This window comes from Macaca nemestrina, chromosome 8 (assembly GCF_043159975.1).
Source record: "Macaca nemestrina isolate mMacNem1 chromosome 8, mMacNem.hap1, whole genome shotgun sequence".
In the NCBI taxonomy this organism is placed as follows: domain Eukaryota; kingdom Metazoa; phylum Chordata; class Mammalia; order Primates; family Cercopithecidae; genus Macaca; species Macaca nemestrina.
Window position 1 is genome coordinate 133,321,353 of NC_092132.1, and position 576,716 is coordinate 133,898,068.

General features: G+C 43.2%; 7 long non-coding RNA genes and 1 pseudogene across 13 annotated transcripts; 3 read left to right on the plus strand and 5 right to left on the minus strand.

Moving 5' to 3' along the window:
• The first annotated feature begins 121,626 nt into the window (after nt 1–121,626).
• Nucleotides 121,627–302,508, plus strand: LOC105482106 (uncharacterized). Of its 2 annotated transcripts, none has more exons than XR_011607169.1 (4): nt 121,627–121,739; nt 173,732–173,936; nt 190,237–190,302; nt 302,450–302,508. It is a non-coding gene; the product is annotated as an uncharacterized lncRNA (long non-coding RNA). The 2 variants fall into 2 exon arrangements; XR_987389.2 differs by lacking the exon at nt 121,627–121,739 and adding an exon at nt 121,762–121,834.
• LOC105482110 (uncharacterized) lies at nt 270,647–312,286 on the minus strand. Of its 2 annotated transcripts, XR_987391.3 has the most exons (10): nt 311,983–312,286; nt 309,113–309,282; nt 305,057–305,222; nt 302,432–302,588; nt 301,246–301,484; nt 299,623–299,766; nt 283,410–283,504; nt 271,918–272,751; nt 271,063–271,635; nt 270,647–270,823 (listed from the first exon to the last, which is right to left on the minus strand). It is a non-coding gene; the product is annotated as an uncharacterized lncRNA (long non-coding RNA). The 2 variants fall into 2 exon arrangements; XR_011607168.1 differs by lacking the exons at nt 270,647–270,823; nt 271,063–271,635; nt 271,918–272,751 and adding an exon at nt 280,021–280,362.
• A 4,194-nt stretch (nt 312,287–316,480) lies between these two features.
• Nucleotides 316,481–372,786, minus strand: LOC139355901 (uncharacterized). The gene is made up of 3 exons (XR_011607170.1): nt 371,801–372,786; nt 356,766–356,826; nt 316,481–316,697 (listed from the first exon to the last, which is right to left on the minus strand). It is a non-coding gene; the product is annotated as an uncharacterized lncRNA (long non-coding RNA).
• LOC105482107 (sigma intracellular receptor 2 pseudogene) lies at nt 320,296–320,814 on the plus strand (annotated as a pseudogene).
• Nucleotides 372,787–465,807: 93,021 nt separating the features above from the next.
• On the minus strand, nt 465,808–468,537 carry LOC139355698 (uncharacterized). Its single transcript, XR_011606561.1, has 3 exons — nt 468,184–468,537; nt 466,793–466,875; nt 465,808–465,915 (listed from the first exon to the last, which is right to left on the minus strand). It is a non-coding gene; the product is annotated as an uncharacterized lncRNA (long non-coding RNA).
• Nucleotides 468,538–483,896: 15,359 nt separating this feature from the next.
• LOC139355699 (uncharacterized) lies at nt 483,897–500,797 on the minus strand. The gene is made up of 4 exons (XR_011606563.1): nt 500,687–500,797; nt 494,209–494,274; nt 484,373–484,801; nt 483,897–484,009 (listed from the first exon to the last, which is right to left on the minus strand). It is a non-coding gene; the product is annotated as an uncharacterized lncRNA (long non-coding RNA).
• An 8,227-nt stretch (nt 500,798–509,024) lies between these two features.
• Nucleotides 509,025–515,014, minus strand: LOC105482114 (uncharacterized). Of its 2 annotated transcripts, none has more exons than XR_987399.2 (4): nt 514,897–515,014; nt 513,900–514,010; nt 511,221–511,491; nt 509,025–509,311 (listed from the first exon to the last, which is right to left on the minus strand). It is a non-coding gene; the product is annotated as an uncharacterized lncRNA (long non-coding RNA). The 2 variants fall into 2 exon arrangements; XR_011606562.1 differs by having other exon boundaries at nt 513,900–514,190; nt 514,897–514,999.
• A 491-nt stretch (nt 515,015–515,505) lies between these two features.
• Nucleotides 515,506–531,653, plus strand: LOC105482113 (uncharacterized). Of its 4 annotated transcripts, XR_011607173.1 has the most exons (7): nt 515,506–515,618; nt 517,090–517,338; nt 519,341–519,458; nt 522,658–522,733; nt 523,162–523,272; nt 523,496–523,646; nt 531,478–531,653. It is a non-coding gene; the product is annotated as an uncharacterized lncRNA (long non-coding RNA). The 4 variants fall into 4 exon arrangements; XR_011607174.1 differs by lacking the exon at nt 519,341–519,458; XR_011607175.1 differs by lacking the exons at nt 515,506–515,618; nt 517,090–517,338; nt 519,341–519,458 and having other exon boundaries at nt 521,972–522,733; nt 531,267–531,653.
• The last annotated feature ends 45,063 nt before the right edge of the window (nt 531,654–576,716 follow it).

Here is a 576,716-nt window from a genome sequence, read left to right on the forward strand (position 1 = left end):
TGGGATACATCAGGGTCTTCCTGGGCTCTGCAGTAGTTTCTGACACTGATCAAGTCTCATTCACTAAGACTGGTTTCTGGCTTGCAAATTAAAGAAGTGTTAGACCAGCACATTATAGAGAAAGAAGAAAAGCCATGTCCATGTGGAAGACATGCCAACTATATGGGGATGAAGTACCTAAACAGAATAGTGGTAGAAAGCCTTAGACCGAGGAGTGGTGAGGCACCTCACTAGTACCAAAACGTGAGCAGTCTGAAGATGGAGAACAGGTCTTTCTCTTTTTAATTGCGGTAGCATTCACATGACACAATTACCATCTTTACCATTTTAAAGTATACACTTCAGTAGAGTTAAGTATATTCACATAACAATGTGAATATAAATATACTTAATGTGAATATAAACAATGTTATATATACTTACAATGTGAATATACTTAATCTACAGGACTCTTGTCACCATCTTGAATTGTAACACTGTACTTACTAAACACAAGTTTCCCATTCTCCTCTCCACCCAGCCACTGGCAGCAATCGTTTTACTTTCTGTCTGGATGAATTTGACTCCTCTAGGTACCTCATGTAAGTAGAATCATATAGCATTTGTCTTTTTATTTAACTTAGCATAATGTCCCCAGTGTCCATCTATGCTGTAGTATGTATCATAATTCCTTTTCTTTTTAAGGCTGAATAATCCATCGTATGTATACACCACACTTTATTCACTTGTCAATGGACATTTGGGTTGCTTCCGCCTTTGGCTTTTGTGAATAATGCTACTACGAACATAGGTGTGTAAATATCTTGTCAAGATCTGCTTTCAATTCTTTTGGGTGTATATCCATCCAGAAATGGAATTGCTGAATCATATAATTCTACTTTTAATTTTTTGAGGAATTACCACACTTTTCTCTAAAGGCTGCATCATTTTACACTCCCACCAACAGTGCATGAGGGTTCCAATTTCTCCACATCCTTGTCTACACTTATTTTCTGGTTCATTTTTTGAAGGTAGCCATCCTAATGGGTTTGAGATGGTATCTCATTGTGGTTTTGATTTGTATTTGCCTATTAGTGATGGTGAACATCTTTTCATGTGCTTGTTGGCCATTTATATATCTTCTTCGAGGAAATGTCTATTTCAAGTCCTTTGCCAATTTTTAAAATTGGGTTGTTTTTTGTTGTTGAGTTGTAGGAAGAAAACAGGTCTTTTCATGTTTATATCTTCAGAACATAGAATAACTGCCATGAAACAAATATGTGTTGAATAAATGTATCCTGGGTTGCTTTCATCCAATGATTTTATTCTAAGATTTGATATAAGTATTGACCAATAGCTAGAGTTGGAAATTCTTACTGATGGGTAAAATGTAATACTATATTTAAACCGAGATTGCTTAAAAGACAGGTGAATTTTGGATTCTACCACTTAGTTGGATGAATGTGCCATGGACCAATTCAGTCTACTTGGCTTCTCCTAGTACTTAAGTTAGGCCTTGTGTTCATCAATAATGGGGTCGGGAAAGGGAAAAAGGGAGACAGCCATTTAGTTACACATTAGTGCTTCTTAGAAAAATACATATGCAATAAAGACAGTATCTCTTCTTAGGATGTTAAACAAAGCTGCTGCCCATTTCTCATGGCCACCATCTTTGATTTATTGTGTGATGTTTCCTTTCCCCCACATCCCTCAAATCTTCTCAGTAGTGGCTTAGAAGAAGGATATGAAAAACAATTAGTCTGCGCCTTCTGTGTTGCCACTGGATGGCAGTACACCTACACCCCTGCATGCCCTTAAGGCTAAATCTTTCTGTGAGCACAATCTTGACTTGTTCAATTGGGGAAGACTGGAGATTTTAGCAGAAATGCTTGTTTTTATATATTTCTCCAAGTTTCTGTTGTAGAATGTTAACATCCTACTTCTTCATGTTTATCCCATAACTCAAAAGAATCTCAGCTTCAGTGTCATCTCTTCTGATACTTCTTCCCTTCCCTCAAGTCTAACTTAGTCATCACTCTTTTGTCTTCTTGTAGTGCCTGTGCTATAAATAACTCCTTAATAACACTGCCATGTAACCAGTAATTTGTTGGTTTGTAGATCATCTTTGGAGAAATATATATTTCAAGTCCTTTGCCCATTTTTATTTATTTTTAATTTGCATATTTAGGGTGTAGGTACAAGTACAGATTTATTACATACAATATTGTGTCATAAACTCCAAGCTTTTAGTGCGCTCATCACCTGAATAGTGAGAGTACCCAACGGGTTATTTTTAAACCCTCACTCCCCTTCCACCCTCCTTGAATAACAGTTGTAGTCTTCAATGTCTATTATCCTACTCTGCGTGTCCATATATAATTGGGTTGTTTGTTGTTGCATTGTAGGAAAAGAATAGACTTTTTATGCTCATATCTTCAGAACTTAGAGTAACAACTACCATGAAAAATGTACATGTGTCTGTATTTTACTGAGGGAAAGAAGAAGGACTCATTTGACTTGCATTTCTGGCCCTTGCCATGGTGCCTGTACATAGTGAGTGGTCAGTGAAGACTTGTTAGTTGAGAGAGATTCTGGAGGAGTGGCATCAGAAAGATGGCAGAATAGAAGATCCCTTGGTATCACTCCCTTCACAAAAATACAAATAGAAAATATTCAAAGACAAGAATATCATAAGTTTACTAGAACTTGGGAGGAAAAGTGGAGAAACCCACTGGGACCACAGAATAAAGAGAAGTTACAACTGCTAAGAGAAATAGTCATTTCAGACGGTTGCACATACTCTCCCCAAAGCCAGCATAATGCCACTAATAGAGAATTCCCTAAACCAACAGTTTCTGAGGTGAGAGGAGGGACTTGCTGGTGGACATTTAATTTCCCTAAAAATCTGGGAATCTTTGCAGGAAGCTCACTCCAGTCCCATCCTGTAATAACCATTGATAGTGCCAGAAGGGCTGACCCATATGGAGTGAAGTGGGGACAAAGAGCAGAGCACTAATTACAGAAACTGGTGTGCAGATCTTGGTGGCTATTCTGCATTCCAGGCAGTGGGGCCACCATGTGGAAGAGACTGTCCAGCATCAAATTGCTACAGGGGACATAGTCCATGGGAAAACTCAAATCCCTGGCTTGGTTTTTAACAAAGCTCAAGTACTTAGGTGGAGCCTTTCCTTGGCCCAGAAACAACTAAAAGGTCAGGATTAGGTTCTGATGCCTGATCAAGTCTTCTCCAAATGAAAAACAATGGCAGAGGAGCAATATAGTTCAGGGCAACATTTAACTTCCAGTGCTCACTATAAGTTTTACCCAGACCAGGAAACAATAGCAGGGCAATGAATTAGTTCCAGTGCAATGTTTTAGTTATGGTGCTGACTGTAGTCCTTCCTAGAATAGGCAGAAACTACAGGCCAATGTTTAAGTTATAATGCAAAATAGTATTGGTAAAACACCATCAAAAACACCTGCAAAAACTGGAAGAAGTGGCTCTCTTCTTAAATGCACAGGCATCAATGTAAAGACAAAAGGAAAATACAACACTACCAAAGGAAACAAAGCTTTAACAATACACCCAGAAGAACTGACGATCTATGAAATGTCAGAGAACTTAGAATAATTCTCTTAAAGAAGTTCAGGAAATCACAAGAAAATATGGATAGAAACTAAATAAAATTTACAGAACAATCCAGTAACAATGAGAAATTTGTCTAAGAAATAGAAAGTTGAAAAATACAAATAGAAATCCTAGAAATTAAAATAACTGAACTACAAAATTTATTAAGAAGTTTTAACAACAGCCTTGATCAAATACAGGGAAGAATTACCAAGCTTGAAGACAGAACTTATAATGATATTACTCAAGTAGAAGAGCAAAAAGAAAAATGAGTGAAAAAGAGTAAAGAAAGACCTATGAGAATTATGGGACATGATCAAGCAAGCTAACCTTCACATAACAGAAATTCCTGAAGGAGACGAGAGAAAAGGGCCTACAAAGCATATTTAAGAAAAACGATAGCTGGAAATCTTCCAATCTGGAGAAAAATGACACTAACCAGGTACAGGAAGCTGAGAAGTCACCAATCAAATTCCACCCAAAAAGGAAATCTCTAAGGTACATTATAATCAAATTAGCAAAAATCAAAGACAAAGAATATTCAAAGTAGCAAGAGAAAAGAGACGTATCACATTTAATGGTGCACCAATACGCCAATATGGCTTTTAGTGGATTTCTCAGCAGAAATCCTGCAAGCCAGGAGAAAGCAAAGTGCTTACAGGGGGATGGGGGTTAGGGGAGTGGAATTTGTCAACCCAGAATATTATATTCAGCAAAGCTATCCTTCAAGAGTATGTTTTCCCAGAACCGCACCCCCTGCCACCAACACTGCCCCTCCCCCCACCAAAAAATGCTAAGGGAATTAACTCCAGACCTACCTTAAAAGAAATGCTAAAAGGAGTTCTTAAATCTGAAAGAAATTAGTGTAATAAAAATAACATGTAAAAAGAAAACATTAGAAGGTATGAAACTCATGGGTAAAAGAAAATAGACAAATTTGGAATATTCTAATTCTGTAATTGGAGTAAGTAACCCAGTTTTTTTTTTTGTCTTTTTTTCTTTTTCCTTTTTTTTTTAAGGCAGAGTCTCACTGTGTTGCCCAGGCTGGAGTGCAGTGGCACAGTCTTGGCTCACTGCAACCCCTGCCTCCCAGGTTCAAGTGATTCTCATGCCTCAGCCTCCTGAATAGCTGGGATTATAGGTGTACACCACCATGCCCGGCTAATTTTTGTATATTTAGTAAAGATGGGGTTTCTCCATGTTGGCTAGGCTGGTCTCGAACTCCTGACCTCAGGTGATCTGCCTGCCTTGGCCTCCCAAAGTGCTGGGATTACAGACATGAGCCACTGCACCGGCCATAGGTAAACCACTTATATCTTAAGTAGGAAGACTAAAAGACAAAACTGTTGAAATCAATAATAACTACAATTGGTTAAGAGGCAAGCAACAAAAAAGGTGTTAATTGAAACATTAGGAAGTCAAAATGCTGGAAGGGGGTTGTTAAAGTGCAGAGTTTGTTTTTGTTACTTATTTTTCTTTGAGATGAAAGTTAAGTCATTGTCAATTTAAAATAAACTGTTATAATGATAGGATGTTTTATGTAAACCTGATAACCACAAAGCAAAAACCTAAAGTAGGTATACCAAAAGTAAGTAGCAAAGAATCAAAAAGGTATTACTAAAGAATATCAGTTAACTACAAAGGAAGGCAGTAAGGAGGGAAACAGGAAGAAAATATCTATAAAACAGCTACGAAACAAGAAAATGACAATAGTAAACCCTTACCTATCAATAATACTCCTGAATATAAATGGATTAAAGTCTCCAATTAAAATATTGAATGGCTGAATCAATTTAAAAAGGACCCAACTGTATGCTGTCTACAAGAAACTCACTTCATTTATAAGGACACACATAGACTGAAAGCAAAGGGATAATAAAAGGTGTTTCATGCAATTTGAAACCTAAAAAGAGCAGACAAATCCTGTAGGATACAGCAAATGCAATTCTATGAGGGAAGTTTATAGCAATAAATGCCTATTTCAAAAAAGCAAACTTTAAATAACCTGACAATGCCCCTCAATCTAAAAAAGCAAGAACAGACCAAACGCAAAATTAGAAGAAAATAATAAAGATCAGGGCAGAAATGAATAAAATTGAGACTTAAAAAATACAAAAAACGTCAATGAAACGAAAAGTTGTTTATATGAAAACTTAAACGTTCTGCTAGACTAAGAAAAAAAAAGCCAGAAGACTCAAAGAAGTAAAATTAGAGACAAAAAGGAGACATTACAACTGATACCACAGAAATACAAAGGATTGTTAGAGACTATTAAGAGCAACTATATGCCAACAAATGGGAAACCTAGAGGAAATGGAGGAATTTCCAGATGCATACAACCTACCAAAAAACTTGAAGAGATCAATGAAGCAGTTATAAAAAGTCTCCTATTTAAAAACTCAGGACCTGGTGGCTTCACTGCTAAATTCTACAAAACATTTAAAAAAGATTTAATGCCATTTTGACAGAAACTATTTTTAAAAAATTGAAGTGGACGAAATACTTCCAAACAGATTCTATGGGGCCAGGATTACCTTGATACCAAATGCAGACAAGAATACAACGAAAGAAGAAAACTATAAACCAGTATCCTTGATGATCATAGGTGCAAAAATCCTCAACAAAATTCTAGCAAACAAAGCTCAATAACACATTAAAAAGATCATTTATTATGATCAAGTGGGATTTATACCAGGGCAAAGATGATTCAACATACTCAAGTCAATAAACATGACACATCACATTAATAGAAGCAAGAACAAGAACTGTATGATCATTTCAATAGATACTGAGAAAGCATTCGATAAATTTAATATTCTTCACAATAAAAACTCTCAAAAATGGGTATAGAAGAAATACACCTCAAAACAATAAAGACCACATATGCTAAGACCATAGTTAACATTATATTGAGAGTGAAAAAATTAAAAGCCCTTCCTCTAAGATCCGAAACTAGAAAAGAATACCCACTTGCACCAGTTTTATTCAACATAGTATTGGAATTTTAGCCAGAGCAATTCAGCAAGAAAAATAAAAGGCATTCAAAATGAAATGCAAGAATCCAAACTATCCTTGTTCACAGATGACATAATTCTACATTTAGAAAAAGCTAAAGATGTTACAAAAAACTGTTAGAGCTGATAAATAAATTTATTAGTAAAGCTGCGGGATACAAAATCACCATATAAAAACGAGTAGCATTTATAAATGACAAAAGTGAACAATCTAAAAAGGAAATCAAGACAGCAACCCTATTTTACAATAGCTAAAAAACCCCTAGAAATTCACCAAAGAAGTGAAAAATACCTACAATAAAAATTATAAAACACCGATGAGAGAAATTGAGGAGGTTAAAAAAATTGAGAGTCCATGCTTATGGATTGGGAGAATTAATATTGTTAAAATTTCCATGCTACCTGAAATAATCTACAGATTCAATCAAAACCTTATGACAATATCAGAGACATTCTTCACAGAAATAGAAAAAAATCCTAAAATTTATATGGAAGCACAAAAGACCTCAAATAGCCAAAGCAATCCTGAGCAAAAAGAACAAATCTAGAAGTATCATACTACCAGACTACAAAACTCTAGTGAACAAAACATCATGACACTGGCATATAAATGGAGATATAGATCAATGGAACAGAATAGATAACCTAGAAATGAGTCTACACATGTACAGACAACTCATTTTCAACAAAGGTGCCAAAAATATACACTGGGGAAAGGACAGTCCTTTCTATAAATGGTGCTGGGAAAACTGGATATCCATATGCAGAAGAATGAAACTAGGCCCCTGTTTTTCAACATTTACAAAAGTCAAATTGAAATGCATTAAAGACTTAAATGTAGGACCTGAAACTCTAAAACTACTATAAGAAAACATTGGAGAAATGTTTTAGGACAGTGACCTGGGCAAAGATATTTTGGGTGAGACCTCAAAAGCCCAAGCAACAAGAATAAAAATAAATAAATAGAATTACAGTAAACTAAGCTTCTGCACAGCAAAGGAAACAATCAACAGAGTGAAAAGACAGCCTACAAAATGGGAGAAAATATTTGCCAACTATTCATCTGCAAAGGGACCGGAATGGATAAGGAACTAAAAAATAGCAAAACAACAAATAAACAAATAACACCCAAATAATCCAATTGAAAACGATCTAAATAGAAATTTCTCAAAAAAAAAAGGCATACATATGGCTAACAGGTATATAAAAAAATGTTCAACATCACTCGTATGAAGGGCAAATTAAAACCACATTGTGCAAATTAAAACCACATTGAGATATCATCTTACCCCAGTTAAAGTTGCTATTATCAAGAATACAAAACATAACAAATGCTAATGGAGAAAGAAGAACACTAATACACTATAGTTGAGAACGTAAATTAGTACAACCACTATAAAAAACAGTATGGAGTATTCTCAAAAACCTAAACATAGATGTATCATATAATCTAGCAATCCCACCGTGGGGCATGTATCCAAAAGAAAGGAAATTAGTAGACTAAAGAGTTATCTGCACTTCCATGTTTATTGCAGCACTATTCACATTACATGAGGTAAGGAAGCAAACTTAGTGTTCATCAACAAATAAATAAAATATGGTATATATACATAATGGAATATTATTCAGCTATATAAACAAAGAAACTTGTGTCATTTGCAGCAATTTGGGTAGACATTATGCTAAATGCAATAAGCCAGGCATAGAAAGGCAAATACTGCATGTTTTCACTCATGCGTAGAAGCTTAAAAAGTTGATCTCATGAAGGCAAAAAGTAGAATGATGGCTATCAGAGGCTGGGAAGGGTAGTGGGGAGGAGGGAATGAAGAGGGGCTGGCTAATGGGTACAAAAATAGAAGGAATACATTGTAGTGTTTGATAGCACAGTGGGGTGATAGTTAACAATAACTTACTGTATACTTCAAAATAGCTAGAAGAGAAGATTTGGAATATTACCAGCACAAAGAAATGATAAGCATTTCAGGTGATGGATATCCTAATTACTCTTATTTGATTATTATATGTTGTATGCATGTATGAAAATATTACCTTATAAATATGTACAATTATTAATGTATCAGTTAAAAAAACGAAAAGGAAACAAAAGACTTATTGGTTAAACTCATCCAGTAGAATAAACATAAACTGATAACCACTCATTGACCAGTATGTCCAGATAGCATAAAACTGAGCCTAAAAGTAATTTACATATTTCTGAATATACATTTAATACATACAATTTGATTGATGATAAATTATATTCCTTAAAAATTTACGTATCTTTAATTAAAGCTGATATCAAATATTTCTCAAATGTCTATGTTGACTCTGCTATTTGTGTTTTTTTTTTGAACTATGTCTTTCTGACCTTTGCCATTTTTGTTTGTCATTACACTCGTGTTCTGAAAGCTTTGGGATTTCTGAGTGTCAACCTTAACTAATCCCTGCCGCTTAGTTCCAGCATTCAATCAGTCACCATGTCTGTTCATTTTGTCTCCTAAATATCCCTCAAATCTGTCTACCTTGCTTCATCCTCCTGGTCCCTGACCTGGCTCGGCCACCATCATCCTTTCTAGGCATCAACTCCTCAGAGGTCTCTCTGCCTCTGATCTTGCCTCTTTCTAATTCATTCTCCACATTACAACTAGAGTGTTCGTTTCAGAGTACAGGTCACATCCCTACTTAAAAACCTGTTTTAAAACCCTTAAAACATACCCAGTTAAGACCCTTAAAAAGGGCTTCCTGTCACCCTCAAAGTAAGTCCAACCTTCCTAACCCAGCTCCTGGAGATGCTGGTAACTCCTCTAGCTTCCTCTTTCTCAACTCTCCACCTTAAGCTTTCTCTACGGCAACGATGAGCACTTGTGTGATATAAGAATCTCCTCTGTGCTGTTTCATCTACCAATTTCACATAGACTGTCTTCTTTACCTCAATTACTCTTCTGTCCCCTTGCCTAGCTGACATTTCATCCTTTAGAATTCACTTAAAACCACCACCTCTAGAAGACTCTTGCACCCTGGAGATGAGAATGAGTGGATTTTCCAGCTATGACCCACTGTAGCCACTCTGTTGTAGTTTATCCCTGGTGCCTAGCACAGTCCCCGTCTCATAGTGGATACTAGATTGACATTTATCAAATGCATAGAAGTGCTTTTAGTTAACATGTATTGAGTACTCACTAAATGTCGGATATGTGCCTAAAACAGCTTACAGATTTTATCTCATGTAATTCTCACAACTCTCTTGGGTGGTTATGCCCATTTTGACAGGTGAGGAAACTGAGGCTTGGGGAGATTGCACACAGGAAGGCAGTAGAGTTGCTGACATCTGCTCCCATGGAGAGCTGGCTAGATATTGTACAGAATATCCCATGTCTGAGGGATCTGTGAGAGTCCTTCATATGTAAAATCATTGACTCTTTATAAGTTCTATTTGTTGCAAATATTTCCCCCAAGCTGTGATGCCTCCTAATAATTTTGTATTTGATTTGATTATGTTGAAGATTAGAACCTTTTAGTTATTAAATAGTAAAACCATGGCCCCTGCCACTCTTTTCCAGATGGTTTTTCTATGGATTATGCTTTAAAAAGTTCTATCTTTTCTAAGTTCAAGTGGTCATGTACATTGTTACCTAATTTTTTATAGTCTCATTGCTTTCAATTTAACTCTTTAAATCCTTTAAAATTTGTCTGTGTAAAATATGTGATGAGGAACTATTTTCCCCCTAAATGCTAAATTTTTCTTTTATTTATTTTTTATTATTATTATACTTTAAGTTCTAGGGTACATGTGCATAATGTGCAGGTTTGTTACATATGTATACTTGTGCCATGTTGGTGTGCTGCACCCATTAACTCGTCAGCACCCATCAACTCGTCATTTACATCAGGTATAACTCCCAATGCAATCGCTCCCCCCTCCCCCCTCCCCATGATAGGCCCCAGTGTGTGATGTCCCCCTTCCCGAGTCCAAGTGATCTCATTGTTCAGTTCCCACCTATGAGTGAGAACATGCAGCGTTTGGTTTTCTGTTCTTGTGATAGTTTGCTAAGAATGATGGTTTCCAGCTGCATCCATGTCCCTACAAAGGACACAAACTCATCCTTTTTTATGGCTGCATAGTATTCCATGGTGTATATGTGCCACATTTTCTTAATCCAGTCTGTCACTGATGGACATTTGGGTTGATTCCAAGTCTTTGCTATTGTGAATAGTGCCACAATAAACATACGTGTGCATGTGTCTTTATAGCAGCATGATTTATAATCCTTTGGGTATATACCCAGTAAGGGGATGGCTGGGTCATATGGTACATCTAGTTCTAGATCCTTGAGGAATCGCCACACTGCTTTCCACAATGGTTGAACTAGTTTACAATCCCACCAACAGTGTAAAAGTGTTCCTGTTTCTCCACATCCTCTCCAGCACCTGTTGTTTCCTGACTTTTTAATGATCGCCATTCTAACTGGTGTGAGATGGTATCTTACTGTGGTTTTGATTTGCATTTCTCTGATGGCCAGTGATGATGAGCATTTTTTCATGTGTCTGTTGGCTGTATGAATGTCTTCTTTTGAGAAATGTCTGTTCATATCCTTTGCCCACTTTTTGATGGGGTTGTTTGTTTTTTTCTTGTAAATTTGTTTGAGTTCTTTGTAGGTTCTGGATATTAGCCCTTTGTCAGATGAGTAGATTGCAAACATTTTCTCCCATTCTGTAGGTTGCCTGTTCACTCTGATGGTAGTTTCTTTTGCTGTGCAGAAGCTCTTTAGTTTAATCAGATCCCATTTGTCAATTTTGGCTTTTGCTGCTGTTGCTTTTGGTGTTTTAGACATGAAGTCTTTGCCCATGCCTATGTCCTGAATGGTACTACCTAGGTTTTCCTCTAGGGTTTTTATGGTATTAGGTCTAACATTTTAGTCTCTAATCCATTTTGAATTAATTTTCGTATAAGGAGTAAGGAAAGGATCCAGTTTCAGCTTTCTACTTATGGCTAGCCAATTTTCCCAGCACCATTTATTAAATAGGGAATCCTTTCCCCATTTCTTGTTTCTCTCAGGTTTGTCAAAGATCAGATGGCTGCAGATGTGTGGTATTATTTCTGAGGACTCTGTTCTGTTCCATTGGTCTATATCTCTGTTTTGGTACCAGTACCATGCTGTTTTGGTTACTGTAGCCTTGCAGTATAGTTTGAAGTCAGGTAGCATGATGCCTCCCGCTTTGTTCTTTTGACTTAGGATTGTCTTGGAGATGCGAGCTCTTTTTTGATTCCATAAGAACTTTAAGGCAGTTTTTTCCAATTCTGTGAAGAAACTCATTGGTAGCTTGATGGGGATGGCATTAAATCTATAAATAACCTTGGGCAGTATGGCCATTTTCATGATATTGATTCTTCCTATCCATGAGCATGGTATGTTCTTCCATTTGTTTGTGTCCTCTTTTATTTCACTGAGCAGTGGTTTGTAGTTCTCCTTGAAGAGGTCCTTTCCATCCCTTGTAAGTTGGATTCCTAGGTATTTGATTCTCTTTGAAGCAATTGTGAATGGAAGTTCATTCCTGATTTGGCTCTGTTTGTCTGTTACTGGTGTATAAGAATGCTTGTGATTTTTGCACATTAATTTTGTATCCTGAGACTTTGCTGAAGTTGCTTATCAGCTTAAGGAGATTTTGGGCTGAGACAATGGGGTTTTCTAAATATACAATCATGTCATCTGCAAAGAGGGACAATTTGACTTCTTCTTTTCCTAACTGAATACCCTTGATTTCTTTCTCTTGCCTGATTGCCCTAGCCAGGACTTCCAACACTATGTTGAATAGGAGTGGTGAGAGAGGGCATCCCTGTCCTGTGCCAGTTTTCAAAGGGAATTTTTCCAGTTTTTGCCCATTCAGTATGATATTGGCTGTGGGTTTGTCATAAATAGCTCTTATTATTTTGAGGTATGTTCCATCAATACTGAATTTATTGAGCGTTTTTAGCATGAAAGGCTGTTGAATTTTGTCAAAAGCCTTTTCTGCATCTATTGAGATAATCATGTGGTTCTTGTCTTTGGTTCTGTTTATATGCTGGATTATGTTTATTGATTTGTGAATGTTGAACCAACCTTGCATCCCAGGGATGAAGCCCACTTGATCATGGTGGATTAACTTTTGGATGTGTTGCTGAATCCGGTTTGCCAGTATTTTATTGAGGATTTTTGCATCGATGTTCATCAGGGATATTGGTCTAAAATTCTCTTTTTTTTGTTGTGTCTCTGCCAGGCTTTGGTATCAGGATGATGTTGGCCTCATAAAATGAGTTAGGGAGGGTTCCCTCTTTTTCTATTGATTGGAATAGTTTCAGAAGGAATGGTACCAGCTCCTCCTTGTACCTCTGGTAGAATTCAGCTGTAAATCCATCTGGTCCTGGACTTTTTTTGGTTGGTAGGCTATTAATTATTGCCTCAATTTCAGAGCCTGCTGTTGGTCTATTCAGGGATTCAACTTCTTCCTGGTTTAGTCTTGGAAGAGTGTAAGTGTCCAGGAAATTATCCATTTCTTCTAGATTTTCTAGTTTATTTGCGTAGAGGTGTTTATAGTATTCTCTGATGGTAGTTTGTATTTCTGTGGGGTCGGTGGTGATATCCCCTTTATCATTTTTTATTGCGTCGATTTGATTCTTCTCTCTTTTCTTCTTTATTAGTCTTGCTAGTGGTCTGTCAATTTTGTTGATCTTTTAAAAAAACCAACTCCTGGATTCATTGATTTTTTTGGAGGGTTTTTTGTGTTTCTGTCTCCTTCAGTTCTGCTCTGATCTTAGTTATTTCTTGCCTTCTGCTAGCTTTCGAATGTGTTTGCTCTTGCTTCTCTAGTTCTTTTAATTGTGATGTTAGAGTGTCAATTTTAGATCTTTCCTGCTGTCTCTTGTGGGCATTGAGTGCTATAAATTTCCCTCTACACACTTCTTTAAATGTGTCCCAGAGATTCTGGTATGTTGTATCTTTGTTCTCATTGGTTTCAAAGAACATCTTTATTTCTGCCTTCATTTCGTTATGTACCCAGTAGTCATTCAGGAGCAGGTTGTTCAGTTTCCATGTAGTTGAGCAGTTTTGATTGAGTTTCTTAGTCCTGAATTCTAGTTTGATTGCACTGTGGTCTGAGAGACAGTTTGTTATAATTTCTGTTCTTGTACATTTGCTGAGGAGTGCTTTGCTTCCAATTACGTGGTCAATTTTGGAATAAGTGCGATGTGGTGCTGAGAAGAATGTATATTTTGTTGATTTGGGGTGGAGAGTTCTATACATGTCTATTAGGTCTGCTTGCTGCAGAGATGAGTTCAATTCCTGGATGTCCTTGTTAACTTTCTGTCTCGTTGATCTGTCTAATGTTGACAGTGGAGTGTTGAAGTCTCCCATTATTATTGTATGGGAGTCTAAGTCTCTTTGTAAGTCTCTAAGGACTTGCTTGATGAATCTGGGTGCTCCTGTATTGGATGCATATATATTTAGGATAGTTAGCTCATCCTGTTGAATTGATCCCTTTACCATTATGTAATGGCCTTCTTTGTCTCTTTTGATCTTTGATGGTTTAAAGTCTATTTTATCAGAGACTAGTATTGCAACCCCTGCTTTTTTTTTCGTTCTCCATTTGCTTGGTAAATCTTCCTCTATCCCTTTATTTTGAGCGTATGTATGTCTCTGCATGTGAGATGGGTCTCCTGAATACAGCAGACTGATGGGTCTTGACTCTTTATCCAGTTTGCCAGTCTGTGTCTATTAATTGGAGCATTTAGTCCATTTACATTTAAGGTTAATATTGTTATGTGTGAACTTGATCCTGCCATTATGATATTAACTGGTATTTTGCTCATTAGTTGATGCAGTTTCTTCCTAGCCTCAATAGTCTTTACATTTTGGCATGTTTTTGCAATGGCTGGTACTGGTTGTTCCTTTCCATGTTTAGTGCTTCCTTCAGGGTCTCTTGTAAGGCAGGCCTAGTGGTGACAAAATCTCTAAGCATTTGCTTATCTTTAAAGGATTTTATTTCTCCTTCACTTATGAAACTTAGTTTGGCTGGATATGAAATTCTGGGTTTAAAATTCTTTTCTTTAAGAATGTTGAATATTGGCCCCCGCTCTCTTCTGGCTTGTAGAGTTTCTGCCAAGAGATCTGCTGTTAGTCTGATGGGCTTCCCTTTGTGGGTAACCCGACCTTTCTCTCTGGCTGCCCTTAAGATTTTTTCCTTCATTTCAACTTTGGTGAATCTGGCAATGATGTGTCTTGGAGTTGCTCTTCTCGAGGAGTATCTTTGTGGCGTTCTCTGTATTTCCTGGATTTGAATGTTGGCCTGCCCTACTAGGTTGGGGAAGTTCTCCTGGATGATATCCTGAAGAGTGTTTTCCAACTTGGTTCCATTTTCCCCCTCACTTTCAGGCACCCCAATCAGATGTAGATTTGGTCTTTTTACATAATCCCATACTTCTTGCAGGCTTTGTTCGTTTCTTTTTCTTCTTTTTTCTTTTGGTTTCTCTTCTCGCTTCATTTCATTCATTTGATCCTCAATCGCTGATACTCTTTCTTCCAGTTGATCGAGTCGGTTACTGAAGCTTGTGCATTTGTCACGTATTTCTCGTGTCATGGTTTTCATCTCTTTCATTTCGTTTATGACTGTCTCTGCATTAATTACTCTAGCTATCAATTCTTCCACTTTTTTTTTTTTCAAGATTTTTAGTTTCTTTGCACTGGGTATGTAATTCTTCCTTTAGCTCTGAGAAGTTTGATGGACTGAAGCCTTCTTCTCTCATCTCGTCAAAGTCATTCTCCGTCCAGCTTTGATCCGTTGCTGGCGATGAGCTGCGCTCCTTTGCCGGGGGAGATGCACTCTTATTTTTTGAATTTCCAGCTTTTCTGCCCTGCTTTTTCCCCATCTTTGTGGTTTTATCTGCCTCTGGTCTTTGATGATGGTGATGTACTGATGGGGTTTTGGTGTAGGTGTCCTTCCTGTTTGATAGTTTTCCTTCTAACAGTCAGGGCCCTCAGCTGTTGGTCTGTTGGAGATTGCTTGAGGTCCACTCCAGACCCTGTTTGCCTGGGTATCAGCAGCAGAGGCTGCAGAAGATAGAATATTTCTGAACAGCGAGTGTACCTGTCTGATTCTTGCTTTGGAAGCTTCCTCTCAGGGGTGTACTCCACCCTGTGAGGTGTGGGGTGTCAGACTGCCCCTAGTGGGGGATGTCTCCCAGTTAGGCTACTCAGGGGTCAGGGACCCACTTGAGTAGGCGGTCTGTCCCTTCTCAGATCTCAACCTCCGTGTTGGGAGATCCACTGCTCTCTTCAAAGCTGTCAGACAGAGTCATTTGCGTCTGCAGAGGTTTCTGCTGCTTTTGTTGTTGTTTAGCTGTGCCCTGTCCCCAGAGGTGGAGTCTACAGAGACAGGCAGGTTTCCTTGAGCTGCTGTGAGCTCCACCCAGTTTGAGCTTCCCAGCAGCTTTGTTTACCTACTTAAGCCTCAGCAATGGCGAGTGCCTCTCCCCCAGCCTCGCTGCTGCCTTGCGGTTAGATCGCAGACTGCTGTGCTAGCAATGAGGGAGGCTCTGTGGGTGTGGGACCCTCCCGGCCAGGTGTGGGATATAATCTCCTGGTGTGCCCGTTTGCTTACAGTGCAGTATTGGGGTGGGAGTTACCTGATTTTCCTGGTGTTGTGTGTCTCAGTTCCCCTGGCTAGGAAAAGGGATTCCCTTCCCCCTTGCACTTCCCAGGTGAGGCGATGCCTTGCCCTGCTTCAGCTCTCACTGGTTGGGCTGCAGCAGCTGACCAGCACCAATTGTCCGGCACTCCCTAGTGAGATGAACCCAGTACCTCAGTTGAAAATGCAGAAATCACCGGTCTTCTGCATCGCTCGCCCTGGGAGTTGGAGACTGGAGCTGTTCCTATTTGGCCATCTTGCTCCGCCCCCCTGGTAAATTTTTCTAAAACCATTTATTGGAAAATTCAATGCTTCCTGTAGGTTATGATACTTTTATTATTTTTAATATTTTATACTTACAGCCTTTTGGGGGGCTTTTGCTAGTTGATATATCAATTCTTGAGTTACTACCATAATGTTTTTATACCTTTTTTTATTTGGTAGGATAAATTCTGCCCCTGGTGTAACCCTTTCCCCCCAACAGTTTTCCTTTCTGACATTATATTAGTTGATCCCACTTACTGGTTTTTTTTTTTAGATGATTTAATTTTTTTCACCTTAAAACATTTACTGGGATAATTCTTTAAAAATAAATATAACACATGTTTATTATATAAATCAGGGAGTATAAAAAATTAAATGGAATCCAGAAATATTAATAGTAACATTTTGTTTTATTTCCTCATGGTTTTATTCCAGGGGCCTATGGGTAACAGGGTTGGGCTCATATTGAATAAAACTTATATCTTGCTTCTGCCTCCCTCCACAAGTTACCTTGTAAGCATTTTCATATCTGATTAAATTTTGGAATGATGAGTTTTAATATTGCATGATATTCACTTAAATAAAACCCTGAAAATCCATTTAGTGATGCTGCTATTGGTGGATATTTAGGTTATTACCAATTTTTTCTCCTTTAAACAGTGTTGTAATGAAAATCTGTGTAAATAGATTTTTGTTCACATTTGATCATTTCCTTAGGGTATATTTCTAAATCTGGGGCAACAGGTATGCGCAATTTTAAGGCTCCAAATTGCTTTTTTAAAAGATTACACCAATTTAAACTCTAACCAGCAGTATATGAAGATGTCTGTTTTTGCTGCCAAAACTTGGGTATTATTATTTCATTGAGATTTTCATTGGGGTTATGTTAAATCTATAAATCAATTTAGAAAGAATTGCTTTCTTTACAATATTGATTCTTTCAGGAAGATAATGGGTGTCTATTTAATTAAATTTTTGTTTTATACCTCCAGCAAAGTTTTGTTGTTTTCCTTATATAAATCCTGCTTATTTATTATCAAGATTAATTCTGAGTATATAAAGGCATTTTTCTCCTTTCCTTTTCAGCTATTGTGAATGCCATTCAAAAAAATTTATATCTTTTGCTTTTCCCAAAGTGTGTCCTATAAGCATTCAGCCTTCCAGATTTCTGTAAAAAACAAAGGGGTTCTGTGTTCAAACTGGTTTCGGAAAGACTATAATCTTCACATGGAAACCATTATGACACACAAAAACTTGAGAAGTCCTGTTGAAAACAAACCTGTTTTAATATTATTTATTATTACACCTAGCACGTACCAAACTTATTTGATCATAGACTATTACGTAAAAAATAAAATTTTAGTGTAAAATCTATTATTGGGCACTAGAGCTGATACAGTTGCCCGAGTCTAATGTCATGGACTGACAAATGGCATCAGTCTCTATCCTTCCCTGGAACTACACCCTTTGCTGTGTAACCGTGGAATGCTCTTCTGCTCTGACTCTGAGCTTGGCCATGTGATTTGGCCAATGGGATAGTAGCAAACATAAAGCACACAGTGGCTTTAAAAGTGGTCTTGTCGGCCCGTGCATGCTACTATGTCCATGAGAAAGACATGCCTGTGGCACCCTGTTGGAAGATGAGATACTTGGAGCAGAGTTGAGTTATGCCAGCCCACCCAGTTGAAACCCAATGATATCATCCCCAAACCGGTCAACCTTCTTCACCAACATGAGTTCAGTCAAGACCAGAAGAGTCATTCAAGTGGCCTTGAGGCTCATAAGCTAAACCAATTATGGTTGATTTAAGCCACTGAGCTTCGGAGTGACTTGTTACACAGCATTATTGAGGCAGTAGATAATTGTTAGGCTCACAGCGAGCAGGTATATTATAGGTAGTTAGTTTAAACTTGATCCTCTTTATTAGGAAATTCTCTTTCATTGTTATTTTTCCAAATGGTTTTTACCGAAAAATGTTACTGAATAACTTTGGCCACATTGAGGTTATTTTAAGTTTTTCTAATTTATGTGGTATTTTGTATTAATAGACTTCCTAATAATAACATGTCCTGTTCTTCCTAGGATGAGTCATTCTTGGTAACAGTTGATCATTCTTTTAATGTACTGTTGAATTCCATATGCTATTATTTTCCTTAGTGACTTAGCATCTCTATTCATAAGTGAAATTAGTTTATAGTTTACTATTTTTGTTCATCGTTTTCATTTTCGGTACAAGACTTAGGCCAACTTTATAATATGACTCAGTTAGCTTTTCATCTTTACTGATGCTGTGGATCAAAGTTGATAATATGGAAATTATCTAATCTTTAAAGGACTAATAGAATTTACTGCTAAAGCCATCTGGTCATGGAAACTTTTGATAGCTTGTTACTTACTTAATGGTTTTATTTTATTTTAATTTTTACCTCTGATGATTGGTCTTAAGGTCTTCTACTTATTTTTAATTAAATTTTTAGAAACTCAAATTACTTTTGTGATGGCCAATTATATACATCCTGTACTTTCTATATTTTTGGAAGCTCTCTTGCAATCATTTTGGAATCATGTCTGATACAATAAATACCAGGCTATTTATTTCAGTAACTGCAATTTAATATTAGACCTAACATAAATTTGTGTCTTAATATGACCTGATATTTCTATGTATAACAGTATGGCTACCTGTGTGGTCATCATGTTTTTAACTTTTTGGTAGTTGGGTAGTGGGAGTCTTGTCTCAAAGCAGTTTGATATGCTTCTTATGATTGGGGAAGACAGGCTGAAAGAAGTATTATGGATTCATAAATGCTGGAATTTTGAATACTTTTACATGATTTCTGACCATAATGTAAAAGAATACTTGAAAGTGAAACTCTTCTAAAAATCCTAGAACCAGATTGTCATATTTATTGGCCTTGTGTTACGGTTAACATGGAATTTGAGGTTGAATACAGTGTTTGGGAGCATCTTTTGCTGACCTGGGCTATTTCCCCAATGGCTTCAAGATAACAAAGGAAGGGAAGGCATTTACCAGCCACAAAGCAGGATGGAGCTCTGTGCTCTGTTGTCTCTGCTGAGCTCTGCTAATTGTTCAGTTCTCAGATTTCAGGCACTTTGTTATGCTAGCAGCCATGGTAAATATTTATACAGTGCTTACCATGTCCCAGGCACTACTCTAAGCACTATTATCATATCATATCATTTTACTAATTAGAAAAGGAAGGCACCAAAAGGTTACATAATTTGTCTGGGCTCACTAGTTTGTGAGTGCAGATGTTAAGATTCAAATCCAGGCAGTTGGGCTTCATGCTCTGTGCTGTTAGCTACTCTGCAATGCTGCCTCTCAGTCTTTCATTTTGCATTTTTTTTTTAATCAGTTCACCACAGTACCTGGTTCTGTGTTGGGCTTTTAGTAGATGTTGGATACTGTAGACTTTTTTTATAGATGAGGATAGAAGAAGTGAAGAAAGAGAAAACAAGTTGAAGAGGAAAGAGTAACGTGGTATCATGGGGAGAACTTGTGGATTCTGAGTTGAGACTTTGATTTCAGCTATTAAAAAAATAGAAACAATAAAATATCTTTCTTGTAGGGTTACTGTGATGGTTTCTTAAGCAAAGGGCCTGATATGTGATTCATACTTCGTGATACTAGTACTAGTGGATCACAATAAATGATGATGATGATAATGATGAATGATGACCATAAAACCAAGCTCTGTCAGCAATTGGCTGTGTAATCTTGTTCAGGTCACTTGGCTTCCTGGCCCTCAGTTTCCTCATTTATTAGCCAGAGGACAACCTCTTGACTGTATGACTGTATTAGTCCATTCTTGCATTGCTGTGAAGAAATATTTGACACTGGATAGTTTATAAAGAAAATAAATTTAATTGGCTCATGGTTCTGCAGGCTGTACAGGAAGCATAGATGCTTCTGCTTGTCTTCTGGGGAGACCTCAGGAAACTTACAATCACGGCAGAAGGCGAAGGGAAGCAAGCATATCTTCCATGGCTGGTGTAGGAAGAAGAGTTGGGAGAGGTGCTACACACTTTTAAACAACCAGATTTCAAGAGACCAGCACCAAGGTGATGGTGCTAAGCCATTCATGAAGGATCCATCCCCATGACCCAATCACCTCCCACTAAGCCTGCCTCTGACATTGAGGATTATAATTGAACATGAGATTTGGGTGGGAACACAGATACAAACCATATCAGTGACCACGTGATCTGTGACCCACAGAGGAGATTGAGCAGGAGAGAGAGAGAACACACAGTAATGGTTGCTGCTGAGTGGGGTATCCGTTTAGAGGATCTGGGGGACTCCCCCTGCATCTGGGCACAAAAGTTGGTGTCTGTCCAGCTCATTTCACTCACTTCAAGGCATCTCGTAGATGGAGAACTGAGCTTGGGGTGAGGGTGGTGTTTATACACCACCCTTCTACATATCACTCAATACCTTCATGGCCCGTCAAAAATAGGGTTGATAGACTGAGCAAACAAAAAACTAGGATGCTCAGTAAAATTTGAGTTTCAGATAGGTCATAATTAACTGTTTTAAGTAAGTCCCAAACATTGTATGGGGCATACTTACACTGAAAAATTTTTATTTAGACTCAGTTACCTGGGCTTCTCTGCCTGGTCCAACGTCCAGATCTCCCAGATGAGGAGGCTGCAGTAAATCTGCACTGGACCAACTTGTCCCCTTAAATCAGAGACCTGAGTTCTAGAATCTCTGTCTTCCCTGCTCCTTCTTCTCTGGGGGAAAAGAACAGAAAAACTAAATGAGGAGGTTTTTTTTTTTTTTTTTTTTTTTTTTTGCTGTAAATTGCCAAGAGAAGAGCCTCTCCAGATTCAATAAGGCAATTGTTATATCCTGAGTAAAGAACAATTGATTATTCCAAACAAATGTACCAGACTGTGCTTTAAGAGAAATCTGTATCTATAACCTGTTGTAGTTAAGTCAGAAGTAAATACGTTCTTAATAACCAACTGGTATTTATTTACTGTACAATAACTTGCCTGCTAAGCTTAAATGAAATGCACAGTTAATTAAAACTATTTCTGTACTAAGTCCTCTAGGGAAAATATTTTACACACACCCTGACTTGGGATTTTTTTTTTTCACCTTCACTTCTCAACCCAGCCCCTGTTGGTAGCTTTTAATTTGATCTCTTTAGAGGTCTGCAGATTTTTTTTTTTTTTTTTTTTTGGCTGGGCAATTCTCATCCTGCTCAGGGATATAGAAACTCCACTTATTTATCCAGAGTTCAGGAATCTTCAGGGAGATCTCAAGGTGAGACTGCATGGGTTGGTGCCCCACACCTTGCTTCCACTTGGAGACGGCGGTTGCATCTGAATATACCTACTCACTCGAGGTTAAACTGGGCCTTTCACTTTGCCTCTCTGAACCTGAGTTTTCCAATCTGTGAAACAAATATAACCTCTCAGGTATTTGACAGGTCAGAAAATAATCAGAGCAGGATTTTACTTTTTTTTTTTTTTTTTGAGATGGAGTTTTGTTCCTTTTACCCAGGCTGGAGTTCAATGGCGTGTTCTTAGCTCACTGCAACATCAGCCTCCCAGGTTCAAGTGATTCTCCTGCCTTAGCCTCCCAAGTAGCTGGGATTACAGAGGTACCCACCACCACACCTGGCTAATTTTTGTATTTTTAGGAGAGACAGGGTTTCACTGTGTTGGCCAGGCTGGTAACCTTGACTTCTTAAAATGCTCTTGACTTGTGCCTGTCTCTCCTGCTGTGTGAATCCAGATTTGGGGCTGTTTACAGATGGCTTTGAGATGTTTGCTTATTTATCCACTTATTCATCTTCTCATTATTCAAGTATTAATGCCCAAGTGTTTACTGGACCCGAGGCCTCGTGAGCACTGTGATTCCAGAGAGAATGTCCCACCCTTACCTGTGTCTCTTATAGGTGTGTAAATTTGAATTTATGCAATTCCAGGAGTCATTTCACTCCCCTGAGTTTGTTTCCTTTTCTGCAAAGTGAGGAGAATGCCTTCCCTACAAATCACTGAATGGCTGTGAAGTTCAAATGAGACAATGTATGCACAAACGCTTTCAAAAATCTAAAGAATTAACATATAAATATGTATTTCCCCCAATAGCAGTAGTCCTCGAGAGTCCCATGTGGGATCTGCTGATCTGCAAAGTGCTGAGGACCAAAGCATGACAACCTGTGAATGCCAGGCAAGCTTGATGTGCCAGGGGATGGGCAGCTCAGCCTCCCAAAAAGACCCCTGGGGGTGAGAGCCAGCCAAATAATTAATAAAGCCTGCTGCATGTGGGATGTTGAGAATAGAAAGTACTTTCAAAGCCATGACCTCATCTGATTTTTATAGCATCCCTACAAGGATGGCAGAACAGACATCCTCCTTGTCAGGACAGGAGTAACTGAGCCTCAAAGATGGGAAATGACTGGTCCAAGGTCACTCTATGCATAGTTGTCAAAACAGGACTAGCACACAAGTCATGCCTTTACATCACAGTTGCTCTCAAGAGAACATGTCTCTTCTCCAGCGGGCTGAGGATCTGAGGGTCCGGCTAGACCCAGACCTTGAGTGTGTGCAGTGGAGATGGGGGACAAGAGAAAGACTTGTTCCATGGTGCAGAGTTTAGCAAGTGCGTTTGGACTGGATTTCAGGACCCCTCACTCCTTACAGAGGATACAGCCATAACAGGAGTATCTTGTGGTCCTAGGTAGGTGGGGCATTGACTGGGCTGGGTTGCCCCTGAAGGAGGTCAGTGGGGCTGCTGACCTTCTAGGGACTACCCCAGGCTTCCTTGATGCTGTGATTATCTCCAACCTGCTCTCAGAGGGCATAATAAAAAGTTAATATCTGATTTCAGCAGGAAGCTATTAGCTGACTATAATTACTAGGGTGTGTAATATGAAAGACTGATGTAATTATGATTCTGAGGTAATGGGGGGAGCACACTCAGCAAGGTTTTGTGCTAAGGTTGTCATTTATTCCTTCGTCTCTCAAATTCTCTGCATTAATCAGATAGACTTATCTCTTCTGGTCTCTGGGATGAGTCTACTTTCATATCCTTTCAGACAACAGTGGGTGTTTGGAGGTGGGGTTGAGATCCCAGAGGGGACTTCTAGGACTGCCCAGCCTGTGCTGGGAACCACGAGTTTTGCTTTTCTCATCCTAAGCCAGAAAAGAACAGGGGTGTGGGAGTGAGTAGCCTACTCTTCAGTACTAGCTCTGTCCCTGAAATGATCCTGGGGCCTCTGGCTCCTTGGTTCTCTGATTCCCCATCTTGGAGGTGAGGAGGTGGGAAGGGTGATTTCCAAGGACACTACAACTGCATCTTGTGTTTCTTGGGACCCTTTCCCCATATATGGGATGCCAGGCTCGGGCTTCAGGGCAACCAAAGGGACAGGACCAGTGGGTTGGGGAAGCTTGACTCCCTGGTCAGGGAGGAGCTGTTATCTGTGCTTTCCATTACGGGAGCCACAAGCTACATGTGGCTTTTAAAGTTTTTCATTATTTAAAATGAAATGAAATGAAAATTAAATGCAGACTTCCATTACTCCATCTCCCTAGACAAACACACTTCCAGTGCCCAGTAGCTGCATGAGTTTGAGGTTCCCATATTGGAGAGTGCAGATTCAAAGCAGTTCTATTCTTGCAGAATGTTCCCCCGGCTGATGCTGAGGATGGTTTGGGGTGGTGCAGGGAAGGCAGGTTTGGGGTCTGGTCAGGCTTACAATCCTTTGGGCAAACCACTTAACTCTTCTGAACCTTTGCATGATGGAAATCATAATATCATCTCGTAGCGTATTCTGAGTGTTAAATGATTTGAGTGTCATTATGTTGCATATTAAAGCAAATATGCAAAGGAGTGTTTTGTGGGACCACTGCGCTATCACCCCTTAGCAGTTCCTGATTTTAAAAAAATAGATTTTAAAAATATCTATTTTTTTTAAAGGATAAGTATATCCCATGCATTATTTGGGACATACTTAGACTAAAACATAACTTGTGGCTTATCTATATTACTCTAATTTGACTGGGTGTCTTGTGTCTTATCTGGCAACCCTACCCTCCTTACTTGCCGTTGTTAGGCTTGAAGATCAGGTGCCAGGCCGAGGGTATGTGCTTGAGGTTTAGGGGATAGGTGTTGGGGATCTTCTCATATTTCTGCATGTCTGCTCATGCGAGAAGGTGCGGGTGAGTAGACGGGATGCAGAGGTCTGTGTAGATGTGGATAAATCTAAGTCTGGATTAGTAGTGTGGACAGGGGCCACAATGCCATCCTTGTGGGTTCCTTTCTGGGATCCTGCCAGTGAACCTGTGTCTCTGTGTCCCAGGTCCCATCACTTTGAAGTCCCAAAAAGGAACAGAGGAAATGTCTTGCTTGCTTTTGTTGGTTGATTGATGGTTTGACTGCATTGCTTTTTTCCCTAGGAGTGGACATGACTGGCAAGGCTTCAGCCTCAGCAGGGTGTAGTCAGGGTGTGGGGAGGGGCTGTGGCTCAGGAACATTGTGGGACCCTGCTTCCCTCTCCCACTCCACCCAGCTCTCCTACAGTCACTCCATGCAAGTCAAAGCCCTGCCTCCCACCATGATGCACTCTGGCCTCTGATTCTATCTCACTTCCATCTCCTGTCTTGGTGTGGGGTCCAGCCTTGGACTATGTGCCCTGTATGGGATGGGGCTGGAGCAGGGAAAGGCAAGGACATCAGTGAGCCTCTTCATGCAGATCTCACACTTGGCCCTCTTTACTTTTCTCTCCCTTTCCCAGTTCCCTTCTCTTGTTTCCATCCCAAGTGGAAGTGGGTGAGGAACTTGAACAATACAATTCAACCTCTAATACACAGATAGGTCACATATATCCTGCTTTTGGGTTCTTTTGACCATTTGTATCTTTGAATAGACTGAGAATTATTCTTTGCTTTTCCTCCCACCATCCCTGTTACTCCCTTACAGGAATCCTCTGCTTTTAGGTCATCTACTCATTGCCTCCAGATCCCTGCTGTCCATCTGAGCCTGCATTCCTCTGTAGACGCCATCCCTTCCTGCCTCTTCTCTATTTCTGCTTCCTTCATGACTTCCTGTCTCACAGGCACTGCTCTGGCCTCACTACCCCTAGGAAGCCTGTGCTGGCTACCCTGGCTCTGGCGCACACAGACCTGGCCCATTTCCTGGGTGTGTCTTCCGATGAAGACTATGTCTCCTCCTCAGCATCCTTGTAAACTTATTAAGGGAAGGAACTGGATGTAAAACCTTTAGCATTTCTGGTACCTGTCCAGAGTGTTTGGTGCACAAATATTTGGTGGTGAAATAATAAAAAGACCAGGGGGTCCCATGGAGGGCATCCTAGTAGTATTAGGGAGGTGACCTGCTCCTTCTAGCTGGGCCATCTTGCTCAGAACACAGTGACTCACAATATTATTTTTTTATGTCTGTGCTTCTAGCTGAAGAAACTCATTTTCAAATAAAAGTACCTTAATGTACTGAGCAGGTTACCAGCTCAACTGCTAGCGAGACACGTGAGGAGGGGTCACATCCTGTTCACCCTGACCCCTGTCCCCAAGAAGGCCCTACAGAAGAGGGTTAACGCTCCCTCATGAGATACCACCTGCCTCCCACCTCATCATGTTTGGGGACCCACTTCTCGGCATCCCTGGAATGCTCTCTCTCTCTCTGTGTTTGCTTGACAGTTTGGTTGAAATGTGATGTTGCCAAATTGTGTTTGATTTTCCTTTCAGCATCTCTTCCTAAAAAAATAATGTGGTGAGGACTTAGGACAAACCACGGAGGGTCCAGCCTGTGCTACCCTCCCCTCTGTCACCCTCTCGGAGCCCTGAATCGTGTGTCAGCAGGGTTCAGGCAACCTTGTGGCTTCCTTTTTTCACATCACCCCTCTTCCTCACCCTGGAATGTAAACATCAAACTGATCCTTGACAGGTTGTGACACACTCCGGTACAGGAAGAATTTTTCAGCTCTCAGGGAGGAGTGGCAGATGGGCCTGCCTCTCAGAACCTTTGCTGGATTTTGGCACATCTGCTGGGGGCTGCGGAGACACCTCACCCCTCCAGGCAGGTGTTACCTGTGAGCTTCTGCTCCTCTCTGCTTTTCTGATGCTGGGCTGGTCCTGGTGGGAGCTGGAAGGAACAAAGGATTTGGGGTAAAGCATCGATAACAGCTCCCTTTCTGATATTTCTCAATATCTGCTTGTCCTCTTTGAAGGTCTAAGAGTGGAACCTAGCCAGGTTGGTGATATCAGATCCATCCCTATTAGAAGGACATTGAAGTCTATAAGGTGTTGCAGCTTGCAAGGCGTTTTCTGATGCATTATCCTCTGTATCTGTTAGGAGGTCTATTAGGTAGATAGGGATGAGCGCTCATTTTGTATGTGAGGAAACTGAGGTAGAGTTTAAGTGAATTTCTAGTTAGTGGTAATTCTGGGTCTAAAGCTCAGGATACAACTATAAAGTAGGACCAATAATATTGAAGAAAAATATTTTTTCCAGTTTTAAAAAAATCTACCAGGCATTATTGTAACTGTTTTACACATATCAACTCATTTATTTTTCCTCCCAAAACACTACGATGCAGATACTATGATTATGCCCATTTTATGAAGAAGGAGGTAGAGGTACTGAGAGGTTAGTCATTTGCCCAAGATCATCAGCTGGGAAGAGGCTGGGCTAGGGTTTGAACTCAGTCTGGCTCCAGCATTCCCTAAGGTTGTTCCACCAATTCTTTCCCTGCCTACTTTGCAGAGTTACCATGAAGTTCAAATGAGCCAATGGATGATAAAACACTTAGAAAAGCATAAAATTATTATGCAAACTCAAGGTGATTTATGGACAGCTTGCTTCTTCACCAGATACTGGGATGACAGTCAAATTTGACTTTTTAATTAATTTGAAGACAAGCCTGTCAGGCGGAGGCAGGGAACACCAGCCCAATCAGACTCTAAGAACATCTCTGTCTTTTTTGATGCCTTCAGATGGCTTTGGTGTTCTCCTCATTAAATCCTTGATTCCTGGTCTATTGAGAATTTCAATCAGGTATATATTTGTTAAATAGTGAGATAGCCTCATAGAATCAGACGGGAGCAGGTTTTGAGACAACTGATCCACTCAGCTTGTTGAATATTTAACCTGGATTTTTAAAAAATAACTATCGTGGGCCTGTCATTTATGGCTTTTTCTAGGCCCTTGCAAAATTGATTTCATGTGTATTATTTTTATATCATATATCATCCCCTTCTAATAAAGGCTGTTCACCCACAGACTGTCATGGAGAACCAACATGGAACTCCAGAATCAATGCAGGTGGGCAGGAGGGGAGTCTGGGTGAGAAACGGAGAGAAGGATCTGAGAGGTCACTCCATGCAAGTCTTCCAGTCCTCTCTCCCAGCACTGCCATTGAAATGCATATCTGAAAGACTAGAGCAATGAGAACCACCTGCCATTTGTGCCACCACCCCATTGGGTCCCTATCTTTGACTCAAGTAGAGTCAGAATACATCCATAGTTGGTGTTCTACCTTTTTCAACAGTCCCATAGTTTTCCTGAGTGTACTCGGGTTTCTGCTTCTAGTTAGAAAGGTGAAAAGTCCAATAGTACACACAATCCTTACATAGGGCCACATCTTCTGGGTGGAGATCTGGTTGGCAGAATCGGAGCTTGACTTTTCTTGACCTTCTCACTCCCATTCTCACTAAGTTTAGGGCTTCCACACCATTGTGTGCTTTGCTTTCCCGGGCCATCCATGTTTTACCCCAAGCTTATTGCTGTGGGATCCTGCCCCCACCTGCGTCTTGGGATTCATCACACATGCTTGTCCAGTCTTTCCTTGCTGTCCACACATCGGGATCACTACGGTTTGCAAGAGATAGCAACAACACCAATAAACCAGAATGACCTTGAAAGCAATAAACTTGGCTCCATCGGTGATCAGAGAATCTACTCTCATCACTCTTGAAGTCTAAAATCCAAATACTTAGAAGAAAATCTGTGAGGTCATAGCCATGTTTCATCTATTTTTGAAAACGTTCTTTTTTTTGTGTGTTCTTTTCCTTTTCACCAATGGGAACCTAAGCTAAGGACCTCAAGGAAATACAAATCTTACAATACAATGAATAAAGTCTTTTAATTCTTATGATTAAAAGATCTTAAATTTGCAATCACAAATGGAGCATCTTCCACGTGTCAGAAACCATGTTGGGCGTGCTACAGGTTTCATCTAGTTTAATAATGTAAAATTGATCATGTGAGGATTACACAAATGGGAAACGGTCAGAGTCAGTATTCTGTACTCTGGATAAAATGACTATTTTGAGCTTAATGTAAGGTCATTGACTCCTTCTGATCACTCAATGGGGAACACAAAGACTCCACATCCCCCGATGTGGTAATGGAGTTTAGTAGGGTGATAGCATTCCTCATACAGTGGCATAAGTGAACAATAGAGCAAGTGGCAAGAGAGGACCCAGGCCTCAGAGACTCATGGGTGCAACTCACATCCACAGTCAGTCCTTAACATCAAGTGGTCAGCAAGCGTGAATGACCAGCCCATGATTTGCTCATTCTTGATTCAGGTACTAGAGAGATAGAAGGATCCAGAGGAAAACATAAGTCCTGGCTGTCTTTCTTAAGGACTTCAGAGACATAGCCAACACAGTGGAAATATGCAAAAAGTATTAAAAGTGGACAGAGGATAAAGACCCAGGTAAGTGGGACAGACAAAATGGAACATTTAGGATTCTAAATAAAACCCAATGGATCAAAGTGGCCACATTTCAACAAAACATTTGTCAGTGTTTCAAGCACTATGCTGAGTGCTTTTGGAATCACCAAAGCTGTAACAGGGGGCCCTTCTCCTGGAAGAATCTGCACTGCCATTGGAATCTGCATCTCATGAGAGAGCCAGAATTCACCTCGACCCACCAACGGAAGTGCTGGACTGGGAGACACAGCCTAGAAGGCCAACGGGTCTTTATTCTGGGGGATGATGTCCCTTTAAATTCCTCCTCCATTCTGTTTCTGTTCACAGATCCTTGGCTGGCACTGATGTGCCCTTCTTGAGCACAACTGGGAAGTCATAGTAGGAGGGGCTCTGGATGCCACCTGCCACATTTAACAGGGACGTAGGGTGGCTGATGAGTTCCACAGCTCATCCTTAATTAGGAAAGCCGCTAAAAACGCCACCGGAGAGCCCTGCCCAGAGCTGCGAAGCCGCCTGTTTGCTAATGCCGAGTTGCTTGGATTGATTGATACTTGTTTTGCGATTCCTTCCGTCAGCTTTCTCGGGTCCAGCCATCTGTTTTCTACCCAACAAGAGGCACGTTGGCTCCGGTCCTTGCCTGATTTGCAGCAGAGATGACATAATGGTGGGTTGGGGGCTTAAACTGGGGGCTTGGCAGTGATTTGTTTTTGGCACAGAATCTTCGCTGAGAGAATGTGGCCATCTTGGGCTGTAACGACTCCTAGGGTTTTGGGTTTTGTTGTCTGAGACTCAGGAAAAGTTAGCAGAGGTAATTTGGAGCACCTGATGATACTCCTTGACCTGCTGTCAGGAAGTTTACTGCCTCTTCATTAAGTCCACTGACCAGCTCTTTCCCCTCCATTCCTCATCTTCCAGGTGATTGTGAAGTCTGCCCACTGGAACAAAGTCACACCTAACTTACACCTATATATTTTTTTTTGTCTTTTTTTTTTTTCTTTTTTGAGACAGTGTCTCACTCTGTTGCCCAGGATAGAGTGTAGTGGCACAATTTCACCTCACTGTACCCTCCATCTCCCAAGGTCAAGCAATTCTCCTGCCTCAGCCTCCCCAGTAGCTGGGACTACAGGCTCCTGCCACCACGCCCTGCAAACCTTTGTATTTTTAGTAGAGACTGGGTTTTGCCATGTTGGCCAGGCTGGTCTCAAACTCCTAACCTCGGGATATCCACCCACCTCAGCCTCCCAAAGTGCTAGGATTACAGGAGAGAGCCACTGCACCTGGCCACACCTATTTCTTTCTTTATTTTTTTAATACATGTTGTTTTACTCTTTCACCCAGGCTGGAGTGTAGCCTCCAACTGCTGGGCTCAGGAGATCCTCTCATCTGAACCTCCCAAGTAGCTGAGACTATAGGTGTGAGCCACCACACCTGGCTAATTTTTTGTAGAGATGCAGTCTCGCTGTGTTGCCTAGGCTAGTCTTGAACTCCTGGCATTCAGTGATCCTCCTGCCTTGGCTTCCCGAAGTGCTGGGATTACAGGTGTGAGCCACTGCACCTGGACTCATCACTGCTGCTTTTGAGGCACAGGGCTTCCTTTTCTGGCAATAAGCTTATTAAAACTTATATTGTGAGAGAAAACAAGAAAGTAAGGCATAACCTCTGCATTCTGAGAGCTTATAGTCTCTATATATGGTTGGAAGCACACACAAGCATACACACACACACTTAAAGATCCAAGGAAAAGGAAGCAGGACTTACAGCAAAATCAAGATTTAAATTATGTTACGAGTAGTAGTCCTAAGAAATGAAGAGATCAGTGGAGTTTAAAATGGAGAAAAAGTCTTTAAAAGGGAGGCAACTCATGATTAGAGCCTTAAAGCCTGGATAATATTTGGATAAGTGAAGCAACAAGGAATGGGTGGAGAAGAAATCTATTTAACACATAAATACAGTGCATGTATGCTATGCATATGCGCTAAACTTTGCTTTTGAATAACAGCCTGGTTGTAAAAAGAAAGGACAGAAAAACGCTAAATTGCTAAACTGTCTGCTAAATTACTTCCCCAGCGTCAGTCTGAGGTTGTTGATGGAATCAGCAGAGGAGGAAGACTGTGAGTCCCAGAGGGAAAGTTCAGGAAGAGCTCATCCATGCTGGGCAGGGCTGGCTGGGTGAGGTGGAGTAGGAGCAGGTGGCCTGCAGCCACAGAGTGTGGCTGTACTGGGGTTCTCTAGAGGGACAGAACTAATAGCATATATATATATGTATATATATGTACACACACACATATATACACACATATATACACACACATACATGTGTATATATGTGTTTAATGAGTTTATCAAGGAGTATTAAGTCACATAATCACAAGTTTCCACAACAGGCTGTCTGTCTGCAAGCTGAGGTGCAAGTAAGGCAATCTGAGTCCCAAAGCTGAAGAACTTTGGAGTCAGATGTTCGAGGGCAGGAAGCATCCAGCATGGGAGAAAGATGTAGGCTGGGAGGCTAAGCCAGACTAGCCTTTTCACATCCTTCTGCCTACTTTTTATTCTGGTCAAGCTGGTAGAATTGTCTCCACCCAGATTAAAGGTGGGTCTGCCTTTCCCAGTCCACTGATTCAAATGTTAATCTCCTTTGGCAACATCCTCACAGACACACCCAGGAACAATACTTTGCATCCTTTGATCCAATCAAGTTGACACTCAGTATTAACCATCACAGTGACTGGGCAGGGGAGGCTCAGTGCTGTTCTCACCAGCCTGCCAAGTTCTGGCTCAACTTAGTGGGCTCTGTGTACTGAGCAGGCAGAGAGGAGAGTTCAGCTCATCAAATACCTGGGATGTTTGGCAATAGCATAATTCCAGTCATTGTTGTGGTATGCAGGAACCAACACACAACTGCAAAGGCTCACGAGAATTGAGGGCACCGGGGGGAAGCAAGCAAGTTGAGGATCTGGGTACATAACTGGTTGTGGTGGGAATTAAATTCCTGACTAGGGTAAGAGAGGCAGAAGTAAGCCACATGCAATGGAAGAGTAGAGAATCATGTGCATTGAGGATTCTGTGGATTTGAGAAGCCAAGGTTCTCCCCTGGCACTTGGCATATAGGTTCATAGGCGGTAAGACAGATTCCAGAGCACTGGGATAAGGGCTGAGGCCTCAGGGATGCATTCTCAGTTCAGTAAGGGACTGTTGATTTGAATTACAAGGGCTTCCTATCCTTGGCAGGGCTGAGCAGAAAAAGAGCTGCAGGCAGAGGGCATCAGCGGTCCTACTGGACTGTGGGGAACTGGGACACATAAAGGTAAGGAGAAAGAGTGGTGTCTGAACAACATTTCTTGAAGGTTTTCCAGGAAAACAAAACAAAACAAAAAGTCCAAGGCCAAGGAAAACACCCAGTAAGGGGAGGTGAGAGCTTGTGACTCTTTGCTGGAGTAAAGTTCAGGCAGTACTGGCAGGAATGATCACTCAGAATTTAACTGCTTAAAAAAGCTGACAGCAGTAAGAAAAAAAATTGCTAAGTAAGGCACCAAGTTCAGGGTTTACAAGTCAAGAAAAAAACAGGGCATTTGTGTTTTAATTATCTTTACTGAAGATTTAGCATTTCACTTATGGTTGCAAATTGTATAAACTACACTTTCTTTTAACATAGTAGTAGTTAATTAGCAGTTAAGAAATTAACTACAATTTTTTTTAAAATTTAAAAGATATCTATATGTACATACACACATATGTACCTATATGCATAAATACATACATAGATTGATTGAGAGATATAGTATAAACATATTGCTTGTATATTTAAATCTTCAACAGAAGTATTTCCAAGTCCTCCAGTCTTGGGTCATCCCTCCCTTTTTTATGTAAATAAACTGATATTAGGCTCTTGTCTTTTGTACTATTGAAGTTTGTGTGTCAAACCCATTGTTTCAGGCTGGAGTGAGTATATGTATGAGGGAAATGGAGATACGTTTCTCTGGTTCACTTTCTGCTGCAGTCTCAGTGCCTACTTGGCCTGCCTCATGTGGTTGTGAAGCGGCATCATTGTCTGGGGTAAACACCCAAGGTTCATCATCTCACACCAAGGAAATCAAGTAGGCAGACACGCAAGAGGTGGGTTTAGGAGTGGAGGTTTAATAGTAGAAGGAGAAAGGAGAATAGCTCTCTCCTGTAAGAGAGAGGGGCTCCCGAATGGGAATTCTGGCCCAGAATGAGAGTATACCGGATTTTATAGCCAGGCTTGAGGCTGTGTCCATTTGACACACAACCTGTGATTTACACACATACAGCCTGTGACCACCGAAGTAGCCCTGGAGGTCTTTCACTGTCTTTATGTATAGCATGTAGCTTCTCTCCACCCATATTAATCACCTTATCAGACATTCACTTGAATACACCCTTATTGTTCTCTCCTGAACATTTTTCCCTTTTTTTTTTTTTTTTTTTTTTTTTTGCGGGCTGAAAGGTTTCCAAATCTTTAAGTTCTGCCTCCATTTGGATGATAAATTCTGTCTTTAATTCATTTTTCCTGACTTGCACTATACTATAGGCAGTCAAGAGAAGCCATGCCGCACCCTCAATGCTTTGCTTAGATAATTCTTCCAGCAAATATCCTATTTCATTGCTTGTAAGTCCCTCCTGCCACAAAACACTAGGACATGAACAGAATTCCGTGAAATTCTTTGCCACCTTATAATAAGGGTTAGCTTTCATTTGGTTTCTAGGAACATGTTTCTCATTCCCATCTAAACCTCTTTATGGATGATAAAGAACGGCCTTTATCATTCGTATTTGTGCCTTCTGCTCATGACCTTTTAGGTAATCTCTAAGAAGACTGAAACTTTATCTACAGTGATCCTCTTCTGAGTCTTCACCAGAACCATCCTTAACCCATTTATGCCTGAGGTTGCAATTTTTTGAATTTTCGCAGTCAGACTTTGGTGATGGCCTTGAGCAATAGGACATAAATAATTCCCACATGCTTAGCGTTCCAATAATGGAACACTAGGCATGTTTAATTCACAGTAATGCAGGCTTTTTCTAGTATGCACCTCCAAATTCTTCCAGCCTCGCCCTATTACCCAGCTCTGAAACTGCTTACACATTTTTAGGTATTTGTTACAGTAGGACCCCACTCTTGGTACCAATTTGTCTTGATCTGTTTGGGGTGCTATAACAAAATACCTTAAGTTGGGTAATTTATAAACAATAGAAATGTCCTTCTCACAGTCTGGGAGGCTGGGAGGCTCAGGATCAAAGTGTCAGCAGATTAGGCATCTGGTGAAGGGTTGTTTCTTATACAAAACATCTTCCGTGCGTCCTCATATGGCGGAAAGGCAAGCATCCTTCCTAAGGCCTCTTCTATAAGGGCACTAATTTCACTCGTGAGGTTGGAGCTTTCATAACTTATGTTGGATACGTTTTATAACCCCGAAGGTCAGTTTTTAATCACCTCTCAAAGGTCCCACCTTTAATATTATGGCATTGGCGGTTAGATTTCAACAAAGAATTTTTTGGGGTGAAGGGAGTAGACACAAAATTTCAGACTATAGCATACTCCAGATTGAATATTAGACATCCCTTCCAAAAGTCCTTTGGCCTTTCCTGCCACTTTTTTTGTAACCTACCTCTACTTCTTAAGGGCCTACCTACCTCTTTCTCAGGGCATGTCAGCCCAAAACACAAACCTCTTTTTTAAGCTGAGCAAGTTAATTATCTTTGTTTCTACCTCTTTCTGCTTCGTTTGGTCTGGGCCTTGCCATTTATTAACAAAGCCATGAAAATTTTTATATATATATATATGTATATATACACATATATGCATATATATACATATATATGTGTGTATATATATATATTTTAACAGTAGAGTCATCCTATTTCCAATTTTAATATCACAAAGGATTAGTTTTGAAATAAACTTTGAAATAACACATATGTGTAACTTGTCCTGTATGAAAGTCTTAGGTCAGGTTCCCTTTCCAGTCAATAATCTCTTTTCTGGGACAGTGAATGATGTAGTTCTCCTTTACCTGGACATTCCCCCAGGAGACATACTTTGTTCTGGTTGTTTTGTCTCTTCATGTTAAATATTTTTCTGTGCTTGGCAAATGTGAAATTCTAAATTTCAGTTTAATCGTATCTTTTTGAGGACACACTGTGTTCCTGATACTATGCTAGGTTCTAGATAGACAGAAAAGAATAAATAGCAGTTCCTGCCCTATCTGAGGAGTTTGGAGTCTAGTGGGGGAGATGGACTTAAGCAGAAATATTTAATAGGATGTGGTAAATGCAAAGATCTAGAGATGCACGTGACTCTCTGGGAGGCCAGAGGATGAGATATAGAACATCCTGGCGGTTCAAGTAAGTCTTCTAGGAGAAAACAAAGCCTGAGCTGAATCTTGGAGAGTCATTAGGATTAGCCAGGTGCAGAAGGAAGAAACAACAGTCTTGGCACACAAGGGTGTATGGGAAAAAGCAGAAAGGCAGGGGAGCAAAGGCCCTGCAAGGTCCATTTTGGCAAGATTAGAATACAAAGGAGAAGACGTAGTCTTGTGGAAGACGAGACATGAAATGAGACCTGAACCAGTCATGACAATCCTCTTTATCATGCAAAGAATCTTGAAATTTATCCTGTATACAATGGCACCTATTCCACAGGAGATGGACCATGGTGAGATGTGGACTGTCATGGTGTGATATTGTAAAATATATGTTTGTAAAATATATGATATAAAGATAAATATCTTTATCCCCATTTCCTGAACATGTTTCCTAAAATCCTGGCAAATGGGGGTACTAGGAGACTCTTTTGTTCTAATATTTGATCTTTGATCCCCAATTCCTGACACAGAGCTCCCAAGACCTTTGTAATTTCTTAGGGGATAGGAGACTTGTTTGTTTCAATGAGGCAACTTTCGGTGGGCTCCTGGATAGCCTCAGGGTGGGCCTGGTTGCCAGGAGAGCCAACCATATGTTGAGGCTTTCAGCCCCATCCCCTAACCTCCTGGAGAGGGGAGGAGGCTGAAGGTTGAGTTGATCACTAATAACCCATGATGTAACTGACCATGCCTATGTAATGAAGCTAGTTTCCATTAAAACCCAAAAGACTGGGTTTGGAGAGCTTCGAACAGGTGAACACGTGGAGGTTCCTGGAGTGGGGCATGCCCAGTAACCACTTGAAAGCTCCATGCATCCTGCCTTATACCTTGCCCTGTGCACCACTTCCATCTGGCTGTTCATCTGTATCCTTTTCATTTCCTTTATATTAAGCTAGTAAATGTAAGTAAAGTGTTTCCCAGAGTTCTGTGAGCCACTCTAGCAAATTAATCAAACCTGAGGAGGGGGTTGTGGGAACCTCCAATTTATAGCAGTTTGATCAGAAGTATGGGCCACAACTTGTGACTTGCAATTGCATTTCAAGTGGGAGGCAGTTTTGTAGGACTGAGTCCTCCAACTGTAGGATCTGACATTTCCTTCAGGTAGATTGTGTCTGAATTGAATTGGATTGTAGGACACCCAGCTGGTGTCTGCTGTGCAATTGATTGGTTGCTGGTGGGGAGAAATCCCCACAGATTTTGGGGACCAGAGGTGACTGAGTGGAGAGTAGAACATTATGGATTTTTCCTATCTCACAATACATAGCCATGAAAATAATGAAGGTGAGTTGGGACAAGATTGGTAGGAGGAGAATTATTTAGAAATGTAGTTGTAATTATTTGAGTAAGAAATGAGTCAGCTTGAAAGGAAGAGATTTGAAACATTTTGAGAGACTTAATTGGCTTTGGCAATCTGTGGGATGTTGTTGAGATGTGGACCTCAATGGCATCCCCTCCTCAGCAGCACCAGCACATCTTATGCAGCCTGTAGACGTGGGACCAGCAAGCTCCACCCTCAGAATGATGAGACCACAACCAAGCACCAATGAAACCCACTGGGAAAAATGGGAGTTGGTAGATCTGTTGAGTGCTTTAGGGTGCAAGTAAGAAGATCTTCCAACTCAAATGGACTCAAACAATAATAGAAGTATCCCGTGTGACATGTAATCCAGAGGTAGGGTGACCCACAGGCTGGCTAATCAGCAGCTCAGTAATGTCAAGGGCTCAGAGTTACTTTCCCATTCTGTGGTGCTGTCTTCAGCCTGAGCATTTGTTCTTGTCTAGCTGTCCTTCTCATTAGGTGTTATAGTCATACCTGAAGATGCCCAAAGGCAAACAATGCCTTCTCTCCTGATCTCTTTTCCAAAAGGAGGAGAATTTTGGAAAAGAATGCCCTCTGTCCTGCAGTCTCTTTTCCAAAAGGAGGGTTCCAGAACCCTCGCAAACATTCCCTCATCTCTTACTAGCCAGAACTTAATATGTCCATTGTTCAACCACTGGCTAGGGGGATAGGACTTCCATGATTGGGTTAGACTAATCAAGACAAACTCCCTGTACTGGAAAGGTTGCAGGATTCTTCTTCCTTGAAGTGCATGGCTGAATAAAGAATAGCAAACCTAATCATAATCTGATCTCTGTTAGGAAGGAGAGGGGAAGATATATGATATGACTGGGAAGGTAAGTAGGAATTTAGTACACAAGGAAGCAGATTCCTTCATTCCAGAGGGTGGACTCTACAAGCTTCCTAACCTCTGAGGTTTGGAGGTAGAGATCCAGAGGTAGGAGATAGGAGATGGTGACACATATAGTTCTAGGGACTCATAATGCTTCCTTCTAAGATCTATGGGTCCTGAGGAGCAAGCAGCTGGTGAGTGGTGCTTGGGAGGAAAACTCAGGGAGAGTAAAAGGAAACAATATGCTTTTGGGAGTTTGAATTGCAGTGACAGCAAAAAGGAAAATGCATTTCCCTGCCATGTAGAAACAGAATCCCAACAGGAGAGATGTCATTTGTACCATCACCTCCACGGCTTAGCAATGCTCTCTTCCTGGCTTAAAGTAGTTCTAGTAAATGTGAAATGTGGAAGAATTTATTCTGCTGTATGGCACTCCTTTGTGCGTCATGTGATTTACTCCCGAAGTCCCACTTGGGCTTCTTGACAAATAAACTTCTTTCCCCTCTTACCCTATTTTACAGGTAAGGAAATTGAGTCTTGGGAAGAAGCAAGTGACATAGCTGAGGTCACACACCTAGTAAATGGAGGACTGGTGCACTTCTGTATGCCTCTGTTCATAACATGACCATTGTCCAGTAGCTCAGAAAAATGCCAGAAATAGTTTTATTTGCAAAGGAGAAAAAGACCACATAAGAACAAAGCCCAGAGGTGGGCAATGAAAGTGTAGATGATCAGTCTCTGCATCGCCTACCTACCTCCACACCACCTGGCCTTGATGTTGGAGTTGTGAGTCTTGAGCCCATAGCCAACAGAGAAGAAAGAAACTGCAATGCATGCGAGGGGTAGGGGGTGAATACCGTACTGTTCCTATTTTTCTGTCCCTTCCTAAAAAAACTTTAAAATTTCATTTTTTTCTCCCTTTTCTCCTAAGAAGAAGAACACAAACACACAGCTTTTGCATGTGTCTCCCTCCAGCAGCCCCGCCCTTGTCCTCCCCCCTCCCCATAGCCTCTCTCTTTATCCCTTCACACCAAACACTTTCAAAGTTAATTTCAAAAAGCTGGGAACACTTGATAGTTTTAATTAATCCTATGCCTGGGGAAATATGATTTTGTGCATCCGAGGCCTCTCAGCTTCTCTCGATAGATAGCTTGTTCTGGATAATGCTAGCGTTTCCAATTTAGCTGTGATTATGCCACCAACTCGTTTGTTTGTTTGTTTATTACCTAAAAGTGAAGCTAATGCTGATGTGTGTGTCCTCAGGAAGGGATCTGTAGTTTTCCTAATAATGCGTCCCAGTTAAGCAGCACTGTAGGCCTTTCATGGTGTTCTCACAGTAGCATCTTGGCAGGGACCCCGTGAGACAGGGAGGGAAAGCACCATCCCCCACGTAGAGAGGAGGAAACTGAGATTCAGAGCGGTTTGGTGATTTGTGCACAGTCATTCATTTAGGGCAGGCGAGGTGTGCACCAAAACTGACGAGTCTGTAAATCAGGATTCATTGCACAACTGATTTTTCTTCCTGTGAGAATTCCAGTGAGATACTGTGCAAACCACTGCCAGGAGGGCCAGTTAGAAAGCTGGCTTTTGGTCACCTTCAAGTGGAGGGGTATTTTGCTATTTGGGAAATATTCACTGCTGCCACACTGATTGAAGTTCAGGGTGCTAAGGCATGAGACCTGTGTCACAATTCTTCATGATATCACCTGGTCCTCTCCAGTCCATCCAGCTCCACTGCACAGTAAGAGGGCACACATCATTTGACTAAAATGCAAGAGACCCTTAGAGTGCAAGAAACACCAGTAAGTAAGTCATAGTTAAATAATTCCACATTCTTGGCTGGATGCAGTGGCTCACCCCTGTAATCCTAGCACTTCGGGAGGCTGAGGCGGGAGGATTACTTGAGCCCAGTAATTTGAGACCAGCCTGGGCAACAAAGCGAGACCCTGCAAAAATTTTAAAAAAATAGCTGGGTATGGTGGTGGGTTCCTGTGGTCCTGGCTACTTGGGAGGGTGAGGCAGGAGGATTCCTAGAGCCCAGAGTTTGAGGTTGCAGTGGAGCTATGATCACATCACTGCACTCCAACCTGGGTGACAGTGTGAGATCCTGTCTTGGAAAAAAAAAAAAAAAAAAAAAGGAATAGCTCCATATCTTGGCAAGAGTCCCAGCTTAAGGTACCTTTTACAATAGTCCTATATGAGCTAACTCTCTTTTGGCTTAAAGTAATGGAAAATCCAACCCAATTGGCTACAAAAAGTCCAGTTCTAAGTCTGGTATCAGATGTGGTTTGAGGCGGGAGCTCAAGCAATGTCTCTGTGATTCAAATTTTCATCTCTTGGCTCTGCTTCCTACTGTGTCCATTCTCGGGCAAGCAAGCTCTCTTCTTGTGGTTGAAAGATGACCACAGTGATTCCAGGTCTTGTCTTCTTTCAACTTCAAATTTTTGAAAAGGAAGAAAAGCTTCTCCTGGTAGTCCCACAGAAACCCTTAGGATCACTCTGATTGGTTTGGTGAAGTTATGTGTTCACTGAGGATCACTCTGATTGGCTCAATCTACAATGAGCTGATTGGTTGGGCCAAGGCCATGTACTTCACACCTGATGCTGGGGACAGAGTCAATCCCACCCAACAGCTGGTGGAGTAAGAATGGGAAGAGGGTTCCCCAGGAAAAATCACAATAAAATTATCAGCAGAGGAGGGACAGATGCTGGGTAGACAGCCCCCTGCAACCCCACAAAGTAGAGTATGTTCTGCTTCCTTTTCTCATTTTCACTTTGAAGTGAAAGTGACTGGAATAATTACATCCATCTCCCTTAATAACCAAGGAAGCAAAATCTTTTCTGAGTCCTTAGCCCACAGCTGGGTTTTAGATACCTCATGTGAATGTCCTTCTTGGATTCCTCCCTCAGAATCTTTCTGAACTTCCACTTTTCACACCTCTTGGATCAGGGCTTCTAAATTCTTCAGGTAAGATAACACTCCTCTCGCTTCATTTGAACCCAAGTTTCTGTAAGAACCTTGTTTATTTACAATTTGAACTCTCCCCTCCCACTGTTTACTTAACTTAGCATCACTAGCTGAAACTTAGTTTCTTCCAGCCTGTCCTAACTGACTCCTACTTTCTTGGGAAGACTCCTTTATCAGGTGGACATCTTTTGGTCTTATTTTTTTCCCCAGAGTCCATTTTTCCTTTTTCTCCCCGTGGCTCCATCCATGTATGCACTCTTGGAAATACACATCCTGGGGAAATTAGAATAGAACTTTTTCAGCTTCTCTACATGTCCCTCTCTAAGGAAATGGAAAGTAAACACAGCATGTCACCCACCGAACCAATATGAATACATGCAATCATTATTATTGGGGCTTTGCCAAATACTTCCAATAAAATAAGCATGAGCCTCAATCTTCTCATCATATTTCAGGAAATCAGAAAATCATAAGCATGCTTAAGACTTCCTGAGAGATGATGCTACTTTCCTTGTCTATCCATTTTGTTTGCTTGCTTGCTTGTTTGTTCATTTGTTTGTTTTTTGCCAGTGGCTGGATTATAGGGATACTGGAATCCTAATAGACCTACTCTAATGAGGACAGACTTCTAAACACTCATCCCTGTAGGCTTTTAATAAGCAAGGAGATAAGAGTTCTCTCAACTGTTTACTCAAGTACTCCATTCAAACCTCTAAGATTTATTCTCCCAAATTTTTTGTTTTTTCGTCATGATTTTGATGAATTTGTCCCCAATTCAAGAGATCCTCCAGTAGTAAGGGAGGATGTCAGTGTGCAGTGTGCATGGGCTTGGAGAACGTTGGGGTTTTTTTTGTTTTTTTTTTGTTTTTTTTTTTTACAAAGCATCTTGATATTTTTGAAAGAAAAGTGAAAGTGAGGCGGCAAAGGCCAAGAGTGAAGACAAGACAGTGGTGGGTCCTCAGATGTGATCAAGAGAGGTCTTTGGCAAAGCCCAGGAGCCTCTGGGGCCAGCAGCTTCCTCAATGCAGGTTGACTGGACAGGAATTGCATGCACAGCTCTTCATATTGTCTTGGTGGATGACATTCTGTGTTGACTTTCTTGGACTTACAGTCTAGAATGGCACATTTCTAGATGGTGGGGAACACATCTTCATCTTATCGTCCCAAAGGGCTTTACATAGCTGTTAGCTCAGTGGGTACTGATTAATGAAAGAGTGACTTACTATCAGGTTGGTGCAAAAGTGATTGTGGTTTTGCCATTGTTTTCAGTGGCAAAAATCGCCGTTACTTTTGCACCAACCTAATAAATGCATGCAAGAACAAATGAATGAATGAATCAGTATGAAAAGAGCCACTTGTAAAAGTCTGCTTAGTTTGATATGTCACTGAGTCCAATTCAACACCTGTTTTATTGATAAATTAGGGATATTAGGGACCTAATGATACCATAAACATAGCTTCATACCTAAAAGCAGTCAGATGTGACAACTATTACTGAGGTAAGATAAGCTTGAAATAATTAACTTATTTGTTTTTCCTTATGAAATCATTTCTTTCTCTTAGGGGTCTTTGTATGTGACTCTTCCAGCTTCCCAAGAAGGCAGGAAAGTGAAACCAGGTGCTGGGACTCTTTTGTATATGATGACACTGTCCTGATTCAGTGGCAAAGACGTCATCAGCCTAGCGCTGCTTCTGCTTGTGCTGTTCAGGAGTTCTCCCAAGCCTATTGACAGAGATGCCTGGTGGAGGTGGAAGATATCCACCATTATAACACACTTATGAGCCAGTGTGTTCCTCAATGAATTCATAAGAAACCTAGGAAAGGACATTGATTTGTTTTCAGCCGGGGAAACACTGGAATCAGGCCCAGGGATCCTACTTCTCGGGCCCAGAGGTATCCCCCAGCCCCTCAGTGTTTTTCCCTTTCCGACTCTTGCAGAGCCTTTTTTAAGGCCCTGTGTTGGGTCTTGGGCCTCCACTGTCTAAGAGCAAGGGACAAATGCAACATCCTCCACAGCCTTTGGTTATCCCAGCTTGGTAATGGGATTTCCCATGAGAGGAGGTCTCACTCTTACTCTTCCCTCTGCCTCTTCCTGCAGGCAGTTTGTTCTGACAAACACATAGAAGCTGGGTAATGGGGAATGAAGCCTTCAGGCAGCAGAACAGGAGGATGTGAATTAATAAATAATTTTTGAATTAAACCAGAGATTCAGAAGCATCAGGAGACACGGGGTAAAGGAAAGCTTCAGACCTATCCCTTATGATGAGGAAGGAAAGGAGCAAAGTATGGGGCACAGAATGGATCCCTGGAAACTGTTCTAAGGTCTTGTGACCCCAGATTTGAATCCTGGCTTCACTTTTTATTGGCTGTGGCCTTTAGACAACTTAGTCAGCTTCAATGGGTATGTGTTTCATTATCTTTATTATAGGAATGGTGCCTGCCCTACAGGGCTGTTGGGGGAATTACCCAAGACAACCCAACATTCATTCATTCATTTATTCAATAAAAATCTAATCTCTATAGAGATTAGATATAGATAGATCTATATAGATCTATATGTAGATATCTATATCTAATCTCTATAGAGAGAGATAGAGATAGATCGATTGATACATCAGTCGGATCAATCAATCAATCAATGGGGGCTAGGGAAGTAAGTGCTTATCAGAGTTTCAGAGTTGCTGGCAGATATTAGGTTCTGAGAATGATATATTTGCCTTTTTGCTTGGGACCTTGGTTTTCTCCCAGGACCCATGCAGTGATGGTCTCAAGGGACTCATCCACTCTAACATTTAATAATACAGACAATCACCCTCCCAGCTCAGCAAGAGTCTGGCTGTGGAAGCTGGGTTTTTGCTTAAGGCATAGACCTGTCCTAGAAGCCAGCCTCCCACTCTGGTGCCTGAGCTCTGCCATCCGGCTGGCTTTCGGGAGCACCGCGCCTGTGCAGCGGTTTCGAGCCAGTTAGCATCAGCTGGCATTTGCAAGTGACATTTAAAGGTCACCTCTGATCCTCCTGCCGGGGAAACAGGGAGGGAAGGTGCAGCAGAGAATGTGGACTTGGGTTGAATCTAATGAGCTTGGGCAAGAAGCTAGGAGGTTGCAACAGAGAAGAGTGCACTGGGAAGGGCTTTCCCTAGCATGACTTGTGGGAGAAACTCAGGAGGGGAGCCATGCCCAGGAAGAGTGGGAGGATCCACTCAGGTCTGGGAACAATGGGGGCTTTGAGCTAGTGTGCGTAATCTACCCTGGTGTGGGCATATGCAGGTCCTGGAGTTTGTGTCCTCTAAGAAGTATAGCTGGGAGGAAAAGGTTGATGGAAAATGCATGAAGAAATGACCTCTGGGTCCTTCCTTAGAAATCCTTTATCCTGCCTGAGGGACAAGTTCACCATATGGCTAGAGAGGTTCACTGAGCATTTTTTTTCTGAACCAACAATTAGGACATGTGTCATAAAATCTGACTAGCCAACACTCTATCATGTAGGGGAGAGTTCATGGACATCCTATTTGAAATCAAGACTGCCTTAGAAAATAGGAGACACTTGGAACCCGTGTAAACAGGTGATTGGGACTAGAGCACCACTGTCGGTTGGCGGGGGGGAGGGGAGAATCAAAAGGGTGATGCATTGATCCTGTGTTCAGAGAGCTCTTTGATAATGAGGACAGTGGGGAACACGTGCCCTCCTGCCAGCCCTGCCAGCTCTAATCTGCTCATTAGCCTCTCCTTTCCTCCTGGATTCTGGGCTTTCTATGCCTTTGCCATTCCCTTTCCCTCTACACCCCAACAATGACCCCAAGAGTTGCATCTTCCCCACCATGCTGAAGCAACATCGTTGTCTAGGGTAATACCCGAGGTTTGTTGCCTCATGCCAAGAAAATTAAGGGCACACACAGATACAGAATGAGTTGAGGAGTGGAGGTTTAATGGACAAAGGAGGACAGCTTTCTCTATTGTGAGAGAGAGGGGTACCCAAACGGGACTTCTGGGCCTCAGTGGAGTATGCCGGATTTTATAGACCGGTTTGAGGAGGTGGTATCTGATTCACATAGGGTCCAAAGATTATTTGGACCAGGTGTGATGTTTACATAGTACATGAAGAAACTGACCGCCACATCCTGATCTTATTATGCAAATGGAGTCTCTGCTTGGCCGACCCCATGTTGCCTGCTCCTTACTGTGCATGTGGTTGACAAGGAAAGGGGAAGATGGAGCTGCCATGTTGGACATGCCTAGCCCCAGGTAGACTTTTCCTACTGGCACACTTGCCAGCATTAACCTGTGCAAGTTTCTAGCTTGCTTATTTATGTCTGCAGCTTGATTTTGTAGACTGCTCTTCATTAGAAAAGAAAATGATTTGGGGGCTGCTTTTTCATTAAAAGGAAAACCTTCCTGAGGACTTCTTACCCTCACTACTTGCCTAAATACTTTGTTCTTGACTTCTATGTCAATGCCACATGCACTTGTGCCTGTCTGGTCCTGTGCACCCTCCATCTAGGGAAGGGTTGCCTGCCTGGCATTGGTGCTGATGGCAGTTAGGCTTGGGTGTGGGACACAGTAGTGATGGAAATGATTGCTCACCTCTCTTTTAAAGGAGGTATTTATCACATGGTTCTGTTCTGGAGGGTGTGTGTGTCTTGCAATCACTTCAGAGAGGGTCATGGAAATTGACTTGCTTTCCATCTTTTGTGTGAAGCCTATTGTCAACCCCCGGTATGCCATATAAACCTAAACCAATGTTGAATATTAAATAAAACACTACCAAGGCTTTATAGCTTCCCCTCTCATCTCAGTTTCCCTGTCCTTCTCTCCATATTTGAGGCATGCCTGGAATGCTGAGAAGTGGGTCTCTGGCCAGGTGGGATGATTCCTGAAGCTCTCCATTCCCCCAAGCCCTTTCTCCTGCCCTAACTTGCGCCCACGAGGCTGCGCCGTTTCCATCCTTGAGGACGTTTCCACTATGTCTTCAGGAATCCCCTGCTAAAATGCAAGCACCCTGGGGAGGGTCTAAACTGCATTAAGCTAAAAGCACATTAAACTGCTGTCAGTTTAGCCAGGACGTTTTGGCGGGGATTAATTTATCAGGCCTCTTTCAGATGTGACACCTAGTTGAGAGGGATTTGGATTTAGGAGTGAAGGAGTATGGTGGCAGGGAAAAGAGGGACAGACAGACAAGAGGAGCCCTCAGAGGGGAAGCTGGCTGTGGGGGTGGGGGTAGAGGGTGGGTGGTGGTGGTAGTGCTGGGAGGGAAGGTAAGTGAAGTGCACAGCTGGTGAGGACAGAGGATGGAGAAAGCTGGCAAGGGCTTCAGGGGCTGGCCTGGCCCACAGCTGTGCGAGGGCAGCCCTCATGCTCCGGCAGCACAGATCCTCCTTCCTGGTGTCTTGGGGCCCAGAAGCCAGGACAGCCTCAGGAGTACGAAAGTTGACTGCTGGCAGCGACTCCCTAGAGGCAGCAAGCAGCCGTTCTGTTCCTGCCCCCATTTGTTCAGGGTTTTCTCTCTGATCTGTGAAATGCTTTGTGCACCCTCATTTTTACAGGCTGATCTCCATGGGGACTTTAGCATAGCTTTTCTCTCACCTTCCTAAGCGTTGCCCAATCCCCAGCTGTTCCCACAGGGTGAGAGATTTTTCAAAAACAGAAACAAAGAGGTTGGAGTCTGAGCTGTCTTTAGCCTTGGCCCTTCCTTGGGGGCATTAGCGACACAAATCTGAGGCAGCCGCCTTTGTGGAATTACACAGAGATCATCCAAGGGACTGGAGAGAGCCAGGTCTCTTGTTTAAAGAATAGTCCTTTTTTTTTCTTTTTCTTTTTCTTTTTTTTTTTTTTTTTTTTAAGTAGGAAGAGAAGGCTGAGAACGAGGTTGAGGAAGAGGAGGAAGGAGGAGAATGGTATTTCAGGACTTTCTGTTATGTCCCCAGACTGTGGTAGGCATTTCACACACACCTAGTTCTCTCCTGCCCCAGGCATGAGATGTCACAGGCACAATCACTCCAGTCCTGCATATGACTCAGATTCAGTGACTGGCCCCAGCTGGTAAATGGGGTCTCTGGTTCCCAAGCCAGGGCGGTCTGACTCCAGAGGGGAGGAAATCAATGCAAGAAGAGCAAAGTGGAAGGAGAAAGAAAAGGAAAGGCTGCTTCTGGCTGAATTCAATCTCTGCCACACTCTGACCCATGTTTACAGGACACTGGCGTCAGGATGAGGTGGAGATCCTGGGATATCTTCCACTTTACTGTATGGATTTGCCCCGAATTCTTTCTTGTGTGAATTCCAAGAACCCTCTCTTGGGGTCTGGATTGGGACACTTTGCTGGTAACAGTTCTATGACCCTTCTCATCTTGAGACCTGTAGCATTTAAAGCACCTAACTCTTGCCAGGGTGAGCTCAGGTCCTAGGACACTTTCATGTTAAAAACATTTTCCTGTGGGCTGATACCCCAATAGAGAAGGGGGTGAGGAGATAAAACCAGGCAAGAAAAACATGTCAACTGAGTCATAAGAGGCTGGATCACCTTCCCGCCACAGGGCTGGTTATTAATACTCAGAATTCTTATCCATTCATTAGTGTGGCAAGCACTGTCTAGTGACAGGTTAATTACACAGTTCTGGGTAATGAGAAAGTAAATACATGTTAAGAGGACACCACTGTCAAGATAAAAACTGTCTATTAGAAAGCCCTCTTGCATCGCAAATTCCACCTTCATCTTTTCAACCTGAAATAATTTTTTTTTCATTGTTGCCTTGAGATAAATCTCCTCTGCTGCTCCCTCTAGCTAAAATGTATTTAGTTCTGCTTCTTCCTTACCTCCTCTGCCTCCCACCTTGGTCATGCACCTTGCTGGTCCAATTTGGAGCTCTGCCTCTTTTCTGGGGTAAACGTCCCTAGCGTCAAACTCCTTGCAGGTGAGACTTAAAGCTCTAGTATGGTCTGGAGAGGTTTGGGAGAAAATTCTGATTTCTCTGGGGCTGGGTGAAGTGAAGGGCAGGGGGAGTAGGAAAGAAGATGGCCCAGTTGAGCAAAAATTCAACTTCTGTTGCTGCATGACTTGGTGAAATGCAGGAGCCTCTCAGACCGTTCCAATGAAAAGTGTGGGTGCTATTGAAGCAGCGACACCCTAGCAGACAGAGATCCATTTAGTCATTAATCCTACCCCCAAAGACAGTGCTGAACTGGTCTCTGCAGGCTTTTCTCATGCTTGCTTTCTGAGGGTGAGCTCCCTTCCATCCACTAGGACCTGGAACACTGAAATCATAGAAAGGCCCATGGATAAGACTCCACAGGTATGACTTTGTCCACCTACAATGGCCAGAGACTCCACCAACCCTGACTGAGAATTTGAACAACAATCACAACCATGTAAATTAGGCTTATTTTCGGTGAGGTGTAATGAATGACCATCTCCACCGATAGGAAGCTGTAGGCTACTATTTTCACAGCCATCTCTTAGCAGGAAAGTGCTCCATGGTGTAAACATTTCTGTGTAGTTTTAAGTGATTTGGTTCAAGTTGCTTTAGAATCAGGGTCTATAGTTGGTCTAAAATACCATTCGTTCCTGGTTTGCTCTAGTACAGGGGATTAGTTAGTATGGCTAAGCTCTCACATCTCCTCCATGAGCCACGCACTGGAAACTTGAGCACTAAGTTCAAAACCCAATTGGGGTGATTTCTGCATCTTTACCTCCTCCCCACTCTAGCAGGCCTAGGGAATTTATTTTTAAAAGCCAGTGAAAAGCCAGATGAGTGTCTGCCTCTATCTCCTTTCTTCCTTGAATTCATCCATGTATTTAACCAATGCTTACTGAGTTTCAACTGTAGCCAAGTGCTGAGCTGTGTGTTGGATACACAACTCTAAATTGACCAATCACTGCTCTCACGGAGCTCATAAACATGATGGAGAGATGAATAAAGAGGCAGTTACTAGACAGAGTGGTAGGAGGCCCTGCTTATGTATGGAAGTCATGAGTGTTGACAGAGCAGGGACGAAAGAACGCCTAATATCACATTGTCTATGAGAACACCTAATATTGCCTTGTCTATGAGAACATCTAATATTGCATTGTCTGGAAATGCTTAAAGGATGAGATGAAATTTGCCCCAAGCCAATAACTGACCTGCTTAAGAAAAATCTCCTCTGCTGCTCCCTTTAGCTAAGATATATTTAGTTCTGCTTGTTCCTCACCTCAGTAGCCACAGAACCAGGCCTTGGCACCAAGGTCTTCTGATTCTTTAATTAAAGCATGGGGTACCAGGCACATTGTTGGATATCAGAAGCTGGTGGAGAGCTGTTGGTTAAATCTGAGTCTCAGTTATGTGTCATGGCCACTCTGTGGCTAGCAAGAGGCCACAACTCCACTGGGGGACCAGAAGCCAGTTAGCAGTGAGAGGATAAGGGTCTTGGGGTAAGGGGAAGAAAAGCTCAGAGCACAAACACTGGGAGATTGGGGGGTCCATGGCAGAGCTCAGGACCCCCACTGTTCTCCTCAGCACCTCCTTCTCTTTGGGACTGTCCTCTGACTTCACCTGCCTCTCTGCTGTCAGGAACCTTTCCAAATGTGAACCGATGCTCTCCTAAGCAGCCTGGCTTCCTGGTGACATTCCTGACATGACATTAACAGAGAAAATGGCAAAATGCATCTCTTGGGCCAAGGAACATTGATTTTTTGTTTAGACCCCTTCACTAAGCATCAACAACAGATGTGGCAGGTTTGATTAGGTTTTTCCACAAGGGCTTCAGGCTAGGCAGGAGGGAGTGATCAGGCTCAAAAGAATTGGGGAATCAGGATAGAGTGGTCTTAGTTCCTTAAACCATGGCGTTGAAATGGAAGTGGGTGGTGAGTATAAAGGGGGCAGAGCTGCGAGGACTGGGTGAGGAGGCACTTCTTTATGTCTTTTTCCCATTGAGAAAGAACAATGCATTATGGCCTCCTTCCAAAGTCAAATATCTGTCAAAGCTCAGGATGCTGGGATCTAGAGTGCTTGTTCCCAAAAGAAGGATTATAACTGTTTTTGAGTGAAACCTTTATTTATTTGTTAACTAGTTTAGAAAATTATACAGAGCAGGGTCTCAGTATGTTACCCAGGCTGGTGTCAAACTCCTGGGCTCAAATGATCTCCCTGCCTCAACCTCCTGAGTTGCTGGGACTGCAGGTGCCTGCCACTAGGCCTGGCTAATTTCTTTAAGTTTTTGTAGAGACAGGATCTTGCTATGTTGCCCAGGCTGGCCCTGAACTCCTGGCCTCAAGTGATATTCTCTCCTTGGCCTCCTGACGTGCTGGGGTTACAGGTGGGAGCCACTGCACCCGGCCAAGAAAAAAACCATTAAAATACTTCCCTCTGGAATTGCTCCCCAGACTCTGTTGGTCTCATGCTTTGGCACAGGCATCGGGATAGAACTGGTTCCTTATAACCAGGGAGCACTGATCTTTTTCTTTGGTAACTAAAACTTTAAGAAAATAAAATATGATGGCTAGGAAATACCCACCAGAGACTTCCACCCAATTAAAACTTTTCCTGTAGTTGGGTAGAGCTCAACTTGTTCTCCGTCAAAAAAACCCTCAATTATCATGAAATGCATTCCTTGCTCTGGCACTGTAAATAAAGCATTTCCACAAAAGAATAATATTTATATTATCACCAGGAATAGAAAAAGAAACACACCAAATGAAAGATGCTGGGAATAATGAGCAATGCCATTTCTACTGTAGTTCTTGAACCTCTTAATGCAGCAACACGCCAGCCCCAACCCCCTGGCTCGGCTCTATTTAAATATACATATCTCTCTGTGTGTATATATCTCACTCCCTGAATATATAGAGATAGATAGATATATATTATCTCTTTAAAATATTAAAATAAATTACATCTTTGCACAGAATACAGACATTAATTCTGTTTCCAGGAGATTTGTCAAATCAGTGGCCTGTGTTTGCATAACAAGCTCTTTGGTTACAGTGTGCAGAATATAAATTACCATGTTGTCAGCTCCAGATAAAAATCACCAGATTTTCAGCAGTGTTGCCTCCATTGATTAAGAAGAGCTTTATGGTATGTGTCCAGGTAATGTCTGTCAGTACCTGGTTCTTCTTGGAAGTAGTCAGTTCAGAAAAACTGAAAATTCCAAAAGATATGGAATGAGGGGTCATACTGTGATTGGAAAGCTGCCCTCTCCACACCCCACCCCCTTTCATAGAGAACAGAATTGCTTTCCTTTACCTCATTCATTGAATTTCATACATGCACACGTGCATGCACACACACAGAGACAAACACAGCTTCTGTTCCGGGTTTTGAATTATTTGGTGGAACAGTGGACAACTTCCATATTTAGGACAAAACCTTTGCATGCATTTGGATCATTCTGAGGTTTAAGGCATAGGAGGCTCAAAACAGGCTCACAAACTCCAAAATCCCAGGAAACAGAATTTGTTCTGTCTCTGAGTGTTGTAAATAAGGCTTATAATAATAGTTAATAGTTCTTGAATGCCTAGTATGTATAAGACACTCTGCTAAGCCCTTTATGTGTACTATGTCTATGTGTAGTTCTATGATAGGAACTGTTACTATTTACTTGTTAAAAATTAGGAAACTAAGAGAGAGAGAGCTCAGGAAACTTGCCCAGGGACCACACACAGGAAGCTGTTGATCTAGAAATTGAACTCAGGTCTGTCTGAGTCAAGAGTCCAGGTTTCTGAAGCTTTTGACAGGCTCATGGCACTATGCTGCATTTTGATACCTTCTGCATCTCTGAGGACAGCATAAGGCTTCTTGTCCAGGGCTCCAGGGTGGTCAGTTCAAATGACAGTTGATTTCTGGCCGCTCTTGTGGGCTTGAATGGAAGATTAGACAAATTTGTTTGAGAATTTTCCTGTACTTAGTGTGGGAATTTGAAGAACTAGAATGGTTTAGTTACTTCCTGCTTCTCCCACTCCACTGCCTCTATTCACCCAAATATACATTGTCATCTCTTGAATGTTCATGAAATTTGAAACTGAAAGGATCTCTGATTAACTGGTCTGCCTGCTCATTTTATACATGAGTATACGGAGGCTAGGCAAGTGACATGCACAGGGCGACTCAGTTTGGGGCAGACCTAGGGTTGGAATCTTCCCCAGTTTTCTGGGTCCCTATGTATAGTCTAGAAAGAATTCATCTAGGCTGGCTTCGAATAGTGCAGAATCAGGCCAGGATGAGCTTCCGGAGCCATGCTGAGGGATGCTGTGGGCTCTGGGCTGGAGGAAAACACAGCCAGCCCAGACCTGACCCAATACTACAGCTTTGTGTTCAGGGAGTGAACACAATGGGCATTTGGTTTACTCCCCCTAGATTCCAGAATGCTAGGTCTATAGGTGATTGTATGTTGCCTTTTTACAATTGTGGTATTTCCTCATGATCATTTACAGTCGTAGAATACATCTAGAGCTGTTTTCACAAGCTGTAAAATTTGTCTCTGCTCTGTTTCCTTTTAGAAATTTTCAGTTCAGCAAGATCAAAGGCCAATGAAGAGAACAAAATTTAACTCTGATTTCTGCCATTCTTTTCCCAGTCTTGAAATTTCTCCTTCCAAATTACATTTACATCAAAAACATTTCTGTCTGTAATTTTCATGACAATACATAAAAGTCATCTCTTGGTTGAGCAGACACAGGAAAACTTCCTGGGCTTCTCTTCAATGTTCATGGCAACCTTTGTTCCATCGAGCCCAATTGATCCCTGAATAATAGCAGTAGGAACAGTGATTAAAATACGTTGTTTTTATTTTCCCATTTAGCAGCAGGACTAGATTGAGCTGACACCACATGTGTCCAAATAGGTCTGAGGAATCCTCGAACAGATGATTTTTTTAGGGATTTTCTGCTACTGAAAAAGAACATAGACTTAGGAATTCGTAAACTGGTGTGGCAGAGACTCCTGGTTACTTCTGAAATTCACACTTCCTTTTGTATAGTAACAGAGTGCAATTTTTAATTGAATACTTTGTTCTCCAGATAAAAGGGATTTCTAGCAATCTTTTGTGACTAAGGCCATATGGTTAAGTTTTAGCCAATGATGTGTAAGGGAAAGTGTCAAATGAGGATTCCAAGAAGTCTTGTAAAAAGGAAGTTTTGACAAAAGTCTCTTTTTTTGCCATTTGGATGCTTGGATCGTAAAGGTGATTACTGGAGCTCTATCAGCTTTCCAGAACCATAACGATGAGGAGCACATCTTAGAGATAGTTTGAGAAAGCTAGAAAGAGCTTCATCTCTGATGACTGGAGATGTGCCATGATACCCACTGACTGCTACCTCTGAATTTCTTTTATTTAAGAGAGAAATGAAACTGTATCATGCGATGCCACTATTTTTCAAGTGTTTGTTAATCTCAGCTGAGTCTGATCTTGGGTTCACATTTGTCTTTTTTTTCCAATAGTTTTTGGGGGAACAGGTGGTGTTTTGTTGCATGGAAAAGTTCTCTAGTGGTGATTTCTGAGATTTTGGTGTACCTGTCACCCAAGCAATGTACACTGTGCCCAGTGTGTAGTCTTTTATCCCTCACTCCTCTTCCACCTTCTACCCATCCCCCAAGTCCCCAAAGTCCATTTATCATTCTTAAGCCTTTGCATTCTCATAGCTCAGCTTCCACTTGTAAGTAGTAACATACGATGTTTTGTTTTCCATTCCTGAGTTACTTCACTTAGAATAATGGTCTCTAACTCCATGAAGGTTGCTGCAAATGCCATTATTTCATTCCCTTTTACAGCCGAATAGTATTCCATAGTATATATATATATGTGTGTGTGTGGAAAAGAAAATGTGATACACATATATCTATATAAAGAAAATGTGATATACATAGATCATTATAGATGTCATATATATAGATATATATATGATAAACATATGTATATCACATTTTCTTTATCCACTCATTGGTTGCTGGGCATTTAGGCTGGTTCTATATTTTTGCAGTTGTGAATTGTGCTCCTATAAACATGCAAACTTGTCTTTCATCATGCTGAGCTTCAATTTCCTTGCTTACTAGACTTACAGGTTTCTACTTTTAGCATTTTCTGAGTTGTTCAGAGAGTCAAACATTTAATAAATGCCGAGTAGATGCAATGCATGGCTCTGTTCCTGCTACTTTCTCTCCCTTAATATTTTCAGGGTGCTCTAAGTTTCAATAGCTGGCTATAAAATCTGTGTAACAAGAATGTTTAGCACCATCAAGAGGTGAACCATATAGATAGGTGGCCAAATCAGAAATACAGAGTGTCATTGCTCAATTCTGTTTGATGTAGGTGAAAGAACTGACCAATCTTTGAGTTTCTGTCTCTCTCCAAGGTTTTTAGCTTCTATTCACAGTGTAAGCCGTAGCTCTTTTTCACAGTTGCCCTGTTTACTAAGGAAATATGGGCCATACTGCATGTTTTTGTCAGGTATTACACCTGTAAAAAAGCTTAGCTTTGCTCCACTCAACTTCGTGATAATGGAATTCTTCAAGTCACACAATCTTTACTTGGAGACATTTCTCGGAATTTTTATTTTCTCTCTTGGTTGGTCTCCTTCGGCTTAGCCACGTAATTCCCTACTTTCAAGCCCTTTCTGACACTCTCTGACTGACTTTCTAGTCAGAACATCTTTTAGGCTAAACTTGCAGCTGCTGCAGCTGGAATCCTTTTTACTTTCCATTTCTCTCTGGCATCTCTGTCCTGTCTCACTCAGTTTATTTAATATATATATTTTTTAAATTCAGGCATATGATCTGTTTGCATAGTGTTCTGCTTTGTGTTTACATATAATTTCATTTGATCTTTGCAATCACCTTGCTTGGGAAAAGGAGGTGGGCACTATTGTCCTCACCTTTGGCATGAGGAGAGACAGCCTGGGAGGAGGAGTTAGAGCCTCACACAAGAGCACACAGGTTGTTCCTCATGGGGCTGGGTCCAGAAGCTCATCCTCAGATTTCCAGTTTTATGTTCCTTTCATTATGCACCAAAATTTCCTCCCCAAATTTGAAAACCACTCATGCACGCTGCCTATCAATCAGGTCTCACGTTTCTATCATGATTGCTGCTGCCTTCTCCAGACAGAGATTCATTCTGATCCACATTTATTTTTTGAGGATGAAGGATTTGTCACATTTTATATTTCAATAACATTTTTATACCTTTGCAAGTGCTTTCTTGTACATTATCTTATTTGATATTCACTGTATGTCTATGAAATAGGTAAGGCAGGCACTTATTTTTCTCCCATTCTGCATATGAGGAAATGAGTGTCTGAGTAATCTAAATGATGGGCTCAAGATCACAGGGAAAATTAGTGACAGAATTGGGACTGTGTCTTCTGATTGGAGAATTACTATTTCAAAGGATTGATATGGAAAGTAGTCCGCTTTGATTACCTAGACCTGATTCTATAGTGAATACCAGGTCAGAACACATGTAAGTGAATCAGGGATGCACATTCTCTCTTTGAGGTTCTGTAGGAGAAGACAGCTCCTCCTCCCTCTTCCTTACCATTCTCAGGTCAATCATACCTTCAACCTATTGAAACACCTGTTTCGGCCGGGCGCGGTGGCTCAAGCCTGTAATCCCAGCACTTTGGGAGGCTGAGACGGGCGGATCATGAGGTCAGGAGATTGAAACCATCCTGGCTAACACGGTGAAACCCAGTTTCTACTAAAAAATTCAAAAAACTAGCCGGGTGAGGTGGCGGGCGCCTGTAGTCCCAGCTACTCTGGAGGCTGAGGCAGGAGAATGGCGTTAACCCGGGAGCTGGAGCTTGCAGTGAGCTGAGATCTGGCCACTGCACTCCAGCCTGGACGATAGAGCGAGACTCCGTCTCAAAAAAAAAAAAGAAAAAAGAAAAAAGAAACACCTGTTTCTCTCATACCTTGTGTCCAGCATTCTTTCGAGTACTACAGGGGCATGGTTCAGTAGGGAAGGCTAGATGATGACCAATACAAAGATGTCCGTGTCCAGTGCAGAAGTGAGGCTTTAGTACTATGAAAGCTCAAAGGGACGAAGTAACAGTGCGATACCACGAGTCCTCAGGGAAGGCTTTGTGGAGGCTCGGGGATGGTCTGGCTCTTGGGTCCCCAGAGTCAGTATAGGATCATGGAATGTGCTCTGAACTGTATGCCCGTACACATAGTTTGAGCCTCAGCCTTCCCACTAACCCTCTCAGTGGCCTTAAGTAAATCACTTGACCTCCTTAGACCTTAGTTTCTGCATCTTTACCATGAGCAGGTTGGACTAGCTTTGGAGGGCCTGTATTAGTTCATTTGGGCTGCCAAAATAAATATCACATATCTGGTGGCTTAAACACTGGAGATCAATTTCTTTTTCTCACAGCTCTGGAGGCTAGAAGTCTAAATTCAAAGTGTTAGCAAGGTCAGTTTCTCCTGAGGCCTCTCTCCTTGGCTTGTCGATGACCCTCTTCTCTTTGTTTTTGTATAGTCTTTCCTATGTATCCATCTGTGCCCAAATTCTCTCTTCCTAAAAGGACACCAGTCATATAAAATCAAGGCCCATCAGAATAACCTCATTTTAACTTAATTGCCTCTTTGGGGGCCCTGTTTTCAAATATAGTTGTATTTTGAGGTACTGAGGGTTAGAACCTCAATATATGAATTTGGGGTAAACAGAATTCAGGCCACAACAGTGCCTACATTGGATTGATCATCAGAATTACTCAGGAGGCTTTAACAATAACATTTTTCCGAATTTAGAATCTAGTGCCTTAGAGAGAGAAATGGAACCCTGGGATATGCCTATTTCAAGAGGTCCCCAGGTGATGGCATGCCTGGTCATGTGTGGGGCCTTCTGCACTAGAGGGTCTCCAGAATCCCATCATCTTTAATGACCTTTGTGCTTAAGAATCCAGAAGCAGGAGGAGAGGGGACACCCTTGTAGGGGAGCCGTCCTGGAGGAATGGGAGCGGGGGAGGGAGGGATGAGAGATGTTTAAGGGGTGCCCCAAAGGGCTTCCCCTGCTCTTTGGTTTATAGAAACACTGAGACAGATGTGGGAGAGAGAGCCACCCCTCTCTGCCATTCACCCCCGGATCCTCCTATTAAGTTAATAAAAGAGGCTGAGCTTGGGACTTTTGATGGTTAATTTTATCTATTTACTTGACGGGGCTAAAGGATTCCCAGATGGCTGGTAGCACATTATTCTGGGTGCGTCAGTGACGGCGTTTCTGGAGGTGATTGGCACGTGATTTGGTGGACTGAGTAAAGAAGATCCCCTCTTACCAATGTGGGTGAGCATCATTCAATCCACTGAGGTCCTGAATAGAATACAAAGGCAGAGGAAGAGCAAATTCATTCTGTTTGACCTGGGACATTTGTCTTCTCCTGCCCTTGGACATGGACATTGACACTCTTGGTTCTCAGACCTTTGGAATTGGACCGAATTATACCACTGACTCTCCCATTTATCTAGCCTACAGAGAGCAGAATGAGAGACTTTTTGGTCTCCATAATCACATGACCCAACTCCCATAATAAACTTCTCTCTCTCTTGCTCTTTCTCATTCTCAGAGCCAATTAGATGTATACACACACACACACACACACACACACACACACACATATATATCAGGGCCAATCAGAATATATATGTATATCATATATATGATATGATATATATGATATATATTAGGATGTGTGTATATATACATACATGTATATGTAATATATATTATATATTATATGTGCATATGTACATCTATGTATATACCCTATTGGTTCTGTTTCTCTGGAGAACCCTGAGAACTGATGAATACAGAACTAAAACAAGGGATTCCAGAAAGAATGAGAGAAGAGATGCTAGAGTGGAATAGTCACAGAGTCTTACCCAGAGAGTTGTGACCTGTGAAGCAAAGCAAGAACTTGGAGGGTAGTTTGTGTTGAAGACAGGATGAACTTTGAAGGCAAACAGATTTGGTGCAGATCTCATTTCTGCCATTCACTTGTTGTGTGATGCAGGGTGGGTCATCTGAAGTTTCAGAGGCTTGGTTTCTTCAATACATGAGGGGAAATAATGTCAGATGAGCAGAGTGATTATGAGAACTCAATTAGATGATGCTTGTAAAATGCTTCAGTTCCTGGCAATTAATGGTACCTGAGTAAGCAATCTCTATTTGCTCTTCTAAAACCAAGTTGATCACACATGCAGTCACACATAGACACACATACACACACACTTGGGAGGGGGGAGGTGCAAGGAAAGAATGAGGAGGAGGAGTAGCAAAGGTAAAGCAGGCATTCCAACATTCTGTTGCAGACCTGCAGGATCCATTGCGGTTTAAGATGGAAGTGGTTTCCCTTGTTGGGGGTTCATGCTCATTATCTAGTTGTTAAGTCAAAGGTTTCACCCTCAAAGAGTATACCTCACTTAGTGTTCAGCATATATTCCAGGAATGGCCATATAGTCTAATTTGTGCTCCACTCGTGTCATCACCTTTGACCTGTCAATGATAACAGGTACTATTTACATTTAATCCATCACTTTTTAAAACAAATGATTTACTTACACAGTTAATTTGCAACGTTAAGAGCTAAAGGTTTAACTTTCATCTTTTTTTTTTTTTTACATCAATTCTATCTTCCAGATGGGAAAACCAATGTCAGAGGTTAATGTAACACCTTGAAAATATGGAGCTCCTGATGAAAATCAAGGAAATTGGGGGAAAAAAGAGGAAGGGGATGGTGCAGGTGGTAGAGGTCTGTGGAAAGAGCACAGAATTCATCTTAACATTGTTCTCTGGTTGTTCCTCATGTTGGCCTTTTCTCTGCAACTGGGTCATAGATTCCTTGAGGGGGAGATACCATGCCTGGGACATCTGCATGCCCAGTGGCATTTTTGTGCCACTGACACAGAGCAAATGGGCAATGTGCATGCTTGATGGGCTGAGTGGAAGGGACGTGGACACAGAAGGAAGTGAGAGCTGCCCTAGTCTTGGAGGCTTTGCCTGGGGTCAAGGTGGGTGGTCCTGAGGAAATGGGCACCCCTTTGGGAGACATTGCTATTCTTGCTGATCATCTAGCTTTGGCATCACAAGATAGATGTGGAAGTAAAGCAATATGACGGAAGGATCCTGATGTGCTTCCCTCCTCACAGCCCCCTCCATGCCGCGTGAGCGCTTCCAAGGAGCCCAAGGGAGCTGGTTACAGTTTAATTTTATTTCTTTTAATTTTATGAGCAAGAACCCCTGGGTTGATCAACATGAAAGAAAATGGTAATTTGCAAAGTTTCTCTTCTTCCCTGCGCACTCTTCCTGGTTGTTTACCCGAGGATACAGTGTCTTCCTTGCAAGGTGCATTTTCCACTCAGCACATATTCTTCTGTGATTAATTTTGCTTTATTTATTTATTAACTTCTCTTCTTTAGTGTTTTGTGCTTTGTTTTGAGATCATTCTCTTCCCTCTTTATGAATTTAATCTCATTGTGGATCATGCATTTGAGATACAGCTTCTTAAGGGTAAGGATTGTATCTATTTTGTTAATAGTGCTGCTAGGGCTAAATGTTTCTGTCCTTCCCAAATTCACATGTTGCAATCTTAACACCCCAAGGTGATGATACTAAGAAGTGGGGTCTTTGGGAGGTGACTAGGTCATGGGTGCAGAAGTGTTATCAATGGGATTAGTGCCTTTATAAAAGCGGCCCCAGGGGGAGCTTGTTTGCCCTTTCTACCATGTGAGAATGCAGCAAGAAGGTGTCATCTGTGAACCAGAAGAGCAAGCTTTCATCAGACAGCAACTCTAGCGATGCCTTGATATTGGACTTCCCAGCCACCATAACTGTCAGAAAGAAGTTTCTGTTGTTTATAAGATACCTAGTTCAGTCTATTATGTTAGGGAAGCCTGAATGGACGATGATAAGAACCTTGCATTTGCACTGACTTTCCCTGGAGTTGTGAGTGAACCCTGACTTTCAACACCTTATATGTTTCAGATGGTTGTCTGCACATTTTTCTTCCCCACTCCAAGGGTGCAACCTCCTCAACCCTTTACTCCAGTTGACAACCAAATGTCCTGGGGGTGTGGTACCCCCTGTCACCTTGAAGGAAGCTTCAGATGGCCTCCTCACCATCTCCACAGAAGGAGTGCTTCCTTTTCCTCTGTCCTCCTCCTCCACAGCCAAGTAGAGAGCAGAGAAAATGGACTTCAGAGTTAAGCAGCCCTAAGACTGACCTCTTGCCTGTTCACTAAACCTGTTGACAAAGTCACTTTCCTGTCCATTCCCAGTCTATTATTTATTTACAAAATGGGGAAATGCCTTTTTGCAGGTTAAGATTAGGAGAAGACATGAGAGAACATAGAAAAATCATCCAGTGTGATGCACAGTAAGCGTGGAAAATGTTGCTTGGCTGCTCCCAGGCTTAGTCATCTCTTCCTTTCACCTTCCTCCTTCTCTGGATCTTCTCTCCCTTTTCTCGTTCCACGTGTGACTCAAAATATGGACAGAATCACAGCAAAAGGAACATACCTAGGATGCAGCACTAAGAATAGGACAACCTGTGATTTTGGGGGAAACAGTGCCCACATTTGGGCACCTGAAGCTGTGGCCAAAAGTTGTCTTTAAATCTTCATAAAAGCTTTTTACTGCTTCCTCCTTTTCCAGTTAAATCCACTTTTCTTCAAACACTGGCACTTGTGATGAATCAGAAACACAGTTCCTTATTCCATGGTATTTCTTTTTTCTTTTTCTTTTTTTTTTTTTTACTTATTTATTTATTTATTTTTGAGACAGAGTCTCGCTCTGTTGCCCAGGCTGGAGTGCAGCGGTGTGATCTCGGCTCACTGCAAGCTCCGCCTCCCAGGGTCACGCCATTCTCCTGCCTCAGCCTCCTGAGTAGCTGGGACTACAGGCGCCCACTAAAATGCCCAGCTAATTTTTTTGGATTTTTAGTAGAGACAGGGTTTCACCATGTTAGCCAGGATTGTCTCAATCTCCTAACCTCGTGATCAGCCCACCTTAGCCTCCCAAAGTGCTGGGGTTACAGACGTGAGCCACCGCGCCCGACCCTTTTTTTTGGTTTAATGACTAGTGCTGCAACAGTATTTTTCCTGCCATTTTTCTTCACAAATATAAGTTATTTCAGTTTAAAAAGGCTTTTGAGTCAGAGCCAGAGAACCTAACCATCATTTTCAATATGGTTTTTTATGGGAAAATATACTACCCACTTTAAAACAACCTTCTGAAACATGACTATGTAGAATACAGAACACTTATAAGTTGAAGGTGGTCTCTTATCTTTTATTTCCTGAAAGCAATTTTACAGGATTTACTTTGTTTCTTTGAGCCTGGTGTATTAGGCTGGGATGGCAGGACCCTGTGACTTGGAGAAGTTAGGTCAGTGGAAATGAGTCACACAGCAGAGCTGAGCCTTCCAGTCTCTGGTCTCTCAGGCCACTGCCCTTTCCTCAACCAGAAGACTTTCTAAATGAGTGCCCACTGGAGAGGACTGTGCATTGTGTATGAAACTACCTGTCTAGGTTCAGCAGAAGGCGACCTGCTGTGCCTGACCTCTAAGGTCCCTCAGGCCACTACTCCTGCTGCTCGGCTCTGTGAGCCACATTGTCCCTTTTGGGGAAGCATGCTCATTGGTCATGCCATCAGGAGGGCACAGGGCTGTGAGGCTCTGTGTGCTGGAAAGAGATGACTAACACCCCCTCCCACCAGGCCACATCATTGGCTGCTGCAAATGCCAAGCTGTGTTGGTTCATTGATTCAGGTATTTGCCAAAGCCCTGTCACATTGCTGTGATAGGTGCTGAATGATACAGCCATGAGCAAACACTAAGGAGGTCCCCACTTTCACGGAGTTTACAGTCTGTTTACATTTAAACAAAACAGCCTCACGAATGTCATCTCTGGGACAGATGTGGCTGACGGAAGTAGGTTGAGTGATGTGACACAAGGGAGGGTACAAGCAGAACCTTTCCTTCTGAGATCAGGGTTTCCATTTTAAAAGTATTCTTCAGACAGTCACTGTGCCTAGCACTGTGCTAGACTCTGACAGTGAATAAAACGTGGTCTTGACTTCAAGGTGCTGACAATTGAGTAAGAGGGGCAGGTGGTGGTCTGTCAGTCAACTTTTGCTATGTCACATATCATTCCGAAACTTTGTAGCTTAATACAAACATTTCTTAAATATCTCATAATTCTTTGGGTCAGAACCAGGTGGTTCTTCTGGTCTGGGTTGGGTTGGCTGATGTCTGTGGTCAGCTGGTAGCTTGGCTGGGACTGGATGGTCTAGCATGACCTCACTTTCAAGGCAGGCAGGCAGTGACAGACTGGCTGGTGCACGGCCTCAGCCAGGTGGCTTGTCTCTGTGCCACCTGGTCTTCTCAACTTCCAGTAGGTGGGCTCTTCTTGTGGTCATGTCAGGGTTCTAAAGAAAAAAAGACACTGGGCTGCAAGCGGTAGGTCACGCCTGTAATCCCAGCACTTTGGGAAGCCGAGGTGGGTGGATCATGAGGTCAGGTGATTGAGACCATCCTGGCTAACATGGTGAAACCCTGTCTCTACTAAAAATACAACAACTTAGCCAGGCATGGTGGCAGGCACCTGTAGTCCCAGCTACTTGGGAGGCTGAGGCAGGAGAATGGCGTGAACCCACGTGATTTTTCCCGTGAGGCGGAGCTTGCAATGAGCCGAGATTGGCGCCACTGCACTCTAGCTTGGGCAACAGAGGGAGACTCCATCTCAAGAAAAAAAGAAAAAAAGACGCTGTAAGCCCCAATACATGCGCACACTTTTTGTCTCTGCTTGCATAGCATTTGTATTCTACACACTTGGCAAAGCAAGTCTGATGGCCAAGCCCGGAGTCGGGAGAAGGGGGGAATATCCCAGAACGTGGATACAGAGAAGCGTGAACATATTGTGCACCATAATGCTGTGATCTACCACTGCCACCTGAATTAAAGCATGTGATGAAGGTAGAGAGATGTAAGCATGGGGAGACCACAGGGGACCAAAGAGGCAAGAGGGGCTAACACAGGGGAAATTAGGACAAGATTCTCAGCAGAGGCAACTTCCTGTCTGGTGGATGACAAAGAGTTTGCCAAATGTAGAGTAGAAGATGGGGCATGGAGCACGTGGATGACGTGTCTCCTAGAGGAAGGTAGGTACAGACAGTCTGGGGGCTCCATTCTCATTCCGCCTTTTCTAGCCCTTTCCCATCAAATGACTGCATGTTCTCCTTGTTTTCATAGAAACTATGTCTTTTGAAACGACCATTTAGCCACTCCGGAATCCAGATTTGTTCAGTGTTTCTAATGGAATGCCATGAAAAAAATCTGTGTAGTCTGTTTATTGAATTATCTGACTTTATTAAGGCACACGATTTTTCTTTTTCACTCATTGTCTTTAAGAATGTTTGGTGAAATTCCCTTTCTGATCCCTTTATCACATTTTGGAAAGATCCAAAAACTTTCTGGTCATTTTATGTTATAAAAACCTAGTCCATCCAGGAATGTAATGTTAAATGGTCTGTTACTATAATTGCACTGACATAATACTTCACATTATATAATACAACTCTTTGAACATTAAAAGTCTCCCTGGGTAAAAAGTAAGTTTTGTGAGGGCACAGACCAATTTTTAAGTATTTACTCTTAAATTCCAAGCATTTAGAAGAGTACCTAGCATATAATAGACACTCAAAACCTAGTTGTAATATGGAATAATGAATATAATTCACAACATTTAATGATAGAAATAGAAAAAAAGTACCATGAAAAACATTTAGGATAGAATTCAAACTTCATGGCCAGGCATGGTGGCTCATGCCTATAATCCCAGCACTTTGGAAGGCCAAGGTGGGCAGATCACCTGAGGTCAGGAGTTTGAGACCATCCTGGCCAGCATGGTGAAACCCTGTCTCTACTAAAAATACAAAAATTAGGCAGGTGTGTTGGCATGTGCATGTAATCTCAGTTACTAGAGAGGCTGAGGCAGGAGAATTGCTTGAACCCAGAAGGCGGAGGTTGCAGTGAGAAGAGATTGTGCCACTGTACTCCAGCATGGGTGACGTAGCCAGACTCTTAAAAAACAAAACAAAACAAAAACAAAAACAACAAAAAAAACCCCAAACCCCCCAAAACAGAAAAAGCAAATTTCATGATAAAAGTGTTAATCTAGTAGAATAGACAGATACTTACTTAATTTGATAGACTATATCTGTACACTCAAACCACGATTATGCCTAATGGTGTAACACTTAAAACCTTCATGTTGAAGTCAGGAATAAGATAAAAATGTTAATTGCTTGAGGTCCTTGACAATGTAATTAAATAGGAGAAAGAACTAGGTGGCGTAAGTATTGGAAAGAAGGAGGTGAAGTTATTAGTAATCACTGGTTGCATGTACTTATATCTGGAAAGGCTTAAAACAGTTTTAAACTCTGAGTTTCATAAGAAAGCTGGTAGAAAGTAATATTCAGATGTCAGAAGCCTTCATGTCAGAAAACTGAGGGACTGGAATAGGAGAGACACTCACTTTCATATTTTGTACCATTGGAATCTATAAAGCTGATATAAAATGGCACTTATTTCTATATATAAATGCTTGGCAATGACCATGCTATGAGTCCTCATGAAGTAGTCAGATGCTTACTTCTACTGAGAATGAATAAGTTTGGATTTAAGAACTGATCAGAGGGAATTATGTACAGAAACGAAAAGAAAATGAAAGATCACAGATATGGGTAAATGCTAAAATGAAAACCACCATTTGGATAAGAATGAACAGACCTTTGTACAGGATAAGAAATAGCAAAAACATGACCTTGGGTAAAATAGAGATTGTAGTCTAAGACAAAGTTTAGGTTATCCCAGTGGAAAAAAGAGAAAGTGTTTATTTTTATAGATGAGCAGTGGGTCCTACATAAATGTCTGCATGGCATTAGAAGATCATACAAGGTATGGGGTAATGCTTTGTGTTGTGTAGGACTGTCCCCTCACTGCAGAGTGTCTGTCATGCCTTGCCCTGCCCTCCAAATGCCAGTAGCCCAGTGGCAATTCTCAATTGTGGCAGCTGAAGACACCCCATCAATTTCCAAAAGCACCCTAGTAAGAACCAGCTGCTTGCTCTATGTCTGAGATGCTCAAATCGGCTTCCATGTTTCTCCCGTCCTTCCTTAGAGGCTCCTTCTGTAGACCAGGAGGTGTGCTTGTCAGGACTGGCCTTGGAGGATGTCTGTGTATTCTGCTTTTCCACACCCACCTCTGCCTTATAAAGGCCCAAGGGTTGGGACAAAAAGAAGAGGACCATGGAGGGAGGGAAACAGAGGCACGGAGGATGGGTTTGTTCTTGCTGGAGTGTGAGTGCATTTGAAATGGGAGGATGTAAGCAGAGGGAGATGAGGGAGCTGGGTTACCCCAACCCACAGGGCACATCCAGCCTCCACCTGAACCCTGGGCTGGGGTCTCTGAGCAGCAGACACTGGGTCCAGGGGGCACACCTGGAGGAGGGGCCTCCTGAATAGGCCCTGTTTGAGAAAGGGGGTGCCTAGTTTGAAAGGCTGTGACAGAAAGTCAATCCGAGAAGGGATGTGTTTCCCCTGCCAAAAGAGGGACACCGTCTCATTGTCTGAAGGACTCCTGCTTCCTCTCTTGGATGATTTTCCTTTCCTTGTCTGCTGATAAAGAAGGCTTGCAGACCCCACTTTTAGCAGCTAGCTCCTGCCTGAATGGGCCCAATCTCAGGGATCTTAGTCTGAAAGGATGTGGTCATGCAGTCAGTCCAATAATGGGAAAGCCCGCACCTGGAAACACAGCCTCTGTTTCCTGTGCTTAGGGATCCTGTGACACACCAAGGCCCTTCCTGTCCCAGCAGCAGGCTGGAGTTGATCATATCCAAATAGGGTCCTCTGTGTTCATCTGGCTACCACATGGTCTGTACCTCTTATACCAGGTACCTCTTATACTAGGTGTACCTCTTATACCAGGTACCTCTTATACCAGGTGACTGTATTGCCAATTAAAATGAAGTCACAAAAATGAAGTCAAAACTAAACTCTAGTGGTTGTAGTGAAATTCTAGTTTCATATCCAAGTTCAACCTCATTTCTTTTGCTTACCCTTAAGTAGGCTTTTCCTGTGGATTGAGGAAGCTGGGTATGTTTGGGTGGGAGATGAATGCCCAGCCTGATATTTCGCTTCCTCGTCTTTTAGCTCCTCCAGGGTTGAAATGTAAGGACATGGAAGCACAGGGAAAGAGGCAAGCATTTTCTTCATTAATTGAGCCTGTTGTTGGCTGTGACTGCCTGGCCATCGTGCCCTCCTCTGCAGGAGTCCAGATACTGTTCCCTGTGGGCCACAGGTGTGCATCTTGGGAATTCTGAGGGGCTTCTCTTGCTCCCTGAATTGGTGTCCAGCCCATGGCTTCCTGTTGTTGGGTCCTCTCACCTGGTGGCCCTTTGCTATATTGGACAATGGCAAGGCAGTGTCTCTCAGGGCCCACCTGGGTCCGTAGTAGCTTCTGCCTACTTGACATGCTGTGTGTTGGGGTGCCAGCTACCCTACTACCACTCTTCTCTGGCTCTCCTCTCTTCCATGGAAATATTGTGTCTTCTGCTCAGGAGCAGATGCAGTAGTTTAACAAAGTTCTTTGCAGAAATAAACATCCATCCTGGAATTGAGCACTAATAGATCAAAGCAAACATTTACAGTGCCCTTACTATGTGCCAGGCTGTGCTCAAAATTACCATCCATGTGTGTTACACTGCTCGGGCTGCCATAATAGAATACCATGGGCTGAGTAGCTTAAAAGCAGAAATAGACCTCACCTAACCCTAATTACCCTCCAAAGGCCTTTCTCTAATTACCATTACATTGGGTGTTAGGGCTTCAACATACGAATTTGGGGAGATAACAAATATTCAGTCCATAGCAACATGTAGTCCTCACAACAACCACACAAAGTATCTACTATTAGCTCAGTTTTACAGGTGGGAAAATGAAATATGGGAATGTTAAGTAACTTGGTCAAGGTTACACAGCTGGGGCAGCAGAACTGGGATTTGGACATGGACAGGCTAGCATCCCTCGGTTTTGCTGGAAACATCTGTGCTATGCTGTCTCAGCAGCAGGTGCTGTGTCTTTAATCATAGTCAGTCTCAGCCAGTGCTCCCCTTGGATCCTAACCCCTTACTGCAGGGGATAAAAAGGCTACTGTATAACTGTGCACCTCGGTAACTCAGAGCTCCAGATACTCTCCCTCCAGCCATGGTTATCGTATAGAGACTGGGGGAAGGGAAGGGACGCGGGGAGTTGGGAGGGCCTAGTGGCAATAGAGCCTGCTCTGCCACCTTGCACTAGATCTGGTTAGAAGTGGGGTCCAGTCTAACTTTGAAAGCTTTCTTTATGTATTTATTTGTATCATTTTATAGGGGTACACATGTAACTTTGTGGCAGGCATAGATTGTATAGTTGTCAAGCCACTGCTGTTAGGGTATCCATCATCTGAATAATATACACTGTACCTATGAAGTAATTTCTCATAACCCATTCCTTCACCTCCTCACCCTTCTGAGTGAGTCTCCGTTGTCCATCATCCCACTCTCTATATCCATGTGTTCACGTTATTTAGCTCCCACTTATGAATCAGGATATGCGGCATTTGTCTTTCTGTGGAAGCTCTCTTTAGAACATGGCATTCTCAATGCCTTTTTGTTGCCAGATAGGGGTTCTGGTTGTTAATTCTGGGGTACCAGGAAAAGTCTCTTCCAGTATCCTGTTATATCTGCGTGGGAGAGAGACAGATGGATGTTAAACCCCAAGAACTGGCTCTGTTTACTTGAGGGAATGGAGACAGAAGAACAAGTCAACTTGACAAAATTCAGCAAATTCAGTGACCTGTCACTGCTCTGCTCCAGTCTCCTACGTATGCCATTACCAGCACTGTGGAGTCTAAACTCTAGGCTGGCTTCACCCTATTGTTCCCAAGTACTTCCTGCTTCAGCCCAGGGTGAAGCTTTCACTCCAATCCAGCAGCTCCACACAACTCCTTCAAAACCACCATTTTCTGCCCCACCTTTAGGGATATAAACTTGGAAGGATATAATGGATTTGAACTGCTTCCTAAGCCACAGGTTGGTACACTAACAATAACCATGAACCCAGGTAGAGCAGGGTCAGTTTACAAAGTCTTTTAAATCAGTCCTTAAAGCAACCCTCTGAGTTAGGAATGACTGTTCGCATTTTGCAATTGAGGGCATTGAGGCTCAGAAGGGCTGAGGTGGTTTCTCCAGCTCCCCTGGCCAAGAGTTTGCTGAGCTGTTGTCAGACAAGGGCCTCTGACTCCAGACCTTGTGCTTTTCCTCTTAATCTCTGGAGAAAGAAGAGAAGGAGTAGGAGGAGGAAGTCCAGAAAGGGCCCGGTGGAATCTCTCGGGTTCACAGTGCAGGGAAGATAAAAGCTTGCCAGACACCTAATCACCATGTCAGAATGGCTGCCCCACACCTATACCATTAGATTAGATTTCCTCAGGCCCAAGGAGAAGAGCAACAGCAAACATTCATCGGGTTAATCACTTTACATGGATTATCTCAATTAATCCTCACAACAACCCTACAAGGTAGGTGTTCCTATCAGTCATACTGTACCAGAGGAGAAAAGCTCCATTCATTCGTCCTTGTCATCCAGTCTGTAATCACTCGGGGTCTACCCAGAAACAATGAAGCTGGTTGTGCAGCTCTGCTCACAGTCAACTCCTGTTTTATGCGGAGAGAAGGGAACAGTGGATCAAGTATTGATGAAAAATGCAAACAGCACTTCAATTTAGCAATGGGACATATGCCTCACCCTGGCATTTGAAAATAGCTGTGTATGACGTTTGGAGAATTCCTAGTGCAGTAAGCAGAAGCCAAACGAGGAAGCTATCTGGTGACGCTCTGACCGGAAAAGGATGAGGTCACTGGGTTTCCTCAGCCAGGCTTCCCTCTGTGCTGACAGTGTTCTAAATCACCTTCCAGTACCCACTTCCCCTCTTTCTCCCTTCCCCTTCTCCCCACTATTTGTGTGTGTGTGTGTGTGTGTGTGATGGAGTTTCACTCTTGTTGCCCAAGTTGGAGTGCAATGGCGTGATCTCAACTCACTGCAACTTCCACCTCCCAGGTTCAAGCAGTTCTCCTGCCTTAGCCTCCCAGGTAGCTGAGATTACAGGCATGTGCCACCACGCCCCACTAATTTTGTATTTTTAGTAGAGATAGGGTTTCTCCATGTTGGTCAGACTGGTCTTGAACTCCCAACCTCAGGTGATTAACCTGCTTCGTCCTCCCAAAGTGCTGGGATTACAAGCGTGAGCCACCATGCCCGGCCTTCTCCCCACTCTTGTTCTCATTGTTAAGGTTGACAATATCATTATTAAGGCTGACAAAATTATTCTCATTGTCACTAAGGTTGCCAGGCCTTAGTGCATACATGTAAGCCCTCAGTGACTGGTCCGTCACAGCCACACTCTGTGGGATGCAGACCTGTGCTGGGGCCAGCTCGGGAGAGCTGACTGTTAAATGTCAGAAATGCTGTGAGTCACTTGTTAAACAAACCTGTTGCTAAAAATAAAAATTATATAAACTTACAATGAAATAGATTACAGTAAAAACAAAGGTAATAAACACAATAGGGGCATTAAATATTTACCAGCACACCACTGGAAGTACTATTATCCTTGTTGTGAATAAAGGAACTGAGGTTTTGGATAACGCCCATGTCACACAGCTGGGAAGTAGCAAAGGCAGACCTGGGTCAAGCTGTCTCTTAGACTCTGGCTTGAGTTGGCTGCTCTTCCCCCTGACTGTGCTGTCTGCCACATTTTGGTCCCATCCAGTTCTCAGGGATGGGGCTGGTGACTGAGAGACTTAGTTTACAGGAACTACTGCTAGGTCTTGATTTGTCTGGTGGGAGAAACCACCACCACCCATAAAAAAAAAAAAAAAAAAGACTGTGGCAATAGCATTCTTGCCTTCTCTACCTATGATATAAAAATGTGTCTAGAGCCAGAGGTCCCCAACTGCTGTACCAGGAGAGAGGGTAAGGGTCAACTCTCCTACTTATAAGCATCCATTCATTTTCCCTGGTGCCTGTGCCTCTCAGTGGGCACTAAGATCCCAGAAACATTTGGGGCCACAAAGCTTCATTCCAAGAGATAAAACTTACCCATGGGGACAACGAGGTCACACTCCAGGTCTTTTACATGGAACAAGAACAAGAGAGGACTGTCTCCAAAAGCCGTGGAAATGTTAAGAGGTGGGAATGAGGAGGTGCATGGTGCCTCTTCATGGCAAAGCTTCAGATCCATAAATATATCCACTGGAATGCAGGACAAAACATAATGTATAAAAGATTGAATAGAAGATATATTATGCTATTGCATAGCAATACTGTCTGCAGGAATTTATAGCTTCGATATATTCCCCATTAAAAGTGGTTCAGCTAGCTGGTAGAGAAGCTCAATTCATCTTCCATCTGTTGCAAACCATCAATATTATGGTTTACCCATTTAAACTGGAAATGGGACCAAATATTTGGGCTATTTATAATGAAAATATTAAAATCTTTGTATTGGTGTTCATCGCCTAACTTCTCCAGTTTAATCAGAAGTCTGCTTATAGAGAGCTAAGAGAAGATTTCTCACCTTTGAAATCTCGAGGATCGAAGAGGCAGGACGAACCATTGGATCTCAGGTTTCTTTCTCAAAGAGTGAGGCAGGTGCCCCTAGCATGGTGAGCAGCAGTGGCAGTGAAAACCTTTAGTTCACAGGAAAGTCGGGAGGACATTTCCACCTGCGAAAGTTTATGTGTCCAAGATCAGGAAGGATGGGGAAGCTAGAAGGTATGAGTATGGAGAGCCAGTTAGCATCAAAGTACAGTTAGGTTGGGCCTGGTGGTGTGTGCCTGTAGTCTCATCTTGTTGGGAGGTTGAGGCAGAACAATCTCTTGAGGCCAGGAGTTCAAGACTGCAGAGAGTTATGATCACAACACTGTACACAGCAAGATCCCCTCTGTACAATTGAAGTTAATAAAAAACCAAAGCCTAATTAGCTGAGCCTAGCACATTCCCCATATATTAGGCTGTGTTCATAGGGAAAATGCCAGCTCCAGGGCACTGTCTTTGACAGTGGTGTTGCACCCATCGTGGTGAAGTTTGGTAATTGTGTTATCAGAATTCCCTTGGATCAGACTATTGATCCTCAGGGGAGGCAATACTGGTAAATTTGTGAGAGGACTTTGGTTCTCTCAACATGGGGCCCAGACTGCAACGCCTAGGACTATTCTATGCAACAAAAAAATTGTATGCCTTACTTAGCTTTTTTCCTAGAGCAGCTCTTCCCATTCCTCTCTCTTGGGCTCTTCCACTCCTCAGTTTTGCTCTGGTTTCCAATATCTGCCTTAAACCTGACCCTTGGTTTCTGATTCCCTTAGGTCTATCTCACTTGGGCTGTTCTCCGCTCTGGAGTCTTGACTCTGTATCTGCGCTCCAGGGTACCCACAGCTCTGAAGGAGACCCCACTGTCAGCTGGGGTTGTCTGAGCTGTACAAAGGCCCTATGAGCCCCCGCTCAGTAAGGGAATTGAAATGAAGGGTCACCTCTTTAGTCATTCCTGCCTTGGCTTCGTTCCCCTGGTTGCCTGCTCTCCCTCTGTCCTCCCTTGCTTTCACCATCACATAGCTGTCCAATCTCACACCAACAGGATTTCCTTCATGAGCTCAGAGATGAGCAGGGTCAGTCCCTTCATTGTATTTGAATCCAGGAAGACCCCTATCTGGGCAACACCTTCCTGCCAAAGGCTGCTTGTTACACACACACACACACACACACACACACACACACACACACACACACACATGTAGTCAGAGGGCTCGTCTGTGGCCTTGCACTCCACACGGCCTCAGCAGCTCCTGCAAGCCTTGTGGTGTGGGAAAGGGTCACTCTGGCTCAGCACTGGCATTCCTTTTGTGTTCCTCTTTGAAGTACTCAAAGTGTCATTCTCCCCTTTTGGTGTGTGCCCAGGGATTTCTGGGCTATTTTTGAACGCTTATAGCACTTACTCTCTGTACCACTTGTTAGGATGGTTAGTCATCACTGTCTATGAGTGTCGCCTCCTGACAGTGTGAAGTGCAGACAAGCCAAGCAGCAACCATTTGGCCTGGGAGGAAGGGACTCAGGCTATTCTGACAAGTAGCTTGGGACCGCTGGAAAGAGCCCGGATTAGCATGCAGACCCAGCATGATCCAGGATATGCAGTGGGGTAAGGAGAAGAGCAGGGCACTCATGTTTGGGTTTCAACATTAGCTCTGCTAGTTTAATGTCCTAGACAAGTCCTTTGACCTCTCTGAATATCACTCTCCACATCCTTGACAGAGAATATCCACATTTTTAGGGCAGACGTTGACTGTCCTCTTGCATAGTTTCTCAGAAGGATACAGGATTGGAAATACAGTGTTGATTTTTCTATCTACACTTACTGTTCCCCTGGATAGAGAGATTAGGAGAAAGATTCATGCTCAATGTATGACCAACCTCCCCCTTTTGAGTTCAGCCTTCTCAATAAAGAAACCCATTCTCTTTTTTGACCCCTGTTCCCATGCAATGGGCCACCTGGTCCCCTGCCCAGCGTCTCCCTGCTTGTACAGGTCTGGGGACCCTTTTCCTGCTGCTGTGGTGACCTAAGAGACTGGCCAACAGTCTTCAGGGAAGACGTAGTTTTGTTGGATAGGAAGAACTAACAGGAGACTCCATTGTGGTCCCAGGTCCAAGTCCAACACAGCCTGACCATTAATAAGGCTGATATTGTGATCCTCTGTGGCTCTATTTCTTAAGTGGCCAGTGTCTAGAAGGCAGGAGTCAGTATCTCTCAAAGCTCAATGCATACTACCCTGGCAGGATGGTGGTGTGAATTAAAGTGTCTAGAACATTTCTTTTACCAAGTTGTGTCCATTATTTAAACACATGGACAAACTGACTTCATGAGGTCACCCAGGCCAACCATTTTATTGTTGACCCTCCTCTCCTAAAGAAAGGTGATCCTTGGAGTACCCATATTCTGAGAGTAAATAGTTTTTAACAGTTTTTTTCTTAAAGATTTTTTATTGCAGAGTATACGTTTAATTATTTTATAGAAAATAAACAGTTAACATGTATTGAGTAATTATATACGAGACCTTTTCCAGATGACAAAAATGAAGAAAGGGTGTGCAACTTTCTCCAGACAACCAATTGAGAAAGAGGCAGAGCTTGTAATCAAACCCAGGCAGGTAACTCCAGCATTGATGCTCTTAACCATTCTTCTGTACCGCCTACCATACATTAAAGACTCCCAGGCTGAGAGAGATCATTTCACATGCCCAAGCTCAACAAGGAAATGGTGAAAGAGCTAGGGTTTTAATTCAGCCCTCTGTGTGATTCCAAAGCTTGGCTGTGCCTGGCCTCAGCAAGTCCCTTCCATCATGTGCTGTACCCATCCTAGCGCACAGTGGGGAGCCTTCAGTCCTGACCTCTTGCTTTTCCCTGCCCTGCCATGTGGCCAAGGGCCACTCACACCCCCTCCTTGGAGACTGCAAGGCTCTGCCTTGCTGGACCACAGGACAAAGGAAAAAGAAATGGATTTTCATTTTTTAAACCAACATCTCCCACCCTCCAGTAGTCCCCGCGTTCCCCTCCCACGCAGATGGAAATGAACTAGAAACTCAGTTCCCAGAGACTACAAGCAGCACATTTTCTCCCCATAAACTGGTTATCAGCACTTTGAGCCGGTCAGAGATTATTTACTGGCATTCTCTTCTGCAACTTCCCTCAAAAAAGCTTGCACTGTAGTCCAATCCCCACGTTTGGCCCATCCAGGGTAGCGAAGCAGCTGATGGAGGTGAAGATGTAGGAAACTAAGATGATTAAGCTTGCCTGCTCCAGCAGTGAGGGCCTGGCTGGCAAGGAAGGGTGGGTGCCAAGGTCCCTCACAGCAGCTTTTGAGGGTCTTCAGCTTGTGTAGAAGCTTTAGCTTTAGCTTGTGTAGCTTGTGCAGCACAACTTTAGCTTGTGTAGCTTGTGCAGCACACATGTATATGTCTATGGCATATGTTCATGGGCATCTGTGTACTGACAATGGAGATCAGCTTGCACCCACGTGTGAACATGTCTGTAAACCCATGGGGAATACTGGGTTACATGTCTGTAAACCCATGGGGAATACTGGGTGAGGGCACAGACCTCTGTAACTGCAAACATGTACATGCATAGGAGGAGGCAGGTGGCTGAGTGTGCAAGGACTTGACCTCTTCATCTTTCTTTGCTGCTACAAGATCTTGGCACAAGGAACCTCCTGTGGCTTTGGGTAGGGCTGAGATCTAGGTAGAGGGACTGGGCTAGAATCTCTTAGGGAGGTGGTCAGAGGGGCTGAGTCCTGCAGCTCCCTTTGTTCTCCTGCTTATTGAACCCATTTTTAACTCTGCGCTCTTGCGGAATGAATAGGCTCAAACAGTATTTAAGAGCAGGGGTCCCCAACCCTAGGGCCACAGAGTGGTGCCGGTCTGTGGTCTGCTAGGAACTGGACCGCACAGCAGAAGGTGGGTGCAGGTCTGTGGCCTGTTAGGAACTGGGTCACACAGCAGGAGGTGAGCCATGGGCATGTGAGTGAAGCTTCATCTGTATTTACAGTTGCTTCCCATTGCTGGCATCACCGCCTGAACTGTGCCTCCTGTCAGGTCAGCAGCAGCATTAGATTCTCATAAGAGCACAAACCCTATTGTGAGCTGTGCGTACGAGGGATGTAGGCTGCACGTTCCTTATGAGAATTGAATGCCTGATGATCTGTCGCTGCCTCCCATCACCCGCAGATGGGACTGTCTAGTTGCAGGAAAACAAGTGCAGGGCTCCCACTGATTTTACATTATGGCCAGTTGTGTAATTATTTCATTATATATTACAATGTAATAATAGAAATAAAATGCACAATAAATGTAATATGCTAGAATCATCCTGAAACCATCCCCCTCTATTCCCACCCTGTCTGTGGAAAAATCGCCTTTCACAAAATGGGTCCCTGGTGCCAAAAAGGCTGGAGACCACTGCTTACGAGGATGTATCTTCATTTTTCTGAATCACGCAGTGCCTCCACCCAGCCTTGACTATTCCCAGATCACTTTCTCCAGCCACAGTGAGGTGGCGCCGCCACCGACTGGCCGAAGATGCGCATACTCGTTCATGCTCCTGCCTTCGCACCTGCCATTCCCCTCACCTAGGGTGCTTTCCCCATTCCCCACCTCCGGTCCAAATACTACTGGCCTCGCCATGACCACCCCCGTTTAAGGCTTTCTCCTCCAGTGGGGCTTTGTCTGAGCCCACTAACTCTGTCCATCTTTTCCTCCTTGAATTTAGTGGCTCCCTATTGCTTGCTTCAGACTTCCAAATGTATTATTGTATAGTATTGGCTGTTGGTTTCATCTGGGTAAGCCCTGTCTTTGGCAAATGGGGTTGTGCAGCTAATAACAAAGGAGGAAAAAGAGTAGCTTGACAGTGGAGAAACCTGGACCACACTCCCTCAGCCTTGTGTCCAGGTCAACATTGACAGGGATAAGCTACACATGTCAATTGTGTGTACCCTTGATATGACGTGCCGAGAATGGCTCTTCACCTGTGATCTACCACCCCTAAACTCAAACCCTCAGTCTGATCATGAAGAAAACATTAGACAAATTTCAGTTGTGGAACATTCTGTAAAATACCTGACTAGTATTTCTCAAAACTGTCCAGGTCATCAAAAATGAAGAAAGTCTGAGAAATTGTCACAGTCAAGAAAGGCCTAAGAAGATACGATGATTAACTGTAATGTAGTGTCCTGGATGGGGTAATACCAGAAAAACTAGGACATTAGGTAAAAACTAATGAAATCTGAATAAATGGTAGACTTTGGTTAGTAATAATGTATCAGTATTGGTTCACTAGTTATGATTAATGGGCTATAAGATTTTAATAATAGGGGAAACTGGGTGTGGAGTAAATGGGAGTTCTGTATTGTTTTTCCAATATTTTTGTAAATCTAAAACTGTTGTAAAATAAAATGTTTATTTTAAAAGCATACAGCACACCTGTGATCCCAGAGCTTTGGGAGTCTGAGGTGGGAGAATCGCTTGAGTCCAGGAGTTCAAGACCAGCCTGAGCAAAAGAGTGAGACCATGTCTCTAGAGAAAACATGGCTGGGCGCAGTGGCTCAAGCCTGTGATCCCAGCACTTTGGAAGGCCGAGGCGGATGGATCACAAGGTCAGGAGATTGAGACCATTCTGGCTAGCACTGTGAAACCCTGTCTCTACGAAAAATACAAAAAATTAGCTGGGCGTGCTGGCAGGCGCCTGTAGTCCCAGCTACTCGGGAGGCTGAGGCAGAAGAATGGTATGAACCCGGGAGGCGGAGCTTGCAGTGAGCTGAGTTTGCGCCACTGCACTCCAGCCTGGGAGACAGAGCGAGACTCCGTCTCAAAAAAAAAAAAAAAAAAAAAACCAGACATGGTCACATGCACCTCTTGTCCTAGCTCCTTGGGAGGCTGAGGTGGGAGGATTGCTTGAGCCCAGGAGGTCAAGGCTGCAGTGAGCCGTGATCATGCCACTGCACTCCAGCTTGGGGAATAGAGCAAGACCCTGTCTCTAAAATTAATTAAATTAAAAGATACGGTAAAAGGTTATTTACAAATATTTGTCACCATAGATGGGATAAAAGTCCCATCAAATGAAATAAATGCCTATAGGAAGAAAAGAAAACTGCAACCCAGCTAACGATGATGACACATCTGCTGTGTCAGATGCTGTGCTGGGTACTTTAACGCATCTTAATTTACTCAACCCTCAACCACCCTCCAAGATAGATCTCAGGGTCTGTTTTTTTTTTTAATTTTGTTTTTTAATAGATAGGGTAGCTGAGACTCAAAGAAGTTGTGACTTGTCTGAGCTCAGGTGGTGAGTGGCAAGGCTGAGATGTGAGCTCAGGTCTGTATGATTGTAAAACTAAGCCTTTTCCCACGTCTGCAAGGCACATCTAGTTTTGAATCGTTACAGCTGGGTGTTCCTTGACAGCAAAATCCCCGCCCTGGACTTTTCCCAGTTCTCCGATTCTCCTACATTATTGGACACTTAATCCATGCTGAGTTAATACTGATGATTACATTAGATGAAATGTATTAAAAATACCTAGTACATTGCAAGCCCTCAGGGGGAAAAAGGCTTGTTGGTTTTTATTTATTCTAAAGAAATGGAAATGAGCTTGGAGGCATCATCTCATATTGAGGCGCTTGGTCTCAGATCAGCTTCCTATTGCTACACCCTCAATGTTTGTGTCTTTCCAACATTCTTAAAATGAAACCTAATTTTTAGTGGTATGGCATTAATAGGTGGAGACTTTAGGAGGTAATTAAGTAATGAAGGTGGAACTCTCAGGAATGGGATTAGAGCCCTTCTAAAAGAGAACCCAGGGATCCTGTTGACCCCTTCTGTCCTGTGTGGAAGCCGTCAGAAGGTGCTGTCTATGAGAAATGAGCCCTCTGCAGCCCCAGGATAAGCTGGTGCTTTAATCTTGGACTCCCCAGCCTTCAAATCAGGGCTTAGTACAGTTCTATGTGTGTATCAGGGCTCATTTTATGCATTAACCTGCTGGTGAGACCTTGGCACAGATGATAGGGCCAGGGATTATGTTGACAGTATTTAACAATTGGCTCAGCATGGATATCCACCCATCAGAATAAACACTAGTCTTTAAAAAGAAAAGATGGAGAAGTTCTGGCGGCTGCTGGCTAAATGCCAGGCCTAGGTCATCTGAGGCTGTCCGTTCAGGAGCTGTTGAGTCTTTCTGTGCTGCTGTAACACATGCCATAGACTGGATGGCTTACAAACAATAAGAATATATTTCTCACAATTCCAAAGGTTGGGAAGTCCAAGGTCAAGGCACCAGCAGATTCCATGTCTTGTGAGGATCCACTTTCTGCTTCATAGTCAATGCTTTCTTGGTGAGTTCTCATGTGGCCAAAAGGGCAAGGGAGCTCTCTGGGATCTTTTTAATAAGGGCACTAATATCATTTATGAGGGCTCCACCCTCATGGCCTAATGACCTTCCACAGGCCCTCTCTCCTAATACCACCTCCGTGGGGGCTGGGATTTCAACATATGAATTTTGTAGGGACAGACATTCAGTTCACAGGAGGAGCCCTGAGCTGAGGGGGCTCACCCACCTTCACCTTTACTCTGTGCTGATGGAGGGAATGGCAATACCACATAGTGATATCGAAATAGTACAGTCTTTGAAGGCATGCAGATAGTGTGGAGCTTCACTGTAACATAGATCATTGATTAAAGCATGCCTGGTTTCTTCCCTAAAGGATGGAGTAGGAGGAAAAAATGTTACAAAAGGTGAAAAAGTGTGCCTTGGAACCAAAATGATATGCACTTTGAGGTAAACACATACCAGTTTCTTTGCTGTAGAAATGGATAATAGCACATCAAATGGCAATGGTGAGGATTAACCAGGAGTTTGCAAATGATTTTCCTACTTCATAGAATGTAAGTGAAAAGTCTACCACACGGTAGGTGCTCAGTTCTGCTGGTGGGGTAAAGTCTGCTGTCCCCTCTTAGGGCACTTTGGTCTCTGCCTCCCCCTCCTAGGGGCTCAGCCCTCTGCTCTCTCTCCTTTGAGTCCACTCCTCTCTGTTTCTATTTCCTGGGTGCACAAAAGTTAGAAGGGTGATGTGTGGAGAGGGTCATGATGGTCTCTTCTCGGGGAAGGATGGTTACTGGAAGTGAGGATATGACTTTTGACTCTTTAATTTCCATGTTCTGACTGAGAAGGGTCCCCTTGGCCTTCTCTTCCTGCCCCACTCCTGCAATTACAGTAACAGGACATGTGCTGGAAGAGAAAACCCAGGCCAGTCCTTCATCTAACAGAAGGTAACACTGAGGGCTGAAAGGGAGAGCATCCTGCTCCTGGTCAAACAGCTGATGAGCACCAGAGCCCTGGCCCTCCAACCCCCTGCCCTGCAACTTCTCCTCTGAGCCACACCTCTTTCCTCTTCCTGGCTTTAGACAGGAATGACATTGATGGCAACAAGATGTCAAGTGGGATTCTCCTTTTGTCTGGGAATGGGGACTAAGGCCCAAATCTCAGCACAAAGGACACTAAGTTCCCCACCTGACAAGTGCAAGGAGTCCCTGCAGCTGGGCCAGTAGAATCCCGCAGGGCTTACTGAGGAGCTGGATCTGATGCCTCCACCATACTGACCTCTGCCTCCCTAGTGCATGCAAGAGGAAGACGGTGAGAGGGGAAGTTGACTCCGGGGAAGAGGAAAATGATTTTTTTCCTCCGTGATGAGAGACGGAAGCTGTGAGAGAATTACTCATATAGACCACAGTTCCTACGAAGAGGCAAGACAGGCATCGTGTGCTCAGCTGGCATCTGCCTATCCTGCAGGCTGGCTGATCGGTCCCTTTGTGACACAAATAGGCAGAAACAGAATGAGGGAGAGATGGCCTGTGGTTTCCCCATCTGATAAGGATGACAGGGTCTCTGGAGTTCCCCATCCTAGACAGGTGGGGTCAGCAGCAGAGATCTGGCGGCAGGAGGTGAGAGGGGATGGCAGAGCTTGAGCAGAACTGGAGACTCCCCTGGAGGAAATGGGGCAGTGGAACCGGACCCACGGCACCACAGTGTATACCCCTGGGAGCTGACATGGCGATGCCCATTGCACAGGGGGCAGTGGGTGATAGCCGGAGACTCAAGGGCAGCCCCTGAAGGAGGCCTGCCAGCTGGGTGTGTCTCTGTTGAGGCTGTCCTTCTCCCTGGGGCTGAGAAGAGGCAGGGATGCCCAGGAGTCAAAAAAGCACTACCTCATCCCAGGGTCCCCAGGTAAAATACAGGATGCCCAGTTCAAGTTGAATTTCAGAAAACAGTATTATTTAGCATAAATATGTCCTAAATATTGCCTGGGAAAGGCATTTGGATATTTTCATTCAATATTCAATATTCATCGGAAATTCAAATTTCACAGGGCACCCTATATTTTTATTTGCAAAATCTAGCAACACAATCCTCTCCATCCCTATCTCTCTCTCTCTCTCTCTCTCTCTCTCTCCCTCTCTCTCTCTCTCTCTCTCACACACACACACACACACACACACACCAGGCTGCTATAGCCACAGGAGGGGAGCTTTGATCTGAGTTTGAGATTGAAGTTTTAAAATGAACAAGACCGAGTCTTAAGGACCACTGTGATACTGTTCTAATAAATGAAAGTGGCTGGTAGGTGATGGAATTGGGCCAAGATGCCATTCAGGAAGCTGCTGCCCAGTGAGAGAGTCAGGGCTCTGAGAGAGAAGTGTGGAGGAACATTTGTTAGAAAAACAAAACTGTTTCCTAGTCATGGCCCCCAGGGCTGGCTGGCTGGCTACCCTCTCCTGCAACAGGACGCTGCTTTTGTAGCCCTTGTGACCTCCCTGGAAGATGCCATTTTCTCTTAAGTCCCTGTTCCTGCAGTGGATGGCATGTAGCTCTTTTGTCTTGCAGGACTGGGGGCCCTTTAAGGCTCCCTGTATTTCCCTTTCCCAGGTGAGAGGACCCACACTTCCCTCAGGGCAAGGCTGAAGCTGCAGAAGATGGACAAGAGGTTGTTAAGGGCACACATGGCTGACTTGACCATTTTGCCCTGAATTTAACTTATTCAAGGCTTAAGTGCTAAAAATATGAAGCTCACAGATGCTTCCTCCCAATCCTGGACTGGAGAATGTGGCCATGCCTCCTCTGCCTGTTGGTGCCACCCTCAATCAAACACTTGGGCCATTTATCTCCCCTTGGCCTGTGCTCTCCCTACCTTCTCACTGCCACCACCACTGCTGTCGGGCCAGAACCAGCACTGCTCATAGCGTCTTCACCTGCCAGGCTGGCTCCGTGTTCTGTGTGCTTGTACTTGTGAGCAGGTTGCTCTGAAGCACCTGAGGAGCTGCTGTCTGCTCTGGGGCTCCTGTGTGGTCTTATGGGTGCCCCCTCCCCATTTTTTCCCAGCCTCCTTGCTGCCGTGCCTATGCGAATGTCCGTGCCTATGCGAATGTCCGTGCCTCTGCTCTCTGCCTGGCCCCGTGGACATCCTGCAGGGGGGAGGGGTCCTCTGGGCTCCGAGCTGAGCCTTGTTGCCCTCGCCTCCCTATGAAGCACCTCTTATCAATCACTCCTTTCACTGAGTGTTTGGTGACAGTCAATGGGCTATGGGATGCTGGTGGACTTGATTTCTAGAAGGCAACCTCCTGGGTGGGAAGTTGAAGAGGGCAGTGGGGGCTGGGTCCAGTGGGCCTTAACTAGACTGGGCTGGGCTGGAGTGAACCCAGATAGCAGGGCTGGCAGGAACTTCAGTAAGGAGAAGAGGCCCCATGGAGAGAAAGAAGAGGTGTCTGGGAGAGAAAATGTGGGTGGGAGCGCCCAGAGGGAGGGAAATCTAGACACGGAAGGAAAAGGGAAGGAGGCAGCTGGGGAGGATGGATGTGTGTGGAAACAGAGGGAAGAGTACAGAGAACACAGGGTAGCGGGGTGTGCAGAGAGGGAGGGACAGAGGGAAAGCCCAGCTGGAGTACTGCATTTTCAGAAAGCAGAGGTAATTTAGCTGAGCAGGGTGTTTTTAAGGGAGAATGTGTTGGCCGTGGCCCCAGACTGTGTGTTGAACACACGTGGTGCCATCCTATCAAACCTGCACACATCACTGACTTCCTCCTTCTGAGCCATTGCAGGGGGCATTGCACTGTCCTCCTGGCTCTCCCGCCCCTAAACCCAGCCAGACGGCAGCACCATATGGGCTTCCTGATGTTCCCGTGTGAGGAAGTACAAAGAATCAGCTCTCCCCCACTCTCACCCCCTCGCTTGTCTTTCCAGGGCCGTTCCTAGAGCTGGAGGCAAATGGTCTAGAGGTACCTCCCTGTGGTTGCTTCCAGCACAGCTGCAGGCAGTCAGCCTCGGGGGAGGGCAGAGCAATGGAAGGGTGCAAAGGGCAGATGGGAGGGTGGTGAGGAGTGACTGTACGCATGTTAGGTGTGGGGAGGGAGGTAGGGCTATGGGTGGGGCAACATGATTAACGTCATGAGCCCACGAGATGCAAGGCTCTGAGGAGTCACCCAGTTTATCAGCTCCAGGGGTGTTCCTGCTCCCACCATTGGAGCTTCTGGGGTGAGGAGGGTCAGAGCCTGAGTCCATCCCCTCCATCCCCAGGAGGTCAGCAGTGTCTGAGGCCTCAGTGATGAAACCTACTGGGAGTCTGCCATTCTAGACTCTTCACTTAAAGGCCGCCTGCTTTGGCATTGTGAGACTGTGATGCGTGTCTTCTATATAACTGATGATGATGACAAGGGTGATGATGGTGACAAACTCTCATTTCTTGAGAACTTACCCTGTGCTGACAGTTTTACATGAAGGAACCCAGATAATTCTTACATGCTCCTATGAGGTTGCTACTGTTGTATACATAGTTATATAAATTATGATCACATACACACACACACACATATATGTATATATACACATTGTATTTATAAGGAAATTGAGGCAGTGGAGATATTGAATTACTTGCCCAAAATCACACAGCTAGAACGGGGGAATGCATGATACTATATGCATGGTATCCACAAGTGGAAAGCTCCATTGACCAAAAAGGTCATCTTCACCATTGTGTGCACCCCTCCAGCCTGGCAGCCTTGGGCACCTGGGCAACGAGATACATTGTCATGGGGACACCAGGATGCACGAACCCTGGTGCCTTCCTGTGGGCCCTGCACCGCAGCACATCCTCTGTGGCTGGAGCCCAGGTTCACAATCTCCCTACCTGGGAGAAAAAGGACTTCGACCAACATTTGGATTTTGTCCCAAAGCTGGCTGGATGAAAGAGAAAAAAGGCAATTGGCTGGTGGAGAGCCCAGCAGATGAGCACCAGTTAGTCAGAGAGCCAGGTGAGAAGCCAAGTCTGCCACCCTAGGAAAGCTAGGCCCTCTTTAGTGCATGCCGCCGATTGTCTATGCAATTCCCACCCTGCCTTCCCCTTTCCTAACAGAGCCTGGACTGAGTTTAGGGATCCACTATTCTCCACTCAGTTATCTAATTCAGGTCTGCACAGCCATACCCTGTCTTGATTGCAGACGATGGGTTTTGGCAAGGCACAACTTGTGTGTGTCAAGCATCCCAGGCTGATGAGAGCTGCAGGGATTGGAGAGCTCCTAGGGAAGGTCTGTTTTTTAAAAAGTTGGCAAGAATGGACGATTCCATGTCTGTCTCAATGAATGGCAGCTGTCTTGTGACCCTGACGGGAGAGACCTGGAGAAGATACCCTCATCTTTAACATCCTGAAGGTGGCAGAGCATCAGAAACAAAGAACCTGGTCCTGTGAGGACGTGAAGCCAACGGAGCCACCTGTCTTTGGATTTTCCATGCTGTGGGATTGTAAAATTTCTGGTTTGAGCGAGTTGAGGTGTACGGCCCATGATTGTGTTTTGTTTTGTGGTTGGTTTTGTTGTTTGCAATGGATGCCCCACCCTGGGAAGAAGCGCATGTGAACTGAGAGAAGGCGAATCTCTGCTGGACCCTTCTCTAAAGGGCTGGCGAGCACTTCCACTTCCACATACCAGAGTTCAAAAGGTCCCGCTGCTCAAACTAGAACTTGCGAATCATCACAGGGGATCGCCTGGATTCCACTGGGGAGCAAAAAGACAAAATCTGTGGCTTTCTAAAGGTGGGTGTCTGCTTTCTTGAAAAGGGGATAGCAAGTATGTTTTCTCTTGGGAAGACTCTAGAACTGCCTGTACTCCCAGACCACAGAGAACATTCCCAGAAGAAATCCTGTAGAATTGTCTCTGTGGTTTGGCTCCTCCTTCCAAACCTGCCCTTGGTTTCACCTTCTCCCCCGTCCTAGCCCCAAGCCTGGAGCATGCAGCCCAGGCAAATCTAGGATGCGTGCAGCCTGAATCTCTCATCCAGTGCTTAATAATGTTGCAAGTCCCACAGGACGCTGTCTTAAAATCTCGGTGCTTTCATATTGTGGGTGAGACTGGGCCGCTATGGGAAAGTGAAGCCCTGGTTGCTTCCCCAGAGAGATCCATCACGGTTGGTCATGGAACCCTGGGGTAGCAATGAGCCAGCAGTAGCTCTGCTAAGAGGAGGATGATAGCTGCAGAGGCCCCAAAAGAATGCATATGATGAACATTTCCCCCCAAGAGCTTCCTCTTGTCGTCCAAGAGGAATGTTTTGGATATCCTTCTCCAGTGGATGGGGCTTTCCTAGGGACCATGCATTATTCTGAGAGTGAAAAAGAACTGGAATAGAATTCAGAGGTTGTTAAGTCCAACTCTGTCATACTCAGATGAGAAAGTCAAGGACGAAAGAGGGAGGCATGTTCCCAATATCCAGGGATACCCCCACCAACACCATTGCCAGACTGAGCTGTTTCTATTCCCCCTGTCCCTACCCCCGTTTCCTGTGTCTTCGTCTCTTCTCTTGCTCTTTCCTCACCTGTGAAATGGGTGTTTGGACTTTGATGAAGGTTAACTGAGAGCCACTCCTAGTTCAAACTCCTGTGCAGGGCCTGGTGCTCACAATAAATGCTCGATGAATGACTGTTCGCTTTCCTTCCCTTGAGAGCTCCCTTCCCTTCAGAGAGGGAGCCAAACACACATGGCTTAGAAATAGGCATTGGCTCTTCTGCCAGCTGCTTGGTTGACCTGGGAACCCTTCTCCCAACTGGACCACAACTTTCCCAAGAGTAAGCACTGAGTTGGGGATCCCCACTTAAATAGCCATGTTCCTGGATTAGAGAGCGCTTGAGTCACAGCTTAACAATACAGGGTCTCAGAACACATTAGTAGAGAAAAAGAGAAGAGAGACCACGGTTTTTGCTGTTTTAAGAGGATTGGCAGAAGGCAGGAATCAAGGAAGAAAGAAAGTGGGGCAGGAAAGCCCAGTTTCACAGTCCTGCCGTCAACTGAGCCAGTCCCTCAGCAAGGTCACTGGCCCCCCACCATGGTATCCTTCATTGCCACCAAGCAGTCATTATTAAATAACTGCTGTGTATCAAGAAAGTGCAGTGGGAACTGGTCAGCTCTGGATGAACAGAAGCAAAAGTATGTAGGTATGAGAGACAGATGGATATCTAATATCATAGCCAAGTATTGGAGCCAGGGCAGAGGTGGGACAGATCAATTACAATTGGGGTAGACAGAAAAAAGCCTGGCCATTGGCCCCTGGATTCTCTTGGTGGGAACAGGGTTTCAACCTCACTGGCAAGCCCAGTGTGCAGACTGCATCAAAGCATTCTCACAAAAGGATGAAGCTTAGGAACACACTTCCAGGAGGGATGAAACCCAGATAACCTTGTGGGTGGCCCACAAGGATTTATGCAGGAAATGTCCATAATTAATAAGAAAGGAGGCCCCTATTCTCTCTTCTCTTTTTCTGTATTAAATGTGTTCTTAGACCCTGTGTTGTCATCAGGCTGTGACTCTAGCACTCTCTGATCCAGGAACATGGCTATTTAAATGAGGGTCCCTGGCTCAGTCCTTGCTCTTAAGAAAGTTATGGTCCAGTTGTGGACCTTTCTAATATCTTTCTAATTCATTATGGATATTTCCTGCTTGAATCCTTGCCTGCTTCTCTTTCTACTCTACAGAAGTTCTAAGGGAGATTGCATCTACTCCTAGGGCTTTGGATGGCCCCTGCCAACCACATGCCAGGCCTCACTCCGGTGCCGTTGAGCCACCTCCTGGAGCTGCTTTCTCAGCTTCCCCTCTTTTGCAGCTCCCAAGCACTGGAGACTCAACCACTCTGAAAGTGAGCCTGTCATTTCCCCCTTGCAAATCTGCTTCTCACACTGAATATTTTTATTCAGCAAATGTCATTGTCATCCACCCAGTCACCAAAATGAGTAATTCAGGATTACCCCCCTCCTTTTCTTTCATCTTCCATTCCTCTTTCCTCCTCCTTACCTCTATCATGGAATCATTTCCAAGACCTGCAAATTCCATGTTCTAAACATGCTCTACTCCCAGACCTCCCCGCTACCCTGGATCATTACTGTAACAACCTTCTGCAAGGATTCTTCTCTCATCGTCAGTCTCGGATGACTTCCCAACCACAATTCTGTCTCTCCTCCTTGCAATGGGAGTCCTCTTTCTAAAGCACTAAACCTGATCATGTCAAACCCTTGCATCACATCCTTCAGTGGCATCCCAGGCTCTCTGGGAGAAAATCCAGACTCCTGAGCGTGATGCACAAGGTCCCATTCCTCTTTTTAATCATCTCTCACTTCTTCCCCATAGAAACAGTTCTTTTTAGCCATATGGAAGTACATGTGATTGGAGAAATGTACTTTGTCGTTTAAGTGGACTAACGTGTGTATATTTTATTCCCTCTACTTAACCTTCAAAAGTCCACCCAGGCATTGCTTCTATTGATCAGCATTCCTTGGCTCTGAGCAGGGTGCGGTACCATCGCCACCAGCCTTCTCCCCCAAGGCTGGGAGAAACCGGCCCTGCCTGCTCCACTCCCCAAGCAGAGCTTGGTGTCCTCTGTGCTTTCCACTGTCAGAGCATTAAATGCACTAATTTCACTGCTTGTTGTCCAGTTGTATGCTACCAGGCTGTGCCGTTTATCTCTGCACCCTGGAACCTAGCACAGTGCCTGGCACTTGGGAGGCATTAAATCAAAAGCAGATGAATGAATAAATGAGTTCATCAGGCCCAATTTTATTTTGATTTCTGTGTTTGTCCTTGGGAAACAGATCAGGGAAAGGAGATTTCCAGGTGTCTTCCCCTCGGAGGCTCCTACATGCCAGACACATACACCTTCCCCTCCTCTCCTTGGGAAGAAGGCCTGGGGCCTCATACAGCTGTGTCCTTAGCTAGTTAACTCAGAGGACACTCCTTCTGCCAGATGCTGCTTGGGTGAGAGGAATGGCTTCTAGCCTCCTCCATTGCAGCGGAGAAGGTTATAAAACTCCACAAAGAGAAAAGGTTGGCTGGTTGCTTCCAGACAAGAATTAATAGGTGCAACCCATAATCCTGTCTTGAGGGAGATGAAGGGAAAAAGGAGAGAGAGAACATAATGGCCAAATCCACCCGTCTTGCTGCCTGAGTGCCTCTCTGGTGTTTGAAGTTCAATGCATAGAAAATGAGCAGAGAGGCTCAGGAGTCAGCACTTTGGGGGAGTCCAGCACGTGGCAGCCTCCAGGGAAGCTCCAGCTTACCCCTGCCAGCCAGCGGAGGCACAGAGGAGATCAAGGGAGCAGTGCTCAGCCTCGCTCTCATCCTACCCACTGGGATAGCAGCCGCTAGGGATATTTAGCCTGTTCTGATACCTCTGACCAGAGGAGTCAGGCAGCCACTCCATGCTGAAGGAGATGGCTGGGATGCTGCAGTACAGTCCCCTTCACATTTTCACGTGAGGAACCAGAGGCCAGGCCAGGAGAAGGGACTCTTCCTTGGGAGTCACATGAGGAGGGGAGGCTGACGGGGTGAGGGTAGTGGAAGGGCCGGCTAGCACACACAAGTGAACGTGATCCTCCCTATCTCGGCAGCTTAAGTGGCCTGCTTCCCCTAGGCCCGTGCTGGTGGGTTTGCCCATCCCAATGGGGACTTAGCCTGAATGCTTGCCCATCTGGGCACAGAGCAACTGTCTTAAACACCTGCAGTGGTATGGGGCTGTGCTCCTCCCTGAGTTAGAGGCCCTCACCTGAGCTGACCTGGGGGCCTTCTTCAGGCAGGCCTTGCTTCTCCAACCAGCCCCAGCATCGACTCCTCATGCCCAGAACAGGGATGGCCATGAGGGAAGGGCTCAGTATAGGGGTGTGAATGACTTGGATGATGTTGATCATAGTAGCAATTGTCAGCATTTATTGAAAGTTTACTATGAACCTTGCACTTTGGATACATGACCTCATTTGTTCTTCCCAGCAAGTCATGACAGGCTCCTGCTCTTCTGTCATGGGGATCACAAAAACACCTGCCTCTCAGTCAGGATGAAGACAGAAGGGGTTAATACCTGGAACGTACTTTCACAATGCCTGATACCCAGGGAGTATGTAATCAGTATCACTCACTTATTCACCCACCCACACATTCATGCATTCATTCAATAATTCATTCAACAAAGGCTCACTGTGTGCTCTGTGTTGGGCACTGTCCTCGTCTCTGGGGATCTGTCTGAAACTAAACACTGTGCCCTCATAAGGATCAGTGCAAGCAAAAGGAGACAGACAATAAATAAGCAAAAGGAAGATAATATGCTAGATGGCAATAAGGACCATGGAGAAAGATGAAATAGGGAGGTCAGAGAGGAAGTGCCAGGGCTGGGGTTAGAGAAAGTCTGACTGAGAAGGTAACATTTGAGCAAAGTCGTGGAGCAGGTGAGGGATGTGTCCTCATGTGTATATCTGGGGTAAAGGCTTTCCAGGTAGAAGGCACTACGAGGGCAAAGGGCTTCAATCTAGAGGGTGCGTGGTCAGTTCAAAGAATAGGGTTAGGCTGGTGTGGTCTGGGCAGAGAGGACCAGTGAGATGAGGCTTGAATGGGGGCCAAACTGTGAGCACAGAGCCTGTGAGGCCTTGTAGGCTCTGGGGAAGGTTTTGGCTTTTACTCTGAGTGAGATGGAGACTCTTTACAGGATTTGAGGGGTACACATGACTTACATTATGGTAGGATCACCCCACAACCTTCCTGCAGCTATATACTGGGAGCTAGGGAAGCTTAGAGATAAGCCAGGAGCTGAGGCAGGAGAGGGGTTGGTAGCTTGGAGCAAGGTGGGGGAGATTTGGGTAGGAAGTAGTGGTTTCCTTCATATATTTTGAAGATAATCCTGGGAGACTGGATTATTGTCAGGAAGGACAAATCTGGCTTGAGCAAGCAGGAGGATGGAGCTGATGTTTACTCAGATGGGGAGACCGGGAGAGGTCTGGTTTGGAGTGGGAAATCAGAAGCTGAGCTTCAACCTGCTAAGTTTGAGACTCCTATTTGATATTCAAGGGGAGAGGTCAAGTAGCACTGGATATAGCTTTCTGCCATCCAAGAGGAAGGTATATGCTGGAGTTGTAAATTTGAAAGTTACACACTCGCTTCACAATAAACAAAATTGAGCATGACAGCAGGTAAATAACTTGCCAAGGGCTAGTAAGTGTGGTGGGGAGTGAAACTGGAGTCCATATCCACTCAGGTTTATTTTCTACTCTGAGGCATCCGGAGGACAAGGGCTGTGAGTCTTCTTAAGGGTGGGGAGGAAAGAATAAATGTGACTCAGAGGCTGTGCATGTAGGATGAGAGCAGGTGAGAGAGGCTCACCTAGAACTTGGCAGGCTAAAAACAAGGCACTGTCCTAACAGCACTCCAGTAGTGCTAACTGGATGGGGGCACAGAGCCCCATTGGTCTAAGTTTGGTCTGTGTGAGAAGGTTACAGCAAAAGGATGGGAGAGTATTATTTTTTTGGTCTTGCACGCCCCATGTGCTGAGGATATGTACTACCTATCCAGCATAGTTTTAGGTCCAACAGGAGAATGCAAAGTGACCTATATGCCTGGCTCTGCCCTAGTACATGCACCATCTTAGGAAACACTTATTTCCTGAAGGGGCAGGGGATCAGGGGAATGCCTTTCTGTTGTGTGGAGTCTCTGGAGCTAGGAGACCTTCTGGGCACATCCTGAAACCTCTTCTGCTTGAGCGAACATGGATGAGATCCCTCCTAGGTCTGGTGGTTGGGATCTTTCTTTCAGAAGTCTGAAAATTCCCAAGGGGGCATCCAGTGGGGTCACCCCTCCATGGCCAAGGTCATGATTGATGGAATGCTTGACCTGATTTGAAAGGCAGAAACTCACCCACAATCCTCTTCCTGCAGCCATCTCTGCATCACTTTGCTCCTGAGGCCTGGTGCTCCACCATTGTGGCTGCAATGCCAGGCACTAAGGCCTGTCTCACTTTGAGTTAAGATCTTACCGAGATCTGCTGCTTGCGAAGCTGTTATTGTCTAGGCTTAAGGGATTATTGTAGCCAGCTGTGGGCAAGCATGTGAGGGGAGGTGGGGAGAAATTCCAGAGCAGGGGCAGTGAGGAAACTTGACCTGAATTGAGGCTTTGGGCCTGCAGGACATGGGCAGGCTGAGCAGAGATGCTGTGGGGCAGGGTCCTGGGAGTTGGAAGGAGGAACATGTCAGAGAACCTAGTGAAGGAGTCATATGGATCGTGTTGCACAGACAACCTTGTCAGAGCTGATCCCCTGTGCGTGTGTTAGTGTGTGAATGTGGGTAGTGTGTGTGCAAACATATGTCAGATTGTGTGGGTGTGAATATGTGAGTATGGATGTGAGATTGACTCTGTGTGTGTGTGTGAGAGAGTGTGGAAGAGTGGGGGGGGTCTGTAAACATGTTTGTGTAGGACTGTGTGATAGTGTGAGTGTGTGCGAGATAGTGGGGATGAGTGTGGGCATGTGAACTTATTAGTGTGTGAATAACTGAGATAATGCGAGTGTGTATGAATGTGTGAGTGGGTACATGGGTGGGTATGACAGTGTGAGATAATAGCGTGCAAGGGATGTGAACATGTATGTGTTTCACTGATATAATGTGTATGAATGTGAATTCTGAGTGAGTGTGGGTATGACTATCAAGATAGTGTGTGTGAATGGTGTGTGTATATGACTGTGAATGTGAATGGTGGGTGTGTGTATGCCTGTGTGTGAGACTGAGTGTGAATGATGAGTGTGTATGACTGAGTGTGAATTTGGAGTCTGAATTCAGTGTGAGATTGTAAATGTTGAGTGTGTTAGTGTGTATGACTGAGATAATGTGTAAGTATGAATTCTGAGTGTGTGTTTGACAGTGATTGTGAATGTCGAATATGTGTACAACTGTGAGATACAGTGGTGTGTGAAATGAGTGTGTATGAGTGTGAGATAGTATGTGTATGTTAATGGTGAGTGTGTGTGTATGTGTGAGACTACGAATTCTGAGTGTGTACGACTGAATGTGAGCAAGTGTGTGTGAATTCTGAGTGTGTGGCTGCCTGTGTGTTAGTGTGTGTGAGTCTGAATTCTGAATGTATGTACGACTGTGAGATTGCATGTGAATGGTGTGTGTGAGCTAGTGTGTGGCTGAATTCTGAGGGTACATGATAACTGCATGTGATAGCATGTAAGTGAATTCTGTGTGTGTGTGTGTGAGAATGATGACTGTGTGTATGACTGTGTGTGAGATAGTGTGAGTGAATGTGGTAGGGATGTGAAAGCATGGATGTTTGAGGAAGGAGGGGTGGACATGGGAAGAGGTTCCTCCCAGGACAGCCCTTTACTAACCTGCTCCAGGTGATGCCCCATGGGAACAGGTAGGAGGCGTCCCTGGCATCTGTGTCTGCATCTATAATTTTGAGGGCTTCCACCCTGCCTCCCTTCCTTAAGCACTTACTTCAAACCCTTGCAGAAAGCTCTCCTCATCCCAACAACGAAATAAAACACAAAAGGCACAGGCCTGTGTGGGGAGATCAAAGCCTGCCCTCCTAGCCTGGGCTTCCCACTCACCTCCCACCCCCTCCCCGCCAGCTCCCTCACTTTATTCTGATCACTCGCCTTTTCTTCAAAGGCCTCCTTTCTGGAGGAGGAATTGTGCACACTTTGTTTCAAACATGCTGTATTTTTTGTTAACAGCGGCACTGCACCAAAAGAGATCAAACGAGGGGCGGGGAAAAAAGAAAAAAGAATCCACCCCCCAAATGAATTATTTCACCCTCTCCAACCTGGGAAAGGGGGCTTCAGGAGAGGAAAGGGTACAGAGACTTCAGCCCCCCTTGGTTCTCCCCGTGCGGTGGTCTGGAGGAGCCAGTGAGGATCTCTCGGCATCCCAACACCATCTACTGCTATTTTACTGACACTTTCTAATTCTGCCTCTCCTCTTACTCTTGCCTGTAATTTTTGGCTGCCCTGTTTGTGGGTGAGGGAGTGGTGATTAGGGAAGGAAAAGGCATCCCGCCTAACTGGTCTTTGCCAGGCTTGAGCCCCCAGCCTCTAGACCCTGCTGTATTCACACACTCTGATCCAGACAGAATTGCATTTTGTTTTTTAAACTAACCTGTCAGGTCTGGTTATATTGCTGGCATGTATTCTTTTCTCTTGCATTCTCCCTGAATTCCCTTGTGTCCTTCAGGCTCCAAGTGTGGTGTGTCTAGGTTGCAGAGTAAATTCAGCAGAAAGAGTAATTTCCAACTCTTGTAGGATGTAGAGTCTGGGATTCTAGGACCCATGGGATTCCTGGCAAGTGAGCACAGATGAGATGGGCCTGGGTAGTGAGAGTCAGATTACCAGGCAGGCTCAAAGGCACCTGGCCCTGCCCAGCCAGGCCTCTGCTCAGCACAGCAGGAGCGGCTCTGTAGTTCCCTGTGGGGTCCAAATTTACACCAGATCCCAAAGATTATCAGATGAGTGAGCCGACCAATGAAGGCAGAAGTAAATCATCAATATTCTTTCTTTTACTGAGCACTTGATACTTTTAAGTCACCATAGAGGCTGGGCACGGTGGTTCATGCCTGTAATCCCAGCACTTTGGGAGGCTGAAGCTAGTGGATCACCTGAGGTCAGGAATTCGAGACCAGCCTGGCCAACATGGTGAAACCCTATCTCTACTAAAAATAAAAAAATTAGGCTGAGCATGGTGACTCATGCCTGTAATCCTAGCACTTTGGGAGACCAAGGTGGGCGGATCACCTGAGGTCAGGAGTTCGAGACCAACCTGACCAACATGGAGAAACCCCATCTCTACAAAAAATACAGAATTAGCCAGGTGTGGTGGTGCGTGCCTGTAATCCCAGCTACTTGGGAGGCTGAAGCAGGAGAATCCCTTGCACCCAGTAGGCAGAGGTTGCGGTGAGCTGAGATTGTGTCATCGGGCTCCAGACTGGGCAACAAGAGTGAAACTTGGTCTCAAAAAAAAAAAAAAATTAGCTGTGTGTGGTGATATGAGCCTGTAATCCCAACTACTTGGGAGGCTAAGGCAGGAGAATTCCTTGCGCCCAGGAGGTGGAGGTTGCAGTGAACTGAGATAGCACCGCTGCGCTCTAGCCTGGGTGACAGAGTGAGACTCTGTCTCCAAAAAAATAAATAAATAAAATAAAAAAGTCACCATAGAATTACAGAAATGTGTATGACCAGTGTCTTAGTCCTTTCGAGCTGCCATAACAAAATACTTTAGACCAGGTAATTTATAAACCACAGAAATTTATTGCTCACAGCTCTGGAGGCTTGGAAGTCCAAAATTAAGGCACCAGCAGATTCAGTGTCTGGTGACGGCCTGAACTTCATAGATGGCTCCTTCTATGTGTCCCACATGGCAGCAGGGTAAGGGAGACAAGCCTCTTTTATAAGGGAACTAATCCCATTCATAAACCGTCATGATCTCATCACCTCCCAATGATCCTTTCTCTTGATATTATCACAGTCATGATAAAGTGTCAACACATCATACAGCAACATTAAGACCACAGCAATTGGTCTATGCCATTTGGGCATGTGTGTTTTAGCTGAAAACTTGAGATTGGCAGGAGGAAACAAGCCAGGAAGGGACTGTGGATCCAGAAGCAGTGGGATCTTGGAGGTAATGGACAGGGAAAGCCCCAGGGAGGTTGTGTCTGCACCTGGTGTTGAAGACCTGGCAGGATGTGAAGGTGCATGGGTAGGCAGAGAGTTGGCAGGAAGCTGGCGGGTGCCTGTAGTCCCAGCTACTTGGGAGGCTGAGGCAGGAGAATGGCATAAACCCGGGAGGCGGAGCTTGCAGTGAGCTGAGATCCGGCCACTGCACTCCAGCCTGGGCGACAGAGGGAGACTCTGTCTCAAAAAAAAAAAAAAGGCCTGAGTTGAGAAGAAAACAAGGTATAGTAAAAGACTCCACTGGAGTGGATTCCTTGCAGAGGAGTTAGGAACCAAATGGCTGATTCTGGCACAGGCAACTGAGCATCCCACAAATAAATATCACTCTGGGTATTGGAAATCAATGGACTTTTGAATAAAGATCATTTCCAAGATCATATAGGTTTTGTCCTGTTTCCTTCCAGGAGTTTTATAGTTTTTCATTCTACATTTAGTCTTTTGGTCTATTTTGAGTTAATTTTTGTGGAGGATATAAGATCTGTGCCTAGATTCAATTTGCATGTGGATGTTCAGTTGTTCCAGCACCATTTGTTGAAAATACATTTTTCTCCATTGTATTGCCTTTGCCGCTTTGTCAAAGATCAATGGGCATTTAGTGTTTTGTACATGGTATGACACTCAAATAGTAGAAAATGGTATGTGGAAGTTGGTGAGTCTCATGTGTACCCTGTCTCTCAGCTGCTCAGTTCTCTCTAATGGTAAACTGCTTTATGCTTCTTGCATGTCTCAGAGCAATTCGTTGTATGTCCAATAACTTATGAACACTATGGATTAATTTATTTGTGGATATAAATGGGTATTAAACACACTGCTTTGCATCATTCTTTTTTTAATATTAAGACTCTTTTTATTTTTTATTTCCATAGGTTTTTGGGGAACAGGTGGTATTTGGGTACATAAATAAGTTTTTTTTTTTTTTTTTTGAGTTGGAGTCTCACTCTGTCACCTAGGCTGGAGTGCAGTGGCATGATCTTGGCTCACTGCAACCTCTGCCTCTTAGGTTTAAGTGATACTCCTGCCTCAACCTCCCGAGTAGCTGGGATTACAGGCATGTGCCATCACACCCAGGAATTTTTGTCTTTTTAGTAGAGATAGGGTTTCATCATGTTGGCCAGGCTGGTCTCGAACTCCTGACCTCAAGTGATCTGCCCACCTCAGCCTCCATGAATAAGTTCTTTAATGATGATTTCTGAGATTTTGGTGCACCCATCACCTGAGCAGTATACACTGTACCCAATTGGTAGTCTTTATTCCTCACCCTCCCTTTCCCTGAAAGTCCCCAAAGTCCATTGTGTCATTCTTAGGTCTTTCCATCTTCAAAGCTGAGCTCCCACTTATGAGTGAGAACGTAAGATGTTTGGTTTTCCATTCCTGAGTTACTTCACTTAGAATAATGGTCTACAATTCCATTCAGGTTGCCGCAAATGCCATTATTTCATTCCTTTGTATGGCCAGTAGTATTCCATGGTTGTGTGTGTGTGTGTGTATGTGTGTGTGCACATATATATATGTGTGTGTATACATATGCGCACACACACATATTGTATTGAGAAATTTTCATTATATATACTCCAAAATTTCTTTATCCATTCATTGATTAAGGGGTATTAGGGCTGGTTCTATATTTTTGCAATTGCAAATTGTGCTGCTATAAACATGTGTGTGCAAGTATCTTTTTCTTTTAATGACTTTAAAGACTCTATTTTTAAAGAGAAAATTCAAGTTCACTGCAAGATTGAGAGGAAGGTACAGAGAGTTCCCATATAATCCCTGCCCCCACACATACACAGCCTTCCCCACTATCAGCATCCCCCAGTAGAATAGCACATTTGTTATAATCAATGAATCTCCGTTGACACACCATTATCACCCACAGTCCATAGATTACATTACATTAGGGTTCATTCTCGGTATTGTTTGCTTTATGGGTTTAGACAAATGTATAATGACATATATCTGCCATTTTATCATATGGAACATTATGATACATCATCACACAGAGCATTTTCAGTTCTGTAAAAATTCTCCATGCTCCTTCTATTCATTCCTTCCCCACCCCTAACCCTTGGCGACCATTGATCTTTTCACTGTCTTCGTAAGTTTTGCCTTATCCAGGATATCATATAGTTGGAACCATACAGTATGTAGTTTTTTCAGATTGACTTCTTTCACTTCATAATATGCATTTAAGTTTTCTCAATATCTTTTCATGACTTGATAGCCATTTCTTTTTAGCACTGAATTCTATTGTGTGAATGTATCACAGCTTATCCATTCACCTACTGAAAGAACTCTTGCTTGCTTCCAAGTTTGGCAATTATGAAAAAAAGCTGCTATTAACATCTGTGTGCAGGTTTTTGTGTGGATGTAAGACTTCACCTCCTTTGGGTGTATACCAAGGAGTGCGATTGCTGATCATATGGTAAAAGTATGTTTAGCTTTATGAGAAACTGCCAACCTGTCTTCCAAATGGCTGTCCCGTTTTGCATTCTCACCAGCAAGGAATGAAAGTTACTTTTGTTCCAAATTCTCATCATCATTTGGTGTTGTCAGTGTTCTGGATTTTGGCCACTCTGATAGGTGTGAAGTGGTATCTCATTGTTGTTTTAATTTGCATTTCCCCAATGACATATGATGTGCAACATCTTTTGCTATGCTTATTTACCACCTGTATATCTTCTTTGGTGAGGTGAAGTATTTGTTAAGGCCCTGGCTCTTTTTAAAAAGTGTTTATTATCTTATTGTTGAGTTTTGAGAGCTATTTGTATATTTTGACAATAATCCATTATCATATGTATCTTTTGCAAATATTTTCTCCCAGTCTGTAGCTTGTCTTCTCATTCTCCTGACATTGTCTTTTGAAGAGCAGAAGTTTATAATTTTAATAAAGTCCAGCTTATCAATATTTCTTTCATGGATCATGCCTTTGGCATTGTATCCAAAAAATTATGACCATATCCAAGGTCGCATATGTTTTGTCCTGTTACCTTGTAGGAGTTTTAAAGTTTTTAAATCTACATTTAAGCTTATGATCCATTTTGAGTTAATTTTTGTGAAGGATATAAGATCCGTGCCTAGATTCAATTATTTGCATGTGGATGTTCAGTTGTTCCAGCACCATTTGTTGAAAAGACATTTTTCTTCATTGTATTGCCTTTGCTGCTTTGTCAAAAATCACTTGACTGTATTTATGTGTGTCTGTTTCTGGATTCTCTATTCTGTTCCATTAATCAGTTTCTCTGTTCTTTTACCAATACTATGCTGCCTTCATTCCTGTAGTTTTATAGTAAGTCTCAAAGTCTGGTAGTGTCAATCCTTCAACTTTGTTCTCCTTCAATATTTTTTTTTCTTTTTAAATTTTTATAGGTTTAGGAGGGTAAAAGTGTAGCTTTGTTAAATGGATATATCGCATAGTTGTAAAATTTGGGCTTTTAGTGTAGCCTTCACCCCAATGGTGTGCATTGTACCCATTAAGTAATTTCTTACCCTTCATCCGCCTCCCACACTTCCGAGTGTCCAATGTTTATTATTCCACTTTGTGTGTCCATGTGTACACATTATTTAGCTCCTACTTATACGTGAGAACATGCAGTATTTGACTCTCTGTTTCTGAGCCATTTCACTTATGATAATGGCTTTCAGTTTCATCTATGTTGTTGCACAAGGCATGATTTTACTTTTTATGTCTGAATTTTCCATCATATATACATACCTACATACATACACACACATACACATATGCATATATACACACATACCATATTTTAGAAAATCTAATTGTTCATCAATGGGCATTCATATTGATTCCATATCTTTGCTGTTGCAAATAGTACTATAATAAACATAGGAGTGCAGGTGCTATTCTGGGTCTTTTGCCTCTCTCTCTCTCTCAAATTTTAAATCAACTTTTTAATATCTATAAAACAACTTGCCATATTTTGATTAGGATTGCAATGAATCTATATGTAAAGTTGGAAAGAACTGACATCTTGACTGTATTGAGTATTCCTATCAATGGAATTTACTTAGTTCTTTTATTTACTTAGTTCTTTTATTTCTTTCATTAGAGTTTTGTAGTTTTTAAAAATATAGATCTAGTACATATTTTGTCAGATTTATACCTAAGTATTTAATTTTTTGGAGTGCCAAATGGCATTGTGTTTTTAATTTAAAATTCTGCTTAGTCATTGCTGATACATAGGGAAGCGATTGATTTTGTAAATTAACCTTGCATCTTGTAATGTTGCCATAGTCACTTATTAGTTTCAAATACTTTTGTTGTTGATTCTTTCTGATTTTCTACATAGGAACCCTGTCATCTGAGATCAGAAAGTTTTATTTCTTTCTACCAATCTGTATATCTTTATTTTTGTTTCTTTAATTTATACATAATATGTTTACATGCTTACGGGATACATGTGATATTTTGTTACATGCCTGGAACATACAGTGTTCAAGTTGGTGTGTTTAGGGTATTCATCTCCTCACGTACTTACCATTTCTATGTGTTGGGGCCATTTCAAGACCTCTCTTCTGACTTTTTGGAAATATACAAGGCGTTGTTAACTGTAGTCACTTGACTCTGCTACCAAACATTACAGTGTGTCCCTTCTATTTAGCTGTATATTTGTACCCATTAACCAATCTGTTTTCATCCCTTTCTGTCCCCACCTACACGCACTTCCCATGCTCTGGTATCTATCATTCTACTCTCTACTTCAATGAGATTCACTTTACTAGCACCCACATATAAGTGAGACTATGTGACATTTGTCTTTCTGTGCCTGGTTTATTTCACTTATGATGGCCTCCAGTTCCCGTCATTTTTCTGCAAATGACATGGTTTTATTCTTTTTTATGGCTGAATAGTATTCCATTAGTGTATTATCATATTTATTTGTTGATGAACACTTAGTCTGGGTTCATATCTTTGGTATTATGAATTGTCCTGCAATAAATATGAGGGTGTAGTTATCTTTCTGAACAGGCTGATTTCTTTTTCTTTGGATAAATAACCACTATTGAGATTACTGGATTATATGGTAGTTTTACTTTTGGTTTTTGGAGAAATTGCCATACTGTTTTCCATAGTTGCTATACTAATTTACATTTCCACCAGGGGTATGTAAGAGTTCCTTTTTCTCCATATTCTTGCCAGTATCTGTTAATTTTTGTCTTTTTAGTAATAGCCATTTAACTGGGGTAAGATGATATCTCACTGTTGTTCTCACTTGCATTCTCTGATGAATAGTGATAGTGAACATTTTTTCATATATCTGTTGACCATTTGTGTGTCTTCTTTTGAGAAATGTCTATTTATGTCCTTTGCTTTATTTTTAATGGGATTATTTGTTTTTTTGACTGTTGAGATATTGGAATTCCTTGTATATTCTGGGTGTTATAATGTCCCTTCTCAGATAAACAGTTCTCTTATTCAACAAATTGTCTCTTCACTCTGTTGATTGTTTCCTTTACCATGGAGAAGCTTTTTAGTTTAATATACTTTTGTCTATTTTTGTTTTGTTGCCTGTGCCTTTGAGGTCTTAGCTATAACATCTTTACCTAGATCAATGTCCTGAGTGTTTCTTCTGTGTTTTCTTCTAGTAGTTTGTAGTTTGGGGGCTTATGTTTAGTTCTTTAATCCATCTTGACTTTACTTTTGCATATGGTGGGAGATAAGGGTCCAGGTTCACTCCCTGCATATGGATATCCAGTTTTCCTAGCACTGATTATTGAAGAGACTATTCTTTTCTGAATATATATTCTTGGCACCTTTGTTGAAAATTAGTTGGTTGTAAGTATGTGGATTTATTTTCCAGTCTCTATTCTGTTCCATTGGGCTGTGTGTCTGTTTTTATGCCAAATACCCTGCTGCTTTGGTTACTATAGCTTTGCAATATATTTTGAAGTTAGACAGTGCTATGCCTCCAGCTTTATCTTGTTTCTTTGTTTGTTTAGGGTTGCCTTGGCTACTCAGGCTCTTTTTTGGTTCCTTGTAACTTTTATATATTCTTTCTATTCCTGTGAAAAATGACATTGGTATTTTGATAGGGATTGCATAGAATCTGTAGATTACTTTGGATAGTATGGTCATTTTAATGACATTAATTCTTCTAATTTATGGGCATGAGATGTTCTTCAATTTGTGACATCTAAAATTTCATTTATCAGAGTGTTGTAGCTTTTCTTTCACCTTCTTGGTTAAATTTATTCCTAGGCATTTTTTTGTAGCAATTGTAAATGGAATTCCTTCTTGATTTCTTTCTTAGATAGTTCATTTTTAGTGTACAGCCATGCTACTAATTTTTGTATGTTGTTTTGGTATCCTGCAAGTTTACTGGATTTATTTATCAGATGTAAGAGGGTTTTTTTGGTGGAGTCTTTAGGTTTTTCTAGATAAAAGATCATGTCATCTGCAAAGAGGGACACATTGACATCCTCTTCTCCAATTTGGATGCCACTTATTTCTTTCTCTTATTTGATTGCTCTGGCTAGGACTTCCAGTATTATGTTGAATAGAAGTGGTAAAAGTGGGCATTCTTATCTTGTTCCAGTTTTCAGAAGCAAGACTTTTGGCTTTTGTCCCTTTAGTATGATGTTAGAGGTGGGCTTATTATATATGGCCCTTATTATGTTAAGGTATGTTCATTCTATGCCATTTGTTGAGAGTTTTTATCATGAAGGGATGTTGAATTTTATCAAATGCTTTTTTTCTGCATCTATTGAGATGATCCTATGGTCTTTGTCTTTCATTCTGTTGATGCGATGTATTGTGTTTATGGATTTGCATATGTTGAACCATCTTTGCATCCGTGGGATAAATCCCACTTTTTCGTGGTGTATTATCTTTCTGATAAACTGATTTTGTGTCCGTGTTCATCAGGGACATTGGTCCGTAGGTATCTTTTGTTGTTGTTGTATGGTTTTGGCATTTGGGTAATGCTCACCTCATGGAATGAATTAGGGAGAATTTCTTCATTTTCAATTTTTGGAAATAGTTTGAGGAGACTCAGTGTTAATTCTTCTTTGTAACTTTGGTATAATTTGGCAATGAAGCCATCAATTTCTGGACTTTTCTTTGTTGGGAGGTTTTTAAATTACTGATTAAATCTCATTAGTTGTCATTGTTCTGTTCAGGTTCTCTATTTCTTCCTGATTCAATCTTCATAGGAGGTATGTGTCCAAGAATGTATTCATTTCCTCTGTCCCTAGGTCCCCCAGTGGTATGTGTGGACACTGGCTGTGCTGTGGTAGGCAGGAGCAGGGTGATCCCCAAGCCCCTGAGAGAATGCCTGGGTGGGAGCAGCAGCGGCTATACAAAGGCCCGTTGCTGGGAGGGCAGGGTTGCTTTCTTTGCCAACAACCATAAATAGGCTTGGGAGTGCACACTTCAGCCTCCAGTGGTGTCTACAAGCTGGTTAATATTTCCTCAGAATACTTTTAAATGCATAGTAGTCCTGCTACTGTGAGTGGTGGGGTTGCTACCAATGACTCACTCTTCAGCCCTGGTAGCAGCAACCAGCAGTGGTGCCCAGCTGGGGACAGGGGATGTCAATGAGTCTCCAGGGATTTGAAGATGCAGACTATTGGGCCCTAGGGCAGATGCAGTTTGGGGAGTGCTAAGCTCTCAAAATGGTGCTGTGCTGTAGCTGCTTTGGACGTGGGGGAATGTAGGACCCAGTTTAAGCTCCCTTAAATGCTGTTGTGTTGTCTCCAGGCAGCTGCCTATGTTAGTCTTAGAGCCACATGTATTGAGCCTCCCCTGTGGCTAGGACTGCAGGAATCCATGGTGGAAATGTAGAGTACTGGAGGTCATTCATTTCTTCTTTGTCTGCACTGGGGAGCCTCTGTAGGCTCCCAGCAGATCCTGGCAGAGTGGCCATCTCACTTTCCTCTCCTTTCTCACCTAAGGTGTTTTCTGTTACTTCTCTGGGAGTTATCTGTTGAATAGACCATGCTTTATATGATCTAGTTGAAGTCTGAGTATCTACTTGCTATTTTAGTTCTTTATGGAGGAGGTGAGTACCAGATGTCTAGTCAGGCATCTTGAAGCCTCTCCTCCCAATCTGTATCTCTTTTATTCCTTTTCTTGTGTTATGGCGTTAGCTAGGATTTATAGGACAATAATGAAAAAGTTGCACCTTGTTTTTTAAAGCTAAAAATGTACCTTAAGTTTTTATCATATAGTTAATTATAAAACCATCTTGTTATTTTAATGACTACATTGTAATACTGTACTATTTATTTAACCAGCGCCCTTCTGGTGGGTGTTTAGATTTTTTTTCAATCTTTGCCTGTTGCAAAAGATGCTATAATTAATCATCCTACATATTCATTAATTTTGCATGAACATGTTACTTTTCAGAGCAGGCTTAGTAATGAATCACTGGCTCAAAAGATAAATACATTTTAACATTTATAAAAATCATAAAATTGCCCTTCAAAATGTTATATTAAGTTGCACAATGACTTACAATCCATGAAAACAGCTGGTTTGTCCTAATCTTGCCAAATAGTGTTATTATATGTTTTATTTGTGGCCAATATGATATATGTAAACATGGTATATTATTAAGATTCCATTGTACTAACCTTATTAGGAGTGGGGCTAAATACTTTTTATATATTTAGGAGCTATTTGTAATTTTTTCTATACATCGATCTTTGCATATTTTCATATTGAGTTTTTGGTGTTTTCCTGATTTATGGGAATTCATTATATATTTGTTTGGATAAACATTTCCAACATTTTCATGTCATTTTTCTTTCGACTTTTTATGGTACTTTTGTCACTGAGAAAAAGTTGAAATTAATGTAGCAAAATTTATCTTGATATATTATAATTGTACTAGAGTCTTTTTTTAATGGCTTTGACAAGTTGAGATTATTTTTTAAAAACTCATGTTTTCTTCTGGTACATTTGTGATTCCATATTTTGCATTTAATGTGCTGATCAATCTATAGGATATAGGGTAGGGATTCTAACTTTAATTTTTTATTGGATAGCTGTTCTGTGAATACAATTTGTTGAATAATCCATCTTTTCTCTACTAATATGTGAAACTACATTTATTACATATTACATTTTTAAGTGTATTTGGATATATTTCTGGATTCTATACTCTGTTTTATTGATATGCTTATTCTTTTTTGTTTGTTTGAGACAGAGTCTCACTCTTGCCCAGGCTGGAGTGCCATGACACAAGCTCGGCTCACTGCAACCTCCACCTCCTGGGCTCAAGCAATTCTTCTGCCTCAGCCTCCCAAATACTTGGGATTATAGGGCATGTGCCACCACCCCCAGCTAATTTTTGTATTTTTGGTGCAGACTGGGTTTCATCATGTTGGCCAGGCTGGACTGGAACTCCTGACCTCAGTTGATCTGCCCACCTTGGCCTCCCAAATTGATGAGATTACAGGCATGAGCCACTGTGTCCAGACTGATATGCTTGTTTTTGATTCAGTACCTTACTATATTAATTGCCATAGCTTTGTAATATGTTTTAACATCTGATAGAGGTAGTCCGTCACATTTTTTGTGGGTATTTTTTATGGCAGAGTTTTCTTACTTTTTCTTGTGAATGTATTGAATTTATCTTGTCTGTAAACTTAAGCCTGTCTAAAATTTGGTGTACTTGGTGGGGTAACCTTAAAGTTATAGAATAATTTAGAGAGAATTGATTGTGTCATCACACTGAGCCTTCCTAACAGAGAATAGGTATGTCTTTTCATTGTTCTTGTCTGCTTTTGGTTCAGATGTAATGTTTAAAGATTTTTTTTTCTTCATATAGATGCTATACATTTGTTAAATCTATTACTACAAATTATCTTTTGGAGAGCTATTGTAAGATCTGTCTGACCACTATAGCTTCCAATTGAATGAGAGGACTACAAACCTATTATGTTATTTTCTTCCCCTCAGACAGCAAATTGAATTCTTTTATGTTTTCATAATAAATTTTTGATTTTTAGAACTTTCCTGTTGTTCAATCATATATTCTACAAATGTAAAGTTTACCTCTTCCTTTTCTATTTATAGTCTTATTTTTATGTTGCATTTGAATAGTACCTCAAACAATATTAAGTGAACATCATTATTTAGTTCCCAGCATTAATAGTAATGCTTATATTTTTCCATTAATTGTGAAGCTTGACTTAAGATACATGAAGTTTTATCATAATGAGGAGCTATGTATTTATAAAACTACTTTTTTCATTAAGAAAGGATGCTGAATTCTGCAGCGTTTATGGAGGTTCTTCTTTGATCTAATATGGCCAATTATATTAACAGAGTCAAACTATCTTTGCATTTTTGGAATATACATCATTTATTCATGGATAATTATTCTTTTGGTCTTTTGCCTGATTCTCTACCTTACTTTTTCATGTAGAACGTACACATTGATGTTTATCAAATGTAAGTAGTTTGCAGGTTTATTTTGTATTTGATTTGTCAGGTTTTACTATCAATGCTATTCTAACTTTATAAAAGTAATTTGGAAGTGATCTTTTGTTCTTAGGATATTGAGCAATTTAAAATATTACTGGAGATAGGTGTTAGTTACATGTTAGACAGTGATTTTGTGAAACCCTTTGGCATTATTTTTTTTCTTGCAAAAGCTTCTTGACATTAAAAAAAAAAGCCAATTTCTGCCAGGCCTGCCCTCCTAGCTACTCAGGATCACTTGAGACCAGGAGTTCAAGGCTGCAGTGCATTATGATCAGACCCATGAATAGCCACCTCGCTCAAGCCTGGGAAACATAGTAAAACCCCTATCTCTCTCTGTCTTATTTTTTTTGAGACAGAGTCTCACTCTGTCACCCAGGTTGTAGTGCAGTGGCGTAATCTTGGCTCATTGCATCCTCTCCCTCCAGGTTCAAGCCATTCTCCTGCCTTAGTCTCCTGAGTAGCTGGGACTACAAGTGTGTGCCACCACACCTGGCTGATTTTTGTATTTGTAGTAGAGATGGGGTTCTACCATATTGGTCAGGCTGTTCTCAAACTCCTTACCTCAGGTAATCTGCCTGTCTCGATCTCCCAAACTGTTGGGATTACAGGTGTGAGCCACTGCATCCAGCAAGACCCCTATCTCTTAAAAAAAAAAAAAAATCAAATTTCTTCTTTGGTAAATTATGTATTTAAGTTGTGTGTCTCCTCTGTGATCTACTTTGGTAGTTTGTTTTTTCTAGAAAATGAGCCATTTTTTTCAGGTTTTCAAATCTATACACATATAATTGGATAAGATTATATGATTCTTTAATTTCCTCTATATCAGTCTGGTAGGCTTTTCTTAAAAGTAACCTCATGAAATATTTTAATATGATTAATTAGATGTTTTATGCAAAAGACAACCAAGTTAAAATGTGAGATATTTGCAAATGGCAGACTTCATGATTATAAAATGAAGGATACAGAGGTGGTTCAATACTACTACCTTGACAGGTTTTTGAGATCTCATCATTTAAGTATTAAAGATCAGGGATAGATAGTGGTCTGTTTTGCTGTTTTAGAAGAATCCTCACCTCATTTGCAGATTTCCTCATTCCCATCTTGATGATGGTCAGTGAACAGGCTAACAGAGTCTCACCTAATTTCTCCCACTGAGATGATCTCTTTCCAGAAAGCCACTTACTCCCATGCCCAGTCTAGAGTCTCACTTGGTCCTCTACAGTCTCAGGCTGGTCTTTTTTTGATCCTTCAAACCAACCTAGGTACAAGTATGAAGGTCCCCCTCATCTGCTTCTTTTTCTCTCCCCATAACTTCCCTGTGATCTGAGATAGCTAAACAGATATGTATCCAAGAACTTCCATTCAGCCTTCTCCCAGGGAAGAGAAATGTGAAATGTTAAAAAAATTCTCTTGTTCTTAGAATTTGCTGGGACCTTCTGGAAAACACAGATGGTTCTTGCTCTTGATTTGCTGAGTGGGGAGGTGTTTCCTTCCCCAGCAGATTCATCTTCTCACTCTATCAGGGAGAATGCACAGAATGCTATCTTGAATTCAAGTAGAATTTTGTCTTTAAGCTCTCAGAGAGAGACGGGACCAGGATTTTTATCTGTGTGGCTTAGTGCGTTGAAATTAACTGTATTTATTCTAATATCTGAACAGTCCTATATGTAAATAGAATTTGTATGTGTAAGGGTACGTGTGTGTGTGTGACAAAAGCTGATGGTTTCCAGAGAAAGGTACCCCTCTCTTACCTATAAATATAAGCCAATGACTATAATCAACAATTTTAAGTAAAATTCAACTAAAACTTCATTATTTAAATAAGTTTAACTAAAACATGGAGCCCCTAATACACGCTAGACATTGTGCTGGGTGCTTTGCTACTTATTGCTAGGTGTCTCTGACCTAAAAAGGTGCAAAGCGTATTAAGAGACCCTTCTTTTAGAGAGAAATAGAAATGAGATGTCAGAAGGTTTTCAGGAAGCTGGAGGTGGGCCCCAGACTGAGGCACACCGGCAAAGGGTATGAGATGTTGACAAGGCGTCACCCCCACGGCTGCACTCTGCATCCTTTTGGTTGGCCCATCTTCACTGACTAGAGCAAAGCAGTGTTTCTAAAACCCTTGAGGAGCCAGGGACAGAGTGTGAGTAGCTGGTAAATGGTATTGAGAGAAAGGGGGCAAGAGTGCTCTGCTGCCATGAGGCACCACCACCCCCAGCGTATCACTATGTATTGCTAGTGTGTAGGGGAAGGCATGATGCTTTCATTTATTGCAAGCCAGTGTTTCCACTCAGGTTTCATAATGGCTCCCCAGATTCTATCCTTCAAGACTGCTTTCTTATGGCTCTTTCTTTGACTCCTCATCTTTTCCTTCTTTCTTAGATAGTGATGGTCCTGACCTCTGTATATTCCTATAGAAATTGGCAAATAACCTCTACAATAGCACCCACCACAATGTGTGGCAATGACCTCTTTCTATGACTTTCTCTTCCCCCACATCCTCAGTGCCTAACCCAGTGCTTGGCACAGTGTAGACATTCAGCAAATGTTTACTTAATGAATTAATAAAATAACTTCGTAATGAATTCTACACCTGACCCTAACTGTGTCCTCAACACTGTCTGCATGGTTGAGGCCAAGCCTTAAACACTGAGTCCATTCACAGAAATATGATGGGTATATTTGGGACCAGTGTTGCCTCTGCCTCTCCTATTGTCCCGGGATTTGCTGGAGATGCATGACAACACAGATGTGCCCGGGCAGCTTTGCCTCATGCCTTATTAGGGAATCTGTTATGTGAATCGCCTTGCAGATGAGGGAGTTTACTTTTGCTTGTTTGGGAGCACCAGTCAGTTGCCTGGAAACCTTAATCAGGCTGTAGCAGGGAGGGATGGAGTCAGCCAGGCACACCCTGAGCAGGTGATTCCAATTTGTAATTTGGAAGAGCAGCATTGTATTTAATTGTTCCAACCTTCTTGGTCAGACTTTGTCTTTTTCTCCAAGCTCTGGGCACACCTCCTTGGCTTTTGTTTTGCAGCTGGTTAAAGGTGTTCTTTTAAATGAGAAGTCATGCCTGAAAGACACAGTTGAGGCTAGAGCCACAGGCATTATAATCTATGGCTACTCCCTTACCAGACACTAGACTCATAAAGATCATCCCGTAGATTTTTAAAATTTGTACTGGATTATTCTGAAGAGGCTGCGTGTGTAGATGAGGTAGGGTTAGGTGGGTGGGTGTTATCTTGAGGTCTCAGCTTCCTGAGGCTCCTCACATGGCTCACAGAGAGCTCTGTCCTTCTGTGTTCAATGACCTGGCTCTTCCCTCAGTGAAGGAGAGAAGGAAAGCATCTCGATCATGACTTTCCCCAGCACACCACCGACCAGTGACAAAAGACCATTGGGAAGATGGATGGAGCTGGAGTAACTGGGTTCTGGCATACATTAATTAGGAGAGTTGTTCAGACAGAGGATTCACAGGGTGGGGTGCCTGTCAAAGTCAGCGCATAGAGTTGGAGTGATGGGGACATTTAAGAGCAGCGGGTGTACCAGGGCGCTCATGAGAACAGCATGCTGAGCAGCAGGACACGTGCATGTGTTTTGGGTTATAAATAATGTCTACTTAGTAACTAAGCTTCGGAAGAAAGCTTTCAAGTTGGGACTGCAAGCATGGGCATTACTTTCTGTGGCTTTGAAGATAGGACTGCAAGCATGGGCATTACTTTCTGTGGCTTTGAAGATAGGACTGCAAGCATGGGCATTACTTTCTGTGGATAGAGGCTAGGAGAGGCAGGAGGTTTAAAAAAAAAACCACTCGTCTCTGCCTAAATGAACAGGAGATCCCTAGAAAAGGATCCCCTGAATCTTAAAAATCTGAAAAGGAGTGTTAACCAGTCTCTGGGTCCAGTCTTCTGTCTCCAAGCCGTTGACTGTCAAGGGGCTGAAGCCTAGCAGAAATCAATAAGGAAAAGCTTCCAAAGCGGGCACTAATGACTCAACCGCCAAGACCATTACTCATCCCAGTAAAGGGGTGAGCAACTCATTCCTGGAAATGCTGCCCACTTGGTAGCGAGTTATTTCCCTTGGTTTTACTTTTTCCTCTATATTTATTCATCTCCCAAGATGGGAATGACTTCATGAAGCCACCTAGTTAGATCCTCAGTCACCAAACCAAAGATCTAGGTGTGAAAAGCACAGACATGAGGTCCCTGCTCAACCTATAAACTCCCACAGTAAAAATTCCATCACCCATTACTAGGTAAATTACTTCTTGTTCTCTGGGAATATCTCCCTGATTCTTTTGAGATAAACATATCCAGTAGGTTCGTCTCTTTATCTAAACATTAATTCTTACTTTCATTTATGCATATGAATATATAAGCGTGTCTCTGTGTACATATGTATATGTACATGCTTACATGTATATATATATTTAGTAGAATATATATAAATTTAGTGGACTATATATATAATTCAGTATTATATGTCTATATTTTACATACACCCACATATATCCTATTACAGAAATGTAGCCATAAAACTGCCCTGCCCTCCTAGTAGAAAGGTTAAAAGGTACACTCAAGGATGAATTATTAGATAACTGGATAAGGTAAATGACAAGGGAAACCATAAAATCCCACGGTCTAAAAAGTGAGAACCACTAGGATCTGAGGAGGAGGTTCCCTGGTGCCTGGGTGATTTTGGAGGCATCACAGAGGAGGAGCATAAGCTAGGTTTTGAAGGATGGGCAAAATCTGTCTATTTGGAGAGCAGGTGGGAGGCATTCATTTGAGTGTTTTGTATTTTGGAGGTTCTCATGCTTTTCAGAAGTATCGTTCTTCCCCCTCTACCCACTAGCACCATCTCTGAAACAGATTCTTTGATTCTTTCCTTCCCAAGAGGACATGTAGCCCATGAGAATGTTTCTCCTGCTGTCTGCTTCTCATCTGGAATCGGCTCCTCTGTGATTGCATCTGAGCACAAAGACAGCTTCCCCCACCAAGATAGGGGTCTCCACTTAAGGGTTGGTAGAATTGGGATTGACGATGAGGGCCCCTTGCCTGGATGGTCCAGGCGTCACCTCCTTTCTCTCTTAAAAGTATTCTTATTTAGAAGATTAGTTAAATGTGCCCCCCACCTACAACAGAGTGGAGGAGGAAATGGAGGGTAAGTCGTATTAGTCTTTGACAGAAATTCTCCTGGAAAAGTATTCAGCCTTGGACTGCAGCAGTGACCGTCAGTACCCCGTTGAGCTAAAGATGTAGCAACAACTCCTTCAAAATTTCAAGGATGATTCCATCAGAACCCAAGTGACTGCCAGAGGTTCTCAAACCTATCTTTCTGTCTCTGGGCCAAAGGCATCTGCCCCAGAGATGGTTATGCTCTGACTTGGTGACATCTGGGCATGGGATATGCCAACTGTGCTCACCTGCAGGCTCTGCCCAGTCAAGGGCCAAGGCAGGCCCCTGAGAGAGCCTCACTGAGCCACAAACAGAAGCATTGGCAAATGCTTCCCATTCCCCCATATACCCCTCCATCTCCTGCTGGGATCTACACTTACACTTCAGAAACCAGATGGAAGTCTAAGGGAAACTATAGCAACAGTTAGAAGCCTGGCGTTCTGTCCCTCATTGACCTTGCGTTGTTAGGAAAGGTCACTTACTTCCTATGTTCCTCAGTTTTGTCACTGTAAATAACAGGAGATAATGCTGCTGGACAGGCAAGTTTTTTTTTTTTCTTTTTTTTTTTTTTTTTTGAGACTGAGTTACACTCTTGTCACCCAGCCTGGAGGGCAGTGGTGTGATCCTGGCTCACTGCAACCTCCACCTCCTGGGTTCAAGAGATTCTCTTGCCTCAGCCTCCTAAGTAGCTTGTATTACAGAAATGTGCTATCATGTCCAGCTAATTTTGTATTTTGAATAGAGATGGGGTTTCACCTTGTTGGCCAGGCTGGTCTCAAACTCCTGACCTCAGGTGATCCGCCTCTTTTGGCCTCCCAGAGTGCTGGAATTACAGATGTGGGCCACCATGCCTGGCCAACCAGGCAACTTGTGGCAGTTGTTTGTAGTGTCTGAAATTTTTTTGGTAGTCAATTGCTATTTGGGGTAAGGGCTTAATATTGCTGGGTTTTTACGAGGATGCTTGGCAAAGCAACGGTCTCCTTTCTAAATCCTGCTCTGGCCTCTGGCAGGTTCTGGAGTTATCTCCCTTCCCGATTCAGACCTCATTAGGGGAAAGTCTCTTCCACCAGCAGCCACTACTGAGCAAGAAGGAAAACTTCCCAAGGGACAAGGTCATCCTCTTTTTAGAAGTCAGTAAAATCCTGAAGTTCTAGATTCTTGTGCTTATCTCAAAGGAGACCTGAGAATCATTTTAGGTAAGTGAATTCGCTTGTAATTTTTTTGTTTTGTATTTTAGGCTAATATTTATTCAGCATCTTTCTGTGCCAGGCACTGTGCTAAGATCTTAGCATTTATTATTTTATTTCTTCCTCCTGGTATCCTGTGAGGTGAGGTTTTGTTATTATCCCGATTTTACAGATAAAGAAACTGAAGCCACACCCATAATAACTGGAGAAGTTAAGGTTCTAACCCACGTTCATCTGCCCCACAACCTTTCTGTTTTTCACATTTGGTACGGCATTCATAAATTACATGAACTACTGAATACTTTATTATAAAATAGGCTTTGCGTTAGCTGATTTTGCCTAACTGTTGGTGAATGTCAGTGTTACAAGCACGTTTAAGATGGGCTAGGCTAAGTTACGATGCTCAGTTTGTTAGGCATATTAAATGCCTTTTTGATGTAAATATGTTCAGCTTACAATGGACTAATCCAGATGCAATCCCACTGTAAGTCAAGGAGCATCTGTATATGTTTATGCTCCCTCAGACTCAACTACTGATACACTAATCGTGATTCCAGGCAAGAGAGTGAGGACCCATGACCATTACCACTCACTCCAGCATCTTCCTTACCACAGGCTTCCCAAACTATCTAGTGTGGTGAGTCACCAGCCCTTTCTGGGTGGATTGCCCAGAAGTGATCTCATTGATTATCCCCAAAAGACACTCTCGAAAGAGAAAGACGCTCTGGAAAGGCTCTGATCACTGAGGTGGCTGGCTCAAAGCTAACAGGCAGTAGTTGTTTTGAGATTTTAATGAATCCCAGGGAAGAAGGAACTTGGAATCTAACTGGGCCGGGAAAAGCCTTTCCATTCCACCTGAACATTCAGTCGTCGAGTCAGGTGGGGCCAGCTCTGTCTCAACCCTTCCCACCTCAATTCTTGCTGCTTCTCCAAAATGCCAAATTCTATTCCAGCCATTCAGAACTGCTGGTCTGTCTTCAAACAGGTCACTGTTTCTTGGCCTCTGTACATTTGCAGATACTTTTTCTCTTCCTTTCTTCCCTTCGCTAAATCTTGTCATTCTTTCAAGACTGCTCAGAGGCCCTTTTGCCCTCAGAAATGGGCCCTGCTCTGTTCCTCCCTCCTGCCCTTCACCTTGAGCACTCCCCACTGACATACACACATACTCAGTGCTAGGTGTGTGGGGTTGTCACCCTCTTCCACACTAGATCAGGAGGCAGCATGCCACCATCCCTGCATTGCGCTCACCCCTTGCTCAGTGTCTGGTCCTTGCAATGTAGATAAACATCCATGCCAGAGGATGCATGTTTACCTCCAGGATGTCTACCCCTCTTCTCCCACATGCTAGTGCTACCAAGGTATGAAGAATTACTTCTCTAGGGAATATTTGCTCTCTAAAGGAGGAAACAGAGGGAGAGAACCCAGTGTGCCCTAAAAGTTGCAGTGGAAAAGCTAACGTAATAGCAGCATTTTGGAAAATGACAAGCAGGCGGGAAATTGTGTCTGGATGTGAAGAGACTTAGGGTGACTCCCAGCTCCTTCATGGCTAACACCCATCCTGTTGCTCTGGGCCTATCTCCTTTCCTGCAAAGGAGGGCAAAGGGCAAGCTCTGACCCTCCAGGGCTGAGCTGTGCCGCTAGCCAAGGTCTATCCAGTGACAAACTCAGGTGTCAGAGCAGCTGGTCTCTGTCTGCAGAGCAGAGCTTCACTCCTGCCCATCCTCTGTGTTCGTCTCTGCAGCTCTCTCGTCCTGCTTGCCCTTTTTTTATTTATGCCTCCCCTCTCTTGCTCCCTCTCTGTCCTCAAAGCTTTAATTTCCATTTTTCTTGGGGCAGGGAAGAGGCTGAAGACTGAGGGGGCCTGAATCAGGGAGTGCCTCCTCACTCATGAACCCCGCTCCTCCCCACCACACCTCCAGATTGGCACGCCTTCTCACCCCTCCACTGCTGTCTGCTCACTTGGAAGCTGGCATGTTTCCTGCTGCAGCCTGATGAGATGATGCCACACAGCTCTGTACCGCTGAGCCATTTCTTAAATCAGATGCTCACTTAGCACAATCACCGTATTATGGAAAGCTTAGCACTATTGTAATTTTACATGCACTTTGACAATTGATTTTGGGTAGAGAAGAATTCAATTGTTGTGAGGTTTCACATGTTGAGCTGGCATGCATATTACATTTTTAGAAAAACAATTTCTGTCCATGGAGGTATTTATGAGGTTGGAGCTCTAACAAGAAACACGCAGCTGGTGCGACAGGGCGGGAGGCTTGCTAAGAGAAAACAAATGAGAGAGCAGGTTGGAAAAAAGTGCTAGAAGAAAATTTCAGCTCAGTTTCCGTTCTTGGGACCACACGCAGGGTCTCTAAGTTTGGGAGAGGACTTTTGAGGTTTTCTCATGTCCTTGTTTTACAGATGAGGCCGTGGAGGCTCAAGCTAGTGGTATAGGCCCAGAACCATACAGCCCCTAGCTAATGCTATTTCCTCTGATCTGTGTGAAAGGTGACTCTTCCTGGATGGGTCTCTTGGTCGCTATTACTAGAATTTCCCTGGTAACTATCTGCCTGGCTACAGGGCCATTTTGATGTTCCACAGTCTTCCACATTTTTAGAACCGAGCACTTAGCTGCTCTTACCATGGTGTTTCCATTCAGAGACCATGGAGCAAAGTTGTTTCCCAGCTGGTGAGGCTCATGGTGCAGAAGCTGGTGGATTTTATCCCCCGCTTCTTCATGGGTATCCCCCAATGTAGATGGTTGTCATTGACTCTCCTTCATCCTTGTTCTCTCAAAATCAGCCTCTTAAGAGGTTATCCCACTGATTTTTCCTAGGGGGATTATTTGTTTCTTTGACAAGGTCAACCTTCCTCACTGCCCCAGCATACCTTCTGGGACCTCCTTCAATTCCTTCCCCTCCTCCCTTTATCCCATCATTTACACATTGTCTACTTCAGGGCAGTTAGAAGTTTGGCATAATATACTAACTCTAACTTGCACGGTAAAACTAGGGTCCCTTTCTCATTTAAGTGAGTCTGAGGGTCCTAGAAGGCCAAAAAAAAAAAAAAAAAATCTGACACATTGTCCTGCTGGAACAAGGGTTGCATTTTCTTGTAGGTTTTTATCATCAAACCAAACAAAACTCCTTCATAGTGTCAGATGGAGCCTAGCTCACTGGCTCTCATTCTACAGATGGAAGCCATGGGTGGTTCCAGGGGATCTGGGGAGGAGAGGATGGATAGAGCCGTGAAAAGCACTGCACCTGCTGCAGAAAAACAACTCCAGTGCATATGGTGGGGCAGAAGTACTATCCCATGGGTACAAATTGATGGAAGGCATGGTGGAACATACAGGGTTCTTGGGTTACAGAGGGGTGATCTCTGTTGGCTCCATTCCTTCTGGGATTAGCAGGGAGTGGTATTCCTGAAGAGGACAGGTTTGGGAGAAGATCATCCAGAAGATCCATGAGATCTCACAGAGAGGTTATTGTTGTGAGTTGAATTGTATCTCACAAAAAGATATGATGAAGCCTTCACACTCAATACCTCAGAAAGAGACCTTAGTTGGAAATAGGGTCATTGCAGATGGAATTAGTCAAGATGGGGTTATAATGGAAGAGGGTGAGCCTTTAATCCAATATGACCATTGTCCTTTTAAGAAGAGGAGAAGAGACCCAAGGAGAACGCCATGTGACAGCAAAGGCAGGGATTGGGGTCATGCAGCTGCAAGTCAACACCTGCAGAGGATTGCCAGCAACCAACAGAGGGGAGGAGGGTGGTGTGGCTCTTCCATCAGGTTCTCCTTCAGAGCCCTTGGAGAGAACCAACCCTGCTGGTGCCTCTGTTTTGGGTTTCTGGCCTCCAGAACCAAGAGAGAATATGTTTGTTGTTTTAAGCCACCCAGTTGTTGTAAGCCACCCACTTCACTATGGCAGCCCTGGGAAACTAATACAGTCAGCCCTGCACATCTGTGGCTTCATAAACCGTATCTGACTAGCCACAAATCAAAGATATTTGGAAAAAAATGAATAAAAATAACACAGCAATAAATATAATAGGAAAAAAAGCACAAAATAATAACTACTCATATTATTTACCTTTTATGAGATATTATAAATAATCTAGAGATGATTTAAAGTATATGGGTAGAATGTACTCATGTAACACCACCTGCTCCCCAATAACCTATGGAAATAAAAATTTCTTTAAAAAATAAAGCACATGGGGAATGTGCATAGGGTATATGCAAATAATACTAAATGGAAGTAAAACACTCCTCAAAAAATGCAAAAGAACTGAAATCATAACAAATAGTCTCTCAGACCACAGTGCAATCAAATTAGAACTCAGGATTAAGAAACACATTGTTTCTTGCTCCTGAATGACTCATGGGTAAATATTGAAATTAAGGCAGAAATCAAGAAGTTCTTTGAAACCAATGAGAACAGAGACAATGGACCAGAATCTCTGGGACAAAGCTAAAGCAGTGTTAAGAGGGAAATTTATAGCACTAAATGCCCACACCAGAAAGCTAGAAAGATCTCAAATCAGTACCCTAACATCACAATTAAAAGAGCTAGAGAGGCAAGAACAAACTAACCCAAAAGCTAGCAGAAAACAAGAAATAACTAAGATCAGAGAAGAATTGAAGGAGATAGAGACAAAAAACACCCTCCAAAAAAAAAAAATCAATGAATCCGGGAACTGGTTTTTTGAAAAAATTACCAAAATAGATAGACTGCTAGCTAGACTAATGAAGAAAATAAGGAAGGAATCAAATAGGCACAATAAAATATTACAAAGGGGATATTACCACTGACCTCACAGAAATACAAACTAGCATCAGAGAATACAATAAATATCTCTATCCAAATAAACTAGAACATCTAGAAAAAAATGGATGAATTCCTGGACACATACACCCTACCAAGACTAAACCAGGAAGAAGTCAAATCCCTGAATAGATCAAAACAAATTCTGAAATTGAGGCAGTAATTAATAGCCTACCAACCAAAAAAAAAACAAAAAAAAAAAGCCCAGGACCAGACAGATTCACAGCTGAATTCTAGCAGAAATACAAAGAGGAGCTTGTACCTTTCCTTCTGAAACTATTCCAAACAATTGAAAAGGAGAGACTACTCCCTAACTCATTTTTACAAAGCCAGCATCATTCTGATACCAAAACTGGGAGGAGGCACAACAGAAAAAGAAAATCTCAGGCCAATATCCCTCATGAACATCAATGCGAAAATCCTCAAGAAGATAGTGGCAAACCAAATCCAGCAGCACATCGAAAAACTTACCCACCACGCTCAAGTTGGCTTTATCCCTGGGATGCAAGGCTGGTTCAACATATGGAAATCAATAAATATAATCCATCACATAAACGGAACCGAAGACTAAAACCACATGATAATGTCAATAGATGCAGAAAAGACCTTTGATAAAATTCAACATCCCTTCATGTTAAAAACTCTCAATAAAGTAGGTATTGATGGAACTTATCTCAAAATAATAAAAACTATTTATGACAAACCCACAGCCAATATCATATTGAATGGGCAAAAGCTGGAAGCATTCCCTTTGAAAACCAGTGCAAGGCAAGGATGCTCACTCTCACCACTCCTATTCAACATCATATTGGAAGTTCTGGCCAGAGCAATCAGGCAAGAGAAAGAAAGAAAGGGCATTCAGTTAGGAAGACAGCAAGCCATATTGTCTCTGTTTGCAGATGACATGATTTTATATTTAGAAAACCCATCATCTCATCCCCAAAACTCCTTGAACTGATAAACAACTTCAGCAAAGTCTCAGGACACAAAATCAATTTGAAAAAAATCACAAGCATTCCTTTACACCAACAATAGGCAAGCAAAGAGCCAAATCATGAATGAACTCCCATTCACAATTGCTACAAAGAGAACAAAATACCACATAATACAGCTAACAAAGGATGTGAAGGACCTCTTCAAAGAGAACTACAAACCACTGCTCAAGGAAATAAGAGAGGACACAAGAAAATGGAAAAACATTCCATCCTCATGGATAGGAAGAATCAATATCATGAAAATGGCCATACTGCACAAAGTAATTTATAGATTCAATGCTATTCCCATCAAACTACCATTGACATTCTTCACAGAATTAGAGAAAAGTATTTTAAACTTCATATGGAATCAAAGAAGACCCCATATAGCTAAGACAATCCTAAACTAAAAGAACAAAGCTGGAGGCATCATACTACCTGACTTAAAACTATACTACAAGGCTACAGTAACTAAAACAGCATGATACTGGTACTAAACAGACATATAGACCAACGGAGCAGAACAGAGACCTGAGAAATAACACATCTACCCACATCTACAACCATATGATCTTCCACCAACCTGACAAAAACAAGTAATGGGGAAATAATCTCCTATTCAATTAATGGTGCTGGGAAAACAGGCTAACCATATGCAGAAAACTGAAACTGGACCCCTTCCTTATACCTTATGCAAAAATTAACTCAAGATGGATTAAAGACTTAAATGTAAAAACCAAAACCATAAAAACCCTAGAAGAAAACCTAGGCAATACCATTCAGGACATAACCATGGGCAAATACTTCATGACAAAAACGCCAAAAGCAATTGCCACAAAAAACAAAATTGACAAATTAGATCTAATTAAAGAATTTCTGTACAGCAAAAGAACCTACTATCAGCATGAATAGGCAACCTACAGAATGGGAGAAAATTTTTGCAATCTACCAATCTAACGAAGGTCTGATATCCAGAATTTAGAAGGAACTTAACCATATTTACAAGAAAAATAACTCCATCAAAAACTGGGCAAAGGATATGAACAGCCACTTCGCAAAAGAAGACATTTATGTGGCCAAAAAAAAAACACATGAAAAAAAGCTCAATGTTGTTGATCATCAGATAAATGCAAATCGAAACCACAATGAGATACCATCTCTTGCCAATCAGCATGGCGATTATTAAAAAGTCAGGAAACAATAGATGCTGGTGAGGCTGTGGATATATAGGAATGCCTTTACACTGTTGGTAGGAATGTAAATTAGTTAAACCATTGTGGAAGATAGTATGGCGATTCTTCAAAGATCTAGAACCAGAAATACCATTTGACCCAGGAATCCCATTCCTGGGTATTTATCCAAATGATTATAAATAATTCTACTATAAGGACACATGCACACATATGCTTATTGCAGCACCATTTACAATAGCAAAGACATGGAAGCAACCCAAATGCCCATCAATGATAGACTGGAAAAAGAAAATATTGTACAAATATACCATAGAATACTATGCAGTCATAAAAAAGAATGAGATCATGTCCTTTGCAAGGATATAGATGAAGCTGAAAGCCATCATCGTCAACAAACTAACACAGGAACAGAAAACCAAACACCACATGTTCCCACTAATAAGTGGGAGTTGAACATTGAGACCATATGGACACAGAGAGGGGAGCAGCACACACCAGGGCCTGTTGTGAGGTGAGGGTTGAAGGGGAGGGAACTACTTAGAGGACTGGTCAACAGGTGCGGCAAACGACTATGGCACATGTATACCTAGGTAATAAACCTACGTGTTCTGCACATGTATCCCGTTGTTTTTTTTTTTTTTTCCCCCGGAAATAAAATGTTCTCCCTTAATTTATTTTTAAGATTTTTAAATGGTTCTTGAAGTTTAAGGCTGGAAACTGCTATGTCAGCTCTTACCAGGACCTCTCAAAGCCTGCCTTCTGCTTGAAGTCTTCCTTGATACTTCCAGAACATTGGGTCTCAGGAAACATTTGACAATGTCTGGAGACGGCTTTTGGTGGTCACCACTTGCAGGGGAGGTGCTACTGGCATCTAGTGGGCGAGAGGCCTGGGATGCTGCTAAACGTCTTAGAGTGCACAGGCTGGTCCTTGTATGACAAAGAATTATCCAGTCCAGAATGTCAGGAGTGTCAAGTTGGCAAAACTCTGCTCCATATCAGTATAGGTTTACTGTTTTATGGTATTTTCAGCATTTACTGTGTGTCCAAAATCGGAATATGCACTTATCCTGCATCTTGTTTTGTATTGTTTAATTATTTCCAGGGTTAAACAGATGTGAGTTTCCATTCTAGCTCTTCCACGTATCTGGCTGTGTAATTTTGGCCACTTCACTTAAGTAGTCTGTGCTTCAGTATTCCATCTGTAAAATTAGATAATGATATTTAACTTAAGCGTTGTTTTAATGATTAAAATTAATGCATGTAAATAATGCAAAAAAATGACATTTATTTAGTGCCTGTCATGGGCCAAAGATTGTGGGCCAAAGATTAAGTGGGATAATAAACTTAAATCTTTAAAAAAGAAATAAACTTTATTATCTCACTTAATCTTCAAAACAACTCTACAAGATGAATATAATCATTACCCATTTGTTTAGCGTAAATTCAGTAAATCATAGCCATTTATGTTTCTTATTTATTGTTTCTTCTACATGGGTGCTCTGTGTTGGAGATGCTAGAGTGAGAGGAAGTACGTGATCCAGGCTCTGGACCATGGGCATCTAATCTGCCTGTTTGGATCCTGTGTCCATGTCTAGAGGGCATGGAGATGGCTCAGCCCTATGTGTGTCCTCCTCTTTCTGGGACCAGCAAGCTTATCCGGGGACATCCTTCTCATGGAGCAAGAAAACATGCTTCATTGAGCAAGTTCATTTAAAGCCTGTATTCGTCAGCGTTCTCCAGAGAAACAAAACCAGTAAGATACACATAGATAAATAGAAAGAGACTTCTTATTAGGGATTGGTTCACATGGTTATAGAGGCTGAGAAGTTCCGTGATCTGCCATCTGCAAGCTGCAGACCCAGGAAAACTGGTGGTGTAGTTCCAGGCCAAACCCAAAGGCCTGAGAACTAGGGGGAATCAATAGTGCAAGTTCCAGTCCAAGTCCAAAGGCCCGAAACCCAGAGAACTCAAGCCTTGAGAGCAGGAGGAGACGGATGTCCCAGCTCAAGCAGAGAGCAGAATGCCCTCCTCCCATCTTTTTTTTTATGTGGGCCCTCAGTGGATTGGTTGATGCCCACCTATATGGGGAGGGCCACCTGCTTTACTCCCCCACCAATTCAGATGTTAATGTCTTCCAGAAACACCCTCGCAGCCACACTCACATATAAGGTATTGCAGCTATCAGGGTATCCTTTAGCCCAGTCAAATGGACACATGAAATTAACCATCACAAATTCTTGCCTGCTTTATGTATGTTAATATCCCATTGGCCAAAGCAAGTCACATGGCCAAGTTCAGCGTCAAGGTGCACTGAAAAGTGATATGGCAAAGGGTATGGATCAGGAAAAGGTAAAACATAGTGCAGTCTGCTGCAGGGCTTGCAACTTGAACCCATTCCATCCCCCCGACTCTGGCAGCTCAGAAGGAAGCTCTCAGCAGAAAGAAGAGAACCACTTGCCCTGCCAGAGAAGTCAAGGGCAGCTTTGCAAGAGGCTCTCCCTCCTTTTTTCTCTCCATGAATTATGCTGCACTCCAGGAATACAATGTTGAATGAAGATTCTTGGCCAGGGCCCAGTGCCGTCTTGCTAATGCGTTCCTAGCCGGGGCAGGCCCGCCTGGTATTTTCTAGGGAACCAGAGAAAGAGTCAGGGAAGGTTCTCTCTCACCCCCAGCTAATAAAGTATTTGTAGACAGAGAGAGATATTAAGCCAGGAGGGGGTGGAAAAAAAAGGCCACTTTGAAGAGCCTTTAGAAAGCCTTCTCTCCCATCTGTTCAGCTTGTGGGAAGGCTCTGTTTTCCATACTTAAAGGATTTGTAAATTCATTACCAACAAGTAAAATGTGTAAAGCGCACACAGAGACATCGAGGTCTGATTCACCATCTGCTGGGGGAGTTGCATCCATGCAAACAGAGCCATGGTATTCCCCATCAGTGAGTGGCATGGACCGAGGCCCACCCAGGACCCAGAGGTGCCAACAGGAAGGGATCTTTCGTCAAGTTTCACTCCATGGGGGAAAGGGGCTGCATTCACAGGTGCAGGGACCTTTCCTCTGTTCCTCCTTCCCCATGTTTAACCCTCCAGAGATGGAAGGTGTCTATGGTTTTCCCTTAAAGAATATCATCTTAGCTTCTGCAGACTCTGGGAGCGGAGATGGAACAGAATGCATTTTAAGCTGCTGTGGTTCCTGAGCTCTGTGTTTCAGTGCAGCCAACCTGGCTGGATGTTGGTGGGAGGGGCTGCTGGCACCATTCTCTCTCCTGCTAAAGAGATCTGCTCCCAAAGACCTATTCCAGCCTCTTTTCTTGCTGGTTCCAGAGAAGCCCATTCAGGTCTGGTCCATAGGAAAAGTGTGAATGAGGCAAGTTCATGCTTGGCTCTGTGGTTTAATGGCCTCCTGGCTCCCTGTTCCTGCTACTCTACCTTCTAACAGCTACAGCTGTGGCCACTTGACAGCAGCTGCCAACTCCTGCTGCCTGGGCCTCTGACATCAACCACAAACTTCCTGCTGGATGAAAGAAGCGGCTCTCTATCAAGTCCATCCGTGCTCCTCACACCCCAGCTCAGGCACCCCATCTTTGATCATGTCCAGAATTCCACCAAATGCACCCCATGCAGATGGGGAGGTTCTGAACTGCCACTCTGGTAGGTGCCCCCGTTCTTCCAGGGTTAGGCCAGCCTTACTCTTGCCAGTTCTCCCAAGGGAGAGAGTTGTGACCTTAAAGCCCAGGTTAGCAACTAGTACCTGGCTACCACACCTGACATTGTCTGCCTGCCTCTGTTTCCTTCATTGCTTTGCTTTTCTGCTGTCAATCAGAACATACTGTGTGTCTGGATAATGTTTCTGCACTCACTTGGAATTCATGTACCACCTCTCTCTTTCCTCTTAAGGCTGCTGGCTCAGCTTGCCCCCTGCACTGCCTGTAGATAGACTGGCCACAGTCCCCTCTTCTGCCCCAGCAAGCATGCTGGTGGGTCTCCTCAGGGTTCACTGTCCTTCTGTCCACTGGCTGCCCAGGTCTCCTCGCTATGTCATGTCCCCCACATATTTCTTCTTCATCTCCCTGCTGGAGGGATTTGAATGCTCTCTGTCCCAAGACAGGCAGAAGAGAAGGTCTGGGGTTTTCTGTTAATGCCCCAGTCCAACCACCTACTAGCCAAGAAACATTTCATTCATTTGATCATATGCTTGTTGAACAAGATGCCAGGCAAGCTAGGTAAGACCTCTGGCATCAGGAAATTTACTTCACCATTGATTGGAGACAGACAATAAAATTCAAATAGGGAGAAAAATCCAGATGGGGATAAATAGTTACATAAAGAAAATAACAGTGAGTCATAGAGGAGGGTGGGGGGATGAAGGGAGAGCTTGAGATACAGAAGCTGAGAGAGTTCTTTCTGTGGAGCTGCTTCTCAGCAGAGATCTGCAGCATCAGAAGGAGCCAGTGAGCTGGTGACCTGGGAAAAGAAAGTTCCAGGCAAAGGGAATGGCCAGTGCAGAGGCCCTGGGGTAAGAATGAGCTTGGTGTGTTCCAGGGACAGAAAGAAGACCAGGGCACCTAGCCCACTGAGTGAAAGGAAGAGAGATATGCCAAGGATGGAAAGGTAGGCAGGGGACAGATGACTGGGGCATTGGGCATTGGTAAGCAGTGTGGACTTTTTAGCAGATGCAATGGTCAGTATTTGTAAGGCTTTACAGGACAGAGATATTACCTGGTTTAATTTACTCTTGCTGCTGCTTAGGAGGGAGATGCTGGTCTCTAGGGCTCCCAGGATAGCAGTGAAGATGGTGAGAGGAGTCTAATAGGGGATAGGTTTGGAGGTACAGATAGCAGGACTTGCCAACACGTTAGATGTGAGTTAGAGAATCAAAGATAACCACGGGAATGAGAACATCTCTTAACATTTATGAACTCTGGTGTCTCTGCTATAAAATAGAGTAAGCCCTCACTTAACATCATCCAAAGGTCCTTGGAAGCTGCAACTTTAGGTGAAGCAAGAGACAACAAAACCAATTTTCCCATAGGCTCATTGGTATAAATGAGTGTTAAGGTCCTACGGCGTATTTCTTGTTGTGAAAACATCACTAAACTTCTAAATGAAGACCCGAACACCTCTAATATTAAACACTGAAATAAATGTGAGCCAAACATACACTTAAGAAAGAGTCATAAAAGGAGTATTACTCATCCAGTTTTTGGTGAATTGGTGAATGACAGCAGTCATAGTGGTGGTGGGTTACATCAAGGAATAAATGTTTGCAAAGTGAGAATTTTTAGGAGCACCTCCTCCCACCACACAGTTTGAAACCATCACAAATCTGGTGGGCTCACTGAGCATTTTCATGCTGCATTGTTTATTGTAATACATTTATAGCATTATCATATAGTTTACAAACTTTTATTTTCCAATAATTCATTCACTTTCCAAACTGCTTATTCCAGTTCAGGATCATGAGCAATCAGAGCCTATCCCAGCAGCTCAGGGTGCCAGGTGAGAGCCTGCCCTGGACAGGATGTCATCCCCCTACAAGGCACACTCACATGTACACCCACACTAGCCCAGTCTCAGAGAATCGAATAGGTCAGTTTGTCTAACATGCTCAGCTTTTGGATGTGGGATGAAAACAAGAGTACCAGGAGAAAACTCATGCAGACATGGGGAGAACATGCCAACTCTACACAGACAGTAGCCCCTGGCTGCAAATGGATTCTTTTTCATCAACACTGTAACAAAATGAGATTGAATGAAACAATGTTATTCAAGGACCTGCTGTAGTTGCATATTTGATGGATATTCAACAACACAAGCAGCTACATAATTGAATGTGAACCTGCACTGCTGATCTGAATCTCATTTAGGAGCAAAACAGAACAAACATGCAAAAGACACACACATACTGCCCTAGCCTGCCCAGCAGCAATCATTTGGTATAGATGGTTGGACTCACCATGTTCTCTCTCTCGGCCTCTGCATGTGCAGTCTTAGAGAACTATTCTCCCTCTTTTCCATCTTCACCCAGCAAATCCTCATATCTCAGGTCTCAGCACAATTTCAATGTTCCAGAGCTTCCTGAGATGTGGCTGGATTCTTCTTCTTTGACCCTACTACTGAAATTGTTGAGATATTTGTCTATTTCCCTTCTTGGTTTCTAATTCTTTAAGAACTGGATCTAAGTTCTCACTGCCTAGCAGAGTTTCCAACTTACAGCAAATATCGCATTTATGTTTGATGAATAGGTGGAGAATCCTGTTCTCCTTCTTTGTCCCTCCTTGCTACCCTGCTTTAGCTAAGCTTCTGTCTTTCTCTCCACTTCTAGCCCCCTGTGCCTTCTCAAATGCCAGTCATCCTTCAAGACTCCGTTCAAAAGCCCTCTTCCCAGCTCAGGCTCATATTTCTCTTTCTAGAACTGCTCGCCTCTCCTTGTGGCTCTGTGCAGAGAAGAGTTAATGGAACAAGCCTGACAACACTCTCTTTATAAAGGCCTGATGGCAAGGTTGCCCTTTGTTGGCATCTGGGAATGTAACCAGTTTCCTATGCTCATATAATACATTTCCTAATTGATAAGCGTGGTTCACAGTGCCTAGGTGGTGTTTATGCTGAACACCTGCTTCCATTCTGGGAAGTTGGAGTGTTGGTACGTGCTACGCAGACTGTGCCTATGCAATCACCCCCAACAAAATCCTCGGCACTGAGTCCTTACTGGGCTACCGTGGGCAGAAATATCACGTACATGTTGCTGCATTTTTGTTTCTGAAGGTTGAAGAGAGTGTGAGGAATCTTGCATGTGGATTCCACCACATTATGCCTGTCCCTTTTCCCCTTATGATTTAACTAAGCATCCTTACCACATCATTGTAATGAATATTAGGTGTGAGGACAATTATATCCTGAGTCTCAGGAGTGCCTCCAGTGAATATCCAGACATAGTCTCAGGGACCCCAATGCATGCTCATTTGAGCACTTAGCATTATTGTACCATTATGTAACTGTCTTTTACTATTATATAACTGATTTGTGTATGAAGGCCTTATATTCCCACAAGATCCTGAAAGACAGATAAGTCTGAAATGCATTTGTATCCTATTCAACTCGTTGCACAGGTCTAGAAATACGTGTGTTCCACAGGAATTCAAGAAATACCTATTGACAGAATGAATGAATGACTGAATGAAACATTAAGGCCACTAGTAGGTGGGACAGTGGCCATGTGGCAGACTGTGGGCAGGTAGTTGAGATGCTTTAATGCTATTAGTGGTGTCCCAGCTCCTAGGGCAAAGGGAAGCTGAATTGATCAGGATTTAGAAGGGTTTTCAAGTAATACCTGGCATTATAAGGTAGCCAAGGAAGGCTCTGCTAAGACACCCAGGAGATAGAGACTGCTGTGCACACAAGCAGGAAGAAGCAGTCATAAGACACCTGGACCTTCTTGCAGACTCTATATCTGGAACCCAGAGGCTCACATCCTGAACATTGTACACTGTACCAGAGGGCTACAGAGTAGCTGTTTGTTTGCATATTTTAACCACCAAAATTGTAGGGATTTGGTTACTTGTGTATATGTACATACACATGTCTTCATATTATTTGCAACATTATGAAAATGGGTGTATATGTTTACATGTGCATGAAGAGATATGTCCTGCACATGACTGTGCATGTGCAGGCTCATATGATTTGCTTAGGCTTATAAGCATTATTACATGAGTTCATGCATTGGAGTGTGCAGGCATGTGTGTTTGCATGCACCCATGCATGCCAGAGCAAACCTGTGTATATATGTGCATGTGCATACCAATCTCTGCTTATCTCTTCTGTGCTGAGAACAGACAGCTGCTTTAATAACATCTGCAACTGAGTGAATGCATTAACTGCTGTGGCCCCATCGTGCTGTCAGAATTGCTTCAGCCCTTTCAGGATTGCCAGTGCTCAATGCAGTTTAAATATATCTCCAGTCCTAATCCCTAAACAAAGACGCAATGATTTCTGCTAAATATGATGGGTTACTTATTAAGATAAAGTCAAGGATACGGGAAGCCACGTCTGGTGAAACACTGATTACCATTCAAGATGGGAGATCATGAAAACAGATGTACCCACTAGCCCCTGGGGAGAAAGGAAGGAAGTTAAAGGAAAGAGAAGCCAGCGAATGATAAAATCAATCAGTGTCCTAGAGGCAGAAAGACCAGAAGTGAAGTGACAGCCCCTCATGCAGACACGTGGAGGTAGGAAAGAGAACGACCAGATTTCTCACTAGCTAGGATACAGCTTGGGGTATTCAATAAGGATCAGGGACCATGAGCCAGGCCTGAGGGAGAATCTCCTGTGAGAGTACCCCAAAGAGTACAGTACCTCTTGCTTTAAAAATATTCCCAGTCAAGGAACAGACCAGGGGAACAGGAAAAGCCATTGCTAGCCCATAAGACATTTGGGGGTAAATAAAGAGGGTGCCGTCTGTTCTCCAAGTGCACCCAGTCCTGGACCAGGAAGCATAGCTTGGTAAGTAGGTCTGGGAGGATGTCAGCTCACCCAGGAATCTTTGTGGGCATGCATGAGCAGATGTGGTACCCTCAGTGCAGAAAAGAAAGGGCAGAGGGGTGAAGACGAGCAAAGCATTGCTCACCCCAGGGAGCAAAGAGGCAATATGAAGGAAGCTGAAGGCATTGCTTTTGATCTTGGGCCCTCCAGCTCTGGAGACATGGTACTTTTTCCTCCTCTACCTCAATCTCTCCAGATCGCCTGGAGCTCTCAATAAGATTTTGGTACACAGAAAAAGCTCAGACTTGAAATATTGAGAGGGAGTTATAGTAAAAAAGCCACAGCTTTCTGTATTAGCTTGGGTCAGTAACTTAACCTTGTTACACTTCAGCCACTTACGTAGCATAGGAATTAGAACATTTTGTTGTAAAGTCCAAATGAGATAACGTAGTCACACATTATTCAGCCTTGTCAACAAATAGTGCTAGAACGTTTGGATATCTATGTGTGAGAAAATAAACACTGGAGCTGGGCACAGTGACTCACACCTGTAATCCCAGCACTTTGGGAGGCCGAGGTGGGCGGATCACAAGGTCAGGAGTTTGAGACCAGCCTGACTAGCATGGTAAAACCCCATCTCTACTAAAAAAAAAAAAAAAAATTGGGATGGTGGTGCACACCTGTAATCCCAGCTACTAGGGAGGCTGAGGCAGGAAAATCGCTTGAAGCTGGAAGGCAGAGGTTGCAGTGAGCCAAGATCGCATCACTGCACTCCAACCTGGGCGACAGAGCAAGACTCTGTCTCAAAAAAAAAAAAAGAAAAAAAGAAAAAAAAGAAAACATTGACCCATACCTCTCACTGTATTAAAAAGTTAAATAAAAATGGATCATAAACCTAAATGTAAGCCCTAAAACTGTTCTACAGAAGGCCTAAGGAAAGTCTTTGTGACTTAGGGTTAATCAATAATTTCTTAGGTGTGACATCAAAAGCCTGATCCAAAAATGAATGATTCTGAGAATAATTATGCTGTGTGAAAAAAAAATCAGAACCAAAAAACTACATAATGTGTGCTGTCATCTATGTACAATTATAGAATATGCAATGTAATCTATAGCAATAGAAAGCATGTATTCCTTGGGGTTAGTGGGATGAAGGTAGTGAGGAGGAGCAAGAAGGAAGAAAAGTGTTGTGAGAAAAATCTGGAGTGGGCAATACTTATGTTCATTATCTTGACTGTGGTCTCAGTTTCATGGATGTACTGCATATAAATCTTACGTCAGTTATACTTCAATAAAGCTATTGAAGAAATTAAAAATAAAATGATAGGTTTTAAAAATATATAAATTTGTATTATTATTATTTTTTGAGACAGACTCTTGCTCTGTTGCCCAGGATGGAGTCCAGTGGTGCAATCTCAGTTCACTTCACCCTCCACCTCCTGGGTTCAAGTGATTCTCATGCCTCAGCCTCCTAAGTAGCTGGGATTACAGGTGCCTGCCACTAAGCCTGGCTAATTTTTGTGTTTTTAGTAGAGACGGAATTTCTCCACTTTGGCCAGGCTGGTCTTGAACTCCTGACCTGAAGTGATCTGCCTGCCTTGGCCTCCCACAGTACTGAGATTACAAGTGTGAGCCACTGCATGTGGCCGATTGATAGGTTCTGATTAATTGATAGCGAAGACAGGAGGCTTATTATAATAAGCATCTAGAGAGATACTCTATTCAGCAAAATCATTGCTTGATTCACTCCACCTGATATTTAAATAATAAACTGATGCTTTAAAACATTCATTTATCTATACTCTTAGACTGGATGCGTTTATTGCACATAAATTAAACCTCTTGTGGGAGAAAAAGCCCAACCAGATGTGAGATTCCAGGATAACAGAAGCCACAGATGATCATTATCAAGACTGAGGTAGATTCCAGCAAATTGAGAAATCTTGAAAAGGTCACTGATTATTCAGCCTTGAAAAGACGTTAAATACTTGTTACAAATAATCCTCTGTATTGAGTGTGGGCTAAATGTTGCCCTGCCCTCTCTGGCTAGCCTTTTATCCATAGGACAGATGCAGAAAGCCATATATAATAAAAGGGCTATGCAGCTGTACTAGAAGAACATCATCCTACTTAGGCTCTTTCCTGCTCTATGTGGAAACTGCGTATATCCTAGAAAAACATGACTGAGGGTTGAGGCTCTACCATGGGAGAGCAGATCCCTAAAATGGCATGAGAATGGTAGATGCTGCTGGAGACCACTTTATAGTGTGAACATACAAGGACAGTTCCCAGCCCTTGGATACTGTTTCCTTCTCTGCAAACCTGAAAGTGGAAGACCTGGGCTACCTAGTAAAGAAGAATATGTTTTCCAGTGTTTTGGATTTAGATGGGTTTTCAAACCAAACTAAGGAGATTCAAAACATGGGAGTTGTCTAGATCTCCCCGCTGTGCATTTTTATCACATTGTTTTCCTGACCCTTTCCTGGTCCTTCCTGGCATCTGTAGGGCTTGGCTCTGGTCACCGTCATGGTTCACTTCTCAGTCCCTGCCTGGGCATATGCAAGTTCTCCTTATTTTGGTTCATCTTACAAGAGTTTGGGGTTTTTGAGAAAGAATTTTATTAGAGAACCCAGAGAAAAAACAAGTCAAAAGCAGAAAGTAAAAATACAAGCACGAAAAAATGATGTAATAACAGAGCAGGGAGCTTTACCTTTTTATAGTCAGGCCATGTTGGCTACCACCTTTTTTTTTTTTTTTCTTTTCTTTTCTTTTTTTGAGACTGACTTTCACTCTTGTCACCCAGGCTGGAGTGTAGTGACACTGATCTTGGCTCACTGCAACCTCTGCCTCCTGGGTTCAAGCAATTCTCCTGCCTCAGCCTCCTAAGTTGCTGGAATTACAGGCACCTTCCACCATGCCCGGCTAATTTTTTGTATTTTTAGTAAAGACAGGGTTTCACGTGTTGGGCAGCCTGGTCTTGAGCTCCTGACCTCAGGTGATCCACCCACCTCGGCCTCCCAAAGTGCTGGGATTACAGATGTGAGCCACCGCCCCTGTCATGAGCCGTTTAATGAGCACCCAAGGCCAATCTGAGTTGGGGCTGATTCTGCATCTTGAATCACCTCTTGGTGAGCCCAGACATATCCCTGCACGTCCCAGGGGTGCACACACATCACCTCTGCAGCTGCTTCCCTCTCTAAAGAAGCTCTTGACTCCTAGACACTTCCCAGTTTGCCCCAGCTTTACGAGGCAGGGGTCATGTCTGTTCACAGTTCTATCCCCAGTGTGCAACACAGCATACAGTATGCAGTAGGTGCTCAGTAAGTGCTTGTTAGAGTAAGAAGTGTCCCTGAGCTTCCGCTGCTGTACTCCTCAGTCCATCTGCCCATTCACCTTTCCTGGAGTCATTAAGGGCTATGACTACAACAGTGTCTCCCCTGACCTGTTGGGTGTATTTTTTTAAACCTGATTTCAAACACTTGCTGGAAATCTGGTTTGATTTCCAGCTCTGCCATGGGCTGACTGGGGAGTGGGGGTCCTCATTTTTCTTATCAATAGAGTGAGCATGAAAATCATAATTTGAGTCACTTAGAGGGTCACTTCAAAGACTCCTTTTGCGAATGCACGACAGTGTTTTGTAATCTGTAAAGGACCACACAGACGTCAGGTGTAGGGGCACAGGACACTTATTCTCCATTTGTCCTCTTCCAGGTGGGGAAACGTCCACAAAGGGAGCTCTTGGGCTTTCATGACTTCTCCGATGGGCACGTTTGAGAGGAGGAGTAGAGCTTGTGTGGATCTGCTCCCTCCTCTCACCTTTCTCGAGCCAGCCTACCTGCAGCTACTTCAGCTCCTTTCTCTCCTTCTCTTAGTGTGTTTCCTGGAGGCAGGCTTGATTTCCAGAGGGGTCTGAGGATGGGTGGACAACCAACAACAAGGGTAGAGTGAAATTAAGCCACCTGGACAAACCTGTTTATGATACAGTCTCTAGCTCTGCCTTTACTGGTAATAACAACATTGTTTTCACACGTCTTCATCTGTCCAATTCCTGAGCCTCTCGCTCAGTTCTGAACTCAGGTAGAAGAAAGAGGTATCATTAGTTGATTCTATTCAATCCCAACTTTTTTTTTTTTTTTTTTTTTTTTTGAGATGGAGTCTCACTCTGTCACCCAGGCTGGAGTACAGTACCACAATTTCAGCTCACTGCAACTTCTGCCTCCCAGGTTCCAGCAATTCTTATTCTCCTGCCTCAGCCTTCCAAGTAGCTGGGATTACAGGCACCCACCATGTCTGGCTAATTTTTCTATTTTTAGTAGAGATGGGGTTTCACTATGTTGACCAGGCTGGTCTTGAACTCCTGACCTCAGGTGATCCACCCTCCTCAGCCTCTGGCTGGGATTACAGGCATGAGCCACCATGACTGGCCTGTCATTTTTTAATTGTAATTATTAAGAATCTTCCCAGAATTCCTTGTATTCAGAATTCCTAGGAGTGGTATTAATTACTTCCCACTCCTGGGCAACAGAACTTGAATTAAAGTCTCTAGAAACTCAGTATCAAGGGCAAACAGCTGCTTGGTGCAGTGGGGAGGGGCTGGAATAGTTCAGTTCTCTGATCTCTCTTCCCCAGGCCCAACTTCATCCTCCTTCCCCATCCCGTGGCCTCCCGGGTCTCATCTCAGGGTCCAGTCAGGGTCTTCTCTTGCACCAGGGCTGTCCCTCTTTTCTTCTACTCTCGCCCCCCTCACCTTGAGTCTAAGCCTCCCTTTAAATCTCCCTGAAGGAACCTTCCCTTTCTCTTGGCACCTGGTGATTGACTCTCAGGGTAAAGTAAGCAGTGCTGATGTGTATGAAGGGCGCACTGCAGAAATAAATTGTGCAGAAGATGAGTGAGAGCTTGGAGAAGAAATGCTGGCCCTGGCAAAAGACATAAGAACCCTGGAGGCTGTGCCCACCGCTCTGTGAGGGATGGACCCATCCAGTCTGAGTTATTACCACATGCCAGATTATCATTTCGAATAGTTCCATATGGCTGCAGGAGGCGCAGGCAGGAGCTCACCACAGCCACTTTCATAATCACCCAGGGCTGATTTTGGCCTGGGGTGCTTGCTGGCATATAGACACCAGAGGACAATTATTGTTGTTATTTTTTACCTGGATGCCAGAAGTCCACAAGGATTAGTGAAATTAATCATACCTTGAGCATGTTTGAGATCTTAGCAATTGAGAGGCCAGAGAGTGAACCATAAAGTAGGCCCCCGGGTCCTCAGGCCTCTGAAGGGGGGGCTCCCTTACATCCCCATACTTTGTACCCATTGTGAAAAGCCAGTTGTATGCTAGGTTTATAGGATATTTGCTAGATTTACAGAGAGGCTTGCTTCTGAAAAGCCACCTTCAGAGACATGATGTTGTGGTACTAAGATCGCCCAACTGGAGGTCAGAAGACAGGTTTGAAATCCAGGATTAGCCTCTGACTAGCTCTTTGACTCTAAGGGAGTCAGACCTCCCCAGCCTCAGTTTCCCCACCTATGAAATGAAAAAAAAAAAAAATATATATATATATATATATGCCTGCTTGCTCTAACCCACAGTGGTGGTATTGGGATCAAAAGACATAATACATTTGAAATTTGTTTCCAAGCTGTGAAACCTTTTTATAAACATGAGACACTGTCGGTGTCTGTGTCAGTCTCCTTCCCTTCTCTTCTGTTTTCCTCTCTCCTCTCTCCCTTCCTCAGGCCTGCTTTACATCAACCTATGTGGCTCATGGGTGTCTGTAGAGGAGTCCTCTGTATTCTGCTTCTATTTTCCATGCCTCACCTCAAACATGTTTATCCTAGTCCTTTTTCTAGAGGTGGTGGGTTCTCCCCCAACCAGGGTGAAGAGCTCCTTCAGAATCAGGCAGTCATGACATAATCTTCGCTTCAGGGTACATGCTACTTCATAGCGTGTGTTCCTATGAAGAAATGGAGCTGTCAGTGTGGGAATTTGGGGCAGGAGGACGAAGGTCAGAGCCCCTGAAGTCCTCCGTGCCTGCAGGTTGGGTTAGGTGGGGTGAACATAAAGCCCTGGAATCACAGAGCTTAGTTTTTTCTAGAGCCTGTCTCCCAGCACCTACCCACTCTGGAGAGCCAAGGACGCTGACGTGTGCATTAAGCATTTTGGTCCAGGAGTATAGTCTCGGAGCAGCCTTCTAAATATTACATTCAGGTTTGGTCTGCCTTTGAACTTGCTAGTGTTTCCCCATCCCTAGAATTTCAAACTAAGGGCTCAGAGCACCATGCTGTACCCCAAGCTGTAGTTGATCTTACATGCCCTGAGCCAAAGTGCCTGCAACAAAAACTAGTCAAATCCTATATTTAACTCGGTGCATCATTCATACTTTAGAAGATGTTGCAGATCGATCAGAACAGGTAGGCTCTGGGGAAGCTCAGCCGAGGCAAGAAGAAATGGCTTGGAATGTAAGTGAATACCCCAAAGACCAGGCAAGAAATCCATCTTTTATTAATCGCTTTATTCATTGATTGGTTGAATCATTCATCTCTTCACCGAAATGCATTGTGGTTTACTGTGTTCTAGGCACACTCCAGCAGGGTTTCGAGGAGAAGGATGAAATGTTTGAACTGAGCCTGGAAGGAAAAATAAATATCTTAGGAAGAGATACAGGAGAATAATAGAATGTGCATGCTGGCTAAAGGAACACCATCAGTAAAGGCTAAGGAAGTAGATGAAGTGGTGTGTTAGTTATTAAACAGGGAAAATGAGGAGAAGGAGTGAGAGGTGGGGCGAAACATATGGATAGAGTGGGAATTCAGAGGGCTTGATGGAGCAGACTAAGGGGTCTAAACACTTTGCTATAGGCAGTGGGGATCTATCTGTATTTTTTTTTTTTTGGTTTGTTTTTTTGAGATGGAGTGTCATTCTGTCACCCAGCTTGGAGTTGAGTGTCACAATCTTGGCTCACTGCAATCTCCAACTCCTATGTTCAAGTGATTCTCCTTCCTCAGCCTCCTGAGTAGCTGCATTACAGGCATGCACCACCACACCTGGCTAATTTCTGTATTTTTAGTAGAGATGGAGCATCACCATGTTGGCCAGGCTGGTCTTGAACTCCTGACCTCAAGTGATCTGCCCACCTCGGCCTCCCAGAATGCTGGGATTATAGACGTGAGCCACCACGCCTGGCCCTTCCATCTGTATTTTGAACGCTGAGACAGGATATCATCAGGCCTGTGGCATTAGAAAGGCAACCTCAGCCCCATCATCAAGGGAGTGGTGCAGGAGGCAGGGAAGAGGATCAAGGCAGGGAGAACAGTTAGAAGACGGCTGCCAGGGAGGCCACAAGGGGCAGGCATGGACAGTGACAGTGGAATTAAAAAGCGGGAATAGCGTGAAGAGATGCTCCGGAGGAGGCTCTGCCATAACAAGGCAGCTGCCTGGATGTGGGATGTGAGGGGGAAGGAGGGGACCAGCTGGAAAGACCAGAGGAGGATGATAAGAAAACATACCCAAGAGCAGAAGCAGGTGGTGAGTGGGAAGATGGACTCTGTTTTGGCCACGCTGAGCTTGACGCAAAATCCTATGAGACGTTCAAGGGAAGCTACAAAGCAGGCATTTGGAGAGGCAAGCCTGGAGCCCCGGAGAGCCAGCGGCTTCAGGATAGGTGGCTGTGTCTGTACGCGGCACTGTTTGGTGACGCTGGAGCCTTCTGTCGACCATTAGAAGCTCCAAGCTGCAGGGAAAAGGTTGGGGAAAAAAGGAGAGCTGATTTCTTCCCTCTCCTCTCTTCTCCTTTTCCTACATGGCTTTTCCTTTCTGCTCCACAGTGTTTCATTACGTGGACAGACAAGCTTATGTTGCCCTCTCCACTCCAGCATCTGTCTGTCTGTCTATCCTTTCTGTCTTTGTCGCTCTCTTTCTCTCTTCCTCTCTCTCTTGTTCTCTCTTTCTCTTTCTTTCTCTTTGTCTCTTTGTCTCTCTCTCTTTCTTTCTCTGTCTGTCTCCCTTCCCTTCCTTTTCTTCCCTTCCCTTCCCGTTCTTTTATTTATTTTCTTCTTCCTTTTTTTTTTTTTTTTTTTTGGACAGAGTCTCACTCTTTCACCCAGGCTGGAGTGGAGTGGCTCTATCTTGGCTCACTGCAACTTCTGCCTCCCAGGTTCAAGCAATTCTCCTGCCTCAGCCCCCCTGAGTAGCTGGGACTACAGGCATCTGCCACCGTACCCAGCTAATTTTTGTATTTTTAGTAGAGACGGGGTTATACCATGTTGACCAGGCTGGTCTTGAACTCCTGACCTCAGGTGATCTGTCCCCCTTGGCCTCCACTCTAGCATCTTTGTATCCTCATGGGGTAAATGACAGGATGCCACGGACTGATGCAGCGGTCACAAGATGGGTAGAGCCCTAAGGCTGGAGTTGACAAGGAAAGGATGGTCCCCCACTGCCACATGGAGGGGGGACCCTATCATTAGTACATGTTTCTGCATATTTACTGAGATCATGCTACCACCTAAGACCATGTATACTAATCGATGAGCTTCTCTTGATTTACCCAATTCAGCACACCTTTTCTGATCTCCCCGGCAGGGATGTGGTTTCTGTCCCTGGATCTAGAGTGTGGCAAGCCATGTCCACCTCTGCAGTTCGCTAATGGTATTTCTGTCACAAGGAAGGCTCTTCCTCCTTTCTCTCCTCATTAAGAGTAAATCTTACCTTCTTTTGGATTCAGCATAAGCCCCAGCTTCTCCAGGCCACCTTCCCCAATTAATCCAGCCCACTAGGGAAATTCACCTCCTGCGCTAAACAAAGAGCGTGCCCATTTTATCACTGAATTCTGTATCTCCTGTTTCTTAACGATTTTAATCAGTTGCCCTCTCCTTCATGGGAGAGCACAGCCATCACAAAACTGTCAAGCTGGAAGAACACTTGGAGCCCCCGCCCCCCGGCCCTTATTTTCTCCTTTTTCCTCTGTTGTGGGGATCTAGGTAATTGGCAGAATGCAGAATGACAAGTTCTAGAAAGTTCATGACCTGTTCTTTAGAAAAGGCAAAGTGCTGCTCAGGAAAGAGTGAGAAGAAGTAATAGCTCGAGAAGAACTGGAGAATGGGGTGGGAGAAACCAGGACTGGCAGAGAGCTACAGTGGATCAGAGGTTTTGAGAATCCGGGGCACAAGTTTTAGAATAGCCGCTCTCCTTCAACGAGGAGAACAGAGGTGACAAATGGGTGGTGATGACTTGGTTTTTGCAGTTTGTCATGACAGGCAAAGCTTTGGGGCATTTTAGAACTATTTAAACTGTTTTTTTTTCTTTTATTGCTATTAATATTACAAAGATGTTCAATTGTATTTCTGCTGTAATTAATAAAGTATAAAATAAATTACAAGTAACTTTGTGTCAAGAATATTTTAAACTCTTATCATCATTGAGAATAGTGAACAATCCCTGGGACATTTTAGAAAAAAAGAAATCAATAAAATTTTAATGAACATGGATTATGTGCCTTGCTTATGCTAGATACTGTGGGCAATTTCAAAAAACAAATCAATAAATATATTATTCAAAGTATTGTTTAGGAGACATTTAAAATATACAGAGGAAAATGGTAGCCACTGTCCATATGGCACCATTCAAAAAATAATATCTGAGTCTTCGTTTTTAAGAAAAATTATCTTCTTTAAAAAAAAAAAAGTAAATGATTTATGTTTTAAACAATATGGGAAAACACAGAGATGACTAAAAATCACCCTCAAATCACACCACCCAATAGTGATCATGATTTTAACTAGGTAAACATCTTTTTGAATGTCTTTCTGTACAAATATAAAGATAAAAGGGGTAGATGAAGCTGCACTTTTAGGGAAACAGTTACATAATAGGTCCCTATTTTAAATTTAACATAATTTTATTATAATTTAACAGAAGGGAGAAAACTCATATTAAACTTTAAGAATCTCTGAACTTCAAATAATTGTATTGTCACCACAGGGGAGAGCTTTTCTTAAAAGATCACTTTCCATTTAAAAAGAGAGATTAAAACACATTAAGAGGTGAGAGTTGTTTTTCTTAAGTGGTGTTTGCCCTTTTAATCTCTCCGTCTCTCTTTTTAAAATTTAATTTAATTTAATTTTTTGGTCCTCTCCATTGACAGTGATTATCTAGGCTACTTTTCTATGGCAGTAATTTGGTTTCCAGAGATGTCTGTTGTGTTCCTTGCTTTTCAACTTTATTTATTGGTGACAAATGATGTTTTGGTTCCCGGTTTGTTTTTTTTTTCCCTTTTAGAATTTCAATCTCACGTTTTATGTCATTTTTCTGTTTTATCATCTTTTCCTTGAATTCTCATTTTACTGACAATTTCTTAGGTTATTTTATATCAAGGGTTGATAAATGATTTATGTAGATGGCTAGATAGTCAAATATTTTAGGGCTTGTGTGCCATAGCTGTAACTATTCAATTCTGCCATTATAGCCTTAAAGCAGTGGCAGAGAATACATCAACCAATGAGTGTGGCTGTGTTCCAATAAAGCTTTATTTACAAAAATGGATGGTGAACCATTTATGTATGTTTCCCTTGTTTACCATCTGCTAATGATTTTGTGTATGTGGGAAGGGGATTGCTATAGTTTGGATCTTTGTTTCCCTAAAACCTCATTTTGAAATTTGATACCCCATTTTGGCATTGGGTTTAATAGGAGGTGTTTGGGTCATGGGGGAATATCCCTCATGAATGGTGTGGTGTCGTTTCCACAGTAATGAGTGAATTCTTGCTCTATTGGTTCCCATGAAATCTGGTTGTCAAAAAGAGCCTGACACCTGTGCTATCACTCCCTCTTCTTGCTTCCTGTCTCACCATGTGTTCTCTGCACTGCACACACCAAGTCCCCTTCCCCTTCCTCTGTGAGTGGAAACAACCAGAGGCCCTCACCAGAAGCAGATGCTGGTGCATTCCTTTTGTACAGCCTGCAGAACTATAAGCCAAATAAACCTCTATTCTTTACACATTACTCAGCCTCAGGTATTCTTTTATAGCAACACAAATGGACTAAGACAAGAATATTTCTCTTTAAAAATGTTTGTTGTAGGACAGGAGATAGAAAATGTTAGATGTAGTTTCAAGTGATTGCTTTAACCCAAAAATACTGAAGTTTTTTTTTTGTTTTGTTTTTGTTTTTTTTCTAATTGTTTTTTGGAACATGAGTCTTGTGGTCATGGCTGAGACGGTGCTGAGATTGGCCACTGGTAGAGCAGTGCTACTTGGGTTCCATTTAGATGGAAAAAGTGAGGCCCAGAGAAGTACAGGAACTTGCTCAAAACACATGTGAGATCAGTCTTAAAGGTGAGACTTGAACATAGATTTTTTTTTTTTTTTTTTTGAGATGGAGTTTCACTCTTGTTGCCCAGACTGGAGTGCCGTGGCGTGATCTCGGTTCACTGCAAACTCCGCCTCCCAGGTTCAAATGATTCTCCTGCCTTGGCCTCCCAAGTAGCTGGGATTACAGGCATGTGCCACCACACCTGGCTAATTTTGTATTTTTAGTAGAGACGGGGTTTCACCATGTTGGTCAGGCTGGTGTCAAACACCTGACCTCAGGTGTTTCACCAGCCTCGGCCTCTGAAAGTGCTGGGATTACAAATGTGAGCCACTGCACCCCGCTGAACATAGATAATTAAAAAAAATTTAACTGAGGCGAAGTTCACAAAACATAACATCAAGTATTTTAAAAAGAACAATTAAGTGGTGGTTTGTACATCTACAGTGTCTGACCATCACATCTATTTAGCTCAAAAACATTTTTATTGCCTCCAAAAGAAGCTATGCCCCATAAAGCAATCACTCTTTATTTTCCCCTCACCCCAGCCCCTGGCAATCACCAGTCTGCTTTCTGATTCTATGGATGTGACAATTCTAGATATTTTATACAAATGGAATTATTTCAATACATACTGTTTTATGTCTGGCTTCATTCACTTAGCATAATACTTTTGAAGTCCATCCACATTGTTGCATGTATTAGTACTTCATTCTCTTTATGGCTGAAAATATTTCATGCTATGTATATACCACAGTTTATTTATTCGTCTGTTGACGGACATTTGGGCTGTTTCCACCTTTTTGCTTTTTCAAATGGTGCTGCTATGAAGGTATATGTAGATGTATTTGTTTAGTCCCTGTTTTCAATTCTTTGGGGTATATTCGAGGTGTGGAATTGTTGAACCATATGGTAATTATATGTTTAGCTTCTTGAGGAACTGCCAAACTTTTCCACAGAGGCTGAACCATTTTATATTCATGTGCAAGTTTTCCAATTTTGCCACATCCTTGCTAACACTTCTTATTTTCTGGAGTTTTGTTTTGTTTTGTTTTATGAACACAGATTTTGACTTTCAGTGTTCTTATCTTAGGAGGTTATAGGATTTGTCTTACATTTTCCACTTGTAATTTTTTTTTGTAATTATAATACCTGGCATATTTCAGGGCACATAACTCATAACATTAAATGCTTTATTGATACATTTTCTCCAGAAAGTATAAATTCTCATGAAGTGCTCACAGATCTTAATAACAATAAAATTTCAAAATATTGTTTAAACAAAGTTAGTTGTAATTCATTTTCGAGTTTAAGAATCGCAGTTGAAATAACAGCTGAATCTCTTTATAATTCTCAATCTAGGAGAAATAGGAAGGCTGGAGTGCCCATCTGCGAGGGTTGATGTGGAGGTGTTTACTTCCTTGGGTAGGATGTTGGGCAAGATGGTTGCTAACGTCCTTTCCAACTATGTTTTTAAAATTAGAATTTGAATATTTATGGAGGCCTTTCTGAGAAAGTACAAAGCCCTGAGAATATTGTAATGCATATAGATTCTGCTATCTTGTTACATAGAGAAGAATGGGAACTGATGTCCCCAAATCCAACCAAGATTGGGTATTACAAGTCAGAAGGTTGAGGGTCACTGCTCTGTGTGTTACCAGTGGAGGCCGTCCAGGTTCTTGGCATCTTGAACAAAGAACTGGACAAAACGCACAAACAAAACAAAGAATGAAGCAACAAAAGCAGAGATTTATTGAAATGAAAGTACACTCCACAGGGTGGGAGCAGGCCTGAGCATAGGGGGTCAAGAGCCTAGTTACAGAATTTTCTGGTTTGAATACTCTCTAAAGGTTTCCCAGTGGCCACTTGGTGTAGGCTTCCTGCAAAAGAAGTAGTAGACTGCAGTTAGTTTGATTGGTTGCCAGAGCAACCAGTCAGAGTCTAAAGTGAAGTTACAAAGTTACGCTTCCATGCAAACAAAGACTTGGCCCCAGTCTGGTAGGTTGCAGAAGGCAACCAATCAGAGGTACTTTCAATTTTCCATCTGCCATGTAGAAAAAGTGGGGGCGGTTTGCAAAGGGAATAGCCTCTGGTCCTGTTTTTACTTAGTTGTGGAAAGTTGGGGTTTTCCTTATGATTTAGTTCTAAGAAGTCAGTGTGAATCAGCCACAGGTTTTCTGTCTCCAGAACCTATTCTCCTGCCTCATGTGGAGAGCCCGAGGGTGGAACAGGTAAGCGGCTCGCCTAGTTTGACTCCCCAGATTGGCAGCAGCACTCCAGTGCAGCCCTGGGCTCTGGCTGTGCTTAGCTGGCCCATTTCCTCAGAATCTGCAATTTCATAAATCTGCAAAATTGGCCAGATGCATGGAACCCAGGCCCAACATTCCCCCAGCAAGGAGAGGCGTAAACCTCTTGTATCTGAGCCTCCAGCTTGGCTGCACTTGGACCCATCATGAAAGTCACTCCTGGGTCTTGGAAAGGAAATGCCCCTTTTCCATCTCTCTATCTCATCTTCTCTACCTTTGACAGACAGATTTATCCTATGTCCCCATTGAGGACGTTTGTATCATATCGTATCGTATCGTATCGTATCGTATTTTTGAGACAGAGTCTTGCTCTGTTGCCTGGGCTGGAGTGCAGTGGTGAGATCTCAGCTGATTGCAACCTCCGCCTCTTGGGTTCCAGCAATTCTCCCTGCCTTAGCCTCCCAAGTAGCTGGGATTACAGACACGTGCCACCACGCCTGGCTAATTTTTGTATTTTTTAGTAGAGACAGGGTTTCACCATGTTGGCCAGACTGGTCTTGAACTCCTGACCTCAGGCGACCCACCCACCCACCTTGGCTTCCCATTAATGCTGGGATCACAGGCATAAGCCACTACGCCCGGCAGAGGACATTTTAAAAAGAAACCTTCTTCTTTGAAGTTCACATTGCCCCAGGGAAGGGAAGGCGCTCTCTGAAAGAGATGACCACAGAAAAGCCCCTTTGTAATATGGGGCTGGCACATACCTGTCCTGATGCACAGAGCTGCAAATCAACTAGGCCTTTTGCAACATATACATATGGAATGAGGTTTATTTATGAGAGGGAAGAAACCTATAAAGAAGAGTTATTAAGTCCAGGAGGGACTGATTTATTTCATAGTAAAATTCAGACTATAGTTCAGCTAGAGGAATGACAGTCCCTGACAGGTGTCCATGAATAAATCCCCATTATTCTAAAGCATTCTCTTCTCTTCGCTAGCCACTGGCCAAATTTTTCAGCTGGCTTGTAAATTTGCTCGGCCTCCTTTTCTCCTCCTTTCCTTCCCTGTAATGATCTTCACAGGAGATGAGAGGGAGGGAGCCATACACCCAGCCAGCTTTGAGAAATCCTTGAGTTTTCATCACCTCATGCAGGTTTGCAGAGCCTAGAAACGGAGCTGTTTCCCCACGGGCTGGTGGACACTGGCTAAGAGATCTGAGAAAGCCAGAGTAGGTGTCAGCAGAGATACCTGGCTTCTGTCAATAAACACAGAGAATCACAGCATCCCCACGGGCGGGAGTCCACAGAGTCCTTCCTTTTAAGACTGTTGGTAGGAACTGTTAATAAGATCCTGGCCTCCAGCAGCCATGGCTTCTAAGAAGCTCAGCATACTCAGATCTTGGGCCAAGAGTTCTGCACCCAAGGACACAACAGTGACTGTCCTCTGTGGACACAGACAACTGGGGCTTCCTTGGACTACAGACCTTATCTGCATTCAGGTGGGATGCAACATCTTTTCGGCATCTACTGCAGTGGTTTGTGTTGGCATGTATAATTGTTCAGAAAGCACAAGCTGGCTCTATTAACAGAGTTGGGATGCTGACGGCATAAGCATGGCTAGAAGTTATCTATCTGAATACCAATAGCTATTGTCTAACTTTGTATTTGTCTATTAACGTACAAAGTAATACAGGGTCCATGACCAAAATCTTATTAGGAAACCTGATCCAATGGACACTTTATGATTAACTACATTCTTTTCTTTCTTAAAATAACCTGATGTAGCAGTCTTCACTGCAGGAATGAATGTGATACATATGGAAACTATTTGAGACACCTCTTTTAGCTCACTGTGATACTGGCCTACTAAAGCCTTCCATCGGCATTCCCAAAGTAAAGGATTGAAAACATTTCCCTCCATTTTCCACTTGTGGCCCCAAGGCTTTTTTTTTGCGGGGGGTGGTGGTGCTGGGAGGTGGGGGAATGGAGTTTCGCTCCGTCGCCCAGGCTGGCGTGCAGTGGTGCAGTTTGGGCTCACTGCAACCTCTGCTTCCCGGGTTCAAGTGATTCTCTTGCTCAGCTTCCTGAGTAGCTGGGACTACAGGCTCACGCTGCCACACCCGGCTAATTTTTTTTTAGTAGAGATGGGGTTTCATCGTGTTGCCCATGCTGGTCTCAAACTCAGGCAGTCGGCCTGCCTCAGCCTCCCAAAGTGCTAGGGTTACAGGCGTGAGCTACCAAGGCTTTTGAGTGCAAGAATGAGAGGTGGTTTGAATGACACTGAGTGCCTGATCTCAGTGCTCTCAATCATCAGTCAGGCAATCATGACCCATCTGGAAAGGAGGGCAGATCTTGTTTTCTGATGTATGAGTGGAGAAGAGCTGATTCTAAGACCTTGTCCTGGCCCGAGGGTCAGCCATTCTATTGCCTCTTCTTCTCAATCCCAGAAAGCTGGCAAATCACTGCTAATTCTGTTACTGGTATTACCCAGAGCTGGGGAAGGAGGAAGCTTATCCTGTTCTCAGCTTTGAGATTAGCCCTGGAGCAGAAAATGTGTGTGGCTTCAGTGTGAGAGGTTCTTGCCCAGGGAGGAAGTGAAAGAGGACCTGATCCGCTGCTTAAAACAAGATGGACAAATCCTCAGAATTTTAGGTCAGAACACAGTGTCAGGTCTGCCTGGCTACTTGATATCCTCTTTCCCATCTGGGAAATGGGGAAAAATCAAGCAACATATACCTGATTTTTTTTTTTTCTTTTTTGAGACGGAGTCTCACTCTGTCACTGAGGCTGGTGTGCAGTTTCACAATCTCGGCTCACTGTAATCTCTGCCTCCCAGGTTCAAGCGATTCTCTTACCTCAGCCTTCTGAGTAGCTGGGACCACATGCACATGCCACCTGCCTAATTTTTGTATTTTTTGTAGAGACAGATGGGGTTTCACTATGTTGGCCAGGCTGATCTTGAACTCCTGACCTTAGGTGTTCCACCCACCTCAGCCTCCCAAAGTGCTGGGATTACAGGCGGAAGCCACCACACCCAACCATACTTGATCTTATAATAACATTGTAAATATCCCTTTACCTAAATCCTACCCATATTTAATGGGTCATTTTCACTTATTTATCTCTCCCTGATCTGTCAGGGAAAACAAAACTCAAGAAGAGTGCCTAGATCTCTCATGATCTGTTCTAGAACACATCATATCTATATCTATAGATATATATTTCTCTTAAAATTTCACATGTTTAAGTCTCAATATTCCAGAAAAGTTTTGAGCAGACCCTTTGTCACATATACATATCTTGGGGTCTTCTGGGGATCCTAAATTAGAGGTGGCAGTGGAATAAATGAGGGCTATAGAAACATATGTTGATGAGCACTGATCCTGAAAACTCTTTCCAGACTGTTAGATAACTAACTTTTGTCAACCAGGCCCCATTGTTCTCATGACAGCCCTGGAACTTCCTGATGTGCCCAGAAGTCATCATGGAAGATGGCATTAAAAATAGATGTGTTTGTCCTAAGACAGATTCATGTCTTTACTACAGTCCCTGAGATAGGCTCTTGCTGGGAGGCTTAGAGTCATATCAGAAAGGCCAGGAAGGCTGGAGTGCAGTCAACTGGGGGAAGGATAGTGGAAGATGAGGTCAGACAGTTACCAGGAACCAAGCCACCACGGGCTTGGGATCAGATTCTAAGTGGTTGAAAGCCATTGGAAGACTAAGCAGAGGAGTGATATGATCAAACTTAGATTTTGGAAATCTCAGGTTCTGTTTCCCCTGCTCCTTCTCAGCCCTCTCTGACTCTGGCTGCCCATGGTGGGTAGCAGCCACTTCACCCCATATCCCCAACCTTTGCATTCTTCTCCCCATGCTGCAGGGGTCTGTCAGGTACAAAAGCGACTCTCAGTGGGTACAATCAGTCCCTGTAAAACTGTGATGTTAACCCAGTGTGTTTTCTATCTCATGTGTGGTTTGTCTGTGGATTGTTGTTGTTGTTGTTGTTGTTGTTAGCATTCACTGATCCCCTTCAAATATATGGGGTCCTCGAACAGTTGTAGATGATGTCCTTTAGAAAGGGAAGCTCTCGATAAAGTCATGTACGCTACGTTATTGGCGACAACATGGATAGCCAACTGCGTAGATAGAGGAAAGAATGCGGTGTTCGGGTTTTAACAGAGGATGGCTGAAAAGGTCAGAGAGGAGTACAAAGAAATGTATCTTATAAGAACAAATTCCAAGCAGCAGTGGGATGAGGAGACGCAGGTCTACCTCTGCTGTGGTGGAAAGGTGAGGGTGGCCATGGACTCTGCACGTGAGCCTGCCGTGTACCAGGAAGGTGGACGATGGCCAGACCTCCCCACCAGGACCTACAGAGGCTTCTGCATCTCCACTCTCCGCACTCAATAACCCAGTGGCCTGGCAGTCTCTCACCTTCAGCACACTGGCAGGGACAACATTCTTCAGAGGTGAAAGTACAGTTTAATTTCTGGGCTCACCCAGGCGTGGACTGGGCTGCATAGGACCCGATAATGAAATATTGGTGGTGTATATTTGATAATGTGCCAAGCATGTCTGCCATGCAGCTTGGACGGGGTGAATGCATTCCTATGGGGGTCTGCACCCCTGTCTGCCTGGAGGTGGGGAGAGTTCAGAAAAGCCAGGACTTGGTTGCTTGCATTCTTCATGTCTGCTTAGCAGTGAGAGACCTTCACCCCTCTCCACCCCTCCTCCCTGAACAAATGCGAAGGGAGCACGAGGAGAGAACACAAGAGCCAAAAAGAACCGCTTCTTCCCGCATTTTCCCTGCTCTAAACTGAGATCCTACAGAGAATGGTATTTCTCTCACTGCAGTTTCCCGGTGACAATGGGGTCAAAGAAAGCATTTTTCAAAAAGAGCTTCTTTTCTCAATTTATGGCAGAGCATCCAGTAGCAAGCAGGAAAATGAAATAGGTCTCTGTTATCTCTCCCCCAAAAAGAGACAGCCCGTACAAGGGAAGGAGATAATTCCCATCTGGCTTTTATATGTCTCATAAAATGCACTGTGCAGGCATGTAAAATATACGGGACTGGGCAGACATACGAGGCAGAGAAAGGTACAACCCTGGCTACTTGTGCTTGTTGGGCTGGCAGACAGCAAAGTGGAGGGATTTTTTAAAATTGTCCTTTTTGTGAGAACAAGGATGATGGCAACAGAGAAGCCTGCACGTGTAGCACTTGCTTGGACATTTCATGGTAGTTGAGCACATGGGTGTGAAGAGTAGTAGTAATAATAATATGGAGAAATACGCTGGGCACGGTGGCTCACGTCTGTAATCCAGTACTTTGGGAAGCTGAGGTGGGTGGATCACCTGAGGTCAGGAGTTCGAGACCAGACTGGCCAACATGGTGAAATCCTGTTTCTACTAAAAATACAAGAAAAAAAAATCAGCCAGGCATGGGAGCGGGTGCCTGTAATTCCAGCTACTAGGTTGAGGCAGAAGAGTCACTTGAACCTGGGAGGCAGAGGCTGTAGTAAGCCGAGATCACACCACTGCACTCCAGCCTGGGCAACGAGAGGGAAACTCCATCTCTAAATAAATAAATAATAAATAAATAAATAGGAGAAAGAGTCATATTAAAAATGCTGCTTTTTTCACTTTGTGGATCCATGACTGGGCTTTCGGCTTGCTGGGATCCAGCTTCCAATGTGGGTGAGGGTACGGGAGATGGGGTCACGTCTCCCTTAGAGTCTTGTAGTGTTTGGTCTGTCTGGCTGCGTATCTCCTCACAATATTTAGCCCAAGTCACGTATGCTAATTTGCATATGCACACACACATGTATAGTGTCATCCCAGCCCCAGCCCTCCAAAACTTGCTGTGAGTGCTGTTGCTGGAGGTGGCCTCATGAAAATGTATTCCAAGTTCACAGCCTTCTTCCAGGAGGGAGGACTGGGGCATACTGCAGGCACCTGGTCCCTATGTGAGGTACATCGTCCTTAGAAAATCTCCCAACATGTCCTCTACTCTTTGGTCAAAGGGAATTCAGGAAGCTTAAATGGCAACGCGTATCAAACTGTTCCTAAGAACTAGCTGTGAAGCAGGTCATGGAATGAGGGTTGGAGGACAGACAGCATCTGTTCTCTGAAGAGAAGACCATTTAGATTTGGGCCTTGAATGTAATCTGTTCTTAGTTCTAAAGTTCAGGAATGCTGGGCACAGTGGCTCAGTTCTATAATCCTAGAACTTTGGGAAGCCAAGCCAGGAGGATTGCTTGAGTCTAGGAGCCTGAGACTAGCGTGAGCAATATAGTGAGGCTCTGTTTCTATAAAAAGTTAACAAACTAATAGGCATGGTGGCACATACCTGTGGTCCCAGCTACTTGGTTGGGGGGTAGGGGCGGAGGCGGAGCTGGGATTGGAGGCTGGCTTGAGCCCTGAGGTCAAGGCTACAGTGAGCTGTGATCATGCTACTGTACTCTATCCTGGGCAACAGAGGGAGACTGTGTCTCAAAAATAAAATAGCCTAGGGATGAGGACATCTGGGTTCTTGAGTCAAAACAGAATAGTGTGTTGAAGGTGGATGAGATTATTTATGCTTCTTCCTCCCTCTCCTCTTCCTTTCTGTTTCTAGCCCTTTCACAAGTAATTCTGAGAATTTCATATGCGTGGGGTACCATGCTAAGGTTTAAAGGCAGCAGAGTTAGAGTCTCCCAAGAATCACTGTTCATTGATTCTCCAGTTCTCTAAACCAAAGTGGAGATTTTTAGCAATCCAAGTTTACAGTGCCTGCCCCGTGCCCAGGTCCACAGCATCAGAACATCAAAGGATGGGGTCGAGGACTCTATATTTTTAAAAGTCGCACAGGGATCCTCACAGTAAGCCATGGTAGGAACCACTGCCCTTCTCCACTTCTATTTTCCCAGAAAGCAGTCAGCTGCCCCAACCCTGACAATGAAAGGGCACAGGATTTGAGAGCAGGCAGAGCTTGGTTTCACGAGAGTGCTATGATTTTCTGGTGTGAACCTTCAAAAAATTCGAGTTCGTTACCTCTGAAGTGGAGATGATGATAGCACCCAACTTCTAAAATTTGGGTGGGACCAAATATGATTGTGTATGCCAACATGCTTTCTAAACTACACGGGGCTGTGCCTGTGCCTTCCCTCCTCTCCAGCTCAAAATCTTTCTTCAGGGCTACCAACTGCTTCTCTTTCCCTCAAGCTCTGAGGAGGATCTGTCCTTCCGTCTGTTATGCTCTTACCACTGGGCAGAAGTTCCCATCCCCTTTATACTCAGGGACTCCACCAGCTCCTTTTCCTGTCTCCACACATGTGTAGATCATGTCATCCTTAAGATCTCTTTCCTCAGAACCACTATTCTCTTAAGCTATCATTTTACTTCTCTCCTTTCCTTCTTCAACAGACTTTTGAAAATATAGGATTTGTTTCCTACGCCATTTTATCTCTATCCCTTCATCCCAACTCCTTAATGATTGCAACATGCTGTCTGTACCTTGCACTAAAGCTACTCCCCAAAAGGTAACCAATGGCCACCTACCATTGGCTAACTGACAGGCCTCCTGCAGACTCCCTGCAGTGTTAAGCACCATTGCTCCATCTTCCTAGAGGTGTTCATCCAGTACGACGTGTGGTCTGCGTCACCTTTTCACCACCTGTGGTTTCAGATGACACCTCTATACAGATGCTCTCAGGTCTATGTATGTGGAGTTCCAGTTCTGTATGAATCACTGCTCACTCTGTGTGTCTACCCATTTATTTACCATGAGGCAACTTCCCACTCAACATGCTTGGCTGGAGCTATTCACCCTCTTCTCCTCCTTTTGTGTATTGGTTGGGATGCTTCCGACTGCAGGTAATGGAAGGCCGAACTAAACATAGCTTTAATGATAATAAAATTGCATGCTCTCACATCCCAATAAGTGTGGGAACATACTAGTTTGGGGTCCGGTTGATTCAGTGGCATCAAAGGACCGGGTTGTTTCCATCTGCTTACTTTTCCATCCTGAGGGTATTAAGTTCATTTTTTGGACTGGTTCTCCTTTGGATCCCAAGACCACTGTAACATTTCCAGATGATATGTGAAGGTGCAGCATCAAAAGGCAGGAAAAGGGACTGTTTTTCAAACAGTTCTTTTCAAGAGCTGGGAAAATCCATTCCAGTTGACTTCCAGGATAACTCATGTGTCATTGGATAGAATCTCATCTTATGCCCTGTCTAAACTGCTCATTGGGAAGGAGACTGGAAAGACTTTGATTGCCTGGGCCTCAAATCAAGCACTTGGCAGCTCTAGAATGTTCATAAAAAAGAAATGGAGGAGTGAGATGACGCTGAATAGTCAACCAAGTCAACTGCCCATCCTCACCACCCCCTTAAACAACAAGCCCTCCCAGTTTCCCCATCCCTAGTATTGGGGTTCCATAAACCCCATCCCAACCCACACCTACCACCTTTCTCTCTCTTTATTCTAATCGTGCAATGATACTTCCATTTTCTGATCTCAACACAAAGTACTGTGCCTCTATTCTCATACTGTCCTTTAAACCTGGAATCTGGTACTTTATTTTGCTATGTGCCAACATTTTATCAGAGACTTAAGCTGGCAGGGGAGGGAGTGGGAGGCAGGCATCACAGCTGGGGCAACCTCTTTTGTATCTCCACTGTACACTGGACATCTTTCAAGCCTCACTCCATTGCACTCTGTGCGATTGTTACTGTTGGACTGTGTTTCCTTTGAGGGCAGAAAACCTGCTGATTAACTTCTATATGCCCGGTGCTTCGCATAGTGGCAGCGTGTAATAGGTTTCAATGAGTGTAGGTCAGATCAAAGAATGAGTAAACTGTTTAATAGAGATAGTTATACCTGATGAAATTATGCCTCTGTGATTGTAGTCAGCCCACTCCCCATCCCCAATACAGATACAGAGTTCTTCCCTGATGCTTCAAAGGCCATTGAAATCACTGGGCCCAGGGAAGATGCCTGGGTTTTCCAAAGTCCATCTTAGGAACAGAATAGTATTTGGACCAGATATATTTGGAAAGAAGCTTATAAGTGAAATACAGACCAGAAGGTACCCTGGTAAGGTTATATTTATCCTCCACAAAGTTCACACTCATCATATTCTCTGAGGTCAGAATCCTTAAGAAAACTCTACCAACTGCTACAGTCCATGACATAAGCCACAGAGTATCTTAAGCATAAAGGGAACCTATAAGAATGAGTGGATTTTTTCCCAAGCAGCATTAACATTAATGATACAATTTTGGGTGCTTCAGAAGAGCAGTGCCTTGATGTAGGGCTGGACTCCGTCCAAGTGTCTGGGAAAGGTGCCTGCAGAATGCACGTGTCTCTGTGGCTCATTACTGCCTAAGGCTGAACCCCTAAGTGGAACGCGGGCTCTTGGGCTCCTGGCAGGGATAGGTTGGAATGTGAAGCAGGGTAGAAGTCCCTCGGTAGCCCAGCAGGTACCTTGGGGAGCAGTCTGCCTTTATTTATTCAGTGAGATTGATCAGAGCTCTTTCAGGCCAGGCTGGAAGCACCTGGGAGGCCCCCCTGCCCTGGTGTGGCTACCTTCGGTTTGCACACTGTCCCCAGTCCAGCCAGCCATGGCTGCTGTGACAGGGCTGTTAGTACTAATAAAGCAATTGCAGCAGCTTATATAAGAAAAAACTGCTGGGACCACTTTGTCTTTAAAGTCGGCTGCCCCCTTGGTGGGTACTTGAAGGTTTACACCATACTGCCTCCCCCAGCTTTCCAGCACACTGTTTGGCTAATATGGGTCAGAAAATCTGAGAACCAGTCAGGCGGCAACCAAACAAGTCTATAGGCAGGGAATTTTGTCTTCAGACAGCCTTCCCACACCTGCCATTTCTGTACTCTTTATCTCTCCTGAAACGCCGTCTCTCCTCCCCACCGAGACAGATACTCTCCTGTCTCACCCAGCCAGCACATTGCCGTCAGTGCAGGACCTGATCTTTGTCATCACGCCTGAATGTGAATTGAAGCCCCCCATTACATCTCCCAGGAATAAATACTTGCCAATTAAACCTGCTACTACTAGTGGTATGAAAGACCTTGTTCCCTGTTCGGGTTTCAAGCCTCAGTGCGTAGACATACTCTATACGCACATGCGCATACATGCGCGCACACGTACACACCTGCAACATTTAAACTTGGGAGTTGTACAGTATTTGATCCTCACAACACTGCCCTAAGACAGAAGCAATATTCTTGGCATCCTCATTTTACAAGAAAAGAAACCGGGGTTCAGAAAGGCCAAGTAATCTGTATGAGTGACAGAGGGAATCCAGCCAAGATTTCTACAATTCCAGACTTGGCATTTCATAATTTTGCAACTTTGAGTGGGGATGACCCTACTGGGAAGACAGTCCTATAGCCAGGGGATGGTAGATGTCTCCACCTCTTCAACCTGAAGCCAGGATCCTCCAAGTGACAAATCTGCATATGACCTTATCCTCCTCTGTGCCAGGTCTGGTATCTCACAAAGATACTACTAATTGCGGTGGCCAGACAGTTCTAAATGATTTTTTTCTCACTAAACCAGCCAATCTCTTAACCTTTTAGGGTAAAGGAGTTTCTCTTGCCCCTTTATATCCTTTGGCTTTTCAACATCAGAATTCGATATTCTCACTTGCCTCCAGTTTAAAAGACCCTCTTACTGCCTTTGCCCTCTTTGTGCAGCCTCCCCAGAGACCAGGTGAGGCAGGGGTGTGGATAGGAGCATCTGCCATCATCACTGGGCATGAGTAATTTGTGCTTGCAAATTGCTGGAGACAACTGGGAAAGGCAAAGAAAAAGTCCTTTTGGAAGCAGAAACAACTGGAGAAATATTGTGCTCTGTGAAACAGATAAGCAGAAGGGCTCTTTATTCCCTCGGTGGCGTGAGGCTCGGCTTTGAGGCAGATAAATCTTTACTGGTAATACAGTACTTAAACCAGAACTGACACCTTTTTATATCAACTGCAGAGAATTGCTTTTGTGAGGCTCTGATACAAAGGCTGCCGCGGCTGTCTCTTGCATATCAATTGCTTGGTAGCCTGTTGCTTTTCTCAGTCCCGCCCTTTAAGCAGTCACCCCTGGTCTCAATGTGGCATCAATGTCTGAAAACTACAGGGAAGGAGGGATACCAAAAGGTAAGGGACCACTAACGGGAGCAGGCAGGCATTGGATGGAGTTAAGGTGTAAGTCTGTCGCAGGGATCCTCCTCTGGGCGCCCCTCCGAGCAGGAGTGTGTTGGAGTCAGCCGGCATAGCTGAGCAGATGGGACTCAGTACAGCCACTGTACACACAGCCTTTGCCAGGCACCAGGGCCCGAGGCAAATGGGCTGATTTTCAAGTTTGTTCTTTAATCGACCATTAAAATATACTCACTGCAGGTGAGTTAGATAACACCGATAAGCAAAGAGGACATAAGAACTGCTTGTAGCTTTGTCTATCCTTCCCAGGGCAAATAGATATAATATATAGAGACATACACATTTTTTGAGACAGATCACCCAGGCTGGAGTGCAGTGGTACAAATACGGCTCACGGCCACCTCCACTTCCTAGGATCAAGCAATCCTCCTGCCTCAGTTTCCCATGTAACCATGACTACAGGTGTGTGCCACCATGCCTGGCTAATTTTTAAAAATTTTTTGTAGAGATGAGATCTCACTTTGTTGCCCAGGCTGGTCTTGAACACCTGGGCTCAAGCAATCCTCCTGCCTTAGCCTCCCAAAATGCTGGGATTACAGGCATGAGACACTGTGCCTGGCATCATATACATTTTCAATGAAAATAAAATTGTACTGTTATGGACTGAACGTTTGCGTCCCTCCAAATTCCTAAGTTGAATTCTGCAACCCCCAGTGTGACTGAGTTTGGAGACAGGGCCTTTATGAGTGTAATCAAGGTTATATGAGGTCACAAGGATGGAGCTCTGATATGATAGGATTGGTGTCCTGTTAGGAGGAGACACCAGATCTCTCTCTCTCTCTCTCTCTCTCTCTCTCTCTCTCTCTCTCTCTCTCTCTCTCTTTTTGATACAGAGTCTCACTTTGTTGACCAGGTTAAAATGCAGTGGCACAATCTCGGCTCACTACAGCCTCTGCCTACTGGGTTCAAGCAATTCTCTTTTCTCTTGCCTCAGCCTCCTGATTAGCTAGGATTGCCTGCGTGCGCCACCACACCCAGCTAATTTTTTATTTTTAGTAGAAATGGGGTTTCAACATGTTGGCCAGCTGGTCCCAAACTCCTGACTTCAGGTGATTTACCCACCTCTGCCTCCCAAGGTGCTGGGATTATAGGTGTGAGCCACTGCACCTGGCCCTCTCTCTCTCTTTCTCACTTTCTGTCTCCACCATGTGGAGAAACCAATGAGAAGGGGACCATCTATAAGCTAGGAAGAAAGCCCTTACCAGCAACTGAATAGCTGGCCCCTTGATCTGGGACCTCTATGCCTTCTAAATGGTGAGAAATGAACATCTATAGTTTAAGCCCCCCAGGCTATGGTGTCTGTTGAAGGCAGCCCAAGCTGACTAATACACATTCTACATAGAATTCTACTTTTGCTACCATTTCTACTTTCATGTATCATACATGTCTCTCTAGCATGCATACTTCATCATGCTGTTTCTGTACTCACAAATCTCTGACTCTGAGCTTTCTGCTTCTCTGCTTAGCTAGAGGCCTTACTTCATCTTTCCCTCTCCACCTAACTCAGCTCTCCACTGGAGGTGACGTGGAATCTGCAGACACGATATTGGCCTGGCCAGTTATTAGTTCTGTGACTTTGCCAAGTTAATCTTACTGAGACTCAGTCTCCTCACTTTTGAAACAGGCTAATAATTTTGACATTATATGAATAAGGTGCAGATTAAATAGGACAAGACTTACCAGCACAGTGGCTAGGAAATAGAAGTTCAGTTTTTTTAAAATGGTGACTTTCTGGCCTCCAGAATGTCCTCTCTGCACTGGTGTCTTTAGCATCCTGTGACCCACCATGCTGGGCCTCATCTGGGGTCCCTGGCTGGCTAAGACCTGGTCTGGCCCATTCCTCCTTCCCCAATATGTTTGCAGTGCACCTTCCTTTGTCCCCTGGGCTTGTTTTTCCCCGGCCACTGCTGTCCTTGCTGCCCTCCAGAGCTCTTCAGCCTCCAAGGCTATTGAACAGACAGAGACCCTGTTTTTACATATTTCTTACAGTTCCTTAAACAAATTCACAGGACCTTTGGATCTTGACAGTTCACTGCCAATTGTTGTAGGGTAGCTGGAAGTAGGTGACAGTAGTGTCCCACACGAAGGGGGACATTTTGCTTTTAAAGACATGGGTCTGGGCTTGACTAGATCGAGATCCTTACCTGACCCTTTTTTTTTTTTTTTCTGTGACCTTTAGGAAAGATCTCTGTGGCCATTGTCCTGGGAATCGATGTTAGTCTTTCCCAGCCCAGATTATGGCACCTATCCCATTCCTAACCTCTATGCCTTCTTCTGAAGCACTAGCTTATTCCTAGGATAATGTACCACTTGTAGCACAGAACCTGTAGCTGTGGGTTCTTGGCTAAGCTGGAAACCCACATCCCTGCCAATCCATAGCTTCCTTCCCAAGCAGCTGCCACCACACAATGGAATTAACATAAAACACAACTCGGCAGAGGCACATTTAATTTACAGTGATTATACTATCTATTATACAACACAATTTTAAGTACTGCAAGTTCCCCGGAGAACAGGAGGAGAAAACACACACACACACACACACACACATGTGAAAAGAACCCAACCCTCTCCAAAATCACATAATGACAGAAGAATCTCAGCAACAAAATACAATTCATGGCATAATAAATAGTGTATTTTAAAGTACTTAACATTTCTCAATTCTCTATTTCATGCCCATCAGGAACTCAGTTTATTTCTAGTGGAGGGAAAAAAAACATATATATATGTATCAACAATTTTAAATTCTGAGAGACAATTAGAGCCAAATGGGGGCTTTTAGAGGAGAATATTCCAGGATGAGTATTGGGCAGTTTTCAACCAGATGGAATAACTCACCAGTGCTCAGTCAGCAGAGACCTGGGCACCATGTCCTTGCCCTGAGAGAGCTCTGACCCTCAGAAAGACAGAGCCACACACTTCCTGGGTCCTGACCTCCAACTTCCAGGTCACGAAGCAGGAGCTCATGCTGTCAGTCCCCCCACACTCTCAGGCCTCCTCTGTGTGAGGGAGTCAATAGGGATGACACAAACAACAGGAGCTCTGGTGCTGGTCCAGTCCTGATTCTACTTCTCACTAACCCTGGGACCACAGTGGCCCTCTGTTATCTCATCTGTAGAATGAGCATAACACTAGCCACCTCAGAGTTGCTATGAGAATTTGAAGAGATTTCATAAAATAGCTAGTCAAGTGCATAGCGTATAACAGGTGCTTAGTCACTTTTTAATGCCTTCCTGTTTTCCACTCTCTTCCCTTCTAAAGTAAATGGAGAGGCAACGCCTTTCCCAGAGGAATGGGCCATGAAAAGGGGCTGCCAGGTACCTCTGGGAGGACCTTAGGGACAAGAGGATCTCTTAGGCAACTTTCAACAGCCCCTGTACCTTGAAGGCACTCTTCAGCCTGGAGGTATATGGACACCTGACCCCACCTGGAAGCAGGAGATTAGATTGAGTGGCCTCTGGAATGGAAAAGTTGCACCCCCCAACCTATGGGGCTACAACCAGTAGGAGTGTTAGGTGTATAAGCAGTATGGTGGGTCAGCCTTAACTGAGAGGGCAGAACAGACTGCAGTGAGGGCACCAAGGAAGGAGTCACCGGCCCCCTGGCTCCCAAAGGTGGCAATGTGTGGTCTGTGTGTGTAAGTTACAGACAGTCACATCTGAACTCCACTCCTCCCAGCACACGTCACAAGGACAACGTGTCATTCCAGGCCTCAAGGAAGGGAGGAGTTTCACCCCTCTTCATAGCTTGTTTAGCGCACTTCATTGCCAAGATAACCTTTATTTCTCTCAATGCCACACTTACGGACCAGGGCCCTGTGCTGCCGTAGCACACCTCAGGCCAGACACAAAGTCAATGCAAAGAAGAACAGGACTCTACCTTTCCTTTGTGGAGTGCACATACCAGAAAATGTGCAGGAGTTTCAAACACTGCAGAGGAAGGCGTGTGCCCTCAGAGAGCTGGAGGTAAACTGAGACATGGGGCAAAAGCAGGAGCTCCTGTGCCTCTGATTCCAAGCTTTCTGTTTTTCTGCTTAGCTAGAGACCTTTCTTCATCTTTCCCTCTCCACCGAACTCAGCTTTCCGGTGGAGGTAACATGGCATCTGGAGACACGATGTTGGCCTGGCCAGTTATTAGTTCTGTGACTTTGCCAAGTTAATCTTACTGAGACTCAGTCTCCTCACTTTTAAAACAGGCTAATAACTTTGACATTATATGAATAAGGTGCAGATTAAATAGGACAAGACTTGATGTGGAGTGGGGACATTTCAGCTGAATGAGTTAGGTCAGTGTGGGGTTGCTGCAGGCAGAGGTGTGCCTAGCCCTAATTATCATGCTGTACTTTACACTGATTTTCTCAGGGCCACACTTTAGGGGGGATCCAGACCTTTTCATCATTCTCTATGGGATGTAAGCTTAATGAGAGTAGAAAGTTGCTTGATCCATAATGACTCTTTTCTGTATTATGTGAGAGAAGCAGGTATCAATCAGTGCACACTTATTCACTATGCACTTTATATGTGCCCAGTGCCTGGAGGGCTGAGCTCTGTAGGGGATCCAACATGATTACTGACAGGTCCAGTAATTAACAGTTTTCGGAACATTTTAGTTCATAGTTTATTATGCAATCCTCATAACCCATAAGGTCAGGCAAAATCTAGATATTAATATGAATATAATCTTACATATTATTTTAATCTTCCTTACTATAACCTTCATTTTACAGAATAATCCATGAGCCACATTAACTGGTAATGTCCTGAAGCCAGGTCTTTGGATTCTAATTCCTGTGCTTTTTGCACAATTCTATTCTGCCTCTTACAAATACATGCGAGCAGAGGTGTGCTGTTTGAAGATTATTGCTGAAATATCTAAAACGGTATGTAATGTGAATTCAAAAAGTCTTGCTGACCCCTGGGTTGCATGTATAAATGAAAGAGGAAATAAATCATCCTTTCTGCTATGAAAGCACCAAACTCCAAATATTTACTCATCTTAATGAAGTGCCAGCACAGTCTTGTAGGTTAACCTTCTTATTGGCCAAACTTTACCCCTCTTTTTCTCTGTTCCTTCTTTTCCTCCATTGTTTGTTACAGAGTTACGTAAGAGTTAAACTTGGCCCCTTATCTTTGATTCTTTCCTTCCTTCCTTCCCTCCCTCCCTCTCTCCCTCCCTCCCTCCCTCTCTGCCTCCCTCTCTCTCTGATTCTTTCCCTCCCTCCCTCCCTCCCTCCCTTCCTTCCTTCCTTCCTTTCTTCCTTCCTTCCTTCCTTCCTTCCTTTTCTTTTTTCTTTCCTTTTCTTTTTCTTTTCTTTTCTCTCTCTTTCTCCTTTCTTTCTTTTTCTTTCTTCTTGATTTCTTCCTTTCTCTGTCCTTCTTTCCTTCCTTCCTTCCTTCCCTCCCTCCCTCCTTCCTTCCCTCCCTCCCTCCTTTCCTCCCTCCTTCCTTCCCTCCCTCCTTCCTTCGCTCCCTCCTTCCTTCCCTTTCTCTCTTCTTGATTTCTTTCTTCCCTCCCCTCTCCTCTCCTTTCGCCTCCCTCCCTCCCTCCCTCCCTCCCTCCCTCCCTCCCTCCCTCCCTTCCTTCCTCCCTTCCTTCCTTCCTTCCTTCCTTCCTTCCTTCCTTCCTTTTCTTTTTTCTTTCCTTTTCTTTTTCTTTTCTTTTCTCTCTCTTTCTCTTCTTTTTCTTTCTTCTTGATTTCTTCCTTTCTCTGTCCCTCTTTCCTTCCTTCCTTCCCTCCTTCCCTCCCTCCTTCCTTCCTTCCCTCCCTCCTTCCTTCCTTCCCTTTCTCTCTCTCTCTTTCTCTCTTCTTGATTTCTTTCTCCCCTCCCCTCTTCTCTCCTTTCACCTTCCTTCCCTCCTTCCTTCCTTCCCTCCTTCCTTCCTTCCTTCCTTCCTTCCTTCCTTCCTTCCTTCCTTCCTTTTTGAAACAGAGTCTGTGTCACCCTGGCTGGTTTTTTTCTTTGTTTCTTTTGATTGGATTCCTTTCTGTCCCACCAATTGCTACCCTTACACACCTAATAGAATTATTCTCAGGGCATGTCTGGGTATGAGTCTGGAGATGGGGCCAGATTACGAAGATTATAATCCATGTCACTGTTGTGGGGGCAAACTGGAATAGACTGCATTTAAAAGTATGCCATTTGGCTTTGTATAATAACAATGACACTTTTCTGGAATTTTCTTCAGAGTGAGCAGAAAAAAAACCCAACAACTATCAATCATCTCACCTGCATTGAGCACAAAGTCCCACCCTATGGATTTCTCAGAACTTGGCTGGCCACTCTGGCTGTGGGGTCAATGCTGGGATTTGGGTCCCTAGTCTCCAGGAACCTGTTGGTAGAATACAGGTCTGGAGTGGATGAGACAGGATTGGTTAGTGGACATGAGGCTGGAGAGAATGGGAATATTAGAAAGATTTCAAATGAAAAATGAAGTATTGTAGTCTAACTTGTTGACAATTTCTACCTAGGAAATGAGAAGACTTCAATGTGTAAAGCCCATTGGGGTATCTGAACCACTTATCTTAATCATCTGGCAGGACCTGATTTAGCTTCATGGTCTTCCATTTTCATATTTACATGTGCCTGGTATACCTTAGGGATTCAGTAAATGTTGAAAGTTAAAACAGGAAGAAAGAAAAGAAGGAAGGGAGGGAAGGTAGAAGGGACAGAGGGAGGGAGGAAGGGAGGAAAGGAAGGGAGGGAGGAAGGGAGGAAAGGAAGGAAGGGAAGGTCATTTCATGAAGACTTAGAGATGTCATGTTAGAGTAAGAACATTAGGAGATCTGCTAAAGTAGTGCCCAAAGAAAAGAAAGCCTTACAGAGGAGGACGGCATATCACTTTTTTTTTTTTTTTAAAGCACAAATGCTAAAAGGGGACCAGGGACAAGAAAAGCCCTTTGGAGAGGAGATTGGTGCAGAAGATTGGTGCAGATATCTGCCTGGTCTTTACATAAGAAATGCAAAGGTTGAAAAGGAAAATGAAGAGAAAGGAGAGAGAAACTAAAAGAAATAGAGAATGAGGAGATGAAAAGAAAAGGAAGATGAAGAAAGGGATGTTGAAGAAGAGATAGGTGGTAAGAGAAAAGACATATGGGGAAATCAAGGACAAAAAGAAAAGTAGGGGGAGAGAAAACATGGTTCCATTCTAACAATATTGTCACTGCAGGCGTGAGGGTGTTGTCAGAGAAGAGGAGGGGGTCCAGGCCATTGTGCAACTATTATTATATAATTAAGTCTAATAACAGTAATTCTCTGGGAGAGGTCATTGCCTGCCTTATGGATGGAATCTGATTTGATGAGACTGTCTCTTCTTGTATTCATGCTGTCTGTCGGGGGCCAGGGTGGTGGGGAGCCCGTTAGGAAAAATGAAAGGAATAGAGGGTGAGTCGACTTGTTCCCCCTCCAGCTTTCCTGAATAGAGGCTGCTCCAGATTCAACTGCATTCGATTATTCCCATTTATAATTTTTCCAGTCACAGCCTTGTCTCTCCATTAATTATGGCGATTAGCTTGAACTATTGTTGATGCTAATTAGACTTTGAGAAACGTGTTTGGGCTGCTCATTGGTCGGCATTCAGAAGGGGAGAAGTGAGTGGGGGGAAAGTGGGGGAAGTGCCAGGCTTCATCTGTCCAGACTAGGCAGACACAGTGGTGAGAGCTGCACTAGCTCAGCCACAGAAGGAAGGAAGATTCCTGGCAATGACCGTCTTTCCCTGGGCTGCCAATCTGCATCCGTCCTAACTTTGCTTACAGTTTACTCCTCTCCCCTCATTTTCCCCTACACCCTGTACACAGTTGTGATGGGACAAGAAAGGCTTACTCAAGGTTGGCCTCTTGCCAGCTCTAAGCTGTTGGATTCTTGCCATTTCTTTGGACTCTGAGTTCATAATTGGAAAGACAGAAAGGGACAGTAAGAGGAATAGAAACTTATAGATTATGGTGGAAGAGGGAGATAATCACTGAAAGGATGATTTAGGAAATGTAATTTATTGAACATCTATATGACTAGCCCCATGATAGATTTTCTGGAGGAGGCAAGAGAAGAAGTCTGTGCATTTGTTCACGGGATATCCTCCCTTTGAAATGCCCTCCTCCTGCCTTTCTATCAAGCCCAAACCCAAGGATCTCCAGAGTCCAGCTCATGACCCCACTTCCTCCAGGAAGCCTTTCTTAACTACCGTAATTTCAACTAGTCTTTCTACTGGGATTCTATTGTTACTACAGTGGAGTAGCTTCATTAAGAACACAGACAGGATTTAAGTTAGTAAAACCTGCATTCAAGTTCCTATTCTGCTCCTGCTAGCTGTTTGACCTTGGACCAGTTACTGAATTTTAAAAGCCTGTTTTCTTGTCTTTATAATCATGAAATAGTAATATTCTCTGCAAGTGAAGTTGTGAGCAGGACTCACGTCTGAAGTTTCTTCTATCCAACTTTTCTCAATGCTAAGAACATAGATTATGTTTAATAAGTCCTTGGAGATTGATCAAACAACAGAGATTTCGGTACCTAACTGTAAGGAACTTTTGGAAAAAATAAGGTTAGATATGAGAAGAGTTGAGATAGAAAAAAAATACATAGGCAATGCAAGATGGGAATTGCTATTATCTTTGCTATTAGGATATTCTGGAGTTGTGTTTTCTCTATGATTTTTATTGTCAATATCCACACAGGAGAAAAGAGTGGTCCAGAAGTTAGGATCATTTATGCTGGGACAAGAAGGTCTTACTCAAGGTTGGCCTCTCGTAACCACTAAGCTGCTGGATTCTTGCTGTTTCTTTGGACTCTGAGTTCATAATTAGAGAGAAAGGGATAGTAAAGGAATAGAAACTTAATTATAGATTATGGTGGAAGAGGGGGATAATCACTAAAAGGATGATGTTTAGGAATTATAATTTATTGAACATCTATATGACTAGCCTTGTGACAGGTTTTGTGAAGGAAGCAAGAGAAGAACAGGGTGGCTGGACTCTGTCTTGGATTTTTTTTTGTGGCTTTCTTTTGATTCATTTGATAAACATTTAATGGGTACCTACCATGTGTTGTCTGCCAGGCTTGAAAGTTCAAAGTCTCATAGGAAATCGTCTTACCCTCATGGGCTCACAGTCTGGAGAGAACTTGAGCTTACATAATAGGGTGTGCACAGGTAGGGGGCAGTCTCTTCTGTGGCTTGCTACCCTGCTTAGGCATGTGGTCAGGTGGCTTTGCCCCTGAGGCTGTCAGAGGCAGGTCCCAGATCTCCAAAGGAGCCTCTGTCCTGGTGGCTCGGGACCCCATGAGGTCATGTGGTCTGTTGCGGCCTTGCTCCAGGACCCCCACACTTTTCTGGCAATCACTTCTTGGGTCTTAGAATATGCCCACAGTGGTTGGGTACAGTAGCTCATGTCTCTAATCCCAGCATGTTGGGAGGCCGAGGCGGGTGGACAACCTGAGGTCAGGAGTTCGAGACCAGCCTGTCCAACATGCTGGCGAAACCCTGTCTGTACTAAAAATACAAAAAGTAGCTGGGTGTGGTGAACGGTGCCTGTAGTCCCAGCCACTCGGGGAGCTGGGGTAGGAGAATCACTTGAACTCAGGAAGCGGAGGTTGCAGTGAGCCGAGATGGTGCCATTGCATTCCAGCCTGGGTGACAGAGTAAGACTCCATCTTAAAAAAAAAAAAAAAAAAAAAATGTACCCACAGACTTTGATTCTTGCAATTGCCCAGCCTAGGTTGATCGTCCTGATGGATTATTTGACCCTGCTCAGCCCATAGATTTGCTTCCCCTTTACGGGGTTTTACATCTAGCTCTCCCTTTCCCAAGCATCTATTCCCATTAATTCATCCAGTAAGCACTCACTAAGTGCCTACTATAGACTTGGCACTGGTAGTAAAATATAGTGGTTTAAATCACAGGCTTTGGAGTCAGGGCAAATGGGTCCGAAGCCTGTCTCTTCCATTTACTGATTGTGTGACCTTGAGTGATATAACATATCACCAAGTGATACAAACACTTTGTGCCTCAGTTTCCTCAACTTTAAAATCAGGCTACCTCATAGGGTTGCTGTGAGGATTGAGTTAATACCTGTAAAATGGTTTAAACAGCTCCTGGGACATACTATTTGATAAATGTTTACGATTATTACCATCGTTATTTCTAAGGATGCAAAGAAAATTAAGATGTGATTCTATAAACAAAAGTGTGTAATAAAATGTGCTACGGCAGAGGCCTACATAGGATATGCTGGGCTTACAAAGGAGAAATATATTATTGCACCTGGAGGGAGTGAGGTAATGAGGAAAAGATTCAAGAGGGAGGCACAGGAAGGGAGTGATGGCCAGTTGGAGGATGGGGTCAGCCAAGGAAGCAGGAAAAGTAAAAATAAAGGCTTAAAGGCACAAAACATCAAGGAGGCTTGGATATTGCAAGCTGGTTGGTGTGACAGGAGCTTAAAATATGATGCTGATGGGGTGGGGGTGGGGAGATCTGCAGAAATTGGGGAGAGCCCTGAAACTGAAATGGGGGATTTGAGTTTTGCTTCACAGTATCAGGAAGCCACTAAAGGGTTCCAGCTGTGGGCAATACCAGGATCCTGTTTGTGTTCTGGTGCAATCACTCTGGGAAGGTCAGTTGGAAAGTAGGGAGACAAATAAGGTATGAGGCTCTTAAAGCAGGGCAGACAAGACAAAGCTGGGGGTTAACCTGGAAAAGAGCAGTGCAAGTATGACAGAAGGAAAGTGTATTAGTCTGTTTTCATGTTGCTGATAAAGACATATCCGAGCATGGGTAATTTATAAAGGAAAAGAAGTTTAATGGACTCACAGTTTCATGTGGCTGGGGAGGCCTCACAATCATGGCAGAAGGTAAAAGGCACATCTTACATGAAGGCAGACAAGAGAGAATGAGAACCAAGCGAAAGGGGTTCCCCCTTATAAAACCATCAGATTTCATGAGACTTATTCACTATCACAAGAACAGCACAGGAAAGACCCACTTCCATGATTAAATTACCTCCCACTGCGTCCCTCCCATGACACGTGAGAATTGTGGGAGCTATAATTCAAGATGAGATTTGGGAGGGGACACGGCCAAACCGTATCAGAGGGTAAAGACTAAAAGTGGGGATTGTGGAAGAGAGTGTGTCTGGGTGCTGCCAATCATTTAGAAACGGGGAAGAGTAGAGGTTTTAGGGAGAAATCTGAGTTGTTCTGGACATAATAGGTTTGAAATGACTATGAGATCTCAGTGACAATGTCAAGTAGAGTGACATATTCCATCTGGAGCTCCAGACTGGTCTGAGTTATTTAAAGTAATGCTTTGGGAGTCAATGCCCTATAGGAGTAGTGGAAACTGAAGAAAGAATGAAATTGCATAGGAAGAGCATGTTGGATTGATTTTTATAAAAGGCCAAGAATAGAAAATTGGAGAGGCCAACTGTTAAGCAGTGGAGAAGATGTGTGAAAACAAGACCAAGAAAGAAGAGTGGGTTAGAGAAGTGAAAGAAGATCCAACAGAGAATGGATTTCAGAAGCTAGAAGTTGGTGTCAAGAAGGATGTGGTCATTGGTGTCAAATGCCACATAAATAATGTAACAGGAGGACTGAGAAAGTTGTCCATTGTCCTGGTCTAGGTCCCAGGCCAGTGAGAGAATTGTAAACGACTCTGAAAAATTTACCTCAACTGTACAGTCAGGTCATTACGGCTCAATAACGGAGTCAGTCCTGCTGCTTGACAGCAAATTTGGGAACACAGAAGTCACATGGTCCCTGACCCTTACCCTTCTTACCCATGAAGCACAGACTGCTCTCAGCTTCTGAGGTTTCCATTTCCTTCCTCTGGCAAGTGCTGGAGGAAGAGGGATAATAAACTTTTGCTTTGATTGGACAGAACACTGGAGTGCTTCATGTATTAATATAACTCAGGGTATGAGAGAAGCATGGCTATCAAGCTATAGCTGTTGGTGCTAGACAACAACTGAAGTTTGGAAAAGGAAATCCTGACCTTGAATATATATGAAAAAGAACTTCGTCCATGGAAAAGCGCTCAACTAGTGTTGTTACTCCTGTTAATGTTGTTTCTGACTGAGCCAAGACAGCCTGTACCACAACAGGAATCCAAGGCACCAGAAAAAGTACAGACTTCTTGTTTCTCAGGACTTCTTCTGATAATTAGACTTCTTCCCCTCTTTGAGTCTGGCTGTACCAAACCAAGGTGTTAAAAGGTGTGCCAGTCCCAGAGACCACAGTCCCAGAAGGGGTGAAGATAGCACATGGCCTGAAGGAGAGAACAGAGTGAAATGCAGCAGTGTGTCTGGCCTGTCTGAAATGATCCCAGCTGCTGAGCAAATCCAAGACACCAGTCTGTCTTCATACAACGTCTTTCTTATTAATAATGTAAGCATGATGGAGGCTACTATTGATCTTCGATACCTAAATCTTACTTCTCTATGAATAAAAAATGTAATAAGATCTCAGAAATAAGCTAAAGACCACTGCCTGAGTCGAAATGACAGGGATAAATTACAGTACAGTGCAAAAGACTGAAAAATGTTAATGGATGGCAGTCCCAGTTTGCTTACTAGCTGGCTTAGAGCTGCTCAAAGCTGGAGCGATTGGAAAGTCAGCAGAGAAGATCACCGACCCCAGGCCCTCTGTGGCCTGCAGGATAGCACCAGATCCATCACTGTCAAGGGCCCTGCAATGGAAATAGTCAAGCTCCCTTGCGACATACTTTCTAACTTCTGCTTTTACAGGTGTGGGTGTGTTGGGGTGGGGATGGGGAAGAGATTAAAGCTTTACTACTTTCCATGAGACTTAAAGTGTCATATAAAATTAAGTATGATGTAAAATGAGAAAATTAAATAGTAAAATATCAAAAAGAATGTTGAAATAGACATTGCCAAGCACTTAAGTTAAGTTACCTACTCTAGCTGGAAGTGAGTTTAGCTCTGTGTTCCATTACATCTAGTGTGTGTGTGTGTGTGTGTGTGTGTATGTGTATAATATATTGTTCACTGAAAGTTGCTTCTCTGTGTTCTGACCCTACTTTCACTCTGAGTCTTCAGTAGCACTCCTTTTTCTTCATATGTCCCACTGTGGTCCAATCCACAGTTTAGGTGCACTGCTTGGTTTGGATGGCAGGAGAGGACTTTTCAGAATGTGTGTCTTATCCAGTGGAGGATGCAGTGCGTAGATCAGAAACAGTCAGCTCAGTACTGGCTGAAACTTTTCAGTGTTACCAATGCTTCCACAGGTAAGGGCACATATTTAAAGTATAAAGTAGCCTTTTCCAGGTACAGCCTGTTTTCATGTTCCTTTTCTGCTTTCCAGGAAAGCAATTGATAGACTCCATTTGACCCTGGCAGAGTGAGGCCATGTCCATTTTGGTAGACTCTTTTCAGACTCGTGTGTGTGTACCTCTGAGCTAACGTCTGCAAGACATGCTTACCTTTCCAGATTTTTCCCTTTCTTTCTCTTTCCTCTCTCTCTTCCCTCACCCCCATCTCTCTCATTTTTGCCCACCCATTTCCTTCAAAGATCCACATCTACTGTACTTACCCCTTTCAGCTACTCTTCATCACAACTTCCTTCCCTCGACAAGATCATTTTGCCTCTATTCTCCATTTCTGGTATTGTCACAGATAAAAAGAGCACTGATCCAGGAGAGTCTATTACTCTGTATTCTTGGTGTCTATTACTGGTGTCGTTAACTAACTTTATGACCTTGGACATGTCAATTCTGTTATGTTCTGGACAGGAAGTTGAAGACTTTAGATTTCATATTCTCTAAGGCCCTTCCCAGCTCGGAGAAACAGGCTCTTACCTTCACTGTCTTCCTGAAATTGCTCTTTCAAAGGTTACAATTATTTTCTAATTGCAAATCCAATAACTTTTCTCAATGATCAACCTACTTGACCTTTGGGGCAACATTTAATTATTGATTTAATTTTTCTTCTTGAAACTCTTTGCTTCCTTTCATTTCTTGGCACTTGGTTCTCTCACTTACTTAAGAATTCTCATCTGACACTCTTTCCATATCCTCAGTTTTCTCTTCCACATCACCAAATATCAGAATATCATAGAGTGCCTGCAGAATATTAAAACCAAGAGCAAACCAAGAGAGAAAACAGAGACCTAAGAATCCCATATGTTGAAGGGTTAGCATTCATATGTGAGAGTCACAAAAAGTTATTTTTAGATGTGGTTCAGAAATGTTACCAACAATTTATCTCTTATGAATTAAAATTATTCAATGAATTGAGGAAATAATGAATAATAAATGAAATGATTAAAAATGATAGTTTTACAATAGAATTACCAATGAGCAACAAAACCAAGTAAATATAGAATTATATAATTGTTATCATTATAGCTGTGAAATATATGAATGTCAAAAAGTCTATTCTTATAAAATAAGATGCAAAATATGAATAATAATTTAGTGGGGAGAGAAAAAATCAGAGCAGGTTAAGTTTTATACAGAACAAAGTCAGTAGTTTTAGTTTCATTATTAATCTTGATAATTAAGAAAATTCATTGAATTATTTTAAACATTACAACTATATAGCCCAAATGTAAAGTGTATATAAGCCAAATCATAGGAGGGAGAAAAGAGGAGAAAAAAGTAAAAGGAACTTAAAGGAAGTAAATACAATGAAGTATAAAGCAAGATAACAGAAGAAAGATAAAATATATTAGTCTTCATAATAATTGTTAGCAATAGTGGATTTACATGTAAAGCATACAATCATAATTCTTGGATACAAAGAGTTCTTAGATAAAATGCCAAAAGAATGATGCATAAAAAATTGATAAATTGGACTTCTTCACATTAGAAACTTTCGCTCTGTGAAATGTCCTATGAAGGGGATGAAAAGAAAAGCTACAGATGTGGGGGGCGGATATTACTAAACCACTCATCTTACAGTGGACTAGAATATACTAAGGAGACTCACAACTCAACCATAAAAACCACAAATACTAAAGAAGAGATACAGATGGCACATGAAAAGCTGTTCAACATCATCAATCTCTAGGGAAATACAAATTAAAGCCACAAAATATCACTACATACCTATTAGAATGGCTAGAGTTAAAAAAAGTAAAAAAGATATGATGAAATACTGTAAAGGATGCAGAAAAGGAGGAACTAGTGGGGATGTAAAATGCTACAGCCACTCTGCAGTATAGTGTAGGAGTCGCTTATAAAACTAAACATGCGCTTACAATACAACCCAGCAATTGCACTCCTGGACGTTTATCCCAGAGAAGTGAAGACTTATGCTCGCACAAAAGTGGCACATGAATGTGCATAGCAGCTTTATTGGCAATACCCAAAAAGCTGGAAATGATATAAACGTCCTTCAATGAGTAAGTGGGTGAACAAAGTTTGGTACATCCATACTGTGGAATACTACTCAGCAATAAAAAGGAACAAACTATTGATATTTGCAATCACTTGAATGAATCTTAAAGGTATTCCTAGCAAAAAAAAAAAAAAGAAAGAAAGAAAAAGGCAATCTGTAAAGGTTACAGAATATGTGATTCCTTCCATATGACATCCTCAAATTGACAAAACTCTAGAGATGAAGAACCAGTTAGTGGTTGCCAGGGATAAGGATGGAGTTGGGAGGTATGAATGTGATTATCAAGGGTGGTACAAAGGAGTTCCTTTGTGGTGATGGGACAGTTCTGCTTCCTGATTGTGGTGGTGGTTTCACAAATCTATACTTGAGGTCAGTTTGCATAGATGTCTCTCTCTCTCCCCGTGTCTCTTTCTCACACACACATGCACAGGTGAATGCATGCAAAAATGGGTAACATTTAAATAAGGTTTGTGGTCTAGTTAGTAGTAGTGTGCCAATACAAATTTCCTGGGTTTTGTTGTCATACTGTTGTAGAAGTTGTCACCATTGGAGCAAGCCAGATAAACATTGAAAAGATTTCCTGTGATTCTATAATTATTTCAGAATTATTGAAAAAATTAAAAATAAATAAATGACATGTATTTCCTTGCTCCTTCAGCTAAGAGGTTCAAGAAGCAATGACACCCCACTAGCAACAATTGTGCAGATGTTCTGTTCTAACGCCATTCTTCAGTTAAAAGAACTAAAGCTCCTTGGAGAAATGGTTGGCTTTAGGACTGAGATAGGAAATATACAAAATGAGTCTGTAGCATCTTATGCCAGAAAGTAAGGAAGTACTAAACTAACACACAAAACAGTGGAAAGATGATGTCGGGGGACACGGGGCCAACTGAAAGAGCTCTAAATGGGCAAAACTGCAAAAACCAGAGCAAAAACATAAGTAAAATGGTATTGTATTTAGCCCAAAGTATAAAATAAATAACCATGAGTTTATCCTGGTAGAAAGAAATAACTGAATAAATAAGTGGAGAAGAATAGACAAATCACTGGCATAGAATTCCAAATAATCTGAGTAGATGCTCCACCCTCAAGGAGGTAAAGCATATCTACCCAATCTTTAAGTGGAGGCTGCCCATAGAGACTTATTTCCAAAGCGAGCAGTATGGAAAGAGGAGCAAAAGAGTAACTTCACAGTGGAGAAACTTGGGAAACACTACCTCAGCCGGGTGATCCAGGTCAGTATCAACAGTGACGAGTCATGGTGGTAGTTCCCACCCTTGACGTGATGTGATGAGAATGGCATTTTCCTTCTGTGGTCTTCCTCCCTCAAACCCATAATCTAAGTTTAAGAAAAAACATCAAACAAATTCCTCTTGAGGCACACTGTACAAAAAACCTGACTAGTACTCCTCAGAATCATCAAGGTCACTGTCACAGCCAAGATGAGCCTAAGAAGATGGAACAGTTGAACGTGATGTGGTTCCTGAATGGGGACTGGAATAGAAAATGGATATTAGGTAAAAACTAAATAAATCTGAAAAAAAAATGTTTAACTTTAGCTGCTAATAATATATCAATATCGGCTCAGTTGTGACAAATACACAACTGATACAGAATAATGTTAGATGTTGTTAATGGAAAATGAGGGTGAGGGGAAAGGAAATCAGTATTTTGCAAATTTTCTGTAAATCTAAAACTTTTAAAATAAAAAGTTTTTATAAAAAAGTGATGAGGAAATACATCAAAATATAAGGATTCTTAGATACATTGAAAAATCAAACCCATGAAATTGTAGAGTCCACCTATATCTTATATATATATAAAAAATATACAGATATATCTTATTTATATCTTTTATATATGTTTATATGTGTATATCTTATATCTCATGTATATATGTTATATACAGATATATATCTTATTTATATCTTTATATTTGTATATGTATATCTTATATCTCATGTATATGTTTTATATACAGATACATATCTTATGTATGACAAAATTACATATAAAATTTAAAAACAAAAGTATGTAAAATGATACATCAAGTAAATACAGATGAGAAAAAGTCATTATTAATAACAGGCAGAGGAGAATTCAAGACGAAAGCAGTTAGGTTAATGAGATCGTTCATCATGATAAAGATATAATAGTCATTAATGTTTCTGTTGTAAATATCATAGTATTGAAAATTTTAAAATGACTTTGGAACACATGAATAATGCCATCACAGAGAAAGGGAAGCTTTAACATAGCACTCTCAGTCTTTTAATAGATCAAAATGACTCAAATAAATGGGGATAGTAATGATTGAAAAATACAACAAGCAAGATTAATTTTACATATTGTGTATCAAAATGTGTCACCTGAGGAAATACACTTATTTCAAATAGTCATGACATGTTTACAAAAAATAATTCATAGTCAAGGTCACAAAATCTATAATAAATTCTTAAAAGTAGATTTCTATCATTGTATCCTTGAATTGCCAAGTAGTAAAGTAAACTCGAATCTCAATTGCTTTTATAAAATAAGAAAGAGTAAAAATAAAAAATTAAGAATCCAAGAATTAAGAGAATAGAAAAAAAAATAAAAAAATCAGTAGAAAAACAAGAAGTTATACATCATAGTGGTAGCATGGGAATTAATGAGTTAGAAAAATGAAGAAGTATTGGAAATTGGAAATAAAAATCCAAGAGCCATTTTAAAAATGTCTGAAAAATATCTGGCAATTATAATAAAGAACAAGAAAAAATGAGATTAAACATAAACACACTCAAGATGTATCATGAAATTCTTTTTTTTTTTTTTTTTTTTTTTTTTTTTTTTTTTTTTGAGACGGAGTCTTGCTCTGTTGCCCAGGCTGGGGTGCAGTGGCCGGATCTCAGCTCACTGCAAGCTCCACCTCCCGGGTTTACGCCATTCTCCTGCCTCAGCCTCCTGAGTAGCTGGGACTACAGGCGCCCGCCACCTCGCCCGGCTAGTTTTTTGTATTTTTTTAGTAGAGATGGGGTTTCGCCGTGTTAGCCAGGATGGTCTCGATCTCCTGACCTCGTGATCCACCCGTCTCGGCCTCCCAAAGTGCTGGGATTACAGGCTTGAGCCACCGCACCCAGCCTGTATCATGAAATTCTAAGAGTAATTCTTGAAACTCAAAAAGATACAATTTTCAACCTACTTTATTTCATTAGAAAATTTCAATGAACTGAATGACTTTCAAGTAAGAAACACTGATCAAAATGAACTCGAAAAGACAACCTTCATAGTCTGATTCAAAGGAATGGAGAAAATTTAAGTTACTTTCTGAAATTATCTTATCATCTCATACATGAACCAAATCTTCTCATTGCTTTTGTTTCTTTTTATGTGTCTCCATCTCGGCTGCCCTGGTTGAGCCTATTCTCCAGCAGCTGAAGCCAGGTCAATCTTGTGCTGGAACTATCATAGCTCTTTCAGCATTTCCAAAGCTAGATTATTCGAAAACAAAGTCTTGAATGTGCTCCGTCTGTCCGAGTTTTAGAGTCATTGCGACATAAAACTCCCGAGTATTTAAAAGATACAGCTGCAGAAGGGTCAGGGACTTTACCAGAAACCAAAATCATGGTGTTTTTTTGTTTGTTTGGTGTTTTTTTTTTTTTTCTTTTTTTGACAGAGTCTCACTCCATCACCCAGGCTGGGGTGCAGTGGAGATCTCTGCTCACTGCAACTTCCACCTCCCAGGTTCAAGCGAATCTCCTGGCTCAGCCTCCCAAGTGGCTGGGACCACAGGCACGTGCCACCAAGCCTGGCTAAATTTTGTACTTTTAGTAGAGATGGGGTCTCTCCATGTTGGTCAGGGTGGTCTCAAACTTCTGACCTCAGATGATTTACCCACTTCACCCTTCCACAGTGCTGGGATTACAGGCATGAGCCACCATGCCTTGTCCAAAATCATGCTTTTATTCAGAAGGCAAGTCTGATTCCCAGTCTAGACTTCTTTCTATTCAAGTTTATAAGGCTCTTTCTATCCCTGATGTATAGGGTTAAAACCATTATTCATGATTAGGAACCAGAAGAAACAGAGGATGCACAAATATGGAAAGGTAGAAAAACATATGAGCAGGATGTAAAGTCACCATTGGTTAATACGCAAAACAAATGAAACAGGTGGAAAGCATCTTTGTAGAACTATTCCAAATACATAATTTTACTTGATTTTTTTTCCCCCTTGAAGTGGGGTCTCACCCTGTTGCCAAGGCTGGAGTGCAGTAACATGATCTCAGCTCACAGCAGCCTCTGCCTCCTGGGTTCAAGCGATTCTTCCACACCAGTCTCCTGAGTAGGTGTGATTGCAGATGTCCACTACTATGCCTGGCTAATTTTTGCATTCTTAGTAGAGACGGGGTTTCACCATGTTGGCCAGGCTGTTCTCGAACTCCTGATCTCAGGTGATCCAGCCTCCTTGGTCTCCCAAACTGCTGGGATTAAAGGCATGAGCCATCGCGCCTGGCCTGATTTTTTAATATCCAAACATTGAGCAATTAAGAACAGAGGCTGAGAAATATCTGAAATTAGCAAAAAGGGATCTGAAAAAAATGAAATATAGAGGCTCAGACCAATGTAAGACAACAACAGACAGGTCACAGAAACATTAGAAGAATAAGAAGGAGAAAAAGTTTTACACGTTAGAGATTTTTCATTCCAGTGTATATTGATAAAAATTTTATTTTTTCTTTTTTTGTAGAAATGGGGTCTCACTATATTGTCCAGGCTGGTCTTGAACTCCTGGGCTCAAACAATCCTCCTGCCTCAGCTTCCCAAAGTGCTGGGATTACAGGCGTGAGCCACTGCACCTGGATGCTAAAAAAAATTTTGTGACTCCTTAGATATAAACAATTTAAAATCTATTTCAGAACATTTGCAACTTCAGAACATAGAGATATCTTCTGTGGGAGATATGTACTTTGTTTTATCTAATTTTATTAGATAAATAGTGGGGTAGGGTAATGTATGCCTCTATCTTATTGGAAAATATGGGTTAAATCATTCTCTAATCATTTTATTAACATTTTAAGATCTAAAGAATAAAACAAAGCCCTCCAGATATTATTGATTATAATCTTGACAGGGTTTACCCACCGCCTGAGAATTTCAATCATAATATAGACTTATTTCAGAATGGGACCTAAATCAGTGTTCACCTGTCTGGCAGTTCCACAAACTCAAATGTAGTCTGACTTACCCTCTTCCTAAGTTTCATTCCTTTTCCTGAGTACATAGAAATACTGCATTTCTCAGCATCTCTTGCAGCTAGATTGAGACATGTGACTAGTTCTGGCCAATGAACTTTAGTATAAGTGACATGAGTCACTTTGGGCCAAAGGATAAAGGAACAGTGTTAAGTTTTCTACGTATTCTCTCTTCTGATGTTCTGCTTTATTATGGAAGCACCTATATCAAGATCAGAGAGCCACAGATGGAAAGAGCCTGGGTCCCTGAGCCAGTATTTAAAGGGAGCTGTCCTGGAGAGATGGAAGCATCTGCTTTGCATGAAGAAGAAATATTTCTCTTCACACGAAGCTACTGAGATTTCTGGATTTGTTTATTACTGCAGCCTCGCCTAGCCTATTCTGACTAAGAGCTTTTCCTTCCAAGCTGGGCATCACAGTCAATATTATTCTTCATTGAAAATATACAGCTCCACATTTTGAACAACTCATTGTTTTACTAAGAATGTAGAAATGTTTATTATTCCACATTTTTTAGTCCTTGTACTTCTTTCTATACTGTCATCTCTAACACTAGTCCCAATAAATCACAATTATTTGGGGGCTAGGGAATGTTCAATGAATGTATATATATCTTGTCTTGAAGCCTGAGTTATTTCCTCTGCCTAAAATATTCTTTCCCTAGATATCTGCTTGGTTAACTCCCTTACCATCTTTAACTCTTTGTTTACATCTCAACTTCTCAATGAAATCTATACTGACTATCATGGTTAATACTACCACCTGCACTACACACACAGACACACCCACACACCCACACACACCCATCCCCCCCACACACACACATTTCACATCCCTCTTACACTGTATTTCATTTTTTCCACAGTAAGTTTTACCTTCTTATGTGTTACATAATTTACTTGTTTATTCCAGACATTGTCTGTCTCATATCCATCTCTGTCCTGATTGTAAATTCCATTAAGGGTAAAAATTCAAATGTTTTGTTGATTGCCGTAAGAGTGTCTAGCAGCTAGTAGGCATTCAATAAATATTTATAGAGTGAAAAAACATTTAGAGCAAGATCCGGTGTTGGGCACTATGAGAGCTACAAAGATCCACAAAATGCCATTTTGTACTTGGTATGGATGAACTTAAAATCTAGCAAGAGAAATAATGAAATACAGACATCGCTATAATGTTACATATGAAATGTGGCATGTTCAGGGGATGGTAAGATTATTTATATGGGAAATGTGGTATGTGCAGGAGACAGTAAGATTATTTACATATGAAATATGGCATGTTCAGGGGATGGTAAGATTATTTACATATGAAATGTGGCATGTTCAGAAGATGGTAAGATTATTTATGTGGGAAACATGTTCGCGATATGTTAAGATTATTTACATGGGAAACATGTTCAGGATATGTTAAGATTATTTACATATGAAATGTGGCATGTTCAGGAGATGGTAAGATTATTTACATGGGAAACGTATGTTCAGGATATGTTAACATTGTTTACATATGAAATGTGGCATGCTCAGGAGATGGTAAGGTTTACATGGGAAATGTGTTCAGGATATGTTAAGATTATTTACATATGAAATGTGGCATGTTCAGGAGATAAGATTATTTACCTGAGAAATGTGGCATATGCAGTAGATGGCAAGATTCTTTCTAGCTTCATCTCTCTGTGTGTGTGTGTGTGTGTGTGTGTGTGTGTGTGTGTGTGCATGCCGAGTATTTGTTTATATCCTATAATGTTTTAGGAGCAGTTTCCCTCCTAAATTTGTCCTGCTCTCTCATACCTTGTAAATTTATAGATTCACGCTGCAGTTAAATGGTGCGGTTGTCCCATAACCCCCAAGATTAACAAAATAGGAGTAGTCCCAGACGGTGGAGAGTGTGTGTGGAACTAACAGACCCATGAAACTCAGGGCTGAGTCTGCTCTCCAAGTCTCCTCCCGGGTGTTTCTCATTACATCCCAACGTGTCTGCCTTATGGGGACCCTGGGGAGAAGTTCATGGAAGGCATAAGTGTCTGGAATAGTTTTGTATCTGCCAAACGATTGGTCTGTTTTTGTCATACAGAGAGTACGAATTGCATAATTAATCAGGTTTTTCTTTTCAAATAGTCCATTCAAAAGCTTAGAGCCAAATGTGTGGTTCATCACTTGTGAAGGCATGGTCTTTTCTGGCTTGTATTTTATACTGTTTTCCTCATTCCTAGCTCCATTTTCTGTCTCTACCCTTGTTTTGCTTTTTTCCTTGCCACCTTTGTTTAAAGTGTGTTCATTTATTTATTTTATATCCCTTTAAGCTACTTCAAATCCTTTATGAAAGAAGTTAGGGAAAAATGTAAAGAGAGCAGTTCTTAAATATCTCTTTTGGGTGCATTACTCTACTGGATCTATGGAAAGGAAGAAGAAGAAGAGAGGCAAGGAAAAAAGAAAAATAAATGAAAAGAAAAAGATGGCACAGTCCCTGCCCTCAAGAAACTTGGGGAGTGATGGCCCAGAGCTCTCCACGGCTACATTACTCATTGATTTCTCCCCTCTCTGAACTCTAACAGCACTTAGAGTCAATAACACCCAATTTAGCACTTGATGATATACTGCCTGGTACTGTCTGCTTATTGTTTTATGTGGCTAAGTGTTGCCTTTTGGGCAGGGACCTTGTGTTAACTTCTCCTGTCTTCCCATAGTGAATAGTGCAGTTGCTCAGTGGATTGATTGATCAAGAAGCCATCCTTACCAGGAGGAGGATCTATGCCCCTTGGAAGACAGAGACTGCTGCGGAGACATTCTTAGACCCACTAGTCAGACAATGACGTTGACTGCCTAATCCGTCCTTGCTGGGTTGCTGGGGTCTCTGAAGAAATGGATGCTATGTATAGCTCTGTATGTCAGGTTTGTGTCTAAATGTGTTACTGTAAGGGGAACTGAAATGGTTTAATAATTATTATTGCATTCAGCGGAGATTTGCTGTTTGCTTGCTTACCCTGTGCCGGACACTGTGTTATGCTTTTGTAATAGGTCAGTACACAAAACAAAGACCCCTGCACTGATGGTGTTTACGTGCAGGCAGCATGGGAATGCAGGAGTCAGATGTTAAGCATGAGATATAAAATAGGTAAATTATATAGCATGTTAGAAAGAGGTAAGAGTTATAGAAAAATTTAAAAAGGTAGACATGAGAATCGGAGATTGAAAGTGCTACATGTAGACAGGGCATTGCAATTGCAAATACAGAACAGCTGTAGGTGCTATGACCTGTAGCCAGATTCTGGAAATACTTTTTGAAGCTGGAAGATACAGTATTTCCCGGGTTTGGATGGAAGATGTGAGAGAATGGAGTCCAGGATGACTCCAAGGTCTTTGGCCTGAATAAATGAAAGGACAGAATTGATGTTTCCAGAGCTGAAGAAGACTCTGGGAGGTACAGATGTGGAAGCGAAAATAAGGGGTTAATTTCGGACATGCTAATTTTTACACATCTGTAGACATCCACGTGAAGACTGGATATACTAGTGTGCTAGTGGAATACTAGTTGGAAAGAAGTCCGGAATGGGAATGTAAACTTGGAATCTATTGGAATATAGATGTTATTTAAAGCCCTAAGACTGTAGATCACACATGATGAGAGCTGGTAGAGAGGTGAAGAGGACCAAGGATGGAACTCTGACCTTCTGTCAGGAACAGGTATAGGTAAAGGGAAAGGATCGGCAAGGGAGCCTGAGAAGGGTGGCCAGTGGAGCAGAAAGAAATTCAGGAGAGGGTGATATCCTGAAAACCAAGTAAAGAAAATGTATGAATGAGAAGGGTGTTATCAACCGGGTCGGAGTTCACTGTAGGGTCAATTTAGAGGACAGAGAATTGATTTAATAATGCTGAAGTTGTTGGTGACTTTGATATGAACAGTTTCAGTGGATTGGTGTGGCCAAAGGATTTACTGGAGTGAGTTTAGGAGAGAATGCTAAAAGGGGAATTGAAAACAGTGAATGAGGGTAACTCTTGCAAGGATTTTGCTGCAAAGAGGAGCAAAGAAATAGATTAGTCACTGGGAGGGAAGTGAGAATCATAAGAAGCTGTTTTTGTTTTTTTTTAAGATGAGAGAAATAGCAATATAGGGGTATTTTGTATGCTGATGAAACTGTTCTAGTAGAAAATGAAAAAAAAATTGATGATGCAAGGGAGGATAAAGAAGGGCCATATTGCTAAAGTAATGTCCTTGGATATGCAAGAGGGAAATGGGAAGGAGTGCAGAGAGGCTGGCTTGAGGTGGGGCAGAGATCTTGGTAGGAGGCAGGAAGACAGTATGTGGAGACAGATGCATGCTGCTGGTGAGTAGAATGTTGTGGTATGAGAACCACCATTTTTTATTACATAAATAGAATGTGCTAAGCACTTAATATCAAAAATCCCAATGAGGTGGTAATAATCCTCCGTATTTTACCTATAAGGAAACTGAGGCTAAGAGAATGAAAATAACTTGCCCCAGGTCACACCATGGCTGGCAACTGGTAAATGCTAGAATCCAAGCCCACATTTTTCCTACTCCAGAACCCATAATAGTGACCATTGCTCTCTGTGGCTTCTGTGGGGGATGAGCCTGTGGTCCCTTAGGCTGGGGTCTCTGGGAGAATAACTGGGTATGTCATCAAAGATCCTGCAGATTCCTGCAAGGGTCACAAGTGAAACGGGACTTAGAAGGGCTAGAGTCAGGACAATTTGTCACCTTTTCCCTCTTTCTGTCTAAATGCCGGATTCCAAGTAGCTCCAAAAGAGAAGTCCAAAGGAAAAGCCTCCCTCAAGGATGTCATTAGCATTTAATGTTACCCTCCGATAGTCGAAGAGATAGGGACATGGTCTAGAACCAACTAAGAAGATCTGAGAAGGAGATAGGAGATGAGGAGGGAGGTCTGACACAGATCCTCCAAGACTAAGCTCTGTGCCATCTGCACGTAGACCTAAGTTTAGTACAGGAACTGAGTCCAGTCTGTTCTATCCTCTATATCTCCTCCTGTAGAAGATAAGAGTCAGAAGATGCATGAAATAGAGACCACTTAGTCCGATTTCCCACCCAGGGGAGAGTGCTCTCAGGAATGACTCTGCCAGACTCCTGTTAAACACCTCCATTGATGGGGATCTCACTGCCTTATTGGACAATTGGCTCTATTATTAGGCAGCTACAATCGTTAGGGTTTTTCCTAAAACATTGCTGAAACCTGCTTTTTTTTTTTTACCCCCCACCCCCACCCCACTAACTGGCTGTAGTGATGTGGTCACACCTGCTGTGAAAGTCAGGCTTTTGAACTTTCTGAGTGATTCATCCTAAGTAGCTTCTGTGGAGGCGAGCAGAATACTTTCTACTAGCTTATAAGCTCATGTGGTAGTAAGAAAGAACAGACAACGGCCGAGGGGGTCTCTGCTTTACAGAACTCTTGGCTGTAATGCTTTTGACCTTCTGAGTAGGCAGAGGAAGACTAGATTTGGTGTAAGCTCTGTTTCTACCCCAGTGTCCTATAACTTGGACACCTCGGTTTCCTTCATCCGCATGGGCCTGCTCTGCCTTGATTCTCCTAGCAATGCTTGTCGGGAAGATGGTGGGTCAAGAGGCTCCCTTACTGCCCCCTCTCTTCCCACCAGACTTCTCTGATTTACCTTGAGTACTCCTTGCTTGTAATGCCCCGTCCTTGGGGGAACCCTGATTTTCTCACTTATCAAAGTGACACATAGCTTGAAAGAGAAGTTGTCAACACTGAAATGCCATCTTTCTTGCAGAAAGAAGATCTGTGAGGTGCCAGGGGCAATGGTGGTGAATGGTCTGGACCTGGCATGTGTTATTCCTGCCTTGTCACAGAGTAGACAAGAAAAAGCCATTGTATAGATAGAGCTCCCCAAAAGTGCACTACCACTCTGGGCCCCAGGTATCCCCAGAAAGACCCATTGCTGCACTGAGGTAAAAAAAAAAAAATTGGAGCATATATTCTCCCCCCTTTTCTTCCTGGAATCTCTAAATTGTTTCTACCCATTATAATTTTTTTCTCCCTTGGAACAGCTCAATGAATAAGCCATGAATTAACACAACATAATGTTCAAGCCATGTCCATTTTGGGCAGGAAGTTCTGCCTTCGAAGGGGACACCAGGCCAGGGGAGAAATTCAAATGCTCTGCCCGGCTGGTTGCTCCCTTGCCTCTCCCACAGCCATGCAGCGGACGTTACAGCCCAGAAGCCAACACTGACAGGGAGAGCTATAGGTAGCTGGGCTGCCGGAGGCGAAAGGATGTTCCACCTGAGTTTGCAAAGTAGAGGACAGGGTAACATGCACGGTCATGAAAATGTGGAAGGAACATTTCCATTTAAGCCTATTCTGTGCTACCTTAGTGAAGACATTTCTAGGCTGACAAACCCTTCTGTGCCTCTGAAAAGACCTTGGTATTTAGTATTCACTCTTGACCCCACCACACAATATGGAGCGGCCACTGATGGTGCCTGGCGCCATGCTTTTGGTGCTTCTTACTGGGTGATGAATCACAGGGAAGAAACTAAAACATGTCCTGAACAAGTGCTGTAGCCCAGGTACCGTGCTAAATACTTTCACATATGCTAGTACGTTTAATCCTCCTCCTTGTGAAAAGCAAGATATTACTAAATCTCCAAGATAAGGCAATCAAAGTTTAGAAATGTTGTATAACGTACTTAGTAAAGGGCTGAGCTTTGGTTGATTTAAGGTTTATGATTTAAGGTTGTTGAGTCCTAGATTAAAATATAAAGTGTTTCCCCTACATATGTCAAATTTTGTGATAAATTCTAGAGAAGTATCTTGATTCTTCTCCGGATTTTGATTGTATGTTGCACTGTTTGCAATAAGTGGGTTAATGGGGATTTGGTACCTATAATTTGTTTTAGGAGTTATAGGATGTTTTCTGTGGAGTCAGTACTATCTTTTGGAGGGTGTGTCATGGAGAAGGTGTCAATAAATCCTAGCCTGGAGGCAAAGTGGACTTAAACTTTGCTTTCAACTCAGTTGAATGGGAATGTATTAGGCAGACATTGTGGTCTAGTCATCTATGATGGGAGACCAAAGTACAGACATAATCTCTTTCATTAAGCAATTTACAAATTGCTTGAAAGGACATAGGATTCAGCTCTATGGATACACAGAGCAATGCAGGTAAGTTATAACAAAGGCTCAAGTGAGTCCTGGAGACAAAGCTATAGGATGTCAGAGGAGTGAGTGATGAATCAGCTGTGGTATTCAGGAAACATTTGATGCAAGAGGGAAGCTTGAGGTGAGATTGAAAATGCATAGAATTGCTCTTGGGAAGAAAGAAGTAGAGATTTTCTAAATGAGAGGAGGCGGAACTACTTAAACGTGGAGGTAAGAATGCTACTAGTGTGTTGAGGGGATGAGGAGAAGCCCATTTTTGCTGGAACCACGCAGGAAACAGTTGAAGATATGATAGAAAAGGCAATGAGACCTTGAATGCTAACTAGAGTGTAAACCTTAGTCCAATAGCTATGCAAAGCCACAGCAGGTTCTTGAGCAAAGAAAGCCTGTAAGAAAAGGAGTTTTCAGAAACTGAATCTACAAATGGCAAGCAGAGGAAGCAGTGGAGCAACACTAAGACAAAGGAGATCATTTAGGAAGGCATTGGTACGATTTAGGAGTGAAGTCATGAGCACTTAACCAAGGTGAAGGTGGGGGAAAAAAAAAGGGATGGGCAAGGCCCAACTCAGGAAATATTAACAGCAGGCCCAGGGACTTTCTATGGAGGGAAGGGAGAGGGAAGTATCAAGGGAGATATCATGGATTAAGCTTGGATAGAGTCAAAGTTATTCTCACTTGGGACCAGGCTCCATGTGAAGGGATGTCTTGTTTGGGAGGTCCAGAAGCCTTGGGCTGAAGCCTTACCTCTGTTTTAGTTTTAGCCAAGTCACCTTCCCACCTACAGGCTTCATGTTCTTTCTATGTAAGGCAAAGACAGTTGGCAAAATGCACTTCGGAAAAGTCTCTTCCGGCATCTTCATATAGAATTTTGTGTGACAAAGGCCTGAGAAATACGCATCTCTCTGATCCCTTCTTATCCCCATGCCTAGCATGGGTTAATCTCCAAAAGGACAGATGCTCCAGCGACCTGACTTCCATGTGCAAGAGGCACTGTGCTCCATTCTGCACCACCATGGACTGACTGAGCATTTATGTTGCAGATGTTGAAGTTAACTAATATTCAGAGGGCAAGACTGAGCTGGGGTGTGCCAAGCCTCATTAGCTTTGTGGTTGGGTCACGGTGCCCGCCCATGAGGATGTTAAATGGCAGCATTGTCAGGATGAGACAATGTAACTGCCTCACTGCATTAACAACCCATCAATCCCTACAGCCACACTGCACAGCCCCTTTCCCCCAGCTGCAGCCTCCTTGGTGAGACGGTGGATGAAGGCTGCAGCTGGCTGTGCACGAGGGATGCTCATCTGTCCTGCTCATCACAGATATGGTACAGAATGAGGGATGCTGAGACCCTGGGCCTCACCCCATGATAGGATATGGCAGTGGCCATGTCATAAACATAAATAAGCATACAATGAAAGTGACCCCAGGTGGAACCTAACTTCTGCAGCCCTAAGAAGCTTCTTTTGTCATCTCAAGGGATACAGTGACTGTAGGGAAGCAAAGAGCAGAGCGGGTCTCAAATGCAGATGGACTTGCGAAGATTTCAAGGCAACAATAAATGTCTGACCTGCCCAAACGTAAATCCTCTCTGTTCTTAAGTGGACCTAAAATTCCCACTAGCACACGTCCATTGCTCTGAGAAATTGCATTTTTGGTCACTAGGTGACAAGTGGCGTCTTTTCAAGTTCCTCCAGGTGGGATAACACATTAAGTCTTTTAAATTATCCTATATACATATTTTTTTCTGGTCTGCTATTAGTTAATAATGTCATTTAACATCCACATTACCCTTTGCATATACATAAGTTTTAATATTAAAACAGTCCTAAGAAATATTAACATGAGTCTCAAATTTTAAAAAAGAACAGATCAAATTTACTAAATGCCTTATTTCCTCCAACAAAGTACTCTTTGCACATGTTAAAGAGTCATAAATTAGATGTCTTACAATTGTTATATATATATTACATATATAATATAGGTTCTCTCCCATTTAAAAAACAAGTGGCTATTAAATAGATAGCCACATCAAATTGAGGAAATCCAGTGTTAGCTGGCTAGTCCACTGGCAATACCCCAAGATATGGACTTTGGCTAGTTCAGTGTTGATGGGATGGATCAAAAGACAGACTCAAACTGTGGAGTGCTATGAAGAGGAGGTATCATTGTACTGGGGACCAGAGTGGGTGACCCTGGGCAAACAGTCTGAAGGCTCTTGGCTGCCTGAGAGTGGGGATTGAGAATGGAAAAGGAGGTCTGAGGTTGCTGACAGTGTTGCATGTTTTTGAGGTTGAGGCCTTGAACTGTATACTTACTTTGTACAGTATTTGATCTGTCCTCTCTATGATGCCAAGCCCCTATCATCTATGCAGTAGTGTCTTTTTCTGAATCCATGGCACAACAGCTTGTATCAACATGTCTCAAACATGTTTGACCATCATGCACTTAGAAAAATGGACTTAACTGATGAGCATCAACAAGAGCTGAATATAATGTGTATATTTTGTTGATATTTCGCTTCTGTGACACAGCTATTGTGAGGTACTCTAGCATGGAGGTTTAGAGTATGAGCTCTGGAGGCAGATGGATGCTCTGGGATTGAATCCTGATTCTATCACAGTCTGTATGATTCCGCACAAGTCATTTAACCTTTATGTTTCAGTTCTTCCTGTCCCTGCTCTAGCCAAAATTTAGCTGACTTTTATCAAACGTAGATCTTTATCCTTATTACCCTTGTATCTCAGAGTTGGGAGGTACGAAGAGTATTCTCTTGGCCACCCATTGCCCCTTCTCCCTTCCTTTTGTAAAAGCCTATAGCTTTTAAGGCTCAGACCAGATCAGCCTACCTGTTTCTCCCCCTTCTCCTAATAATCATTTGAGGAGCCTCTTGCCATGTGTCCCTATGCATTACGACTCGGTGCTGATTCGCTGTCTTCTTCTTTTCAACTCCAGTTCTCATCCTAGGCAAAGTCAACATCCTTATGGACCCCACATTAAAGTCCTGGCTTCCTGGTTCCTTGAATTTCTCATATTCAGTGACCTTCTTTACTTCAGCTGAGCCATTCACTCCATGATGAGATGCTAAACCACATCATCCACAGAAACAACTCCACCTCCAAAATAATGAACTTCTGTGGTTGTACTAAAAGCTTCTATCCTTCTACCTCTGTTGTCCAAATACTTCCACTGCATGAATATGCTGACCTCAAAACTTTCAACTCATTGAATCCCATTTCCATCCATCAGTCACCCCCATCTTCTCTTCCCACTTTATCCATCTTTGCTTGCTTATTACATAACTTTAGTCAATCTATTTTAAAATAACTTCAAATCAGTTTTTGCTTACTTTTTTTCCATTTCACTTTACCTTGAAAAATCTTAATTCTGACAGAAACAACCCACTTTCTCTTCTCCACACCTGAGCAGCTGTGCATAGGAGAAAAACATCATAGAAGTAGGAAGATAGATAGATATGGCTATAAAATAATGAACACTGTCTTAGGTCAAGTTTCCTGGAAACTAATTCTGAGCTGGAGATTTGTGTGTAGGAGGATTATTGGAGAATGGTCTCCGGAATATCTCAAAGAGAGGGAGAAAGGCAGGAGTGAGCAGAGGGAGAATTTGACCTATGACACATTTGCAACAAAGGCTTTGGCCAACCTCATAAGAAGCTCTGGAACCAACATGGCTCTTCAGAGTTGTCCCTGATTAAGGATATGGGCCTCTGGGAAGGGGAGTAGTTACCTTGAACCCTTGGCTAAAAGTAATTCCTGGGAAGTGACTCATCTTGAAGCCACCAGCAGCCAACATTCACATGGCTGGGAGGTCCTGAGGCAGGGTCTTGGTGAAGCAGCATAGAACCCACTGCATTATAAACATTATAGTGCCTGGCTCTGTGTTCTTCCTGCAGTACCCCTATATGTGAACAGCTTCTCCAAGATTCTGGCTGTTCTCATTTTCTGAAAAACCTTATGCCCTCCTGACTTCCTACTTTATATCTATTTTTGATTTCCCTTTCCCTGAGCTAGCACCTCTGCTAGCCTGTGTGACTTACCTCGTGATGTGACTCATATGCTTATCCTTGAGGGGTCTGAGCTCCGGTCACCAAACTCCTCTTGGGCTATAGCTGCTACACATATACCAAGCTACTGTCAAAACTGGGTAGAACAGTGCCAATAAAAACTCCAGTGGATCACTGGAGAAACAAGTGTATTTCTCTCTGCCTGCGTTGTATAAAGAATAGCCCAAACTCCATCTGATTGTTAAGGGAAATTAACCTGCCAGGAGGGTGAGTGCTTTCTGTGCCTGCTGCTTTCTCTCTTTTTTTTTTTTTTTTTTTTTTTTGAGACGGAGTCCTGGTCTGTCACCCAGGCTGGAGTGCAGTGGCACAGTCTTGTCTCACTGCAACCTCTGCCTCCTGGGTTCAAGTGATTCTCCTACCTCAGCCTCCCAAGTAGCTGGAACTGCAGATGTGTGCCACCATGCCCAGCTATTTTTTTTTTTTAGTAGAGACAGAATTTCGCCTTGTTGGCCAGGGTGGTCTCAAACTCCTGACCTCAGACGATCTGCCTGCCTCAGCCTCCCAAAGTGCTGGGATTACAGGCATGAGCCAATGGGTCCAGCCAACAATAGCATAAGTTTTAATGACATTCTTGGTCTGTTCCCAGTGGAAAATTTACATTGGGAAATATAAGAGGTCACTAAGAATGATGTTAAAGAGGAGTGCCCCAACTGCGTTTCTTCAGTATCTGAATTTATTTCTATATAAATACATGTAGTATATGTATAATGGTCTTGAATTTAGGAAGTGTGGCAGTGTTTTGCATCCTAGAAGAGAAGCTCTGCATTCTTTCAGAGAATCATATCGAAACTGGCACCTCACCTGTACCCTCAAAAGACCATCCCATTGCTCCATCAGGCTGTTCTTTTCTTAGGCGTCATTGCATGTAATAAGATGAGTGAACTCATGGTCATGTGCTCCATCTCCCCTCCCTTGCCGTAAAGTCGGTTTCCTGGTCTAATGTGATGTTGTGCAGGATCCCATGTGGCTGGATTAAACACTGATGAAGCCTTTAGATAGTGTGCTGGCTGAGGCCTGTGGGTAGGGAAGGTAAGCCCATACCTGGAATATGTGTTTCTTTATCAAAATGAACCTCTGCTGCTTCTGGGGTGGAAGAAGTTCCATGTAACCCATTTGCCATCAAACGTCAGATTGGTCTCCTCTAGGGATGTTGCTGTATGGGAGACATAGCGTTTGTCTCTGCTGGTAGGTTGGACATTTGACAGCGTTAAGAGCTAGAGCAGCCGTGATAAGCAGGAGCTCATGCCCCTGAGTCCGTGCATCATATCCATTGCTGCCACTGTGGCCACTCCGTTTCATAAACCCACTGTGCAAGTCAAGATTCAGTTATTGGAGCCTGGCTGGTGTCAGCTGGCTGAGTTGCTCTCTTTTAAATGCTTATTTAGTCCTCTTCTGGGGTGGATGCTCTCTGGAGGATATTAACATATGAAGTAAGGATCTTCACACTTTGGGCCAGTCCCATAGGTCAATCCATTTGCCTCTTCTCCGTTCTTTCTTGTCCCAATCTTCTAATCTGTTTTCTTACAGGCCCCGATGAACTGGCGAAGACACTTATCACTTCCAAGGAGACCATATAGAACCTTACTTCAGGCCACTTCTACTTCCACTCAATGTGGACAACCAGATGTCTCACCTTCTGGTAGGGCTTCTCTTCATTGCTCTTTGAGGATCACCCCTGAGCGGGGCTATAGTGCAGCGAAAGTTCACTTTCAGTTTCTGCTCACACATCAAATGAACCCATCCATGCCCATGTTGAATCTCTTTCTCCTGTATCGGGTAGTTATTGTCCAGAGGTGAGTTGAAAGAGAGATGCCAGTGTAACTGTGGTACAAACAGAACGGTCTGGGCCACCTGCTGATGTGGCTTATTTAAACCCTTGGGGTCTACTTGTGCCTGGCCCTGGGGTTACTTTCTCTGAACACTGGGTCATTGCTGAGCCTGCCTGGATATATTAGTTGGTGGATCTGGTAGAACTCAGTTTATGAAGGGCTATTCTGGCTGCATAGCCACTTGATGTCTTCTGGTCAGATGTTCAGTTTCTATTGTGCCGTTTAGCTGCTAGTAGTCATTTTTTGAATGGTATATTAGTCTCTCCTGTACACGGCATGGCCCTGCTACAGAATCCTAGTGGTCTACATTTTGATTCTCCTATTAGGATTTGCTGTAACCTCCACATGGTATATTTTCCCTTCACAGATATCCCTAATACCATAGAGTCTGCCAGGTCTATGGCACAAGCATTAAGGCTCCTTGCATACCTGACCGACCTGTTGAAGTACCCTTTCCTGCTCTGGGCCCCATTCAAACCTGGTGCCTTCCGTTTTAGCCGTGCAGTGGATTGGCACAGTATTCTCAAGTGTGACATATGCTTCCTTTAGCATCAGAAGAAATGTATTAAGCACTGTGCTTCCTTTTTATTGCTGGGATATGGGAGAAGCCATAATTTGCACTTTATCTTGGAGGAAATGTCCTAGCATGCCCCAGGCACTTGGACCCCTAACATTTTCACTAATGTTACAAGTCCCTTAATCTTCCTAACTCTCTGCAGGTCAGGCTGCTTCTACCTGGCTGCCACATTGACTTTGTCAATCATTATGACATTGCATACACCTTGCTTTGGATGGTTAAATGCCACCACCTGGCTTCTGTTATTTCATGACTCTGTCATCTCTGTTATTACTAGGGAATTTAGTACTAGAACAGCCTCTCCTCTTATAAACTCTAGCCTACAGAGGACAGCCACCACTGAATTTTTCAAGAATTTTGGTAATACTATTAGTCAGTTCCAGACTGCCATAACAAAATACCACAGACTGGGTGGCTTAAACAACAGACATTTATTTTCTCATAGTTTTGGAGGTTGAAAGTCCAAGGTCAAGACTCTTGCCAGTTTAGTTTCTGGTGAGGGCTGTCTTCCTGGCTTGTGGATACCTGCCTTCTCACTGTGTGTTTACATGGCAGGAAGGGACAGAGAGGGACAGACAGAGATAATGGGCTGTCTTGCATTTTTTTCTCCTATAAAGACAATAATCCTATGGGATTAAGGCCCCCTTCTTATGACCTCATTTAACCTCAATTATGTACTAAAGACCCTGGCTCCAAATACAGTCACACTGGGGGTTATGGCTTCAACATGTGAATTTTGGAGGGATACAGTTTAGTCCATAGTATCGCCTCACCCATGCATTCCTCATCGCTTTGATGAATGAAGTGTCGTTCAGGTTGTCCCATAGAACATGGTCAACTGATCAGGTTTTCTGGCTCTGTGCAGTATGTGCATTCCAGCATGGCAACTTACCTGAGCTTTAATACCTGTTCTTCCATCATCTGCTACTACAATTTTGGCATTTCTACTTCATTTGGCAGAGCCATCCCTTTTTCCCAGCTTCCAAGAGATACCCTTTTAGCATATTAGCACCCTTTCTCACAGTACTTGCCAGAGTATTTATTCTGTGTCCTGGAACGGTGTTCCCATACCAGTAAACTCTCACTTATCCAGCCTTGTGCCCTGCCACCCTTGACCCAACACCCTCAGGAGTCGGTCTAGTGCTTGCTCTCTCATCTCTTGCTGCTGCACAGGAGCTACAGCCCATAGTCCCTGGCATATGTCCCTCTCCCTTGGTAGACCCAGCACTTCTCCAGTTGATGTTACACTAACTATGGATCTTGTATCAAACAGAATACAAGTTAGGGTAGCATTTCATACAGAGGGTAGTATGCATGTTTTTCAAATAAGATGCCTTTGCAACACTTTTAAGCAATAGGAGAGGGAGCATCAGCTTCTAAGAAGGAGGATGGGGCACCTCCATAGAGAGTTTGTGGACATCTGGGCTTTCAAGGTCCTTGAATTTATCAACATAGATGTCCCCATCTCGATAGTCCTGTTCCCTCCTTCTCAGTCACAGCCCTCACCTTGGTGGAGCAGACTTGCTCAAGTTGAGAATTCAAATTCCTCTAAGGCTTTGCTCCCCTTGTAACTCAGCTTTTGGCCTGACCCTCAGTTTTTCTTGCCTCCTGCTGCAAGAGAGGGGGTTCTTGTTCTGTGCTGCTAAGGAGACCCTCTGACTTTCACGCTTAGCTTTAACTTCATGAATAATCCCCCTCAGCCTTTATTGTCTTTCTCTAATGCATCAGTAGCACTCAGCAATGGCATTCAATTCCATAAATTTGAAACTTACTATTTACCGATACTTCTCAAATATTTGAAATATCTCACCTGCCCATACTTGCCCTTCCACTGGTATTTCATAAACATTCTAACAACCGTGCCAATACAGCATGCCAGGGACTAACAGGACTCCAGTGATAAAGCACTCACTTACAGCTTACTCTACAGTGGGAGTGATACTGCTCCAAAATCCCATATAAAAATCTGCTTCTTGATACCAACTGTCTTAGGTCAGGTTCTCTGAAAACAGACTTTGGAGATTTGTGTGGAGGAGGTTTATTAGGTACACCATCAGGAGCCACACCTGTAAGGAACTGAGGGGTGCCTGATTGGGCTGAAAGAAGGGGTTGGACTGCAGTGCATCTGCAGCAAAACCTCAGCCAACCCCACAGGGAGTGTGGAGATGAGATGCCCCTGTGGAGTTGTCCCAAATTAATTTTAATGTAGTAATTATCCATCAGCCTCTCGATTTCTGCTTTTTGCGCCTTTAGAATGATAGTGAAGAAATTATTCCAAACCCAAGGAAACAGATTTATTTTCTAATATTGTCTTTTATTTGTTTATATATTTACTTCTTTCAGATCCTGACGGGCAAAATCACCTTACACTTCACGATTATTCTTCTTTCATTCCGCAGGTTGCTGTTGTGATCTTTGGGGAATCCTGGATTGTCGATAATTGTCAGGAGACCAGAAGGCCAGTGTCAGGTCCATTTTTAGCAAGGGAGTAAGAAATAAAATGAAATTCCAAAATGAATTACAAGAAGAGATAGTTTGAGAATATCCAGAAAAAGAAGCAGAGAATCCTAAGACCTAGAATTCTCTAAGAGCATGCCATATCAGACTTGTCTGTTTTGTTTCTTAGGTATTAGATTAGTAGATTAGGAAAGTGTGTTTCTGATTTTCATCCTGAAAAAAAATCATACCATATTACACCATATCTTAAGATGTATTCAGAAAGGATCAAAGGACTCTTAGGCAGATAACTTTGTGAAGGATCTAAAAATCTGAACTGATGATGAACTGGAGAGAAGTTTCTAGTGAACTTCTCCAGGGTTTGACTTCAGCTGGATGCTAGTTAAAGTTTTAATGAATGACTTTTATAAAGACAGAAGTCAGAGTCATCAAATTTGTGGATGACAAGAATTTGGGACTGTTAGCAAATACTCTAGATGACAGAATCAGGTGCCCCCAAGTTCTTCACAAGCTGAAAGAATGAAATGAATCCAAAACGATGAAATTTAACCAAGGAGAATACAACATTCTGTATTGGGTTTTAAGAAAAACTCACAATTACAGAATAAGATCATTATAAAGTAGAAGCAGTACTTGTGAAGGAATATATACCTTTCTTCCTGGGATTTAGTTGGGAGTAAATTGGTGGTGGCCACCCAGAGCAAATAGACTCTTGGCAACATGAATAAAACTGCAATGTCTAAAGTGGAAGAGATGGTCATTTTGCTATATCCTGAGTAAGTGAAATCACATAAGAAGAAATGTATTCTAGACCCCACACTTGACCAGACCAAATTTAGAGGAGAGGAACTAGAACAATGAAGGGCCATAAAACTTTGCATATTGGTAATTGTTTTGGAAGTTGATGGTATCTAGCTTGGAGAAGACAAAGCTGAGAGGAATACATGGTCCCTGGCTGCAAATATTTGAAAGAATGCCATCAGAGGAAAGGTCTTGCTTGTTCTTTCTTTGCAAGCATTAGAAATGGGACCATAAGTAGAGACCTACAGAGAGATAGATTTAGGTTCAACATAAGGAAGAATCTCTATTCGGATTTAACTTTTTGAGTGCCCTCCATGGCGTGAGCTGTCCGAGGAGGTATGAGTTCCTGGTAACTTGAGACAGCAGAGCATAGACCAGTTGATGACATCATGTGTGTGTTTAGGGAGAGATTCAAAATCTATCATTTGGACATTGAACTGGATGAGGATTGAGGTTACTTTCAGCCCTCAGATTCTGTTTTACTGAACTGAAAGCTAGTATTTCTGTTGATTTTAGGCAGGTCATTATTAAAATATGGTCTTGTGCTCAGGGCACAGCAAAGCTAGAATGAAGGATGCCCTTTTAAAGAAGAGCCCTTTTGAAAGATTGTGACCTGTTCATATGTCATGCCCATGTCTATAAATATTTCTGAGATGCAAGCAACAGAACAGAATACTCCACCTCAACTCCTCCCCTCCTCACCTCCTCCCCTCTTTATCTTCTCTGAGATGCTGAAATCTGTTCTTATGTCTTTAATTAAAAGCCAAGTACACAAGACTAAAAATACAAGATTCAAACTTATTTCCTCCAAGAAATAAGGTTGTCCATGGTTAATAACAACTCCTATTTGTTAAATACTATATGCCAAGCACTATGCTAAGCACTTGATTATTTTTAGTCATTTAGTCTTCAAAACAATCCTATTACTGGATATTGCCATTATTGTTGTCCATTTCCAGATGGGGAAACCAAGGCTTGGAGAGTTAGTAGTCATAGCAAGTGGCAGAGATGAAACTCAAACCCAAGTTGTCAGTCTAGTAATAAAATAATGCACACTCTTAAACACTGTACGTCGCTGCCTCTCCGTGGCAAAGAGACGATTCTAGTTGCATGTGAGAACTCAGATGGCAGTGGCGTCCATCGTGCTTTCTGGAACAGCTGAGCTGACCTAAGTTTGGAGCAGGGCACAACTGGAGAATATGGTGCATTTCAGACAAGTAAAGGAGCAATTGCTTAGTGCTGACAACATTTTTGGACTACCAACAGCCACAGTCTGCTTGCATAAATGGAGTCTTATTTCAATTGGCTCATTTGCTCAGAATAACAAGTACATATGCCAATGTGGATAAAAACAGAAAGGCCAGAGAGAGAGAGGATGGAAAGGGCATTTTACTGGTGTCTCAAGGAAACACACACACACACACACACACACACACACACACACACACACAGTCTTACTCTCTTACTATGTTTTTTTCTCATCTCAAAGGTAATATTTCCTCATTGTAAAACAAATTAGAAAATATAAAAAGCACAAGGAAGAAGATATCATTTGCAATCATCATACTGCCCAGATGCCTGGTTGACCACTGAGAACATTTAGGCTCATATACTCTTAGTCACGTAGGAATAAATCCACACATGTGTTTTAATAAAAATGCAAGCATTCCCCGCACACTGTTTTGTAGCCTCTTTTCCTCTCTGAGTACATTGTTGTGAACATTTTTCCACCTCATTAAATTTTCTTCTACCCTATCATTTTAAATGGCTACAAAGCATTCCACTATATGGATATGCCATAATTGGAACCTTATTTTTCACAAATAAATAAATAAATCATGGGGAAGTTCTCCTGCAGGTCAAGCATAAATGCTGCAAGAGGTTGTGGAGCCATGCTGAGGCCAGGATGGGAGGAAAGGAGGAGCACAGGGAGTGGAAACGTTGGTTGGACTTTTGATTTGAGGATCTACCAGGGGCTTTAAGAAATGGGAGCTGGTGAGAGACATTTAAAAGAGAAAAACTGCCCAAGAGAGAAGGAGGGAGGGGAGGTGATAGACTGGATAAGGTTGCTGAGATGAGTTACATGGTTTAGCTCTGACCCCATCCAAATCTCTTCTTGAATTGTAGCTCCCATAATTCCCACATGTTGTGGGAGGGACCCAGCAGGGGATAATTGAATCATGAGGGTGGTTTCCTCCGTACTCTTCTCCTGGTATTGAATAAGTCTCACAAGATTTGATGATTTTATAAGGGGAAGCCTCTTTCACTTAGTTCTCATCTCTCTTGCAGCTGCCATGTAAGAGGTACCTTTCGCCTTCCACCATGATTGTGAGGCCTCCCCAGCCACGTGGAACTGTGAGTCCATTAAACCTCTTTTTCTTTATAAATTATGTGATCTTTCATATGTCTTGATCAGCAGTGTGAAAACGGACTAATGCAGTGAGAGAAGATACAGGTTTCAGAGACTCTTCTGGGGAGAGAAAGGCTGTTTAGGGAGGGGAACGAGAATCTTGGTCTGAATAAAGAACAGAATAGGGTCTAGAGAGGACCGTGACCAAGAGAGAGAAGTTGGAAGGCACAACTCTGTGTCTATTCTACTGTGTAAAATCCTATGCCCACATTGGCCCCACAGACACTGTGATGGGGTCCCCTGGCCCTTGGAAGGCCTGGACTGTGGCTACAATCCCTATGGGCTAATTATGCAAGAGAAGAGCTACAGGGAATAGGGAAGGATGTGACTCTGTGGTTGTATCTCCCTGGGAGATTCCCCAGCGGTGCCCCTCAGCCAGCGGCAAGGAGGAGGAGAAGGGCGAGTTTGCTTCTTAGACCACAGAGTGCCTGGGAGCCACTGGATGGCCTTCCTTCTCCCTGCCTATACTTCACTACAGCATAGGCACCACACCATTGTATTGTTCTCTACACACAGGGCTCGGGGCTCGGGGTCTGTAGGTGAAAATGCATGTTTATGGGAGTCCCACCAGGTGGAGCAGACTCATTTCTCTTATGGCCACGCCTCTTAGGCCTCAGCAAGAGGAACCCAATGCCGAGGGTCCTATGAGTGACCCAGAAAGGAAGCCGGAGGCTATGGCAGCCAGCAAATGGAATAGGGAGGTGCAGCGGGATGGGATCAAAAGTACCTCCTTTTGATCTCTGTCTTTCCAAAGACAATCTGACCCCATGCCAGCCAGCCCTTTTACATAGGATTGAGGGGAGCACATGCCTAGCCTTTTCAGATTGGATGAGGGGAGGATCTTTGGAAATCTTCTGTGATTCTTTTTATGTTGCTGAGGAAGCCTCAGGATTGTGTGAAGTCAAAACACCACATGCTCTGTGACCTTGAGCCGTTGGATCTTAACTTCCTTATTGACAAATAGAAGGGTAATAAAAAAATCTATGTCATACATGTGGGGATTAAATGCCTGAATGCCACCTTTCTGAAGAAGAGGTCAATTCAATACCTACTTTTCCCTGGGAGGGTGGTCTGTGAAGGAAGGGTCTCAAGCATCTGACTGGTAGTTTTCTAGACAAATTCCCCCTTTTCTGGGTCCTGGACCTCAGCGCTGGGTCCTGGACCTCAGAACCGTGCTGTCAATTGAACTCAGATCCACTCGTTTACATTAACAAAAGCCTCAAGAGGCATATGTTGGAATGGTATTATGAGATGGACTGTATGTAAGTTGCTATGGGCTGTCCAGTCTATTCTTTCTCTGCAAGCAAGCCATATGGGTCCAAAGCTTATCAGAGCAATGTTTGAGGATCATAGAATTAGAACCGGAGAAAAGAATTCTGTGACTCCAATGGCAACTGGCTTTGTCAGACTGAAGCATGAATCTTTATGGCAGGTGCCTGCCTGTCAGATGAACACACTCACAGCAGCCTGGAGGGGAAGGCTTGGAAGAGGACTTTCTCCTAGGAAGGCACAATACGATTGATTAGGGTTCTGCTTGCCAAATTACAATTTCACTCCAATATTCTCTCTCTGAGTTTGCTCCCAAATCACCTTGACTGGAGTTCTGGGTATTTATAAATCCTCAAGTCACCCAATTACAGATAATCTCTGCATTGACTTTTTCAGTTGCCAAATCACTTTCATTGTGTGTAGGTTTTGCTAGGTTTAGCTAGCAGGGGAAGATGGCATTCGCCATCACTGAATTCTTGGGGTTCTCCCTATCTCATGATTACCTTCCTGTAGACTACAAATGTAGAAGTAGAGCCGAACAACCAAGGGTTATTGTTACTGAAACATTGGGGTGTGTCATCATTTTGTGTTGTTAATAACAAGTCAGACCTCAGATTTCAGCTTCCAGACTGGGGACTCTCTCTCCTGGGTATAAGGACAGTAAACTAATTAGAGAAGTGCAGGGAACACTTGCCTGACTATCAGTGTCCAATATTCTCTGTCTCGATTTTGTTTGGTCTCACATAGGCCTCTTATGAAGCTGATATCTTGATATCTGTTAACTGCCCATTGCTTTTAGCATTAATGTGGTCGGTTTATTCCAACTGAGGAACTGTCTTCTCAGTTGGTACAGAACATCAGTCAGTGAATTGTATAAATATTTATTTGATGCCTACTCATTAACCAGATAAACACAGAAGGCCATAGACCAGAAGTCATGATTTTTGAAGAGAAAATCCCTGAGTGTTTGGTTAGCAGACATTGCAAGTGACAGTAGGCCACAGAGTCTTTTTAGGGAGCTGTGGGGCAAGCTCCTAGGTTGCCAGGGGGCCTCCTCTTTTCCTCTCTACTGAGTAGTCTTCTTGCCTCTGATAACAGATTATCACCAGCAAAATCTCAAAGGCAAACTCTCTTTGAGTCAGTTCTCATGGTTTGGAGGCAGCTTAGGTTGGGCATTGACGACAAGGCCCGGTAGCAGGTCTTGCCATTGCTCCTGGCCCCATTTATTGTCCTCTGTGCCTGCCCTGGCCCAGTGGCAGCTGTCTGAAGACTTCCAGGAGGTGATGTGTTGGCTCCTCCCTCTCCAGTCCTGGCAAGGAACTGTGATCCTCTTCTCTAGTCCTTCCCATGGGGGGAAGGACCCCTTGGGGGGTCCATGTTTCATGACTCAGTGTTTTCTCTGAACTGGGAGGCTCTTGGGGCCCAGTCTGTTTGGAAGAATCTCCCTGCATCCAGTCCTGAACTTTCCATTGCCACTTCCTTCCTAGTGCTTCTGCCTGGACACTTAACAAAACCAGGGCATCTATTTTCACTGAATAGTGTCCAGCGGAGGGTGTGGAGTGGGAGAGCTCGGTGCTGTTTGTTTCTATCACACACATTAAAATCGATGGTGTTTGCTCATCTGGCGGAATGACAACTCATTCCTCTGGACAGGTTGGCTTCACAATTGCTCATTCAAGGGGAAATCTGATAAGAAACGATAGTCTGGTCTTTGGGAGCATTAAACCGTTGTATTCTAATTTAAACTTCAGGCGCACTGACTGTCTGCTTGTCTTCTCCTTTATTTTTTTGTTTCATTTTTTTTTCATTATTGATTTTTCAATTCTTGCTTTTTTAAAAAAGAAAAAAAAATCCTCAAAACCAAATGGCCAGATGAAAAAATTCAGTAAGGTCATCACAGACTGTCTGCAAAAACAAGGTCCCATCCACTCAGCCCAGGCAATATTCAGATGGCAGGAAAGAAAGGATCCTCACACATTTCCCAAGGCTCTTGTGAAGAAAGAGAAAAGGAGGGTCAGACCCATCCATACCCCCGTGGCAATACTGCTGTTGACCTATGGGGCGGTCTTGGGCAAGGCCAGTCTTTTGGCTGCGGGAGAAAGGCTGCATCTATTCTGAAGCATGAGTTGCCAGGATGCACAGATCAGGAAAACCATGTGGAATAATAATAGTAACGTTAAACACAATCCTTATGTTGGATAAAGTGCTACAGTTTTCCATGTTCTTTCAATGCATTACCTTATTTAGAATCACAGAATTACAGATTATTGTGCAGGAAAGAATGATAGAAAACAGCTAGTTCAAACCATGCTTTTTAAAGAGGAGGAAATTGAAGCCAGGAGACATGAAGTGGCTTGCTAAAAGACACACTCCCATAGTAGTTCCATGAAGCAGCAGGACAGACAGGCTTATTCTGTGCTTTTTCATACCTACTGTGTGCCAGCCACTCTGTTAGGCTCTGGATATAGTGATGAACAAGGAGGGTGAGATACTGTCACAGAGCTTAGAGGTTGGTGGATGAGACTGACAGAGAAACAATTACACCACATGGTGATGGTTATGATGGGATGTGATGAGACCCCCTAAGAAGGGCACCTAACCAAGACTGGGTGCGACCAGGGAAGTTTCCTAGAGAAAGTGACTTCTGCAGAGGACCAGGATACGAAGAGCTAGAGTTAGCCAAGTGAAGGATGGGGCTGGAGGCTGGTATGTGTAACTAGCCATGGAAAATTAGAGTGATCAAATGAGTTCCTCCCCAGGGTTATCTTTTGAGGGATAAAGAAGAGTCTAATCCCAAGTGCCTCTCTCAGCACAGTGACCAAAAGGGACAAGGATGGTGTGGTCACTGTGGGGCATCTTCAACATTGTCACAGCAGCTGTGGGAAGGACATAGAGCAGTGATCATGAAGAGGAAACTGAGTCACAGAGGAGGCTCAGTTATGTACTCAAAGTCAGGCAGTTGAATGGCAATAGAATTAAAGAGAGGTTGCTCTATTTTAGGGACTCATGGGCAAATAGAGGTACAAATGAGCTCTGTGGAATCTGGGTCGGAAGAAAAATGTTGGGCAAGAAAAATGTCAAGTTCTGGGTTTTGTCCTGAGCATTAAGCAATTGAGACCTCGGTACCATTTACAAAGTGCAGAAGAGGAGAACTAGGACTTCACAGAATGTGGAATTCTAGAGTTGAAAAGAGCAGCCTTTGTGACCTGGAAGGAGCTGTATGTGAGTTCAATATAGGCTCCAAAGTCTGTTTTTGAACACACAGAAAGGCTGAAGTTATCCTGGGAGGCATTGTGAAACCTTTAAAATAAAAGAAAATTTAAATAGAATCAATTTAAATCAATTTTACTTTTAAAAATTTAAAAATTCATGTGCAGTACTTTTAAGAAATGGGAAGAATGCAAAAATGAGCCATCTGCAGCTTCCCAGAGAGACGACGAAACCCTGTTGTTCCTTGAACAGGGTAGGGATGAGGTGGAGTCTAGACTGGCAGGTAAGAGAGAACTTTTGTTGGTCTGCAGGAGGTGTGGGGTGCCCACCCTTCCCTCACCCTCATCTGCAGAAGCTTGGGAACATGGGCTGTCCAGGATCCATGCTTCCAGAGTGTAGTCTTTGCCCTGGGAAGTCAGAAAAGGAGAACCAAGGAGAATGGCATGTATCACTGGGCCTGTCTCCTAATGATGGGTTCTTTCCTCTTTGTTTTCATGTCATTTGATATTTTTAAAAAGGAATGTTTAGAGCATGTTAGGATGTATTCTCTTACTTGTCATCACAGCAAAGTGGAAAAAGCTGAAGTTTGCATCCTAGTTCTACCCTTGATTTACTGCCTGGTGAGCATCCTACTTAACTATTCTAAGTTTTGGTTTAGTTGTTACTTAAGTAGGGAAAATGCCTACTTCATAGCATTGCTGTGAAACTTCAATGAGTTAAGAGCTGCAAAGTGCCTAATTTGGCATGTGGCACATCCTAGGTGTTTGGTACATGATGAGTATGATGTTTATTCACCTTGTCCCTGATCTCATGATTTTAATACAGAAAGTAGGATGACTGTGTTTCTACAGACAAAAACACTGTACTCCAAAGAGGTTCAGTGCCTCATACTGCTACTGTGATGAGAGCTGGGATTCGAAAAAAAAAAAAAAAAAAAAAAAAACGTCTTCTGACACTCAGTCCAGGAGCTTTTCAGCTCCACAGGCTTACAATAATAAATGGTTTTAGTGGCTCTAGAAATCCTTTCTGATTTCCCTTGGAAGCGGTCATGTAGGCATTTACTGGCACTTAGCTTTATTCTAAATTTTGGTCCCAAAATTGTTTTTTTAAGATAACATCAAGAGCTATTTCTGGATGCTAGGGAAAGAGGTTATTTTTCAGACAATCTCTCCAAGCAAACACCACCATGGCTCTCGCAGGAAGTCTGCAGTGTGTGCGTGCAGCTAACAGGGGTGAGTGGCATTAGCTTGTGGTAATCAGGAGATAGAACACCAAACCAAGGCACAGACTACACCCAGACTCTGTGTCATCATAGTCCAGGGTGGCCGAGGGCGACTGAGCTTCCAGCCTTGGAAAGAGAGAAGGGTAGCCAGGTAGGAAATTCTTGTAAGTGTGAATGATTGTCTGCATTATCTTGAAATAGGAAGCTCAGCTCCTTCAGAAGCCCCCAATGATGGGTCTTTAGACAGAAGCAGCTGAAGCATCTATAATATCCAGCTTACCTATCCAAGAAAGGGTGGTATAAGGGACACTGAACTGAGCTCCTAGGAAAACTGGGAAAGTCTAGGAAAATTGGAACTGTTTGACAAACTGGGACAAGAAGCTTAACCTGTTTTATGTAAAATATGCTTAATTGTACCTGCTCTGCCAACCTCAGAAGGTCATTGTAAGAATGAACAGGCAGGTAAAAAGTCGTTTGCAAACTGCAAATATTATGTAGAGCCCTGTAGAGTATGGAGGTGGGGGTATGGCACAGATTGATGCCTAAAGGAAGCCAAAGTAAAGAATCAAGTAGTTGAACAAGGAGAAACATAAACCAGATCTTTAGGGCTTTAAAAAATTAATTACTAATTAATAAGTTAGACAAGGATTTATTTATAGCCTGCTTTTTTTTGCATCATGCAATTTGCTCGACACTAGATTTGGAGGAGAAAGACATATGCCCATGTTTTCAAAGATGCTGACAGATTGTACAGAGAAGCCTGTAAAAAGATACATTTTAGTGCAATAGGGTAAAAGCTGTTGTTCATGTTATCTAATGCCGTGTAACAAAGTGCCCCACCACCTAATGGCTTGAAACACCAATGAGCATTTATTATCTCTCACAGTTTCTATGGATCCAAAATAGGAGCCACTTAGCTTGGTGGCTCTGGCTCAGGGTCTCTCGTGGGTTGCAGTCAAGACGTTGACTGGGAATACAGTCATCTGAAGTTTTGACTGTGGCTGAAGGATTCACTTGAGACAATGGCTCACTTGCATGCCGGCAAGTTGATGTGGTTAATATGGTTTGGATCTGTGTCCTCACCAACTCTCATGTTGAATTGTAGTCCCTATTTTTGGAGGTGGTGCCCAGTGGTAGCTGCTTGGATCATGGGGGTGGATTTTTCATGAATGATTTAGCCTCATCCTCTCGGTGCTGTTCTTGTGATAGTGAATGAGTTCTCATGAGATCTGGCTGTTTAAAAGTATACAGCACCTCCCTGCTCACTCTCTCTTGCTCCTGCTTCTGCTCCCTGCAGGTGAGATGCCTTGCTCCTCCTTTGCCTTCCATCATTATTGCTAACTTCCTGAGGTCTCCCCGGAAGCAGAAGTCACTATGCATCATGTACAGCCTGCAGAACCGCAAGCCAATTAAACCTCTTTACACACACACACACACACACACACACACACACACACACAAATTACCCAGTCTCAGGTGTTCTTTTATAATGGTGCAAAAACAGACTAATACATGAGTGTTGGCAGGAGGCTTCAGCTTTGTCCCCTTGGTCTTGGTCTTCCCCTTAGGCTATTTGCAGGTCCCGTGGCTGCTGGATTCCCCAGAAGTTGCAATGCATTTTATAACCTAGTCCTGGAAGTCACACATTGTCACAGCTCTATCCTACTGGCTGCATAGGTTATCTTTATTCAGTGTAGACAGGACCAGACAAGAGCAGAAATTCCAGGACATGAGTAGGACTGAGGACAGACTTATAGGATTGCGTTATGAAAGCATGAACAGTGTGCTTCATGGGGACAGAGGAAGAATAGATTTATTACCCCTAGGCTGTGAACCAGGCTTTGAGTATAGATAGGAGTTTGCTGATTGATAAAGACAGGGAGCAGATTTTCAAGTTGATGGGGAGGCCTATCCAGGGGTACAGAGTTGAAATGAACTCTCATGTCTGGGAACTGTGAGACAGGCATTACAGCAGGAGCAGTTCCATGGTGGCAGAGGGCAGGAAGAAGAAGGTATGTTGGGGCCAGTTATAAAATATCTTGAATGCATCTGAAGCCAAGATATGTGGATTTCTCCTGCAGGCAGCAAGGAATCAGGATAACATGACGAGCAGGATTTTAAGGAAGCCAGCTAGCAGAGTGAGCAGGTGGGCTTAATGGAGAAGACGCCAGAGGCTGTGGAGAAGACAGGGAAGGTGACCCGTGGCATCTTTTTAGAAGGTGCAGTGAGGATGTGGGGAGAGGCCTCCCTGAGAGCCAATCTGCTGTAGAACCAACAAGATTGAGGGGGTTCTAGAAATCACTGAGCTTTATCCTTTTCTTTCTACAGCTGGAGAAACATTGAGGCAGAGGGACATGGTTCATTCAAGGATAATGCAGCTTTTTACTAAAAAAAAAAATTTAGATTGCTGATTGCAGGCAACAGGGACATATTCACAGAAAGAAGTATGTGTGTCAAGAACTCAGAAAGGGAAAGGATGACGCTTTGGGAGGTAGTGAGTTCCCCTAAATGTGGAATAATCAATCATGAAAGGATTGCGGGAAGCCTTTGCTGATACCTTTGGCTGAGTTAGGGTCCTCTTCCGGTAACCCCTTTCCACCTCTCTCTTAAATTTGTCACACGGTGTTATAGTTGGGTCTCCACCTCCCACACTAAATGTGAGGTCCTTCCAGCTTCTTCCTATTTATCCCTGTCATGTCTGAATCTCTGGTGCCTAGCCCAGTGCCAGGTGCATGAAAGGAATGCGGGGTGGATAACCGAAGGACCGTTTAAGCCATAGCTCCATGGTTGGGCTAGATGATCACTAGGATTCATCAAGAAGCTTATCATGAAGGCAGGTTGGCCAATGTGGAGTGAGGAAGATAAAATAAGTTTAGCGGGAGATGATGGCCGTGGGAAGGGACAATATGAAGAAAGCTTCAGAGTCCGTTTTAAGAACTTTTAATTGTATTCTTACCTTGACTTCTCATTAAGGAAGAAATTATAGTTCTAGAATATCAATCAATATTACATTGCCAGAAGGAAGAAAGGGTGACTTGGGATGGGGCGAGCAAAGGGGAGAGGGAGCTCTGAGGTCCTGCTGTCCAGACTTGGGTCCCCTGAGTGGGTAGGGGAATAGGGAGGGTGGCACCAGTGCTTAGGCGACAGCAACTCAGCACCGTCCTGCTGGGATAACAGGTGCTCAGTGGCCCTGGGACTCAGACTGAGGCCGGAAAAACCAGTGACAACTATGGGATGAGGCAGGAGGTAGCTAATATGTATGTTAAACATATGGAAATGAGAGCAAATAGCGAAGCTGGGGAAACAAATATTGAACAGGGTCTGGGCCTGAGACTAAACCAACACAGGGAAATGAGAGGCTGCTCCAAGCAAACGAGCTGCCCAGGGGAAGAGGGAGACGGGCAGAGGGAAAGAGACTGACATGGAACCTCAGGGAGCATCCTTCCAGCTTGGGCTGCAGGCTGACCAGCCCTGCTGGGTGGCCCCCCAAGGACACTGTGCACGCCAAGACAGGTCCAGGCAAGCTGTGAGGGACTGAGTTTGTTGCCTTTGTTGAAGTTTCCCTTTCTTTGCACATTTCATCCCTCCTTGGCACCTTGTCCCCAATTTCAGGCAACCCTCTTATATGCCCCCACCAAGTCTGTCTCAGGTTGGAAATATACACCCTACTCACTTGCCTGATGTTGCCATTTGGTTGCAATGATCTGAGGGCCAGCTACAGAATGTCCCTATAACAGAAGTTTAGGGACAGACGTCTGCATGGAAGTATGGGAAAGACTGTGGCTAAGGGACTTTTCTTGAGACTTGGTTTGTAAAGCAGATATGCTTTTTACCTAGGGGGTAATGTTTAGGCTGTCATTGTCTGAAGACAGGTTGATGTGGTTTATAACCAACTTTCTTCTCTTCTATAAAACAGTCATGGCAGCGGACATGGTAGTTCCACCCAATCCATGGGAGAGGGCCAGTGCACCAGCTGAGAGAGGAAGGAGTAAGCCACAGGCTGAGTGCCTGTGTGTCTGAGAGCACAGGACTGTGCCCCAGCTGCTTTCTGGGACACTGGGGGACAGAACAGTCTGTGTCACAGTTTGCAGGACAAAGCCCTGTCCTCAACATGTAGGGAGGCTCTGCCATCCAAATACAGGGACTGTCCCCTCTTGTTCTTCCAATGTGGAAGTTGCTGTGACCCGTTGAGGAGAGCTTAGAGATGAGGGGACACCATGAGAGGGAGCCCAGGTCCCTCCAAGGTGTTTCTTGCAGGAGTGTTACATGTCTAGAGTGCTCCATCTAGACAGTAGATGCCACCTGGCTGGCCTCATTTATCAGATCCAGTTCTGTATGAAATAATGCCTCAGGGCACACAACTCAGAACAGACCAGTTTTCAGTAAACTGTGCAGTGGGAGACCTTGTGGGAAGAGGTGTTTTAGAATCAGGTGGTGGCAGGGGCCCTGGAGTCAGAAACATGGACCTAGAAAGGAGGGTGGAGCCTCCCAGTGATGAGTCCACTCCATTGATTGCCCAAAGCCAACCTGGGAGAGAGTATCTTTGGCCTTTACCTCCCAGAAGAAGCAGTGGACCTGCGAAGGCTCCCAGGTCCCTGCCCCTCCAGTCCTGGGGCCTTACAAAGTATTTCCTTCCTCCATCTCTAGCCTCTATGACCTGTCAGGAGATGTGCAGACTGATCTCACCTAACTGCACAAAATGTGTTGTATCCTCTGATAGGTTCCTTTAATAGGGAAGAGGGTAAGATAAAAGGATAAATAAGGCATTACTTTTTCTGTCCATGAGATGAAGGTTATAAGAGGCAGATTCATCCACAAATGGCTGAGATCAAATTGGATAAGGACTAAAGCACATAAGGAACAGGCCCCATGAAAACACATGAATTAAGGAAGACCTTAACATTGGGAAAGACTTCCAGATAGGGAAGAGGAAGGGTCTTCAGGCTTAGTAAACAATATGGATGGAGTGACAAATGGGACAAGGCAGTGATGACTCATTTCTGCAGAGTGGTGGAAGCTAGGAATGAAAAGACAATCCGAACAAGCTCATAGTGGTCTTGGCGTGACTGGATGAGGGATTAGAGTCCATGTTTAAGGCACAGTGCAGTTCTTGAAGATTTCTGAAACTCAGAAAAATAATTTTCCCCTGCTTGACATCATATCTGGGTTTCTTGAAGAGAACCAGATTTGCCAGACCAGCCCATTTAGGGACTGTTCATTTCTTCAAGGAAACAATACCTGCAATTGTGTAGCTATGAACTGGTGAGCCCAGGTGCCAATTTATGGCCCTACAGGCAAAGGAAACTAAGAAACTGAAATGAAGCCTAAGCTCCATTTAGATAATTTATGTAAGTCACTTGCACAGTGCATGGAATACAGTAAGTGCTAAATAAACATTGTCATTATTATTGAATCTTTATTAAAACTCAATGAAATAGGTTTTATTATCCCCATTATATGATATACTGAAGCTCAGACAGGTTATATTATTATTCCAAGAGTTTACAACTAGTCGGTGGAGAGCTAGCATTTGGACCTGGGTCTGAATCTAAAGCCCATGTTTTGCCCACCATGCCTGTTGCCAGAGCGATAAGCTGCCAGGCGAGGACAAACGTTATTGGATCATAGCCAAGAAACATCAGAAAGTTTGAGGTGCCAGGACTAGAGAGCATGGGGAGGAGTTGCTCATGCACTCCTTACTCCTGCTATCAGAACCTAATTGTAAGCACCTTGGGGTGGTTAACATTGAGTGTCGACTTGATTGGATTGAAGGATGCAAAGTGGACTTCCACTGACCAAGGCTGATCTGGCTACAGCCACTGCTGAGTGCCTGATTTGCCAGCAGCAGAGACCAACACTGAGTTCTTGATATGGCACCATTCCTCTGGGTGATCAGCCAGCTACTTGGTGGCAGGTTGATTATATTGAACCTCTTCCATCATAGAAAGGGCAGCGGTTTGTCCTCACCAGAATAGACACTCCAGATATGGGTTTGCCTATCCTGCACACAATGCTTCTGCCAAGACTACCATCTGTGGATTCACAGAATGCCTTATCCACCATCGTGGTATTCCACACAGCAGTGCCTCTGACCAAGGCACTCACTTTATGGCTAAAGGAGTGTGGCAGTGGGATCACGCTCATGGAATTCACTGGTCTTACTTGTTTCCCACCATCCTGAAGCAGCTGGACTAATAGAATGGTGGAATGGCCTTTTGAAGTCACAATTACAATACCAACTAGGTGACAATACTTTGCAGGACTGGGGTAAAGTTCTACAGAAGGCTGTGTATGCTCTGAATCAGTATCCAATATATGGTACTGTTTATCTTATAGCCAGGATTCACAGGTTCTGGAATCAAGGGGTGGAAGTGGAAGTGGTACTACTCACCATCACCCCTAGTGACCCACTAGCAGAAATCTTACTTTCTGTTCCAGCAACATTACGTTCTGGTGGCCTAGATGTCCTAGTTCCAGAGGGAGGAATGCTGCCACCAGGAGACACAAAAATGATTCAATTAAACTGGAAGTTAAGATTGTCATCTGGCCATTTTGGGCTCCTCCTACCTCTAAGTGTACAGGCTAAGAAGGGAGTTACAGTGTTGGCTGGGGTGATTGACTTGGACTATCAAGATGAAATCAGTCTACTGCTCCACAATGGAGGTAAGGAAGAGTATGCATGGAATACAGGAGATCCCTTAGGGCATCAATCCCATGCCCTGTGATTAAAGTCAACATGAAACTACAACAACTCAATCCAGGCAGGACTGCAAATGGCCCAGATCCTTCAGGAATGAAGGTTTGGGTCCCTCCACCAGGTAAAAAACCACAACCTGCTAAGGTGCTTGCTGAAGGCAAAGGAAATACAGAATGGGTAATCAAAGAAGGTAGTCATCAAAACCAGCTATGACCATGTGACCAGTTGCAGAAATGAGGACTGTAATTGTCATGAGTATTTCCTCCGCATGTTGTTAAGAACGTGTTTGTGCATTATACACTTGCACTAAGAAAATATCTTCATTTTATTTCCTTTATTTTTCCTTTATCATGTGACATAAGATTTCTTGACTTCATATCAGAATTTAAGTGCTGTTAACTTCTATAACAGCATTTGGATTAAGAATTGGTGCACTTCTGGTTGTATGAAAGATAGCTGTATTATGTTAGGCATAATTATGACATTATTGTCTATTTGAAGATTATGTATGGTTTCAGGTGATGTGTGTGGGTTCAAGTTGACAAGGGGTGGATTTGTGATAGTTAATATTGAGTGTCAACTTGATCAGATTGAAGGATGCAAAGTATTGTTCCTGATATGTCTGTGAGGGTGTTGCTAAAAGAGATTAACATTTGAGTCAGTGGACTGGGAGAGGCAGATCCACCCTCAATCTTGGTGGGCACCATCTAATCAGCTGCCAGTGTAGCTATAATAAAGCAGGCAGGAGAAGAGGGAAAAGCAGATTTGCTGAGTCTTCCAGCCTCCGTCTTTCTCCTGTGCTAGATGCTTCCTGCCCTTGAATATCAGATTCCAAGTTCTTCAGCTTTTGGACCCTTGCACTTACACGAGTGATTAAACAGGGGCTCTCAGTCCTTCGGCCACAGACTGAAAGCTGTACTGTCGGCTTCCCTACTTTTGAGGTTTTGGAACTCAGACTGATCCACCACTGTCTTTCTTGTTCCACAGCATGCAGATGGCCTATCGTGGTACTTTACCTTATGATCGTGTGAGTCAATTCTCCTTAATAAACTCCCTTTCATGTATACATATATCCTGTTAGTTCTGTCCCTCTAGAGAACTCTGACTCATACACACCTTCATTAGGAAGTCATCACCATATTGGCTGAGAAGTCCACCATGGATTGGGGAGCTGTTTAAGAAGACAGCACATTCAACCAGATACAGCCAGGCCCCTCTACCCCTGTGCAGCAGGTACCTCTTGGGTCAGCCTGGACCTGGCTGACATCAGAAGGGACCAAATGAGAGCTCCCCTTTCTTACCTGTGGAATCAGTATCTGCAGCATCCCTGGGGTTTGACATTTGTAGTGTCTCTCTTTGGGGAGAGAAAGTCTGTGTCTTCCAGTAACCCTTCACACAGCAGGGCATCATGGAGGGCATCTTTGTCAGGTGTTCTTGATAATCTGGCTCTAGCCATGTGGGAGTCAGAATGGCCCACAAAAGGACTGCACTGGATTCCACCTCCATGTTTAGCAAGCAGTTGTTCACTTTGTTCTCTTTTTCTTTGCACAATGCTCTTACCTCTACTTCCCTCCTCATCCTCAATCTGAGGCTATAGGACCATTCTCAGGAGCCATGTGAGCCCTACCTATAGTTTAACACCCAACTTACACTCAGGACTGTCCTGCCCTTGGAGTCAACTAAGAGAATTCAGCTTCAAGGTAGACTTGCTGCCAGCATTGCTCAGACCTTCTACCTTGGTTCAGGACTGCTTTTCATTCTGATTTGTAAGGCCAAGCCTCCGCTGGTATACATGAGCTCCAGCGCCTGGACTGGAGCTTTATCTGGATTATTTGTCCAGTCAGTACTCCACTGCCTCTGGGCTGAGTTTCCACCTTGCTTTCTTTACCAATCTTTGGAGTTGATGGTTGACATAGTTTGGATGTTTGTCCCCTCCAAATCTCATGTTGAAATGTGATTTCCAGTGTTGGAGGTGAGGCCTGGTGGGAGGAGTTTGAGTTACGGGGGTGGATCTCGTGGATGGCTTGGTGCCATCCTCACAGTAATGAGTACATTCTCAGTCTATTAGTTACCACAAGATCTGAATATTAAAAAGAGCCTGGCAGCTCCTCTTCTCTCACTTCTCTCTGTCTTGCCATATGACAAGCCTACTCCCCCTTCACTTTCCACGATGAGTAAACGTTTCCTGAGACCCTCACCAGAAGTAGATGCTGGTGCCATGCTTCTTGGACAGCCTGCAGAACTGCGAACAAAATAAACCAAACAAAGAAAAGATCTTTGTAAATTACCCAGTCTCAGGTATCCCTTTATGGCAATGCAAAAATGGACTGACACAGCGATGGTCACCTACTTGTCTTCTCACCTTTCCATATCACAGTCTCTGAATCCCCTCACCTACCTTTTTTGTGGGTCACTGCTTATTGACCCTGGCAGTGCCTGTTACCATATACTGTCTGTTTCCTTTCATCATACCCTTTAGGATCAAGCCCTCTCTCCTTGCCTGCTTAATCCTGGGTGGACCCTGAAGCTTCAGAGCATGGCTACAGATCTCTAAATCTCCTGTTCTCAACATCAGCCAACAGCATAAGCCAGCCAGACTGGGTTCCCTGGACTGCTGGGCATTGGCTGACCTGGAGACCTATTAAGAATTTCAATTTCAAATCCTAGGTGATCTAGACACACATTTTAGGAAAACTTGGGCAAATTTCATATTCTGCTAGTATTTGCAAAGTAAGAAAGTCAAGTCATTATGAAATGATATCCTATTAACCTACATTAATGAAAGTGACACAGCATAAAGTCATTCCTCTTGGTCCAGACATTGCCCCAGCCTGCCTGGTGGCGCTACCTGGTACCCAAATACATCTCCAGCTCCCACTCTGTGCTTGGAGGGGTGCAGAGGAGACCTGGCACAGGTTCCAGGCACCATCAGCTGAAGAGTCCAACCAGGCGGGAGGCAAGAGGAGGTGGGATGGTGGAAGGTAGCTTTGGTGGATGGTGGGGAGGAGGTGGGGTGGTGGACAGTGGGGAGGAGGTTGGGGGATGGACGGTGTGGGGGAGGCAGGGTGGTAGACGGTATTGGGGAGGCGGGGTGGTGGACGGTGGGGGGTAGGCAAGGTGGTGGACAGTGGCGGGGAGGTGGGGTGGTGTATGGTGTGGGGGAGGCGGGGTGGTGGACGGTGTAGGGGGAGGCAGGGTGGTGGACAGTGTGTGGGGGAGGCGGGGTGGTGGACGGTGTGGGGGGAGGCGGGGTGGTGGACGGTGTAGGGGTAGGCGGGGTGGTGGACGGTGTGGAGGGAGGCGGGGTGGTGGACGGTGTGGGGGAGGCGGGGTGGTGGACGGTGTGTGGGGGAGGCGGGGTGGTGGACGGTGTGGGGGAGGCGGGGTGGTGGACGGTGTGTGGAGGAGGCGGGGTGGTGGACGGTGTGGGGGAGGCGGGGTGGTGGAAGGAGGAGAGGAGGTGGGGTGGTGGAAGGTGGGCTATCTTCCTGGGGCTTTGAATCACCAGATTTCTGACAATGACTAGGGATGCAGTCTGGGGTGAAGAGTGTAGTCTTGCCAGCCAATCCAAATACATCTGAGACTCTTAGACTTGGAACCAACCCCGAGCATCTTTGTTGTCACAGTGCAAGGCAGACAGATGTCCTTTCCTTCCATGACCACTTCTTACCCTCTTACAGCTTGTATTGTTAATTTATGACAACTCCCTCTTCTTTCTCATCACGGATAAAGATGATGGCTATTTTAACCTGATCTGACCTTAAAACAGACGTGTGGGCAATAAGAACCAAATGGGATAAAGAAGAGTAAGATTTTCCTCCCTCTTACCCAGCACAGTAGGGTGTTCGGGTTCTCCAGGAAGACCTGGGCCAATTTTCCAGCACTGTCTAGAACCTCTACAGAGGACCCTGTCACTATCCTTAGAGACCTACCTAGAGGAAGCCCTGGCTTGGTTCATGGGAGATTGACAAACAGTTAAAGTGACACCTGGTGACATGATCAGTGAGGTACTGCCCCAGGGGCTGAGTCTGGGGGGGCCTCCAGGGCCTCCTTTCACCAGAGTCACCTACAGGCTGTCCTTTCTCCTGGTATTTTAAACATACAAACCTGCATAAAACACCTGTCATCAGGTGAGAAGCAGGGGGACTCAGACATAGGAGTGACCCCCTGAGACCATGGCTCTCTCCACAGCTGGTCCCACAGATCACTTGCATAAACTTCATGGTTTCAGACCTGAAATTTTTTCATTAGAGGGTCAGTCATCTGTCTGAGAATATCAGAGCTGGAAGTGACTTACAGGTCATCGGATATGGCCATTCTCAGACCTTCTGTGCTCACAGACCCCATTGAGAAGCTGATGAAAATTGCAACTCTTTTCCCCGATAAATGCCCATGTAACTAATACCCATACACAGGAGTTCTCACATATAATTTTTAGGGAATTTGTGGGCCCTCCAAGCCCATTCATGGGCCCTGGATAAGATTCTTGGATCTGTCTCTAGCTCTACATTTCTTAGACAAGGCACAAAGATGACAAGCAGCTTGCTCAGTGTGACACGGTCTAGTAATGGCCGAGCGAGAGTTAGGACAAGACAGTTTCCTTCTGGCCATTCCAGTGTTTCTCCAAGGCCTCCTTAAATGCTTAGGTCTTGAACCCTTTACAGGCCTCCTGTTTCCTCTGAAAATGAGAATACCTGAAGGGGTCACCCCTTTGACTGTGCTGCAAACTAGCAGGGTGCTAGGGGGCTGGCTGAGGGCCATTGGCCAGGAAGATGTCTCAGGTCATCACAGCGAAGGCAGCATAGCTGTGGCAAGCAGGCAGTCTGCGGCCAGTTCTAGATCAGATCATTCCTCTGCCACGTGACTCTCCGCAGGTTAATTAACCTCTCTGCATCTTCATTTTCTCATCTCCAAAATAGTAATGATAGCAATGCCAATGACATTTGTGGTGGGAGGTCAAGCACGTGGGGGTATTGGACTGAATGGCAGCACCGTCCTTTTCACTTTGCTGTTTTTCTGGGGTGGCCTCAGCAGCCCGGGTCACACTGTAGCCTGCCACTGCACCCAGAGCCAGGTTGTGCGAATTTTGTGCTTCCCATTTAATTGTTCTCCCCCAGCTCAGCCTTCTTCCTGGCTGGCCCTGAGTCTTAGGGCTCCTGCTCAGGAAATACGATGCCAGCAGCAGAGAAGTTTGGGCCTTAAATAACTGCTTCCCCTGCAAGGTTAGCCGCTGCCACTCCCCTGCCCCTCCCCTCCCTGCTGCCTGTCACTGGCTGGGCTGCCAGCTGCGAGGACAGCGTGCCCCCTGCTGGCCAGCTGGTCCTGGAAAGCTGCGGGCCTTGGCTGGGCGGTCTCCAGGCTGAAGGGCTGGAGTTGGAGGTCCGCCTCCTGCCGGGGCCGAAGTGGGGGCAGATCTAGGACGAGGCGAGGCGGGTGGGTAGAGCTGCGGTCACATTCCTAGGTAATGCTAGTGCTTGGGGGGAAGCAGAGCTCCTGGTGGCCGGCCTGCAGATCCCCTGCCCCCCACATATTATCCAGCTGAAAAGAACCCCAAGGGCAGTGTGGTGCCCTGGGAGAGGGGAGAGGGCGGGGCCGTGGAGGCCAAGGTGAAGGGCGGAGGCAGGAGAGGCCAAGGTTACATCAGGGCCTCAGGCTCACAGGCTTGTGGGTGTGTGTGCGCGTGAGAGAGGGGGAGAGGCAGAGACAGAGATGAGAGACAGACAAAAAGACAGAGATAAAGAGACAGAGGCAGAGACAGAGACAAAAAGAGGCAGAGATAGAGACAAAAAGAGGCAGAGGCAGACAGAGACAGAGATAGAGACAAAAAGATACAGAGAGACAGAGACAGAGGTGAGAGAGGGAGAGACAGACAGAGGTAGAGACAGGGACAAAGACAGAAATAGAGACAGAGGCAGAGACAGAGATAGAGACAGAGACAAAAAGAGACAAATGTAGACAGAGGAAGAAGCAGAGACAGAGAGAGGCAGAGTTAGAAACAGAGGGCGAGACAGGCAGAGAAACAGAGACAGAGAGGCAGAGAATGAGAGGGAGATAGAGATGGAAAAACTGGAATAGAGAGAGATGGAAACAGAGAGGGAGGGAGTGAGAGAGAGAGAATATCTGTAGTTGTTTGGCACACGCCAGCCACTCCCCTTTGGGCGCGGGCTTCCACGGTCTGAGAGGCAGCCTGTGGCTTTGGGGATCCTGCCTAGTTCCCACCACAGGACACAAAAGCCAGACCATCTGAAGCAGGAGGCTGAGCAGGTGAACGGCAGAGACGGCCCAGGGTGGCAGCGCCCCCTCCAAGTCGGAGCTCCCTGATGAAGGGACTGAAGCAAGCGCATCTCTTATCTTTCGTGAACAGTTAAATTCCCCCACATCAAGCACAAATGGAATCCATCCCTGCAAGGCTGGGCTGGCCCATTCCCATTTAGAGCTGCTGCTTGCCTTTCAATTTGGTCTTAAGATGCGATGGATACAAATTGCAAAGGTTTGGTCAGCTTTTGAGCGGAAAGCAAATTTTACAGCAAGGAAGGGGGAGGTGGGAGGTGGCAGGAGGCAGAGGGGAAAAAAGCTGAAATAGAAAAATTGCTGAAAAGCCTCCTGCAGCCTGTCAGGAGTATTAACTTAGGATGATGTAGGAGAAACGTATAAGTGGTTTTTGTGTCAGCTACACTGAATCAAACTTGTTCAAATATATGCGTGTGAGTGTGCGTGGCAGCCAGCGGAACCCACCTCAGAAATGGAAAACAGTCTTCTAGTTTTAAGGGTTTCTTATGGTTTGCAAATATGAGAAAAACTATGCATAAATTAGATTCGAAAGGGAAAGATGGATGGGGATGGCAGCTGTCTTGGGTTTCTGCTGGAGAGATGGCAAGGGCTGAGACTCCAGGTCCTGGCTCCCCAGAACACCCCATCTTCCTCCGGAAGTCAAGAGAGCCAGGGAGCAGGAGGTGGGCGTGGGGGCTGCTGCTGCAGACGCCTCCGCCCAGAGCATTAACTGCCATCTCTCTGCTCCCCAAGGGAAATACAGCACAGAGAGAAAGAGTACCCTCAGGTCCAGGCTGGGCACAGTGGCTCACATCTGTAATCCCAGTACTTTGGGAGGTCAAGGCTGGAGGATCACTTGAGGTCAGAAGTTTGAGACCAGCCTGGCCAACGTGGTCAAACCCCGTCTCTACTAAAAATGCAAAAATTAGCCTGGCGTAGTGGCGCGCGCCTGTAATCTCAGCTACTCGGGAGGCTGAAACAGGAGAATTGCTTGAACCTGGGAGGTGGAGGTTGCAGTGAGCTGAGATTGTGCACTGCACTCCAGCCTGGGTGACAGAGCGAGACTCCATCTTAAACAACAACAACAACAACAACAACAAACCCAGCACCTTCAGGTCCAGGGTGGCAGTTCCTGGGCCTGCCTTTAGCACTAGCCAGCCAACTCCAGACATTTGCTCCTTTATTCAGTGCTTGCTGCATGACAGATTTTTTTTTTTCCAAATTCATTCATTTAAAACACATGTCATAAGCACATATGATGTGTACTATGGACCAGACATTATTCTAAGTGCCTTACAGTTATTAATTGATTAATTTAACCATCATAACTGCTGTCATGGAGGAAGCATTGTTGCGAATAATCATTTTACACAAACGGAAAGTGAAGACCAAGGAGACCCATTTGCCCAGGGACATACCCTAGGGTGACAGTGAAGGAGTCAAGCCCTTGTATAGTCCTCTCTCCTTGAGGGCAGGGGAACCTCTGACTTGCTTCTAAGCAATGATATATCCAGCAAAGGTGAGGAGATGTCCCTCCGTGGTCATGTTACATTATATTAGACTGTGTCTGAGCAAACTGGAGAGAGACATGCTGTCCTGTGTGGTCCTGGCATATATGGGAAGGGCCACATGGCAGGGAGCTGTGGGCGGCCAGAGCTGAGGGCCTCAGACCTGCAACCACTGGGTTCTAAATTCTGCCAACACCTGGAGAGCTTGGAAGAGCACCCCTAGCTTCAGATGAGATCATTGCCCTGGCTGACACGTGATTGTGGCCCAGTGAGACTGTAAGCAGGTGACTGAGCGAAGGGCCTGGAATTTGGACCCACAGGAACTGTGACATAAGGAATAGGGGTTACTTTAATCCTCTACGTGTGCATTGATTTGTTAGGTGGCACCTATTGGAAGCCTAATACAATGGCTGGGCCGAGTTTGAGCCCCTGCCTTTGTGTTGCCCTGTGCTACTGCTTGCATAGCCATTGTTTCTCATATTCCTTACGGCAACTCTGAAAACCAGGTTCTTTGATTTCCATCTTACGGTTAAGGAAACTGAGGCTTGGAGGGTTAGTGGGCCATAGTCCACAGCTGTGAAGGCTCCATTTGGAATTCAAACATCTGTCCTTCCTCTACTACCTGACCTTCTCTCTTCATCTGTTGACAGTGTTAGGCCGGAGTACCCTTTTCTGTAAGGTTAAAGGCAAGACTTGCTCTGCGGGTCTGCTGTCTGCTCACCTGTTGGGTGATTGCATTAGCCTGTTCTTGCACTGTTATAAGGAAATACTTCAGACTGGGTAATTTATAAAGAAAAGAGGTGTAATTGGCTCGCATTTCTGCAGGTGGTACAGGAAGCATGGTGGCTTCTGGGGAGGCCACAGGAAACTTTCAATCATGGCGGAAGGGGAAGGGGAAACAGGCATGCCTTACATGGCCAGAGCAGGAGGGAGAGGGGACACGCCACACCCTTTCAAACAACCAGATCTCGTGAGAACTCTATCATGAGAACAGCACTAGGGGGCACACTAGGGGGCTGGTGCTAAACCATTAAGAACTGTACTCAAGATCTTATCAACTCTCACTAGTCCCCACCTTCAGCATTGAAGATTACATTTCAACAGGAGATTTGGGCAGGGAAGCAGATCCCAACCATATCGGGGATGTTCTTACTCCCCTTTCTCCACTCCTTCCTTGCTTTTCCTTCAACCTTTTCAACATGTTCCTTCTTCTCTCCTTTCCCTGCCTTTCTTCCTTTGTATCCTGCATCCTCCTTCCTGTAGTTTCCCTGATATCCAATTCACTGCCTTTTATTCCTACCTTCACTAAGTGCCTCACAAATGCTGGAAGATAAGATGGGGCTGGAAAGTACAAGACAGTCATTCAGTCCCATGTTTTTCCTTGTCTCTCCACTTCCTTCCTTTTCCTGTCACTCAAATCATCTCTTGTGTTTTGTATCCCCACAGCTGGTCCTGAAGGTCAGCAGTCTGGCACTAGAAGGTTCTGACCCATCCTGGGAATGCTGTGGGAGAAGATACCTGATTCCAGGGCATTTCAGGAGCAGGTATCATCCTCACTGCTGGCCTGCCGCTCCGGGACACCCCTCCCTGTCCTTGGACCCATCTTCACATGGTGACCAGCACCCCTGTCAAAGCAGGACGCAAACCCACCCACCACTACTCCCCATCTAGTTCCTCTCCATGGTCACCATTCTATTCCTGCACATGACATCACCTTCGCTAAACTGCTATCTATGTGCTGATCATTCCGGGCTGACAGCCTGGAGGAGAGCCCAGGGAATGGCTGCTCCTCCACTGACCTCTTCCATCTGGCCTGTCCCTTGGACAGAAACTGGAAAGATGGTCAGTGAAGAAACAGTTCCTGGCACCTTCACCAGAAGGTGGGTAAACCATGCCAAGATTGCTTGTCCCTGGACCAGAGGATGGGTGGCACAGCGCCCAGGAGCTTCCGACGGCCCTTGTTATGATACGAGACAATGAAACCACTCTCAGCCCTGGATTCTTGGCAGTTTGCCTTCTCCATTCCCAGCCTGGACCTCCAAGAGAGCATTGCAGTCAGTTCTCAATGCCTGTGATTGTGTGCACACACATGTACACCCACCACACACAGGCACACAGGCACACACATGCATGTACACCCACACACATATACACAAACACACAGACACACACACGCATACATAAACACATACTGGCACACACACATGGGCACACACACAAGCATATGAACACACACGTGCATGCACACACATTCACATGCAGGTGCATATTTGTCAGGCCTAGGAGCCAAATGCTTTGTTTCCTTGCTGATATTTCTGCCTAAGCATTAGACTTTTCCAGCTTCCCCTCTAAGATGTTTCCTCTGTCCTTGAGGTTCCTTAGTTTGAAACTTTTTCCTATGCTTTGAGAAACATACATAGGATAAAAACTCTGAGCTCAACATGCAGTTTTCATCAGGATCAACTGAGATAGTATTTGAGAGTGTGTTTTCTGGTGTGTAAAGGGCTAGATAAATTTTTGCAGCCAAGTGTCCTAGCTGAGCCCCAGTTCATTTGATCTCTATGTAAATCTTGAGATGAGGATCCAAGGGAGCCTGCCATTTGCACACCTGTTCTGTATTAAGCCTTTTTATAAAATATACATTTTACCCTCTCTTTTAGATCCCAGGAGGTTTGTTTGTTTGGGTCTCTTATTGCTATTGTGGCTGAACTGGGGACTGATCAGAAGTGATGAGAAGAGCAGTCAGCAGTTTCCTCCTGCCCTCGCAGAGTGACTGATTTCTAGCAAGTGAGGAAGGAGTAGGCAGATTCAGAAGTGGAAGAGCTAGACTTGGTCGATCTGTGTCCACATGGTTCTGCTTAGGGGCCAAAGGTTCTGGTGTGAGGCATCCCTCCCTGGTCCTCTCAAATCAAAAGTGGCTTTGGCACCCTGAGGGTTCAGTGTGGATGCTGTGGATGGAGAGACCCTCTGAGGCACCAGGCCAGAGCTGCACGGGCCTCTCGAGCAGCTCTCTCAGGAACCCAGGCTCTCGAGCAGTGCCTTTTCCAGGAGGCCTGAAACTGGCTTCTTGTAGCATGGGCAGTGTGCCTAGAAATTCTCAGATGTGACCGGGAAGACTTTCAGGGGGCATTTAGCAGGGCTGATGCTGCCCTGCACTCAGGATCCAACCACCATGGCCATTCGGGGATTGTTACTGACAGGACCCAGTCGCTTATACCCATAAGTGGTGATACCAGTTATCTCAGGCACTCAGTTATGGATTGTTATTGTTCATAGACATCATGCCTAAGGAAGGATATGCTGAGCCTGCATCCTCACTGTCAGTTCACGAGCTTCTTGGTTTCTCCTAAGGGACGCCAAACTCAGACTCAGAAATGATAGAATCCATCTTCAGATATTTATTAAGCACCACCAGGGTTCCCAACATCCTCTACCCTGGGGGGTGTACAGGAGGTCGTCTTGGCTGCCATGGATAGGTGCACATTAGAACAAGGTACCCCCTTGGGCCAGAAAAAATGGCAAAATGATGCCTTCAATTACAAACGCGACTCCTTATTTGGACGGACCAATTAGAAACAGACCTCATGGTTTGCATACCACGGGTGAAAATTCTGTCCCTTTCACAGGGAACTCACAATCTAGTTGAAGAAACAAGATGGACACAAAGGAAAGCACACTTGATTGTACACTGCTTACAAAGATTCTGTGTGTGATGAGGGATGAGGCTGTGCTGTCGGCCTTATTGAAGGAGGATGGATGCTTTGAGACGGAAAGATATCAGACTAGGAATATGGCTTGCTGGACATTCCTTCTTTGAGTCACAGTGAAAAACAACAGCCTTCCTAACGATTTCAGAAATACCAAACTGATTCAAATATATGACTCAAAGAGCCCAGGATTCTGTCTTCTGTAGATACCTGTTTAGAAAATGGGTGTGTTGGCTGGGTGTAATAGCTCACGTCTGTAATGCCAGCACTTTGGGAGGCCGAGGAGAGTGGATCACCTGAGGTCATGAGTTTGAGACCGGCCTGACCAATATGGTGAAACCCCATCTCTACTAAGATTACCCAAATTAGCCGAGCATAGTGGTGTGTACCTGTAGTCCCAGCTACTAGGGAGGCTGAGGCAGGAGAACCGTTTGAATCCAGGAGGTGAAGGTTGCTGTGAGCTGAGATTGCACCACTGTACTCCAACCTGGGTGACAGACCAAGACTTCATCTCAAAAAAAAAAAAAAAAAAAAAAGAAACAGAGAAAAGAAAGAAAGAAAATGGGTGTGTGTGTTATGGCTCAGTAAACAACACCCCACAATGGAAGCCTCAGAAGCAGCCCCTGAAGCAGAAGTTTTTCTCTGTCCTCCTCCTTCCCTACTGTCTCCCAGTCCCACTCTCCCCTGAGGGTACCCACAGAAACTAGAATCCCTTTCCCCAGTGGTGGCTCCTAGAAACCAGAGCCTCTTTTTTTTTCACAGCCAGCCAGAAAACCTAAAAATATGACTCTAACTTTCCCTGGGCCTTTCTGTTTAAAAACTGGCCACAAATAAATTATCTGGCCAGGCGCAGTGGTTCACACCTGTAATCCCAACACTTTGGGAGGCCAAGGAGGGTGGATCACCTGAGGTCAAGAGTTTGAGACAAGTCTGGCCAACATGGCAAAACCCCATCTCTACTAAAAATGCAAAAATTAGCTGGGTGTGGTGGTGGGCACCTGTAATCCCGGCTACTGGGGAGGTTGAGACAGGAGAATCGCTTGAATTCAGGAGGCGGAGGTTGCAGTAAGCTGAGATCACACCACTGCACTCCAGCCTGGGCAAAAGAAAAAAACTATGTCTCAAAAAAAAAAAAAAAAAAAAAAAAAAGAAAGAAAAGAAAAAGAAATAATCTGACCTGCCTGTTTGACCGTAGGTCATGAAACCCTCTCCATTCCAGAGAGGGCCTGCCCCACACTCAGAAAGAAGGGACGCTGCTCAGAGAAGCGAAGAAGAATCTAGACAAACAGGCCTCTCTGGGTTTCCACACTTGGTCTATTAATATTAGATCACACCTTTTTTGTTCAATCATATCTCTACACACCTGTCCATGTTTTGTTTGAACCTAAGCATAGAAATGAACAATTTCTCATGTATCTTTGGGTCTTCCTTCTGAAGGCTCCCATATACACCCATTAAATAAATATGTATGCCTTTGCTCCAATTAACCTGCCTTTTGCAAGTTGATTTTTCAGCAAAATTTCAGAGGGCCCTTGGCCTCCATAGGTAAAATATACAGGAAGTTGAAATGCATGAAACTGGCATCAACAGATTAAGGTCATAACTTGAGCTTCTCCTGGGAATGGTGTCATGATGCCATAGCCACAATGCTGATATAATAACTACCAGTATATGTAGTATTTGTGGAGTACTTACTACCTGCCAGGCACTGTGTTGTATACGTAACATTTCATGTAATGCCCATGACACCCTTACAAGGTATGTATTAGTATATATAGTATATGCGATTATATAGATAAAATTTTACAATTTTATATTTAATTAAACAGGTTCAGAGTACATAATGATCAGATAAAAAACCCTTGTAGAGTTCTTACCGTGTGCCTGGCACAACTATAAATGCTTTATGTTTATTACTTGTTTGATCTTCATAGTAACTTTATAAAATAGGTGTGCTATTTTTTTTCCTAATTTATAGATAAGAAAAAATGAGGACCAGAAATGTTAAATCACTTGCCTGAGGAAAAAGAAAAAGCTGAAATTCCCATGGCTGGCAAGTGAGAACCAGAATTCAGACCTAGGCTGGTAGGTCTCCAAAGCCCGAGATCTCATGCCCGAATATAAGACAGCACAGCTGAGCTTTCCTTGGACAGAGTCCCAACAGCAGAGGCAGGAACACCTACCCCAAGGCTCTGGGAGTGTTGCCTAAGGCAGCTAGCTGTCAGTGTGAACTTTCTTTGAAGCCGTGTGCTTTATCTTAGAAAATTGTTGTGAACTGGCCGGGCGCGGTGGCTCAAGCCTGTAATCCCAGCACTCTGGGAGGCCGAGGCGGGCGGATCACGAGGTCAGGAGATCGAGACCATCCTGGCTAACACGGTGAAACCCCGTCTCTACTAAAAAAATACAAAAAACTAGCCGGGCGAGGTGGCGGGCGCCTGTAGTCCCAGCTATTCGGGAGGCTGAGGCAGGAGAATGGCGTAAACCCGGGAGGCGGAGCTTGCAGTGAGCTGAGATCCGGCCACTGCACTCCAGCCCAGGCAACAGAGCGAGACTCCGTCTCAAAAAAAAAAAAAAAATTTTTGTGAACTTTGCATTCTACTCCACAATGTATATTTTTAACATAAAAGTAATGTTTTGATTTTGGCCATTTTTCTCAACATTTTGCGGAAAAAAAGATGCTCCTAGAAGTCATGCTATGCTCACCCTTTGGCTTGGCCTACCTCCCGGCCCACAGCTTGGTGCTCCTGGGTTTCTACGTAGGTATCCCACAGTGAGAATGGTCGAAGTTGAAATAATGTGGGTTAGAACCAGCCGGATTAGAGCTCAGATCCTGACTCCATTTGCCAGAAAGTTCTGTGACTTTGTCTCAGAGCTGCAGTTTCTCAATATCTGTAAATCAGAGATAATCATGCTTGTCAGAGTCGGGTGAGGTGCCTGTCCCTTAACAGGACTTGGGTAACTGGCACTCTTCCGGTTGTCTCCTTATGGCTTGTCATGCCCTCGTCATCCAGCAGCTACTATGGGTCCACTGTTGTGCTGAGCAGATCATGTCCATGGCCCTCTAGTTTTTGGGTCTTGGTGGTTTGGAGCTGCTGTTCATTCTCCTTGGGGAGGAGCTCTGTGTATATTTGATGTTCCTGATAAGCCTATGGCATCCGTGGTGCTTAGGTGAGAGGTGTGGGCTTTCTTTCTCTCCTTTACTCACATTTAGGTCTCCCCTTGGCTTGGAAAAGGTCATGTTTCCTGTTGACTGGTAGCATTGCTCAGAAGAAGGATCAGCTTGAGGTGTATTAATAATATATATGTTATCTTTATATTATATTCACAGCATATGCATATCGTATTGAAACGTCTGCTTCAAACACTTTCCAAGACCCTCTAAACTTTCAACTAAGGCTTATGGAGAGAGGAGAATCAACCAGTCAGGTGGGATCTGGGAGGGGGCACAAGGAGTTCTTGTCATTTAGGCAACTTTACATTTGCAGGAAAGCCAGTTAACCTTGCTGAGCCTCACTTTTCTGATTTGTAAGATGATGTTAACATGGGAAAATATGACCATTAGGAACACTTTATCACACTGCTTACAATGGCTGTAAGAAAAAAAATAATAACAAGTGTTGGTGAGGATGCAGAAAAATTGGAACCCTTCTGCATTGCTGGTGAGAATGTAAAATGGTGCAACCACTGTGGAAAACAGTATGATGATGTCTCTAGATTACCATACAACCTAGAAATTCTACTTTTAAAATTAAAAAAGAAATTTTTATTTTATTGAGACACTTTCACTCTTGTTGCCCAGGCTAGAGTGCAATGGTGAGATCTCAGCTCACTGCAGCCTCCGTCTCCCGGGTTCAAGTGATTCTCCTGCCTCAGCCTCGTGAGTAGCTGGGATTACAGGCACCTGCCACCATGACCAGCTAATTTTTTGTATTTTTAGTAGAGACAAGGTTTCACCATGTTGGCCAGGCTGGTCTTGAACTCCCAACCTCAAGTGATCTGCCCGCCTTGGGCCCCCAAAGTGCTAGGATTACAGGCATGAGCCACTGCCCTCGCCCCACAGTTCTACTTCTAAGTGTGTACCAAAAATAATTTAAAGCATAGACTGAAACAGATAACTTGCACACCAATTCGTAGCAGCATTATTCACAATAGCTAACAGGTGGAAGCAACTCAGATGCCCATGGACAGATGAATGGATAAACAAAATGTAGTATATGCATGCAATGAAATATTGTTTGGCTTCAAAAACAAATTCTGACACATGCTGCAACATGGGTGAACCTTGAAAGCATTATGCTAAGTGAAATAAGCTAAACACAAAAAGATGAGTATTACATAATTCCACTTACATGAGGTGCCCAGAATGTTCAAATTCATAGAGACAGAAAGAGAATAGTCATTACCAGGGTCTGGGGGAGGGTCTATGAGGAGTTCCAGTTTAATGGGTATAGAATTTCAGTTTGGGGGCCAGGCACGGTGGCTCACACCTGTAATCCCAGCACTTTGGGAGGCCGAGGTGGGCAGATCAGGAGGTCGGGAGATTGAGACCATCCTGGCTAACACGGCAAAATCCCATCTCTATTAAAAATACAAAAAATTAGCCAGGCATGGTGGCAGGCAGCTGTAATCCCAGCTACTTGGGAGGCTGAGGCAGGAGAATGGCATGAACCTGGGAGACGGAGGTTGCAGTGAGCTGAGATTGCCCCACTGCACTCCAACCGGGCAACAGAGTGAGACTCTGTCTCAAAAAAAAAAAAAAAAAAAAAAAAAAGGTATTTCAGTTTGGGATGATCAAAAAGTTCTGGAAATGGATGGTAGTGATGGCTGAATGTCATTGAACTGTTTACATTGAAAATTAGTTAAAATGCTAAATTGCGTTTTATGTATATTTTGCCAGAACAAAGAAAAATGTAAAGAATGCTTTAAAAATAAATTTAAAAAAAAACAACATGATTGGGCTTTTTTCTCCCCTTTCTGTTCTTCACTAGAAGATTTGGAAGTTAAATCCTTCCTTGTTTTTGAAGAAAAGGGAAAAGTAGCTTTAGGCTTAGTAGAGCCCTGGGCTTCACATCAGAAAGCTGGAGCTGAGGTCTGCGGGGTAGGGAAGGCAGCCTGGAAATTGAGCTTGGAAAACTGACCTGTGACCTGCCCATTCTCTTGGTTAGGGCTCTCGTTGCTTGTCCCTGGTGAGCGGTGAGGCAGACAGCCAGAGTCTGCAGAAGCCATGGCAAGGCCAATGGGATAAAAGCTCTGAAAAAAGGGTAGAGGAAGCTTCTTCCCTGTGCTACTGGCACACGGTTTCCACAGCAGCAGCATGGCTTTGTGGAAATCTGAAGGCTGGGGATGTGTACCCTCTGCTAGCAGGTATCATGACCAAATATTCTCCATGAGAAACCTTCTGTGATGTGTAATATGTAGACTTAGACTCTGGAGTATTCTTGCCTTCATCTTCTCATGCCTTTGCTGAGTCACCATTGCCAGTGAAACAATTCACCAAAGGTCAACTGAGAGCATATGAGAAGGGAGAAGGAGGGTTTTGCCAAGGAGACAACAGAGATGGGATTGGTGGGTACAAACCAGTGTCCTGGAGAAGTGCCAGGGAGAGTAGAGCTAGCATTGTTTTTACAGCTTCCCAGGCTGCAGGAGGGATGGGAGAGGGAATAAATGTATGTGGTGTAAGACCCTCGGGTCTACAGGCTATGAGGTCATCAATAGAAATAGAGACAGCCAGGCCAGGCACAGTGGCTTGTGCCTGTAATCCCAGCACTTTGGGAAGCTGAGGTGGGCAGATCACTTGAGATTGGGAGTTCAAGACCAGCCTGGCCAGTGTGTTGAAAACCCATCTGTACTAAAATACAAAAAAATTAGCCAGGTGTGGTGGCACACATGCCTGTAATCTCAGCTACTTAGGAGCCTGAGGCAGGAGAATCGCTTGAACCAGAAAGAAGGTGGAGGTTGCAGTGTGCCAAGATGGCACCTGGGGGCCAGAGTGAGACTGGGAGCCAGAGCGAGACAGAGAGAGAGAAAAGAGAAAGAAAAAAGAGAAAGAGAGAGACAGCCCCTGGCCTGCTGCAAGTGCCCAGCAAGACCTAAAGGTCACAGGGACCACCATAAGGTTCCCACAAGCCATTGGAAAGCCTGTTATCTGCCCCGGAGCTTGGCTGTCCTTTCCCTTGGGATCCTGTGTGGCCAGCCGGTCATTTCTTGGCCTCCAGAACCTCCTTTGATGACTGCTTAAGGGAGTGACTCATCTGAGATCAGCACGAGATTTTGTTCAGTCCTTGAATGAATTACCCATGTGGACATCTTCTCCCAGCCTCATGACGCTGCAGGACACACACTCAGCCCATGGCAAAGGTCAGTGGGACGATGGACTTCACGTTGGGTGAGGTAGTGCCTGAATTAAACCTGCTGGAGACCTTCTGCAGGAAGGAGTAGTTAAGAATGCCCCTAGGATGATAATAATAATGACAATAATAACAAAAATGACTTCAGAGATATTGAGAGAATTAAGCAAAATGAGAAAAGGGGTCTTGGCACATAATAGTTACCCAACAGATGTTAATTCACTCTTTCTTTCCCTCTGGGAGGGCACACACTTCATCAAAACACTCCCCTTCTTTCTTGTCGTTCATAATGCTCCTTCTTTCCTTTGAAAAAGGGTCAGCCTCTTTTTCCCTTCTCCTTCTTCCCTTTCCTCCCGCTAACCCCTCAAGGTTACATCCCACTCACTGTGGGCACAGCTGCCCCCTCCTGCCAGGACATTCACATTCGAGCAGCTCCACTCCCCTGCATAGAACAGAACAAGTGGAGTTCATTACCCCTATTCATCTTCACGAGTTTTCTCTTTGTTATTAGAAAGATTTTTCTGTGTGGCACAAAGAAATTCCTAAGAAAAATACTCCCCCCTCTTCAGAAACACGTTCTCCTTGCTCTGCTGGCCCTTACACGTTTCCATTTGGATTGATTACCTACTACAGCCTGTGAGCTTTTGAACATCAAATTTCAAAACAGAAACATAAAAGGGCGAACATGAAATGAGCAGCTCGATCCTGCCCTCCATGCTGGGGGACACATGTTCTTGAAGTGAAGGAGAGAGGGACGTCTTGTCTCTCCCGCCTATATCATCTCCTAGGCTTCTGATGCTGGCTCTTCCTACGGCCCTGACAACAGGGTGGGGATAGCATTTTCTCTGATCTGAGCACAGTGCTGGACACCAGAGGGTACCCAAAAGTAGAGGGCTTGGGGCATAAATGGATATTGAACTCTCCAATAAGATTCAAAATGCACAGGCCGGGCGCGGTGGCTCATGCCTATAATCCCAGTACTGTGGGAGGCTAAGGGGGGTGGTTCACCTGAGGTCAGGAGTTCAAGACCAGGCTGTCCACTATGGAGAAACCCCATCTGTACTAAAAATACTAAAATTAGCTGGGTGTACTGGTGGGTGCCTGTAATCCCAGCTACTCAGGAGGCTGAGGCAGGAGGATTACTTGAATCTGGGAAGTGGAGGTTGCAGTGAGCTGAGATTACACCACTGTACTCCAGCCTGGGTGGCAGAATAAGACTCCATCTCACACAAAAAAAAGATTGAAGATGCATATACATAGGGGATCAAAACCACGGGAAATACTGAAAAAAAAAATCACATTGAAATGCTAAAGGAATAGATATAAGGATATTTACCACAGTGTTTCCATAAAGTGACAGTCAGAGACTATGAAATAACAGATAGGAAAGCTTACAGGCAGAGAAATGTACCTGAAATGTAACATGGTTGAGTCTGACCTCAACCCTTTCCACTCAAATTTACAGACATTATTCTATAACAATCCATGTCTCTGTTAAAGGCGGTTACCATTTATTTAGTCACTCCAGCCAGAAACCTAATTTCTCCTTCTACCTCACCCGAAGTCAAGTGGTCACCATGTCCTATCGATTCTCTCTAAAATATCACTAGAAGTGGATCTTTCTGTCTGATTCCCTGGCCTCTGTCTCTGCCCAGACTTTGATCACGGTGACTTGGATAACTGCAAACATCTTCTAACTGCTCTTTGATGCTTGCCTCACACACCTCCGATTCCTTCTCACTGCTATTGAAGCCGTCTTTCTGGAAAGTAAATGTGTTTTTGTTAGTCTCTTATTTTAAATCCCTTAAACATTCCCATTCTCTGTAAGTCGATAAGCAAACTCTTAAAAGTGACATTCAAGGGTCTTCATGGTCTAACTCCTCCCTATCTCCTGAACTTCACTATTTGCTATGCACCTACACCCACCTCGTGCCTCAGCCTTTCTGTTCTACTGGAGGTTCTTAAAATATTTTGTGTTCTCTTGTGCCTGTCCTGTACCACTGTTTTTTCTGCTTGGAACAACTTCTCCACATGCCTTAGTTAGTTGTCTTTGACATAGTCTTCAAGGTGCAGCTTGTGTGTCTCTGGACAAGGCCACCCAGACACCTTCTGCTCCATCCTTTTCCTAACAGGTGTTCCCACCCTTGTCAGAGCCCTCATTGCACTGCATGGCACTGGTGGCTGATTGGATTGGTGAGTTCCCTCAGAGCAAGAACTATGTCCTTTGCATCTTTCTCTATCCAGGACGTGACACAGCACTTGGTTCAGGGCAGAGACCTCATAAAAATGGACTGAGCAATGAACATCAGAAAGTAGCATGAGTAGGGCCATGAAGGTGGGAATGAGACATAAGATCTCAGAATGCCAGGAACAGGAGAGACCTTGTACATTTTCAAGTCCAACGTTCTCATCCGAGATGATGGAGAATGTGAGGTACAGAAAGAGGAAGTGGCTTCCCAAGTGTACATAGGCAGAATTAACAGGTGGTTTATGATAGGACAGCCTTGAAAGCAAGAGGAATCAAAGTGGGTCATGAAAGTGAAAATAAAGATCAAAGTGTAGAATTGGTTGAACAATTTAGGATTAGTACGGGATGGGGGAGAAATGATTACATCCTAGAGATGGGGAGAAAATGGGGAACTAGTTCAATCCCAGCTGAGGAGCCAAGAGCACTGAAGCTGGGTGACTCCGTAGACCAGGTAAATCCTAGTGGAGGCCAGGGAGTGAGAGGCAGCTGGGCATATAGGGAATGGGGTCGGGGCATAGACAGACTCACTGAGAGAGGAACTGGATCTCATGTTAATTTTTGAGACAGATTCCTCCTATGGCATTGTTTCTTGATGACCCAATCTCTGTCCCTTATATCGGAGCCCAACTCTATGTTAACTAATGCTTCATGACAGGCATTGGGTTGGACCTGATAGCCACCTGGAGATGGAATGAGCTTAGCACAGGGAATATTAGTGAGCCTGGTCTAGTTACGTCAGAGGAGCTGTGCTAGGGAGATAGGATAGCGAGGCTGATTATTTTGGGAAAACGTGGAATGTTGGGTTGAATAATTTAGATTTGTTGCCAAAGAGCATAGGGACTCATTACAGACTTTTCACCTGAAAAAGGGCTTGTTCCAACCCAGATCCTTTTCACAGAAGATCATTCCTTGGGTACTTCATTTACACTTGCTATTCTTGCTGTAGAATACTCTTTTCCCTAGATGTTCTGTGACTTGCTGTCTTACCTCTGCAGGTCCCTGTTCAGAAGTCATGCCATTAGTACATCCTGCCCTCACCACTCTGTTTTAATTTGCACACTTTCTGTTCCCAGTCTACATGATCCATGAGCTATTTTCCTATTGCACCCATCACCCTGTCACCTATTATAAGTATTTCCCTTGTTTATTTGTTCATTGTCTGTCACCTCTTGCTAGAATGTAAGCTCCATGAAGGCAGGCATTTTTGTCTGTTCGTTCCTGTGTTTCCAGCTTCTAGAATATTACTATACATGGCACATCACAGGTGTTCATGAAACATATGCTGAGTAAACATAAGACTATACACAGGAATTGTTGGAATAAAGAGACAGTTTGCAGCATTTTCCTTCCCTGCTCTGTGATGGGATCACAGCAGGAAGACCCAGAGTACCATGTGAGATTGCCCTTTTGTACCTGTGAGTAAACAACACTCGCTTCATCTTGATTTCACGGTCTCCCATCCTGGGTCTACCCTAACATCTAGGGCCTTCCCTTCCCATTCTAACGTCTGTTATTAATTCTTACCAAACAGGAATTGTCATTAGCGGGTTCTTTCTCACAAATTATACCTACTCAGACCCAGCCTCTGTTTAACTAATGGAGAAAATATCAGTGAGAGGAGAGAGCAGACTCCGTTTCTTCTTGTTCCTCTGTAAGTGACATTGTGATAGCAAGGTGCCCTATTTTGTTTGACATAGATGGATTATGGCTAAGTAAGGGGTTTGTAAGCAATTTAAAGCAAGGACCATCCTCTTTCTCTTTGTCCCTATGATGCCTCATAATGCTAGGTACCCACAGAGTCATTTAATATATATTGGATATGGTTTGGCTGTGTCCCCACCCAAATCTCATTTTGAACCTGCAGTTCTCATAATCCCACATGCCATGGGAGGTAATTGAATCATGAGGGCAGTTCTTGTGATATTGAGTGAGTTCTCACAAGATCTGATGATTTTTTAAGGGTATTTTTCCACCCCCCTTTGCTCTGCATTTCTCCTAGCTGTGGCCATGTGAAGAAAGACATGCTTGCCTCCCTTTCCACCATGATTATAAGTTTCATGAGGCCTCCCCAGCCCTGCAGAACGGTGAGCCAGTTAAACCTCTTTTCTTTATAAATTACACAGTCTCAGGTGTGTCTTTATTAGCAGCATGAGAATGGACCAATATAATATGCATGCTTTGACATAAAGAAGAGAGCAGTGACCATGTTCCGGGAGAAAGGGATGCTTGAGACAGGTATTTTCTCTCAGATGATACTGTTTGGGTGGCAGCTGCTACCTCACCTGAGCCATGGAAAAAAATGGATCAACGCTTCCCTTCTAGCACATCTTTGCCAGACTTTGAGTGATGTTCCTGCTGCCTGCCAACCTTCAAGGCAGAAGTTTGGTCAGAGATTCTCTGACTTTGGTCTTTCCTCTTTTTTTAGATTCCCTCTTTTTTTCCTTTTAGTTATTGTTACCTTCCTTGAAAGCCATGATCTCATGGTCTAGATAATTCCCAGGAATGCCCAGTGTGAAATACTGCCTGCCCCATTTTCCCTCACCGAAAACCTTTCCCCAAACACACCCATCAACCCCTGAGCTGCCTTTCCTCTCCCAGCCTTGCCTGTTTGGGAGACCGCAAACTCTTTTCTTGGCTCTCTTAGCCTTGGCTATTCGAGGAGGTCACTCCCGAAATTTCTCTCAGCAATTTAAAAGGCATGCATTGAACAGCTCCAATGTGCCACGTACTGTGAGTATGAAGACAGATTAGCCCTGGCCTCTGCTCTGGAGACTCTTCCGTGTCTCCAGACCTTCTGGTAGAGGAGTAGACCTGGGGTCAGGCGTTCATCACTAGTGTGCTGGGTACTGTGGTCCAGGCAGGAAGAGGCACTTTGAGAGCCTGTGGGCACTGAGGCAGCAGCAACTCACTCTTCCTGGGGCCTGAAAACTGTCACAAAGGAGTTCATCTTTGAAATCATCTAAGTTTCTTTCCTGTATTTGACTTCTGAGCACATTTTTGGCCCTGAGAATCTCTAAACATATTTCTCAACTCCTGGATCTTCAACAGGTTCCCCGACAAGACTGTTCTGTCTCTTTCTGTCAATTTCAGAGACTTAACATATCTCAGTTCCTCTTTTACTTCATTTCTCTCTGTGATACTTCACTTGTCCTTTGATACATTCAGCCTGGCACTTGAGAGCCTGTTTATTTTCTCCCGGGTACTCCACTCGCTAGCAGGATATGCGTCCGTCTCCTTCACATTTCATTTTCTTTGATTACCCTCTCTCTGAGGAGAGGAGCTACAAAGTAGACGTGGAGTGCATTTTGCCAATTACAGATGGACAAAATAAAGTCCCAAGGTGTTCAATGACTTTCCCGGTCTTCTAATCATTAAGGAGTTCAGGACTGTAGCGCTTGTTTCTCTATGAACTCCTGGTTGGACATCTGCTCCCTGTGGAATTGAGGAGTAGAGATGATTCCTTCCTGTTACGAGATCCCTAGAAAGCAGTCCTGTAGTTAGGGAGGAATGGAGTAAGGTCTTCAGTCTAGTCCTGAATGGTAATTTTTAATGGTAGAAAAGGTAACAGCTGGTATAAGAGATGAGGCTTCTGTTTGCAGGTGGTTTCTGTGAGAGGCATTCTTGGAAGAAGGACAGAAGTCAGCATGACACCATCTCTGCCCTAGTCCACGAGGGAGCAGTAGTCCTAGAAAGAGAACCGATACATCAAGTCTTGGTAGCATAAAACCAAGGTTGCTTTGGGAACTAAGATAGGACTCATCACAATGGAGACCAATTAAAATTTAAATCCTTGAATGTATGCGGTTGTGGCTTGTGAGAAGCTCCTGGAGCTTGTGGAGAAGTTTGTTAAGCTCCCACCACGCCTTGCCATGGTTAGGTGGAGGGCATCATCTGTGTTCTTTTCAGAGCATCCAGATTCCCTGGAGCCAGGCAAAGGTTTAGGTCAAAGGATGCTGGCTCCTTGCCCCTTTGTCAGAATGTCCGCTCAGCCATGGCAGGCTGGTGGCCTGTGCACCACACAGGCCCACACATCAGAATCTCAGTGTATGCATGAGATTCTGGCACACACATCAGAATCTCAGTGTATGCATGAAGGTGGCCTGCTTTATCCCTCTACTCCATGCTAAGTAAGGAAGCTTGGGAGGAAGGTGTGGATATGTTGGTAGAAGGAGAGAGAAAGAGCTATAATTCTGGACAGATGCACTAAACCTGAGGCATGAGATTAGGCTTCTCTGGAGTCCCAGGGCAATGGGGACATTTGATCCTTGCTGGGAACAGCTTAGAGCTATGTCCTGCTGTGGAATCACTGTAGAGAGGAAGTTAAGATCAGAGTTTCTAACAGAAAGGAAATCCTATGGGGAAAAGAACACAGGTTTGGAAGTCAGAAAATGTGTGCCCCAGTGCAGGTCTGACTCTCAGGGACTCTGTGGTCTTGAGCAAGCCTCTCAGTCCCTCTGGGCCTCAGTCTCCTCTTTTTAAAATATTTTATTTCGTTTTTTTGGAGACAGGATCTCCCTTTGTTGCTCAGGCTGGAGTTCAGTGGCAGCCTCTTACCACTCATTGCAGCTTCTTACTCCTGGACTCACACAATCCTCCCACCTCAGCCTCCAGAGTAGCTAGAACTACAGGTGCACCCTGCCGTGACTGGTTGAGTTTTTAAAACTTTTTATAGAAATGGGGGTCTCACTGTGTTTTCCAGACTGGTCTGAACTCCTGGCATCAAGCAGTCCTCCCATCTCAGTCCCCAGTTTCCTTTTTTAATGGGATATAGGGGATTATTCCATGCAGAACACAAGGTTGTCACATAGATTAAAAATGGACTTCTCAGACATGCCCACTCCGTTCTGGGGAGGTCTCACAACTGTTTTCTTAGCGACTGGGTAGAAGTATCTGAAAACAGTACCATCCAGTAGAAATATGCCAGCTGTAGAGGCAAGCTACACATGTGCATTTGAATTTATTTTTTAAATATTTATCTTTTAATTGACCAAAAATATATACATTCATGGTGTACAGCATGGTATTTTGAAACATGTATATATTGTGAGGCGGCTAAATCAAGCTAGCTAACATATGCGTTACATCACTGGCTATGTTTATTTGGGTGTGGGGTGAGAACACTTAAAATCTACTCTTTTTAAATTTTCGAAATGCCACATTTTAAAATGTAAAAAGGGACAGGTGAAGTTAATTTTATTAATAGTATTACATTCTATTTAACTTGATATATTCAGAATATCATTTCAAGATGTAATCAGTATAAAAAAATATCAATTTTACATCGTTTTTCTTTTCACACAAGCTCTTTGGAGTCTGGTGTGTCTTGCACAGTTACAGCACATCTCATTTCAAATTTGCCTCATTTCATTTGCTTTAGAGCTACCTGTGGCTACTGGCCTCTGTGGTGGATGGCACAAGCTCAGAGGATTGAGTTGCAGCTGTTCAGGCAGCTACACAGTTGGCCAATGCTCCCCACTTCTTTTGAAGAGGGCTTCCTGGAAGCTGTGAAGCTTGGATTGAGTTTTGAAGTCCAATAAGCAAGGAGAGCAGGGAGAGCACGGTGGCTCACACCTGTAATCCCAGAAATTTGGGAGGCCAAGGTGGGTGGATCTCTTGAGGTCAGGAGTTTGAGATCAGCCTGGCCAACATGGCAAAACCCCATCTCTACTAAATGCAAAATTAGCCGGGTATGGTGGCACGCACCTGTAATTCCAGCTATTCGGGAGGCTGAGGCATGAGAATCGCTTCAACCCAGGAGGCAGAGTTTGCATTGAGCCAAGATTGTGCCACTGTACTCAAGCCTGGGTGACAGAGCAAAACCATGTCTCAAAAATAAAATAAGCAAAGAGAGGACCTGGGAGGCCAACCGTACGAGGAAAAATGGCTAAAACAAGGGCGGTGAGGCAGCAGTGAGCAGGCCTGCCTCCTTGGGACATTTCCTACTCATGGAGGAAGGAAGCCCTCATTCATCGCTTTTAGAGGCCAGGGTCCAACTCCACTCCTCACTTCGGGTTCACAACCAATTTGCCCGTGTTTGCATTGTGTATTTACATTTTTTTCCCTCTCCCTAGCCAAATGCATTCAGACCTGAAAAGGATCCGTCCATTTGACCCTGCTTTCTGGTTAGCTCCCTGTTGGTTCCCTGTGGGCCCTCTGCTATCCCACTTTGTGCCTCAGTCTCTCCTATAAAATGGAGTTAATAATATCTATTCTTGTCTCACCTCCACTCCAAGGAAAAGTGCAGACTCAAGGGAGCATTAACACGTATGAAAAGTGTTTGAAGCGATGCGGAACAGGGAGCTTCAATACAAAGCGTTTAACTATTCATTTGATTTTTCAAATCTACACATTACCTTCAAAAGGTCTGTGGGATGAAGAATTCTGAGGGCCTCATGTAACTGACCTTACACATAATTTGGGATGCCCTCATTCCACATGTGTCTGCTCCATGGAGGTCGATGTCTGAGGTGTAAATTGGGCAGGGCTATGTCTGATTGAGGAGAGGTGCTGATTCCACCCCCACCATCTCAGGGCCCTATTGGCCATGCATTTTCCTGTAGCGTCCAAGCATCTACCTACCTTCCCTGTAACAGAAACAACCTGTGACCTTTACATTATCAGCCTCCTGGAAGAATAGTGCCTGTTACCCTTCAAAGCTGTGGTGTGCCAAGCCTCTGCATGGAAACCTATAGCAATGGCCTTTTTAAAATACAGCATTTCATACACTAGACATGCTTCGTTCTTAGCAATTGCATTTCTCACCTAGCAGCTTAACTGGATTTTTGTTTAGTTACCTGTACATGTCTTTTCACTGGAGAGCACTACCAGATTCTGAGAGGGAGCCAACAAGATCTGAGATGATGAAAACAGAGATATACAAGGGGTAGGACTCCCATTTAAAAAGTGGGGTGGAAATAGTTTGGGTCCTCAGATTGGGGAATGGGAACCCATATTTTTAATTTCCATAAAAACTGATGGAACCTTTTGCGTGCCTCCCCTTAACTTGCACAGATATCTGATGCTTCCCATTCACTAGTTTCTTTGCTTGTTTCTCCCTTTAGAAGAGAGATCCCTCTGAGTATAACTGAGGAGGGGGATCTTCTTGATGCAGTTTTAGAAAGCAGGATCCCTGTTCCCTAATGGGAAGTCACTGGCTTTAGGAGATGCCAACTCTCTGATCTAGAAGGCTCATAGAGACGAAGCTACCTAAGGATTGGTAATCGCTCCTGAGTTCCTGATGCTACAATTTTAAGTTGCAAGAAATTCTTGAGACCTAATTGTGCCTCATGGAAGAGCTGTGTGGGTACATGTGCAGAGTTCAGGCTGCCCTTTCTCTCATGATTCACCATGAACAGAGCACATTTGTGTCTACTTTATTCATCACCACAGTCCTACAAGGTAGAGTCTCAGCCCCATTTTACAGGTATGTTCACGGAAGTTAAAGAAGAATAAGGAAGTGGCCCCAGTTCCATGATTATGTCGTGGTTCTACTGGAATTATCTCCCAGAAACTTACATGAGGCATTTTACAGTATTAATAAAAGGAGAGTTAACTTCACAAGGTGGAAAATAGGCATAAGGAATCATTTCTTGATGATAAACAACACACAGAACTGGAATCTGCATCTTTCCATTCAGAACCCAGTGTTTTTTGTTTGTTTGTTTGTTTTTGTTTTTTACTGTCACACACACGTGTGTGTTCTCATACACACGCACATGTACATACACAAGTACACACACAGTTTACCCATGAATACAGATACATTTGTGATGTCTCGGTGCTGTTGTTATTCACATTATCTGTACACAAAGCTGAGAACAGGAGGCCCTGAGTCCATGAAACACGTCAAGGTGGTTTGTACCCATCTTAGATTGTATTCTGGGTATCTTCCCTCAGGTATCCAGGAACTGTCCTGAGATCTCTGGGTGGGCCTTGGTGAAGCCCCTTTTAGTCTTAAAGATTTCAGCTGCAGGTGGAGATGATCTGAGCTTCTCAAACATAAGAGCATGGTCTCTGCCAGGGTTACAGAGCAAAGGAGGCTCCCTGTCTGATGTGCTAGAAGCCAGTACTATGACACCAGCTTTTTAAGAAAAGAAGCTTTCTGTTTAATGTCAATTTCCAAGGAGATAGGAGTCAGGCTCAACTCTGTCTCCCCACACTGGCTTCAAGGCAATATTTATATCAGAAAAGATTCAAGGGGTAGATTTTGAGATGAGTAGGTAATTTGCAGAGGGAAGGAGGAGGTCTGGAAAGTCCTTGGGCATGCACAGTTATTTCTTCATCCTAACCCATGGGTGGCTTCTGCATATTCGGAGAGTTAGCATGAAACATGCAGTGGAAATTCAGGCTGTGACACCAGCAAGCTCGCTCTGTGCAAACTCCAGTCAGCCATCTTGGTTCTGACTCATTTTAGGCAAATCCTTTTTCTTTTTCTTTTCTTTTTTTTTTTTTTTTTGAGACGGAGTCTTGCTCTGTCACCCAGGCTGAAGTGCAGTGGCCGGATCTCAGCTCACTGCAAGCTCCGCCTCCTGGGTTTACTCCATTCTCCTGCCTCAGCCTCCCGAGTAGCTGGGACTACAGACGCCCGCCACCTCGCCTGGCTAGTTTTTGTACTTTTTAGTAGAGACGGGGTTTCACCATGTTAGCCAGGATGGTCTCGATCTCCTGACCTCATGATCCGCCCGTCTCGGCCTCCCAAAGTGCTGGGATTACAGGCTTGAGCCACCGCGCCCGGCCAAATCCTTTTTCTTATAAGCAAGGGAGTGTACATGTTTCAGAAAGTTCCTTCTTTTCTTATCTGCCATCCTGCAAACTCAATTTCTGTTAGTCATTGCTTTCTTTAACTTTTTGGGACACAGTTTCACCAGGGACAGAATGAAGGACATCTCTCGGGTAACTGAAAGAGGCAACTTTGGAAGTAATGAAAGAAGAGTTGAATCTACAAGTTAAGAAATGGTGAAAGGAGATAATTACCCTAAGGGAGACCATATGCAGAGGTGTCTGAAAGGTTTAAGTGGAGATAAGATGAATGAAAAGAAAGAAGATCCTAGGAGGGGCCTGAGGTTGCACCCAGCCCTCTGACTGTGATCCTAGGGCTAGCACCATGCCAATTCCTGGGTTTCAGAGGCAGACAGTGGGGAGGGCTGTGGACTTTGGGAGTTTTAAACCCTTATGCTTTGCTTTTCGATTGTGGTGTTAAAAATTGCATCCAGTTTTTCTTCTGCTTATCCGTCATGCCTGAAAGAGAGTTTGGGGATCCCCGGGAGCCCGTTTGCTGGACATCAGGAAAGGTCTGAAAAATGGCCTCAGTGCTTTCATTCATGAGGAGCTCCGTGACTGGTAGAATGGGAGTCATGGGCAGACACTGGCCCTTGACAACCAGTTGCTTCATTCATTTTCGCAAGATCCTGGAAGGCATCCCCAAAGCAGAGAGCTTGCATCATTATTTTTTGACACTGCTGGAAATGAAAGCTTCAGAGACCAAAAGATTTTCTCTAGACACATAATTCAGTAAGAGGGATGAGTGTACAGGTAGCTGCATCTCAGGCCTATCCACGCACCAGCAAAGGAAGGAGGAGAAACTGTGATTGTCACTGGGCAAGGGTCCCCACTGTTTGCATTGCCAGCTCACTGGAAATCTAATGTCACTAAAGAGCTGTGACCTGGAACCCTCATGCCCTGCAGCAGCTGAGTTTAGGACCTCAAAGGAAAGCTGGGGCTGGTGAGATTCTTCTGAGAGATCCAGGAGACGAGGACTTTGTGCCATACACGCCCCTGTCAACCCTCTCCTGACACCTCATTACCTGGCACTAAATTCACTGTCTTCAGAACAAAAGTGTCTCGTGTTTTCAATACATTTTCAACCAAGGCAGAAGTGGCAGCAAAATCTAAACTCCGGTGCCTAACCCGTTTTTCCCACAGGTGGTCTCAGGGAGGAGAGCTGCATATAAGAACTTGTTTGACGGAGATAACCATTACATGGCACTGTGAAAATATAGACAGTTGAAGGAACCGCTGACGGATCCCAGATGAGTTTGAGAAACATGCTAGTTAGACACAGTTATTTGCCAATTTGTCATATATTTCCTCTACTTCTCCCCCTCCTTATTCCTATTTCTAGCAAGGGGAAGATAAGGAGAGGGGAGACGCACACAAAGAAAGAGATAGAAGGAGGGAGTGAGGAGGTGGGGGAGAGAGAGAGAGGGAAAGAGGGAGGAAGGCAGAGAGAGAGGGGCAGAGGTGAAGAGAATGAAGGAGAGACAGTGAGAAAGGGTAAGAAAAAAATGACAAAGGAGGGGTGGAGAGGAAGGGAGGGAGAGAGACAGGGAAAGGGAAAAAGGGAGAGACAGAGGGGAAGACAGAGATACGTACGGAGGGGGAAGGACAGACAGAGAAAGGCAGAGACTTGGGAGCAGAAAGAAAGAGAAAGGGAGAGAGAGGGAGAAGGAGGCAAAAAGACAGAATGAGGAAGAGAGAGAGAGAGAAATCAGGAGAGGGAGGCTTTGTTACTTCTCCCTGCCCCAGTGCTGACCCCCAGCCTGTGTTTGCAGACTGCTGTCAGCAGGAGGGACCATGTTTTCAATCTCCCTGTTTCCCCTTTAGAACCTCCCAAAGGGTCCTTTCTGGACTTTGATCTCCAGGCTCTGGAGCCAGATGCCTTGGTTTGGCTCCCAGGCAGCATCACCACCTCCTTCTATGACCTTGGGCAAATTGCATGACCTCTCTATGCTCAGATTCCTCACCTGTGCAGTGGAGATGGAAACACCCGGTGGGGCCATCGTGCTGACAGAGCTGATGTTCATAGGGTCCTCGGCGCAGTGCCTGGTGTGTAGTACAGGCCAGGAAAAGGACTGGTAAATGCATCACCCTCTGTGTCCAGGTGCCTTGCCCTACAGGACTTGCATCCCACACTTGGCCTGGGCTTCCTTTCCTGGGCACTGGCTGTCACTTCCCAGGTATACAGTCCGTTTGGTCAGAGGAAACCAAAGTGTGCCTTCCTATTTCAGGTCTTTGAAAAGCTAAGGACTGAATCCTTTGGGGGCTCTGGGAGGGAATGCACAAAAAACTCCTCAGCCAGCACAATGTTTGTCCTACATTCCATCCCCTTGGTCACCTGTGTGGTCTTGGCCCACCTGCCCTTTCCTGCTGGTCAGACCTCATCTCCTTTCCTTCCTCTGATCTGTATACTCTCAGGGTCTCTTTTCTGCAAAGAAATTTCTGCCTGTGTGATTCTTGACAAATTGCTTATCTGGACTCATCTGTCCTCGTGTACAACAATCTTTTTACATTTCTCTGGATTCTGATCTATTTGTCCTAACCCGAACGTGTTTCCTCCCTTGCAGTGAGGGTCCCTGGCATCTGGAGACCCACCAGCTTGCATGTTCAACATCTTCCTGGCCACAGAGTCTTAGCCTTTGTTGTGCCAGTGTGACCCCGTCCCTGCCCCATCACAAACACAGTCATCAAAGCTGCACACAGACAAGATATTATGAAAGACTCTTAGTAGATTCTGATGCAGGATTTATTCAGGAGCCATTATTATCCCTTTGAGGATCCTCTGAGAAGGCTTGGTGTCAGAGGTTGGTCTGTTTTTCTGCCTGCTCTTAATAAAAGTTTCCATTAATTAAGCAGGGCAGTATGGGCTTGCAGCTCTGGCCACATTATTTGTCTTTTAATTTGGTAGTTACATGGCAGTATCTTCAGTGCAGGAGCCCTGGAATTATACACTGGGCCCTAATATTTCAAGACTCAACAGGAACAAATATGCAATTATATAGTTCAGTGGTGCAGCGCCACAGCAGCGTAGGGAGGGATGAGAGGTGCCACTCCAGCTCTGGAAAAGTTCTTTCGAAAGGAAACTTGAGCCCTTGGACTTGAATCTTCCAAGGCGAGGACCCTGCTCCCGAAGCCAGCAGGAAACTCCACCTGCCTCAGGCCTGAGTGCAGGGCATCCATCCAGATCCTTCAGGGCAAAGGAGGTGTGGATGGGGAGACTCACCTTCTCTGATGCCATGCACATCTCCTGTCATCTTCATAGCAATTCCCTGGTAAGGAGGGGAGAGTGCAGAGAAGTGGTCTGTGGTGGGAAACCACCTGGGTTCATTTATGTACCTTTGGGGAAGTTTGTCATTCTTTTTGAACCAGGGGTTTCTCATCATCTAGCATATGAGGATAGAAATGACCCCTGTTTCAAGGGTGGCCCAGAGGATCAAATAAGATCATCCAAATAAAAGGTGTTTCTGCTGTTATGATCCCTGTTTGACAGATGAGGAAATTATGGCTCAGAGAGGCGAAAGAACTTGTCCAAGATCACACAGACAGCAAGTGATGTCAGTCATGATTCTAGTCCCTTGTGTGTCTGGCCTGCTGTTTCCCCTAAGCCTGGTGGTGGACTCTGAGCAAAGTCAGTTAGTGGCCCCACCTGTTCACAATGGCGCCAGCTTGACTGTAATTTAGAAAGGGAGACACGCTGTGCCTGGCCCCGTGTGCAGAGGGCGGCAGCCTGCTTGGAGTCAAAGGAGCTGGAAGGGATAACCCAGGACATCTTGCACAAGTCCTGGGGCAGTCTCTGAGTACCCCATGGATAGTGAGAGCAGGAAAACATCAGGGCTCCAACAGAGTCCTGTGTGTGTGAGAGTGAGTGTGAATGTGTTCGTGTGAGTGTATATACATGTGTGTTTGCATTTGTGTGAATGTGAATGCATGCGAGTGTGTGAATGTGACCATTTGAGTATGTGTGAGTGTGAAAATGTATACAAGCATGTGAATGTGTACAAATGTGAGTGTGCGTGTGTGTGGCCATTTATGTGTTTAAGCGAATGTCTCTGTGACTGTATGTGTGCAAATGCATGTGTGCGAATGTGTGTGTGTGTGTGACCATATGTGTATGAGTGTGCCTAGGTGAGTGTAGGTGTGTCAGTGTGCATGAGAGTGTGTGTTTGCGTGTGTGAATGTGTGCGATGTCTGAGGGTTCCAGGAAGGAATCGCATAACCAGAGGTTTCCATGGCAGCTGAGATACCCGCTGGTCCTTAAATAATTAACCAGCCAGAGCTTTTAAATACATTTCAAAACAAATACTCATTTCCCTTTAATGCAGTGCTGATTCCCCTTTTACGCACTGCCTGAGGCTAATGCGAGCCTGACTGCAATTCTCCCTTGGATGCAGCAGCAGCATCTTAGGTTGTCGTGGAAAGCAGTTCCTGTTGTCAGGGGACCAGCCCAGGACCTCACCTTATCCAGAGGAAGGAGAGGGTGCAGGGAGGGAGGTGCTTTTCCACACCCCTTCCGAAGGTGGCGTTCGGGATGTCTAAGGGGTCAGCTGTGTCTCTGTTCCCACACTCCTGTTCACTTGCTAAGGGTCTAGCAGGCAGACTCCTCTGACGAATTTCCTCCTGCATACGCCTCCTAAAAGAGAAGTCTCCCCTGGTGCACAGCCTTTCCAATCATTTTGTTCTCTGGTGACAGTTCACCCTGACCAGGGCGAGTGAACCCAGCTTCTCTCTCCTCTGCATACCACATGTATGCACCATCTTGGCATATGTAGCCTCTACCTAAAATCCATCTGCCGATTTGCCTCCTTAAGAGGGAATCAGCCATCTGACATGGCCATTGCATTATTTTCTGTTCTTATATATCTGATCTTCTCATATCCACATCCCAGAGGCCTTGAGCTCCATAGAATTGGGTGTCTGTGTGTGTTTGTGGGTGGGGTGGGGAAAGGGTGTGCTAAATATTTTGAATTATGCCTTGTCTGGGTCTGATGTCTGAGTTTTTCAACCTCAGTGTCATTTGGGTCAGCAAGCGACATTTGGGGAATCTGGAAACCACAGCATCAGTGGAGAGGCCCATGAGCCAGAGTTCGCATCGCTGGGGAGGTTGTCCCGGCATGATTCATTCCTCCTAGGTGACAGCAGGGTCATCAGCTCTGCCATGTTTAATCACCATCCCAACAGGATTCCGGTCAAGGCAGGCGGTGGTGATGGCTCTGCACTATATGCCAATTAACAATAACAATGAAAATAATGCAGCCAGTATTTGTAGAATACTTACTAGCTCAAATGTTCCAGATTAGGTATTTTACCTGCATGACCTCATGGCCTCCTGACCTTATTACATATGACAAGGTATTATGGTTAACCTCACGTCACAGAGGAGGGAAGGAGGCCCACAGAGTTTACTTAATTTGCCTGAGGTCCCAAGATGGCCAGTGCTGTGGCCAGGATTTGAACCTCGAACTGTATGGTCAATGCCTTTAGCCACTATGTTCACTCATGTGAACAGACCCATAGCTTGGGGAAGAGCAACCTAACCCAGTCCCTAAAAAAGAATCTGAGTGGACATGGATAAGGTCTGAACATCCCCAGTGGAAGTTCTGTGTCCTGATTGAACTGGGGTCCACTTGTCCACACAGTAAGACCAAACACCCACACTGATGTTTGCAGTGGGAATAATGAGGGCATTCCTTTGCAGGGCACCAAGCAAGGAGAACTGAGCAGCTGACACTTAAGACTCGACCTCACTGATGGCATACAAGCAAGAGTTCTTAAAGACAGGGAAAATTTCAGGAAAGCAGAAATTACAGGCAAAATCATAAATCAGTACATGGAGATTTTACACTGGTTTGGCCTCAACAAGTGGGATATCTTGAAGTAAGACCTTACAGGTTATAGGTAGATTAAAAGATTTTCTGATTTGCAATTCATTAAGGAAGAGAAGTTTTGCTTCAAAATTGGGATCAGCAGAAAAGAAGGTTAGCTCTGGGTTGTGGATGTGACTTCCCCCAGGCCCTTTTGGAAGAAATTTAGAACAAAGAATGATGACCAGAGTTCAGGGCTCAGCTCCTCTACCTGAGGTCTGTGTGCCAGCAGATCCACTGGGTGGGGTTTAGGGTTTCTGAAAAACAACTCAGGAACATACCTTAAGATGTTACCTTTAGTTTCTGTCAGGAACCAAACATCCTGTGACTCTAACTTCCTTGGCTATTGTTTTAAGCTGCTGTTGCCTTCTTGCTTATTATGTTGCCTATTTACTTCCCAGGGCTAGCTAGGTGTCTGGAATTTCCCTTGAATGAACTAAGATTTTACTTCACTTCCATGCTTGCAAAGCAGTGTATGGGGTGGGGAGAGTTAGCAGAGGGCCCTTAACAGGAATTCCCACTCTGTTTCAGGACCAGGAGCCTCATGCATGAAGAGAACATAGAGTGGCAGTTACAAGGTGCAAAGGGAGGAGACTTGAGGTGCCAGGCTGGAGGGTGACCCCACAGCAGGACAGGCAGGGAGGACACAGCACCTTGAAGAAAGAGCACAGCAAACAGCAGGTGGGGTGGAAGCAAGTGGACACTCAGGGTTTGTGAGTGGCTGTTTTTCAAACCTCAGGTGTGAGAAATGAGCAGTTGCAGCTGTTAATGATGGTCTCAGTCTGTGCAGTAGGATGGTTGTCCAATCAATCCCACAGTTCTGTGCCTGCAGGTGAGGGACACCATTACCTGCCTGTGGGGAGCTGAAGAGGAAGCAACAGCTGAGATGTGCAGAAGCTGCCAGAACCCAGCTGCACTGCCCTCTATGGCCTGTCCACCCTCCACAGCCCTGCCCTGCAACTCTCCGCACTCTTCTTTGCTGCCTTTGTTTCTCTGTTCTCTGCTGCCCTTTTCTTCACTTTGTCATCCATACCCTCATTCAACAGACATTTATGGGGCACCTATTATGTTCCAGGTAAGGGATAGGCAGCCTTGAAAGCTAGAGCGTCTGTCCTCAAGGCACTTATAAAGTAAAGCACGTAAAATATTATTTCTGTGCGTGTCAGTGAGGGCGTGTCTGGAAGAGATTGGCATTTGAATCAGCAGACTGAGTAAAGAAGGTGGCCCTCCTCAATGCCGGTGGGCACCATCCAATCTAATGAGGGCCTGATTAGAACAAAAAGGCCAGGGAAGGGAAAATTCACTGTCTCTGCTTGACCTGGGGAACCCCTTTTCTCTTGCCCTTGGGCGTAGGTGTTCCTCACTCTCTGGCCTTCAGACTCAGACTTGGACTTAAACCATCGGTGCCCTGGTTCTCAGCCCACTAGGCTTGGGTGAGAACTATACCACTGTTTTCCTGGACCTCCAGCTTGCAGATGGCAGACTTGGGACTTCTCAGCCTGCACAAGCATATGAGTCAATCCCTCATAATAAATCTCTTTTTATGTATCTGTACATATTCTGATGCTTCTGTGACTCTGCAGAACCCTGATGAGTACAGTGGATGAGGCATCTGAGAAAACGTCTCCTGAGTCTTTCTCACTCCTACTGCCTAAGCCCAGGGGCACAAACAGGACTTCCACTAAGAATTAACTCTCTAAGTATCACTCCAAACTCATAGGTTCTCTCCTGAGAGCATCTTCTTCTTCCTAGCTTTGCTCACTGCCTGAGCACCTCATCCTGGACTTTCTTTGTTCACTTGCATAAGTCCTGAGGTCCCTGGAAGGTCAGCACTCACTTCTTCCAGGTTGGCGTGGTCTGAAATCCTTCTTTTAACTTCTAAGCATGGCTTACAGGAGGATGTGCTTTGCCAAAGTTGAATCAAGCATGCAACATCCACCAAATGACCCAAAGTTAAATAAATACTGTGCAAGCAATCTATGTGTCCTAAGAGAATTAGTGCTAAAGAGCTTTTGTGAAGAGTCAGGAGAAGGAACTAATGGCAATCACAGTTTGCATTTGCATGACACAATGTGGTTAATAAATTCCTTAACATGCCCTCTCATTAGTTTCTCATTGCAGTCATCTGTGGTTGTTGTACAGTAACCCTCATTTGATGGGTGAGGGAACGAGGGCCCTGTAAGGGCCAGTGACTTGCCCAAATCTGGACTCAGCTGTGAGGCTTGGTGCAGAGTCCACACCTTTGGACTCCAAGTGCTGAGGCCCTTTCCCCCTTACTCAGATAAATCAGTGAGAAGAGAAGGACAGCAAATCCAAGAAAGAATACAAGCATAAGAACAGCACCAAATGGTAGTGATCATAGCCATGTGAGGCCCCCAAGCAAGTTCCCTTCCAACCTCAGCTTACTTAGGCAGTGGGCCTCCTGCCCAGGCTGAGAAAGCCTTGAGATTTAATATGTGATCAAGTCAGATTTTAGACTGAAACATCAAAATGTCAGTGATATCAAGGGGTAAACATACAAAGTCCCAGACTGACTGTCTTCATGCAGTGTCTGTAACACCAAGCAAATGGGGAAAAGACAATCAGGAATGTATAAAGGAGCAGAATTTATGCTAATTTCTCATACATTGTTCCAAATGTTTTACTATGGAAAATTTCAAAAATATATAAAAGTAAGAATGCTCTTAATTGTTTTAATTTTTATTTTGATATAAATGTAGACTCATGAAGCTGTAAGAAGTAAAACAGGGAGGTGCTGTATAGTCTTCATCCAGCTTCTCCGAAGAGTAACATCTTGCAAAGCTATAGAATAAAATCAAAATCAGGAAATTAGAATTGATATCTAACCACCCAGCAGGTTCACCTTGGCTGCTGCCTAGATAGAGCTGTTTTATCAAGACAGGGGAAGTGCAGTAGAGGAAGAGTAATTCACACAGAGCTGTCTGTATGGGAGACTGGAGTTTTATTATTACTCAGATCAGTCTCCCTGAAAACTCGGGGATTGGGGTTTTTTAAGGACAATTTGGTGGGTAGGGGCCAGTGAGTTTGGAGTACTGATTAGTTGAGTCAGATGAAATAGTAAGCAGTCAAAGCTGTCTTTTTGCACTGAGTCATACCTGGGCGAGGGCCACAAGACCAGATGAGGCAGTTTATGGATCTGGGTGGTGCCAGCTGATCCAGCAGGGCCTGCAAAATATCTCAAGCACTGATCTTAGGTTTTTACAATAGAAATTATAACCCCAGAAGCAATTTGGGAAGGGTCAGGATCTTGTAGCCTCCAGCTGCATGACTTCTAAATCATAATTAGTCCTGCAAAGGCAGTCTAGTCTCCAGGCAGGAAGGTTTGTTTTGGGGAAGACTGTTTTCCTGTTTCCAAGTTAAACTGTAATCTAAGTTCCTCTCAAAGTTAGTTCAGCCGACACCCAGGAATGAACAAGAACAGCTTAGAGTTTAGAAGGAGGATGAAGTTGGTTATGTCAGATCTTTTTCACTATAACAATTGTCTCAGCTATAATTTTGCAATGGCAGTTTCAGATATAACCCACCACACTTACTCAGAGGTCACTAGTTTTTTTGTATGATCATTTGTGTGTGTACATATTAGTTCTATGCAATTTATAATGCATATAAATTATACATACATAGATTTATGTGACTACCACCAGAACCAAAATACAGAACAGTTCTATCCCAAGGATCCCGTATACCATCATTTTATATCCACATCAACCTCCTTTATCCTCCCTAATCCCTGGAAACCACTGATCTATGATCCATCTCTATAATTACAATATTTTAAGAATGTTATATAAATTTACATGTTAATATGTAAATATATGCATTATGTAAATGTATTGGTATGTTATATAAAATATTAAAAAGTAAAGTAAACTTCAAATACAATTACTAGAGACAAAGAGGGACATTATATATTAATAAAAGAATCAATCCTTATTTATAAGGAATTCTTTGAAATCAAATCCTTTGAAAGCAAATTCCTGGGACTTCTAGGTTTTTATAGTTAACATATTAATTTATTTCTGACTTCAATAAATTGTTAACTTCAAAGTTTTAATTTATATCTTTAAAATAAATAAAAGGATCAATTCACCAGGAAGACATAAAAATCCTAAATGTGTATGCACCAGACAACAGAACCTCATGATACATGAAGCAGAAACTTGTTAGAGAAGACAGGAGAAATACAAAAATCTGCAATTATAGTTGAGAACTTCTGTGCCTCATTCTCAGCAATTGATAGAGTACTAGAGAGAATATTAGCAAGGATATAGAAGAAATTAACAACACCTTTTGTAATGCAAACAACCTTTTGTAATGCAGAAAGTTTGTAGGACAAGTCTCAATCAATTTAGATGTTTATTTTGCCAAGGTTAAGGACATGCCTGTGACATAGCCTCAGGAGGTCCTGATGACAGGTGCCAAAATGGCTTGGTTTTATGCATTTCAGGGAGACCTAAGACATCAACCAATACATATAAGATACACATTGATTGGGTCCAGAAAGGTGGGACAACTTGAAGTGGAGGGTTGAGAGGGATTGGGCTTCCAGATCATGGGTGCATATGTGGATTCAAATATTTTACAATTGGCAATTGGTTGAAAGAGTTCATCTAAAGACCTGGAATCCATTAAAGGGATTGTCTGGGTTAAAATAAGGGATTGTGGAGACAAAGTTCTTATTATGTAGATGAAGCCTCCAGGTGGCAGGCTTCAGAGAGAATAGATTATAAATGTTTCTTATCAGACTTAAAAAGGTGCCAGACTCTTAGTTAGTTCTCTTCTAGATGACGGACAAGACCTGGGCAGGGAAAGGGATTCTCAATGGAATGTAGATTTTTCCCACAAGAGACAGCTTTGCAGGGCCATTTCAAAATATGTCAAAGAAATATATTTTAGGGTAAAATACTTTGATTTCTTTCAGGGTCGGCTATTTCTCATATGATGCTGTACTCATGTCACACCAGAATTTGGTGTCTTGTTGCTACAAAACGTCTTAAGAGCTCTGTTTTAATGTTAATGCTGGTTCATTGTGCCCGACTTTCAAAGGAAGGAGGGTATAATGAGGCATGTCAAACCCCAACTTCCCACCATGGCCTGAACTAGTTTTTCAGGTTAATTTTGGAATGCCCTTGGCCAAGAGCAGGGGTCCATTTAGATGGTTGTGGGACTTAGAATTTTATTTTCAGTTTATACAACCAATCAACATGATCTAATTGGCGTATGTAGAACTCTGTCTAACAACAGCAGAATACAGTTGACTCAAACAACGTGGTGAACAATTGCACAAGTCAACTTGTACAAGGATTGCTTTTTCTAAAATACAGTATTCGTGGGATATGAAAGCTGTGTATATGCAGGGCTGACTTTTCTTATATGTGGGTTCCACAGACCTGACTGCAGGACTTCGGTATGAGTGGATTTTGTTAGTAGAAGTCAGGGACTGGGGAGTAGGTCCTGGAACCAATCCCCTGTGTGTATCGAGGGATGACTGTATAATTTTTTTTCAAGCAACCATGGAAAATTCATCATGATAAATTATATCCTGGGCCAAAAAAAAAGTTGACAACACTAAAATAATTGAAATCATCAAAGATATTTAACATCATTAAACATGAGGAAAATGCAAATTAAAATCACAATGAGATATCACCACATACCTATCAGAGTGACTAACACCAAATACTGGTGATGATGCGGAGAAAGTGGATTACTCACACACTTCTGGCAGGAATTTAAAATGGCACAGCCACTCTGGAAAATGGTTTTGGCAGTTTCTTACAAAGTTGAACATGTACTTATCTATATGACCTATAAATTGCACTCCTGGGCATTTATCCCACAAAATGCAAAACTTATTTTCATGCAAACACCCGTATAAAAATGTGTATAACGTCTTTCTTTATAATAGTCAAAAACTGGAACTACAGTTTTTTTCAATGGGCAAGTTTAATTAAATTGTGTACATGCCTATCATGGACTACTACTCAGCAATCAAAAGGAACAGACTTTTGATGTGTGCATCACTAGGATGGATTTCAAAAAACATTACACTCAGTGAGTAAAACTAACCTCAAAAGGTTACATAGAGTGTGATTTCATTTATAAAAAATCTCAACCACTTTCAGGAGGAAATACTAAAAAATGTTGCTCTAAGCATGCCAACCATCGTGTCCAGCTTTTCATAGGAACCATGGCTCTGAAACAGATGGAATCCACTGCTTCAGTACCTGGCTTGCCTTTCTGTGCCACCCTGTCATTGTTATTTGGGGGATGTCTCCCCTTAAGGTAGAAATGGCTCTGGATCAAAGCTAATATGTCTCATGCAATTATAAAACAAATTATAGAGAGTCACAGAATGTTATAGAGAAAGAACCCTTAGCGATCATCTCGTTCAGCAGTTCACAACTCGGGCTGAACAACGGCATCACCTGAGGAGCTTTAAAATAGACTGATGTCTGGGGCCTAACCCCAGAGGTTCTAGTGTAATTAATTTGAGGAAGTTTCCAGGCATCACTATTTTTTTTAAAAACTCCCCAAGTGATTCTGAAGTTCAGCCAGGTTTGAGAACCACTGACGCATCCAAGCTCCTCATTTTATAGATGAGGAAACTTTAGGCCTCCAGAGGTGAAACAGTAGTCCATGGTAGGCCACACGGCCAGACTGTGTTAGAGCTGTCTCTTGAATCCCTCCCCACTGTGTGTGTGGTGTGTGGCACTTTCACATTCATTGTCACATCCATCCCCTTTACAAGACTTTGAGGCAAGACGCACAATTATAATTACTCCCATTGTAGAGATAACACAAGTGAGGCACACAGAGAGAAAATGGTGTGCTTAAGATACTGCACACTGCAACAGAGAAAAACCACAAGTTTGGCCTCAGCTTCTAGCCCAGTAAGAGGACCTAAAAGGAGAGCTGAGCATTCATTTATCAAGATGACGTGACTGAGAGACAAACTACAAACCCAAGCATATGGAGGACTACAGAGCTTTCCAAGGGCACCCTCCTGGACCAATTTCTCTTGCATCTGTTCAACATAACTCATTAAAGTATCCCCAATTTTCATAGATCTTCATCTGTCACTGTCAGCACCTATTGGATCTCCATTTGCACCCAATTTATCTCTGCCTCTTACTAGGAATGAGAACGAACAGCCCCTGCCCTTCTCACTTCTGAGGTTGCTTATTTACAATTGCGTTTCAGTGCGAATTGGCCCATTTATTCATTAGTTTTAATGGGTCCCTTTCAATGTCTAGTTACCATCAGAGATGTTATAATCATTCACTGTAGCATCCTGGGTGTCTACATTTTATTAAATATGGTTTATGACAGTGGGAGTGGGGTTGTGGATGTGGAGAGAAGGGCACGAAGAAGGCAAAATGAAGAAGCTAAGCCTGCAATAGACACCTTGGTCCCTTGGGGATCTTGGTGTTTCAGGAGGTCCCTGGCAGTGACTGGTGGAGGGCAAGCAAGTCCAAGGGCTGTCTCTCAGGGATTCTCTGAGAGCATGGAGAAGATGCCCCAAACATCCAAAGAGGAACAAAAACCAACTCTTGTCTTCATGCCAAACACACTTTCTGACAGTTGTCTTGGTGCCATCACTGCTTGGAAACTAAATGCCTTCATTGTTGTTTCTCAGCTAAATCATTTTACAAGAAGCATCTGTGAAATTTAAGATATGTATCAGAAAATGTCAGTGGTGTTTTTGGTTTATGTGTTATAGCTTTTCTTTTATTCTTTTTATTTTTTATTTTTTTTAAGTTGAAACTGGTTCTTATCTTTAAGCCAAGTGAAATAGTGTGTAGTATTAAAGAAATAAAACTTTAGCAGGCAATATCTCCCAAAAGGCAGCCCATGGTTCTGGAAAAACATGGGACTTGAGCCACAGCCCTGGGTTTGGATATGGCACTTACTAGCTTTAGGGCCAGTCCTTTGCATTTGAGTTAGTTATATACAAAACCCGGTTAAATCACTCAATGGGAGTTGTATGTGTGCTTTAAATACCAACTTTACAGTAAGATTTTTAAAGTCTGGTTAAAAAGGATAAAGACTCATGGGGTCCTTTTTAGCTGGGTCTAGGCAGAACACAAGGTCAGTTCTCCCTCTGAATTTGCAGGTCACTAAGTCTCCTCCTTCTGGTGCTGATAGCTTACTCATCTTTGTACCTTCGTAATTATCTGTTCTTTCATCCATCTGCCTGTCCGTCCATCCATCATCCATCCATGCATCCATCCATCCAGTCATTCTGTAGCCTCCATGTCCCTTTCATTTGCAGGAAGCCTCGCATTAGAAGTTTTAGGGAATCGTTCCTATAGCTGGCCACTCTCCTAACCACAATATAGTTGAAAGCTCCAGCTCTGAAAGATACTGGCTTAGGGCTGTATTGACATTCATGGGCCATAGGCATTTATGTTCATAGACCCTTTTAATCCATTACAAACTGTGTGTGTGTGTGTGTGTGTGTGTGTGTATGTGTGTGTGTGTGTGTGTGTGTAAAATATTTTATAACTGTGATGGTATAAATATAAACCAGGATGGAGTATATTTATTTTTTTCTGATTAAAAATAATTAACACATTTTGGGGGGGCCCCAAAAGTATTGTGGGCCTTTGCCTTCATGCTTATAGTAGAAGTACAGTCCTAAAGCTGATCTCTGCTCCCAGATCCAAACAGTACTCCCACTCACCTTTCTAGAAGGGTTGTCTGTCTAGCTAGGAGAAACCTCTGAACCTAAAGGTGATTTCAGCTTGAAAACTAAAATGTATTCTGGGTGAGTAGAGGAATGTCTAGCCTAGGAAAATCCAGTTGGGAGCCAGAAGCCCAATAAAATATTCATAGAGTTAATGAATGAATGAGTGGATGGTTTAAATAAGATTGTACATTTCACCTTTGCTTCAAGAGAAGAAAATCCAAAAATTATAATCAAAGTCTGTGTTTACTTAAAAAATGCCGACTGATGCCAGCTAATCAATCAAGTTCAGAAAATATAGGACATTCACATCCAAAGAAAGGATGGGTGAGCACCTAAGGCCACATGCCAGATTTCTTTTTTATAGAAACACATGAAAGGAGCTGGGCACATTCCTCAGCCCCCGGGCTCGAAACTCCCTGAGCCCAGTACAAACACCACCTGGAAAGTCTCCGATAAGGAGACAGCCGTTCAAGGTTACTGAAAGTGCGGGAACCAAAAGAATTTCTTTGTTCCCCTGCAACTTTCGGGCTATAAAAAGCAAACGCACGCATTGATCGGGGCCCTCTTGTATACTGTGTAAAGGAGGGACCAAGTTCAAACTTGTAGTAAAGATCCTTGCCGCTTGGCTTTGACTCTGGACTCTGGTGGTCTTCTTTGGGGAACAAACAGTCTGGGCATAACATCTGGGGGCTCGTCCGGGATTCCCCAAGCCCACCAGACCCCTGGTCAATGGATCTGCTAAGATCAATCTACTGATAGGTGAGCTGGCTCGTCTCCGTTTGTCTGTCTGTGTCTGAGTGTCTGTTCTGAATCTGAATCTGTGACTCGCGAGGTCTGAAACTGAAGCTGGCACAGTCCTGGCGGACACGCTATAGGACAGCCAGTGGAGACCGGTGGGAGACGTCCCCTGGCTCTCTTCTGATTTAAATTGTGATCTGAGTTGCCGGAGCGCGTTCGCGATCCGGGCAACAGCTGACTCTGAGCCCGGTCCCCGGGTGCGCGCTCGTGGTCTGAATTGCCCCGGTCCCCGGGTGCGCGCGTGCGGTCTGAATTGCCCCGGTCCCCGGGTGCGCGCGTGCGGTCTGAATTGCCCCGGTCCCCGGGTGCGCGCTCGCGGTCTGAATTGCCCCGGTCCCTGGGTGCGCGCGTGCGGTCTGAATTGCCCCGGTCCCTGGGTGCGCGCTCGTGGTCTGAATTGCCCCGGTCCCCGGGCTCCCGGCTTCCGGCGCCACGCTCCCGGCCCCGGTCCCCGGGCTCCCGGCTTCCGGCGCCGCGGCCCCGGTCCCCGGGCTCCCGGCTTCCGGTGCGGATTTCCTTTACAGGGATTCTAACCCACATTCCTTTACAAGAAGTGACCCTGTAAGTATGTCAATCAAAGATTTAGACAGAAAGGGAAAGATTAGAGAGAGAGATAGAGGGAGGGAGCAGGCGGAGGGGAGGCGGGCTCGCTGAAATGGAAAGTAACTTTAAAAGGCCGGCGGGGCGGACGCGAGGGCGCACTTCGCGGACTAGCCCCCCTCCCCCCAGCCGCCTGACTCCACGGTGGCTTTACCCCTTCGGGAAATAAGACCCCCAGATGACACAGGAATCCCCAAGCTCCAGTACTGGCCATTCTCCACCAGTGATCTGTATAACTAGAAGACTCAGAGTGCTCGGTTTTCAGACAACCCCAAAGATTTACTGGCTTTACTGGATAGTGTCATGTTCACCCACCAGCCCATTTGAGATGATTGTCAGCAGCTCCTCTGAATCTTGTTTACCACGGAGGAGCGAGAGAGAATACAGGTAAAAGCTAGAAAGCTGGTCCCGGGGGACGACGGTCAACCGACTGCTAACCCTGACCTCATAAACGCAACCTTTCCTCTGACCAGGCCGGCGTAGGACTACAACACGGCAGAAGGTAGGGGACGGCTACACCTTTATCGCCAGACTCTAATGGCAGGTCTCCGGGCAGCTGCTCGCAAGCCCACTAATTTGGCTAAAATATATTCTATTCGGCAAGAAAAGACAGAGAGCCCAGCCACCTACTTAGAAAGATTAATGGAAGCTTTTAGACAGTACACCCCCATAGATCCAGAGGCTCCAGAAAGTCAGACAGCTGTTGTAATGTCTTTCATAAATCAGGCAGCCCCAGATATTAAAAAAACTCCAAAAACTAAAAGACTTGGAAGAAAAGCGGATTCAAGACCTCCTTCAGATAGCCCAGCAGGTTTATAATAACAGAGATACTCCAGAAAAAAGGCAATTTAAGGCCACTAAAAAAAAATGACCAAGGTCCTGGCAGCAGTAGTACAGAAAGAACATCTACAGCCAGAGTACACCCAACCTAGGCGGCCCCCCCAGGCATGATAATCTGAAAAAAGACGTGCCTACTGCAAGGAGGCTGGCCACTAGGTAAGAGACTGCCTCGCTGCTGCCCAACCCGGACCTGGACGCCCCACTCCACGACTGCACCGAGGTACTAGCTCAGGTGCACGGAGTTCGAGAAGACCTGCAGGATCGCCCACTTCCTGACGCCGACCTCGTCTGGTTCACTAATAAGAGCAGCTTCATGCATCAGGGCCAGAGATACGCTGGAGCGGCAGTGACTTCAGAGACTGAGGTAATCTGGGCGGAACCCCTGCCCCCGGGGACATCGGCCCAGAAGGCCGAACTAATAGTGCTCACCCAAGCTCTTACCTTAGGGGCGGAGAAAAAGCTGACGGTATATACAGACAGCCGATATGCTTTTGCAACGGCGCATATACATGGGGCCATTTACAGGGAGCGGGGGTTACTGACGGCTAAAAAAAAAAGAGAGAGATAAAAAAACAAGCAAGAAATCCTAGCCCTGCTAACAGCCCTATAGAGGCCAGAAAAGTTAGCCATTGTGCATTGCCCGGGGCATCAGAAACTAACTACTCCAACTGCTCAAGGCAACTTTCTGGCAGACCAAACTGCAAGAAAGGTGGCAAAGGCTCCCAGCCAACTCCTTGCACTCCAGCTCCCTGACCCGGGCCCCCGGGACTTGCCATATTTCCCTGATTATTCAGAACAAGATCTCCAGTGGATTGACAAGCTTCCCCTGAAACAGATCCAGAATAGGTGGTGGACTGATACTAATGACCAAACCATCCTACCAGAAAAATTAGGACAACAAGTGTTAGAACACATCCACCGAACCACCCACCTGGGTGCTCGGCGGATGATAGACCTGATCAGACGCTCTAAGCTCAAATTCAGACATACAGCCGAGACGGCCAGCAACATCGTGACAAGTTGCAAAGTCTGCCAGCTTAACAACGCCTACCCCAAATCCCAGGCTGCAACGGGAACAAGGCTTAGAGGAACCAGGCCCGGTATCTACTGGGAAGTAGATTTTACTGAGCTAAAGCCAGGAAAATACGGGTATCGGTACTTACTTGTCTTTGTAGATACTTTTTCAGGGTGGACTGAAGCATTCCCCACCAAGAAGAAAACTACTCAGGTTGTAGCAAAGAAAATCCTGGAAGATATCCTCCCCAGGTATGGCTTCCCCGTCCAGATAGGGTCAGATAATGGGCCGGCCTTCGTCGCTGAGGTAAGTCAGGATTTGGCTTCCATCCTTGGGGCAAATTGGAAACTACATTGCGCTTACAAGCCCCAGAGTTCAGGACAGGTAGAGAGAATGAATCGGACCTTAAAGGAGACCTTTACTAAATTAACTATGGAGACTGGCACTAATTGGGTGGTCCTTCTCCCCTACGCTCTGTTCCGGGCCCGTAATACCCCTTACAGACTAGGCCTTACTCCTTATAAAATTATGTATGGCAGACCCCCACCCTTAGTTCCTGGCCTAAAAGATGATCTGCTCAAGTCTAAAACAGAAAATGTCTCTGAACTCTTATTTTCCCTACAAGCCTTGCAGAAAATTCATTAAGAAATCTAGCCCAAGCTGAAAGAACTATATGAGACCAGTCCCCCGCCGACACCCCATCCGTACCAGCCGGGAGACTAGGTCCTAGTCAAGCGACACCGACAAGAGACCCTAGAACCCAGGTGGAAAGGACCACTCCAGGTACTCCTAACCACACCCACCGCCCTGAAGGTAGAAGGCATCGCATCGTAGATCCACTACACCCACGTCAAGCCAGTGGACCCAACCTCCGATCTTCTGGGACCAATCACGGCGGCGGCTGAAGCACCGGATGTGTGGACTGCGGACAGAGCTAGAAACAACCCCTTAAAACTCACCCTGCGCCGGCAGCATAGCTCACTGCAAACATGCAGTTAGGTAGTCTAACCCTAACGTTAGTCGCCCTAGTGGCCGCTAGAGAAATCACAAAACCAGCTCATAATCCCTTTGTCTGGAGATTCTGGCTTTATGAAAACCGAACCCACCCTGGGCAACCTCATAAGCCCGGAAAATTATTGGCCAGTGCTGATTGCCCTTCCTCAGGGTGCAACAGCCCAATTCTACTAAATTTTACTGGTTTTCAAATAGCCAAACCTATAACACCAATAATACGCTTTGAGTTTGATCAGACTAAATACAATTGTAAACACTATTGGTGGCACCAAAATGCCGGCTGTCCTTATAACTATTGTAACATCCATAGACCCCGTTATTGGGGAGAGAGAAAACAGTTAGACCCTAAGTGGCCCTTCCATCGTAGACGGGATAAAGACTTTTCATATACATAGATAGTTAGAGACCCCTGGAACTCCCGCTAGACCTCACCTCAACATGGGGCTGTATACTACTCCCCCTCCTCCACATGGCCTAGCAGTCATCTCTATCTGTGGCGAGGCCTAGTACAAGTACTGCCCCTGGTCCACAGGAATATCCAATGACAGGAAAACAGACTAACACAAGACTTATGTCCTTTCTCCTGGTTAAAGTTATTACAAGAAGGACTAAAACTTGCTAACCTTACAGGACTTCATAGCCTGTCTGGCTGCTTTCTGTGCACCACTCTAGGGCGTCCACCGCTAACCGCTGTCCCTCCGCCATGGGGATCCTCTACCTTTGCCCAAGCTAACAACCTCCGAAACCTCTCGTATGCTCCTATCCTGAACGTGCCCCTATACCTAAACCCCAGTCAGGAGAAGTTTCCCTACTGTTTCTCAGGAACCAATTCCAGCCTCTGCAGTATCACTGCAACGCCCCCTAATATCACCTTAAGGGCTCCATCAGGCATATTCTTCTGGTGTAACGGAACCTTATCTAAGAACCTACCTAGTCCCTCTGTTAATAACCTACTGTGTCTCCCTGTCACATTAGTTCCCCCGTTGACTCTACTAACTGCTGGCGAGTTCCTAGGGTATACCGGTAACTGGACTAGTGCTGTTATTCACCCAGACCCTAGACCAAGACCTGCACGAGCCATATTTCTCCCCCTCATTGCAGGAATCTCCCTCACCGCATCCTTCATTGCGGCCGGACTGGCGGGGGGAGCCCTAGGTCACACCCTCATAGAAAGTAACAAGTTGTACCAACAATTTGCTGTTGCTCTGGAGGAGTCGGCTGAGTCCCTTGCCTCCCTTCAGTGACAGCTCACGTCCCTAGCTCAGGTAACCTTGCAGAACCGGAGAGACCTAGACCTACTCACTGCAGAAAAAGGTGGTACATGTATATTTCTAAAAGAAGACTGTTGTTTCTACATAAATGAATCAGGACTTGTAGAGGACCGGGTCCAACAGTTACGCAAGTTAAGCACTGAAGTAAAAACACGGCAGTTTGCTTCAGCTGCAGACCAATGGTGGAATTCCTCTATGTTTTCTCTGTTAGCCCCCTTCCTTGGACCCCTGCTAAGTCTACTATTTCTGCTTACCGTAGGACCTTGTGTTGTTAACAGAATTTTACAATTTATTAAGGAGAAATTTGACACCGTACAACTCATGGTCCTCAGAGCCCAATACCAACCTGTAAACGCTGAAACAGAATCAGACTTATAAGACCCAAGATTGGCTCTAAAGATACCTGAAAAGAAGGGGGGAATGAAAGGAGCTGGGCACATTCCTCAGCCCCCAGGCTTGAAACTCCCTGAGCCCAGTACAAACACCACCTGGAAAGTCTCCGATAAGGAGACAGCAGTTCAAGGTTACTGAAAGCGCGGGAGCCAAAAGAATTTCTTTGTTCCCCTGCAACTTTCGGGCTATAAAAAGCAAACGCACGCATTGATCGGGGCCCTCTTGTATACTGTGTAAAGGAGGGACCAAGTTCGAACTTGTAGTAAAGATCCTTGCCACTTGGCTTTGACTCTGGACTCTGGTGGTCTTCTTTGGGGAACAAACACAGTCTGGGCATAACACACACAGCAATTTTGTTAGGTTTAAAACAACAATGAGCTAGTGCCACCATTTAATGGATCACCTACAAAATTTAGGCACTTTAAATGCTTTATCTTTCACTCTCACCAAGCTAAATATTTTAACTCCATTTTATAGTTGAGAAAAGGGAGGAAGAGTGATTAAGTGACCTGCTCAAGACCAGGGACCCCTATGATGTTGTTGCTACATGGCCTTGGATAACTTCCTTACCTTGCAGAGGTTGTCTATGTATTAAGTGCAGCTCGTATGCTATACAGTACTAGGCAAATGCTAATAATCTTTATGTTATTTTCAATCATAGTTTAAGAATAAATTAATGGTGATACTTATATTTTTGAAACTTGACTCCCCAAGGTTTTGTGAAATTTCTAAGCAAGTCATGAGCAAAAGAATAAAACTGGGAACTGGGATTCTACCTCACCTGTGGAGCGCCTACCTTGCCTTACCTGCTTTATCTGTGAAGTACCTACCTTGCCTTACCTATCCACCTGTGGAGTGCCACTAAAGAGACCTTGGAGAGAAGACATATTTAGGGTGACCAGCTCCTTCCTGTTTGCCCAGGACTTTCCAAGTTTTAGCTTTGAAAGTCTTGAAAGTCTTGACACCCCTCGGTGATCCTAGATTTATCTTCCTAACCTGCTCCTGGTTCCTACCAAAAGCAAATGGGGGCTTATTAGGAGGCAGATGCATTGTCCTCATAGCACCATGCATGCTGTATGCAATTGCCCTCTTATTATGGGTGAGGAAAGTGAGGCTCAAACAGATGCCCAAGGTGACCGGCTATGGAACAGGGATGATCTGAATCAGTGTGTCTCGTTCTCAGAGTCATGGTCTTCCCTTTACATTGGGCTCCGGGAAAGACCTCCTGGCCTGAGTGGCCTCTGTGCTCAAGTAGCATCTGTCACAGAAGACCCTAGATCTGTTTCCTCTGAAGGGATTCCCAGCAGCAACTATGGTACGATCAGGAGGTGGTTAATTTGGTGCAGACAGGACATGGTTAATGTGGCAAAGGGTTTCTAACTGCAGGATGAAGGCATCATGGTCTGTTATTTTGGGGGGAGGAGGGTGGGAAGCTTGCCTGGAAGTGGGTGGGAGGGGAAGATGCTTCGGAGCCTGCCTGCCCCGCTTTATTATTAGGTTAATTGAAACCATAAAAGCAAACTCCGATTTGCATTAAAGCCCTGCATAGCAGATGGCGACAAGTTCCGAGGATCATAAAAAGAGAATTGAAAGTTATAAAGCATCTTGGGCTCATCAGTGCCAGAGTGCTAGAGGAAAGGCATTGTGGGAGATGGGCTGCACCCGTCTCCAACCCACGAGTCAATGCCTGGGACTACATGACCCCAGTCCTGCACCCCATACCCCCTCCTCGTGTAGCACACAACTTACCCACCTGGGATAGGTTGTTTTCCCCAGGGCTTATAAGTTCCAGAAATGTCAAATATTTTTCCTTTTGCTCACTCTTAAAGCATGTTTTCACATCAACTTTCTTTGGGGAAAACAAAGTTTGCCTTTAGTGCCTCTTTATCTCTACTCACAGGCATGAGTCAGTTGGCGCTGCTATGAAAAATACCAGGGACTGGGTGTCTTCAACAATGTGAATGCATTTCCCACAGTTCTAGAAGCTGGAAAGTCTAAGATCAAAGTGTCAGCTGATTCTGGTTGAGGGTTCTCTTCCTTGTTTGCACATAGCCACCTTCTTGCTGTGTCCTTACATGGCAGAAGGGGTGAAGGATCTCTCTAGAATCCTTTTTTAGAAGGCACTAATCCTATTTATTAGGGCACCACCCTCATGGCCTAATGATGTCCCAGAGGCCCCACCTCCACATACCCTCACACGGGAGATTAGGGCTTCAACATATAAATATGAATATTCAACGTATAAACATAGATACGAAAATTCAACATATGAATTTTGGAATGAGAAACAAACACTCAGCCATAGCACCATCTTTCTCCTTTCAACCTAGTACTATTCTTGCTACCCATCCCCAACAATGTCCAATTTGTCACTCTCCCCTAAATACCTTTCCTTGGGAGTTCTCAGGCTCCTAACATACCTTTTCTGTCCTAGTTTGTGCTGCTGTAACAAAGTACCATAGACTGGGTGGCTTATAAGCAACAGAAACTTATGTCTTATAGTTCTGGAGGCTGAAAAGTCCAAGATCAAGGATCCAGCATGATAGAACTTTGGTGGGTCCTCTTTCAGGTTGCAGACTGCTCACTTTTCATAGTACGCTCACATGACAGAGAATAGAGAGGAGAAGTAGGTTCTCCTGTGCCTCTTATAAGGACACTAATCTCAATCAGGAGGGCTCTATCCTCGCGACCTCATCTAAGCCTTCTTACCTCCCAAAGCCCCACCTGCACATACCGTCACACTGGGGTAATCCCCGGTTTTGACATATGAATTTTGAGAGGGCACACACATTCAGTGCATAACGTGTTTCTTTTTCCTTGTCCACTGAATCTGCCACGTCTCTCTGCCACTTCTCTTTGCCCATTCTCTTCCAGAAGAATGGAAGCTAATGAAGTGATTCACATTCTCTGTCTATGGTGAATACTTCTCTGTGATATCCCCACCCTTGCCCAACCGCTTCCTCACTTTCAGTAATCGAGAAACAGAATTCTTTAAACAAGAAGCTCTAAAGATCTCAGTGCTGCCAATGGTCCTCCCACCCATCTCAGAGAAGAGGACCCCTGCTCTGCCACACCTCACACCTCATCCTAATTTGTCACATCCCCTCGGGACTTGGCTCTGTCAGTTATCTTCTTTCTCCTGCATCTTTGAATTTTTCTCTCTCCTCTGGTCTTTCTCTGTCTACACACCCGTCCTAGAAATAAATCCCCACCCCATCCTGGCTCCCTCTTATTTGATCTTCAGCACAGCCTCCAGCCTCTGCTGGAATGGTTTTTGCCTACTGCCTCTGCTTTCCTGTTTCCATCCCTGCCATGTCACTAAAATGCCATCCACTTTGCCCCCTCTCAACCTCCATGGGGCTGTTTGGCCAGCCCGTATCTGCTTGTTGACCTACAGACACTATTTGTAGAAGGTCAAATATTCCATATGCCTTCAAAGTGTATCAGTAAAGACTATTTCTCCCCCCACCACCCATACATGAGATTGGAGATCTTATAGGACTTTGTATGCACCTCTATACTTCAACAACAACAAAAAAAGTGCTATCATGGTTACTCAAGTGTGGTTCTACTCTCTAGAATGTTGTGTTCTTTGAAGGCAAGGGACCCTACCCTGGTCACCCTTGTATTTAGTTCTGGTAAGACAGGCATTCAGAAAATGTGTTGTTACTTAATGAAGGGAAGATCAGAAGAATGGCATTTCCATGGTAATTTCCTGCTGATGCCTACATAAGGAGTCTGAACAAAATCTTCATGCCAAGCCCTTGCCATCGTGTCATTGTAAGGTTGTCTTCACCAACCTGTAATTTAATGGGTCACATCTTTAAACTGCAGTACAAATTGGGTTTTCTAAGATGTGAAAGGAAGGAAAGGCAAGAGTAGACATTCATCAATCTTGTACTGTGTAGGAGCCACCATACTAGTCACTCTGTATGCATTCACTCAGGCGATCACTGATAGGCAAATGTTTTAAACCATATTATTTTAGAGAAGAGGAAAGAGAGGCCAAGGAAGGTTAAGCAATTTGGACATTGGGGATAGAGATAAAACAAGATTGGCTATGTGTGCATAATTGTTGAAACTAGGTGATGGGCACATGGGGGTTTGTATTAATCAGGGTTCTCTAGAGGTACAGAACTAATAAGATAGATGTATATACGAAATGGAGTTTATTAAGGAGTATTGACCCACACGATGACAAGGTGAAGTCCCACAATAGATCATCTGCAAGCTGAGGAGCAAGGAAGCCAGGCTGAGTTTCAAAACCTCCAAAGTGGAGAAGCCGACTGTGTAGCCTTCAGTCTGTGGCCAAAGGCCTGAGAGTCCCCAGCGAAACACTGGTGTAGGCTCAAGAGTCCAAAAGCTGAAGAGCTTGGAGTCTGATGTTCGAGGGCAGGAAGCATCCAGCATGGCAAAAAGATAAAGGCCAGAAGACTTAGCCAGTCTCATCTTTCCACCTTCTGTCTGCTTTTATTCTGGCCTTGCTGGCAGCTGATTAGATGGTGCCCACCCAGATTGAGGGTGGGTCTACCTCTCCCAGTCCACTAACTGAAAGGTTAATCTCCTTTGGCAGCACCCTCTCAGACACACCCAGGAACAATCCTTTGCATCCTTCAACCGATCAAGTTGACACTTAATATTAACCATCACAGGATTTATTATACTATTTTTAAATATGTTTCAGTTTGTTCTATATTAAAGTGAGGAAAAAAGCTGCTCACTATCACTCAGCTAGTGTATTAGTTACCTATTGCAGCATGATAAATGACCCCAAAACTTAGCCGCTTAAAACACTGCACTTTGATTATCTCCCTGTTTCTGTGGATCAGAAATCTGGGCTCAGCTTAGCTGGATGTTGTGGGTTCAGGGTCTCTCATGGGCTGCAGTCATCTCCAGGTTCAGGTGGGGTTGTGAGGATCAGCTTGTAAACTCATGCATGTCAGAGCCTCCCTGGCTGTTGTCCAGAGATATCAGTTCTTTGCCACATGATCACTGCCATAATGTTACAGCATGGCAGCTAACTTCCTGTAACGTGGGGGCTTTTAGAGACAAGGAAACGGAATGCCTGAGATAAAAGCCACAGCTTTTTTATAACCTAATATTGGAAGTAACACCCCATTACTCTACTGCCTTCCACCCATTAAAGCAAGTTAAGGGAAAGCCTACACTCCAGGGGAAGGGGCTACAGATGGGTGTGAATACCAGTGGGGGCCCTCTTAGAGGCTGCCTGTCAGAGCTCCAGAGCTAGGAAGTGCCTTCACTAGGCTTTAAACTTTTTTCCATTTAACACCAAATTATGTGTTTTTCTACTGCTCTCAGCACCCTCATGGATTCACCATTGACAGGTAACACTTCAGTTCCATTTAACTTATCAAATTGATCCAGCAGAGCGCAGGTCTGTTTGCTGAGTGTGACTTGGAATTTGGTTCTGGTTGGAAACAGGGCTTCAGCATCACATGACTCTAGAGCATCATTGCCACTTGAGAAATGGAAAGTACCAGATGAGAAGCATGAAAGCCTCCTCTGAGAAGTGGTCCAGTGGGAGCTCTGGGCAGCAGAGTGTAGGAAGAGGAGCTTTTGACAGGGGTATCCACTGAGGGCAGAAAACTACATTATCTTTTTACCATCAGCCCCCAAGCAGACTGTCTAGTAGATGGTCCTTCCATGTTTGTGGAGCAAACACAAATGCATAAAATGAGAAGGGGCTGTAGGTATGTTAGAAAAGGAGGTGGAGCCCATTGGGAGCAGATCAAAGTCTGACCCACACTGAAGGTGTGGCCCTAGTGGGCCAGATCCATGGGAGGGGGCAGGAATCCTTCCCCAAGGGCAGGCCTCTGCAGGTACTAGTGCAGGCTGAGTAGCTTACCAGGGTCCCTGGCCACTCATTCATGGTCTTCTGTGTCTCCAGAGATGTCAGTCATTGACCCTGGGACCCAGCTCTGGGCCCTGCCAACATGACTAGCAGAGGGCTTTCTACCAGAGTTTTCAGTGTGTGTGCCTCATAGCCCCAGGGTTTGTAGAGGTGACTCAGGTGCTGTTGGAGTCACCCCTACAAAGGGAAGTTGAAAGACAGGTCTCTGGACTCCCAACTTCTGCTTCCACAGTAGTATGGTTTTGTGAGTTGGTTGAGAGCATGGGTATACCTGGGCTTACAGGCTTTCTTTGAGCTGCATGGTTTTCAAATTTCAGCTCCATTACTAACAAGCTGTGTGACTGGGGCCTAGTGATATAGCCTCTTTGTTCCTCCCTTACTGGTCTATAGAAGAGGAATGGTAATGGTATATATTACTTAGGCTTTGTACATATGAAATATTTTAATTCATGTAAAACACTTAGAAATCAAACGTTAGCATAAAAATTATAACATTATTATTATTATCATATAGGTGATCTGCTTTTATGGGTTGTGTTTTGCCTGTGGGCTGGAATGACAGGCATCTTGTCCCTTCTCAGCAAAGCTTCAAGAAGCCCTCCCAACCCAGAGGGGCCCCAGGGAAGTGACACTTTTTGCTTTCATCTCAGAGAGGTGAGAGGCAGGCACAATTCCAATTCCAGGAGGCGCTGGGGCTGGAGAGGGGGGATGGATTTCTTGTACTTTTTGTTGTTGTTTTAATTTCTGAACGCATTTCTCCAAGGGTTGGGGGAGGCTGCAGAGTGCGGGGAAGTCTGAGCACCCAGGAGCCTGTGAGGCTCTGATTAGATGGCTTAGGCCCAGCAGCAGCAGCTGTTAATCCTGACTATTAATTAGAAGATATGGGGAGAGAATACCAGTCTGCGAGCTCAGTTAAGCCTGAGCAGCACTCTGCCTTCTTCTGCAGTGTAATCCCCTTTGAGACTTGGGAAAGCGTGGGGCCCAGGAGAAGCACCAGGAGGGCTGGCACGGGCAGATACCTGCCGTCAAAGGCCCAGATGTCTCTGCTCCCAGAAGTTGCCAGCTCTTCCGTGGGGACGGCACTTTACAGTTTCCTAAGTCCATTCAAATGTGCTGCAAAGGCACAGGTCTTTATTCCTATTTGGAAGGCCAGTAGGGGAGCCTTGGAGAGCCTGTGGGAAATACAACAATGAGTATAGGGGTCAGGGCTCCCCACAGGCCTTCACCTCCATGTCTTGCTCTCCATGAGGACCTGGCAGGAGAACTGCTGGTGCTTCGCTTGCTTGGAAATCAAAGCCTCTAGGACCCACTGATGACTTTGCAGGTCGTTGTATTTGATGTCCCTGTTCTTGCTGGTAGGAATGGAGCTGGCCATGCCTACAGGGAGCAGTTTCCTCTCCCAGCTCTAGAGGTTGCTGTCCAAACTCCACAGCCTGATCCTCAGGATTCTCTAAACTCACCTCCTGAGGTTCCCCACTGCCACCAGCGACCCTGTACCTGGACCTATCTCCTTACAGTTTATAGAGAACCCTAGTCCTGATCTCATTCTGTCTTCAGCACCACCATGAGAGAAGTCACGCTAGGAATTCAAGTCTCTCATTCTAAAGATGGGAAAGCTCAAGGGGTGAGACTGCTCAGGTCAGGTCATCAGAATAAGAGCAGGGAGCAGGCTTGAGATGCATATCTGCTGATTCTTTTGTCTGATCCTTAGCATAGGCATCTCCACTTCCATACTTTCCCTCCAGTCACTCTTTGGTCTGAATGGCTTTCCCCACTCCCCTCCCCTTACAGACATCCTCTGTTCATTCAGGGCCTAACTCAAGTCTTTGTTTCCAAAAGGCCTTCCTCAACTACATGGTGTCCATTTATCTTCCTTTCTCTTGAACTCTCCTGAACATCATTGATACCACGGGGACATTCTGCACCAGGAAAAGATGTGTCGTCTGGGCACCAGTTCCTGGTTGAGGGAGGGAACATGGAAATGAAATGGAAGGCTGGGGCTCTAGTCCTGGGCATCATTTCTGACCAGCTGTGTAAACTGGATCAAGCTCTCCACTCCACCAGTCCTGTTTTCCCATCTAGGAAATAAGCAGCTTTGTCTGTGGTGGGGGATGACTGAGAGTCAGGGATGTAGGTGAAGGAGGTATGGGAGAAGCTATGCAAAACTGCTGATTTCTAGGATTGCATCATCTCTGAGGTAAGTTAAAACAACTGCTGAGAACTGACATAGCTAGAGCTGGGCTTTCTTTTCTACCTTCTCCTTTCTCATCAGAAAGCACTTCACGGAGTTGCCCAGGGAGAACGCAGCAGCTGCCAGGACTGAAGGTCCAGAATGTGAACTTTGAAAACAGAACATCCAGGCTGAAACTCTGGTGGTGGTGGTGGTGATGATGATGATGATGATGATGATGATAATCTCAAAAAATTTTGAATACTCATCATATAGTAAATTTAATGTTAAAGCTTTACATGCATAATACCAACTACTCTTCGCAGAAAAACAGGAACTGTTTTATTTGTTTTACAAGTAAGGAAACATAGGCTTACAGAGGTTAAATAATTTACCATTCTGCTAGCAGGCAGCATTTTGGGTTTTTAATTCACACTTTGTAATTACCAGTGCTTGCATTCACTGCAAAGTTACACAATCTCTTCAAGACTCAGTTTCTTCCCTGAAAAAAATGGAAATAAAAATATGTACATGTTTATTATTGGTGCTTTGTCTAAGTAGTATCACATGTGTGGCCTGCTTACTGTTGTACCTGGTTCATTTCAGGGTCTCAGTCACAGGTAGCTTGCTTCCTTACTCAGTGAGATGTGTATGACTTCATAGGGAAGTGGTGCACTGCCATAAAGCACCTTGCACTCTGGTCACTTTGAGATCAATCTCTATCAGTTATTCTCTGTCCCATCTACACAGTTCTACTTTAAATAGAAAAGCATTTACAGATGATCTAGCTCAAATATGTCACTTAACAGATGAGAAAACTGAGACCCAGAAAAGCCAGGGGTCTGCTTAAGATAGCATGGCCTGTTGTAGACACAGAAGGAATTTATACCCATGCCTTGTCCCCTGCAGGCAAGATTCTTTTTGTAATCATCACATTAGATGCATTACACATCAAATTGGCCGTATCTTTTTGCTGTTTTAAACTTTTTATTTTGGGATTCTTATAGAGTGACATGCAGTTGCAAGAACTAATACAGAGATTCCCTTTACTCAGTTTCCTCAAATGATAACACTGCATGTAACTACAGTACATAGTAAAACCAGGGTATTGACATTGGTAAAGGCAGAGTACAGAGTCTTTGCATCACCCCAAGGATCCATCATGCCTTTGTACAGAAACACTAACTTCCTCCTAATGACCTTCTCTTAACTCCTGGCAACCACTAATCTGTTCTCCATTTTCATAATGTTTTTCAAGAATGTTCCATAATGAGGTTGCCTTTTTTCACTCAACAGAATTCTTTGGAAATTCATTCAGATTTTTGCATATATTAATAGTTTGTTCCTTTCTACTGCTGAGGAGTATTTCATGATATGGACGTATCAGTTTGTTTAAGCAATCATTTGCAGATGTCTTTCACATCTGTGTTGTTTCCAGTTATTGACTATTACGGCTATGGCTGCTATGAACATTCATGTACAAGTTTTTGTGTCAACAGAAGTCTTCATTTCTTTGGGATAAATGTCCAGGAGTATGGTAGTTGCATGTTTTATTTTAAGAAACTACCTAAATATTTCCCAGAGTAGTTGTATGTTGCTTTTTATATTCTCATTACCAACGTGTGCATAATCCAGTTTCTCTGTGTCATGGTCAACACTTGGTGTTGTCTCTATTTTTCTCTTTAGCCATTCTGTTAGGTATCTAGTGATGTCTCATTGTGGTTTTAATTTGTATTCCCCATTGCCTAATGATGTTGAACATGTCATGTGCTTGTCTGCAACCTGTATACTCTCTTTGGTGAAATGTTTCTTCATGACTTTTTTTTTTTTTTTTTTTTTTTTTGAGATTGCGTCTTACTCTGTCACCCAGGCTGGAGTGCAGTGGCGCAATCTCAGCTTACTGCAACATCCATTTCCAGGGTTCAAGTGATTCTCCTGCCTCAGCCTCCTGAGTAGCTAGGATTACACTTGCGTGCTACCACGTTCAGCTAATTTTTGTATTTTTGGTAGAGACAGGGTTTCACCATGCTGGCCAGGCTGGTCTTGGACTCCTGACCTCAGGTGATCCACCTGCCTTGGCCTCCCAAAGTGCTGGGATTACAGGTGTGAGTCAAGGTGCCTGGCCCATGACTTTTGCCCATTTTGTAATTGGATTTTTTTTTTTTTAACCGTGGGGTTTTGAGATGTTTTCATATACTGTAGATAACCATTGTTGGATGTGTGGTTTGCAAATACTCTTGTCCAGTCACTAGCCCATATTTTTATTGTATTAACATGGCATATTGCAGAGCAAAAGCAACTTTAATAATGTTCAATTTATTATTATTACTTTTTGCCTGTGGAAGTCCAATTGCTCTAGCACCATTTGTTGAAAAGGCTATAATTCCTCCATTGAATTGCTCTTGTACTTTTGTCAAAAATCAATTGGCTTTATCTGGGTAGGTCTATTTCTGCATTCTGTATTCTGTTTCATTTATTTATACATCTATTCTGCCACAAGTCTTAGTTATTACAGCCATATAACAAGTCTTGAAATTGAGTAGACTAATTTCTTCCCATGCTCAAAATTGTTTTAGCTATTCTAGCTCTTCTGCCTTTCCTTATAAATCTTAGAATAATCTCATCTACAACTACAAAAATCTTGCTAGGATTTTGATAGGAATTGAATTAAACCTGCATATCATTTTGCAGAGGATTAATATCCTTACATTGTGAAGTCTTCTGACCCATGAACATTGTATGTCCTTATTATTTATTTAGATCTTCTTTGATTTCTTTCATCAGCATTTTGTTGTTTTCAGCATACAGGTCTTCAACATGATTGGCTAGATTTACACTTAAGGGTTTCATGTTTTCTGAGAGATTGTAAATGGTATTGCATTTTTAATTTTGTTGTTCATGTGTTTATTGCTAGTATATTAAATATAATTGATGTTGTGTGTTTATCTTATATTCTGGGACCTTCTGTAAGTTTTTCTGTCATTATTGTTTTGAAGGGGGAGTTGGGAATTCTGTGTAGATAGTTGTGTCATCTGCAAATAGGGTCAGTCTTTTACCCCAAGATTGGGAACAAGATAAAAATGTATTCTCTCACCATTCTTGTTTGACATAATGCTAGATGTTCTAGCCAGTACAGTAAGGTAAGAAAAGACAAGACATACAGATTAGAAAGGAAGAAATAAAACTGACCTTATTTGCAGATGTCAGTCTTTCACCACTAATATAATGTTACCTGTGGATTTTTGTAGATACTCATTATGAAGCTGAGAAAGTCTCCTTCTATTTTATCAGATTGTTTTATTAAAATATTCTATCAAATTCTTTTTCTGCATTGAGTTATGTGATAATATGATTTTTCTTCTTTATCTGGCTAATAATGTAGTTCCTTTTTAGCTGGCTTAGAAGGCTGGTTCAAAGTATTGAACCAATCTTGTATCCTTGAAATAAACCCCACTTGGCCATGGTGTAGCATTAATTTTCATATATTGCTGAACTCTATATGCTAATATTTTGCTAGGAATTTTTTGTCTACATTTCTAGAAGATATTATTATACAGTTCTCTCTCTCCCTTTCTTTCTTATACTGTCTTTGCATGGTTTTACTATCAGGGTAAAACTATCCTTATAAAATTAATTGGGATGACTCCCCCTCACTGTTTCACTCCTGTTTTCTGGAAAATATTTTGTAGAATTGATGTTAACTCTTTCTTAAATATTTGGTAGAACATTTTAATAAAACCACCTAGGCCTAGAGATTTTATTTTTACGAGTTTTTCAATTATGAATTTGATTTATTTACTAGTTACAGGATATTTAAATTTCCTGTTTCCTATTAGATGAGTAGTGGTAATTTGTGGTTTTTTTTACCGGAGTCAGTCAGTTTCATCTAAATTATCAAATTAATGTGTGTAGAGTTGGCCACAGTATTTCTGTATTATTTTCTGAGGTCTGCAGAGTCTATAGTGATAGCCCATGTTTCACTCCTGACATTGACACTTTGAGTCTTCACTCTATTTTCTTTGTCAGTCTAGCTAGAGGTTTGTCAATATTACTCATTTTGTCAAAGAATCACTTCTTTGTTTTATTGATTTTTCTTATTTTTGTTTTTATTGATTTCTACTCTTTGTTATTTCATTTTCTTCTGCTTGCTTTGGATTTCTTTTGCTTTTCCTTTTCTAAGTTCTTATGGTGGGAGCTTAAATGATAGATTTGAGAGCTTTCCTCTTTCCCAATATATATATTTAGTACTATAAATTTCCTTCTCAGAACTGCTTTAGTTATGTACCAAAAGTTTTGGTATGTTGTATTTTGGTTTTCATTTAGCTCAATATATGTTTTCAATTTCATGTGACAGTTCCTCTTTGACTCATGGGTTACTTAAAAGTGCATTGTTTAGAAAACTGAAGAAATCACATTACCTGACTTTAAATTGTACTACAGAGCTGTAGTAACCCAAACAGCATGGTACTGGACCAATGGAACAGAATAGAAAATCCAGAAACAAATCCGCACACCTAGGTGCCAAGAACATACTCTGGGGAAAAGATAGCCTCTTAATAAACAGTGCTGGAAAAATCGGATATCTACATGCAGAAGAATGAAACTAGACGCCTATCTCTTGCCGTATATAAATATTAAATCAAAATGGATTAAATAATTAAATCTAAGACCCCAAACAATGAAACTACCACAAGAAAACACTGGGGACACTCTCTAGGACATCAGTGTGGGCAACAAATTTCTTGAGTAATACCCCATAAGCACAGGCAACCAAAGCAAAACTGGACAAATGGGATCACATCAAATCAAAAAGCTTCTGCACAGGGCCGGGCGCGGTGGCTCAAGCCTGTAATCCCAGCACTTTGGGAGGCTCAGGCGGGTGGATCACAAGGTCAGCAGATCGAGACCACTTGGCCAACATGGTGAGACCCTGTCTCTACTAAAATACAAAAAAAAAAAAAAAAAGAGTTGGGTGTGGTGGTGTGTGCCTGTTGTCCCAGCTACTTGGGAGGCTGAGGCAGGGGAATCGCTTGAACCCAAAAGGCAGAGGTTGCAGTGAGCCAAGATCGTGCCACTGTACTCCAGCCTGGCGACACAGACTCTGTCTCAAGAAAAAGCGTCTGTACAGCAAAGGAAACAGTCAACAAAGTGAAGAGACAACCTACAGAATGAGGGAAAATATTTGCAACCTACCCATCTGATGAGGGATTCATAGCCAGAATATATAAGGAGCTCAAACAATTCTGTAGGAAAAAATCAAATGATTTGATCAAAAACATTGGCAAAAGATTTGAATGGACATTTCTCAAAAAAAGACATACAGATGGCAAACAGGCATATGAAAAGGTGCTCAACATCACTGATCATCAGAGAAATGCAAATCAAAATTATAATATAAGAGATCATCTCACCCTAGTTAAAATGGCTTATATCCAAAAGACAAGCAATAACAAATGCTGGAGAGGATGTGGAGAGAAAAGACCCCTTGTACACTGTTGGTGGGAATGTAAATTAGTATAACCACTATGGAGAACAGTTTGGAGGTCCCTTAAAAAGCTAGAAATAGAGCTACCATGCAATCCAGCAATCCCAGTGCTGGGTTTGTACTCAAAAGGAAGAAACTACGCATATTGAAGAGATACCTGCACTTCCATGTTTGTTGCATCACTGTTCACAATAGCTAAGATTTGGAACTGGCTTAAGTGTCCATCAGCAGATAAACAGATAAAGAAAATCTGGTACATATACACAGTAGAGTACTATTCAGCCATAATAAAGAATAAGATTCAATCATTTGCAACAACATGGATGGAACTGGAGGTCATCATGTTAAGTAAAATAAGCGAGGCACAGAAAGGCAAACATTGCATGTTCTCACTTATTTGTGGAATCAAAATCAAAACAGTTGAACTTACAGAGATAGAGAGCAGAATGATAGTTAACAGAGGCTGGGAAGGGGAGTTTGGGGTGGTGGGGAGGTAGGAATGGTTAGTGGGCACACACAAAAAAATATAGAACGAATGAATAGGCCCGGTATTTGATAGCTCAGCAGGGTGACTACAGTCAATAATTTAATTGTACATTTTAAAATAACTAAAAGTATAATTGGATTGTTTGTAACAGAAAGGATAAATGCTTGAAAGGATGGATACCCCATTTTCCATGATGTGATTATTATGCATCACATCCTTGTATCAAAATATCTCATGTACCCTTCAAATATATACATTTACTAGGTACCCACAAAAATGAAAAATAAAAAATTACAAAAAACACAATAAAATAAAAATTGTTAAGTGCATTGTTTAGTTTCCAAGTGTTTGGAAATTTTCTGGTTATAATTTTACTATGGATTTCTAGTTTGATTCCATTGTAGCAGAAGGTACTCTTTACAATCTCAATACTTAAAGTTTGTTGAAGTTTGTCTTACAGCCCAGGATATGATTTACATTTGGTGTGTATTCCATTAGAACTTTAAAAGAATGCATATTCTACTGTTGTTGGGTGGAATGTTATAAATGTTGATTACATTCTGTTGGTTGATGATATCGCTGACTTCTTTTATATCCTTGCTGATTTTCTGTCTAGTTTTTAAATCATTTGTTAAAAGAGGAGCATTGAAGTCTCAAACTATAATTGTGGGTTTACTAGTTCAACTTTTAATTGTATAAGTTGTTGCTTCACATATTTTACAGCTCTGTTGGCATATACACATGTAGGATTGATATGTCTTCTTGCAGGATTGACCCTTTTATTATTATATATATTAGACTCTAGTAATTTTCTTTGCTCTGAATCCTATTTCATTGGATATTAATATAGTCATCCTTTGTTTCTGTTGGTTAATGCTTTCACGATATGTCTTTTTCCATCCTTTTACATTCTACTTATTTATGTAGTTATTTTTGAAGTAAATTTTATAGGTAGTCTATAGTTGGGTCATGTTTTAATATATTGTACCAATCTCTCTTTTAACTGGTATATTTAGATCACTTACATGTAATGTAATTATTTATATGCTAGGGCTCAAGCCTGCATTTTTGCTTGTATTCTATGTTTTCTTCTTGTGTTCCTTGTTTATATTTCCCTGTTTTGTTTTTCTTGTCATCTTGTGTGTTAATTGAACATTTTATGGAATTCATTTTTCATTTATCTGTGGTGCTTTTAAATGTATGGGCTCTTTGGAGGTTGTCTGAGGTAATAAGTTAAATAGACTTTTCTCAGTCTACTTGAATCACTTTATCAGTCCAAATGAAAAAGCTTTATCTCTCTTTATATCCTTGTACCCTCCCTTGTTTGAAATATAATTTAAATATTTTCTCTACATTTAGAACGACTTCAGATGGTAATTTTTCATTCAACAATCAAATATAGTTTAGAAAACTCAAGAAGAAAATGAAACTGTATTGTATTTGCCCATATATAAATATATATATATATATATATGTAGTTTACCATGTTCTTTCTTCCTCCCTACATAAATGTAGATTTTTGCTATAGTCCCACAAGTTCCTGAGTATCTGTAGGTTTTTTGTTTGCTTGTTAGATTTTTTCTTCCAGTATACTTTTTTTCTTTGTTGTTAAGATTGGGTGATTTCTTTTTTTTTTTTTTTTTTTTTTTTTTGAGACAGAGTCTTGCTCTGTCACCTAGGCTGGAGTGCAGTGGTGCAATCTCGGCTCACTGCAACCTCCACCTCCTGGGTTCAAACAATTCTGCCTCAGCCTCCCACGTAGCTGGGATTACAGGTGCACACCACCATGCCTGGCTAATTTTTAGTTTTGTATTTTTAGTAGAGACAGGGTTTCACCATGTTGGCCAGTCTGGTTTTGAACTCCTGACCTCAAGTGATCTGCCCATGTTGGCCTCCCAAAGTGCTGTAATTACAGGCATGAGCCACTGTGCCCAGTCAAGATTGGATGATTTCTATTGTTTTATCTTTCATTTCATGAATTCCTTCCTTGGACTCTTTCATTCTTCTGAGCCCATTTATTAAGCTTATTTTAATTATTGTATTTTGCATTTCTGAAATTTCAATTTGGTTCTCTTTGATAGCTCCTATTTCTTTACTGAGACATTCTATGTAAATTTCATTTCCAGTGGGCTCATGATTGCTTATTTGAGTATTTTTATGATGGCTGCTTTAACATCATTGTCAGATCATTCTAACATCTCTCCCACATTTGCTGTTGGCATCCATTGGTTGCCTTTTTTCATTTAGTTTGAGGTTTTCCTGATTATTGGTAAGACAAGTAATTTTCTATTGAACCCTGGATATTTTGGGTTATGAGACTATGAATTTTGTTTAAACATCCTATTTTTGCCAGCTTTCTTTAATACCATCCAGGTAGAGAAGGGGTTGTGCCATCTTGCTGCTGCTGACTACAAATAAAAGTCCAGGTTTCCAACTTGGGTTCTTTTGCTACACCCAAGGAGTGTGGTTCTTGTCGCAGAGATGGGAGTTCTGCTCCCTGCTAGGCCTCCACTGATAAGTCTCTGGTTGGGAGGGGTTGGAGCAACTCATTACTATTCCTTCTATATTCTATACTGACACTAAGTGGGCAGAAGAGTGTGGCTTACTATCCCCTGGTAGGTAATGCTGAGTTGATGTTCAGGCCCCCTACTTGCTCTTCTCTGCTATTACCCCAGCAGAAAAGCTGGGGTTCCTCACTCTAACAAGACTGTAAGTCTAGGCTCCCTACTCTACTGTTGCTGGCATGGGTGGAGGTGGGATTACAGTCTTTTCTGTAGTGTTTGACTGAAGTAGAGCAGTTATTGTCTGAAAGTTTTATGTCTTTCTAGGTTGTTCTTTTCCTACTTGTTTGGCTAGAAAAAGAAGACTTTTGTTTAATCCTCGCCTACCTATTGGTATTTCTGGGTTGCTGGTTTTTCAGTTCCAAATAGGAGTGTACAAAGCAAAAAGGAAATTCACGAAACTTACCCCCATGTTCTTCCTTAGGTTCTGAAGTCCCTAGCCAGTTTCCCTTCTTTTCTTCATTTTTCAGAGTTTTCTTATATCTGTTTTATATATAACATGCAGGATTTTTAGTTACTTTGTGGGAGGAATAAGGAAAAGTATGGCTAGTCCATGGAAATCCCAGATATATATTTTATCACTGCTGTTGTATCAGAGGGAAATTCCATTTAGGTAAGTGAATTTTCAAAGGAAAACTTCGTTAGGAATGCATAAAATAGTGTCAGGAAATATAGGATCAAATCTATCAATCCAGCAACATTTTCAATTGTCTTCCTGGCATCATCTTTTTAGGCAGTCCTCGTTTTTCAGTGCCTCTTAACTCATGCACCATAAATGCTCTTCTTCTGGAGTGTGAGTTGTCTGTAACCTCCCTCTGAAATTATATATAAAGTTTTGTAGTTCGTGCATATACGTGTTTATCTGTACAGGTTATAAACTTTTTACAAGAGTCTCCAAGGGCATATAGCTTCTCAAAGTTAAGACTCTCAGCTCTAGGAACTGTAAATGTTACCCTTTTTCAAAACACCATCACCATGCTTCCCATGCAGGCCGCTTTGCCTCTCCTGTACTATGCTTTGGCATTATGCCATTGAGAGGTTCAGATGAATAGTCTAACAAATGTCATTGTGGGGATTTTGCTAAGAATGTTTTCCTCTAGAGCATGGGGTCCTCTTCATGAGGACTCATGGGAGAAATTCCTCTTGGGCCTCATCATCAGGAAGAGCTGAGTTCTGCTTTTCTGCTTACAACTGGCATTCTTTAATAAAATTTCCTCCTATTATAGGCAGTTTGCTTCTTGTAACCATGTGTTTTATCCTGTCTTTGTTTTGGCTCTTGGAAAACCCAGTCACATTTTGAAGCACTCAATTGCCACAGTACCATATCTAATGGTCTGCATTCAATGGTGTGTATGTTAGTTTTTCCTTTATTTTTATTGCCATATTTTCCTCTCATAGTCTCCTTAACTAATAACTCCCTTGAGTATTTATTTCATTCTTTTATATTGTGGGCATTTATACACAACATCAAATACTTATAGTAAGGATCAAGAATGGATATATAGATGGACAAACAGAAAGACAAGTGGACTTATCCCTTGAGCAGTGTTGGGGTCTATTCTGTCCAAATGCCATGGCCTCAGCACAGTGACAAGGATGCCTCGTGCTCAATCATCATTCCCCAGTTGCCTTTTTACTGTTGTACATACCTGGAAGGGAAGAATGCTTGTCTCTAAGGTGAAGTCCTGCCTTACCCCCAAATTCCCAAGTGGGCTTGTTTGAAGGTGGTAAGAAAAGAGGGTACCTCCTTAATGGGGTAGAATGAGTGATAAGTCCCATCTCTTTTCATCAGCACCACCTGCTTGATGGGCTCTCTTCACTATAGACCCTTTAAAAGTAGGTCCAAAATACACAAGTGCAAGAGAGGAAGCTACCCTCTTCCTTTGTTTCCTATCTTCTCTCTAGCCAATCACTCTCTCAAGAGATCATTTTATAGGATTATTTTATTCTGTTCCCTACTCCATTGTCAAGGCAGGCAGAGCTGCAGTGCTTTAGGGGATCATGGCTTCTGGCCACTTGCAGCATGAAGTGGAGTCGTGCTCACATCAGGGCTTCCTGGTTGTCCCCCAAAAACCATGGAGACCTTGACAACTAGCATATACTGTTTCTAGTATGTAGACTTGGTGTCTCCCCCTGCAGAATGGAGATAATAAAATATTAACTTCCTCACTGGGTTGAGGTGACATGCAACTTCACTGGTAATCTCCACCTGTAATCCTTACCTATAAATCTCACCTTACAGTTGAAGATTTAAATTAGATAATATAATTAAAATTGCTTTGTAAGTTATAAGACATCATGAAGATGCTAGTTGAGATTACTATCATTATTACTATTATCATTGCCACCAAACACACCTATGTCTTTCCCACCTTGGAGTCTTAGCTCATACTGTTCCTCTGAAGTGTCTCTCTCTCTCCTGGTCTCAGGTCAGTCTTTGTCTGTCCCTCAAATACTTCTTATTCCCCAGCCTGTCACTGGCCTGTCAACTTCTCCTCTATCTCATTTGTGTTCTGTAAGACCTTAAAGAACTGAACTAGTGATTCTCAAACTATAGAGCACTTAAGAATCACCAGAGAAACTGGTTAAAATAAAGATTCCTGAACTCTACCCTATTTTTTAACAGGAATCTCACGCATTTTTAATACAGGTGGTCCAACTGCTAAGCCCCTTCCTGACCATGGAGGATCCCATGGTCAGGAAATATAGGTCTTTATGTTAGTTTGTCAGGGCTGCCATTAAAATAAGCTACAATGGAGGGTGTGGCTTAAACAACAGAAATTTACCTTCCTTGTGATTCTGGAGGCTGGAAGTCAGAGATAAAGGTGTTGGCAGGGTTGGTTTCTTCTCAGGGACTATCTTCTCCCTATGTCTCTTTATATCATTTTCCCTTTCTGGATGTGTCTGTGCTCCAGTTTCCTCATTTCATAAGGACACCAATCACACTGGAATAGGAACCACCCTCATGAGTTCATTTCAATGTAATTTCCTTTTTAAAGACCCTATCTCCAAACATAGTCACATTCCCTTATCAGAGGTTAGGACTTCAACATATGAATTCTAGAGGGGCACAATTCAGTTAGTAATAGTTAGATACCCAAGGCAGTATTTCTGAAGACCCTCTGGAAAAATGAAAAGGATTTATGTATCTGTTAGGACTGAGTTTAGCTGCAAATAGCAGAAAGCCAACAGCAGTAGCTTAACAACATAGAGGCTATTTTTTTCACCTTACAGTAAATCTCAGGTGAAAAGTCCAGAACTGGTTGAATCGTCCATAATGCCCTGTAGGGGCCTGGCTCCTTTTATTATTCTGCCCTGGCATCCTTTTCGTGTGACTCTCTTTGGAGGCCAGAATATGAATGCTGCATCCTTGGGAATCTCTTGTCCATTCTGGTCAGGAGGAAGGGGTAAGAATAAAGCAAAAGCTATGTGTCAGCTGAGTCAGCTGTTGTATACCTATTTGTATATACAAATATATTGATAGGTACATATATAATACAACAGACTTACAGGAAGTACAGCCCAGAGCTACTCACTTCTGCCTCATTGGCCAGCACTAGTTCACATGTCCATGACAGATAGGAGGGAGGAAATATGCCAGGGGACTCAGTAAGACAAAGAGAGATGCAGAAAGTAGCACAGACAAGGTCAGATGTTAGAAATCAGGAAAAGCAAACAAAACAAAACTAGGAGAATGGGGAGAAAGAGAACTGCATCCCAGACAAGAGATGTAGGCAGTCAGTGTTCTTTGCGAAAGACCTTGCAGCAAGAACCATGTGTGGCATTGTGGAGCAGCCGTTCCTGTAGCTCTAACCCTGGAGCAGCGATGACCTTCACCTTCCTTTGGGGCTGGATCTGCTTTCCCAGGTGGAAGCAATTAGTCACTCTCAGCCAGAATGTAATTGCTAATACCACTCCCACTTACTGGTAAATTGTCCTGTAGTTAACCTTCATCTGGGCTCCAGCTGGAAGCCCACTCCTGCTGTTCAGAAGGCACACCCGGTGGTGCTGAAATCTCCCCAGGTTTTGTCTCTGGAATTGCTGCTCCTGAAAAGATGGTGCTAGACAGGAAGAAAAAGAGACTCCCAATTCTGGCACGTGGTCTTTTCCACGATGCATGGGGCTAAGATGAGTGAGCAATTATGCCTTGACAGGTTTATTTCTCAGAATAGCCTATGATGACTCTGTTGCACACAGCCTCCTCGTCGGGAATTATGGGAAGTACTGCTGATGTCTGCCATGTTGTTTGGGTGGAGACAGAATGAGAGTGCACAGCAAAGAGGTTAAGTCAGCCCAGAGGCTCCTCTCTGAGTCAGCACCAGGAGCTGAGACAACCTATCCTTTTAGTGGATCACTTCTTTTCAGGTCTCAGACCCATAATCTCCACCACATAGAGGAAACTCTGATACTATAACTGCAGGTCTGTAAACATACACCTTTTAGATTACTCATCAATTTCTTGAAAGATGCAAAGAAAGATGAGATGGGTCAGTCCTGCAAGTCCCTCTCAATGGCTCCAAGTATGGTAAAACATAGAATTGTCCTGGACACCATCATTGCTAGCTAAAGAGCCTTTTCTACAACATGGGCCCTGTGATGTGAGTTTCAAGGGCAGCAGATGGTCTCATTAAAAATGCTTATGCACAAATATTGTCCACATGAGCACAGATGGATGCCAGATAATGGAGAGAGCACCATAAAGAGAGGGAGGAAGTCTGAGCTCTGCAGGTTACCTGTGAGAGTCTCCATACCAGTAACTTTGCCTCTCTGGTTTGACCTTGATGCTTCCTTCTGTCTCCAGGACATTGCCCTTCTTTCCCTCACTGAATTTCTGCCTTACATAATTTTTTGGCAATGCCCAACAGGTAGAGGAATGGAGGCACAGTAAACTAGGACAGGCTAAGAGGTTAGATGTGCAATATTAGCTCCGTAATGACCCAGGAGACAAGAATGCAGGGTTTTGAATCCAAGAGGAAGTGGTGAGTGCCAATCTAAGGGTGTCGCCAAATGAAAGAGATAGGAATAACTAAACTATTTTTCCTACTCTTGCACTCAACACTGGAAACAATACTTCAAGTCTGATACCAGATGTGTCAGGGTTTACTAAGCAATTCTCCAATGGACCTCAACTGGGTGTCCTAAAAGTTAGCCCAATTCTAACACTATCTACCAGGAGTCAGCATCCGTTCCCACAAGTTAAGGGCTCAATTCCACAAGACTGTCTCCACTTCACATGCCTGTCATGAGTCCCCGGTTGACCAGCTATAAATCAGAGTTCTCCTCTTTAGGTTCAATTAATTTGCTAGGATGGCTCACAGACGTAAAGAAACACCTTACTTCTGTGTACTCATTTATTATAAAGGATATCACAAAGGATACAGATGGACTGTCAGGTGGAAGAGATGCGCTGGGCGAGGTAGGGGAGAAGGGGCATGGAGCTTCCATGGATACATGAATAGTTCCTTGCACACCTTGGAGCTATCCAAAGGGTGCCACCCTCTAGGAACTTCCATGCATTCAGCAATCCAGAAGCTATCTGAACTTCGTTCTTTTAGTTTTTGATGGAGGCTTTATTATGTGAGCATGATTGCGTAAATCATTGGCCATTGGTGAGCAATTCAACATTCAGCCCTTCTTCCCTCCCCAGAGGTTGGAGGTGTGGGACCGAAAGTTCCAACCCTCTAATCACATGGCTGGTTCCCAAAGCTATCCAGGAACCCACCGGAAGTTACCTCATTAAAACAAGAGATGTTCCTATCACCCAGGAAATTCCGAGGGATGCAGGGGCTCTGTGTTAGACGCTCCTGTCTCTCGGGAAATTACAAACGTCTTAGGAGCTCTGTGTCAGGATGTGGGGCCAAAGGCCAAATATGAGAATAAAAGATCTTCCAATTTCCCTACCCATAAGAGTTTTAGGAGCTCTATGTCAAGAACTGGACAGGGACCAATATATACATATATTTATTATTTCACACCAAGGGACTCAGGGGTGAGGCAGACAAGTCGTTACAGACAGCGGAGGCCCAGATATCAGCTTGACGTCAAGCACTGGTGCGCCTGGACTTCGGGAAGTGGAAGTGCCAAAGCAGCCTGAGAGCATCAAAGGACTAGGGCAGAGGCTCCCGGGTCTGGAAGGGTGGCTGACACTGAGACCCCTAGATGGGGAGCCATGTCAGCTTGAAAGGGTCTGCCTGATATAGAGTTTCCCTAAAAACCACCAAGGTCAAGGGGTCTAAAATTCAAATGTCTCCAGGGGCAAGGCAAGTAATAAAACAATGGCTAGGATGTCCTTACATAAAGTAAGCTAGGTTCAGGAAAAATTCCTGAGTGCTCTGTTTGGAAATTAAGCAGCAACATTGTTTCACTTCCTTCAAAAAAATATATTCTTGCCCCTGGATTGAGATCTTTGCTTTCTAGGTCTATTTTTGTTTTCCCACTTTTAATAGAGATTGTGGAGACAAAAGCATACACGTTCTCTGAAAAAACGGCAAATCCTATTGGGCCGCTATCCACAAGTGGTGAGGATCAAATTATAGTCTGTCTCCTGACATACACTGTTTAAAGGAAGCTGACTGCTGTTACTCCACACCTCTAGACTGCCATCACGTTGAACGTCGGCTCAATGCTCTCAGACCTTCAGATGTTTTTAAGAAGGTCAAAATTTGGATTTTTAGGTGAAATCTCCAAATATTTAAATGTTGGCTTTTAAGAAAAAAAAAGTAATAAAATACATACAAAATATGTCAGTCGGCTACAAGTGTGTGACTTCCATCATGGACAGAGGCAGTGGCTGTGGCTTTTAGGAACTGGGGAGTGGCCAAGGTAGGGGTTGAGGCTGATTACTGATTTTCCTAAAATAACAGATGGCATAAAAACATCTAGATTCTATAGCATCCATTGCTTGCTATATTCAGAAGGCATAGCTTTTTGCAGGCACCCCTCAGTACAGCAGGCAGTATTGACAGGTGCCTGCAGACATAAGCTGCCTGGCGTCCACAAGAATTTCCCAAGTGTATGTAAGGCTTGGGTGGGAGAAAGTAAAACATTTTGACATTAGGCTGAGCTTCTCTATTTTCCAATATACTATGCATACTATTCCCCCTAGGAATCAATGCTTATGAATTCATTAAGTCCTGGAGACTGTGATATTTGCCGGAATACAAAAAACAATTGGCTCCAACCAGAACATAAATTGCAACCCAGAAAAACTTTTATAATTTAATTTTCAAGTGAATATAAAGAGGTTGTACGTGACTATAGCTTCAATGCAGTAATAATAGGATGCAAATGAGACAGGAACATATTCATTCTCAGGAGGGGGGCAGGAGGGGTGGTGAGGGAGAAACAGCTTGCTGGTTGGAAGGAAGGACACCTCTGTCCATTCTGTATCTACGTAAAGCCAATCAAAGGAAAGTGAACTAAGTGTCTAGGCTATTAATTACTGATTCGGTATTAAAATGCAGATTTCCCAGTGCTGAGATCCAACTTGGCTAATTTAATAGTAAGAAACTGTGCCTGTGTGTGTGTACGTGCACAGGTACACTGTGATTTGTGGAGACATCCAGCCACCTTCGCAGGCAGCTGAGCAAACTGTTGGCTGCTGGCTCAGCCTGTGTCTACATGGGCAACCCTGCTCGCTCATTTATGTTGAAGACTCATTAGAGCAGTCAAACAACTCTGGATTTGCTTTTCCTGAGCCATTGAACTGAGCAGATAAATTAAATCTGTATCTTGGCTCAATGTAGGAGTAGCCATCCCTTCCCTTCTTTTAAGGACTGTCTAAGAAAAGACAGTCCTTAAAGAAATAAGAACACAGCACTCTGAGGTCCTTGGAGAATCTGCTGGGTATCCCACTGTGCGAGGCAAGTCATGCTGAGGGCCCGATGGTGAGGACACTACCTTCCTACTCTGCTCTCTCTCAGACGTCTCTGCACCCTCAGACATCTCTGCACCCTCTCAGACATCTCTGCACCCTGGCTCCTGAGGGTCCAGGCTTCTGGGGGATATGGTCATGCTTTGTCCTTTTAAGAAAAACTCAATGTCACAGGAACACAGGCTTGGTAGAAGCCTTCAGAGCCATACTCTTACTTTATGATGCAAAAACTGAGGGGAGAGAGAGCAAGCAAGCTTGTCCAACATCAATACCTCAATCTAAGGCTTCTGATTTCAAGCTAGCTCTGTTTCCCAAGCTGCTGTCCCTTAAGAAATCTGTTCCTGGCATGCCCCACCTTGGCTCTCTAGGGTCAAGTCCACTCTAGGTTGAAAGGTTTGGAATTTTGGGGGACTTTTCAGTCTCCTCTAGTCTTTGGAGAACATATGCTTCCAACCTTTCTAAGAATCATCCAGGAGGCTGGGTCTTCTGAGCCACTTCAGGGGCTCAGTGGGGTGACATGTGAGCCCCTCCCCTCCAGAGTCGTTTAGAGGAGATGAGACTGTTGCTGGGGAAAATGTTTCTTTCACCTCTGTCCAGTAACTCCTTCCTTACCCACCCACAACTTCACCACTTTTCGCTCCCCTTTTTTCTGGAAGAGCAAGGTGCTTTCTTCTTTGTGGATAAATCCAGTGTCACTTGATTAATACATCAGGAATCTACCAGGATGACAGATGTAACAAAGTGGTTAAAGATGCAGCTGCTGGTGTCAGACCCAGTTTGAGTTCTAGCCCCAACACTTACTGGCCGTGTGACCCCAGTTAAGTTACTTAGTATCTTTGAATCTATTTTTCTATACATAACATTGGAAGTAATAATATTCTTGGTTGCTATGAGGATTAAATGCAATAATGCATGTAAAGTACTTAGAACAGGGCGTGGCACATAGTAAGCATCCTGTAAACATTCCTTACAAATAATACTAGTACATTGTATTAGTATACTGTCCTCTGCAGAAGCACCTGCCTTTTCAGAGACATCTGGCTGTGAGAAGGTGATACTTAACCCAACAGGATGCCACACCTGATCATGAGCACTTGGGTATCGGGCACCATCAAGAGGTCTTTATTTCAGAGGAGAGACTTATTGGAGCACCTCAACATTCTCCCGCACTGGATCCCTGGCATTACTCTGTGCATAAGGTCAGGCAAGCCAAGGTGGCGGATGCCTAGCGAATGGGCCAGAGTTGGCCGTCTTTGTGAACCACAAACAAAGTAGCCCAAGAGGGAGAAGTCACAGCAACAGAGAGCTGGGCTGGGAGTTTCTCGGGAAGCTGGAGGCAGCCCAGGGCCTCATGTTCCTAGAGCTTTCCGCCTCTCCTCCCTGGACGTTTTCCAGCCCTAAATAGTTCTGTTTTTCAGCTTTGGCTCTTGCCTGACATTTGAAGGATGAGCTATTAACGATACTAAATTAATAACGGTTATAGAGTATATTTGAGAAGATCATAAAAAAATCAGTAATGTCATCATGTCAAGCAAAGTTTCTGATGGTTTTTTTTAAATTATGCATGTCTTTTATTTTTTTCCCTTCCAACATTGATCCAGAGCTTTCAGAGGGACATTAATCTACCTGACCACATCAGAATCCTTAATTATTCACGTCCAGCAATATATCTAATTCTACAGAAATTCCTCATGGACTTGCCATTGTTGACATGGAACCCGGCAGCTCAGCTCTGTCCATCTGCTTACCCAGGCCAGCCCCTCACACCCCTCCAAGACACAAGCTACCTCCTTGACTTCCTCTCTGCTTTGACACACAGATGCCCAGGTTACAATTCAGGGAGGTATAATTTCTCCTACTGTGATAACTGTAGAGGAGATTTCCCCCTTGGGGAAGGACAAGATGGGGTTGAGGAAAGGATAGTAAACTTAGGGAGTGTGAGCCCTCATCTGCAGGACTCTGGAGCTGGAGACCCTGAGCAAGTTGTTCAGACTTCGTCTCTGCTTGTGCCTTAGTCAAATGAACTCTGTGACTGCCTCACTGAGCTCAAGGCTGATGATAGCCAATTAAAGTCACGGAAAGCCCATTTTAGACCAGCAGAGCCAGGGAAATGCGAAAGAACAAAGAAAATACTAATGCTGGTAAAGACAGTCGTGACAGTATGAGATACAGTCACTCGGTGGCTGGCGAGTGGTTTGCTGGAGAGAGTGGAAGACTCTCCCAGTTGCGGAGAGGGAAGACAAGAATGCAGAGCTTCACTGCATAGGCATCTTTTAGTGGAGAAAACAGTTACTATGGTGTTGCTTTGTATAAAGCCTTCATGGGGCAGCTTCCCAATGCTCTCAGGTGGGTAGGGAGGGAGGCTAGGGCAGAACAGTTCAAATTGGCAGTGTGAGTGAGCTCAGATGCCCCATTCCTCTGTCCTCCACAAGGCCATGGGCAGGACAGATCGGTTCCATTCTGTGTCTCTTTGTCTCTCTCATCTCTGGCTTACTGCCTGTCTCCTCCCTTTTCCTCTCCCTCCTGTTCTCTTCTCCTTTCTTCCTCCCTCCCTTTCTCCAATCATCACATGATCTGTTAAATTTCACTCAACAAGCATCTAGTGAGAGTTTTGACTGTGTCATTTGAGGACATCACTGCTGCTGTTACGGAGGCTTGGAGTCAAGTTCAGAAGACAGGACTCATTCAGGGCTACTAGGGCTGAAGGATTCACCCCCTCAATTTCAGGAACCCAGACTTATCAGGGCATGTTTCTAAAATTATTTTTTACTACGACCTCAAAAAAATATCTCTGTGAAACAAACAGTCAAGAGGTTTTGGGAATTGGTAGTTAACTCTAGAAGAGTTGCATTTGGACCCTCTGATACGGTTTGGCTGTGCCCCACCCAAATCTCATCTTGAATTGTAGCTCTCATAATTCCCATATGCTGTGGGAGGGACCTGGTGGAGATAATTGAATCATGGGGGCAATTTCCCCCATACTGCTCTCATGGTAGTGAGTAAGTCTGATGAGGTCTGATGGTTTTATAAGGGATTTCCCCTTTCACTTGGCTGTCTTTCTCTCTTGCTTGCCACCATATAAGACATGACTTTGCTCCTCCTCACCTTCCAGCATGATTGTGAGGCCTCCCCAGCCATGTGGAACTGTGAGTCCATTAAACCTCTTTTTCTTTATAAATTACCCACTCTGGGATATGTCTTCATTGGCAGGGTGAAAACAGACTACTATACCCTCCAACAGGAGGGGAAGGCAGGCATTGGTAGGCGGGACACTGACTACAAGCAAGGAAACGGTTGGCACTGCCTGGGCCCATGCATCAATGGACTGGAAGGAAGGAAGGAGAGAGGCTTTTATGGGGGCAGGGGAGGGGGTCACCATGAAGAACCATTCAAATGTTCTCACCCTAGCCCAAGGTCAACAATTCATTCCTAGTTCCTAGAATCCATATTCAGTATATTCTTGTAAGTGAATGAAAGAATAAATGCATGTATGAAAGGCTGCCTTGAATAAAAGAGGTAGAACAGTGGAAGGATAAGAATTCGAAAAGCACAGCTATCCGAGGGCCTAAAAGTATTGTAGCTCTAGTAGGAGAAGTTTTATAGGGAGGGAGAGATGGCCACACCAGCCCCACAATCACGCCCATATCAACCTGTGTGCGTAGGAGAAACTGACCAGCGGTTGAAATTCCAATTCTGACTGGGAAGCTTAAAAACATATTGATCTTAGCCTCAGTGATTGATTTAACTGGTCTGGGGTGTGGCCTGGACGTTGGACATTTTCATAGGTCTTCAGGTGATCCTAATGAACAGATAGATAGATTTGGGGATCATCAGTTCAGGAAACAAGAAAATAAGACTTAATTGAAACTAGGGTTTGTACTGGGAAGCCATGGTAGGGTGTTTTATCGAGTGACTTATAATAAACCCATTTTCTCAAGAAAAGTATAGGCCTAGGAATGTAGGTTTGTTCTGAAAGGAAATGAGAAGTGTCAGCAAATAAATGGGTTCCAGATGCACAGCTACAGTTCCCGTGGACTCCTCTGAGGTCAGCCACATCCTTACATAACCCTAGGCTGGAGTCACAGGGTCAAGTCTCAGTCCTATAAGGAGCCATAAGACTCCAAGCTAGCAAGCCTTAACTTTTACTGCACACCTACTCTCTCAGGCTCAGAGAGGGCCAAATCCACTCACACTAGATATTTTGATGTTCCCAGAAACCCTTAAATGTAGGAACTGCAGGGTAGACATACAAGAGGCAGTGGAGTTCCAGTTTAGACGCCACTTCCTTAGAGGGACTTCCCTGAAGTCCAGAGAAGGCTTGGTTCAGAATTCTCACTGCTTTCCACTTGCTGGGAGCAAACTGCTAATGACTTCTAATTACCGTGTCATTGGAGTCCATGAGAGGAGAAACACGTGTGTTTTCTTCAACCTCACCTCAGTATCTCTGCTGCCTGACATAAGGCTTGACTTCGAGTTGTGGCTCTCTAAGGCTATATAAAGAGGAAGGCTACAAATAAATGAATGAATTAATGAATGAATGATTGTATAGTTCCAGGCACAGGCACGAATGGGAAGAGAAGCTATTCAGTGTGTATGGAACACATTCCTGGTGTCACAAATGACACTACAGAGGCAGCCACAGGGTAAAACTAAGCTGAATGAGTTTGTAGCAAATGTGCTATTCTTCCCCATGAGTCCCTGACAGCCCCATCTCCCAGTCAGCACTCCAGGGCCCTGTGGGTAAAGAAAACCGCTTTGCCGCCCCAGGGGAGTAAGTCTGAGGCTCTTCAGGCAGCAGCTGGCTTTGAAGGTTTTCTGTTCTGCTCTGGGATTAGGGGACTAAAGGACCCTGGACTGCAGACTTTAAGGAGGCCCTCACTCTCAGGTGCTCACCCTGCCCTCGCATGCCCCTGAGGGCCAGCGCCTCCTTAAGTCCCGCCTCTTAGACACCTGTCCTTTCTCACCCTAGTCCAGGCCTTGCTATGACTTCATAAAGTGCACACAGGACTTGGAGCCAAATGAACCTGGTTGCAATGAGAGGGTTCAGCCCCCAGCAGCCAAATACCCTTGAGCAGGCTTCCCTTAGCTCATCTGGAAAATAATGACTGTGTCTCAAAGGCTGATGAAGGGGAATAAATGAGCAATGTGTTTCAATGAGACAGTATCGGTGAGTGAGTCTATTGCTATTTGAATCGGTTTATCAGTCCCATCGCATGCAGTATCCCTCTCGCCCCGGCCATTCAAGAGGAGCAGCCACTGGGATGAGTTGCAGGTGAAGGAGGGTCTGGGAGAGTTGCTGCTCAGAGTGGTGGCAGCGCCGGTCACTGTAGCAGTGCTCCACGTCCAGCCGGCACTTCTGACCGAAAGACCAGCCACCTTCCTTTCTCTCGTGGCATTCTGTAGTTCTGTCTGTCTGCTTGCCAGGAACCTCCTGTCCCGCCCACTTTGTCAGGTCTCTGGTTTCTAATGTAGGCTCCGTCCTTTCTCCATTTAGCAGCAGAAGTGGGGCATGGCTTGGCGGCAGGGGTGGGTGCTGTGGCACTTCCAGTTCCACAGTGAGCTGTGGGCTTGAGCTTTGCAAACTGCCAGGGGAGAGCTCATTCACCAGCATTGAGTGGAACCATGCCTGGTCACTCATCCGGTCACCACTGTCCAACTGCAGGCCCCAGCCAGTGCTGCAAGAAGCTCATCACCCCAGAACAAGAGGCATTTCCCTCTATAACACCTCCCACCATCAGTGGTGCCCAGCAGCTCCACACTGCTGCCCACTTTACCCTCTTAGAGTTTCCTTGCTGCCCCTCATATATTTGGTGATTTCTGTGGATAGTCCCAATTTCAAATACTCTCTCCCTCTGGAGCCAAGCGTGGCGAGCTCCTCACTGAACCCATCTTCTTCCTTTTGTTCATGCTGTCCCTTAGCATGGAGTGGCCCTAGCTCCCATCTGCCAAAGCTAGCAGATGCTACCGGTGCCCCATTCGTATCCCCTCGGCCTACCAGCCCGCAGTCCTCAGCTCTCTGTGTCTCTTGGCCTGAGGACATTCTCTGGCCAAGGGAATGTCAGAAAGCTCCTGGCAGGAAGCACTGTCAATTCTTTGCGGCACTGGAATGGGCAGATATACACCGCAGCTTCCTGGCCCCTCGGCAGGGTTGAGCCCAGTTGCAAACAGGGGTGGCTTGCACAACAATGGACGCTTTCTGGGCCTTGCTGCCTGTCCTGACTCACATTCTTACTCTCCCTTGGGCTTGATAAGAACATCTGCACATCTCTCATGCGAACTCCTTTTGCCCAGCCTTTGTCTGCCTCTGGAGGTATTCAGGCTGGGACACCCAGGATGCTCATCCTCCTGGACCCGTCGCAGCCTCAGATCCTCCATGGCCTCATCTACAGGCCTTTCTGACATCCTGTGCCTCCTCCTTACCCCAGCATGTCACTGAGACAGTGCAGTCTAAACCGTCCTCACTTCCTGCTTAGGGTTACCTTGATGTTATTCTCCAGCCAGGAGGGGCCCACAACTTCTGCTCCTTTGTAATACCCCAGCACTGGCACTGGCAGTGCATACATGGGGCCTGGGAAAACTTTGATTGTAGGTATTCACGGAGGAACAATGCCCTGCTTAGGAGAAAGGTGTTGGTGTATCTTTTCATCTGAATAGGACTTGACAGTTTAACAGCATTATTACATTTACTTGTTATCGCCTTTGATTCCAACAAAGCATAAGTTTGTTACTTTTCTCATGTGAAAAGTGAGGTGGATGAGGCTGGAGGTGTGGTGAGTTTCTGATGGTCACATAGCTCAGTGTGTAGAGGCATGTCCTGAGCAGGGGCTCTTTCCCTCCAAACCTTACCTTGTTCCATGGTGCTGGCTGCTCCTGTCTCATGTGCAGATGGTTACACTGGGTCCTCATGATGACTCTGCAAGGCTGCTATTATTACACTCATTCTGCAGATGAGAAAATTGTGACTCAGAGGATAAATTGCTAAAAGACACTCAATCAGAAAGTGGCAGCAGTAAGACTTAAAACTTGGGGACCATGCTTCTATGTGGGAGACAGAGTATGAGAGAAGCCTTCCCCCGATTCCTTCACCAGCCCTGCTTGTTGCTTTTCTAATGGGTTTGCACATGCACAGAGGGGGTTAGAAAACGAAAAAGCGAATGTGACAGTGTAGTCACTCTTTTTTTGGAGACAAAGTCTCGCTCTGTCGCCCAGGATGGAGTGCAGTGGCGTGATCTCAGCTCACTGCAGCCTCTGCCTCCCGGGCTCAAGCAATTCTCTTGCCTCAGTCTCTTGAGTAGCTGGGACTACAGGCATGTGCCACCACGGTCGGCTAATTTTTGTATTTTTAGGAGAGACGGGGTTTCACCATGTTGGTCAGGCTGGTCTTGAACTCCTGACCTCGTGGTCCACCCACCTCAGCCTCCCAAAGTGCTGGGATTACAAGCATGAGCCACCGTGTCTGGCCAACAATTTAGTCACTCTTAATCCCCAAAATCAGTTCTTCTGGCTGGTTTTATGACACCACAGTGTTTCAAACTTTTTACTTTCTCTCTCTTCCAACACAACATGGCTTGTGGGTTCTGCATTTCTCCCTCCCCCACAAATTTCTACCATGCCTAAGACTGAACAGGTGCTTTCCATTATTGCTGAGTTTGCAAAAGCAGACCTCCACTGTGGGAATGGCAGCAAGTGTTCTAGCCTCACCCTTGCAGGACATAATACTCACAATTCTCATCCACGATGGGGTAGCATTTCAAGCTTTTTCTTTTTTTGAGATGGAGCCTCACTCTCTCGCCCAGGCTGGAATGCAGTGGTGTGATCTCGGCTCACTGCACCTCTGCCTTTCAGGTTCAAGCGATTCTCCTGCCTCAGCCTCCTGAGTAGCTGGGATTATAGGCACCTGTCACCACACCCAGCTGATTTTTGTATTTTTAGTAAAGATGGAGTTTCACCATGTTGGCCAGGCTGGTCTTGATCAAGGTATTTTTGTTGCTTATACCTCTGTGTAAGTATCAGAGCCTTTCTTGGAAAGAGTGATGGGAGTAGGCATTGAAGAAAGACAAAGGACTTGACTTCACGTTTTTGTTTTGTTTGGTTCCCAATAGGGTAGATAGGTAATGAATGTAATTTGCCAATGAACTCTTTGATGAAAGCACTTAGCCATTGTTTGCTTGGCATGCCCAGAATTTATTTTTTTTTCCATAAAACTCCATATGGAATAATCCAAAGACCAATTAATTAGAAAAGTGTTTTCCACTATAGCGGAAAAAGTATTTGAAGTTAGCTCAGCTGACTTGATCTCTATAATCTGTTCATTGACTTTATTATTTACTCAGTGTGTGACCCAAGGTAGGTCACTTAACCTTTCAGAGGCTGCATACCCTCATTCATAAGATGACAAGAGCATAATAAAGCTTACACCTGGTATAGAGTTGGTCCTTGATACATATTTGTTATAGGAATGAATGAATGAATTTCAAGGTCGTTAAGAGTATTAAATGAGATAAATGCGGGTGAAATGCTGTAGACTGGTAACTCATCACTGTTTTTCTTTCTGGTTTAGAAGGCTAAAAGTCAGTAGGTACCACTGAAGGAGATGTTTATGTGACAAGAGGATGTATGTGGGTTGGGGGTGGGGTAGAAGAGACTGCTGCAAGTGGTAAGCTCTGGAGGAAGAAGGCAGGTGGGAAATCACCTCTCATGGCCTTTCGTGGCCTCTCCAGCCAGTGTCCCAGATCTGGTTGTCACTTCTTGACAGCCCCCAAAAATCCTAGGGTGAAAAGTTGTTTCCATGACAACACTCCATCCCAAGTAAGAGATCCAGGCAGTCACCTTCTCTTCTTCCCTCCTCCCGTTTCAAGCATCAGGTGGGGAGAAATCAGCTTTCTGTATTCTCTCTCCCAGGAGGTGGCTGAGTGGCCCAGGAAGGAGAGAGAGGGGATGCAGAGATCCTGAGTGGAGGCATTTCTTTGAGCTGCTGACCTCCTGATTCCATTGCACAGGAGGCACAGCCAGAACATCCATGACTGTAGCTTAGTCCCCGGGCTGGGTCTAATACAGCCATGGACACACTGTCTTCTCCATCTTACACCCCTACGGCAGCTGCTGTGGGGGGTCCCACATCACTCCCATCTCTTCTATTTGGTCTCATCCCAAGTGTCACTTCCTCTAGGAAGTCTTTCCTGAAAGCCTCTCCTCCAACAGACTGAGTAACGGGCTCTGGTCATGAGCATCCATAGCTCCTGATGGCCCCTTTCCATGGTTTGTAAGGACTTTGACTGTACTTTTACAGCTGAAATCCTGGTGTCCAGCACAGTGCCTGGTACCTAGTAAGTTCTTAGGGCATGCGTGTGGAACAATGAGATGTGTAAATGCATCTACCACTCCTTCCCTGACCCTTCCTATCACAGTCAGGATCACAGAAGGGACCATGTATCAGGAGTCAACGACAGTCTCCAAATGACCCTACGACCCACTCACTTGTACAGACTACTTACACTCTTGGTGACCTCACAAGAATATTAGGGGAGTAAAGTGGTACAATGCTTCTAAAACATGAAGCTGTTGGGTACTATGGCCACAGAAAGAAATTTTTCTCATGGTGTTTCTTTCAATCCAGTTCTTAAGATCAATGAGTAGCTAATATCAATTAATATTTTTAAGCATTTATAATGGACTAGGCAATGTGATAAATGCCTTCTGTGCATCATCCTCATTGCAGTGTCACAGTGACAATGAGAGGGAAGCACTACAATATTTTCCCATTTCACAGATGAAGCTCCTGGGGCTTAGAGAGGTTAAATAACTTGCCTTCTCCCACCAGACCTTATATTCACGGAGCTTTCCCCTATCCGGAGGCACAGTGACCCAGATTGCCTTTTGAGTATCTTCAATGGCTGTACCTCTGTTCAAAGCAAGATTTATTGACGGAGCTAATCAATTAAGCAATCGTTATTTATTGAGTCCCTCGTGAATTATTCAATATTTATTGAGCAGTCTCCATGTAGCTAGCACTTGTTCAATGAACCATGGAGGATACAAGTGAGGTGTAGGATTCGGCCTTCATCTTCAGGGAGCTTGAAATCTAGCAGGGATTGGAGTGGGGAGGTTGACAATATTAAATTACATGAAGAAATAAGTACTCACATTTTACATCGATCAGCACAAATGGCAATATTATATTCAAAGAAAGAGAAGAGACAGAGCCTCTCTAATATTCAAGATCGAGTAAGATTCATGAAAACGGTGGGGCTTAGTATCCTTCAAAAGCAGGTAGCAGTAGGCTAGGAAAAGGGTGGAGAAGAAGGTATTTCAGGTGTGAAAAAGCAGCATAGGCAAAAACACAGAATGCGCATGGGATGTTTCAGCACTTAGCATAAAGAGATCCCAGTAAATGGAGGGTGCTGGCTAGAGAGTTGTTCTTACAGAAAACATTAAATACAAGAACCCCAAACTTGCTTCCTCAGCACCCAGCATGGTGCCTAACACAGAGTAAGCATTCCTTATGTGTTTGTTGAACTGAGCTCATAAAATAATAATAATAATAAAGGAGACAGTCAGTCCCTGACCTGCACCAGGAACTTAGCATCTGGTAGAATGGAAAACATATGTATGTATCTACTTACGGCACAAATCAAAAGTGCTAAGTGCTGTTGGTACTATGATTAAAAAAAAAATCTCCCAGAGTAGGTAATATAATTCCTCCTCTTTGTAAGCATCTAGAAGTGCTGATAAAATTGAGAAAAGTAACCATATTTTTTAATACATGTGCTAAATTGACAAGAGAAAAAGAGAAATCCCTAGAAGTAAAAAATGAAGTAAAAACACAAATCTGAGAATTGGAAGGAGGACCCTTTGGTCAATATGGATGAATGTAAATACAATGATGCTCCCTCCCTAAAAAATTCCACTTGCCAGCAGAGGCAGCCCATTCTCCTCTATCCCAAACACCAACTTATCCTTGCTTAAAGACCAGCTAAAGACCCCACCTACAACAGTTGTGAAGCTATGCTCAAGTCTTGGGCTTCTGCCAATCCCCAGTGATTGGAACCTCTATTTCCATAGTTGTACAGAGGTAAGAGACAAAATCTGGATCCATGCAAGGGGCTGGGGGAATTGAGTTAGAGACCTTCTCACAGAGCCAAGACATTGAGTGATCTCTCCCTCAATGTAAGATGGGCCACACCCATGCTGTGTGGGGTGGCCTCTGATCTCCATCAGGCCTTGCTCTAATCGGTAGACCATAGTAATGTCTGTGATCTTCGGGGATTAGGGATTAGTGTCAGGTCTCAGCGAATATTTAGTAATCTACCTCACCAAAGACTGGTTAATTCCCTTTCTTCCAGGCATACGAATCATGATAAATGGCTATAGGTCTCTGTGGGTGAAGTTTAGGAAAACAAATATGCAGCATAAACTCGCATTGGGGATGTAGAGTCCTTCTTTAGAGTCACCTAGTCTCTCCTTTAATCAAGAGCCTCTGGGTTGGTGAACTGCCTCAGTTCTTAGAATTAGGCGAAGGGCCACAACTTTTGGTGCCAAGATTTGGGTCATCAGTCTTGGAACTTTTTCAATTATTTATATCAAGTAAAACATCACTTTCAGCCCTAGAGACTGAGTTAGTAACAAACTAATTTCATTACTAAGCATTCCACAAATGAATTAGGTTCTACCAAAGACTCCTTTGAAGTCTACCCATTGTGATTACCATAAGTCAACCTTAGAGATGTTAAATATCCTCTCCCACCTTCTTTGGTGAGAGAGGGCAAGTTATTTAACGTCTCTGAGCCCCAAGAGCTTCATCTGTAAAATGGGAAAATACTGTAGCGCTTCCCTCTCATTGTCACTGTGACAATGCAATGAGGATGCACAGAAAGCATATTTTACAATGCCTAGTGTATTATAAATGCTTAATAAATATTCATTGATATTAGCTGCTCATTAGGCCCTATTGCATTTTTTTTTTTTTTTCTGGCAAAAGTGCCCATTGTGGTTTTGTTGGTTAAGGGCTGCCCCTTGGCTTCTACCACTGCTGGGTACCATCATCTCCACCAAAATTACAGAACCATCTACCATGACCCATCCTTCCTACAGAGAACAAGCCCTATAGAGCTTTTCAAGGAGGCTGGCTTCCCCTTCACCAATCTATTTCCCAGTGTGTTTGTTTTGTTTTGTTTTATTGTTGGTATTTGGTTTTTATTTATTTGTTTGCTTTTTGGTGAAGAAAGTGTCCTCTGAGCCCTCCAGGAAGATATTAGAGTGAGGATGAGTGGGTCTCACATACAACACATCCACTCCAGTTTGCCCACGTCTTTGCAGAGGTTGGATTTCTTCCTCTGCATTATACCAAAGAAATGTGGCTTCATCATTCACTGTAGTTCACTGATTTCAAGCTGCAATCAACCTTCCAAGCACACTGTAAGGGCACTTCTTAGCTGTTCTAACTAACACACCAAATCTATAATCTTCATTAAGTGCACTCATATCAATACATTTGACCCGATTCTACACAGTGTTTCTTTTTCTCTGATCTGGCACTCCTGAAATCTATTGCCACACATACTCCTCTTTTATTTTATTTTTTTTTATCGTTTGAATTAGCTAGACCTTGCAATTCTTTCACTATGTAAAATACCCATTTCCCTGAGCCCTGTAGGCAATTGGGAGTGGTGAAGGTGGGTGTTAAAAGACATCAGTCCACCTATGCAAGGTTACTGCTTCAGTCGGGGTTTTTAGCTGACCTTTAAGCAAGGATAGGCTGATGTTTTGGGTAGAGGAAGATGGGCTGCTTCTGCTGGTAAGTGGAAATTTTTAAGGAGTGAGCATCTTGGCTTAAGTTCATCCAAATTTACCAAAATATCCACCCGCCAATGCTCACATCCCATTCTTCCTTAATCAGTGCCCTCACTTTTACTTAAGAAATTTAGGACAGTCATAAATTCAATTTGTGTAGCAATTCTCAAGCTACAAGATCAAATTTTGCAATGAGTTTTTAGGTACCTTGGTTATATAGCTATGGTCGATGAGATAATATTTTAGTGCAATTACAGAAACATCTGGTTTCTTGACGTTACCTTGAATGAGAATTTAAAGGACTGAGCTTGTCATTTTCTTTCTCTAAGTCATATGTATTCAGCCCACCCTACCATCCTTGATGTTCTCATTTATTATCAAAGTCTATTAAGTAACCAACAAGTTGGGTCTTCATAGCCTTGCCTTAAATAGTAATTCATTTCAAGAATTACAGGTGTTCATCAAGAGACCATAAAGAAATTCAAACAACAAGCCAAAACTGTGAGAAGATGTTTGCTACACAAACAGAAAGGGTTAATATTCAGAATATATAAAGGACTTTTATGAGTCAATAAGAAATCAGGACAAAGATATCATGAGGCATTTAACATAACAACACTGGTACAGCCAAGACAATTATAATAAAGATACTTATTCACAATAGTTATTAGAGGAATGGAAATGAAAACCATCTACTATTTAGTGCCATCAAAATCAGATGCAGAATTTCGTGAGTCTGACAATATCAAATATCAGAAAGGCAATGGAATTTTCATACACCAGAGATGACAGTGTAAATTAGTACAAGTACTTGGAAAATAATGTGGTTTTCTGACAAAGCATAAAATGCAAATACTCTACCAGCCAGCAAATCCACTTCAGGAGAAACTCTTGCACATCTGCAAGTATGATTATAACAGAAATATTTATAATAGTAAATATTTTGGGGGAAAATCTACCAACATAAGGTATAAATACAGTGTTGCAATGTATAGTAAGTGCAAAAGAATTAACCAGAACTTCCTCTATTAACATAGGTGACCATTACAATATACTTGGGATGGAAAAAGATTGCAAAATGTGATTCAATGTATAAGACATTCATAGATAGGAAAATCCAACAATATATACTTTTAAAATAAATACCTGTGGTGCTCATGATGAGCTTGGAGCATCGTGGACTATTTGCCTGACCTAGGCACTTGCACCCATGTGACATTTGCACCCACGTGAACTTAAATAAACCTCCATTGTGTTCGTAACAACACCTACAGCATGAATGCTCTGATCCCTATTTTTGCAAATGAGAGACATTAATCCTTCACCCAACAGTGCAGCAGGTGGTAGTGAGAACTAAAACCCAGATGGTCTGGGTCCAAGGTCACAATTTTCTCCCACCTGACCACAGCCAACACGTGTGGCCATCTGGTAACCCACCTCTCACTCATCTCTCCTCTTCTGACTGGTAATGTCTCTATGTCTGACTTTTATGCTGTCTTTTAGTCAGCTCCTCATGCTGTCTCTTGTCTCCAAGCCCAGATCTTAAGGGGAATCTTGGGAGTGGGACTGTGCCTTAAGTAATTGCTATATTTATTGTGGTGTCTAGTCCTGGTTTAGACACCAAAGAAGTTCTTATCAATCAATTAATCAATTCATTGAAGGTGAGTTAGAAGAGTGGCTCATAGAAACGATTGGGCAGGACATTAAATTTCAGAACAAAGTTGTTCAGGGGCTGGCGGCAAGCATATGTGGTGAAGGCAGCTGAGTTGCTTATGTGGGAGAGCACAAAGATCCCATTGACTATATAATAAAAGCTATGAACCATCTTCCCAAGGGCACACACATCTGCAAACACACAGACACAAAATTCTGTACACACATGAACCTCAGGATAAGGATCTTGGGATATAGCACTGGCCTGGAATTAGAGTCAAAGTGTCCAGTGATGTCAATCTGCTTTAGGGACCAAACCCATCCTAATGAGAGTGTCTTACCAGTGGCATTCGGGGAGAAGTCTGCCTGAAACTCGTCTCTGAAAGTCCTGGGTCTCCTCAGTCTCTGGTTATCTCACTTTCTCTTTGCCTTAGCTTTTCAAATTCAGCTTTATCTCTAATCAGGCCTTCATGTATTCTCCCCACCTCACCAATTTTGGCCAGCTCTTCTCACTCTGGTTTCCTGCTCACAGCTTTTTGGACTTAGTGCCCTAACCTCTGGAACTCCCTGTAGGTGGACACTTGGCCAGGCTCAGCCTGGGATTCCAGGTTCTCAGCTTCCTTCCCTGATTCGAGCCTAGCCCTGCTCCAATAAGACCTCCCTGGGTGTCCCAACATGAGCACTTTCTCAGTCTCTGATCATCTAAGTAATCTCTTTCATCACCCCGAGGCTCAGGTGCCTTGCCTGAGAATGAGGAAAATGACAACTATCTTACAGCATTATTGAGAACACTAAATGTGAGCTCTATATGTGTATTGTATATATGCAAGTGTGGGGCTCTGACAGAAAAAAAGTGTGACACATTTCCTGATCGAAGGCACTATTTTCTGTTTGTAGCTTATGTTGTATAAAAGTACCATAAAATTATTATTATTACCATCATCATCAATAAGAAAAGTGGCTGTGGGGTGCCAGAATTCTTTTCACCATATGACAGTGGATGCAGCTTTATTAGAGGAAATGCCAGCTCTGAGCATGCCTTACCTGGGAACAATGGAGATGTCAAAGAGAAAGACTAAGGCCCATGATGCATGGCTAGTTCACCTATACGTGGCCCTTAAGCTGCTCCACACTGCATTTGGCAGGTGTGAGGATTCCAAAGCTTAGAAGGACCCAGTAGCTGGCAGTGCCCAGGGAGGCCTGCCTTTGAGCTCTTTCTATCAGATCTTAACAAAGGCAGGGGCTGTGCACTGGTCCTGGGTGGCCTATTTTTGGGATAATTGCCATGCTGCTTTTTTTGGGTGTCTTGCATCAAAGATACGGGGATGAAGGTCAAAAATGGGGAGCCGTGGGCTGGGTGTGGCAGCTAATGCCTGTAATTCCAGCATTTTGGGAAGCTGAAGGAGGAGAATTGCTTGAGGCCATGAGTTTAAGACTAGCTGGGGCAACATAGTGAGACCTTGTCTTTACAAAAGAAAAAAAAATTAGCTGGGCATCATGACTCATTCTTGTAATTCCAGCTACTCAGGAGGTTGAGGTGGGAAGACATCTGAGTCTAGGAGTTCATGCCACTGCACTCCAGTCTGGGTGCCCGAGTGAGATCCTGTCACTAAAAAACATTTTTTAAAATTGGGAGTCTTACCTCACCTCTATATCCCAGGCTTTCCCACAGATACTCTAGCAGCTTCTAGAGTGCCTTAGCCATCAGCTCTGGGCCTGGCCTCACTCCACTCTGCCATTGCTGGCCTAATCACAGTCCCTCCTCCTGTTTCTCCAAAGGTCTTCCTGCCTCCTGATCACTTGCTCCATAGTCAACCCCTTCCTTGCTGGCTAACTCTTTCTTTTTCCTCATCCCTTGCCCGATTACTCTATACATTACTTTCTAGGCAATAATCCTTTAGGTTATTGTTAGTAACAGTTTAATTGTAGCTATCACTGATGAGTTAATATTAACCATCATTTATAGAGCAAATGCTAGATGCCACGTCATCCACTGAGCATCTTAGATGCATTATCTAAACTTTACAACATTCCTAAGAGTTGGATTTTTAAATTATACTTTAAGTTCTGGGGTACATGTGCAGAATGTGCAGGTTTGTTACATAGGTATACATGTGTCATGGTGGTTTGCTGCACCCATCAACCTGTCCCCCACATTAAGTATTTCTTCTAATGCTATCCCTCCCCTAGCCATCCCCCACCAGGCCCCAGTGTGTGATGTTCCCTTCCCTGTATCCATGTCTTCTCATTGTTCAACTCCCACTTATGAGTGAGAACATGTCATGTTTGGTTTTCTGTTCTTGTGTTAGTTTGCTGAGAATGATGGTTTCTAGAGTCATCCATGTCCCTGCGAAGGACATGAACTCATTCTTTTTTATGACTGCATAGTTTTCCATGGTGTATATGTGCCACATTTTCTTTATCCAGTCTATCATTGATGGACATTTGGGTTGGTTCCAAGTTTTTGCTATTGTGAATAGCGCCACAATAAACATACACGTGCATGTGTCTTTATAGTAGAATAATTTACAATCCTTTGACCCAGTAATGGGATTGCAGGGTCAAATGGTATTTTGAGGAAGTGCCACACTGTCTTCCACAATGATTGGACTACTTTACACTCCCACCAACAGTGTAAAAGCATTCCTATTTCTCCACATCCTTTCCAGCATCTGTTCTTTCCTGACTTAATATTGCCATTCTAACTGGCAAGAGATGGTATCTCATTGTGGTTTTGATTTGCATTTCTCTAATGACTAGTGATAATGAGCATTTTTTCATATGTTTCTGGGCTGCATAAATGTCTTCTTTTGAAAAGTGTCTGTCCATATCCTTTGCCCACTTTTTGATGGGGTTGTTTTGTTCTTCTAAATTTGTTTAAGTTCTTTGTAGATTTTAGATATTAGCCCTTTGTCAGATGGATAGATTGCAAAACTTTTCTCCCGTTCTGTAGGTTGCCTGTTCACTCTGATAGTTTCTTTTGCTGTGCAGAAGTTCTTTAGTTTGATTAGATCCCATTTGTCAATTTTGGCTTTTGTTGCCATTGCTTTTGGTGTTTTAGACCTGAAGTCTTTGCCCATGCCTATGTCCTGAAGGGTGTTGCCTAGGTTTTTTCCTAGGATTTTTATTATTTTAGGTCTTACGTTTAAGTCTGTAATCCATCTTGAGTAGATTTTTGTATAAGGTGTAAGGAATGGGTCCAGTTTCAGTCTTCTTCATATGGCTAGCCAGTTTTGCTACACCATTTATTAAATAGGGAATCTTTTCCCCATAGCTTGTTTTTCTCAGGTTTGTCAAAGATCAGATGGTTGTAGATGTGTGGTGTTATTTCTGAGGCATCTGTCCTGTTGCATTGGTCTATATATCTGTTTTGATACCAGTACCATGCTGTTTTGGTTACTGTAACCTTGTAGTATAGTTTGAAGTCAGGTAGCATGATGGGTCCAGCTTTGTTCTTTTTGCTTAGGATTGTGTTGGCTATGCAGGCTCTTTTTTGGTTACATACGAACTTTAAAGTACTTTTTTCCAATTCTGTGAATAAAGTCAATGGTAGTGTAATGAGGATAGCATTGAATCTATAAATTACCTTGGGCAGTATGGCCATTTTCACGATATTGATTCTTCCTATCCATGAGCATGGAATGTTCTTCCATTTGTTTGTGTCCTCTTTTATTTCGTTGAGCAGTGGTTTGTAGTTCTCCTTGAAGAGGTCCTTCACATCCCCTGTAAGTTAGAGTCCTAGGTATTTTATTATCTTTGTACCAAATTTTTCCGTTTGTTTGTGTCTGCTCTTATTTCCTTAAGCAGTAGTTTGTAGTTCTCCTTGAAGAAGTCCTTCACATCCCTTGTAAGTTTGATTCCTAGGTATTTTATTCTCTTTGTAGCAATTGTGAATGGGAGTTCACTCATGGTTTGGCTGTTTGTCTGTTACTCGTGTATGGGAATTCTTGTGATTTCTGCACATTGATTTTGTATCCTGAGACTTTGCTGAAGTTGCTTATCAGCCTAAGGAGATTTTGACCTGAGACAATGGGGTTTTCTAAATATATAATCATGTCATCTGCAAACAGATACAATTTGACTTCCTCTCTTCCTATTTGAATACCCTTTATTTCTTTCTCTTGCCTGATTGCCCTGGCCAGAACTTCCAATACTATGTTGAACAGGAGTGGTAAGAGAGGGTATCCTTGTCTTGTGCTGGTTTTCAAAGGGAATGCTTCCAGTTTTTGCCCATTCAGTATGATACTGGCTGTGGATTTGTCATAAATAGCTCTTATTATTTTGAGATATGTTCCATTGATACCTAGTTTATTGAGAGTTTTTAGCATGAAGGGGTGTTGAATTTTGTTGAAGGCCTTTCTGCATCTATTGAGATAATCATGTGGTTTTTGTCATTGGTTCTGTTTATGTGATGGATTACATTTATTGATTTGTGTATGTTGAACCAGCCTTGCATCACAGGTATGAAGCCAACTTGATCATCGTGGATAAGCTTTTGGATGTGCGGCTGGATTCCGTTTGCCTGTATTTTATTAAGGATTTTGGCATTGATGTTCATCAGGGATATTGGCCTGAAATTTTCTTTTTGTTGCTTCTCTGCCAGGTTTTGGTATCCGGATGACTCTGGCCTCATTTTTCTATTGATTGGAATGTTTCAGAAGGAATGGTACCAGCTTCTCCTTGTACCTCTGGTAGAATTCAGCTGTGAATCCATCTGGTCCTGGACTTTTTTTGGTTGGTAGGCTATTAAATTACTGCCTCAATTTCAGAACTTGTTTTTGGTCTATTCAGGGATTTGACTTCTTCCTGGTTTAGTCTTGGGAGGGTATATGTGTCCAGGAATTTATCCATTTCTTCTAGATTTTCTAATTTATTTGTGTAGAGGTGTTTATAGTATTTTCTGATGGTAGTATGTATTTCTGGGGGATCAGTCAGCAGTGATATCCCCTATATCATTTTTTATTGCATCTATTTGATTCTTCTCTCGTCTTCTTTTTCAGTCTGTCTAGTGGTCTATCAGTTTTGTTGGTCTTTTCCAAAAACCAGCTCCTGGATTCATTGATTTTTTGAAGGGTTTTTCATGTCTCTATGTCCTTCAGTTCTGCTCTGATCTTAGTTTATTTCTTGCCTTCTGCTAGCTTTTGAATGTTTGCTCTTGCTTCTCTAGTTCTTTTAATTGTGATGTTCGGGTGTCAATTTTAGATCTTTCCTACTTTCTCTAGTGGGTTTAGTGCTATAAATTTCCCTCTACATACTGCTTTAAATGTGTCCCAGAGATTCTGGTACATTGTGTCTTTGTTCTCATTGGTTTCAAAGAACATCTTTATTTCTGCCTTCATTCTGTTATATACCCAGTAGTCATTCAGGAGCAGGTTGTTCAGTTTCCATGTAGTTGTGTGGTTTTGAGTTTCTTAATCCTAGTTCTAATTTGATTGCACTCTGGTCTGAGAGACTGTTTGTTGTGATTTCCATTCATTCACATTTGCCCAGGAGTGTTTTACTTCCAATTAAGTGACCAATTTTAGAATAAGTGTGATGTGGTGCTGAGAAGAATGTATATTCTGTTGATTTGGGGTGGAGAGTTCTGTAGATGTCTATTAGGTCTGCTTGGTCCAGAGCTAAGTTCAAGTCCTGAATATCCCTGTTAATTTTCTGTCTCATTGATCTGTCTAATGTTGACAGTGGGGTGTTAGAGTCTAAGTCTCTTTGTAGGTCTCTAAGGACTTGCTTTGTGAATCTGGGTGCTCCTATATTGGGTACATATATATTTAGGATAGTTTAGTTTGCTCTTCTTGGTGCATGGATCCCTTTACCATTATGTAATGGCCTTCTTTGTCTCTTTTGATCTTTGTTGGTTTAAAGTCTGTTTTATCAGAGATTAGGATTGCAACTCCTGCTTTTTTTTTGCTTTCCATTTGCTTGGTAAATGAGCCTATATGTGTGTCTTTGCATGTAAGATGGGTCTCCTGAATACAGCATACCAATGGGTCATGACTCTTTATCCAGTTTGCCAGTCTGTGTCTTTTCACTGGGGCATTTAGCCCATTTACATTTAAGGTTAATATTTTTATGTGTGAATTTGATCCTGTCATTATGATACTAGCTGCTTATTTTGCCTGTTAGTTGATGCAGTTTCTTCATAGTGTCAATGGTTTCTGCAATTTGGTATGTTTTTGCAGTAGCTGTTACCAGTTGTTCCTTTCCATGTTTAGTGCTTCCTTCAGGAGCTCTTGTAAGGTAGGCCTGGTGGTGACAAAAATCTCTCAGCATTTGCTTGTCTATAAAGGATTTTATTTCTCCTTCACTTCTGAAGCTTAGTTTGGCTGGATATGAAATTCTGGATTGAAAATTCTTTTCTTTAAGAATGTTGAATATTGGCCCCCACTGTCTTCTTGTTGGTAGGGTTTCAGAGAGATCCACTGTTAGCCTGACAGGCTTCCTTTTGTGGGTAACTTGACGTTTCTTTCTGGCTGCCCTTAACATTTTTTCATTTCAACCTTGGTGAATTTGGTGATTATGTGTTCTGGGGTTGCTTTCCTTGAGAAATATGTTTGTAGTGTTCTGCGTATTTCCTGAATTTGAATGTTGGCCTGCCTTGCTAGGTTGGGGACATTCTCCTCAGTGTTTTCCAACTTGGTTCCATTCTCCCTGTCACATTCAGCTACACCAATAAAATGTAGATTTGGTCTTTTCACATAGTCCCATATTTCTTGGAGGTTTTGTTAGTTCCTTTTTATTCTTTTTTTCTCTAATCTTGTCTTCTTGCTTTATTTCATTAACTTGATCTTCAATCTCTGATATCCTTTCTTCTACTTCTGATATCCAATCTTCTACTTCTTCAAGTAGAAGATTGGCAAGTATCAATTTGGCTATTGATACTTGTGTATGCTTCATGAAGTCCACATGTTGTGTTTTTCAGCTCCATCAGGTCATTTATGTTCTTCTCTAAACTGGTTATTTTAGTTAGCAATTTGTCTAACCTTTTTTCAAGGTTCTTAGCTTCCTTGCACTGAGTTAGAACATGCTCCTTTAGCTCAGAGGAGTTTGTTATTACCCACCTTCTGAAGCCTACTTCTGTCAGTTTGTCAAACTCATTCTCCATCCAGTTTTGTTCTCTTGCTGGCAAGGAGTTGTGATCCTTTGGCAGAGAAGAGGTATTCTGGTTTCTCCCCTCCTTTGTGGATTTATCTACCTTTGGTCTTTGATGTTGGTGACCTTCAGATGGGGTCTTTGAGTGGATGTGCTATTCCTTTCTGTTTGTTAGTTTTCCTTCTAACAATCAGGCCACTCTGCTGCAGGTCTGCTGGAGTTTCCTGGAGGTCCACTCCAGATTCGGTTTGCCTGGGTATCACCAGCAGAGGCTGCAGAACAGCAAAGATTGCTGCCTTTTCTTTCCTCTGGAAGCTTCATCCCAGGGGGGCACCTGCCAGATGCCAGCCACAGCTTTCCTGTATGAGGTGTCTGTCAGCCCCTAATGGGAGGTGGCTCCCAGTCAGGTACCCAACTTGAGGAGGCATTCTGACCCTTAGCACAGCTCGAATGCTGTGCCGGGAGGTCCACTGCTCTCTTCAGAGCCATCAGACAGGGAGGTTTAAGTTTGCTGAAGCTGTGCTCACAGCTGTCCCTTCCTGCAGGTGTTCTGTCCCAGGGAAATGGGGGTTTTATCTATAAGTTGCCTGGGGCTGCTGCCTTTTTTTTTTTTCAAAGATGCCCTACCCAGAGAGGAGAAATCTGGCAGTCTGGCCACAGCAGCCTTGCTGAGCTGCAGTGGGCTCCACCCAGTTTGAACTTCCCGGTGGCTTTGTTTACACTGTTGAGGTAAAACCACCTACTCAGGCCTTAGCAATGGCAGATACCCCTCCCTCCACCAAGCTGGAGTGTCCCAGGTTGATCTCAGGCTGCTGCTGTGCTGGCAGTGAGAATTTCAAGCCAGTGGATCTTAGTTTGCTGGCTCCACGGGGGTAGGACCTGCCTAGCCAGATCACTTGGCTCCCTGGCTTCAGCACCCCTTTCCAGGGGAGTGAACAGTTCTGCCATGCTGGTGTTCCAGACGCCACTGGGGTATGAACAAAAAAATAGCTCCTGCAACTAGTTCATTTTCTGCCCAGATGGCCTCCCAGTTTTGTGCTTGAAACCCAGGGCCCTGGTAGGGTAGGCACTGGAGGGGGTCTCCTGGTCTGTCGGTTGCAAACACCATGGGAAAAGTACAGTATCTGGGCTGGAGTGCATGGTTCCTGATGCTTCCCACCCTGCTTTGGCTCGCCCTCTGTGGGCTGCACCCAGTGTCTAACCAGTCCCAGTGAGATGAACTGAGGTACCTCAGTTGGAAATGCAGAAATCACCTGCCTTCTACAGCGATCTCACTGGGAGCTGTTCCTATTTGGTCATCGCCTGCTGAGCTCTTATCTTCCTTTTATAGATGCATTGTCTGAAGTAAATTGCAGCACCCGCACACCACAACAAGTTGGCTGACTTCAAAGTCTTTACCTCTTACCAGTGTTTCTCCATGTGAGAGAAATGTGCCCTCTTTTAAGGGAACAACATTTTGCATGGATCCCCTTAAATAGTTTTAAGACATCTGAAAACATAAAACTAGTTATTAATTTATTATACTTACCCCCTTAAATAGTCATAGCCTGAATCTGTCAGGATAGGCAGTAATAACAAAAGTCCCTCTTAGTGGTTGCAAACATTGATTGTTTCTCTGAGTAGCAGGGAGCTCATCTGACCCAGCAGCCACCAATACTGCACCAGTCAAGTCCTGGCGAGAGACAAAAAGGACACCTAAACTGAAGTCTTTGAGGAGCAGTTTATCTGTTATTTATTTGCACTATTTACAAGGCAAAGGAGGCATTAGGGAAAGCAGTTAAGTTACAGTTTACTACCAGAAGGCTAGAAATGCTTAGCCAGCCTTTCCATGAAGACACAAGGTGGGGAAGCAGTTACCAGCACCTGGAGAGTGACTGGCAGAGGGATGCAGCCAACCCAGACTGACCTGGCACACGGAGCCAAGGGACTTATTCCTACTCTTTGGACCCCATTCACCTCCTGCCCTGCAGTCTCCTGCCAGAACACTCCATGGGGCAAATCCAACTGGAAGTTAGAATGGAAGGGAGACCATGGACCCAGTTTCTACAGACCCGCTTCCAGAGGAGGCACAGAGGAGTTGGGACGCACCTGGAGCAGCACACAGGAAGGTACTGCGAGAGGCAAAGGCAGTGCTGGAGAGACTCACACTGCAGCTAAATACTGTGGAGCGTCACTTCGCACTCATAACTCACCGGCCAGAACTAATCATGTGTCCTGCTCACCGTGCCATTTTACCACATGTCCAGAAAGAGAAGAACAGGCTGTCTGTGGCAGCCACAAACCCCAAACAAATTTACAGATTAAATACAAAGAAGATGACAGAATCCAAACTATTACAGTCAGTATTGCTTTGCTAAAACTCAGTCAACCACCCAGGACATGAGCACATCCAACAGGTCCTCTGAGTTTGGCTTGCCTCTGCTTCCACGTGCCTTGTGACAACTCAGTTCTCCCACGAACACATCAGCATCCATGAAGTCATTTGGTTTTCACTTGGCAGGAGTGTGCCATTTACATTGCAATTTCCCCTCTGTTCTTTTCTATCTAGACTGCGTCAATTATTGTAGTGCTAATTGTTACAGACAGGACCACAATGCCAAGGCAAATGGGGACAATGAAATCAGTGGCTGGTTTTAAGGTGGTTATCTATATGGTCCGGAAAAATGCTTATATTAATTTTTTTGGATTGCCATTGAATCGGAAACAAAGTTCAGCAATTCTCATGGAGAAGCCAGAGATCTCTTAGAAACAGCTTCTACTAGTCCTTTCTTTTTCCTCCTCCTCACCCCAGCACAGGGAAAGCGGAGGTGGTAATACCCTAGTGCACCTGGAAGGTGCAGTTCTTGCTCCTTCCACCCTCATTCCTCTGCTTTCTCACCTTCTCCTCCTTGCAGTGTGTCAGTGCCTTCCTTAACTCACATCCTTACCCATCAGCCCTGACGCCTGGGATACTGTCTTCATTGTCTTCAGCCCCAACTATTTTAAGTGATCCCTGAGTCACACATCTGAACATGTTTCTGCCATATAACGACAAGCTGAGGTTTCCTGAGAACATTTTCTTACTCACTACAACTCTCCGCTGATATCACCCTCTCACATCTACGTGACCAGAGCAGTCCAGGTCTCCAAGCCCTGTGTAGTACGTACCTACCTTAGAGCCCTCTGGATAGGCCTCAAGTGATCTCTTCACATTCTAAAATTGAATGCAACATTTTATGTGTAGGTATTCAAGTACATCTTGCTTGTGGGAGGAGAGGTTGTCCAGAATTTCATCAGATTCTCAAAGAGGTCTGGGACCTAATGAATGCTGATGTTTTTTTTCTGTTTCACACTGTTCATTGAAAACTTCATGATACTCATTTCCATTTTACAGAAAACTTCTCTGTACTTCTGTTAAAACAAAATAATGTATATAAGATCCTCCATTTATATATGTAAAAAAATATATATATATAAAATATATATATATAAAAAATATATATATAATATATATTATATATATATTATATATATTATAAAAAATATATATATATTAAAAATATATATATATATATATTTGAATGCAGACACTATGCCAAACACTGTCTGTGGTCTACCTATAGCCAAGTGTCCCTTGTCTTTTCTGGAAGAGCCTGATTTTGAATGGATGTTCATTCTCCAGTGCATCAGATATGTTGGCTTCCTTCTTCTTCCAGTGGTTAATCATGATTTAACTAAGCTATTATTGCACAACGAATTATCACAAACTTAGTAGCTTAAAATAACACATGTAATGTCACAGTTTCTATCAGTCAGGAGCCTGGCCATGGCTTACCTGGGCCATCACAAGGCTGGACTCAAGAGTCAGCCTGGCTGTGTTCTCTTCTGGGAGCTTGACTGGAGAAGCAGCTGCTTCCAAGCTTACTTATTTTCTCGGGGTTGTGGAATACAGGGTGATTGTGGAATATAGAGTTTTTGTTCCTTGCTGGCTGTTGGCTTGAGGCTGCCCACTTAAAACCTTTCCACCTGGCTTAATTCATCAAGCCAGCAAGCAGAAATCTCAGGGAGACAGAGCCTTATATAAAGTGACATAATGTAATCACAAACGTGACATTCTAACAAAACATACTCAAGGATGTTTTCACTCACACACCTTTGCCATCTTCCATTGGTTGGAAAAAGTCTCGTATCTCACTCACATTCAAGGCAGAAGGGATTATACAAGGGCACGGATACCAGAAGGCAGGGAATATTGGGGGCCACCTTAGGGTTTGTGCACAACATAAACCAGTCTGATGATTTTCATTTTCTTGACAGTAACTCATACATCACCAATGAGAACTAAGAGGATGTCTTACATTTCCTTCCATCCACAGGGCAGGTGCAGAGGATCCAGCATGTTATTCTGAAATCCCAGAAGATGCTGAAGCTGCTAAATAGAAGGAGGCTGGATCCCTGAATGTCTTCATGGAGCAGAACGTTCTCCTCACTCTGGTCTGCTTGAACCAGAATGACCTGAGCAAGAAATAAGGCTTAATTGTATTTGACCATTAGAATTTTGGTGATATTTGTTATGGCTGTAAGTCCATGTTGATTAATACAAAGGGATTCTGTAAAGGCTCTTCTCTCTATTGAAAAAGGCTCTTCTCTCTATTGAAAAAAAGTTGCCCAAGGAGTGAAGGGAGAGATATTTTCTATAATTAAGATTGTCATATTCACATAGTACATAGAACAACTACAGCACCTTTCAGTCATATGGGGTTCAACAGAAAGAGGAAACATTTCCTGCTGTTGAATTAACCAAACTGGAGTTGTTATATAATATAGTAAAATTTCCTCAATCTTTCAGCCACATTTAGTTCAGTAATCTATTATTTCTGGTTAAAAGCATACCATTTGATACACAATCCAAACCCAATTCTTAATAACCTGTATCCACCGTATCTTACCACATCCCGAATCATCTAATACTCAACCACCTAGTTTCTATGATCCACTTACATCAAACATATTCATGTTTGGAAAATTGAGCCAGCGTCTACTGCCTTATCAGCTAATGCATAACAATTTACTTTTTCTGTGCTCTATAATAATGCAAGTCTGCTTGGAAAGATAACACATTAAGGGGTTATCAGACCCTAACACCTTGATATAGATGAGTTTATCAGATCCTCTGTTTAACCACTTTCGAATCCTTGGCCAGTTCTCTACATTTCATGAAGAGTTAGCATAACCAGACCAGGAGATATTATCTTCAGGATGTGGTCAGTTGTAGAAAAGATAGCTCTGAGGATCTCTTTCCAGGGAAAAGACATGTGGATTGCTCCAAAGATCCTCTTTCTCAGGAAAATGCACATGCTACAGAAAGGCTACAGAAAATAAAAGCACTCCCTCATTAACATATTCAGTCTATTTTGTTCGAATTACAGGCCAATCCTTTTCAGATAGTTGAGTCCAGAGAGGACTGGGAGACTGCCTGACCCCACGGGGTACTTGACGAGGTCAGATACCAGGGCCTATTGGAAGTGACAAACTAAGGCAGAGATGGCTGGTGGGCTGTTAAAACCAAAGGGGGCGAATGCTCATGGATGAGTTAAGAGGCTCCTAACACTGGGGAGCACATACAGAGGGAGGGGTGTCCTTCTGTTACACAACCTGAATTACTGGAGAAGGGCCTACTGGTGTTCCCCTCAATACAATGCACCTCCACTTCTGAGAGAGGGGAAGGGGGAAAAACAGAGACGGAGGGAGGGAGAGAGAGAAAGAGAGCACTATCTCCCTCCCTTCTCTCTTTCCCTTCCTCTTATCTCTCTGTGGATCTCTTTCAAGTACTCCTAGAAGAATCTGGAGCTAAAATGAGCCTGCATCTGAATTTTACTCCTGGCTCTGCAACCGATAAGCTATGTAATCAAGTCCCTTCCTTGCTTCTTTCTTTCTCACACACACACACTCTCTCGTCAAATGCTTGTGGGTTCTTACTCTGACAAGTCAGGCATTGTGCTAGTTACAGGAGATAATCTGAAAAGAAAATAGCTCCTTCTTATCAAATGATGACAGACCAGGTGATCTCACAGGTATATATTGATGACTGGGTTCTTCTTGCTAGCTCTGCTTATGCACCTCCCTCCTTCAAATCAGTATCCTCATCTGCTTTCCCAAAGCCCTTTTGCTATTCCTTCTCCCTCTGAAGCACCCTTTTTGACCTAATATCGAAAGGCATCACAGTCCTTTCCCTCCCCCACGCCACCCATCCTCTTCCCCAGCATCAACACCAGGCTGCCCTGAATGCTGTGCTTTCACTTCTCCATCAGCACGCAGTTACTAATCCCTTAATGTGACCGGAGCAGAAGCCTAAATAACTGCTCCATAATCCCCTAGTATTTGAGCATCCAAAATAACACTTGCATTTTCATTAGGGTCTTAAATGCTCTGGTGGCTTTCTTTCTAAAAATTAGTAATTTAAGTATTTATTTTTTAAAAATTCAAACATAGATATAGATATGTTTATGTAGGACTGCATAAAGATTTATACTTTTACAGAATTACATAAATGTGATTACATTGTACATAGCTTTTTGCTTTCTTTCTTTTCTTTGTGTCTTCTTCCTCTCTCCAACCTCCTCCATACTAATAATTCTCAGCCACAAATCCTCCACAAAACCATGGAACCTATGTCAGCCTTTTATGTATCCTTCCATATTTTTCTCTATTTGTCTAGACTCACACCAGCGTCTAACGATATATGTGAAAGGATGTTCTTGGAGTACTGTTGTTAGTGGCAAAGAATGATTGAATGAATTCTGGTACAACAATATATTTCAGTTAGGCTAGGCTGCGTGTTGATATGGAGTAACTCCAAAAGCTCAATAACTTAAAACAATAACAATGGATTGATTGCTCATACTATATGTCCAAGTCAAGCCAGTAAAGGACTCTGTTCCCTGGGGTCATTCAGGGACCCAGGCTGATGGAACGAACATTACCTTAAATATTTCCAGTTGCTGTGCCACAGGGAAATGAGTTCTGGAGGGCCTTGAACCAGATGATTAAATGCTTCAATGCAGAAGTCATAATTCCTTGGCTATGACTAGTCACATGGCCCTATTCAGCCAAAGATGAGCCAGGAAGTACAATTCTATGTACATGTGTCTGGAAAAGAAGACAATATTGGTGAATAGCACTAACAACCACCACATACCCTGCACTGTATCTTTATCTATTAATAAAGAGGAAAGAATAATAACATGTCAAGCAACTTAGAGGGATTCTACCAGGAATTGTTGAATGAGAAAATACAGATACAGCTAAATGAGTAAGGAATTGCATTTTTTGAAACAATGGCTCAAAAATCTCTACATATGGATTTGCAAGTGTTTATAGGAATATATGTGTATATATATGCTATAGATATATATGCTTACCTAGTTATTATCATACATTCTTACATCATAATTACCCTGGGACCCTTGTTAAATGTTAGAATTCCTGGGCCCCAACCCTGACCTAGTGAATCCAGTCTGGTCTGTGCATTAGTGAGAGAGCCAGGGCCTCACACCCAAGGCTGAGTCCTTTATTCCACCACATGTAGCCCTCACCATGGTGATCCACTGATTCCTAACAACTTCCTAAAGAAAAATATTGATTCGTTGATTTATCAATTTGCCCATCCTTTTATCTACCAAATATTTATGGAGACTCGACTATCTGCAGGGACATTGCTAGATGCTAGGGATGCAGTAGGGGACAAAGCAAACTTGATCCTGTTTTGATCTTACAGTCTAGGGTAGGAAAAACGTTTAAAAAGAGGACACCTCATTAATTCACATGTACGTATAAATTGTGATAAGGCCTAGGTAGGAAGAGAGTGTCATAGACAAATATAGTCGAGGGACAACATTTAAATTGGGGAGCTAATGATGATGACTCGCAGTAAAGGCTAAGTAGAGAACTATTGGGGTGGAGACCCTATAGGCACGGGACACAGAGCTGAGCGTAGAGCAGTGGGGCTACCTGTGCGGAGGGCCACAGAAGGGAATAATAGTAGGCCAGTGTGCCTAGAAGACAATGACCTTGGAAACAGTGGTGAGAGATGGCACCAGAGCATGCAGGGCCCTGTAGAATGCGGTGAGGAGTCAGGGCTTTAAGTGCAGTGGGAACTGTAATGGTTAGAAGTAAGCAGGTCAGAAAGACCTGATATATGTTGTCTTTTTACAGCAACTTTAGTGAGTTATAGCTTACATACAATAAAATGCCCTCACTTTAAATGTTCATTTTGATGAGTACATAATACAAATATATATTCAGATATATGTATACATGGATACACTCACACAAATGTATATGTCTTTATAGCCACCACTACAATCAAGATACATAAAATATCAGGGCTGGGTACAGTGGCTCATGTCTGTAATCCTAACACTTTGGGAGGTTGAGGTGGGAGGATTGCCTGATCCTAGGAGTTTGAGGCCAGCCTGAGCAATACAGTGAGACTCTGTCTCTATGAAAAATAAAAATACATTTTAAAAAAGTGTAGGATATTTTTATCATATCAAAATGTTTTCTTGTGCCTTTACACAATCAGTTTCCACTCCTGGCTCTAGACAACCCTGATCTATTTGCTGTGACTTTATTTTTAAGTTCCAGGGTATATGTGCAGGTTTGTTACACAGGTAAACATGTGCCACAGTGGTTTGCTGCACTTATCAACACATCACCTAGGTAGCAAGCCCAGCATACGTTAGCTGTTTTTTTCTAATGCTCTCCCTTCCCTCACCCTGCCCCCCAACAGACCTCAGTGTATGTTGTTCCCCTCCCTGTGTCCATGTGTTCTCATTGTTCAGCTCCCACTTATAAGTGAGAACATGTGGTGTTTGGTTTTCTGTTCCTGTGTTTAGTTTGCTGAGGATAATGGCATCCAGCTCCATCCACATCCCTGCAAAGAGTATGATCTCATTCCTTTTCATGGCTGCATAGTATTCCATGTGTATGTATGCCACAGAGTGGGAGAAAATTTTTGCAATCTATCTATCAGACAAAGGTCTAATATCCAGAGTCTACAAGGAAGTTAAACAAATTTACAAGAAAAAAAACAAACAGTCCCATCAAAAAGCGGGCAAAAGACATGAACAGACATTTCTCAAAAGAAGACATTCATGCAGCCAACAAACATGAAAAAAAGCTCAACATCACTGATCATTAGAGAAATGCAAATCAAAACCACAATGAGATACCATCTCACACCAGACACAATGGCCATTACTAAAAAGTCAAGAAACAACAGATGCTGGTGAGGCTGCAGAGAAATAAGAACACTTTTACACTATTGGTGGGAATGTAAATTAGTTCAGCCATTGTGGAAGACAGTATGGCGATTCCTCAAACATCTAAACCAGTAATAACATTTGATCCAGGAATCCCATTCCTGGGTATATACCCAAAGAAATAGAAATCATTCTATTACAAAGATACATGCACATGTATGTTCATTGCAGCATTATTTATAATTGCTGTAACAGTTGATCAGTCTTTTCTAGAGACTGATATGAACAGAATCTTATGATGTGTACGGTTTTATGCCTGGCTTATTTCACACAGCAGAATGTGGTGTGAGTAATCCATATTGCTGAATGCATCATGAGCTCATCTTTTTAAACTGCTAGGATGACATTACAAACCTATGTTTGTAATTTAAAAAGATGATTCGTGACATGGCTGTATTTAAGTCAAGCTGTGAAGCTTACAGGTTTTTTATTCATTCACCTGTTGATTGACATGTGTTTGAAGCTATTACGACACAGCAGTTTGGAGCTACTGTGTGTTTTGTACTCCCTGTGTAAGTCTTTGTGGGGACATTTGTTTTCCTTTTACTTTGCTAAATACTTCAGTGTCCAGTTGGCATCTCATATGGTAAATTTATGTTTAACCTTGTTAGAAACTACCAAACTGTTTTCAAAAGTAGTTGTACCATTTTACATCCATAGCAGCATCATTTGTGTGCTTATTGCTCCAGATACTAAGTAATACTAAGGATTATTAGTCTTTATAACTATTCCAGGGAGTGTGTAATAATATCCACAGTTTTAATTGACACTTCTTCTGATGAACTAATGATGCTGAGCATTTTTTCATGGGCTTATTTTGCATTTCTATATTCTCTTTTGGAAGGTGTCTGTGAACTCTTAAGTTGTAAGAGTTCTGTACATATTTCAGATGTAAGTTCTTTGTCAGATATACTTATTATAAATATTTTCTTCTGATCTGCGGCTTGTCTTTTCCTAATGGTAGTTTTCAAAGAGCAGAAGTTCTAAATTTTGATAAAGTTCAATTTATCACTGTTTTTTGTTAATGGTTTATGCTTTTTGTGTCCTAAGAAATATCTGCCTAACTCAAGATTGTGAAGGTTTTCTCTTACAGCTTTTTCTAAAAGTCTACAGTTGGCTTTCATATTTAGGTTAAAATCCACTTCAAGTCACGTTTTCGGTATGGTGAGAATAAAGTAAGGATAAAGGTTCATGTTTTTTTTTTTCTTTTCCTTTCTGTATGGACTTTTAGTTGTTCCAGAACAGTTTGTTGAAAAGATTTTCCTTTCATTCAACAAACTGTCTTGCCTCCCCTTCTGAGAATAAATTAGACATACATGTATGGGTCTATTTCTTGACTCTCTATTCTGCCTCATTGATATATAAGTCCACCCTATGCCAGCGCTATGCAGTCGTGAGTAAAATAGCTCTTCAGTAGGTCTTAAAATCAGCGAGGGTGGGTTCTCCAACCCAGTTCTTTTTCAAAATCATTTGGGCTATTTTAGATGTTTTGCATTGCTATACACATTTTAGTACCAGCTTGTCAAATTCTATTTTTAAAAAAATTCTGCTTGAATTTTGATTGTGATTGTGATTGTGATTGTGTGGAATCCACAGATGAATTTGAGAGGGTTTACATCCTAGGCATACTGCTCTTTCAGTCTTGGAATGATACGTAGTTGCTCTTAATGGTTTTAAAGAGGTTGCCCTTCTGCCCATCCTTATGGCCCATGGTACCTCAAACAACAGGAATGGCTTATGTCTTGGAGGTCTGGAGGAGTCCATGGTTATTGATTCTGCAGTACTCCTGGGCACATCACACACAAAAGGGTCCTCCTCTCCCAGATAGGGTAGTGGAACTTGCCCATCCGGACCACTTTGCTTCTTACTCTAAATGCCAGCCTTACCTTTAAGGGAAAGTGAAATTATGAGTCTGAGACCTGGGCAGCAGTGGTGGAAGGACAAATTTAGATGAGGCGCAATGGCAGGATCTTCCAGAGTGTACCAACAAGTGCAGTGTGCGTAACAGCAGAACAACGGGGGCTGCCCTGTCAGGAAACTGCGTGCACATCCAGGCTCTGCACTTCCCAGGCAGAGTGGTCTTCCACAACCCCGCGCCTGTTTCCTTATCTTTCCAAAGGAAATGAACATCTTAGCCAAGGGTGGTGGTGCGTGCCTGTAATCCCAGCTACTGGGGAGGCTGAGGCGGGAGGGACAGCTTGAACCCGGGAGGCAGAGGCTACAGTGAGCTACATCACGCCGCTGCACTCTAGCCTGGGTGACAGAGCGAGATCCTTCTCAAAAAAATAAAAAGGAAATAAACATCTGTAGCTTTCAGTCACTACCTGGAATAAATAAGCTGGCAGAGGTAAGGAGGAAGCTGAGGCTGGGGGAAAGTTAGGTGCAGAAAGCAAAGGCGGGAACAGGAGACAGACCCCCTCCTCTCAGCCAGAAACACAAAGGACAGCATCAACAGCCTGGACTAGAACCACATAGAAAGGAATGGGTGAGGCAGTGATAGGCGCCCTCCCTCCTGAGTCCCCTGGCTCTGTGTGCTTCCTCCGCACTTTTCTTCTGCCCATCTGCTATGGGGGAACTCCATCCTGGGCCTCACTGGGGACGACGCTGCACAGAGTGTGGAAAGACGGGGACAATGCCCGTCGCCAACTCAGATTTCACCCAGGTCTTCCCAGCTACCAGAGTCCTCTCCCACCGACCACCCTCCTCAGTGCCCAGGGACTCAGCATGACACAGCTGTACAGGGCCAAGCCCATCTTGGAACGTCCATGAGCTTTTCCTTATCATGTCCTCAGCTAGACTTGTGTGTGCATGTGTCTTCCACATGAAGAAAGGAGAGTTCCTTCTCTTTGTCTTCAAACTGGGCTGGCTTTGTGCAGAACTGTGGGATGTGGTGCTGGGTGTGAGGCCTCTTTCTCAGGCTGCGATAGAGAGGCTAGGTTTCCACCTGGTTGTCATGGGGAATTTCCCACAAGCCTGGAGTCAGGGTAACTCATGATTCTTGCATGGGGATGAGACTCAGCCTACTGTCTGGGAAGGGCTGGCTGAATTAGACCTGGGAGATTTGGGGTAGCAGCCAAGCTGGACACATTCACTTTACTTTAAGGATTTTTCTCTCCCATACAAGGGACCCGCCTAGGATTCCTTCCCCCTCCAGGACTCCTCCAGATGAAGATTCCATGGACCAGACATTTATTTTTCATAGGCCCTTTGTAGGAATGACACCAAGTGGATGAGGTCACACAGGAAAACCACCTGACGAAGACGGGAGGGGTGTTGGAGGAGAATGAGCGTCTCATTTAGGTCTACTCCCTAGAACCAGGACAGTGACCCAGATTAGACTTGCCTGAAGACCCCTTGGGGAGAAAAAAGCAAACAAGTTCTTGGTATCAGCTCTCAGGAGTTCTATTCTCTGTCCCCAGCTCCTTATCCTCTTTCCTCTCTTCCTTGGGCCTCTTCTGGAGCAAGCTTCAGGCCCCTGAGCAGGCTAAGGAGTTCTGGGGTGAGGTTTGGTGTCTGCTTCCCTCAGGCTGGGTGGAGGAGCAGCCTCCAGCTCCCTCCCCTCCTCTTTCTCTTAGTGCTGCCTTCTCTTTCTCCTCTTTGGCCCCCTTTTTCCAATCAAGGAACTCTCAGATCTGAACAACCTCCCTTAAAGAAGACACAGCGATTCCATGCATTACTTTTCCCAGGAGCATGTGCACATCAGAAGGGGAGCCCAGGGTCTCCTGGGCTTGAACCAGATTCATGATGCACTGCTGCAGAGATGCTGGGATCCACAGGCAGACATTCCTCCCGGAGTCCCCTTGGGTGAGGCCGGGTGGCTTTTCTCCTGGACATGTCAGGTGTTGCTAGCTCTGCATGACACACAGCTCACGGGGTCAAGAAGGACAGCACAACACATGTGCCACCATGCCACTCAGGCCCTGCCCTGTCCTCTCTACATGGGGTTCCACCATGCACCAGCTCTCCCTCCTGTAGTGAAGCAGCTCCATCCCTTACACGGAGGCTGGGAGACACCTCTGGCCACTGAGACACATGCCCTCTCTCCTGAGGCCAGGAGACTCAGAAGTCGGATTCTACAGTTGTCTGCCCCTCCTCCCAAAGCCTGTTCAAAGTGCTTAATTAACAAATCTTGGGTATCAGGAAGTTATTTACTTGGCTTCCTCAGGAACTGTTCTCTAAGGAGCTCAAAGCACTGCTAATAGATTTTTTTGTTCTTTCCATCCATCAAACAGCCTCCCCTCCTTCCAAACTACGCTTCATCCTGAACCCTTAGGGATCTGATTTTCATTTGAAGAACTCAGGAGAGACCTTCTAGCTTCGCTATAAGCATCTCTACCCAACAGCTACTATGCCCCACCCCCTCAAAGTTCCTGGCTCCACTTTAATGAAAGAATGATGGGGAAAGAGCAGCATCTGCAGACCCAGGTTTAGCAGGAGAATCAGGTCCTCTCTGCTCTGGAAAATGCTACTCAGCTGCCCACACCATGTGCATTGCTTTTACTTTGGCCACCCCTCCCACCGCCCTGCTGAGAAGTAATCACAGCATCTGCGAACCCGAACTCGCAGCAATCAAGAATAGAACTCACCTGCTGGTCTCTGGCTCCTCTGGGGCCACAATCAGCACTTGGGGACCATCGGGTGCTATAAATAGACAGCCTCCCTTGTACCACTGTCTCAGCTACTGCTGGACTCTGCTGCCTGCCTGCCCTTTGTTCCTCTAAACCACATGTCTGCTGTCCTTGCAAGATCCTCTGGGCCTCCAGTGGCTTGACTGGACTCCTAGTTTGTCTCCTCTTGGGTCTATCTGCTCCCACTGAGGCCTCCAAATTCAGGAATCCTCCCTCCACACTGCACTTTGGGTGAACTCGAGGGTGTGCTCATAATCAGAGGCACCACCTGGCGGAGGCAGAGGTGAACATTAGCACAGGACACTGATCTGCATGGCACAGAGATAAACGTTGTGATAATCATTATTATTGGTAACATTTATTGGCACATGCATTGTGCCAGGGAATTTATATTCATCATTGCATAGAATCCTCTAAACCACCCTCTGATGTAGATGCTACTAGGAAGTGGCCATGCAACCTTAACACACAGTATTATTTTATCACGGACTGTAATGTACTATCTATAAATGGCTCATTATGTATTCACCTGTGTTTTCAGACATAGACTCACCCTGCATTATGATGCCAATTTCACAGATGAAGAGACTAAGACTTACAGGCATCACTGTAATCAGAGAGCTCAGATTCCAAATAAGGTCCAACTCCAAAAGCTGTGCCCTCACCCTTGTGATATGTGAATACACCACATGGGTGCCAGCCCCAGTGATCTCTCCATTCCTGAAGGCTGCCCCACTGTGCATCCAGAGAGACTCGGACAACCCCGTCCATAACGTAACTCAGGGAGAGAGTTCCATGGGGTGTGGGAGTTTTAGAATTAGAGGATCTCAGAATTTGAAGGAACCTTACGGCTGCATGCAGTGATTCTGAACTGTTTCTGAGCTACTTAAGAATAATGAATGCTATACGCACACATACACTGTGGCCTACAATTTGGGGGTTCTTGGACCCCAAGAAGCCTAGCCTTGGACCAAAGTGCCTTGGCTGGCACCCCCTCCCCCTTTCTGCTTTTCTCCATGCATGTACACATCCTGGGTCTGGCTTCTTCAAGCCGTTCAGGTTAGATTAGGGCAAGCTAATGATGCCTTTCTGGCCCAAATCCCTTCTTGTGCAAAAATGGAATCAGGCCAGGGAAGGAAAGTTCTTTGCCCAACGTCACACAGTTAGTGGGACTGGCAGAGCAGGCCTAGAGCCAGGGTGGATCATTTAGGCCAGGAAGTGTCCTGGGTGCCAAGGATCAGTGCCTGGCCCACCCAGGGAGAGCAGCTGGCCCTGGGGGCCCTAAGTCAACCACTTCAAGGGAGGACCAAAGCCTCAGTGTGCAGCCACTAAGCTCACTCAGGGTCTTCTCACTGTCTCCCTTGCTGCCTCCTCTCCTGCCAGCCCACTCTCACCAGCTTTGAGGGCTTCAAATTGGAGCTCCTGCTCCAGGAGAGAGCTGGAGAAGAGCTCAGGGAGGCCTTTAGGGAAGAATGAGACAGTCTTGCAGGAGAGACACTGAGCCCCCCGGTCCTGGGAGCCCACTTTCTCTATGTAAAGATCACCCTAGCTTCCCAGAGCTGAGGCTGTTCATCTGGGAAGCCATATCCTTCTACTCTGGGAAGCCTTGCCTAACCCAGGGACAAGGGGCCAACTGCAGCTTGAATGTCAAACCTCTGGTAGCACTCATTCCTCTGGTTACTCAGTGGTTTCCTAGAATCCCTTACATCTTCAGCACTGGCTCAATGATCTGTGCACAGTGGGTACTCAGCAGACACTTCTACATCTTGCATGGACTCTAAGATGCAGATTAGGAAGGCCTTTGGTACTGCTGGGCACCCATCACCCATCCGACCACCCCACCCCTCCCCTCCTCCTCTCTGCGTCTGCTGGAAGGTGGTGGCGACGCCAGCTCAGGGGGTAATGGGCTCATTATTGTGTCGCTAGGAGCCACTGATGTCGGTCATAAATATTAACAGTCCTTATGATGAAGCCCCCTCACTGCGGCTGCTTCAGTCCAAGTTTACACAGTAAACAGTGCAGTTCATTTATTTGATCGAGGGAGCATTCTTCAGACGAGCTAATAGCTCTGCTTCCCCATCCCCTGCTTCTCTGTTAGCTCAGCAGGCATAGCTCTGCAGGCAAGGGAGTCCACTGCTGTGCGAGGCCAGCATCGGCTCTGTGTCAACCAGAGGCCAGGCCCTTAGGGACAGCAGGCCAGGAGGCACAGGGCTAGGGCCAGGGCCTCCTGCCCTGAGAGTTATGGGGCAGCTCTCCTGGGAAGCAGCAGCCTCCACAGCTCCTCCGGGGCAGCCAATTATCAGCACTTATCCACTCTCGGTGGCTGAATCGTTTCTAAAGTATGAGCCGACATGGACACTGGGTCCTCTCGCTGGTTTAACGGCTAGTAGTGGAGAGAGAGGAGTTAAACACTAATGATATTTCAGTTTCTTGATTTTTTTCCAAAGCTGACCTCAGAGACTCTTCCATTCCACAACACCCCAGGATATCAAGAGAGCACTCCTCACTGTGAAGAGTGCACCTGCACAGGGGCAGTCTCGGGCCAGCGAGGGCTTGGCCAAAAAGCATCAGGGGCTCGGTTTCCAGATTTCCCCAGACTGATACTTGGGCAAAGCTGGCTGTGGACAGGAGGGAATTCAGATGCGCAGCTGCAAGGCAACCGCAGTGTCTGACTTTGGAAAATTAAAAGTTGAGATGTGCAATGTCAGCCATGAGGTAGGCAACAGGAAAAAGGTGGGATGGGGTGGGGCAGTTCCACAGAGGCCTGGCTGGGGGAAGAAAGAGACACAGAAGCAGCCAAAACTACCCCACTACCCAGAAGGGTGGGTTTTGCCTGCCTTTTTTTTTTTTTTTTTTTTTTTTTTAAGACAGCGTCTTACTCTGTCATTTAGGCTGGAGTGCAGTGGCGCGATCTCAGCTCACTGCAACTTCCAACTCCCTGGTTTAAGCAATTCTTCTGCCTCAGTCTCCCAAGTAGCTGAGATTACAGGTACACACCACCATGCCTGGCTAATTTTTGTATTTTTAGTAGAGACAGAGTTTCATCATGTTGACCAGGTTGGTCTAGAACTCCTGACCTCAAATGATCTGCCCACCTTGGCCTTCCAAAGTGCTGAGATTACAGGCAGGAACCACTACGCCCAGCCTGCCTGCTTCCTTTGACTCCAAGGTAATTTTTTTTCTTGTTGCTTTCTTCTGTCAGTCCCTTTTTTCCCCAGCTTTTCCAACAGGAGCTGCGGTGTGTGTGTGTGTGTGTGTAGTTGGGGGAAGAGTCTGGAATGAGTCTGGTTGTTACTTTCCTAATAGTATATCGGGGTGCACTCTGGGCACCCACTGACAGACAATCCATGGCTTTGTCCTACCATGCTGCCTCTGCCTCAGCAGTCTTGCCCGGCACCTCAGCGTCTCACTGACTTTGGCCAGTCCTACTTGGACCCCGGCTGACTTGCTTGGGGCCTGGTCACCATGCCTGGGTCCTATTCATGTGGCTAAAATCCTGCCCTCAGATAACTCCTATGCTCCAAACACACCTCCATCAACCTGCCATCTAGTGTCACCAGCTGACCCATCCTCCTCCCTGTGTCACTTGGATCCTGACAGCTACCTGGACTACTTCTGAATCCAACAGCAGCCCCAGATGCCATGCCCTGGCCTGCCTGGCACCTGCTCAGGAGACCAGGCAGGTTTCCCTAGGGTTGGTTCTAATTTTTTTCCCCATCCTCCATCTCCTGCCCGGCCTGCCTCCTATCTGAGCTGGTCTCGTCTGCCACACTTTTCTCCCTTGCCTTGTCAGAGACAAGGAAGGGCTCTACTGGACAGGCCCACATGTGAAGCCTGTATCTGGCTGCAAAATGCAAACCTGTGCTGGTCAGAGAGCTCATGGCACTGCGCAGCAGGGGGCGGTTCCATGGGGTACAAGGAGGGAGAAGCAGGCCAGACAGCCCTGAGGTCAAATCCTCTCCTTCTGCCCGTTCTTTCACCCCGCCAAGCCTCATAAAATGGGCTTCATAATAGCAGGAAGCTCACTTTCACTCAGCACATATATGAGGATCTGCTATGAGCCAGGTGCTATTCCAGCTACCATGGATACGATGTGAAACACACCCAGAGCCCTGCCTCACCGAGCTTATTAAATGGTAGTCTTGGCCTGAGGATTACATGAAATGATGCATTCCAGCACTTCAGTGTTCACTTTACGTTTGTGGGGCTCATGTTCCGTTGCTTTACGTTTGTGGGGCTCATGTTCCGATTTTCTGAGTGTTATTATGTCCAATTCCTCTTGTGCGTAAATCCACCTCCACACTCATTATTATTGCTTGCAAAGTTGCCCACCCAACACCTATCTATCACCTATCACCTATCTATCTGACACCTGTCTGTCTGTCTGTCTGTCTATCTATCTATCTATCCATCCATCCATCCATCCATCCATCCATCCATCCATCCATCCATCCCTTGGTTGCAGACCTGGGCAGGGACTCACATACTTGACTCATCCTGGTCTTTGGCTGTGATGCTGGTCCAGGATAAAGTACATGGTCCATGTCCATCCTCTTGGAGTCCTTCCCCCAAGATCTTCATTCTGAAGCTGGGCTGACAACCTGTCCCCTTTTCTCTTTGTTCACCACTCCTAAAACCAGGGCCTCCAGAACTGTTGGTGGCTTCAGCTCTCCCTGCAAAGGAACCCAAAAGAATGAGCCCCAACCTGGACTCAGGTGTGAGGACAGATGCAGAGCCAGGAGGCTGCAATCCCTCCTGCCTTTTCAAGCTTTAGCTGAAGGATCAACGTTTATCTTTTTTGTTTCTGAGCTATTTTGAGTTAGTATTTCATTTGTAACAAGAAGGTGTTTGATGAATACAAGTGGTTTCACATAGTAAGCATTCAAAAGGTTCCTCTCCCTTAGGAAGGGTGAATGTGCCAAGGACAAAGTGGGATGGAAAAATATGAAAGATTTGGAAAGGGGGAGCTCTTTGAAGTTTCTAAGTAGCTGGGCTTGCGTAGCCTGCATTCTCTACTGTGGCTGTCTTTAGTTAAATTTGACTGAAGCACCAGGACCTCATCAACTTGCTCATTTTTATGTATCTGTAGACATTGATGCTTTTATCTGTCTGTCTATCTATCTACCTACCTACCTACCTACCTATCTAAACTGTCTCTCTGTCTGTCTATCTATCTACCTAATCTAATGTTCTTTTGAGAGTTTCACCAATTCCAGCTGAGCTGAGAGGGAAGGGGTTTTGTAATTCTTCAAGATTGCTCAAGAGAGTGAGAGCTGGGCACTAGTGTGCCTCTGTGAATTTGGTAGTAGTTACAGCCATGGGCTATCTGTAGGAGAGGAAAGGGAAGTTTCTGGGGCATAGAAAGAACTCAAAGGGAATGGAAACTGGACAGATGAAAAAAAAATTGTATGTTCCTTCCTACAAGCCCTACAAGGCTCTCGTTCCTTTTTTTTTTTTTTTTTTCCTTTGTTCTTACTTTGTTTTTCTCTAACCTCACTTGAGTCCTTTTCTTCTCTGCCCACCACCTCCCAGGAGGATGTACCGGGGAACACATCAGGCTCCAGTAACCACCATTCTGAACAAACACCTGTTCTTATGAGTTAATGTTTCTCCACTTTTGCCTGCAGAAACCATTTCCATTGCAGGGAATTCTAACACTGGCTTTCAGCCTTGGGGTAGCCAGTAAATCAGTCACAGTGGCTCAGCATGTCGTCAAAAAACAAGAAAAAGAGCAGAAAATCACGGATGCTCACTCAGAAGCCTCCAGCTCTCATGTCTCTGGATCTGCAGCCAAATCCGTGGAAGGAAAAGCCAAGGCCCTCACTCAGGGCAGAACTGTAGCCTTCCTCCCATTCCCATTCTTGAGCAATGAGTGAACATCATACTATTTCAATGGCCTGGGTCCTGTTGGTCAGGACTAGACTTGATGGTAATAAGAAAAGAATCAGGCGACAGCTCACAGGGACATGCTGATAAAACATCCATCCAGGAGGAAGCAGTGTGACCCGTAATCCCAGGGACTCTATGGTGGGGGAAGGGAAAGGAAGGTATGTCACCATCAAATGTCGAGTCACAGCCTCTCTGAGTTTCAACTCTTTGTCTGAAAAAAATGAAGACAATAGTATTCACTTCGAGGGATTCGAATTCAATAAAAGCAACCCATGTGAAAACACTCAACACAGTGCAGGTACTGAGTGTGAATTGAAACTGGATATGTCCTATTGACTGTGTACGTATATACACACATGAGCTCACGAACACATACACCTTCTAGGTGTGACCTGGATTCAGTTCAGATATTCTCCAATCTCATTTTAGTTGCTGGAGAAACAGACAGCATGAGTTGCTCCTCAGATGATGGTGTGATTCACCCCTGCCCAAACACCAGTGGTCAGAGACAAGCTCAGGCTTGTTCACAGTAGCCCCAGAGCTCAGGGGAGTGGACCCCACCCAGTCTGAAGCTTTCAGCATAGGAGCTGGAACAACATGAAGTCTTCTTTCCACTCTGAGTTGATTGGAAAGTCCAAACATGGCATCTTGTCTTGTTCTTGAGGATTTTTTTTTTTTTTTTTGAGACGGAGTCTCGCTCTGTCTCCCAGGCTAGAGTGAAGTGGCGTGATCTCGGCTCACTGCAAGCTCCACCTCCCGGGTTCACACCATTCTCCTGCCTCAGCCTCCTGAGTAGCTGGGACTACAGGTGCCCACCACCATGCCTGGCAAACTTTTTTGTATTTTTAGTAGAGACGGGGTTTCTCTGTGTTAGCCAGGATGGTCTCAATCTCCTGACCTCGTGATCTGCCCACCTCGGCCTCCCAAAGTGCTGGGATTACAGTCGTGAGCCACCGCGCCCAGCCAGTCTTGAGCATTTTGTTTCAGGTAAAGTGTTCCTGATACAGGTAAACAGAAAGGACTACAAACAATAGCTTAATTCAAAATGCAATTGTGCTACACACAAAGCAGCAAGGGAGGTGAGGCTAGAAAGCAAGGTGATATAATAGTTTGCAACACATGGGATTTGAAGCAAAATCTGAGCTCAAACCCTACAATGCCACCAGAACCCAAGTGACCATACATATGCTTCAGTTTACTCATCTGCAAAATGAGAATGTCCATAACCCCTTGTGTATTTTATCAGGTTGAGGTGAGGATCAAGTGAGATAGCATCACTGAAATCGCTTTGCAAAATATTATATAGCTAGTAGTTATGACAGTTGTTATAAATGTGGAATGTGCACAAGAGAGTTGGAAATCTCAAAAAGCTGACCTATTACCATAGTCAAACCATTTTCTCTTGAAAATCTCAGATATAAAAGGTTAGGTGCATAATGGCAGATATCTTGCCCACAGGAACCCATTTTCATGAAAGGATGAAACTTTGAAGGATTCCTTCTTTTCCACTGGTATTCTACAAATAAAGATAGGAAGGAAGGCAACGCTGTCTTGCTGGCTTCTGGGGTGGAGGACGCTGGGCTGGAGTGGTGCCTACAACTTTGATCCTGGTGGGAGTCAGGAGCCTCTGGTGAGGTTTGTATATGTCACCAAAAGTGACAGGGACCTTGTTAGACATTCTTGCATTGAGGAGCTTGATGGATTGAACTCCTGGGGAGAATGTGGCGGCCGTGATCTGACATAAAGATGATAAATAACATTTTTTTTCTTAAATGATTACTGAAAACTTTACGGCTAGCCAAAGCTGGCTTTCTCAAAGCCCCTGGAGGAGAGATTTTATAAAGTGTCATTTAATTAATAAGGAGGTTATTGATTGCTGTCATGCATGGAGTACTGCACAAGCGCCAGGTGAGAAAAAGGGGTGGAGGACCACAGGCACAGAGAGGAAGGCAGGGGTGGGCCTGGGCTTGGACTGCAGCCTGGATAAAAACCAGGTCGCTGAAAACACTCTAGAATGCCAGGTAGGGCCAAAGCAGTCACTGTTTACCAGAGGTGGTTAGAAGTGAAAGAGATGTTCTTATTTATAGACTGATTTAGAAAATTCACTGTCATTTTGAGATAAAAAGAGAGGCAGTGTGCTGTGATGGGAGGTTTTCCTGGCTAAAAATTAAAAGACAAGAACCCTCTAGTAACCTACGGTGCAGGCTAAAGAGACGCTTAACTTCTTGGGTTTTAGCATCTTCATCTCTAAAACGATAGAACTGGACTAAATGATCTCCAGGATTCCAACTCAAATATGAGGGGTTCTCAAAAACTTCATGAAAAATGTGTATTAAGAAAACACTGACTCTTCTCACATTGGCAGGTCCAGGCCCGACCGACAGACTATGCCACGGCATGGAGTCACTGCTGGGCCTCTTCTTCCTCACCCGCGTCCCCATCACCCTGTTCATGGCCCTGCAGGTGGTGCTGCTGCAAGAGCTCTACCCAGTAGAGTTTAGAAACGTCCTGAAGTGGTATGCTAAGGAGTTCAAAGACACGCTGCTGTGGGAGCCATCAGCCTGGTTTAAGTCCTTTCTATTTTACAAGCTTGTGTTTCAGCTACCTTTCTTTCCCATTGCAACCTATGCCTTCCTCAAAGGAAGCTGCAAGTGGATTTGAACCCCTGCAAATCATCTACTCAGTTCCCACCATGACGACTTTAATTCCAATACTCTCCACATTTCTGTTTGAGGATTTTCCAAAGCCAGTGGTTTCAAAGGACAAAGACCTGAGACTCTGCATGAACGGTTAAGCCCTGTATCTGTCTATGCCCTCTACTTACTCATACCATTCGTCCTTTTAATGTTCATGTTGCAGAACCCCTACAAGTATGAGGAGAAAATTAAAAAAAAAAAATGAGAGAAACAACCACTGGCCCCAGGTTAAGAGATGCCTGCAGGGAGGTTGTTTGTTGGATACAATACAAAGAACACTGCTCAGAACCCACATCCTCAGCAGCATTTGAAACAATGGCAGTAATGAGTAAGCGCAAGATGGTGTCAGAAACCACATCAAACCCTCACCTTCTTCTTCTTCTTCTTTTTTTTTTTTTAAGACTGTCTCACTCTGTTGCCAAGGCTGGAGTGAAGGGCAGTGGCATGATCTTGGCTCAGTGCAACCTCTGCCTTCTGGGCTCAAACGATCTTCCCTAGCCTCCCAAGAAGCTGGGACTACAGGCGTGCACCACCATGTATGGCTAATTTTTTTCAGTTTTTGTTTTTGTTTTGTGGAGACGGGATTTCACCATGTTGCCCAGGTTGGTCTCAAACACCTAGGCTCAAGTGACCCACCCACCTCAGTCTTCCTAAGTGCTGGGATTACAGACGCGAATCCCTGGGCCCAGCCCAAACCTTCACCTTCTAAGGGCACTGGGAAGAACGGACTGACCGACTTCAGAATGGGCAAAGAGGTGTGGGTTAGGTTATAGGGAAGAGGTACCAAATACCTATGTGCCGAAGTTCCACTGCAACATTACTAAAAGCAGGACAAAACCAGAAACTGCTAAAGAACTTGGCCTGCTTGACAAGTTCATGAGTCACCTGACCCATAGCACATAGGCTTATTATGACTAAACCCTCCACTCCCGGTTCTCTAGAGTATATCACCTATCAGCAAAATGAACACTGGGATGTCTTGGGCCATTTTAAAATGTCAAATTTTGCCTCTTTCATATTAATTCAAAACTGTATCATGTTTTCTTGTCTGCACCTCTAACCCAAGGAGAAAAGACAAAATACTATGCAAAGGAAGTTTAAACTTAGTTTTCCTTAAGGTTCAGCCCTACAATGACTTTTAGTCAGAAATGGGTTAAACTGGAAAATGTTTTTGTGTCTGTTGCAAACAGATCATCCTAGCAGAATACTTTTTTTTTTTTTTTTTTTTAATTAAAGTTACTTTGCTGGCCAGGCACAGTGGCTCACACCTGTAATCCCAGCACTTTGGGAGGCTAAGGTGGGTGGATCACCTGATGTCAGGAGTTCAAGACCAGCCTGACCAACATGGTGAAACCCTGTCCCTACTAAAAAATATAAAAATTAGCCGGGCATGATGGCAGGTGCCTGTAATCCCAGCTACTTGGGAAGCTGAGGTAGGAGAATCACTTGAACCCAGGAGGCAGAGGTTGCAGTGAAGTGAGATCATGCCATTGCACTCCAGCCTGGGTGACAGAGCAAGACTCCATCTCAAAAAAAAAAAAAAAAAAAAAAAAAAAAAAAAAAAAAAAAAAAAAAAAATTACTTTGTCTATTCTATTTCTAAATCTTAGTCTTCCTCATTTGCAGAGGCTACCTGACATAAGTCCCTTTATCTGAAGTCTAGCATCTCAAGCCTCATCTGGAAGTGTGCTCCCTAGTGACTAACTTCATTCTTCTAATACAGTTCAATCATTCCCGTTTTGTTCTAAGAAGGGAAGGTGGCAGCTGCCAGGCATAACATAGCCACTGTGTACATATAGGGTGTCTTCACGCTGGTGCTTGGCATTCCATCAGCTTTCTCTAAGTTTGTACTCAAGTCTGACCTTAAAATGATGTTAGACGATAGTTTAACATTTAAACAGTTTAACATTTAAATAGTTTAACATTTAAACATCCCGGTCAGTTTCCTCTATTTTCACCCATTTTGCTCACAAGCCATATTGGTCTGACTCACATGTCTAATCCAAATAAAGGTAGCTGCTGACCACTTAAAAAAAAAATTCACATACACACCGTGCATGGATTTAAAAAAAATTTTTTTGCACCCAAACTCATACTAATTTGTTATAATGTGTCTGAACAGGATCTAGTTTGAGGTACCAAGGAGGAGAAAATATCAGTTTGTAAAGAATCTCTATCAGAGCAACATGAATTTTGCTAAAATTGAAGCAAGAATGAACCTCAAATTTATGGTGAAGCTTGAGTAAAAGAATAGTGAAATCACTGATGCTTTATGAAAAGTTTCTGGGGGCAAATCTCAAAAGAAATCAGCAGTTTACAAATGGGTAACTCATTTTAAGAAGAGATGATGTTGAAGATGAAGCCCACAGCAGCAGACCATCCTCATCAATTTGCGAGGAAAATATTCATCTTATTCATGCCCTAATTAAAGAAGACTAATGATTAACAGCACAAACAATAGCCAACACCATAGACACCTCCGTTGGTTCAGCTTACACAATTCTGACTGGAAAATTAAGGTTGAGCAAGCTTTTCACTTGATGAGTGCCCAGTCAGTTGCCAACAAGAGCAGAGCTTTCAATGGAAATTTTAAACAAGTGGGATCAAGACTGTGAAGCATTTCTTCAAAGAATTGTGACAGGGGATAAAACATGGCTGTACCAGTACCATCCTGAAAAGAAAGCACAATCAAAGCAATGGCTACCAAGAGGTGGAATGGTCCAGTCAAAGCAAAAGTGGACCCGTTTCTTGGGATACTCAGGCACTTTGCTCATTGACTTTCTGGAGGGACAAAGAATAATAACATCTGCTTAGAAAGAGAGTGCTTTGAAAAAGTTAGCCAAAGCTTTCACAGAAAACCCCCTGGGAAGCTCCACCAGAGAGTCCTTCTCCACTGTAACAATGCTTCCACTGATTCCTTTCATCAAATAAAGGCAATTTTGTGAGAGCTTTGATGGGAAATCATTAGTCATCTTCCTTATAGTCCTGATTTGGCTCTTTATGACTTCATTTTGTTTCCTAAAATTAGAAGATGTAAAGCATACTAGGTTTTCTTAATAATATAAAATAATTATATTATTATAGTTACATTATTAATAATTAATAATGTAAAAAAGACTGCACTGACATGATTAAATTCCCAGGAGCCTCAATTCTCTAGGAATGGGCTAAATAACTGATCTCATCACTTACAAAAAAAAGTGTCTTGAACTTGATAGGGATTGTGTTGAAAAATAGTTTATATTTTCAGTTTTGTCTTTTAATTCCACTTTTCTACAAACTTTTTAAAGTTCCCTCATATTCTATTTTGTTCTGAATTGCTCACAAGGGAATGGGATAAGGCAAAAAAAAAAAAAAAAATCCCATTTTGTCTACGGCTTTCTCTGGCTGAGTTCCTCAAAGAGAGAACACAGATAAATGCTAGTGTGAGTTCAACCATAACAATTATAGAGAAAAGAATAGAGCTGAACTCAAAATAGGCATCGGGGGATATACTGACATTGGCAAATCTTAAGTTCTGTGTTCTAAAGTTTGGGGGCCCATCTTTTCATTGAGCTGGTGAGCATCTCCTGTTATGGAAATCCAATTTGTGGCTTCCTGATCCTAGTGACATTAAACATTCTCTGACCAAGAACACTAGGTTATGCCAGATATCTCTCATCCTGGTTGGTGAAGCATTGTACAGAATGACTTCAGGAGCTTCAAGTTGAAAGATGAAACAACTTGGTATTTAAGATAAATGGGATTGGGTTTGAATCTTGGCTTGATTCAAACCAAGTGTTGAAAAATCGTTATGGGATCCAAAAATATTGAGATTGGAGTACCATAATAGCCATGCCCTTTGCTAGTTCATATATAGCCTTTGTGTAAAAAGAGAAAAGCTGCTGTCCACAAGTAGGGGAAGCCTCACATCAGGTTTTCCACTCACACTACTCTGCACGGCCATATTCCCTTGTTCAGTGCACAACTTACACAATTGTATGTGGCAACCCTGAATATAGCAAGACTTGAATTCTTGATGAGCTGCCTTGTGGAAGATGGTGTAGAATTTTTCTGTGTATCCATGCAGAGCAGAACCTGGGCGACTGGTGGGAAGGAGTAATAGAGAGACAGTGTTAGGCTTAAGAGCATTCCCTAATGATGATAGGCTAATGACTGTTGTAACTCCAGTGGAGGCCTGAACAAATCAAAAGAAAGAGTATGTCGATCTGAAGAAAATTAGTCACAGAGAAACCAGATCCCTTAAATCTAGCAGTGGCACTGCCAGTTCCGTGAATGGGACAGAGGATTCTAGGCCAATAGAGTATCCCCTCCCAATGGCAAGGCCATCCTAACGTGGAAATGGGTGCCAGGAGCTGAGTTCAATGGAGTCTCTGTATTCCCCAGAGCATTGGCCTGATTAAGCTTAACAGGTGACAGTGATCAGATTGCAGTCGCCTGAGCCACTGAATGGACCATCCTGTTAATGAACTTCTCTCCTCTGGTTCTAAGCTCTCAAGACATTTTTATTTTGATTTGACTTCACATGCAGGTTTACTAACAGGTGCAGTTTCTGGAACAACTATATTTCTGGCCGTAAATGAATACAATTACAGTCACATTGTAATTTGCTGTCCCCTGAAACGTGACTTCGTACTACTGTAAGTCAATCATTTGGGATTTTTGTTACAGATATCAGCTTATTGGATGCAACTGCTTTTCAAATGAGGGTGATGTGAAGCCTATGGCATATTAGAAAGAATCCTCCTTCCATGGGTCACGCCTGACTCGCTCACTCTGTGATGGGAAATGAGCCACACATGCTGGTTCAGGAGGACAGGGATGAGGACAACACTGTGCACGCTGGGCAAAGGGACTGCATCTGAAAGGCCTTGTCTTCCGAAGCTGGCTGCTGTTTTTCCTCTTTGCAATCTTCTGTTGTTACCCCGAGAACCCCTAACAAATCAGTAATGGGATCCTGCACTGACTACAGTTAAGGCCTCTGTTAAGGCATCCTCTCTTGACTTAAAAATTCATTCGATTTCTCCTTTTTCTTCACAATGAATTTCAGTTCTACTCTCAGACACACGGCCAGGCACTTTATCCTTCAGTCAGTGCTTATTAGGTCACATTGGAGAAAAAGTGTCCAGCCCTGTGGGCCTCCTGACTTCCAGGTAGAAGGTGGCTGTTCCCCCCTATTCTCCAAAACACAACTGAGTCTACATAGCAGCCCCAAGAAGATTCCACTTCAACCCCTCGGGGAAACGCTGCAAAGACTCAGCCAATATGAGAATCCCAGTGGTAAATGCTAGGGGCTTATGGATTTCCTGGATAAACCTGCTTCCAGTTTCATCACTGTGTTTACTTCCTGGCAGCTTAAGAGCAGCAGGGGTAGGCAAAGAGTGTGGTTGCAAATAAGAGTTGGAAAGAGCAGGATGCAGCCCTGAACTGGAAAGGAGGGCTTATCACCTCCTGTTGCTTCAGGATTGAACAGAAGAACCCAGCCAGTGGTACTTACAACGGATTTATTCATGATAAAACATCAGTGCCTATATTGTGAAGATGCTAAACCTTTACAAGGAAGAAAAATATTTGCCGTGTGAGCTGAAATAGAAAAATATCCTCTCTGAGTTGGTGGCAGGGAATGATCATGGTTCTGGACTTCACTGATAAGAATTGAGGCAGTTTCAGTGATATGAGCGTCCTTGACTCTGGAAAAATCACAAGTGCCCCTTGGGCCATGGAACGCTGACCCTGGGCTCCAGAACAGTTTGTGGCTATGGAACCGGTGAAAGAGGTGCCAAGAGGAGAACTTTCATGTGTGTGCACCAAAGCAGGTAAGATTCTGGTGCATGTCACTCGGGGTCATTGCAGATACTCTTGCAGTAAGATCCCAAAGAGTGTTCTGGCCACAGAACAATGCCTGTCTAGGTGAGGACCCATGGCCCATCCTCAGGAGTCAGTAGAAAAAGACACTTGGAGCAAGGCACTTTTCAGAGTCTCTACTATTTGGATGACCACAGCTTGATGAACAGGTATAATAAGATAACTAGCTAGGAAAGAGAGTTCTGGGGGCTCAGTAGCCTCTTCACACCAGTGCATTTCTGTGTATTCCAGATTTAAAATACTTCTTAAATAGTTGATTGTCAGGAAAGGAAGGGAATTCCTTGGAGGCCAGAAGTTGAAAAGAAAGAGTGAAGGTATGTGTGCCCTGGCATTGGCCTTTCCTCCGGCAGATCCCTGCTGTCCCAGAGTGTCTATTTCACTTTTTTATTTTTATTTATTTATTTATTTTGAGACAAGAGTCCCACTCTGTTGCCCAGACTGGAATGCAGTAGTATGGTCTCCACTCATTGCAACCTCTGCCTCCCAGGTTCAAGCAATTCTCCTACCTCAGCCTCCAAGTAGCTGGGATTACTGGCATGTGCCACAACACCCGACTAATTTTTGTATTTTTAGTAGAGCCAGGGGTTTCACCATGTTGGCCAGGCTGGTCTTGAACTCCCAACCTCTGGTGATCTGCCCACCTCGGCCTCCCAATGTGCCAGGATTACAGGTGTGAGCCACCGTGCCCAGCCTCAGAGTATCCATTTTAATAGGCACTGGAGCACCAGGGCACAGGAGACAAAGACTAGGGCCTGAGCATGGTGGGAGGTTCAATAGGCAACCCCTCATAAAGCCAGGACCCTCAAAAGGACACTCAATCAGCAGGGGTGTCAGGTATCTATGGCCACAGCACTACTGTGTGGGAAACAACCACAGCTCCTCAGTGACATGCAAGACTAACTGCTCCTTACTCACACATCTAGCCAAGCAGCCAGGCAGTTCAGCTGATCATGGCTGGGCTCACCTGCACCTGTGCCCGTCATCTGGCCATCCACATGAACACTGATGGCTGATGGATGAAATGATGGGATGACTCTGCTCAGCTCCATGTTTCTTTCAGCCTCTGCCTGAAACTGGGGGCAGGTCCCTCTCAGGACAGTGGCAGAGGTCAAGAACAGTGAGTGGAGATGCCCTTGCTCTTCTTCAAGTCTCTATTTGTACCATAGCAAGAGACATTCTATTGTTTAAAGAAAGTCACACAGCTGGAATGAACACCAGAGGTGGAGGTCACTACAAAGTTCCAGGGCATAGGATATGTATATGGAAAGGTGTGAGGGGTTGATGAGCACCCCTCAAAATTCATGTTCACTTGCAACCTCAGAACAGAACCTTATGTGGACACAGGATCTTTGCAGATATAATTAGTGAGGGGTTGCAAGGTGACATTATCCCAGATTTGGGGAAAGGAGAGGCTAACGCCGATGACTGGTGTCCCTATAATAAGAGAAGAGGATTCAGACAGACACATAGGGAAAAACATGAGGCAGAGGTAAGAGTGATGAAGTCACAAGCCTAAGGATGCCGAGAGCCACCAGAAGAGGCATCCACTAGAAAAGGCAAGGAAGGGTTCTCCCCTGAGCCTTTGGAGGGACCACAGCTCTCCCAATGCCTCGATTCAGACTCCCAGCCTCCAGAACTATAAGAAAATACATTTCTGTTGTTTTCACCCACCAGCTATGTGATAATTTGTTGTCATAGTTCCGGGAAAACTAATTCAGTAAAGATGAAGAACTGGGGCCCTGAATACAATCAATTGGCCACAGAGGGTAAACTTCAAAAATACAAACTTGCTAAGCAGAAACAATGGTGAGGATCAGGGGCTTTCCTGACCTTGTATTTGGCTAGAACAAAAAACAAAATTTCTTCAGAGAATTTTTAACTACCAACTTGCCTTCCTACGAGTTAAGGGCTGAAATTCATGCAAACTCTGTGCACTATAACCCCCTCCACCCCCACCAAAGAAACCCCACAAAATCCAAACTCAACGTTTAATTAAGTGGCCACAAATTAGAAACACCCCAGATGTCTCCCAGAAGCAAAGGAAAATTCTCTCTAGAGGGATGTATGGCCACGAAGAATCCCTACATGTACGTTCTAAAGAACATACTTTCCCAACAGAAAAACACTCATTTTGCAAGACAACAAGAATCAGCAGAAAAATTCAAACTGCAGTGTCAGACAAGTGAAGAATATAGTTATAACAAACAGAAATATACAATTTGAATTTTGTTATGAACTGAATGTGTCCCCCAAAATTCATATCTTGAAGGCACACCTACTAGTCCTTCAGAATATGACTGCATTTGGAGTCATATTAAAATATGACTGTACTTGTTTTTTGTTGTTGCTTTTTGAGACAGAGTTTTGCTCTTGTCACCCAGGCTTGAATGCAATGGCATGATCTCGGCTCACTGCAACCTCCACCTCCCAGGTTCAAGTGATTCTCCTGCCTCAGCCTCCCAAATAGCTGGGATTACAGATACCCGCCACCATGCCCAGCTAATTTTTGTATTTTTAGTAGAGATGGAGTTTCACCATGTTGGCCAGACTGTTCTCAAACTCTTGACCTGAGGTGAGCCGCCCACCTCGGCTTCCCAAAGTGCTGGGATTACAGGCATGAGCTACCACACCTGGCCAAAATATGACTGTATTTGGAGTCATCATTAAAGAGATGATCAATGTAAAATGAGGCTGTCACGGTGGACTTTAATCCAATCTGACTGGTGTCTCTATAAGAAGAGGAAATGTAGAGTCACACAGACCCAAGGGATGCATTTGCACCAAGAAAAGACTGTATGAGGACACAGAGAGCCTATGACCATCTGCAAGCTGAGGAGAGAGAATTCAAGAGAAACCAACCCTGCCTCCGCCTTGATCTTGAACTTCCAGCCTCCAGAACTCTGAGAAAATAAATGTCTAATATTTAAGTCCACAGTCTGTTGTATTTTGTTATGGCAGCCCTGGGAAACCAGTAACAACATGTTTAAATAAATAAAAGTGGGTTTTGCATGTGTGACTTATTAAGCAAGATATTATTAAAATAAAATCAACCCCTCATTTTTACTAGAACCAAAAAATTCTGAAAATTAAAACCATCCTAATTAGAAACAAAATAAATAGCATATTTCACTTAATCATAAACTTGGAGCTAGATCTAAAGAATACCAGAATATAGCACAGAGAGACAGAGAGATAAAAAATAGAAAAACTTCGTGATATGAAGGTAGAATGAGGAAGTCTAACATGCATATGGTGAGAGTCATAGGGGAAGAGATGAGAAAGGATGAGGGATCTATAATTAATCATCCCTGGTTGAGAGGGTGGCCCATCTCTCCTGGAGGTTGCTAGAGCAGGCACGACACAGGTGGCGATGTTTGATATAGACCTGCTTCGTGACAAAGAAAGGACAGTAATGGAAGCAGAGGAAAAATATACCTAAAGACACAGAGACTTGAGAAAGCAGGGTATCTCCCAGGTGCGAGGAATCGTGACAGTACTGTAGGGTGTGTGGGCATGTGGCACCTCTGTGGCCATCTGGGGACCAGGGATTTGGAGGCAGGCAGTGGCAAGTGGTCAGATGGAAGGACGTTTTCTACCACCGATGAGACTCAGGCTGTGTCCTGTAGGTGATGGGAAGTCAATGGACATCTCTAAGCAAGGAAGTGACATGATCAGCTTTGCATTTAGGAAGATATAGCACCTAGAAGAAACCCAATAAGTGCTTGTGGTGTGATCACTGTAGGTTGCCGATACTGATCCCTTTGTTCTTGGAAGGCTGTGGCTAAGATAAGCAAAAGGCCTTCTTGATCCATCTTCTTCTGCAGAGAGAGGATTCCTGAGGGAATCTCTGCCTTTGAGCACACTGGGTTCAGGCTGGCAAATTAAAAGCGATGACCTCAGGTGCTCTGGGGCTGCAAGGCACCTTTGTAAGACATTGCTCAATTCTTCTCAAGCTTTCCTTCCAAGAGAGGAGCTTGGACTAGAGAAACTCTATTTCCCCCACCTAATGCCAGGCTCTGCCTGACTTGACTTTAGGATCACACTATCCAATTCCAGGCCAGGTGTGAAATGGCTCTCAGAAACCCTTGCTTATTCTCATTCTTCCAGGCAATTCTGGGCTCTTCTGGTTTGGTAATTTCCTCTCCTATTACTTGGCCTTTTGTTGGTGAAGTGGAGTTGATAGGTGGACAGAACTCATATTTACTGAGTATGTGCAACTTGCCAGAGCTGTCAGAAGTCTCCAATGTGCATCACCCCAACCGCTCACCTGGCAGCCTCAGAGTGTTCACATTATTATTCTCATTTTATGAAAAAGGTTGAGCCATTTGCTTATATTCCCGGCAGTAGGAAAGAGGAAGTCTGGGATTCCAACCCAAGTGAGCCAGTCTCAATTGCTCCCCACTGCTCCAGCCACCTTTCTGGGCTCAGCTCTTCAGTAGCACCTAAAAAACCAGTTACCACAGCAAAATTTCACATTGAGGGCAAGCTTCATTCCCCACAAGCTGCCTTCTTCCATCTTTCTGTCTGGTTAAAAGTGTGTCCATGTCACCATCTCTCCCACACGCAGACCCATTTGTGATGGATGCATCTTATCTTTTACTTTTTAATCACTAGAATTTATAATTTACCTCTATAACTGATCTTTATTGCTTATTCAATGCCATATCACTATTGTGGGGGACCTGGTAGCTGACACAAGCAAACAGCCTTGTGCGTCAGATCAGAACACTGTTGTGCCCTGCCTGGTTAAGCGCACGTGTGGCCTCGACTGATTGCAAATCCAGCCCCAGATGTTCATTCCCTGGAGAGCAGTTTTCTGTAACTGCTCTTGCACCAAGGCTGCATTATTTGACTCTGATATTTTTACAAGTGAATAATTTGAACATCTTCTAGGTGCAATGTCTGGCTGAAATTATCTCCAGATATAGACTCCAAAACAGAGAGTCCTCCTCTAAAAATGAGCTGACAACAGGTGCCCACTTCTGTTGTGTCGTGTCTGAAAACAGCATTTGTGTGAATACCACAGACCTTCCGAATCTGAGCCTCTGGGAGCAGTAGTCACCAATCTAAATGTGAACCCGACCCCTGGTCCTTCTTATTTAACCAGCCTAATGTTTAGGAAACACTTGGCAGCAGAAACAAAAGACAAAAGAAGAACAAGGATGGAGGAAGGGAGGGTACAAACATATAGTTAATAGAAGAAACAAGTTCTAGTGTTCGACAGCACAGTAGGGTGACGACAGTTAATAATAATTTATTGTATATTTCAAGATACACAAGAAGAGAGGATTTGACATGTTCTAACACAAAGAAATAACAAATGTTTGAGGTGATGAGCATCCTATTTACCCTGATGTGATCCTTACACATTGCATGCATATATCGAAATATCATATGTACCTCATAACAACATACAATTATTATGCATTAGTAAAAATAATGCATTTTTTAATCAAATTTTTTTAAAAACTGAAAAGAAGGAAGAATGGAAGGAAGGAAAGAAGGAGGGGAGGTAGGGGAGAAAGAGGAACTCGGTTCAAGCCATCAGATCATCCCAAGCCTTGCTTGAGAATATACATAATTCACCTCGTCTCTAGCCTCAGCACAGCACAGAGCAAGGAATGGGGGCGCCATAAATATTGTTTTGACTGACAGGATAGGTCTTGACAAAAGAAGATGAGTTGATGGGGGTTCAGCCTAGGGCTAGAAGGGGCCCTAGAGGAATGTGTCTCTCAAGGGGTTGATGCCTTCCTCAGGGGTAAGTTTGGGAATCTGAGGAGACATTATCATTTATCACAGTTATGGGGAGGGGGGTGATTATTGGCATTCAAGGTAAGATGGAAGGCTAGAAACCCTGCAACATGTGGGGAAGTCTTCCCAAGGTGGAACTGTTCTGCACCCCACATGATATCTGAATGTTCTATAGGTGAAAAACCTGCTTACAATTACCCAGGCCCAGAACTTAACTTCATTGCATGACATAAAACCATAGTATGTTTTAAAATATGGTTTTAATATAGATTGTATCTTCCAGAAATGACTTCCTTGAAAATCAAGGAAAGAATGTGTTGTTTAGAAGTTTACCAATTGTTTACCATTTGGGAAAAGCATGTCATTGATGGCACTGTGGTCTGTGCTGTTTGAATCAATACAACCCACCTAGTACCGTCCACATTTTTTTCTCTTTCACTGTGACCTGAGATATAGTGACAGCCTTTAAGTTCTACCTTATGGTACTTTCTAGTATAAATATGCAGATCACGTATATATTGAAAAACTTACATTATTATAAATCACTTTTTTCCTTATTCTTCCTTTATATCACTCATAGTACATTATACTTACTTTGCAAATTGTAAGTATAGACAGGTTGTTTTGTTTTTGAATTTCAGTTTGGAATAATTATGGGGCATTGCAAAATATTTGCTACAATATGGTAAAAAGCCACTGATCAATACTCTCATATTCATCGTACATAATCTGAAGTCCAAAAAGGTAGAGACTTATTCAAGGTCAAACAGTGAGAGGGCTAGAACAGAGAGGGTTAGAAACCAAGCCTCCTCACTGCTGATTGAGTGGACTTGTCACAATGTCTCACCTCTCAAAGTGACCGAGAACACCTTTCCGATAACTATAACCCTCCTTGTGCCATACTTCTGAGCAATGTCTGCCAAGGCAGGCACAGGACTTGGTGAGACCTCTTCACCTTCTTCTAACTCATATCGTCTATGATGTGATTTGGCTATGTCCCCACCCAAATCTCATCTTGAATTGTAGTTCCCATAATCCCCACGTGTCATGGTGGGGGACAAGGTAGAGATCATTGAATCATGGGAGCAGTTTTCCACATCCTGTTCTCATGACAGTTCTCATAAGATCTGATGGTTTTATAAGGGGCTTTCCCCTTCACTAGGCACTCATACTCTCCTGCCATCCTGTGAAGAGGTGCTTTCTGCCATGATTGTAAGTTTCCTGAGGCCTCCTCAGCCACATGAAATTGTGGGTCAATTAAACCTCTTTCCTTTAAAATTACTCAGTCTTGGGAATTTCTTCACAGCAACATGAGAACAGACTAATACAGTAAATTGGTATCACAGAGAGCGGTGTGTTTCTATAAAATACCTGAAAATGTGGAAGTGACTTTGGAACTTGGTAACAGGCAGAGGTTGGAATAGTTTGGAGGGCTCAGAAAAAGACAGAAAGATGTGAGAAACTTTGGAACTTCTAGAGACTTGTTGAATGGCTTCAATCAAAATGCTGACAGTGATATGAACAGTGAAGTCCAGGCTGTGGTATTCTCAGATGGAGATGGGAAACTTGTTGGGAACTGGAGTAAGTGTGACTCTTGGTATGCAAAGAGTCTGGCAGCATTTTGCATCTGCTCCAGAGATCTGTGGAACTTTGAACTTGAGAGAGATGATTTAGAGTATCTGACAGAAGAAATTTCTAAGTGGCAAGGCATTCAAGAGGAAGCAGAGCATAAAAGTCTAGGAAATTTGCAGCCTGACGATGTCATAGAAAAGAAAACTCCATTTTCTGGGGAGAAACTCAAGTTGATTGCAGAAATTTGTATAAGTAATGAAGAACCAAATGTCAATCACTAAGACAATGGGGAAAATGTCTCCAGGGCATGTCAGAGACTTTCACGGCAGCCCCTACCATCACAGGCCTAGGAGGAATAAATTGTTTCTTGGGGTGTGTCCAGAGACCCCATGCCATGTGCAGACTTGGCACTTGGTGCCTTGTGTCCAGCCACTCCAGCTATAGCTAAAAGGGGCCAAGGTACAGCTCAGGCTGTTGCTTCAGAGGGTGCAAGCCCCAAGCCTTGCTGGCTTACACATGGTGTTGGGTCTGCAGGTACACAGAAGTCAAGAATTGAGGTTTGGGAACCTCTGCCTAGATTTTAGAGGATGTGTGGAAATGCCTGGATGTTCAGGCAGAAGTTTGCTGCAGGGATGGAGCACTCATGGAGAACCTCTGTTAGGGCAGTGCAGAAGGGATATGTGGGGTTAGAGACTGTACACAGAGTCCCTACTGGGGCACTGCCTAGTGGAACTGTGAGAAGAGGGCCACCGTCCTCCAGACCCCGGAAAGGTAGATTCACTAAGAGTTTGCACTGTGCACCTGGAAAACCTGCAGACACTCAACATCAGCATGTGGAAGCAGCCAGGAGGGAGGCTGTTCCCTGAAAAGCCACAGGTGCAGAGCTGTCCAAGGCCCTTGAGCCCACCTCTTGCATCAGCATGACCTGGATGTGAGACATGGAGTCAAAGGAGATCATTTTGGAACTTTAAGGTTTAATATCTGCTCTTTTGGATTTTGGGCTTGTATGGGGCCTGTAATCCCTTTGTTTTGGCCAATTTCTCTAATTTGAAATGGAAACATTTACCTAACGTCTGTACCTCCATTGTATCTTGGAATTAACTGACTTGCTTTTAATTTTATAGCCTCATAGACAGAAGGAACTTTCCTTGTCTGAGACGAAACTTTGGACTTGGACTTTAAAGTCAATGATGAAATGAGTTAAGACTTTGGGGTACTGTTGGAAGGGCATGACTATATTTTGAATTGTGAGGACATGAGATTTGGAAGGGGCAAGGGGTGGAACGATACCGTTTAGCTGTGTCCCCACCCAAATCTCATCCTGAATTGTAGTTCCTGTAATCTCCAAGTGTTGTGAGAGGGACCAGGTGGAGATGATTGGATCATGGGGGCATTTTTGCCCTGTTCTCATGAGAGTGAGTTAGTTCTCATAAGATCTAAAGGTTTTATAAGGAGCTTTCCCCTTCACTGGCCACTCATTCTCTCCCCTGCCACCCTGTGAAGAGGTGCCTTCCACATTAATTATAAGTTTCCTGAGACCTCCCCAGCCACGTGGAACTGTAAGTCAATTAAACCTCTTTCCTTTATATAAATTATCCAGTCTTTCGTATTTCTTCACAGCACTGTGAAAACAGACTAATACATTCTCCTTTTTTGCTTTCCCCATCAGACCCACTGAGACAGGTTATCATCTTCTGATATCTAAGAGACGGGTGGAAACCCAACAGAGAGGATGGGTCCTCATTCTAGGCTTATTGATGGTGTATTAGCTTGCTAGGGCTGATGTAACCAATTACTACAAACTGGGTGGCTTAAAACTGCAGAAATGTATTCTTTGTGAGTTCTGGAAGCCAGAAATTGAAATCTAAGTGTTACCAGGATCATATGCCCTCCCTCTGCCCTAGGAAGAGCTCCAGGGCAGAGCCCTTCCTTGCCTTTTCCTGGTTCTGGTGACTCTGGGGATTCCTTGGCTTGTGGCTGAATCACTCCCATTTCAGCCTCTGTCTTCACATGGCCTCTGCCCTGTGTGTCTGTGTCTGCTTCTTCTTCACTGCTTCTACAAAGGCTTGTCATTGCAGTTAGGGGCCACCCTAATCCAGGATAATCTCACCTTGAGATCTTTAACTTAATGACCCTTTTAACAAGACAATCACAGGAGGTTCTCAAAGGACACATCTTTGGGGACCTCGATAAAGGTATCACTAGTCAACCTACTACAAATGGTATTATCAAATAACAATTGCCTGACCAGGTAAAGATTCAGACTCAGAATTTAGATTCCACATTTCCTAGCTCCCGAGTTGTGGATTCCAAAGTCTACTCAGTCATAGAAATGTTGGGTAGAAGTCACATAGAGGTGGGAAATCCATGAGTTTACCCAGTTCCACTCCCCATGTTAGAAATGAGTATGCAGAACTCCAGAGAAGAGAAGTGACTGACCCAAAGTCACTCACATACTGGGGTCAGAGCCAGAACCCAGATTCAGCTTTCTGGGTTTACAAACTGTGCTTTGCATAAATCTTGTCCACGAGACAAAGCAAATCCTGTTTCCCGAGCCCTCCCCATGAATAACCCTTACCATATCACAAAAGAGAAGTTCCTATCACCCTGAGATTTGGGCACTAGCCATAGGCCCTTCCCTGGGAAGTCACAGACCCACTGAAGGGCACAGAAAGGAAGCTTCTGCAGGTTCCTGGGGATTTACGAGATGAAGAAAACCAAGGCAAGCTCTTTCTTTTTTGGTGGGAGTGAGGAAGACAGGATCTCACTCTGTCACCCACGCTGAAGTATAGTGGTGCAATCACAGCTCACCATAGCCTCGACCCCCCTGGCTCTAAGCTATCCTCTTGCCTCAGCCTCTCACATCCCTGAGACCACAGGCAAGTGCCACCACACCCAGTTAATTAATCTTTTGCTGTTTTTTTGTAGAGACATGGGTCTCACTATGTTGCCCAAGCTGGTCTCACATTCTTGGGCTCAACCTATCCTCCCAGCTTGGCCTCCCAAAGCTCTGGCATTACTGGCGTGAGCCACCACACCCAGCCCTAAGCTCTTTCTTGCCCTAGGCTGCTTTTCCCTTCACAGACACTTGTTCCATATTTACACTGCAGTTATGTTGCCTCTTATTTATCTTGTTACCTAAGTACTTGGCACAAAAGTAATTATTTTGTTGCAAAAGCCACCACAGCAACCAGCAAAGTTAAAGAAAAAAAAAAAAAAAGACTTTGACTTCAGTGCAGAATTGTATAAATAACTACCCCAACAGAGACATGGGAAATTATGCTCACTCTCAGCCACCACCACCACTGTCAGAAGATTCCGAGGGTGACATCTTGCCATTGTGCAGAGGAAAAAGATCATTTCTTAGCAAAGTGATTTTTGCAGATGCTCTCAATGCTGAATGCTTTCTCCCCACACACTCCCCTCCCTTCCTCCAAATGATCAGTACAGTATCAATTCACATTGCACAGCATGCAAAGCAGATAGAAGGCAACTCCCTGCCGAGTCTCCATCCAGATAATTCTCTCTCTTTCATGCCAAAGCAAACAGTGGGGAAAAAAAAAAGGACATTTTTCCTTGGGGAAACAAAAACGACCTTCCTACCCAAATGAGGCATGGTGGGTTTGGAGGCTGTACCCAGGCCCACAAGGGCAAGCGCATACTTTCCCCCCTTGACACTTACTTACAAAGCTATTTTTAATTAGACAGATTTCGTTTGACTAAAAGCAAAATAGCAATTGCAGTGTTTTTGGAGAGGAGAGGAAATGGAATGCGATCTGCTGGGAATTGAGGGGGGATAAGGGTATTTCTCTTCCTCCCTTGAGAGTAAGATTTAAAGGAGACTGGCCCTCAAATCCTTTTGATGAGTGAGCTGCAATGTCAGCTTCCCCGCTCCTCCCATTGCACCCAACGTGCGCAGAAATTCTCACACTGCTCTTTCCTCTCCTCTGTCTTTGTCTTCTCTCCTGTTTCTGCCTCTCTTCATATTCATCCCCCCGTGTGTCTCTTCCCACGTGTTCTCTTTTTTGGGTCCTCTCGTTTCCTTACTCCTTCCTTATCTCTGAGGCCCACTCCTCTGAGCCACCTGGTTTCCCCCCATGCCCACTGCCCTGGTCACAGATGATTTCAAACCTCCTTTTCCCCTAGGAATAAACAGGGTGGGCTGTCTGGGGTCTTCAGAAGGAATGGAGCTGGCAGAGGTTGGGGTGGCAGGCGAGAAAGGCTTGGTGGATCTGGACTGCAGGACACCCCTTCGCAACTCCAGGCCCAGACCACTCTGCCATCCCTTTTCTCATTAGGAGCAGAAACTCTTGAGCAGGGGCTCCCAAAAGTGTCATTTGTCACTGTGATTGGGCACCAGGATGGGGGCAGAGAGGGTGCCTGCTTGACAAGAGAACTGTTCTGTCTTTATAAGAGAGTTGAAAGAGAGAAAGGAGAAAAAGAAAGAAAAATCCCACATCGCATGAAATACGAGTAAGAGAATTCGCCCTTCTCAGCCCAGTTTCTTTCTGGTTGGTAGACCGGAGGGGCATGGGGGAGGAGGCAGGGAGCGAATGGTAATTACCAGAGTTTCTCCACTTCCCCATTCCCTTGATGCCCTCAGAGGTTCTTCCTGGAGGAGTGGGCTGCTTGCTGCAGACATCTCAGTCCTGGAAATTTCTTTACCAGCAAGCCTTCATATCTGGACTCACCCTCAATCTGTGAAAGGGTTGTGCTCAGGTGTGGGGATGGGAGGCATATTTCATCGTGCTGGTACTGTGAGAAAATATTTTAAATGGTCCATTTTCACGGCATGATAAATCTAAATACCAGCAGCCAGCCTGCGGATGTGACAAGCCACATGGCTCATGCAGCTAGAAAGTCACGCTAAGTAAACAGAATGTAGAGGAGTGGTCAGCCCATGGAAGGGGAGAAAGTTTCATTATTGGGAAATCAAAACTTAAGTGGGGAAGAGGACCAGGGTATAACCTCATAAGGGGGATAATGAAACTTAGGCGATGTCTGGGAAGATTGTTACCCCATAGTACTTGACCAGTGAAGAAGTGGGGGAGGGACTTGCATCCTAGGAAATAAATTACCTGCTGTAACTACCCCGGGTGTGCCTGCCTTCCAGACACCCGATCTTGCAAGACCGCCATCAAAAGTCTCACTTTGGCTGTTCTTCATGTCTCCAAGTCCATTCTTTGGGTTTGGACAGGTGAATATATTTCTCACAGTACCTAGAGTGGGCTTCAGGCCTCTAGGAAAACACGAGGTCCCAGTTACCTAAATGTAGACATCTACCTGGACTATCTCAGAAATCCTGTCTACCCTGTCCCTGTCCCATCACTGCTCACTCCTCCTCTCATCAACCTCAGACCGTTCTTATTCCTGTAAAGTCCCTGAGGGCTCCACCTGGAGACGCTGGCATCCACCTAACCATGCTGGTGACTGGGCCAGAGCCTGGAGCGAGGAAGTCTCTAGGCTTTGACTGGTGGCCTGCCTTACCATGTGTCACCTTGAACAAGTCCCAGCCTTGCTCAGATATTATGTCCTCTTGTTTAGGATGAGACAGGGAGTGAACTTTCCTCCCACAGAGTGTTGGCCTAATCAAGCATCCCCATCCCCACCAAGTGTCATGGACACCGAAGAACACAACCCCTTCAGGATAAATGATTTCATTACTGAAAAAACCGGCACAGATGGATACAAAAGGCTGCTTTGGAGCAGTTGAGTGCGTGTGTTTGTGTGTGGAGGGAGGAGGGATGCAATGTCTTATGAAAAGAACCAATGAAAAAGAAAAAAAAGAATAGAAGAAACACAGTGAAACCAAGACATAACAACTTGAAAGTGGGAAATCTAAAAGCATCCAAAGAATGTGGTTTGATGTATAACTTATGGAGAATCCATGAAAAGAAAATGAACAGGGTCCCAGGGGATACGTGGAGATAATGATGCTCTCAAGCTAGCCCGTGTGCCATTCTGCTGTCTGTTGCTGTGGCAAACGATTAAAGGTATTGAGAGATTTAAAAAACCTACAAAATCTTATTGCTCTGCCCTTCCACCAAACAAGAAAATTCACGACCAAGAACTTCACCACCAAGAGCAGTACCTTTCCACTAATGAGGCAATATTGAGTAAAGCCGTTTTCAACATTTATGGGAGCTTCATTGAAAATGTGTAAACAGTGTGTTTATTTGGATAAATGAAAATAGTTAAAAATGTTAGGGTGCTGTAGTTTTGATCTGGGGCAGAGGAAGGTAATGACTACTTCCGACAATTCTTTTTTATGGAAAATTCAAAAATAGGGAAGATGCCTGATCCTTTCCCCCCTGCCCAGTTCTAGCTCCCAGCCCCCTTGGCTCCACAGAAGCCCATGGTGAGCTGCGATCAGCGTGGATGTCATCCAAGACAGAAGAATAGACCTGTCTGAAAAGGAACAGCAAGAACAATGACGACAAAACCCACTGTCGAAATTAATGTCTAGTGAGGATGGACGAGGAGAGAAAGACTCTAGCTTCACACGCCGAAATGTGTTTTTCAGATCGGCTAAATGAAGCTTGTGGTATTAAAGGCGTAAATCAACCTCACAGCTGTCTAGGCTTTACGTGGGCAGGTCTGCTTATGAAGCAGATGCCATCCCAGAGCCAGATTTCCAAAGGAGGGTCATAAATATCCCATCCCGAGGCTGGTTCCCTGGAGACCACCTGATTTGTGTCCCGGCTGGTGGAGTTAAAGAGGTCGAGATGGCATGATTTTTGCCAGACACATTCCATTATGTCACTGCCCCTCTTTGGAAGGTGAGACATCCCTTAGGGAAGATAAAAAGCTAGACTCAGTCTGGATTCTGGTTGGGCCCAGGGTGGTCTTCAGGTTGTCCTCCCTCTACTTTCAGGAAGTGTCACCCACCGCCAGCCTCTGGCCCTAGGTCTCCAGTGGACTAGCCCATCTCAGACGTTCTGGGCACCACCTGTCTGGATTCAGAGAATTCCACAACCCATGCATTGGTCAAGAGCACAGTTCCTGGCTTAAAAATGGTCCAAAGGGAAAGGCTGGAGACTTATCTCCCTTTGCTGTGCTAAGACCACAAAAAAAGCAGCCTTAGGTGGTCAACACACAATCTAGAAAACTGAAGCCTGGGGTCCCAGGCACTGTTCTAGTTATTATTTGCGAGAATCTGTATGCAACCATTTTCCTCTTGGGCCTCAGTTTCCCCAGCTATCTAATGGGTGGCTTGGACAATACATGATCATTCAGGAGGCCCTGTTCTGTTTCAAGATTCTTGGGAGTCATATCTTTGTCATTTCAGCCAGACTGTTATCTCCAAAGGAATTGAATGTCAAAAATTGTCACACCGTAAGTCACACTCAAAACAGACATCAAAATAAATGCCCTCAATAGTCTTTCCCATTCCTCAGGATGCCTCTTGCCATCATGACTCCGTTAAAGAGACTGGCCTATGGCATCAGAAGTGATCCAGACTTGAAGCTATGCTTCTTACCAGCTGTGTGACCTTGGGCACAATATCTGATTGGCCTCACTTACCAGATTTTAAAAATATGGTTGACATTTTGACCTCTGAAGAACACGGTGAAGAGTCAGTGAGATAAGGTGCATGGAAACACCTAGCTCCGAGGTATGCTGGCTTCTACCCTTCTGCTTAGCGTTCTTTTCCGCAAACAAGCTGTTCATATAAGTCAGCCAGGAGAATCCTGAGCACTGGGGTGAGGGCGGGTCCAATCACCTGTCCCCCAGCTGCATCACCTGGTGTGAGGAGGGTCCAGGGTCAGCCCCTGCAGGCTGAGCAATGAGAACCGGTGCCGTCACAGAGCAGGCTGAAGAATCGGAACCTAGTGGGCTGGGGGCCAGGGTTGCCTGGACCAATCGGTAGAAAGCAAAGGGAGAATTGTTAGATACTCCCCATACACAATAAATAAGAGCTGACCAGGCACGGTGGCTCACACCTGTAATCCCAGCACTTTGGGAAGTCAAGGTGAGGAGGCAGATTACATAAAGCCAGGAGTTCGAGACCAGCATGGCCAACAGGGTGAAACCCTGTCTCTACTAAAAATACAAAAATTAGCCAGGTGTGGTGGTGCATGCCTGTAATCCCAGCTACTCAGGGGGCTGAGGCATGAGAATTGCTTGAACCCGGGAGGCAGAGGTTGCAGTAACCCTGGGTGACAGAGGGATACTCTGTCTCAAAAATAAGAGCAGTTTGGCTGCATGGAGATGGGGCTACAGGTCTAACCCAGAAGGAACTAATGACCTTCCAATCTGAGAACCACCTGCATCTACTCACTCTTTCAGCATCCCTGACTAGGCCCCTCCCATATCCCAGTGTAAGGCAGTAAACAATAGGCCAGAATTATCTGCCTTCAAGGAGCTAACCTTTTAGCAAGAGGATAATGATAAAATAAATACGTAAGCTGCATAGCATCTCATGGTAGTGACAAGCACTGCAAAGAAAAGCAGGGCAGAGTAGCATGACAGGGGCCAGGGGGTGCAGGGAGAACGTCCTTTGGCCCAGAGAGCTGTTTGAGGATTATTATCCCTGACAGGAAGTGGTCATCCTGGCATCCTGACCTCCTCCAAAAGCTGATGTAAAGAAGAAGAAAGGGATAAAGGAGACTTGGCTTTTGTCCTGATGGAACCAAGGCAGAGGGTGGAGGTGAGCAGTGAATATTGGATGGGGATAGCTGGGGCTGTCCTGAGCCACACTGGCTGGAACCACCTCTCTTTCCTGCCCATAGTGATGGGGACACTGCAGAGGGGCCATGTGACCCAGAAGGCAGGTGAAGCTCTCGATTTTCCTGGGCTCCCGACATTGCTCTCTTCTTTCAGTCACTTAGCGATCACTTTCCGTATTCTAGGCATTGTGGGAGCCACCAGATACAAGGCTGCTGAGAGGAACTACACTGCCCAGTGCTGAAGCACCTCCCAGTTTAGAGGGGAAGATACTCCTCTGCTTCCCATGCCAGGTGATAAGACTGAGGGGAGGGATTGGGATCAGCCAAGGGGAGACTGGATCTATCAGGTGGAGGACTGAGCAAATCGGCCCAGATGAGTGGACATCTGGGCAAAGGGGACGTTCCAGGAGAAGATGCATTGGCAAAGACACAGGTGGTGTCCAGGAAGCTGTGAGAGGTCAGCAGAGGATGAGTGGATTTTACCTTGAAACAGGACTAAGGCTGGTCTAAGAGTACGCTTGTGCACCAAGCATGTGAATTTTATTCAGAGGACAGAGGAGAAGAAGGGTTGAAACAGGAGGGTTCACTTCCATTCCAAATCCCATTCTCTAGAAACATGAGCATCACCCTCTGTCTGTCCCAGTTTTCCAGGCAGCCCAGCACTAAGGCATGCCCATGAAGTTAGGGAGTGAATGAACACAGAACCTCGTCGCAGGCCGAAAGTGGGGAGTAGGTCCCCCAGCCCCGGCCCTGGGCTATTGACTGAATCTTTCTGCTCTTAACCTGGTGGTTGGTGGACTTCATGGCGAAGTCCCTGGAATTTACGCATACCCCCACAATTTAATCACCACCAGCACAAATGAGGAATGACTCTATAAACACTGCAATTTATAGACCTTCTGTGCCTATAGGTCACCTGTGATGCAATAACTGGTACCGTTCCTGGAGGAGAGTGGCCTCATTTTATTGGTCCTGCATGAAATTTACACTCCTCTCTACCTGCAGCAAGACAGGTTTACTTCTAAGCATCTCTTGCTATTGTAACTTATTTGTTCCATTTCTAAGGGATGTGAGTTGTGTGCGTAAGTTGTATGTGTGAGTGTATGTGTGTGTCTGAGGGACTAGACTGAACCTGGAAAGCGGTTCTCAGATCCATTCACTGAAAGTTTGTTGTATTTCTCATCCAGTGACTTAAGGCTGCCCTGTCTTCTAGACTGTCCCTGCTGCCTGCTGTCATTGTGGTTGACCCAGGCGGACTTGCAATTGCGAATTAAATGAGATAGGCCAAAATTTATTTTCAATTTTTATCTATTCTTAGTTGTTTTCCTCCCTCACTTCCCAGGTAAGGGGCATCTGAGCTGGCTATTTTATTTTCAGCCACTTGGCTTAACTCCCAGTGGATGCTCTTGAGACAAGCCCCTTTCCTCTTCTCACTCGCTGTCTCCGTTTTCTTGTTTCAGGCTCTTTGCTGCAAATGCTGCCTCAATCCATTCATCAGCCCAGCCATGTGTCTCCATATATCTATAGCAACAAAACCCATTTCACCAGTTTCCTCCTTTTGTTCCCTTTGTTTTACGGTTGCTACTTGTCGTAGAGTTCCCTTTCCCCTTCATTTAACAGAAAGGCTTTCACATTAAAGGAATGTTTTAACAGTACAAACAAGAAATAGAAATCCAGTTTACTTCTCTCCAAGCTTCTCTCAAATCTCCGAGCTGTTTCGGTTCAGCCTCTGCACTACCTACCTGACTTTGTTCCACACCCAGCCCTCTCCCTCCACTAAGCATTGGGGACCAGAAAGCTGGGATAGCAGAGGAGGCATAGAGAGGGAAGGAAGGAAGGGCTGGGGACACAGAACCTACTCCCCAACACGTCCCCTGTCAGCAACCTCCACGTTGTTGCCCAGTACAAACACCCTGTTCCCCAGATTTTACCCTCCTGCTCCTATAATCCACAATCTCATTGGAAGACATTGCCCACTGGCCATTTATTGTTTCTGCAAACGTGCTACGAGATACATTCCAATCAGTCATTGGCTCTGTCATGGGAGATAAGTGACTTGCCTCTCCAGAAAAATGCTATTTTTTTCCTCCTATCAAATAAAAGTTATCCAAACCCATCATCTTCCCCTTTTTGCTTTGCCTTAAAGGAAGCTTCTAGACATATAATTCCTTTATCTATGTTAGTCAATGGGCATAGCTTATTTGCCGCCTCCCTTTCCTTTAACAGCTTTGCTTTTTCTATGTCTAGTCTAAAAATGGCATATAGACAATGAAAGACATACACATTGCCAATACCACTGGCATACAGCCAAAGAGAATTTTCAAGGTGCTGCCTGCAATCAAGCTATGCTTCTCCATTCAGTGTCTTGTTCCTGTTCATTTGGCACCTGCTGGGTAACAGAAAGAGATGTTTTTCCTCTTCCTTCCATGAGTAGAGAACAACAATCTCCTGACCAGACCCTTGTTCCATCCTTATCCTAGCTCCTAGCTAACATGAAGCAAAATGAGCTGACGAGCACGGCTGGTGTTCTCTGTCAAGGCCATAAGGTACCATGCCTTGGCTGTGTTCTTCCAGAACAATTCTAACAAGCAGTACCGACCGACAGAGGCCCACCCAGCCTGCTGGAAGAAAACAGTAGAATGACCCCATAACTCAAAAGTGAAGATAGCATAGGGCATGGTGGCTCAGACCTGCAATCCCAGCACTTTGTGACTCTGAGGGGGGCAGATCACCTGAGGCCAGGAGTTCGAGACCAGTTTAGCCAACACGGTGAAACTCCGTATCTACTAAAATTACAAAAAAAAAATTAGCCAGACATGGAGGTGGGTGCCTATAATCCCAGCTACTGGAGAGGCTGAGGCAAGAGAATCGCTTGAGCCTGGGAAGCAAACGTCGCAGTGAGCTGAGACCACACCACTGCACTCCAGCCTGGGTGATGGAGTGAGACCCTATCTCAAAAAAAAAAAAAAAAAGAAAAAGAAAAAGAAAAGAAAAAAAAAGGGAAGACAGCTGTCTGCCATGCTGAAAGTAATAGTTCCACAAGCGAATTGGCTCCAGGGCCTGCAGTGTCCTCCCAAGAAAACCCATCATCCTGTCATGGAGTAAGAGGAAGGACACTTTATTTCCTGGAAAACCCTCCCTAGCAAAAGCCCTCTTAAGAAAGGATTTTGAGCTTCCAGGATCATCGGCACTTGGTTCACATGCTTTTCAGTTCCCATTCTGGAAGTTTAAAGAAAGAAAATGTGAAATCATCAAGTCATGAGCTCTCAGAGCAAAAGGTCCTTCTGAGAAACTCTAGTTCATGTTCTTTATTTTACAGGTAGAGATGGGAGGAACAGAGAGGGAAATGATGAGTGTATGACCAGGTGTTATAAAGAGATGGGTGTGTTCGAAGATGTCTGAGAAAGGAGCTAGCAAGAGATTGAAGTGAGAGGAGAGAGAGAATACAGGAAGGTCGGCACTGACATGCAGCATTTTGTACCACACCTGTTGCTGTCCTGGGGAGACAATGCCTTAACCACCAAACACTTGTGCTCCCACACTGCACTGCTGCCTGGGTGTGGTATTCCCTGAGCCTACATTCTGGGGTCAGAGACCCATACCAACGCTCCCCACTGCTCCAAAGCTCCCCACAGCTCCACCCTGCATCAACTTTCTGACCAGAAGCTTGGCAATGTCTGAAAGAATAAAGGAGGAGAAAAAGTTCTGCACAGCAAGCCCTAGGGGGCTGGATCTGATGGCTCAGGAGAGCAGTGGCAACCCTTGTCGAGAGCCAGAGCAATGGCCTCTCAGCAGCTGCAGAATCACCCCAGGGATGGAGGAAGACCTTGAGCCACACGTGACCCTAAGGAAGGGAAAACAGCAACATTCTACCCTCTTAATACCTGGTCAGGATAAGAACTACAGCCTCTTATTGGCTACTCAGCTCTTGAACGTCCTCCAAGGTAGCTGGACTGTGGTTCCAGTTTTACAAGTGTGGGGCACTTGGAGAGAGATGGAGAGAGACAGCTCATCAGCTTGCTGTGTGCTCCTGCCCTCTAACTACAGGAATAATTAGGAAATCATTTTTCTTAATGGCTTCAAATGTTCTCAGTTTATCGAGAGACATCCATGAACACCGTGTCGGAAATGAACCCTCTCAGATGGAGAATAATTTGGTTGCTTGACACTGACAAGCAAAGTCAACTTAGCAGATATTAATGGCCCCTATTCCTCTGCCCAGAACCCACCAAAATGCCTGACACTGAATAGACTGTTATGGGGCACTTGTTCAGTAGACTGCAGGGTGCACCACATAGGTTGTGGTTCAGGGCACTGGCTATGACTGTCTGACTCCTGAAACCTCCCAGAGCAACTGGGTATGCTTCTGCATGTAGCCTGATTTGCATCTCAGGATCATTTGTGCTTTTGAATAATTTGGGCAGAGGACATGAAACTGGGAGAGCAAAGGTACTCCTGTTTTCTCGCAAAGCCCTCATCCCTAGGGAAGCAGCCAGCCTGTGCACAAGAACAGATGGGATGCCACCTTTGAGATGATCTGAGATCCCACTGGTGTCGGTGGGGAGGGAGGAAAAGGAAACAATGGGATCTTCAGGGAGAGCTTTGCCTTTTCCTCCCTGGCTTCCTGACCTGCACTGCCAAATGCAGTTTCCTCCCACTGGGCAGCACAGGAGAGGAACCATGTGCCCAGCTGTAGGATGCTCTGAGGACTGTGCTGAGATGCCCTGGGGATGAATGGCACTGCCTGTGCAGCCTTCTATCCAGGAGTTTTACCCCCAGGTGTCTCAGGGAACGAGGATACCCAGGTCCTTTCCAACAACTGCCAAGCACAGGATACTCTAACAATATTTAGAATCAGTGCCAATATCAAAGTAGTTGCACCAGAGCAGCCTAGCCAAACCCTTAAATATGGACATGGTCTCAGTAGTGATGAGATCTGACATTTGCATGGTGCTTTAGCCCTAACTGAGGACTTTCAGGTCCATTTAAAAAGTGTTGACATGCACAATGCATTGGAGATAAGCAGAGCGATAGGCTCCCATTTTAGTATTATGGACAGTGAGATTCTGAAAAGGATTACATAACTCGTTCAAAGTCGTGCAGTTAGGAGGTAATGAAACTGACTCTCCACAGCTCCCTCTCCAATTGCAGGGCAAGGCTCTTTTTTCTATCACGCTGCATCTCAGAGGTGGATCAAATTAATCCCTTGACTCAGGAACCCATTGGTGCAGGTGGGCAGGCCACAAAATTTCCTACAACTGTCATGGAAGGTGGAACTCTGCAGCTCAGCAATGCATTAAACAGGCACCCCTTCTACTTTGGAGACCTCACAGTCTGGCTTCCCCGTGGAGGGCCTGTGCTTTCGACTGGTTCTTCCTGAGCATGGTGAGTGAGCAGTGAGCTGGGGCCAGAGAGGGAGAGGGGAGGTTGCCTTTGCAAGCGAGAGCTGTGTCAGCCTTTTCTGGCTTCCCTCCAATGCCTGCGTCTAATAACTGAGTTATAGTTTTTCATTTTGATGAATTTATCTGTTCCTGGGGTTTTATTTTGTTTTGCTTAGCCTTTAAGAAGTCATAGAGTTTTAAAGCCAGAGGGGCCCTTAGACGTCATCTCATCAACCCTAGTTTGACAGTGGAGAAACAGACTCAGGAAAGGGAAGGGGATCTTTTGGGACAGGGCTGCTGGGTGCCATAGCTGGTGCTGAGCCCCAGTTACCTGAGGCCAGGCTTTCCTTGATGCCTGTGACTCATGATATGGAGAGGAGGAGACAATGCTCTTTTAAGAGATGCTCCCTCCTGGAAACCAGGCACACGTTAATCATAACAGACTGGAAAGAGAGCTCAGGGATAAAGCCTGGGAGTTCTTTTCTTTGTAGAGAAAAGAACCTGCCCATGATGGGTGTGCCTAGAGGAAGATGGGAATTCCCAGACAGCAGAGCTAGGCAGCCAGGAAGCAAGGCATTGGCACCTCCAAAGCAGGAATCACGAATCGCATTCCCTTTCTCCTCCTTCCGTTCCCTCCATGCGCAAGGCAGTGGGTGGTCTGCACACTGAAGCATATGCAAAGAAGTTTTTATATCTTTCCCCATTTAATTTGCTACAAGAGCTGGGCATGGTGGCTCATGCTTGTAATCCCAGCACTTCGGGAGGCCGAGCAGGTGGATCACCTGAGGTCAGGAGTTCGAGACCAGTCTAGACCACATGGTGAAACCCTGTCTCTACGACAAATACAAAAGTTAGCTGGGCATAGTGGTAGGCACCTGTAATCCCAGCTACTCGGAAGGCTGAGGCAGGAGAATCGCTTAAACCCGGGTAGCAGAGGTTGCAGTGAGCCGAGATCATGCCACTGCACTCCAGCTTGGGCGACACAGTAAGACTCCATCTCCCAAAAAAAAAAAAATTTCCTACAAGAGCCCTGATGGGGTGGTGTTGTTAACCCCATTTTACAGATGGGACAAAGTAAGCTTAAATATGTGATATAATTTGCCCAGAGTGACACAGGCGTGCACTGTATGAGCAACAGAGCTAGGATATGGTCTCTCTGAGGTGTGCTTTGCCTCAGGGTCCTTCAGTCAAGCAGCTGGCTTGAACAGAGCCCTTCAGCTTCCAGCCCCGCTCTATATAATTACGGGACACCTATACTCTCTTTTCCCTCTCATCACAACTGATCCAGAAGAAGGGCTGTGGTAATGCTTTAGATTTCACTTCCTGTGCTTCCCATAAAGGTACTAAGTCTGAACAATCCAAGGATTGAAGTTCTTAGTGGAATGTCCGTTTCTACCATGATTCCATGTCTTTTCCCATTCATAAAGGCAGAAACTGACATTCCACTGAATTAAAAAAAAAAAAAAGAGAGAGAGAGAATTGTCACCATGCACTGCTTTCTCAAGAAGAGGCTGCCCTATAGCCAGCTCATTATCTTAAATTTGTCAGTGGCACTAGGTGCCCCTGGCTGGCTGCAGATGATGAGTCAGCTCCGTAGGACCATCTTTGCAAATGTCATCTTGTGCAAGAACAATAATTATCCTGTCTGTTTTAGTACCTACAAAGTGCCTCAAAACACCGAGACTTAGAAATGATTTTCTGTGTGATAATGGGTGGGGAAATGGTGACTTTGTGAAGCCAAATAACTTGCTGAAAGACACACAATATGATAAGGCTGGATGGAAACCTTCTTCTGCTGGGCTTTTCAAGGCCATGCAGTCTTCACTGCACTGTGGCAACCTCACAAGTAACCACTGGTCTACCATAACTTGGTACCAGTGAATAGACTGGATTGGCCCAACAGATTCAAGGCTCCCAGAGAAAAGGAGATAGAGATGTTAGTGTTGAGGAATGCACAGTAGGGAATCCTGAGCAACTTGAGGGGCAGAGGATTAACAGGATATTGGACTCAGGCATCTGCAATGAAGAGCTCTCCTCCAAGGCAAAAGTGATGCTTGGCCTGTCTCTGGACTTCCCTAGTGACCAACACAAAATAGGTGCTGTTTCTCCTTCAGTTTCATTACTCCAATCCCTTCAGAAAATGAACAAATCCTATTTTTTATAATAGGAAAGAGAATCTCAGAGAGTCAAGTGGTGGACAGGGTTCATCCAAAATAGAGCTGACTTAACTATTTCCTCTCTACACTCAGGAATGCTTTCTATGTTTTTGTGTAAATTTTGGGGGTACAAGTGCAGTTTTGATACATGGATATATTGCTGTCCTTTAGTCTGAGTGTGCATAAGAAATACCCACAGACCTAACCCTACTCTACTCCCATATACACAGCTGGATTACAAGTATGAAAAGTATACACACTAAAAAAAATGGATTAAAGATATCAAAATAATGATAATAATACACAATATCAGGACGGTGGGCTGCATGAAAGTTAGGGGCCTAGGTTTAGCTCAAGCCTTGCTATAAACTTGTTCTTATACACCCTTAAGCTTTTAAGCTTTTTGAGCCTCAGTTTCCCTTTTCATTCTGGAAATGACACATTCTATTCCTGAGAATACCTATTTCTTAAGCCAACAGAGTATTAAGTGAAATGAACCATGGAAAAAAAACAAGAACTTACTAATATTTAAGCATGGGCTTGTCTGCTTCCAAATTCTATGCCATTTATAAAAGAAAACCATTGCCTCCATTTCATTATCTGTTATACAAAAACATTATTATTTTTTCTGCCTAAGTCACAGGGTATTTGTGGAATGAAATGAGGAAAGCTTGTGAATGTGTTTTGTTAACTACAAAGTATCTAGAATTCTGCTTATAACAAAATTTGCTTCACAAGCAGCACCTGTTATTATGATCATTAATAAAAATAAAGTAGTATAAAAATATCCATTTTATTGCTTGTTCTTCAGGAGTATTTGCTCTTCTTGCAAACCTGCTAGCAGTGCTGGAAATATTTATTGAGTGCTGACCTGCAGCATTGGTGCCCCTTGATAATGACCTGTCTCAGTACATCCACCTCTCCTCCAAGTTCCAGGATGGGGTCTCCTAGACTAACAGCCCTTGGGAATAGAGTTGAAGCCAAATGAACTTTCTTTATCCAGCCTCTTTTCTCAGCAAACACAATCCATCTATCAATGGACATGTTTATCAAGCACTTGCTCCTGTTAAATTGCCTGCAAACCCACTTCCAGGGCAGGTCTTCAAGAACTTGGCTGATCAGCAGGTGAATACATATTTTGACCTCTGAAAAGAAGTAGTATGTTTGGCTCTGAAGATCATTGATGGGCCGAGACTCTGATGCTCAAACCTGCCATGGCCTTCCCCAAGACTATCAAAGCTGGTCACTGTCAGAGCTCTCTGAACTGAGTCCAACTCTCTGTGTTGACACTTGAAATAAAGCCCCTTTCATTGTTCTTATATCATTCTGGGGAAGGATGTTACCTCCTCATTCAACTGGAATTTTCTTGAAGATTGCATATGACATTTCTCTGATAATTGTCACAAATTATCCATCAAGATGCTAAGCACTTGTGGTATTTTCCAATCTTTCAGACACAAAGTAGATTACATCAGTCTTTAGAATACAAACCTGATGTTGTGACATTGGGCACGTTGCTCTGGATTTTCAATTTGTCATCTGCAAAATGTGGGGGATGGGAATAGACAATTCCCAGCTTTTGGGGGGTTCTGAAATTCTAAGTTCTTTACTAGTTTGTCAAATGACACACACTTCACCACTACAAAGTCAATGACAGATTTTACTAATCAATTTCAAGACTAATTCCTATTAAACCCAAATTCAACTTTAATCTTCAGAGCATAGGCAACCACAGATGGCTGCATGTGAGTTGGAGTATTTTGCCATGGCGACACCCAAAGCCTTTCCTCTGCGGTGTCATGTTTGCTCTTTTATCTCTATGGCTCAGGTAAGATCTGCTCCTCCTCCTCCTCCTTTCTTCATTGCTCAGTAAATCCTACAATTCCTCCACTAAGAACAGAATGAATTTTAAACATTAACTTAGGTGGCCGTGACTCAGCAGGGTCTCTATTTCCATGGGATTTGCCTTTTAAAAGATGTTTGATAGAAAATATTTGTAATGTACAGCCAACAAAGGGCAAGTATCCAAGATGTGTAAGTAATTCCTAAAATTCAATAGGTGAAAAGACAGACAACCCAAAATTCAAAAATGGGAAAAGGCACAACAGGCACGTTACCAAACAAGATATCCAAATGGACAACAAGCAGACTAAAAAGACACTCAAATGAATAGGTCATCAGGAAAATACAAAGTAAACCCCCAAGGCGATAACCCTCCACAGTGACCTAAATGCTTAAAATTACAATATAAAAGGTGGGTGAGGAGCAACCGGGATTCTCATACATTGGTGGTAAAATGCCGAATGGCAGAAGCACTTTGAAAAACAATTTTCAGTGTTTTGTAAAGTTAAACATTCGCCTCACCTAAAACTCAGCAATCCCACTCTCAGATATTTATCCAGGAGAAATGAAAACATAAGCTCACAAAAAACGACTTCAACAAAAATATTTATAGCAGCTTTATGCATAATAGCCCCAAATAAGAAACAACCCAAACGTCTGTCAGTGGATGAATAGATAAACAAATTGTGATATATGAACAAGGGAATATTCTTCCAAAGTAGAAAGGAGCAAACTACTGATACACATAACAATGATAAGGATGAATCTCAAAAGTAATAGCTGAGTTGAATAATCCACACCTGATATGGTTTGACTGTGTCACCACCCAGATCTCATCTTGAATTGTAGCTTCCACAATTCCCACGTATTGTGGGAGGAACCTGGTGGGAGGTGATTCAATCATGGGGGTGGGTCTTTCCTGTGCTGTTCTTGTGATAGTGAATAAATCTCACAAGATGTGATGTTTTTATAAAGGGGAGTGTCCCTGCACAAGGTCTCTCTTGCCTGCCACCATGTAAGATGTCCCGTCCCTTGCACTTCTGCCATGATTGTGAGGCTTCCCCAGCTACGTGGAACTGTGACTCCATTGAACCTCTTTCCTTTATAAATTACCCAGTCTTGGGTATGTCTTTATTGGCAGCGTAAGAACAGATTAATACAACACCCAACAGTGTACAGACTGTCACGGTTTCATCTTTATGAAATTCTGAAACAGCAAAACTAGCATGTGGTCATAGAAATCAGACCTGTGGTTGTCTTGGGAAGGGTATCTGGATGTCAAGGGGTAAAGATTGGCTGCAAGGGGAAACAACTTTCTGAGATAATAAAATGTTTTCTATCTTGATTGGGGTGATGGCTACCAAGAAGTATATACTATATTTGTCAATAATTTATCAAATTGCATATTTAAAATAATATAAAATTTATGTAAATTATTTCTCAGAAAGTTGATTTATAAAAAATAATACTGGGAGATATTAATACCAATACACATCCACCATAATTGATAAAATGTAAAAGACTGACAATATCAAAGGTCAACAAAGATATGAAGCCAACAATGCTCATTCAGAATTGTGGGGAAAAAAAGGCAGGACGATCCACTTGGGACAGCATGCCGTCTGTCTGGCAGTATGTAATGAAGCTGATCATATGCACACCTAATGGTTCAGCAACTTCATTTCTACATGTATACCTGTCAGAAATGCATCTAGACCAGAAGATATATACAAAAATGCTTATAGCAGCATTGTTCATCATAACTACAGATCAAGAATCATTCTACAGACCATCAACAGTAGAATGGATAAAGATTGTGGTATATCAGACTCTATAGTCATTTTATACACAATTTTTAGCATTGTGGAGGCTAAAGCAACTCCACCTTGGATGTTAATCTGCCCTGTTGGCTTCTGATTAACCGATGTTCCAGGAAGGCCTCCAAGATTTCTTGTTTATCTGCTGTGCCTTGTATAAGAGCAGGTACTTACCATAAATCTCACCCTTAGGTTAAACAACCTAGATGTTATTATGCTTCCATTGTCTTACACATCCCTTCTGAATGACCCCTCCCCTGTGGTATACAAGCCCCAAGTCCTGGGGGGTAGTGGCATAGGGATTCACCATCTTGTCTCACTGCCACCTGAGACACAGAGATAGCTTCTGTTCATAAGTCCCTGTTAAATGTTTCTTTCTAAGAAACTGGATTTGTCAACCATTTTTTTTTTCAGCCTTGAAACTTTGGGGCAGGTTTGCATAGCCCTGCCCATGACAAAACAAGCAAAGAAAAAGATTATGAGACAAATGAAGACACAGGAAAATGAACATGACCTATAATGAAAAGGAAAACAGTCAGTAGAAGTAGACCGTCTAGTGGTCCAGATAGTGAATGTACTAATACATGATGCAGCATGGTTGTACCTCAAAAACATTATGCTAAGTGAAAGAAGCCAGGCACAAAATGTCATTTATTTTTTATTTTGCTTATATGAAATACCCAGAATAGACAAATCTATACAGACAGAAGGCAGACTGGTGGTTGTCAGGGTAACTCTAGGGATAGAAGGAAATAGGGAATGAATAGTTAATGGATTAGGGTTTACTTTTGCAGTGATGAAAATGTAGAACTAGAGGTGGTGGTTGGACAACACTGTGATGGGACTAAATGCCACTGAATTGTACACTTTAAAATTATTTTTATGTTTGTGTATTTCACTTTGACTTAAAATAATTCCTTGAATTGGTTTGATAGTGGGATGAACACAGTAGAAGAGAAGAATAGGAAACTCAAAGACAGTGCAGTAGAAACTATCCAATTGAATAAAGTACATAAAGAAAAAAATAATGGAAAAAAGAGAAAAAAGCACGAGAATTATGTAGGAGACTGTCAGCCAATATGAAATTTGTGTAATTAAAAATCTCAGAAGAAAAAGAGCAAGAAAATAAGGCAGGAAAAAAAACCTGTTCAAAGGGATAATGGCTGATAATTTCCCAAAAGCAGCGACAAACAGCAACCCATAGATCCAACAATCTCAGAAAATCCCAAGCAGGATAAAAATAAGAAAGCCATCCCTAGGCGCATCCTGGTCAAAGGACAATAAAAGGAAAAACGTAAAAGTAGTCAGAGCCAGGTGAGGTGGTTCATGCTCTTTTTTGTCATGAATATGGGTGAGGAGTAATCACTTCAAACCAACTAGACATTGAGCTAAGTTGGCACTGGGCTGTGGGTTTAGTTTCATTCAGTTCTAACTGTAAGTCTTTAGCACAAAATTGGAAAAACAGATTCTTCCCTCTTGGTAGAGAACCTTGTCTCTACCCAGACTGTGTCTCTGATAAATCAAAAGACTGCAGGAGATTTATCTCCGACTTTCCAGCCCAGCCTGTTAGGCTCCAATGCCACTCCAGTGCTCAAGAAAAGCCAATGGGGAGAAACCCAGGTGAGACCTGACTGCAAGTTTGAGGCTCCTCCAAATTCTGATCCTTCATATCAGCCCACAAGGCTGTTAAAAGTTCTACTACTTTTTTGTCTCCTTAGCAGAATCCCTCTGCCTATGGCAAAAAACAGTTCTCAGCCCCTACACAGACTTGGCAGATGGCCTATGGAATGAGAATGGTTGCTGATCTCCACTCACATAGAAAGGACTCCTTCCCTCTCCCTCCCTCTCTCTCTCTCTCTCTCTCTCTCTCTGTGTGTGTGTGTGTATAGCTATACGTGTATATATTTGTGTGTATATGTTTGTGTATGTGTATGTATGTGTGTGTATATATATATGTGTGGGTATTGATATGTGTATGTATATATATATACATACACACACACACATACATATATAATGTATTAGCTGTTAGAGTAGGAGGAAGGTTTGTTCCTACCTTCTATATCCTGCAAGGTTGCATTCCATCACATCAGGTAGAAACTGGTTTATGAGATTAATTTTATTAATTCATTCAACTAACATTTATTGTTAACCATCTATTGCCAAGTATTGTTCTAAGTGCTGCAGCTATTTTAACATTCTTAGTCTTAGTTCTGCCATTTAGGGAGATGTAACATTGGGACTGGAACCAGTTTCTGCATGGGAGGTGTATCAAGAGTTCTGTTTTGAACAAGCTCAGTTTGACATGCCTATTAGGCATCCAAGTGGAAGTAAAATGCAGGCAGCTAGATACACAAGTCTGTAATTTGGGGGAGTCCCCACCAGAATAAATTTTGGGGTCATGAATATATGGATACAATTCAAAGCCCTGGGTCTGAATGAGATCATCTGGGAAATGAGGACCGTAGGAGAAATTTTCCATGGTACTAAGCCCAGGGAAAACCCAACATTTAAAGATGCAAGAAGACAAACCAGCCAGCAAAGGAAACAATGAGAAGGCAGCCAGTGAAGGAAGAAGTACACCAAGGCTAAAGTTTAACAGAAACCAAATGAAGAAAGCATTTCAAGAAAGGGAATGATCAACTGTGCTGAGTGCTGCTGAAAGAATAAGTGGAGACAAAAATGTGGCCATTGGTTTGGCAACTGGTGGCCTTAAAAAGAGCTGTTTCATAACGTGGTAGGGCCCAAAGCCTGACTCAACTGAGTTAAGGAGGAAAAATGGAGGTAAAGAGGTTTTAGGAGGAAAGGTCCCCTTGGCCTTTCCATCCCAAGGATGACCTTGGCCAACCCAGTTCTTCCCACTCTTCCTTGAAAAATGCACTAAGAATTTAACACCCTGAGATAAGGAGGAAGTGTCTGAAACAATCTAAGCTATCTCCTTATTCTGAAACATTTGTGCTCATCGAGACAAGTGGTGCCCAGGCTATATAAAACCCAGGGCAAAGTACTTTTAGGGTCACTCAGCTGTGGTCCACTGTGAAGTACATGCAGACAAGATTCCAACCACCTTGGGCACTTTCCTAGGCCTTGAGGGAGTAGCTTACCATGGATCTTAAGCTTCTGTTCATCCTTGATGCCAATCTTTGAGTAATAAATCAGCTTTTCCTGAGGGGGAAAAAAAAAGATTGTGATACGATCTTACAATGAAATACTATACAGCAATGAAAATGAGTAAACTACTATTACTAGCAACCACAATTTTTAAACATAATGTTGAATCAGTGAAACCAAACAAAAAGGTATGTCCTCTACTGTAATTATTGTGATAGTAATGATCTGTGGAAAGGAAGTGGGGTTATGACTGGAAGGGAGCATGAGGGGTCTGAAGGAGGGCTAGAAATGTTCTATTTATTTTTATGTGAGTGGTACTTAAATGGGCGTGTTAACTTTGTGGTAATTCAATCTATTTTCATGTATGTTCCTTTTTAGACATATACTTTAATAAATAATCTTTTATTTATTTAAATATGCTTAAATATTTTATTAAAATAATTTTAAAAAATTTATTAGTGTAGTTTTTATGTTTAAAACAAACAAACACCAAAAGGCCCTACAGGGAGGAGCTAAAATTGACTTCATGGAATGCAGATAAGGGAGGATTTGGGGGAATTATAGCACAAGACAAACGGGGAAGATTTAGGGGCAGAGGAGCTGCCTTCCTCATCATTCACCAAATGATGTTTAGTAGAAAGTCTAAGTCGCCTGCATATACGGCCAAGCCTCCATGTCTGCTTCCTACCCTCCTGTTTGAGAAACAGGGAAAATCTCCATGTTTCTACCACCTCCATAGTTCCAGTAAAGGGTTTACAACTGAGGGATGATCCCTAGGGCCCACGTGCCCTGGTTCACTTGGAGGAGACTAACCTGAAATTCATTAGTCTCTTGTGGCTAGTTCAGGTTGATAAATGCCCACAAAGCAGTTTTACTTTCGGGAAAGAATTGCAAGACTACTCCCAACAACAACTCTTCCCATAGCTGAAGCAAAGTAAGGCGGCAGCTGTCTAAGGAGTGTTCTCTCCTCACCAACCCCAGTCTCCAGCAACAAATCAGAAAGCAAGCCACACTGCCATGTTCTAGAAGCAGCACTCTTTCCATATTCCCAGAACACAGGCATCATCTCTTTGGGTATTCAATAAGCTAACTCCCTCTGCACTCAGACTAGAATCTGTAGGATTATCAGATTTACAGTGAACATATCTCCATAGTTCTTAATATTGAGGCTCCAGATTTTCAATTCCATGAAGGATCCTACTGTCTTGCTCACCACTGTGTTTCCAAAACCTGACCCATAGTAGGTATTCAACCTTTCTTGAATCAATGAATAAAAGGAGAGATGAGAAAAAAGTCATTTTATTAGGACATAGCCTTGAGAAGGACTAAAGGCCTTTCCCCTGGTTGGAGAGGCTCCTGCATTTCCCTGGAGTGACCACCGGCCAGACTTGAATCACTCACTGACCTGATGTCCTCAAGTTACTTAATTGGCTTTCTGGAAGTAGAAACTAGACTCAGGCTCATTGCTCCCTAATTCTCTCTCTGCTACCAGCAATATGATGCCTGTCATCTGGATTCAGGATGTCAGGATTTAGCAGAAGGAGCAGAAGGTCACGGCCAGCTTGATGCCAACAGTGCTTGACTTCACCTTTGTATCCCTTTGCTCCAAAATAATCCATCTAAGTTTATAAGCACTGGATTGGGGAGCCATGTTCTCTCAACTTCAACCCCTCCCTCAAAGCAATTAAATTAATACTTGCCAGTTGCTCTTTAGTTTATAAATCTGCAAGATGAATTTAACAGACTGGCTGATGGGGTACAGGCTATATTTTTAGAGTTTTTTTTTCCTTTTCCTTTTTCCAAGAGCAATGCTAGCACTCCAGTAATGCACCATTTGATATTTTAGCATTTCAGATATTTTACAGTAAATTACTTCAGTTTATGGCACTTTGCTTCCTTATATAATTGTTATAAATAACCTTCAAATGACATGAAAGCCATAAACATTGCAAAACTGAAAAGTAAATTATAGATATTTCAGTGCATACAAGTAGGAACTCAAACACGTTAAGGCAAGCGAGGAAGGTAAGTTTGTTTGTTCTCTCCTTTCCTAACCATCCATCTCATATTTCCACAATAAATAATCCACAGTAAATAAATGCCGAGGAACAGAAGGGATCCTTAGCATACTTTCTTAAAGACTCAAGTGGCCCTGCAGGTGGAGGCTGGCTCCAGAGCCAAAGAGCCAGAGATCTGTGCTCAAAGAGGCTGTGTTTAAGGATGCTTTATGGCTGCCAGGAGGATTAAAAGGAGAGCAGGATGGAGACTCAAGAAGGGGGTTGTACCAGGCAAATACTCAGTCTACACCACACTCCCCAGGGTGACTTAGAGGTGCTTGCAAGGGCTTGCTGAACTTCAGGTTTGCCCATACATCATCATCAGTGTAATAGCTACTATTTATTGAGTGCCTGCTCGCCGTGTCATGCCAAGCAGTTTACAAACATTTTCTCATTGAATCCTTTATCACACAGAAGATGTGCGGCAGAGGAGAACACAGGTAGGTAGGAGTTTAAAGGAGAAAAGAGCCATTCTATCTGACCATCACTTTCATAACAGACCTCAGTGTTGCTAAATGATATTCTACCTGTGTGTTACGTAATTGAAATATTAGTCGGGTGGATCACGAGGTCAGGAGATCGAGACTATCCTGGCTAACACGGTGAAACCCCGTCTCTACTAAAAAATACAAAAAAAAAAACTAGCCAGGCGAGGTGGCGGGTGCCTGTAGTCCCAGCTACTCGGGAGGCTGAGGCAGGAGAATGGCGTGAACCCGGGAGGCGGAGCTTGCAGTGAGCTGAGATCCGGCCACTGCACTCCAGCCTGGGCGACAGAGCGAGACTCCGTCTCAAAAAAAAAAAAAAGAAATATTAGTTTATTCAATGTAGATATATAAAATATGGTCTGATTTTTGTTAAACTTGTTCAACGTTTTTTCATTTGCTTAATTAACAAAGAGAGTCAGAACATGGATGTGGTTTGTGTTGTTCTCAAACGCTAAGAGACTTTGGTTATATCCCGATTTGACACATGAGAACCCTAATGGATCACAGAGGTTGAATTACTTGTCCGAGATACAAAAAGGTGAGGAGGGAAGGACATCCACAGCCACTTCTGTCTACTTCTAAAGCCTGCGATCTTTTCTCTGACGTATGTGCTTCAGGAGAAACTGTCTGAGGCACCTGCAGTGTGAGTCCCCTTTGCACGGTAGGGCTGAACTGTCCAGATCACTGGAATGAGGGGCACCCTCTAATGGGTGACAATCTGTGCCCAGAGTCAACCAAAATTTGTAGTCAGGGTCCGGTCTTCTGTAGAAAGGCAGGCACCCTTCCCTTCACCTCTGTAGCATCATAGAAACAGACTTAGGAAAGATAATATCTTAGACTCGTAGAATGTCAGAGTTGGAAATGACTTGCGATTTGTAATGGGTATAATGTGCTTGTTTTACCGATGAAGAAACTGAAACCAATAAGACTGATTTGCCCAAGGTTACACGGCATGTTAGTAGCCAAATTAAAATTCAACCCCAGAGCTTCCAACTCTTTTTGGCCAGTATGTTTTATAGTATACCTTCTAAAATTCTTCTTCTCTAGAACATCTAATACACACTCTAGAATTCTTTCTCTAGAATATCTTCTTTAAAGTGGATTTCTTATCTGTGACACATTTTTTTCAGTGGATGATGTGCTTCTTTGGCCCAAAGATGTAAATAATTTTATATTGATTGATGAAGCATTTCAAACTTTTTTTACTTCAAAATTGTACAGAAAATAAGTCTTATAGCATAAGTGATATTTAACTGGGATTATTTCTTGATTGGCTCATAAACAGCCTACCCTCAAAGCCACCAGGTTGACTGGCTCCAAAGAAAACCAGAACCATAAATCTCCAGCATACATGTGCCATCTGTATATACTCAACCTTGAACCATTTACTTCAACTTACTCCTGGCAGCCAGCCCACCCCACCCTCAATATTCCTGACTAGGACTTATTGCTGATCTCATCACACTCATCAGTTTCATTGCTGGATTTTTTGTTTGTTTTTGTTTTTTTTGTTTTGAGACCGAGTCTTGCTCTGTCACCCAGGCTGTATTGCAGTGGCATGATCTCAGCTCACTGCAACTTCTGCCTCCCAGGTTCAAGTGATTCTCTTGCTTCGGCCTCTCAAGCAGCTAGGATTACAGGTGTGTTCCACCACATCCAGCTAATTTTTGTATTTTTAGTAGAGACGATGTTTCACCACGTTGGCCAGGCTGATCTCGAACTCCTGATCTCAGGTGATCTGCTCACAGTGGCCTCCCAAAGTGCTGGGATTACAGGTGTGAGCCATCACACCTGGCCTACTGCTGATTTATATTTGTCTTCTGATTTGACTCACACTGTTGTTTCCCCGACTACGGTCTTGTCTATCATGAACACGTATGTCCACCTCTGATAACCCTCATAACACAGCCAGAGGATACTTGGGTAAAATCCCTTTCTGCAACAACCTGGCCTCAAAACCTCTCACATCTGTGCTTCAGTTACAGTCTGACCTCTAGTTAGCATTAGCTCAACTGACCAAATTCCACAGAACCAGAAAATCTTTCTGCTCTATCCATCCCACTTCTAGTATTTTATAGCAAAGTATGTTATGGTATGTATACTATAGACATGTATCCTCTGATTTCTAGCATTTGTGTAAACTGCAATCTAGACATAAACACTGTAATTTATGTGAAATAATGTATTAGTAAAGGGGAGGCTAACTGCTATAACAATTTCAAAGGTCACTGACTTAACACTGTACAATTTTAGTTCCGTTTGATGAAATACTCCATTGTACATGTTTCTGGTCAGGCAGTTCTCCTGGGTGGCTCTCCTCCATGCAGTGATTCAGGGATCCAGAATCCTTGCAATCTGTGACCTTTCCATCTCTTGCAGTCCTGTGCTGTTTGCTCATATCCAGCCAGCAGATGGGGGTGAAGAAAAAGTGTGATGAGATGTGCAGAGTGTTTCATAGCCAGGCCTGGAGGTTACATCCATTTGATCTGCCCACGTTCTATAGGCCAGACTCAGTCACAGCAGAGACTGGGAAATGAGGTCTAGCTATGTGCCCAGTAGGAAAAGAAATAGAACTTGAGGAACACAGAGAACTCTCAATTTAGCAGAAACTGCAGGGGAAAGATGGTTACTTGAACACATAGTATGGTAGGTAATGGAAAGTTATGTTTAATAAAACACAAGTAACTTAAGGGATATAGATACTCTTCAAAATAGCTCTCCAGGTTACGAATGTAGATTCATCTCAGGGGTTGATGAATTATGTTGAAGAAACACTTGTGCATTTCAGATTTCTAACTACACTGTGTAGGAGACAGAAGTAGACTCCACCTCTTTGCTAAACGTAGAGAACATTACAATGGCTTTAAACTTCTACTAGGGATTATGTTACATGGTGAAAGAGTCTTGTACTCTATTCAAGTAGTTTAGTTACCTACAGTTTCAGGGAAGCCTCATTGTCTTTGCCCAAAACCAACTGGAAGAATGGTCTTCTAATGAAGTCTCCAGCAATGATCCAATACGCCAGTTAACATATGAGATTAGAGCCCAAACCCATAAAAATGGTGATTACATTCTCTGATTATTGGTTGATTTTTAAGGGAATATCATGAGTGATCATGTACTGAGTGAAATTCAAGATTACTGGTCATTCTCTTCTGCTCAAATATATTCACTCCTTTATGGCCACTTTCGGTGGCTTTATGGTTTTCCAGGGACCCCATTTCTTAAACGGAGAATAGAGAAATTCTTAGCTTACCAGCTAACAATTTTTGGGAAGTCATAAGAGCTGGCTTGTCAGTGGACACAGATCATGTATGCTTTGCATTGCATGATCTCTGAGATTCCCCATAAGGGCAAATATTCTATAAGGCAAAATAACCCCTGATAGGGTGATACTCAGTCTAAAAGCTAAGAAGAGAAAACCCTAATATAGAAGAGGGAGGGAACTGTAAACCAACATTAATAAGACAACATAACATAATGAACACAAAGTGATGTTGGATGGCTGCTGTTTCTGGGTAAACAGATTAGAACTGTCTATTAATGTCTCATGCCTGTGATAATCTGGGAGACTTTTCAGGAGAAACAATTACTGGTTCAGGGCTCTTATGCTGGTTATGACACTGCTTCTTTGATATCTCCCAGCCCCATGAAAATGCCTTGATATGAAGAGGCAGCAGTGAGATCTTCTGGCTCAGCCCCCACACTATTTGGAAATGTGGTCTAGAGCAAGTGGACCTATTGACCTTGGTGATGATGGTGATGATAATGATGATGATGATGATGATGATGAAATCAGCTTCTCTTTAACATGCAGCTCCCAGGGAACTTTTAAAAATATGATTTTTATTTTTAAGACAGAAAGGGTTTTTTCTTTATTTGTTTGTTTAGAGACAGGGACTCACTCTGTCTCCCAGGCTGGAGTGCAGTGGCACAATCACAGCTCACTGCAGCCTCAACCTCCCAGGCTCAAGCAATCCTCCCACTTCAGCCTCTCAAATAACTGGGACTACAGAAGCACATAACCATGCCTGATATATATATTTTTTAATTTTGTAGAGGTGGGGTCTTGTTATTTTGCCCAGGTTGGTCTTGAACTACTGGACTCAAGTGATCCTCCTGCCTCAACCTCCCAAAGTGCTGGGATTACAGGCATGAACCACTATGCCTGGCCAAGAAAATGAGATAACATAAAATAAAAAAGCTGAAAATAAGCCAATGTTCCATCCAATAGGCAAACACATAACAAATATATTTTTTTCAGTCAACAACTCTTCATATATTTAGAAATGACCATATATATTCCGTTTGAGTCTTCCTTTTTATTAAATATGTCCATTCTCTTGTTCCAGGTCTCATGACCTAATTTACAATATGCATTTACTTATCTCTAGTCCTCCTCAAATGAGGTCCCATGAATAACACAGATGTAGTCTGGCCATTTATTGTAGATAGAGGTTTTAATTTCTCTCCTTTAATACTAGACTTCTATTAATAACAGCATAGCATGTATCTGCTTTTACTGATATGGTCAAAATAGGATAATTTCTACCAAACAAGGTAAGACAATTTTTGCTATACTAAGTAAAGTTGTTTCTTTTTATCATTTGGGGGGAAGGAGAAGTAAGCCTCTATAAATATTATCTTTATTGTATAAAAACAAAGAGAAACGCAGCTTACAGAGGGGGATGCCATGAAGGACAGGTTCAGCCAAAATCCTACATCTCTATCTATTCTGTCCCAATCTTTGCTATGAAGAGACAACATTTTCTCAATCTTATTTACATAAATTAAAATGAAAACAGTGTCAAGAACCTCATTCCAATCAAGCTGTTTTCTCTAAACCACTTGCTGTAGAAATTCAGGAGCCCCTACTCCCAAGGACCTCAAAATGGGATGCAATTTTTGCCTTTTATAGGCAAAGGTGTGGAAATTGGTGTAACAAAAAGTAAAGTCCCTCTTGTTACTGACTACAGGAATCAGACAAGTTACTGTCTTCTTCCTTCTCTAAGCCTTAATTTTTCCATCTGAAAAATGAGAGAACGAATCCCAGCCCTATACCAGCACCGTCCAGTAGAACCTTCCCTGATTAATGGAATGTTCTGTATCTGCACTGTCCAATATGGTGGCCACTGCACCCTGGAATCACTTAAAATGGGATTAATAAGATCGATGAACTAAATTTTAATTAATTGTTTTAATTAATTATTTTAATTAAAATAAGATTGATGAACTAAATGTTAATTAATAACTGAAATGACACATGCAACTGAAATGCCATATGGTGGTTACCATACAGGACGGCATCAATCTGGATCTTCTTGTTGAATAAAATAACTAAATTATATCTGTAAGGTTATATGGGTCATCTGAAGGGTGTTTTATGATAACTTAGGCGCAGAGATTTGGCTGGACTGAGAGGTCATATGATCTCATCTTCTCCATTTTGTCTCTTAGTTCTACATGAGGCCTCCTGACTTTAGAAGAATGAGATTCTACTCTGGAATTCATCTCTAATTGGCTCTGAGTGCAGCTTCTCCTCCGGGCTTTATTTTCTTCCTCTATAAAAAGCCAGGGGCTTGTTTAATTTTGCTGAGGTCTTTCAATCTTAACTACCTGTGGACCCTAAGGAAACATGGATGAATGAGAGACAGGCCTTTGGAAGAAAAACACACACACACACACACACAAAATCAGGAGAAAGCTAGAGGGCTAGGTGTTGATGCTGTGGCTGCCATGAGTCAGAAAAAAACCTGTTACTGTGGGAAGGGCAGGGCCAGAGGAAGAGAAGAGTAATAAAAATGTTACCTGCACAGGATGGTCTCTGAGGCCACCTGGAGGGCCAGGCTACAAGTGTATGCAGAGGCCCTGAGGGGCTTTCTCTTTTGCATATTTGGCCCCTTTAATGGCTGGAGACTGTGCCCTGCCTGAACCAATGGGACCCCGAGAGATATCCAATGTGTCAAGCCTGTTGTTCACCTGATAATCCCCTGGGGATGCCAGCTGGCAGTGCTACCTTCAGGGAGGAAAAAAAGGAATGGCTGCTCTCATCTACAGAAGAGCAATATTTTGCCTTTAGAGTTCTACTTTTTTTTTTTTTGAAATGGAGTCTCACTTTTTTGCCGAGGCTGGAGTGCAGTGGTGTAATCTTGGCTCACTGCAACTTCTACCTCCTGGGTTCAAGCAATTCTCCTGTCTCAGCCTTCCGAGTAGCTGGGATTACAGGCACACACTACCTTGCTTGAATAATTTTTGTATTTTTAGTAGAGATGAAGTTTCTCCGTGTTGGCCAGGCTGGTCGCAAACTCCTGACCTCAGGTGATCCACAGGTCTTGGTTTCCCAAAGTGCTGGGATTACAGGGATGAGCCACCATGCCTGGTCTCTTTCTACTTTTAAAACCTCTCTTGTTCCCTCTTTTCCAAAATGAAATCAAGTCTTGATGGCCACCCAGTGGGCAGCCATTGGTACCTCCATTGTCAGATAAAACAGTCATGCATGAGGGAAGAGCCTCTGCCAAGGCCACACATTGGCCAATGCAGAGACAGGTTTAGCAACCCCAGTTCCAAGTGCCCAGAGTCCTGGTCCAGTGCTCACAGTGCTGCAGCGTGGGGTACCACAGCAACCTTCCTGCTTTGTCTCAGACATGGCTACCAGGAATGTTGCTGATGGTGGCTCTGCAAGGCCTGGAGGCTGAGCCACTCACCCTGGCTTCCCTGGAGGAAGCTAGACAAGGAACAGGGAAGCAGTCCTTCATGATGCCATGAGTAAGACCTGGGCATGGTTGTGCTTGGGACAGAGTCTGGAGAGGAACTACTTGGCTGTGTTTTAAAGAACGGGCAGAGTGTTCATGCCAAGACCCCCATGGAACCGGGGACAGCGAAGACCCTCCATTCATTCTTCCTCAGCCCCTCCTTGCAGGCATCTCAGCATCCTTCAAGGCAGATAGATTAATCTAAGCCTCCAGTCTCCAGGGCTGCTTTTCCAGTCCCCGCCTGGCCTCAATAATGGCTGTAGTCTTTGCACTATCTGCATCAGCAGGGCCTGCTAAATGCACGGCCGGGGACTTCTGATACTAATGGCTTTGGATTCAGTTCCAGGAGCTATCCCCAGCAGGGATCTCATTCTTGCTGTGCTGGGCCTGGGTGTCTCTTGGGCAGATTAGACTTTGATGGGGCAGGTACTGCACCATTTCCATTAAGTACCATAATGCAGACATCATTATCGGCAGGTGCCCTGACCTCTCCTTGCTAATGAGTAGCCATTGACATGTAAGCCATGTAAGCATTATTCCCCTTATGAACCTTCTTCCTTGCTGCACCACCCCCAGCCCTGTCCCCACACATCCTCATCCCCCCTCCCTCTCCTGCTGGATGGACCCAGGACACTAGCGAGCTTGAAAAGAGGATGGCCAAGTCACTTAGGTCCTTAGAATGACGAATAAAACACTGACCCAGGAGTCAGGAGACAAAGGTCCTTTCTCAGGGGACTTGGAGCAAGACACTCATCTTCCTGGGTCTCTTTTGCTCATTATTCAAATGGGTTGAATAATGCTTGCTCTACCTACCTCGCAGGGATATCGTAACGATCAAATGAGACTAAAAGTAAGAAAAAGTTTTGAAAAGTTAAAAGCTCTGGAGGTTTAAATGGGATTTCTTTTAAGCCAGATGTAAAGGAACTCAGGGTTTAAAAAGTACTCAGGGAAAGGGGAAATTGGAGGTAAAAAGGAAATCGAGTGTTTTCCATATCTCTGAAACAAGGTGGGTCTTCCTAATGGTATCCCTGAGATGAGATGAGATGAGACGCTGGGCACCTTCCTAATGGTATCCCAGAGATGAGATGAGACGAGATGAGGTGAGATGAGATGCTGGGCACCTTCCTAATGGTATCCCAGAGATGAGATGAGACGAGATGAGGTGAGATGAGATGCTGGGCACCTTCCTAATGGTATCCCTGAGATGAGATGAAATGAGATGAGATGCTGGGCACCTTCCTAATGGCATCCCTGAGATGAGATGAGATGAGATGAGATGAGGTGAGGTGAGACGCTGGGCACCTTCCTAATGGTATCCCTGAGATGAGGTGAGACACTGGGCACCTTCCTAATGGTATCCCTGAGATGAGATGAGATGAGATGAGATGAGATGAGATGAGATGAGATGAGATGAGATGAGATGAGACGAGACGAGACGAGACGCTGGGCACCTTCCTAATGGTGTCCCTGAGATGAGGTGAGACACTGGGCACCTTCCTAATGGTATCCCTGAGATGAGGTGAGACACTGGGCACCTTCCTAATGGTATCCCTGAGATGAGGTGAGACACTGGGCACCTTCCTAATGGTATCCCTGAGATGAGATGAGATGAGATGCTGGGCACCTTCCTAATGGTATCCCTGAGATGAGATGACATGCTGGGCACCTTCCTAATGGTATCCCTGAGATGAGATGAGATGCTGGGCACCAGCCATTCACGCCTTGGTGTCCCTGAGTAGAAGCAAGGTGGTCACATGAGAAAACAATCTGAATCATGTTGCTCAGGCAAGTAGTTCAATGACAAGTCTTGTCCAGATCTCCCTCTGTGATAAGCACGGTGTCTAAGAAGAGGATGTGGCACCAGGTTGAGGATCACTTGCTTGTGAGCTCAGCACAAGAAGCTGAAGGGATGATCCCAGTGAGTAGCAGCACCGTGAGAAACCGGAACCAGGCAGGGCTTCCCACAGAGCTGACCATTTGAAGGAACCATGAAACGAGGGGTCTCCAGGTTTGAGAACATGGTGCAAAAATAAGGAAACCAGGAGAGAAAGCCAGTAGGACTTCCTGACCAGGAAAAACTTGTGCATTGGCTTTCAATGGAGTGGTGGAGGGCTTCCGTTGGGTAGGAAGGGAGTCTTGAGGTCAAGACTTGCCACTGTGACCAGGCTTGGCTAAGATCATTGCCAAGATGGCAGGAGGGGGACATTCTCACTGGCTCACTTTCTTCAGGGCTGGGACATGGAGATCAAGGAAAGGAGGATCCTAAGGAGTAGAAACTAAGGCAGAGGGGAAAAAGGAGAAGAATATCATCAGGACCAACCTGCTAGGTATTGGGCAAAAACAGCAAAGGGCTTTAGCCTTTTCAAGGTGGTGGGGAGAATTCTTAATTTGCATGACTCAAATTTCAAATCAAGTGCAGTCCATAATCACCAACTTTGCCTCCTCTATGTTCCAATGTTGTACCAAAAACTATGGCAGGTGCAGAGATGAGTAAGTGATAAAATGTGCTCTAAAGGAGCTGATAAAATATTTGAGCAAATTAAATATTTGAGCCACATTTTTATTTTTTAATTTTTTTACAGTGGAGAAAGAGCTTAATTAAACAGCATTTTAAAGCAAAAGTAAATTTCTATTATAACACATGAAATGCTACTTAATGAGATAATCAGTGATAGAAATCTTTGTGAGCTAGAATGGCCCAGGAATGATTTACTAAAGGACTTGAGTAAGGTTTAGAGTTAAATCCAGTGTGAACAATGGAGTGAGCAATGAGGTGGAGGCCAGGATGCATTTTAGTGATAGAAGAATAGATGAGAATCATTAGTACCTTCCTTCCCCTTCTTTCCTCCCTATCTCTCCCCCTCTCTCAACTAAACTTCTTCATTACTTCCTTCCATCCATCCATCCATCTATCCTTCCCTCCTTCATTACTTCCTTCCCTCCTTCATTACTTCCTTCCATCCATCCATCCATCTATCCTTCCCTCCTTCATTACTTCCTTCCCTCCTTCATTACTTCCTTCCATCCATCCATCCATCCATCCATCCATCCATCCATCCATCCATCCATCCTTTTCTTCTCTCTAGCTCGCCTGCTTGCCTTTCTTTCCTTTCCTCCCTCCTCCCTCTCCTTCCCTCCTTCCCTATCTCTCTTTCCCTTCTCTCTTTTCCTTTCCTTTCTCTTTCTTTCCTTCTTTCCATCCATCCATCCTTTTCTTCTGTCTAGCTTCTCTCTAGCTCACTTGCCTGCCTTTCTTCCTTCCCTCCCTATCTCTCTTTCTCTCCCTCTTTTCTTTCTTCCCTTCCCTCTTTTCCTTTCCTTTCTCTTTCTCACTCTTTCTTTTCTTTTTCCTTCCCTTCCTTCCCTCCCTCCCTCCCTTCCTTTCCTTCCTTCCTTCTTTACATTCTTTCCTCTTGCCCTCAGTCTCTTTTGCTCTTGATACATTCAATATCATCTAAGTCTTCTCTAACTCCATTAGGGTTTGATTTCCCCTTCAGAGTTCCATTTAGCATCCATCTCATTCATCAACCCTTGACTCCCCGACATCTCAGCTTCCAAGTTAGGACATCTCATTACTGTTACGTGCTCAGCACTAGGGAGACACACATCCACACATCCCACCCGACTGCATCCTCTACATGGTGTGTGCGCAACACCAGTGACACTTAACAAATGTTCAATATGATACGTTACCCTCTTCCACCCCAAGGGATTTCGGAACAAAGAGCCTAATGCAAGAACTGCCCCTAGAGACACATATTTGGAACTCGCTGCGTATGAACTCAGACCCATTAGAATGCAATCTCCACATTAATTTTTTTTAAACAGGACTCTTAAAGCCACATGGTGTTAAAACTGTCTCGCCAATAAGCCACATTAACCAGCTCATCAATTTTTCCCCAGCCCATCCTCCCCATAGGCAGTTCCACTAGTAGTGAAATGAGCATAATCAATGTGTGCTTATTCACTGGCTCACAATCATTTGTGGATTACCCACTTCCTCGACGCAGCAGTTGATTCCGCCTGTGACCTGCTGCAGGGGCTTTCTCTTTCCTTTAGCACCCTGGCCAGACAGTGGGTAAGGGGCTGAGAGGGCACTCAACATCAATCCATTAGTGGCTTCAGTTAACAAAAGAATGGCAAGGAGCAAGGCAAGGGTACTTGCCTGCCAAGACAGGGCTTGGGGAGCAAGGATGGATCCTCCTACCACCGCGACTAACCAAAACAGAGCTGGTAAACATTCCTTTCAGTGACTTGTTATCGCAAATGAGCTTATGCTGGTTGGGATAAGCTGTGTTGGGGAAACCAGGTAAAAGGTGGTTGTGTAAAGGTGAAAGTTGAAATGTGAACACTGGAGAAGCTTCTTGAGCAATGTAAACACAAATACAACTGCTCATGCTCAGATACAAATGATATTGCCACGACCACGTCTCCCAGCACTTCACCAGTTCCCCTGGATAGGGCAGAATTCAATTTTTTCAGGTTTGCTCCATGAAAACCTCTAGGGCACTCTGGCATGTTATGGCTGTGCGAGGAAGACTTCCAGAGCTCTGGTTCTGGCCTGTTTTATTCCTGGGGAAACCAGTTGCTGGACTTGGCTAGCCACCAGTAGGAATCCAGCATCTCTTCCACCGCATATTCAGATTCTTCAGGGTCTTGGCCAGGAATAAGAGTCTCTGAACTAAGCTTTATGGAGCTTTATATACTAAGCTTTATATATAAGCTTTATATACTAAGCTTATAGGGCCAGGGTCGAAGGGCACAGGTGCCATCATCTCAAAGAAGCCCAAGTGGCAGTCCCTTCAGGAGGCAGTGATGAGTTTCTTCATCTCTTTACTCCTTTAGCATGAGACTGAGAGTCAGGCAGCATCTCTTGCCCAGATGCTCTTCAGCATGGCTATAGCCTATCATAGTACAACTCCTCCTGGCCTTCAGCCACCAACTGTTATTCTGCAGGACTCTCTGAACAGCACTCAGATCATTTTGGTACTGACAAACTTCCAGAACAAAGTGCCCTATGGTGGTAGAAAATGGAGAGGCGGCAATGAGGCAGAGCACTGTTGCTACGAAAGGTATGTACCATGCCAGAATGCAGTGAGCGAGACGATGCCATCAGTGATGTAAAGGCTTAGTGCCAAGGGTATTTTATTAGAACCATATAAACAAACTCTAGTGCTCATCTCTCTCTGAGTGTTAAGTTGTAGATAAAAACCTCAAGGACTCTGGTTAATATTCTCCCAAACCAGTGTCCACACTCAAGGCTTCAATCTACTGTCAGGCAGCTTGACAGTGCTTGGAGACAAGGGGCCTCATCTATAAAGGGTTGCAGCAGAAGGAATGAACAAGGACCAGCATGGAGGTTAAGCATAGCATTTCCAGGAGGACATCTTACAGAATATTCTCACATCCACATAAGTTGTGGGGCAGGCAAGGGGAGGTAGGCAAGGAACAGAAAACCATGTCCTGGATGTTTAGGAACTGGGAAAAGAGTGCAATTTTACCTTGTGTTTAAGGAAACTCTTCTGGTGGAAAAATACAGAGAATCCACAAAGTCACTATAGGCCTTGTAGACTGCTGGTGGACTGCCCATTACCATACATGGCGAAGTGTGGGACCCTCAGGCTCTTGGGCAAGGCCCCTCCCTGACATCAGAAATCTTTAGCACCCCTGCTTCCCCGAATCCTCCAAGGTGTCTCTATGCCACATAAAGGTAACATTGTACTCAGGTGCTTACCTGAGCCCGTGCAGGATCTCCTCTGTTACGGTTGCTAGGTCTCCTGAATCTCTCTAGGGGAAGAAGTTCCCAGAGCTGGTATTTCTCCTCCATCCTCTTACTCTGTGATATAGTTTGGATGTTTGTCTTCTCCAAATCTCACGTTGAAATGTAATTTCCAGTGTTGGAGGTGGGGCCTAGTGGGAGGTAATTGGATCATGGTGGTGGATCTCTCATAAATGGCTTAATGCTGTCTCCTTGGTGGTGAGATGAGATCTGGTTGTTTAAAAGAGCATGGCACCTCCTCTCTTGCTTGTTATCCCTTGCCACATGATGCACCTGCTCCCCCGCTTTGCCTTCTGCCATGATTGTAGCTTTCTGAGACCCTCAACAGGAGCAGATGCTGTTGCCACGCTTTCTGTACAGCCTGCAGAACCGTGAGTAAACTAAACCTATTTTCCTTATAAGTTACCCAGTCTCAACTATTCCTTTATAGTAATACAGAAATGGACCAGCACATTCTGGCTCCTGGGTCTGGATATTATCTAGTTAGTTTGGGTTGCCTTGTGCCAAAGAACTGTCAAAGTCCAGGAGGCCTAAAGGATGGCCACTGGGCCTGCAAAGACAAGAGGTCTCAGATCTTCTTTGTCCCAAGTCTTCCTTGGCTGCAGAGGTATGAGAGTTGAAGTAACTCCCACAAGCCTCAAAGATGACCTGGAGTGTGAATAGCTCCACTGGAGAACAGGAGCTGATCTGGGGCAGAGGGAGATGTGAGGATATCTGGATGTTCTGAAGCTGAGATTCCTCTCAGAGTGACCTCGCTCCTGCCACACGGTGGGACAGCAGTATTCCTTGGTGCAACGAAGACCCAATCTTCTGATTTATTTTGCAAGAGAAGTAACAAATCTTTCTTTTTTAAGTTGGAATATTGACTCTTCACAAAAATTTATAGGTGGTGGTAAACAAAATCTGTTTTCCAAGTGCACACGGCCCCCAGGACCTCAGCTGGCAATATCTATTTAGAGAACACAAAGTCATATTGAAGGAAACAAACCAAACCAGGATTAGGGTCGAGGAAACGATGGTCTTAACAACATCAGCAATAAAAATACGATTTTTGGTTCAGTATATAAGCAGAGGACATCCAGCAAATATGCTGGAAAGCCATCATAGACAACTTCCTCAAACAGAATCTTCCAATGACTTTTTATTTATTTATTCTTTATTTTTGCTGTCCCTGATATAGCTTGCATCAGCATCTTGACATGTATGTATCTTTATAATACATTCCTTATCTGGGAGGCTTGATTGGACTTGCAATGTCTTGGAAGATGAACAGGACCAGGTGGTCATTTGCAGATAGCTCAAACTCCCTGCAGGAAGGAGGCTTCCCTCGCATGGGCCATAACACACAGATATTTATACTTATGCTTCAATATGTATATGTGCATACATATATAACTATTGTAAAAACACACAGGCAAAGCCACCAGCCAGCCACAGGCAGAGTTATGAGCTTTGAGCTGGCTTGTGAATTGCTCCATAAAAAGAAAAGAAAAAGGAACAAACGTTCTGAGGAGTAACCCAGAATTGCAGCAAAGCCTGGTGATATCAGCTTGCATTTCAGATCCCAAATGGAATGGAAATTAGCAATGAGGCAGCAGCCTTGGAGTGGGGTTGGGAAACACAATATAGGCCTCTCTTCCCTGAGAAATGAGGAGGCGGCCTGGGTTTTGCAGCTAATCATGAGATTGTTTGTAGTAGGCAGAGGATGGAATGTCTGCATTTTTTTTCCCATTAGCCACCCTCAGAAGCCACCCTGCTGAGTGTATCAGCCTTCCCAGGCCTAATGAGGCCCTGCCAGAGGGAATCCAGAAAACTATTGGGGAGCCCAGGCTTTTACATTCCCTCAATGGCGCATCACGAGGTTGATTTATGTCAAGCTCTGCAGAGATAATTCACTGCCAAGGCAATTTACTAATCCTTTAGATTATGCATTTTGTGTGTCACCCAAATTGGCTCCTCCGTGCGGCGTGGCACTCAGGGGACCGTAATTTGTTTGTGCATGTTCCAATCAGGAAGAAGATTCATAAACTACTGTTGAGGAAGAATGGATGACTTGCTTTTGACTTTAATGCAGAGAGGTTGGCTCCTGGGATTTTGGAATAAATATTTGATCTTTAAAGATCATTTTATAGCTTGTAGCCATCAACCCAGCCAGGTTTTTAGTGTTTGTTTATGGTTTACACCATATGATTCAATAAACTCTGCCGGAGACACATGTGCATAATTAAGTTGAAAAGCCAGCCCCAACTATACTGCAGGACTTGCTGCTCAAATCACAGTTTATGCATCAAATTCTATTTATTCCTATTGAGATTTTCTCCCCCACACTCAATGACTCAGAATCTGGATGACTGCATGAGCATCTCTGTTTCCTTTTTGACGGCAGTCTGTCTCCTGATGCGAATGTTCCTCACACGGTCTTCCCCATTATGCTAATTTCCAGTGGTAGATTTAAAAAACACAAATGTCAGCATCTCCCTAAACCACTAAATAGGGCCCCTATTTCAGATACAGCACTTACTATGTTGTGCTTAGTATCAATATCACACAAATAAGAAATGGGGCAGGGAGGTTGTTTACTATTCGCATTTCATAGTCTTATAGGATGAAGTCTAAGAAAAATAATAGCTCATTCTTTTTTGTCTTTTCTTCAATCAAAACATCATAATAGATCCTTCTTACACAGTAGTTACTACGTTCTAGGCTCTGTTCAAAGTGCTCTGCCAAGATCAGTTCAGTTAATCTTCACCCACAATCATATAATGTAAGTACTATTGCCCTCTATGAGGAAACTGAGGCACAAAAGGTTAAATGAGTTAGGCTGGTTTCTATGTTAACCACTGTGCCGTATTGTCTTTCAGGCACATTTGTATCACAGGACCAAGCAATGAAAACAAACATCACACAGTAAAGCACAAACTCTAATCACCTTAGCTTAGAGTTCACTTTACTTTGCAGATCAACCTCAAGAATGAGCTCAAGAACATGCTCCACCAGAGCTTATAGTTTCATTATTAGAAAATAAAGGTTCTGAATTAAGTTACTCTCTTTCTGTTTACTCTTTAAGAATAGAGCACTTTCTGGCAGGGATGGAATACACCTCCTTAAGAACTTATTTATAAGATCCTAGTGAATCTTTTCTCAACTTAGATGAGATGAGGAAAGTCAAAACCATTCATTCATCCAACAGATATTCATTGAGAACCTATTACCTGCCAAGTCCTGGGCCAGCCACTGGTGACCAGGTCATGTATAAGACACATCCCCTGTTCTCAAGAAGATCCTATGGCTGGGATTATTTCTCCCAGTCCTGGCTCTGTCCAGGACCTGAAACCAACACTCTGGAAGCTGGACCAATACTGGAGAAGAAGACGACAAGAACAGGAACCATCTGAGAAGAGGAGGATGACTTCTAGTAGTGAGTGCAGTTTGCCAATGTGGATCCTAAAGCTCCAGGGGCCAACCCTACTCATTGTTTGCTTTGTCTCTTTTGGGAACTTGTCTGAACCTCCTCAAGGATGACTGCAGGGAAAATGAATAAGTGTGAAAGTAAGGCAGTGCAAACACCAAAATGAGGAGCTGCCATTCCATCTTCACTGCCAAATGTATGCAGGGCAAAGGATCTGCAAAGAATAGCAATGCTTGCCTTGTGTATACAGAAAAGAGTCATGGAATTGCAAGAGCAGGTGACATTGTCTTTCTCTCTCTCTCGTCAATATTTATTTCTCTCTCCCCTCTTCCTTTCTCCTTCTCTTCCTCCTCTTCCTTTTTCTTCTTCCTCACTCTCTTCCTTCTTTGCTTTCTCCCATGTTTTTTCTTTTTTCACTTTCTAAACAAGCAGCTTTCCTAGATTCTGTGTACTCTACCAAATTTATGAAATTCTGCTGAAGATTATTTTTTATATCTGTAATATTTCCACATGACTAATTGCATTTAGTGAAAAGCTGACACTAGACAATTTCTTGGGCTCATTCAATGTTGGATTTATTAAAGCCCCAAATCATCCATCATCTCAAAATTTGGCAGGTTATGTTTATAAATAAATTAAATTAACAAGTGTGTGCTGTGCTGGGTATTTGTGTGTGGGAGGGAATGCAAATACAGACATGTAGACGCCCATCTATAGCTGGGGATCTGCTCCACACTGAAAACGCCCTGACCTGCACAGCCTCGAGTCAGCTAACACACAGGGACTTTTTCAAAAGAGATGAACTCAATTCGTAACTGAGAACTAGATCTGATTTAATCAGAACACCCAACTTTTCAATCCAAAGGTAGACTGCATCTCACTGGTAAGTGTGATGTAATGAAAAACAATCGGCCTGTGGTTAAAGTTGCACACAGCAGCCAGGAGATCTGGGTTTTAGTTGTGCTCTGACACTGACTTCCTGTACAGACTCAGCCTCACTTTCGCAGTTTGGGTTTTGGTTTTGTCAGCTGTGAAATAAAGACGCAAACACTAGAAAGGTCATGAGCTGAAAGTTCAACAGAGAAAAGAAGGTATCTAGCAAAGATAGGTCAATATGAATGCAGAGAATGAATGGTTAGTGCTTCTTTACATGTGTTTACCCAATGGTAATGGGGAAGAGTATCTTTCTCTCATAACTGAATTGACAGACATCAGTGCAAAAATGGGTCCTTACCTTTCTGATTGACACATGCGACGAACTGAAATATCACTTTAAAAAGCTACCTTAATGGGTGTGGTGCCTTAGGGAGGTCAAGAAGAGAGAGGTAGAAGATGAATGGCATACGTTAGCAAGCTAACTAATCATCCTCATTTTATTACCAGGAAGTATAGGGTACCTTCTTCTTACTATTATTGATAGTCTTAATAATAATCACCATCTCCGCCACCATCAATAATATTTCATCAGCAGAAAATATGGGGCAAATAGAGATCTCATGATATACAGAGGAAAATAAAAACTCTACTAGACAGAACAGGCTATCTTTACTAGACATTGCAAGCGTATTTCACCAATTAATTGTGATAGTCATCCAGATCTGGCAATAGCAGTTTGAGGATACAGTGTTAGATTGATGCTACCACCGACTGTTATGGAACCCTAGGATTAGAAAGGGCCTCATAATAACATCTCGTCCATTCCCCCATTTCATCTAAACTCAGGATGGCAAATATATTTTAATATCACATGCCACTCTGATTGATTGACGCTGGCTGCCTAGAGTGTTTCATTGAGAAGTGTTTTGAGGCTGCTTATGAGCTCCAGGAGAGAGATGGCTGTGACCAATTAGGTGTGTCTCCCATGAGCACCCATGGGAAGATTAAGCGCTCAGGCCATATCTTTGCCGTTCTCCAACATCACTATTCTGCAAAACAAGAATTATTTTTCTGACTGTAAAGTTACTCTTGAAAAGACCCTGTTTCCCTCTAGAATTCCTATTGTATGGCTTTCATTTTGAGAAGATGCCTCTTTATGTAAAACTTCAGTCCATTAAGATACATTTAACCTGAATTTCTCTTGCATAATTCTCGGTGAGGATGGAGTATCCCTGGGCACATATGCCTCATGAGAACAGAGATTGTTTTACACAGAGATTGTTTTATTTATTTATGGGCTCAAAATCCCAGTGTTAGTGTCAGGATCTCCAGCACATTTTGGGAGCTGCCTGTATAAATCTTGGTAGGGTTGTCCACTTAGATGTCTCTTTTCTTATAGGACTGAGGAGGCTTTGGGGAAAAAAGTGATCCTAAGGAAAGAGACAAAGGGACAAATAAGCTTAGTCTAGTAAGAAAGCCTTAGAGGTTGTTGAGTAGGAATGACTCTGAGAACCACATGATACTTCCCTTTACATCTGTCTCCCAACACAGTCCACCGTAGACTGTTGTCTGAATCCTGATGGCAGGGGAACAAAAAAATTTGATTTGTGAAATCAGGGTTTCCCTTCAAACTCTATAAATTACTGGCACACAGGAGTTCTTCATTGATCCCCCATGAGACATGCAAAATACAAATGGAAGGGAGGTATTTTCCCTCTTTCACGACAGTGTTGGTAAAACTCCTCAATAATCTCGCTGATCTTAACAGAACAGACGGAGCACACTTACTGAGAGGTTGCGATGCACTAGGTATCGGGCCGAGTGTTTACATACATTTGATCCTCACAGCAACCTTATCAAATAGAAAGCACTGTTACATAAGGTCTAATGTAGTCCAGGTAGAAAATAGCAAATCAAGATTTGAACACTGGGTGATGGACTCTATGGCCTGTATTCTTGATGCTGCTCTCCTGCTTCCAGGAGTGGGACCAGCAGAAGCAGAAGTGCTATCCAGTGGGTGGGTTCTGCTAAATGGGCTCAGGTGGTGGTAGGGAAATCCCTGCTTTGCAGTGTTTCCCCATTTCTGTGGTGTACATAGGCCACCATGGCCATTGTCTAGCTACCAATGTGAATGTGGAGTCAACAGCACATTCAACTAACTCTCTGAGCCAGCTCCTGCCTGTCACTGTGTCATATGGCCCTAATGGCACACCCTGAAAAGCTCTGCACAGGCAGTGGGTGTCAGCAGAAAAGAGGCTGGTGCTGTAGGAAAAGGCAATGTCTGGCATCAGCCTGAACCCCCATGGAGAACAGGCTAAACACACTGTATGCCAAGAAAACAGCAATTGTCAAACACAGACACAGGGATCTATATAAACCCCTCATTATTTAGAGGAGAAACTGAGGTCCAGACAGAGGAAATGACTTGTCCAGGTACTTTGTGTGATAAAGCTTGACTTGGAGCAAATGAGTATGTTACTTACCAGGGATTTCTTTTCTTTTTTTTTTTTTTTTTTTTTTTTTTGGTCTCTTCATAGTAAAAAATCTCAGGAGGTTTTTAAGAGCCTTTTTATAGTTTCTATATAGTTTGGGAACTCTGCCAGCCTCCATGTATTTTCCATACTTCTCTTTAGGTCTCTAAGTTGCACTGTCCTCAAATGGACTCTAAGAATCTCACTAAGCAGAGGATGATGGGAAAACAGGAGTCCCTGCCAGTCTTTGGCCAGAGGCTATTGATTCTGCACATTGATCTAGGCTCGATATCTGGCTTTCCAGGCTCCAATATTATATCTCTATAAGAGAGTTTGAATTTCTTGACTCTCCTCTTAAACCTACATTGTCAGGGCTTCCTGACTCCAAAGCAGGACTGCATGCCTCGCTGCACCCAGCTACTATGGCCCAGACTTCCAATACCCTGCTAGATGAAATGAGTTAGAGACTGATTCAGACTGACTTCATTCAGGGGCTGGTGATTTCTGAGATGGAGTCAAGCCCTTAATGTATCCTGCTCCTGCTTTCCCAGTCTATTAATTCCTCTTTCTTTTCCTCCAGTACTGTGCCCTCGACACAGCTGGTTGCAAAAGAACTGGAGTGAGAGGGAGGAGAGAGGGAAGAGTTAGTTTAAAGGAGCTGATTGGATGTGTCCTCACTGGAAAGAGACAGGCAGAATAATTGTTCCCCCGAGGTGGCTGTTTCTGATTCCTGGAAGCTATGAATGTGTTACCTTACATGGCAAAAGAGACTGTGCAGGTGAAATTAAGAGTCTTGAGATGGGGAGATTATCCTGGATTACCAGAGGCCTAATGTAACACAGGGGTCCTTATAAGTGGGAGGGGAAGCAGAAGGTCAGAATGATACAATGAGAATAGACTGGAGCTGCCGTTGCTGGCTTTGATGCCAGAGGAAGGGGCCATGAGCCAAGTCATGTGGACAGTCTCTAGAAGTGGGAAAACACAAAGAAAAAGATTCTCCCCTAGAGCCTCAAGAAAGAATACAGCCCTGCAAATGTATCAGTGTTATCCCAGCGAAACCCAAGTCAAAAATCTGACCTATTGTATGGTAATCAACTTGTACTATTTTAAGTCTCACATTAAGATAATTGTACAGTCATGAACTTGTGTGGCTTTAAACTACCAACTTTGTGATAATTTGTTACAACAGCAATAGGAAAGTAAGACAGGAAGCAACGACTTCAACTCTTGCACAAGATTTAAAGTAAGTGTTGGGCTATGCCCTCATTCTGCTATTGGCTTACGAGTGGAAAGGAAGTTGTCTGCCACTCAGCCAGCTCTGTTATTTTCTTGGCAATGTTTTAAGACTCCTCTCCAGAGAGATTTTCCCCCAAAAAACTGCACAGAATTGAATTAATCATAATCTTAGTTCGTGGAACACTCATTTTTGGCCTATGCGTGGTTTATTTTTTTTGAGACGGAGTCTCGCTCTGTCTCCCAGACTGGAGTGCAGTGGCACCATCTTGGCTGACTGCAAGCTCCACCCCCCGGGTTCACGCCATTCTCCTGCCTCAGCCTCCTGAGTAGCTGGTACCACAGGTGTGTGCCACCACGCCCGGCTAATTTATTTTATTTTATTTTATTTTTGTATTTTTAGTAGAGATGGGGTTTCACCATGTTATCCAGAACGGTTTTAATCTCCTGACCTCGTGATCTGCCTGCCTTGGCCTCCCAGAGTGCTGGGATTACAGGTGTGCACCACTGCACCCGGCCAGTTTCTTTATTTTCTAAACTAGGATTTCAATATTAGAGTGGCTAGGAACCCTGGTCCAACAGAAAATGATGTAAAGCTGGGCATAATGTTTACAGTGTGCATTTCATAGGCTATTTCTTTTACCTAACAGATGCCCTAATGCTTCCTAGTCCAACTTGTGACCAGGAGGTCCCTCACACAGGAAACTTCTTCATACTGACAGACTCCCTTGTAGTTCTTGGGTGACTGGTATCCAGTTTATGCCTGTCGGACCATCGCTCTGGCACTGGGAGCCTGACCATGTTTTCTCCCTGGTGTCCCAATTACCCTGGCTAGGGTACTCCCTGGTTCTTCAGATTGAAGGTGCAAATTCAATGTACAGTAGGAAATAAGTTCAATAATTTATTATTACTTACAGACCTGGGGAGGGTACAATGAGCTAAGAGGGTCCATTTCTGGGTCACGAAATGCAAGAATGAAGAGTCAGAGAGACAAAGAAAGAGTGAGAGAGAGAGAGAGCACCCAGTTTGCTGGGTGAGAAACATGCCTCTGAATTCTCTCTGGCCACCAGCTGGAACCATTTGTGTATGTTCCCCTTCTAACGTGTTGGCAGCAACCTTTACTCTATCGTTCTCATTACATGTTTTTATTTAGTTAGCTAGTTCTGTTTCATAGCCTGACAAGCACTTACAAATCCTCTACCCAAAACAACCAATAACTTAGCTGCAGCTACGTGGGGCCCCCATTCCCATTCCACACTAGAAGTGACCATCATTCTGAATCATTTTTTTTTTCTCTTTTGGTTTTCTTTTTATAGGGTTTTATTGTATCTCTATATTTTCCTAAACAGTAATTACTTGTTGATAGCTTTATATGGATGTTGTGCTATGTTTAATTGGGATTTATTTTTGGTTAACACTAGATTACTGAGATGCATGCATATTGTTATGTGTCACAGCTATAGAATATTTCACTGAATGCACATCTTACCCATTGTCCCACAGATGAGCATTTGGTTGTCTCCAAGTATTTCTTTTGTGAATGGTGCTGTTATAACTATTCTTGTCCATGCCTCCCGTGGCACATTCACAAGAGTTCCTTTTAGCAGTAGACGTAGAAGGGCAAGCTCATGAAAATCCTTTTGCATAGATTATGGGTACTCTAGGGCCAAAGTTAATATGAGGGTGAGGAGGGGGGTCACTGGGTGCTCCTGCTGAAGATGGAAGTGGCTGAGGTTGAATAGCTAAGACAGTAAAAAAGGCAGGGGAAATTACCACGGAGTCAATTCCAAGGTCTCAGTCATATTACAGTGGCTCGCTCCAAGGTGAAGAGAAGTAGGAATTCCATTTGAGAGTGTCCAGAATGAAGAAATAGGTTTTTTGGTTTTTTGTTTTTGTTTTCTTTTTTTGAGACAGAGTCTCACTCCATTACCCAGGCTGGAGTGCAGTTCTGCGATCTCCAGTCACTGCAACCTCTGCCTCTCGGGTCCAAGAGATTCTCCTGCTTCAGCCTCCCAAGCAGGTGGAATTACTGGTGCATGCCACCACGCTCGGCTAATTTTTGTATTTTTATTAGAGGCAGGATTTATGCCATGTTTTCCAGGCTGGTCTCAAACCCCTGACCTCAAGTGATCAGCCTGCCTTGGCTTCCCAAAGTGCTGGGATTACAGGTTTGAGCCCCTGTGCCTGGCCTGAAACTGACACTTTTAAGAAAGAGTGGTGTCTTCATGCTAAGGAGAGTGAGGCCGGCAGCACTTTTGAAGGAAACCCTACAGACCTCCTCATCCCTCTTGTCCCTCAAGAATTTTATTAGGAACTCCTATGCATCTGGCTTAATTCTAATCACAAGGGGGCTTAAAAGAAACATGGCGCTCATTCACCATTTGCAGTATACTCTCACTGTAGTTTCCACCTAATAGGGAGGCCAGTTCTCTAGTCCTCCCATTTGGGAAGGCCGTAAGGAAATTTCTTATTAACTCTCTCATGTTCAATGTTATATCATCAGGGCACCAATGAATAAGAATCTTTCTTTGCAGGCTTCCAGTCACCCATCTGTCTCCCATTAGAAGCAGCATCTGTAGGCATCAAGGGCGTGATAATCCAAGAGCACTAGCAGCAGGTACTGCTCTTCCGTGCAGGGAAGATGCATCTGGACAGGAGCACATCCTGCCCACCGCCCTCCCAATCACCCTCCCAGTGACCAGAGCTGACCCTGCCTCTGCTGCAACCTCACGTCATGCCACACTTCACTGTCCTGTGAGCTGATAGCTTGCTTCCCTCTGTTGTGGTTGGAGCAGACAGGGGCTTCGCAGAAACACAGAGGCTACATGACTCTGGAAAGCCATGATTCTCCGGGGAAGACAAGAGATTGTGGTCACTGCTGCTCTAAATGAAATGCTTTTCAGTGCTTATATCTTTCTTTCTCTTTATTCTCTGGCCCCCTTGACTCTCAACTGCTACTCCTGCCCCACCTCCATTCCTCCCTCAGACCTGCCATGTCCTCACCTCAGCAGCCAGAAGTGACCAGAGGCCCTGAATGTTAATTCCCCAAAAGACGCCCATGGAGCAGGGATGACCATCGCACCACTGCTCCCTCTTGGCATGTCAGCAGCCACCGTGACAGTTCTGGGAAACTGGGACCAAACTGGGGAGGGCACTGTCAGACTTGTGAATATTTTTTCAAACAGGGGATGAGACCAGATTTGGGGATGCTTTTTCAAACAGGAGAAAAAGTCTCCAGGGCCCTGGGCTGTTTGATCAAGTGGGAGAATTGGAAGGGTTTGAATGCAGCCTCCCTCCTGGAAGCTGGGTGGCTGGGGGTCTCAGGACGGCAGGTTGGAGCTGCCAAGAGAATGTCGAACTTTGGAGAAAACGTCTGGCTTCTGGGCTCAGGCTGTGATGGCAACTGTTCTGGGATGACCCCTGCCCACCTCACCCCTGCCATCCTCCCCATGCCCTTCCCCACATACACCCTTTGAAGATGACAATGTGTGGTGTTTTGTGGGTTCAAGGAATGGGAAATCTGAAAAGAGCATGGGATATGGCTCCTGATCATACCCGTCAGAAATCCAAGCACAGGAGTAAGATGATATGCCAGAGACTGAGTGTTGCTTAGCAGCAGAGAGAGGAATAGGGAGGTCCTGGCCACCCAGTTGGTGTGCTCTTTCCTGCTTTTGACACCTGGAGAGCTCACAAGGCAGTTTTACTGAGGGACAAAGCACCACTTCCTACAACATGAAGAAAACTACTAGACACTGCACTTGTGTCTCAGGCACTAGAGACAGAGAGACCCAGGGGAAAGAGATTTGGTGCCAGGTGTGAGAGAGGGCACAGGACAGGAGATCGGAGCTCTGGATCTTGTTCCTTCCACAAATATTTATTAGGTGTCAACGTCGTGCCAGCACCTGGCTAGGTACAGTGGTGAACAAAGCACTGGGTGGCAGCACTGGGTCTCTTCCTGTGCCTCTGGTTCTGGCGATCCAAATCCCTCAGGAAGCTTACAGTTTAATCAAGGAAAGGAAGTCACTGAACACTCATTCTGTGCCAGCCGCTGCTAATGGTGTCATAACCTTCACCTGACAAGTGTCTACACCTTCCCGAGACATAAACTGTTATTCCAAGAGGTGAAAACCGATGTAAGACACCCAGCTAGTAAGAGGGGAGCGAGCAAAGCCAACCAAAACCTGCCTGATATCAAAACCTGGAGAACATTCTAGCCAATCCTGAGCAGTATTTAAGGAAGTGCCAAGCAATTTGTGAGTCTAAAGAAACGAACAGGATAGAAAAATCTAGCTGAGCACATACATAGGAAGCATGAGAACTTCATAGATAATCCCGTAAACAAGTCACTGAGTGTGATTCTTAATTACTCCTGCCTTGGTTTCCTCACCAGGCCCTGTCCCATTCCTCCCTCCCAGCACCCTGCAATTTGTAGATCTTGATAAGGAGCTTTATGCCCTCTATAGATTGCCCATTGAGTATTTCACCTGGACATACCAAGATTGGGAGGAGCATTACGCTGTCATTACAGAAAACTAGGCTAGCACTCAACTTCCCAGGCTAATTCAGCTGGTTTATAATAAACACAAGGCAAGAACCCAAGTCTCTGATATCCTAATCCAGAGCTCTTTCCACTAATCTGGAATGTTTCAAAAGCCCTGCCTTGCATTTTAGCACACGTCCAGTGAACTCATTCCTGTCCTACAAAGGCTCATCTGTCTACTCAAAATATCCAGGTCTCAGCAGGCACAGTGCCTATATATTAAATGTGTCCAATTTCTACCGCTTGGTAACCATTTGTGGTAGATTGAAAACCATGGCCACAGTCTTCTGCAGCTCCTACTATCAAGAAGTAATGTCTGTTTTCCCACTCCTTGAATCTAAGTCGTCCTTGTGACTTTGACCCATAGAATGTGGTGGAGGCGATGTTATAGAAGCCCCAGAACCAAGGCATCATGGTGCCTTATAATCTCTACCTTCCTGTAACCCGAGGCCACCATGCTCTGAAGAAGGATGAGAGGATGTCTGAAGGACAAGAGACCCATTGACCGAGACAGACCATAGAGACAGAAAGGTCCAGCTGAGTCCCCAGGCCTGTAGGTAAAGCCATCTGAGATGAGCACAGACCAACCTCAGTTGACTTATATCCTGCTTTTTATTGTTATGATTTTTGCTATTTTAAGCTTTTTGACAAGCATACGTCAGGCCTTACTTTGCATCTACCCTTTCCTGAGTCCTCATGCTGGCACTGCCATTGTCTAGTCGAGGGAGTCAACAAAGCCAATTCAGCTCCTTGGGCCTTTACTCTCTTACTTGTAGATTGTGGCCGATAATATTATCTACCTCATGGGATAGTTTTGAACATATGATGAGATAATCCACATGGAAATGATTTATAAACTATTAAACCATATAGAAATGAAAAGCCTGGCACTACCACAGGACACTAAGATCACATGATCAGAATTTATAAGAGTTTTTCATAAACTAACTGACAGCACTACTGAAGGGAAAATAAAGAGAGCTCACAGCCAGGAGCTATTATGTCTAAATCCTTAACACATCAAAATTACAGGCTTTTATGCATGATTCGGTACAACCTAAGACCCTCTCCAGGAAATGCCTTGTGGTCAGCAGGGTAAGCGAGGGTTTATAACTTTCAGATGAGACAGAGAGAAACCACTGAAATTCAGCAGGAGAGAGAAAGGAGACCCTTATGATTATAAATTAGTAAACATCAAAACAGCTATTTGAAATGGAAAGGACTGCGGATATCACGCATATGAAACGGTTCAGTGTTTCTTTAATACAAAATTAGAGATCACTCATTTTTGAGACCTTAATTTTTTCCACTGACTAACCCACAATACTGGCTTATTAGAAAGGAGCTGATTTCATCATCATATCTTTATTTTTTTCTCCCGCTCTATTCTTTATCTTTGATCTGAGAGAACAGGCTCATTCAAGTGTTCCCGTACAGCAAACCTTTTCATGGAGCAGAATTAGAAGCAGATTCCATCAACTAACATTACCTTAGACCAAAGTGAGACTAAGTCTGATTCCTGATTTCATGGGTTCAAAGAGGTCTAGTCACTTGCCCATGGTCACATTGCCAGTTAATAGGAAAAGGGTTCAACAACTAGGTTTTTGCCCACTAGGTTGGGCCACTCTGGAAGAAGCAGCATATGACTTCAGGATTTCCAGTTAAATGATAAAAAGAGCAGGAATACCACTCAGGCAGAATCAGGACCTGTCGTTTCCTAACCAATTACTACCTTGATTCTGTTAGCTTTTGTCTGGGAAGGCAGCAGAACACTGTTTATGGTGAGAATGACTAATTTCATACACAGTTTAACTAGGTGGTTCAATCAAACTGTTCTTTCCTATGAAATTTGATGGTGGGAAATGATTACCATATAAAAAAGGTTTCACTCTGTTTGATTGAGTGATTTCTATAAAGCGTCTATAGCATAATTTCATGGCTGTGAACGTTAATTTCACAACAGCCAACTGTAATTGGGTTCCCAGGCAGAAAAACAGAGCCCTCTCGTCTACAGATTTTGCCTTTCTGGTGTGGGGTTGGGTGGAGGAGGGGACATAGCAGGGAGGGAGTAGAGGGAGGTGGGAAGGGAGAATGGATGGAACCTCGCTTGAATGTGCAGATAAAGGTTTAACTTTCTGCTCTGAAAACTCCTGCAGTAAGAAACAATACATTGCAATGCTGATTTGCTTCTGTAAGTGATGAGGAGCTGCAAACGCAGGCTCAGCTGGGTTTATTTATAAGGGGAAGAAAATTGTGCACCGGATCACTCAGGGAAACTGACCATATTAAAGATGACAACATTTGTACAGCTTCTTGCCTGCCTCACATTTCCTTGGAACCTCTGGGTCTTACTGGTAGGGGGGATACCCCTAAACCACGGGGCTGAGGAGGGCTCCTGGCATCTGACGTCCACAGCACTAAGGGACCAGAGGGTGATTCTGAGCAGATATTTGCCTTAAAAAGCTAATCTCCCTACCGAGACTGTACTGCCTCCCCATTTTTCTCCTGCCTTTTAAGTACTGGGGTAATTCACCAGGAGAGATTGAAGAATAAATTCTGATTTCTGCAGACAATTTTGCCCACAGAGAATTGCCTAACCTATAAGGGTACTTTGTTGTCGTTGTTGTTGAATTGGGTATATACCAGGAGGGAGAGTCAGACTCAGATATATTGAGGAGATTCAGACCCATGGCTTCTGCAGTGAGCTCTAGAATCCTCTCTTCTCCCCCACTCCTGGATTCACTGCTCTTCTTCATCGCACTGGGGCAGAGCGGCTGGAGACTGAGGTCTTGAAAAACCCCTTGCACAAAGTTATGTCCCCACCACTGTGAATAGTTCTATCATAAGAACACCATTCCCTGGAGTTTAAAATAATTTTTGGTTTGGAAGAATTGTTTTTCAGATGGCAAACATCTCTAGAAAAAGCAAAAACTGCAAACCTTTCTTGGTTAATTCTGGGTCCCTGAGAAATGAAACCCAGGACCAAGGCGTGGTTCTGGGGAGCTGGACACTCAAATTTGGAAACAATGCACTAATAACAAGGGTCTGGGCAAATGCCCAAAGGGAATGCCATTCAGCTCCAGTTACCTGTTGGTGTCCCAGGGCCAGTGGACTCTTCCCAGCAGCCCTTGGCTACCCATCTGGAGCAACTGGGTGCAGGTGGGGCAGGGTGAAATAGGATGACTCCTCTCTTTGGTTTCCAGCTGACCTCAGCTTGTTCTCATCAAGCAATCCAATGGGACATTATCGTGAGGGACGCTCCCAGCTCAACCACCTGAATGGAGAATTCCATCCAACAGCTTTCACGGTGCCTGCCCCTCCTGTGTCGACAGACATCTGCAACCAGGGAAGGTTTGAAACCCTTCCAGCCCCTCCTCTCCCCAGTCCTCCTATCTTTCTCATCTATTGTCATTGTTGGAAGTGAATCCTGTAAACAAACTTTTTTTTTTTTTTTTAAATCTACAGTAGCCCTAATTGAATTGTCTTGCTGCATTGTTATGGAGAAACAAGGGTAATTTCCTGTCAGTTATTGAGCTATTTAGTAATTATTTTTTATCATTAGTTTGCAAATTCAAACAGCATCAAATTGTTTGCCAAGGCATGGCATCACAGGGTACTCTTTGCAGAAGCCAGGCCCACTTATTTAGGCATTTTCAGCCACTAACTCCTTCCCTCCTCCCCTCTTCCCAGTCCCACTAGTCTGCAGCAGCTTCTGCAGGAAAGGTCAGGGCCCAGAGGAAATCTGCCTAATGGGTATTTATCTCCCATTGGCTCTCTCATTAGCTACTACAGCGAGCTGTTTCTCATGGGAGGGATGGCCCCAGCAGGGAGCTTGGAGTTGGCATGTATATCTACCACCCCTGGAATTGGGTCACCTGGCAGGCCAGCTTCTACTAAATAGCTTGGAAAGATGTGGACGTGAGCATTCCACATGCCAGCTTTCTCAGTCTGCTCTCTCCGCTTACACCAAGATTGTGTCCCTACTTCAAAAGACATTTTCTCCAGCACTCAATCGCTCATGGCATTCATGCCCAAGAATGCCATAGACATGGTTCCTATCACTAGGGACACAGACATGGGCTGCAGAGGAACATTAGTGCAAGCAGAAAACAGTCAGGAGCAGGCAGTTTTGCAAGGGAAGGGGTGGCATTAAGCAATTCTCACCAAGCTTTTTGCCTACAGTACCTGCTTTCAAGTGCAATTATGTCAGATGTTCCTTGAAGACAGCCCTAGAGAGGACAGGGGTCACAAAGTGCACTCTGCAGTGATACCTGTAAGAACTGCAACTATTTCCTTGCCTTGGTGATGGGGCTAAGAGGAATTTGTGGTCTGAGAGAGCTACTATTAATTTGGTATCAAGTGCTAAAACCAATGCTTTTTCTCCCACCCACTGCCTTTGTGAGTCACTGGGAAACTGCCTGGTTGAATCACAAGGTCCTCTGTTCTCTCTACCCCACCACCCACAGCCCTCACTCCCAAAGAGCCAGTAAAATGCTTGGTACATGTAGAAGCTGACAGTATGAGAATTAGCAAGGAAGACAAGGACAAATGGTAGTGGGAATGGGTTGGTTCTTTTTGCCGACTCTATTCACTATTTCTGTGTCACAAATTTCTCCAACATTTAGCATCTTAAAACAACAAACATGTATTATCTCATTGTTGCTATGTGTTAGGGAAATATGGTAATTTGGTTGAGTGTTTTTGGCTCAATACTTAGGAGGCTGAGGTTGAAGTCAAGCTCTTGGAGGCTGCAGACTCATGGAAGATTGACTGAGTTCAGGGCACCTACTTCTAAGTTCACTCATGTGGAGGTGGGCATGTGGTCAATCCTGGTACCTCGTTCTAGGGTCTTCTCTCTGGACTGCCTCACAAGAGGTCAGCTGACTTCCTAAGCTGAGCAATAAGGAAGAGAATAAGAGAGGCTGCCCAAGAAAGAACCCACATTCACTTTGTCACCCAACCTCAGAAGTGATACCCCATCACTTTTCCCATTGTCTATTTGTTAGAAGCCAGTCACCGGCTCCTGCCCACACTCAGAGGGAGGGGCTTGAACAAGGACGTGAATATCCGGAGGTGGGACCACTGGGAGAACCCTTAGAGGCTGCCCACCATAGTGACCTTCAAGAACTCAATGGACCTCTGGATTTTACCCTCTTATTTTTTTCTTTCCTTAATTAACTAATTTAACAGTAATTTATGGAACATCTACCACACATAATGCTTGCGGTAAGTACCATGGGAAATTCCACACTTAATAACAGAGCTCCTTACTTCCCTGACGGGGCCCAAGTGTATGGGTGAGAAAGGATGAGTCTGTCCACAAGCATCCCAAAAGTAGCCTGAGTGCTCAGCAGAGGAACACACGGTGCCCCAGTGACCCTAGGAATGAAGGGATTCTTTGGAGGAGGGAAACCGTCCTTCACTCTTTCCATTTCACAAACAAGAAGAGAGGAAGAAAGAATGGAGGGAAGAAAGGAAAGATAGAAAGAAAGAAAAAGGCGAAGGAAGGGAGGAGTGCAGGCAGAAAGGGAGACAAAAGAAAATTGTGCCAACTTTAGCTTTTTAGATTCATACTTTTTTTGTAAAAGTATTTTAGTGACTCTCCACTACATTTTTTATATATATAATTTTTTTTTTTTTTTTTTTTTTTTTTTTTTTGAGACAGAGTTTCACTCTTGTTGCCCAGGCTGGAGTGCAATGGTGTGATCTCAGCTCACTGCAACCTCCACCTCCTGGGTTCAAGCAATTCTCCTGCCTCAGCCTCCAGAGTAGCTGGGATTAGAGGCATCTGCCTCCATGCCCAGCTAATTTTTTCATTTTTAGTAGAGATGGGGTTTCATCGTGTTGGCCAGGCTTGTCTCAAACTCCTGATCTCAGGTGATCCACCCATCTCGGCCTCCCAAAGTGCTGGGATTACAGGCGTGAGCTACCGCTCCTGATCCTCCACTACACAATATTTAATAACTTAGATGGCATTCAAAGTTTTCCAACTTGTTCTTCTGTTACATTCCCTCACACTGCTCCCCAACCCCCTACACAAACACTTAAATGGTAATAAGTAATAATTGATGGATCCAGGATTTTAACCCAACCCTGCCAGTCTCTAAAGCTTAGATGGTTTCTACCATACTACCCAGCTCCCCAAATCAGTATAACTTGACAACTAGTCACAGGTAGTGGGAGAAAAGACCAGTTTGATGGTCGCTTCAGAATCTTCACATGGAGTGAAATCAGGAAACGGTAATGCCCCTGGTGGAGGTAGTGAGGTTAACAAGGATAGGGTGTAGAAGAGGTGATTCTGGACTTAGCACTTTCCGATTCTGACTAAACCTTTGAAAGTTATGGCTTGAGGTGAGCATGAGCTTGGAAACTGTGGAAGACTTTCAGAGTTGTTTACAGAAGTGATAACTAAAGTTGTAGGAGTTGTTCAACTTTCCAGTGCTGACAAAACCAACATTGATAGTTTATAGCTTGCAAACTGTATTTGTGACCCACATATAAGAGACCATAAAATGGTTAAGCAACAGAACCCCAAATGACTGCATTTAGCCAGACATTGTTCAATATAAAATAAGAGGTAGCCATGGAGAAATTACCTTTCAATCATCAGAGAACTCTTTCTAGTAGAACTCAACCTGGAAGGGGTTCTCTTCCACCAAAAGACATGGAAATCCATATGAAACTTTATACTACTTCTAGTGGACAGCCTCTAAAATGGTCTCAAGTGATCCCCAACTCCTAGTATTCACACCTTTAAGTAACATAGAGAGACCCCATCTCTACAAAAATAATTTTAAAATATTAGCTAAGCATGGTGGCACATGCTTATGGTCCCAGCTACTTAGGAGGCTAAGGTGGGAGGATCACCTGAGCCCAGGAGGTAGAGGCTTCAGAGAGCTAGATGTGCTAATGCACTCCAGCATGGATGACAGAGTGAGATTCTGTCTCAAAAAAGAAGGAAATATATAGAGCTATGAAAATGTATATATTTAACATCACGGGCATTGCTGAGTTTGGCCCGTGTACCACAGAAAACAGAAATACTGAATTCTCTACAATTAAACAGCCCCAATCCAAGGCTAAGTATGTATTGACATGATCTAAGGCTGAAAAATGAAGCAAAAGGAAAGGATTCAAACAAAATTCCAGAAAACCTTAAGTGAGAAGATTTAGAAATAAAACCAGAGTATCACTATACTTATGTCTAATTATCAATTAAAGTGTGTGGTTCATATAGCAAGAATCCCAAAACCAAACTGTAATGTCTGTTTACCATGAGGTGAGTATCTCAACAGCAATCTATTATATTACCCTGGGTATGATATTAAAAAAGAGCTAACCTGTGTGTAAATGCCTACTATGTGCCAGGCAGTCGTTCAAGGACTTTACGTATCATCAGTGACCTCATGAGGCAGATCCAATTGTTATCCTCACATTGCAAATGAGGAAATTGAGGCATGGAAACTTTAAATAACTTGCCCAAGCACCCAGCTAGGGTGACCAGGGTATGGCCAGGATTTATACATGTGCAGCTTTGGAATTCATGCTGCTAAAACTATGCTGAGATACGTTTCTGATGAACCTCTTTGTGGAGTGGTGAATAAAGGAGCTGAAGGCTATAAATGAAGGACACTGCTTAGCTTTCCAGATGGTGTAAAAGACAAGAGAAGAGCTCACCCTTTGGGAAACCTAGAGGGAGGATAGGTTGGACTTCTATTGCTTCTCCAGATCTGCTCTCTGCCCTTATCCACCCAGCTCTGTGCTCTGGAAAACTGAATGGTATGAAGTGCAACAACTTTCTCTCTCATCTCAGCTTCTTGTTGGACTTGGTAAACAGTAGGCCAAATGAAGCAATGTGGGAATTTGTTACCAATAAAAGGCACCTCGATTCCTTGACTACCACAACACTAACTGTCTAATTTTCTTTCTTCTCAAATTGTTTATTCTGGTTCGTCAAAATTTTGACTACAAGACCAGCTACGTATAACCCATTTTCCTTATCAGTACATATTCCCTAAAGGAGCTATTTCACTTCTGAACATTATACAAATTAACAATTACTTTCAACAGCATAAATACAGATAATGTTAGCTTCCCCAGGGTCACCAGAGAGCTGACATGTATGAACTGCAACAAGTTTCTTGTCCTCCGGCTTTCTGTTTAGATTTGGCCAAGGGGAGGCCAAATTAAACTGCATATGGATTTATTACCAATGAAAGGCACCCAAATTTCAACAGTGGTAACAAGGGGAGGTTTGCAGTTCCCCCTTTGTTGGGTCATTGTGGATTGGTTGCATCCCCTCTAGAAGGTCTGTGCTCCTGCCTGGCAGCTCTGTCATACAGCTACCTGCTCCAGGACCTGGTAACCACTCTCTACCTCTGCTCCTTAAGTCGCATGCTTGGGAGCTAGTTCTGACAGTATTGTACTATCCCTCGTGGGTCCCTTAACCCTACCCCTTTGTACATTTTAATACAATGCCTTTATTAAACTCCCTTCTCCCCTTTGAATGTGTCAACTGCCTTCCACTGTGACACTGGGTAGGTCTTAAGGTTTACCTACCACATCCAGGAACCTTGCCTAGAGGTTTAGAGGAAGGAAGATTTCAAAAGTAGCACTGTTCAGTGTTGCCGACATTATCTTCTCATTCTGTCCCTCTGGGTCTTGAACCAAGCTCTCTTGGAGAGATGGACATAGGGCTCTAATATGAAAAGGTATATTATCAGAGGTGAGTAAGAAAAGAAAACAAGAGGCGACCTGGCGGCCAGTTGGACAATTGTAATAGGTACTCAGGGGTACCTTGCAGACAAGCCCAGCACTCTGTAAATATAAAAATTAACATCTGTAGAGCTGTTTCTCCAGCTCTTTTGCTCGAAAGGACTATAAACCAGAGAATATTGTCATTGTGACAAATTTCCCATGATTATGCTCTCAACTGATATGACCCAGGGGAAACTAACATTATATGTATTTATGCTGTTGAAAGTAATCGTTAATTTGTATAATGTTCAGAAGTAAAATAGCTCCTTTAGGTATACTGATAAGGAAAATGCATTATACATATGTTGACAAGAAAAGCTAAATTCAAAAAAATATTTGAAGAGGTGTATTCTGAGCCAAATGTGAGGACCTGTAACACAGCCTCAGGAGATCATGAAAACAAGACTTTAAGGTAGTTGGGTTACAGCTTGATTCTATAAATTTTTGGAAGACAGAAGTTATAGAGACACAAATCGACACATATAAGATATACATTAGTTTGGCCCACGAAGGTGAGATATCTCAAAGCAAGGGCTTCAGGTCATGGGTGGGTTCAAAGATTTCCTGACTGGCAAACAGTTGAGAGAGTTAAGTTTTGCCTAAAGAGTTGAAGTCAGCATAAAGAAATGCTTCAGGTGAAGATAAAGGGGGTTGTGGACTCTGAGGCTCTTGTCATGTAGATGAAGCCTCCAGATAACAGGCTTCAGAGAGAATAGATGGTACATGTCTCCTATCAGATCTTAAAAGGTGCCAGAGACTTAGTTAAATCAATCTTGGATCAGGAAAAGATCTGGAAAGGGAGGGGATTCTCTACGAAATGCAGTTTTCCCCCACTCCAGAAATGATTTTTCAGGGCTGTTCCAAAAAATGTCAAATAAATATATTTTGGGGTAAAATACTTTGATTTCCTTTAGAGCCTATGTGATGTTATACCAGAGTCAGGTTTGAGTTGGTATCTTAACGCTATTTAGTCAATCTTAGGATCTCTGTTTTAATGTTAAAGCTAGTCAGTTGTGTCTGAACCCCGAAAGAGAAGAGATTATAATGAAGCATGTCTGATCACCCCATCCCCTCATTGTTTCCTGTCATGGCCTGAACTACTTTTTCAGGTTTCTTTGGAATCCCTTTGGTTGAGAGGGGAATCCATTCAGTCAGCTACAGAGCTTAGAATTTTATTTCTAGTTTACACACAGCTGGCATTTTAGTCAAACTTCTAATGAACAAAAATAAACAATTTGAGAAGAAAGAGAATTAGATAGTTGGTGTTATGGTAGTCAAGGACTTTAGGTGTCATTCACTGGTAATGGATCTCCACATAACTCATGTGAAGAAAGACCAGTATTAGTTATTCCATTGAACAACAGGAGCTGGAGCATAAAAATGGTAAGAATCAGTTCAAGTTCACTGAGAAATCCTTGACTCTACTGTCTCAGTCTCACTCTGAAATACATTTTTATAGGCCAAGGGTCAGCAAACTTCAACCAGCAATCCAAATCTACCTCCATGCCTATTTTTATAAAGTTTTATTAGAACATAGCTACACCCAGTTGTTTACATATTATCTATGGCTGCTTTCCACACTATGTCAGAGTCAAGTGGCCACAATAGAGACTGTACGACCCACAAAACCTAAATTATTTGGTATCTGGACCTTTACATAACGTATTTTGTGACCTCTAATCTAGGCCACTGATAGTTTTTCTTCTTCCTGCCCTTCTTAAAATTCATTGCTGGCCATCTATAAACTCTTCCAGTCTCATTTTCCGGCACGCTCTACCTCAGCCATGCTAACCTATAAGCTTAAACTATTCCTTATTTCCACTTAGAGGATTCTTCTCTGGCAGTTTTCCTAACACTGCTATCCAATCTGCAAACTTTTCCCTTATCCTCTTCCTATCCCTAATGTTTTGCATATTTCATGGCATTCCCAGCACACAAAAATTGTTCTTTTTTTTTTTTTTTTTTTTTTTTTTTGAGCACCTATCATGCCTGTTCTCTAAGGCAACATTAGGCTCCTAGCAAAGAAGCTATAGATGATAAACTTTTCAAAAGAATGGGCTCTATGTTGCACATGTCGGTAACTCCCATAATGACTCTTAGATTTTGGATCCTCGGAGGAGAACAATAGTTTAATAGATATTCTACAAGTGTTTAAAATCTCATTAGATTATGGCTTTGGTCCCCTCCCCTTGGTTCAATGGGTTTGGTACAGCCAAGTCTTCAAGGGCTGCAGATGTTCACAGAAGCCCAGTTGTTGCATACGGTCCTCAGGAGATGATCTCTTGAAGGAATAGTCCCTGTGCAAAAGAAGCTTGGCCAGGCGTGGTGGCTCACGCTTGTAATCCCAGCACTTGGGAGGCCAAGGCGGGCAGATCATGAGGTCAAAAGTTGGAGACCAGCCTGGTCAACACAATGAAACCCTGTCTCTACTAAAAATACAAATATTAGCTGGGCGTGGTGGTGGGCACCTGTAATCCCAGCTACTTGGTAGGCTAAGGCAGGACAATTGCTTGAACCCAGGAGGCAGAGGTTGCAGTCAGTAGAGATGGTAACACTACACTCCAGCCTGGGTGACAAAGCTAGACTCTATCTCAAACAAATAAATAAATGAATAAAAAGGAAGCTTCCTGGGGTTGCTTGGCTCCATTTTGTGTCCTTCTGTGCTTGGTCCTTCTGGAAAATAACTCTCTAGAGTAATGATGTCAGGGAAGATGGCATAATAAGAAGCACCAAGAATCCATCACTGCAATAAACAAAAATTGTACTGACAAAAACTGTTTGAACTATTTTGCAAAGATGGCGTCTATTTGAATGCTTACAGCATCCAGGGGAAAGCTTGGCCGGGAAATTGCAATTAATATCCATCAAGTTAAGCCACCAGTTCTATAGTGGTTAGCCATCCCAACTCCTAGCCCCAGAGTAGATAGCTCTAGGCCCAGCAACCCATATTCCTGGTGTGGCTAACTGAAGCAAGGGTGGGCAAAAAGGACCTTGCCCCCTAGTATTGGGATTCTGTGTTTTGATTACTGAGATGCAGATGTAGTGGCTGGCTGGACCTGGTTTCAATCTCCACGAGATGAAGTGGTTTCCAAAGAATGTAAAGGAACCTGATTTTTTAATTTGATGATTCAAAAACATCTGCTTATATGGGAAAATACAGAAAGCCACTGTGCATGGCCAAGGAAGGATACGGGCTCAGGAAATACAAATAAGACCACAAACTTTCACCTCAGGCTGACACAATCTGTAACAATTAAAAACAAAAACAAAGAAATAACAAACCCTGGGGTGAGGGGGAGAAATGTATTTCCAGTCTTACCACAATATAAGGTTCAAATATTTTTCTTTCAACAATAACAACAATAATAACAACGTTAAGGCATACAAAAAAGCGTGAAAATATGCTCCATTCAAAGGAACAAAAAAAATTGACAGAAAATGCATCCAAGGAAGCCTCGATGTTGGATTTACTAGACAGAGATTTTAAAACAATGATCTTAAAAATATCAAAGAGCTAAAGAAAGAGGTGGACAAAGACAGGAAAACAATCTGTTAACAAAATATAAATGTCAATAAAGATATAGAAACTATAAAAGGGAATCAAAAAATTCTGGAGGTGAAAATTACAAAAACTGTTATAAAAATATACTGATTCAAAAGTCGATTTGGGTAAGCAGAAAAAATAGCAAATCTGAAGAGAGGACAATTGAAATTATTAAGTCTGAGAAACAGAAGGAAAAGAATAGAAAAATAAATGAACAGAGCCTAAAGACCTATGAGACTCCATCTCATGAATGAACATACTCATTATGTGAACTGGAGAAAAACAGAAGGGGAAAGGGGCAAAAAGAATATTTAAATATATAATGGATGAAAACTCCCAAATTGGACAAGCCCAACAAACTACAAGTAGGATAAACTCAGAATCACTCACATCAAGGCACATTTTAATCAAACTCTCGATAACCAAAGACAAAGAGAGAATCTTAAAGGAAGCAAGAAGAAAGCCACTCATTACATCTAAATAATTTTTAATAAAATTGTTATTCATTTATCATCCAAGAAACCTTGGAAGCCAGAAGACGGTGGGTTGATACATTCAGAGCTTTAAAAGAAAAAAAAAAAACAACTATCAATCAAGAATGTTATATATGACAAAACTGTCATTCAAAAATAAAGAAAAAATCAAGACATTCTCAGATTTTAATAAAAAGGCTGAGAGAGTACATTACTACTAGGCCTGCCCTTCAAAAAATTATAAAAGTAGTCCATCAAGTTGAAATGAAGGGAAGCTAGACAGCAACTGGAAACTGTGTGATGAAATAAAGATCTCTGGTAAAAAATAAGTGCGAGCAGTTAGGGCATAAGCTACTATTATGGTAATTTTGGTTTACAAATCCACTTTTTGTATTCTACATTATTTGAAAGATAAATTCATAAAAACAGCTGTTAATCTGTTACAGAGCACACAATACGTAAAGACACAATCTGTGACACCAATAACAGGAGGAGGTGAAGAGTAAAACTGTATAAGGGCAGAGTTTTTGTATACTATTAAAGTTGCACAAACAAATCAGTATTATAACTTTAGGATGTTAAATGGAATCTCTATGGTAATCACAAAGAAAATATCCATAAAGCATACACAAAAAGAAATAAGAGAATAAAAATGTTTCAACATTAAAAAATTAAACACAAAATAACGCAGTATAGAGGAAATAAGGGATAAAAATGCTTTAAGACATGTATAAAATAGCAAAATGGCAGAAGTCCTTCTTCATCAGTAACTACTTTAAGTGTAAATGGATTAAACTGTCCAATCAAAAGACAGAGATTTTCAGAATGGAGTAAAAAAGAACATGACCTCACTCTATGCTATCTATAAGAGGATCAATTTACATCTGAAGACATAAATAGGTTGAAACTGAAAAGATGCAAAAATCTAGTCCATGCAAATTGTCACCAAAAGAGAGTTGGGGTAGTAATACTAATATTAAATAAAATATTGGGAGGCTGAGGCAGGCAGATCACGAAGTCAAGAGATCAAGACCATCCTGGCCAACATGGTAAAACTATGCCTCTACTAAAAACACAAAAATTAGTTGAGCATGGTGGTGCATGCCTGTAGTTCCAGCTACTCAGGAAGCTGAGGCAGGAGAATTGCTTGAACCCAGGAGGTGGTTGCAGTGAGCTGAGATCGCACCACTGCCCTCCAGACTGGCAACAGAGCGAGACTGTTTCAAAAAAAAAAAAAAATTAAATAAGATAGAGTTTAAATCAAATGAGGTAACAATAGACACAAAAAAGTCATATATTAACAAAAGGTTCAATACAGCAGGAAGATATCACAATTATAAATATTTATGGACCTAATAACAGGATGTGAAGAAATTGGAACCTTCTTGCACTGCTCATGGGAATATAAAATGGTACAGCCACTGTAAAAAAGTTTGACAGTTTTACGAATGATTAAACACAGAACTACTATTTGACCCAGGGAGGCAGGAGAATAGGGTCTGGAGGCAGAGAACCTAAAGCCGATTTGCACTCACTTCCTAGAACCGAATGGAAAGGAAAACCCCATCTCTCCCCACCTAAGGAAGGAAAGAATCAGAGGCTACTCCTTTTGTAACCGCCACCTTTCCACTGTGTCACAAATGAAAAATGGAAAGCAACTCTAATCAGTCCCCTTCCACAACCAATCAGACTTGGTCATGGGCCAAGTCTTTACTTACAAAGGGTGTAACAACGTAACCAATGGGAAACCTCTAGAGGGTATTTAAACCCAGGAAAATTCGGTAACCAGCCTTCTTGACCCACTTGCTCAAGCCCACTCCCACTCTGTGGAGCGTACTTTCATTTCAATAAATCTGTGCTTTCCTTGCTTCATTCTTCTGTTGCTTTGTTTGTGCATTTTGTACAATTCTTTGCTCAGCATGCCAAGAACCTGGACAATTCGTAGTCAAGAATCTCCACCAGTAACACCAGCAATTGTGCTCCTAGGTGTGTGTATGTATGTGTATGTGTATGCGTATAAAGATATATCTCCAAAATATATATATATCTAAGATAGAGAGAGATTACCATCCCTGACCAGATCCTGGCAGAATGTTTACAAAAACACTCTTAATCTGGATCCATCCACAACATACAATAATGATGACACTATGCTTCGAAGAGCTCACAGCAAATCTATACACAAGTTAACGGTAGAGAACATGCTCTGATAAATTGATTTTTGATACAAAAATCAATTTTAGTGTGGAATGGAAAGTCTTGTCCCCATTCCTGGACAAGTCACCAAAAGATAGAGGAATGATGGAAGATCAACCGGAAAAGAGTGAGTTATAAAGCTGTTAGAAATGGTTTTTGAATCCAGTAAACCTTCCCACCTCGGCCTATTTACGGCCGTATCTCCAGCATCTGGCAGAATGTTGGCACCACTTAGAGACTCAAAAAATATCTCTTGAATGAATAAATGGCTTCCACTTTAAACTCCTAAAATAGATAATAATATATTTATGCCCATATAGATAGTATTTTATTAAGTCACTTAAGTGTAGCTGTGTTCTTGGTTTATGTGTCTTGAATAATTTCCTAATGTAGGAAATGGGTGACCCCAGTTAGAATCCTTCCCAGGTAGAATGTCAGGGGGTGAACCCCTCTGCATGCTGTTAAAATTGATTGGTTAGGTTCCATAGTAACTGGACTTTCGTCTTTATCTCTGTGCAACATCAGTATCCACTTGTCAATTACAGCTTGCATTGATTCCATCATGAGATTCTTTTGTATATTTAAAATTAAATAATTTTGTTTTCATTTTTATTAAAAACAATCTTTAAACAGTACTGAAGCAAAAGAATTAATTTGTGCTCATGCCTGTATATAGTAACAATGCAACGATAACAATGATTAAAGATCCTGAAAGGAAGGAGAGAGGAATAGGAAAACGTTTCTGTAATGAATAAGTGTAATTCCCATTTACTCTTAGAATTGAAGTCCATTTCAACCATAAGAAGAAAATGCACATTTTACCTATAAAACATTCCATTATTGCTATCTCACCTGCAATCTATGTCATAAAACTTTAGGAGTGAAAAGTTTTAAGCTATATTCAGAAATTAGGAAGATCCTGCATAAACAGAAGGAACACGTAGGTTCACACAAACAGGGACATATATCAGCAAGCTGACATGTACAAATATAGACACCATCCAAAGAGGGCTGTAAGGAGAAAACCATGTCAAAGCTGCTAAATTATTCATCACCTGTTCTGCAGAGTGAACAGTATCACGTAATGATCTGTAATTGTTAATAAATAATTTAAACTTTAATAGCTCTGAAATGAAATGCTTAATTGCATCACAACACAATTAATGGAATTAGCTGCAATGTTTAAAATGAGAAATTTTTTTGTCAGTCTTTCTCTTTCACATTTTACTTCTTCCAAATTCTGGTAACCCAGAGAATAAATAGGATGATTAAACTTTAAGTGTGTGTGTGGTGGGGTGTGTGTGTGTTTGTGTGTGTGTGTTTCAGCATGGGGATGTGTGTGTGTGGTTTTATTCTGCAATTCTGGATACTGAAGGCATTCTAGGAAGTAGAGAAGTGGACTTGGATAACTGATCTCTGTCAGTAACCCTGGCAGTGATTTCCCTGCCAGTTGGTGCAATATTTTATTCAGTAAATAGAGAGCATCTACCATGCCCTAACCTTTGTGGTAGGCATGGAGAAGGGGATGGTTTGAAAGGAAAGGAAAGGGTGGTGGCTACAAACATATATAAGATGAATTCCTAGCCCTTTGTGGGGGTTTGTGATCTCCTGGACAAACAGTAGTTATTAGATGCAAAATACTGACTCTAGTTTAAAAATTGTTGGTAAAACTGTAAAGGACTGAGACTAGGAACATGAAGACAAAGATCACTACGCACAAGATTGAAGCTTTGTAGGCCCCAATAGCTCATGGGGCTCCAGGTGCCACCCAGCCCCTGGCTCCATATGTAGGACCTATAGTGGGTCACAGAACTCTGAATATACCCACATTAGCACTGGACTTCCAGACTTCCTCTACCTTCCCTTCTTTCTGGGAGTCCAGGCTCTCTCCTCATCTTTACTATATGCTCCCAAATCATATAGGCCCTTTTATCTTGGCAAGCCTTGAAGGAGTCCCAAAGTCGAGAAATGATGAGGAAACTCAGATTTGAGAAGGATAGAGCTCACTGGGAATGTGCTCCCTTGAAAGGGCAGAGTCAGGCAGGAATGTGTAAGCAGAAACTATACAGCAAGGATTCTACTGGGTGGGACAGAAGGAAAGGCAAGAGCAAAGGACAAGAGGGATAGCAAATGTGTTCTACAGGAAGGTCCAGAGGGTGGCTGAGCGTTTCGGATGTGACATCCACTTCTAGCAGGTTCTGTGCCAGGCGATTTTCTAGGTACTTTATACACATTTACTCCCTTAATGTCTCAATAATCCTATGAAATAATCATTACCACTATCATGATGCCTATTTTACCAATGAGGAAACTGAAGCACAAACCAAATTAAGTGATTTGCACAGGGACACACAGCTAGTTGGCACTGGGACTAAAAATGGAACCCAGTAAGAACGGCTCCTGGGTCCACTCGGTTGCATTCTGTGCTCCTCTAAGTTTTAGCAGTCTAAATTTACAAAGGAGAAAATGGAAGTTTACATGAGAAACTTTAAGACTTATCCAAGGCCACATACTATGCAACTCTACCCAAGGATGACTTGGTCTCAACTCTTCACTGCCAGCACTGTCTTCTGTCCATAGCCTTCTTCCCACGTCATCAGAGTAGAAGTGTAACAGTGAAAAGGAGACCTAGCCTAACTTCATTTTGCTTCTAACCATCAACCATCATATCTTTTAGGTGAACTCCTTTTGCTTATCTCTGCACGTAGGCCAAGCTAACTATGGGAGGAATTTAGTTTGTAGTTTAACTTTAAAGCAAGGATGATAATAGTCCTTTCCCTGAAACTAACTCTTGGAGAAATAAGGGTGTACACACACATAACAATTTTATGTTAAAATTTCATAGGAGCATTGTGATCAGACCAAGGATAAAGAAGTTTACCCTCACTGCTGCTCAGGTGTGTGTGGTCATCAGTCACCTTTTGAAATTAACCCCCCTCCCCTCTTCCCCTTTCCCCTAACATAAGAGGAGCCCCAAATTAGCTATGGTTCTTTAGGACACTAGTCTACCATCTTCTCAGTCTGCTGGCTCTCTGAAATACAGTCACTTTCCATGCCCCAATACCTTGTCTCTCGATTTATTCACTGTCATGTAGCACATAGTACGAGCTCTGGACTTGGTTACAGAAGGCATGTGTATGCTTCCCTATCATGCAGCTTTGGGCTTGGCCCTGTGGCTTGTGTTGGCCGATGGGATGTTAATGGACATGACTTCAGCAAAGGGCTGAAATATGCTTGTGTGGTTCAGCACACTCACTTGTGCTGCCTTTCTCCATGAGTAGAATATAATCCAGCTAGCCACTTGTTCTAAGAAGTTGTAAGACAGGTAGAGCAAACCTGGATCCAGTTCTCTGCTTGAAATGAGAGTTGACCAAGCACAACACAGATGAGTTGAGCCACGGTGACCTGCAGTGTCTCCAGGGACCCACAAATCCTGAACCTGAATGAGATATACCCCAGCTGACCGTGTACTGGTGTGCATGGAGTTAAAATCTTATGGTTATATGCCACTGGCATTCTGTGGTTGTTTGTTATGTAGCATTATTGTAACAATGGCTGACTAGCACTGCTCTACCACTCCATCCTCAGGCATTCTCAGATATAGACATTTAATTCTTTTCAATATTACTTACAGTGGTCTCTTCAAGACAAGTTCTCAACCTCTTATTCCAACCAGATGGCTTCCCTCAAGCACTCTGTTGTAAAAATTCTGGAATAACCACAGCATAGCTAACAGTAGAGCTGAGATCCAAATCCATCTTTTTGACTCAGAGCCCTGTATCTCAGCCACTGAATTAGAGACCCCATCAAATATGAATGAACCTCTGCCCAAGTCCCCAGCTGCAAGTACCTGCCAAGGGCTTCAGGCAATGGCTCTCAGCCTCGCGATTTATCTATAGTACCTCTAAGTTACTCACAGTTCCTTATTTTACCTCTTATTTATCTGAAAGCTTTTGTTTAGTTCTATGCCTTGACTCCTACTCTTCATCTAGCCCTGAAACACAGCTCAATTTGAGATCATTTTCCATGTTCAGTTTCAGCATCATCTCTGAGATGCAACTTCTAGGATTATCTCTTTAGTCCGAACACACTTTGGTCTTATGTAAGAAGCTTTCTTGCCTATAAAAATTGCTCCTGGCCTGGCTCCTCTCTCATTCATCTAGTTCAGGGATGAGAGATCTTAAACAGAGTTACAAGCTCAACTCAAACTCAGATTCTACGCAGAGTATTTAGCACATCGACAACTAAATCGACAACCTTTATGTATGGTCAAAAGGGTTTTGGGTCATGAAACAATGGGGTAGGGCTGAAGCCAGGATAGAGAATACAATTCAGCAGATACTGCAAGAGCAGTATGATCTGTCATACTTATGTGCAGGCAAGAACCAAGAGTCAGAAGGCTGGATCCAGATTCTGGAAGACTAGAAGACTAGGCATGGCACCCATGAAACAGGACTGGGAGTTCCACCATATTACCCAGTGGGTTAGGCTGGTATGGCTACAGGGGAACTGATCTGGCCAAGGCAGGGGCAAGGGTAAAGATTATGAGAGACCACATTGTGGCAGGGACCTTGCCGTCCTGCCTTACTTTTCCACACTGGCCGTTTCACCCTGGCAGATGACAGAGGTAGATGGGAGTGAGCCAGACAGTCTCCAGAGGTGCCTGCCTGTCCTATCTGGTCACAACCAGTCCCTACACTGCATTGCTTTCAGCATGGCTGGGATTATTTTCTCACATTTCCATACCCTTTTATATTTCTATTTATAGTGCTACACTCAATCATTTTAATTCAGGCTTTTAGTGCTGAAAGGTAAAAGACGTTATTGGATTTCTCTTCCTCTGTACCCGTCAGAAGCATATTTCCCTTTCCCTTCTTCTCAGCCATCAATAAATTATTATTATTATTATTGTTATTACTATTATCATGAAAAGAAAAGTATATGTAGGTCCAAGATTATATCTAATTTAAGGTATGCTTCAAATATGCTATACATATTATCCCACAAGATCTATTTTCTATCTTTGTTTGTATAAAATAAGCTACTGGAGGGTAAATGAGATTTTTCCTAGGGTTATCCTAAGAATGGATAGTGTTTAGAATTCAGTCCTCAGCCACTCTTGAGTAGTTCAATGAATGTAGTTACTACTACCCTGACCCTATTAGACTGCAATTATTCACATAAACAAACAAAACTCTTTTACTGGTATATCAGAACTGGACCTTTGAGAGGTCCTAGTCCAAACTCTTTATTTAGTGGTATGGAAACTGAGGTTCAGAAAAAGAAAGGTTGCTTGGTGGTCTGGAGGTTCCACAGAGCCTCTTTTGTTATTGGGCAGTGGGGGGCTGGTGGGAGAGGGCAGTGTAGTTTTTAGGAGTCTGGCTTTGCATGTAGAAAGCGTAGGTTTGAATTCTACCTCTGACACTCACTAACCTTGGGCAACTTAACCTCTGTAAACTGCAGATTTCCCATTTGTAAAATGGGGCTAAAATGACATCTCTCTTATAGGACTATTGTGATCTTTAAATAACATAACTCATTTAACATCTTTACCATAATACTTGGCCAACTGTAAGACTGTAATAAGTATTAGTTGCTTATGAATAGCATGTAATGTGTATAGGGAAGGGTGACCAGGATGCTAAGGAGGTTGAAACCAAGCCTTAAAGACAAGAGAGTTTTTGTTTGTTTAAGAATGGTGACACTTAGCTTCAAGATAAAAGAGGAAGAGACCACTTTTTTTTTCTTTTTTTTTTTTTTTTGAGACAGAGCCTTGTTCCATCGCTCAGGCTGGAGTATAGTGGCGTGATCTCAGCTCACTGCAACCTCCGCCTCACAGATTCAAGCGATTCTCTTTCTTCAACCTCCTGAGTAGCTGGGATTACTGCCGGGTGCCACCACACCTGACTAATTTTTGCATTTTTAGTAGAGGTGGAGTTTCACCATATTGGTCAGGCTGGTCTCAAACTCCTGACCTCATGATCCACCCACCTTGGCCTCCCAAAGTACTGTGATTACAGGCGTGAGCCACCGTGCCCAGCCTGAGACTACCTTAATTAAACATTTTAGGGACTATTCTGTTCAAAGGGCTTAAAGTTATTCTCTTGGCTCCAGAGGACAGAGTTGATGCCCACAGCTTTTATCAAGTTACTCAATGATTAAAACCTTCAAGAGTTCTTCATTATCTATGGGATCAAATCCAGTAAATCATTCATGATCCTTGGTGATTTGGCCCTTGCAACAGTTTCCAACCTCTGTTCACATTACTTCCCTTCAGGGACTTTGTGCCTCCGTCAAATGGAACTATTCACTCATCCAACCTATGGTTTCTCCTCTTCACATCTTTAACCATTTTGTTGTTGCTTTGCTTGATTATTTCCACTTATCTTTTGGAGAGGAAAAGTCTCATTTCCTCTCCAAACCTCTCGACCCATATCCCGAAATAACTTTGCACCCCTGCAGTCTCCCATAGCATTCATACATGCTTATATGGTCTCCTGGACCTTTATACATTAGGTTATTTTAGTTAATGCATCCCTCACCAGTCTGTGAGCAATGTGAGGATAGGCTCTGGCCCTAACCTCTTCCTCTCTGGTTCCGCAGCGGTGTCTGACACAGTCTCTGGAAACCACAGAAGTTCTTGGAGTTGGTTACAGCTGCATTTCCCACTGACTCTTCCAGTTACAAACTTTGACTTAAAGACATTTCCTAAACCTCTGTACCCCTAGCCCTCCCCTATGAACTGGAGTCATGGAACCTACTTTTGGACTTGGGCATGGCTTCTAGAAACTGAATTCCTGCCTTGGCCCACAAAGCCACTCTGTTCAGTTCTTGAGTTCACTCTTTACTCCTAGCTGAGGCCTCTACCCAAGTATTCCTTGACTCTGCCTTGGTAACCCGGGCAGAGGTATGCATAAATTTCATGTGTACCTGCACACCCATTCTTCACTCGGAAAGTCTATGTCAGAGTTAGATGTGAGCAGCTTACTCATGTCCTCTGTCCCTAGGTCCACCTTTAACACCCAGCCCCTCACAAACTACACAAAAGGTGAATGAAGCAGAAGGAAGAAGAAAATACTGAATTGAATAATTTGTTCTTCCTTGGTAAAGAGCTACTCCCCTATAGCAAGGCCTAATTTTATGTCCTTTAACAACTTCCTGTGTGTGTGTGTGTGTGTGTGTGTGTGTGTGTTTGTGTGTGTACGCTCTGCATCATTAATATGGACGATTTGATCTGGGTCAATATAATAAGATTACTGTGATTATTAAATGAGATAATTAATGTAAAGTAGCCTTTACAATACAGTGGTAGCAAGCAGAAATTTAAGTCATGTTAATTTTCTTCCTTATTTTGTCTTCATAGGCACTTAAGATACGTCTCTTATGCAGATGAACTGGTGACTACTGAGTGAAAATGAACTAGAGCCAATGGTTAGGAGTCACATGAAGGCAGATTCAGTTCAATACTTGGAGATCTTTGAAAACCAAAAATTACCCCCAGAGGAAGGGTCTCTTCTGAACTAATGAATTCACCCACTGGAGATCCTCAGGAAGAGGTCAACCAAGCACTTGTCAGCAACACTGTAGCAGACAACCATTTTTTAAAAGTGGCATTGGTCTGGTGTTCTGCTTCCAGGATTCTTGGATTTGGAAAGGAAAACAAGCCTGGGTCATCCAGGGACCAAGGCTCATCTAACAAAAATCCCTGGAGCAGCGTTTGGTTTGGTTACCTTTTTGCGTGTACCTATCTCAAGTAGCTGCTCTTCCATAACCTTTAACTTCAACCAACCAAATCTGCCTAATGTCTTCTAAAAGCTGATTGTCCTTTTTTTGTTGTTGTTTTTTGAGACAGCCTCACTCTCACCCAGGCTGGAGTACAGTGGCACAATCTTGGCTCACTACAGCCTCTGCTTCTCGGGTTCAAGCGATTCTCCTGCCTCTGCCTCCGAGTAGCTCGAACTACAGGTGCATGCCACCATGCCTGGCTAATTTTTGTATTTTTGGTAGAGACTGGGTTTCACCATGTTGGCCAAGCTGGTCTCAAACTCCTGGCCTCAAGTGATCCACCCACTTCAGCCCCCCAAAGTGCTAGGATTCCAGGTGTGGGCCACCATGCCTGGCCACTGATTGAACGTTCACATGCTGTGCCTTTTCCACTATCTGACATGCCTTCTCTGTTTCTTTTCATCAATCTTCATTGCACTCTATTGAAGACCCAACTAAAAGTTCTGTCTCTTTGGTGATGTCTTCTTTATCATACATCGTAGATGCTCAAACTTAAAAGCTCAGTTAGATTTATTGCTAAGATGATATCAGGAAAATGAGGCAGCTGTTTTGGGGTGGTGGTTTAAGCAAGAAGGATGCATTCTTCGAGCCTTTGGTAGAAAATCAGGGCCATCCTAGTGAGTCAGCATTTATTGAGCACCTAGTGTTAGCTGACTTCTGCCATAGGCTCTGAGACAGAACTTGCTAAACCACCCTATCTTTCTGTGAAAAAAAAAGGTTGAATCAATCATATGGATCATCCAGGGCTTTGTATTTTCTTGTGCCCAAATTTCCCAAACTAGTATGGTTGCATTACCCGGACAATTTAGAAACATATGTCTGCAGGAGATGACAAAGATTCTTTGCCTGGCAAGATGTTAGTGAGATTTCTAACCCTTCTCCTAGCCCACTGGTACACTTCCTTCTAAAGATTGATTCCGTTTAGTGAAGTAACGCTGTCAAATCAGTTTAGCCAGAACTCCCCATCTTCAATATTGGATCATCCTCAATATCTGATCAGGCTCCTCCTCCTTTACCATCTTCCAGGTGATGTCTGATCACTCTGGCCTGTTGATATGGTTTGGATGTGTGTCCCCTCCAAATCCCTTGTTGAAACGTGATTCCTAGTGTTGGAGGTGGGGCCTAGTGAGAGGTGTTAGTGTGGTTTGGGGCCCTTTCTGCAGTAATCAGTGAGTTCTTGTTTTCTTACTTCACTGGAGAGCTGGTTGTTAAAAAGAGCCTGGTACATCCTCCCCTCTTACTTGCTCCGTCTCTGGACATGCGACACATCAGCTTGCCCTTTGCCTCTCACCCTGAGTGAAAGCTTCCTGAAACCTTACCAGGACCTAAGCAGATGCTGGGGTCATCCTTGTACAGCCTGCAGAATCATGAGCCAAATAAACCTCTTGTCTTTATAAATTACCCAGCCTCCAATATTCATTTATAGCAACACAAAATAGACTAACACACCTGCCTTCAACAAGAATTTTGTCAAACTTAGCCAGAATCTTCCTCACTCTTGGTATTTCCTCTTAGTAATTTTTCACCCATTGACCCCCACACTGCCTCTTGGCTATAAATTCCCACTTGCCCATGCCATGTCTGGAGTTAAGTTCAGTCTCTTTCCCCCACTACAAGACCCCATGACAGTGGTCATAACTATCACAATGGCCTTAAGTATCACTGAATATATTTTCTTTGGCAGAGGACAGTTGTATATTTTCTGAATTGTTAACTCTGGATAATTGTTTGAAATTTCATTGCTATTGAAACCTTAAGTCAAATTCAGTTGCCTGGGGCATATGATCAGAGCCTCATTTAATGAGTGTTGGTTACACAGAGGCTATCGGAAAGATAAAAGTAAGAAATTATTCTGCCTGTGGAAACATGCTTTCATTTCCTGGGAAGAATACACAGCTGTCCCACCCAACTGAGGCAATTCTAAAACTGAGAGGAAAAAAGCAGGGGATCTCAGTGGACCATGTTCTGTACGAACTTTGTCTGCCTTGCCAGAATGCTCTGACACTGCTTCTCATCCTTGCCCATTTTCTGCCTCCAGAGAGTCCTCTCTGCACCAGGATATAGGATTTCTTCCCCACAAAGCTCTGCATTCCAACTGACTTCTTGGTTGCCACAGAATAGAGTGAAGTTTAGGTAAGACAGAGAAGATTACTAATGGAGCAGCTACTTGTATTGCAGAAATTAACATGCTATTATTAATAATCAGAGGAAACATTTATTAAGCATAAGGGGAATATTTGACATAGACTAGGTACAATAGCTCATGCCTGTTATCTCAGCATTTTGGGAGGCCAAGGCAGATCACTTGAGCCCAGGAGTTTGAGACCAGCCTGGGCAACATGGTGAAAACTTCACCTCTACAAAAAATTCAACAATTAGTGGGATGTGGTAGCGTGAGCCTGTAGTCCCAGTTACTTAGAAGACTGACATGAGAGGGTCACCTCAGCCTGGGAGGTTGAGGCTGCAGTGACCCATGATCATGTCACTGCACTTGAACCTGGGCAATAGAGTGAGACTCTTGTCTCAAAAAAAAAAAAGGACACAGACACATCACAAAAAGAAGGGCAGTTTCAACCCCATACTTAGTGAATTTACAACTTATGTTCTGCTTCTGCACAGCTGCCACTGCAGAACTGCCTGCCCCCTAAGATACAGTCCCAAGATCTCTGACAGTTGTCATTTTGGTTCAGGCAGTCTCTTGTTGAATGGCTCTAAGTTGCTTGACCTCTCTGGGGTTTGTGATTTTGGCTTTATTTATTATTATTTTTTGAGATGGAGTCTCACTCTGTCACCCAGGCTGGAGTACAGTGGTGTCTTGGCTCACTGCAACCTCCGCCTCCCAGGTTCAGACGATTCTCCTGCCTCATCCTCCTAACTGGCTGGGACTACAGGCATGTACCACCACACCCAGCTAATTTTTGTGTTTTTAATAGAGATGGGGTTTTATCATGTTGGTCAGTCTGGTCTCGAACTCCTGACCTCAAGTAATCCGCTTGCCTCGGCCTCCCAAAGTGCTGGGATTACAGGCATGAGCCAATGTGTCAGGCTGGTTTGTGATTTTTAAACACTTCGTTTAAATAGCTAACATGCATGTATATGAAAACAAAATGAACCGCCCCCCTCCCAACATATGCAAAAACCTAGTACTTTGCTCAATGACCTGTGAATGCCCACCCTCAACCGCCACTGCCTGCATTCCCCAACCCCCTTGGTCAGACTCAAGGTCTGCATCCAGCTTTCACTCTGCTGTCTGGACCTGGCTTCCCAGCTGCCAAGGACCTGACAGGAGAATGCTGAATTTCTACATGTCTTGCCTGGCAGTTATGATGTCTCCCAGAGCACATTCCATACCACTCTATTTCAAAGTGTATCACTTTATGTTATTCTTATTTCCTGATTTGTTTGCGTTACTCAGTAGACTGTTAGATCCTCAAGGACAGAGAACATGTTTTATTCATCTTTGTTTTTCTTACAGTGCTTATTATGATGCCTGGCCAGAACAGGTCTCAATAAAGGCAGGTTGAATGAATGTCCCTCTGAAAATTGCCAGCATGTACACAGTCAGTCTTTCAGCGGACTCCTGATGGCTTCCTGGTGTTTTTTTTGTTTTGTTTTGTTTTTGTTTTGTTTTTTTCCCGCTAAGCCCCTGTGCTTTAGTTCTGGGTTGAAACAGAAAGGATAAGTTTGCACAAAAGCAGTAAAGTGCTTAAATCGATGATTCATATAGTGGCCACTGAGTAAATGCACATTGACGAATGAATGCCTGACAAATGGATTTGCTGATGAACGAAGGAGATTTTATGGCCCCTCCCTGTCTAGAGCAGCCACTTCTAACTTCCTTCCTAAGCTTAATGCTGCCTCCTGCCATGGCCCACTTAGTAATCCATGGGTAGACACCCGCAGGCTGATGTGGCTAGCTTTAAAAATACCTTTTCTGTGCCAAGACCACCTGATTCATAAGGGTGACCAAGTGGCTTCTCTGTGTCCTAGGCCATCTGGCACCTTCAGCTATCCTAGCAATCCATGGAACATCTTATTAGTAGGACCAGAATAAAGTCCAGATTCGGAGAGTTGGACACACAGGTATACACAAAAAATTAAAGGGCTGCAAGCCTCACTCTTTCATCACAGCCTCTTTCACCTACCTCCTCCCTCATCATTTCCCAAGGAAAAAGAGTGACTTCTAATATGGAGATAGCAACAGAGAAACCTGCAGAAAAAGTAACAGAAGCCCTGCATATTCCATGAATTCCACAGTATGACCTCAAAATACAAAAAACAATACCACAAAGTGCTCTTAATAATTATCAGGCTCTTATCATGAGCGAGGCATAGAGTTTTAAATGTAACATCCCATTTCATACTTTTAATAATCCCTTGGAGTAGTTGACATTCTCCCCATTTTGCAGTTTGGAAAACTAATTTTTAAAGATGAGATGTTTGCAGATGAGAACACTGTTTTGCTAACAGTTAAGCAGGTGATGAAAAGCAAAGGTAAGCCTTGCTTAATAGCCTCACAGTGGCCTCGTGTGCCCTCAGCAAACATTGCCCTGAGTCATGATACTCTATCCTGAGTCATGATACTTGATGGTCTCCTAGGTCCAGATATGAGTACTCTTCTTGGTTGAGTTATTTTTCTGCTAAGTTGAGAAATGGAAAGCTATTGCTTTTGAAACACACAGCTCTTCTGTCACCGCTACTGTCAGCCTTCATGCTCAACATTCCTCAGAATTCTTGAAGTCTTCTCCCCAAAATTCTCTGCTCTGGAGTACAGCTATCCACCTCCCAGCCCACTCTTTTCCTTGGGCTCCCACGCCCAAAGCCATTTCCTCCAAGGAAGTCTTGACTTACCTGGGCCCTCACTTCTAACCCATTAGAAGACTGGCCAATGTACTGCAAAAATTTCCAATAAGTAGCTGAAAATTTTCTAGTACGTAGTTAAAAAGTCACTCCCTTCTGGCTTGTGATACCATATCTAAACCCATAAAACGAATTCTTTACTACTGGGCCTTTTATGCACTATTAACAATTCTTTCAATATTGACACATCTTTCCTTCAAGTTTAAAACTGTGATTTTCATACCATATGTGCTCAAAAAAGGCAAAGGAAAGAGAGAAGTGGGAAGATGGGAGGGAAGGAGAGAGGACAGGGATGTGAAGGGAAATTCATGCAGGTAAGTTTTCCTTTCCATCCTTGTAGGAAAACAGTAATTTGGATTTCTCATTATATGAGCCTCTTATTTTCCTGCACAAAGTAGTTCTATCTTATTCGTTCTGGATTAGAAAAAAGATGCTGCACAGCCACACACCCTGCCAGCTTGGGATGCAGAAATGATAGGGGACTATCTCAGCAACACAGCGGGAGGAGTACATGTCGGCGGAATGCAATCAGCCAACGTCAAGTCCAGTGAGGAAAACTCGAGTTAACAATGCCCCTCTGCTTGCGAAAATTGTAGTGGCTGGAAAGGAAAAATGCATTTGAGAATATAGTCAGTAATAAAGTGGCCTCACTGGGAGGCAAGTTATGAGAAGAGAGACATTGTGAGTTAGATAATAGGGTTTAAGGTCCAAGGGTCTTCCTGACAGAGACAAGGAAATTCAAGGTGGGAGCTGTCACTGGGAGACAGTGTGGTGCAATGGAAAGAGCCTAGGCTTTGGACAGACCTGGGATAAAAGTCAACCCCATTGCATCTGGTGGACTAAGCAAATTCCTTAACTTGTATCAGACTCAAATTCTAGGTCTCTAAAATAACGACAATAATATTTACCTTGGAGGCTGGCTTGATGATTAAATGAGTTAATATCTGAACAGTTTCTGCTAAACATTAGTTGTTTAATAGATGTGCCCTTATTTTCCCCTTGAAACCGGCATAAATGTTGTGTTCCCACCTTAGCACCACGTGAGACAGAATTGCAAATTAGAGAGATGAAGAGTTGGAGCTAAAGAAAAACTGAAGGGAATCTAATTCAATCCTCATCTTATAAAGACAAAAAGAAAAGTCCAGTTTAGTAATATGGTAGAAAACTTCCCAAAACCCAAAGTGATGAGTGTTTATGTGTCACAGTTCAGACAGTAGGAGACCCGAGGGGCTATTCTGGGGCAGGAGGTCCCTTCTTCTTTCTCAGGCTCCTTTAGGATCCCATGTCCAGCACGCAAATCCTATTGTTTCTGTAGAAGCAGTTGATGTGGCTACAATTCATGCCACTTTAAGTTTGGATGGTGATAGCCATCCTTAGGACGAAGGTGGTCTCAAGATATGGTAGGTTATTTCCACTTCATGGTGCTGGGACATCACATTAAGAGATCGGAAGCCATTGTTTGGGAACCAGCTTTGAAACTTACAAGCTATGAGACCTCAAATAAGTTAACTGACCACTCTAAATCTCTTCTGCAAATTTGGAAATAATTACATTACCAACCTCACAAGGTTTATTTTAGAATCAAATGAGATCATACACGTATCAGAGGTGACAGGTGATTTTTTTCCAAATTGCAGAAGTCTTGTAAATGACAAAGTACTGTGCAAATGCCATCAGGATAAACATTTTAGCATGAAGCTTGATTCAGTGTCTAACAGCAAATCAAATGGCCCAGAATTTCAAACTTTAGATGGTCTTGGTGACTCTTGTTTTAAACAATAAATGAAATACTTGTCAAAGAAGAAGAGACAGAAAGAAGCAAAACAATTCAATGATTTCTTTTATGCCCACTAAGAAGCCTATTTTGTATCCCGAGGTGTATTTCAACACCATCAGGTTTTGTTCTCTGTGTTTGTAACACACCTGGCACATCCCTAGTCCTCAAGGCACTTTCGAGACAGATTGAACCTGCTGTTTTATTGCTCTGGCTGGCTCACCAGCCACTGCCCTTGTCTCTTTATTGCCCAAGGAAGCACAGGTGTTCCTGGGTCCCACGTGGGCTGGATCCTCCCGTGAGACCCACTGACCAAATAGTTGGCCCATACTGAATTCCCCAGACCATGGGCCATTTGGGGTGGAAGGTCACCCTTCCCAGTAAGGAGACTGCAGTGGTAACAGGTGTTAATAAATGCAGGTCCATGGCCAGCGGCTGGCTTGAAGCATTTTATTAGGCAATCATATATTTTCATTAGTGATGGTGATGAAGCACTTAGGTTTTTATGGGGTGTTTTAATGTTTCATTTTGCCACCATACTTTATTATCACGCCAGCCTATAGCCTGCTGGGGCAGGCCTTGCCCGGTCTTTTCTTCTGTGCAGAAGGCCTTCCAGACATTTCCTTTCCCCAAGCTTCAGCCATAAGATTACCTCCCATCTGCTTAAGGAGACAGCAGGGCCATTAAAGGCCATGAAGTCAATGACAAACCCAGCTCATAATTTTTATGTCCTTGTTATAACCTGACACCCCCCAGAATGTTATCACGAAGTTAATGGTTTAAGTGAAGCAGGAACAATCAAACAGTCTCACAGTGGACGCCTGGCTCTTGGTGTGCGACACGGACTAGGCTGAAACTGCTTGGGGAATAGGAGGCGGCAACTTCTCTCATGCTACCTATAGAAATGAACTGACAAATGTAGTGTTAGAAAGGTCATTGGAGGTTATCCAATCACCATACCTCCTCTCATTTGACACAGGAGGGACCTGGAAACTAGGATGGAAAGTGACCTGCCCAAGGTCACACAGGATGGAAATTCAGACTTCCAAGTCCCAGATCAAGGTTTGTCTCCTGGGCAATGCTGTCTTCACAGTCAGGCAAGGTTCAAGCTCTGAGCTTCAGGAAGCTCAAAAGAAGCAGTCTCCATCAGAAGCTATCAGAGGAGACCTAAAGGATTCACCACTTCATCCACCTTCCTTGCAGATGAGGAAATGGAGCCTCTGCTGCCAGTCAAATCAGTTCCCAAGCCAGACAAAAAATACTGTCTACTCACAAGGTAACAAGGAGCCTGGCATGACTGGGGCCCCCATAAGGAAGGTGATCTCTTTAAGAAGTACTTGCAGTTCCTAGTACAATGTTATCTCAAAACATTTACAAAATTCTATTTCTGTGCCACTGTGGGTTACATATAAAATTATAGATGAGTTACGGCAATAACGACTCAGCATTTTCTGGACTGTGGCAAATCAAGACAGCCAACACTTTACAGTCAAAAAAGCAAGGGTTCAATTCCTGAATCTACCCTGTACCAATAGGATGATCTTGGTTCTCAGTTTCCTAATCTATAAAATGGAGATAAAATCCTCCACCTTATCCACCTTAACGTATTGAGAGAATTCGGCCAGGCAATGTGTGTGAAAAGTTTTGCCACCAGCACAAAACCACAAAATACATGGTAGTTACCGTAATTATTATAATCACATATAGAGAAGAAAAGAATTAGGATTGTGGTGTATGTGACTTTCAGATCCCCTTCATAATCAATGGTTTCTTTCATTGTTACAGGCTTAAATGGAACTATAATGGACATGAAGAAGTTATGAGCCCTTTGACTTTGCAATCTCTGTAGCTATGGATACACGAATTCTCACAACACATAATGGTTAAAATAAGTTGGTGATGGTGACGTTAGAAAAGGAAGCAGGGCAAACTGGAAGGTTGATTTTCAGAAAGGGATCTAAGGTAAATGCATAAAAGAGGAAATCAAGGCAGCCATGAAAGGAACTCCTTTGTTCTCCTAAGCACTTAGCACAGTGTTCAGTATATGGTCAGTGGTCAATAAATGTTTGTGAAGCACTGAATGAAGCAGGTGGGGGGACTAGGAAAGATGTCCCTGTGCTCTTTCCAGAAGGGGGCTGCAGAGAAGAGGGTTGGGAGGATGCCAGGAGAGGGTCCTTGTTTCCCTGTACAGCAAGAGCCCCAGTTGCTAATAGGATCCAGAAGGAATCAGAGCTATGAGAGCTGCTACCATATGTTGCACCTACATCAAGGTTTTCTTTTCTACAACACCCCAAGACAGAGAGTTCCATAAAATATGTTCTGGAATCTTTTCATGGCAACTTCTGAGATATGAGACAACAAGTCCTAAAACTCTCCAGACATGGCCATATGTGCCTGCAGCCCCAACTACTTGGGAGGCTGAGTGGGGAGGAACACTTGAGCCCAGGAATCTGAGTTCAGCCTGGGCAACACAGTGAGATTCCACCTCCAAAAAATTTTTGTTTAAATTTAAAAAGTAGATATATTGAAGCAAACTGATGAAGATTGGTTAACAGATGACACTATCTTACACTTAACCCCAACTACGTATAACGAGAAGACCACTTAGAGGCAGAGATCTTGGAGGCTTTGTCTGTAGACCCAATAACCTTACTTATAACCTGTGAACCCACGATACTCTAAGCTTTTCCCTACGTGAACACAAAATACCTTAGAGAGCACATCTTTTGCACAGGACTCTATTCATTTTCAACCATGGAAATTTCTACTCGGTGTGCTCCTAATCCTTCTGCCTGTGATCCCCTCATTTCCTCCAAGGAAGCACCAGCTTCTGCAGCTGTGGTCCCACCTGCCTGCAACTGAGGACCTCAGTCATCATGCGAGAAACTGGCAGGTGTTCACTCCCACATTGCTGAAGGGAGAAACAACCAATCAACTGCCGATATACCCATTGCTTTTCTACTCGAGACCAGAGTTGCTGATATTCTCTATTCAGTACCAGGAACTCTGTTGTTCAGTTTTCCACCACTTCTTCATCCTTTGATCACATATGTGTTGGTACCTTTCCTGTTGTACTGCCTCACGGATGGAAGATGTCCTGTGAAGCTCCATAGAGAAAACTTAAAGTTGCAAAGCAAAAAAAAAACGGGTCAGGATCTAGGGAGCATTAGGTACCTATTCTGTCTAATCATTTTACCTGCCATCATTTTGCTGTTCCCAGAGGAATGCTTTCCATACTGAAGTCCACAAAGGAGCTCATCAGATGGGTCAGCCATCCCAGTGCTGATTTCAATTTGCTCATCTACTCTCTTCCTGCCTTTTCCAGGAAGGAGGTTGTCAAATGGAAGGAAAGACATCTGCGTGGAGTATATTTTGCAAAGTGTCCTTCAGTTTTGGACTTAAGCAAAGGCTTCTCTCCTTAGAAAAGATGCCTACCCTTAAGCAGAGAGCTACTGGGGATTCTTATACACTCTTTTTTTTTTTGAAACAGAATCCCGCTCTCTCACCCAGGCTGGAATACCGTGGGACAATCTTGGCTCACTGCAACCTCCCCCTCCCAGGTTCAAGTGATTCTCTCATGCCTCAGCATCCCAAGTAACTGGGACCACAGGCGTGTGCCACTGCCTGGCTAATTTTTGGTTTTAGTAGAGACAGGGTTTACCATGTTGGCCAGGCTGGTTTTTTTTTTTTCTCTCTCTCTCACCTACATTATTCGTTTTTTAAAATTTTAATTATACTTTAAGGTCTAGGGTACATGTGCATAATGTGCAGGTTTGTTACATATGTATACTTGTGCCATGTTGGTGTGCTGCACCTATCAACTTGTCAGCACCCATCGCCTCATCATTTACATCAGTTATAACTCTGAATGCCATCCCTCCCCCACCCCATAATAGGCCCCAGTGTGTGATGTTCCCCTTCCCATGTCCAAGTGATCTCATTGTTCAATTCCCATATATGAGTGAGAACATGTGGTGTTTGCTTTTTGTTCTTCGAAAGTTTGCTGAGAATGATGGTTTCCAGCTGCACCCATGTCCCTACAAAGGACACAAACTCATCCTTTTTTATGGCTGCATAGTATTCCATGGTGTATATGTGCCACATTTTCTTAATCCAGTCTGTCACTGATGGACATTTGGGTTGATTCCGAGTCCTTGCTATTGTGAATAGTGCCGCAATAAACATACGTGTGTGTGTGTCTTTATAGCAGCATGATTACTGGTATATACCCAGTAATGCGATGGCTGGGTCATATGGTATTTCTAGTTCTAGATCCTTGAGGGATCGCCATACTGTTTTCCATAATGGTTGAACTAGTTTACAATCCCACCAACAGTGTAAAAGTGTTCCTATTTCTCCACATCCTATCCAGCACCTGTTGTTTCCTGACTTTTTAATGATTGCCATTCTAACTGGTGTGAGATGGTATCTCATTGTGGTTTTGATTTGCATTTCTCTGATGGCCAGTGATGACGAACATTTTTTCATGTGTCTGTTGGCTGTATGAATGTCTTCTTTCGAGAAATGTCTGTTCATATCCTTTGCCCACTTTTTGATGGAGTTGTTTGTTTTTTTCTTGTAAATTTGTTTGAGTTCTTTGTAGGTTCTGGATATTAGCCCTTTGTCAGATGAGTAGATTGCAAAAATTTTCTCCCATTCTGTAGGTTGCCTGTTCACTCTGATGGTAGTTTCTTTTGCTGTGCAGAAGCTCTTTAGTTTAATTAGATCCCATTTGTCAATTTTGGCTTTTGTTGCCATTGATTTTGGTGTTTTAGACATGAAGTCCTTACCCAGGCCTATGTCCTGAATGATATTACCTAGGTTTTCTTCTAGGGTTTTTATGGTATTAGGTCTAACATTTAAGTCTCTAATCCATCTTGAATTAATTTTCGTATAAGGAGTAAGGAAAGGATCCAGTTTCAGCTTTCTGCTTATGGCTAGCCAATTTTCCCAGCACCATTTATTAAATAGGGAATCCTTTCCCCATTGCTTGTTTTTCTCAGGTTTCTCAGAGATCAGATGGCTGTAGATGTGTGGTATTATTTCTGAGGGCTCTGTTCTGCTCCATTGGTCTATATCTCTGTTTTGGTACCAGTACCATGCTGTTTTGATTACTGCAGCCTTATAATATAGTTTGAAGTCAGGTAGCGTGATGCCTCCAGCTTTGTTCTTTTGACTTAGGATTGTCTTGGCAATGCGGGCTCTTTTGTGGTTCCATATGAACTTTAAAGTAGTTTTTTCCAGTTCTGTGAAGAAAGTAATTGGTAGCTTGATGGGGATGGCATTGAATCTATAAATTACCTTGGGCAGTATGGCCATTTTCACAAAATTGATTCTTCCTATCCATGAGCATTGTATGTTCTTCCATTTGTTTGTGTCCTCTTTTATTTCACTGAGGAGTGGTTTGTAGTTCTCCTTGAAGAGGTCCTTTACATCCCTTGTAAGTTGGATTCCTAGGTATTTAAACATTCAGGAAATACAGAGAACGCCACAAAGATACTCCTCGAGAAGAGCAACTCCAAGACACATAATTGTCAGATTCACCAAAGTTGAAATGAAGGAAAAAATGTTGAGGACAGCCAGAGAGAAAGGTCGGGTTACCCACAAAGGGAAGCCCATCAGACTAACAGCGGATCTCTCAGCAGAAACTCTCCAAGCCAGAAGAGAGTGGGGGCTAATATTCAACATTCTTAAAGAAAAGAATTTTCAACCCAGAATTTCATATCCAGCCAAACTAAGTTTCATAAGTGAAGGAGAAATAAAATCCTTTGCAGACAAGCAAATGCTTAGAGATTTTGTCACCACCAGGCCTGCCCTACAAGAGCTCCTGAAGGAAGCACTAAACATGGAAAGGAACAACTGGTACCAGCCATTGCAAAAACATGCCAAAATGTAAAGATCATCGATGCTAGGAAAAAACTGCATCAACTAACAAGCAAAATAACTAGCTAATATCACAATGACAGGATCAAGTTCACACATAACAATATTAACCTTAAGTGTAAATGGACTAAATTGTCCAATTAAAAGACACAGACTGGCAAATTGGATAAAGAGTCAAGAACCATCAGTTTGCTGTATTCAGGCTGGTCTTAAAGTTCTGCCCTCAAAGGATCCACCTGCCTCAGCCTCCCAAAGTGCTGGGACTACAGCAAGGCCTCTTATTCACTCTTGATTAGGATGGATTATATCCTCATATAACCGCCAAGGCATTCATATTTTAACATAGCAGTCTATAAGAAACAAAACCAGTAAATGCCATTTGTGCAAAAATAAATAAGCTATATATTCTTCAGAGCTTCATACTGGTAGTAAAGGTGGGTCTGTAAACAGTCATTACCAAGTTCTCATTGACACAGAGACTAATGTCAGAGCCACTAGTGAAGTTGAGGGTTTGCAAGATCTCAGAAAAGGGAATCCTAAATGGAATAACTTGCTTTGATTTTTATTTTCCTAAATTGCACCACTAACTGATGTCTAAAAATCACCCAAACTATTAATAGCTAGTCTGGATTATGTACGTGACATTTATTTATGTGTTCTGGCCCTTTTCACTTTAGATTCCTTTTTCTGGTGAAGAAAGCTTCCTCTGCCGTAACTGGACCTGCAGCCTAAACTTCAGATTGTCTTTCACTCTCCTGACCTACACACGCAAGAGCCTTTCCTTTACCAACTAGTAACTTTTGCTTAATTTGAAATATGCTTTCCTTCTCAATAATTGATCCTCAATGTTTGATCAGTCCTTCCTTGCATTCCTTTCTCCCCTCTTTATCTAGGGTTAAAGCTACTTCCTCTCAATCCCCAGACTAAACTTATTACCTCTTTCTCTAAAATGAAGATGCAAGTATTTGTTTTGCTCAAAAGCTATTTTTTATTTTACCATTAAAATCACAAATCCCAAGCCTGCAAGGGTTATGCAAATAACGTAAATGAATGAGGAAAGTCATGTATAAGACAATACAGAATGGAAATCTACAGAGCATATGTCCCTGGAAAATGTACGCTCCATCCAAAGACATTTGAAATAATTTTTTCATATCATGCACCCCAAAGAAAACACACATGCTGACTGTCTGCAGGCTCTAAGTCTGCAACACCTGGTATAAAGTATCTGATGCAACCATTGCCAAGGGGCACAATGAATAGCATTCTCATTTATTACCAAGATCTGTGTCCTGTATGTGGCCAAACTGTTAAAATGACTGTGGATCATAGGGCCAGGCATGGTGGCTCACGCCTGTAATCCCAGCACTTTGGGAGGCCAAGGCAGGTGGATCACGAGGTCAGGAGTTCAAGACCAACCTGGCAAAGATGGTGAAACCCCATCTCTACTAAAAATACAAAAAAATAATAATAATAATAATAACCAGGAACGGTGGCAGGAACCTGTAATCCCAGCTACTCAGGAGGCGAGGCAGGAGAATTACTTGAACCCGGACAGCAGAGGTTGCAGTGAGCCAAGATCATGCCACTGCACTGCAGCCTGGGGACAGAGTGAGACTCTGTCTCAAAAAGAAAAAAGGCTGTGTATCACAAAAGTTAAGATGAAAGTTGTATAAATATTGCTGAATGTATGTAGGCACAGAATAAGACACATGTTTCAAGAACTCAGAGAAAGGAATGATTCATTTTGATTAAGAGATCAGAGAGTTCCCACACAAGCACAACTCAAAGAAACAAAGATCTACATGCTCCATCAACTTCTGAAGATACTTGGTGGTCCAAACATATCATGGTTATATGTTCATTTTCTCTCCATCTGATATAGTTTTGATGCTTGTCCCCTCCAAATCTCATGTTGAAATATGATCCCCATGTTGGAGGTGTTTGGGTCACGTGTACGGATCCTTCAGGAATGGCTTGGTGCCTTCAAAAATGAGTGAGTTATTGCTCTATTAGTTCATGAGAGAGCGGGTTGTTTATAAAAGCCTGGCCTCTCTCTTGCTCACTCGCTCACCACATTACACACCTGTTCCCCCTTCACCTTCTGCCACAAATAAAAGCTTTCTGAGGCCTCACCAGAAGTTGTGCAGATCTGGGTGCCATGCTTGTACGGCCTGGAGAAGCGTAAGCCAAATAAACCTCTTTTCTTTATAAATTACCCATCCTCAGGTATTCTTTTATAGCAACACAAAACAGACGAATACAACATCCATCTTCTAGGTAAATGCAAGTCTAGATGGCATTTACTTCAGTCTTCTCTCATAACTTAGAGATAATATATATGCCATTAGTTCCATTGTGCGTTTCTGTCTCTGATGCTCTGTCTCTAATACTCTTGAATTTCAGTAACTGTGTCCCAGTAATGTGTTGAATTTCATACACATTGCTTAAGTCTCAGCCATTAATATTTACTAATGTTAACATTCTTTATCCACATGGCAATTAGCATGGTCACAAAACCTATCACTGAGGCAACTAGTGACCCCATCACCTAAGTGTGTAAAGATCAACATGTTCTTATTTACTTCTGCAGTTGTCTGACAAACCTTCAAGGTGTGACTACTTTTTAATGGAAAATGTTGTAATAGAGTCCAAATTTCCAAATACTTCCATGGCAAGTTTCTCAACATTTTATTAAAACGAGACTCTCTCTTCAAGTACCCCTATTCCCAGACCCAATTCCTAGTTTATCCTACTGAAAAGGCAAGTAAATAGACAAATGAAGTCCAGTCACCAGGAATCTGAGGAACGCTTTCTAATCTGAGGGTACAACTGCCTGTGTATCTCAGAATTGTAAATAATCCAGTGACCCACATTATGGCATACATTCACTCCAGAATTTGTTTCTTTAAATAACTCAATTTGTTCACGTGGAGTGTTTCTCTCCCAGCTCCCTTCCCTGGAATATCTTACAGCTATTTACAGGGTTTACCTACTTTGGGTTTGGTTCAACGTGCCCTTGATTCACATCTGTGGTTTAAGCCAGATAACAAAGATAGGTCTTAGAGTGAGAGGATGTGAAACCTTCACATGCCTCCGTGTGTGTGTAAATACTACTGACTGTACATAAGCATAAATGTCAGTGCATTCCTGAGAGCTTATTCTGCAAAATAAACAATTTGGAATAATAATAGTTATTATTTTTGCAGTGCTTAATACTTGGTATGCTCTGTCCTGAGTACTTCAGATGCAAGACCTTACTTAATACTCATAATAACCCTATAAAATAACAATCATTATTTCAATTTCAAAGATTGAAATTGAGGCTTAACAGAGTTAAGTAACTTGCCCAAGGTTACATAGCCAAGAATTGGAGAGGCTAGGATTAAATCAAAGTTGTTCTGGCCACAAAATCTGAGTCTTAGGTACTGTACTTTCCGTTTCTTGGTTTCTAATCCTACAAGAACTGGCAGTTCACTTAGCCTTGAGGGATCTAGACCCCAGGGCTGACCCTGAGACCCTGCAGGTTCTAGAAGGTATCTACAAACTGTGGGGCTTTTAACTGATGGGTTCAGAGAGACAACCTATAAGATTTCCAAAGTCTGTGGAAGGACATGATTATTTTGATAAGTATTGTTTAAAATACCAATTTACTCACTGTAATATAAAAAGTTAAGAAATTCTCAAGTGATATTAATCAAAGGCTTATTATATATCTCTTAGATATAGGACATCATGATACAGATATATATGTGTGATCATATTTTCCAAATAAAAATTGAGAATGTATGGCTGGAATGACAATATCTTTATGGGAACAGGAAGTGTCCAAAGAAATTCAAAACTGCTCCGTAAGGTAAGATGCAAAGATCTATTAAGACACGGTCTTCACTCTCAATGAGCTTAGAGTCTAGATGAGAAGGTAAAGCGCAAACCCATAATAATCATGGACAATCTTCATTAGTAGATTAGAATCCACAACCTGAATATATATATTGGGAAATAGTGTGTCCGTGGTAAAGATTAAACAAGACCATTAAGACCTTTTAAAATATTGTTTTGTAATAAACCACTTCAGTGAAATATTATAGATGTACAGTAAAATAAATAAATTGTAAGTGTAGATTGAGAAATTTTGACAGAAAAATAAGGCCCATAAAACTACTGCTCTTATCAAGAAATAGACTATTTCCAGCAGCCCAGAAGCCCCTTCAGATCCCTTCCCTCTCACTAATCCCTTTCTTCGAAAGTAATCACTGTCCTGATGTTCACCACAATAGAGATGATGCTTTTTTAAACTATATATGCATAAAAATCTAGACTATGTATAATTTTGTGTCTGGCTTGAGGCTCAACATTATATTTGTAAATTCATCCACATTGTTGCCTATAGCGATACCTTGTACATTTTCACTCTCATATTGTGTTCCATTGTATGACTTTTACCAAAATTAATCCATTTGACTTCAATATTTGGGTTATTTACATTATCAGGTTGTCGTGTATATTGATAGTTCAATCTTTTTTTATTACAGAGTAGTATTCTATTGTATGGATGTACCACAATTTGTTTATCCATTTACCTGATGATGGACATTTGGGTTGCTCCCAGTTTTTGGCTATTACAAGGAAAGCTGCTATAAATATTCATGTGCAAATGTCTGTATGGACATATGTTTTCATTTCTCTTGGCTAAATACCTAGGAGTGAAATAAGTAGGATGCATAATAGGTGTGTGTTTAACTTCTTAAGATTCTGCCAAATTATTCTCCAGACTGTTTGTATCATACTAGATTCCTACTAGGAGCAGAGGACAGTTGCTTCACATTCTCATATAGGCTTGGATTTTAATTTTAAAGTTCAGTCATTTTAGTATGTGCATCAGTATCTTGTAATTTTAATTTTCACATCCATAATGATAAAGGTTTTGAGTAACTTCTTATTTGCATGTCATTATTATATCCTCTTTAGTAAAATGCCTAGTTTAGCACTGAATTTTTTATTTCTGAATTGTAAGAGTTCTTTATATAGACTAGATACAAGTCCTTGGTTGAATATTTGATGGGCAAAATTTTCATTTTTTGTTTTATATTTTTGGAAAATTTCACTGTTGTGAACACATGAAAATACAATTGATTTTTACATAACAAGTTTATCTATCAATCTGTGTAAGTGCTGGCTTCATTAATTCAAAGTGTTTTCATAAATTCTTTTTAATTTTTAAAATTTATTTCATATCATCTGTGAAGTATGACAATCATGCCTTTCCTCTAGTCTTTATATTTTTAATTTTTTTCTTTTCTTATTGCATTTGCTAAAAATTCTTAGACTCATATTGAGTAGAAGTAGTAATGTTTGGCATAATTTACTTATATTTTCATATATTTTTAATTTTTACCATAAGTATATTTTATACATTTGTTGTAGATTATTCTGTATTGCTTGAATACAATTGCTTGAATATAATTGTTGTAGATTATTCTGTATTTGTTGTAGATTATTCTGTATTGCTTCTGTTCCTTGCTTAATAAGAGATTATGATGAATGTATGTTAAACTTTGTCAAATGCTTTTTCTGTGTATGCTAAGATGATCAAATGACTACAGAGGGGCACGGCACAAGTATGGGATGATGAACTATTCCATATCCTGCTTGTTGTTTATATGACTATATTTGTCTGTAAAACTCCCATCACTATACACTATAAAGGGTGAGTTTTACTGTATATAGTTGAGTGCAAGAAATTTCTTAAGGTCAACCATGGATATTTTCCCCCTTCTTTGAAAAAGTGAACCTTAGTTTTCTCAAATTTCACATGATGGTGTCACATCAGTAACATCACACATTTCACTGGCTCTTACCCTGTGCTGCTTGCCTTATAACTTAGCTCCCAAGAAAGTCCCCAGGGTCCTCTTGAAAACACTGCTTCCATGAGGCTTTTTGTGCACCCTCTCCTCCCCCAACAGTGAAGACTTCACAGTAAAGTTGCCAAATTTAGCAAATAAAAATACAGGATTCCAAGTTAATTTGAATTTAAGTAACGCACAAAGAATTGTTTTAGGGACATGCTTACGCTGTCTGTTACAGGGCTGCCCGTCTTCATGGTGGAATAGCTATGGAAGCTAGTGCTGAGGATGGGAGTCAGCATTCTTCTGTGCTACCCTTGGGTCTAGGGGCACACAATCTCGTGTCTCAGTGGCACATAGGTTTTCAGTAAAGCAGCAGTTTCTATGCGTCTCATCATCCCGTCTCCCTGACACGAGGCATAGTGAGTCTGTATGCCCCACTGGAGACACAATCACACATTCTTCATAACTGTCATCCCTGAAGATGAATGCTTTGCTACCAGGTCAAAATGGCCCTCTGGTGAATTTTCCTGGACCAGTGGGCCATTTTGTAGACGAGATACACCCATACATGTCTGAATTTAGGTAAGTCCTCCACTGGAAATCCCACATATCCAACATACACAATGACATGGTTCAAAACACAGTTTACACCTTAACTGCATTAATTTTTATGATTGGCCCCTCTGTGAGTCTGAAAAGCAGACCATTACAGATGCAAATGCCAGAAGAGGGTTAACACTGGAAAGGGCATCCCAGCCAAAGCCATTCAATGTTGATTCTGTCTCTGTGTAAGATAATTTCCGGTGGCTCAGCCAGCCAACCATGGTGAAAGCTGAGAACATGAAAAGGGGCTTTCAGTGACAGCTTATCAAACTGAGACCAAATACAAGCTGGGCTTTAAAGATAGGATAGACTTCAGGCCTCTCCAGCGGCAAGAGACCGGGGTCTCTGTATTTATCATCTTTCCCTCTCTGTTTTGCTGTTGTTTTCTACTGGGTCAACTTGACACTTGGAACACTCCTTTCTTCCAGGGCTTTGAACTCAATAAACATCTCAGAGAACTTATGCTGATCTAAAAATCGTATGCATTTCACTCAGCGATACCTTTCCTTACTTGGACCACTGATTGCAGCTAGCAATGCCTTAGATAACTGTGGCCAAAGTTATTCTCCATGCCCAGATTTCAGAAAGCTTCTGAGACCCAGTAATTTCTGGGAACACTGTCATCAGTGCCCCAGTTGCACAACTATTATTCTTCCTAGTATCCCCACCAAGGAACTTCACTATAAGGTAAGCAGGGGTTCAGTCGTGTGTCCTTCCATCTCAGACTTAAGAGACCCAAAGGTTTTCATAGCACTCAGAGCGTGCAGGATGCTTTCCCACTATCATCTCATTTTATCCTCACCATCCTGCAAGGAGAGAAGTGTTATAGGCATTTTTTAAATTAGGGGTTCAAGATTCAAAGACCTTAAGGTCAAGGTAAAGGTCAGTGCTCAAGGTCAGTGATTATCAGAACTTGACGCTTGGGCTTTGAGCTCCAGATGCATCCTTTTTTACACACAAAAGGAGGCCAAAAAGCAGGAATCAGCACCTACATTTTGCTTGGCAACTGCAGTGTTTCAAATACATTTTAGTCAACATTTTGAGATTTGAAGAAGTCATAGACAGCCCTCGATTTCTTCTTACTTTTCAAAAAGATTTAGTGATGTCAGGCTTATATTCCTGCTCATTAACCATTGGCTGGAGCTACACAGCAGCTTTCCCCTTTAGTCCAGAATACAGGCTCCAGTCTGGGACTGCGCCCACCACTCCTTATGGTCTCCCTGACACTGAGAACAAGTGTTAGCTGCTATTTATTATGATGTTCTGTCACTTTATAGGAAAAGAAACATTAAAAGAATTTTTTTTTTGCATTCTTGATTCTATTGCAATCAGGAAAATGACCAGTGAGATAGAAGACTTCACGCTTCTAAGAAAATGAACAGAGCTATTTCTTTATGTAAGGGAAGGCTAGTCTCACACGTTTAACCTGAAAACAAAGTGTGTCTGTGGCAAGAAAACAAAGTGTGTCTTTTCATTTGTCAGGAAGCTGCCTGGCTCCTGTGAGCATTTGAGCTTGCAGTTTTCACACCACCCCAGGCTGGTTGCTTCATGAGCAGCTGAAAGAGGTCCATAACAAGCCACTAGGTCTCCTGACTCCACATCAGCCAGTTACACATCGACTGTGACTCATAGGACACCCTTGCTCACAATTATCAATGGCTTCCCATTGCTTTCAGGATCAAGTCCAGATTCCTGGTGTTAACAATTGCGGGCCCACACTTACCCTCCTTAGACTCCTGCTGGCCATAAGCATCTTGAAATCTACCTGCAATGCAATTTCATTCCATTCAAAGCAATGCATATCTACTGCATGCTTGCTAAATATAAGGCAATATGCTTGGCCCAGTGGGAGAGAGAATGCGATGTTCCTCACAGTGCTTGAATTCAGTAAGTAAGGGTAACTCAAAGAACATAAGTGAAGGAGAAGGTCATGAGCATTAAACAGGGATGTACTTCAGGTTTAGAGGAGAAAATACTACTTTTAACTGTCCTTGGAATCTCTCCCTTCCATCTTCTGCTGTTCCTTGATGTGAACCTGAGCCAGTTGGCTGATCATTCAATAGCGACCCAAGGCCTTGTGTAATTCCACCACCACACATTTGCTATGCTGTGTGAATGGTCCTTTCAAGCAGCTTTTTGCCTTTCTGCCATTACTTTGGTCTGCCTACCCCATTATCCTTCCCTGATTCCCTCAGCCCACAGTGTCCCCTGCTAGTTTCTCCCAGCACAGCAAGGAGTACATCTTGGTCTGGATTTCGAGCTGCCTCTTAATGGCATGTGCTGGGCCTCCCTTCCTCAACCCAAATGGAAGCCGCTGGAGGGCACAGAAAATGTTATGGGTGGCTTCGCCTCTTTAATACAGAAAACAGACAATGAAACCAATAAAAACATGTTGGCTTATTAATCATTCTCACAACAAATCCCCATAGACACAAACAGCTTCAACGCTGATTGAGACAGCATTTTTTCCAGGGTTCTGTCTCAGGCCAAACTGACATAACAACCCACCAAGCTGTTCTGCTAAAAATAAACCTCCGAACCTCGGTAACCACATATGGCGTGCGTCTTCCTTGGACCTCACAGGCTCTGGAGCTTTCATTTGCTAGGATAACCAGAATGTTGTGGGTGCTGAATTACAGCTATTTCTGTGACTTACTCTGTCTTCGTGCTACATTTTATCCTGCTGTGGGCAAAACACTAGATGGGCAGTTTCCTTCCCCTTTTTTTCCCTCTCTTGGACAAGGCTGCAGTTGAGCTCTAAAATCCTAAGCCAATTTGAAAGGGGGATGTCACATGGTTTGTGTATTATGGGTCTGGAAAAGCAGCATACATACAAAGTGACATGAAGCAGGAGATCAAGACAAGCTATACTACTAAAAATGTCCTTTGTGTGTAGCTCTCACCATGGGACTTTCTTCCACAATGCTCAATCATATGCTAAAAAGCACAGGATGCTATGCAGGACTGATTTCAAAGAAGATGAGCACATAACATCCCAAAGGAAAGAATTCAGGGAGAAGAAGCTGTAGAAGAGTAAAGAACCACCCTGCCCTGAGGCCATTAGGGGATAGAAAATGAGATAACCCCATGGAGGCAGAAGCCACAGGTGCAATGAGCTGTCCTTGGTGGTCTAGGGGATAGATTCAGGGACTCAGGGGAAGCCATTTGGTTGTGTCTATAGAGGCCCAGAAACACCCTGATATTTATCTACTTTTAGAGTTAATTTAAACCATGGATCTCAGATCGAAGGCAGTCTCCGTTTCCCCATTTATAGAATGAATGATTAAAGTTGGACATTGTATTCTTTGAATCCAGGGATGGAAAGAGACTTGATTAAGGTGAATGTGGCTATTACAATCTTAATGTCTGTGGTCCCCCAAAATTTGCAAGTAAAAATCTTATCCTCTTTCCAAGGTAATATGTATCAAAAGATGGGGACTTTGGAGGTAATTAGATAATGAGGGAAAAACCCACATGAAAGGGATTTGTGCCCTGATAAAAGAGGCCTCAGGGAACTTGTTTGCCTCTTCCACCATGTGAGGACAGTTAGAAGGTGCCATCTATACACCAGGAAATGGGCTCTCACTAGACCAAATCCGCTGGTCCCTTGATCTTGGACTTCCCAGCCTCCAGAATTGTAAGAAATAAATTTCTGGTGTTCATAGCTACACAGTCTCTGATATTTCATTAAAGCAGCCTGAACAGACTAAGACAGTGGTAGGGATGGTAACACTCATGAAATGTTTTGCTGGCTACCTTGTATTTTGTAACCTTCTGCAGTTGGTGGGGCCTCATAACTATCTCTCACCAATGAAATGTGAGTCTTCATTGCTTCCAGATTGAGGCAGCAAAAAGCCGTCACACCATTCTCTAGTCTCTCTCTTCCCCTGCCATTGCAACCAAGAGGGCTCCCAGATGGTGCAGCTACAATATGGTGGAACCCCTGCCTGCCTGGGTCTCTGAGTTACTGCGTGGAAGGGAGCCCTCCCAGCTTACTCACAATGGACATGTGGAAGGACAAGAAAAAGATTTGTCTTATGTTAAGCCACTGAAAACCAGGGAATACTTGTTATTGCAGCAAAATCTAGTCTCTCTTGACAGCTGCAGTAAACTAATGACTGGCAGCCTGGAGGACAGAATTCATGTTTTCAAGAAACACAATTCCAGGGATGTCACATGGGAGCGAAACCAAAAGGAAGTAATCTCCTCCACTCAGACAGGAGAGGTCCTTCACTAATTCATTCATTCAGTCATTCACTTGCTCCTTAATCAAATTAAATCCACGTTCGCTGAGAATCTGCTGTGTGTCTATACCAGGGCAGAGGATACAAAGGTGAATATGGAAGACTGTGCAACTGTGCTCGCAAGTGTATGATCTGGCTGGGCAGGGAAGGCAGGTGTACAGACAAGGGAACAGCAGGCAGGAGAATGATCCTTGTAAATGCCTCTGAGGGTGGTGCTGTGAGAGTGTTGTGGAGGTTCTGAGCTGCTTCAGAGCAGCAGGCAACGCTTCCCCGCTAATTTGTCCCAAGGGGAAAGTAAGATTTAGTCAGGAAGGTGGAAAAGGAAAAGATACTCTAGTCGGTAGGAACAACACTTAAATGCTCAGAGGCCTGAAAGAGCAGGCTCTTGTGGTTTCTCCGGAGAGGGAAGCAAAACTCAGATCCTAATGAACTAAGGAGTTTGGATTTTATCCCTTGGGCCATGGGGAACTATTGGAGGATTTTAAGAGAAGTTACAGTGGGGCACCTGTCAGGAACTCCTTGCAAGACCAGATGTGTGATGAGAAGAATCTAAACAAAAATGCTAACAGAGGGCACAGAGAGGCAAGGATATTATTAGGGAGACCTTAGGCTACTAGGTTATATCAGGGGAATTTCTCCCTTAGAGAACAGCCAAGCCAGCCGCTCTCCAGCAGGCTTTAATGTGGCCGTGCCCCAGGTATCATAAATGTAATGGCTCAGAGATCCTGGGTGTCCTTCTGGCTCCCTTCACCCAGGCCACGGTGGCTCTGCAGAGACGGCCTGGAAATAATGAAGCTTACGAAAGTCTCCAAAAGCAATCAAACGTGTTGTCTCCCGGTGCCGTGTCCTGCTCATTAACTTATTGTGGAGATTCATTAATCCAGTGTAAAACTGTAATTAAAAATAATCTCCTTTTCTTGGAGAAGTCGGGAGGGAAGGGGTTCAGAATGAAGCAGCAAATAACCAGGCCGATTACCACAGTCAGAACATGATGAGAGCAATTCACCTTTCTCTCCCTTTCTGTAAATTTCTCTTTATTGGGGAAGCTGCAGGCTCTCGTATTGAACAATTTTCCTTTAAATAAGTGTGTTTATGGCTTTATAGTGTTTCAACTCCCATTACCCCCTCAGTCTCATTTGCTTCTCTGACCCTATCTGAGAGGTTGGTGGGAGGTTGCGGTGACCCCCATTTGGCAGACAAGGAACTATAGCCCAGGAACAAGTGAGCATATGCAGGGTTTACACAGGTGATTCTGGGGGAGGCCACACCACTGCACCCCCGAATCTCAGTCCAGAGCCCCATTCCGCTTCACCAAATTAGTACCAAAAACTCAATGGTGGTCTCACAGGCACTGCAGGGTGAGGATATGGGCCTGCAGCCCTGCTTCAAGTTGGGCACATGTAGAGACAGAATCACGAGCAAACACATGTGGAGAAACATGGGCTTTGGGGTCAGGGAGATATCGTTTGGATCCTGCCTCCCCCATTTGCCAGCTATGTTACCTATGACCATCAATAAATATTTCTGTGCCTCAGTTTTCTCATCAGGGAAATGGAGCTATGAGTCATTCAACACATGTTTACTGAGCAGAGAGAGACTGTTCTAGATGCTGGGAATCCAGTAATGAATAAAACAAATGTTCTCCACTCGTGGAGTTTATACTATAATATATTGGTTAGAGAAGATAGGTGTTATCTGTCTTACAGGGTTATTTTAGGGATTAAATCAGATAACTTTGCACAGAGTAGATGCTAAGGAAATGTTAACCCTCTGATCTGCAATGTCTCCTCCCACAGGATTGTTCTAAAATGAGCTATGAACAGGGGAGGTCTCTTTACTTTCCATGTCACCCATTCCCTCTCTCCTGGACTCCAGCCTCCTCCCCAGAGCCTGTGCCCAGGATTGCAAGTACACAAATTCTTTTCAAGATGACCCAGACATGGGCATAAGTTCAGCCCACTTACATGTTAATGGAACCACTAGTAAAGAAAACCTAGAAGACTTGAGGAGTATTACCTGGAACTTTGGACTTTCAGGTTATGTGAAAGGCCCTGGGGATCTAATTTGATGCCCCTACCTCATCTGAAAATCACACCATGAAGGTGGGCATCTGGAGCCCAAGGGCAGGTGTCCCACTATGATCCATCAAGATCATAGATGGACGAGCTGAATGGAGCATTGGGAGAGTCAGTAGTTTTCAAGCTGAGCTTCTGGGAGTGCTGGGGGCTTTCTAAGGATCTTTCATGTGCAGGGAGGGGAAAGACCAAAGAACCTGGAGCTGGCTCCACTCTCTACTTCAGTCTACTTCAACCAATTTTGCAGACCAGAGTTCCACAATGGTTCTGTTGGGGCCCTGACATTCTAACTTCCCAGCCGGGTTATTCCAGCTGGGTCTTTGACATTGTCCCTAAAACCCAATCGCTGGCAGATATACAGTCACAGAGTACAGACGGCAGACTGGAACCACAGCTCCCACGACTGCAGGCAGGTCATTATATAGAACCTTCTCTTCGCACCTGGGATTAACTGTGAATGCCCAAAGTCTTGGCAAGTGGTCAGGAAGTTTCCTGCCCGGCCATGGGTGCAGGATTCTACTACGAAGAAGTGAAGCCTTTCACTCCATCAGGTGAGCTCAGACTGAGACACAGAAGCCCCTGGCAGAGGGCACCAAGTGCCAATGACCTTGTCTTTTCTCTGAGGCCAGGTACAGATGAGGATGTGAGATGTGTTCCTGACTGAGGAAAGATGCTCTGGAAAAAGCAAGGGGAGAAGATGCTGGATGCCCCAAAGACAGAGGCCATATGTTTAGCACTTGGATCCTGACAAAAGGCTTCCCCTATTATCTATGGAAGAAAATTGACCTCCTCAAAGATGCCCTACATGGCATATTGTAATTCACTAAAGGTTCATTTAGTCTCTAGATGTCTCCAGAGTTCAGCAAACTCTGGGAGATACAAATACACAGCAGATACAGACCCTTCTCTTGAAGAGCTCAGCTGTCCATCAGAGGACAACATGAATTTGTGGAAAAGCTAGAGATTAGCTGAGGTGCTCTTGCTCGGCAACTTGCTCTCTGGTACCTGGGGGAATTGGTTCAACTTCTGTGAGGCTTAGAGACAGTTCTAGTAAAGAGAGAAAAACCTGAGCTAGCAGTTATGGAGCACCAACATGCCTCATCCTTACTATGCAAGATTATGCTGGTCACAAAAATGTGGTATGGAAGATGCTACTATTATTGCTATTATTACTGCCACTTTATAGAAGAGCAAAAGGATGCTTTAAGGGATTAGAGAGCAGCCTAAGGATGCCTACTTACGGATAAAGGGGTAAGCATCACACCTAGAAATACTGTCTCACAGAGACTCAAAAATATTTCCAATGAGCAAACCATTGTACATTCTGAAAGATAAAAATCAAGACAGCTTTGCTAAATCCCAATGATAAATACAGTGGATTTGATTCCCATTTAACAAGGGAAGGAGGTTGAGACAAGATACTAAAATGGCTTGACCTCCAGCTATGTGCCTGGCACTATACAATGCCACTTCTATGTATTATCTCACTGAACCCTCACCCCAGCAATATGTGAAATAGGCATTGTGTTTTACAGGCAGGAATCAGAATCCGAGCAAAGACTTCACCCCTGATCCCACAGGAGGAAAGACACAGTGCAGAGATTCGAACCTAGATCTGGTGATTGATACGAGTGTCAGAGGCCTTTGAACCAGAGCGACTCCATCTTGAACAGGGGCTTGGTAAAATGAGGCTGAGACCTACTAGGCTGTATTTCCAGAAAGTTAAGGCATTCTAAGTCACGGGATGAGATAGGAGTTCAGCACAAGTCACAGGTCATAAAGACCCTGCTGATAAAACAGGTTGTGGGAAAGAAGACAGTCAAAACCCACCAAAATCAAGATGGCAACGAGAGTGACCTCTTGTCATCCTCATAGTTCATTATATGCTAATTATAATGCATTAGCATGTTAAAAGACACTCCTACCAGCACCATGACAGTTTACAGATGCAATGGCAACAACAGGAAGTTACCCTATATGGTTTAAAACGGGGAAGAACTCTCAGTTCAGGGAATCGCTCACCACTTTCCTGGAAAACTCATTAATAATCCACCCCTTCTTTAGCATATCATCAAAAAAAACCCCATAAAAATGGCCAACCAGCAGCTCAAGCTTCTCCTCTGCCTATGGAATAGCCTTTCTTTATTCCTTTACTTTCTTTATAAACTTACTTTCACTTTTCTCTACGGACTTGTCTCGAATTCTTTCTTGCACAAGATTCAAGAACCTTCTCTTGGGGTCTGGATTGGGATTTTTTTCCAGTAACATGAGGACTTGTTAAGTCTCACCCTTGGTGCCTTCTGCAGGGAAACCAGAAGGAATTCTGTGTCTTGTCTAAAGATCCAGACAGGCAGTGAAGGCTTCCTGGAGGAGGTAAGGCCGAGCTTAGCTTTGATGCTTAACTGGTGTTGAGGTGGGCAGTGTAGGAAGGGAGAGCAGGCCATCCAGTTTCTATGCCCAAGCCCCTCCCTCAGCAAGAAGGCTGGCCATGAACCACAGATGACTCCGTGGCTACCGGCAAAGTATTTCTGAAGGCACTACTAGCAAACAGCTTAATTGCACCAGGCAATCCTTGCCATCCTTTCAACAGACAAATAGCTTCCAAAGAAGGCATTAATTGGAGTGGTTTAAATAGCTGTTGTTTATTTACTATCACAGAGCCGGCAACTGTTTGAGCACCCAGTAGAAAGGCCTGCCCGAATCTCCGCCCCTACCCTCTTTTCCTCACCTCCCCATGCAGCCCAACAAGACCCTTCCAATCTTACTACCTCCTCCTCCCCTCCTTTTGGGAGCAGTGCCGGATCAGCATTTTTGTTTTATGTTGCCTGATTTATCTGTTCTGGGAAGCTTTCATTTCAACTTGGAGAATGTTCAAAGTAAAGCTCACCCTGTTACAGACTTAATTGGACCATATTTCAGTCCCAGTGCATCTGTTCACTGTGGCTTCCTTATCCTGGGTCCATAAACTTTTATTAAGTTATATATCAGGGAATATACATATATATTCCACTAACATGTTTGGGATCTTTTTTCTCCTTTTCCTTTTTTTCCCCCTCACCTTTTATGTTGTTTTTATTTTCACCACTGGGGTGGAATGCCTATGGGCTCAGAGGGAGATGGAATAGAACTTACTAGATTTCCCTATCTTTGTTTAAACCAGAAAGGACAGGGTCACATTAACCTCAATTTAGTACAGCGACTAGATGTCTGAGTCGGGATTCTGCTAATTTCCATTCGGCTTATTGGGTATGTTTGATATGCTAATTCTCAACACCCATCTCCCCAACCTCTCCAGGAAATTTGCTTTTCAATAGCCTGGCTTAAGCGGGGGAGGGGAGAGAGATAAGGGAAATGGATAATTTTGAAAAAGAAAACAGACTGAAAGCGGAACAGCAACAACTGTTTGCTCAATCCTGTTTAGTAATTTGAAATTGCATTTTAAAATAGCCGTGAAATACCACGCCACCTGGAGGGAAAACGTATCTCTGCCCTGGGGCCCAGGGGTTTCTGGGTTTGACAGTCTGGGCTGAGCGTTCTGATTGGTTGACCTGGGACTGACGTCACAATTGTTCAAATTCGCTGAAACTAAAATTCCTTCCCTTGAACGTTGTCCTCGATCAGCTCTAGTCCTTGGGCTAAGACCTTTTATGAACCAGGTGACAGAGGGTAATGGAGAAAGGTTTTCTCAAGAGAAACTCTGGGAAGCCACTGACGATCAGAAAGTGCGCAGAGTGGCCGGGGTCATTGGGGTCATTACGGTCGTTATTGGCAGTAATGACGTTCGCTGGTTCCACGTGATGAGAGCTTCCTGCTTTCCAGTGTGTGCGGCAAAACTCAGATTAAGATTTTGGTGCTGGTGTCCCACTGAATTTTAAAAGCTCATCAAAATTCCCAAGACCGGGTGCAACCTTTTCTAGCATGGCTCTAACCTGCATCTAAGCATCAGTCAAGCCCGTTGCATACACAGCTCAGCTTCAGGCCTTGGGGAGCATTTTTCTAATGGATTTCAAGGTCCCAGTGTGCCTTCACCAGGACATACTGCTCCACTCCTGCATGCCGCCCCTACGTATTTACTGATCTTCTTAAGTCATTCTCTAGTTTTTCACTCCCTCCGTCAGCACCGTGGTGATCTTCACATACTGTTTGTGCCTGGAACCTGGCGCAGGAATCTGCCATTCACATTCAGAAGGGCTCTCCGGTTCTTCCTCAACAATATCTTCTTGGATGCCTTTTATTTCAAGGTTGTAAAGAAAGGAGAACTCACGGGATAATCAGGCAGCTCTGGGATTGAATCCCAGCTTCACCATTAGTTCTGAGGCTTTAGACAAGTTATTTAACCTCCCTGAGTCTGGGTGAAATGGATATAATTTAATTACCCTGCAGGGTATCTTGAGGTTTAGTGATAGTGTATCTGAAAGCATTTAGTGCAGAGCCAGGCTCGTAGATATGTTAATAATAATAATATTAAGAGTATCATTATAACATTACTATTATCATGACCATATTGTTATTACTATGATTATGTTATATTCTTATTTTACTATTATAACAGCCATGTGTCGCATAACATTTAGTCAATGATGGATCACAAACATGACAGTGGTCCTATAAGAGCTCACTTCCTTGCTCCTGCTTTCACTATGTTACGTGTCTGCTCCCTCTTTGCCTTCGGCAAATTTAGTGTAGCCTAAGTGTGCCGTATTTATAAAGTCTACAGTGTTGGACAGTAGTATCCTAGGCCTTCACATTCACCCACCATGCACTCCCTGACTCACCCAGAACAACTTCCAGTCCTCCAAGCTCCATCCATCGTAAGGACCCCATACAGGTGTATCTTTTTATCTTATACCCTATTTTTACTGAATCTTTTCTATGCTTAGATACACAGATACTTACCTCTGTGTTACAACTGCCTACAGTATTCAGTAGAGTAACCTGCTGTACAGGTGTGTAGCCGAGGAGCAATAGAGAATATTATACAGCCTGGGTGTGCAGTAGTCTATACTCTCTAGGTTTGTGTAAGTACACTCTATGGTGTTCAAAGGATGATGAAATTGTCTAACGGCAAATTTCTTAGAACGTATCCCCATCACTAAGCAACACATGACTGTATTATTATTATTATTAATGAATAATAACACATAAAGAAATTGATTTAAGAGTTTCATTCCTTCAATGTCAGTTTTAGAATTCTGTTTACTGAACAACCTAAATTGTGGATATGCCCAAAGCCCTGTGTGAGGTATTGGAGATAGAAGACGAACACAGAGCTCCTTCTGACTAGGAATTCTGGGTGTAGTGGCTGAAGGGGACCAGGCAGAGGGAGTGTGAGCGAGGGAAATTAGAGGGTGGGGAAGGCGCATGAAAGGAGCACGCTTCATCCATAACCACCACAGCACTATAAGTGCCCTAAATGAAATGCACTGAAGCATTTGGGAGTGTAGAGGAGGAGTGGTTACCTGGTAGACTGGAAGGGCCATCTGAACAGTCGTGTTACTACAGATGGGTTTTGATAAAGGAACATGTGTTACCAGGCCAGAAATGAATAAATGGCATCAACAGCAGAAATAAATGATATATACAAAAGTCTGAAGATGAAGGATATATTAGGGACTTGCTAGAAATTCAGTGTGATAGGAGTATTGAGTGTGCAAGTATAATAGAAGTGGCTACAAAGTGAGGTTGAAAACCCAGTGTATTCGTTATCTATTACTGCTTAACAAACTGCCCTAAAACCTAGCTTAAAGCAACAAACGTTTCTCATCTAACAGCCTCTGTAGAACAAGAATTCAGGTCCACTTTTATCTCTAAGGAGGCTGCAATTGAGGTGTCAGCCAGGGCTGCAGTCATCTCAAGCATCCATGGATGTGAGGGGGATGATGTGCTCCAAGCTCACTCAAGTGGCTGTTGGCAGGATTCAGTTCTGCACTAGCTGCTGGCCTGAGACCTCCCCCTCAGCTCCTGGCCATGTGGGCCTCTCTATGGGGCAGCACCCAACAGGACAGTTGTTTCCAGCAGGGTGAGTAAACAAGAGATCAAGACAATGATCTGGTGCCAGCAAGATGGAAGTCAAGGTGCTTTCTAACCTTAGACATGACGTCCCACTCTGTCTGCCATATTCTGTTTGCTAGAGGAGTGTCCCTAGATCCAACTTACATTCCAGGGCAAGAGATGACACAGGGGGTAAATACCAGGAGAAGGGAACCAGTGGGTCATCTTGGAAAACTGTCCACATGTATAGGTGGGGGGAAGCTCATAAAGGAATTTATATGCTTGACGAAGGAATTTGTGCTTTATTTTAAGAGGCATGAGAAGCTGCTAAAAGAACTTAAGGGATAGGGAGTGGAGATTGACATTTTTAGGTTGGTTCACTATTACAAAAGTGGGGAGAGAGGATTCCAGTGGGAGATGCGGGAGGGAGAAGGCTAGTTGGAAGCCTGTGGGATTAGAGGGAGGAGATGATGGGAGCTTGACCCAAGGCAAAGAGAGAAGAGGCAGAGAGAAGGGTTCAGGTTGCAGAGCATTTCGTAAGCAGAAACAATAAATCTGTGTTGGTAACTGGCTGAGGAAGAGAAGCAAATCAACCTAACTCCAGGTGGATGAACTGTGTACATTATCCATATCCAGGGAGAATATGGCCAGGAAACACTGAAGGATAAGCAGTTCTGGAGTAGAAGTGAGCAACAAATACTAGGCTCTGGACTAATCTCAAATTCCCCAGGTTGTGGCAAAGCAGGAACTGGACTTGAGGCAGGTGTGCAGGTGCTTCCTTTCCAGCCTCCTATTGTGGTATCTGTGAGCTCAGACACTGGACATAGATGATGTGGGCCCAAATCCTGGGGCCGGTCCTCACTGATGAGGTGACCCAGGGTGAATTACTGCCTTGTCTGAGTTTCTTTAGTATAAAAGGAAAATTGTGCTGGAACTTACCTTATAAGATCATTGTGAGGATTAAATAAGATAATATGCTTAGCACAGTCTAATATCTGGCAAGTATTAGCTAGTATGAACAGTTTCAGGCATTGTGGCACTGTGTGGGTGTCTCTGTTATGCTGGGGTTCATTTTTAGTACCCTCTAAATCTTACCATATGTTAGTGAGGCTTGGTGGTGCACGCCTGTAGCCCCAGCCACTCAGGAGGCTGAGGTGGGAGGATTGCTTAAACCCAGGAGATCAAGGCTGCAGTGAGCTGTGATCATACCACTGCACTCCAGCCTGGGTGACAGAGCGAGATCTTGTCTCAAAAAATAAAATGAAATAAAACAAAATAAAAATCTTACTATATACCTACAGATAAGCTAGGTACTTTAACTACAGTTAAGTTCATCCTCTAGCCCTGGCCTTCTCTGACAGCTGTTGCATATTAAAAGCAGTCACTTTTAGTTAGATCTCTGTTATGTGTTGTGCTTTGAGTGTTTCTGCCTCTTTAGAGGTTGGTGTCTGCCACTCCTATCTTCAGTGGGGGAGAATTTTTAAATGTCCCCTCTCACATTTTCCTGCCATCCACAGAGTCCAGAGAATCTTTTAAATGGCAAGAAACGCCTTCTTTAAAAACAATCTCTTTGTTGCTTCATTTATTCAACAAATGTGTGTTGAAGATGGATTCAACAAATGTGTATTGAAGATGGACTGTGTGCCCAAGGCACCCTGCAGGCACTGGGATGCAACAGGGAACAAGACAGATGGCTCCTGAATCATGGGGCTTACTTTTGAGTGGGAGAAGTGAATTAGATTAAAAAAAAACAAACAAACGAAAAAAAATGAATAGTGCGAAGAAGGAAATAAACAGAGTGCTGGGATTGAGGACAGCCAGAGGAGGCCTCTTTCAAGGGGTGACGTGGCAGCCAAAGACAAGAAAATCTAGCCACCTACAGAGTAATAGGAGGGCGTTCAAGGCAGAGAGAAGCCCAAGTGCAAAGACTTAGGTTGGAGATGGCTTAGCATGTCCTAACAATTGATGGAAGTCCATGAAACAACTCTATTCAATTGAAACAAATGTGATCCATATATGTGATTCTAAAATTTATTTTCACAAAGAGATAAAATTAATAATATATTTGACTTCACCCAATATATCCAAAATATTATCATTCAACATGCAATCTATTTTCAATTAGTGACTTTTAGAAATACTTTTATTCTTGCTAGGTCTTCAAATTTCCGGGTGTGTTTTACACTTTGAGCAAATCTCAGTTGCAACTGGCCAAGTTTCAGGGAGAATACGACCAGAAAAAATGTGGTCATATTCTCCCTGAAACTTAGTCAAATGTACACATCACGTGATGCTCCCTCACTTACTGTAGGGCAGGGATATGCAGAATGGCCTATCTACATCCCTAGAGTAAGTGAGGGGACATCACAGGAGCTGAGGTTGAGGAGATAGATGGACACAGCTGGTCGTGCAGAGCCCAGTGGAATGTGGTAGGGAGGTGGGGGGTCAGTCTCAATGTAGTGGAAACTACTCAAGCTTTCAATGCAGACAATGATTTCTGAAGGAGCAAGGAAGGAATCCGAGACTTTAGGCAGGAGGTTGTTGTAACAGTGTTAAGTGAGAGATGAGATGATAAGGGCTTGAACGAAAGCATTGGCAATGATTGTAATACTAGCTAATACTTAGTGTTAGTTTCCCAAAACTTTTACATGTGTTGTTTTAACCTTCGCAATGACCCTATGAGGAAGGTATAATTGTATCACATTTTCCAGATGAGAAACTGAGGCAAAGATAGGAACACATAGGGATTGGAACTTAGATAGTCTGGAGCCCTGCTCTCGGTGTCCTACTGCTTTTGTGGCAGGCAAGAGGACCCATGTGAATGTGTCTATTGGAGGAGGAAGGACAGAGAGCTGCTGGTGGTTGTTGGTGGAGACTGAGGAAGTAGGGGCAGGCCTCTGTGAGGTTGTCCACCTTTCTTGAATGAGCAATCTGGTAGATGAAGATATGTATTATTGGTGAGACAGAGAAAGGAGAAACTGGAGAAGCAGCAGTGTGAGGGGTGGGAATAGAGCTGATGGTGCAGATGCCCAGGCAACTGGGGCATCAAATGGCAGTTGAATCTGAGGTTCCACTGTGGAGAGGTCTGGCCAGAAGATAGATTTGGGAGTCCTCAGCATGTAGACGGTAATGGGAAAAGGATGAGTGCACTTTGGGAGAGAGAACAAACAAAAGAATCGAGACCCTAACACTGAACTCTCAAGATCTCCCATGTATAGAGGTGGGGAGAAGCATCCAGGCAATAATGGAGCCTGAGAAGCAAGACCACTTCTTGCATTGCTGTTTCCCTATATCCACGTGCTGTTCTTTCCGCGAGATACTCTTCCTTTCCTCTGTCTGCTCACCTCCTGTTCATCTAGATCTACTCCAAAAATCATCTATCTCCTCTTGAGTTTTCTTCGTACTTTCTGAGGCTAGGTTGGCCATCCTCTCCTATATTCATTTCTTAGGGATGCTATAATAAATTATCACAAACATGGTGGTTCCAACTACAGTTTAGGAAATTTAAACAGAAATATATTCCCTCGCACTTCTGGAGACTAGAAGTCTGAAATCAAGGTGCCGGCAGGGCCACGCTCCCTCTAAACACTCGAAGGGAGAAGCCCTCCTTTCCTTTCCCAGTTTCTAGAGGCTTTGGGTGTTCCTTGGCTTATGACAGCATCACTGCAATTTCTACCTGTCTTCACACTGCCTTCTCCTCTGTGTCTGTGTCTCTTCTGTGCGTGTCTCTTATAAAGACACTCATCACTGGATTCAGAGCCTGCTTGGATTATCCAGAATGAGATCCTTAATTTAAAGACACCTGCAACTGCAATTAATAAAAATTTGATATTTGGTAAAAATACCAAATAAGGTAACATTCCCAGGTTCTGAGGTGAAGACATGGGTGTATGTTTTTGGACCACTGTTCCACCCGCTACAGGTCCTCTGAGCTTGTTTATGAGTTTGTAGTTACCTCCAATACAGGGAGGAATAGAAACACATCATCGTTTCCATTCCAACTAGAACATACATTCTCAACAGGGGCAATGTCTTTTCTAAGCAGGAGAGTATTGGTTGATGAGAGGGAAAAAATTATATATACAGTATATAAGCAAATACACAGTATGCCTGTGATATTAAAATATCATGAGGAGGGCAGTTAGGAAAATATGTCTAAGAACGCTCTAGAGATGGGGGATGTTAAGTTGATAAGGGGAAAAAAAAGTTTGAGAAACACTGCACTGGAATAGTGTTCCTCAAAGGTAGGTACCGTGTTATACTCACCCCGGTACAAGTGACATGCATACTCTCACCCCCTCCATGCACACACACACTCACTCTCTCTCTCTCTCACACACACACACACACACACACACACACACACACACACACACTGCTCCAACAGCACAGATCAGGGCTGAGCACAGTAAAGATGGCATGGAGGCATTAATGACACACAGATCTGCCTTCCTCCTGCTCTTAAATATTTCCCTTAAAGTTAAGCCGGAGTGTCCAGTACATCACAGGGCAGAGTCAGGTCTGCACCTGGCCTCACCCTCCAGTCCATCCACCCTCCATCTGTCTCTGCCCCACAGGTATATGATGGAAGCATCCTAAATTATGGACTTTAATAGGCGTCTATTTTACAGCCTAAAGTCACAAACTCTAACAATTTAAAATATCACTACCACAGCTGTCGCTCCTTTCAAAATTCTACATATTTAAACAGAATTTCTGTTACCAGAAAAAAACTCATCTTTAGAGAGGAAAAGGGAGGAATGGGGATGGGAAATCCATTGATTTAAGGTTTCATCAAGAAGACAGTGTGGAGAGAGCCTTGCTCAACATCAAACGGGCTCCAGTGTCGTGAATTTAGCTAGGCAGAGAGCAGGGCAAATCAGAAGATTTAAAAGCCTGAAGTTGAAACATCATTTTTGTTTTTCCAGGCCCTAGACATTAATAATATCATTGTGCAAATTGTAAGTCTTGCCTATTTACAAGATGGGGGAAATCAAACGTTTGCCTCAACCAACTGATTGCAATTCTGAAGGTAGACATTTCCAAGTTCTCTTTCCTCGAGACCAGTTCTCCTGGTCCTAAGAATGGCATTACCTCTTTATACTGGACACCTCCTCAGCCGCCCTGCATGCTGTTTGAACATCTGTCCTCCAGCATCTATTTGGCTTGCTTCTTCCTACAAGAAGGAAACTGCCAATACCCTGGTCCATGTCCTCATCACCACTTTCCTGAAATGCAATTATTAACTGGCGTCTTTGGTTTTAGCTTCTTCTTCTTATTTTTTTTGAGACACAGTCTCTCTCTGTTGCCCAGGCTGGAGTGCAGTGCAGTGGTGCAGTCTCAGCTCATTGCAAACCTCAGCCTCCGGAGCAGCTGGGACTACAAGTGTTGCCATTATGCCCAGCTAATTTTTGTGGGGTTTTGTTTGTTTGTTTTGTTTTGTTTTGTTTTGTTTTTTGTAGATACGGGGTTTCACCATATTACCCAGGCTGGTCTTGAACTCCTAACCTCAAGTGATTCACCTGCCTTGGCCTCCCAAACTGTTGGGGTTACAAGTGTGAGCCACTACACTTGGCCTTAACTTCTTTATTCTTTAATCCATCCTGAGTATTTCTCCCCTATTCGTTTACTAAACTGTCTTTTTCATTATGACACTTCTCTGTTCAAGAATCTGTCCTGGCCACCTGCTGCTTATAAAATAAAGCCCTAATTCCTCAGCTGGGGTTTCAGGGCCCTCCATATGTCCTGGGATGTGTCCCATGTTCCCTGCTCCTGGGTACTTTCCCAATTCCCTAACCAAGCCAGAAGCTTCCCTACCCCTCTTCTCACACCACTCTCATTCACATCTCCTGGTCTCTGCTCCTGCTGAGTCATCCACTTACAATGCCTTCTCCTTTCTTTCCATTCATTTGTCTCTTTCCTCTCCTTCCAAGACCTGCTCAGATCCCACCTTATTCATAAGCTTTGGAGTTGCCAGCCCACCCTGAGAAGGGGAGGTTAACACTAAACCATGTACTTCACGCACACCATTCATCAGGGAGATTCCTAACTGGCAAAGAAATGAGCTGATTTTATATGACTCTGTGTCCATCACAGTTCTATACAAAATGGTAGGAAATATTGTGGTTGCTTTGTTCATTTATTATTAGCATTAGTAGAACTGCATTAGCCACCAGTTATTAAGTGCATAACTATAGGTCAGTTTACATATGAATGTATATCCTTTAATCCCCCCAAGCAGCCCTGCATGGTAGTGATATCTAATCTGGAAATACAGAAAAGAGGCAGATAATGGGGAGGAAGCATGTGCATATTTATCTCATTCCACCTTGGTCCTTGGCCCAATATGGAAAGCTTCGTAGTTATCTCATTTGATCTCTTTCCGTTCTATCATTAATAACCATGTATTTTGATCCTGTTTTTCAGATAAAGAAACTAAGGCTCACGGGGGTTAACAAGTTGCTCAAATGCAATCACCAGCGACTAGTGAGTGCAGAACTGAACACTGAATTCATGTCTCTCTGACTCAAAAGTTGCACTTTCCACTCTCTGTGCTCCTGCAGATGGGCAGCCATTGCTTCATGCAATACATCCCCTTTTCATCTGTAGAATGGGAAGAATCACTGTGTATTTTCTTAATTTTTCTCTAAAGTGGAGATTGTGCTTGAAAATCTCTAGGCCGGGCGCGGTGGCTCAAGCCTGTAATCCCAGCACTTTGGGAGGCCGAGACGGGCGGATCACGAGGTCAGGAGATCGAGACCATCCTGGTTAACACGGTGAAACCCCGTCTCTACTAAAAAATACAAAAAACTAGCCGGCCGAGGTGGCGGACGCCTGTAGTCCCAGCTACTCGGGAGGCGGAGGCAGGAGAATGGCGTGAACCCGGGAGGCGGAGCTTGCAGTGAGCTGAGATCCGGCCACTGCACTCCAGCCTGGGTGACAGCGCGAGACTCCGTCTCAAAAAAAAAAAAAAAAAGAAAGAAAAAAAAGAAATCTCTAAAGCATTGTATATTAGCTTTGTTATAAATACCACTTGGCTGGTGCCTTGAAATCCAGACCCATTCATTCAAGCTGCACAAAACACCACAAAGCCAGAAAGAAGCCTCACCTACTGAGACCTGTAAATCTCTCTTTCAAATGGTAAACAGCTTGTTGGAATACTGCTTACCTCTGACTTGATGGCCCATAAACTGAGACAACTGTGCCCTCCATTGTACAGTACTTTAAATGTATCTTGAAGTCTTAACAAAAGTGTATTTAGGATGCATCTAATGTACAACTGTGCGTGTGTGTGTGTTAAATAAGCAACTAGACACATTTTTATCTTAATTAGAGTCACTGGTAAAATATGGAGTCATAAGACTTAGTGCACCAGCAATAGGAGAAATCAAATTCTACCCATCAACACACAGAGAACAAACCATCGGGAGGATATTCAAGAATTCGAACGGCAATAGACTCTACCTTTTTATCTCCTTCTCCCTTCACATGTTGTATTAGTCCATTTTCACACTGCTATAAAGACACTACCCAAGACTGGGTAATTTATAAAGAAAAGAAGTTTAATTGACTCACAGTTCTGCAAGGCTGGGGAAGCCCCAGGAAACTTACAATCATGGCGGAAGGGGAAGCAGGCACATCTTTCATGGCAGCAAGTGAGAAAGAGTTCATGAGAGTGCAGGAAAAACTACCACTTATAAAACCATCAGATCTCATGAGAATTCACTCACTATCAGGAAAGCAGCATGGGAGAAACTTCCCCCATAATTCAATCACCTCTCTCCCTTGACACCTGGGGATTACAGGTCCCTCCCTTGACACCTGCGGATTATACTTCAAGATGAGATTTGGGTGGGGACACAGAGGCAAACTATATCAAATGTGGAGCTAAAGGTGTTAATGCACTGGTTTTACCATCACGTGTTAGTCTGTTCTGCATTAGTATTCAGAAATACCTGAGACCCGGTAATTTATAAAGAAAAGAGGTTCATTTGGCTCACAGTTTTGTAGGCTGTACAAGCATGGCACCAGCATCTTTTTCTGGTGAGGGCTTCAGGAAACTTCCAATCATGGAAGAGACAGCCATTCTAACACACTGTAAAAGAGGAGGAGCAAAAGACGGGGGGCAAGAAAGATGCCAGGCTCTTTCAACAACCAGCTTTCACATGAACTAAGAGCGAGAACTCACTTATCACCAAGGGGATGGCACTAAGATATTCATGAAGGATCCACTCCTATGACTGAACACCTCCCTCTAGGCCCCACCCTCAGTGTTGGGAATCACATTTCAACATGAGATTTAGAGGGGACAAACATTCAAATTATATCACATCACCATTTGCTGCTTCTTGTCTTTCCATGGGCAAAGCCATTCACACACACAGGAAAGTGTGGCCTATGACAGTAAGTTTCTTAACTCTTATTATTTAGCAAAAACTCCTTTCTTTTCAAGTAATATCTAATGTGAGATCTTAGCATATAAAACAGAGAAAATAATATTTTGTTGTATATATGTATGATTTACATTTTTATCAGTCACTTACTATGAATTCAACCCAATGATTAATTTTTGATGAACACAAAAACTTGAAGTCAGGATTATGGATGACAAGAGTGTAGTCATATGCATCTCAAGAGCCAATTCCTATATATTCTTTCGGATGCATAATATTGAGAAAACCCTAATCTAAAATGGATAAGGAGTATATGTAGTTCTGAATTTAAATAAAATAAAATAAAAAGCATAAAAATGATGTTGAGCTACAATTATACTCATCAGTGATTTAGCCATAGGAATTTCAAATGCTTTACAGAATACAGGGTGACAAGGTTTATTCTGAAATCTTCCCCAAAACATGTTAGCCTAGCAATCCAACTTTACATGCAACTAGGTTCTCACGTATTATCATTTGGTACATAAAACATTTGAATTGTGTGTGGTGTGTGTGCATGTGTACATGGGCATATATGTGTTTATTTCAGGTTGAAACAGAATAAAGTAAAAATTTCAAGAAGTGGGAATCCAATTAATGTGGAGCTTTTGAGTTAATGGTCTCCACTGAACCTTAAAATTCTGGACAATACAATATGAAAACACTGATTCTAAGGTATGGAGAGGTAGCCGAAATGGGTCTGAGCTTAGTGTTACCAAATGTGGGCTACTATACCAGTTTCAATCTCAGTGGTCCACATTCAGAGCACCATGACACCATAGACCCTCAAGTCATCAAGAAATGTGAAGTAAATGCAACTTGTCCCTCAAGCAAGACAAGACAAATTGTACAAAGATGCATCCACCATGGGTCCTGATCATGACACTTCTTTAAAACCATCAGTGTGAGCCCCAATGCATGCATCAGTCTGTCTCAACTCTGAATCTTGCTACACAAGCATCTTCACAATCTGGCCCTGGCAATAGCTCATGCTGTGATCCCACTTATGTTTGCGTCTCTTGTCCTCTGAATTTATCTTCTAATTTATCTTCATACACTTTATCGTTTAAGCAACTTCAATGTCCTTTTCTTTAAATAAATTTTCCTAACCCATCCTTACCATAAAATCTAGGCAGAAATATTGTTGGAGTAGTTTTCTTCATTTATTATTACAATTAATAAATTTGTGTTAGCCACATTTATTAAGTACCTACTACAGTCCAGCTTACATATAAATTTATGTCCTTTTATTCTTCCAGGCAACCCTGCATGGTAGCAATATTTAATTTTCAGAATGATTATATAGCCTAGCCAGATGTCAGGCATGGACAAGGCAGCAGTCTGCTGACTCCAAGTTCTGCCATATTTTCACCTATGAAGGTGTTTTCTTTTTCTGAACTTATGTCTGCTAGATCTTAGTACATAGTTCTGGGACAACTTTATCAAGTTGTATGGCAAGTAAGTATTCTCATGTTGTTTGTCTCCTTCATAAAATTCTGTGAACTTTTTGATGGTATAAATGATGTTGAAACCAAACCTCTAGGTATGACCCAGAGTTACAGCTCAAAAAGTTGTAGAATTTAGTCTAAATGAATAGAACCATAAAACTGGTTAGCTCAAAGCGATACTCTCATTTATTTACCTACCTCCAGGCAAGAATTACAAAGAATCTGTCCTAGGTAAAAAATGTTCCTGCTTTTAATGATTATGACTGTGTTTTAGTCCTAATACTGCTTTGGGGTCAAGATGAGCGTTTCTCAAAGTGAGGTATTACTCAGGGGATGAAATAGGGTTTCATATCCACATATTTAGAAAATTCTGCATATCAAACTAATCTTATTGGAAATATTATCCTTAACCTATTAAAGACTCTAAGAAGAAAACCAATTAGTCCTGTTCAGCCTAGTATTTCTCAAATTTGTATGCATATCATAGAATTTTTTCAGATAACACCTATTAGTAGTCCTTGTATCCAATGTTCTGCAGAACCCCTTTTGCAAAGATTAGCTCTGGCCTAATTTTTTATTGATTGACATTCTATCATGTTCTGAAAAGGCTTTATGGTGCTGAGCTGCACTTCAGTTTTCATCCATTTCATCTCCATGATCAGTAGGGAACTGAGAACCATTTATTTCCTTCCCTTATAAATAAGAGGACTAGTTTTCCCAAGCCTTGGTTCATCAGCAGAAAGCTCTCAGGGTCATTTCACTTTCCACACACATTTAGGATTTGTGGCATCAGAGTGATCTCAAGGGAAATTAAAGCCATAAAAGCCCCCTCCATGTTAAACAAACAAAGTCCATTTAGGAATGGAGGAGTAAACTCTGGCTTCTATGCCTCACTTGAGCACTGGCTCTGGGATGGGATTTTCCCACCAATTTTTGCCAAGTAAGATATAATATAGCATGTCATTCATCTCCAGAATTCACGCAAGCTCATAGATTCTCATAAATTATTTAAGTGATTTTTCCTAGAGGTCAAGGGAAATTTATACAAAATCGTAAGTCATGGGACTTTCTACAAAGTCTTCTGTTATATGTGTATAATACACTGTGGATATGGTTTGGCTATGTCCTCACCCAAATCTCAACTTGAATTGTAAGTCCCAGAATTCCCATGTGTTGTCGGAGGGACCCAGGGGGAGGTAGCTGAATCATGAGGGCCAGTCTTTCCCGTGCTGTTCTTGTGACAGTGAGTAAGTCTCCAGCGGGTGCACCATCTAGGAAGTGAAGAGCGCCTCTGCCTGGCCACCGTGCAACCCGCCAGGTGTGAAGTGGCAGCCTTGTGTGTGATCGTTCTGCACTCCCTAAGTTTGCATTTTCCACATTAAAGTTTACTTTTAAATTAAAAGTTTTAAATTGGGGAAGATATAATAATAATAATAATAATAATAATAATGTCTCACAAAATCTGATGGGTTTATCAGGGGTTTCCACTTTTGCTTCTTCCTGATTTTTCTTTTGCTACCACCATGTAAGAAGTGCCTTTCACCTCCTGCAATGATTCTGAGGCCTCCCCAACCATGTGGAACTGTAAGTCCAATTAAATCTCTTTTTGTTCCCAGTTTTGGGTATGTCTTTATCAGCAGCATGAAAACGAACTAATACATATTGATATATATGTCAATGCAGTGACTTCATCAGAGGACAGAGAGGATATCTTGAATTCCAAAACCTTGACTTCCTCTTTCTCTCCCATATCTTATGGTCAATGCAATGGCAAGTCCTGAGAACTCAGTCTTCAAAATGTATTCATAAATAGACTGCTCTCACTAATCCATCATTGCCACCTTTGTCAATCCTCTATCATCTCTTGATGACCACTGTAACAGCTTCCTAAGTGGTCCTCCTGCTTCCACACTTGTTCTTCTGCAGTCTATTGTCAATTTCTACGAGCAGATAATTCTTTCAAAACTTAAGATAGATCATGTAACTCCGTTGCACCAAGCACCAAACCTACCATGACTTCTGCCTCAGAGTAAAAGTCAATGTCATCATGATGGTCTACAAGGCTCTCCCTAGACTTATCTCTGACAACCCACCAGATTCCCCTGCCCAGCCAGCTTGGCCTTCTTCCTGGTCTCTGAGCATGCTAAGCATGTTTCAGCCACAGGAACTTTGCATTCACTACAGCTTCAGCCTGACCTGCTTGTTCCCCACTAAGTGTGTATATATTGCTTTCTTGCCTCTGTGAACCCCCAAAATTTGAGACAGGTCTGAGTTAATTTAGAAAGTTTATTTTGCCAAGGTTGAGGATGCGAACCTGTGAAACAACCTCAGAGGTCCTGATCATATGTGCCCAATGTGGTCAGAGCACAGCTTGGTTTTATACATTTTAGGGAGACAGGAGACATGGATCGATATATGTAAAAATGAACATTGGTTGTCTGGAAAGGCATGGAAACTCCAAGCAGGGAGGGGGTTTCCAGGTCACAGGTAGGTGAAAGACAAATGATTGCATTCTTTTGAGTTTCTGATTAGCCTTTCAAAAGGAGGGAATCAGATATGCATTTATCTCAGTGAGCAGAAGGGTGACTTTAAATAGAATGGGAGGCAGGCTTGCCCTAAACAGTTCCCAGCTCGAATTTTCCCTTCAGCTTAGTGATTTTGGGGGCCCAAGATATTTTCCTTTCACACCTCCTTCAAGTCTTTGCTCAAATGTTACCCTCCTATCAACCGCAACCTTACCCTGAGGAGCCCTCACCCTCCTCTGCTGTCTTTCTGAAATACTTGCCACCTTCTAAGATACCATATAATTTAGCTAATATTTTATTATATTTGTTTTCTGTTCCCTTCTCTTCCACACACACTAGAATGTGAGCAAGATGAAGGCAGGAACATTTGTTCATTTGATGCTTACCTAAATCCCCAGAATGACTGCATCTTAGATGATTAGGGCTGGACAAGAGCTTTGAGTGAGCAGACAGAAACTTAGAGTGAGTGGGCACTTTGGAGATTCCCAACCTGTTTATACAACTCTGGGGGTGGGCACAGGTAGTGATAAGGACTGGCGAGTTATCGTTAATATTTCTCATTGTCAAAGGCACTCCCCGATCTATCCATTATGAGGCTACAGGACACCCTGAAGTGTCATACTTCTTTGCTTCTACTTGAAATTATCATAGCTCTAACTATATAATCATAGTGTTAACCCTGATTATATAAGCCTGATCAGAATCTCTGTCTACCAGTTACAAATGCCTTTGATTTTTAGACTTGGGGAAATTAATTATCATATAATACATGCAGATTGGCAGACGTTTTTTAAAACATGGATTCCATGGTTGGGGGAGGGGCAATAAATGAGGGCAAGCCATTGATCTCCTTCAATCCTTTGTGCAAGATGAGGACTTTGAGGTTCTGGGAGATTAAGTGACTTTCTCAAGGTCACACAGCTAGACACTGGCAGAACAAGGACTAGAACCCAGTCTTTGATTCCCAGCCCTGTGTTAGTACGATCAAAGACACAGTTTGCTGCAGAGGAGACATATATATGCTGTACATAACATTTGCATAACATATTACACTAAAGACAGCATCCCAACTGAGATTCTCAGCAGGAAAATAACAATTATTTAATCAGGGTTCTATTTAAACTTTTATTGTGAAGGCTAGGTTAAGATTCACTGGCTTGATTAAGGGTGCTGCCTACACATGAAAGTGTTTACTGAGCTCAGCTCCCTGGAGTGAAATTCAAACAAACTTGTGACATCCAAAGCACATTTTCATGTCCTGAAAGCCATGAATATCTTTATTGAGAGCCACATCTTCTTCTTAAAACAAACAAATGGGTATCCTTAAGGATAAACTATAAACAGAGTCTGCCAAGACACAGAGTCCTCTCTCTATGCCGACAGTGGCATTTCGTAGCTAGTTTTAGTCTGTAAGCCTAATGAATATGAATATACCTAGATACACAAAATGAAAAGCTTCTGTGTATTCAAGAGCATTATCATGGGCATTACACTATTTGATCCTTAGAATAATCCTGCAGGATTGGAAAAGCAGATATTATTATCTCTGTTTTAAACATAAGGGAGCTGAAAGCACTCGGGGGGTTCAAAGATCTGCCCAAGGTCTCCCAGCTTATTAGCGAAGGAAAACACTAGAATGGGAGGGGGCATTTATCCTCATGCACCACACTGCCACTTACAGTGCAGTGCTTCATTACGGACAAAGGGATGGGGGAGGAACACTGCATAGTGTTTCACTGTCCCTCTCCCACTGATAGAACCAATGACCTGAGACTTGAGCTCAAAACAGGAAATGGTTTCCATTTTACAGAGCAGGAAGGAACAGAGAAGAGACCCTCCAGGATCATCCAGTACTGTGGAGGTGAGTTGGAAGTATAAGGTGAGGCTGAGTCCTGTTCTGGCACTGCTGCCTTCTGTGCTTACCTGGGGCATTGTGCTTGGTAGCTGAGCTCTGCAGGCTTGGCTGGGAGCTGAGCTCTTACTGGGCATGTGGTCTTGGGCCAGTTACTCCCCACTCTGAATCTCTGCTTCCTCATGGGTAAAACAGGGCTTGCAATACTTACTTACCTGCTGGCATTTTTATGATGAACAAAGGAGATAAACCATCCTGGAAGCCTAGCTCTGGGTCTGGCAAGCAGTGGAAGCTCATAAATAAGGGCTCATTGACCTTTGTGGGTTCATCATCCATTTATCCGATGTGTATAGGGGATTTTCTGCATCCCCAGCCCTGGGTTAGGCGATGCAGGAAGAAAGCAGAAACACAATCTCCTCGCTGAAGTCTAGATATACACGTTGATGATTCAAGACTTAAAAATCCCTGGCAAGGCTACCAGTATATTTTAAAGAATTATAAAGAAAAGGTCACCCTGTGATCAAAATATGAGTAAGTAACGTTGCCATTCTCAGCAGTACAAGAAAGTAGAGGAGTTATTTGGGGTGTCTATACCCTGACACCTCAACCTCTATCCCCAGATCACTGAGTCTGGCCCTGTAGATGAGTGAGAACAGGTTCCTATCCACACCTCTTCCACCTGACCTTCTGTGGCCACTTCTAAGGAATGTCAAGGAAGGACTCTTTCAGCCATTCCTCTTTGACCCAGCCCCAATCTAGTCTTCATGCCTAGGTCTCCGGAACTCCTCTGCAAAACTCCTCTGCCATTCAGTGCTCAGGCCTCCTCTGCTCCAGGCCCCAGCTCCAACACACGCTTCTGTCTCACTGGCTTTCACTTGTCCTCTCTCCTCTCTGGGAACTGAAGTTTCTTTAAACAGACAAGCAATTACTGGCATGTTATCCGCACTCGACTGTGTGTTGCTACAACACCCGCTGATGTACAGTAGCAAGCAGCTTGATAATGGGACGTATTTAAGCTGATTGCCACTGGAGATAAGTGATGCCGCTGAAAGGATGCACTTTTGTTAAACTTCTGAAGGCAGAGGGGATAAGGAAAGTTTTATTATATTTTCTCTTTAAAAAAAAAATAGCAGCTTTTTTCAGAATGGCTACACCTCCCCCGAGATTCTCATTTCAGATTAGGCTATCAGGTATATAGTGCAATTGGAGGCTTGGCTTCCACCAGAGCCTCTGTTTGATAGTCAGGCCTTCCGCAAGATCCTCCCTGAATGGCTGATACTCCTCACTGACACTCCTTCCTTGCTAGCTGGCTGGCTCTGTGTCCTTCAGGACAGCTCTGTTAAACTCAGGCCTCTCTCTCCTCTTAACTCCTCCCCTTCCCCTTTTCTCTTTCTCTTCCTATTTTCTTCTTCACGTCCTCTCTGTTTTCTCTCTCACATTTTTCTCCAGCCTGTGTCCCCCCTTCTCCCCTCATCTCTTCTTGTCTCTACCCTTCTCCCGGTATCTTTCCATTTTCCATAGTCTTTCTGACCCTCTAAGCCTGTCTCACCTCCATTTCTCTCTTCCCCCATCCTAGTGCAATTGCTTCTCTGAACCCCCTGGGAAAGCTAGCCTAGGGGAGGCTGTTAGGGTGCTGGGACTGTGAGCATTGCTTTTGCAGAGCAAGAAAACATGGCAAAATCACATAGGCTGCGTGATTTGCTCACCAAGAGCTAAATCTGAGGAGGAAGACAGGTGGTGCAGGGTAGAGGAGAGCTTAGTAGGTTGCTGGAAGTTAGACTAAGGGGATAAAGGGGGAATTTAGGGAGAAGACAGCTGAGTCAAGGAGAAGCAAAAGGGAGCTAGAAAACAAAATGGGGATGTTGGCAACAATTGCCTGATGTCAGAACAATACGGAGAAAAAATTTCATTAGTCACAGATTGAGCTGCTTTCCAGCCAGTCACCACTGCACTGTTTGGATACAAAGGTACCAAGAAGAAAGCGAAGTGCCAATCAGTCTCTTAAAGGGGCCACTTGCTGGCATCTAATATCTGGGTAAGTGGCAGTGGGAGACAGGTGATGACCACTTTACTGTGGGTTCTCTAGTCAGTGAGTGGAGAGGAGCATCTTTATAAACACATTACACCTCATGGGGAGTAGGGAGAAATTCAATTAGGTTTGAATGAGAAAGGTAACTTGAATATCAATTAATTGTCTAATTGAAGATAATGGAGACCTGGGGGCACCCTGCCAGGTTGATTCCCATACCCAAATCCAGAGATTTTCTCAGGGATTAAAGATGCAATTTAATTACACATTTCTATTAGATTAGATGCTGATTGCATTCGGCACTCTGAGTTAATTACATAGTTAATTACACAGCCAATAACTCCCCTTTCCTAATAACCCTGCTGGATGTGGGCTGGTACTGCGCAAGGGGGATCCCACGCCTGTAATGGGAGCCCTGGGAGCCCAAGGTGGAGAGAGCTGCCTTCAGCGAGGGGACATGTGAATACTAATAGGGAATTATACTAATTGTCCCTTGTTCTTGATGAACAGTAAATTATTCTAATAACATTTACCATTGTATTCATTTATTATCTAAGGGTAATTAGGAATGAAGGGCTTGTGGGGCCTCTCCCGTGGCACAAACAAGGCTGCACTAACTGGGATTGTCTTCATTCCCCACGCCAGGCACCTCCAGGGCAGCCTCCCCTTCTTCTGGCTCTCCTCGACCCACCTGGGATGTACCTTTGCACTTGCCAAAGGACTTTTCCATGGCGCATCTTCTTTGATTGTAAACTGAGCTATGAGGTAGGTTTCAGTTTTCCCATTTTATTATCTAGGAGGCAGAAGGGGCCTTTGACTGGGAGGAAGGGCGTCCAGTAATTTGTCCAAGGACACAGGGCAGGCAGAGGTGGGGTTGCTCACTGGGGTCTGGGTTTGGCCTCAAAACTTCTTGTCCTGTGCACTTCAGGGCCTCTCAACTCAAAATTCATCTTTCTAGTATGTCTTTATCCATTTGGGCTGCTGGAGCAGAGTGTGTAGACTGGATGGATTATAAACACCAGAACTTTTTTTCTCACAGTTATGGAGCCTACTAGAAGTGCAAGGTCAAGATGTTTGGCAGATTTGGTGTCTGATTAGGGACCACTTTCTGCTTCACAGAAGGCTACTTCTCGCTGGCTCCGCATAAGGTGGAAGGGACAAGACGTCTCTCTGAGATCTTTATTTATAAGGTTGCTAATCCCGTTTGTGAGGACTCTACCCTCATGACCTAATTACCTCCCATAGGCCTCACTTCCTAATATTGACAATTAGACATGAATTTTGAGAGGACACAGATGTTCAGTGCATAGCAGATTTTAATTCAAGGTTGAGTGCATTTGAGTTTTAGGTACAGATAAAACAGAATTTAACACATCCAGTTGGCTGCCTGATGGCACAACTGCCAAGACTGAAATACTCATTATTCTCAAGATTTCTAGAAGCCATCTTTCAAGTGCACGACACAGGGACATGGAAGGGCACGCATGGAAGGGGCAGTCTCCTATCCACCTGCCTACCTGCGCTTACTCAACTAGGCCGCAAAAGCAGCACCCCTAGTGAAACTGACAACATAGGGTGTTTCATCTGCCATGACCACTGTGTGTTAGAGAGGGAATTAGAAAACCTGTCATCAGGCCAAAGAGAAAGGAGAGGAAAAGCCTGCCCCACAGCCTTCCAAAGGTTTCCTATAGGCAGTAAACATCCGCAGATGCCTAGTGAGGCAGGCCAAAACAACCCAGGTGAAATGGTAAACAAAAGCATATTAATGATAAACCAACCAACCAATCAACCAACCAACCAAAAAGCAGCTATGGGTTTCCAAATACTTCATTCCCCTCCACTGACCCTCCACTCAACACGGTTTTTAAATACGTTATACTTTTGCTCATGCCATTTTTTCTACCTCTGCCTCACTATCAAAGTAGCTCTTATGAAATCATGTCTTTTGCTGCAACATGGATGGAATTGGAGGAGATTATCTTAAGTGAAATAACTTAGAATCAGAAAGTTAAATACTGCATGTTCTCACAAGTGGAAGGTAAATAATGTGCATACGTGGACATAGAGTGTGGAATAATAGACACTGGAGGCTCAGAATGGTGAGCAGGTGGGAAGAGGGTGAGGGATGAGAAATTGTTTAATGGGTACAATATACACCACTTGAGTGATGGTCATAGTAAAAGCCCAGACTTCACCACTAAACAATATATCCACGAAAAAACCTGCACTTGTACCCCTTAAGTTTATACCAATAAAATCAATCAATAAATTAAATAAGTATTAATAAAAGATATCTCTCATTCAAAACTCTTCTCTGAAAGCTGTCCTGACGCTGTTCTTCTTTCTTATACCTCTCTCCCTTTCATAGGGTCCTGTCTCATGTAGCACACTGTAGCGTGATGTCTGCTGACGTGCCCACTACCCCATACAGAGGGAAAATATGTGAGCCTGTCAGCTTTTTCTTCTCCATCTGTGTCCAGCATGGCCTCAGCATATGGAAGTTACTCAGGATGGAACTTTCTGCTTTGCTGTAGGTATTTGGAAAATTGGATATTCAATCACACAGCAGGCTTGACCAGCCTGGGATTTTCCTCACTGAAGTTTCAACAGTACTGTTATGGCCAGCACAGCCACTCCTGGAGGTAACTCTAGAAGGGATTTTGATGGCCGACAACCTTTCCTAGCTCTGCAGTCTTTGGGCATCAGTCACCAGGGGAGTCTTGGCAAGCAGGTGGTTGAAATGGGGGAAAGGGGCTGTCCTGTGTGAGGTGTTCTTCCTCCACTTCCATCTCCCTATCTAGGCTCTCCACCTCCCTCCTGAACCCCCACAAGGTTTTCCAGCTTCCTGAAGCTGTATACTCCCTGGGTACCCAAGCCTTTCATCTGTGTCCTCTCACCCTTTCTCCCAGTGAACCCCATCCACAGAATAGGTCCTGATGCTGAGGATTCTGTCTTCAAGCTTTTCTACCAAGACTAACCTCCTCAATGCCCTAGAGGGCAAAGTATCCTGCTTTCTGTTACAGAGAGTCTAGCAGTCTAAATGAAGATTTAGCATTAATAGTTAACAAAACCTCAGAATGCTCAGTGCTTTCTTTGCGTTTGAACAAAAGCTCCTTCAAACTCCTTAACTGCCTGGCTCTCACTTAAGGGTGGTACCACCCCTACACTTCACATAGAAATGGTTCAGGAGTTCTGGATTGTCACAATGACTGGGTGAGTCACTATCATTTAATGGGCTAAGAGCAAGGACGTTCAATGTTTTGCATTGCAGAGGATAGTGCTGCACAATGAATTGTCCCACCCAAACTGCCGAGAGAGCACTTGTTTAGAGATACTGCAGGGAAAATACCAACTGCAGCAGAGTCCTGAGATAGAGAGGGGAGGTGCTCATTTTGGGGAACAAAGAGCCTCCTGAGAAGTGGCTGCTTATCCTTCATGTACCCAAACCTGCTTCACAGCCTTCTCTAGTCTCCCCTGACTCTGCCCTCCTCTATTCCCGGGCCCTGGTCCTGAGTAATGCCAGGTGTAGGTCCGAAGATTGGTAGGACCCATCTCCACTGGCACGTGGTCTCTCCAGCTAAGGACAGAGTTGGGAAAAGAGACTCAATAAGCTCTTGCTCCTTCTCACCTAACTCTGTTCGTGGCCTAAGCAAGGCTCCCACAGGGAGGGCAGTCTCCTGTCAGGGTAACGGGGTGGACCACTGCAGTTGCTAGATGTAGCCCAAGGGTCCCCTTCAGACCAGTCATGGATGTTTTAATGGCTCACTTGACCAAAGGGGGCACACAGCAGCTGTGCATTGACTCCTCCTCAGGGAGCCCCCAGTCATTCGGAAAAAAATATATATATATATCCATCTGGAGAAGTTTTACTTTCTAGGGGCAAGGCAGAGAGAGCGACTCCTAACCGACATTTCAAGTATGCATGTCAAAGCCGTCAGTCTGGAGGGAGGCAGCTGGACCACACCTCCTCTGCCCCAGCGGCCTTTCCAGATGGGTGGGGTATGGGCTCAAACCCGCTCCTCTACAGGTGATGGATGAGACAGCAGAACAGAAGACAAAGTACTCAGGGTCCTTGGCTTCGAGCAACTGAAACTCGAACTTGCCAAGATAGGAATTTGTCTGCAACGTATTGGGTACTTCAGCGATTCGTCAAAATGCAATGAAGACCAGGTTCACAAAATAGTACAGAACAAAAAGAAACTGGGAAGCCATAGCCCAAATCAGACCTCCACTGCCACGGCCACGCAGCGAGGCTGCAGGCTTCTCTGCCACACTGGACACTGGGTGTACCACAAGCTCCAGCATCATCCCAGTCCCTAGAGAGACCTCATGCTATTGCCATCACCACTTCCAAGGCAGCCTCCCTCTTGTCCTCGCTTGTTTGTGCAGCAGCTCACAAGTCAAATGGATGCAGGTGATTGGCCAAGCATGGGACAAATCCCTGCAGTCTATTTCAAGGGACACTGGAAATGTGCCTGGTCTTTTCAGCTTCTGTAATAGAAGTGGATTCTGCCTTCTATGGCAGTACATACGATAGGAGGTACACCAAACATTGGAAAGATTCGGTTGCTAGGCTGCCAAAAATGGGCAAATATTTACTGCCCCAAAAAACCCATAATGGAAGTGGCTACAGAGATGGCTATTACAAGAAATGCATCCAGATCAGTCATGAAGTAACGTCACAGGTATTGATGGTGAAGACAAGAAAATATGGACACAAAATAAAATACTAAATTCTGGGCCCTCAGGCTGAGACAACTGAGCAAATTAAGATTTTCTTATCCTCCCCTCACAGATTCTAAGAGGACTTAAATTAACTAAAATCACTTGCCTACAGTGACATTGCCAATTAGGAACAAGCAGAGACTAGAATCTACCACCCACCACCATGCCCCAAGCACAGTTCACCAGGTGCCCAGCCAGCTTTGTTGGTAAACACTGCCCAGTCCTGTGAGACACAAGCCCTGAGCATCCACACTGAGAGCGTACAGACTTCTCCCTGAGTGTGTTGCTTATAATAAGCCAGTGTAATGCACATGGATGAGCTGAATTGAATTACTCTTCCCAGTTCTTCACCTTTCCGTGCATCCACACCTTTCCCACGGTCTCATCTTGAGTCTTGCATATTTCTACTGGCACATATCTCTTGTGCCTCAGCTATCACCATGAGAACGTGCCCCCCCTAGCAAACTAGCTCAAGCAGACTCACAGACAGGTAGAGCACAGCTTTTCCAGCAGAACCCAGCCAGATCAGCCAACCACTGGCCAAACTGCAGATGGGCAAACAAAAATAAGCCATTACTCTTTTAAGCCACTGAGTTTTATGACTGGTTTGGAATGGATTAATTACCAACCAATACAATAAACCTTAGATTCTTTTTTTTGGTTTGTTTTTATTTTTGTTTGAGATGGAGTCTCACTCTCTCGCCCAGGCTGGAGTGCAATGGCACGATCTTGGCTCACGGCAACCTCCACCTCCCGGGTTCAAGGGATTCTCCTGCCTCAACCTCCCAAGTAGCTGGGATTACAGGTGCCTGCCACCATGCCTGGCTAATTTTTGTATTTTTAATAGAGACAGGGTTTCACCATGTTCCCCAGGCTGGTCTCGAACTCCTGAGCTCAGGCAATCCACCTGCCTCAGCCTCCCAAAGTGCTAGGATTACAAGCGTGAGCCGTCACGCCTGGCTGATAAACCTTAGATTCTTTTTCAAACACCTTATTGTTTAGAATCCAGCAGCCTGGAAATCAACCCTCTCCCAACACATGCACAAATACACACACGTACATGCAAACACTTGTTCACACCCACGTATACACACATGCACGCAAAGCACAACCAGGAGAAACCTTGAGTTTGCAGCTCCTATTCTATCTAGAATTGGAGGAGCTCCTATGACATACCAGAAACCACTCTGTACTTAGCTTCCTGGCTTTCTCTCTCTACTTCCAACCCTCTTAGCATCTCTCTTGCACCTTTCATTGACTGCAGGTCCAGGACCGGAAAGAACTCTACTCTCAGCCATAGAAAGAAGGTGAGGAGAACGGCAGGTGTCTAAAACCGTAATGTGACCAAAGATCTCCGGTCACCTACATGTCAACAGCCAATGATTTGGTCACTGAAGTTAGGTGGCTACTAGAAAATGCCAAGTGCTTCTCAGTATCCCCAGAGGTTTCTAGATAAGTGGGTCCTGAGGGTCAGGGCAAACATCAACAGGGACATGCCACAGAGAATGACACTCCATTGTGGGGAGGAGGCCCAGAGTGTAGGAGAGGAGAGGGAGCCAACCAGAAGACAGCTCCATGCTGTTGAAGATAGTAAGGAGACAAATGAACAAAGCAGTGTGACATCTTAGTGGCGCAGGCACTCCTGGTTGTGGGCTGAGTGGGATGTCTGGCGGATGCATTTTAATGTCACAGAGAACCTACAGCTCACATGTCTGTTAGATATGGGCTTGAAACGAACTCCATAAACACTGCAACATCCCACCACCTCCATGTCTATAGCCATGCTCCCTGGTGAAACCTTTCTTTTGTTTCATCATCCCCTGCTAACAGCCTGAGTCACAGGTGGGTAGGAACCTCATGCCAGGCTCTGTGGATCCTGGAGAGCTGGGAGGCTGAGAGAGGATGAAGAATCTCATAGTGATGAGAGCACGTGATAGCTGAACCCACCCCAAACCTCTGGGAGCTCTGAACCGTGAAGGGAACATGAGGAACATATTCCAAGGAAACACTTTATCACTGAGAGACAACATATTGATCACGGATTCTGGGCAGCTGATTTCTCAATTTGGGATGCAGTGGATGTTTTAGTAAATTCCTTTCCTGCTGGGAAGATAGAGATCCCAGGTTTCTGAAAGCTGGCTGCAGACTCAAGGCAGCCGACAGATTTCTGCCAGAGGATAGGGATAGAGGGGCTGGGCTCAGGCTGACTCTGGGACTCTGATCTGTTGTTTGAAAGAACTTTTGCTAGAAGAAACCCCCTACTTGACTCAAAATTCTGCTAATTAACAGGCATTTTGTACCTTACCATTGCCTTTCCATATATTATTTATTCCAATTAAATCCTCTAAACATTGTGAGGTCCCTCCTCACTTGCTAAACATTTCAGACTATGGGGTTAATATGGGATGTGACACTGAAAAGCAGAAATGAAAATGAGGGATCAGTAAAGGATGGGCTGAGAGACGGTGGCTCCCAGCTGCTACTATTTTCTCGCTCTAGGAGGAAACGCTTTCTATGGGTCCTGGGCAGGAGAAATTTAAGTAGTACACATGCCATTTATGAAATCACGGCTGCAGCCTGGAGCAGAGATACTGACGGTAGAGGCTCAGAAGATGGGAGGCCAGCACTCAGTCAACACAATCACCTCCCTCTACACCATGGGATGGGGTGGACCTGGGACTGAGACGTGCAAGTCCTGAATCTGAGACTTGCTTCTACCAGAACTGTCTGTGTGATCTTGGACAAGCTGCTTGATATTTTAAAGCCTCGGTTTCCTCATGCATGAAATGGATCTGAGGACTCAATGAGACTGGCCTTTAAAAGGCTCATCCAAGGACTCTAAGGCCCAGAGAGGTAAAGTGATTTGCCCACGGTTGAACAGCAAATGGGATTATATCTCAGGCCTGCCTTAAAAAAAAAAAGTTTCATTTTACTTTCACCAGGCCGCTTCTTCTGATTTGGATGGTTAGAGCTGTTAGGTCCAAATGCTCCTTCTGAAAAAAAGCATTTGTTTAGGAGTCAAACAGGCCTTGGCTCAAATCCTAGCTCTGACACTTAGCAGCTGTGTCACCTTGGACAATAGACTTAACCTCTCCGTGCCTTTCCTTTCTCATTAGCAAAATGGGGCTATCAAACCTGATCTCAAAAAGTCATAAAATAGGAGATAATGCATGAACTCAGCACAGTAACTAGATCTACTAAGCTAATTATGGAATTTTAAAGATATTCCAAGCAATACTCTGAGTATTTTACATAAATTATTTCATTTAATCCTAACAATCTCTTATGGTAGGAACTGTTACTATCCTCATTTTTACAGACAAGAAACCTGAAGAAGCATGGAGTAGTTAGGTAGCAAGGTTGGTAGGTAGCTTACCTAAGGTCACACAGCTGGTACTTGGAAATGGCAAAATTTCAACTCAGGCTGTCTGAGGAAGCACCTCACACTGGTATGCTGTCTTGTACTGACTATATTCAGGCAGTCATGAATATCCCAGGAAGAGGCGAACCTGGGAGTAAGGATCCTAAATAATTCTTCCAGCTGCTTTTTGCTTCTTCTCTTTTCATCTTATCTTTGGGTTGAATCCTTATCATCATCAATGAGAAGAGTTAGAATTAGAACAAGGACAATCCCTAAGGCCATCAAACACTATAAGTTATCAAAGACCTTGGGTTTGGTCAAAACTCAGAAGGCTTCCACTGGAGCTGTTCTATGTCTGGGAGTAATTTACGCAATTAAGGAAGAAAAACAAGCTGTGAATGAGTGATCAGGCAGTTAGAGAAATTAACCTAATATGTGGGGCTGAGCTGCCCTGTGGTATCTGGGGCAGCTGAATCATTCAATGCCTGGTGTCCAAAGGTCATCAAAACCAAGCATGCAATTTGGCAATGCAACTTCAGAACTCCAGCAGGTGATGGCATCCTTGGTCTAGGCCTGGAATGCCAATAACAGTAACTACTGTTGTCATTCTAACTCTCTGTCTTACAGCAGACCTTGCTAGTTGATCACAGCACCATTTTCTGCTGGGTCTAGATATGGCCTCAATATTGTTCCCACCTACCTGGATCTGGCCCTTGATCCAGAATCACAACAGATGTGAACAGAATCACATCTGTTACCTTTGTCCTGAATGTTTGGGAGTAGCAGAAGCAGAGCCTGATTGCAAGAGTATAGCTTGACTATGAGCTTAGGCAAGGCTGGAAACTCTAGGGCAGAGCTCCCATTCTTCTAGGGAACTAGAAAGAAGACTAGGATAGGTTTGAGGGCAATATGCTAGGAAGAACTAATATGAAGGAGGCAACTTAGACAAACAGGGCTGAGACTCACCTAATCCATACTGATGTGCTTAGATAGCAAGACTTGCCTTCAAATACTTTCCAGAGGGCTGGGCTAACATCCCTGATGTATACTTGCACCTGTCCTAGAGAAGGCTCATCTGTCAGCTGGAGGTATCAGCCAACCTGACGATGAGTATCTAGGGTAGACAAGGCGGAGAAGATGTACCATGACCTGATGTTGGTACCATGGAGACATAACCATGCCCAGAGTTCTAAGCCTATTCCCAGGTCAGCCACAGAACCAACTCTCTGGCAATAGGAGATTGGAGGGCTCAGCCTAGGTGTTGGCATGCCTCGCTGTGGGGATAGCGGACAGTTACAGCGGAACTGAGGTGGCTCTGAAATTTGGGGCAGCCTTGCCATACAGAAGTGATAAGTGAAGTTCTTTCTAAGCCAGTGGAAGTCAGTCAGTGATTCAGAACATGGATTCAGTTTGATCATGGTACCTAGTGACCTGAGAAAGTTACTTACCCTATCTAAGCCTCACTTTTGGCATTTATAAAAATAAACAATTCTAAAAACCTTGTCTTAGGGTGGTAGTGAACCTTACATGAGATAATTATACAAATGCTTAACACAGTACACATAGTGTTTAAGTATTTCTATCAGGGAAGACTGTACAGAGAAGAAGGTCATGGAGATGACAGATGTGCGTGTGTATTGAGCATTTACTACATACTCACACATCGTACAGAGACAGGGTCATTACACTCCACAAGGGGGCCACACGGAAACAGCGCCAAGGGAGTGTGTTAATAGAGCATGTGGGGATTCAGGAAGGAGGGAGGAGCTGCAGGTAAGTGCCTTTATTGAGGGTCAGGTTGGAGAACACAGCAAAAGATGCAAGGGAATTTCATTGGTGCATGTGAATGTCACTAGGTCACAGTCAGGGGTGTGGAGGAAGGACTTGTGGCAGAGGTCAGCACCCTGGTGCAGCTGGCCACCTGGGCAGGGTGCTTACAGCCAGCTTATGGAGATATTAACGCAGCAGGAAAATATGAAATTTTGAAATTTGCAAGACAACATTATTCAACTATTTTACATGTGTTACACATTTAATCCTTACAATAACAACTAGAGGTTGATTGCACTGATGAACCTCATTGATGGACTCCCTCCATCACTATATTTTGTAACATGACTTTCTGTCTTAAAAAAGATGGAGTCTATTTCTCTACCCTTTGAACCTGACCTAAACTTTTGACTTGTTTTCACCAGAATAAAGTGGTAGAGTTGATGTGTCAATTCCAAGCCACCCATGCGTTCTGTCTTTTGAAATCCTGCAACTGCTGTGTAAACAGGCTGAGACCATCTGGAACAAGTCTTGAGCCCAGTTGTTCTAGTTGACACCACTAGACAAGCCTATAGCCACTTAACCTGCAAGCATGTGAGACGGGCTCAGACAAGATCAGCAGAGCCACCTTCCTGACCACTGATGGATAAATGAGACCAGAAGATTGACCCAGGTGACCTGGAGAGTTATAAGAAATAATAAAGATGTATGTTCCAAGCTATGAAGCTTTGAGACAGTTTGTTATACAGCAATCACAAGTGATACATTCAATTTATGAAGTTGAGCAAAAGAAGTTTAAGCAACTTACACAAATCACCCAGCTAGTAAGTGTTGGAACCAGGGCACAAACTCAGGCTACTTAGTTCCAGAGCCTGCCCTCTGAATCAGTGTGCTACAGCAATCCCTTAGAGATGCCAGCTTCCTCCTCTGCTGTAGAAATACATGAATGATTCCCTCATTTCTAAAAGATTGTTTAAGCAAGGATGCAACACTTCTTAGAAAATTTCTCATTCTGAGGCAGTCAGACGGGAGTTGGGGGTAACTTATCAGTCCTTGCTGTGACCACACAGTCCAGTCAAGAGACTGTCAAGGTCTCGGCCTGGCTGGATATTAACCACTTTATACTTACTAGTGAATATTTACTACCTTATTTTTGCTGCTTTAATTTACCACTTTATATTTTCTATATTTAGAAACAGAGTTGTACTGTCTTATACTTGATGACTGAAGCACTGTATTAATTGGGATAATCTAGGCCTAGCTCATGGCAATAAACATTCAAATCTCAGCAGCTTGATACAACAAAGGTTTATTTCCACTTATATCACATGTTGATGCAGATCAGGTGGCCATGCCTGATAATCCCTGAGAAAGAGTAAGAAGACATGTATAAGAGACAGGCCTGGGAGTGCCTTACATCCATTTGTCCACATCTCATTGGCCAGAAAGTAGACCCAATCTAACCTCAAGGAAGGCTGGAAACGTAGTCTTCCTGTGTGCCCAGGAAGAGAAAATGACATACCACCTATGGCACTGTCTCTGCCAAAGAGATCCTAGGCATCAGCTTTGCAGATGCTCAGGACCTCTGCTGCCTAGTGGAAATGCTGCTGTCCCAGCAGGCAGTTGGGCCTTCACTTCCGGCTTAGCTCTTGCCAGTTGTCCCTGAAGCAGACTCACTTAGTCTGACTTTGCTGAGCTTCCGGGTCACAAGTCAGACTTACATTAGCACTCCAGTTGCCTTAATTTCTAATCTGCCTCCCACACCCCATTCCATTTCTTTGTTATGGGTCTTCTTCCAATACTGAGGCTTCCCAGGAAATTGACTTGATGAGGTCATAGGTCCCTCCCTTCCCTGTCTCTAAATGCCTTAACAGACACACAAAATATTTCACTGTATTTCCGAGGGCTCACGGCTCAGCAGAGAGCCACCAGGTAATGATGGTCTGCATGAGAGACCATCACCTAGCCCACCTGCCTCATCTTGTGGGTGAAGCCCACACTACTTAAGAAATTTGCCCAAAAGCAGAATACTTTTGCTCTTGGCAGGAGTAATGAGGACATCCACCCTAGCATTGAAAGACAGGGTTTGTGGGCGGAGAAGTCCAAAACGCTGGGCCTTTCCCCCACTCCCACGACCCCCTGTGTCACCAAGCACACCACGTGTGGAAGGGGCCTATGGAAAGTGGTTCTCTATGAGCCTGGTGAGTGTTTAGTAATTCAAATATGCATGGGGAATACTGACCCTCTTTCCTTCTCTTTTTTTAGGCCTGCTAATGATATTTCTTTCTTGAAGTTGTCCTGAGAGTGTGAGCTGATTGCTGCTGCCTAGAGGGAAGTGAGGAGAGAGGACACACAGGTGCCCCTGGAAGACAGGGAGGGGCTGGGACCACAGAGGACCCCTCAACCAAGAAGATGAGTATTCAGTGGGGAACAATGGAGAATAACTAGGGGGAGGAGGAGGTGACAGGCCTCTTTCCAAGGAAACACCTCACTGCTTTCCTCCCTGTACACCCATTGTCCATCATCCAGCCTCTCTATAGAGACACCAGGCCTTCCACCCCAATGCTACTGAATGCTATTCAAAGCCAGGACCCCTTCTTCCTCTCTGGTCTCACTGATGGACATCTGGCCTTAATCTAGGTCAACAGTGGCTCTCCCTCAACCATGGTGGGGAAAGGGAGGCTTCATACACAGCTCAGGATCATTTTTTGTGGGGGAAGAATTAGGCTAAAACGAATAGTAGAGTAAACACAAAGGGACAGAAAGTGAAGAAGAAAGGGGGGTGGGAGGACAGGAGGAGACCAAGGACAGATGATGTTTTGTTTTAGTGGTAATGGTGATATCCATAAGGGGAAAGGCAATTGGCTGGAGCTTCCTGAGTTTGTGAATGGGCCTTTTAAAAGCTAATCTTATTCAGTCCTCAGATCTGTTTCACGCATGAGGAAACCGAGGCTTTAAACTATAAAGGAACTTGTCCAAGATCGCACAGACAGTTCTGGTAGGAGCAAGTCTCAGACTCAGGACTTGCACGTCTCAGTCCCAGGTCCATTCCATCCCATGGTGTAGAGGGAGGTGGTTGTGTCAACTGGGTGCTGGGTGTGAGTATGAGTTTGTGTCTAAGGAACCGGCTTGCAGCAGTACAGAACCTTCCCCCAGCCATATCAGGAAGCCCAGTCATCTCCCCGCTCGTCTGACTCTGCTTCTTTCCAAACAAAAGTGTGTGATCACTGGACTTTTTTTTTGTCCTATGATGACAATGTTTTGTGTCGCTGTGTGCATGGGTGTGTGTGTAGCAATTGGGATGATGGTGGGAGTTGGCTCAAGGCCCAGTGTCAAGGATGGATGAGAAGTAGGGCAACAGATAAAGAGAAAAATTACTGATGTTTCTCCTTCTATCCTAACTCAAAAAGACTGCAGAAATGTCAGGACTGAAATGTCCTGAGAGGCTGAAAAAACAAGGTGGAATCTGTAAGGACTTAATTACAGTTGCTCTCATCACTGCAGCCTGAAAGACCTAACAGTTTCCTCCGGAGCCTGAATTGTTCACTGAATGATAGAGAAAGACCAGAGGGAGACATTGGCAATGGCATCCCTGTGTGCTCTTGCCAGAGCCAAGAGCCCGTGCCAGCTTACTCTATTATTTATCATCTGGAGAGCTTTTCAAGAACGTCAAGGGCTTCATTATCTTCTGATTAGCCTCGAGCTCTGGCAATTCCAGGAGTGAGGTCAGTTCCATTTCAGGGATGGGATAAACAAAGGCACAGACTGAATGACTTGGAAAACACTGGCTCGAAGGTTGCACTATTTTAAAACATTTTTTGAGTACCAACTACACACCACGGTCCAAACAATGGTCCCAAATGTCCTTTATGATGCACGTTGGCATTAGAGTACAGGAGCTGTACTGAGCAGTGTGGTGTGCTGACAAACAACCCTAGATCTCAGTAGCTTCAAATAGCAAAGGTTTATTTATTTGTTTACTTATTTTGTGGCTTTATTTGCCCATTGCAGGTTGTCTGAGAGTTGTGCACCCCATTATTCTCATTTTAGGACCCAGATATTGCACTATTTGAAATGTTGCTGGCCACTGTGGTGGAGAGAGAGCTTGGAAAATTACATGTTGGCTGTTAAGGTTTCTACCTAGAATTTTCACAGGTCACTTAGCTCACATGCCATTGACTGTACCTAACTCCAAAAAGCCAGGCAGGTACAGTCCTATAACACACCCAGAGGAAGAATCAGTTGTGCTGTGACTAGTGCTGATAACTATCAAAAGAGGGTGTATTTCTGGGCTACAGAATCACAGAATATTAGAGATAAAAGAAGCTAAGAGATCATTCAATAAATCTGTCTTAATGTATTGAAGACCAAGGTTCAGAAAGGACATAATGTGCTCAATTGTGCAGTTATTGCTTCCTTGCTGAAAACCCTTCAATATTCTCCATCACTCTTGGGATGAGGAACATATAACCCATGATCACCCAACAGGGTTGGCCCCTGCCTCCCCCTCCAGCCTCACCCCTTCCTATTCACCTTCTTGCTCTCTAACCTAGACACAATGGCCTTCTTTTGATTCCTCGTATGTGCATCATCCTCCTACCTCAGGAATTTGGTTCTTCCCATTCCTTCTCCATAGTTCTCATCCCCTGCCCCTTCCCCTGGTAGATTCTTATCTCTCCCTTCTCATCTCACACCAAATGTCACCACCTCAGGGAAGTCTTTTCAAATTCCCAGACAGAATCAGGCTCTCACATAGGCATTTGTACTTCTCCTCCGTGGATCTTGTTAGGGTTTGTATTTGTATATTTGGATGTGATAGGAAAGTCTTCCTTCTCCTCTAGCTAGTATGTAATCTACATGGATGCAAGGATGGGGTCATGTCTGTATGTTCACCTTTGTTTAACAAGAAGGCCTATGGACAGAGATACTGGCAGTTACTCTGATCCTGTTTCCTAAACATGCACAAGGTGTTTAAGTACCGTTGGTTAAGTACACTTCTATTTAACTGAGGATGCACACAGCAGGGACAATAGAAATCAGATGGTTATGAACACCACTAAGCCATGAGCTGATATTAGGTTGGTGCAATTACTTTTGCACCAACCTAATAGAAGGGGGGGCAAATTTCTTATTCACCTCAGGATCCCCAGCACTTAACAGTGTTTGTCACTGGTAGGGGTTCATTAAATGTATGTTTGCTGTTGAGGAAGAAAATAAACTTTATCTGAGGTGAGTGAGCCTGCTCTAAATTACTAGGCCCAGAGAGGCATTAAAATGAGACAGCAGTCCTCTTTCTAGACTAAATGTCTCCACCAATAGCTATAAATTAAAATGCCATGTGCTGGACACCATAACTCATATCCTAGAGTTCAACAATGTATCGCCAATCACTAATCAATGTTATTACTGTAAAGCAATGAGGATTCCTGACAAACAACTTTTGTAATCAACTCCTCTTCTGATTCTTCCTTTTTTTCTTTAAAAACCTCAGCCACTCCTTTGTTCTCTAGAGTGGTTTCCAACACAGTCTGGAAGTGTTCCCAGGCTGCACGCCTCAATTTTGGCCCAGATAAACTCTCCACCCATATTAATTTCACCTGTTTCTTTCTTTAGGTCAACACCATTGTCACTGAAATTCAAAAAAATGAAAGCCAGGAGACAGGTTTTCAGCAAGAGTGTACTGACGAGTGTGAAGTATTCTCCTTGCACACACTGCGGGCATTGGTAACAAAGGAGGCAGGTGCATAGCTGGTGCTTGGCCAATGGAACTGAGCTATTGGTACAAAATATCTACCCAGCCAGCCTGGAACGCTCCTCACTGTATTACTTTGGGCTATAGTGTGATGGATTGCAAGTGAATTAGCTGGTATATTGCAGGTGGTTAGTTGATTTGAATAACCATTAACTCTTTGGATTGCCATTAGCTTTTTATCACCCATTATCACCTTGGTGTGAATTACTAATCAAGACCAGGACCCTGAGGTAAAGGAACAGGAAGGACAGCTAAGGAGCTGGCAGGATGAAAGCAAAGGGTAGGTAGAAGCGGTGAGTAGGAGCTGGGCCTCCTTGATTTCAGTGGCCACTTTCTAAATACCTGGGGCTGGGAAAGAAGAAGCAGAGGCAGAAACACACAGCACTAAGCATGGCATTCCCCTTGCCATCTGCACAGGCTCAGTCTGAGGTGGGAATTAGAGCCTATTTTGCAATGTTGGCTCACATACAGCATGACCAACCAGATTTCAAATCATAGCCCTTTGCTAAGAACAATGAATTTATCTCCATGAATCTCCTTCCTTAAACCTTTACTGCAGTGGGAAATAGAAAACATTTTAACTTGAGCATCTCATCTTCCCTTCCAGCTTCCTCTCTCCTCTCCTCTTAGTGCCTCAACCTCACAGCTCACAGAAAAGCATCTAGTGCTTCCATGTGCCCCATAATTAGTCCTGCCTTCCTGACGTGTCTACATTATTATCTCTTGTACACAGAACGGGACAGTAAATTTTAAGTGTCAACATGATTGGGCTATAGGTTGTCCAGATATTTGGTTAAATATGATTTCTGAGTGTGCCTGTGAGGATCTCTGGATGAGATTCACACTTGAATTGTTAGACTGAGCAAAGCAGAGTTCCTTCTCCAATATGGGTGGACTTCAGCCAATCTTTCGAAAACCTGAAGAGAATCAAAGGCTGAGTGAGAAGGAATTCTCTCTCTCTGCCTGTCTTTGAGCTGGGACATCAGTCTTCTCCTGCCTTTGGACTAGGACTAGGACTGGAACTTACACCACCAGCTTTCCTGGTTCTCAGGTCTTCGAACTTAGACTCAAATTTATACCAGCAGCAATCCTGTGTGTTCAGTTTGCTGGCTGCAGATCTTAGACTTTTCATCCTTCATAAGTGTCTCTCTCTCTCTCTCTCTCTTACACACACATTTTATATCTATTGTTTCCAATTGTCTGGAGAACCAGCAGGCCACTGGTGATGGCAGGGCTGACCCATCTGCAGACTTAGCCTGGTCTACATAGAGAATAAACTAATCCAATGATAGATCCTTGACCAAACCAGCATCTAGTTAGACTTATGATGGTTGAACACATTCATCTCCCAGTGACTTGGAGATTTTCTTCTACCACATCAAAGCTTGACTTTCTTCCAGGCTCACATTCAAGTTCCATTATGGCCCAGGAGCCTAACTTGGACCCTTTATTCAGTATCCCCAAGTTTGGGTCATGATCCTTGCTTTTAGACATTCCTAGTGCCCATGCCCCCACTCTTAAACTTGGGCTAATTCATCTCTGCTTAGAGAGATAATCGAAATGGGATTTTTCTATGTGGATCTTCTATAAACAACATTCATAGCCTTCCTGAGTTGATCCTTGGACTGACATTAGATTCTAGTCCCTGGTTGCAAGCCTAGAATAGCCGATTTCTGGACAATCCACTATTTCTATTCCAGCTCCACACAATCCTGTAGCTTTTCCTGGCTTCCTATCCCAGTGTAGCCAAAGACCGGGCTTTATCAATGTATTGTCATATTGGAATTAGATTTAGGGAAGTTTCATTTTCTTATATTCCTGGAAAGCTTAAAGGAAGATACAGCTTTGGTTGAGGAGACTTTGTTTTACCATGGGAGAAAGCTCAGGGGTGAGACTGGACTTTTGCTTTTTTGTGTCATTTTTTTTAGCATGTTTGTTACAGAGCTATAATTACATACAGGAAAATGTACAGATCTCAAGTGTACAGTTCAATGAATTTTGGTCTATCTATGTAACTAATACTTCAATATGTCATGTAACCAACACCTCAATCAGGATATAGAGTATTGCCATCATTCAAAATTTCTCATCCTTTCCCTTCTATTCCCTACCACTCCTCTCTATACCCAAAAGGCTATTATTATTCTAATTTCTATTTTTGTAGATGAGTTTTGCTTGTGGTTAAGCTTCATGTAAACATTATCACACGTAAGTACAATTTTTGCATCTGGCTTTAAAATTTATGATGTTTTTGAGACTTATATATGTTGTGCTGTGTATTATTAGTCCATTCTTAGTTGCTAAGATATATCCTATTATATCATTATGTTGCAATTTAATTATCCACTCACCTGTTGTGGACATTTGGGTGATTTCCAGTATTTTACTATTATGAGTAACACTGCAATAAATGCTCTTACACAAGTCCTTTTGTGGATATATGGTGTTACTTGTTTTGGTAAACATCTAGGGGTAGAATTCCTGAATCATAATAAATTCTCAAATAGTTTTCCAGTGACTGTACTATTTTATACCTCTACAAACTATATATAAAACTTCCAGTTGTCCAACATCTTCTTCAACATTCCAAAGTATTAATTTTATCAAAAACAAAAAACGAAAAACAAAACCAAGCTTCTGGATTTGTTGACCTTTTGAATGTCTTTTCATGTCTCAATCTCCTTCAGTTCAGCTCTGATTTTGGTTATTTTGTGTTCTGCTAGCATTGGGATTTGTTTGCTCTTAGTTGTCCAGTTCTTTTAGTTGTGATGTTAGATTATTCACTTGAGATCTTTCTAACTTTTTGATGTGGGCATTTAGTTCTATAAATTTCCCCCTTAACACTGTCTTAGTTGTGTCCCAAAGATTCTGGTATGTTGTATCTTTGCTCTCATTAGTTTCAAATAACTTCTTGATTTCTACCTAAATTTCATTATTTACCTAAAAGTTATTCAGGAGCAGGTTATTCAATTTCCACGTAATTGTATGGTTTTGAGTACATTTCTTAGTCTTGATTTCCAATTTGATTGCTCTGTGGACTGAAAGGGTGTTTATTATTATTCCAGTTCTTTTGTATTTGCTAAGGGGCATTTTACTTCCCACGATGTAATCAATTTTACAGTATGTGCCCTGTGGCAATGAAAAGAATGCATATTCTGTTGTTTGGGGGTGAAAAGTTCTGTGGATGTCTATCAAGTCCATTTGATCTAGTACTGAGTTCAGGTCTTGAACATTTTTGTTAATTTTCTGTCTCAATGATCTATCTAATATTGTCAGTTGGGTATTAAAGTCTCTCATGTTAGCAGGTGTATAGTAGAATCTCATTTTGATTTTTAATTCTCATTTTGCTGGTGATTAAAAATGCTGAGCATCTTTTTATGTGCTAACTAATAGTAAATACATTTGCATATACTAATAGTATAAACAAGATTTTTCTATACTCTATTTGTGTATACAAGTTTCTTTGTATGTTTTCCCTGTTTTTATTATCTTTTTTATTATTGGTTTGTAGGACTGCTTTATATATTCTAAATAAAAGGTCTATATTACTATTTTTTTTCCTCCTGGTCTATGGCTTCCCCCCCCTTTTTTTTTTCCTGTTTTTTGTTTTGTGTTTCATTTTTTAATTGTCATTTTTGTTAAGAAAAAGTTAATTTTGACAAAATTTAGTTAATTGTTTCATTTTTCTTTTATGAGCTTTTATTATTCTAAGGAATCTTTGGCTATCCCTAAGTTACAAAATTATCCTGTGTTTTTGTCTGGAGATAGTTTTTGTCTTTACATAATCTGTCTATAAACCATCTCCAGTTAATTTTTTTGTATAATGTGAGGTCTAGGTCAAACTCATTTTTTTCTTATATAGATATCAAGTTGACCTAGAACTGTTCATTAAAAAGACATTTTTCCCTACTGAACTGAATCATCACTTTTGTTAAAAATAATTTGACCTCTTATGCATGGATCTATTTCAGTTTTACTGATCAATTTGCCTACACAAATGTGATTATCTCATTGTCAAGGTTATTACAGCTTATTAGTCATTCTTAAAATCACGTAGTATTTATTCTCCAGCTGTTTCATTTTTATGAATATCTTGAATATTATTTTGGAATTCTATATAAACTTTAGTATCAGAATATTTATTTTATAAAAATATTTTCTAGGATTTTGCTTGGCACTGTTTGGAATCTACAGATCAATTTGCAGAGGACTGACATTTTCATAATGCTATGTCATTCAACTCATGAGCATGATATATCTATTTTTTAAGTAGTATTTAATTTATGTCAGTAACATTTTGTTGCTTTATAGAGGTCTTTTACATCTTTTCTTAAATTTGTTTTTAAGAATTTTATAGTTTGGATGCTATTATAGTGTTAATTTTTAGTTTTTTCTATTGCTGGTTGCTAGTATATAAAACATAATTGGTTTTTGTATATTGATCTTGTATTCTTAGATGTTGCTGAATTTACTTGTTAGATCTAGTAGTTATTTTCATTTTGTTTTCTTGGGAGATTCTTTTGGATTTTGTATATATACAATTATGTCATCTGCAAAGGGCATATTTTACTTCTTAACAATGGTTGTACCTTTTACTTTTTCTTGTCTCATGTCATTGGATAGGATCTCTAGTAATATGTTGAATAGAACTGGCAAGAGTAAACATCATGCCTTGTTTCTAATCTTAAACATTTTAAATATTTTTATATTAAAATGATGATAGTTGCAGGTTTTTCATAAATATCCTTTATCAAATTGAGGAAATTCTCTTTTATTCTTTTATCTATTATAAATGAGTGTTGAACTTTTTGTGTACCTTTATGCACCTATTGAAATGATCTTATGTGCTTCCTTTTTTGTTGCTGTTATGATCAATTACATTCATTGGTTTTCAACTATTAAACTAACCTGACTTTCTTATAATAACCTTCACTTTGATATATTAGACTTCTTATATAATGCTACAAGTTGATTTGCTAACAATTAAGAATTTTTATTTCATCTATATGTTCACAAGAGATATTAGTGTTTAATTTTATTTTCTTGTAAGGTCCTTATCAGGTTTTGTTATTACAGTGTCCTCATAAAATGAATTGGAAAATTACTCCTCCTCTAGCTTTTGTGAAACAGTTTGTGTAAGACACATACTTCTTTGTAAAATATTTAATTGAATTTACCAAATAGCCAGTTGGGCCAGAAATTTTCGTTGTGGGATTTTAAATTATTACTTCAATTTCTCTATAGATCTAGGCTTATCCAGGTTTCCCTCTTTTTGTCAGTTTTTGTAAGTTTTGTTTTAAAAGAAGGTTTTTCATTTCATATTTGTTGTCAAGTTTTTTCTTTTAGCACACAGTTGTACATAATTTCCCCATATTCTGTCAACATGTGTAAGTTTTTTGGTGATACGCCTTTTTTAAATTTCTGATTTTGTTATTTCTTTTTTTTCCCTCAATCTGTCTTCTTAGGGATATTTAACTTTTTAATCTAATTCAAATAATTGAGTTGAATTTCTTAAGGTTTTTTTCCCTATGTTTTGTCTCTCTTCTATTTCACTGATTTCCACTCTTTATAATTTTTGATCTTTATAATTTTCTTCCTTTTGCATACTTTGGTTCAATTTGCTCTTTTATTCCATTTTATTAAGGTGAAAACTTGTATGAGTGATTTTAGACTTCTGTTATTTTCTAATAGAAATAATTTAAAATACAAATTTGCCTCTTAGCAGCACATTAGCTGGATTTCACATATTTTAATATGTTGCCTTTTATTACTGTTCAAATATTTTTTACTTTTTCATGTATGGTCGTTTTCTATTTCTGCTGTAACTGTCACAAATTTAGCGACTTAAGACAATACATATTTATTTTCTTACAGTTCTGGAGGTCAGAATCTGAAATCAGTGTCATTGGTCTAAAATCAAAATGTTGACAGGCCAGCACTCATTCTAGAGACTCTAGGAAATAATTCATTCCCTTGCCTTTTCCAGCTTTGACAATATGCCTGCATTCCTTGGTCTGTAGCCCCTTCCTCCATTTTTGAAGCCAACAGTCTACCATCTTGTCTTCTCTTCTGATATTTGCTTCTGTTCTTACATCTTCTCTTTCTGACTCTAATCCTTCTGCCTCCCTTTTAAAGGCCCTTTGTTGTTACATTGGGCCCAGCTAGATGATATAGGATAATCTCCCTAGCACAATACACTGAATCCATAAAGTTACTTTTATCACATAAGACAATGTATTCTGGGTTTTAAGAATTAGAACATAGACCTCTTTGTCAGGCCATTATTCCACCTATACTCTATTTCATGCCATACTCCTTCTTTTCTCTTGTGAGTTCAAAATATTTCCTGATTTCCCTTGTGGCTCTATTAGAAGTACGCTATTTTGAAAAACTTAGCTACTAACACAATTACCTGGATTATTTGGAGATCTGCTTCTATTGAACGTTTAATACCTTGATTTTCAGTTCCTTTTCTCCATTGCTTCTTCTTTCCATGGCTAGAAAATTTTGTTACGTAACAGAATAACTGCTGAAACATTTTAGATGTAACATTTCATTATTGATGGAACATTTTAGAAGTTCATATTTAGCTGGGTTAATTTTGAAGAGAAAAATACATTTAAAGTTTAAAAACATACATTTTAATAAACTGAGGTTATATTTCTAACGGAGGTTATATTTCTAAATATTAGACAATTTGAGATAGATGGAGATTCTACCTCAATAAGGAAATCTATTAGAAATTATCTTCCAAGATCAATTATCTTCCAGGATCAATTCTAAATCTATTATGTTTTACTTCTGTATTGTCTAAAGTGTGAATGTTCTTGGCTCCTGTCAAACCCATGATGTGTATCTTGATGCTCAGAAAGCCTGGTTGTCAGTCCAAATGGAGGTTCACCAACTAGATAGAGGAGAAGGGAATGCATGTGTCTATCTAAAAATACTGTTAATGTAATGAAAATAATGGCCTTTAAAAGTGAGGTTCTGGGGAATTTCACTAATAGCATCTGGTCTAGGTGAGGGAGTCCAGGTTATCACTTTAGAATAACGGAATGAAGACTATTTTAAAGTTATAAAGTGAATCTGTTAGTTTTTATTGCATCCGAAGCATCTGAAAACTTAAGAGACTTAAAATAACAGCCTTTTATTTCACTCGTGATTTTGCAGACCACCAGTCAGTGGAATAGAAATTATTCATGGGCCTGGTAAAAATTAAGATACCAGGAAGTCTTATTTATCTATCATATTCTCTAAGTTGACTTTGAGGTTGGGAAGAAATATTGCGTTGGTGCAAAAGTAATTGCAGTGTTTGCCATTACTTTCAATACCAAAAACCATGATTACTTTTGCACCAGCCAAATAAATACTCACAAATATCACTAATCAATATAGTTTTGACTAAAAAATTGCAAATACTTATTGGGGTCCTGTAGTATATATATTTTGGCTGTACCTCTAAGTTCACTTTCCACCTTGTCTGGCATGTCTAGGAGACCAGCCTTGATGAGCTATTGTCTAGCTAAGGTGTCAAACTGTACCAGTTTGACTAACTGGAGCACTGAAAGTTCTGCATCTCAAGAAATTTCTGAGTTTCTGACATACTGGGACCATCGGTCACCTTATTCCTTGCCTGCTCTCTCCTTGTTGGGTTTGGCCATTAGAAGCTACCAGCAGCAGATTAGAGGTTGGGAGCAGATTAAAATTGTTTTTCTGTTGCTGTTGTTTTTCACCCCTGGGCTCCCTCCCTACTGAATCACTGTTCGTTGGCCCTTACCTTTTACCAAAGCCATGGTTTTTGTTGAGTGGCCTTCTCCAAATAGCTATCTTTCCAAGGTTCTGCCAGCCACCACCTGTTCCTTCAGGCCCAGAGGTGGCAATGGCTCCTCTGAGCTGCTAGACTTGGGATGCTTCACTTTCCCATTTGCTTCCTCAAATCACCTGCAGGTCTTTGTACATTTCTCTTTATTAAATTCACCTCAAATTTGCGAAAAATGCTACTCAGTTTTGAATGAGATCTGATTGACACTGCTGTAGCCTCCTAAGACCTGTGCTTGATACTGTGACAGACATAAGAAAGGTCTAAAATATGGTTCCTATTGACAACTCAGTGGGAGGAAATAATGTGTAATAAAGTCATTAGAAAGCAATGGAACAACATCCAAGCCTCAGTTCTCTTCAGCTGTGAAATAAGGGGATTGAACTCAAAAATGCTTCAGAGATTCCACAAAGCAAGAAAATATTGTCTTCCAAAATGTTTGTCTCATTAATCATCTTTATCGCTGTCTCACTGGTATTTTATTAAGTATATAAAAAAATTTCAAGGTAGTTTCTGGCTCCAACACAGTAAGACTGCTGACTTATTAATAAAGTGCTAGATTAAACACAATGTTCAGGGCTAGCCAAGGAGAGTAGCATGCAGAGTTGGCTTGACATTGTCACGGATGGTGTCAATGAGAAGACAGGCAAAATACACTGACTTTAAGGTTGGGTAGTCTGGAATACAGAGAAGCCAAAGAGATGAGGACATTCCAGGTTTAAGGCAAGACTATGAATTAAAGCAAGACATGAAAGAAAGCCTTGTGGAAGGCAAAGAGTCAACAGAGAGGCTAATGTGATTTGTTCACGATAGAGTATCATGGGACTGAATTTCAGGAGCCTCCAGTGCCAGGACGGTTTGAGAGGCATAGGTGTCCTGTTGTCCTAGGTCAAACAGGAAAAACAAGCCATTCTAAGAATATAAGATGTTAACATAATCTTCTCCCTTCTTAAGTGGAATTTTGTTTCATTGTGTGTGTTTGGTGAATTCAGATAAAAATAATAGGAGGTCACGGCTCATATGTTCCCATGGAAGCAGAGAAGATCTAGAGATGAGGCTCCCACATGGGTGTGTTATTTTCACCAGACTCAGTTTGGGGAGCCATTCCTTGAAGGGATACCTCAATATTAAGGTGATTTTTCAAATCTGTGACCTTCAAAGGGCCTGGGTCTATCATTTAGAAAGACCCTACTCATCTCTACCTGTTTCCTAGAAGAGGATTTCCATAGCAGGGAGGTTCCATGGGCAGAGTTATTTGGTGACTGTTTACACATTTGCACAATTAACATGCCATTTAGGTGTAAATAGAAATCAGCCCAGGGAAACACATAATTAAGTAGCAGCAACGTGCAGTGGGTTTTAAAAGGGCCACCAGTGAGTGGTTAATCCCCCATCCTTGCAAGACACCAAATGCATTAACAGCCATGCCAGACAGAGGCCTGTGGAATCGCCAAGCTCCCAGAATGCAGCGGGGAGGCCAGCATTGTGGAGTTACTCCCAGGTGACACTGTTTGAATGTCATTTAAAGTTCACTTTCATTATTTTAATTGTCACTGTAAAAATTTCCCATTCAGTACTGATTATGTTCTAAGAGAAATCAGAACTTAAATTCCAATCAATCATAATTGAACATGTTGTTGCAAGTGGCATATAAAGCTGTGCCTCGGATGTGATTAAGACAAGTATTAGTTACTTGTGAAAAGCTGCAGGGAGATTTAGGAGCAGGCAGGATTAATTCTGAATAATTTGCATGGCCAAGGCTATCAGACAAAGGATAGAAAGGTTTTACAGGTGCCTCGGCAAGTCCAGAGCAGGGCAGGGCTGCTACTTTGAGCTCAGCCAGGAATCAGCAGGAACAGAAATGGCAAGAGGCAGCTGCCTTGCTTCAAGGCTTGGACTTCATCAGGCAACCTGGGATCTGGTCTTAGATCTTGTAGTTACTGGCTAAGTGTAGGGAAGGCACCCAACTTCTTTGAGTCTCAGTATCTCCCTCTGTAAAATTTCTGCCCTAGAAATTTTAGAACAAATTATCTTTTAATTACGATCATGTAAAAGCTCCTTATAAACTCTAAGATGCTCTTGAGTTTTAACTTAAATTGTGATCAAATGTTGGCTACAGAACAGGGATGACCTTGGTCCAGAGGTGGATCAGCTAAGCACCATTTGGGTGGAAAGAGGATGGCACTAGTGTGGCCCTCAGGAGAGCAAGCCTAAGACAATGTGTCTCATTAAGGAGTCATTAGGTACCAGGGTCAGAGTCCTAGCCAAGGTTGGTCACCACTTTTCCTGTCTGTGTCCTTTTCTCCCCCTCCCTGCCCAGGTCCAGCTGTGCACATGGACATGGGCTTGAGGGGCTAGCTTTGGATTCTTTCACTGCATAGAATTGGGAATTAGGCATAGAGTATCTTGTCACAGAACTGGCACAAAACTCAAGTCCCTTGAACAGAAGGGAAATGAAACTCACAGGCCTGGGAGTTGGGCAGATCTATTTGTTAAATTTCTTAATCTCGTAGGCCCAATATTTGCATCTGGAAAACAGGGATGAGAGGTACCTCATAGTGCTGTAGAAGGGTAAACCCATTACCTAACAAGCTGCAAGCTCTCACAAACTGTAGCAATCACTGTAACACTCAACTCATCAACAAAACTTTAGGATTTGTTCAAGGATTTCAAAATGGAAGCCAAAGACCAGCGCCCCTGGTTTCTGCTTCCCAGAAGGTTTCTGACTGATGAAGTGGCCATGAGCCTACAGTCCCTTGGGTCTGAACCTAGACCCGGGGGTATAGAAGGGGAGAGTGAAAAGCTGTTAACAGTTCTGACTTTTTGCTGTACATTCCAGCATCAGTGGTTCTTCCCACGGCAAGAGGCAGGACAGAGAGCAGAAATGACTTCCCTGCCTAAGAGGCACCAACAGCCTTTGGTTCTAGAACCTTCCAGAAAGAGGAGACTCCCAACGTCTTTCCTCCCCCTACCTTCACATATAAACCAATTTTCTGGGAAAGAAAAGTCAGGGGAAATGTTAGGAACCTAATAAAGGTCTCTGAAAACAATGTTCCTCCATCTGAAAAATAAACTATGTCTTTAAATGCATTAACTCTGTGGGGAAATAAATGTAATAAACCAAATTCAATCCCTGACAAAATTTGTTTTCTTATCTATGTAAAATCAATATACTTGTTACAATTATGTCTTTCAATAAATCCTCCCAAAGTCTTATTTTCTCATAAGATTTCCTGCCGCATTTAGATTCATTGCGTTTATTTTCCATCTAGAGAAATTGTTTCTTGCATTTTTGAGCCATCCGGTTTCCTTGAAAGACACTGAACCGAACCCTCTGCCCCTCTTAGCTGCTGCTCCCTTCTGCAAGGGCTGTTTAGGCGACAATTACTTTAATTGGATTGTGGTGCGGGGCTGGGATTTGCACTGATGAAAACAGTCCTCTTGGGTGGAGGGGTGAATTTTCCAGCCAGAACTGGCCTGTGCCTGCTCCTTCTTTCCATAGTTCTCACAGCGCGATGTGGAAAACTGCAATTCTTTCCTCCCTAGGATGTGAGCACGTGGCCATTTTATTAGGGGGTGGATAGTGCTGCTGCAGTGAGTTCTTCAAATAGGAATATTTATTTTATTTTGCAATGGATATGTGTGTACTCTTGGGTCTCCTATCCCTCCCAAGCTTAGAGGAGTTGGATCGCAGCATGCTAAAGCCCAGAGAATCTCAGAGAAGAGTCTGTACACCCATTCCACCAGGCCCTGGTGTGGAGGCAATCCTATGAGGAAGGTGTGCCAGCAGCTCCCCTCATACCTGCACACAGTAGTCCTCACTAACGAGATTGCTTCCCTACCTCTCATTGCAGAGAACAGGAAAGTGTTCCAGAGAAGACTCATCCCAGTATCAGCACTGCACTTGGATTGGTGACTCCAGATGCAACGTCGCATGTTGTGCAGTTTTGACACTGGTCTCCAGGCAGCTTCATGACTTTCCTTTCTCTCCTACTTTCCCAGGTCAGGTTGCAGAGGCAGAGCCCTGTCTCTCACCATCTCCTACATTCTCCCCAGGTCTGTTTTCCACAGGTCCTTCCTTCCCTCCCCCACTCCCACCTGATCCTCTCCTAGGGACTTGCCCCAGTCTCAGGGGAGGAAGCCAGAGCCGGCCCAGCCCTCCCCACCTGCCTGCTGCACTCCAGGGCACACGCAAATCTGGTTTCAATGATTCCACTGAGTGATTGCAAAGACACCGTGCAAGCACTTGAACCATCTCTCTCTTGCCAAATGCTGTTGATAGTGACAGGACAGGAAAAGGCCATCAGGCCAGAGAAGCCCAGCAGGCAGCAGTACAACTTGAGGAGCAGAGGAGACAGGAGATGAATCAGCTGCCAGAGATACTGGAGAGACAGGTGACTTTGACTTATTTATTAAGCTAAATTATTTACACTGAGGAGTCAGCTGCTCTGAGTAATTTATCTCGGGTTCCAAGTCCAAACACCACGTTGAATGGGAGTGCGTGACCCTAGCCAGTAAAAGAAGACTCAAAAGAATAAAAACATAGAGTGTGCTCAAGTGCTCAACCCTTCCTTGTCGACCTCTGTACCTCTGAGGGAAAGAGGAGACTGGTAGAGAAAGGGGCTCTGGGGGTGGTCTAATGTGCCACCCACCGCAAAGGAGGGCCACCTGGGCTGGGTGGCTGCTCTCCTACTCCTCTTTGCTGATTGGAGAGTATGACTCAGGCTGCCAGGGGCTACAAAGTCACCAGGCTAGAAGGGACGAGGAGTGGCTTCCTAAGATGTGACCAGAAGCTGCAGAGGACTCAAGTCACATCCTGCAACAATGAGGGAAGCTCCTTTCAGTATTTGTAAAACTCCTGGGTGGGATTCCCCCTCCCCACATAGGAAATTTGTAATTATCACTGGGAGGACATTTGCTATTCATCTCTTTTCAATTATTCACCAGCAGGAAAGGCCAGGAGTGCAGGGAAACCAAAGCACAAGCAGTTAGCCAGGACTTCCCCAGTGTCGGAGACCCAAGAATTTGCTGAAGGACAACATGAAGGCACCAGGTGTCCCTCCTTCCAAACTCACCCAAAGCCTCTGAGTCTACTGCCATAAAAAGCTGGCTCGGTTTCAATGGAAATCTCACCATGGGTTTGGGCTTGAACATGGAAGCGGTCATTCTACCATTGCTTCAAGATCCTTTGGGCTGGGCGCAGTGGCCCAAGTCTGTAATCCCAGCACTTTGGGAGGCCAGGGTGGGCAGATCACTAAAGGACAGGAGTTTGAGACCAGCCTCGCCAACATGGCGAAATCTCGTCTCTACTAAAAATATGAAAGTTAGCCGGGTACAGTGGCGCTTGCCTGTAATCTCAGCTGCTCGGGAGAATTACTTGAACACAGGAGGCAGAGGTTACAGTGAGCCGAGATTGTGCCACTGCACTCCAACCTGGGCAACACAGCAAGACTCCATCTCCAGGAACTAAATAAATAAATAAAATTAAAAAAAAATTATTTCAGTACTCAACTTCCTGTTAAAGAAAAAAGGAAATATGTTTCCTGGACTAAGTCCTGTGTGTTACAACAAAGTAGGGAAGGTGCCAGGCCCCAGGCCCCAGTTTTGGAACTGGAAAGACTGGGTTGAATTTTTGACTGTTTAGGAGCTGAATGACCTGAGGCTGGTATGGCCTCCATGTCTACATCAACATAATGGTGATGACAATGTGTACCTCACTGGATTGTCTTTAGAATTAGTACGTAAAAAAGAGTCCTCACATGATCAGTAGTCAATATAATGGTGAAGATTACTATTGTTCATTTTTTTACTCTCTTTGTTAATATTCTTTACTGGCAGCATAGAAATTTCATAAAGATTTTTTGTGAGTATCTGGCAGTCCATACCACCTAGTGGAAGAAAGAAACACTTTTAATTCCAGAAAAGCATGAATTTCTGCAATGGTTCCTATTTCTTCCATACTCCTCACAAGGATCTATCTAATACAGCACCTGCTCTCTCCCTGGTGTTGCATCAAAATTATGCTTGTGAGATACATGGTATTACCCAGATTTTATGGTTGAGGAAATTCAGATGCAGAAAGTCTTAGAGTGCAAAACACTGAGCAATGATAGCTTTTGTTGTTAAGCCATGAAGATTATGCCATGGAATCTCAGAAAGGTGAGTGTGAAGGTCATTTCTGAGTAGTGGGAATGGACTTTCACTAAGCTCTTTCCCTTCTATACTCACTCCTTGTGAAAGACCATGCTCACCAGATGGGACAGGTTCTTGTGTTCTTGTGTGGACAGTGTGGAGCTGGTGTCTACCCAGAGAGTCGGATGAACCAGCCCACAGGGTGGCTGAGCCTATGGCATAGGCTCACCTGACAGGACCTGAGAAGGAAATCAATGTCCCATTAAAATAACTCAAGGAGTTTTTAATATAAAGACTATTTACAAAGGTGTGGGCACGATTTAGGAAAATCACTACAGATAGCCAGCCCCTCAAAGGGAGAGTTCTCACAGCCCCACCAGGCCTGAAGCAGCCAGGGAAGGATGCCATTCCTGGAACCTGGAAAATGCTGTATCTGGCAGGACATGAGAGGGATGGAGTCACCCACAGCCAACGCACAGGAAGGGAACTGGAGTAGGAAACGCACCTTCCTCTTTCTCTCTTCTCGCCTTCTTTAGCTTGAAATCACCCTGAAAATAAGGAAACCACTAATGAAGGTCTCTGTCCCTGGGTACAAAGAAGGTAAAAAGTGGAGAATGGATCAGGAGACGCCTGCAGAAGGCACCCTACATACTAGTTGACTGTGTTAACTCACTACATACACAATGGAAAGCCAAATGGATTTTCATAAACATCACCCAGTGCAGGGCAACTGATTCAAGGTCTCTAGCCTCTCATGTACCTCAGTGAATGGATCAGTTATTCCTCTGACATTTCTTCTAAAGCTCAGACACTGGAAATTAAGTTAACAAATTGGACCTCTAGCAGTGAAACCCCAATGGCCTCTTGTTCAGTGCTCAATCCACTCAAATCGTCAATGCCTCCAACAACACATTTTTGTACTTTTCTCCTGGGGACTTGTGTTGGTAAAATCTCAGAACAGCTGGTCAATTCAGTGGAGTAAGACGCCTCAGCAGCAACCTGTCAATTTTTGGACAGCCAACTGATTTGATTTTCACTCTTCAATCATTTGCTTGGGGCATGGTATGCTGTCAATTAACACCTTATGTCTGCTCTTCATTCTGGATCCTACACCTAATATCTCACCGAGGCTCAACTCCCCAAGTCTGGCTGGGTTCAGTCCTAGCCTAATTCTGGCTAATGCTGCAGTACAATGGGAACCTTGTCTGCACCCACTAGTGAGATTTAGGATGAAACTTCTGCCTTGCTCCTTAACTTCTTTTGCTTGACAGCCAGATTTATGTCTTCAATATCAACCCTTGAGAACGAGATTGTCTAAGTACACAACTTTCTTTTTATTCTCCATCTTCATATACTGTTATCCGAGTCAAGGGGGCAAGTCTTTTGCTTTGATCTTTACCCTTACTCATTGATTCATTCAGTATGTATGAGAACCTATTCTGTGGGTCACTCCATCCTGCTTAGTCACTTTGCTTGGTAGTCTAGGTTATCCTTCTAGGAATGGAATTCAGTATAACCCTTGCCTCCCACTTATCAGTCTATTGCCCTTGAGTAAACATTTCTTGGGGGCTGACTGCCTGTCAATCTTCCAGTCTTCCAGGTATAAACAGATGCCTAGCCACTTGAAGCTATACTTTCTTAGCTAAGTGGAAGCCACTTTCTGCCTGTCTTACAACTGCCTTTATCACTTACTTCCCAACTCAGCTGACCCTTAGGATCACCATTTACAGATGGGCACATCCAGGTCTACAGTCCCACTTTCTCCTGGTTGTGATGTTTGGCCCTAGCCCTCATCCCTTATGCATGACAGGGAGCCCTAGAGTAGTTCCCTATTTCATAGTCAAAGACTTTTAGGACATTTCTATGAAGACTTGCCTGATCCCCTTCGATTAAAAAAAAATTTGCTATTTTGCTTTACCAACCTCCAGAAAGGTACTGTCTGTACTTTTTATGTTTCTTTCTCTTCCATAATCTCTGTGAGGGCAGAGCCAAATTGTGTTCATAGCACTTAGCAAACAATGGATGAGTGTATTAGACTGAATGACTGTCTGCCCTGGTGACTGTTGGTCAGTGGGAACATGTGAGACAGCAAAGACATTGTCCAAGTCTTTAGGGGTTTATAGTCACTGACACAATGGTCAAGTAGAGACATGGACATGAATGTGCTCCACTAGACTGCATGTTAAAGATAAGTAAATGCTAAGTGAAGGCACAAGTAAAGAACCGAAGATCCTAGAAGAAGAAACCATTCTGTGTTCAGAAGACACAGGGAAGAGAAGGATTCCTGGAAGAAGACCAGCACACACTCTTCTCTGTTGTTCTAAAGAAGAACAATGTGTGCCCTTTGGAGGTCCCAGTAGCTCTTGGGATCTTGAGCTGCATTGGTCATTGAATTTTCCCATTCTTTGGCAAAGTTGGTATGAAGTTGCACAAATAGATGTATTCTAAGTGAATCAATGTTTTTATCAGGTTGTACCATGTTGCTTTCACCATACTTTCTATACTTTCCTTCCCAAGGCAACCAGTACAAGTGGGTCTGACTTCTCACTATGAGTTCAGATAAATTATTTGCTTGTATATCAGAGATTACCCAGGGAGAGAGAAAACCGAAGGAATGACTCAATAATGTTAGAATTCAGACATGGTGTAATCTGATTGGTACAGCAGGTTCTTATTTTGGAATACAGGTGTTTCTCTCAGCCACTCAGATAACACTAGGGGGAGAATGTGTATAATTGTGCCTTTGTGGAGGGGGGTCCATTTAATGTCAGCAGTCATGTAGCTTTGATTCTTATTTGCCTTCACTAATCCTGGAAATAACCTACACACACACTTTCCCTGTTCAGAAACGGAAGATCACTTTCCCCTTTTGCTCACAAGACAGATGTGAGAAGGGGGAAGAGTCCTCAGCATATTAAGAGAACGGCTACACTTTCAATATTGGGGAGGGGCATCCACTTGAAGGCTCAGCGCCCAGCGCTCACCATGCTCAGAGAATGACTCAGAGTTTACATTTTTATAGAACAGCCATTTCCACTTACCTAAAACGATCTGCATCTAATAATAACAGAGCTGGTTGAGTTGCTGTTCACATCACCCACAGACCATCTTGGAGATTCCTATTTTAAACTCTTTGGCACATCCTACCCAAACACGAAGGAAAATGCCACCCGTTTCCAACAGCTCATTATCTAGAGAATAGGATGTTTCCACTGAAGACTCAAGAACTCTCAAAATTATGGCTCTTGTCTAGTGAAGGGATTCTGAGATTTTCCATAAGCTCAAGTCTTATCTTCTCCACTGAGCTTTCTCTGACCACTCTAATTCCATTGATACTTAGCTTCATAAAATTAATTTTCTGCAGAATACAGTTGACAACCATGAACTGCTTTGAGGCTTTGCACATAATGGTGTAGTCTTATTTAGTTTTTATTATGAAATATAACTTTTCATTGGTTGGTCTTTCCTCCAATGTTTTCATAAATCTTTGAGACCAGGAACTGTGCTTCAGTATGTAAATCTTTAAATACTACATAGCTGCATATATCACATTTTACTTAATAAATATTTAGGCAAAATAAGAATATAGGCAGATGTCTGTCCAGTCGGGTTAGAAGCACATCTCTATCTTTTCATTGAACCAGAATTTCACCTTTGTGTTCCATTACAGTATTTCACTGTTTTAACATACTGCCTGGTAGAGTGGGTGACCAATAAGCACTTAGCAGGTCACTAAATATAGGAGAGGACTCAGAATTAAATGATTGGTTTTTTTCCTAACTTCACCCTCAAACAAAAGTAAAACAAAAATCAATTTGCCTCTAGAATTCATAGACTAGGGAAAAGATTCTGAAGGTGCTACTTTTTGTATTCTTCACAAGCAGGAATATCCTTCACAATACCCTGAAATCAATAATCGGATGCTCATCACTTTTCAGAGCAGTTCTGTCTATCTAGAGACTCCCTAACTATTAGAAACATCTTCCTATGTACATGCTATTCCTGTGTAATAGGATGTCACCTGACAATTGCTGACCAGAGCCCAAAACTAAAGACAGAAAAGAGGAGTCTGCTTTGAATGTACTGGAAGGAACCTATAACAGTGGGGCCAGCGACTACCCTCTGAGCTAGTCATGAAGCGGTAGCAGAAGGAGCCTCACAGCTGCCCTCCCTGGTCACAAATTCTACATTCCTCCCCACAACCCCTTCTCAATCTACAGAAGCAGAGGCCAGGGAAGGAAGTTGAAGATAACATCAAAATTGTGTGCTCTTGCACTCATTTTCAGCTACCTACCAAAGTAAGGAGTTTCCAAGAGATTTAGTGTAGCCATTAGGAGGCCTGGAATAATGGGCACCAAGCTCTCATTCCCAAACTGAATGTGTGTCAAGGGTGATGTAAGGTTTTTTTTGTTTGTTTGTTTGTTTGTTTTTTAAAGAAAGAGTCTCACCCTGTCACCCTGGCTGGAATGCAATGGCTCATTCTCGGCTCACTGCAACCTCCGACTTCCAGCTTCAAGCCATTCTCATACCTCAGCCTCCTGAGTAGCTGGGATTACAGGGGTGCATCACCACACCTGGCTAATTTTTGTATTTTTAGTAGAAACGGGGTTTCACCATGTCGGCCAGGCTGGTCTTGAACACCTGACCTCAGATGATCTGCCTGCCTTGGCCTCCCAAAGTGCTGGGATTACAGATGTGAGCCGGCCTTTTAAGAATTTTTCTTACTGTAATTCTTATATACATATAATATTTGCCATTTTAACTATATGTAAGCGTATAGGTCTGTGGCATTAAGTACATTCACATTGTTGTGCAACTAGCATCACCATCCAGATCCAGAAACTTTCCATTTTTCCCAACTGAAACTGTGTTCCTATTAAATACTAACTCCCCATTCCCCCTCCCTCAGCATCTTTTCTTAAATGATTTTACTCTTGTGGTTAAAACATACAACATAAAAATCGACCTTTTACGTCCATAGTACAGTATTGTCAACAATATGCACATTGATGTGCAGCATATCTCTGTAACTTTTTAATCTTTCATGACTCGAACTTTATATTCATTGAAAAGCAACTCCCCATTTTCTCCTGCTTCAGTCCCTACCCACAGTCACCAGTCTACTTTCTGTTTCCCTGAGTTTCACTGCTTTAGATAATACCTCATATAAGTGGAATGATTTGGTATTTGTCTTTCTGTGACTGGCTTATTTCACTTTGCATAATGTCCTCAAGATTAATCCATGTTGTAGCATAGGACAAAATTTTATTTTTTAAGACTGAATAATATTTCATTGTGTGCATGTCATGTTTGTTTTTTCCACACATCTACCAGTGGACTTTTACACTGTGTCTACCTCTTGGCCATTGTGAATAATGCCGCAATAAACATAGGAGTGTAAATATCTCTTCAAGATCCTAATTTTAACTATTTTTGCTAAATACCCATGAGAAGGGTTGCTGCATCATATGGTAGCACTATTTTGAATTTTTTGAGAAACTTCCATACTGTTTCCATAGTAGCTGCACCATTTTCCACTGCCACCAACAGTGCACAAGGATTCCAATTTATTCACATTCTCGCCAACACTTTAGTTATTTTCTGTTTTATTGTTGTTGTTGGTTTGTTTGTTTTTTGAGACGGAGTCTTGCTTTGTTGCTGAGATTACAGACGTGTGCCACCACACCCAGCATATTTTTGTGTTTTTAATGGAGACGGGGTTTCACCATGTTGGCCAGGGTGGTCTTGAACTCCTGACCTTGTGATCTGCCTGCCTCAACCTCCCAAAGTGCTGGGATTACAAGCGTGAGCCACCCCACCCAGCCCCGTTTTTTTTTTTTTTTTTTTAATTATACTTTAAGTTCTAGGGTACATGTGCACAACGTGCAGGTTTGTTACATATGTATACATGTGCCATGCTGGTGTGCTGCACCCATTAACTTGTCATTTACATTAGGTATATATCCTAATGCTATCAATAATAGCCATCCTAGCTGGTCCAAAGTGCTATCTCATGGTTTTGATTTACATTTCCCTAACAATTAGTGTTGTTGAGCATCCTTTTATATACCTGTTAGCTATCTGTATCTGCTTTGGAGAAATATCTGTTCAAGTCCTTTGCCCATTTCTAAAATCTGATTATTTGGGACTTTTTTTTTTTTTTTTTTTTTTTTTTTTTTTTTTTTTTTTTTGCTATTCACCTGTAGGAATTCCTTATACATTTTGGATATTAATCCCTTATGAGATGGTTTGCAAATATTTCCTCTCATTCTGTAGATTGCCTTTTCAATCCGTCAATAATTACCTTTCCTGTTCAGAAGCTTTTTAGTTTGATATAGTCTCATTTGTTTATATTTGCTTTTTCTGTCTGTGCTTTTGGTGTCAAGTTTAAGAGAAACTTAAGCTTTTGTGAAAACTGGACATGAGTACTTTAAGTTTCAGATGTATGTGAATATGAATATAGAGATGGTGTCAGATTATTTCCTAGGCATTTTTGAAGGCAAATAGCTTACTGAAGTAATCTAACACAGGAGGCTGAGTAGAGACCACCAGTGGAGTCTCTAAAGAAAAAGCTAAGGCAACTGCTACCCCAAGAGCAACTGAGCAGTTTCAGAGCCTCCACATGAAAAAGCACTCAGGTAGAACAGGAAGCAGATGTACTTTAACAAGAGGGAGATTTGGGGCATGATCTGATGCTCCCAGGAAACTTGACTGCTCCTGTCTGAGGGATCCACAGTTACTGAGGAGGGCAAGGCAGAACCGGAGAAATCTAGGTACATGATCTACACAGAGACCACCACACCATGCATGCCACAAGCAGCAGAAGAACCAGACAAGCTAGGGAGGGGCATGAGGTTAAGACCACCCCTTCCAATATATCCTATCCCCTTCTGCCAGGCTTCAACAACAAAAAAACAACCTGGAGAGGGAGAGAGAATAATAAAAGAACAAACCATGCCCTGGCCTCTGAAGGTCACTTGAGCCAAACCTGAAACATAATGAGGTTTACATTTCACGTGAATTTTACCGAATGAAATCAACAGCATATGTCATTGGGATTTGGAAAAGAAATTGATTTGTTAAACGATGACTGAAGGCATTCATCAGAAAAAAAGAGAAAAAGTATTGTTCAGTATTTGTACCTGATTTTGACTATTCAGGAAACTGGCTGCATTAATATTGAGCCCAAATCACACTGTCTCTAGTTTCCACCAACTGATCCTGATCCTTCCCATTAAAGACATGATCTAAATCATCTTTCATGCAAGGGCCCTTTGGTTACCAGAGGACGGCTGATTTATCTTCTTTCAGCTGGATATCTGCCATTATTTTTTAACTGTTCACTTAGGCCATTCTTTCTAGAAATCTCACTGTTATTGTGGTTTTCCTTTGGATATTCTCCAATTTGTCAGGACCTGTTTAAAATTATGGTAACAGGGAGTGAATCTAGTATTCCTGGAGGGATCTGGCCAGAACAAAGTAGAGGAAAACTATTTTTGGCCTTGATCTGAAAGCCATACTTGCATACAAATTCTGATTAAGTTGGCTAAAAATTAACATTTGCAGATTTCTTACTTTGTGTCAGATATTATACTAAGGTCTTCTCTTGCCCTATATCATTTAGTTCTTACAAAAATGATTTTGAAGACATTCTCTTTTGGTTAAGATAGAGTAACACAAACCAGATTTATTATCCCACCTAAAATAACTAAAAAGCTGGACTATATGAAAAGACAATAGGAGTAAATATAGGACATCAAGCAATAAAAGGCAGTGTTCCCTTAGAGGCAGGAAGCAAACAAACAGAGCCATATGATTGTTCTGACTTACGGTCTAGAGAGTTCTCAAGGCAAGGCATGGGGAGGTAGAGCCCATGCAAGGCCTAATGGTCTAACTGAGTTGAGGAAGCAGAACTGGGAATCAGGCAAGGATCAGGTGGCTAAAGTTTACAGGGTAGAGATCACGAGAAGAGAGAGCCATACTTAGAACTTGAAACCTGTAGAAGACTGTTGAGCCTTCAACTAAAGTCTCATTTGCACAGGCATTCAAAGAAGATACTCTAGGCTGGGGAAAGAACCACCTGAAAAAGTTAGAAGGAACAATTCTCAGCCATCACACAGGGCCAGAAAGTGTCTAAGAGTAGAAAAATTCATAATTCACCAAGTACTGAGTAGAGTACTAAGAAGGGATTACCTCAGTAGTGGGAAAAAATTAGCCCTAGACTAAATGTATTCATGTTTTGAAAAGATCAAGTGGTTTCTGTGTAACTTAACTGTGTCTCAGAACAAAACTTGGGAATATTGTTAGGAATAAAAAATATATTCAGACAAGGTAGCTTACGCCTGTAATCCTAGCACTTTGGGAGACGCAGGCAGGTGGATCACTTCAGGCCAGGAGTTCGAGACCAGCCTGTCCAACATGGTGAAACCTCGTCTCTACTAAAATTACAAAAATTAGCCAGGCGTGGTGGCACACACCACTAGTCCCAGTTACTCAGGAGGCTGAGGCACAGGAATTGCATGAACCCAGGAGGCGGAGGTTGCAAAGCTGCAGTGAGCTGAAATCACACCACTGCACTGCAGCCTTGGTGACAGAATGAGACTTTGACTAAAAAACAAACAAACAAAAAAGGACACACATATATATAGACACACACACAATTATATGAAGCATGTAAAAAGAAAAAAATTACAACCCATAATAGGGATAAAAAGTAAGCAATTGAAACAAAACCAGAAAAGACACAAATGATCTAAATGATATAATTAGTAGGCAACTGCATCAAAACAGGTATTATAACTGTATTAATATGTTCAGGAATCTAGAAGAAAAATTGAACATATTAAGTAGAGACATGAAAGACACAAGAAAGGCCTAAACGGAAATTCCAGAGATTAAAAACTACAATGCCTCCAAAAATAAAACACACAAAAAACAAAACCAAGCAAACAAGAAATAGTGGATGGGATTTATGGCAGACTAGACATTGTAGAAGAAGAAACAAATGAACTTTAATGCATAGCAATAAACTATGCCAAATTTAATACACATAGGGGAAAAGAGATGAAATAAAGAATGAACAGAGCATCAGTGAAGCATGAGGAAACTTCAAGTAGCCAAGAGGTTCCAGAAAGAAAAACAGGGAGAAAAAAAACTATTTGAAAAAATAATGGCCAAAATTTTCCTGAATTTGATTAAAAGAAGCTCAACAAAATCCAAGCATATTAAAGATGAAGAAAGTTACACTGCAGTGTATCAGAATCAAATTGCTTAGAACCACTGATAAAGAAAAAGTCTTAAATGAGCCAAAGTAAAACAACTTGAGACATACAAAAGCACAAATAGAACAGTGACAGCAGATTTCTCAGTGGAAACAATGCAAACCAGAAGACAATGAAGCAAAATCTGTAGAGTTCAGAGGTGGGTGAGGTAGGAGAACTGGTGGCAAGGGAGTAGGCGGTGGGGGGCACAAAACAAAAACTAGCAACCTAAAAATCTGTAGCCAACAAAAATATCTCTCATATGGTGAAGGCAAACTAAAGTATTTTTCAAACATACAGAAGCTGAAAGAATTCATTAACAACAGACCTGCATTACAAGAAATGTTAAAGAAAGTCCTTCCAGCAGAAGGAAACAGTTTCAAATAGAAAAACATATCAATACAAAGGAATTAACAGCATTGGAAATGGCCAGTATTTTTTTTCTAATTTAAATCTCTTTAAGAGATAATCAATTGTTCAAAAATAACAATGTATTATAGGGTTTATAACATGCAAAAGTAAAATGTATGACAGCAATGCTACAAAGACTAAAAGGGGGAAATGGTAGGATACTGCTGTATGGTTCTTATACTATATATGAAGTGGTATAATACCACTTGAAGATTGTGATAGTTAATGATTTACATTACAGACCCTAGAGCAATCAAATAACATTAAAAAGAGTGATAACTTACAAGCCAATGGAGGAGATCCAATGAAATTATAAAAAATAGTCCAAGGGAACACAGGACAAAAGGAAACTGGAAACAAAGAACAAATAGAAAACAATTAGTGTTTTGACAGATTAGAACTCAATCATATCAATAACCACATTAAATCTAAATCTTCTATACACCCCAGTTAAGAGGCAGAGGTTTGATTTAGAAAAAGCAAAACACAACTATATGTTGCCTACAAGAAGGCAATTTGATACATAAATACACAAATTTATTACAAGTGTAAGGATGGAAAAATACAGCAATCTAATGCTAATTGGAAAAAGAAAACAAATAAACTGAATTGACTATATTACTATTAGACAACATAGATTTCAAAGCAAGATTATTTCAACCTGCTAAAGGGGTCAATTCATCAAGAGGATGCAACAATTCTAAATGTTTGCACATCTAATAACAAAGCTTCAAGATACATGAAGCAAAAACTGAGAAATAAATGCAAATTATAGCTGGAGATTTCAATATACTTCTCTTAATAATTGACCAAACAAGGAGAAAGAAAATCACTAAGGATACAAATGGCTGGAATAATAAATAATACCATTAAACAACTTGATCTAATTTCCATTCACAGACCGTTCCAGCCAACAACATTCAACAGCAATGCACAAATTCTCAAGTGCACATGGAACATTTACCAAAGTTGACCATATTCTGGGCCATAAAAGAAGTCTCAACAAACCTGAAAAGTTTTAAGTCATACAAAGTAGGATTTCTGATCACAATAAAATTAAAAGTCATTTATAGAAAAATATCTGGAAAAAAATTCAGTAAAAGACTTGTTTGCTAACTTACACACTTCCAAATAATCCTTGGATAAAAGAAGAAATAAAAAGGCAAGTTAGAAATTTTTTTAATTGAATGAAAACAAAAGCACAGTATATAATTTGTGGGATGAGACCTGCTATGGTTTGAATGATGATGTTCCTTCAAAATTCATGTTGAAATTTTATTTCAATGCAACAGTATTAGAGGTGTAGCTTTTGAGAGGTGACTAACGTGGACCACTCATGAATGGGATTAACACCCTGTAAAAGGGCTCAAGGTTAAACGGAGCATCTCTCCTGCCCCTCCACCTTCCACCATGTAAGGATACAGCAACAAGGCACTATGATGGAAACAGAGAGCAGTTATCACCAGTCACCAATTCTGTTGCCTTGATCTTGGACTTGCCAATCCCCACAATGGTAAGAAGTAAATTTTATTCTTTGTAAATTGCCCAGTCTAAGATATTTTGTTATAGCAACACAAATGGACTAAGACAAGACCCAAATGTAAAATATAAAACCATAAAACTTCCAGAAGAAAATATAAGAGAAAATATTTATAATCCTGGATTAGTCAAACATTTTTTAGATATGACAACAAAAGCATTATCCATAAAAGAAAAAAATAAATTGGACTTCAGTGGTTAAGAGGAAAGAACTATTGATATATGCAACAATATGGATAAATCTCAAAATAATTTTGTTGAGTGAAAAAGCCAGAAAAAAAGAGCACATATTACATAACTCCACTTATATAAAACTGTAGAAAATGCAAATGAATCTACAGAAAACAGATTAGGAGTTGCCTGGGGAAAAGGTGGAGGTGGGGAGGGGTGTGAGGAAGGGATGACAAAGGAGGGGATAATTGATATACTCATTATCTTAATTATGGTGATAATTTCATGGGTGCCTATGTACTTTAAAATGTATCAAATGAACACTTTTAAAAAGTGCAGGTTATTGATTTTCAATTATACATTGGTGAATTATGAATAGGTTCTTTCAGTAAAGCCATCTTACAGATGCAGAATCAGAGCCCCATGTAAGTAAGTACCATCTCCCAGGTTTTACACCTACATGTGGCTGGGCCCATATTTGAACTCAATTCTATCTGACTATAAAATTCTTCTCTAAACTATTTATTTCCACTGTAGAATGTTGCCTCAGCATTTATGAGGCCCGTATTAGCTCAACACTTGGCCAGACAAATGAGGACTTTCTCAGATGCACTGCTTTCAGGTCTGAACTCTCCCAAACAGAGCTAATGTAGCTGTGAACATATGGAGGAACGTGGAGCTCAATGTGAGCTTTTGTCAATCCTCTAGCTATATTTTATCCCTGAGTAGTATCAGCCAGTCCTGTAGCTTGCCTCATCTTCATGTGTGATAACTTTGAAATTTGTACCTTTATCCGTGAGTTCCTGGGTTGGATACCCTATGACCAAAAAATGACTACTCCTAACAACAATAAAAACAGGCTAAAAAAAAAAGTATTGACAGAACCACGGGGAATTCTTCTCTAATAATAAAGCAGATGAGTTTATAACAAGAGAAACCTGCCCAGACTTTATTTCATAAAAACACCTGGGATTGGATATGAAAACATTTTCTTATATCCTTGTCATCTTTCTCATATCTCAAAGACTTGTGTCTTCTAACTCTTGATTGGGAAAGTGATTCTTCCATCAGCAGCGTGGCTGTGCACCGGGGAGGAATGTGATCCACATATCCTGGGTGTTGGCAAACTCCAAATATAGATGGTGTGCAGCACATTTGAAAGTTACACTGAGAACAAAGTCAAAGCAACGTGTCTTGATGACTCAGAGGAAGAGCAGTACTCCATAAACATCTACTGTGGGATGAAAACACCATTTGACATTTTCGATAGAATGCAGAAAAACTGGTTTCCAAAAAAGCCAGGACAAATAATAAAAGAAGTAAAAGAAATAGAGGCAGAAGAACCAAAATGGGACAATGTATAGTGGGATGAATTGAAAACAGAAATGGGTAACACAGAGAAGAATAAGAGGAAAAGTTAAAAATAAGCAAGCAAAATTAAAATTTTTCTTTGGGATTGCAAAACTGTCACAGAAAAGAGGAAAATTAAGGAGATACATGGTGGCGAAATGCATTGTGGAATCCTGGACAGGATCCTGGAACAGAAAAAATAAAGAAATATGTAGGAAACATGAAATTTGAATAACTGGAGTTTGGTTGATAATAATGTCATATACTGTGGCAGGCAGAATGAAGTCCTCCTAGCTCCAAGATACCTGCCTCTGAATTCCTGGAATCTGTTACCTGTCTTGGCAGAAAGAACTTTGCAGATGTGGCTAAATTAAGGAGCTTGAGATAAAGAGTTAAACTGGATTATCTAGATGAGCCCTATAAAATCATAAAAGGTCTTTTTAAGAGGAGGGCGAGAAGGTCAACAGAAGGAGGAGATAAGACAACCTCTGGAAGCAGAGGTTGGAGTGATGTGTTCTGAAAAAGAAGCCTCAGGACAAGGAGTGCAGGCAGCCCATGGAAACCAGAAAAGATACTGCAGAACATGAATAAGCGTAGAAAACAACTGAGAGTCTCTCTCCGAACACCAAAGAAAAAGACATAAAAATGGTCACCAGTATGGAAGGCAAAGGACAAGTGCGTAATGTCAGGATAACTGGGATTTTGGAAGAAGAGATCAGAACAAAATAAATAGAAACAATAAAGCTATTGTGCTAGAAGAAATTATTTCTGAACTAAGGAAAAACCTGGGCTTCTAAACCCATTTTGGCATTTAAAAAAATAACAGGAATAAAAATCCTGTAAAATTCCATCCAGAAAAAAATCAGGTTACTTATAATGGGGCATCAGTCAAACTGGCTTAGGGGGTCTTCAGTACCCCCTAAGGCTGATTCTCTTTTTCATGATTGAGAAACCTGGATAGAAACACTGAGTTGTTGGAAGTATTCAAGCTAAATTACTATAATAGCATCACCCTAGAAAGATCCATACATTTATAGTAATTATTTTGACCTTTCTAACCTTCCCAATGTTTGAATTTTAGCTATTCCTTCAATTTATAAAGTGATCCTTTCAACAAATGCCTTGTTTTCTTAAGTTAGTCACAGTCATCGTCTTTCTCTTACAATCAAAATAACTTTAATTTGTACACTTCCAGAAGGTCCAAATTGCACTGGCCTCAGGAGTCTCCTCTGTAACACTGAAACCCACAAGATAACAGAGCAACTTTATAGTAATGGAAAACATGTACTATGCAACAATTTTATAGTCATTAAAATTTTCTTGGCAGATATGCAAGTGCCCAGAAAAGATGGGTTTAGTTAATGGGTGCAACCATGTAGTGTGATAAAAGGAATAAGATTTAGTGTCCAGTAGCACCACGAAGCAATACAGTTAACAGTAATTTATTGAATATTTCAAACTAACTAGAGGAGTAGATTTGGAATGTTCCCAACACAAATGATAAATCTTTCAGGTGATGAATATCTCCATTACTCAGATTGAATTATCACACATTGTATAATTGTATCCAAATATTGCATGTACTCCATAACAATGTACAACTATTATATATCCATAAAAATTAAAAATTAAAAAAGAAAAAGAAAATATAACACCCCAATATACATTTGACAGAATAATTACTTGAAGACAACTTTATTATGCTGAACAAATTAGTGCTCAAGAATGGGAAAACTATAGTGTAGAAGGAAGGATAGTCCTACAATAAGTAAAACAGAATTGTCTTAAAATTACAAGTCTGGTTCAAAAGGAACACAGGCATTAAAGTGTTTCTTGAAACAGTGAATATGTATTATAGAATTTATTAATTTGAAACTGTTAAAAGAGCTGTAGTTTTATTAATAGATTACATCACATTATAGTAACAAAATTATATTAGCAAAAACCACAAAGGTGAAAGGGGAAAAGTAAAGTAAGTTAAAATGTTGCCAAACTCTTGCCTGGAGGGTACATCAATGTAAGTCCTATTCATTTCCAAACATAGATTTGGAAAATGTTTTTGAGAAACTTCAAAGAAATCATCATAGTAACAACTTATTTATCTTCAGAAATAGTGGGCATGGAAATGAACAAGCTAAATATAGTTCATTTAACAAAAGACAATAAGGAAAGAGAAGAGACAGTAGAGAAACTTCATATGATAGGATTATAAGTGAGACTGAAATTTTAACTACGGCTCTAAAGGTAAAACGGGTTGGGTGGGGTGGCTCATGCCTGTAATCCCAGCACTTCGGGAGGCTGAGGCAGGTGGATCACAAGGTCAGGAGATCAAGACCCTCCTGGCTAACATGGTGAAACTCCGTCTCTACTAAAAATACAAAAAATTAGCCAGGTGTGGTGGGAGGCGCCTGTAGTCCCAGCTACTTGGGAGGCTGAGGCAGGAGAATTGCTTGAACCCAGGAGGTGAGGTTGCAGTGAGCAGAGATTGCATCACTGCACTGCAGCCTGGGTGCCAGAGTGAGACTCCATCTCAAAAAATAAATAAGATAAATAAAATAAAAATAAAAATAAAATAAAATAAAGGTAAAATATACTAATCTCTTCAATTCAGTGAGAGACGTGTGGATTCACCTGAGCAGTAAAGTTATATGGAATATTATAAAGACATCACTAAGACAAAACTAAACAAGACTAAATGAAACAAGAAAAATTAAAGGAAAAGAACATATTCAAGAAAAAATTTAAGTAAGAGTCATAGCTTTAATATTAGACTGAGAAAATGTCAAGGCAAAAAAAATGGAATTCCTATATATCAATACCAAATTCTTCCTATTAATGTAAAACATCTTTTGCAGTGCTTATATAACATTATAAAATTTTACCATATAATGGGAAAAAAATTCAACAAACTACTACTACAGGTGATATTCTCCAGTAACGATACCATTCTATAAATTAATTTTTAAAGTTCTTATTTAAAAATCCCAAATCACTCATAATTAAAAACTAAGAACTCCTAAATATCTCTCAGATCAAAGAAAAAACAAAATGTGAATTAGAGTGAATAACAAAGCAAATATTTGATATCAAATTCATGTGATATGGCCCAAATTGTATTAAAATTTTAAATTCTTAGCTTTAAATAATTATTTTTGTAGTTTTGAAATGATGAAAATAAATTCATTGAATGCTCAACTAAAGAAATTGGGGGAGTGACATTTTCATATGAAAATTAGGAAGAAATAATGTATCAAGTTTTCTTTTTAACTGCTGAATTTAAAAACTGTAAGTCCACTTTCACACTGCTATGAAGAAATACCTGAGACTGGATAATTTATAAAGAAAAGTAGGCTAAATGCACTCACAGTTCCACATGGCTGGGGAGGCCACACAATCATGGTGGAAGGTGGAGGAGGAGCAAAGACACATCTTACATGGCGGCAGGCAAGAGAGCTTGTGGAGGGGAACTCCCCTTTATAAAACAATCAGCTCTTGTGAGACTTATTCACTATCAAGAGAACAGCACAGGAAAGATCTGCTCCATGATTCAATTACCTCCCACCGGGTCTCTCCCACAAAACATGGGGATTATGGGAGCTACAATTCAAGATGAGATTTGGTTGGGGACACAGCCAAATCATATCAAAAACAGAAAAGGAATATATTTAGCCCATATATGCTCTTTTCCTTGTATTGTACTACCTTTTATATTATGGAAATAGTCTTGTTATGAATTCTAGTTTTCAGTTTTGTAATGTTCGCATTTTCAAAATGATGTGAGAATATGTTCTGGGAGCAAACTGTCAACTGGATATTGATAGAGTGTTGGTTGCTGGGCAGCAGTGGAGTGGGAAAGGGAAGCTTCTACAAGGAAGTGAACAATAGTGTGACCAAAAGTATCTCAGAATCTCCTGGATTCTAGGTAGTACAATGGAATACCAGTCTGGGATCTCCATATCTCATGTACCTGTTCTTACCTCTCAATCCCACCTCTGTGTTATTTGGTCTTATCAACTAAGTTTTCCGAATACAAATAATGTTGTAATAAGTAATTATTTATTGTATAATTGTTATAAAATGAATAATTATGCCTCACTTTTGTGATGTTGTGTCTTCCCCTTGCTGTTATATCCGATACTGAACTGTCTGAGCATATTGAGAATACATCCAGAGCAACAGTAAAGGAAGGGTCCCCAAAATAATTTTTTGGTGAAGAACTGGACATCTGGCATTTAAGAAAAGTTATTAAAATACTCATTAGATTTTTGCTATACTACCTTACACTTATTTTACAGTTTAATGTTGACTTCGTTGAATTACATAAGTGAGAATGCAGTCTCAGTTTCTAGGTGATCTCATAGTTCTAACGGCTGTTTCGCAAACATTATCTCAGCAGGGCTAGTAGTGGGAAAACTGAGATCTCTAGAGCCGCAGAGCTCTGGCTGCAAGTCCCAGCTCCACCAGTTTCCAGTTTTATGAATCTGGTGATGTTTCTTCTTGATAAAATGAAGTTGGCTGATATTCTCAACTGTAAAATGAAAACAATGTAACCTATTTCCTAGTCTGGTGATAATTAAATGAGATAATATAAAGTGTTTGGTACAGACCAGGAACTTGGTGCATGTCCATTTCCTTTCTGCTGATCATTCCAGTCTTCAGTGCTCTAGGTGTTACACTGCTCACTTTATAGAGGACGATGGAGAACATGCTCCAAAAGGTAAGAAATGTTAAACCCTCTTTGATACTCCCAGTGAAACTAAGAACTATGGTTTCTCATCCCATCTTTTCCCTCAACTTCCTGTTGCCTTCAAGTCTAATGAGCAAGCTGAGGATTGATTCCCGGCAATTTCTAGTGAGAATAAAGACCTGGGATCCCGAAACCCTCCACTGACAGGAGCAATTTCTGGCATATCCTTTGGCTTCTGCCTCTTACCTGCAGCCAATGATACAAAGCTTCTGCCTACTGCTTAGTCAGTCCACTGTCTCCTATATCTCTCTCAGGAGCTCCTATAAACTTATAAGCAACTTGGGTCAATTACCATGTCTACTATCTGTGAAGTGCCGTTGCCTCTCCCCAGATACAGAGCTCTCAGGTCTCTAAAGCCATTCAGTGTTTGTCAAAATTAGAATGCTTTCTGCTTTAAAAAAAAAAAAATCCTATTAAAAATATTTTGGCCAGGTGCGGTGGCTCATGCCTGTAATCCCAGCACTATGGGAGACGGAGGTGGGCAGATCATGAGGTCAGGAGTTCAAGACCAGCCTGGCCAACATAGTGAAACTCTGTCTCTACTAAAAATACAAAAAATTAGCTGGATGTGGTAGCAGGCACCTGTAATCCTAGCTACTTGGGAGGCTGAGGCAGGAGAATTGTTTGAACCCGGGAGGAGGGGGTTGCAGTGAGCCAAGATAGTGCCATTGCACACCAGCCCAGTTGACAGTGGGAGACTCTGTCTCAAAAAAAATTATACATATATATGTGTGTGTGTATATATATATGTATAAATATATGTATATGTGTATATATATAAAATACGTGTGTGTGTGTATATATATACATACCTCAAAAATCCTTCTTGCAAAAAAAAGCTTTACAAGACATTTAAGTAAGATAATACATTTTCTCCTTTCCATTCTCTCAATACCCATGTCCAGAGCTTCAGAAATATATAGAAGGAGGATATTAGAAACAGGACAGAGCTGGCCGGGCACAGTGGCTCACACCTGTAATCCCAGCATTTGGGGAGGCTGAGATGGGTAGGCTGAGCTTGAGCTCAGGATTTCGAGACCAGCCTGGGCAACCTAGTGACCTAGTGAAATCTTGTTTCTATTAAAAATACAAAAAAAAATAATAATAGGCGTGGTGGTGCACACCTGTGGTCCTAGCTACTTGGGAGGCTGGCTTGAGGGACAGAGGTTACAGTGAGCCAAGATATTACCACTACACTTCAGCCTGGTGACGGAATCCGACCTTGTCTCCAAAAATTTAAAAAAAAAAAAAAAAAGGAGAGAGCTGACTGACAAATTCAAGGACTTAATTAGAATTTTCCTTCCTGGACCAAGCTTGCAGGCATGGCCTTTTTCTGTAAGGATGAGTTTTCTCCCAGGAGAAGAAATAGATTTCTGGGCCGGGCACGGTGGCTCAAGCCTGTAATCCCAGCACTTTGGGAGGCCGAGACGGGTGGATCACGAGGTCAGGAGATCGAGACCGTCCTGGCTAACACAGTGAAACCCCGTCTCTACTAAAAAATACAAAAAAACTAGCCGGGCGAGGTGGCGGGCGCCTGTAGTCCCAGCTACTCGGAAGGCTGAGGCAGGAGAATGGCGTAAACCCGGGAGGCGGAGCTTGCAGTGAGTTGAGATCCGGCCACTGCAGTCCAGCCTGGGCGACAGAGCGAGACTCCGTCTCAAAAAAAAAAAGAAAAAAAAGAAGTAGATTTCTGATAGGCTCTTGCGTATCTGAATCTCCTTGATACATGCAGCCAAATCCCTCCTCTTCTGCTTATTGACACCACAAACCCACTCTGCGGCTGACTTGCTCTGCAAGCTCCAAACCTCGATGGACAGGTCACTCCACAGGAAGTCTCAGAACTCCTAGGAAAATAACTTAAAACTTTTTACTAAAAAATGGAAAAAGAAGGAATAAAGAATGTAAGGATAAGCAGGAAGTTTAGCATCATTATTGATACCTGCTAGCCTTAGCCATGTCAAGAAAAATAAAATTGTCAGCCCTGGAATTCTCTTTACTTTTCCTAGTTACAACTCACACCATTCCCAGTAAAGGTAACCATTATTCCAACTTTTTTGATTATCACTTATTTGTTTTACATCCTGTATTATTTTCTCAGGGCCACCATAAAAAAAATAACCACAAATCAAGTGGTTTATAACAACAGAAATTTGTTTTCTCATCGTTCTGGAGGCTAGAAGTGAAATCAAAGTGTTTGCAGGGTCATGCTCTCTCGAAGGCTCCAGACGAGTCCTTTCTTGCCTCTTCCACGCTTTTAGTGGCTCCCAACAAACTTGGCATCCCCAAGCTGTGGACATACGACTGCAGTCTCTGCCTTTGTCTTCACATGGCATTCTCCCTGTGTGTGTCCACAGAGCCTTGTTTTTTTGTTTGTTTGTTTGTTTCTGTTTTGTTTTTTCTTGAGATGGAGTTTTGCTCTTGTTGCCTAAGCTGGAGTGTAATGGCACGATCTTGGCTCACTGCATCCTCCACCACCCAGGTTCAAATGATTCTCCTGCCTCAACCTCCCGAGTAGCTGGGATTACAGGCACTCACCACATCTGGCTAGTTTTTGTATTTTTAGTAGAAACTGCATTTCACCATGTTGGCCAGGCTGGTCTCGAACTCCTGGCCTCAGGTGATCCACTCGCCTTGGCCTCCCAAAGCGCTGGGATTACAGGCATGAGCCACCATGCCCAGCCACAGGGCCTTCTTATAAGGACATTAGTTGTTGGATTTAGTGCCCATCTTAATGTAAGATAACTACATTGTAACATAATCACATCTGCAAAGACTATTTCAAAAAAAAAAAAATCAAACAAAAAAAAACCGCTGACATTTACAGGTTCCACGTAAACATGAATTTTGGGAAGATACTATTCAAACCAGTACATACTCTTCAAACTTCAATGTATAGTCATTCCTAAATATTCTAGCTTCATTTTCCCTGTTTTTGAACTTTATAAAAAGGAATCCTACAATATGTATTTTTATCTGGCTTCTTTCACTCAAACTTATGTGTGTGATATTCAGCCATGATACTACATGTAGTTAATATATGTTTATTTTCATTGCTTCATGATATTCTATTACATAGATATACTTGGTTTATCTAATACTCCTGATGGATATTTGGAGTATATCCAATATATATCAAGTTTGGGTTTATTATGAATATGTGCTGTACACCTTCTTCAGCATGTCTTCTGATGTGCATATGTGTGCATATTTTTGAATACATACCTGCAAAAGACTAAATAGTGAAAATGTTATCCTACTTGAGAAAAAGGTTTTTGCAGATGTGATTAAGGATTTTAAAATGAGATTATTCTGGATTAGCTAGATAGGCCTGAAATTCAATCAATCAGAAGTATCCTTATAAGAAAGAAAGGGAGAAGAAGAGGTGATATGACTACAAAAGCAGAGATTGGAGTGATGTGGCCTTCAGTCAAGGAATGTAGCAGCCAGCAGGCACTGGAAAAGTTGAGTAACTGATTTTCCCCTAGAGTCTCTGGAGGGAGCATGACCCACTGTCTCTTTGAGTTTAGCCCTGTAGTACTAATTTCTGACTTCTGGCCTCTTGAACTGTGAGAAAATAAATTTCTGTTATTTTAAAACCATCACGTTAGAGGTAACTTTTGACAGCAGACATAGGAAATAATACCTAAAAGTAGAACTGTCCAAGTATGGCTGCTTATTTTCAAATTTAGTGTATAATGCTAAACAGTTTTTTAAAAATGATTGTAGCAACAACTTGAAACTGTTGCAGCAACCAACAAAAGTGGTTGTAGCGCTTCACACCGTCAATGTAGAGAAGTCTCTATCACTCTACGTCCTCAGAGCTGTTGTTAAAGGCAGCTAGGACACAACGGAGGTATTCTGTGTAGACTACAGGGGTTTCAAGCCAGAAACACCTGCTCAGCATTTTATCTGTCTCTTTTCGAGAGTATTCTCTTTTGTGAGATATCTCATCCTTGAAGAGATTCCTGGTATTAGACCTCTGACAGTCAGTGAGCCACGCCACCTGGAGTTTGGAACCGAGTAGGCACAGAAGAGCTAGGGCTGGTATCCACAGTGCCAAGGCAGTTCCCAGCATTGGACCAAGATGAAGACTGAAGGATTTTGCTTCATTAATTTGGGAAGCGAAGTATGCCTCACCAACACAAAGGTGATCTCCACATTCTTGAGAGTCAGGTAGCCAGTAGCTTCCCCTCTTTGGGGTACATGAAAGTGACTAGATATACATTTGGCAAGGAGAGCAAAGGATCCAAGAACAAACAACTAGTCAAGGACAGGGCAGCCCACAAAATTAATGCCATGCCTTGAGTTAGCTCAAAAGTCACCCTACACTTTACAAGATGCAAATTATCAGGTGGAAGTGTTAATACAAGATGTTTAGGAACACAATCCTTTCCCCTCAAAAGTAAAATACCTTAGCAGGTGGGGACTTGGCAGGATGACAAGATGACTGTTGCACGGAGGTGATTTGGTCAGGATACACCAGGCAAAAGAAAAGAAAGACAAGAGAAAGAAGGGAAAGAACTCTACGCCACCCTTTTTTACAAAGAAGAGTGTTGCAGAGTTCCACAGACCCAAAGGTCCTGTGAAAGATTTGGGTATGGGCTGCAAGACACCAGAGGAACTGGGTACATGTGGGAGGATGGAAATTTCAAGGGAGAAATAAGTCAGAATAAAACTGTCCAAAGATAAGGATGCAAGCTCTGGATAACCAATTGCTGCCCAAGAAAAGGCAGAGCAAGGACGACAGCCAAAGGCAAGGCAGTCAAGAATGAGGTTTGTTGGCTAGTATTAAAAGGATGAAAAATGACAAGTGGTGAGGACAGGAAGAAAAGGGAACCATTGTACAGTGCTGGCGGGAATGTAAATTAATACAGTCATTACAGAAAATGGTATGACAGTCTTTCATAAAATTAAAAATAGAATTACAATATGATGCAGTCATACTACTTATGGGTATTTAGCCGAAAGAAATAAGCTCAGTATGTCGAAGATATAGCTGCCCTCCCATGTTTGATGCAGGATTTTTCACAATAGTCAAGATATGGAGTCAACCTAAATGTTCCCTAATGGATAGATGGATAAAGAAATATAGTATATATACACAACGAAATACTATTATGCCTTAAAAAGGAAGGAGATCCTATCTTTTGCAAAAACATCGATAAACCTGGAGAGCATTATATTAAGCAAACTAAGCCAGGCACCGAAAGACAAACACCACATGATCTTACTTATTTGTCAAATATTAAAAAGTTGAACTCATAGCAGTAGAGAGTAGAATAGTGGTTAACAGGGACTGGAAAGAAGGGATTGGGGTAATGTTGCTCAAAGGATACGACATTTCATTTGGGAGGAATACATTCAAGAGATCTGCTGTACGACATGATAGCCATTGCTAATAACAATGTATTACATACTTAAAACTTGCTAACAGAGTACATTTTAAGTGTTCTCACCAAAAATAAATGATAAGTATGTAAGGTAACGCATATGAAAATTAGCTTGATTTAGCCATTAAGGCGCATACATGTTTCAAAACATCATGGGTACGTGTATGCAAGATTTAAACATACGTAAGTGTGTGTGGTATATTTGTTATTTCTGCACTGTTCTCTTAATCATATACAACACAGTTTTGTTCACTCATTGCCATCTTCTGTCCTAGCCAGAATTCTAAATCCTCTGCAGATACGACCAAACTAAATTACATAGCTTGGTTATTTCCTTTATTTACAATAATTACATGGTGTAATCCCTAAATTAAGATAAGCCTACCCATAGAATATAAGATATATGGCTTTCAGAGTTGAGACTCTTTCCAATGAGTGGGAACTTTTTTGTTCCCTCTGTGTGGTAACTACTATAACCCATATTTTCTTACCCCATCCACTCCAAAAGAATAGAAATCCATTTTTTCGCATACAACCAAAACTGATGCTACTTTTGGTAAGGCAATCTGTGATACATGAATCATTTGCTAAAACTTCAGCTGTAGTGTGGGGACAATGAGCATTTTTGAAGAACACGTGGGACATCTTGTCTCTATACCTGTATGAACCTGACAAATCACATAACAGACATTCAATAAAGACCCACTATGTTACTTGAAATTTCAACTCAGGGCCAAGAACTCTTCAACCTTTGGCACAATGCATTTCGGACTGTCTCCCATTAGCACCTTCCCGTTCCCCTCGCTGTGAAGTGAAGCACTTGGAGAATGCCACTTCTCCATTCCCCGTCAAAGGCCAAGTCTGATTAGGGCTCTGAGACCATGGCAGACTATTTTTTGAAAGTGTATCTGCACTAATGAGAAATTTTCCCTCTTCAGTTCTTGTCAAACTAAAGATTTGGGTTTAGAGAAAGATGACAGTTTGCCAGGAATAGAAACACAGAAAATACGAGAATTTTTTAATGCTAATTATATGGATTTAAGGTGACTCTATAAATATATACATAAAAAAAGATGAAAAGTTAAAACATTCAAATGAGGACAGTGGGGAAAAGGAAATGTCAAAATAGCAAAATAAGATATTGTAAGTGGTTAGCACGCATGATATACACTGTATATTTAGTAACGGCATAAACAAATTTGGCACTAAACTATTCAGCATCCAAGCCAGGAAGAAAAAAAAAGAAAAAATGGTATAATTTTTAAGGAAAGATATAAGAATAGGCTGGAGGAACAGAGAGTTTTTATTCAGCAACTCTTCCACTTAATCACAACGTAAATTCTATGGAAACGGCGTTGGCTTCTATTCTGAAGATGAGGAAACTGAATGTCTAAGGTGTTTAAGAAATACTTTAAACATTTTCACAACTAAGTCTCTAACACCAAAGATTATTCTGTTTCTATTACCGCACACTACTTCTAAGTCCTGTCTAAGAAAGTCTTGATTTAAGAAAATTAAGCAAAAACGTGTTGTGTGGTTAGAGCAAGATATTCTCCCCCTATTTCTCTTGGTGGATCCCTTCTTACAACAAAGACTGGGTATTCTCAGAAACCCCATCAGGCTGGTCACATGCTCTAAAATCATTTCAGCTTCCCAGGGTGGTAGGAACAGGTGAAGACAGATTCTGTTGTAGTTACTCCTTCTTGACAAAAGTGCAGCCGTTAATGGAAGGAAGGAAAGAAAACCACTGGTAGAACCCAAGGTATTTCTACAGAAAGCTTAAGGAAAGCAAATTTTAAAAATAATAGATACTAAAGGAGGAGGATAATGAGTTGTAGCTGACGATATCATGGAGAGACTTTCTCTTCAATTTCCTGGTAATTACTGGCAGTGAGTTACCTGATAATAATTAACTGTATTTATTGTTGTTGGCAGTGACTATACAGTAAATCAAGCAATTAACAGCCTCCCAGATTACTCAGAAGAGAGGTAACAAGGTGCCAAACAGATTAACTTCTTGCTTGATTTTTCATTCAGCATTTCTCTTTTCAGCGATTTGGTCTTTGTGCTATTCCTATTGTGAGAATTTGATCAGCACAGGTGGAGTTTCGAGGTCCTTCAAGGAGTAGGATTTGGACCTAGCAGCTGAGAGGTCCAATGGTCTCAGTCAGGAGGAGTTGAAGGCAGACACTGGGGATAACAAACACGAAGCAACAGGTTCAATCAGGAAATGGGGAATGATCTTAACTAGTCTCGTTTCTTTTGTTTAGAACGTCTACCTTATGTCACAGATCACTATCTATAATAGGAAGACCCCCCTCTTCCTACTGGTTCAAATTGCTAACAGAAGTTGGAGTGCCCAGAATTCTTTGCTTGATTTCCTTTTTTTTTTTGGAGTCAGGTTCTAGCTCTGTCACTCAGGCTGGAATGTGGTGCCATGATCACGACTCCCTGCAGCCTTGACCTCCTGAGTTCAAGTGACTCTCCAACCTCAGCCACCCGAGTAGCTAGGACCACAGGTACACAACACCATGCCTGGCTATTTAAAAAAATTTTTTTGTAGAGACAGGATCTTGCTATGCTGCCCAGGCTGGTCTTGAACACCTGGACTCAAGCAATCCTCCCACCTTTGTCTCCCAAAGTGCTGGGATTACAGGGAGGAGCCACTGCGCCCAGCCTGGATTCCTTAAAAACTAGAATAATTTGGCCATGCTGGAGGCATACGTGACTTTAAAAAGAAGAGATTTGCCCATCTTCTGGAAAACTCTCTCCCGTTAGATACACAAAGTCTCTACAGTCTTCTTCTCCTAATTAGGTGAGTTTCCTCAGTCATCTAGTGAGGTCCCGGCCCATAATAATGCTTTGCTTAAGTGTCCATCACTTCACTTTGGGTGCTGCTTAAATTTAGACTGACTATGGAAGGACAGCAGGTATTAGAATTCTCAGCTCATTATAGGAGAACTCCTCCAGTAGATGAAGGGGGTTCAGTTAGTGTGTGCTCACAAACAAATGCCCATGAAATGGAAACATAGGGTTCTACTAAAGAAAATAAACATTTCATCTTGTGGCTTGTGTGAGTTTCAGATAAATTTTTTTTCCAAAAGTCTGGTTCTTGGCCAGCATATGTGTGTATGTGTTATAAAATCCCTGGAAACTTACGTTTGAATAGTTTCTAGTTTCTATCACACACACACATCACTAGTTTTTTCAGACTATCTTTATCTGGCACTACCACGGACTTGATGTTCCTAGTGTTCTTCTTGTCAGGCTTTTAAAAGCCAAACAAAAAGAAACATCTCATCAACTCCAGACCAAATGCACCTGGTACTTTCCAGGCAAAGCTGGTTTTAGGAATCGTCCTGGGGAGGAGACAAACTGTGAAAGTCTGGGATTTGCAAATTGCTGAGTCCAGGGCCTTGGCTTGGGATGATAGATCTCAATCAGGGATGAGGCACAGCTCATAAGTGCACACGTGCTCGCCATATGCCAAATGATTTCCGACTCAGACACCTCTCTGTGAGTCTGCGAGGCTCTAATGGTCGACAACAACTGATACAGACAAATTGGCTTAGAAAAAGGGAATGACAGCTCTTAATGACCCTATTCCAGGGCCTTGTTGAAATGACATCTAATCATCCTGCTAGTGTGTGAGAAGAGACTGTGATGAGTGGCACATGTGATATCTGCCATTTGGCAACTGCTTGCAGCTAATGGGAGGAGGTGGTGATGGAGGAGGTGGTGATAGAGGCAGAAGCTTGTTTAGCGCAGGCTCTGCATGAGAGGTGCATGAGAAAAGCATGCTGCGGAGAAGTGGGTGGTGTGGGTCGGGAGTCCAATGGGCCCTGGGGTGGAGGCTCATGTGACAGGTGCTGCCTTTCTTTCTAATACCTTAAGTCTTTCTATCCTATGACCAAAACATTTCCAGCCTAAGGATAATATGGCTGTCAAGCTGTTTTCCCTGGTCTGTGTGATAGACTTGACTGGATCATCTGAGCACTGAGCTGTCTCATCCATAGAGAGGGAATTTGTGGACAGCGTCTGACCTGTTTCCTAAGAACTTTGCAGGAAAGCAGAAAGTGGGGAGGGGGTTCATACTGACCATAAGGGCTGACCCAAATTCTGCCCCATCACTAGGTTGGACTCGTTTTTCCGGCCTCCTCTTCCACCTCTCCTCTCTCTCTCTCCATTCTGTGGCACATTGCTCCACACACATTTCCATGCCAGGGCCCTGTCCTCAGGAATAAATTCCCCAGGCCAGTCCTGGGCTTCTGATCCAGAAAGTGAGGTGAGACTAATCTCAGGACCATGGATGATTGAGGTCATGTAGGTCCTGGAGACAGAATGTTTTGATGCCTGGGAAACGCATTCACCTAAAAAATAACATGTACAAAACACTTCAAAAAGCTTAGTTGTTGCTTTTTTAAAACCTCAAATTACTCTTTAACTATTGGCCTTCATAACATGAGAAATGTTGTTTGAGATCAACCATCTTCTATTTGTTCTCATTCCCTCCCCTCTCCCTCCCCTCTTTACTTCTATTTTCCCATCTCATATCCCTGTCTCCTCTCCTCTTGTTTTCTCCTCTCCTCCTCTATCCTCCACCCCACCCAAATCAAGCTTTCCTCCAGTCAAGGCCAAGTTCTCAACAGCCTGCTCTAACTGGCGTGGACCAGGACACTCTGAGTTTCAATCTGTTGCTTAGCACCAAGGTTGCCTGGATACATCTCCTGGTGACAACTGGCCTTTGGCTCCGACTGCTTATGCACATAAACCATGCAGTGAGCATCTCTGTTCAGAGGGGCACTGGGCCAGAACCAACTTCCACAATCTCCTTTTGAACTGCCTGGGTGGCAGTGGGAGGGGGAGCTTGCTTTAAAGGAAAAGAGACCCAATTTTTTACGCTGTGCTACAGGTAAGATTTCACACTGATAAAGAAGACACTACAGAGTGATAAACTGAATAAAATTTCCTGTTGACCACAGCTCCAGAACTGGCTTCATACCAATATATAAACGAGTCAAGGGAAATAGAGTTTTTAGGAGAAAATAATTTCTGTTCTTCTGCTCTGTGATTTTTCAACTGTACCTGTGATTTGTATTAAGAGAAAAAGTGTTGGGGAGTGTGTGTGTTTGAGGATGAGGGCTGTGTATGAAGGGAGGTGAAAAGAGAGGAAAGGGAGAATCAACATAGGACATATTGATGAAAGCCAAGGCAAAGTAAAGAACTAGAATCTCTGTGCATAAAGACACCAGGGAGATAGAGACGGTGCTCAGAGTTTGGAGAAGCCTTTGTTCCATGGATTTCCCAGACATCCCCTTCTGGATCTGTTTGGCAATGACTTCTTCCACCACCCCATTCTTAGTTATGTCCAGACTTCACTTGTGCCTAGAACCCTTCATTCAACCTCAGTGCATCATTGTGTTGGAGAGACTATAGATGGGGATGAGAAGGACAAGGGAGAGATGGCTATGACTGGAATGGTTTGAAAAGGTGAGAGTAAGACCAGACTATGCAGGAGACTCAGCCAACAAAGCATAAACAACTCTACAAATCATGTTCTGGAGAAGGGAAGCCCTGGGAGAGTGGTGAAAAGCAAGACATGGGGCCAAGATGGATTGAGAGAGGGGATGGAAAAGTGGTTAATGAGCTGAAAGGTGGTAGGTAGGGTGGAGGATGACATTCCAAGGGGACTGGCAGGGGGTAAGCATGGTAGGGGAGAAGCATGCTAAGGTCACTTGAAGAGTTTAATATGCATTCTCACCTCTCCTAATGCTTCACATGCTTGCTACAGCATTTTTCTTTCTTTGCTGAAAGCAATATTCATCGCTGCGTTTTTCAAGCTAGTATGTCTTTATTCAGCATCCACTGTGTGTGAAGCCTTTCATACAGCAGACACACAAAAGGCATAGTCCCTGCCTTGTTGACAGCCTCGTCAGAGGGACAAGATGTGCAGGAATGAAAAAGCTGCATGTAAGGAACATCCTGGTGCTGTGTGCATTACAAGAATGTTGCAAGAGTTCACAGGGGAGAGAGACAGGGTAGGCAAGGAAGAGAGGAAGAGAATTGGGATTGATGTTGGGAGAAGAGAAAACAAATTTTAGTGATGTGGCATTGAGTAGGACTCACTTTTCTGGGCTTCAGAAAAGGGAAGGTAGAATCACTAGATGACCTCAATCGCTCCCACCAGACTTCACATCCTATGGCTCTAAGATAGTACCATGCTTAGTGCATTTTTGAATCAGAAAGTCAGCCCATGGATTTCATAGCATGACCCGTGGCGCCTATCCTCCTGTGCCCATTCTTTGCACCTGCACCACCTAAGTATGGAGACTGATTCTCAAGGACGGAATTACTGGGAGAGAAGAGGTGTGTACAACAGAGAAGAAAGCTGAGATGGCTTTTACCAATATCGGCGGGGGTTCTAGGCACAGCCCCTTCCTTGCTCCATCTTTATGACCAGATGCTGTCTGAAAAAACCACTGATGCTTGTTTCTTTGTATCAAATCACAGGCCCGTTAATGGTCAATGAAGGGCTGTGCTTAAAAAGGGGAAGTGATTTGCCCAAGTCACTCAGCTATTTCGAGGAGTTGGAGAGCTGGATTCACAACTTAGGTTCTTTAATACCAAACCTGTGTTCTGTCCACAGTTTGAGTTCCAAGACCCTTGGAAGTAGGTAGAGACACTGAAATACTTATAGTTTGGATTTCAGCAGGTCCGAATAATAAGCATTAAGGGAACATGGACACATGCCTTCTAGATGGGTGCTCTAGCTGCTTACCTCTTGTGTCTGAGGACCTCTTCTCTGACCCCGGAGATGAGTTCTTTCTTATGGAGTCAAACAGGGAAATTTTTCCTTGGAAACTGAGGTTGCCTTTTTCTCCCTTGGATTCTACCAAGGTCCGATATTGAGGCACAAGATAGGTGGAGGGGGAGAAACGTTAACAAAAAACTTTTGGCCAGGTGTGGTAGCTCATGCATGTAGTCCTAGCACTTTGGGAGACTGAGGTGGGTGGATCATTTGAGGTCAGGAGTTCGAGACCAGCCAGGCCAACATGATGAAACCCCGTCTCTACTGAAAATACAAAAATTAGCCAGGTGTGGTGGTACATGCCTGTAATCCCAGCTACTCGTGAGGCTGAGGCAAGAAAACTGCTTGAACACAGAAGCCAGAGGTTGCAGTGAGCCAAAATCATGCCACTGCCCTCCAGCCTGGATGACAGAGCAAGACTCCATCTCAAAAAAAAAAAAAAAAAAAAAAAAAAAAGTTTCTCGCTAAACTTTTATTTAACCTTGAAAAATTCCCATCTGGGGCTAGTTTCCTTATCTTTGGGAGGTCTAAAGGGTACATCCCCTCAGAGACATGTTACAAATATTACCAGTGCCCTCCTAAAACATGATATCAAAATATCTGGGGCTATACCCAGGAATCTCTATTTATGCCAAGCTTCTTAATTCTGATGAGCTTCTAGGTGGGCAAACCACGCTGCTTGATGATCCCTGAACATCCTTCCACTCTAACACATTACATGCAGGCAGGACATGAGGATATTCCTAAAAACTAAGAGGTTTCTATCCGCTGGGTGTCCTCATCTGAGAGAGTAGTAGGAGAACCAAAAAAAACAGTAGATTTAAAGGTAAAAATTCCCTGGGGCACTGGTTTAAGTTTCATGCTTAATGAGATAGTATTACTTCCCAGCATTGGGCCATCCCTTGTAAACTGAATTGCCTGGACCCATATTGCTTTTTGTATTCATTTCCCTTTTGTTTTCCCATACCCTTTGGCAAAGTCTTTTATGAATGTTTTAGCCTGGAGGTATTGTAGGTTGAGTCAAACAACTGCTGGGTAGCTAGGGAGAAGTACTGCTACCTCCTCCCAACCCCGCCAACCCCCAGCAGAGGTCAGAATGGTGAGGTCATAATCAATGAAACACTCCAAGGTGGTCAGATTCTACAGTAAGAGGCAAAGTTGAATATCTAGTTGTCCTCTCCACAAAGAGATTTTTCTCTCGTTGTTTGCGTTAGAGGTCATGAGGTATATTTTCAGTAATAAGATACAAAATAGTGGCCTTTCCTTCTAGAAAACCTCAGAAAAAGGAGGCGTAGAGAATCTGAGCTCTCCTGCCTACTGAAGAGACAGTGGCATGTCAGGACATGGACTGTGACCTTGTAAGAGTAGAGAAGAAGGTCTTGTAGTTGATAGATGCAGCCCGGGTCACCAGGTTTGAACCTTTCACAGAGCATAATCCAGATGGGCAGCGAACTCACCTGAGGCCAACGCACCTGTGCGGTTCCTAGGCCACAGTCTGGAGAGCCCTGCAATCCACAGTGAGGCATCCTACCACCCTGCCCAAGACAACATGTTCCACATTTCTCAAGGGAAGAGAGACCTTTCAGAAATAGAGATGAATCTCTATAATGAGAAGACAAATAGCAGTCAGGAGAACGCTGCCTTTCTTCCCCAAGTGAGGGCATTAAGGATGGCTGTGACACAGACCAGGTATGCTCTAACCCACACCAGGGCCAGAAAACAACAGCCAGAAGCTGCTGCAGCTCAGGATCAGTGTCTTTGGAATGGTCACTGCCAGAGGAAAGATGGGATGTGGTGGTTTGGGATTGCTGATTAGCAATTCTATAACTTTGACCCTTCCATGGTGTTCCATGTACTCTGTAGCAGTGAAGTGAACTGGTAATTCTATTATTCTTTTCCATCATTCTCCTCGGTCCTGAGAAGGTGGCTGTCCCAGGGGAGAGAAGTTCTTGAGTTGAGGAAGCCCTGGGAATCACCAGTCATAGGTAGTGCAGTCCCCCTGCTGTCAGTCATCACCTGTGATGGTGTATGTGTGCATGTGTATGTGTGCACATGAATGCCCAAGCACATGCCTCTCTAACATGCATGCACCTGTGCCAACATGGCGGGTGCTCCTGGCTGTGATACCAGATGCAGCCCCTGCCATGCAGAGATAATGAGGCACACGGACCTGCCTTCTGCTCAGGGTGTTTTTCCTCCTTTATCACTCACAGTAAACGTTACAGGCACTTGGCTTTATGACTTCTTCATTCTGCATATTAAGCGGCTGACACAGGCAGCCTTCTCTAGATACCGGTCTGTACAAGCCTGCAGCATTATTTAACATTCCATCTTGAGGAATAAGAGACAGAAAGGGTCTTTCATGTCATGCCAGGGAGCACCTTAGACCTCAGTAGGAGTCCTCCCATCTCAAAGCTGCTCTTTTGTCGGGGGGGGTTGGGAGGGACATAAAAGAAAGGATCAGGACCTAGACTTCCTGCCACCCCCAGACAGTGGGACAACCAGAGGCTCAGCTGCTATCTTTGCTTATTCTCTTAATAAGACCCTGAACTGCATATTACCTAGGAAGCTCAGGTATGCTTTTCAAAGCAATTCTCCTCCTGCTGTTGGACATGACAGCACCAGCATAAATGAAAGGTAACAGCCTCCATCAGGAAAACTGCTCTTTGCCAATCCCAGACTGGGAACTGATTCTGGGAAAACAGAATTCCTTTCCTTGTGTTTCTCTGTTTCCCATTCCTCCTTCTTTCCTGTTCTCATCTCCTCCCTTATCTGCACTCCACTTGACTCTCACTTTCTCTCCTTAATATCTCTTCTCCTGGTCTCTGACCAGGACTCCCTCTATACTTGCTAATGAGGAATTCCAGGAATTTTATACTCTGAGCTCCAGAAATGACAGAAGAGCCCAATCTCACATCTCAAAGGCAAAGAAATGAGCTCAGAGTAGGAAAGGGCCACTCTGCCAGATGTTTTGCCGTCTGACCTGCCATTCCCCGTCTTCATCCTTAGCCTGCCTGGTCCTCACTCTCCCACCTGTTTCCATGACCGCTCAGTTTGTGAGTGTTTTTGCAAACGTCAAGTGTGATTGAGAGGCTTGGGGACCAGCTGCCAGGGAGGCATTCTTGCTTTGCATTCCCATTTCCCTTCTCTCCTGGCCCAGCAAGCAGGTATGAAAACAACAGTATCCTACGTTTACACAGAACCTCTCATCCAGGAAATCTCAAAACGCTGTTGCCAGCCAGTCTGATTACACTCATTTTTTTCTGGCGGAAGACAGTGTCTTTTCTGGAAGCGAAGTCAATTACCAAAGGCTGTTCTAACCGCCCCTGGAAGAGCTGCAGGGCGGAACAAGCACTGTTCCCATTGGCATCCTGGGTCTCCTCCTGCTGGCTCTGTGCTACCTTTGCAGGTATGGATTCAGATAATGGGGACTATAGGACAAAAGACTCTTCCAAAGCCAGGATCTCAGCCCCAAAACCAAAGGATGACGTAGGAAATGGCATCTCCCTCCATAGTAGTTCCTTGTTTTTCTAGTTAAGCAAAAGATATTTAAGAGCTATTAGAAACTCCAAAGTCCCTGTTCTCACAAGATTCAATTCAGCTAAACTCCATAATCCTGAGAGAGGTCTTCCCTCTCATGAGCAGCTCAGTGTCCTCCTGGATTCTTATTCTCCTGTTACTCTGGACTGCCCAGGGGCAATGCCAGAGTCCCTCTGTTCCTTTTATAGGAGCATAAATACTCCCTAGATTGCTTCCCTGTGGCCAGCCCTCCCACCTCACACTGAGAGGCTACAGATCTATGTATTTTGGGTGAAGAGAGACTCGTATGTTCACACTCATAAGTGGGAGCTAAGCTACGAGGATGCAAAGGCATAAGAATGATACAAGGGGCTTTGGGGACTTGGGTAAAAGGATGGAAGGGGGGTGAGGGATAAGACTACAAATTGGGTACAGTGTATACTGCTCGGGTGATGGGTGCACCAAAACCTCAGAAATTACCACTAAATAACTTATTCATATGACCAAACACCACCTCTTCCCCAAAAACCTATGAAAATAAAAAAATTTTCTTAAAAAGTAAAGGAATAAGGAGGAAGAGAAATAGAAGAGGAGAGGGGAGAGAGAGGAGGTTGGCAGAGAAGGCAGCAGAAGTGGGAGGGAGGAAGGAAGAGGAAAAGGCCTCCAGTGAGAAGTAGGTAGAAAGGAAGTGGGAGGGAAGGGAGGTGGAGCCTGTGTATTTGCAGGGATCATTCTTTATCCTATGCCAGGAGTTTTAGACACTGCATTTGTTTGCTAGGACTGCACCAAGTACAGCAGACTGGGTGGCTTAACAGAAGTTTATTCTTTCACAATTCTGGGGGCTCGAATTCGGAGACTAAGGTGTCAGCAGGGTTTGTTTCTACTGAGGCCTCTCTTTGTGGCTTTCAGGCAGCATCTTCTCTCTTCTTCCCACGGTCGTCTTCTGTGTGTTTCCTCTTCTATTAAGGACACCAGTTCTTTTGACTCAGGGACCACTCTAATGACCTTATTCTAATCTAATTACCTTGTAAAGACATAGGTCCAAATAATGATCACAACCCGAGGAGGTCTTAGAATTTGAGCATACACATATCTGGGGGGTCAGAACATCAACATACACATTTTTTGGAGGGGAACACAATTTATCCCATAATAGACAAATTATTTCTAATCCTTATGATACCTCTCAGGGGTATAAACTATTGTCCTCATTTTAAAGAAAGGGAAAGTGGGAAACAGGAGAGACTGGACATGGTGGCTTATACCTGTAGTCCTAGCTACTTGAGAGGCTAAGGTGGAAAGATCGTTTGAGCCCAGGAGTTCAAGGCTACAGTGAGCTATGATCACGCCCCTGCACTCTGGCCTGGGCAACAGATCAAGACTGATTCATTTATTTCTGTGTCTAAGAAATAAATGAATAAATAATAAATTAATCAATTAAAAATAAGAAAAATTAGACAGCATGCCCAAAGTTTTTCAGTAAGTAAGCAACAGAGATAGAAAGAGCACCAGGTCTGGCTTTCTCTCAAGCTCAGTCACTGTGGCCATGCAATGCTGCCTCTGGGTAGAGGAAGGATGGCCAGTGAGTGGTCAAGAAAAAGTGCGGTCTGGATCCATACCAACTCCAGCTCCTTCTTTCCCTGCAATACCATCTTCAGGAATGTGAGACATCCCTTTTTATTTCAGATAGCTCATCTCTAAAATGTTTGTAAGATCTTCAGTAAAAAGTCATGACTGGCAATAAACAATAATACAATTCCCTCATCAGTCACTTTGTGTGGTACACATATATGTGCATGAGTGGGAGGTGAGAGTCTAAGACAAATATCTATTGATACGATTAATATAACTTTTTTTTTTTTCTGAGATGGTGCTTCACTCTTGTCACCCAGGCTGCAGCGCAGTGGCACAATCTCGGCTCACTGCAACCTCCACCTCCTGGGTTGAAGCGATTCTCCTGCCTCAGCCTCCCAAGTAGCTGGGATTAAAGGCATGTGCCACCACACCTAGGTAATTTTTGTATTTTTAGTAGAAACGGGGTTTCATCATGTTGGCCAGGATGGTCTCAAACTCCTAATACAACTTTTGAATGTCAGTATGTCCATATATATATTCCTACACATGCAAAGACACAAGGTAGGGGATGAGGTCTGAATCCCCAACAAGATCCATGGGGAGCTTGCTTGATCCCTCCAGTGTGTCATTACCGTGGTTCAGCTATCATGAGATGCCATTCTGAGTTGTGGTGGTCTAGATAGGTACATATCTTTCTAGATAGATACTTCTACCTAGACAGGGATATCTCTAAGGCGGAGGTTGTATCTTTCACTTCTCCTGTGTCTTCACAGGGCCTAGCATTGTGCTGCCGGGTAGTAAGTACCTATAAATGCTTTGTGCCTGAGGGAGAAGCCTGTAGAGGGAGGATTTCATAGCCACACAAATAGGTCTTTGTATTAATCACTGCCACAATTATGCTATATAACAACCAATGAAAAATATCAATAGTGAATATAGTAACAGTGGATCTCTCAAGAGCTTTCAGGATCGCTGGACAGCTCTTGTTTGGTGGTGCCTCTACTTCATATTTCTTACTTTTCGGCAGGTAGTGAGCTAGCTAGGGCATGGTTTTCAAATGGAGGTGACAGAATGCAGGCCCCACTGCTCAAGTACACTTCAAGATCCCATTGGGATCACATCTACTAACATCTCTTTGACCAAAGAAACTCCCATGACTGAGGCCTTCAGGCAAATAGTATGGAAGTACACTCTGTTCATGACAAGGCCACACCAAGGATGTAGCTCCTGGGAAGCATGAAGAATTGGGGCAAACAACCCAATCAGTCGAAATTTCTCTTGTGACTTCCCAGCTATTTTTAATATTCTGCCATTTTGTTTCATCAGGAATTCTCCATTCACAGAAATTGTGGCAGAATATCAGCACTTGTCATCTTTTTGAGGATGATTCATCGAAAGGCTATCTCTTGGCCAGGTGCGATCACTCACGCCTGTAATCCCAGCACTTTGGGGGGCCGAGGTGGGCAGATCACCTGAGGTCGGGAGTTCGAGACCAGCCTGGCCAACATGGTGAAAATCCTTCTCTACTAAAAATTCGAAAATGAGCTGGGTATGGTGGCAGGTGCCTATAATCCCAGCAACTTGGGAGGGCAAGGCAGGAGAATAACTTGAATCTGGGAGGCAGAGGTTGCAGTGAGCCGAAATTATACCACTTTACTCCAGCCTGGGCAACTATTTGTCTCAAAAAAAAAAAAAAAAAAAAAGTAAAGAAAAAGAAAAAGAGGCTATCTCCTGAGTCTAGAGATTAATCTCAGGGTGCTGTGGCATAATTAAGGTTCAAAATGAGATAAATCCTAGAGAAACCCAAGGGTTAATGTCCCTAGCATCCTATCTCAGAGAAGTCCTTTACCCATGCTGTGTATATAATGCATCTGGAGTCTAGAGTAATACTAGACATTCCTGACGTTCTCTACAGAATTATATGGGCCCAACCCAAGCACTGGCCATGACCCACATCTCCAGCTACAGAGAACTAGTAACCTGCAACTCAGATGCCTTTAGGGGTCCCCGCCTCTACTCCCCAGCGTTAGGTTGCTCAGAAAGGTATTTTTTTAAAAAACCCTTCCAATTAAAAGGACCTTTGAGCTCAATCCTTGGGCAAATATAATCACGAAGTGGCATGATAAAGTGATTTCTTAAGTGGGCAGCCCAAGACAGAGCCAAAGGGCAGTCAGGAGCCTGAAGGAGCTTCTGGAACAGCTGCTTTCAAGGGAATTGCAGTTTGGTGCAATGTTAAATGGCAGAATCTCGCCTCACACCTACTCCTACCCAAAAACACTGAGCACAGCTCAGTGTCTGGGGGACAGTTTCTACCTTATTAATGGTGCATTCTCTGTTACACATTTCTGAGGTTGGCTACAGTTGGACGTGACCAGATAGAATGATGAATAGGTAAGGGATTATACATGTACAGTGACCATAAAATAGTTATCCATTTGTTTATCTATGTGCTTGTTTAGAATATGCCTCTTACAAGGATTGGCTGTGAATATACTTCTGGAGCTACAAATCAGACACATCATTAACCCAATAATGGGTGCAACATTTGCAGATCAGACAGCGAGCCTTCTGCTTCTGCTTCTTTCAACATGAACTTCAGAGAGTCACTTAATCTTTCAGAGTAGCCATTTTTCATTCACAAAACTGGGGTTAATGACCCTTCCCTCAAAGGGTTTTGGTGATGAATAACAAAGATGATGTACTTGTACTTGGCAAGTAACTTTTCAGTAAGTTAACTTCATTTCATGCAATGGTAATGATGAAAACATATTGTCAGTGTTTTGCAGAAATGTGAGTATACAAAAGCCTGGGAATATGGGGATTCTACATCTGAAGGCTTAGCCTCTAAAAAGGGGAGTGTGGGCCAGAGCTGTAGCTGTATTTGGTCACATGGATATTGATTCTACCATTGACGATCATGAGGAACAGGGCAGAGAATGAGGTCTTCACAGCATCAGCAGCAGAGGGGTCCTGGTGGCTGTGGAGGGGATAAACACAGAGAGACAAACAGAACCAGGTCCCAGAAAGGTCTGTGGGCTCTGGCAGTGGCTAACTTGGTAGGTGGATCTCCACAACTCAGAACACAGGCTTTCTGCAAACCCACCCAGACTTGCGCCCATTCTAGTAGGTGGGCTGGGACGATATAGAATCCCACATGTTTAGAAGAGGTGTCAGACCTTGGATGTTATTTTCTATATACCACCTCTTTGACATTTTTATTTATTTATTTATTTATTTATTTATTTATTTATTTATTTATTTTGAGACAGAGTCTTGCTATGTTGCTCAGACTGGAGTACAGTGGCACAATCTTGGTTCACTGCAACTTCCACCGCCCGGGTTCAAGAGATTCTCCTGCCTCAGCCTCCTGAGTAGCTGGGACTACAGGCATCCACCACCACGCCCAGCTAATTTTTGTATCTGTAGTAGAGATGGGGTTTCACCATGTTGGCCAGGCTGGTACTGAACTCCTGACCTCAGGTGACCTACCCGCCTCAACCTCCCAAGGTGTTGGGATTACAGGCGTGAGCCACCATGTCCGGCCTGACATCTTTACATGAGTTAAAAAGACAGATGTTTTGTCATTCTCATTAAACTATTATAAGGTTGAATTAATGAGTTCTCCTCTTGAAAGATAACCAAGGAAGCAAGAGGACGGGACTTACATGGGGGAATGAGGCAGAGGACGCTGAAGACTTGACAGGGAGCAGGTGAGCAATGGATTTGGTAAGTAGGAAGCTGCTTGGTGAGAGCAGACAATTTGGGGAGAAGGGAGATCACGCCACAGCTTTGCTTAATGTTTGTCAATGGCAACTCCAAGCTTCCTGGAGCTTACCCTAGCCAGGGCTACCAGCTGAAGGTTGTGATGCCCTGTCCCATGCACCTGCCTCATTCTAAACTGCTTCTCCAAACACACCACCTCCTCCTACCCCAGGGCCTTTCTCCATGCTACTCCATCTGTCTAGAGTGCCAATCCACAGCTTGCTTGCCTGCATAACTCATTGATTTTTTCAGGATTAAACTTAAGTTCTGCCGCCAGTGGGAAATCTTCTTGGATCCAGTGAAGGTTTGAGGTGCTCCTTCTCAATGCACCATCCAGACATCACTATGATTCTCTGGCACCTCCTTCTTCCCTTAGGCTGTGAGCTCCTCAAAGACAGAGAGCATGCAGCTATCACCTAGCAGAGTGCCTGCAAAGGAACAGACTCCAAACCTTTCAAGGAAGAAGCAGTGAACAGGAGAGAAAAAGGTCTGTAAGAGTGGATTTGGGCTGGTGCCACCTGGGTTTTTCTCAGTCTTCCTAGGACCAATTCCCACGACAGAGCACTTTGCCTTAAGAGCAAGAAAATCCACTGGGAAGGAAGTAAAATTTATTTGATTCTATCAAGTGAATTATAAAGGACCCAGAATCTCTGGCACACCCATGCTGGGAAATGAGGAGGGTGAGATTTACTACCTGCCTTCTGCTTTAGGTTTTTATGACCTTCACATTTGGAAAACTCATAAGATCTTTAAAAAGTGAGGAGAGAGAGGTTCCAAGATGGCCGAATAAGAACAGCTTCAGTCTACAGATTCCAGAGTGAGCGACGCAGAAGTCGGGTGATTTCTGCATTTCCAACTGAGGTACCTGGTTCATCTCACTGGGGCTTGTCCGACGGTGGGTGCAGGACAGTGGGTGCAGCCCATGGAGCGTGAGCCGAAGTAGGGCCAGGCATCACCTCACCCAGGAAGCTCAAGGGGTTGGGGAATTCCCTTTCCTAGCCAAGGGAAGCCGTGACAGATGGCACCTGGAAAATCAGGTCACTCTCACCTCAATACTGCGCTTTTCCAGCGGTCTTCGCAAACGGCACACCAGGAGATTATATCCCGTGCATGCCTCAGAGGGTCCCACACCCACGGAGCCTTGCTCATTGCTAGCACAGCAGTCTGAGATGGAACTGCAGGGCTGCAGCCAGGCTGCAAGAGGGGCGCCCGCCATTGCTGAGGCTTGAGTAGGTAAACAAAGCGGCCAGGAAGGTCGAACTGGGTGGAGCCCACCACAGCTCCAGGAGGCCTGCCTGCCTCTGTAGACTCCACCTCTGGGGGCAGGGCACAGCTGAATAAAAGGCAGCAGAAACTTCTGCAGACTTAAACCTCCCTATCTGACAGCTTTAAAGAGAGTAGTGGTTCTTCCAGCATGGAGTTTGAGATCTGAGAACAGAGAGACTGCCTCCTCAAGTGGGTCCCTGACCCCCAAGTAGCCTAACTGGGAGGCACCTTTGCAGAACTGTTCCTGCAGAAGAGTTTGCTGTTCTGCAGCCTCTGCTGCTGATACCCAGGCAAACAGCGTCTGGAGTGGACCTCCAGCAAACTCCAACAGACCTGCAGCTGAGGGTCCTGACTGTTAGAAGGAAAACTTACAAACAAAAAGAACATCCACACCAAAACCCCATCTGTACATCACCATAATCGAAGACCAAAGGTAGATAAAACCACAAAGATGGAGAGAAACCAGAGCAGAAAAGCTGAGAACTCTAAAAATCAGAGGACTTCTTCCCCTCCAAAGGAACGCAGCTCCTCACCAGCAACAGAACAAAGCTAGATGGAGAATGACTTTGACAAGTTGAGGAGAAGGCTTCAGATGATCAATAATAACAAACTTCTCAGAGCTAAAGGAGGATGTTTGAACCCATCGCAAAGAAGCTAAAAACCTTGAAAAAAGATTAGACGAATGGCTAACTAGAATAAACAGTGTAGAGAAGACCTTAAATGACCTGATGGAGCCGAAAACCATGGCATGAGAACTACGTGACGCATGCACAAGCTTCAGTAGCTGATTCAATCAACTGGAAGAAAGGTATCAGTGATTGAAGATCAAATGAATGAAATGAAGTGGGAAGAGAAGTTTAGAGAAAAAAGGTTAAAAAGAAATGAACAAAGCCTCCAGCAAATATGGGACTACGTGAAAAGACCAAATCTACGTCTGATTGGTGTACCTGAAAGTGACAGGGAGAATGGAACCAAGTTGGAAAACCCTCTGCAGGATATTATCCAGGAGACTTCCCCAACCTAGGAAGGCAGGCCAACATTCACATTCAGGATATACAGAGAACAAAGATACTCCTCGAGAAGAGCAACTCCAAGACACATAATTGTCAGATTCACCAAAGTTGAAACGAAGGAAAAAATGTTAAGGGCAGCCAGAGAGAAATGTCGGGTTACCCACAAAGGGAAGCCCATCGGACTAACAGTGGATCTCTTGGCAGAAACTCTACAAGCCTGAAGAAAGTGGGGGCCAATATTCAACATTCTTAAGGAAAAGAATTTTCAACCCAGAATTTCATATCCAGCCAAACTATGCTTCCTAAGTAAAGGAGAAAAAAAATCCTTTACAGACAAGCAAATGCTGAGAGATTCTGTCACCACCAGACCTGCCTTACAAGAGCTCCTGAAGGAAACACTAAACATGGAAAGCAACAACCAGTACCAGCCACTGCAAAAACATGCTAAAAGGTAAAGACCATCTACACTAGGAAGAAACTGCATCAACTAATGAGCAAAATAACCAGCTAACAACATAATGACAGTATCAAATTTACACATAACAATATTAACCTTAAATGTAAATGGGCTAAGTGCTCCAATTAAAAGACACTGGCTGGCAAATTGGATAAAGAGTCAAGACCCATCAGGGTGCTGTATTCAGGAGACCCATCTCATGTGCAGAGACACACATGGGCTCAAAATAAAGGGATGGAGGAAGATCTACCAAGCAAATGGAAAACAAAACAAAACAAAACAAAACAAAAAAACAGGAGTTGTAATCCTAGTCTCTGATAAAACAGATTTTAAACCAACAAAGATCAGAAGAGACAAAGAAGGCCATTACATAATGGTAAAGGGATCGATTCAACAAGAAGAGCTAACTATCCTAAATATATATGCATTCAATATAGGAGCACCCAGATTCATAAATCAAGTCCTTAGTGACCTACAAAGAGACGTAGACTCCCACACAATAATAATGGGAGACTTTAACACTCCACTGTCAACATTAGATAGATCCATGAGACAGAAAGTTAACAAGGATATCCAGGAATTGAACTCAACTCTGCACCAAGCAGACCTAATAGACATCTACAGAACCCTCCACCCCAAATCAACAGAATATACATTCTTCTCAGCAGCACACTGCACTTATTCCAAAATTGACCACATAGTTGGAAGTAAAGCACTCCTCAGCAAATGTAAAAGAACAGAAAGTATAACAAACAGTCTCTCAGACCACAGGGCAATCAAACTAGAACTCAGGATTAAGAAACTCACTCAAAACCACTCAACTACATGGAAACTGAACAACCTGCTCCTGAATGACTACTGGGTACATAACGGAACGAAGGTAGAAATAAAGATGTTCTTTGAAACCAATGAGAACAAAGATACAACATACCAGAATCTCTGGGACACATTTAAAGCAGTGTGTAGAGGGAAATTTACAGCACTAAATGCCCACGAGAGAAACCAGGAAAGATCTAAAATTGACACCCTAATATCACAATTAAAAGAATTAGAGAAGCAAGAGCAAACACATTCAAAAGCTAGCAGAAGGCAAGAAATAACTAAGATCAGAGCAGAACTGAAAGAGAGAGAGACACAAAATACCCTTCAAAAAATCAATGTTTCTGAAAAGATCAACAAAATTGATAGACCGCTAGCAAGACAAAGAAGAAAAGAGAGAAGAATCAAACAGACACAATAAAAAACGATAAAGGGGATATCACCATCAATCCCACAGAAATACAAACTACTATCAGAGAATACTATAAACACCTCTATGCAAATAAACTAGGAAATCTAAAAGAAATGGATAAATCCCTGGACACATACACCCTCCCAAGACTAAACTGGGAAGAAGTTGAATCCCTGAATAGACTAATAACAGACTCTGAAATTGAGGCAATAATTAATAGCCTACCAACCAAAAAAAGTCCAGGACCAGATGGATTCACAGCTGAATTCTACCAGAAGTAAAAGGAGGATCTGGTACCATTCCTTCTGAAACTATTCCAATCAATAGAAAAAGAGGGAATCCTCCATAACTCATTTTATGAGGCCAGCATCATCCTGATACCAAAGCCTGGCAGAGACAAAACAAACAAAGAGAATTTTAGACCAATATCCCTGATGAACATCTATGCAAAAATCCTCAATAAAATGCTGGCAAACAAAATCCAGCAGCACATCAAAAAGCTTATCCACCATGATCAAGTGGACTTCATCCCTGGGATGCAAGGCTAATTCAACATACACAAATCAATAAATGTAATACAGCATATAAACAGAACCAAACACAAAAACCACATGATTGTCACAAAAGATGCAGAAAAGGCCTTCGACAAAATTCAAAAGCCCTTCATGCTAAAAACTCTCAATAAATTCGGTATTGATGGAACATAGCTCAAAATAATAAGAGCTATTTATGACAAACCCACAGCCAATATCATACTGAATGGGCAAAAACTGGAAGCATTCCCTTTGAAAACTGGCACAAGACAGGGATGCCCTCTTTCACCACTCCTATTCAACCTAGTCTTGGAAGTTCTGCTCAGGGCAATCAGACAGCAGAAAGAAATAAAGGGTATTCAATTAGGAAAACAGGAAGTTAAATTGTCCCTGTTTGCAGATGACATGATTGTATATTTAGAAAATCCCATTGTCTCAGCCCAAAATTTCCTTAAGTTGATAAGCAACTTCAGCAAAATCTCAGGATACAAAATGTGCAAAAAATCACAAGCATTCTTATACACCAATAACAGACAAACAGAGACCCTAATCATGAGTGACCTCCCATTCACAATTGCTTCAAAGAGAATAAAACACCTAGGAATCCAGCTTAAAAGGGATGTGAAGGACCTCTTCAAGGACAACAACAAACCACTGCTCAACGAAATAAAAGAGAACACAAATAAATGGAAGAACATTCCATGCTCACGGATAGGAAGAATCAATTTCGTGAAAATGGCCATACTGCCCAATGTTATTTATAGATTCAATGCCATCTCCATCAAGCAACCAATGACTTTCTTCACAGAATTGGAAAAAACTACTTTAAAGTTCATATGGAACCAAAAAAAGGGCCTGCATTGCCAAGACAATCCTAAGCAAAAAGAACAAAGCTGGAGGCATCACGCTACCTGACTTCAAACTATGCTACAAGGCTACAATAACCAAAACAGCATGGTACTGGTACCAAAATAGAGATATAGACCAATGGAACAGAACAGAGCCCTCAGAAATAATACCACACATCTACAACCATCCGATCTTTGACATGCCTGACGAAAATAAGAAATGGGGAAAGGTTTCCCTATTTAATAAATGGTTCTGGGAAAATTGGCTAGCCATAAGTAGAAAGCTGAAAATGAATGCCTTCCTTATACCTTATACAAAAATTAATTCAAGATGGATTAGAGACTTAAATGTTAGACCAAAAACCATAAAAACCCTAGAAGAAAACCTAGGCAATACCATTCAGGACATAGGCATGGGCAAGGACTTCATGTCTAAAACACCAAAAGCAACAGCAACAAAAGCCAAAATTGACAAATGAGATCTAATGAAACTAAAGAGCTTCTGCACAGCAAAAGAAACTACCATCAGAGTTAACTGGCAACCTACAGAATGGGAGAAAATTTTTGCAATCTACCCATCTGACAAAGGGCTAATATCCAAAATCTACAAAGAACTTAAGCAATTTTACAAGGAAAGATAAAACAACCCCATCAAAAAGCAGGTGAAGGATATGAACAGACATTTCTCAAAAGAAGACATTTATGCAGTCAACAGACACATGAAAAAATGCTCATCAGCACTGGCTATCAGAGAAATGCAAATCAAAACCATCTCACACCAGTTAGAACCGTGATCATTAAAAAGTCAGGAAACAACAGGTGCTGGAGAGGATGTGGAGAAATAGGAACGCTTTTACACTGCTGTTGGGACTGTAAACTAGTTTAACCATTGTGGAAGACAGCGTGGTGATTCTTCAGGGATCTAGAACTAGAAATACCACTTGACCCAGCCATCCCATTACTGGGTATATACCCAAAGGATTATAAATCATGCTGCTATAAAGACACATGCACACATATGTTTATTGTGGCACTATTCACAATAGCAAAGACTTGGAACCAACCCAAATGTTCATCAATGACAGACTGAATTAAGAAAATGTGGCACATATACACCATGGAGTACGATGCAGCCATAAAAAGTGATGAGTTCATGTCCTTTGTAGGGACAGGGATGAAGCTGGAAACCATCATGCTCAGCAAACTATCGCAAGGACAGAAAACCAAACACCACATCTTCTCACTCATAGGTGGGAATTGAACAATGAGAACACATAGACACAGGGTGGGGAACATCACACACCAGGGCCTGTCATGAGGTGGGAGGAGGGGGGAGCGGGAGGGATAGCATTATGAGATATACCTAATATAAATGACAAGTTAATGGGTGCAGCACACCAACATGGCACATGTATACATATGTAACAAACCTGCATGTTGTTCACATGTACCCTAGAACTTAAAGTATAATAATAATTAGAAAAAAAAGTAAGGGGAGAATCCTTGTCCACTGTTCTTTGTCTTAGTGAACATTCAAGGTTCTCAAAGCCTCCTAAAATCAACTATTCCAAAGAATGTTAGATTAGGAAGAAGCCATTTAATACACCTGCCTGGCTTTTCAGATGAACATAGTATCCAGTACATAGTACACACTCAAGAAATAATCGTTGAATGAATGACTGAAAAAATGCAAGAAGCTCCTGGTCCAGAGGGGAGAGTAATTCCTCTGAGACTCTGCAGCTCATTAGAGACAAAGCTGGCTCGCAACCCAGGTCTCTTTTCCCTCAGTTAAGTTGTCCTTTTACTAACATGTCTCTTTGCAAACTGTCTCATTGCATCTACTACATATAGCAAACACATTATTTTCCATTCAAGGTGCTATTGTGTGCTATCACAATTTCAAAAATAAGGTACATACACACTGGAATGCATCGTTAAGCAACAACAGCAAACCACACTCCATGTGCTGGAATCTCCATTTATTTGCCATCAGGTAGAGAAACACCATTCATTAAGTAAAGATACGATCCCAGGTGCAGCCCTGCCCAGTTCTTGAACATCAGTATCACCAGCAACCAAGGCCGCCAGGGTCTCTGGAGGGAGGATGTATGTGAAGATTAGGGAGTATTTCTGTGCGAGCAAGCTCCAGAGAAATGGAGGCCAAGAACCTCAGGCTTCCGTTCTTATTTTTGTTTTAAATATTTTACCGAAGTAATAAAGGCCATCTCATAAATCTGAAGGCACTACAAAGTATCTTGAAAACACATAAAATAATATTGTTCTTGAAGAAACCCTGACATGTCCTTAAAAAAAAAAAAGGATTCCTCTCAATATGCATTGCTCACCACAGTCCAGGCAGTGAGTGGATGGCAAGGGTTGGTTTCAGAAAAATGTCTGCGATGGGGTAGAGAATGAAACTGAGCTGTCGTCTTCAGGCCCAAGGGGTGAAAGAAGTGCAAGAAATAAGGGAATAAACAGCAGCGCACACAGAAGACACTCTGAGGGTCTCCCATTGGGTTGGAGTGAGTGACAGATATCCAGGACCACTGTGTTGGAAAGAGGGTACTGTGTGCATGGGCACATTGCAAAAACTCTGCTGACAGTGGCCCTGGTGCTGCCTGCAATGCTGCTCTCTTGCATGAGGCAAAGACCAGGAAGGCTGTTTTAGTGACTTAGAGCTCCATGTTGACCCAGGAACTTGGTCCTTCCAATGCTGGGGACGTGCCTGTGACCCTTTCCTCAGCCAGTCCACTCAAAACCACATGCTACCAGTCACCTGTGGCCCTATGCAACAGAACACATGAAATGTCAGCTTTGTAGGTTCCCAAGCTCTCATCATTCCTCCTTCAATCCCTGCTCCTTCACTTCTGGCCCTTCAGGTGACTGCATTCCCTGGAGCCCAAGACATATATGCCATCTCCATATTTCTCCCTTATCCCAGCCATTTCTAAGGAGAAGGCTTTCATCAATAAACTCACCATGAGATATAAAAGACTAATAAAGTTTAATAACTTGCCTCTCCCAGGAGGATTTGCATTTTAACAGGGGAATAGCAGCCTAAGCTATAAGAATTAGGCTGTAATGGTACAATTTCAGGCACCATCAAGCAGCTGAAAGCGGTATTTTTTGGCAGGCAGGAGGACCTCCCCAGGACTTCTGGGGCAGCCCTGCTAGAGGCTGCCTCCTCCAAGGTCAGTGAACTGGTCAAGAGGGAGACAGAGCAAGCATACCTGTGCATTGGGCCCATCCTACGGCTTCATTCTCAGCCCACTCCCATAGGCTCACCTTCCCAGGGTGATGTGCTCCTTCCATCCCCTTATTCTCTCATTTGTCTTTTGTTTCAGTCTGCAAAACTGACCAGGCCCTACTATGCAACTGGAGACTGTCTACGTACATTGAAAGTTCCAGAGACCCAGCAATAACTTAGGGATTGATATGGCTTGACTATTTGTCCCCCTCGTATCTCATGTTGAATTGTAATCCCCAGTGTTGGAAGAGGGGCCTGGTGGGAGGTGTTCGGATCATGGGGGTGGATCCCTCATGACTCGGTGCTATCCTCATGAGAGTGAGTGAGTACTTGCGAGATCTGGTTGCTAGAAAGTGTGTGGCACCTCCCGCTTTCCGCTTTCGGTCTCTCTGTCTCTCACTCCTGTTCTTGTCATGTGATGCCCCTGCTACCACTTCACCTTCTGCCATCAGTAAAAGCTCCCTGAGGCCTCCCCAGAAGCCAAGCTAATGCTGGTGCCATGCTTCATGTATAGACTGCAGAACTGTGAACCAATTAAACCTCTTCTCCTTCCTAAATTACCCAGCCTTCCTCCATTATTTTCTATGGCAATGCAAAAACGGCCTAACATAGTGTTCGAGAGCACAGCCATGAAGTCAAGCTGCCTGGGCTCCTGGCTGGCTCTTCTCCTTGTGGCTATGACCCTCCCACAGGATCCTTCTCTGTAAAATAAGAGCAGTAACATTACTTACCTGAAACGATGAAAAAGATTCTGTGAGCAATGTTATATAACCATTGTTTGGTAAAATGTAGGCTATTATCATAACATTTGTATCTGTTGATTCTAAGAGCCCACTGCTCAGAAACAGAGATGGGTATGCAAAGAACTCCAAGGCACATAAGAATTTCCTCTCCATCTTCCAGGCTAACCAAAGAGCAAAGCCACACTGCTAAAGTAGTTAATTCTGATGAGGGGCAGCAGTAGGAAATTTTCAAGGAACAGCAAGTCTAATGTCAGCAGAGCAAAAGCAGAAAGCAGGATGGAGGTGCATTTCACAGGACCTTGAATTCCAGGGAGCATTCAAGGTCTTCTTAAACAGGTAGCATATCTGTGCTTAGAGAAAACAATTCTGGCAAGGTGGGAGATGAACACATGAATAAGAGAGTGGTGAAGTGGCTGTTTGCAAATGACGGAGGTCAGACATGGGCCACTTGATGAATGCAAGGATGGAAATGTGGGCGGAAGAGCAAAGCAGGACATTTTTTGTGAGCCTGCAGCTCTCTCTCACACACTGTTTGAAACATTTTCCCCAAAATGCATTCATATTTAAATACCGTATTTCAAGTATACATATGTGGTACCTATTTAAGGAAATCTTGAATGCTCCTTGGAATTCAAGGTCCTGTGAAATCTACCTCCGGCCTGCTTTCTGCTTTCGTTCTGTTGACTATCGCAGCAGCATGGCTTTGCTCTCTGGATAGCCTGGAAGGAGAGGAAATTTCTACGTGCCTTGGAGTTCTTTGCACGTCTCTCTCTGCTTCTGAGCTATGGGCTCTTAGAATCTACAAATACTAACATTATGATAATATCCAACATTTGACAAGCAATGATTATATAACTTAGCACATATGGGCTCATTTAATCTTTAAAGGTGAGTAATGTCATTACCCATATTTTACAGAGAAGGGTCTTGTGGGAGGGTCACACAGCCATAAGGAGCAGAACCTGCAGGGAGCCCAGGCAGCTTGACCTCAGGACTGTGTGGAACTGAGTGCTAATGTGTGAGGGAGCTGTCTCCATTGCAAACATTTTAAAAGGGCTTCCTTGTGTTCTCAGGGAGTTCCTATTCCCTCCACTCATGCAGCCTGGTTTGTATTGGGTGTTCCCTTTTCCTCACTCTGGATCTTTCCCATTCTTTGCAAGCATCTCCCTGAAATAACTTTTGGGCCAAAGTATGTATTTTTCAAGAGCCACCTAGAAAATATACTTGTGTGTGTTCCTTAGCCCCTCTCCGTATACCTTCGTCCATCTCAACTAACCTTTCCCTGGAGTTGCAGGCAACTCTACAAAGAGCATCTGCCACTGTTATTACCAAAAGATGGGCTCATCCGCTCCTGCCATCCTTTTTGAGTTCATGGGACCCTGCAGGGCCTCAGGAGCCAGGGGAGGGACTTGGGGCAGCCCATGGGCTGTATATAACAGCAGGAGAACCAATAAGATTTGTGACAGCAGTGTCCCCCGTCCCCTTTCCAGTGCTGCTCTCATAAGCAAGATGATGAGCTGGAGAGACTCAAATGGAGACTGAGATAAGGAAGCCTGCATTTCAGCACAGCACACTCTTCAAATATCTCACAGTATCATGGAAAATAAAGGCTGAGGGAAGTATTAAGGAGGGGCAGAAATCCCACCCCACCAGAGTGAGGACCACTCAAGGGCAAATGCTGGGGCTTGTGCATATTTCTGTCTCCACATACTAGTTCCTCAATTCCTTGCACAGGACAGGAATTCAACAATAAAATGTGATCATTGGAAAGTAGGGGTGGGGTGGGAAAATGTCAGCAACGTACATCCCCAGTGCCTTGCAGGGTCATTTACAACTTTCATGTCCTCGCCCAGTGTCTAAGCCAATTCTGACCAGAAGCAGCAATAAATTAGTCACCTAGGACTGCCAGGGGTAAGATCTAGAATATTCCTATCGACCTAAGCCAGGTTTCTAATCTATCTGGGGAGAGTCCTGGGTACCGGGTTGTTCAAACCCCCTGAGTTTCTTGCTGTCTTTCCATTCTGGGCTCACCTAGTCCCCATGAGTGGCAGCCTATTTTGTTTGCTGTCTGGCTATTTGGGTCCCTGGTGAGCCAGGAGGCCTTGCTCTAAACCCTAGCATTCTTGCTGAGACCATAAGTCATTTTCTAAATTAAAAAAATAGACTTGACCCTGTCTATCATCATCTGAGCCACCAAAGCAAATCACTAGGCTCATCTGGCAGAGGACTAGCTTCCCATTCCGATGGCCAGGTACCTCCTGCAGGCTCTGTTTTGGTCCTTAAGGACACTGATGACAGCCCAAGTCAAGCCAAGGTCACTAGGACTCGTGCATTTAACTATACATAATCCTACCTGGGGCCCAGCCCCAGCTCACCTTCAGGGTCCAGCAGTGAGGCATGGAGCGGGCAGGGAGGGTTCTGGGGAGGTGTCAGCCCCCACTGCCTCTAGTCCTCGAGAATCAGTAACAGCTTCTCAGAGGGGAGCAGTAATTGAGTTTTTATTGTTTGTGCTTCGTTGCATTTGATCCTAATGCCAGGAGGTTACTGTTCTGACTTTTTCAGGTCAATGCTAATTAACTTTATTAATGTATTTTGGCAAAGGAAAAGCAATGGAACTGGGTTCTGCTCATATTTGTTTGGCCCTTATCATCAAGCGGCAGTGGACGCAGCATTGTCTGTTTAGAATCTGGAGCTAAGGAGCAGTGACCTTCCAGATGGTCCAGAAACCGAGAGTGGAACACACAGGTTCAGGAGAGGGCTGTCTCCTAAAGAAAGGAAACATGGAGGGGAGAAAGCAACACAAAAGAGAAAAAGGCAAAATCTCATTGGTGAAATAGAAGGGAAAGCAAAGCAACATGCTAGAAGGAGCCTGGGTTCAAATTTCACTTCCACCCTGGAGGCTGTGTGTGCGTTTGGTCAGTCACTGAGTTTTAGTTGCTTCCTCCATAAAATTCTTGCCTCAAATTGTTGCTGGAAAGATAGGCATTCATGAAAGTGAAGAAAAAAAAAAAAACTTAGCTTGTAGTAAGTTCTCAACATATGTTAGCTGAATTTTAATGGGCTCTGTCTGTCTGAGGTGTGGGCATCTAGGTTCATTCATTCTTTCTTTACATAAACATTTGTTTAGTATCTACCATGTTCCAGGTATAGGGGTAACTGATGCAGCTTAAATCACAAAACCATAGATCCTAAGGTGCCCTTATATACCAGAGTGTTGACTGTTAGCCCAGGATAATCTCATAAAAAGGACTTTTGATGTTTTTATTGTTATTAGGCTTTACTTAATTGCTATCTTCCCAGGTATTTTTTTTTTTTTACCCCACAGGCTACAGACGACATCTTACACCCCATTATGTCACCACCTTGAGCCTCTGATCTCTATGTAATATATAATATACCCTTGATAAAAATGGACAGACTCCCTTCTACTAACTCCAGCCCCCAAATAGAGACAGAGCTGGCTAAGGAACCCAAATGACTCAAAATCCCTCATGAAGTGCCTGTAGACCCAGCTACTGGGGAGGCTGAGGCGAGAGGATCACTTGAGCCCAGGAGTTCAAGGCTGTGGTGAGCTATGATCACACCTATTGCACTCCAGCCTGGGTGACAAAATGAAATGCCATCTCTAAAATAAAATAATCCCCCATGAAAAACCCTTTGGAAGATGAGTTTTTGACCAGGTTCATTTCCATGGAGTCAACCCACAGAAGCCCAGAACCAGTCCTGCTATCTCCAGAGAAGATGACATGGAGGTCAACCCAAGTCCAGAATCCTCATGTTCTCTCAGATGGGATCAAGACTGAGGTCAAAGTCTAGGTTTCAGCAGTTAGGGTCCACCATTTCAGAAAGGACTTCAGCTACTTGGGTTTGAGAGCCTTTGAATTCTCTCAGACCATGCGTGGCCTGCACCTCGGAGCGATTCCCCGAGAGATACTCATGAGCTTTATCAACAACCAAACGGGGCTGGGGAGGATCTAACATCCTCCTCTGCCTTGAGAGAAGAAAAGGAAAGGGGCTTCGGAGGGCAGAATTAATGGTGCAGGGAGGTCCCTGGTAAGAACAGAGTCCACCTCACTAAAGGACAACATCAAAACTAGGCACCCGTGGCTAACGGAATCCAAAGACTAAGAAGAGCTCTAGGTCACTGTACATTTCCTTTTCTAGTTAAAATAAAGGATCACAGAGTTCAGGGTATCCGAAGTTATAGAACATTTCAGTAGGCACTTTCTCAGTAATTCACATAATGTCTTTACTCTCTCTCATACTCGCATATCCTCCTTCACACACAAAGGCAGCCACTAGATTCCCCAATATAATTCTACACAAACTATCCTCAACCCCAAATCTCATAGAGCATGAGACCCACATGAGACTGCAAGACCAATGTGTACACACGTCTCACACACACCCACAGGCAGAGCCCAGTGGGGAAACAGCCATCAGGGGGCTCTGGTGCATTATTTCCATTTTTTTGGACAAACACATAAATAAGAAAATAGTAATAAAAACTCCATTACAGTTCACCTGCTGACAGAGAATGACTCATCCCCGTAATTCCTCTTACAGTTCCTAAGCGGTTCCATAGATCACTGAACAGATTAAATGTCTTTCTCTGTGATTTGGAACATTTGCACAGCTGAGGACTAACAGTGCACCTAAATGCCAGCCTTGCCAAGTGGCCAGCTGCAATGCTGAGAAAGCACATGGGCCCGTGGTCAGATGCCTGGGTTCAAATCCCGTCTCTGCCATTTCCATCTTCCCTAACTTAAGGCCCTTAGCCTCCATTCCCTGGGGGTAGAAAATGGGAGTAAGATCTTGCCTCCTGAGGATTCAATGAGGTCATCTTCGTCAGTGCCAGTCTCCTGTATGCTAAATAAATGAACCTTCTAATCCTTTCCCTGTGCCTCTATTAACATTATTAACCTGGGGTCCTCTATTTGATTTCCATACTTCTCCTTAAAATTGTAGCATTTTGGTTATCCTTAAAATTGTAGTATTTTGGTTATTCGCTTAAATTAAAGCAATTAAAGATTAATTATCTTGACTTATGACAAAAAACTAAAGATACCCTAGGGCATCTGAGACTCTAACCTAAGATTAAAAGACTGAAATCATATGGATCTAGATACTAATTCCTAATACTTGTATAGAAACTTTATTTTTAAGACATGTGTTCATGTGTTAAGTCCTCAGACCCACAGTGAGGAGGGAAAGGTTTAGGCAGCCAAGCTGAAGAACTGACTCCACCCAGGCAGTGCCCCCAACAGGCTGCAGGATCCGTCCTAGGGTGTCTGAGCCAGGGCAGAGTCGAGTCTGTCTCCCAGATCCATTCTGACTCCAATGGACAATGCTTGTGGTGGGTGGATGGACTGCAATGCCCTTGTTTGGGCACTGCAGTGTCCTACAGCATATGGGTCTGCAGCGCTGCCCATCTCTGGGCACCAGCAGCTACAGAGCAGCAGGTGTGCTCACAGAAGGACCCTGGAACGCACCACCTACTGCCCTCTGGCTTCCGATGCCCACACACTCACCAGGCAACTCCCATTATGTGTCAGATTCAGCTCTTCTCGTTTAAATTCTACAACTACCACCCACAACCCCGCCACACACACCCTTTTTGTCTCCATGTCTTTTCAGAATTGGAATCTTGGATTAAGAATATGTTTAAGGCTCTTGATGGAAATATCTCAATTGCTTATCCTAACCGTCAGTGTATGAAAGTGTTTATCTGTCTCACACCCTCACCAGCACTGAGTGCCATTTGTGTGTGTCAGGGAAATGGAGTGGGAGGTGAAGAAACTTAATTAGGGTACCAGCAGGGGATACACCTGGGTGTGGCTTTCTGAAGACTGAGAGGGGAAGTATAGACACAAACATGATCTCCTGACATGGAAGGGCAAGGTGTCGCCAAAGTGCTGCATTTTCCTAGCCTGATGATGTTGTAAATAATTGTAATTTGATGTAGAATTGCTGCTTTCAACTACAAGGATCATCATTTCAGAATCAAAAGCTTTACGTATTGCTCAAATAATAATAATTGTAATTTGGTGAAACCCAGGTCATTCTCCTGGATTGGAGAGTTGGGGAGCCTGTACCTGGGCTGAAAATAGCAAAACACATTCCCCTCCTGCTTCTCTGTCCCCCACAAGAGAATGATCACACTGAGGAAGTTGAGGCAATGCTGTCGCTTTCAAATTTCTCTTCCTTTTGCTCTTTCAGGACCCATTTAATACAGAAACATTTTGATGAGCTAGAAAGAGAAGAGATGAGTTTTCTGGCAATTTAATATTCTGATTAATCAAGCATTTATTTTATTATTTAATATATGCTGATAAAGTGCCTGTGCTACGTCAGGTGCTGTTCTAATCACATTGCAAATATTAACCCACTTAAGCCTCATAGAAGGCCTATGAATAGGTCCTATTATACCCTATTTTTAAAAAGGTAAATCCAGCTACCTCTGTTTAGCTTAACTGGAGGTCACAAGGCTCCTAAGAGTGGAGCTGGGAGTTGAACCCAGTGTCCTGGGTCCATGGCCCATGTGCTTAACATGATTCGCTGGGCTTTAAAAGCTAACATGCTTTATGTAGTTAAAAAAAAATTGTTATTGGAAAGCTTTAAAATTTTCTATATGCACTTCAGCTAGTGAAGTAGGATGAAGAGAGCAGAATGTCGCTGGCATGGTTTAAGAATCCCATAGGATTGTGAGGTCCCTCTGATGAATTCCTGGTCTCCGTGAACAGGCCTGTGAATTGGCCAAAAACAGGCTGAGGAACCCTGGGAAGGTATGCCCTGAACGAAGAACCCCACCCCACCCACCAAAATTGCTTTTTCTTCTTTTCTGTTTTCTGCTAAATTGCTGCTGTGAATTTGCTTTTGGAAAGGGACCAGGTTTTGAAGTCAGAAATATCCCCCAAAATTCCTGTTCCACTGACATTAACTGGGTAACCTTACACAGCTTACTTATCTTTTGCAAAGATCTTCACTTTTCTCCGTAAAATAGGTTGTTACAGTTTTAACGGTTAAAGACATAACTTTTCTTGCCAAGGTCCAAAGAGTAAATTGGAGGTTCTGCAGACCAAGTGGTAAAATGAAGTGTACTCTGTAAGCATTATTGACACAGCAAGAGAGAAAACAAGATTGTTGTTCACGAAATTCAAAATATAATATCAAATAATATATATTAAAATAATAGTAATTGTGTATCATTTTTTTAAATGTCTATAATAAAAAAATTGACTTCTTTGCAGGGGGTGATTGCATGTCCTTTAAGTGGGGTTTCAAAGTGAGTTTTTCCTGTCACGATGTCAGTTGCAAATGTTCATCTTACTGTTCACAGGCTGTACAAAATCAGGTAAAGAGTTATTATATTTGGCCCTCAGGCCCAGCTTGCTGGTCCCTGATCTGAATTCATTTCTGGCACACAAAAGATATTTGACAAACACCTGTTACTCTTTCCTGGAAGTAAGCTGATGACACTGGTTTGCTGGGCCTCACTTAAATGACAGCCCTATAAGGGGAGGGACAGTTTCAAACACATTCTAAGACTCCCTTCTCGGTGATCAAGTCTCATGCCTGGCTCCGATTCTCTGTGATACTAGAAGCAGCAGGTTTTAAAAAGTATATGTGTGTCTCAGTTTCTCTCTTCTAGAAAATCAAAACTAAAGTGTTCTTCCTGTTCCTCTAACTCTGCCGGCCTAATGGTGAGAATTGGGAATGGTATTTGAAATCCAAAGAGGAGGACAAATTGTATTAAAGTAAGTATCTGTTGAGAAAGCATTTATAAACTGCATATCTGACAGATTTGTATCCAGAATATATAAAGAATTCTCCAAATTCAATAATACAAATACAAATAGCCCAATGTTTAAAATAAGCAAAAGATTTGAACAGACACATCACCAAATACTCTATACAGATGACAAGGAAGCCCTTGAAAAAGCATTCCATGTCCTAACATTAGGAAAATGCAAATTGAAATGTCAGTAAGATATTGCTACACACCTATCAGAAAAGCTAAAATTAAAAACAAAACAGGTGCAAAAGGTTAACAATACCAAGTGTTGTGGAAGATGCACAGAGCTGAAGCTCTCCTATATTTATGGTGGGATTGCAAATGGGTACACCCACTCTGGACAATAGTTTGGAAGTTTCTCATCAAGTTAAACATATGCTTACCATGTGACCCTGCCAATACATTACCCACCTATCCAAGAAAAATGGAAACCTATTTGTAGAGGAATAATTACAGGAGTTTTACTTACGTATGTCTCAAACAGGAAGCAACTCTATGTCCATCAGCCAGGGAATGGATAAACTGAAACATCCACACAACTGAACAGCACTCAGCAATAAAAACAAACAAATTACTGATACAATAAATGACATGGATGAAATGGAAATACATTTTGCTAAATGAAAGAAGCTAGACTCAGTAGCCTGAACACTATGTGAGTCCATTCAATGGCATTCTGGAAAAGGCAAAATTGTAGAGACAAAACAAAAACTCACAGTGTTTGCTGGGGGCTAGGTTTAGAGGAGGAGTTGGTAAGCAAAGGGTAGCAGAAATGTTCTAGATCTTGATTGCGGTGGTAGTTACATGACAGTATATGTTTTTCCAAACTCACAAAAAAGTGCGAATTTTACTGCATGTTAAGTTTAACCTCAATTAACCTGACTCCAAATAAAGTAAATACATATTATGTAGTGATGACAGGCTCTGTTAGGAGTAGTGACAGGGACACTGGGTCTGGGTGACCTGGAGAATACAAGTCATCAGTCTAAGCATTTATTCTGGAAGAGCATTTATCTGCTCAACTGGTTTTTTTCTCTTGCCTCATTCCTTTTTACGGATCCTCAGCCTCAGCTCTGCAGAACAACTCCAGCTTACCTGCATGCAGTGCTACCTGCTACCTCAATCCCCTTCTAGGGTGTGGGCCACTTGGAAGAGAGGCCTCCCTATACCTGCCGCTAGGGATCCTTTATACCTAGGGAGAGGAGAACCAGATTACAGACTCAACTGGCAAGGGTGAGTCACGCTGGCTCCCAGCAGGCATGGGTGATGGAAATGGAAGTCAGTGCATGAAAGTCACAGAAAGCAGCTGGGCAGGGTGGCTCATGCCTGTAATCCCAGCACTTTGGGAGGATAAGGCAGGCGGAGCACAAGGTCAAGAGACTGAGACCATCCTGGCCAACATGGTGAAACCCCGTCTCTACCAAAAACACAAAAATTAGTTAGGCTTGGTGGCTTGCGCTTGTAGTCCCAGCTACTCGGGAAGCTGAGGCAGGAGAATCAGTTACACCCGGGAGGCACAGGGTGCAGTGAGCAGAGATCACGCCACTGCACTCCAGCCTGGCAACAGAGCGAGACTCCACCTTTAAAAAAAAAAAAAAAAAAACAACTCACAGAAAGCATGAGGTCATATCCTGTCTATACAAAGGGTCTGAAGAGCCCAGGTGATATTTGGGTACATTTTGTAGACCTATCTGGAATGATTTGAACTAAGGTCAATAAACATCTACATTTCCAATGAAATGACTACTGAGAACCAAGCACGCAGGGCTTTGTCACCATGACTGGCAACCCTTCAAATAGAGGGGTCGAGGGAGTGGAGATGGCCTAGAACAACCTTGGGGAGCCCCCCTCTGCCTCCAGGAGGCTGGAGAAACTATTGTGTGTGTGTGTGTGTGTGTGTGTGTGTGTGTGTGTGTGTGTGTGTGTGTGTGTGTGTGAATCTCCTCTGTCACCCAGGCTGCAGTGCAGTGGTGCAAGCTCTGCTCACTGAAACCTCTGCCTCCCGGGTTGAAGCGATTCTCCAGCCTCAGCCACACAAGTAGCTGGGATTACAGGCATGTGCCACCATACCTGACTAATTTTTGTATTTTTAGTAGAGACAGGGTTTTGCCATATTGACCATGCTGTTCTTCAAACTCCTGACCACAGGCAATCTGCCAATCTTGGCTTCCCAAAGTGTTGGGATTACAGGCATGAGCCACTGTGCCCGTCCCCTGGAGAAACCACTGTAAGCCTCGAAGTCCAACCTTTTAGGGGATGCCTGGTTAACAATTAGGTGTTCAGACACAGGACATGTCCTTTTAACTCTCTAGAGTGAGTCAGTCCGAGACCCTCAGAAGGAACAGGTGAGACATTGAGGATGAAGCAGGCTTCCCCACTTGCCGTGGTACTCAGGCAGCCTGCCTGGGTCCATGCCCCACCTCTGCCTCTTCCCATTCCTGTCACCATAGGCCCACTCACAACCTTTTCCGTGCCTCAGTTTCCCCATTTCTAAAATGGAATTACTAAGAGCACCTCACTGAAATAGGTTTTGTGAGAAATAAATGACTAGCAAAATGAAAAGCTCTTAGAATGGTGTCCGACACACAGTAGACACTAAAGAAAAGAGCTTCTGCTGCCACTGGTCTCTTGGATTCAGGTTTCAGACTGGGTGGCAGTGAGGCTTTGGAAGCAGCATTGTGGGGAAGGCAGATGGAGATGGGGACGCGTTGGGAAATGCATCCTATCTGATCTCCTTCACAGAACTCAAGGCCAGGTGTGATGGGGATTTTTGTAACCTAGGTTGGTGCTGCCTTGAGCTCCCCTCACCGTGGGTGCCTACCCCCAGACAGAGTGACAGAAGGACAGAGGCTGACGAAACTTCTGATATTGAGAGAACTCCTCTCCCTGCCTAGTGGCTCCTTGCAGCCACAGTGCAAGCCTCTGGGCTCGTTTTCATAGCTCTGGTCTTCTGATACACCCTTAACCTTTTGAGAAGTTGTACGGTTCAGTCATGGTGAACATCAAGCAAGCTCCGGACCCCACTCAGAATGCTTGCTTGCCTTGTGTTGCAAGTATTCCAAAGTCTCCCTGAAGGCTGAATGTCCCCGTACTGAAAATGGGAAAACAGCAGCAGCATAACCACAAAAACACAAGGTCAAACTTGGTCTCCTGACCTCTTCTTGTCGGGGAAACCCATTTGTGAATTAGTGAAGGATTATAGTTTCAGACCAGCCACCACTGCCACCCCCAGTTGATATAAATGCTACTATAACTGTCTCTTCCTTGTTCCTGTCCACTGGAAAACATAAAAATGCTGGGGCCCTCTACTATTGCTTTCCTCATCTGATCTACTTCCTTGCCTCAGTACACGTTTCACTCCAATCTCTTCTGTCCAGCCCGATGAGGACTTCAGTGCTGCAGTTCCAACTTGGGCCCAGACAGTATTTCCTCATAAATTACTGCCCTACTGCACCCACAGATTTCTTGGTTCTGTTACTTCTGCAGCTCACACTCATGTGCAACACACAGCAAATCTTCAGGAGCTGTGCTGGGGAAGTTGTCAGTGTGACCCTTGCTGATCTTGATCTTGACCTTGACCTTGATTCTCCTCCCTGCCTTCTCCAAGGCAAGGATTGAGCCATTTACACATGGTAAATTTCCTTTATATCTTTTAACTCTTCTTTCTCAGCATGTTTTTGGGGTTCCAGGATAGAGCTGGGTGTTAATCCTAAATCGTTCATTAGTTCACTATGGAAACTTAATTGTTTGTAGAGGAGATAAAAGAAACTGAAAGCAGTAGTTGCTTCCAACTCCATGTTATTTTTTAAGGGGCATGTGGGAAGCCCCAACTCTGTCCCCAAACAACTCTCCCAATAACTTGTCTCCAACATCTAGAGTTCCTCCATTAGAATCCTTCACGTGTCTTTGTCTCCAGGAGCAGCATAAACATTGGTTACCTGTCATTCGTAATTCCAAATGGAATGTACAGGGCTTTAGTAGAGGGACATCTAGCTGGGAATATTTAATAGAATATTTTCATAGTATTTAATAGAATACTTTAATAGAAACTTTTGTAAAGAGTAGATTCACTTTTTAATAATTGACCATGGAATACTATGCAACCGTGAAAAGGAATGAGATCATGTCCTTTGCAGGGGCAAGGATGGAGTTGGAAGCCATCATCCTCAGCAAACTAACACAGGGACAGAAAACAAACACCGCATATTCTCCCTTGTAAGTGGGAGCTGGACAATGAGAACACATGGACACAGGGAGGGGAACAATACACACTGGGGCCTGTTGGGGGCAGGGGGAGGGAGAGCATCAGGATAAATAGCTAATGCATGTAGGGCTTACTACATTGGTGATGGGTTGATAGGGGTAGCAAACCACCATGGCACACGTTTACCTATGTAACAAACCTGCACATCCTGCACATGTATCCTGGAACTTCAAATTTTTTCAAAAGAGGATAGATTCACAGGTTGCCGCCTCTAATTGATCACTTTCCATTCTACACATCAGCCCTTTCCAGTTGATTTTCTACAATCACCCTCACTTCATCTCTTTGGATCCAGATCACCAAAGGCCTCCACGTTGCCAAATCTGCTGGACACTTTTCTCACTTGGCTTAACATTTTTGTAGTATTTAGCATCATCAATCACTCTTCCTCCTTTAAACTCCCTTCTCTTGGCTTCTGCAGAAGTCACATCACACACCCCTAGATTTTTCTTTTACATTGTGCTGCTCAATCTCAGGCTCTTTTGCTGCCATGCTCCCCAAGTTCTAACTCAAGTGTCCTGAAGAGAACTAACTGCCTGTGGCCACTTCTCACCTCCGTCTCCCTGTGTTCTCAACCACTCCTGGCTTGTTGTTGGCCTTCTGGAAGCCAACAACTTCCAAGTTTGTATCTGCAAGGCAAACCACACCTCAGTCTTGTATATTTAATTTTCGACTCGACCTTTCTAGTTGGATATAGGGCTCATTAGGCTTAACATGTCCAAAACTAAACTCTTGAAGTCCCCCTCAGCTAGCTCCTCTGCCAGGCCCTCTCCATCTCAGTAAATGGGACAATTTCCTATTAAGCTGCTCAGGCCAGAAGCCTGAGTGTCACTCTGGATTGCCTCTGTCCTCATTTCCTAGACTTACTCTATCTCTACATCACTCTTACCATTTGCTAAGACTATTGCAATATCTCTCCAACTGGTCTTCCAGCATTCTCTATGGGTGCTGTGAAATCCATCCCTTACCTTAGAAGACACTTTTATAAATATCAATCATATTTCTATTGTATTTCTGGAAAAACCTAACCTGGCGACCAACTTTTGCCCTCACTCTGTCCCTCCTTCCTCTCACTCATGGGCTCTGCCCATGTTGCCTTCTTTCCATCTCTCTAACACACCCACCCTTTCTTAAGCCCTTTATACCTACACTTTTCTTCTCTAAATGGCTTTCCTGGCCCTCCATGGGCTACCTTTTTTCAGGTCTCAGCTTACAGGTCACCTCTTCTGGGTAGCTTTATCTACATAAGTGCCATCAACCCTAATCCGTCTCCCTGTGGGAACCCAGCTTGTTCTCTTCATAGCAGTACTCCTTTTAAAACTCATTTATTGGTTTACTTGCTTATTTATCCTATGAGGGTAGATACTTTGTTTAAATTGCTGGGTCTAACAGAGTGCCTAGTATACACGCACGCTTAACAATATACGTTGGATAGGAATGAATGAACAAATGCTTCCCTGAGGGCAACCTCACTGTAGTACATGTGTCATCATGCTTTTGTGACTAACTCACTCCTGGGTTTGGCGGCCCGATTAGGAACACCAGCTTCCTCTTACCATTCCTCCAGGGAGCCTATGTCCTTTGCACAATTTATGCTACAATATGACAGAGTTCTCAGGCAGATGTGCAAATGGCACTCTGATGAACAACGCAATGTTAACTTCGTCTTTTACTACTAATATCAAGAAAAAGAAAGGAAAAAAGAAGCAATCAATCTAAAAATATTTATCGAGCCAGTGCCAGACACTGTGCTGCCTGCTTATCTAGGACTATAGCAGGGAATGAGACATGGTTCTACCATCACGGATCTTACAGTTCAGCTCATATATGCAAAATGCTTACGTGATCACAAGCCCCTTGGCCATCCTTTTATTTTCACTTTTTCCTGATTTTTGGAATATTTATGTAGGTGAAAATATTTCCACTTTTTTTTTTTTTTTTTTTTTTTGTACATGCAGTTTCGCTCTGTCACCTGGAGTGCAGTGGCACAATCTCAGCTCACTGCAACCTCCGCCTCCCAGGTTCAAGCGATTCTCCTGCCTCAGCCTCCTGAGTAGCTGGGACTACAGGCACCAGCCACCACACCTGGCTAATTTTTGTGTTTTTAGTAGAGATGGGGTTTCACCACGTTGGACAGGATGGTCTCAACCACTTGATCTCGTAATCCACCCGCCTTGGCCTCCCAAAGTGCTGGAATTACAGATATGAGCCACTGTGCCCAGCCCCCAGTATATGTTTTAACTCTTCTTTCTCAGCACGTTTTTAGGGTTCCAGTGTAGAGCTGGGTGTTAATCCTAAATCATTTATTAGTTCACTATGGAAACTTAATTGTTTGTAGAGGAGATAAAAGAAACTGAAAGCAGTGGTTGCTTCCAACTCCATGTTATTTTTTCAGGGGCATATGGGAAGCCCCAATTCTGTCCCCAAATAACTCTCCCAATAACTTGTCTCCAACATCTAGAGTTCCTCCATTAGAGTCCTTCATGTGTCATTGTCTCCAGGGCCAGCATATACATTGGTTACCTGTCATTCGTAATTCCAAATGGAATGTACAGGGCTTTAGTAGAGGGACATCTAGCTGGGAATATTTAACAGGAAAAAAAAAAGGAAAGAACTAATCACAACAGGCTAGAGGGTCTCAAGCTGAAGGAGGGCATGATTGGAAATTCAGGGTCACTAGCGAATGGCAGGCGAGAAGATGCTGCTGCGGTGGGCAGGGGAGGATCAGAGGTTCTTAAGGGTCATGTCTCAGGACCTGCTCAGTTCTATCACAGCCCAGATGGCTTCTCTTTCAGACAGACAGGTTCTCTTCTTTCCTTGATACTCTCCAGCCTGTTACTTCTTTCTCCTCCACTAGATTATAAGCTCCTAATGGGCAGGTATACTTATCCATCATGCCCCCTCCACACTGCTATGGTGCCCAACAAGTAGCATCTCTTCCTTAAACATTTCTAGCATTTGTGAATGCAAGGTTGCTGTGTACTATGCTGGGAGCAGGTAGAGGTAGTGATATCAGAGACACAGGGTTATAAGTGGACAACATTATTATGCATCTGTTGATTCCTAAGAATGTCTTAAGGAACTTCTATGTGCCTTCTTATTCTTATCAAATGATGAAGAAAACCCATGAGCTAAGCACAGCACTCCTGCCCTCCTTGATCTAACCAATGACTTAGAAGTGGAGATGAATGAAGTCCAACATTTTATGCAGTAGGATTTCTGAGAAGAAAAGACAGGGGTGAGCTGGACACAGATCCACAAAGGATATGACACTTTAAGTTTTCAGACAGAGGCTAGGAAAAAATGACATTTTAGAAGAAGATGAGGAAACAGCCTACACAAAGATGCAAAGGTAAGGCTGAGCACAGCTCATCTTCCAGGCAATGAGGGAACCCACCTGGGAACCTGAATGGAGTTAATAGGTTGGGCACCAAGTGACAGAAAACAGGCTTAGCTGGGTGGTACAGACGACTATAGGGCTAAAGAGCCAGGCCCATGGGCTGGACTTGGTGCAGCAGCCAGGACCTAGAGGGAGGGTAAAAGTCCTAGCATCAGAGCAAGATGCTGGAAGAACTGGGTTTGATGTCTGACTATTACTTTAGTTTCCCAATTTATTAAAACAAGAATTTGGACTAGGGGACCTCTCATGTCTTTCTCAGCTCTTTCTCAGATGCTCAACTTGGAATCTCTATAAGTCCTTCCAGAAGCACAGCTTTGGCAAATTTATGCCTGTGCAAAATAGGTAAGAGGGAGGCTGACTAGACTTACTGGAAATGCCTCCAGCGATAACCGCACCTGCAGAGGCAGCTTGTGATAGCAGTAACAAGGCAGACCAGGAGTCAGAAGGCTTGGATGTGTCTCTTATTTCATAGCTGCATGAGCTTGGATCAACCACTTCATTTCTTCAAATACCAGCTTTTCATCTGTAGACTCAAAATACCAATGAATACCCGTCTCCCAAAGCTGGAAGCATTCAATGGGAGAGCATCCCTGGAAGTGCATGAGTGAGTTCTCAGTAGAGGCCCACTGCCCAGTAAGTGTGCAATGCAGGTGCTGTTGTTAGACCAAGTGACAGCAATCACAATGGTATTCGTCTTATAATGCACTTATGGGTGGAACTCAGGATGCTGACTACCCACCAATGTACCCACCACCAGAACAGGGCCCCCCTCATTAATGATGTGCTATTGTTCTTTTCCACTCTGCTAACCCCATTGTTGGCAGTGACATGACAGCCAGCCTATGCAGGGGCCTCCTGTCTGGTGGCCATGCAGAGAGCTAGAGACAGTGATTAATAAATGCCCAGTATGCCAACCCTTCTAAGGAGGGTGCTGCTGCCCCAACATTAATATGCATGGACTGCTGGGACTGATTTCAAGCCAGGAATGGGTGAGAGGACATACTGGGCTGGCCCAAGCTGAGAGCAGCAGGCAGACTGGTCACCGGGGAGATGCGACAAACTCTGCTCTGCTCTTTGCCGGGTGGAATGGAGCGGCGGCTTTCATCAGCAGTGCCATCAGTCCTGCTGTCACCCGGCAAGACAGGCTGGCAAATGTGAACATAAATACATCCCCCTCTTGCCTCACCTCGGTGCCCTGAGGAGCTATTAGAGACTTAAAATTACCATTCCAGCAAAAGAGGAGAGAGAGAATTGAGGGGGGAAGAGGCTGGCTGTGTTTGTTAACTTGGGAGCATGGTTGACTCCAGTAGGAGCCCACCCTAGGGAGGAGGTGGAGACAAACTGGGTTTTCAGAGATGCAGGAGCGACATCTTCAGATCTGCCCTGTTCCTTCTTGCATCCCTTGTAGGGCTCCTGCCTTGCCCATAGGCAAAAAGACTCCCAGGCATCATTTCACAGTTCTCTGTGATTCCAGAAAATGGTAAAGGCATCAAGTCTTGACCCCACTCCCACCCCTGTACCCTAAGGAGGTAGGGTGGAACCTGAAATCACACATTTAGAGTTCTCTGTCTCTAAGTCTTTGTAAATCTTACTGGTTTAAGGTAAATGTTTGTTTTACTTGAATGAATAAATGCTAGATGTTTAGAAAGTATTTGGCTACTGATGATTGATTGGATCAAGCTGGGCCCTTTAATCCCCGTAAATTCTCCAGAAGACATCACCTGATGTGCTGCAGCAGTTATTTACACCTAGATATCCTGACTTAGGTGCAGGCTTGGGTGTGGGAGGGAAGTGCAATGCACACGACTCTGCATTGTGGGCACCCACAGACATCACCAGCTCCACCTGCTGCCTGCTTGTTCCACTTGGCTCTGGGTCCCTCATCATGCATTCAGGCCACAGGTGTTGACTGACAATCTCTGCTCCACCTTGTTCTGTACATAGGGGAGAGAGAACAAGTGAGGTGCAGGTGTGTCCTGACCACACTCACACTTGCAAGGGGAAGTCAGAAAATAAGGAAACAAACAGGACAGTGACAAGTCTTGATAAGCCCCCAAACTCATGTCTTCCTCTCTGCAGATTGGATTTTCTCCCCAGACCCCAAGAACAGTTAAAACAACACAAGGAGAAGTGATATCTGTCTTTCTAGGGTTCACTGCCAAACTGGCTAGGATTTCCTAGAGTTTATCGTTAAACTGGTTATTACAGATCAGGGGAAGTCTGCCTTCCCTGTGTAGGAGAGAGTTAAGAAGCTGGTCTTGGCCACGTAGCAGAGCCATCACCTGGAAAGACCAGACCATCGATGTGAGTTTGGAGTCATTTCATAGGCTAAATGATGTTTAATTAAGCTCCTCTTGAAATTTGGTCAACAATTTCAAAAGGATGGATATGGACTGAGGCCTAAAGTGGACTTCCTTTTCCCTCCTTGTGAGGTAATCAGCTCATTACATAGATGAGAAACCCAAGCCCTGGGCCTCATGCTTAGCAGGGGCCCTCACTTGGTTTAATGTTTGGCAGCCACCATCTTGAAATGTTTAATACTTTTGGACAAGGCGCCCAGCATTTTTCTTTTGTACTAGGCCCTACAAATTATGCAACTGGTCCTGCTTTTCAAGGATTGCAGAGAGCCTGGCTTCAGGGCCATCCACTATCTTTCAGAGTCCCACTCCCCTCCTCTAGAATATGGGGTGGTGTTTACTTAAGTCTCCTTCTGGCCCTGAGATGCTGGGAAAGAGTCTCTCAATGTCAGCTGCAGGCTGAGTCTCTTTTACTTGGAGATCAAGTTCTTGAGAAGGGGCAGCCGAAGACCAGGGCAAGCAAAGCCTATCTCAAACCCCACTCCTTCTACCAGAGGTGCTTGCATAATCCCTGCATCTCTCCACTTCCTCTGAGGTATCAGGAGGTTGATGGGAGCAACTGAGTGGATAGGGATCCCAATGTCTTTATCAGGGGAATACAATGAAAAACAAAACAAACTCAAACAAAATCCCCCTTTTGTTCAGAACCCTTCACCTCCTGAGCTGAATGGCGTCTACGAGGGAATAAAGCAGATCAAGATTGAAAGAGGAAGGCAGAGAACCATGGTTTATTACTTCACACCTTTCCGTCTGATCGCATTCTTCTGAAAGCTGTGAAGCAGGTTCTGTCAAGAGGACGACTCCGGGTTCTAGATGCATTTAATTTGGGCAAATAAGGCAAGACAATCTTGACTGTGTGGCACTAACAAGTGACTCCCATATCTCAGTGATTAACCAACCAAGGTATATTCTCCTTCACCTGTGTCCAGTGAGGGCTTCTGGGGCATTCTTCTCATTCAGGTTTCTCAGGTCTCAGCAGGGGCTCACATAATCACTGCAGCAGTGGAAGGGGACCAGGCAAGGTGTACTCCAGATTCTAGAACTTCCACTCAGATGTGACATATGCAATGTCTGCTCACATGTTATTGGTCAAAGCAAGTCACATGGCCATAACTTTTATTGCAATCCTACCATGTGTCCAGAAGGAGCTAGAACTAGAAATAATTGGTGTCTAAAACCAACGGCTACCACATGTGTCAAGACTGAAGATTCCACTTCCCTACTGTACCTGGAATCATTCAAAAAGGAAAAGGACAAAATTCCACCATATGTGAGCTAAACAAAGTCTTACCTTTCTCCTCTTTCTATAAAAAGAGCTTAAAGTTCCCTAGCACCGTCAGTGACTGAGAACCAAATGAAATAACAGATGCAAAAATAAAAGATATTTCTCATTGAATAGTAAGTGCCAGGCACTGTTGTAGTGCTCTAATCCTCATAACGGGTATGGCAAGGGTCAACCATCAGCCTCACTTTTCACAAATGTGGAAACTGAGGCATGGAGCATTATGTAACTAGTCCCAGATCACTCTGGAAGACTAAGCTTTGTTTGTTTGTTTGTTTGTTTTTGAGATGAAGTCTTGCTCTGTCACCCAGGCTGGAGTGCAATGGCACAACCTTGGCTCACTGCAACCTCCACCTCCTGGGTTCAAGTGATTCTCCTGCCTCAGCCTCCCAAATAGCTGGGATTACAGGCATGAGCCACCACCCCCAGCTAATTTTTGTACTTTTAGTAGAAATGGAGTTTCGCCATGTTGGCCAGGCTCATCTCAAACTCCTGACCTCAGGTGATCCACTCACCATGGCTTCCCAAAGTGCTGGGATTGCAGGTGTGAGCTACCATGCCCGGTCAGGAAGACCCAGACTTTGACCCAGGCAGCCCGTTCTTAAGTGTTGTGCTGTGAAGGAACCTATATGCCGGGAAGCTTTACAATGTGGAACTTCCAGACGCCGTGTTTTCTGAGCCTGGACCAGGAAAGATGCACTCACCCCTTCTCTTTCTGGCTTTGCTTGATTTGTCAGAGGCCTCCAGGAAGACATGGAAGCATCATCACTTTTCCCCAGTTCCCCACACTGAGAAACAAGTATCTGGAGATCTCCTGCCCCTGGTCAGATCTCATCAATCCGTTCATGGGCTCAGAGGCCAACACAGGGCTGCCTGAACACTGAAATCTCCCAGATACCAAGAAAAGAAAAGCAACTTTCCACTTCCGTATTCCCTGCACCCCATCACCCCATCAGCTGGAGAAAACCAGCCAAGGGTAGAGCCTCATTCCTCGCTCCCTCCTTCCCCAGGTTTCCCCGGTGGCACTTAGGAACTACACATGTCACATCTCTGGGGCCACATTCTGTAAAATAACATCTGTCATTGCCGGCAGCCATCAGTGGGGCTGGCACGCGGTGGCTCACTCTGCCGCTCAGACATGGCTCCAGAAGGGAGGACACCAGAAAAGATGCCTGGGAAAGTCTCTTAGGGGCCAGAGCCTCAAGGGTGTGAACGATGAGCCCAACCAGGAAACGAGGCCAGCCTTGTTCTCAGGATGCTCCAGAAGGTGGAATTGTTCTCATCGGCAGCTGTGCGCTGTGTCCACCCTGCCAGTGAGCTCCTGTGACGCAGATCTTCACCTTCCCTACTCCTGCCACCCCAATGTGCCTAGATCAGTTACTGCTGAGCACAAGTCCCATTTCTAGAAAATGGGCGATGATGAGGGAGAGAAGATGTGTATGCCTAAAAGCATAAGCCAAACTTCACAGTCTCAGCCCATAATGCCCAGAGTAATCCCCCCTGCCGCCAACACACACATAGAAGAAAAGATCATAGAAAGGGTAAGAATTCCCCTATTTGGCAAGATTTGAGGGCCACCCGCAGTTCTGCCTCCTCCTACACGTAAAATTCAACAACTGGGTCCTCAGAGACCTTCCTTTGAGTGAATGATTGCCTTCTCTCCAGATGTGCTTTTTCAAAATACAAACTCTCTCATTTAATTTCCCCCAACCCAGTTTAAATAAGCTATCAGTTGTCTCCCCTTCCATCGGGTGGGCGTGGTTCAGGCAATATGAGAGTTCTGGAGGAATTTTGGGGAAAGGGAAGAGAAACGGCCCTGGAGTAGAAAAAAGGCTCCGAGCAGGCTGAACACCTCCGGTTTAGGATGGGAAAAAGCATTCCTTCCAGGGACACAAGGATGTTCCAGAAATCGCCTGGCAGAGGCACCCTGTAAGGTGCCTGGAAAGTATCTAGTCTGGTCCCTGCATTGAAAGAGGAGAAAACTAAGGTGCAGAGACAGCAGCTAGATCACTGCTCTTGGTAGATGAGAGCCTAAGTCTGACTTCCTGGATGAGTGGATATGGCTGCCTCTGGGACCTCAGGCACCTAGAATGGAAATCTAGAGAGGGAGGCTAAGATCAGGGCTCAAGGACTCCTCCTGCTACTCCAGGCGCCTGTCACAGTGGCTATACACCCAGTTGCTTCCCAGCCACATGGAGGACGGATCCCATCCAGCCCCAGGCCTCCCCGAGAATGCAGAGGCAGAGCCTGTGAGGGCCTGGTCCAAGTACCAGCTTCTGGGCAGCCCCTCTGTGGGTCTGCAGTGACCGGAGAGGGGTCAATTGGTGGCTGACCAGCCTGGGTCATTAATCTCATTAAGTCTGGCAGCCGGTGGTGGGAGCAAGAAAAGGAGCCCGGCTCCAATCAAGAGGGGATTTCAGGGCTCCATTTAACCTAATTGGGCCAGCAAAACCGCGCTACAAAAAGCCAGGCAAGACGCCTGTTTTGCTCCACTGCTCGCTTTGAAGTCTTGCCTCATCGAGTTTTTCAACATGAGATGCAGCCATTTGGTTGCTCATATTTAATGTGTAACACACGAGATCAAAGAGCAGATAGAGATGGGAAACATCGGGCCATAATTAAGAATTACTATGAGAGCCTGGCTGGCTCCCCTCCTTTCCCCTCCCCATGCCAGCCCCTGCTCATTCTAAAGCCCCTTCTTTCATCTTTTCCCCAGGCTCCTCCACTCTCCCCATCTCTACTCATCACCTCTCTTCCTTCCCACCTCTTCACCTCTCCCTTCACTGGCCTTTCACATTTCATCCCCTCCTGCAACAACCACCATTACCCACCTAGCTCCTGCTGTCTCCCCCAATCAAACCTTCCACATCCTTCCAGAAACTCCCTCCCCTCCGCCTGTCTCTCCCTTCCTCTCTTCCTCCCTCCCTTTGCTTTCTGCCATCTCCCCTTTCACCTCCTTTCCCCTTCTTTCCCCTCCTCCCTCTCTCTCTCATTCCCTAGTCTTTTGCACCCTTTCTCTCTGCCTGCTAGTGGAGTCACCATGACAACAGCCTCCATGACAATTACAGCCCAGGCAGCAGTACCTCTTCCCATGAGGGACTCCAATACTCACTTGGAATTTGCTCCCTGATTTCTTGGCCCCGGCAGTGTATTTGCCTTACTCCCCAAGTTTCCACAAGGCCACAGGGAATAGACTTGGCAGCCAACCACAGCCCTGAAGATGGGAGAAAGCAAAGAAGGAAGAATGAAGCGTAGGAGAGAATGAAAGAGGAGAGGGGGAATTGAAGCTCTCAGCTTCCTCCTCTCTGGTGGATCAGAAAGGACTCCAGCAAGCAAGAAGAGGGATTGCAAAGGCTGGGGAGATGGGGCTGGGTTTGCTAAACCATATCCCTTCTCCTATCCTGAGGCCTCTGCAGAAAGGAGTAGTTTCCTTCAGGTCAGGAGAAAACAAAAGGGATGCAATAGCATAGTGTGATGGGTGCTGCAACTTTCTGTTTCACCACCTGGGAGTGGAATCAATACAACTCCGAAACTGAAACTGCTTTGTGTGGTTCCTAAAACTCTTAACACTTGGTAATTATACCTTGGCTAGGAATGCAGTTCCTGTCCACATGTGTATGGAACATCTACTTCATATGCAATACAGAGCAGTCGGCAGCAGAATGCACAGAACACAACACATTGTGACCAAAAAAACAAAATACAGGTAACTGAATACCTACTACTAAACACTTAAGACTCAACTATATAAGTAGCAGATCAAAATAAAGAGATGCAAAGAGACATAACACAACTAACTTCTTCACAAAGTAAGAAATAAGCTAATGGACAGCACCATCCCTTGCTCACCTGGCTCTTGGGGCTCAAGAGAGTTAATATGGTTTGGCTCTGTGTCCCCACTCAAATCTCACCTCGAATTGTAATCACCATAATCCCCTTGTGCCAAGGGAGACACCAGGTGGAGGCATAAGAATCATGCAGGTGGGTTTCTCCCATGCTGTTCTCATGATAGTGTGTTCTCATGAGATCTGATGGTTTTATAAGCGTCTGGCACTTCCCCTGCTGGAACTTCTCCTTCCTGCCACCTTGTGAAGAAGGTGCCTTGCTTCCCCTTGGCCTTCTGCCATGATTTTAAGTTTCCTGAGGCCTCCCCAGCCATGCTGAATCGTGAGTCAATTAAACCTCTTTCCTTTATAAATCACTGAATCTCGGGCAGTTCTTTATAGCAGCATGAAAATGGGCTAATACAGGAGTAGAGTAAGAGTGTGCTCTGGAAGGCTGAGTAAGGCCTGAGGAGGCAGACAGAGGAGCTTGGAAGGTTGGCCCATGTAGACCAGGACAATCACTTAGCCACATCATGAAAAGGCTTGGATGCCAGGCTAATTAGTTTCGACCTTATCTGGTAGTTTTCGGAAAAGCATTGAAGATGGATTGCAGTTACTTAACCTACATACTAAAAAGTCCAGCACGTATGTAATTCGTTTTATAAAAAGTGAATGTCACTGAAAGATAGGAATGGGAATACTGTGCAGTAGGTGGGGTGGAGGCGAGAAGGGGAGTCCTGATGTGGCTACATGTGGATGTGACCCCCTCAAACTATGCAGGTTGGAGCCTGCTGCTCTGCTGACATCATTCACTCACCAGCCCTCATCCGGTGGCACAATCACTCAGCCACTCAGCCTGCTTGCAGCAAGACCTGCTGACTCCCTGGCTGTTGTTATGCCATCTTCCTGCTTCATGCTTGAGGTTAGATTGAAGAGATGAGGTTTTGCTTGAAAAGTTTATTTTCCTTTCCCAGATGCCTTGGATAGAAAAATGAGAACGTGAACTTGAGAACTCAAACCTTGTAAAGGCCTATAGTATCTTGTTCACAGAGAATACAATCAGTGTGGTTATATAAATTTCAATCACAAAGCAGATGGAGATGAAGGGAGGTCATGCCAGCTTCTCTGAGAGGCTGAGTGATGTAGCAGAAAGGAAGTAAACTAGGGGGGCAGTGTTGGGGCCTTGGTGTGCCACCTGCCAGCCGAGAAACCTTGAAATAGCAGGTAATCTCACTTCCACATCTATACCATGGCCAGAATCAAACAAGTCCTGTTTATCTCATGGGGCCACTTCCAAACCTGAGTGAAATAATAGATCCAAATGCCTTGAGGTGGCTGAAAATACTTTTGGACTTATGGAATCCCCACATGTCTCGCGGCAGTGGCGGTGGCGGTTGCGATGTGACCCTTAGGTGACCAAGACATCATGGTCAGAAGTCTGGGCTGAAAAGCTCCTCGGTGGTGTGAACAGACGTGATCCACTTGGATCTCAATTTCATCATTGGTAAAATGACAAGGTTGGACCAAAGTCACCTTTTCTCTAAAATGTAGAGTAGTGGAGATCATTTTAGAGGGAGCATAAATATAGTATTAGGTTACATTTAATCCTTAGTGAGAAATTGATCTCCTTTTCAATTATCATTCAATCCTTCAAGTCCCAGCTTGGTTCTGAGTTTTCAGTTAACACCTCTCTAATGTCTGCTAATTTACCTTTTCAAGGGAGAGAAGGCAGGCCTCAGGCTTAGAACCTTGACAAGCAGCAGTACCTCGCTAGAATTTAATGACATCGCTGAGTTTTCATTGTATTTCCTTTTTTTGCCTTCTATTTATAGGAAGTGATATTGGTTTTACATTTACAGTAATAGTACAAAGTTTTTTTTTCTATACATATTTAAGTAAAAAGGCGACCGGTATTAAAGGAAAATACTGCATCAATAACTGCAGATGGAATGCAGATATGGCAGAAATTGTGGAGGCAGCAGGAATTGGAGAATTGCTGGGCCAGCTGATCCTTAAGACTCCTTCAAGCATTAACGTCACCTGATACTTTCACTTCACCTCCTCCTATGAGCTCCGTTTCCTACAGGGCTTGTCTCTGCCTTGGCAGTCAGTGAGACAACAATGATTTAGACTCTCAGGTGACCCACATTTAGCACAAGGGCAGCAGTGATAAACCAAGGAGGGCCTTAAGATGCTTCCCCAGTACTTTCATGTGGGATCTCACATATGGCAAATAAGGAAAATGGACCCGCCCCACCTGCGTTTACATGATTTTCCCAGAATCATGCTCTTGACGGTGAGTCAGGGCTCCAGGTGAGTTTCTCTAAAGCCCTGATTCTCTCCAGAATCCCCTCCTGTTTCTGTACCCCCGCCCCCCCAACTATTCCTGGCTACATATAACAACGGCAATACCAAAAGCCTCTTTTGTGTCTGAAAAAGTCAATGTAATTTCTTCAGTACAGGGAAGTATCTGAGTCCTTCAGACCCAGCTGGGGGATGGGTATTACCCACTTTGCCTCAACAGGATAAAAAGAGATCCAGTCCCAGCCCTCTAGCCATGAACTCTTTCAGTGGGAATAGTAGACAGAGCAGGGGAAAAAGTTGTAATTGGCATTGTCCATTGACATCACCACTTCCATCTTAGGGAACCCTTTTCATCTCCTAAGACAGAATTGGACCAAAACCTTTTTTCAGCTCACCAAACTTTCTACAATCTCTTAAGTGAATCACAATGAAAAGATCATCTATTTACTCATTTAACAAACATTGAGCATCTACTGTGCGCAAGGACCTAAAACATACGCCATGAACAAAAAGACTACGACCTCACAAGATGGATTAAAATTAAACACACAAGCGACTATAGCACAGAGCAGACTGTGATAATAAAGATTATTATTAGACATAATTATAAAATGCACATCGATGAAGATTTTACCATGTGCCAGGCACTATTCTAAGAATACTGTTTATGGGTTGTTTTCCAACATGCAGAACAAATTCTATGAAATACTAGTAATATGCCAATTTTTCAGATGAGGTGTCTATTAGATAAATAACCAGTTCAAGGTCAGTCGGCTTGTGACTTTGTGGCTATGTGGCAGAATCACACTCAAATCCACCTGACCCCAAGGCACCCACTCTGCATGCTAGAGCAGCATTCTGGACTAAGCACCTTTATTCACTATCTCACTTTTACTAATAGGCAGTGTGGCAATGCCATGAGAGCTCAAGCCTGGAAGTAGGCTGCCAGGCTTGAATCCCTGTTCTGCAACTTCTAGTTCTGTGACGTTGGGAAAGTTGCTTCAGTTCTCTCTGCCTCAGTTCCAGCACTAAAGAGGGTTTTGTTGTAATGGTTCAGTAAGTTAACACGTGCAGCATGCTTAGAAGGTTACTCAGCACGTGGTGTAACTGGATGAGTGAAAGCTGTTATTACAATGCTGTGGATATTATCAGTCCCATTTTACAGGTGAGGATACTGACCCTCTAAAAATGAGCTAGCTTATCTAAGGTCTTATATCTGCTGACTCTTTCCCTTATGTAAATCATGTGGTGTTTAGAAAAGAGGATAATTAACTACAATCCAAGGAAGAGGATAAAGGGAGTTCGGAGTCTGGAAAGGCTTCCCCCCCAACCCCCCCACCAAGAAGAGACAACATGAGGAAACCACCATAGGGGAGGAATGCCAAGATAGCCAATGGCCAGGAGATTTGTGGGGCTACAATATGGGGTCCTAGGAATGGACAGTCATCTCATGACTAGGATGACACCAGACATGGCACACCTGAAATGCACAAGCAGGAAGACCTAGAATGACACCAGACATGGCAAATTATTGAAGGCTGTGAACAAAGAAAGAGTATCAGAACCAGCAGCAGTGTGAGAGGTCACTAAAGGCTGAGAGATTAGACTCTCTTATACACTAACTTATTAAGAAGTTAGGAAGACACTGAATAGACTCCATTTTTAATAACATTTTTGTAGATAGGGACAGTAAAAAAAAAACAGATTGGAATGTATTTAGATATTATCCATTCAATATAAATGTATTGAGCATCTGTTAAACACTAGACACCAGGGACGTAATACGTAGTGAGCAAGATGCAATCCCAGCCTTCAGGGAGGCAGAAAATCAAACAGGTAATAATAAGTGATAAGTGTGATGGAGCCATATGGAAGCAGAATCTGACCTAGATTGGAGGGGTCAGAAAATACTTCCTGGAGGAAATGACATCTGAGTGATGAGGAGGAATTAGCCGGAGGGAAAATGTAGGCAGGTTGTATTCCAGGATAAGGGGATAGGCCCTGAGGCATAGCAAGTCATGGCTTCTTCAAGAAGCAGAGTATGGTGGTGGGGATTGGATAGAGCTGGAGATGGGATAAGAGATGTAGCAAAGCTAGATCATCTAGGACCTTTTAATCAGCATTAATGAATTTCTATTTTATCATAGAGACCAAGGGGAGCCATTGAACAGTTCCATAAGATCAGGTTTATTATTTAGAAAGACCGCCACTGTGCGGATTGGAGGAGGCAAGAGATTGCAGGGAGACTCAGCAGTGGGGTAGAGTAGTAGATCTTACTAGAGAAGATAATAACTTTTATAGGGACATAGTGATGAAAATAGAAAAAAAATGGATAGGATTTAAAATAAGTTTAGAAGGTAAAACTGACAAGATCTGGTAATGACTGCATGTCAGGGGTGAGCAGGAGGAGAAAGGGTGAGTGAAGTCACTGGTCAGATGGTCCTGCCTCATCAGAGACATTGAGTCCAGGCAGAAGCAATAGGAGCTGGTATATCAGCATACCATTCTCCAGAGAAACACAGCTAAGAAGATGTATATATTTATTTTAAGAGAGAGATTTATTTTAAGAAATTGGCTCACAAGATTATAGAGGATGGCAAGTCTGAAATCTACAAGCAGGAAGGGTCAAGTGTTGCAGTCTTGAGTCCAAAGATCATCAGAGGCAGAATTCCTCCCATCTCAGTGGGCCTCACAGTTTTTTCTTAACACTGAGAGCTGGTTTAAGATGAGACCCACCCCCATTATGCAGGGTAAACTGCTTTACTCAAAGTCCTCTACTGCAAATGTTAATCACATCTTAAAAAAAATACCTTCATAAAAACATCTAGACTGGTGTCTGGCCTAACAACTGGGCACCATAGCCTAAAGAAATGCGCATGTAAATTTATCATAGGTAGAAAAACCATTTTAGATCATCCCTCACAGTGGAGCATCCTAAGGAGCTGTTGGCAAGGTTGATTCAAGTTCACAAAAGAAGTCATTGATTTGGAGGGGTCTTGTTCCTAGAAGCAGCTATCAGAGGAACTATGCCTTTGTGAGCAGCAGTGAGATAAGGGGAAAAAAAAGGACAAAGGATGTCGACCCTATCCAAGAAGGAAGAGAAGCCAGAGAGGAAAACTAACGCCAAGGAAAGAGCCTTTCAAACAGGAAGACGCAGTTAGAGAGTTGTGGGCTAAACAGAGTGGGACAAGAGCACTCAGAAAATTGCATAGGGTTTGCATTTTTCAGTTGCTGATTCAACAAGTTTGAAAGAGAGTGAATATGAGCTCCTCCCACGTGCCAGGCAGCGTCTAGACAGTGTCTCGTCAACTGGCCACAAGTTCCCAGGCAGATTCTTGCATTTCCTGCTATCCAGAATTTTCTGCTGGTGCACCACGCATGCTCATGGCTCCCAGGAAGTCTTCTAGGTCAAGCATGTCCAAAGACAGTTCTTCTTTTCTAGAGGGTGTCCACGGGATCCGGTGGACTCCTGCTGTGTTAACTTGAACTTCTGAATGTGCTCTACACATTTTATGCATGTAATTGACTATAATTTCTCCGAATAGAACTGCTGGCTCCTCAGGTGATAGAGATTGTTCCTTTTATGCTGTCAGAGCTCAGCACCCTCCCCCAGGCCACTTACACACTCCTCAGAGCCTGGCAGAGGGATCTGCATCCAGCAGGTCCTGCTCAAATGACTGGCTGACCCACGCCCTTCATGATCAGCTGCCTCCCACTGCTCCCCTCCCCAGGCTGCCTTCTCAGCTGCTGCCCGAGTGACCACTTTCATAATCACAGGCAGTATCACCTTCCTTCTCTGCCTCCATTCCTTTGCAACATCACCTCTGTGAAAAGAATACATCTAACTCTCCAGTGCATCTTATAATACCCCTTCAAAGTCTGGCCCGAGCCTCCTCTTCTCCAGGTTTATTGATTCAACATTCTTTCAACAAATATTTATTGAGACACAGACAGTGAAGATAAACGACAACAACAACAAAAACGCCTGCTCAGATGGGCTAACATTCTGGTCAGGGGAGAAAGAAATAAATGAATAAATAGCGGCTTTCATTTCAGAACAAGTGAGGAGAGAATAGATAGGAAGTGGGCACCACTTCACAGGGACAGGAAAGAGAGCCACCCTGGAAAAGCGGCATTTGAGCAAAGACTGAGAGGAAGTGAGGGTGAGAACTTTGCAGTATCTGCAAAGTGGAGTTCAGGCAGACAGAATTTATTAGTAAAGGCGTACAGGTGGGGTACTTAGAATGGTTATTTCATCCTCTGAATTCTCCTTTTATTTAGAGTGGTTGGAAAGCTTACATACAACTTTACTTTCCAGAATCCATTGCCATTGGGGACTGGGTATAAACGATATTGCCAGTTATCTACACTTGCATGAGATTTGCCCATTACCTGCCCTTGCAAATCTTCAGAGCCACTTCTTCCAGGGTTGCTGACGGCTGCTCTGCTCAAGGAAGTTCTGGTTCTACAGTCACTGTTTGTCCTGCAACCTCCCAGGGTCCAGAGGTTGCTTTGGCAGCAGCTGCTGCCTCTCATGCAGCATCTTCCCACAGCCAAATCTCCAAGAGAACCACTGCCAGCTCCTCTGGTTGTCCCTATAGGCTTATGGGAAATGAAGACTTCCTCCTGGGCCAGTTCCTGCGGCTCACCATGCCTTTTTGGTTCCCCTAAATCTGCCCATATTTTCTTTAATAAACGCCCTTGAAACAGGGCATGGTGGCTCATGCCTGTCATCCCAACACTCTGGGAGGCCAAGGCGGGTGGATCACCTGAGGTCAGGAGTTCAAGACCAGGTTAACCAACATGGAGAAACCTCCTCTACTAAAAATACAAAAATTAGCCAGGCCTGGCAGCGCATGCCTGTAATCCCAGCTTCTCTGGAGGCTAAGGCAGGAAAATCACTTGAACCCTGGAGGTGGAGGTTGCAATGAGCCAAGACTGGGCCATTGCACTCCAGCCTGGGCAACATGAGCACAACTCCATCTCAGAAAAAAACAAACAAAAACACTCGTCAATTACTCTCTAGGAGCAACGTCTACTCCTTGAGTAGGTGTTAGTCAGAGAAAAGGTATAGACTGACCAACGAGTGGTGTGGGGAGTCTGCCCCCTGAGAGGTCAGTGCATGTAGAGTGAATTGGTTCAAAGGAGTGAAGGGGGTTTGAGGAACTGAAAAGGAAAGGAGATACTGGGGTACAGACACCAAGGGGTGAACAACATCAGATGCGATTGGCAGGGTCTGATGTGATGCTGCAGGACTGGGGAGATTACAGAGACAGTGATGACCAGCCAAACCAGGAACCAGGCATCCGACTCTGCACACAACGCTCATTCCAATTCTGTCTCATCGTAACTCCTGGTTCCTGTTCTCTTTGCATGCCTCCTTCTTTCTATAGCATCCTCCCTTTTTCTTCCTTTGTACATTTCCCAGAAATCCCACAGTGACGAGTGGGTTTAAAGAGCCACCTGGAAAAAATGAACATAGGACCCAGATTTCCCCAACATTGCTGCTATCCTGATTTGTCACATGGCCAGGAGAGAGGGTTCTGAAGCTTTGAATCCCTCCTGCAGTATCTTAGGGAGAAGTGTAGGAGATGTGGTTATGAAGTCCACAACATCATGAGGTCTGGTTGATTTCTTTCCCTTCTCCTGAGATGTTGAGGTACACAACTCTCACATCCCCAGGGACGGGCCTCACTGCTGAGGCAGCCAAAGCTTCTTCCCGAAGCTCTCTTGTTTTTCTAACTGTGCCCGCCACCCACAACTGCTCCTCTGAAGTGCCAACAGTGAGGTTCATCTCAGGTGTGCTTGATTCTGTTGCTCCTCCAGCTATTAAGGCACTTGAGCATGATGCTGTATTTCCTCAGAGTCTTAAGAGCTATCATCAAAACTGTTTGTAACAAAAAGGTTCCCAAGCTGCACTTAAAAGTCTAAATCTCGGCATTATCTGCAGAGACATTCAATGGAGTGTCAGTTCGTTAGAGAGGAGCTGTGTATTTTCAGAATGGAAACTCTCATTGATACTCCGCAAATCAAGAAGAGTCGAGGGGTCCCAGGAGCCCTGGGTTTGGAACCCCTCTTCTTTACTTTCCCCAATGTGACCGTGTTTTGAAATTTTTTCTTTGGTTGACTGGAAATCTCTGTAATTCAGAATCATTGCCATTTTAAAGTAAATTTGAACTCATGAAAAGTCTAAAACTGGGGAGTGTTAATGAGTGCAGTATATTCCTTTTAATGTACTTAGAGCCCCTCTCAATTTGTGATCAGCTGCACTGAACACGTAGGTATAATGTAGAATCTCGATAGTAGAGTTATGAGAAGAGAAGGTTCAGGGATTTTCAACATATTAATATTTATGTTCTTTAGGACCCTTCCCTGCAATCTCAATCAACATTTTTAGTTTTTCTATATATTTATTTATTTTGAGACAGGGTCTCACTCTGTCACCCAGGGTGGTGTGCAGTGGTGTGATCATGGCTGACTGCAGCCTCAACTTTCTGGGCATAAGCAATACCCTGACCTCAGCCTCCCAAGTGTCTGAGACCACAGGTGCACACCACCACACCTGGCTACTTTCTTTTTTCTTTTGTGGAAACTAGACACCATTTAAGCCCAGGCTAGTCTCAAACTCCAGGGCTTAAACAATCCTGCTGCCTTGTCCTCCCAACTGCTAGGATTATAGGTGTGAGCCAACATGCCCATCCATTATCAACATTTTCTTCCACTCTTGCTAGCTAAATTCTGCTCATCCTTCTGGGCCAATCTGAGCTCTGCTTCTTCTATCAAGATGGTTCTGTTCTCACTGATCATCCCTATCATGACTTGCCATTGAGTTTATTATCCATCCCACTCATTTGACTCTGAATTTTCAGAATAGTAGACTGACGGAGATTCACACACGATAACCTCTTCATGGGAGGGGTATTTTGAAAACACATGGGGGTATTCTTGGTTGCCACAATAATTACAGAGCACTATTAGCATGTGTTGGAAAGGGAACAGAAGTCTGACAGTGCTGGGCACAGTCCTGCAAAACAAGGAACTGCCTCATATCCTAGATAAATCTCAAGCTCCCCACCAGAAAACCAGAGACTCAATGCATGAATGCACACCTTGACATATGGTGGGACTTCACACGGAAGGTGTGTGTTCCGAGATGCCCTGCCACTCTCCCATCCCCTGTCACAACATCAGGCATTATTTTGACACCATGTTTATAAATAAGGCCCAGCTCATCTGTAAGAATATCCATTTTCCCTACTTCTGCATGTAGCTTGTAATTAGAGTTGGCACATTGTCCTTGCTTCAATTAAAGCTGTTTCCCACTTTCTCTTTTTATGTACAAGTAAGTCTAATCTGTTACTCGTTACCCTTACATGGGTTTTAGCTCTAGAATATGAGTATGTATACCTCTGCTCCTTTATTTCATGTACTTCCGGCACAGACTGCTTCTGATCTTCTCATTGTCTCTTAAACCCGAACTTATTCATTGTAAGTAGGTGCAACTACCCAAGTACTTCATTACGTCTTCTAGTGTAGCTATATCTGAAAATTTACATACTAAAGTGCATATTATTTATTTTAAAATGCTTGCTTTTTATTCCTTCTTTATATTATAGTTAGGGTATTATACTGATTTTTATTACATATCTAAGTATAAAATCTGCAAATTTCATTTCAGTTTGGTAAATGAGGCATTACAAATTATTTGTTATAAAAGGGATATTAAGCGCAGTAAGTTTGAGAACCACTGATCTATTACAATCCCTCATTTTACAGAGGAAGAAAGTGAGGTACAGAAAGATTAAATGGCCCCATCACTAAGTTGTGGATCTGGAATTAAAACCCTGATCTTTCAGTCCAGTTCTCTTACTTTGTTCTCTAATTTTAGCTGGATAATGAGTCATTCTTATTTCTGTAGTAGGATTATACTCACAGTCTCCTTGAGAACAGAGCCATTTTGCACAATGCTTTTTCTGCAATCATCACAGTGACTAACACAGCATTAGACATAGAGTAGTTACTTAATTCATACTTAATATGTCAGATTGAATGAAACTGAATTGCATTGAATTGAAATGAAATGATTTGGACTGAATAGTGGGGTCCTAGTGTTTTATGGCAAATAGTGGCATCCAGTGGGAAACAATCAGAGCCATCAGTTCTGGGCCAGGGAGCCACAGCTGGCACAGTTACGTCGGATTCCCCGTTACCTCCTCCCTGTCCCTTACCTGTTTCCAGGCTCTTGCCATGAACTGACTACATTTTTGCCTCCCCTTTTCCCATAGGTGTTGACCTGCTCAGCTCAGGGCCATTTTAAAGGCCTAGCAACATTCATCCCTGGCTGTCCTTCACCAGTCATATCCTTGGGATATAGGTCGATTCCAAACCTGAGACAAGTCCTCCAGGCCCTACAATATTTCCAGAGAAAAGGCTAAAAGTCAGTTGTGCCCTTTTCAAGTTTTTCAGGTTCCAAATTACTTCTTTTCCTGGCTTTTCTAAATGTGTTAAGAAAGTTGGTCTATGGTGAGATGCTTTGTTGACACGACACAGGAACTAATCCTACATGTCAGTGGGAATGGCATGAAAACACTGACTCAGAAGCCAGATTCCAGAGTGGATAAATTGTTGTATCTTCCTGGTGAGTGTGGATGTGTGTGTTTACACACACACATAAGCAGGAGAGAGAGACAAGACCCCACACCTAATTCAGCTGCCAGAATTGAAAATGAGTCCCAAGGAGGTGGGAGACTCATAAAGGAGTGCTAAGAAGTGTGGGCAAAACTGTGGAATCATGAAGGTTGTGACAGACAGTATTACCTGTAAGGAGGATATTATTTGGGACCATGGTAAAAAATATGCATCATGGCTCTAGACACCACACAGAGTAAGCTTATTAGATATAAATCTTGCTTTCCTATATGATATCCAACTATACAGGAACAAGGCACCATCAATAACAACAACGAGCACAATGCTCCCACTTTTGACTTAGATTTTCAAAGTTATAAGATTATCACTTCCACCTAATTACCAAGAGAAAACACAGTACTAATAGCCATTATAGAACTAATAACACCAAGAAATCTAAATGAACTAAAAATAAGAAAGAACTCCCAAGGCATTCCAGATCTTCCCAAGACCTCCGAAGACTGAAAGAATGGCAACAGGACTGAAAGCAAACTCCCAAGGTGCAGACAGCAGTGGGCAGGACTTGACGGCAAAGAGAATGCATTAATGACCAAGGATTTGTCAGCCTAGTTGTAAGGCAAGGAGAGGCCTTCCACATATCTGAAAGTTGGTGGCTCAGCTGTGAGTCAGAGCCATATCCCCAGAACCTCACCTGTGCTGAGATCTCCATTTCTGATAAAACAGGAAAAGTGCCTATCCTGTCCTCAAGATATTTGAAGCCAGTTGTGAACTGAATAAAATTAAAACTACAACAGAATTATCTCAATCTAGTCTAACTCAGGTGAGACTGACTTAGCCCCCACTCTCACAGCATCACAGAAACACAGGTGTGCACCTTTCTGGAAGCAAACATTACTTCCTTCAGAATATAGTGTTCTTTTGTATGTAATGAGAGCACAAAAAGTTAAGAAAATGGTAATACAAAGTCAAAACAGGAACAGACAATAGAAAACAGTACCAGAGATGATCTAGATGTTGGAGTTACCAGACAGAGATACTAAAGGGGTTATGATAAAAATCCTGAAGGGTCTCGTGGAAAGGAGAAGACATGTGGGAAGAGATGGAAAATTTCAGTGGAGACACGGAAGCTATAAAAAAGATCCAAGTCAAAATGCAAGAAATAAAATCAATATTGGAAATAATTTATTAAATGGATTAGCAGAAGACTGAACATGGAAAGGGCAAAGGTCAATGAACTTAAAGACACATCAATGGAAAGTGTTCAGATGAAAACACAAAGACAAAATGGGTGAAAGAAAAACAGAACAGAGCATCCCAGATCTGGCATACAATAGCAAATGTTTTAAACTATAAGTGATGTTATTCCCAGAAGAGACAAGGGAGATAGCGAAGCAGGAGAAACATTTGAGGATACAAAGGCTAATAAACTATTCAAAGGAATCAACCTGTAGATCTAAGAAGGTCAATCAACCCTAAGTAGGGTAATTACAAAGAGCCCCTCCACCCCAGGTACACTGTAATCAAACAGCCTAAAGTAAGTAGTAAAAAGCGATCTAAGAGCAGTCAAAGAAAAAAGACACATACTGGGGAACAGCGATAAAAATAATGACTGGCTTTTCACCATAAATAATGATGAACAGAAGCCAATGGAATGAGACTTTATTTACTTTTTATTAAGCTAAGTTTAATTTATTATTGAAGAAATTTTTTTTTATAAATTCAGTGTAGCCTAAGTCAATAGTGTTTGCTTGTTTTGAGACAGAGTCTCACTCTGTCACCCAGGCTGGAGTGCAGTGGTGTGATCTTGGCTCACTGCAACCTCCACCTCCCAGGTTCAAGTGATTCTCCTGCCTCAGCCTCCTGAGTAGCTGCGATCACAGGCAGGCGCCATCATGCCTGGTTAATTTTTGTATTTTTAGTAGAGACAGGGTTTCACCAATTTGACCAGGCTAGTCTCAAACTCTTGACTTCAAGTGATCCACCTTGGTCTCTCAAGGCACTGGGATTACAGGCGTGAGCCACCGTGCCCAGCCAACAGTGTATATACATTGTACCCATTAATTTACCACATTGGCCAGGCTGGTCTTGTCATCTACCCTGTCCCACCCCATCGCCCCACTGAGTTTCCATTGCCTATCACTCCACTCTGTTTACATGTGTACACAGTTTTTAACACCCACTTATAAGTGAGAACATGCAATATTTGACTTTCTGTGCCTGGCTTGTTTCACTTAAGATAATGACCTCCAGTTACATCCACTGGAATATTTATGGTGAATAAAGTGCTGAAAAAAAACTGTCAACTTAGAATTCTATAGAGTGAATATATATATTATATATAGTATGTTATAACATACTACATTTTTTGTAAATATATAATTACATTTAAAGTATTTAATACATGTTATATACCACATTAATATATATAATAGATATTTATATGTGAATACATAATCATATAATTATATGTATAATTACAATTATATTTATATACATAAACATATTTATATATTCCATATATAATGTGTTTTTATATATAAATAATGAAGTATACATCCACTGGGTAAAATTCTAAGTTGACATATAAATACGCCATATACAACATAAATGATTATTAACTTTTTAAAGCAAAAACAATAGCAATGAACCATGGGCTTGTAGCTTATATAATAATGCAATTTAGACAACACCAGCACAAAGTGTAAGAGGTAATGGAATTATACAATTACAGATTCCTCCATTCTCATAAAGTAGTACAGTTTATAATTTTTGTGCTAACTCACAATGTATTATTGATACATTTTTTGAGAGAATGATGAATAATAAATTTCAAGAAGGGTTAAGGTGAGGTTTTCTCCTGCATTTCGTTCTACGTATACAAAGCCCACATTTATATTGTTAATCCAAACTGTATTTTATTTTCCTTTCTTTCTGGCCCAGTGGAACAGCAGAATTTAAAAACAGAATTTCTCAGCAACTTGTTTCATGATCAGCACAGACAGATTTACTGTAAGATTCCTAGGTAACATGTTGCAGTATTTGAGGTTGCGCAGCTCAAGGCCCAAATCCTGCCTCTATCTGCACTTTGTGACCTTAGGCATGTTACTTAAATCTTATGAGCTTAATTATCTCATTTGTAAATTGAGGCCAATAATTCCCAATCCACAGGATCATAGAGAATTAGGTTAAATAAAATCATAGAGAAGCAAAGCACAGTGCCAGGCACATTTCAGGAAACGCCAGCTCCCCAGTCCCCTGCAAGCTCCAAATCTATGTGGCAACCAAGAAAATCTGATTGGATTCTGTATGTATTGGTTGACTTGGAACTTCTAGGAATTTGTCTTTATTCTCTTTATATAAAAGTCAAGGCCGGGCACAGAGGCTCATGTCTGTGATCCCAGCACTTTGGGAGGCCGAGGCAGGCGGATCACTTGAGGTCAGGAGTTCGAGACCAGCCTGGCCAACATGGTGAGACCCTGTCTCTACTAAAAATATAAAACTTAGCTGGGCATGGTAGCACACACCTGTAATCCCAGCTACTTGGGAGGTTGAGGTGGGAGAATTGCTTGAACCTGGGAGGCGGAGGTTTCAGTAAGCCAAGATAGTGCCACTGCACTCCTGCCTCGCTGACAGAGACACCACATGAGGGAAAAAAAAAAAAAAAAGTCAGGTAGTGGGTACAAAATAAGTAGGTAAAAGAAAAATTAACATTATTTAGGACTTAACCAGCCACACTTAAATGAGCCCTAGCAAGGACAATGACTCAGAAACAAGTACATTTTTCTGCAGATGCTTCTGAAGTTCTCAAGTACTTAGGGGTCAAATCTGGCAAATATACAGAAAGATTCACAAGTCCTAGAAAGCCTTGGAGCATGTGAGGGACGAAGGGAAAGTGGAAATATCCATGCTTGCCTCATTCTGCACAATCTGGGCAGGGCACTCAGCGGACATTCAGAGAGCTTCCTCCCTGCAGGGAGGCGAAGACTTTTGCAGAAGATCCAGGCAGGCCCATTTCTCTTTCTTTTTTTTTTTTTTTCCTCAAGACAGGGTAGCACTCTGTTGCCCAGGATGGAGTGCAGTGGGTTGATCTTGGCTCGCTACAACATCTGCCTCCTGGGTTCAAGTGATTCTCCCACCTCAGCCTCCCAGGTAGCTAGGACTACGGGTACGTGCCACCACACCTGGCTAATTTTTGTGTTTTTAGTAGAGACAGGGTTTTACCATGTGGGCCAGGCTGGTCTCAAACTCTTGATGTCAAGTCACCCATCCACCTGGGCCTCCCAAAGTGCTGGGATTACAGGAGTGAGCCACCACACCTGGCCAAGGCAGGCCTATTTCTAAGTCCCGTCTCTTCCATGTGTATGGCTCCAGGCAAAGTCCTTGACATTTCTGATCTTCAGTTTCTTCCACTATGGGAAGAGATCATAAAACCCATCTTCTAGCGTTGTTGAAAGTAGTAAGATCAAACAAGTAAAAGAAAAGTTGAAATCAGGAGCTCTTTGGAGCAATCTGGCTAGCAGATGTACTTTGCTTAGCCTGCAGAATCCTGCATAATGTTTTCTATTTTTTGAATTATTGGCTAATTGCTTATAAGTAAGACAGTGCACATTTTAAAAACCTGTATTTCTATATGCTCTTGAAATACCAGAAGATCTGGCAACCTTATGCCTTTATTTCTGTAAGAAATTAACCCCTTAAAACTAAGTAGTAACCATTTCTTGTGTACAGAACTTATTTTCTCCAGATTGCTATAGACCTCACCATTCCTTATTCTCTCACTTATACTGAAATTCAATTCACTCTTTGATATTACCTGCCTGTCCTATGGAAACTCTTTTGCACTAGGGATGTAAAATGTCTAGCTCTACAATTAAGGGTTAATAGATATCCTCTTTCCATTCTTCCCTCTACCTTGAAGCTCCCATGGCCAAATGATATTCAGAGAGGAACATAACTGGTGGGATCATCTCCTCAAGAGCCTGACCCTTCTCTTAACCTTGCACCTCATCAGCTATCCTCATTTCAAGAACATAAATGGGGAAAGGAGGATGGGTAGCACTTTCTTAGCCAAAAGACACAGACCTCTTTCATCACCAGACTAGGGTTGGTGCCAGCTATCGAGGAATACCATGATTCATTAAAATCACTTTAGAAATCTTTTCCAAGAACCTGGGGTCTGTCTCTGAGACCCCATTTAAATGTGATGTATCTCAGCCATAAAAGGGAGGAAGTGTGGACCTGGTGCCTGAGGTTCAAGGAGAGAGGTGGAGCCGGGCGTGGTGGCTCATGCCTATAATCCCAGCACTTTGGGAGGCCAAGGTGGGCAGATCACTTGAGGTCAGGAGTTTGAGACCAGCCTGGCCAACATGGTGAAACTCCGTCTCTACTAAAGGTACAAAAATTGGTCTGGTGTGGTGGTCCCCGGTTGTAATCCCAGATACTTGAAAGGCTGAGGCAGGAGGATTGCTTGAACCCAGGAGTCAGAGGTTGCAGTGAGCCAAGATTGCACCACTGTACTCCAGCCTGGGTGCAAAAAAAAAAAAAAAAAAAAAAGCGGGGGGAAATCAGAGGCAGGTCTCTCCCAGCAACCCTTGAAATTCACTTGGCCTTGACTCTTCTAAATCCATCTGTGCAAGCTTCATGAAGGGAAATTGCAATTCTCTAGAGAGCTAGATGAGAGGGAGAACTCTGGATTATGAAGAGGAGAAAAGCTGGTGAGCTGGGAAAGGAGTGTGGTATGGGAGTGGTTTTCCAAAGGAACAGACTCCTTTCAACAAATGAGCTCATTGTTATAGCACAAAAGAACTAGAATGCATTTGAGAAGGGGCGAGGCCACTGGAAATTCTGCAGCTCAGCCTCTGGCTTACCGCAGTGGGTGACAGATGTATAAATCATATGCAGCAGGTGAGAGAGAGTAGCTGGGAGCCAGCAGCAGGTTGCTTAAGATGAAAAGCATTCATAAATCCCAGGCTTCAACATCTGCCACCTATGATTAAAAATTGACCAGAGGCATCTGACCTTTCCCTTGCCCCACAGCAGCCAGCTGTGGATGCCAGGGACAGCCGGAGTCCCTGAAGGGACAGGTGAAGCTGGCAGAGCAAGAGACATGGAGTCTAGGAGGGAATCCTTAAAACCAGGGTCAGAGGAGACCCCGTGGGGATGAAATGTGACTTCTAGGAACCTAATCTTCCACACCTGATATACTCAAGTATCACAGTTGGGAAAAATTAAGAGAATGGATAGTTCAGCATGCCTTATCCAAGTTTTTCTTTGTCGTTTTTTGTTTGTTTGCTTGCTTTTGAGACAGCATTTTGCTCTGTCACCCAGGCTGGAGTGCTGTGGTGCAATTTTAGCTCACTGCAACCTCCACCTCCTGGGCTCAAGTGATCTTTCCACTTCAGCCACCGGAGTAGTTGGGACTGCAAGCACACACCACCATGCTCGGCCAATTTTTAAATTCTTCTGTGGAGATGAGATCTCACTGTATTGCCCAGGCTGGTCTCAGTTCTCAGTTCTCATGAGCTGAAGCAATCCTCCTACCTCAGCCTCCTACAGTGCTGGGATTACAGGCATGAGCCACCACTATGGCCAGCTTTATACAGGTTTTTATGCATGAGGAACTAGAACTCTGCAGAGGACAAAGTTCTTTGTCAAATTCTCATGGTGAGTTGGGAGAAGAAGAGCTAGTGTTAGAACTTCTGCCTCCCAGAGCAGCGTCCCTTATGACTCCTGGCAGCCTTCCCTGGCCTCTTCCCTTGCCTGTCCTCAACATCTTCATGCCAGGCCTAAAGCTCAGAGAGTCATTCTCAATGACTGGGATGGATATCCCGGCACTCACCAAAGGCCTGAGATCCTGACCTGGTTCTTGCTTGGTCTGTGGGACAGGAACAAGGGTAGAAAAGGTCAGCTGAAATCAGGCTGCAAAGTGACCCCTGCCCTCTGGAAGCTTCCTATTTATTTCCTCTTCCTTTTTGCTCACACCAGGAATGAATGACCTGTTGGGTTTAATACATATCAGCCTTGAGGCATTCCTGTATTTTTTTTTCTTTTTTCTTATTATACTTTAAGTTCTAGGGTACATGTGCACAACGTGGTTACATATGTATACATGTGCCACGTTGGTGTGCTGCACCCATTAACTCGTCATTTACATTAGGTGTATCTCCTAATGCTATCCCTCCCCCATCCCCCCATTCCAGGACAGGCCCGTGTGTGTGATGTGCCCCTTCCTGGTACCCTAGAACTTAAAGTATAATAAAAAATAAATAAAAAAGAAAAAGAAAAAAAAGAATTTGTGGCACACATACACCATGGAACACTATGCAGTCATAAAAAAGGATGAGTTCATGTCCTTTATAGGGACATGGATGAAGATGGAAACCATCATTCTCAGCATTCCTGTATTTTTATCAGTCTTACTGCTTTCCTGATACTATAGAAAGTTTTATTTTGTTGTCCCTTTTCCCCATCTAGGCATATTGTCTCCCTGGCTGGAACTGTAAGCGAATTCAAGTCAGAGACTGTGAAATGTCTCTTTTTATTTGAGACGGAGTCTCGCTCTGTCGCCCAGGCTGGAGTGCAGTGGCCGGATCTCAGCTCACTGCAAGCTCCGCCTCCCGGGTTCTTGCCATTCTCCTGCCTCAGCCTCCCGAGTAGCTGGGACTACAGGCGCCCACCACCTCGCCCGGCTAGTTTTTTGTGTTTTTTAGTAGAGATGGGGTTTCACTGTGTTAGCCAGGAGAAATGTCTCTATTTTTTATTCCCCACTCCACCCTCTGTGCCTGGCAAGGGGTTAGTGACTATGGCCGAATGGATGAATGCCTCCCTTTGGCACCACGCATGCCTCCTTGGCTGACTTCTTTGGGATGGTCCTGGGAAGAGTTTGGCTTCTCAGGATTTGAGTGGAGGCCCCTGCCCTCAGGGAGCCTCTGCAAATTGGATGTAATGAGTGTCACTCATGTTCTGTCTCCATAGGTGCCATGCAGTCCCTATCTCCTGATCCCGGAATCCAAGGCTTCCATTGATAACTGGAATTAACCTTAGTAATAAATCCACCTGTTATTTGTGGATAACCTGCTGGATATCAGGCATTGGGCTACACCGATGGGTTTTATGTGATCCTCATAAAAACTACAGTGAGCAACCATGCCCACTTTATAGCTAGAGAAACAAGCATGGGTAAGAACTTACCCAGGCTCTCACTGCAAGTAAGCATGAGGCACCCTAGGTCTGCCTGAAGGTGAGCCTATACTCTCAACTCCTCCCCATGCAGGGCCTGCATGCTCTCCCCGTCTGCCTTCAGACATGTTCCTCCTCACCTACTGGTCTCCCTGGGTCCCTCCACCAATGGTGAGGTATTACTGTCAGTCATGGGCATGGTTCTCTACAGGTGCAAGGGGGATGCTTCTTGTTACTTCAAGGTCTCCAAAACGCTGGCTTCCTTTCCTCTCATATAACCCAGTCACTGCTCAGTCCTCACTATCCTCTTCCCTCCCACCAGCCACTGCTCCCTCTAGTCACCAAACTGCTCTGTCAGCAGCTCGTGATAGCTCAATAGAGGGCCCAACACTGCTTCTTCCCTTTCCTTCCCAGGCATTATTATTTATTTTTGCTCTAAGTCATATGATTATTTTAAAGGCAGGTCCCTGCCTGATGTTTCTATAAAGTACTCTTATATCTTCAACAAAAAACTGGAGAGAGAAGCCTCCTCACTTCGAGAGATAATTTCTGCCTGTGCTGATGCAAAGTCAGATGGCCAAGCCATGCACTGCTTACACATTCAAGCCTGACCTCAGTTACCGGGCAAATGCAAGAGAAAGTAATTTCTTTAATGGCTCAGAAATATACCCAAAAAAGAGGATGGGGGTGGGCAGTTGTGTTTAAATCTGCAGTTTTGGGAGTTTAATTTATGTGTATTCATTAAGCTTCGAGACCCGTCTGACATGCTTTGTTATAATACAGTGGCCCACTGGATGGTGACTATTATCAAGTTAGAAAATGATAAATTAGAGGGACAAAGATTATTTGTTTCTTGAGCTGCTGTTTGAAAATTCTGGGCATAGATTTCTCTTTTAAAGGGTGAAAAGGGGAAGATATTTGTTTCCCCCAGTTAGACAGTATTAAGAAGAGAAAGCGAAATGTTTTCCCCAAACCACTCTGACAATGTCACTCAGCAGGCACACCTCGCTCTGAGTCCTGAGTCTTCCTCTAAGATTGATGACACTGGTGAGAGAGCTGGCCTAAGGTCCCTGGGGCTTGACTCCTTCCAAGTGCTCTCGCATCAGGATTTCTGGAAGTTATTGACAAAATGAGAAAACGGGAAGTCTCTTGCCTGTATTTCATTTCATTTTTAAGGCAGACAACGCAGTGCAGTTGGAAGCATGTGTACTGGGATTGAGTCCCAGCCCTGCCATCGACCACTATGTTGGACTGGTACATCACTCAATATCTCTATGCTCTCTCCCCTGTTGAACAGGAATACAAACATATTTCAAGAGGGTGATGAAGAGTTAAAATTGTGTGTGGAGTATGTATGTATACCTCTATATAGCTCAGCACAGTCCCTGACACACAGTGAGGTGCTCAAGAATTGCACCTGATTTCTGGCCTCACTATGCTGGGTCCTGGCTCCTTTCTCATGCCCAGCTTGAGTCTGGGGATAGTAGTTGGCTGTCTCCTCCAAAACAGTACATTAAAAAATCATGCAGATTTCACTTAGATTTCATAGGGCAAGAAGGAAGAGATTTTACATAGCACACAATAAAGCAGAACTGTCATGAAACTTTCCATCAGACACTTCTAAGAAGGCTGCACGTCACAGTCTATGTGATGGTGGCCCTCGGAGATGTGAGATGCACAGCCTTCTGCTCTTGCCTATGTTCCTTCCTCGCAGCTTCTCTCCTAGAGGCAATGATCTCATGTCCTCTCCCCTTTAGAGAAGAACTTTTAAAATCATTTCTAGTATACCATCTCATCAGCATTGGATATACCTTCATACTTCACTGATAAATGACTCACTAACTGATCAGGAACAACCCTCTGTGATTCTCTCGTGTCCTTAGGGTATCCTCCCCTCACCCAATGGCTTATTCAAAGTATTTGCACAAGACACACATGTCCCTTAAAGGAGAATAGTGAATCTGGTGGTATTGGGAGTATGACAACATCTGAGAAAAAGTGTTTTCCATATGGCTCACTCATACCCACCAGAGAAGCACATAGTGTCTGCCTAAGGACTGCAGGCTGATCGAAGGAATCTCTGCAGCACTGCACTCTGAATGTGGAGACAACAACTCCAAAAGAAGATGAGCCATTCTAGCAGGTGCAGCAACAGCTTCTCAGAGACCCACAGCCGCTGGGCAAAAATGGCCCAAGGCTTGTGACTGTAGGCAGTGTGAAGGGAGTGCATATCAAAGTTAGGTCTGTAATCCATTGAGCCTCAGAACCACGTAACATTACAGGGGACCCCTCCAGTTTACGCAGAAGCTTGTTTGCTGCTGTTTTGAATAAACCTCAAAGGACAGAATATATTTGGCAATGAAAAATTTTGGAATTTCTATTTTGCATAAACAGCATTTTACCCTGCAACAGCCTTTTTGTGTATCTGATTTCACCTTCTTTTCACAACAATTCTGTTAAGTTTGTCACTATTTTATGGAGGAAGAAAAAAATGTTCAGTAACTTGCCAGAGGATATATATGCAATAGGATATCCCAAGC